We start from the raw sequence: 576,716 nt of genomic DNA, 5'->3' as shown, positions 1-576,716 counted from the left end.
TATTTTATGATAGATCATTGCGAATAAGTAGCAGCAACAAAAGGCACAACTTTTTTGTTGTTTCCCGCAGAAATGCCGCAACAACAACAAGCCGTAGACGTAGCAACAACAGCTGTAGAAGAAGATGCAGCAACAGCAGCAGCAGCAGAGGCAGAAGTAGCAGCAGCAGCCGCAGCAGCAGCAGCAGCAGCAGCAGTTGCCAAGCCAGATTTAAACAAAACTGGAACGAATGAGAATGAGACATTGGTCGAGGCCAATTTGCAGCCGAAAATCGAAATCTTAGACACAGACGAGGTAATAGCCGAGGCTCCAGCTCCAGCTCCAGCTCAAACGCTAGAAGAGCAGCTGGTCAATAGCTATTGGAGGCGTGGCTTTGAAACGAGCACAGCTGCAGCAGCAGCAGCAGCAGCAGCAGCAACGGCAACTGTAGCACCAGCAACAACAGCTGCAGTTGCAGCTGGGAGCAAAACGCCAACAATTTATCAAAATGCCAATGTGGTGCAGCAGCAATTGTTGCCTCCACCGCCACCGCCACTGCCGCAGCCCCAGCAACAACAACAACAACAACAGCAACAGCAACAACACTATCAACAGCAACAACAACAACAACAACAACAACAGCAACAACATGGACCCTCGTCCACTGTGCTGCTCAGTCAATTGGTTAACTCAACTTTCTCACATGCCAATCACTCCTCTTGTTCCAATTCCAAATCCGCACGCCTAGATGCCGCCACACACCACCAACTCCAGCAGCAACAGCAGCAGCAGCAGCAACAGCAACAGCCCCAGCTGCAGCAGCAGCAACTTCTGCACAACAACAGCAATAGCAGCAACAGCAGCCTGACCGGCAGCGATCCGCTGAATCACCACCATCACGCACACCACCACGGCAGCATGGGGCATGGCCAACTGTTGCATACGGCACACCATTTGCATCATGGCGCCGACTCGAACTCATCCAGCGCCAACAGCACACCGAACAGCACCGCCCAGCTGGCGGCGAGCATTGCCAGCACGCTGAACGGCAACAAGTCGCTGTTGCAGGCAGCGGCCGCTGCCAATGTGGCTGCTGCCGCCGTTGCCGTTGCCGAGGACAACAACAACAGTCTGACTCCCAATGCGAACGCGGCGGTGGCCGCAGCAGCGATGGCTGCCCATGCCCAGCATGCGGCTGCTTTGGGTGCGCCCGGCTTCCTGCCCAATTTGCCCAGCCTGCCATTCCAGTTCGCGGCTGCCGCGGCCGCTGGCCAGGAGGCGCGCGCACACTTTCGGTTCGCGGACGCCGAGCTGCAATTGCAGCCGGGCGTTTCGATGGCGGGCCGTTTGGGTGAATCGCTAATACCCAAGGGTGATCCCATGGAGGCCAAGCTGCAGGAGATGCTGCGCTACAACATGGACAAGTATGCCAATCAGGCACTGGACACGCTGCACATCTCGCGACGCGTCCGCGAGCTGCTCTCCGTGCACAACATCGGCCAGCGTCTGTTCGCCAAATACATATTGGGCCTGTCGCAGGGCACCGTCTCCGAGCTGCTCAGCAAGCCAAAGCCCTGGGATAAGCTGACAGAGAAGGGCCGCGACAGCTACCGCAAGATGCATGCCTGGGCCTGCGATGATAATGCCGTCATGCTGCTCAAATCCCTCATACCCAAGAAAGGTGAGTGCCTAACCTTGTTGTTTTTTTTTGTATTACCTTTTATTTTTCCTTCGCTGTCTTGTTTTTCGCGCTCTCTTATGCCGAGCTAATTAGTGGCAGCCACTGCTAGTAGATATAGCACAAAGCACAGCAGCTTAAAAACAGTTGACAGCCGTTGCACGCAGAAAGCGTGACAGCTGACAGTTGCTGTTTGCTATGAACTGACATACATCACTCTTAGTATGCCTGAAGAGTTGAGCCACATTTCATAGCCATATGCCATATGAATGTGCTTTGCATTAAGCGAATAATTGATCATCTCCCATTTCGTGCCATTCAGCTTTTGTCAATCACTTGTCCAAAGGCAAGCCAAGCGAAGGCAAGGCCAGCTAATATAATTAAGCTACTCTTTCACAGCACTCAGCTTTTGTCATGCATTTGCTTTGCAGCGAACAGCTTACAGTTGCTGCTTGCTATATCAATCTTATGCCAGGCGAGCCCATTGAAAGTTCATCTGCAGTTTCATGACACTCAGCTTTTGTCTTCTGCAGCACTGCTCGCCCACTTTCAATAAAATTTGTTGATTCATTCAAACGTTTCCAGCAAGCAATAAGTTCTTCTTCTTGATTTAATTGATTTGCCTAGATTTGAGTAAATATTTTGGAATTCTCGCATTGCATATTGCGCATTTCATGCCCACGTTTAACTCATTTCTCGCTTGTTTCATTTTCATCTTTTCTCTGATTATTATTTTGTTTTTCTGCTTTTTTCTTGAATACTTTTTGGCTGGCGCCCTGCCAAAACATTAAAATGTGAAATTTTAATTATTTTTGATTTTTGCGTATAATCAACGTGCCAACGAGCAACAACGATGGCGACGACTGGATGCATTTCATGCAACCATTTCGCCTGTCGCCATAAATTTTCACAAATTTGCACATTAGGCGTACAACGATTTGCGAATGCAAAACACAATCGTTTCGAATACAACAAATTGTGATCTTTGCTTAACGATAGCAAAGTTGCAAAGTTGCCCTCCGTCCGTCAGTCTGTCTGTCTGTCTGTCGGTTTGTTTGCAGTTGTCTTGGTTAAGCTTTTTATTGATTAGTCATCAATTTAATGGGCTGCCCCAGAACTATGCCCGACCAGCTACAAATATGTCAATGCAAAAGTATTTTTAAAGTATAAACACGCACCTAGCCAATACACAAACACACACACACACACACATACACATGGCTCTACTGGCAGCAACTTGGTAAAGTTAATCAAAGTTTTACTGTGGCTCTCTGTGTGCATAATGCACATGTGCGTGCCTGTGTGTGTGTGTGTCTAAGTGCATGCAAATGTTGACAATTAATTTATGACGATTACTCATGACAGCTAAACTAACTGTTTATATATTTATGGCTGTGGAAGGCAGGCGCTGCAATTTTTTCTCTGATTGAGTGTGTTTAGTGAGCCGCCCCCACACCCTCACCCGTTGCCAGTTAATTATAAGCAAATAGGCATTTAGATGCATGCCATAGAAGCGGTCATAGACACAGTTATATAGAAAAACGGGTTTACAATGACAACAACAACAACTGTTGCCTAGCTCTGGGCGCAAGTTTGTTGCATAAAATTTGTAAATTATTAGAATAGAAATCAGAATTATTACAAAATAACAAGCGGCAATACTTTGAAGTCGCTTTGTGGGCGAGCAAAGTTGTGCGAACTTTTTGGCGCGTCAATGATTTTTGAATTGTAATTGTTTAAAGCGAGGAACGAGCTGGAATGGAACGGGCTTAAATGGGCATGGGGCGACGCGACGACTGCCGTGACAATTGGTCTGTGAAAGGCTTGAAACAAAATACATATACAACAGCAACAGCAACAGCAACAAAAACAACAATTAAAAACACAAAAACAACAACAACAACAACAACAGCAAACATAAAGTAGAATTAAATGTAAACAACGACAACAGCAGCAGCAACAACAACAACGAAACGCAATGCAACTGCTGCCTTCAACGAGGCATGCAAAACGTTGACGTGGCGCGCGTTTGAAGTCGTCTTTGTGCCGGACAAAGTGCGCCAGCTGAGTGCTGGCCGCGGGGCGTGGCAGCGGGGGGCGAAGGCGTAGACTTGGGTGGTGAGTGGGTGAGTGGTGCGGCAGCTGAACGGGATAGCATTTGGGAGCTGGGCGTTGCAATGTGGAGTTATGCCAAGGGCGGCTACCACACGATTGGTTTAGCGGGGGGATAGGCGGGAAGGGGGAGTGGGCCAGCAGCAGGAGGAGCGGCGGCAACTCCAGGGTGGGAGGCAAAAAGTTTTCGCGTTTTTGGTTTGCTCTGCCGTTAATTTAGCTTGGTTTCTTTTTTTTTATTTCTTCTGCTTCTTCTATAAAACATTTGACGACAATTGTTGCATATTAAACGGCGCACGGGCAAAGCGAGTGGAAGAAAGCAACAACAAACTATTGAAAAGTTATAAAATAACGGAAAGTTGACAAGCAATATATACATACATACAAATAATGAAATAGAATGGAACTCGGTTTGTTTGTATAGCCAAAGAATTAATGTTATCGATTAATATGCATACAGATAAATGTCATCAGATTTATCGATTAATCTCATAAATCTATAAATATTTGAGCTATATTTTAGCACTAGTTTTAGAATACTTTTTAATAGCTGATTTGAGTTTTGTTTTATATGCACAGTTCCTATCGATTCTATCTATCGATTCGACATTTTCACATTTCAAAGCACACATACAAACATATGTAAATTTGAAACCACTGTGCAAACACAGTGCCTGCAAGTTGACAATGTTTTTACCATGACAAACCTACACGAGTTGAACACGACCACATAGAGAGGGCAAATAGTAAACGAGAGAGAGAGAGAGAGAGAGAGAGAGGCAGAGAGAGGGAGAGAAGTAGTTTGAGTTTACAGCAGAGTTCAACCAAGTGCCGTTTGAGTACTCAATTCAAACTGCACACAGAAAACTTCAAAATCGGGGCAGGGAATTAAAAAAAAAAAAACAACACACACAAAAAAAAAAAAAAAGAGAAAAGTAAATGGAAAAAAAAAGAGGAAAAACAAACAAAGCTCAACGTCATTTTAGCCGCGTCAGACAAGTCGTATACGTAATGGGCAATATTTGTATTTGTCGACGGCATGCGAATGTGGCCGAGGCAACTCGTTATGGCAGCTAATAATACTAGCATATTAACACATAATTTTAGCAGACGTCGTCTATTTGTTTTAGCAGCAGCAGAGCAGCAGCAGCAGCAGGCGAGAGAGCTATCGAAAAGTCGGGCGAAAAGTGCGTGGCCTAAAATAGAAAAGCACGCGGCAAAGAAGACAAAACAATACAACTAGCGCACATTCAGAGAGTGGAGTGTGAGTGGGGACAGTTGGGGGGGGGAAGGGGGGGAGTACGATACATGGGACAGCTTGCGAACAAGAGATCGAGGAGGTAAAGACAAAAGCATTCCAAATGCCAAACAGACAGAAGACAAAACGCTGCCAGGCACTTTTATTTGCCGCCGTTTCACAAATTATTTGTCACCAGCCATAAAGCGAAATATGTGAGGCACACACACACGCACACACACACACACACAGCCTGACTAAGTGGCCAACGGGGCGTATCAATTCCTGCGCTTTTTGGCCTCAAATTTAAGTTGTTTTCTTTCGTTCTATCTATTTATTTCTTTTTCGCTTTGATTGTAATTTATTTTATTTGATTTTGTTGAAAATTGCTTTATGTGCGCGGGGCTGGCGGGGCGTGGCCGCAGCTCGAAAATACAATAAACATAAATTAGCATCAGGCGCGCTCAACTGAAATTTTGTTTTAATAATATTAAAACAAACAAACCAAAACAAAAAAATTCAAACAAAAAGGAATTTGAATATTTTTATGAATATTCAAAAAATGCGACGGTATCAAGAAATGGGCCATACTAAATCTTCGATAGCTTAGTCAATGAGTCAGCATGTTGAATCATTGTCGCAATCGAAGTGACTGAGCACAAAGCGCATATAAATAAATAAATGTAAATGTATTTGTATATATGTATGTATATAAAACAATTACAAAATACATATACATATATATGTATATATATATATATACTTATATGCAGCCATGTCTGTGTGCTGGCATGCCGCATAGCCTAGACATGGCAAAAAGTTTGTCTTCGACATTTTGCCATTATGCCGCAAAATGTTGCACATGTCTCTCTCGTGTTGCACTTGCCCCCAACTTGCGTTTGCAGCTGTCTGTGTGTTGCTCGGGTTAATTACTTTGTAATGAACTTTGACAACAATCAACAAAAACAAACAACAGCCAGCAAAAATATATAAGAATAAAATCAACAACAAAAAACTACCAAAAAAAATACCAAATAAAAGTTGCAAATTAGCCGCAGCCAGCGCAGGTCTATTTATTTAATAACCCCCAAATCCAATTTCCAATTTACCTGCAATTCCCATCGACTGTTTGATGTTGTGCCCCCGCCCCCTTCTGCACCAGCCCCACCCATGTGGGGCATCCATCCACTTCACTTCATATGCTACGTTTGCCCTCAGCTCAGTTAGAAGCAAGAAGCGCGCCTCAAGCAGGTGTCTGTCCGTCGTTCTGTCTGAGTTTTCTTTTTTCCATTTTGTTTTTTAATTGACACTTCTGCTAATACCACCCCACACAGACAGACACACACACACGCACACACACACGCACACACACACGCACACACACACGCATACCCTGACTGACTGGCATTTTAATTAGAAAATTTTTCTTGCAATTAATGCAAATTGCGTGCGTGTGCCAATTTCAATGCGCCAGTTCAATTGTGGCAACAGCCACCACCTACCTGCCACGCCCCCACTGCGCCTTAGCCACTCAACTATAAACCCTTTTTTTTTTTTGAATGCGACTGAAGTATGATTACATATTTGTGTGCTGGCAAATATTTATTGTATTAGGAAAAACTCCATAAAGGCAAAAAATACAACAACAAAAGGACAAAAATCTACAGTCGACTGAACAGGGTCGGGGAGAAGCGTAGGGGGAGCGACGGTGACAGGGGTACTGGCACTCAACGTGTCTGGCGAGAATATTCGTCTGATTTGTTATAAAAGGCAAATATTCATCAAGCAAATTGTGGCACAGGTGGTGGTAGATAGATATAGATAAATGTATATCTATATATATATATATATATATATATATTCATATTTTACCACATATATATATATATATATGTATATGCTACATGATAGCTCATATCTATATTTTTCGCGTTAAATCCATATCCTTTTGAATGACAATTTGGTCAACATGTTCCTCTCTAATAAATTACAAACAACACACACACACACACACACACAGCAAACACACAAAAGCGCAGACAAAAAATGGCCAATGGTAAAAAAAAAAAAATCGAGAGACAAATATTCAAATATACAAATACAAATATATAAAAATTTCTTCTTTTTTTTTTGTCTATGGAATTGAGCTGTGCCTGTGGTTGGGGCATTGCGTTATTTAAAAGTCGTCTCTGTCTGCAAATCCATCCATGCAAAAAAGCGCGACAGTTAGCTGCTTAAAAAGTTATTTTTTTTACCTTTATACTTTTCACATATTCTATATCAATAGATATTCATGAATTTGTTGGACAATTTAAGAGTTTTTAATGCCAGCAGAAGCGGGTCTAGCAAGAAATGTTATTCTAATGCATTTTGCAACACACTCGACACGCTTTGCAACACTAGCTGAGCTGAAGTTGAAGTATTTTTTATAGAATTTATACATATTTACATATGTGTATATTTATGTATATTTGTAATATTTTTCTAAAATTACATATTTTTATATTTTTGTATATTTGATATACGCTTATATATAATATTTATTATTTTCTATTATTTACTTAATTCATATATTATTAATTAATTAATTTTATATTATTTAATTGTATGTTATATATATTTGTATATATTTCATATATATTCTATTGGTATATTCCACTTATTTTGGTATATTTGAAATATTGTATTACTTTTCTATAATTTCTTCCCATTTAATAACTGATAGATCCACTCAGCTTTTAAAGCCAATAAACATCTCTTTAAGCCCTTATCTCGCCGCTTATTGATTGTTGAAGTCGTCTGAGTGTGTTACAGTTGACACCGAGTGCATTGAACTGTCCATAGCCTTCGGTTCCTCCTCCAGTACGTCCTCCTCCTCCAGTTGCTCCTGCTACTCCTGCTACTTCTCCTGCTGCCACAGCCAGCACACATCCGTTAGCCATTTTAGCAGTTTCATTTTCAGTTCCAGCTACGTCTCCGGCTAAAGAGCGCTTAAGCTGTCTGTGTCTGTAGCCGCTGTAGCGCCCGCCCGGCCACAGTGTCCATCCGTCCAGGACGTGTGGGGGTCAGCCAGGTGTCATCAATGTCATCTTCGACTTTATAACACAAAAACACTTTGTAATCCCCAAATGAAGCGACGGCGCTGACGACGATGACCAAGAGCCAAAAACAGAGTAATAATAGCCGAAATAAAAAAAAATGCTTTTTTGGCCAAAAGCATTCGAAGCAAATCGAAAATAAAAATCTGAGCAAAAAATAGAAAAATGTAAAATCCAATGAATCTGACTGCGGTATGTGGCATGTGGCATGTGTCGTCACTCTGGAAAAAACAAAAATCACAAAAAGTAGAAGAAACAGGCAAACGTTACGATCTATTGTAGTTGGCCCTTTTATCGCCTTTTGTCCATCTATGTGGCATCTATGTGGCTTTATTGTATTTCAATGCGAAATACTTTTCAAATCGTTCGCTCGCTCGTCCGTTCGCTTCAATTGACAGCGGGCGACCAAACATTTGTCATTCATGTGTTGATTTCCGTTTCCTGTGCGCTCCGCTTCCTGCTCCGGCCAGTCCAGGCAGTCGTGCTGCACAAGTGTTTGCTCCTTTGGGGCATCGATTATGCCTGGGCAATTGTAAAGCGATTTTCAGTTATATCATTGCGCTCGCCACGCCCACCACCGACTGGCCCTGATTGATGTTTGTTGGCCAAGCAGCAGCCGCAAAAATACCACAAGGACACACGCGCGCGCGGCATTCAGCTCAACCACTTGTGCGATTATTTTACAATTTACCACTCGATTTTGATTTCTTTTTTCCAATGTTTTTTTGTTTTTTTTTGGTATTTGATGTTGTGCAGCTTCAGCTCGATTTTTCGATTGTTTTGCTGCAGCGACATTTAACGAGTGGAACCAAAAAACAGCAAAAAAAAAAAGAGGGAAAATCCTTCATTTCAATTGAATTTGTGCAGAGCATTTTTGTTGCTGTCGCTTGTTTGTTGTACTCTTTCAATTGCAATTGAATTCACATTCATTTATTCATTTCGACTCGTTTCGTTTCGTTTCGTTTCGTTTATTCAAGCTGGCTCTGCCAGCGCGCGCTTCGATGAGCAGCCCCAACTCCAACTCCAACTCCAGCTCCAGCTCCAGCTCCACTTCCATTGCCCACCTATTTTGGCTCCATGGCGCGTGCCAAATTAGCGCTTCGCTTGCATTGAACTATTTGGAGGGCCCAACCAGGCATTTAAAATTTTTTTTTTTTTTTTTTTTATACTTTTTTGACTGAACTCTGTGCGCTGGGCTTCACATTTGTATGGCCATTGATGTTTTGGTCCGGTTCGCTTTGTCTGTGGTCGCGGTTTTGTTGATTGAAAATCAAATGGTGTTATAATTGAGCTTGCCTGAGCGCGGGGGGGGGTTGGGGAGGCGCAATTCTTTGCAATTTATGTTTGTTGCACACACACACACACACACACACACACACAAAATGTTTATCAAATTTATCGTACACTGCACAACAAAGTCGGAAGCAAAAGCGATATAAATGCAAGCTAAATATGTATGTATATGTATGTATATATGTTTATTGAATTGAATTCCTAGTTCGATCTGCCTTTCGCTCAGTGCATAAACGGGGCGTCATCCAAAGTGCATCGAGCCTGGGCTATTTCAAATGCTGCGCCGCTTTATGGCCACAAATTTGCGTTGGCTTTTTGAACGCTTTATGGCTTAATTGGCCCGCTGGGCTGTTGGGCTGCTGGCCCTGGGCAGCACGATTCGGTTTCGTATCAATTGGGCTTCAATAAATGAGCTAAAATCTGAAATGCGCATAAACTTTATAACGTTTAATGGGCAAGCCAATGCCACTTTACGATCAATATATACAATCAACAACATTAACTGGAATCATGCCCTCTCTCTCTCTCACTCTCTCTTGGATAGACTCTGGACTGCCACAGTATGCTGGTCGCGGCGCTGGCGGCGATGATTCCATGTCCGAGGATCGCCTCGCACACATACTCAGCGAAGCCTCCTCCCTGATGAAGAGCAACGTGGTCGCCGCCCAGCAGCAACAGCAACAGCAGCAGCAGCAGCAACAGCAGGAGCATCAGCGTCGTCATGCCAGCGACGATACGCACAGCAACGATGACAGCAAATCGCCGCCGCAGAGCTGCAGCTCGCCCTTCTACAAGGTGGAGCATCAGATCAAACAGCAGCAGCAGCAACAGCAGCAACAGCAACAGCAGCAGCAGGCGCAGCAGCAGCAACAGCTGCACGTCTCTGATCATGCGCAGCGCGAGCAACGCGAGGCGGCCGCCGCCGCTGCCGCCGTTGCCGTCCACCAGCAGCAGCAGCAACGCGAGCAGCGCGAACAGCGTGAGGCCGTGCAGCGCGAGCAGCAGCAGCGACTGCGTCACGAGGATCTCGCCCAGGACAAGATGGCGCGTCTCTATCAAGAGCTAATGGCGCGCACACCGCGCGAAGCAGCCTTCCCCAGGTGAGTGGGCGACATTAAGACTTTGTCTCCAGAGATCGCCGTGAGACGCCTTCTCCTTCTTGAGCTCTCGTATTCATTTCGGAAAATTTCTCAATTTGTTTTTTGTAGCTTTTTGCTGTCGCCGTTCTTTAGCGGCGCCGCTGGCATGCCCGGAGCAGCCGCCAATCCATTCCCCGCTGCCATGGCCGCCGATGAGAATATGCGTCACGCCTTCGAGCGTGAGATCGTGAAGCTGCAGCAGCAGCAGCAGCAGCAACAGCAGCAACAGCAGCAGGCGCAGGCCGCCAGCTTTCCCAACTTTTCCAGTTTGATGGCCCTGCAGCAGCAGGTGCTGAATGGCGCGCAGGATCTGTCGCTGGCCGGCAAGGATATCAAGCTGAATGGCCAACGATCGTCGCACGATCAGCACAGCGGCAGCGGCAGCAGCTCCAAGGATGGCGAACGCGGCGATGATGTTGGCGATCGCAGTTTTCCCGCCCTGCCACATGCCCGCAAATCGGATGGCGGCAACACGCCCGCACCACCCGCACCGCCCGCCGTCAATGCGGCCGGCAGCGGCAGCAATCCGCTAACCGCCGGCAGCGTCGCCGGCAGCGTCACCAGCGGCCATGGCAGCAACTCGGCTGCGCCCAGCCCCCTGAGCAACTCGATCCTGCCGCCAGCGCTGAGCAGCCAGGGCGAGGAGTTCGCGGCCACGGCGAGTCCGTTGCAGCGCATGGCCTCGATAACCAACTCGCTGATCACACAGCCGCCGGTGACACCGCACCACTCGCAGCCGCAGCGGCCCACCAAGGCGGTGCTGCCGCCCATCACACAGCAGCAGTTCGACATGTTCAACAACCTGAACACGGAGGACATTGTGCGGCGCGTGAAGGAGGCGCTCTCCCAGTACAGCATCTCGCAGCGACTGTTCGGCGAGTCGGTGCTGGGCCTGTCGCAGGGCTCCGTTTCGGATCTGCTGGCCCGGCCCAAGCCCTGGCACATGCTCACCCAGAAGGGCCGTGAGCCGTTCATACGCATGAAGATGTTTCTGGAGGACGAGAATGCGGTGCACAAGCTGGTGGCCAGCCAGTACAAGATCGCGCCCGAGAAGCTGATGCGCACGGGCAGCTACAGCGGCAGCCCGCAGATGCCCCAGGGGCTGGCCAACAAGATGCAGGCAACGCTGCCCATGCAGAAGATGATGAACGAACTGAAGCTGCAGGAGCCGGCCCAGGCCCAGCACATCATGCAACAGATGCAGGCAGCGGCCGCCATGTCCGCGGCCATGCAGCAGCAGCAGGCAGCGGCCGCCCAAGCGGCTGCCGTGCAGCAGGCCCAGGCCCAGGCCCAGGCTCAGGCCCAGGCACAGCAGAGCCACCAGCAGCAGGCCCAACAGCAGGCCCAGCAGCAGGCCCAGCAGCTGCTCCATCATCAGAATATGCTGCTGACGTCGCCCGGTCTGCCGCCGCAGCATGCCATCAGCTTGCCGGCGGCAAGCACGCCCAGCGGCCAGGCGGGCGGCAATCCGGCGTCTGTTGCCACGCCCGGCAGCAACGAGAAGAAGCCGATGATGATGCCGGTGCACGGTGGGGCGCATGCTCCGAATGCCATGCGCAGCCTGCACCAGCACATGTCGCCCACTGTCTATGAGATGGCCGCGTTGACCCAGGATCTGGACACGCACGATATTACCACCAAGATCAAGGAGGCGCTGCTCGCCAACAACATTGGCCAGAAGATCTTTGGCGAGGCGGTGCTGGGCCTGTCGCAGGGCTCCGTGTCGGAGCTGCTGAGCAAGCCGAAGCCCTGGCACATGCTCTCGATCAAGGGGCGCGAGCCCTTCATACGCATGCAGCTCTGGCTGAGCGATGCCAACAATGTGGAGCGGCTGCAGCTGCTGAAGAACGAGCGCCGGGAGGCGAGCAAGCGGCGTCGCAGCACCGGACCCAATCAGCAGGACAACAGCAGCGACACGTCCAGCAACGATACTAACGATTTCTATACGAGCAGTCCGGGTCCCGGCTCGGTGGGTTCGTCGGTGGGCGGTGCCCCGCCCAGCAAGAAGCAGCGCGTGCTCTTCTCCGAGGAGCAGAAGGAGGCGCTGCGCCTGGCCTTTGCCCTCGATCCGTATCCGAATGTGGGCACCATCGAGTTTCTGGCCAACGAGCTGAGCCTGGCCACGCGCACCATCACCAACTGGTTCCACAACCATCGCATGCGGCTCAAGCAGCAGGTGCCGCACGGCCAGCCCGGCCAGGACAATCCCATACCCAGTCGCGAGAACACCAATGCCACGCCCTTCGATCCCGTCCAGTTTCGCATCCTGCTGCAGCAGCGGCTCGTCGAGCTGCACAAGGAGCGCATGGGCCTGAGCGGTGCGCCCATACCCTACCCACCGTACTTTGCCGCCGCCGCCCTGCTCGGCCGCAGTTTGGCGGGCATTCCGGGCGCTGCGGCGGCCGCTGGTGCAGCGGCTGCTGCGGCCGCCGCCGTCGGCGCCGCTGGCGGCGATGAGCTGCAGGCGCTCAATCAGGCCTTCAAGGAGCAGATGAGCGGACTGGATCTGTCCATGCCGACGCTGAAGCGCGAGCGCAGCGATGACTATCAGGACGAGCTGGAGCTGGACGCCAGTGGCCAGAATTTGAGCGACAACGAGTCCATCGAGGGTGGCCACGAGCCCGAGAACACCACGCCCATATCCGAGTACGAGAAGGCGCTGCAGAAGTCGGCGCTCGCCTCCGCCGCCGCTGGCTACTTGAACAATGCGGTGCGCAGTTCGCGCCGCAAGCCCGCCGCCCCCCAGTGGGTGAATCCGGCTGGCGCCACCACGCCCACAGCGGCGGGCGCTGCGGGCGCCGCCATCGCAGCCGGCGATAGCAGCGCCAGCGAGCGCATCATCAACGGCGTCTGCATCATGCAGGCCTCCGACTACGGACGCGACGAGGGCGACAGTGTCAAGGGCGGCGAGTCCAATGCCGATGCCGAGCACGATGATCATGCGCACCTGGAGATCGAGCAGCGCTTCATGGAGCCGGAGGTGCACATCAAGCAGGAGGAGGACGACGACGATGAGACGACCTCGCAGCAGCAGCAGCAACAGCAGCAGCAGCTGGACGATGAGAGCGCCGAGAAGCAGCTGAAGGTGATCAACGAGGAGAAGCTGCGCATGGTGCGTGTGCGGCGGCTGAGCAGCAATGGTGATGGCGATGAGCATTGCGCTGCAGTGCAGCAGGCAACGGCAGCGGCAGCAGCGGCGGCAGCAGCAGCAGCGGCCGTTGCAGCGGCAGCAACTGCGACGCCAGCAGCAGCGGCAGCAGCGTGGAACTACTAAGCTAGTAACTGGAACTGGAACTGGAACCGGAACGGGAACTGGTTAGCAGAGTGCAATGTTGAAGACGTTTACTTGTGATTAAGTTTGGCAGCGGCCCCAGAACATGTTTAGCCACTGGCTAATAAATATAAACACACATACATATACATATATGCATGTGTATGCATACTTATATATATATATATATATAGCGATATATTGCACATAAATACGCATAATATATATATATATACATCCATATATATATATATACACATACATCTTATTTAGAACTAGCTATTTAAGATCTAATTTTTTTTTTTTTTTTTTTTTGAAGAAGTAGTTGTAGCTAAAAAAGTTTAGAGACGCTATGCGAAGCGCAGGTGCGATAGAGCAGCGCAAAAGTATTAAATTGTTGGCTTTAAACTTGCCCTCCTCACGCCCCCCACCCTCCTCCTCCCGACCCCTGCCCCCTCACTAAACACGTAAAATCTCCGCCGCAACAACTCTACCTAAAAACTCAACCAAAAGCCAAATCTGTTGAGGCGCAGATTATGCAAAAAAAACAAAAAAACAAAAACAAAAAGATTTTTTTGATTTCTTTACGACTTGAAGACTGTAAAAGCAAACGGCGGTAGAATTTTATTATTATCATTATGATTATGATTATTATAAATATTAATTACAAGATTTCTAATTTTTTTTCTCGTCTGCATTGTTAAGTGTAAATAGATAAACAATAAATATACAATATTAAACTCTAGCAACTCGAGGGCCGTTCTGTAAATACCGAAACTGTAGATGTTGACGGCGAAAAAGAAAAGAAGTAAGCGTAGAAAACAAAACAAAAGCTAAGCAGAAAGAAAGTTTTTTTTTTTTATTTTCCATAAACATAGCAAAATAAAAACTATATATTATGGTCCATTTTTTTTTTTTTTTTTATCACAAATGTTTTTTAGCTATCTTTTGATCTCACACACACACACTACTGTAAAATATAAAACACAAATAATAATGAAAACAGCTGAAAACTGAAAACGAACAACAACAAAATATGAATCCAAAGTAAAAGATAGTTAACAAGAAAGAAAGCTCTAGTCGAGACTGCTCGACTACGAGATCCCCTGAACCCTACAAGCAACTTATATTTCAATAATAATTAGCAAACACACACGCACACACACACACACGCATACGAACAAACACACGCGCACACACACACTCGCATATACAGGCGATTGCGCTTGGGTTGCACTGCAGTGTTGGCAATATTTTGAGAACTTATTTGTTGAATAATTTAATTTCTAGACGTACGATCGTAATGAAACTTTCAGAACGTAATCATAATGTTTAAATGTATGTGTATACCGAAGCACAAGTCTCTAGTATTTGATATACGACTTTAACAAAGATGAGGGTGAGGGGGTGGATTTAGGGGTGGGGGGTAAATTTTAACAAAAACCGAAATTGTATGGCATGCGTCTTAATAACCATTTTAAATTTGGAGACTCTAGCTTGAAAGATGTAGGAGATATAATTTTTTAAGTGATCTTCGATAAGGTTTTTTATCGATAAAAAAGTATCGGAATGAGTTATCGTTTTTTAGTGATAAACTCGATCTGCGCGTGATATATACGGACATTTTAAAAAAAAGTTGAAGTCTCTAGCTCTTATATCTTCTGAAATCGACGCGTTCATACATACGGACGGACGGACGGACGGACGGACGGACGGACGGACGGACGGACGGACGGACGGACGGACGGACGGACAGACAGACGGACAGGGCCAAATCGACTCAGCTTGTCGCCCCGATCAAGAATATATATACTTTGTGGGGTCTGCCACGCCTCCTTCTGCCTGTTACATACTTTTAACAAAACCATTATACCCTGATTTCCCATTTTCAATGGGTTCAGGGTATAAAAACAACAAAAGAGGAAAAGAAACAACAAAAACTTACAAAACGACATGCGCATTTTTTTCCATATAATTTTCACAATTTTCTTGTTTTCCTTTTCATGAGAAGCAAAAATCAAGCTACCCTTAAAAACAGCAAAGAAGAAGCAGAAGAAGAAACACAATAAATTTTGTAAATTTTAAATTTACGTAAAACAAAAACAAAATATATGATAAAGCAAATAAAATATATATATAAATAAATATATATATATATATTATGTAAAACACAAAATATAGCAAAATAAATGCAAATTGCACTAAATTATTATTTACATTTAATAAAAAATAATATATATATAAATATATATATAGTTTAAGCATTATGCCGATTATTAACATATAAAGGAAAAGAAAATTGAATAACAGTACTTTAAATTTCGCATTACAAATAGCATAATTTTTTTTTGTGAATTAAAATATTAATATTAAAAAAAAAAAACAAAAACAAAAACAAGCAAATAAATTTAATTAAAATAAAACGTAGACAAGCGCATATCGTACTAAAGAAATTTCACAAATTCAAGCGTAAAAATTAATATTAAAATAAATAAATAAATATATATACGTATATACATATATATATAAGTGAGCCAATTTTTTTTGCCTACAACATAAGTTAAAATCGTAAATCGTAAAGAAACACACTGTTTTCCTATACATAAAAAAAAAATTAAATTTTAAATATTAAAATACACACATTTTTTTCACTAGGTTAAAGCTTACAAGAAAATAAAACATTTCTAAATGGCATAAGGCCAAAAAAAAAAAAAAAAAAAAAAAAAAACCAAAAAAAACAAATACAAATAAAACGCAAAGAAGAAGAAAACACCCACACCCACTATCACAAAAATCACAATCACAAACACACACATACAAAAACCTTTTTTGCATAGGCCCAAAATTTGCCGCGTTATTATTATTATTATTATTATTATTATTATAATACAAATATGAAAAGAAATTAAATTAAAAATAAAATTAAAATAAAAACATATACCAAACACATTTCAATAAATATAAAAATACAATTTGCGTCTTCAAATTAAAAACAAACAAAAATTATATTACGAAAAATACAAAAAAAAAAATAACAAAAAAATTTAGAAAAGAAAGCAAAAAAAAAAGAAAGATTTTTTCAAAGAAAACAAAAACTGCAATTTGTTGAGAAATGATTTAAGTTTTAATTTAATACTATATAAATACATATAATATATATATAATTTTTTTTTTTTTTTATTTCGAAATGTATTTAGTTTTTAAAGTTAACCATGTTAAATACTTTGCATTTTCATACGCTTTAGCTAAAATAATAATTACAAAATATAATTAAATAAATATTTATGCAACATATTTACATACAAAACAAAAATTATATATATACATATATATATGTATGTATATATATATATATATATACAATATATACAAAATATGAAGTAAAGAGAATATGCTTAAGTTGAACGAAGGAGAAGAAAGGAAGGAAAGCGAGGAAGAGAGAGAGCCGAACACACGATGAAGATTTAGTTCTAATTATTTTTTAGATCGACTTTTTTTTTGTATTGTAATAATTATGATCAATTTTTTTTATTATTATTATGATGATGATTATTATTATTATTATTATTACTATTATTATTATTATTGTAATAACGATAAAAACAAACAAAACATACCAATAATACATGAACATAAATGAAACTTTATCAAATAAAAATGTTTTCTTAAACGAAAAAAAAAAAAAACAACAACCCCATCGAAATTCCTTTATTTTCATTTTGCCACCATTCCACACAAGCACACACACGACAGGTATACACATACACATGTATGTATGCGAATGTATGTCTGTCTTTTATATACATACATATATATATATATATATATAGGGCCTTATAATTTGCTCTGATGTGCCCAGCTGCCCTCCCGCTACGAGGCGCAAGTACGCAATGTATGCAAATGATATGCTACCGAGGAACTACAGTACTCGCTAACTAAGTTAACTCACCCAACACACATGCCTACCGAACACACACACACACCCACACACACGCGCACACACAGAGGCCCATATACACACATGATGCGCTATACGACGAATGGGCCAGAGAGAATCCCCAGCGTATGAATATGGCATATATATGAATCTATATCTATATACATACATACATACATACATATATGCATGCATGATCTATAATTTTATATACAGACACACACACACACAAACACCACAGCACATCGAATATATAGAGTTAAAGACGAGTATATATTAACAAAAGGAAAAAAAAGCGGTGCTAGCTAAGTTTACGCAAACACAGCTAAAAACAGTTACAACAGATATCAGCTAATAGATATGCAGTTATACAGATATATATATACATATATAGTATATAGTACAGCTATAGCGATCTATAGTGTGAGTAGCCAGTGAAATTTTTTGCATAGATTCAGTAGCGTTGATATATAAATATATATATATATATATGAATATATATATATATATATATAGGAATACTTAGAGCTAAAGCAAGCATACACACATACATATATAACAAGAGAACTCGAAAAACGTAATCGAAACGCAAAAAAAAAAAGATATTGAACAAAGAATCGAAAAACGAATATGCAAAAATATTTCAAAATAATACGTAATTAATTTTAAATTGCAAAACGAGTAATACAAAAAAAAAAAAAGCAAATCAAAATATATTTAAATATGTATGCATATATACATACATGGATATCTATCAATATCGATAACTGTAAATAATGAAATGTATTTAGCGTAGCGAAACAGAAATCAAATACAAATTGCATAAGAAATTATCCTTCCAATTCAATACGAAAATCAGATGGAATACAAAGACATTTGCCAATCTATATATAAATAACAAAATTAAAAACAAAATTTAAAAAAAAAAAAAAAAAACAACATAAATAGACACAATTTTTTTTTTATGTCAAATATCAAATTAGTAGCCGATTGCAATTTATATGTACATACATATATGTGTATTGGTATATGCATATATGTATAGCAAAGAATTTAAGCCCACAGTGATATAAAGTCTTATACCTACACACACACACTCACACACACACACACGCACATAGCAAACCAGTCAAAAAATAAATAGAAAAGATATTCAAGTTTTTTGTTTAGATTTGTTTTTTTTTTTTTCTCTTCCTTTGTGATGAAGATTGAAAGAAAATGTACATAAAATAGTGAAAGAAGAAGATGAACCGACAGTAAAATATATATACATATATATATATAAGAGTTCACATCTTTAAAACAGACCATATCAGCATTATATATATATGTGTATATATATACATACATATATAATGGTATTTGTGTAGTTATATACAGACACACAAGCATTCATATAGTATATACAAATATACATCTATATTGCACACACACAAACACACACACACATACACACACACAGCAGGCAGACAAGCAAGTCTGAGTCTTAAGCAACATATTCAATTGAACCACAAGCTATAGTTCACACATACACACATAGGCACACACACACTTGTACACACATACATACAAGAAAAAACAATTCCTCAGTTTTCAGATCTTTCAGATGCAACAAAAGCTCATAAGCAAACCAAAACCGTTTTCAGTTTCAAATCCGCCCAGCAATAAAAATAAATGACAAAAATTTAACCAGAAGTAAAAAAAAAATAATAATATGAGAAATACAATTATTAAGCAAATGTGCCCAATTAAAAAAAAAAAAAAAAAGGAAAAAAAATAAAGCAAAAATCATTTCAAATTTCAAACATTAATAAAGCAGCAAAAATATCAAAAGAAAAATAAAACAAAACAAAATCTTTTAGAAATATATACATACATATACATACATATATATGTATATATATATACATAACTGAATAACAGATAAAAGAATATTAACTTAGTGGCCTAAAATTTAAGCACTCGACACTTTTGGCAAAGCATTCGAAATTCGATAACAACAATTTTAAATTTAAGCAATTAAATATATTAAACAAAATACAAGAGCGAAAAAAATATTTAAAAATAAATCAAATAAAAACAATTTCATTACGTAATTAATTGAAGCGACAATTTTTTTTAGCATTTCTTGTAAAGATTGTTGCAAGTAAACACAAAAAAAAAAAAAATAAATAAAAATAAAGCAGAAACTTAAATTAAAAACAATTTTTTTTTGTTAACTTAAGAACCTGTTTTTTATATATATATATATATAAATAAATAATAATAAACAAAATAAAGCACACATATACATATATATGTCTACACATTGTGTTAATTTGTAAATTAACATTTTCATTCAAAAAAAAATAAATAAATAAAATATATATACAAAAAAATGCAGAATGCAATTTTTTAAGAGTTTGCGCTAAAATGCATTGGCATTTATTAAAGCAAAGTAATAATAATAATTATGATAATAATAACAAACAACAACATGAGTAATAATAAATGAAAACGAACAAGAAATAATGCAAATACTTCAGTATAATATATTTAAATAAAATATTTAAATAATATACAAATAATAAATAGTTTATATAGCATGTAAAAGTGAACAGAGAAATCAAATTCAATAAAGACGAATATACTGTATTCAAAACAATGCTGCGTATTTCATTTACTCCTCAGAACCCAAAATTAACATAGAAAATTTTCGAACAGAGTGAAATTATTCATTCTTTAACTTTCAGATTTTAGATAAAACTAAAATTTATGAAATATGTGGGGATACAAATACTCAAAAGTGAACTAGAAGCGCAAAAGCGAATCATAGATCTTTATTTGAAGCTTCATTTATTTAACAACAAAATTGGCTCATTCTAGTTATTAGATAATATTAAAAAAAGAATTATCAAAAGTTGTCTTTAAACGCCTCTGAGGCCAATTTGCATGCTCACCTCATAATGAACTGTCGATCACGCCCAGCAGCTTAGACTCCATTACGCCTACTAGCAAAGCTTTATAGACTTAAAGAAAACAAACCATAAGAGAGAAAGCTTTCAACAGCTTTTCATTCGGTGTAATGGGTGGATGACTATTTCCAGCTTAGGGGTTGCTACTGAACTAGCGCCATCTATGGCCTGATAGTGTGCGCTGCGCAAGCGAAACGCCACCTAGCGTTGGTGGTTCCAACTGGGCATTATTGTCAAATAGATTAGCTGAAAAATCAATCACGTGTCCATAAACCAATTTTACAACCAATCTCTCGATATTTATAGACGAGGGCTGTCTGTGGAGTTGTTGCATTAATATATATATTTATATATCTATTAAGTCGTATACAATTATTTAACATTAGATCCATTAAAAATGGAAAATCAAGCTATATGGTCATGGGCAAATGTAGAAAGAGACTTGCTATAATGTTTATTTAATATATATATATTTTATATATTTTGATTTGAATATATGTATATATCTGCTCCAACTGGGGCTTTAAGCAATATTGTTTTTGTTTTCAGTTCTTCAACAATTTTCAAATTTAGAATAGAAAAATCGCAGTGATTAAATTTTTTTGCTTATAAATTTAAAATTCCGTTTTTGGCACTTCAACTATCTATATTATTAATTATAAAAAAATATATTTGGATTTTTAGCACAACTAATTAATAACTTTATGTCCATGCCGTTTCTCCTCAATTCAAGTGAAAACGAGTGGAAATATTCTACATACCTTAAGCAGTGCTTAGACTCTTTTTTTTAGCACAGATCTCTCCCCCCTCCCATCCTTGCCCCTTCATTAAATATAAATAGAAACAATTGCGAATTTGGACAATATCGATAAATAGGACATTCTCAGCATTTATTTTTGCACTCTAGTCGGTGACATTTTTTTTTTTTATTTTGTAATTTGTTCAGTTTTGCTTTTATTTAGTGTAGGTTTTAATGCTATTCATATATGTATATACATATCTATATACATGCATATATGTACGTACCGTATCGCATATATACATGATGCCATTCCAAATACACTTTCCTCGCTTCAATCATCGAAACTGCAAATCAGTCCAAAAACAACAAACTCTTGCTTCAACTTTTGCTTTTATTCATATGTACTCATTATTCATTATTCATTATTCATTCATTATTCGTTATAGTTAGTATGACTATTATTAGTTGTACCCAGCGACAAACAAAAGTCGAAAAGTTATTATTTAATGTGATTTTTTTTTTTTTGTATTTTTGCTTTTTGCATTTTGCATTTTGTTGTTGCTCTTCGAAAAAGTAGAAAAATATTGCTCTAAAAAATACAGGGCAACTCTTTTCGTTCATCGAGAATATATTAATATGCATAAGCATATATATATATATATATATATATATATGTATATACTTTTGATACTTATAATTCATAGTTGTTTTGCGTGTTTGTTTGTTGTTTGTTTTCTTTGTTTTTTTTTTTTTTTTTTTTTTTGGTACAGGCTTAGACATAAAAAACAGGCGCTAGTTGAAACCTTGGAGGGCAACAGATTTACAATTGTTATGGCACACACACACATACATGCATGCACGTGTGTGTGTATGTAATATATATATATATATAGATATCATATTCTTTGCATATATATATATAGTATGTATTATACGGTTTCTCTGATCTACATAGTTAATAGTGGGACAGGCAGGCTTTCAGGCAGGGAAATTTGTGCCTCTGTGTGTGTGTGTGTGCGTGTGTGTGAGTGTGTCTGCATGTGTGTGTGTTTCCCTGTTCAGACTTCAGGCCTTCAATGCCTTTATAATTATTGTAAGATATATATTTGTTTTTGTTTGCTCTCATTTATTTGATACCCTGTAAATGTGTTTGGTTTGAGTGTGTCGCATCGGCTTGTCGAGGCATAACAGCAACTAACGTTAGCTTTAAGCTTAACACTTTAACAAAAATAACGGCTCTTTAAGCACCGAGTAAAGCTTCAGCAAACCATACAAAACTCCATACACTACATGAATATATCTAATACATATAGATTTCGGAAAGCTGATATATCCTATAGAGTTAAACAATCAAATTATAGACAGCATATAGAACATGGCAAACCGGGGAAACATCTGATATTTTAGAGGCACTTTCAAGTATTTCATTTTAACATTGGCCGACTACAAAATCAATCGAGTACAACAATTCTTCAAAATGATATTTATATATATACGTCATATCTATATAAATATTATTGCATTTGGCTTTATATCGAACTTCAAGCGGCGCCGAAGTTCTCTCTAACACAATATTGGATATTCTAGCTATAGATAAAGCTAAACCCAAAGGAAACCAAAAGAAAATATAGATATATATATTTATAAGAAAAGTAAAACATAGAGTTGAAATGAAATCACATATTGTGTGTATTTGGTACGCAAACAAATCATAATCATAATGATAACCATAATCATAATCATTTATATTTAAGTATAGCTTTAATAATAATCATAGTATGATAATTTTCTTAAATTTTGTAATAGCGAAAAAAAAAAGAAACATTAACAAAGTGTTTTCTGATCAAGATAAACAATGATATTTCATATTAGTTCGTACGTCATTATATATAATAGGTAATTTTATACATATGTATGTATGTATATGTAAGAGGTAATAGAGGAGAGGTGTGTGTGTCTGTGTGTAGTGTTAGTGTGTGAGTGTGTATAGGTCTAGGGTATAGGAAGTGGGACACTTTATAAGACAAGTCTCTTGCATTTGCTCAGTTACAAAGTTTCATGTATATTGACTATAACAACAATCAAATATATATATGCATATGCATAAATATACTTGTGTGTATGTGTGTGTGTGTATCTGCAATCTATATATATAGAACTTTTTAATAGCTTTGCAGCGACAACTCGAGTCGAGGCGATTGTCTGCGTGCATTCTCTTTGCAATTCTGCAAATACAAATAATATATACATACATATTCATATGTATATATATATATAAACAAAACTATTCAATTTAATTAGAAATTTAACTGGTAATAAGTGTTTCACATTTCTGTTGCTTGTTCTCAATGATTTAATTTAAATTTATATCTTATATCTTTTTGCTAGAAAGGTACTTGAAGTGTAGACACTCAGGAGTGGGGGCAGGGGCAGGGGCAGGGGCGGGGTCCCGGGGGCGTGACATTAACTATATATAGTGTATTTGTAAATAAATTGCAGCGTAACTCGCAAAGCGTTTCGTATTTACATTTCAATTTAACTAAAGTTTCTCTCTCTTTCTCTCTCTTTCGCTCTCTCTTTCTCTCTCTCTTTAGCCAACCATCAACGTTTAACAATTCTTTTCTCTTTTTTTGTGAGTTGACAAAGGACAAAAAATAAACGTATTTTAAAATTAAGAACAAATTTACAGTAAAATAAAACTAAGAAAAAAAAACCTCAAGTCCAATAAACAAAAAAAAAAAACTGTTAACAAGATTTGCACAAATTTGTAACTACAATATAGTTTAATGCCTAAAAGCTAATTGTTGTTTTCTTTTCATTTGTTGTTGTTTCGTTTTATATTGTTTTTTTCGCTTACGGTACTAAAAGTATCTTTGATTTAACATTTACTTGAGTGTCGCATGTTGTGTTATACTTATATATGTATACATATAGATTGAAACATATGCACATACATATACATATATATATTTAGGGTATGCGGATTGCTATGCTACGCTTTATTGGCCCGTGTTTTGTTAATTGTTTTTTGCTTTTGTTTTTGTTTTTGTTTTTGGTTGATTTTGTTAGCACTTAAGTTAATCAAGTATAACATATGATAATTGTAATAATAGTAATAGAATAATAATAATTGTTGTAATCATAATAGTTATAATAATAGTAATAATAATAATATATGTATATCGTAAGTAGTATATAACATGTAGCGATATTTAAACAATTACATATTTCTTGTTTTCTTTCACTTTTATCTCTCTTCTAAGGACTCAATTATAAGGCGCTAAATGTTCTTGTTGTTGTTGTTGTTGTTGTTTTTGTTTTTTGTTGTATAGTACTAAACATATATAAATATGCATGTGTATATATAGTTGGGTGTGTATATATATATATATATATATAAATATGTGTGTGTTACATATATGTTGTTGTTGTTGTTGTTGCTGCTGCTGTTGTTTTACTCACACAGCAAGCAAACAAATAAAAAGTACTTTGATAACGCAATCGTTTGCTATTTCTTCTTCTTTAACTTTTTCGTTTTTTTTTTTTTTTTTTTTACATATATTCATTTTGCTTTGTTTTTCAATTTTTTCAGTTTTTGTTGTTTTTGTTTATATTTTTGCCTTGCGCTTGTCTTGTTAAGTTTCTTGTACACGTGTAAACAATTACATTTAAAAACAATCGTGCCCAGCTAGCACCTTAGGACATTTCATTTTGTGTTTTAGTTGTTTTGATTGGATTGGTTTTGTTGTTGTTGTTGTTGTTTCTCCATTAAAGCCAGTTAAAAATTGTTATTAAAAATGTTTCATAAAATTTATATAGATATATAATATATATATATATGTCTGTATATATATGCACAAGTCGTAAATTAAAAGCTAACAAAGAAAATTGCAACTATTAAAATATTATATAATGGCCAACAATCAAGTCGAATATAAAAAAAAAAAAAAAATTAACGTCTAAAATTAAGCTACTAAAAAAATGGGATTTTGCTTTTAAAAAAATAATAAAAATTATATTAAATAATATACAAATCGTATATAATAAATCAAGAAAAAGTGGATCATCGATAACAAAAAAATATATATAATAAAAATAATAATAATAATAATAATAATAAACACAGAGAATGGGTAAATAATATATAGTTGAAATTGGATTGGAACCAAAACATTTGACTAAATGCTACGCATTGTACAGAAATCGCTTTAGAAAGAGACAACAAATGGTACGAGCAGCATGGTGAGGGTACTAGTTTGTGTGTGTGTGTGCCAGTTCAGCAGACAGAGAGAGAACACAACTATATATATATATATATGTGCCTCTAGTGCCTGCCGCCAGCTTTGCGCCATATTCACCGCATCCAGTTGGACTTCCGCTTGCTCTTGGTGCGCACACCACGCAACGGCTTGGCTTTGCTCTTGGCTGGCACGGTGTTGACCATGGCGGCGCTTATCGACAGCATGGACGGCCCATTACCGGGCGCAGCACCTCCGCCACTCCAGTACAAATTGGAGGAGGCATTGCTGCCCGTCACCACGTTAGCACTGTACAGCTCATCGTAGAGCGGCCTTTGCTGCTGCTGTAGTTGTTGTTGCTGTAGTTGCTGCTGCTGCTGCTGCTGCTGCTGTTGGGCAAGTGCGCCGGCAGCAGCCACATTGGCCGCAGCGCTGCTTAGCAAAGCCATTTTGCTGCCGCTGCCATTCGTATAGACGGCATTGGTCTGGAGCGAGTGCTGCTGCTGCTGCTGCTGCTGTTGATATTGCAGGTCGAGATGCTGCCATTTCTCCTCCTCGATGCTGCGACTGGAGGCACGCTTGTGCGGCGAGCCGTGGCTGCTGCCGCTGCTGCCGTTGCTGTGATAGTGGCTTGTCGTTGTCGACGAGCCGCACTCCACGATCGAAGAGCGCGACAGCGAGAGCAGAGCGTCGACGCCGTCACGATGACGCTGCTGATCGGCCAGCTCCTCGGCCGTGATATTGTGACTGAGCAAAGTTAATGCAAGAGAGTAGAGAAACGTTAAGCTTATATTCATACACTAAATGCCAATCGACTCTTACTTCTCCTCGCTGCTGTCGTAGGCCGCATCAGAGCTGGCGCAATTGCTGTCGCCGCCATGGCCAACACCCGGCTGCATCTGCTGTGCATTGGGACCGTTGCCCGTGCCATTGATCAGGGGCGTCGAAGCGCCGCTATCCGCATTGCTGTTGCCGCCCGCCGAATAGGTGTGATCCTCGCTGGGAGAACTAGTTATCACTGGAGCGCTACAAAGCAGAGAGAGAGAGAGAGAGAGAGAGAGAGAGAGAGACAGTAGAGAAATCCTCTGATTAGATTCATCTCCTATTATATTTGAATCGAACTCGTCTTACCCGTTCGGAAAGCTTTCGAGAAAGGCCTTCGAGCCGTGCTTAAGGAACAGCATCGCCGCTGCCGCATGGACATCATCGATGCTATCGGCGCCGCAGTCCCGTGCCAGCCGCTCGAAATTTAAGGCACAAACGGTACCAGCTCCAGCTACAGTTACAGCTACAGCTCCAGCTCCAGTTCCAGCTCCTGCTCCTGCTCCTGCTGCCACTGTCACATTAACAGTTCCATTCGCATAGTTGTACTTGTTGTTGTTGTTGTTGTTATTATTATTGTTGTTGTTGTTGTTGCAGCTGCTATTGGCCACATAGTCGCCCGGCAGCTCCTCATCGACAGCATCGGCCGGCATATATTGCGGCTCCTCGATATTCCGAAATGCCTTGGACAGATTAGGAAACAGCTTCGGATCGAAGCGAGGATGATTGCCGCCACCCGCTATAGCTGGCGTACCAGCCACGCCCCCATTGGACGTGACCGCATGGCCGGCAATGCCGTTCTTAACGGGCGTCACAGACGCCGCTGGCCCAGTCCCAGTGCCGTCCAAGCTATCGTAGCTAGCAATGCTGCCAGCACCATTCCCATTCCCATTGCCATTGCCATTGCTATTGCCATTACCGTTGCCAGAATTGGGACTCTTGAGCATGGGACTGATCTTGTCGACGGCCGAGTTGGGGAAGTAGGGCGAACGATTGAGGGCCTGCATGAGATTTGGTCGCTGCTGGGGCTCGACGCGCCACAGCGAGCCCTTGCCCATGTTGGGCGCCTTCTCCACCTTGACGAAACTCTTGTTCAGCGAGAGATTGTGACGGACGCTGTTCTTCCAGCCATTCGGCGCCGACTTGAAGTAGGGAAAATGCTGCACAATCCACGCATAAATCTCTTTAACGGGCAGAGCTTTCTCGTTCGAGTCCTCGATGGCCATGAAGATCAAGGAACTGCAAGAAGTGTGAGAGGGGGAGGGGGGAGGGGGGTTAGCAATCAAATTGAATTCGCTCAATCTTTGTTTTGTTTCCATTATCGATTTCATATCGATGCGGAACAACAATCTAACAATGTCCTTCACTTGATGAACTTGTTCAATTGAACAAGTTCCCGACTTTCAAACTTACCTAAAACTATATGGCGGCTTATTGTTGGTATGCACGTACGGATCATATGGCACATTGTTGGGATGCTTTTGCTTTTGGGGTGTGTTGTTGTTGTTGTTGTTGCTATTGCTATTGCTATTGTTGTTGTTGTTGCCAGGATTGGAGCTGCCATATGCGGATGAGTTGCTGTTGTTGTTGTTGTTGCTGTTGCTATTGTTATTATTATTGTTATTTTTGGACATTGATTGATATTGAGGCGTGCTCGTATGGAGTCGCGCCCCGCTGCCAAGGCCGATGTCGAACTCCTTGAGCGAATCCTCGTTCTCGTAGCTGGCATAGCTGTTGGGGCTGCGCAGATTGGCAATGCCGGAAGCGGAGCCAGCCGAAACGGAACCGGAACCGGAACCGGAACCAGGCCCGGAACCAGAACCATTGTGCACCGCCGTCGGCGTCATCGATGGCGGCGGTGGCGTCACCGACAACTGCAACACACCCGTACGCGGCTGCACCGCACTGTAGTAGGTCCCAGGTGGCAACAGCGCCGCACCTGGCGGCGTCTCCGGTGAGGAAATATTGGCGGGTTGTTGTGAGCTGCAGCAAAAGAGCGAGAAAGTCGAGAGTTCAATAATCATAATGAACCAATTCTAATGTAAATCATAAGAGAAGGACAGAGAAAGAGATAGAGAGGGGGGGGGGGGGGGGGGGGGGGGGAGTAGGGAGAGGGGAAGACAAGAGTTAGTGAACGGGAATGCCACATCATCTATTCAGCCTAATTTCCAACGGTTTGGAATGTAAGCCGGTGAGTAATCGTAATATAAACCGTTCTCTTTCGTTTCTTTCTCTCCTTTCTCTTCTCTTTGAATGAGAGACGATCTGAACTGAAGACAATCGTCGCGATGCGAATCGCGGAGCAAGTAAAAGTGTCTGAAGGAGTGAGGGAGACAGAAAAGCACTCTTATGAAATAACCCTTAAGAAAAATAGAATTTAAAATGAGCTGTAGGTCCGTCTACCTCCGTGTCTCTCTCTACATTTATATCTCCATGTGTTTCTGCTTCGCTATATCTCCTCTGGAAGTTCTATCTCTCTATCTCCCTCATTGTCTCATTCTAATTATCTCCCTATCTATCTCTCCTTCTCTTTTTCTATCTCCCTCTCTACCTATTTACCTATTTACGTCTTTGCCTATCTCTCTTTCTTTCTCTATACCTACCTACCTCTTTTCCTCTCTCTTTCTTTCTCTCTCTCATACTCTCTATCTGCCTCTCTCTCTCTCTCTCTATCGCTGTCTCCCTCTCTCTCTCTCTACCTCTATCTCCCTCAATCTCTCTATCGCTATCTTCATCTCATTCTCCACTCTCTGCCTCACTCTCTTCCTCTCTCTTTCTTTCTAATTCACTATCTCACTCGCTCTATAGCTTTCTCTCTCTGTTTCTCTAGATCTATCTCCTTCTCTTGTTTCACCTGTATACCTCTATCACTATCTCTACTTCTGTCTTCTCAACCACTCTCTCTTCTACTCCTCTATATATACAACACTCTCTCCCTCTCTCTCTCTCTCTCTCTTTCTCTCCCCCAGCCATAATTTACATCTATCACTTACATAACATGTGGAGCGGTAACAAAACTGTAGCCAGGCGGCAACGTTGTGGTGCTAACCACCGTTGGTGGTGTTGTGTGTTGTTGCTGTTGCTGTTGTTGTTGTTCGCTGGTGTTGTTGCTGTTGCTATTGTTGGTGACGGTGGCTGTGGCGGTGGTGATGGTATTACAGTTGTTATTGTTGTTGTTGTTGTTGTTGTTGCTGCTGCTGCTGCTATTGGGCGCTGAGTAGTTGACGGCATCGAATACTGCATTGAAGCTGTTCGACTTCGGCACTGGACTGTTGCCCCCATTGACGGCCGCCGTCGAGGAGCCCGAGGCGGAGCAGGAGCTGAGCGTCGAGTTGTTTGAGGAGGCGGGCGAGCTGACCACGGTAACCGTAGAAGCCACCACATGGCTGATATTGTTGTTGCTAACGACGGTGGTGCTAGTGGTGATGTTGCTGTTGTTGTTGTTGTTGCTATTGTGATCCACATGCACATTCATCTTCTCGCGCAGATATTTCTTGTGCGGATGATGCGTTGTGGTGTTGCCACTGGACTTGTAGCTAGCCGTCGGAGTCGTCCCATTGCTGCTGACAAAGATCTGCGGCTGCTGCTGCTGCTGCTGCTGCTGCTGTTTGACAGCGGCAACTGTTGCTGCCGGCATGAAGCTGTTGCCAGCAACACGCGGCATGAAGCCAGCTGTGACGGTTGCTCCCGCTGCTGTGACATTCGGTTTGCTGCTGGCCGCTTTGTACTCCACCACGGTGGTGGTGCCGCTGGGTCCCTTGTGCACCGTTGTGGTGCTATAGACGGCGGGTGGTGACTGCGATTCGATGGCATCGCTGTGCGACAGCTCCTCGATTATGTCGTTCACTAGGCAAATGTTGTAAGGCTCGGCGGTGGCAGCTGCTGTAGCACCACCACCTCCGCCTCCCCCGCCGCCTCCTCCAACTCCTGCTGTGGTTGTTGTTGTCGCTGTTGCCGTTGTCGTGGGCGACGTTTTCAGCGCCACGGCAGCAACACTGCGTTTCACGGCCGTTGTTGCTGCTGCAGTTGTTGTTGTTGTTGCCGGTGTGGTCCCAATACCTTTGATCAGATTGCTCTCATTCAGCCAGGACAACGGACGCAGCTCATCATCATCGGCCGCCGCACCGGCCGCGCCCATAGCATCCGCCGCACTCAGCTCCATCGGCTCCGTGGCCAGCACCACAATATTGCCGGCAGCGGCTGCTGCTGCTGCCGCTGAGGCGTTGCCCGCCTGCGTGGCATTCTCGTAGGCGGTAAAGCTGCCGCCATTGTGACGCAGCAGCAGGTACTTTGAGTTAGAATTCATGTGGGTGTGGGTGTGGGCGTGGGCGTGGCCGTGCGTGTGACTGTGGGCGTGTCCGTGTCCAAGGCCCAGTCCCAATCCAAGTCCCAGTCCGTGCCCGTGTCCGTTTGTTGGCGGCGCTGCGGCCGCTGTGCCTGCCACGCTGTGGTATCCGTGTGCAGCAGCTGCTGCTGCTGCCACCACGGCGCTTGTTGCTGCCGCCGTCTGTAGTTGGCCTCGCAAGTGGCTCAAATCGTGCGTCGTTAGCAGCTGTGTGGGATTATCTGTTGACATGCTGACGGAGAGAAGAGATCCGAAAAGGACTTGATTAGATTTCATGTTAAGTTAAATCCAAAAACTAAATCCAATAAATAACTGTAGTTCCCTTATCACTATATACATACTATATATAAAATATAATGGGTATATATCATATATATTTATCATACATCACTTATAACATCCTCATCCTTTATATACAGATTTCATTATATAGATCTGAAAAATACCTAATTAAATTCTAAAATTATTTATATAGTTTTCGTCCAACAGTACTACTAATTTTTTTAGCCCTGGTGTCCTTTTAAACTCAAGATCAACATGTATTATCTATTATCATTAATAACAATATATGTTTATCTTAATATTAGTTTTAAGCATATTCAGTTTATCACCAATTTTTTTTTTTTTTTTTTTTCAGTCATTTCTGCTTTGTCGCATTCTATTTCTCTGTCGCACCTATCTACATATTTATATGTATGTGTATATCGATATACACACACATGTACATATATATAGCAATCAACATGTTCGCCCAGATCTGCATTAGCCAAACGTGAATGCATTTAAACAACAATTTAAAGCCCAAAACTTTAACTGCTAATCAAGTGTTATTTTCCAATTAACGCTGGTGTATCAAATCAGTTAATTAAAAAGGTGCATGCTTTAGTTCTCTGCTTCTTCTTCGTCATCTTCATCAATTTTTTTTTTTATTATTTCATCGGCGTCCTTCAGTTTGTTTTTATTGCATACCTCAAAGGGCAATCTTTGCCCACTGTGCTCCGCCAATAATAAGTAATATTACCGCAAGTATCACACACACACATGCTTGCTCCCTCTCTCTCTCACACACACACACACTCACACATACACGCCCGATTTGCGGTGCCTCTCTCCTTTGCTTGCTTTGAACAGTGGCCACATTTTTAAGTTAAATGCTAAACGCTTTACGCAATCATCACCAGCCGCCCGGGCCGCCATTTAGCGTTTGTATTTGTGCGTGCGACTGTGTGTGTGTGTGTGCATGTGTGTAGTTTGTTTCTATTTGTGCGTTGCTTTTTGCATTATTTTTATTTTCCAACAGCACTTTTTTATTGCTTCTAATTTACGCGTGTAGTTTTCGCCGTTTTTATGGCTTGATGAGTGGCTGCGACGTCGGCAGCGCAGCTTGCGTTCACCTGCTACTTGAAATTGTATTTGTTTTATTTCATTTTATTTTCGTGTTTCGGTCTTTTTTTTTTTCAACTATTTTGTTGCGCGCGTCGCTTTGTGCTCGTGTGCGTCTTGTTGTTGTTGTTATTTGTTATTCTCCTCTCTCTCTCTGGATGTCTGCTTGTGTTTACTGTTGAATTATCTTATCAGCATTTCGCATTCAACCTATAGCCATAACAGTAATTTCTGTTGTTCCAACTGCGAGCGAGTGAGCGAGGCAATATCAAAGGATATTGAATTAATGACTAATTCATAATTTTGGTATTTCAATAAAATGCGGTACAGTTAAGCGCACACTCAAGCGTATCTATGTACATATGTATATATGCATTCGCAACGCTTGGAGCAGATTAATTAAATAACTAACAGCACATGTATGTATGTATGTATGTTCATTGCGATGCCCATAAGGGACAGCACTGTAAGTGTATTATTTATTGATTTTTATTGGTCACCAACAACAATTTACTGTGACAACAACAACAAAAGAATTTAAAAACGAGCGCGCCACAACAAAGACGGCGAGTCAAAACAAACGATACGCGAAACGGACAGCAATGCAAAAGCAAAAGCAAAAGCTCAACAGCAACAACAAAACCAACGACGATGATGACGACAACAACAGTTTAAGCGCCATACACAACAGTCGCTCTTTACAGTCGCATGCCAAAATAATGGACGCACATAGCAGAGCAGCTCTTCACAGCTGTTGTTCTTGTTATTGTTGTTGTAATTCGTGCTGCTGGAAGGCTGTGCGCTGCGAAAACACAAACAAACTAGAAAATAAAGCTTGCGACGCAATTTTGAAAGTTTCCGTCCGTTGTCTTGGCAACTTTTTATAAACAAAATACAGCAACAACGCTAATTTGCACAGTAGCGTCGCGCGAGAGAGCAACGCTACGTCGCGACGCCGATGTCAGCGTTTGGGTAAACGACAACGTGGTTTTGGTTACGCTGGCTCTCCCTCTAGCAATGTTTGAGTGTGTGTTTGTGTGTTTACCTAATTAGCTAAAAGAAGAGACACATACATATACACACTAACATTATACGCTTGTTATAATATTGCAATTTGTACACAAACACGCACATACATATATACATATACATATACATACATACATACATACATGCACCCATATTGCAAGCTCAAACTGAGCCGCAGCTGTGACGTGTGCCAAAAACATAAAGAAACGGCAGCTCTTTGTTAGTCACTCTTTCACTCGCTCTCTCAGGCTCTCTGTTTATCTGCTTTTATATTGTGTTTTTGTTTATTTTACAAGCGCTAGCCAAACGGCGCAGTTTTTCAAGCTCAGCTCGTTCAAATACAAGAGAATGCGTATGAAAGAGCGTCGCAATGAAATGAACGAAGAGCGGCGTCATTTTGAGCCGTTGTAGAAGTAGCTTTTGCGCTTTGCTGCCGACGCCGGAGCCGCGCGTCAGTTGTCAGCTTTTCGTTCTAGAAACGTCAACTGCTGCTGCTGCTGCTGCTGCTGCTGCCGCGCTGCCTGCCGGCTGTTCGCTTTCTGTTGTGACCTATGGACCTTTCTATGCTGCTTTTATTGCAGCTGCTGCGTCGTTGTTAGTGTTGCTATTATTATATTGTTCTTCTTATTATTATTATTGTTAATGGGAAGAAGCAGCAGCACCACCACCATAAAAGTGTAAAATACGATTGGTTAAACTGTACCTGCTGCTGCTGCTTATAAAACGCGCTTTATAGTTGTGCAGATGATTCATACACATAAATATGTATGTATGTACATATGTATGTACATACATGTATATGTAGCAATACTTGTATGTATTTATAAACAAGAACTTTAACCGCAAGCTAATCACAGAAAGGCAACAAACACTATTAAGTACCGTTGTTTGCTTTAAGGGATAAGCGTAAATGAACTGCTTCCTCTTTAAATACTTCACACTAAATCCGAAAAGCGAAAAAATAAAAATAAAATGAAAAAACGTGGGACAACCAGCCGAAGGAGTGGGAATGATGGCCGTCGTCGGCTACGGGCTTATAACAATGACAAGCACATATTAATGGATAATAATAATAATAACAAAAGAGGAAGATGCAGAAGAGGGAGACATGAGATGAGAAACAGTAGGACGTGAGAACAGGCGCAACACTTTGCTGCTTTGTTGTGGCGTCCGTTTATCTATTGCCATTTCGATCGCTCTCTATATAAATAATAACAAATAGCAAAACAGTTCACATAATCAATTCAAAGAGAGCGAGATGAAGAGCACGCTAGGCACAGAGCTTTGCATATTTCCGGCAGCGCCGCTAACGACGCCGCCAACAACAAAAATAACATTTTCAACAACAACAGCTGGCCAAGCATTTTTTGAGAGCTTTTAATGGCGTCCAACGACATGCGCTCTCGCTCTCCCGCTCCCAAACTGTTGTACTGTACTTGTTTACGTGTGCGTGAGGTTGATTATGAGTGTGTGCGTACGTCTTGGTGAAATATAAACAAAAATGATCGAAATTAAATTAAATAAAAGAGGACAAATAATAGGATATGATTAACTTCAAGAAAATTAAACAGATTGTTAAAATAAATACATATGTTGTTAATAATAATATTAAAAAGTTATATTTTTTGTTTGTTCTTTTTTTGTATATACACTTTTAATAAGGTATTTATCTAGTCTAATTGTGTTTACTTTTAACTCACACACACATACACACGTTTACATGTAGTTTAGAATTTTCTCGAGCTTTAGCTAAAGTAGACAACAAACAATGAAAAATTGTCGGCGACCACGCGGCGTATACGTAACCCCCCATGCAAACAGCTCGCTTTATATGTGCCTTTGTATATGTGTGTGTGTGTTGTGAGTATATGCACACACATTCATGCATAGACATCCGCCTATGTATGCGTGACTGTGTGATGCCTTCAAGTTGGGTCGCACAATTGTATATTACGTATACGCTACATATGCAGGCACGCAGCCATAAGAAATAAGAATCAAAAATATATAATCACACACACACACACACACATAGAATCGCTTACAACTGATAAACTAATGTCAGATATATAATATAAATAATAAAAAAAAAATCCGCAAAAAATTAAGAAAGCTAAAAAGGTAACAAAATACAAAAATTTACAAAAAATCTAAAAGTGAATAAATAAATAAGTAGTCAAAGAGAGACAGCGACACGACAAGGCCGCTTTGAATGTGTTGTTGTTCTCTTAGATGACTGTGCTGTAAGTATGTGTGTGTGCGAGAGATAGAGAGAGTATTATTGTTTTCATCAGTTCTTGCTAAACAAACATGCAGATTTTAGTAGAATTATTTTACTCGCCCAAAATGATTACTCATATTTGTTCTCTTACATGAATTAATCTTGTATTTTTTACTATAAATTCATATACAAAGTCCAAAAAATAACTGAAACGCTCTGGTGCTCAGCTCACTGCGCTCTTTCATTCAGTGCGAGCTTTCACTCTCCCACATACGCACACAGTGACAGCGAAGGTGGCAGCACTACTCGCTCTATACTTCCCTCCCACTCTCCCTTCCACACACACAGACGCTGACTTTTCAACGTGGTTTTTATTATTTTTCTATGTATTTTTATACTTTGCGTTGCCTTTTGTGAAATTCGTATATTTCGAACATGCGGATTATGAAATGAGACACAGATTAGAAAAAAGAAAAAAAAAAATTACGGGTTAAACCGACAACAGAAAATCGCTTTTTTTTTATTATTGTTTTTCGTATCCATGACTCTCACTTTAAGCGCTCTCTTTTACACTCTCTCTTAAGCGCACGTTCCGTTCCTGTGGCCACTGATACACGAGCACACACGTCACAGACACACATACATATACATCTGCACGTGTATATGTGTGGCAACTTTTGTTGTTGTAAATGATCCACATACCTTTGCACTAGAAGAACTCAAAATGTTTTCTAAGCATTTGGCACACACAACAATATATTGAACTATACGTTGATTTATTTACTTAGAAATTATATTTGAAAATTTGTATATTCGCCTTTTATTTCGAGGCCTCGCACAATTTGAACTGTAAAGCACGCGAGCAGACAAACGAATGAAGCGAAACGGCGGCAGCGCTAGCAAATGAAATGCCGAAACGAGCCCCACACATACACACACCCATAGAGAGAGCGACACAAACATACACTTCACGCTCACGAGCGCCAAACGTAATAAAGACACGTAAGTTTGCAATGAGGGAGAGAGCCGGCATGCAACACACAAAGTCTAAAGCGCGTCGTAAACAACAACAAGAAAGCTAGATTTGATAGCCAGAGAGTGTGTATGAGTATGAGAGAGCGCAATAACAGATAGACGCCGCCGCTGTTTGTGCTCTGTGCATATATGTATGTATGTGTGTGTAGGAGCGTTGGCGCATGACATTGCCATTTATTGAAAGCTGAGCAGCAGCAGCAACAACAACAAGAAAACAAACGTCGCGACGTCAGCGTCAGCGGCAACGTCGACCTTATTGACGAGTTTTACAAACTATTTTCGTTGCGCTTTAGTCAAAGGATCAGACCAACAAAAGCACAACAAACAGCTGTTTGGGTAAGGCCCTAGCATGACTCAATTGAAAGAGACAGAGATACAGAAAGAGAGAGAGAGGTCGAAAGAGACAAAGTAGTTCATGCGTGCGTGAATGACAGAATCTTTAATACTCTCTACTCCATATTATTATTATTATTGTTGATTAAAATTGCTTAAATATACATATAAATATAATTACGTATATACATGTAGATATGCTGCGCCTTAGCAAAATGAACTCAAATTTATTGAATTCATTTTTTAAAATAATGAACTTACTTAATGGTGCTAAGACGCTGGCGTCAACACGTGCGCTGCCAACGCATCAAAGCAGCGGCCGTAGCAGGAAATACAAGAAGCCAAAAGCTAAAGCAACAAAATCAAATCTTAAAAAGCTAACAGTATATAACAACAACGCAAACAGTGATGGTAGTAAAGCAGCGGCAAAAGCTCAGACAAATGCAGCGCAAGCATTTATACTTGCGGTTGTTGTTGTTGTTGTGTTTGTGTTTAGCATATTTAATTTTAGCCAGGCGGAAAGGAAAACTGAAGAACGGCATTGTCTTCTCTGCTGCTTTTTCCTCTTTATACTCTCTTTGTTAAAAATAAATTATATATTTATTTTATTCACGCACAAAACAGAAACAAAAACAAACAGCAAACGAAAGCCACAGATGGAGTGAGTGTCATATGCAAAGAGCGCAAGAGGATGGAAGAGAATGAGTGAGCGCGAGAGCAAGAGAGAGCGCGCTCGTTCGTCTAACTGAGAGCGAAATTAATTTTTGCCGGCTTTTTTGGGCCGCTGCGCATAGGAGGGAGGAAAAAGTGCAATCGCAGCAGCAATAGCAACAGCAGCGGTAGCGGCAGCAGCATCAACAGCAGCAACAGCAGCCGCTACGAAAAACTAAAAAAAGCGCATCAAACAAAATCGTCAACTAAAAATAAGCACATCTTTGTTGTTATCGTTTTTGTTGCTGTTATTGCTTTGGTTTCTGTTTTTGTTTTTGATTTTGCTTTTGCTTTGGCATTTAGTGAGAGCACGCGCTTGGCGTTGCGTTGGTTGAATTCATAGGCGCATTTGTATTCGTTCGTGTCACTGACAGCTCTGTTGCCAAGCACCGAAGTGGGAGGAGAGGAGAAGAGGACGGCAGTGCGCTGCGACACCACTCCCCCTCCCACCGACACAGCGTCCCTTGCCTTATTGTTGCTTTTTACACTATCCTTTGAGTGACAGTTCTTGGGCAATTTTCAATTTCAATTGATTTCGACGTTCAAAAAATAAAACCTTTACGTGTGTGTGTATGTATGTATGCTTGTGTTTGTGTATTTACGCTCGTGTGTTTTTTTTTTTTTTAGCCAAGCAATTTGCTGGCACAACAACAAATTGGGTCAACCACAATTAATATAACTAAATATAGCTAAAACAAAAATTCATCTGCAGCACCTACAACAAGAACAGCAATCGCGACCGCAACAGCAACAAATAATGCTGATAACAGTACATAAGGAAGTAGAAGCGCAAAAGCTTTTACCGTTAAAGTGACGACAAATCATAACCGTGAGAGAACATAATGCTGGTGCAGGTGACAAAAATGTCGAAGGATTTTTAAATTGTTTTAAATAATGCACAAATTTATTCTCTTTTTTTTTCTTGAATATAAATTATTATGCAATAAGTATGTACTGTTAAAAACTAAACTAAAGATAGTTTTTTTATACATAGCATATATAAAAAATAAATAAATTGTTTAATTTTTTCTTTGCTTGGTTGGCAACAAGATTGAAAAACCTTCAACACATTTTTTTTTTTTTTTTTTTTTTTTTCAAAGGTATAAATTTGTTGGCTGCTAGACGGTCTTCAAAAAACCTACTCGGGAATGAGTGAGAGAGGGGAGGGTGGAGGAAGGGAGAGCGAAACAGAGCGCGATAAACGTTTTCAGTCAATTAGCACATTTAAAATAATTCAATGCAGGAAAACAACTGAACTGAGCCGAACTACTTACTGACAATAGTGTGTGTGTGTGTGCATATGTATGTATGTATGCATATAAATGAATCTGCATGAAGATCAGAGTTGTCATATAAAACCAGACCATAACTGGAACTCACTGGGTAGAGAGAATGAATTAGTAAATGGTTTATGTACATACACGGGTCTGCATCCGGAAAATAAGAGTTGAGCCACTAATCTGCATATAAACAAGCAGATATGTATGTATATGTATATACATATATATATATATATATATATGTATATGTATATCATTTATATAAACATATGACATATCTAGATGGGCTAGATGATGTTCATCGCATCTAACTAGATCAAATGTGATAACAGCTCAACTCATTTGTTATGCAGACTTTGTGTAGGTTTTTCTTTTCTTTTCAGTCAATTTGAAAATATTATTAAGTTGCCTTCAATGATTTCTGAACATTAATATTTAATAGAAAAATGTTTTTAATAATTAAAAAGAATTATTAATTTTTTTTTTTTTTTTTTTTTTTTTTTTTTTTTTTTTTTTTTTTTTTTTTTTTTTTTTTTTTTTTTTTTTTTTGTAAAAATTTTTATATTTTATTAACAAGCTTACTGCTACCATAATGGCAACTTAATCTAGTTCTACATTAAAAATAATAACAAAAAGATCTAGACTTAGATTATATATTTATGTGTTAATTTTTAATATTACTTTAACATTACTATTTATATTATATTAATATGGTTTTGTTTAGTGAAATATTTTTCTTTTATATTTAATTATGTTATCACTCTTTTGGGCAAGTCCGTTGGGTGGCACTTCTTGAGTCGTCTCTTCCTCGGCTTGGCAGTTAGCCGTCTGGCTAGTACGTTGCTGTGGCTGTCAAGGCGTTCTATATACCTTGCGGAACGTGATTGTAGGACATCTCCCACCTTTGGAACCTTTAGATCCTTTTCGATGTCTCGAGTCCTCATGTACCATGGGGCATCGCAGATTCGCCTCAGGATCTTTGCTTGGGCGACTCTAATTTTTTCCAAGTTTGATTTGGATGCAATGCCGTATATTTCTAGGGCGTATTTCCAGATCGGGCTTAGGATGCTTTTGTATATCGTAGTTTTACTATATAGCGACAGCTTGTTTTTTGGAGCAAGAAGCCATGCCATTTTTCTGGATTTTGCCATTATTGACTGCCGTACCATGGTTGTATGGGCCTTAAAGTTTAGCTTCCTGTCCAGTAAAACTCCAAGGTACTTGTATGAGCTCTTTTGTGGGATTCTGGAGCCAAGCATGGTGATGCCGCTGCAAGACAAAGTTCGTGTGGTAAACGTGACATTTACGCACTTGCTGGTGTTGATGCCTATGTTCCATTTTCTGGTCCATCCTTCAAAGCTATTTACATACTGCTGCAAGGATTCCGTGGCTATGTTGATGCTAGGACTTCTGGTCAAAACTGCAGTGTCATCTGCGTAGGTTGCTATCAGGACGTGTTCCTCATCTAGTCCAGTAACTACATTTGTGGTTGGCATGTCAGCTGTGTATAGGTTGTATAGCGTGGGTCCAAGCACGCTACCCTGTGGGACACCTGCGCAAACTGAGCGTTTCGAGGACTTTTCTCCACTCACAACGACTCTAAAGTACCTATCCGTGAGGAAGCTTGAGACAAGCTGGAATAGCTGCGGTGGTAATATGTTCTTCAGTTTAAATCGGAGACCATCGTGCCACACTCTGTCAAAAGCTTGTCGGATGTCCATAAAAACAGCAGCCGCATACATTTTTTGTTCCATAGCGTCGAGGGAGAAGTTGACTACGCGATGAAGTTGTTCCGGCGTGCCGTGCCCTTGTCTAAATCCGAACTGCCAATTCGGTATTTTTTGCTTTACAGGCTCGAGCTTTATAATACGATCCAGGATCACTCTCTCTGCCATCTTCCCTAGCGCCGAAAGTAAGCTGATTGGACGGAATCCCTCAACTTCCGTGTGGTTTTTTCCAGGTTTGGGTACCATCGTGATCAACGCCATTTTCCAGCAGGTTGGGAAGTATCTCAGTCTAAGCATGCTGTTGAGTATTAGGACAATAAACAATAACGCTTTTTTGGGCAGTAGTTTTAAAGTTCTATTATCCAGCAAGTCCTCTCCAGGAGATTTTTTGGTTTTCAGTTTTTTGATTTGCTGCACAATCTCTTGGAGAGTGACTGGAGTTGCAGGCAGTGACATCTGAAAGGGCGTCTCCAAACTTAGCTCAACGTCTCTTCTGGTCCTATCGGAAGTGAGATTAAATGGCTTAAATCTTTCTTCTAAGCTGTCTGCAAAGACTTCGGCTTTCTGTTGACTGGAGTAACACCAACCACCCAATGGATTTTTAATTGGCATTTTCGGTATAGCGACCCTTTTAAACCGACTTGTAAGTTTCCAGAGTGTGTAATTGAAAGGTGCATCGGGGCCCGCACTTTCTAGTATTCCATCAATTTTCTTCTGCTTGACTTTTGCAAGGACCTTTTGCAGCCGATTGGATAGCCTTGTGTAGATCTGGTGGACTCGAGTATCCCCAGTTCTTGAGTATTCTCTTCTCACCCTTCTTTTGAGCCTTATAAGCGCGTCAACATGTGGGGGGAGAATATCTCTTCGATGTTGTATTTGCGAGCACTGGGTTACTGGAGTAGCAGAAGATGCAGCTAAGGACACGTTTCTCATGAAGATTGAGATTGCATCTTCAAGATCATCCGGACTATTAATTTCCATATTGAGGTTGGTTTTGCTAGCCAGTTCTGTTTGAAAAACTTTTACACTTGAGCCTCGAGGTAGAATATATTGCCTCTTAGATTTGCTTTGGTGTGCAGAATGCACTGTTGCTATGACAGGCAAATGATCCGAGGAGAGCTCATACCTTATTTCAGCTGCTAGCTTGTTTCTCTCAATCCCATTGGTTATAAAGAAGTCCAGAGCAGAGGGTGTGAGTCGAGTGTTATAAGAGAAGAAAGTTGGCTCACCAGTGGCTAGGATTTCGCACGAACTGTTGGCAATGGCCTCTTGCAAATGCTTCCCTCGAGAACATGACCTGTTGTTACCCCACCAGGGATGCTTCGCATTAAAATCACCACCAACTATGAATCTGTTGCCCAAGCTTTGAATTAGTTGCTCAAAGTCGTCTTTTGTCCACGATTGGTTGGGGGGCAGGTATATTGCAGAGATCTTGATGCAACCACCTTGGGTCAATATGCTCACACTGGCAGCTTGTATGTTCGGTTTTGAGATAGCTTCGTGCTCCACATGAGAAATGTTCGATCGAATGAAAAGAGCAGATCCGCTTTTCGCTGTTCCACTGGGGTGAGCAGCATAATATTGGTCATAACCTGGCAGATATACTAAAAAGCCGGGTCGCATGTGCGTCTCAGTAATGAGCATTATATCTATTGTATTGGCACTTAGGAATAGTTTTAGCTCTTCAATGTTCTTCGCTAAGCCCCTTGCATTCCACAATCCAATTTTTATTTGTGGACTGTTCATTTTGAGATCAGTTTTAGAGCCAGGTCACGAAAGGCTTTATTTGCCTCAATCGAATCCTGCATTAGTTTGAACAGTTGATCCATTCTGCTGTTTAGGTCAAATATAGCTTTTTCGAGCTCTTTGAATTTGCTACCAAATTGCTCATACTCAGGGCAATCTTGCACCTGTGAGTTGACGCGTGCTGCGTTCGTCTTATTATGTTTCGGTCCACGCTGTCTAGTTATGTCAGCATAGGAGAATCCACCTCTAACTGTAGCATTAGGAATGAATTGAGCTTTGACCGATGGTTTATTACTTTTGCTGCCGTTTAGCATCCCTTCTTGAGGCAATCTTGCTGGCGGCTTAAGTTTTTTGCTCAGCTCAATTCTGACTGAACAGTTTTTGTAGCTAGATATGTGATCGCCACCGCAGTTAGCGCATATCGATTCACTGTCTAGCCTGAGGTCGCACGAATCCGACCCTGTGAGATGATTGCCTGAGCACTTTCCACAGACTGGCTTTTTAAGGCAATAATTTCGGGTATGTCCAAAGTCCTGGCATCTGAAGCATTGCACCAAGTCTTTGCTAAACTTTGCCTTGGTAACTGATACTCTATGCCGTCCAATTTGCGTAATGTTAAGTGCCTCACTAACATTTTGGCTCTTCTTTAAGTTAACGTAAAACAAACTCTGTCTAGTTTTTAGGTTTATTACGTCTTCATCATCCCCTGGGTTAACTTCTATATTACGCCAGTCCGGCTTCCTGGGGCAGTAGATGTTCTTGACTGCGTGGCCTCTTTCCGTGAACGTGCGTTCGATTAGTTGTTTAGGCACATTAGGATGAATGCCTCTTACAATTACCCTGTATGGGGTGTCCTCTCTTAGCTGATGGTGCCAAAACTCACAATTTTTCGCCGTCAGCATTCTAACAATTGCGCGAAAGCTTTCTGAATGTTTAGCGTATATGCGCGACACTCCCGATCTGGATGTACGAATGTCATACTCGTCGGCTTGGACTACAGCATTGATTTCTTCTTCCAGCTTATCCATTTTGTTCACTTGAGGCACGCATATAGCTGGAGGTTTGGGTGCTCTGCTTATTTGCTGGTCTTTGGCAGTCTCACAAGCTTGTTCGTCCTGGCTTTCTTCTTCCAGATCCATAATAGAATCTGCTTCCTCAGCAAGCGCTGCGTAGCGATTGCTGCTTAGTGTACTGCTTGCAGACACTGTTTTGGAGGGCACTTTTTGTTGGCCAGTAGCTTGCACCTTTGCCTTACGAATTGTATTGGTTTGCGCTCCACCTTTTCGCTTCTTGCTTACGCCTAGTTGGAATTGGCATTTGACATTATGCGTAGCTATACGTGCCAAGGTGTCGTTCAGTGACTTGTTGCCCGCCAACATTGTTGAGGTCATGTTGGGCCCTTCAGTGGCCGCCACAGTGTAGGTGGAAGTTGGAGCACAGCTTGCTTGCGTCATAGTTACAGTACATGTGTAACTTGTATGGCAACTCGTTGTTAGCGATGAGAACGATATGTTTGTTCTGTTTGCCAAATTATCTAAATTACTGTTTGTTGGCATCCCATTACTTGTAAGCTGTGAGCGTAATTGTGAACGCATGGTAGCAGGGTCAGCGTACGATATCTTCCTCATCATCTCTGTCTTCGAACTTCTCTCACTAAGAAGCGAGCAAGACGACAAGTCTTCATCCATTCTTACAATTGCTACTATTTAAATAGTTAAATAGGCAATTGTAGGTAGCTTCCGCAGTTCAAAAAATATGCAAGCGCAAGGTAAAAGGGTGACGACCTCTCGCTAGCGCGGAGCGCAGGGCGAGGGGCAAGCGAAACACCGCTAAAGTCTCTCTCTTTACTGTAAGTTACCGTAATATGCAGCCGCCACCGCTCAGCAGTGGCTAAAAATAGCTCGCGTTTCGTTTTATTTCCAAATACTGATTTCTTATTTTTGCAAATAAATGTTGATTTTTTGTCAGATGTATCGCTATCGATATTTCGATAGAAACTGTATTAATTTTTTAAAATATATTTCAAAAATCAATTTTTTTGCTGTGCTTTTTACATTGTTTACATTAACTAACATTTTATTTTAATTTTGAACATTCTAATAAATATGAAAAGTTTGTTTGTTGGTAGTTCGTTTGTTTATTTATTTCATTTTATTTTTGTTTCTATTTTTATCACATTGAAAGTGTATCTTCAAGTGTTCAACGTGTTTTGCTTGGTTTGCTTTGTTGTCGAATTTCTTTTTTCTTACAGTTGCTGTTGTCGAATCGTTGTTTTTGTTTCTGTTTCTGTTACTGTTGTTGTATAACAGCGCACACGAGAAGTTGTCGCCGGTTGTTGCTGCTGCGTTATTTCTGTTGTTGTTCTTGTTGTTTTTGTTTTGTTTTGTATTTTAATTTTTAGTCTTGTTTGCATTTTGCGCATCGTTCGCGCTGTTATTGTTGTTGCTTTACACACTCGCACATACATATGCACACACATACGCGCCTTCATCTACATGTACACATACACATACACATACATATGCATGACTATGTGTATATATATATATATGTATATATACATATATCTTATCGCGCTAACAACAATACAAAGTTCTTTTTCGCTACTGCTTTTGTATATATATATATATATATATATATATATATATATATATATATATATATATATATATATGCACATATATGCATATATGTATGTATGTATATATATAAATGTACTGTGCGAGCTAAATGCATACATACATAATTATTTTCATTTTTTATGTAATCAACAAAATAGCGGCCACATGCGGCGGCGGTGACGGCGGCGTCAGCACCGTCAGCGCTGGCTTCTCGGCCGCCACCGACGCTGCCGCCTATTGCTTCCCTCCTTTGCCAAGGTTCTGAAAAAAAGCACCAAAGACACCAACACCACGACACATCACACGCACACGCACACATACAAGATGTGAGAGGTGCAAAGTCATAGCGTCAACAAAAGCCAGAGCGACCGCGTGAGAGAGACAGAAAGAGAGAGAGAGAGAGAGAGACAAACGTTAGTTTGGGGCCGAGTGGGTGGCCAGCAAAAGCATCGCCTGCCTGTCAATGCGTACGATGCTCTTTTTCTCCTCCCCTCACACTCGCCCAACCACCTTCAATCCCTTTCGCAGACGTCATGTCAAAAATATTATGCTTTTGCGTACGTGTGTGTGCGTGTCTCGGTGTATTTGTATTCAATTAGTTTTTAATGGGGGCGTTGTAGAAATTCCAATTGATTTTTAAGCACACGCACACAGAGCTTAAGTTGCCTTTATCATTGCATAATCTCTCTTTGTTGTTGCATGCTAATTGCACACAAAGCTTCTATTTATTTATTTTTATTTGTTCTTGTCCTCCTTTTTCTTTTCTGCCATTTGAAGCTCACGAGCTCACGAGCTCACAGCTCCGTCGATGCTCAAGCAGAAGTCAGACACAATGACGAGGTCGCTTTATCACAAAATTCAAACCTCGCTACGTCAAAACGAAGCAACAAATACAAATATGACACGACTCGCGCTGAGCGACGCTCTCATTCGCGCGCTCTCTCTCTCTCTCCTTCTCCCTCTATCTTTCTTAGTCTCTCTTACTCTCATATGTAAGCAAAAGCTGGGAGCTGAGAGCGAATCGCAATAACAATGCAAATCCATAAAAGGCTGATCGCAAAAACAAAAACAATAACAATAACAACAAATAGCCAAACAATTTATAAAGCACGAGCAGTGGCGTCGCGACGCGTCGTCAAGGGACGCCAACGCTGACGTTGACGTCGCAACGCTACGCTGTCGCTCTGTTTCTATTTTCCTGCTGACGCAGTCATTGGTGGGGGAGAGAAACGAAGCACACTATTTCTCTCGTGAGCGCGTAACGGCAACAGCGACGACGACGACGACAACAATAATAACTAACTGAAACCGAAGACATCGATTCGGATGCCACTGTACATCGCATTAACTCTGAATTCGAATGCAAATCAATTAATAATCAATATATAGATAGTTTCTATTCTAACTCGATTTGCATGTGAATATGATTTCAATGCATGCATTAACTTGCTACAAATGACCCAAATATAATCTCTGATGATTGTGACGTCACGAATGTATACATATGCACATACAAATGTACATACAGTGGCTCACACCTTATTTCGTGCAGCAGCATAGTAGAACTTTGAAACCGTATTCCCGCTAAACCAGTAAAGATATCCAAACAATTTAAATGAGGTTTTATTTATTGGTTATTCATTATGTATTAACACTTTCAATTATTTTTCTATTATAATTAATAAGATTAAAAACTAAAGAAAACTAAAAAAACAGCCCCTTTCCATGTCACAGCTTATTTCGTGCACTTCACTTTCAACGACTTTATTGTCCAAAAATTCTCAAATTAGGATAATTTTTTAACTTATTTTTGTTTAATCACCTCTTTGAATAGTGATTCCATCGAGTTTACTCATTTTCGGGTGATTCCGCTGGAGATTTTTGGCCAATCCTCCAACACGGCCGTTTTGAGGTCATTTTTATTGAATATTGACCATTTCCGAATGGCCACGCCCAATTTTGCCCACAAATTTTCTATAACGTTCAGGTATGACCACTGGGCCAGCGGATTTACCACATTTGGACTGTTCCAGATCAACCAGGACTAGTCAATACCCGGTTTATTGTTTTGGTCATTTGCCTGATGCAATCGGGATCGCCCTTCTAGACCCAGTTCTTCTGCATTTTGGAGCAAATTCTTCTTCAAAAAGGATAGGTACATGTTATTGTTCATATTACCATCAATGAAAACTAAGTATCCAACTCCCAAACCCGACTTGGAGGCCCAACCATGCAACAGCCACTGCCATAGGTCATATTTGGTTTTAGGTGCTGATCTTGGAGCTCAGTATTAGCTTAGCGGCAATCATATTGGAACCCATCCGACGCAAATATATTAAATTTCGACTCATGTGCATATATATGGGTCAGATTGGAAGCAATCTGCCTGGCGCCCACCAAATACTGAGCTCCAAGATCAGCACCTAAAACCAAATATGACCTATGGCAGTGGCTGTTGCATGGTTGGGCCTCCAAGTCGGGTTTGGGAGTTGGATACTTAGTTTTCATTGATGGTAATATGAACAATAACATGTACCTATCCTTTTTGAAGAAGAATTTGCTCCAAAATGCAGAAGAACTGGGTCTAGAAGGGCGATCCCGATTGCATCAGGCAAATGACCAAAACAATAAACCGGGTATTGACTAGTCCTGGTTGATCTGGAACAGTCCAAATGTGGTAAATCCGCTGGCCCAGTGGTCATACCTGAACGTTATAGAAAATTTGTGGGCAAAATTGGGCGTGGCCATTCGGAAATGGTCAATATTCAATAAAAATGACCTCAAAACGGCCGTGTTGGAGGATTGGCCAAAAATCTCCAGCGGAATCACCCGAAAATGAGTAAACTCGATGGAATCACTATTCAAAGAGGTGATTAAACAAAAATAAGTTAAAAAATTATCCTAATTTGAGAATTTTTGGACAATAAAGTCGTTGAAAGTGAAGTGCACGAAATAAGCTGTGACATGGAAAGGGGCTGTTTTTTTAGTTTTCTTTAGTTTTTAATCTTATTAATTATAATAGAAAAATAATTGAAAGTGTTAATACATAATGAATAACCAATAAATAAAACCTCATTTAAATTTTTTGGATATCTTTACTGGTTTAGCGGGAATACGGTTTCAAAGTTCTACTATGCTGCTGCACGAAATAAGGTGTGAGCCACTGTATATGGTATACGTACATATATATTGCAATACGTAAGCACACCTTTTTTGATAGATCTATCTGGCCACTGGCATGCCATGTGCCGTGTATACGTTAGTGTGCGTGTGCGTACATATATTACAAATTTAAAAAAGTATTTACAAAAAATATTAAAAATATTATGCGCAGCAAATAAATTATAACAAAGACGCAAAGAATAACAAAATATAGCATGCCTCTCTCTCGCAGTCCCACGCTCTGTGTGTGCGAAGCAGGCACAACAGTGCGGACGACACTGTAGCAACAGAACGTACAAATGCGGGCGACAATAATTGCTGACCACCTCACACCACCCCCAAACCACAACACGACAAAGCGAGCTGATCGTTTGCAGTTGCATTTCGATTCCAATTGTTGCTGACTGTGCGCTGGCAGCGACGCGTCGCGACGCCGCGTGCGCCTTTGCTGCGGGCCACTGCAGCAGGGGGCGTCAAATTTACAGCAACAACAATAACAAACCACAATGAGACGCGGGGGTCGACGTCTCTGCCGGCAATATGCAGTAGCAGTTTTTTTCTTCTTCTTCTTCTTTCATTTCGGTGTTGCTGTGACCAAATTTTTGTATTGACACACAAACACACTCACATACTCACTCACACTCACATACATATACATAAACCAATAAAAGAAATATATATACACACATCGTTTTGTTATTATTAAATTTATCTATGTACATTTATTTCATTTTGTATTGCTTCGTATTTTGCACTCACGTTTTCTTGTTGATGTTGCTATCAGAGCCAGCTTCGCTGCTCCTCTCTCACACTGCAACGTCAGCGTCACCGCTTGGATTCTTGTTAGCTTATCTCGTGCTCTCTTTTGTCTCTGTTGTGGGCGGCACTTGCCAAGCTTTTTACGCACTTTTTGGTTTTGCTGGTTGATGTTATTGTTGTCCGTCTTCTTCTTGCTCTTAAACGTTGTATCGACCAATTAATTAACACTGCACGCGAACGCGCCACACAACAAATTTGCCAAAGACGGCGAAAGTCAAAAACCAAACAATAAAAAAAATTTGTCAAATAGGCAAAAAGAATATATACATAAATATGAATATATATTTAGCGTTTATGTTTGCACATTATCCAAAATCCAAGTCATCAAAATTATCGCAATGACGGTTCGTTATAATTTCTATATTATTATTTTCAGTTAATTTCTAAGTGTTGTCTCGACACCGCACGTCCGCTGCGCTGAAAGGCACAATGCAAAATGAATGAGATTTTCAGAACTCTGACGGTAGCGACAACGGAACGAAAAATGAAACGATACAAAACAAAACGAAAGGCACAAGGCGGCAACGCGGCGCAGTCACCTTCGACTCACAATGGGCTCAGTTCACTGTCTGCTACTACTCTGCTCAGTTTATTTTATTCATTAAACTTTTATTCTCATTCCCGATTAATTACAATATCCCATTTACCGAAAATTTAGTTTGGAAGTGTTAGCAATCACTGTTGTCTGTATTTATATAAAATAAGAATTTTGTCCACAGTGCGACTGTAAGAATTACCGTAGCGGTCGGTTTGCGTATGTATGCCTCTATACCTGCTTGCGTATTGTGTACGTGTATGTTTGTGACTGAGAGCGAGAGCTAGGGAGAGTGCGTGTTTTGGCGCTCCCGCTGTTAGACTTTCTGTTTGTTGTTGTTACTGTTGCTGTTGATGACGCTGTTGTTGCAACTTGTCAACACATTGACGTAAACTGACACAACCGCAACACCAGCCTGTTTCAATTAAAGTATTGGAATTTGCTTTTGCCGCCTTTTGCAAATTTCATTTGTCTAAAAACGCAAATGACACTCATAATTATTTGCATTTTAATTGCAAAAACAAAATCTTGTTTATATGATTTCGACGCACGCATACTGAACCAAGCACAGCTCGCATACAAAAACATATGACTGCGCTCTTTTGGCATTTCGCTATTGTGTGTGTGTGAGCGAATGAGTGTATGTGTGAGTGATCGTAAGAGAGCGAAAGAGCAAGATCAAAGCGCGTGGCAAACACATGGTTTTTGTTTTTGGCAGAAAAAGAAGAAGTAGCAACAGCATGGATCGCTTACAGTTAGTTTAAGTGTACTTGTTTGCTGTTTTGCACAGTGGGACTAGATGTGATCGAATAACAAAGTTTCTATATGTACATACATATATACATATGTCATTAAATAAAATCATTTCACGCATATGTACAAACATATGTACATGCTAGTTCATGGAAGTTGATTTATACATATTTTTTTAAGGAACGATATGACTAAATATGTATGTCGTTAAAATAATAATACAATATAATTATAATATGCGCACATATGTTACTTATGCATATATGTAAGTGCGTATGTACATATGTATATATTCGATAGAATTAATGTCGATATTTGTATGTACATATGTAAGTCTATATTTTTCAATTCCATTGGAAAAAAGCTGTTTGAAATATGTACTTTAATTTCATAATATTGATATCTACCGATCGTTTATCCTCCCCGAACCGATATATGTATGTATGTAAACCCATGTGTGAAATTATACATACACATAATTGTATGTATATGTATATTTCGTGTATATATGACAAATATATTGGAAGGTAATAGTATTTATAAAAATAATGTGTGTGTACACCATAAAAATTATATGTATACATATACATATATGTATATGTATGTGTGCACATGTGTCACACGTTGAGAGGCAAAAAAGTCAATCACACATACACAACCGCAACATCAGACGACGCCATCGTTCGCGTCCGACGCTGAATTGCCTGCCCATCGACACCCGCCCGCAAATAACAAAACAGCGTCGCCGACAACAATCGCCGTCTGTTATCATTCTCATTCTCGCTCTCTCAGCTTGGCGGTTGGTTGTGTCTCTCTGCCCCCTGTCGCTTTCTCGCTCGCACTTTGTCTGTCTCTCGTTCTTGCTCATCTGCCCGCATATACTGTTTAATACTTTAGCGCAATATGTATATCGGCATTTAGTTGATTTAGGCTAGGTATGCTAACAACAAACAAAAACGCAAAGTGCATATCAAATACGGAGCTTACGAAAATAATAAAAATGCTTGTAGTTATGATTAATATATTTATTGATGGTTGAATTTTTAAATTTTTAAAAAGTGTTTATATATACATACATATGTACATAATTAAAATAATTAATTTTGGTGATTTGATACACAAAAAATGACAAACATTAAATTGAGAACTGATTATGATTTATGCCTATTGCTATCATATTCGTGAGCATTGTCTAAAACAAAGTAGAAACTGAAATGCCGTTACTGTCTCTCCGCTGCGTGTGTGTTGCGCTCTAATTTTGATCACGAACCGCGCACGCATACTAACAAACATAAACACAGAAACACTCAAGCAGCAGAGGCACATGCACGTACATACATATGTATATGCAGTCAGGCAAAGCAAGCCGCCAGTGGGGCAAACGGCGACGCACTTGTTCCACGTCGCACTATTAATGAAAATGAATTGTAATGCGAACGTGTTAATTAGAGAGAGATAGCAATGAAGAGAGCGGCTTTTTTGTCAATGTGTTTGTGTTTGTGTTTGCACTGGTCGTTGCCGATGTAAAAACAAACAAAACAAAAAGCAAAGCATAAGCTGAGTAGTGCACAAAGTGTGGCAGAATAGACACAACTACTACTACCACAACTGCTACTACGACAACAACAGCAAGAATACATATCAACAGTAAAGAGAAAGCCAAGCGATAAGCAACAACAATATAGCACGAGTTCTTATCGTTTTGCCACTCAATTATACAAATTTTCATGATTTGCTATTGCCATTCTCGTGTTGCAGCTGGCGTTGATGGCGATGCCGACGCCGACGTCGACGCAGACAGAAGCGTCGCGCACACAGCAAAACATTTTGCGACGCTCACGTAATTGAAACGTCGGTGGCGGCTTTTACTCTAATTGGAATTGTTGTATGCCCGTTTTCCGGCCGGTTTTGGCCAAAGCGATTTTTTTTAACGTGGCCGGCCAAAAGTAAATACACACATGGGCAGAGATAAAATGTATATAAATACATACATACATACATTCATCTGTTTGTTTGTACATACTATACCTAAATATGTTTAAAATATACATACATATGTACATGCATGTACAAATGAATATGTATGCTTGTATATAAAAAATAGAACAAATGAAGTAAAAAGAGGCAGAGAGTCAGAGTTAGCGGCATTAGCTGAGACTGCGACTGCGACTGCATGTAAGAAGCAGAAAAACTAACAAACAAAAATTATGTGGGCCACGCTGAGCGCACCAGAAGGAGAGAGGGAGACTCATAGAGAGAGTGAAACGGAGAGCGCGCGCATTGGCATGATAAGAGCGCCTTCCAAAATTGTTTACTCACAGTTTTAGACGCTACTGTCCCCATGCGGTCAATCTGGTCGTTGCTTTAAAACCTCCTCTCACTCTCTCTCTATCTCTCTCAATGGTGAAATACCGACAGAGCGGATATGAAGTTATACAATTCGCTTAAATCCAACAAGCAAGTGAAATTGCTTGATTGGAAATTGCAATGCATGAAAATTGGAAGAGCTTCAACGGGAACAGCAAAAACCAGTTAGAACTTGTCCCAACACAAAGAGAGCGAGAGAAAGAAAGAGAGAAAACTATAAACAGCTAAACAGGTGCATAACAACAATGAATCGACAGCGTGAGAGCGTGCAAAAGCTTACACCATACAGATGCAAAATAAATACAAAGAAAAACAAAAACAAAAGAAACCAAACACATACACTTTACACTCACAGTTGTACGCACAGCGCGTGTTGAGCGCGCACAGTGTGACCAGTAGTAGCGATAATGTTCCGAATCTAAGAGCAGTCACGCTGCGCCGTCAACACGTGATGAAAGAGAAATACGTACGTACATACATAGTTATGTCTGTATACATCTGTATGTACATATATAAACGAAAATGCGTGTATTGTCAAGATAACGCAAAGGCAAACGAGCGAAGGCAATCTTTTACGTCACCACATTGTACCGTGCAGGCAGACAGCGACAAATGTGGAGATCAACACAGATCACTTACTCAACCCCAAAACGTGAACGCAAACCGAAATGTTTAAATGGCATTTTCCTAAACTATACACACACACAGCACACCTACAAATACTCATGCACGTATAGACACACACATACATATATAAATATATGTGTTTGTTTGTATAATCATGTGATACCAAAAATAAAGAAAAATGTGAAAATCAAATAACAGCGACTGCGACAAGTCACTAAAAAGTCACAAGCAAAAGTGGAGCAATAAAGCAAACAGTCGAAACAGAAACAGCCAAAAAAAAAAAAAATAACAGTGTGTGCATACACTCACACAAAAACACACAGTTGCATAGGTATATGCCTGTGTGAATGTGTGTGCACGACAACAGCTCGTCCATTTCTAATAGGTTGTATTTGCAATTTACGGTAAGAGTCAATCTATGCAAATAGCTACAAGCAAACGCAAAGGCAAAGGCAAAGGCAAAAGTAAATCAAAAACAAAAACGAAGCAAATACAACAGCAACAGCAAACAATCAAAAGATACGCACAACAAAATGTCTAGAGACGCCGCCTGTATTAAATTTCAATGAAAATGAAAACAGAATGCAAAAGAAAAGCTTTTCTACTCATATGCATGCATACATACACATACATATTTATATATGCAAATACTTGTATGTATGTATGTATGTACGTATGTATGTACATCAAGTAAGAACCCAATCAGCACTGGACCATCGAATGTCAAATACCCTATATACATACATACACATGTATGTATGCATTTATGCAAGAGGTTTTACTCACATACATACATATGTATGTATTTACATATGTACATAATTAATTGAAACGCTTCACAAACAATTTTTGTAGAAATAGGTCATTGATGGATAAATAAATATATACATATGTATGTAAGTGAATTTTGTTTGTAAAATAATATGAATTGTCATAATAAAGAATGTAAAAATTTTCATGTCCCTTGCATAGAAAGTTCAATATGTGTGCGCAAACACGTGCATGCCAGTGCATGTCAGTCACTCACACACACACACACACTCACTGCATATAAAAGGTGAGACATATGTACATACATAGGTAATATACTTCTGCTACTAGCGCGCACATCAAGAAAAGATGAATACAAGGAACACAGAAATTAAGCAAGCACAACCAAATTTGTAAAAACAATCTTAGCGCAGCTAGTGATGTCAAGTAAACAGAACAGAAAGAGCATAGCCAGACAGAGAGAGAGAGAGAGAGAGAAAGCGCTCCAAAATCGTTGACAAGCTTTAGAAGCAGCTCGAGCGATGCACAGTGTCACGAGTTTGTGGTACAATCGACTTGCGAATGGTAATTGCAATTGTAATGGCTATCGACATGGCTATTTGTATTGTCTATTTTTATTTATTTATTTTTTTTTTTGTATTAAGTTCATAGGTATATATATATATTTTTTTTTTCACGTACAGCTTTAGCAGTGTGTTAACCACTGTAAATCGTGCTACATACATATGTTTTTTGAGAGAATCGGCGACTCGGTGAGGTCGTGTTGTCGATGTCGTGTTTTGTTTTTTGTTGTTGCTGTCAGCGTGTCTGGTTTGGTCGAGCGAAGGGCGTTGTTGGGCGGCGGACAGTGGGTGAACACTTTAAATTTGTTTGCATTAAATACATGTGTTAATGCACAGACGCACACACATACACATGCCAACACAATACGAATATTGCATGTATGTAGATGCATTTGTGAGAGCACGAAAAAGTGTGTAAAAATAGGCAAAACAAAAATTGCAGCAATTTAATCTTTTTTTTTCCTATTTTTATTTTCAAACCGATTTCTGTTAGCGACTCCAATTGTCGTTATAAAGTAGTTTTTTTGTTGTTTTTTTTTTTCACATTTTATTCGTTTTGTGTGTGTTCTTTTTGGTTTACTCTGTCATCGCTCTTCGTTGTCATTTGTTTTTGTTTGTGCCATGGAGTTTGATATATTTTGCTCAATGCTGAGACGAGCAAGTGTTCCCAGGTATTGGCCATGATATCGTCGACGTCGTTGTTGCTTTTGTTCTTTTTGTTTTCTTCTCCATCTAACCAGCTAAATAGTTGAATAACAAATGTACAAGTGATTAATAAAAAGCAATAAAATAAAGCAACAGCGTACAACACGACAACAATGCAAACAAACACACACAAATACAATACCCAACCGTAAGGCACCAACGTTTGATCTCTCTCTCTCTCTCTCTCGTCTCTCTCCATTGCTCTTGTTCACTGCCGCTCTTAAGCATTCAATTGCTCTTTCATGGTTTGCGCTCTTGCGGCATCGCAATGTCAACAGACGCAAAAAAACCGATCCCGTTTACATTGGCTATGCTCAGCACGGTATTTTGCTTGGAGTGCTTAGCTTGATTGATTTATTCCAACAACAGTAATTCATTTTGTTTACTTTGTGTAATAGTACATTATCTTTTTAGTAATCTAAATGTGACATTTTCTACATACCCATAGATACATACATACATGTATGTATGTATGTACATTCTTACAACTCTGTCAAACTGTTGCTTACAAACAAAGCTATGAAAATCCGTTTGAAATAATTTGGTGGTTGTTGTTGTTGTCTCTTTTTTGTATTTGGCGACGTGCTGCCTCAATTAGTGCGCATTTCGCATGTGAGAGAGCTGCACGCAACAACAAAACACACGCACACTATTCTTTTAGTCTTCTATGTATGTATGTGTGTGTGTGTGCGCGCGCTCGTATGCCGGTGGATCATGAGAGAGTCAGGCAACGGCTGGGGAAGAGAGGTCATGCCTACATACATATGTATGTACATACATACTGTATGTGTACGTTGTGTAAGAACAAGCAGCAGAAGTGATATACATCCAAACATGTATGTATGGAATATATATGTATATGTATATATTTTTGTGTATATCTGTATTTACGCATTTTTTCAGCATGATCCGAGTGTATTTCTGTTGTTGTTTTTAAATACAAGTTTGTTGTGCGTACAAACATGCAAAATAACAAAAACAATACATGTGTGTATGTATGTATGTATGTGCGTGTGTAATTACGCATATGTATAGATATATGTACATGGTTGGATATGTACATATGTATGTAGGTATGTTAGTATGTATTGAAGTATGTACATACATACATATGTATGTATGTGTGTATGTATGTAAGTAAGTGTAAGGCCAGCCACTTTTCGGCAGCGACTGCAACGAACAGCATCTGCGTCGATTATCTATGGATGTACACGCAAACATACAATTGTATGCATGCATATGTATATGTAGATATATATGTATATACATACATATGTTTATGTACATATACATATGCATGGATGTACATACAGCTCATATCAACTAAAAGAAATTTCCCAACTTCTTTATTTTGCTGTAGAGATTCTTGAAATAATTTGTAAATATTTCGCTTGCAGCACATGTAATACATACATATGAACATACATACATACATACATGCATACATACATTCATACATACATATACGAAATATATGTATGTACATACATACGAAATCGTTTTGCTTATCACAAATTTGTAATGGAAAACGAAACCGTACACAAAGTGAAAAAAAAAAACAGTAACAACAAAAACCAAGAAACGCAATCGAATAAACAAATCGCTAGCACTCACATATTAATGATAATTTGCTGAAGGTTAAATTGTTAATAACAAATCGATGGCGTCGTTTGTTTGGCCTGCCGGCCAACTGGAAACTGGAGTGTGAACGCTTTTAGCTCGATCCGACTCATAATTGTTGCTAAACAGCGTTAATAACAAATTCACACACCTGTTTATATTCAATTAGTCGGGCAAACATTCGAGCCATGCAAAAAATTGTTCCCATTTTTTTTTCGAATTTCGCGCCAAAGCACCTGATGCAATATTGGGCCACACTGTGACAGAGGGCGTTATTCCTGCTTAGCCAGCTAGCATACATAGATGGCGCCAACTGATCGTTGGCGTCAGAGCTGCATAATGTGCTAGTATTTGGCTTATTCTAAATGTCATAGATGAATTCTTATTTATATATTCATGTATCCACATACATATACTGGAGACTGCAAATATGATGAAAACATAATAAACATGTTATTAAAAATAAAAGCTGCTGAAAAATAGCGCTAGCATAACAGCGCATCGTTTGTGCAAGGCCTTCAATGGGATGAACAAGAGCTGTCGCCAGCACAACGGAGCAGTGCCAATATGTGGTCTTTAATGAGATGAACAATAGGTGGCGCTAACACAACAATGAAGTGTGTCTGAATCAATTACCATAGGTGGCGCCATGAAATGTTATCTGTATATTTATATAAATATAAATAAATAGCTTCACAAATATATTCGAAAATAATTGAAGTGAATATTGGTGTGGTAACAGTGTAGTAACAAAATCAGAACACGCCAGCACTTTAACATCTTTACTTATTTAAGTTTTATTTATGCATTGTTTTTTGGTTTTGTTTTTGGTTTTGTTTTGTTTTAAATATACAATCGGGTACATTCAAACATGCATTCAATTTACAAAGTTATCGAGTTTTAAACGTTATTTAAGTTTTATGAATTTAAATTCATTGATAATATGCATATTTTTCTCATTTTTCGTCTTCTTTTTTGGGGTTTTATGTTAGCTTTTACATTTACAATTAAAAAAAAAAAAAAAAAACAACATTTATCTATATTTATATATAATATATATATATCGCATAGTTTTGCTAATTTTTGCTTTTTTTTCGGAATATATTATTAAATTTTTGTTGTATTATTTTTTTTTATTTCATTTTATTTATTTATTTTTTTGGTTTTTCTGTTTATTTTTGGTATTAGTAGTATTAATTATGTAAGCTTGACTTTACGTATAAAATGTTGGATGTTTATGCTTTAAGGGCATTTCTATGCAAGTTGAAAGATCTTACACGATATTTTATTCATTATTCATATGTATGCATATAAATATATTTATAGCGTATATAAATATATCTACAGTAGTTTATGCTCTTATGGATTTTTCTTCAAGTTTGATGTGGCGCTTACAGAGAAAAAGTGTACATACATACGCACAATGCATACATACATACATCATTGCATATATATAAATACATAACGACATACATTGATGTGCATACATACAGAGCTTTTCATAAATACATCAATTTGAATTTAGTCTCTATGGAAAAACACATTTTACCAGGCGCCGGCGCAGCCAACTTAACGCCGACTGTACAGTTACGTTGCGTAGTGTTGCCAGACCGGCCGAAGGAAAAAAGTTCAAGCTCAAGCTTAAGCTAAAGCTGAAGAAGAAGCCGACATCTACAGCTGGCAAAAGGAAAGACATCACGAAATTCATCGCATAAACATCGCGTTCAAAGTGCTCCTATAAATATGGATTCATATATTCTATTTTTTTTTGTTGTTCTTTGATTTTGTTTTGCTTTTGTTTTGTTTTGTTCTTCTTCTTGTTCACTACATTGACTAATTACTGTATGTAGCACACCTAGTGGCTGCTCTCTATTCAGTTTACTGGGCTTACAGGCTACGGAAATGTTTACGTCTCCTCTCGTCGCGTGCCGTCTCGCTCTAGCTAAGGCTAAAACTACTTCTCTCTCGCTCGCTTTCACGTCTACACGTCTCTAAATCGTTCTATCTCTCTCTTTCTTGCTCTCTCTCTCTCTCTCTCTCTCTCTCTCTCTCGCTCTCCATCTTTCGTATATACAATGATAGTCAAACTTAGGGCTAGGCATTTGGTTTTTCTGAATTTTCTTTTTCGTTATTTATCCGGGCATGGCCCACACACACACACACACTCACACGCACACTCACACACATACTAGACAAAAAAAAAATACGTTAGTATTGGTAATTGTACACATTAAACTGACTTGGCTAAGGACTAAGAACTAAACCTAAGCGCTAAGGTCGGCCTGGGCGCGTCCTTTAGACGCGCTCCACTTGCGTGTCCGTGTGGACGGCCTGCAGCTCGAGCTCCGTTTCCTCGGCCAGCGTGTAGACGCCGGGCTTGATCTGTCCGTCGAGCAGCGGGCTGCCGAGCGTGTTGTCCGTTTGATTCGCATAGACGGGCGCCGGCTGGGCCAGGCCCAGGCGTGAGCCGTTCGGATCCATGGTCAGTATGGGCACCAGCTCGTGGTTCACATAATCCTTTAGCACCAGCGAAGTGGGCGTGTCTGCAGACGAACAGTTGAACACAATTCATTCATTATAAGGATTGCTCGAAAGCTAGTGGAAAATTCAATGGAGCTGACCTGTCACCAGTGTCTCCTCGGTGGGATTGCGCTGATAGAGATGGCCGCGCTTCTCATAGTGTCAGGAGGCGGGCATATAGTACTGATTGCCATCCTCGTGCGAGACATCCAGCATGGAGCCGGCGGCGCCGACAGCAGCGGCGCTGCCCGCCTTCTTGAACTCGACCACGATGCGTATGCGATGGACGATCTCCTCGTGGATGACATTGAAGCACATCGCCGTCAACGTCATACCGGACATGATGTACACCGAGCAGAACCAGGTGGTGGCATTCGAGTCGCGACGCAGTCCGGGCAGCATGTCGCCAAAGCCGATGGTCGAGAGGCTCATGAAGCAGAAGTAGATGCCGTCGATGATCGGCCAGTTCTCCAGCCGGTAGAGCACCGCCGCTCCAAACACTATGTAGATGATCATCATGGAGAAGCAGAGCAGAATGGGTGCCAGGATGCTCAGGCCGTGCATTGAGCCGCGCGACTCGCTGGCGCTCAGCGAATCGATGTCCGTGCCGTTTGTGCCGCCAGAGGGCGGTGCTGCGGCCATGCCCAGGCCCGGTATGCCAGTGGGTGTGCCGCCAGTGGAGGTGGCAGCAGCGCCAACGCCAACGCCAGCGCTAGCTCCGCCACCGGCTCCTCCACCGCCGCCACCGCCTCCTGGTGGCGGTTGCTTCTCGGGCGTGGCATGGTAAACGTCGCGCACATAGTACGGCTCCTGCATGACGGCCTGCTGCTTGCGCAGCTCCTCCTGCTGCCGCTTGCGCTTCATCCGGCGCTCCTTCTCGGCCATGCGCTTCTCGTCGTAGCAGCAGTAGCCGCAGTTGGAGCACAGGCAGCAGCACAGCGCCTTCGAGAACACCTCACGCGCCACCTTGGCCAGAATGCTGCCGGTGCTGCTCAGGTAGACGAGCGTCAAGGGGATGCCAAAGAAGGCGTAAGCCATCGTTACGATCCTGCCGAGCGCTGTGCGAGGTGCGATGTTGCCATAGCCTGGAAAATGTGAGAGAGAGCGGAGAGGTGATTAGACAGTGAAAGAGATAGAGCGAGCGAGAGACAGGGAGAGAGAGAGAGAGAGAGAGAGAGAGGGAGAGAGAGCTAGACAGGGTTAGCTAGACAGGGTTAGCATCTGAAAGACAGAATGAAGGAGAGAGAAGAGAGGAGAAAGAGACGGGAATATAGAAGATTTGATTTAAAAGAGAGAAAGAAGGAAATTACAAACGTGGAAGCAAAACAAAAGTGAGAATAGAAGGGAAAGAGAAGGGAGATGTAAGTGAGAAGATGAGAGTATATCTCAGATAGAGAGAGAGAAACCCGGAGAGAAAGAAAGAGAGAGAGAGATAAAGATAGGGAGATATAGAGCGATAGAAAGGGAGAAAGAGAGAGAGAAATAGAGAGAGAGAGAGAGAGAGAGAGAGAGAGAGAGAGAGGGAGAACTAGAGGGAGAGATTGATGGAAGAAATGTATAAATAGAGCGATAGAGAGCGATATAGATGAGTTAATAGAGGCAAAGAGCGGACAACTAATGGAAAGACTGAGAGAAAAAATATACAGTGAAAAAAGAATAGGACAGATAGAGAAGGAAAAGGAGAAAAATATAGTGAGAAACATAAGAAGACAGAGGAAAATCTAGAGAGAGAGAGAGAGAGAGAGAAAGAGAGAGAGAGAGAGAGAGAGAGAGGGTGACGGAGATGAAGCTAGAGAGAGAGAGAGAGAATGAACTAGCTAGAGAGAGGAAGATAAAGAAAAGACGAAAGACAGCAGAATGCACTTGAGAGCGAAACAGAAGTAGTAAACGAGAGCGCGAGAGCTGGAAGAAGAGATGGGGAAGTGAACGAATAAAAATAAAATAAAGAAGGCTATGAAAGCTAAGAGACAGCGGAGAGCATTTAAAGAGATGAATATATAGGGAAAGAGCTTAGCATAAGTAGCACAAGTATAACATATGTACATAGATATATCAATATAATATTTGGCACAGCCTTAACCGTTGCTCATAAGTTTTAAATGTTTCCTTAAAGCCTCTTGAGAACAAACAGATATGTGTATTCCCAGATATGTGTATATGTTTTAAAGACTGTCAAAAGAAATCCTATTTCATGCTCCCATATGAAATATATAATATCTAATTTTTCCCTTACACAACTTCCACAAACTTTTGCTCAACTCGAGCAAACTCAAAGAGATTGACGTTTCGCTTTTGTTTAGTGAGTCAGTCAGTCCCCGCTCTTCTGTGGGATGTTCGCACATCGTCATTATTCTAATTGGAATGCATGCAGTCGACATCTGATTGGATCGTATCATCAGTCATATGCCATACGCCGTGCTCCATATCTGAGGGGAAATCTCCCTCTCTCTCTCTCTGTCTCTCTCTCTCTCTCCTCTCCGATTCTCAACTCCGGCATCTGTTGCAGAAATAATTAAGCGGGCGGGGCAATAAAAGTGCCTAACAAGCTACAGCAGGTAGACCGCAAATGAATGTAGTATGTGGTTGTTGTTGATGGGCGTGGCACACACACACACACACGCACACACATTGTTGTCGTCGTCTTCGTCAGGTGTCTCATGCATAAATTGAAAATTTCTTAATTTTATTGTTGGCGCTTGATGTATTTTTATGCATGTCGCTGCGAGGCAATATACCTGATAGGCGTCTAGGGAGCTGGTGGGCGTGGCTGTGGGGGGAGTTTCAATGTTTTATTGCCGTGGCAGTGAGTGTTTGCTGTTTCATGAAGGCAGCGGCCGCCGGACATTAAGACAGAGCACTAAGCATGGAGCGTAGAGCGTAGAGCGTAGAGCACTCAACGCAAATAAATTGAATCAATATAAAATCAGATGAGGCAAGTCGAGTGCCGACACGATACGGCCAATCGAAATCGAGCCAAAGACTTTGCATTGCTGCAGGGGACACACACACACACACACATACACACACGCACAGCATGTAATTGCGTTGACAGCAAATTTAAATGAAATCCTCCGCCTGCCCCAAAAATCTTTAGCTCTGGCAAAAATGTCAAAGTGTCAGAAAGTAGACGATGCACAGTGGGGCGGATAGCGGCAAATGTGCCATAAATTTAAATTTCTCTGCAAACAATTGGCCAAGTAGACGGAGAATTAAATTTTATTTTAAATAACATAAGAAAAAATAATTTTAATAATAAAAATTAATATAACTTAAATAAAAGTAATTATAAAATATGTATTATTAAATAATGATAAGAATACAAAATTAATAATAATAAATAAAATAATAATAACAATACACATAAAACAAAGAAGTTGTAAAAAATATACAACATAATTATTTAAAAAAATATAAAAACAAAAATTGTACAAAAAAAAATAATAACAAAACTATAACTAAAATTAAAATATTTAAATAACACCAAATTATAAAAATAAATTCAACATAAGTATACATATAAAATAAATAATAAATAATAAAAATAAATAAATATTTAATTATAATGAGCATAAAAATACAAATTGTACAAAATAAAAAAAAAAAAAAATTGAATTAAAATATTTAAATTAAAAAAAAAAAAAAAAACAAAGAGTAAAAAAAATTCAACATAATATGTACATATAAAATGAATAATAAAAATAAATTGAATATAAACATTTGAAAGCCTGAAGAATTCCCTTTCATTAAAAATGTTGATGAAAATAAATATGTATATTTAGCTCGTTCCCATGGTTAACAATTACAATGTGCAAAGGTCCCACTGTATGATGCACACACACACACGCATACGCACATACGCACACCCCCATACACACATTCGTGAGCTGGGTTTGGGGCTAATAATATTGGCATTGACCCGAAACCAAAAGCCGTTGCGCTGTAAAACTCAGCTGGCGCGCTGTCAATTTGTTGGCCGAGACGACGGCAAAAGGGTGTGGGTTGGTAGGCTAAGGGAAAGGGGGGAGGGCGGGGTGGGTGTGTGTGTGGCATGTTAGACTGAAACTGATTGAAGCATCTACATATTTTATTGAAAGATATTGAACGATTTCAATATTTAGAGCGTTTATTGTGGGGCGTTTGGGGCGTGTGTGACAGCGGGTTGCCCAGTTAAATGCATTATTCGAGTCGATGCGAATTCGAGGCGTTTAACATGGTAAGCATACACATGCATATAAGGAATTATATATATATACATATACAGATATATGCACATATACATACATTCAATTGCTAAACAAAGTTTGCCAAAGTTCCCTGACATTCTGTTTATGGAAATGCATGAGTTAAGCGTCTTTTGAGCAAGTTTCTTTTGCAAGTTTCTTAAAGTTTTCAGAGTTTTCACAGTTTTCGTAGTTTATTCGAAAAGTTGATTAGAATTATTAATCCTTAGTATTTCATTCTAATTAGCATTGGCAATTAGTTGGCCTGCGCTAGTCAAGCATGCAAAGCAAATCCACTTGGAGAATCCATTTAATAACAAATAAATAAATCTAACTAGAAATTTAACATTTGCATGTTTCGATTGGAATCGCATATATAGAATGGAATTAGATGGCAAAGCACTTGCAATGGCTTAGGTGGGCGTGGCCTTAAAGGCAACTGCAATCGAAAATGTTTACAAATTTTTGGGAGGGATTAAAAATTATATTCATTTACTTAATAAAAATATAAACTTTTATCTAAAAAAATATTGTAATTAAAATAAAAAATAAAAAAATCATATAAATATATATTTACATTTATTTTATTCATTATTAAAAGATTAAATAAATTAAAAAAAGGTTATAAATATTTAAAAAATGAATTAAAAGAAAAATAGAAAACAAATAAATAAATAAAAATAAATAAAAAATTAAATGGATTCATTCGATAAAATAATGAATATTGCTTTGTAAAATAAAGGAAAGAACATAAATAAAAATATATTTATTTCATTAAAAAAAAATTTTTGGAAAATATGTAAAATAAATAAATAAAAAATATGTAAAATAAATAAATAAAAAATATGTAAAATAAATAAATAAAAAATGAAGTAAAAAATGAATAACAAATATATTGTAGAATGGAAAAAATAAATAAGTAAATAATATGGGTTTACTCGATAAAATTATGAATATTGCCTTGTAAAATGTTAGAAAAGTGATATAAATAATATTTATTATATTTTATTTTAATATTTATATTTTATTTATGCAGCTCTTAAATAATTAAATAAAATTAGACAGCTTGACTCTATAAAGAATGCAAACAAAATGTGTTCACCTACTCAAAGTATAATTAATTTGATGCTTTCACATTAAATCTAAGTATAGCTCTCTATGTTTATTCGTATATAATGTAATAGCTCCGATAATCCACTTCAGAGCCGAGCTCGGCCTGCTTCAGAGCCATTCATAAGGCGCACAATTACACAAAGTGCTGATATCGATGTTTTGCTTATGCATCGAAGGACTCGCATAAAGCAGGATATGCCAAGGCATAAAAGTCAATTCCCAGCAAGGAGCAAAATGGAAACCGAAATGAGCGAGAGAGAGGGAATGAAGAAGAAGTAGCAGAAGGGAAGAAGATGAGAAGCGAAGAGGAGCGCCCGCGCTAGATGCGCAATTGATGATAGTGAGTGCTGTGAAAATGGAAAATGAAATTTAAAATTATTTTGCAACTAAATTACTTGTCTTATTGCCGTCCAGGGATTGCCGGAGTTGGCTATTTATTGTGGCCCAGTCGAAGGCTAAGGGAGTCGGCCGCCCGAGCCAGAGTCGGGGCGAGTGCCAAATCGGGACAGAGTCTGAGCAAACCGCCTATAAATTCCCATTTATGCCCAAGACAATCATAGCGAGATGTACACACACACTCACACACGCACACTCGTTTACATATAAAGTGTGTACTACATATCAAATGTGTGCGTGTGTGTGTGTGTGTGTGTGTGTTTATTATAGGAGCTGTGAAATGTGCCCAGGCTGGAAATAGCAATGGAAGCGTGGACGCTGCAGCACGCACGATCCCTGCACGAAATTGTGTGAGTGAAATGACGATGAAATGAACAGTTACTGAAACTGTGACTTGACGGTGACTTAAGCAGTGATATGTGGGATTGTGTGAAGGCCTATACACATGTATATGTCGTGTATGTATGGCATGTGAAAGACCTACATGAATAAGGTATGTTTAATAAATATTGATATATGACATGTGTAATCCTTCACATGCTATAGATCATATGTGCATGGTATTTATAGCATATATGCAATATACATATGTTTTTAAGTGTTATATATGATTTATGATAAGTATGTTAATATGGTATATGCCATATACGTATAGAATATAGAAGATATAATAGCATAGGCTTATAACGACTTCGACTAACAAGAATTCTGGTTCTCAGACAAACTTCTATCAGTAAACTTATATGGTTGTAGCGTCTTCCCGATATAAAGACGGTTCCTTGAGCGTCGTCATAGCCGGATTCTACTGTGTATATGTGATATGTGCAAGTGATTTATGGGATATACGAAAGATATGTCATATATCTATAAGATATATACGATACATATAAGTGATATATATCGTATATATGTAAGTGATATATGATATACGACATATGTAAGTGACTTATATGAAATATGACATGTATATGTATCATATATGAATGTTTGATGATAGATGTGATATACATATGTGTAAAATATATATGGTATATGTGTGAAAAATATATATGTATAGTCTTTTAGTGATATACTATGCCATATACGTATGTATGGAATGTATGAGATATATGTAAGTGAAACATATGAAATATGCTTAGAATAAATATGTTTTATGTAATATACGTACTACGTAATATAGATGATACGAGAAATTGCCATTTATACATACAGCAACTAAAAGCCCACAAATTTCTTTGTCAGAACTTTTGAGAGAACTAAGCAAACTCAAATGCCAAGGTCGAATCATCTCCCAGCAAAACAATGCGAAACCCTCACATCTCTGCTCACTGAGCACTCGAAAGATCCCTGAATTATTTCTTTGTGCTTTGTGCCAAAAATAAATGCCGGAAGTGGCTGTAGAAGCCTTTGAACGGCTCCTTTTGCAGGTTTTCACAACAGCGTGGCGAAGGTGCTTTAGAAATTGATTCCAGTGAAAGCCGAAGTTTATTGACTTCTGAACCTGAATATTTCCCGAAACAATAATGAAATGTTCATGATTATTTTACTATGTTTTCATTGGGGAAAACAGAAACAGATTCGTGCCGACTGTGGAATACACTTATCTCAGTAGCTTGAAAGACTTAAGAACTAACTACAAGTTGAATTTGAGTGGGAAAGCGATTGGATAACCATGAGAGTAAGTTAAACCTTAAGGAGTTCCCTAATATGTTTTATGTATGTATTTTGGAAGATATAAAACTGAAAAAGAATATTAAGAAAATATATAAGCAATAAATTACAAAAAAGAAAAGACTTTAGTTCTCATTGTTAAGTGAAATAATTATTAGCTAAATATTACGAATATAAAAAAAAGAAAATGGTATGCCAAATTTTTATTAAGTAAAAATTATTCTCATTTATATTAAAGAATTAAAAAAAAGTACTATTATTTCAATATTAGAATATTAAATTTTAAATAATGTATATATAGTTAAAAATTTCAATGTTTGTTTAAGTAAGAATTACTAAGATAATAATTTGGATAAATAAAAAAAGCTGTGCAAACAAATGACCAGAGTTATCAAAGAATTCGCTAAATAAACGTAAAATAATAAATATAAAACTTACTATACATTCAGAAAATATGGTAAAATTTATGTTTTTGTTTAAAATACAAAATTGTTTTTTTTTTTTTTTTAATTTTTATTAAGTACAAAATACAAACTCTTAGATATTAAAACATGTAAAATAGCACATTATTATATATATATTTTTTTTTTTAAATCTTTAAATAATATATTAAAATATAAATTATGGAATAATAGCACATTATTATAATTGTTTTGTTGTAAATCTCTAAATAATATATTAAAATATAAATTATGGAAGAAAAATAAAAACCTTGCAGATTTCAATTTTGTCTGCGTTTATAATTTCTTTTTTGGACACAGAATTAGGCTCACTTAAGATTGGAGCTACAAATTGTATTCTGAGAGGATTATATAAAATACTTACAGTTATTATAAAATAACTGTTAAAGTAACGGCATTAGCCGGACCAAGTGAATGAACTTTTCAAAAGTAAAAACCCAAAATTCTGCTCCTAAAGCAGCTTAAGGCTTGGATAAACAATATTCCATTAAAACCACTCAGGTGAGCCAGTCGCCTCACATCGCTCGTAATTAGACTTTAGAGCGCTTCAATGTCCGTATGCTAAATGTTGTTTATAGTAATCAAAATTTCATTGGCATTTCGTGAGCAAAACAAATGTGAAAGTGAAGCCAAAGGACGAGCCATCTCTAGGCGTTACACACAGTCTGTATGGGTGTGTATGTGTGTGTGTGTGTGTGTGTCTGTGTGATTGTAGCCCAGTAGTGCATTGGAGCAGTGTCTTAGTCGAGGGCTGGCCAATAATAATAATCATATTGTTGGGTGCTCACAGTTGTTGTTGTTGTTTTTTGTTTGTTTGTTGTTTTTTTGTCCTGTGTTTTTTGTTTTGTTTTGTTTTTTTCTGTAGGCGTTCGCCCAAGAACAATGTGCCTGGGCCATGGCGTCCATTGAAAGCCGCAAAACAATAATAATAATAATAATAAGCCGCCTGGCAAGCAGGAAGCCATGTTAATACAAATGTCCCAGTAGCTGAAGCAGCCTCTGCTGACTAACGCAATTGCAAACTGACAATGCGACCCGAAATACCGCCTCCCCCCGCGCCCTTCCCCATTCTCCTCTCCCTATCTCTCTTTCACTCGCTGTGTGTCTGTTGAGTATTTTATGCAATGGGCGGCATTTGGGGATTGGGTCTTGGGATTGGGATTGGGATTGGGATTGAGATTGGTACTGGGATTGGGACTGGGGCCGTGTTGGGGCGTATTTGCTTGTCGGCCCTTTGCATGAACTGCCAAGATCAGCACAAAATTTTTGCAAATTTTATTTTATAGCATTTTCACAAGTGGAAAGTCGTGTCTGTGCCTCTCTCGCTCGCTCGCTCACTCACATTCGCTGTCTCACTCTAGCTGTCCTTCCCAGTAAGTGTGTGTGTGTGTGTGTGTGTGTTTTGGCCATTCGGGCTAAGCAAATAGCTTCGTTTGTTGTTTTGCTCTATCAATATTTGACTTTCGGCTTGTTTTTTGTGGGTGAACCTACGAAATTACCGAGCAACGACAACAACAACAACAACAACAGCAGCAGCAACAAAAGACAAAAATTACAAAAAATAAAAAGCGCAAACGCCAGCACTTGACAGTCCCTGGGAAGTCGAACAACTGCAAAACTCTGTCCCAGCCAAGGCAGCTCACACACACACACACACACACACACACACACACACGGCTTGAATTGAGGTACGTATGTATGTGTGAGCGCCTTGACAATGCCAATTGAAAGATATTCTTCTCACATGAGCACACAAATGACAGATGAGCATCTCCGATAAGCCACACACACACACACGTCGTGGCTCGTCGATGTTGTTCAGTATTCAAACTTTTACAGCTATGGAATTTGCAACATTTTACCTAGATATTCTCACCTACAGATGGAAATCTATGCATTTGTATATACTTTACCACATCGAAATTGTTAAGTCGACAATTGATTTGACCCTAGCGAAAATCCCATCTCGTATGACTGTCATCATTTTCTCAATTATCTAGGTTTTTTAACTGTCAAGTTTTTAGAACTTATCTTGATAGTTTCAAATTTTAGATTCCCAATTCTATTTGAGCAGCTGTTAATAAGGAATTATTAGTCTTTTATTGAAACTTAATTATCTTCCAATTAATGGAAGATTTTTGTCTGCTTTTGGTTTACTTTCTTATCTTCTACATGACTATTGCTTAGCTAACCTGTTAGCCTATGCTTTAATTGTGTTACTCTCTATGTTTCTTCTAAAACTTTCAAAAAATCAGTAGCTATACTTTTATCTATAAGCTATGCTTTGCAAGTCTTCTCACTATTGTTCTCTTCATGCTCTCCATTCAGCTACGTAGTCTTTATATATCTTTTGCAAAGCTTGTTTTGTTTCTACTTATGCTCTGCGTTAGGATTCTCTTTATACTTCTTGCCAAACTTCGCCTGCCAGCCTCTTTAATATAATCTTTATTGTTCTCATTCTGTTACTCGTTAAGTTCCTTTATGCTTAGTTTTCTGCTAATCTTAATATTTCTCTTCTCACCATGTCTTGCTCATTTATGCTTCATATTGTGGTTCTCAGTATTATTAGTGTACTTTAGTGATTCATGTGAAGCATATCTCTAAGGTTCTCACTGAACTATATTCACATTTCTCACTATGCTTTTTCCTTTTGTTTTTCACCTTTCACTTTCACTTGTCGTTAAGCTTCTCGCTGCGCTTCTCGTTTATCGCTATTCTAGTATATCCACTATGCTTCTCACTATGCTTGACTTTTCAGCATGCTTCCTACTGAACTTCTCGCTAGGCTTCTTGCTTCCAGTCTTGCCTTTCCATATCTGCTTCTTTCTACTTTTCTTACAATTATTCAGATATGAATTCAGTTAAGTTATTCCTTTAACCGTCATACTTCTCTTTGTGCTTCTCACTTAATGTGGCTTAGTTCATAATATCGCTCAACTAGCTCTCGCTCTGCTCTCTCTTCCTTTCTCTATTCCTCTCTTTCTCTCTCCCTCTGCTCACAGCATGCTCTACGATATTTGTAGTTTCTCTCCTTACACTTCGCGTGCTTCTCGTCACGCTTCTCACTTCGCAATGTATTTATTGCTTGGACTCTCTTGCATTTGGTTAATGAAACTGGCATATCGAGGTGCATGAGTTCATGAGGTCAGCTCATCGATCCATTGTGGTCTGCCGTCTGGCTGCTGTGGCCGTGTCAAAAGGCGAATGGGCCGTGAGCCCTATTGCGGCGCTATCTAAAATCAAGTGCACGAAGTTCACTTGATGTTCTCGCCACCGAAGTAAAGCAAATTTCCGTTTGGTGGAACATCAAATTTATGGCCCACGGCCCGGGCGTAATGGCAGAATGCAGTCCACCTCAGCGGCCAGCCACACATGGCTTCGTCTCCCTCTCTCTCTCTCTCTCGCTCTCACACTTGCTCTCTTCTTTTCTGGCTTTTACTCTGTCATGGATGGTGCTAAGCACTGGTCTGGTCTGGTCTGGTCTGGTGGGCACTTACCAATTGTGGTCAAAACGGTCAGCGAATACAAAAACGCTTTGGCGAAATTCCATTCATGTGGTGGTCCACCCACGCCGCCGCCGCCGCCGCCAGCGAGGCGATGATGATGAAAGTGTGTGTGAAGGAGCACAGCTTCTGTGGCTGGATTGTTGGCTGAACCAGCTGAGCCACCGACGCCCCCCGCCGGGGCAGCAGCACCACCACCAGCCGAATGTCCGCCAGCCACATCGTCGTGTGATAATTGCAGCATAACATCCTCGTTCAGTCTCTTGATTAATTGGTCTTGAAACTTGGCAATTTCAAGTGCGGCTAATCTGTGAGTGAGAGAGAGACAGGAATGAGAGAGAGTGCACATATGTGTGAGTGTGTGTGTGGGAATAAGTGAGTAGTGTGATAGCCAAGAGTGCTGCTTACTTTGTCCAGTTCTCCTTGTAGAGTATGTTGAGAGACACGGTTATGTCCCAGATATTCTCAATGGTGCGCTGCCGTACATCATAAGTATCCGGCGATAAGGCAAACTGCGTCTGCCCCCCATCCATGTCGTTGTCATCCAATCCATAAACAAAGTCATTCGATGCCTGACCATACGCGCCACGCTCAACGCCATGGCTCAGATCCTGTCCCTGTCCCTGGCCCTGGGCAACTGCAGCGGCCACCGTGTCATTGTCCGAGTGTGGTCCGGGCTGTTGTTGATGTAGCTGGTGTTGTTGTTGCTGTTGTTGTTGCTGCTGTGTCGTCTGCGGCGACGACCTTTGCTGCTGATAGATGCCGTTGTCGTTCCCATTGGTGTTGCTGTTGCGCTTGGTGGATGCCAGCGTATGCTGTTGATGCAGCAGCGCCGAGTCCTCGTTCTCGATGGTTAGGAATATAAAGGAGCCTGCAAACAAGAGCAGCAAACGGCATTAGACTCATGAGACCGCACACACACACACGCACACACACACACACAGAGACAGCAGAGTGTTAGCCTCCGAAATAAGCAACGGCAACTCATTTGTATTGTCTGCATTGCCCGGATTGCTTGGATGCAGTTGGGCGGCTCGTCGACTCTGGCCAAACCAAAGTGGGCAGCCTTGGCGGCCACGAGTCGTGCCCGGGCCCATCATCAGCCCTTAAATAGCCCAATTTTATGGGCCAGCCAGTCTCATTGTGTTGCCTTAAATTTCAGCCCACTCAACTGCCCTCAATCTCTGTCAATTGCAATTGACAACAATTTAACAGGAATTTGTTCCAAAATCAATTCTCAGGCTTAGCCCACACAATAATTTCGTAAAAATTTATTCCATCTCAGCTCAGAGTACAACTTTTAAATAGTTATTATTACAGTTATATATTGTAGTATTACTAGGTTTTCGATATGGACATTTTACTTTGACAGAGCAAAAGCTATAAAATTTGTTTTCTGTATTTTGTTTTTTATTTATTATTATTATTTTTTTTTTTTCAATCAGTATGCATTTTCGTAAAATATTTATTCATGGAAAATAACGATGACTTTTGCCATATTAATATTTACTGTTGTGAAATTGCTTCATCCTTGTTTTAATTTGCATAAATATTGAAAATGAACATTTCCTCAATTTGTACTGCAATTGACTATTGATGGCTTAAACAGTTGTTGCTCATGGCTGCTCGGCATTTTGTTATCAGTCTTGATAAGAGACTAACTGATAATAGATAAGGTTATGTTCAGTTCGGTTCCCTTGGCTTTGCCTTTCTAAGTTTTACTTAGTCGACTTTTTATACTCATTCACGAAGTGAATTAGTATATTGGTTTTGTGCAATGTCCGTCTTGCTGTCCGTCCGTCTGTCCGTCCGTCCGTCCGTCCGTCTGTCCGTCTGTCCGTCTGTCCGTCTGTCCGTCTGTCCGTATGAACGCAGTTCATTTCGCCGCTATTGAAGCTAGAGACTTGAAATTTGGAACACATACTCGTGTATAACTCCGATTTATAAAGTGTTAAAATTTTCCCGATCCGCCCACTAGGGGCGTGGCAAATCGGAAAATGCATTTTCCGATATACCAGAAATCATGTTAGTTGAAGAGCTAGAAAGTTGAAATTTGGTATGTAGATCCGCGTTGACCCCCCAAGTCCAAAAAGCTATGGTGGATATATCTACGCCCATTGGGGGCGTGGCAAATCAGATAAAACTGTATCTCCTAAAGTTCTAAAGCTAGAACGTTGAAATTTCGCACGTGAGCTAATGCTATAATTCTATAATGACTGATTAAAAATTTGTATGTCTACGCCTAATAGGGGCGTGGCAAATCGGCCCTGAAGATATAGTGATTTTTCAAATTTGGCTATATTTTAGGCACTATTGATGCTAGAGACTTGAAATGTGGTATATATACGTGAGTTGACCTCCCAAGTCCAACAAGCTATAGTGGATATATGTCCGCCCAAAGGGGGCGTGGCAAACCGCAAAACTTTATATCTCCTACAGTTTAAGAGCTAGAAGCTTCAAATTTGGATAGTTGTGTTACTGGTAACCTCCTCTATCGATGCCCCAAAAATAATTGTCACGCCTCTTTGGGGGCGTGGCATATCGAAAAATACCCTGTAATTTTCACATTTTTTGAGCGTAAGCATTCAAATTTTGCATATATGTTACCGTTAGCTCTTTCTAAGAACTGGGCAAAAATGAGGTGTCTACGGCCATTAGGGGCGTGGCAATCGGCATTTGTAGTATCAAATTGCGACATTTATATGCTTGAGCTATCTATGTATGTACATGTATATACAAATAGGCTTAATAGGCATTGATAACACGGAGGAAACATTTTTATAAAATTTAAAAATAAAATTTAAATATTTAAAAAATATAAAAGAAACTAAAATAACAAAATATGCAATTTACAAAAAAGAGTTTTCCGCGGGATTTGAACTCGCACCCAAGTCATGTTTGTCAAAATAACAAAACAAATTGAACCGGCGCCTTTGCTGACAGCGCCACCACCTATTGTCGACGGCTGCAATTAAAATGAAATCCAAAAATAAGATTCTTTTTATGAGAGTAGCGGATGGTAAATTCAAGAACAAAGCAAAAACAAATCAGTCTCATTTCAACGCTAGAGTATGCATTTATGTGTACATACATACACACATACAAATGAGCGCGTGCATAAGAAACGCTGGAATGTTACATATGCGTGCAGACTTATGTACATACATATATGTACATGCATAAATGCGTACATATGTACATATATAATAATATTTAAGAAGAACAATTTAACAATTTTAAACTTATAAAATTTTTTAATTAGAAAAAAGAATAAAATAAGTATCTATTTTATAAAAAACAAAATATGTATGAAAAAAAATATACAACATTGAAGGGGCCTTGAACCTCCGCCGCTGTAACATAACTTGCGACGCCTCTATCACCCACGCTATCGTTTTGCTTGACAATCTGGTAGCTAAAATACAATAAACTAATAACAGAGCGTCATCTGACAAAACTACAATAACAGCTAGAAAATCCACAAAATCAATCGCAATTCTTAGAATGCTAAAAAGCGCGCTTTTGTAATGTAAGCAAACGCTTAAGAATCTGCAATAGGTGTGACCGAAAGCTATTAACGAAAATTACCATACATTTGTACTCAAAAAGTGCACGATCAATATAATAATTATCGATTACTCGATAAAAATTACCAAAAGCTACAATATAATCAAAAAGCATAATTGTTTTGTACTAAATTTTTTAAAGCCAAATTAAATTTGAAATAAGAATAAATGCCCCTTTGTAAACATAGCATCATGTATACGGACTGTGAATGAGTATTCCGCAGTCGGTAGCGCCCGACTGCAACGTTCTTACTTGTTAAGTTGTTCGTTTACGTTTCTCACCCTTGCTTAAATCGATTGCTATTCTTTTCTCTCTTCATTTTCACTAATGCTTATTACTATTCACTTAGTTTCTTACTTCTGTATTATCTTCGTGCTGAACTCTTTCATTTTTCCCTCTATTTCATCTGTGTCTGGCCCTCTGTTCGATTCATTCTCGCTCTTTCTCTCTCTCTCTCTCTCTCTCTCTCTCTCTCTCTGTTTCTAACCCATTCTCTCTCCATCTCACTCTCGCCATCCATTGCCCTCTCTCTTTTTGTCCTTCTTTCTCTTTAACTGTATATACGTACATACTATCTTCCTCTATTTATATCTCTCTTTCCCTCTTACTCTAACTCAGTTTCTATATTGCTCTTGCTCCCTATCTCTCCCGCTCTGACTCCTTAAATCTCATATAACTACAACTCTTAAATGGACTTCCAGCTTGACATCAAAATCTTCCAAATTAAGTTGAATTCATCAAAACATTGACATTTTTAAGATATTTACTCCCTCGCCGGGTTAGGCCTCCAGGAATGCGGGTCCATTAAAACAAGGGGAAAAAAAGGCAACGGGTCATAGCTCCTGCAGCTTGTTGACATGACGAATAGTCAGTGGCCAGAGCACAGTGTAAGGCTCAACATTTGCTGCATAAATTCCGAGGCTAAAGCCTTGTCACTCACATAATGTCTATGCTGATCAACCAATGCTCACACACACACACACAGTCTCGCATAGGCAAACATGTGTTGCTGGAGCGGCATTTGTCAAGTTTGTGAAAAAGTTTTTCAGCTACAGTCGCCGCCCGCCGTAACTTGAACAAAATTGTTCTTCTCCTCCTTTTTTTTTCGGCTCTGCAAATGATATTATGAGGGGTATGATGAGTCGATGTTGTCGACAAAAGCCAACACATGTCAAAGTTAAAAATAATACATGAGCCTGTGTGGCAGCAGCAGGACTGTGAATTGGCGGCCGGACAGGGAGAAGCGACAGCAGCAGCAGCAGCAGCAGCAGCAACACAAAAGAAGCAATTGTTGTTGCTGTTGTGCTTGGCCAACTTGAAACTTTTGTTGAAGCGTTAAAATGCACGCAAAATGGAGTACATACTAGCACATATGCATAAACACGTACACACACATACACACACTGGAAGCTGTCAAATGAGCGTGTGCTGACGTCACAAACTCACGCACCGGAGCCTAGAGAAAGTTAAATAATTGTTTGTGTCATTTGATGATTTCCTTTAACAAGGCAACACGGCTAACTTTTTGCGCAGCTGTCACATACAGCCGTACACACATGCTCAAACACACGCACTCACACACACACACACACACAAACTAGCTGGAGATGAGCTACGGCGCGAATTGGAACAACGTCTTTCTCTATGAATATAAAAAGGCATATTAAAAAATATTTCTAATAGGCTTACATTTTCGCAAAAAATTTTATTTATTTAATTTATTTTTAATTAAATAAAAAAAAATTGTCTTAGAATTAAAATTATTTTATATTTTGAGGATACAAAATTATTGAGGTTTTTTCTTTTTTTTTTTAATTAAATAAATTCAAATTAATTTGATATCAAGCATAAACAAATCTTTTTAAAAATATAAATTAATTTAAACAAGTTCCCATTAGACTTAAAATTTGGAAAAATGTAAAAAACAAAATTTAACAGCAATAAAATTAAATTTATATAAATATAGAAAATATAAACAACAGTTTTTATAATTGAATATTTATTGTTGTATTTTTAATAATCCAAAATTAAGTGAAAAATAAAATAAAATAAAGAAATAAAAAAAAAAAAACAAACAAATTTTAAAGAATAAATAAGGCCAGCCATGTGATTAAATATATTTTTATTTAAATTTTCTTCAGATTTTTCTTACGAAAATATTAAGTATAATGCTCAAAATATATAATAAAAATATTAAAAAAAATACAATCTAATAAAAAAGTATTTTAGTTAATAAAATTCGCACTTATCCTTTACTAAACAAAAAATGCTTTCAAACTAAATTTACCTATCACAATTAAAAGTTAAGTTTTATTATTTCCAAGCATTTTAAATTGTTTGTTTTATGCATGTTTGACAAAACATAAGCTAAAATGTAAGACTTTTTCCATTGATTAGTAAAGTATAGGCCATCCATATATACCAGATAAAATGGAGCCTAATTGGATATCTAGTAATTTCTAAAATATATAGTACATTCAAATATTGTGACTTGCTCAACGAACACCGTTAGCTACGTGCCTTCGTACTACGTTCACCAGCTGAGAAGAGTCTGAGTTCACCTGTTACTTTCACAGACTTTGACGTTAAACCGTGACAGGTCGCCTAGCTAAGTTTCTAGCATCTCTGACGGCCCCCCTTCGATTTGTTTAAAGTATTTGATGTAGAGCGCATGTGTCGGCTGCCTTTTGCATGCTGCCTATTTTGTCACTTTGTCTCACAGCCTGTCACTTCCGTGGCCGACATGTTCGCACAGCCGTCTTTGGTTTCTAATGCGAGTACACATGGCTGGCGACACGGCAGCAACATGACAGCGATGCCAATGTATGGGATGATAATGCCAAACGCACACACACACAGAGACACTCACATACACACACTCGCATAATTGTGAGCCGGATAAGTTCTCGGTGTTTTTGGCCTTGTGGCAAAACTCGCGGCCGACGCCATTTTGGCGTTTTCTTTCCATTTCGCATGCGGCTGGCAAAATGATTAATTAAATTTATCACATCGTCGTTGCTGGCGCTGTTGTTGTTAATTTAAATGTCGAAATTGTGACAAGACACATTAGGTATCTCTTGTTACAAGACGAGCTCTTCATCTATTTGTCTATCTCTATCTCTATCTCTAACTGTGTCTCTATCTCCATCTCCATACGTATCTGTATCTGACGCAGAGCAGCCGCAAAAAGTCAACGGCTCGAGAGGAAAATGTTGCGTTAATTAGTCAACATAACGAAAGCTCCCAAGGACCAAACAGCAATGCGACAGCCAAATGTTTATACAACTGATAGTTTTGCTGTCTCACTATATAAGTATGCCATGCATACACACATAAATACATTTGTATGTGTCTATTTGTCGAGCTATAATTAATCTAGCGAAATGCCACAGTTGCTGTCCAAATTTAATGAGCGGCTTGACTCGAGCTCCCAAATGCCAGCGGCACATTGCAAATGAGCTCGGCTCAGCCAAATCTATCTTAATTGGCCTTCGATTAGGGGACTCAACTATAAATTCTATTAGCTCCTATTAAATTGCATATGCATATCGAACTGCTATCATATTGATATCACAGGGCGAAAAAGTGTCGCAAATCTCGTGGATTTAGGTTAAAGACTTTTAATATTTATTCATGCATTTTTATTTATCTCCTCCTAAATAAACTTCATTGGACATTATGCACTGGGACTGGATATTTACAGAAATATATATATATATATAAATATTTTATATTTCCTCTATTTACAGTAGAGTACAGTACAGTAGTACGCTCAAGGGACCGTCGTTATACCCGGTAGACGTTATAGCCGTATAAATTTGCTTACATAACTTTGTCTAAGGATCAGAATTTCGGTCGCCTCAACCCGACGCTATAAGAGGAGTCGTTAAAGCCGATTTCTACTGTATTTTAAAGATTAGAGCAGTTATTTGATCAGCTACTTTCAATCTACTCTGTCGATGAATCGAAGTGACAAATCAGAATAAACAAGTATCTTCTATTGGCGCTGGCGCTACAAAATGGAGCGCGCTTACCTGGCCAAACCAAAAGACGAATCAACTGCCCCTAGAAAGCCATTAAAAACTACGCAGTGATTACTTGGGTAACATTTGACCATCGAGCACTACCCGTATAATATTTAACAATAATAATTTTGTCATTTGACTAAGGGAAGACCATTGCATAAAAGCATGAGAATCGCAAAGAAGGGCGGTGTTGAAATGAATTTTCATTGCAGCCGCAGAGGCTTCACTTGCAGCGAGAGTCCATTCAGCAGCTAACTCAAATACGTGAAAGTGTAAAAATGTTACGATAAACAAAAATTCTAGTCTGTCTTTCGCTCAGCTCAGATGTGATTGGGAAATTCAGGGGCCCATAGACTTACCGAGCAATGTGTAGGCCAACAGCAGCATGCAGATGCCCAAATTGGTGAGCAGAGCGGACCAAACCGTTTGAGCCGTTTGTTTGCGTTTCTTGGATTTGGTGGAATAGCCGGGCGGCGCTTTGGCCTCCGATGCGCTGGGCCCCGAGCCGAAGCAGGCGCACCAGCCCTGGCGTCGGGCGCGCTGCTGCGACTGCCCAGCGGACGCCGTCGATGGCGGCTCTTTGCGTGTCGGCGCCGTATTTGCCACCAGCTGGAGGGGCAGCAGCTTGGCATTGCTTTTGAGTGTGCCGCAATTGCTGTTAATGGAGCTGCTGGCGCTGCTGGCCAGGTTGGGCCCGGTGGCCGGTGGCAGCAGCTCGGTCACATAGCCGATGGTCGAAGGTGTTGGGTATTTAAGTATGCCGGCTGGCTGCGTCTGTTGCGATGCCGGCGGCGGCGGAGGCTGCTGCTGCTGCTGTTGCTGTTGCTGTTGCTGCTGCTGCTGCTGTTGTTGCTGTTGCTGCTGTTGTGTTGCTACTTCAATGTCCTCCAGCGTTGGCATCGGCAACAGCTGCGTCGGCAACTGGGTCTGCAGCTGGGCCGGCGTCGTCAGCGACATGGTCGTCAGGGAGAGGGGCATCATTGTTGTCGTTGGCGTTGGCTGCTGCGTCGGCTGCTGCGTAGGCTGCGAGAGCAGCGTTGACGGCGTCGTAGTCGGGTTCGTCATCGTAATTGGGATTAATTTGGAAGGGGTGGGCGTTTGGATCAAAGGGGAAGTTGAAGATGTCGATGCTGGGATCGGGTTCATTGTCGTCGTCGTCTTGAATGTGCTTGTTGAAGGCGGCGTGGACAGCAGCAGCGGCAATGTCGGCGTGCCGGCCCCGACGCTGGATAAGTTGGAGAGTACGCCAAAAGAACCGTAACTGCTGGTCGACGTAGGCGGGATGCCGCCATAGCCCAGACTCCCCGCTGCCCCATAGCTGTCTCTCTCCCCGCTGTAGTCGCCGCATGTAACTCTCTGCGACGCAGGCGGCGGCCCAGATGGCATCTGCATTGTTTGGTCCGAATTCATCTTGCATTTGTGGTGCTGGTGTTTGCTCCTGGCGTTCGGTTACCTACAATCGATACAAGTTCATAAATATATCATAAATATCATAAATATATCATAAATATATCATAAATATATCATAAATATATCATAAATATATCATATCCTTTACATAGTCAATATATAATTCAATAATATTCAACTAGCAAAAATATTTGTTTTCATCCAAATTTGGATGCAAAATCGATTGAAAGTTTCCCAGGAGTTACTAAACGAGAGTGATACTTTTTGAATTTTGTTTAGTTTAGCATATAATCGCCTAAATTTAGCTATTGAAATATTAAAATTTTGGCTGAATAAATTTGTCTGAAATTTCCCTTTAGTATTAAGTATTATATATATTATATTATTAAGTATTGTTAGAAAAATTTATAATTAATTAACTTTTTTTTTTTTCAATGTTTTAGGAAACTTCAGCTGTAAAGAATGAGGTTTATTCTTAGCCGTAATGCTCCGCCCATTGGGCTCTTCAGCCTATATATAGACAGCTAGCTTAATCGCTTAAAAATATCAAAAATATCTTGGTTGAGCTATGAAAAACTTGGACAAGCTTAGAATAAACGCAATACGACAATTCAACTATTTGCACAATTTACTTGAGCTTTTAACAGTAAAAAAATAAGAGCAAAATAAACTAAATAGAAATAAAAATAACGTTGACAGTTTCACAGAAAGCTTAATTTCTTAGCATCACACAGCATTGTTGACTGTTTGCCAGCTGAGACCATATGCTAGCTGGAGTTTTTATTTAATTTGAGTTTTATTGTCTTAATTTGTTGCTGGCCCTCGCTTGGTTTCTATTTCGTTTGCTCATCTCTCTATTTTCTCTTGTTTGTTTGCAGAAAATAAAAGCACAAAGCACAACGAAGTGGAGCAAAACAACTCAAGTTGAAATGGAAAAGACCTTCGTGCTGCGTGTGTCCGAGCTGTCTGCCTGGCGGCAATATTCGCACCTGACCACGCCTCCGACGTGCGCCCAAACATTTGCCTTGCGCCTGCATGCGAAATGTACAACAAATTTCGTGCACTTGAACTGAATTATTGCCATTGTTGTTGCAACTTGGTTGGGTCTTTGTTGTTGTTGTTGTTGTTGCTGTTGCAAATTGTTACTTGGCACGACGACACTCGACGGCCTTTTGACCGGCTTTGCCACTGCAACAACAGCTGCCTCATTGTTTGTCTGCGAGGGGGGGGAGAGGGGGTCGTTCTTGGCAGCTCAGGTCGACGGCAGCTTAAAATATGCAATATGCACACTTAAGCAACTCAGTGGCAGCTGCCGCTCACAGGCGTTCATAATTGCCCAAGCAGTTCGCTCTACGCCTACATCAGCAGCGCATAGCCTTCCACACACACAAACAAACAAACAAACACATACACATACACACACGAGCATTGGACATTTGGCTACTGTGTTTGTGTGACTGCAGCCTGCATACCCTGTATGAAAAGAAAGGGAATTGCAGCTGCTGTCCGACTCTTAGTTATGTGTGTGATATATTTTGCCGAAGCCAGTTGATAGCATTAAGTTAATTATGAGTGGAACACTATTTTAAATAAATAAATAAATTGATTAATAAATAAATAAAATTAATATATGTATTTGAATATTGTTTATTTTATTTTATTTAATATATATAAATTATTTTATTTAATATATATAAATTAAAAAAATAAATAAATTGATTAATAAATAAATAAAATTAATATATGTATTTGAATATTGTTTCTATCATAAAGGGAAGTATGCTTGAAATAATAAATTTAATTTAAAAAAAAAAAATAATAAAATAAAATAAAGTAAATAAAGAAATGAATGAATAAATCTATATATAAATAAATAAATTAATTAACTTGATATATGTATATATATTTATATTTATATATTAAGTTAGCTTGAATAAATATATTACTTTTTTTTAACAAATTTTTTAATGATTTTAAATATTTCTATTCATGTCTGATTATATATCATAAAATAATATATAAATTTAATCAAGCAGTATATAAATCTATATATAAATAAATAAATTAATTATCTTGATATATGTATATATATTTATATTTATATATTAAGTTAGCTTGAATAAATATATTACTTTTTTTAACATTATTTAATGATTTTAAATATTTCTATTCATGTCCGATTATATATCATAAAATAATATATAAATTTAATCAAGCAGTATATACAGATATGAGTTAAATCGAAGATGATAATGAGTATATAGCGCCTTTAGGGACTATTCCTATGAATATGTATAGTATATATGTATATAAATGTGATTGATTTAATATATATATTTTTTATTATTTAAAAAATTCAAATATAGTACAGATATCTGTACTATTACTTATTTCCATCCTTTCCATTTCTCGTCCTTATTATTTTTAATCAATCTTATTTTTATTATATCTCGCAAACTTTTAAAATTCCACTTTCCTAATTATGCTCTAATTAGTTAATTTCCATGCTAATATAGTCTTACTTTAGTCTTTAGCCTTGCATGCCCATTTTCATTACAGCTGCTGAGGGTATTTGGAGTGGCGGCATCTCGAAGAAAATAAATTGTTGTTTTTCTTGCTTCTATGTACTTTTGCATTTCTTTGCATTCATTTGCGCTTTTCCAGCTAGCTGGGGGCTAATCAGCCGACGCTTTCGTTTCGCAATTCGCATTTAGAAGCGCTTCGCTCTGCACTAATTGCCAGTCAATGGATTTTTCGGAATGCGTTTCCTAATGAAAACTAAACAATTTCCACGCTCACATGCATTTCAATCAGTCTGCAAATACAAACAATGCAATTGAATCGATTTGGCACCACTTTTCCTCAGCGCCACGTCTAAAGGCGAAAGAGCCAGTGAAGCACTGTGTGTGTGTGAGAGAGAGAGAGAGAGAGAGAGAGAGAGAGAGCTAGACTGAGTCGAGTTGAATTGGTTCTAGGCAGAGCTCTAGCTATAAGCCGCTTAGGCAGCACAGCGACCTTTACGCAATCGCCTCAGCAGGCGGCGACGATTTACCTCGATTGGGTTTCCCAATGCCAAGGCGATTAATTTCGGGTAATTACAATTTAATGAAAATCATTCAATTGTGCAAATTAATGAAAATGTCTGCACAGTTTAAGCCAAAACCATAAAGCAGCCAACACGGGCCACGGGTTAGCACAGTTTTGGCCACAGTGGGCGTGCCGGTTGCCTAATGCCCCTTAATTACTCATGCTAAGCTCAATTGAAACTCAAAGGGCGCACGCAAATCCTATCATTGACAAACATACACAACACACACACACGCTCACAGATAAATTTACATATGTATTTACCCAAGGACGAATTCATGATCATAATTCGTTGTTGGTTGGCTTTGTGAACAGCTGCATCAGTGGAAGTCTTATGGCCTTGCATTAGACTAGGTTCTGATAGAGTAGATTCTTTTAGAGTCGACTCTTCTAGAGCAGAGTCTGCTACAGTAGTAGACTCTTCTAGAGCAGAATATGCTAGAATAGTAATAGAGAATTATTGATTCAATGATAATCTCATATATATTTGAATATTTTTTTCTACTTCTAGTTGCTTGCCCTACCGAGAACCTTTTGACTAGCTTTCACGCACTGTTAGCTCTGGCTGCCACCGAAATGGGAGCAGCTGGCTAGCCGCATTCAGGATTTTAAGTTTCATGATTTTCAGGTTTCTTCCTTTTATGTTGGTTAGTCTCTGCTGGAGCAAACCAATTAGGCAGCCCAGCGGATACGAGGCCAACAGCAATGGCTTTCGTTTTTCTTGACCATTTTCGTTTGTTTTTGTTTTTATTTATTTTTTTTTTTTAGTTCTGCCGAGGGTCGCTGTTGCTTTAAACCAAGTGCGCTTATTGGCTCAGTTGGCGACGAGCGCAATTCCACTCTTTCCGTCTAGTTGGCTGTCTAACTGTCTGTCAATCCCTATGTATGCCTGTCTGTCTGTCTGTCTGTCTGCCTGTCTGCCTGCCTGTTGGCTTTCATCCATCTCAATTTACTGCGTAAGGCTTTTGTCAACGGCAAGAAAATTGCTGTCAAAAATTGCAATCCCAAAAGAGGGACAAACAAACAAAGGGACAGCAAAGAGGAAGAACAAGATGTACACACATATATATGTATATATATAAGCCGTCTCGTCTGGCTAGCAATGGGCCAAAACTAACTGGTAAGCGTAATGGGCAACCGGCACGGTAAGCGGGCCTGGAGCTGGCGCTATAACTGTAACTGCTGTTGACCCAATATTGTGAACACAAGAAATCTAAGCTCCAGTTGAGTGAACGAATAACAAATACTCTGTGAGTTATTAAAACATGCATATATTTAATATAACGAAATGGAATATTCAGGTCAATGGTAAATGCATTGTTTCATTATTGAATATGTTCATAACATGGACATGAAGAAGACCTACTTTTCCTAATATAAGACGAGCCTTTTTAAATAAAAAATATAACCATTAGCAAACTGACGACGGATTGAGAGACTGACGAAGGGGCAGGTGCGCAGGTCCAAATCGACTGTCGCCCTGATCAAAGATACATATATTCCTTATGGTCTGTCACGCTTTCTTCAGCCTGCTATATATATTTGAGAATTTAATAATTCTCTGATTTCTCCCATTTTGAATGAATTCAGTCTAAAAGAACTGAGTTATCGATCAAAAAGAATAATTATCGATCTGTGCAGTTACAGTTACAGTTACAGCTATCTGCTCTATCTGCCTATCGATACCGAGCATACGCATCATATTTACTCAAGGCCATCTCATCAATATTATATTCCATGTTGTTCGATAAGACATTAATATTCTGTTTTCCTGTGTGTTACATATTGCCTAATGAAACTAATATGCCCTGTCACTGGACTGCTGGCATACAGAGCGTGTGAGCAATGCTTAAATGCTTTTGGTGCGCAGCTGCGCTTGTGCGTTCTGAGTCTCAGGACGGGTCACACTTTTGTTGATAACCAGCCAACGATGCCCGATGCCATGTTTGGCTGCCAGTCTGTCGTTGTGTGCGTGCGCAAACATAAACAACAGTTATGCTTGAACAACGGCCAAAGTTGCATTTCCGCTGTAACCGTTTTCCGCACGGAAATGCGTTCGACGCGTGTTTGAAATATTGGCCAAAGTCTCTGTGGCCATGCGGCCGTGTAGCTCTGCGGTTGCCGCCTCCATTTGTGTCTGTCTGATTGTCTGTCTGTCTGTCTGAGTGTGCATCTGTGTGTGTGTCTGTCTGTGTATTGTTTTGCCAGCTTCAACTACGAGCGGCTGCTGTGCGCGTAATCATTTCAGCGGCAAACGCCAAACGCCACGCCCCAGCCGCTGCTCCGCCCCGTTGACATCCGTTCATTTCAGCTCATTTGAGCGAACGTTGCCTGGCCACACTTTTATTTAACTTTTTATGCTCGTGCATGCAGCAAAGCGAGTGTATTGGCTTTGATGAATCCTCGTTGGCGACTTGACATGTTGAAATATTTACTTCGGCTTACATTCATCTGATAAAGGGAGTCCTTGGCATGTGTTTACTTTAGATTATAATGAAGGGTTTTATAAAGGTTTAAATAGGAAAGAGTGAACCTTTAGCAAATGAGAGACTAGTCTATATCTTTTATATCAACCAATATCTGTTGATCTTCTTTTTAGATATATAGATAGATAATATTTGCTTCTTTCATTGCGTTATGACATATTCGATATTCATATGGTTGAGCTTTCGGCAGTCAATTCTGCTCTACAAACGCTGATGAGCTTCTATGCCTAATATATGTATATGATTCTTTCATTCGGCCATAACGGTGTATAAGATTACTATATTAACAAAATTTTTTTTTAGAGTTCTGCAAGCATGAACGAGCATTAGACAGTCAGTTCACTTTGCTTTGTTGAAACTGTTGCGTTGAACTTTGGAGCAAACAGCAATTAAAGATCGCAACTTTGTTGTTTTTGTTGTGTTTTTGTTTTGTATTGTAGTTGCTGCTGCGGCTGCCGCTGCTACTGCTGCCGCTGCTGTGGCTGTGGCTGTTGTAGCCACTGTTGCTGCTGCTGCTGCTGCTGCTGTTGTGGCGCATGCACTTTCAAAGTTTTTGATTCATTTCGATTCGCAGTGCATTCGCTTGGACAGTCGTAGTAACCAGCGTACGCTGGCATATGAGCACGTTCAGGCTTGCATACACATCGACATCCATAAATACATATAGAGATATTTTTATTTCCCTGTGGGAAGAATTTGTATACGAAATTTGCCCGAATATGTCGGTATATGAATATAAGGTGGCCATGAGTTATGAAAGGATTTTCAAGGGAGCAGCGCAGCCAGTGTTTGGCTTTGGTTGATGAAGCCTTGGGGACACGAGAACAAGTCAGAGGATATTCTGGGGTATTATTTTGGCTTAAGCAGGCTGACATGTAGTTGTGGATTACAAAAATATATGCATCATATCAATAATACTAATAATTTTCAATTGCTATTGCTTCATTTCTATGTATTTCATATTTATGTGATCTGAATGTGACCCTCTTTGAATTCCACTTAGTTAATTTTAAAGTTGTTGCCAGTGTTCCAATTCCACATGTTTCATATATGTTGAAATTCACGGATTCATTTTTTCTTGAATGCCATTTTAATATAATTCAATGCATTCCATATTGATTGATATATGCTTTTGTTTCAATTCCATATGTTTCACATTTATTTTGCCCTGGAATCGATTCCAGGCTTTGCTCCTACTGCAATGCCATATGCTCTGAATTCAATCAGCTTCAGGCACGCTTGTTTCAATTCCATTTGTCTCAATTATTCAGCCTATTGTCTTGGACAAAGTATTTTTGTTTTGTTTGCATGGCATTCACTTTCAATTTTGTCAGTGCTCCACTCTTTCATTTACTCACTTCATCGTGTGTTTGTTTTTGTCTTTTTTTTTTACCATTTCATTCCATTTAATTTACTGCAGCTGCATATCGATTCGATTTCTCTTCATATCGTACGCATTTCAGCTCATGTCCGTTTCCTTAGCCCCACAACTGTTTCACTTTCGAGCCATTTGCATTTTATTCCCATGCAGCGCCAATGCGTATGTGGGTTCCACTTGCCATTCGTTTCATAATCGATTTGCATGGCAAATTTTCATGAAAACAGAAATGAAATAAAAGATACGATTAAAAGGCCTATTGAAAACGAAACTCGTAGTTTGCATCAATTGAAATGCATTTATTTGTTCATCTTTTATTTTATTTTGCTTCTTTCGTTAGGCTCGTTGTATGTGAGGAATACTTCACTCCATATCCCATTATGTACATACATTTATTATGCACTGTCTGCGCTGTCGCTTACCCCTGTTAACTGTTCCTTTTACTCCGATCTTCGCTGATTATTTGGCCTTAAAAGTTTCTTCAGGCTTTTTTGTTTCTGCTTTTTTTTCGCATACTCGTTTATAAAGTGATGAGAGTATAATGGTTTTTGTGAAATTCAAAATTCATATAATAAAAAAAACTCACTTCAATGAGAGCAAAAATAAAAAATAAAATAGAATAAAATGTGTCATAAGCGAGCGAGTATTATGCAGTCGGTTGTGCTCGACTTTCTGTAATTGTTTTCACTTGTTCTCTTACTCGGGTTACTTTTTGCTTTGTTTTATGCTGATTATTTGAGACTGCAAATTTGCAGCTGTCATTAAATGCCATTTTTATTGGCCATGCAAATGCTTCGCATTGCGTTTTTAATGCATTAATTGTTCCACTGCTTGCTGTGGGCGTAAGGGCTGTGGGACGGCAAGGGCGTGGCGGACAGTGACTATCATTGTCCTGGCGACGTTTTATGAGCGGCTCATTTGAGCGACGCTCGCGGCATTAAAACGGCATAAATGCTGCGCATCGTTAACTGCGAGAGCAAAAAAAAAATGAAGCAAATAGACGAAACAGTAGAAGTGGAACATTGGCAGGGGCAAGTGGGTCGAGCAGGCGCGGCCGGGGGGGGGGGCAGTTACTCTGTGAGGCGACGAAAATATTTGCTTAATGAAATTGTATGTGCGCGAGAAAATTTTTGTGTGAATGAAATTAATTTCAAACATGGCGCATAGCCCACGGCTTCTGGCACATGGAGGTAGAGCTGCAGGGAGGAGGGGGAAGGGGCGTCGGCGTTGGTATTACCCTAGTAGGGGCAGGGGCTGTGCTGTGTAGAAGCGACGCTGGCAACGAGTTTATTTCCCTAAGATTAAGATGCCTGAGCTTATGAAAAGAAATGTTACTCTTCGGTTGCTGCTCCTCCTGCTAAAGTTTCTCCCACTCCACTCCCGCTCTTGCCCTTCCTCTTCCTCTTGTTTTTTCAGCCCATTTGTGCGCGCCGAGTGTTTACGTTCAGTTTTTAGCTTTTATGGCGCATTTTTGCTTATGTGCCTTATATGGCATTTACGTACTTATTCTCAAGTGTTTGTTTTCCTTTTCCTTTGGCTTCTTTTTTTTTGTTTTTGTTTTTCTCATTGTTTTGCTTTTTTTTGCTTTTTTTTTGTATTTTATTTTATTTTATGATTAGCTGCATATTTGAATGTCTTACATTCAGGGCTTTCGACTCACTGGCATAGCCTTTGCCATTGCCCTACTCCAACTCCAGGAGCTCTGTAAGCCAAGGCTTATGAATTAGTAAATGATGCGATAGACGGTGCTCTCTTTGCGAATGCTTTCAGATGATTCCTGTTATTACATTAAGTCTGCCTAACCTCTGGCATTTTGAGTGCCGTCTGATACGGCAGCACGAACAGGTTGCTAATCTTTTGTCTTTACACGCATCATAATTTATACGAAAGTATGCGCATATATCAAGCTGGGATAAGATCTGAGTTTAGTAACTGAACTAATGCATTCGTAAGTAATGGTAGATAAATACGTTAGATATATTCATAGCCACATATACATATACTTATATATTTAATATTCATTCATTTTTCTTGTCTCTTCTTTCATGCATTTGCAAGTGCTTACATTATTTACTATTTGATGTATACTCAAACCATCTCTAGAGGCTGTTTAACATGCTTTCCATTATATCATTATTATTATTATATTTAGTGTCTGCTTTGCTTCCTTCGTTTTTATGAATATTTCACGGCAATTACCTCATCTCTTATCTCGTTTGTAGTCAGCTCAGCTAAGCAACGACTGCTTTCTCTCTATGGTTACCTTTTTGGGCTTCAAATTTGAAATTTCAGTTACACTTGGCACTTGCGCTTGCTGGAGCTGACCAGCTTTAGGTGAGTTATTGCTTACACTAGCTAACAGGATGTAGTAACTGCAAATTGAAATTATCTGTAGCAGTGTGGAGCTAGAATTGTAATTTTCTCCTTGGTTTGTATTATTACTATAATATTTTGAGATTTGTTTGTTATATCTTAAAGTCTTATATACTCTTCATAAAATCATCTATTGTCCTATATAAATTCCATAAGTTAGCTCATTGGTTAGATTTTTGGGCATAGTCTGATTCTCATTTACTGAATTGTTGTTGAATTGTGCTTTATAATATTCAACAAGCCAGAAGGCATTAAATTTAAGCCGACATCAAAGCATCTAAGCAAAATATCTCAGATATTTCGTAAGATATCTAAGATATGTCTTAAAACTTAAATTAGATAATGTCTTATATAGATTAAATAAGGGTAATCAGAGTAAATTTTTATTATATGTTCAATACTTAGTTTGGTTTAATATTAGAGCAGTCATAATAAGGCAATTATTTAACTAACTCAACGAAAATATATATAAGTTAAATAATACTGCAGAGGCCAGCTACATTTACTCTTGAAATGATAATGGGCGCTGCTGAATACACTTCTATTCTTTGCTCTGAGGGAAACGACTTCGCAGGCATTCTCGATGAAGTCAAAAGTCGAGACTAGAGCAGAGTAAAAGTGCAGCAACAAAGATGCTTGGCAAAGAGTCTGTGACTTTGTTGAAAAGGTTTGCGGTGGGAAAAGTGGGTGCTGGGCGCAGGAGGAGCCCGAATTGTAATGCACATAGAAGAGCGTCATCTTGAAAGTTAATAAGAGATAATTCCCCGTTTCAAGAAAGAGCCACGAGAGAAGTTAAAGCAGTAATGCACTCTGACACAGTGAAGAGGAGTGGGGGCAGTGGCTGACTGAGCATAAAGAATTTTGATTATTGAGTGTATGTTCATTGCACATAAAAATTAAACCATACAAGCAAATCAAGATTTTTTCTTTTATTTCTTCTTCTTAATTTTTTCTTAGCAAACAAAAACAAAAATATTTCTATTTTATGATTCCAAAAAGGTAAGAAAAAAAAAAAAATCATTTAAATTGAATTTTGAATATATAGACTACATTTATTTATTATTTTTATATTGTTTAATATTATTCATTTTTTTTTTATTTGTATGACATTTATTATTATCAATACGCAATAGCAATAGTAAAAGTAATTCTTCTAGAGCATCTTGAATATACAGTGAAATCCGTTTATAACTGCGCTCGAGGAACTGTCGTTATACCCGGAAGATGTTATATCCATCCGCGTTTTCTCATATAAGTATGTCTTGGGTACAGAATTGTCGTCGCAGCAACCATACAAACAATATAAGCAGATTCTACTGTATAAAAAAACTAGAGGAATTCAGATAATAATGAAAGTGTAATCATTACTAGCGTTGACATTAAGTAGTATTACAGGGGAAAAAAGAAGGAAAACCAACAAGCCTAGATTAACAACACGAAATGTGATAAAAGTAAGCAACACAATTTGGTATGTACATATATATGGTATATATTTATATCAGTACATTCAAAGTAGACTCTGTGGCAAACGTAGCACAATTGAAATTGATTACAATTTATTGGACGCGAAATGGCAATTAATTGGATTTACCATAATTCAATTGCAAGTTGGCAATAAATTTAATGAAATGCGCTGAATGTTCAGCAAATTAAGCGCGACAGGATGAGAGGCATGAGAGGACGAGCGAATGAACAGGCGAACGAGTGAGTGAGCGAGCGAGATAGCACGAGCGTATTGATGAGGCAGGTGTTTAACACAAAGGCAAAGCATTTGAGTGCGAGACACGCGCCCGAGATAGTCAAACAGCTCTAAATACGCAGGCTTGCAACGTTTTGTGGCTTGTTGTTCGTATTTGTGTTGCAACAGCTGCCGATGCTGCTGCCGCTGCTGCTGCCGCTGCTGCTGCCGCTGCTGCTGCTGTGTGGCTGTGGGCGCTTTTATTATTATTTACTCTGATTTGGCCGGTTGCGCAAACAAGCTTGCGCTATTGTGTTTGCGCAATTTTGAAGCCAGATTCCATGAAACGAGGGGCGTGGCTGGCGTGCTCGAGCTGCAGTCGCTGCAGCTGTGTACATGCCGGAAGTAAAAATTACTTTTTAAATTAGTTGCATACACATGCACAAAGGGAGTGAAAGAAAGACAGAGGGGGAGAGAGAGAGAGAGAGAGAGAGATAGGCACACACACACACATACATATGTGCATCTGCAGGTGGTAAGCTTTGGCCGCTAGCTGTTTAATTTAGCCAGCATTTGTCTAAGTGTTGCAAAGCGGCAAAAGTTGCCACACTCGCTGGCTTCTTCTCACGCTCGCTGCCTTACCCACCCTCTCTCTCTCTCTCTCTATCTCTCTCTCTCTCTCTCTCTCTGCCTCATTAGAAAATAAAAACAATTACGCCTTTCTATTGTTGCAGCTGACATGAAAGCCAAATTGAAAGTGAACATGCTACAAAAAGTTGCAGCTCGCCCAACTTTTTTTCTACCCCATCTGTAAATAGCTGCTGCCAAGGGCTATATAGCGCTAGAGTGCTGAGAGAAATGTGTTTATAATTGTGTTTTAGTAAATTTTGTTAAAGTTACTTTTTGTCTAGCTGCTGCTGCTGCTGCCGCTGTCTCTGCTGCCGCTGTCTCTGCTCCCCCTGCTGCTCCTGTAGCTGTTGTTAATGATAACATTAAGCTAAATGTTGCTTTACTGCACACACTCTCTTAACTAGTTCTTAAATATGCATTATGTAGTAATTTGCCCTAACTATAAAATCCTGCGAGACTCAACTGGATTTGGGTATCCGCTCACAGTGTTTACACGAAATTTGAATTGTTAAAAGATTTAGCGAAGAGTTGAATGCGAAAATGGGTTTTTATTTAGCTCCCTTACTGCTGGAAAAGTATTTATTTATTTATGATTAATGTTAGTCGACAAGGGCTCAAGTATCGGAATACCCTTTATAATAAGACATATATTAAACAGCGTCTATCGTGTATATGAAATATATGGAATGAATCGAATTTAATACAAAATATATCGTAAAGCGTATATACAGTATCGTACACCATAAATTGTAGATCGTATAATGAACATCGTATACCGTGTGTAGCATATTGTGTATCGAATTTCGTATACCATTAACCATATATCGCAAATATAAGTTCAAGATCAAACATCGTATATTGTATATCGCATAAATGATGTACCTTATATCGTATTCCAAATACCATATATCGTAAATAGTAAGTCAAATATTTTATATTATGTAGTATATTATTTCTCGAATATCGTATATTGTGTATTTTTAATTGAGGAAATTTCTCTGAAACGAGATAGCTACTTTATACTGATTACAATTGCAGGTAACACATTGATGTAACACCATTAGGTGTTATACATTGAATTTTTCGTATCCAATACAATTATAATTGACTTTCAAATAGGGCAAGCGTTGTATTACAAAGATTCCGTACTCAAGCTGTAATTAAAGTGGACTTATTGATTTTTGAAATGAATCAACTGCCAAAGAGAGTTGCATTTCGTGCTCTTGCATTTGATTGTGCCTCAATTGATTTCTGTTTAATATTGCCGAGTGCCTGTCCGACCCGTGAGTGCTTCATCTTGGCCAGCTTCGTAAGCTGGCTACGAGTACGGCTAACAGTACGGCTACTTAATTAGACGCGGATGGAAAAGTGTGAACAGCTACCCAGAGCTGTTGTGGTTCGTATTGCTATTGCTCCTGCCATTGCTATTGCTATTGCTATTGTCAGACTGTCAATCTGCTTTCGGGCTGCTTCAACCACAATTATTTCCGTTGTAATATGTGCGGCGACCCTTGGCTAGCTTTTGCGCTGCTGGGCAATGGTTTTTGGCATGTTGCTTTGTCTGCTTTGCATGCTTTTAGTATTTTAATTAAATCTGATGTTGATTGAGCATATGACTGCTGATTCGTAGCCACATTAGCGGTCATTGCGATTGGCTCTTAGCTTAATCAGCTGCAAAAGGTTGTTCAGTAAGGAAATTTTAAATTTCAATTTCCATTGCTAGTAACAGGGAAGAGTTTGCTTTTCTTCATCATCTCCTCCTCCTCCTACTGCTTTATTTTTTTTTTTTACTCTCTCTCTTTTTGTGTGTGCCCCCAAGTGCTGACTGAGATTTATGGCAAGTGCAGAGTGCAAAATGCAGTTCAAGTCCCCATTGAGGAGCAGTCGATGCCATCGTCGAACTGTCGACGTGTTTGTGCATGTGTGCACATGTGTGTGTGTGTACAAAGACAAGCACAACAAAACACGGCACAAAAACAGCATAAAGTAGTCAGCTCGTAAAAACGACAACAGCCAGCAACTGGGCCAATCTGCCATATTGAGCGGCCGTTTTAGCATAGATGGAAGAAAGCCAACTAAACACACTCAGACATCGCACAGTGCATGCCAGACTATAGCATGCCCTATACACTCGAACAATGAGTGCTCTCAAAAGTAAAAAGCAAAATGTAGGCTATCGATAATGGCATCAAAAGCAGATGACTTATCTGTGTGTCATTTAGAATCTGGTCAGGACGAGAAAATTGAATAGACAAGCAATTACAGCCAGTGCCTACATTTGTAGGTTAAGTTGTGGCTTGTGTGATATACTTGAATTTATATATAAAATCAATAGTTGCTATCGATAGGCAACATAAGATTACAGTAATAGAATATTAAATTAAATACAGCAAAAATACTGCAAATAATACACACATAGTATATGCGAGGAGAAAAGTTTCATTAGAAAAGTAAATAGGTGAAAAAGCTATACTTGGATTTATGAGTAAAATCGATAGTCATTATCGATAGGCAACATAGCCATAGTAATATTTCAAAATGGACTGAAATAGTGAACAAAAAAGATCACACTCAGTGCACATACGAATAGTAATGTAAGCGAAACGCTGGAATGAAACATGGCGATCCGAAAACAAATTGAACAGCATGTTAGCTATGAAATTTGCATCGAACTTGATTTACAGCTCTCGCATATTTGGCTTGCTAGCCACGCCCCTAATCGACCATTGATCACAGCCGAGCCACACGCACACGCACAGGCAGTGCCACTCCTACACACACACACGCACACATTCACACACCTGCCGGTATTGACATAGAAGTCACGTCAAATGCAACAAGCGTGTCTATCAATTCTTCAGCTGTGCCAAGCTCTCGTGTCCACTTCCGTATCCGCTTACACTCTGCCAACACTGCTGTGGGCATGCCAATGTCCGGAACAGCGCAACAACAACAACAACAACAGCAGCAACTCGCAACAGCATTCTGCATACAAGAAATGTGCAATCACTTGGCTGTTTGGGGGCGGCGAGGACGCGGCAAAAGTGGAGCACATCAATGGGGATTTATAAAAAATGCAAATTCATTAGAGCCAAGCCGCTCGGCGGAGCTGAGCTGAGCTGAGCTGAGTTTTGGCTCAAATGTTAACTAAGCCACAAATTTTCAGGTAAGGTCAGGTCAGCTGCCGGGCCGAGCTGAGCTGAACTGAGCTGAGCTGACCTGAGCTGAGGCTGCCATCGCCAACGCGTCAGCAGTTAAGCAAAAGTGCAGCGTCATGACATTTCTCATGTTTTCTCATTTTTTTCATTCTTTATCCACTGCTCTGCTCTGCTCTGCAGCTGCGTTTCCCACAGCTACACTTAAATTTTCAGCAACATCATTAGGAAATTAAAAACAAGTAAGAACGTTGCAGTCGGGCGCTACCGACTGCGGAATACTCATTCACAGTCCGTATACATGATGCTATGTTTACAAAGGGGCATTTATTCTTATTTCAAATTTAATTTGGCTTTAAAAAATTTAGTACAAAACAATTATGCTTTTTGATTATATTGTAGCTTTTGGTAATTTTTATCGAGTAATCGATAATTATTATATTGATCGTGCACTTTTTGAGTACAAATGTATGGTAATTTTCGTTAATAGCTTTCGGTCACACCTATTGCAGATTCTTAAGCGTTTGCTTACATTACAAAAGCGCGCTTTTTAGCATTCTAAGAATTGCGATTGATTTTGTGGATTTTCTAGCTGTTATTGTAGTTTTGTCAGATGACGCTCTGTTATTAGTTTATTGTATTTTAGCTACCAGATTGTCAAGCAAAACGATAGCGTGGGTGATAGAGGCGTCGCAAGTTATGTTACAGCGGCGGAGGTTCAAGGCCCCTTCAATGTTGTATATTTTTTTTCATACATATTTTGTTTTTTATAAAATAGATACTTATTTTATTCTTTTTTCTAATTAAAAAATTTTATAAGTTTAAAATTGTTAAATTGTTCTTCTTAAATATTATTATATATGTACATATGTACGCATTTATGCATGTACATATATGTATGTACATAAGTCTGCACGCATATGTAACATTCCAGCGTTTCTTATGCACGCGCTCATTTGTATGTGTGTATGTATGTACACATAAATGCATACTCTAGCGTTGAAATGAGACTGATTTGTTTTTGCTTTGTTCTTGAATTTACCATCCGCTACTCTCATAAAAAGAATCTTATTTTTGGATTTCATTTTAATTGCAGCCGTCGACAATAGGTGGTGGCGCTGTCAGCAAAGGCGCCGGTTCAATTTGTTTTTGTTCTTTTGACAAACATGACTTGGGTGCGAGTTCAAATCCCGCGGAAAACTCTTTTTTGTAAATTGCATATTTTGTTATTTTAGTTTCTTTTATATTTTTTAAATATTTAAATTTTATTTTTAAATTTTATAAAAATGTTTCCTCCGTGTTATCAATGCCTATTAAGCCTATTTGTATATACATGTACATACATAGATAGCTCAAGCATATAAATGTCGCAATTTGATACTACAAATGCCGATTGCCACGCCCCTAATGGCCGTAGACACCTCATTTTTGCCCAGTTCTTAGAAAGAGCTAACGGTAACATATATGCAAAATTTGAATGCTTACGCTCAAAAAATGTGAAAATTACAGGGTATTTTTCGATATGCCACGCCCCCAAAGAGGCGTGACAATTATTTTTGGGGCATCGATAGAGGAGGTTACCAGTAACACAACTATCCAAATTTGAAGCTTCTAGCTCTTAAACTGTAGGAGATATAAAGTTTTGCGGTTTGCCACGCCCCCTTTGGGCGGACATATATCCACTATAGCTTGTTGGACTTGGGAGGTCAACTCACGTATATATACCACATTTCAAGTCTCTAGCATCAATAGTGCCTAAAATATAGCCAAATTTGAAAAATCACTATATCTTCAGGGCCGATTTGCCACGCCCCTATTAGGCGTAGACATACAAATTTTTAATCAGTCATTATAGAATTATAGCATTAGCTCACGTGCGAAATTTCAACGTTCTAGCTTTAGAACTTTAGGAGATACAGTTTTATCTGATTTGCCACGCCCCCAATGGGCGTAGATATATCCACCATAGCTTTTTGGACTTGGGGGGTCAACGCGGATCTACATACCAAATTTCAACTTTCTAGCTCTTCAACTAACATGATTTCTGGTATATCGGAAAATGCATTTTCCGATTTGCCACGCCCCTAGTGGGCGGATCGGGAAAATTTTAACACTTTATAAATCGGAGTTATACACGAGTATGTGTTCCAAATTTCAAGTCTCTAGCTTCAATAGCGGCGAAATGAACTGCGTTCATACGGACAGACGGACAGACGGACAGACGGACAGACGGACAGACGGACGGACGGACGGACGGACAGACGGACGGACAGCAAGACGGACATTGCACAAAACCAATATACTAATTCACTTCGTGAATGAGTATAAAAATTAAGAACAAAACAAAAAAAAACAAAACTTACTTTCCTCAAGGCTGAGCTGAGAATTTTCGTTAACTAATCTACTAAGAGATAGACAGCGCTGAGCAAAGAAATTTTACTTGAAGTCAGCTGCAAGGTTATGCAAATGATTTTGAGCATCAAGTTAAAGGCGAGTCGAAGCAAGAGTTCACTAGCTAACTAGTTAAATTTGTTGAAACGACTCTATTTGTGCAGTATATGGAAAAGAGTAAACTAGGCTAGTTAAATAAAGCAAAAAGTCTGTTGCTTATGCGAATTAAGCGTGAATTGAGTCTGTGTATATGTATGTGCAGGTGAATGTGAAGAGCGTTTGCATTGGATTATTGAAGAGAGTCAGAGAGCAAACGAAATGCTTCGGATTTTCAACGATTGCAATTCGTGAATTGAGTGCGTATTAGTATTAATAAAGTTCAGTTACACTCAATTGCTCTCCTTTCTAATTCAAAAGCACTTATAGCTCGCAGAAATTGCCTCGATATTTGCAAATATATGTTTTTAGTCACTCTCTGAGAAAAGAGTCAGGGAACAAACGAGTTGCTTCGGTTCTTCAACGATCGGTTCATGATTTGAGTGTGTATGTATGTGCATGCAAAGAGCGTTTGCATTGAGAATTTGAGTTTGCATTCATTTGCTCACTTCAGTTTACTGCATGACCACCAAATGTATCTCTCTCTAAGCTATGATCGTTAGGAGTACCTCACACGAATCGCTCAACTAAAGGCGCTCAACAGAAAACGAAAACGAACAGAACTGAAGTCTCGTGCTCAGTAGACAAATTTGAGTAGTTATTTTCTTGTCAACTAAAGAATTTCTTTGGCTCAGTCACCTGCCGCCAATTGGTTGTTGCGAACACTTTTTGACCTGGCTGAGTTGACATTATTTATGGAACTGCTCAGTTCAATCAAATTTGGAACAATCTAGTCGAATTTGTGTGCAAGAGCAAGAGCAAGAGCAGGAGTTGCAGCAACAGCAATGTGAAGGAGCCTGTCGAGCCATTAACAAGTTGCTCTGGCAATTATGGCAACGCCTGTCGACCAAAACACACAACTCATTCACACAGCAACACTTGCGCACAAACACACACACACACACACACATGGGCTGTGCTTCCGTTATAAATTATTGGCATACCGAGCGTTGCTCATGAATTGCCCAATGCAAAATCCATGGCATTCCCATTGAAATTGCGGGCCAGGTTCAAGAGCAGCCGAAGCTCTCGTTCTCTCTCTATCTCTCTCTCTCTCTCTCTCTCTCACTCTCTCTCTCTCTCTCTCTCTCTTTATCTACCTCGACTGTAGTTCATTTGCATGTTTGCCAGCTTTATTAAACAGCGACCTATCCACAGCCAATAGCAACAAAAACAAACACTACAAAAGACAAACAGCGAGCCAACTTAGCAGCCAGCTCGGCTCTGTGTCCGGCCAAAAGTTTTGCCAAAGTTAATTAGTTGCATTGCATCGCATATCCGCTCCCAGCGGCATCATTAGGCCAAAAGCAAAAGGGTTTTTTTGTTGTTGTTGTTGTTGTTCTTTTTTCCCGTCTGGCAATCGCATCGATCATGACCATGCCCATCATTTCGTTTTATACCACGTTCCGTTTCGTTTCGTTCCGTTTTTGGGAACGACCGGCCAGCATTGACGCATAGCGGCATTAACTACAAGTCATTATTATCGTCAGGGGCATTCGGGGCCAGCAACAGAAACAACGAAAAGGGGAAAACGAAAGAGCTGCAGCCAAACTATACTCCAAAGACAGCTATCTCTCGCTCGCCGCTCTCCGCTCTCTCGCTCTCCCATTCTCATTTCCAATTCCAATTCCAATTTGTATTTCGGATATGGGACTGGCGTTAATAATACGTATACGCACGCACACTCACACACACTCACACACACGCGCACGAGGCTGCACGAGTGCACTCATGTGTGATTGTTTCTCAGTAAATGGGAGTGTGCATGACACAGTCACACAGACACACACACACACACACACACACACACACACACACACACACACACACACACACACACATACATTGATGCTCACGCGTAGCCATTCACATGAGTGTTTCTTACAGTGCTTCACATTTGTATAGCTACAGTTTTGGTCTTCTGCTCTATTCTACTTGCTTGCTGCTACGATTAGAATAGCAGTTACAGTTATGAATTGGTGCTATAGCCATGACTACAGGTCTATATGAAGCTTTAGGTATATGTAAAGAGCTATGTCACCAATCTCATGGAAGAGTTTCACATTGTTTAAGTCATAGGCATATATGATTATTAATATTATTGAATATGATGGAATTATAAATAGGAGCTTAAAAATATTTCCATTACCATATAGCGTTATTATGAAAATAAAAATTTTTTTTTTTAGTATATTTAATAATAGAAAACTAAAATTTACAAGAAAATGTAAAAACGTAAGCACATATTAAAAATAACCAAAGCAGAGTAATAAAAAATTAAGAAATGGAAAATGAAATAAATAAAAAGAAATAGAATGTTATGAATGGTTGAAGGAAAATATTGTAGTTCTTTTTTTGGATCAAAAAATCTATTGAGCAATGCTTGTACTTATATACATATACATATGTTTATATGTATGTATATCTCTCCACCATCAATGTATAGATTCTACATATACAATAGCACCATATGATTGCCTTCAATCAATCATTCAAATACCTTCTGAACAACATTTAGGTTTGGCCTGCAGCTTAGCTTGATATTATCTGTTGCTATTAAGCTAATCCGCATTGTAAGTAGAAACTTGTGATATTTTCACATAGAGGTTTGCCACCTCTCTGATTGTGTGCGACATTAACCTCTGGGGAAATTAAAGATACATTAAATGCCGCAGGCAAACGGAGCATGCAGATGCCAACTTCTGTATATATTTATCCAAGATATATGTATAAAAAGTATATATATATATATATATATGTATATATGTATATAGTGGTATGTGTATGTGCGTGTTTGAGCTTTATATTTTTGGCTGACTCACTTGTCATGCACTTGCGCTGAGGCTTTTAATGCTGTTGACTTTGGCGGTGCAGACAGGTCGTATACTTTATTTATTTATCCTCTTCTCATTTTTTACTGCACTCAACGGCAATTTATTTGTTTAAGCTTTGACGTCTTTTGGCTCGTTTCCACTAATTAATCTAATGACAATTGGCATAAACAAACGCAGAGAATGAGAGAGAATATTTTAATTGAAACTTGAGTTGAATGCTAGCGGCCATTGCTGGGTTATATGTAGTAGAAGAGCCTGAAAGCGAAAGTGCCTGCTGGGCATAAATAGAACACAATTTTCTATTATGAATGGGGAACGTGCAGAAACTGTCGCATAACAATAATAACAACAACAACAACAAGAAAAATAAAAATAAATTGCGTACAACTTTTGGGCTTTAATATTTAATTAAAATTTTGCGTAACGTTTTGTTAATGAATTCCTATTTGACGCGCCCATTGCACGTGTCGCGTCCCAGCCGCAGGCTCCCACGTTCATCCGGCCAGAGGAAGCGTTCGCCACCGCTCTCTCCCCACCGTTTTGACCAGTTGTTTGTGTCCTTGGGCACTGTTGGGCAGAGTCTTGCCAGTTGTTTCTCGGCCACTTTTTTGGGCCACTTTGCTGCTGCTGTTGCTGCTGTACCCAAAGGAATGGCAAATTTATGAAATGATTTTAATTAGCTCGCCATTGTTGCTGCTGCTGCTGTTGTTGTTGTTGTTGTTTTGGTTTTCGGTTGCCCGTTTTGTCCAGTTTTATGCCATTTTAATATCTGCATAGAGAGCGTGAGGTGGCGGCGCTCAAAACAACAGCAACAACAACAACAATAGAAAACGAGAACAAAAAAAAAGTGAATGGAACCACTTTGGGTCGTCGTTCGCGAACAGGAAGCAGGAAATCTGCCATTGAAAAGCATCAAGCAAAAACAGCGGACAAAACGGAAACAAAACTTTCATTGCGGCAAGCTGTAAAGCTGTAAATGTCTTTCAAGAGGCGGCCTTTGCTGCTGCTGCTGCTGCTGCTGCTCTGTTGTGGGCGTGCCACATGACAACCAACAAGAGCATTAAAAGTTATGACTGCCATGCTTGTCAAAGGTTTGCATCCTGCGCCCATAAAATGCTCGAAAAACTTTCTGTGATTTTACATTAACTTCAGTTAGTCACAAGCAGGACATAAAGTGAAAATCTGTGTAGATAGGCCACGCACACACGCAAACACACACACACACACACACTTACATATATACATATTTATATAGATATATATCTTTTAATGTATATATGTATATGTATATGTACATATGTTTCATATTTCCAACAGAAGTCTCTGTCCACACTAATACTTTGATAATAGAGCTCATTAAAAAGATACGCAGCTCGGGGCGAGTCCAAAGTAACTTTAGGAAATGGGTAAAATAAAAATATGAAAAAAAAAATAACCTAGAGTTGTTTGAGGTAGTTTAAAAGCTAATAAAACAATATTTCAAAGTTGTTAAAAGTTTAAAAATAAAACTGGGTTTCGAGTTGTAAAAAGCTGCATAATTTCATATAAGTAAGAAAAATTTTGTAAATAAAAAAAATCATTTTTGATTTATTAAAAAATTATAATATGAATTATAATATATTTTTATTAAAAAATTGTGAAAGATTTATATAAATAATACTTCTATTAAATTAAATTATAAATAATAATTAATTTAGTTTGAAATTTTTAAAAATTTTTAGAAAATTTAAAATTAATAAGCTATTGATTGATAAATAATATTACAAATATATATAAAAAAAAATATGTAAATATAATAGGCATAATATTGATAAAAAATAATATTTAAAAATTTTAATTTTAAGTGCATACAAAAAATCGTATAAAAATAAGTTTGCTTAATTACTTACAGCAATAAGAAATTAAGAATTTATTAAGGCTTCTAGAAGATATTGAGCTTATTTATTTACATTATTTTGAATGAAACTTGGTGGATTTTGCTGTTGATTCAAAATCCACCAAGTTTCATTCAAAATAATGTGAATCTAGTAAAGCTTATACGGTTGAGTCTCGATAATTTGTACTCCCTTAAATCATTAATCGCGATTAATCGAAAAAAGTACTTTCCCTTTGAACGAAATTTGTTCTCAATAATACTCGAAAATTTTAGTGCCTATGTAAATCGAAAAAAAAAAAACTTATCAGGACTCTACTTTATGTATATATGTATATAAATTAATTTCTGTAGTACATCCTATGCACCAGCTCACATAGAGCATACGTCTGTCGCCTTAGACCTGATTAACATTTGTAGCCTGGCAACGACTTTCAGCCATTTGCTGGGCATTAAAAAGTTTGCTCACTTTTTTGTCTTTTGCTGAATGAATAATAAAAGTGAAATGGAATGCGCAAAACCGCATGCCGGGCCAGAGCGGGACAGATCGGACAGACCGGACAGCCGGGCGTAGTCGGCTGGCTGGTATTTGCCAAGGCCAATACAGCTGGCTGGCTGACCACGCCCAATTCTCGGACAGCTAATTGCGAGCTAAAAGTTGCTCATTAGGCGGTCGCCGCTCGGCCGCCATTGGTGCCAAATACAATCAACTCAGACATTTCCGCTGCTGAATTATGCCACTTCCGGTGCACATTTAGCTATTGCCGACGACAGGGCATATACCCTGTACAAGAGCGTGCACAGGTGAAAGGTGCGAAATGTGCTAATGAAGACAAGCCTGAAGGTAACATCTATATACACGAGATTCCTCTTAAGCAGCTTTTCCTTTGACTTGAAAAGGGTTTTTGCAACTGCAGTGTTTGGGATCTGTGTTGAATATGACATTGGCTGGGATTTAATGGAATTTTTGGATATTTAGGCTGAAGTAGAGTTGTTCTGACTGGTGGTTATCCTTGTCTAAGGAGGTTTGTTATCTATTGTGAGTAGTTTGTCAGTTGGAAGCTCTATAGAATTGAGTTTTCATCAAAGTTTTCTGAAAAGTTTCACAAATATTAAAACAAAAAAAAACCAGAGCATTACAGTCATTTAATGAACCCAAACATATCCGTATTATGCAAAAACGATGCACAAAACTAATATACTCATTTCACTATTCAAAATGAGTATAAGCATAAAAAATTGAATATCCCATTGGCAATATGTGTTTATGCTCTCCTTCCACACCTCCCCACCTCAGAGAGAGTGTGCTATTCCATATTTATTTCTCTGTTTTCAACTAGCACTTCCGGTTCAGCTTTGTCGTCCAGGGACTGCAAGGCAAATGGTGCAGCATTGAATATGTGACAGACAGCAAATCGTATAAACTGAAGTGAATTCTGTTGGCTTGGAGTCGACATATTTTCCTGTTATACGAGTGCAGCAGCAGCAGCAGCAGCAGCAGCAGCAGCAGCAGCAGCAGGAGTTTTTATTTTATTTTATTTGCATTATTTTTTATATAAAATACAGTCGACAAATGTCAGTAAATAATCATTTATCTCTTTTATATGGGAATGCATATTTTTGAAGGAATATTTTTGCCGAGATTTCAGCGCCATATTCGTGCATTCTTTGTGCTGTTGTTCGTTTATTTGCTGGCTGCCGGGGCGTGGCACCTGTCCAGTTGTGGGCATATTTTGCATATGGCATGTGTGTGTGGGTGTGTGTTGGTGTGTGCGGGTGTGCACAGTTACAGTTATCTTTTAACAAGCAAACGAGCCATGAAGCGAGCGCTGCTGCTAGAGGCAGCGTCGACGTCTGCTGACGTGCCTCAAACTGTGGCAGTTGTTGCTGTTATTTAGTGTTGCATACTTTTTTGGGCTTTGCTTTTGGGATTTATTTGCATTTACACTGGCCTCTTGGTACGCTCCAGCCTCCAGCTCCAGCACCAGCTCCAGCTCCTTCTCCTGTTCCATTCGTGTTGTGCAGTTTATTTTGCAAATAGTTTGCCGCAATCTGTGTCTCGTTCTGGCCAGCGAGTGTCGCATTTAAAATTTATGAACTTTTATACACACACACACATACACGCACACCACTCACACACTGCGTGTGTAGGTATTTATATATATATGTATATATTTTAATTTTTCTACACGTGTGCGCAAATCTAAACGTTTTCACCGCTCACCCATAACGCTCTTTTGCTCACTCTTTCTCTCTCACTCCATTTAGCTGCCACTTTCCCTGCCTCTGTCCCTCTCTCTCTTTCTCTCTGTCTCTGGATATCGCTGCCTTTCGCTGCCTGTGTTCATGATGCATGACTATGTAAATAGACATTTTTACACTCTGACAACAGTTTTCATACATTATGGAGTCATGTTTTTCACTTTGCTCCACAGTTTCGCCTCGTTTTGTAGTCGTTGTGTTGCGAAATTTGTTCTGCACCTTTTTAACGTTTTGCATAATTTTATTTGTTCACTTTTAAATTGTTGCCGCTCGTTCTTTATCATTTCTCGTACTTGGCATATTTACGTAGCTATATACAACAAATATGTGATATGGTACAACACTTTTTCAGTGTTAATAATAATACTGAGCTCAAAGTTAGTTTGCAGCTTAGTAGGGCTAAGAAAAGCAATTATCAAAACATATAAATATTAATGCTTTAAACATTTTAAACGAATATCAAGAGGTAAATATTTCAGCAAATCGTGAAATATTTAAATTTCCATAGAGCTAGAAACTAAAAAAAAGCTAAGTTACTGTTGACAGTTTCCATTAATTTACATAGAACAATAGATGTATAGATATACCATTTGGAGGCGGCAAATAGACCTCGCAGCATTTCGGCTGTGCATGAGTATTCTACAGTCAGTAAGGCCCGACTGCAATTTTGTTGCTTTTTTTTTTTCTAATGTTCATGAACTATTTATGTAATATTTACAAATTTTTTTATCGCCATTGTATTTAATTCATTTAAAATTCATTTGATTTTTCAATCCGACTTCAATTTATTCTAGAGTCTAAAAACTCTATAGATTTTCAGCATATTAAAAATTCATTTTTAGCCTTTCAACTTTTGTTCGATTTCAATTGTTTGCAGCAGCATTTGGATTGCTTCACGGCAAATTTGTTAGCATAATAAAATATTTGAAAATACTTTAACGCGAGCGAGCGAGTAGAGCAACTCTGGCAAATAAAGTTGTTAGTTAGTTAGTTTGTTGTAAGCTTTAAGAGTTTGCAGTAGAAATCATATAAAAATCATAATTATTGCAGTTTAGCATAAGCTAGTTAAGTGAATATGTATAAATACTTTAGAGTGGCTCAGATACGAGTGTTGGGGTAGAAGTTTGTCTGTTGGATGAGCTGAGCAGCTATAATTGATAATCTCAGGGTATTGTAGTATATACAAGTGCAGAGTATGATGATGAGTACGATGTGGATTTTGGTAGTTTTGACAGAAGTGTAGACATATGTAGATATAGATAGAGACTGATTCAATTTCGTGTAAACTATAATAAATACATATCTTATAGGACGAGTCCAATAATAGAATTTCAATTGCAAGAATATTAGATCTATCATTGGGACTCCAAGCTTATACCCTATAGAGCCACCCACATCTTTTTGCTAGTTACATAAATTCATTTTCATTCATTCTCAGAGCATATGCAGTAAAACGACTTTTTAAAATGTTTCTGTAGTTGGCCAAGAGACTGCGATTTGGAGTTCCAGTCTAATTGTTGTTCTTTTGCCTTTGCTTTGTTTTCGCCTTAGGCCAATCATGTCTAAAAGGAAGTGAACTTTGTAGTTTGCTACTCAAGCAGCCTGACTGCACAAAACTTGTAAAGCATTTAGCAACACTGAATGGTGAACTGTAAAATATTTGACTTAAAGATTTTGCAAATATTGTTAAAGAGTTGTAAACCAGCTAGTGCGGGTGTGTGTGAATGAGTGTGAGTGAATGTGTGGGCATGTCTTCAGGCTAATTTAAAAGACTAAGCTGAGCATGAGCCCTTGATGTGGCCAAGTCGGAGAGCAGAGTGCGGAACAGTCGATTCGCTAGATCGCATATAGAAGGACATTGCAAGATGATGTTCACATAACTATGCTATTCTACTTCATCTTCCTCTTCGCTCTTCCTCTTTTGCTTATGCAACTATCCTATTCCTAACTATCGATACTTAGCTATAAGTCGATACTAATCTAATCTAATCGCTCTACTACAACAGTTTTAGATTCCATATTATAATTTATATAAAGAGCACAGACATAACTAAATATTTATCGTCTATCAACTTACGATGTCAACTAACATATCGTTACACATCGATATAGATCTCTTAAAGTCATCGTCTCTACCGCCTACCTCTGAAGGCATGTTCTCTTATAGATTCTCAGTAAAGCCCATATATGAAGAGCATAGACATATGCCATAGATATTTATCGTCTCTCAACTAACGATGTCAACTTACACATCGTTAAACATCGATAGATTTATCTTAGTCACTGCCTCTACCGGCTGCCTCTGAAGACATTTTCTGTGGACAACGCTTTGGGCTGGATTAGATATATATAAATTAAGATGCTGTTCGACATGCTTGAAAGCCATTGGCACGCCATCTGCCTCGCAGGGCTCGGCTCGGCCCGTGGGCACTTGAGTTCGATTTTTGTTATCTACAAGCTGAGATGCTGTTTGCGCCGTCATTCAGCGCAACTCAAGCTTATGATTATCTGTGCTGCTAAGGTGCTTATCCAATTATCTAGCAAGTCACTTTGACCTTGTCTGGGTGTGAGTGCGCGCGTGTGTGTGAGTGCGTGCGTGCGTGTGGTCAACCGCATGATTGCGCTGCGTGCGTCGTTTGTCGTGCATTATTGAAACTAAATTGAAGTCGTTATTCAATTTGGCTGCTTTGATTGACGAGCATTTCATGCAATTTGCATGTCGCCATCGCCAATGCAAAATTGGTTAATTAAAATTCCAAATTGCCACCAAGTGGATCAATTAAACATTTATGGGCGTGACGGAAGTTTTGCCATTTGCTAAAAGCTGTCAGTCTTCGGTTGGGTCCATTGTTAGTCGATAAACACGAGGCGAGCCAATGGCATATTAAACGCTCCGCTTTGTATGGGCCAATATTTTCGATAGATGCATAATTGATGCGCTGTGACCAAATTTGTGGGCTCAACACATCGCTGCAGATGCTGCTGTGGTGCGCTGTGGTGTGGTGTGATGTGATGTGGTGTGATGTGATGTGGTGTGATGATGGCAGCATCATTGTATGCCGCATGCTGCTAGTAAAAATATTTATTTTAATAAATTAAATGCAGTTTGTGCATATAAACGAGCGCATCAGCATGCATTTTTCATATTTTTGAATGCAGTTTCATAAACTACCCCAAGCAGCAAACAAGCAGCTCATGCGCTTACATACCTACTATATGTAAATATGTATGTCTGTATGTATGTATATGTATAGAAATGATATGGAAAAAGCGCACATAAATTACTTTTATATTTTGTCGCTATTTTTATATTGCCAACACTTGTGCGGAAATTGCGCGATGAAACGACTCGACGGCAAAAGCTACAGCAAAGAAATGGCTTACAGCGCCATGGATATGCATTTTTGTAGCCAAACGGTAACACAACAGTACGGCTAAGCCCCCCACGTTTCAGCCACGACAGACGACAGCGAATGAGCGAGGCAGGCAGGAGCCACTCTGGCTGGGTTGGGTGAGCTGTTGCTGCTGCACGGGGCGTATACGCGATATTTACGAGAGATACGCAGCAAATGGCTGCACTGCAAATGCGCCATAATTCAGCTTGAAACAAGCTGAAAACAAAGCAACAACAAAATGCACAACAGCCATGCAAAACAACAAACAAAATAAAAGAGTGGAAGTAGTGAAAAAAACAAAAAAACAAAAACAAAAACAAAACAAAAGGAGCATAAAAAGAATTAACTAAATTATGCATCTTGCACTTAAAGCGGACGTTCGCACGCTTTAAATTTATGTTACGTCGACAAGTGGAGAGTGCAATGATTGGCCCCGCCGCGTATTACAGTTAGGCTGTAAGCAATGAGAGCGATAAACATTAACCACACCAGATAAATATGCAATTACTATGCAAATGGCAAACGGCAAGAGAAAGTCAAAGCAGGCGATATGCAATTGCTTCGTATTGGCTCTGCCAGAGCAGAGTCTAAATAACAGATTATCTGAACTGCAACGGGATCAAGCTCACAATATATATGTACATATGTGCGTACATGCTTGCTTTAAAATCCAATTAAAACAGATATATACATATATGCATACATATGCCATATGCAAGTCTTAAACTTGAAGCTGAGCTCCTTTTGAGTGCATTCGCTTATAAATAGATGTCATACATAATTGTAGAAGTTGAAGCTGCGCACTTTCCTCTTGTATGCAGGCGAATGAAGTGCTTTGAATGGAGCTGTAAAAGCAGACCAACATTTATGCAAAGCGTATCACATAGAAACTGAAACAAAGTAGAAGCCGAGTTAGAGCTGAAAAGTGTAGGACTAGAAGTGGCCAACAGGTAGAAGACTAGAACATACTCTGTATAAATTACCAAGGGAATTTACAATAACAGAAAGAGACAAGTAAAGGAAAAGAAATACGTGTATGAAAAAAAAACACCCCGTTCAATAAATTACCCAAAAATACTAAAAAATACTAAAAATACTAAAAATACTAAAAAAATACTAAAACTATATAAAAGTAAATTAAGTGGAATTTATACGACTTGATAGTACTTTGACTTAAATTTTACTAAGGCTTCTCGATCAATAATAGATATGCCATTCGGCATACATACCAAGTCAGCTACAAGTCAAACCTTCAATTATACGGAGTATACATATTCACTGGCTTCAGGTCATAATACAAAAACTAGTTGTAATTTAATTAAAATAATAAATAAAATATATGAAAAATTTCACAAACATTAAATTTAGTTTTCAAAAGTAATTTCACTTTTTTGCTAGCGACTCAAAGTTGAATATAATGAAATCATGATCTGTGCGTGATTCAAAAAGTCGAGGTAAACACATTTTCAATTAACAATCAAATTTCACATTGAATAAATATAAAAAGCTGTAATCGAAATTCTTTAATTTTTGTTTCACTAGATTAATTAAAAATGAATTGATATACGTATGTGTATATATTATATATACATATATGTATATGTATGTGCATATATATTGCTCGCTGCACAGCAATGGGTTCATTTTTTGGTAAGCACATGCAGCTCTTCTAGTGAAACTTATTTGTTCATTTTTCATTTCATTCGCGTTTTTTGTCGAATATTTTGTTTTTTATTTTTGTTTTGCCAATAATTAACGAACAAGCGCTTATGTAAAAGTTGTTCATTGTAGCAAAAACAAATGAACAAAATGAAGGCAGCAAAAAAATGAAGTACGTCTGTGTGTGTGTGTGTGTGACTGTGAACACAACAAGCGCATTAAAAACGAACAAAAATATATATATAAGTGCAGCACATAAAGAGGCGTAACAATAACAAACATGTGCCATATACAAATAATTCGCGTTGTCGAGTTTCCCATTCGAAACTCCCTCAGCGACACACGAAATTGTCAAACAAGCTTTGCGCGAGGGGCTGAGCAGTGGCAGTGGGCGGGGCAGGTATTTCAGCCAGCAAAAAGAATTGAAAATTAAATTTAAATGTAAAACAATTTGCCGCAGTGTCTGACGTGGCCTTTGAAAAGCAAACTATTTTCTTGCCCAGAGCTGGCCAGGCAACCAACTCGATGGCATTTTGTGGCCAGTGGTAAATATTAAACAAGACCCGAATGCAAGAGCAGAGCAAAAGAAAAAACAGAGAAATTAAAATTGTTAAAAAAAAGAGTGCTGTGACTGATATACTCTGGAATTGTCTGCTGTAAAACATGTAATAAAAAATATTACAAAAAATTGTTGCGAGTTATGTGATAATTTAATTACACATATCGCATATACTGAAATACATTTCTTTATATGTAGCTTGAAATATAGAGCTTAAAATGCAGCAAATTAGCCCAAAAAAAGGTTTTTTTTCAGAACAGGCTTATACCTATTCTATTTGGAGAGTCCAGATAGATAGAGCTAGCTAAGGAATTGAAGAGTGAGCGAGTTAATGCTGATTGAAGCAAATTAAAATTGGCAGCTTTCAGTCAGACAGTATTGTAAAAAGCTCATGATATGTGCAGCTATTATTTATAAAAAGTTGTTTAGCTATGAGTGTGCAACTATTTTACAGTTAATTAGGCTCAAAGTAGCAACAGCTGATAAGAACAGATAAGAGAGAATAAGATAGGTAGGCAATCAACGATATGTATATCGCTTTCCTCAAAGAGAGAGAGAGAGAGAGAGAGAGAGAGAGAGAGAGAGAGAGAGAGAGAGAGAGAGAGAGAGAGAGAGAGACGACGACGACGACGACGAAAGCAACTGACTACTCTTTACACAGATAGAGTATTGTAGAGTCCAATAAGCCGTAATCTCTATTCCTCACAAAAAAGATAAGAAAATTTATATTGCTAGCCTAGGCTCTGCTCTGAAATGTCTCAAAGAAGATGTTTCCCGTGTATTTAATCAATAATAGACAACTGTTCTCGCTTCTACTTGAAAAGCTAATTAGCTATGCCTCGATGTCTGCAAAAATATACATTTTTTACGCACACTGTGAGAAAAAAAATATCAGAGAGCCACCGAATACGATCAATTCGTGCACGATCGGCTTGTGCATTGACTGCGTGCATGTGTATGGGTGTGTGCACATGTATTTGTATGTGAATGTGAAGAGCGATGGCATGGAGTACTTGAGCTCTTATTCCTATGCATAAACGCCAATCACATCTCTCCCTCAACGATCTTCGTTAGCAGCGCCACACACGAATCGTTCAACTCAAGGAAAGAAAAACGAATAGAGCAGAAGTCTTTTGCCCAGAACGCGATTCGATTGAATTACTTTGTAGATGTGACACTTTTATTGTATATAAAACCCTCCTATAAAGTAGTAGACTCATTCTTAAGATTATAAAGTGGTTGGCATAGACCTACTAAGGCATTGAAAACCTCTGCATATACGCATATACTTATATATTCAGCTATGTTCTTATATATGTACGAATCTGTATTTACATATCTATATATATGTATACGGTGTATTCATGTACACATGCATATATACATATATATATATATACATATATACATATATATTTTCTCTACTCTATATGTACATATATATATATATATATATATATATATATATATATATATTCAGCATTCGTCGCAGGCAAATGAACACACTTGAATAATCGTCTCTTTGGGACTTATCTCGCACTTTAAATACGTTGGCGAATTTTAATGAAAACGTCCTTTCAACGCCAGATAAATTATTCAAAAGTTTGCCACTGCCACAGTTTTGTTTGTCCATTGTTGCTGTTGTTGTTGTTGTTGTTGATGTTGTTGCATTGTTTCTTGTTTTCTCTTTTTTCGCCATTCCTGCTGCTGTTGCTCCATTCTTATTTTGCACCTTTTGCGTGAAAAGTTCGCTGAAGGCTGAAGTGTCGTCATCCTGTCCACAACCTGGCCATCGCAGTCGCGTTCCATTGTTAGCTGCTTTAGCCCCATTCGCTCGCTTGCCTCGCTCAATTCACAGTCCATTTCAAGTGGCTGCTGCTGGACGAGATCTTTTGCAGTTTTTTGTTTTGTTAGCCAAACGGAACAATTGCAAGTATTCAAAATGTCTTAAGAACTGGCAAGTGCAAAGACAAGCTCCGATAGCGCAAACTGCACAGCTGTCTTAAAGCAATGAGAAGCCCTAGGCGACAGCTACCTGTACAAACTCAACAATATCTTTAGCTGGCAGCAATTGCAGTTTTATAATACATATACCATTTCGTTGGGCCTAAGGCAAATGCGAAACGAAATAATGAAATTTTATAATGTCAAGTAAATTATAGTAAATGATAGTGTTACATTCTGTGCTCATTAATCCAACTTTAAGCTGTTAATGGACTTTTAATGCCGTGAACTTACTGAAAATAAGGTTCCGGGCATTAGGTTTAATACAAACGGGCAGAAGCCGCTGTGGCAGTATCAGAAATTCAATAATTTTCGATAGGGAAGGCCATCGGTGCAGCTCAAGCTCAAGCAAAATCCAGCGAATCCTTGCCGATGGCCCAAGCTCACTCCACTCTCATCACAAGCTACTCCCAAACGCAGATTAAGCTCAGGTCAAGCTCAGAGCCCGCTCAACCGAAGCTCACTTCAAGCTCACTCCAAGCTCAGTCCAAGCTTAGCTATAGCACAGTGTAAGCTCAGGCCAAACTCAGACAAAGCTCAGCCTTAGCAGCTTAAGCTCACCCCAAGCTCCGCCCAAGCTTAGCCGAAGCAAAATAACATCTCTTCCTTATTTCAGTCATAGCTTAGTCTAAGCTTAAACTTGCCGCAGCCCAGGTTCTCTCCAACCTCAGTTTAAGCTCCGCCTTAGCTCAGTCTAGGTTTACTCCAACCTCACTCTAAGATCAGCTATTTATATGTATATGAGTGTATACACTTTTTTATATTTCTAACTTTAATTGAAGGAGCAGCTCTTCATAGAAGTCGGGGTATTTTCTAGTAAGAACAGTACGGTCTACAACTCTCTTGCTAATTATACAGAGAACTTTTCAAAAGTAAATGGTCGACCTACAGGCAAAGTGAGTGAGAGGACGACAGAGAGACAGACAGAGATCAAGATCGAAATATATAGGGATGGAAAATGAGAGTGAAAGCGTTCCTTTAATCCTTGATTCTGCTAACAATCTAAGGGAATTATTCTTAGTGTATTAGAGAAAAACAGCCCAGCAAGCCTTAGCTACTCGCATCGCCAAGCCATATATTTCAAAGTCTGTTAAAAGTCGATAAATACAGATTTATAAATGTTTCCTTCAATTTTGGGGGCAAACGTTAAACTAACTTTGCCCCATAAATTATAATTAGCAACAAAAGTCACACATGGAGTGTTTTTATGGTTGTGCTTGACATAGTTTTATATATTTAGAGGCTATCACTTTTTATACGATTCTAATGGGTGACCCATTCGCCACACAAGTCGTATAGCACATTTCTAGTGTCCACTGCAAGCAGCATATATGTATATGTAGTATACTGTATGTATGTATATGTTATGTTATATATGTATGTATATATATATATATATATATATATATATATATATATATATATATCTAGTTCCGTTTCAAGTGCCATACACAAAACGAGTGTGAAAATGGTCAGCGGCAGCCGTTATAGCCCATGCACAAGCTATATGTAGCTGAGCTGAGCTGGGCTGGGCTGGGCCATTGGGGTTGGCCGGGTTAGGTTAGGGACAGGAGACCTGGACACAGGACACTGGAGGCTGGACGCTGGACACTGGCCAGACTGGTCAGACAGCAGCGGTTAGGTCGTTGTTCGTCGTTCGTCGTTCGTTGTCGGGGGTTTGGGTGACAAAACGAAAATGCCGCTTGCGGTTTTACTCAGCTCTGCAAAGATTTTACCACATGCAAGTAATTTCAAATTTATAGATTCAGATTTAAAATGTTTTAAAACTGAGAGAAGCAGAGAGAAAGACAGATATAGAGAGAGTGGGAGAGAGAGAGAGAGGGGAAATTGAAGTTTAGTGAAGTGAAGCTGTTGGGCAAAGTGTTAAATGCGCTGTGAATGGCACGATGCAGAGTTTTGCGGCTTTAAGGCCAGTTTTATGACATTCGGGTTAGCACTTGGCCACACTGCAGCGTACGTTTTTAATAGAGTGTCCACGAGTCCACAGAAGCCTCACCAAAAATGGAGCACTTAATATCAATAAATACCAGTTTTGTAGCCAACTTAATTTGACGCAAAAATTTGCTATAATTATTTATAGTTTATAGTTGAAAGTCTGTTAAGTCTATTCAGATACTCATTGACAAAAGTGAATTGAGTTTATAGGTCTTGCTCAATGTAAGTCTTATTGCTCGTTCGTCAGTCCGTAAAATGAAAATCATGCTATTTATTTTGATAATTTGTCGTTTGATGGCTCTAGCAGCACTTAAGCCTTGAATGTGTATTCTGCAGTCGGTAATTGCCGACAGCAAAGCTCTCATTTGTCTCGCATATTATTGAGTTTCAAGTGCCTGCAGCAAGTGACCCTCGAGTCAAGAATTCAATCCGAAAATCATTTAAAAAATTGATTGCAAAATACATAAATGATGTTCCGCTATGATTCATATAAAACGTCAAGCTCTATGGCGTATCATATTTCACAGTACAAAAAGCGAGCGCATATATAAATAACAGTCAAAAGGAAAAAAGCACACAAACTATTGGCCGACTGACTGACGGGCAATTGACAGGCGAGGCAACGCCAACTAGCCATGGGGAAATTATGAGCCAATCAATAAAATTTCTAAAAAAAAAAAAAAAAAAAAAAAATAAAAATAGAAGGAAAATGTAGAAAACTATGCGAAAATATAGAAAAGCGCACACACACACACACAGACACACATGCCGACTACATATATTTGGCGTCTAACAAATTGGCAGCGGGTATATTTTTTGATTAAGCATTCCCCAGATACGAATTAAATCAATAACTTTTTTTTTTTTTTTTTGTTGGGGTCGAGCGACAGGCACAAGGCAAAATGCTAAACGCGCAGTCGAATCGAGCCTGAGCCGGGGTTTCGGTTTGGCAGCCTGCCCGCTGGCAAACAAATTGAATTCAAAACTTCTCCCGGCCCGCAGACACCAAAATAAGGTTAGACGAAGTTTTCAGCGTATAAATGGATGCCAGCAGAGCAAAGCAGCAAAGCAGCAGAGCAGTCAAGGCGCACCACTGGGTTACGACGTACCAATAAACTTAATGAAACGTAATTTGAATGCCACTCAAGTGGCCCGGCCATTGGCTACCGTTGCACTTGCTTCTCAGGTGCGACTGGCCAGCGGACGGAGCTGCTCGCTGCCCACTGCCCGCTGTCCGGTTGCCCAGTGGCCAGTGGTCAGCCGTATAGCAAATCGTGTGCAAATTGAGCTGCCAGGGGTAAAATTAACTGCTCGACCTACTGCATGCCGTGGAAAGCCATGTCCGATTTATAGCCCTGGATAATGCAGGCGACTTACGTGTCCTCAAATTATGCAGCCACTGCATTAAAAAGCGCAGCACACACACATACACACACACACCGCTATATGTATATATAGTCTGCAGTCGAACTCCAACCGTATGCCAGCGCTGACCAACACTGGCCAAAGGCATTAAATGTCGAACAGATGGCATCAATTTTTACCCGAAATGAAACTGAAGCTGTGCCAGACGCGCCTAGCGTTCAGCAGCGAGTGGATAGCAATCGAAATGAGTATCCATAAAGAACACATGAATACTTTTTCTGCTGGCAATAGGAGGATGCAAAAGGGGAGGCGGTAGGAGTTGGGTACGACAGCAAGACCTTTTGTATTCCTAGCGCCCATTTAGAGGACTTTGTGGTTGTGGCTTAGCAGCTGTGATAAGCACTCCAGACATTAATAGATTATTCGGCATATAACCATATTAGAGAACTTTGCAAATAAATACAAGAATTTTACTGCCACAAAGCTATTTTGTCCAACATTCGATAACAATAGTATTGCCACAGATAGTTCTTAATATATTGATACATCGATAAACAAGAGTGGGGACAATAAACTCGAGTAAACATCAAGTGAAAGAGGAATTGGAATATCAGGGCTATTAATATCAATCATTGTTTGGTCTATTTACATGAAAGCTGAGTGAGAATATAATTGGCATAATAACTACATTTGCCATGCGATAAATGGTACTTTGAAAAGTTCTTCATATATCGCATCATTGATAATTCGATACAATATCAAATCGAATCATGCATATTGTATAAGTAAGTTTCAAGCATGCCAATCTTAAGTCTAGTCCAGTCGTATCCTCACTAAATTGTACAAAATGCTATCCCCATGAAAAAAATCGTTTTTGATTATTATCGATAATTTTGGAGAGTCTTAAACACTGATCGCTTTGCCATTTCCAGCCATCGTGATTAGACTGTGTATCAATTTTATCAATTTTATCGACAATCCAATCGATGTTGTTAAAATACCAGATTTCGATAATCTTACAGTTCTATAATTAAAAAATTAACCGTTTACTGTCGAGCTATTCATTTCAATTTGAGTATCGATAAATAAAGGATAAATATCCACAAGATATAGATATAGATATTAATATTGTTGTTTGCTTAAATTTCGATAATTTACCGTATGTCAAAGTATTCATTAGAAATTAACTAACGAAAGCCGCACAATGTCCAATAGAAATGAAAATGATTACCAACAAATTATCGATTTTAGTTGCTTCAATCAATATCAAACTGATTATCGTCCAGCCTCATCCATTATTAACCATTTAAATGCTCGCCGATTCGTAGGTCCGTAAAAACATTGTTGGCAGACAACCAAAGATGTTGTCGATTTACTGCCATCGAAGAGAAAACAAAATGAAACTTAAGTAGAGAGCATTAACACTTGCATTCACTTACACTCAAATAAGTAGCGCCATCAATCACTGCAATGAGTTCAACACTCACATTTGCGCGCGTACATAACATTCATTGGACAGCAAACGGACGGAGAGCGAAACAGGAACAGGAAACACAATGCGAATAAAGTGTTATGAGAAGACGGACGGGTCTGTCAATGGGTGGGGGGCAGAGTGGATAGCGTGCGTTGGTCCTTCAAAGGCAGACATCGGCATTGGACAAGGCTGTAGACCCGAGGCGACCTGCTCTGCTCTCCTTGTAATGTAATGTAATGTAATGCGCGTGCTGCCAGCTAAAAATGAAGAAAACCAAGCGTCAGCCTGCCTGGACCAAAGCAAAGGACCAATCGAACGGAAAGGGGGTACGAAGGGAGGTAGTTCGGGTCTGGTCTGGCAAAAAGCAACATTGGCAACAAAAGCGAAAAGTGCCTCTGCGAGTGGAGTAAGAAAAAAATATTTGTGCAGTGAGAGCAAGCGAGATGCACTCTGAGTAAGGGAGACAAAGAGCGGGCCTATCGAAGGGGTCAAAGTTTCGGCGAGGTCATTGAGTCAGGGAGTGCAGTGAGTATGTGTGTGTGTGTGTGCGTGCTCAACACGTTCAATATTTCATGGTGTCGCTTACAGGCATCGAATGGCCAAACAGACAGCCAAAGAACTGTGCCTCCAAGGCGCACAGCATCGAGAGAGTGGGACCAGGGCCAGGGACGGTGCTGGGTCGTTAGCTGAGGCCAAATTCGTGCGGCCGCTCAAATAACGCAGCTTTCGAAATTAATATAGCAAAAGGGCCGCAACAAAGTGCAGCCATAGAATTCGTTCTGAATTCGTTCAGCTATGGGGTCTACAAAAGAGCAGTGAGGCCCACAGTGCTGTTTGTAATCAAAGGAGAGAGAGAGTGAGAGTGAGAGAGAGAGAGAGGCAGAGAGAGGCATAGAGAGTGAGAGTGTGAGCGAGAGGGGGATAGCAGGTGTGCCGATCAGATGAACTGCGGCACAGCAATAGGCCGTTGGTCAATTGAAACGGTTCAAAGTGTATTTGGCCCGGCAGCAATTTGCCCCTGCCACGTATCATTTGCCAACGTATTTTTTTTTCTCAGTACGGTTGTTGTTGCTGGTTTTGTTGCTGTTGTTGTTTTCTTTATTGACGCGCCCATATAAATTTCAGTCCGGCAAATGGTTTTTATTGGCAGCAGCGAGTGCCAGCACACCACCGGGCACACTGTGGCACAGGGCAGCGCCTGGCCCGGCCAGAGCTCGGCCACAGAGCGCCAAGTTCAATTGCCACCAATTGCTGCACGAACGGCGGCCCAGGCTCAAAAAGGTTAAATTTGGAAATTGGTACGTGATTGGATTCAAAGCGCAAAATAAGTGCGTCAGTCGGTTTGTTGTTGTTGGCCGTCCGCTTCACTTATGAAATGAAAAAGAAAACGAAAAAAATAAGCGAGCAAACAACGAAATGAAATAAAAATAAAAAAAACACATGGCAAAAATAATAAAAAAAAATAAAATTATATATTATATGGCGTATGCCGAATACTCTAACAAAATGGAAAAAAATGGGGAAAGGAAAAAAAATAGTTGTAGATTATTGTTTTACACAAAAAACTAAATGATAAGCTCAATATTTTTTATACACTTTTTTTTTGGCGAATATATATTGTTATTAGTTTAGATGTTGATATTGGATGATCTAGTCATATTATATATATTGAATTGTATATTAATAGTATAGTACTATTGTTATAAATTGTTGTACTTTTTATAGGCTATATTAATTTTAGTTGACTCCAGTTTTGTCAATATCTTTTAAATAAATAAATAAATAGCTAAAATAGATTACTACATTTTTTATTCAATATTTAGAGCTTAGTCGTACTGCCATTTTTATTGCCTCACCTGTATATGTTAAAACTATTTTTATTTATCTATTGAATTAAAAAAAAATATATTTTTATGTGTACATATGTAAATAAAAAACATATTTAAATTAATAGGCATACCCTGTTTTCAACTTATATGCATTTTAAATTTATAAGAAATTCAGCTGAATATTTAGATGTAAATAATATCAAATTCTCTCCACAATAAAATAGATTTGACGAATTTTTTCAACTAATTTAGCTCTCAAATGACTTTAAAACAAAGAGCTTGCTGAATTCAATATACAGCACTGGGAAAGCGTATAGGCCACATGCATAACAAGGCTGGCAAATCGCAAGTAAAAGGGGTAATACTGAGCCATGTGAATGTGAATGTGAGTGGCATTGGGCGGAGTGGGATGGGCGTGTTTGGTTCACTGTTTTCGCTGTGATTCGAAGAGAGAATTGTAGCATATTTTTTTGGCACGCTTCGTCGCTCGATTTGTAATAAGAAATGTGTTTTTTATTTTGTGGTTTGAAAAATTAGAACTCTTGCCAACAGCCAACAGCCAGCAGAAACAGCAAACAGCAAAACGATGGCGAGCACATGGCAAGCACCCAAGTATCACACACACACACACATACACAGAGCGTGTTTTATAGAATATCTGTGTATTCGTGCCATTGGCCAGCAACATAGTTTGTGGCTGCTTGATGGCCTGGCTATAAAACGTCGATTTGTTTGTGTTTTTGTTTTGGTTTTGGTTTTTTTTTTTTTGTGCAAGCCGAAATGAAAATGAAAATGTGTGTGCGGAAGAAGCGCCAAGCGAAATTCAAAGTCAGCTAATAACTGGGCAATGGCCGTGACAGCGGCATGTTGTCAACATGTTTGCCAATCAGCCAGCGACTGTCAACACTGCGTATGAGTAATACGCCAACATCAGCTCGGAATGTGCGCGAGGGCGATTTCGCGAAGTGGCAAACGAGATTTTGCAACATATTTGAAATTTACGCTTGATTTTAATAGAGAATTTCACGTTTGGCATTTGTTTAATTATTGCAGTCAATTTAGAAGTTATGCAGAGATGCATGCTCTATGGCTGAGGCTAAGAGTAAAATGGGAAGGCAGAGTGTGAGGCCATCAGAGTTGTGGTAGGGAGTGGCGGAATTTTTTTAGGATGGACCACTTTAACGGCTTGAAATAATTGTATTTTGAGGCTTATTCTACATGCCAAATTTTTTGCAAGGCTTGATTGGACTTTAAGGTTTATTCTACATGCACAATATGTTAGGGTGGACCACATTCATGGCTTGCAGTAATACAACTTTAAGGCGTATTTTGCTCGCATAATTTGTTAGGGTGGATAGTGGTCCACCTTAAGGCTTATTCTACAAGCTCTTTCTGAGATTGAACAGTCATCCAAATAGTTTGGGTAGGTATTGCACCTCCAAGTTCTTTCAGAAGAAGACTAATATTCCAGCACCCGCTAGACCTACATAGATCCGCCACCAACCTCAAGGCTTGATCGTCTCTTCAGCTTACAAATTTTAAGGTATTCATAATTCCATAATCTTTACCTGTCTATTTACTAAATCCTAAAATGTCTTTCTTTTCCTCTGATATGTATCCTAGATTGAATTTTCTATAGAACATTGGAACATAGGACACAGAGTTGTTAGTAAATATTGTATACATTTCATAAAGTTCTGTTTAGAATACGTACTCTAAAAGGTAGCAGAGCTTTAACATGAGTACATATATATGTATATGTATATAATATTTTTAGTATGCGATAATAATCGTTCTGTGGAGAGCTAGAGCATAGTAATCCGTGGCAATGCTATGGCAGTGCTAAATTTCAAACATTAGCTTACCGCAAAGCCCAATTGAAAGCGTTTTCTAACAGTTTTGGCCACACGGCCAGCCCAGGTGCGATGCTGACACAAGGCTGACCATAATTCGACCGCAATTTTGATAAGATTCACCAATAGCTTTCGACGCATTGACAACATTCGTATTGCAGTAGTTGTTGCATTTAATTAAAAAGTCATCACAATATTTCTGCTGTCATTATTTGAAAATACATCCATATATATTATACATAATATATATATTTCATGCAATGCTTGTTTTTAGGGGTAACATCTGTATAGAGTTTATCTACATATGGCAAACCATTTAACATGTTTATTTTTACTGCATATCTCATTGGGCAATTTACAGATTTTGTTGTTGCTTTTCTTTGGCGGTGATTTTATAATTTGCATACCCTGTACAATGTGCGATCATGGGGCATTATGTTCTGCGTTGCTAAGATTGAGAACTAACAATTGGTAAATATAAAGGCGATTTTGCCTGAAAATTTATAAAATATCTGCCCAGACACAAACTGAACTAATTATTGTATTAAAGGTCTCATCAAATTAATCTTCAATTAAGCCAGGGTACTTCAATGTCTAGCCCTTGGTACATTCGCTTTTTAGCTGTTTATATTTTTTATTGTTTTTGTTGCTGATATCATAATTAATTGTCGTTTATTATGCGGCGCAGAATGCGTCCGGTTCCTGCATAAATTATTATTGTCATGTTTGAAAAAAGAACAACAACAACAACAGCAGCAAAACAACAACAACAACAACAAGAAAAAAAAACGAACTAATAACAATTTGCACTTGTGTAGGCCGATATGAATAGATGCAAATATTTCTTTTTAGGTTATTTTTAATTACATAATTGGCCCTAATTAGATGCGCAAATTAAATGAATGCGCGCCAGTTGAACAAATTTCACGAAACAATATCCAACAACAACAAAAACAAATTGGGAAAAAAAGCGAGAGATATTAAATAAAAATCAGCGAGTGTATGTAGGACGTCAATTGGAATTTGATTACATTTGCATACACAGACAGATGAGACATTGAGAATTATTGCCTGAATGATGGGAGCTGCAAATATTTAGAAATAGGCGTGGGCGTAAGGCCTAGGGAGCTGCACAGTAATTACTGCCAATTACGATAATAGTGAGAGGGAGAGTGAGGGAGAGAGAGAGAGAGAGAGAGAGAGAGAGAGAGAAAGAGAAAGAGATGGGGCGGCAGAGAATGAGAAAGAAAGGCAGAGATACAGAAAAGAGATAGAAAGAGTATGAGAAAGGAAAACATAAACATAACGAAAAGGAGGCATAGAGAGGGAGAGAGGAGAGCGAGAGGGAGGCAGAGAGAGGGAGAGATATAGTGAGACACAGAGAGACCGAGTTCAATAAACAGAGAATGGAGAATGAAGCACACGGAGGGAGTAAAATAAGGAAAGCTATAAACAGGCAGAATATAAATGCATACATATTTGTTTATATGAGGAATCCGAGAATCCTCACTATATAAAAGATAGCAGAAGTGTTAAAGAGATTAACCTTCAGAGAACGATTCATGTAGAGTGAGACCATTAGAGAGAACAAAAGGAGTAGGAGGAAGAGCAAGAGAGAAACACGGAAATATAATACTCAAACAATAAAGATAGAGAGATAGAGAGAGAGAGAGAGAGAGAGAGAGAGAGAGAGAGAGCGAGAGGGGAGAGAGAGAGGCAAAGAGTTCGATTAGGAATGTTGAATAATAGGTTAGATTGACAAGATCCTACATTGCTCACATATGCCTTGCTATTCTACTATAAAAGCCATGAGATCTACTCTCAATTCCAATGATTGTGCATACTCGTATAAGAATATAAACATGGATATGTATGTATGTACATACATATGTATATACACAAACAGTTTCATCGACTTTCTTTAAGCGACTTTGCAGCAAACGATGCTGATCTAAGCAAACTTTCATAATTTATCTTTTATATAAAGAAACTTTCCTTTACTCATGTTAAGGACTATTAAATGATAAATCTAAGAAATATTCTATTTTTATATATGTATAAATACTTTTTCTTGAGAAAAATAAAGCGAATGCTGAATGAGAAACAGCATGCCATATTTTGACCGAAATTTAATTCGGAGTAATGGAATGGGATAGATTTGTTCAGCTATTATGCTGTAAGGCCAACAACTTTTGCAGCTGCAGAGAAATGGGAGACGGGAGACTGAGATGCCATGTATTTGAAGTGTGGCTTCATTCAAGGCGCATTGAGGCGCTTCTATGAAACATCATTAAATCAGCGCAAAAGTTTACAAACGCATTTCATTTCGAAATCATGGCCTGGCCAGCAGTAAATGGTAGCAGCGAGATGGTAACTGTTAACCGGTAGATGCAACAACAGCAACAGCAACAGCAACAGCAATGGCAACAGCAGCAAACAACAAACAGAGCTCGGTACTCGGAGCATTACAAATTACAAGTTGCTGTCTGTCAGAGAATCGCAGCTCCCGGAGCAGCACAAAAAGCAGCCCGCAAAACTTTGACGAGTGCTAGAGGAGCGCATAAAAAATCAGCTAGTAAATGGATGGATGTTGGCTAGAAAGACGCTGCAGAGACGCAGAAAGAGAAAGAAATTCTAACGAGTGAGAGAGAGAGAGAGATTGGGTATGGGCGTGGGTGAAGGCAACAATTGCAATCTGTGGCGCTTGAACAACGCTTAATGTTGCCTACAACCGCAATGCCAGGCCATTTATCATTCAGCCGAGCCGAAGCGGGCGAAAGGCCAAGGCAGAGGCGGTTGACGAGCGAACCGGGACAGAGGAGAGCGAGAGAGAGAGAGAGAGGGAGGGGGGGGATGAGGAAACAGCATGGTAGGCAGAGACAGACAGATGGACGGATAGAGGGACCAAACTGAATGACTGACGCGCGACAGACTGACAGAAGCCGTACAATAAAATGGCATGGAGGCAGTTGCCTGACCGTAAAAAAGAACTAAATTGACCTTACGGAACTGCATCAGAGCCGTGGCGCATGGAATACGATTAAGCCTGATCTATGCTCTGGGCAGGTAAATCAAATTGCTTAGCAGAACGAATAACAATTTTGTTTTACTTTGCCTTTGGCCCAGAGCTTTTGCTCTCGCTCTGGCTCCAGCTCTGGCTCCATTGCTGTCGGCCTTTGATTATTTTGCGCCCGCCCTTATAAATTGCATACTTGTGAGCGCATTTGCATGAGTACTGCGAGCACTTACCTAAAGCGAGAATACAATTTGTACGCTGTCTTCGAAGGTTTGGCTGAAAGGAGATTCAAGATTAAACTAGAATAAACACAATTAGTTGGTTTGCTTAAAGAATATAAATACATTGTGCAAATCAAATTGAGAACATAAAAACATGATCTTAACAAAGACTATCTGTAGATATTTACAAATATTAGATTATTATGGATTAGTATCTTGCTATGATTAAGGAAATAAGAAGGAATAAGAAAATAGCTCAGGGTATCAAGTAGTTGTGATTTTTATTATATATGTAGATATATGATAAACTAAGTCAAGAACTGTTGCGTTTGGACTTGAGAGGGCTAGATAACTTTTATCTTTGTTATATTCAATTCGTAATTTATATCTGTATTTCTGTCATACTAGAAGAGGTTTCTTGGGAAGTTAATTTACGCCTATCAAAGAGCTAAGTGAACTGAATATGCGCACACAAGTGAAACACAGTAGAGTTAGGATAAAACGACCCTGGTTATAGTATGGTTAATGCGATAAAAATTCTGGTTCCGGACAAACTTATATGTGTAATTTTATACAGTGTACGTCGTTATAAGCGGATTATAGTGTATTATAAAGATGCATCAAGGCAGACATTAAAAATTTTCTATCTATTCTCTCAATCAGCACTTGGATCCAATTCTCCAATTTTCATCTTTGGATCTTGATGGCATCAGAGATTTTTGTAAATATATATGGCCAGGCTGCAATTGCGTCACTCCAGGTACGCCAGTACAGCTTGTAATTTGACTGTATTATGAAGCACCTTAAGGTCTCATTTAAATTGATCTGTTCTTGGCTCAGATCTGCCTTTCTATATTCTATACAGCTGTGTATCATTAACCAAGTAGATGCTGATCTCAGTGTCCAGCGATAGATTTCTTCATTCAAGGCATGGCATACCCTCAGCCAAGGTGTTGCCGCTGACTGTCTTAGCATTGCTCGTTTAGTGCTTTGGCTATAGTCATCAAATTAGAGTGAAGGATTCTTAAAGCCTATCAAAACAGCAAAGTAGAGAGAGAGATAGAAAGGTATAAAACGTGCTGAGTGCTGCAGCAAGTATCAATTTAACTTTGACTTGAATCACTATATGAGAAAAAAAAGTACATTTGACTATTGCCAGATCGAATTTGAATGCATTCGATGTATCTGAAGAGAGAGAGCGAGAGAGAGAGAGAGCTATGGAAATGCAAACTTGGCCAACGCTGTGCAGTCTTAAAAATGAAGCGGCAACAACACTTTTTCTGCCTCTTCTGCTGAGCTGCAGGAATATTGAGGCCAGCGCCTCGTGAACCTTGGGGCATTGCAGTTAGTTATCAAGAGAGCTTTGAGCTGCTGATTGCAACAAAGAAATTCTAGATAATCCTCTGCAAAAAAAAGAGAGAGAGAGAGAAAAGCCATTGCTGCTTAAAGCCTCGCAAACTAAACGGAAAGTGTAGCTAGAGTGTCTCTCTCTCGGTCTTCGACAGGCAAACATAAAAAATAATCAAGCATGTGTGGCTTAAAGTGGCCCATAAAATGGCCAACTGAAATGGCCAGGCTCAGTGCAATTGCAAACACTTTTATGTGTAATCACTTTTAATGCATTTTATATCAAGCGATTCAGCTTTAATTCTGGCAGTTCAAATGGAGTCAGATTTAACCAGATTCCGCTGATGACCAATAATGAGCGAACAAAGGCAAAAATGTATTACATAAATAAAGGGACTGTCAAATAGCAAACAGCTTTTGTGGCAATTTAATTTGTTTTAAGTATTCAGTATTGATTGCCATTGTCCCTAAGGATGTCGACGTATATATACATATATATATATATATATATATATATATATATATATGTGAGTGTGTTTGTTTGTATTGCACTGTGTGTGTGCATGCAATTTACTGATTAATTTAAGCGGTCTAGTAATGCATAAATTAATGTTTAATAACAGTTGCGGGCTGCCAATCCGCCTGGCGGCTGCATCGACAATGGCCTGCCAGCTGGCAGGCATTCCACATAATGAATGTGGCATCAATGCACAAGTACACAAACATGCATACATACATACATACACAGCATACAAAGCATACACACACACATACACACACACACACACACATTGGCCCGCACTTAGCTAGATGACCGTATCAATATGCTTGTGGATTTGAAATTATTTGATGGAACGTTGCACGAAAATCTATCTCTGCATGGACATCAATTACGATTTTACACTGTGTCATTGCAAGTGTTTGCCTTTATGATACCCTGTAAATATTTGATTATGGAGTCCATTCGTTTAGAATTTTGGCATATGACAAATTAGTAATAATAGTCTCTCTCTATCTATCTCGCTCTCTGTTCATCTGCTTTCGTTTACTGGCAGTTTACTTATCTCTCTCTCTCTCTCTCTCCCTCTCTCTATCTCTCTGTTTCTTGCATATCTCTTTTTTCAATTCAGCGTGTGCCATTGTCTGTCTTGTTTGTCTTGTCTCGCTTATTCTCATTTTCTCATCCACTCCTTCTCATTCTCATTCTCATTCTCATTCTCATTCTCATTCTCATTCTCATTCTCATTCTCATTCTCATTCTCATTCTCATTCTCATTCTCATTCTCATTCTCATTCTCATTCTCATTCTCATTCTCATTCTCATTCTCATTCTCATTCTCATTCTCATTCTCATTCTCATTCTCATTCTCATTCTCATTCGCATTCTCATTATCATTCTCATTCTCATTCCCATTCCCAGTCCCAGCCTCAAACTCAGCCTCACTCACCTCATTCCTATGCTCATTCTCATGCTGTCCCATTCCCACTTCACTTTCCTGAATAGCTTACAGACCATATGCTCCGCTTTGCTCAGCATGCGCTTCTTACAGCCTGGGCATTAACTCATTCGATTCTCAGCTCTGGCTATCTGATACTGTAGCATTACGAGCCATGGCAGTAGTTTGGCTGCTCAATTGTTGGCTTTGCTGGCTAATTAGCCCGCTGCCAATGCATTTGCTTCTGTTATATTTACGAGCCTGTTTCAAATTACAAATGCTTGTGCAAAGCTAGCAGCAGCAGCATTCTAACTATCAGAGGCATTGCTTTATGAATAACATAACACACACACACATACATATATATATATATATATACACACATACAGATAGACGGATGATAAGTGCAAATTGCGTTGCAATTGCAAATAGATTGATGTTCGGCAACGATATTTGGCCCATTACCAATTTACAAATTGGATGCAAAAAGTAGACAAAGTGAGTGCACAAATTAAATTGGCTTCGATATGAATTAGTCATCATAATTACAGATATGACAAACGATTGTCCAATGTAAATAACTAAATCGTTTGACATGCAAATCGCAATTACAAAATTACCAATTGCAAAATATTCTGGACACGTTTATCCAATACTCAATATCAGCGTCGTTTAGTGGATTATTACAAATATTGGACAGTGCGACGTACGCTGTAGAGGGAGCTGAACTGCCGGGACTCTCAGTTATATAGATAGGACACAAAAAAATTAAATTGTCTAGTATGTGTAAATATATGTATTTTTTGTAATATTATATTTTGTATTTTTTTTCAGTTTTTTTTTTTATTCTATTTATGTTTTTTTTTTCTATTTATATAAAATTAAAATGACTTATTTAATTTTATCGCATATTTAAATTAATTAGTTTTATTGTTATACAACAATTAAATATATATTTATCTCATCTACATATATTTTTTATATTTTTGTTTATTTTGTAGTGTTATCAATTTTTGTTTATATTTATTTATATTTTATTTTATTTATTATATATTTTATTTATTTTAAAGTTTTATTTTAAAGTTTTTATTTGCGTTACGTATTATGTCATATTTATTTAATTATTAAATGCACTTAATAACATATTTGTTATTATAATATTCAATTTATTTTATTTATATTTCACATCTATAAACAAAATGTTAAAGCTTTACAGCTGGGGTCAACAAGCTTCGCTACTTGATCAGCGCTGATCTACTTGATCTGATTATATATATATATACTTTAATATATGCCACATAGACACAGATAAAGCCAAGCTTTAAAATAATATTTCACTCCAAATGAAAAACCATAATAATAATAAAAGTTGACGCCAAGCCGCAGAAATTAAATAAATATGATTTTGTTTTTGTATAGAAGATCTAACGAAAAATGTTTAATTACAAAGCTGATTCGCATATCAAATTCAAATTAAAATCAAATTTTTGTGGCATGGCAACATTTTGCTAACAGCCGTGTGGTTAGTAAAGCTCGCAGCAACAGGGTGAGAGATAAGGAATTAGATAGGCTGAATAAATATTTAGAGAGAACAAATATTTTACCAACTGACACTGACCACGCCCAGCTTTATTACAGCTGAAAAATGTGTGGAAAAAATGTCAATTAAATGGAATCAAATGTCATTGGAATTGAAATTGTTGGCGTTGTTGGTATTTGAATTGCTGTTGCTGCATGCAGCAGTTGCTGTTGCTGCTGCTGCTGCTGCTGCTGTTGCTGCTGTAGCTGCTCTACTTTTGATTGGTGTTTGGTGTCAGATTGCGGGCTTTCTGTTTGTCCACATCGGATTTGAAATGGGCGGCAGTTAATGCCACTTAATTAATAACAACAATTTAGCTCTTTTATGTGCTGTGACACTTTTCATTTGTTTAATGATATCATTTTTGAGAGTAATTCTCTCGGTTGTTTTATTTATTTGCTATGTAATTGTAATTTATTTGCCATTTGTTGGCACTTAAAGTCTTAAGTGGCGAAATTAATAAATAAGTTCACCAATATGCGGAAGTGTGCAAGTGTGTGAGTGTGTGTGTGCGTGTGCGTATGTCACGTAATGCACATTAACGGACCGCAAAGAGCTTTATGTCAAAGATTTAAAAGTGTTGCATACTTTTGTGCGGATTTGCGAAAAGTCCAAATAAAAATGTATTAATTGTTCATAGGACAGTTCTGCCTGATACTTAAATAAAAAATAATAATTAAAAATAAAATCAAAATAAAAGTGGAATATTATAATTGAAGAGTGTTGGACAGTAGGTCCAATGTCATTCGCCTCACTTCTTCTCTATTCCATATACATGCACATACGTGTTTGCTCTCGTACTTTTTCGTATTGATCATACCAAGTCTTACTTAGTCTTAGACTTAGTTTGAGCATAATGAGGAACTTCTCTTTCAAGCAACGTTGCTTGGCTGTGAAAGCAACTTGATTTCTTAAAGTGAGTGAAGAAAGGGTGAGCGAGCATAGAGTGAGCTACATTGCCACGTTTACAACTCCAACATCAATTGCTGCTCTTATGAAACTGATTTTTGCTTATGTATATAAAATAATTATTGGCCGTTTTTCTTTTACTCACTCTCTAAGAAAATACTCAGAGCGCAGCCAATTGCAAAGGTTTTCTAATGAGTTACTTCGTAATGAGCTAAACTTTCTTTTGTTGTTGTTACTTTCTTTCGCTCTGACAGCTCGCCGAACGCTTGGTAGACTGAAATGAAGCAAAGAGACATTTGTGAACGTGAAGACCGTTGGCCATCATTGATTGATAGTGACTGAGTCTTTTAACAGCGACCTAATGCATTGAGCTTTGAGTTTATATTCATTTGCTCACTTCGTTTTACTGAGCGAATGCCAGAACTCAACAGAAACGAGAGCGAAATGAACTGAAATGCCTTGGTGAGAGGGAGAGGGAGTGAGTATGACATTCTTTGGTTGATTTCACGCATAGAGCGCAGAGAATCAAACGTGCAAACTATGTATAATATTCCTCTGCCCTAATACCTATTATTATCTGAAAGTTGTGTAAATGGACTGTGATTACTGCAGTTAACTATCGTTTGCATATTGCAGCTGAGCGAGCGGCGAGAGCTATGAAAAGTACTCAAGTTGATCATGTACAAATATACAGACATATATAGAGGACAAGTCTTTGATTTATTTGAAATATAGAGGACAAGTCTTTGATTTATTTGAATTTACTAGAAGCTACAAGCAAATTTTCTGTAACCAAACCAAATAAATTTTTTATATATTTTATATATATTTTTTTTATCTTATTGCCAGCTCGTTTTTATATCAGTTTCATCTTTTGGATGTATATCTGGTGTCATTCATAATATATGTACATATATAATAACATATCTGGCTAGCATTAAGATTTGGTTTTATGTGAGAAAGCTGAATCGCTTTCATTCAATTTGTGCCGCATCGTTGGGCTTGCGAGCTGTGTTTAATCCACCCTACATGGATTTTGGGCGTGCTGATAATGTCTCTTCATAGAGCAGGCATAACAAATGCAATGCTAATGACAGTCAGGCATTAAAGCCGCACCCATACAGGCACACATGCACACATGCACACATACATACACAACCTTGGCACCCAAATCCCAATACCCAAAATCCACACGGCTTTCAACACTCCACGTGCCAATGCAAAATGTAAATCCCTATCAGAAAAGCCAAAGTAAAAGCAAAAGCAAAAGCAAAAGCAAAAGCAGAAGCAGAAGCAAAATCAAAATGAAAACGCCGCTGCTTGGCTGCGAAGCACACAATAAATTTGCATGCCACGCACACACACATGCGGACATACACACACACACATGCGCTTATGAATAGAAATTGTTAGTACAATAACACACACACAGACACAGGCATTCACACGGTAGAAGTGTATAGAAGAGAGATATAGATATACAGATGCATAATGCCTAATAATCCGCATATTGTAATATCTGTATTATATGGAGAAGCCGCCAGAGCGACGCGACGCACGCTGCGCTGCGCTGCGATGCGGCATTTGCAACTTGTGTGCATGAATGTCATTATGCGGCACGGGACGGCGCTGGTGGCACAACCACCCGCCAGTACAATTCTTAATGCGCCCACACACTGTGTAAATATTGTATAAAAATTGCAGCTTAATCACGCCCAAACATGTGTGCAACTGAATGCGACGCTGCTGCTGCTGCCGTCGCTGCTGCCAAAGTGCCTTCAACTGCAGCTGGAATTTAGCTGCGCTGTGTACGCTTAGCCGTATCTGCGCCCGGATGACGCCTGCCAGGCTGCTGCCACTGTCAGACAAGTGTCGCTGTCGCCAGCTACCTCTCCCGCTCCCGCTCCCGCTCTCTCTCTCTCTTTTGATCTCGCTTTCTCTCTCTCTCTCTCTCGCTGTCTTGCTCTCCCATTTCTTTGCCGGCTTTGGCAGCGCTCCACATGGCCATCACGGCCGCTGCATCACTGCATTATTTGTGCTCATGTGTGGCCTGGCCTCTCTGGCTGCTCCTTTGGCCGCCTTTGCCTTTGCCTTTGCCGGCTTTTATGCCCGCAGATTTGGGTTAAAAGTAGCTTCCCTCGTGTATTTAATAGCCATTCAGCTATAGTCATAGCCACCGCCGCCGTCGCCGCTGCCGCCGCTTGACTCAGCCCACTTCTATTGCCGCATCTGCATTTTGCATTTGTATCTCGGCATTTGCATCTGGTTTTCGGCTGTATTTCTAGTTACGTTGCTCGTCGTGCTCTTGCCATCGCCAATTGAGTGTGGCTTTCAGTGTGCATATGTGCTGAAGTGTGTGTGCGTGTGTGTGTGCGTGCTTTGCTTGGCTCAAAAAATTTGGCCTCCGTTTTATTTTAGTTTCCAATTATAAATATTACGTTCAAATTGTCATCGCACGAGCTTTCAGCTAGCTCTGAACCTATTGATAAAGTCATTTCTGAGGCATTTTGTAGGGGAAGTTTGGTATGGCAAATGTTTCGGAGAGTTGCTTAAAACTTCACTTAACAGACAGCGCTAATACAGTATAATCCAGTATAACGACTATGCTTATATTGCCCGTGCACTTATTGCCATGAGAATTCTGTTCCTCAGACAAACTTTTATGAGCAAACTTACGAGATTATATCGTATTCCAGGTATACCGATGATTTCGTTCTAAACAATCAAAGTCGAAGCGTTCTAAACATCTTCGAGATCAGCTACAAAATGATATTGTCCAAGTCAGTCCGCCTAAAGCTCGAGGTTCCCTGAGCTAAGCTTAGTTTGATTTATTATTTTATTTTTATATTAAATTCCGTTATAATATTTTAATATTAATTTAGCCATTATCCATGATTACAGTAAAGTTATATTTAGTCAAACTAGATGAGTTTAGCCTGTCAGCTGCCTCGGCCTCAGCCAGCAATTGGAATGAGATAATTAAGTTGTCTTCAATTGTTTATGAAAAACTTTTCATTTCTCGCACAATTCTAATGAAAACCTTATACAGCTCCTCTTATAACAGGCATTTGTGAGGTCATTGCGTATACGCAACGTGGACGGCGTGAGGATGAAGAGGCCATGGCATAACAGCACATCATTAGCCCGAGTCGGCTCAGCTCAGCTCGGCTCACCTCAACTCAACAGCGGAAACTGTAAATCAAGTAAGTTGTTGTGCAAGCCCCAAAGCTAAACAGCTAAAAAGCCAAAAAGCTCGAAGCCTTCGCGCAATATTGGCATAGGAGCTGCCATAATTCCAAGAAGAGCAAGAAGAAAGCTAGCTATAAATTGGTATATAATACGCGTGCTGCCAACTGCGGGCTTCGGCTGGCCAGATCAAAAGTATCGCAAACATTTCCGTCAATTTAGCTGGCAGCTAGAGCCAAGTGAAGCCACGGCCAGGCACCATATTAATTATACGCAACACAAACACTTTGTTGCAAAGTTGCAAGGGAGGAGCTGCTCGCGCTGCGTGTCCAGGATCTCTGCCGGGCGCTCTTCGTCTCGGGAGCATTAAATATTTAACGCCTGCCAAAACACTAATGACAAACACTAAAACTCGACACTAAATTTGGAATGCTTTAAAATTTTATTTAAGCATCCATTAAGCGGGGCCTTAACAATGCTGTTGCTGTTGCTTCTCCTGCTGCTGCTGCTGCTCCTGTTGTTGGAAGGACAATCGCGGCGTATGCGCAATCGCAAAATAAACGCAGCATAAAATCCAGAAATGCCAAAAATAAATTCGCTACTTTAAGCTGCGGCTGCTGTTTGGCAACTCGCACTAGTTATGCCAGTAGAGCGGGGTGGGGTGGGGGGCGTGGCCCGTCGCGATACTTTGCTTTTATTGCAGGCTACTGCTGCTGTTGCTGCTGTTGCTGTTGCTGCTGCTTGCTCTTAACATTAACGTGAACTTCATGTTCTTATAAGACGCCAGTGTGCACATGCTGGTCGCGATGGGCGCTGGGCGCTGGGCATGGCATAGGTGAAAGTGCAGAGCGGCAAGGTGGCAATACAAACTTCAGTGAGCAGCGGGCAGCGGGCAGCGGGCAGAGAGAAGAGAGCAGCCGGCAGCCGGCAGCCAGAAGCAGCCATACAATTTTAATCACATTAAGTTCACCAAGTAGATAGCTGTTTGTGTGAGTGAGATGGCATTACGCTAACCTCTCTCGTTTGCGCCGCCAAACTCTGACAAGTGTGTGTGTGTGTGCGTATGTATATGTATATGTATGCATATATATATATGTGTGTGTGTGTGTTTGTTTGTAATGAATATTTGCAAGTTGTGCCTTGAGCCTCTCGCTGCAAACACAGCGCAAACAAACTTAAAAACTGTAGCGCACTCAGGCAAAATAAATACTTGAGCAACAACAACAACAGCAGCAAACAAACAAAAACAACAACAACAGCCACAAGCGGAGCTGCTCACTTTTTTCTTCGCTTTCTCGGTATTTCCTTTTTTTTTTTTTTGAAAATTTATTTGGTTAAGTGACTTTGAGCCCCTAGCCGGCATGTGTGGGCGCGGCGAGGCGTGGCATGCATATTGAAACAAAGTGACTCCCATTGCGTATACGCAACGTGGCCGTAGACGCAAAGGCAAAGCGAAAAATTAAACCGCGCCATGGCAGCGAAATCATTAGCCAAGCAAAGCCGCGAAACGCCACTCAATATAAAGACGGCGTAAAAAACAAAGCCGCTTAAACTCAGATAAGGTAAATATATATATACATATATATAAAAGAAAAAAAAAATAAAATAAATAAATAAAACAAATAAATATATTAATTATCAGGCATAAAGAATATTATGCTTTAAATATAGATATTTTATACATGTACTATATAGTGACAGCTCAAGCCTGACAAGGCGGCATTAAGAAAGCTTTTGTTTTTAAATGATATAGTTGGTTAATTTGTTGAACATTTATATGAATTGTCCAGGCTTAAGCGGAGCATAAATTCCGTGAAGACAAATTAAGCGCGAACGAAAATGTGTGGAGATTTAAAGCTGTGCGAATTCTCAGAGTGAGGCATGAATGACAATGAAATAAAGAAGATGGTGCTTAGAAAATTAACAGCCGAACAGCAAATACCCTATAGCACTATCACACTATCTATGTATATAACATCAAAGATTTCGCTCAGTGAATGTAGTATAAGTTGATATACCAGAGCGTATACCGGATATTATTATTAATGAAGGCAAGAATATATTAAATATTGGAAAAATTAGTGGACATCCTAAATATATTTGAATAGTGGACATATTGAATAATTGAAAAATAGTAGAGTTTCTTGAAATTTCGCTTTATTTAATAAACAAAAAAAAAAAAAAATTAAAAAAAAATAAAAAAATAAATAAAAATAAATAAATAAAGCTTCAGTTTGCTTATATGCTCGAAAAATATAAAAAAAAAAATACTTTGTAAATTAGTAATTGTAAGCTTATTAGGAAAAGTTGATTATTTTTTGATGTAGCTTCAATGGGAGTTTTCATTCATTCACCAGTAGAAGCAGCTTGGAATAATAATAATATGGCCAATAGGGCGAAATATATTTTAAATGGCAATGGACAAGATTCCGATCTCTTAAACAATGCTGCATGTTGAATATAAAATATTACATTGCATTATGAATCAGTCTGATAGTATACAGATTAAGTTAAAGATTCATATTATTATAGCCAAATATATATTATTAGTTTCCATATGTTAAGTCCACATAACTGTCCCTTATTCAAGAAACTAAACTATTGTCAACTAAAAGCTAAAGGGACACATATTTGCTTTGAGTTGATGTCAGTTTTATAATACTTCCTAATTTAAGTGTATACAAGCAGAAGCAGAATTGAAAAAAAGAAGAAACAGAGAAAGAGAGAGAGAGCGGAAAAACCGAAATGCGAACAGCTGCTGCTGCCGCTTTCAATGAGATTTTCCAGGCAACTACATCGCTTAAGATGCGACATTTTTCAAGACACGCTTCCGTTTGGATTCAAAGCTTTGATTAGCTTTTGAAATGTTGCTGTTGCCGCTGCTGCTGCTGCTGCTGCTGCTGTTGCCTCTACTGGGCCACTAATTAGAATAAATCTAAATTGCTCGTTTTGCGGCAGTCAGCGTAATGACTTTTATGCGCATGCTTAAGCCCGCAATTATCCACAGCAGCCAAAGATTAAATCGTGACAACAACAACAACAACAACAACAACAGGAGCAGTAACAACAATAGAGTGCAACAGAAACAACAAAAGACTGACAGCCGGCAACTGGCAAGCCCAAAAAATCCACATTATTGATATAGGGGGCTACGACCAAGGCCAACAAAAAAAAAAAGAAAACGGTGGCACGAGTCAGCCAGTCCAGCCACCCGAGCCGCCCATCCACCCACAAAGGCTTAAAAACCGCAAAAATTACAAAGCATTCAAGACCGAAAAGAGGCCAAAGGGGGCGCTCGAGCAGCAGCAGGCGAGCAGCCAGCCAGGCAGCGGAAGTTATTCAAGTGAGGCATAAGAAAATAATTAAAAACATAAAAGCAAGAGCTCAGACCTATCTACGATATGCCCTATAAGGGGAGCAAAGCGTATTCAATTACAGCAACATCTCAGAAGCAGAAGAAAGAAGAAGAAAATATATAAAAATTGAGCATAATGGTGATAAAGAGTATATATATTTTTAGATTGTATGTTTACAAATACATTTTGACTAAGTAAATACAGAAAAATTTGATATTATTTGTTGAAACATTAAAAATAGTAAGATGATTAGAATATTGAATATTACAAATAAAAAAATAAAAAAATTATTCGAAATTGTTTTTGATCATTTTTCTCTCAAAATAAGTATTTTGGCCAACTTCTAATTGCATATCTGCATACATTTTTATAATACAAATTAATTGCAAAAATTAAAAAATAAAGATTAAATTTAATTTAAAAAAAAACAATTTTTAAATATTTATAGTTTAATACAATTTTATACCTTGAGTAAAATTATTAAAAAAAATAAAAATAATAAAAATACTAATTTACAAATATTCGATTAAAGATTTGAAATTAATTTGTAGTCTAAATTATGAGCAAAGTAGCATATTCAATTAAAAGCCACATAAACATGTATACATCTGGAATACATATACATATCAATTGCAAAATATCTCCTTGCTAAGCCGAAACCTTTAAGGTATTTTGTGTCTTAAAGTCGTGGCGCAGCTCATTAAATATTTAAATGTAAGCATATTATTTTCGTATCCCTCAGCTAGCAGGCTGCACTGTACGACGATTACTGTTGAGGTTCTTGTTGATAACTCAATGTGCCAGCAGCAGGAGCGTCTCGTCTTGTGCATGCATGACAAACAACTCCTTTGCTCAACCAGCAAACCACAGGCCACAAAAGCAAAAAGAAATATATACGAACATACTATATATATATACATATATAAAAAAATAAAAGAAAAGGCAAAAAGAATATGTTTGTTAGCAAAAGGGGCAACAGCAACAGCAAAAAAAAAAGAAAGAAAAGAGAAATGTAAAAAAAAAAAAAACACAAGAAAAATATTGTGAAAATGGTAAAAGTGAAATGTCAAGCGAAACGAAGGCAAACACAAAGATGAATCTGAAAGACGTGGTGGCATAGTAAAACGGCAAAGGCAAACAGCGCGACCCCAAAGACGCAGCCAAAGCCAACGAACTTTTCGCTTTTCAAAGTCATATGGCAAATCATAAATTTAAAGCACACACACAGACACAAACACACACACACACACACACACACACACACACAACAAGAACGTGATCGAGCTGTTGCAGCTAAAACCCCAAATCCAAAGCAACGACTCACACACATGCCAACATAAGTGGGCCCAGAGTTTCTAAAGAAACTCGACCGCAAATTGGGCAGCGGAAGCAGTCCAGTCAAATCAGTTTTCCACTGCATTAAACGATGCCCACCGACCATACAAAACAGATATAGACATGTGTGCGTGTGTGTGTGTGTGTTGGCTTGTGAATGGAGCGACATGGTTAAATATGTAGGCCACCAAATAAGTGGACAGCCAGTGTCGATGTTCCAAATGATGATGGCCTATCGCCATTGTCTTCTCGGCTAGGCACTTTTTGTTTGAGTGTGGAAATCTGGACGTGAGGCCATTTGCTGTGTGGCCCCGCTTTATGACAGCCACTTGTCTGTTTAACAAATAAGAAAAAACTGGTACAAGCGGCGCATAAGAGGCAGTCGACACTTTAATACCCTACCTAGTAGTAGCATAGATAGATGAATTGAGTTGGTACCGAGATTAATTTTCTTTAGGCGAGCTAATGATGATACAGAGTTATATTAAAGCAAGCAAGATCTATGAATGATTCTGGATTAGCCAGGCCAAAGATCGATATTAAAGCGTAGAGTTATGGGTATACCATAATTCATATTCTTGATAATATCGAATCGTGAAGAACACTAAGAAGAAGTAATACTTTATTGAGATTAGTAGTACTAGTTCTGAGATATAGAGGAAGAAACTGGTGTTACATGTTTTTCAAGATACCACATAAATATACAAAATATTAGGTAAGATATACATACAGCATTAGGTAAGATATTTCCCTCTCTAATCACATATGCACATAAAATAACTTACACAAGTACAAGCATGCCCACTGAATTACTCTAAAGCGAGTCAAATCTACTTAAATGTATAATTCAGCTCTGCCCCAAATTTACTTTAATTTACAGGGTACACAAGTGTGTACAATAGCCGAAAGGACTTGGTCGAGTACTCGGTGTTGCTCTCCGTTGGTTGCGGGCAAGTGCTTAAAGTTGCAACTTCAACTGTCAGTCGAGCTATTTGCTTGCGGCAAACTCAATTAAACCAGGGCACAGTGCGCACTCTTTCACGCTCACGCCACCTCCCCTGCTATTTCGCCCCCAAAACATATACATCATCCTAGTTCTAGTCCATGTCCCATGGGCCTGCCACCGGCCAGGCAGTAAGGCAGACAGGCAGCCAGGCTGCCAACGGAGGCCCCACATTAAGAGTTAAGTGAGCGCAAACAAAGTTCCGAGCTGACAATTGCTGTACACTTCAGCTGATTGTCATAGTGTCTAACGTGCCCTGAAATCAGTGTATTGTGCGCAGTGTTGTAAAGCGCCTGCTACAATTTCCACACTGTTTTCATTTACAGCAGGTAAAGATAAAAAGTGTGGTAAAAAGCTGTAATGAGTTCTCTTGTTGACTGCTTGACTACAGCGTGAGCAAAATCAGTGTATCAGTGTTGTTTAACGACAAAAGCTGTCTCTTACATGCTGCAACATTCACGACATTTGCGAACATTTCAATCAGCTCTCAATGAATGATGGGGCACATAAGAATTAAAATAACAAAGTTTGTATGAAATGGCTGGGCAGTGTTGGAAAATGGAAGGCGCAGTGGGTGGGTTGCACAATATTTTGTATAAGTAGAAACTATGAAACATTTTTGATGTGGATTGTTGCTCAAGTTCCATAAATCTATGGGTAGATAACTTGGCTGGCGTTAGTAGTTTGTAGTGTTGTAAAGCGGCAATTAATGCTGAAAATAATGCTCGATTCCATGTTTTAATACATATATGGGTCAGTCGAATGTGGAAAACCTTGTACATAGGTAAATTGAAAGTTTTGGTGATAAAGTGTTGCAAAACGAAAATAAGCCAATACAAACGTGAGAGGTATGTATTAAATCAGAGCACATTACACTCATCTCAATCAACAATGACTGCTTTGAACAATAAAAGTTCATATTTGCAGATTATACACATTTGACGCATGACGTTGTACAACACTGCTTTGCTAGTGTCATCCAGCTGAGGCTAACTCTTATTCGCTGCGTGCATGACTGCGAGACCAATGCAAATATATTAGCCAGCCAACTGGGATATTGGATGAAAAATGTTATTAGTTCCAGCACAGAATTAACCAACACTGGCAGCAGGACGCATTCGCTCGCTCGCCGGCTCGCTGGTTCGTTTGCTGATTCAGACCAACCGCAAATATTGCTGAGCCGCATGACAACAAGCAAATAAGCGATGCATTACAGATGTGAGCCAACTGGCAACTGCCGACGATGGATGGCATCGCCTGACGCCTGAGTTGTCCACGTTAGCTTCGCAGCTGTGTATATGTGTATGGGTGTGCGTGTGTGTGTGTTTTGTGGAAATGCAGGCAAATTATTTGCTATAACGTAATTAACATGATTTATAGACGAGCACACAGCAGACAGCCAACAGCGAGCATCAGTCAGTCAAGCGGGCCACAGAACACGTATGTGGCGTATGTAGTGTATGTGTGTGTGAGTGAGTGTTGCTGTATTTGCGATGTTGTCTGTCATGGCGGCGACAGGGACGGACAACTTATATTGACAGCTGAGCTGCAGCTTTGATGGCCAACTGACTCGTTTCGGGGTCATAGCCGTCCAGATACTCGAACATTCAGCAATTCGTACGAAGTTTATACAAATGTGACAAATATTTGCCATAGGGCGAATGTATTCTCTCTGTGTGTGTGCGTGTGTGTCTGCAATTGATTAATTTATATGATTCAAAGGGCGGCTGGGGGGCGTGACTGGCTGATGTGTTTGGCAATGCGGCTAACAAGATAAATAAACATGAAGTGCCAAATAAAGATATTGTTACAAAGTTCCAGACATTTGTTGACGTGCATAAAAATGTATTTGCCATAAAGAGCATAAATCACAAAGCATTGTATGGAATCGAGAGAGCGGAAATGAAATTGATATGCGTTGCTATGGCCCAGCCACACATAAAATATTCAATTATATTCGAAAATTACAATATTTGCAACTGTTGCCCAAATATTTTCATGTTCGGCTTTAATTTGGCCAGCAATGCATATTAAAATTTACTCACAGAGAGAAAGAGAGAGAGAGAGAGCGATAGAGAGCGAGACATTGTGTCCCTGGCCTGTGTCGTTCTGTATTTACAATTCATTTAACATGCGGCGAAATCAATAAGCGTAATATTTAAAATTGTAAAATATTTGCATACATATATATATTATCCCATAAATTTTTAGTACATAAACAAAGCTGCTAGCCAACTGACTGGAAAAAAGTCGAAGGCATATCATATTTTATAATCAATTTTAGAATGGCCAATCAATTTGTAATCAGGCGTCAAAGTCAGCTGCTGCACATGAACATTGATCTTTGGCTGATGGCATATTTAACATGGACTTTAAAATGAATGAATGCATGCGAAATGGTTTGGCCTGGCAAGAGCTAATTGGAAATTTATATAGCGTTGCTCAAGTGCCTGGCAAATTCGACTTGCAATGAGCTATTCACATAAGCAATTTCAATATAGAGTTGATATTTTGATCTATTTGAGTCAATGCAACTGTTGGTGCATGCACGAGGCAAAGGTTTCAGGAATTTATCGAAAGCTGCTTCCGAGTTAGCCTCAAGTACCTGGTAAACTTGCAATGAGCTTTTAAGATACTCAATTACCACGCCTAGTTAAACATCTATTACGTTATCAACTTGATATCAAATTGACATTGAGGTCATTCAAGTCTAGTTAGCGCAGCTGTTGATACAGTTAGCTACCTGATTTGCCATGAACTTTGCCAAAAGTTTGCATTTCGAGTTAATTAATTTCCATTTTTTTTTTAGCTAGAAGTTTCTTTACTGCCACAGTTACTTTGGGGACAGCAATTTGTGAGCGAGCTCTTGCCCAAGGTGCGCACACATTGCTCGATTTATTGGAATTTGGCTTTGGTTTTTATTATTTAGTTTTTCTCTTATTTTGTTTTGTTTTTTTTTTATTTTTTGTGGAACTAGTGCAATTAATTTTGCAACAAAAATTTGTTTAGTGGCTGGCGGTCATTTTGTTTCAGCTTTTGCACTTTGTTTGCATTTTTTACTGTCAGTTTTTGTAGTTTTTCCCCTCATTTTTTGCAGCTTTGGCCCAATTCGAAAGCAATTTTTTCCCAATATGACACCCACACAGCGTCCTGTGATGTGGAAACTAAAACTAATGCGGCATGAGCATGAATACGTGTGTGCACATACTTTCCGCACTGGCTGTTGTTCCAGTTGTTGCTGCTGCACAAATTGCTCAAGCCACATTGTTGCACTTGGCGAGACTGCGGCTGGTGAAGCGTAAGCGCCGCAAAAGTTGCTCTGCGCCCTGCGGTATGCTAAGATTTATAGCTGCGACTACTGCTGGCCTCTGTTGTTGTTATTTGTAGCTATTGTTGTTGTTGTTGTTGTTGTTGTTTTTTTTGGCTTAAAACAATTTTGAAAAGTTTGGCTCGTGCGTCGGCAGCAGAAAGTATAGTACATCAAATTAAAACTATCCACGTGCTCTGTTAGTTTTGCTCTCTCTCTCTCTCTCTCTCTCTCATACCAAATCTTACACACGCATGAACGAAAATACAAAAATATATATCTTTGTATGTATGACCAAAATCTTTTCCAAGTTTAATGTCCTTTTGCAGCGGCTGCCACTGTTGCTGGCGCCATCTGACGGCAGCTTTATGCACGACTTGCAATTTCTTTGTTTCCATAAGTGAATTAACTTTATTTAATTCTATTTCTCCTGCATGGCGACAGGAGTAAGCTAGTAGCCCAGAAAGAGAGCGAGAGAGACAGAGAGAGAGAATATGCGGGGTGGGCTAGTGAAGTAGAGATAAAGAAATGAAGTGAATTTGGCAGAAGTAAAAGTGGATATGAGAGAGAGAGAGAGAGAGAGAGAGAGAGAGAGAGAGAGGGAGAAAAAGGAATTCTGCTGTAAGCGATAGTGAGAAAAAGGGAGAATGATATACAGACAGAATAAAAGCAGAAGGAGAGAGAGATGGAGACAGGCAAGGATTAATAGTGAGAAAGAGATAGAGAGAGATGAAGAGGAATAGGCAGAGTGAGAGAATGAGTGAAATGATGTGGAAGTGAAGAGAATGAAGTTCTGACAGACAAATAGAGAGAGCGAGAGCGAGAGCAAGTTGAAAGAGAAGTGAGAGAAAGAAGGTGTGATAATGAATGAGGAAGTGTGAGGGAGAGATAGAGAGACAGAAAGAGCGCTTCACAAAGAACGATCTACAGTGAGAGAGAGGGGGCAGACAAAGAGAATCTCTAGCTTAAACATGCGGAACAATCAGTAAATTTCTCTCGCATAAAAAACTTAAAAGTTTCATATTTACTATATACATATATCAACTTCGCATATTTGTATGAAGATTCATGGAGCAACCCTCGCAATTGTTGCAATTGAAGTAACACAAGCAAATGCTGTACATGAACTACATTCGAAAGTTTTTTTACGTGTGTTAAATATTTTTTTTTTTTTTGCAGTTTTTGTTATTTTTTTTTTTTTTATTTAGCACCTGTTTTATGTTGTTCTCTTGTTGTTGTTGTTGTAGTTTTTGTTGCTGTTGGCTTTGCACATTTCGTATTTATACGTGGTTGTTAAATTAATTGCGACTTTGTGCGTGGAGCATTGTGTTGCCGCCGCTCATTGTTGTCGACTGTTGTTGTTTTTGATTATTTGTTTATTGTTGCTGTTGGTGTTGCTGTTGCTGTTGCTGTGAGTGTTGCTTTCAGTGCGGCATCAACCACATCAATGGCTCATTAATTAATTATTAACGCCATTCAATTCAGCTGCCTATCATGCTAATTTACAATGCTAATTGGCAGATATAGCGTTGTTAATTTGATTTTCATGTCATGCTTAGCCCTATTTCAATTCTTTACACTCTTTTTCAATTTTAATAATGCATGATGCAAATACAAACGGGCAACCTTTCAATTTATTCTATAATTGATTACAAATTGTAGGCAATTCAAGGCAAAAGCATTATTGCAAATATCAATGACAATCGGGGACTTGTGATGCTGTCAACCCATTTGATATTTCAGTGAAACTTTCATTCGTTCGATACGAACTCGAGTCTGAGAGATTTTTTCATAGATTCTCCTCCTTTAAATATATATGTAGGAGGCATCCTGTAATTGCAGATATCAGTTCTTGGCCTGGGACGTTTTCTACTCTCCGACAAATTAGTTCGTTCAGCTTTTAGCTAGATATTCGCGTCTCTTAATATTTATCTTTGCTTTCGAATTGAATGACAATTAGCTCGATATAAATGAAAACTTACTGTTGGCACAACAATTGATAGCTTGGCTTGAAGTGACTTTAAGTATTTGCATTACATCTGAAGCATATTGGCCAAGTCGTTGGCACGCCAATAAGCCGTGAAACGTCGCTGCTATGAATGAAGCTGTTTAACTTGCTGCTTATGGCTGAGCGCATAAAAGTGCGCCAACTATTTGGGGCGCCACACTGTACGTGTGTGTGTGTGTGTGTGTGTGTGTGTGTGCGAGGCCATCAATCAACGCACAAGAGCTCATCACTAGTAACTGCTCTTTAAACACTAACAAGTCACTGGCTTAAGAGCTATCGATATGCAAAGAGCTGGCGAATGGACTCGCTCGACTGCCTGATAAAGTGCACGCGAATGGAATTCTCTATACAGTAAGAGTGTGTGTGTGTGTGTGTGTGGTGGGGGGGTGTGGGTGTTTGTGTTTGTGTGTGGCTCAGCACTATGCTGTTCATTTTAAGTGAAACCAAAGTATTAAGACGCCCTCACACCATCCTCCACTCGGCTAAAATGCATTAATCTTACACCCGCACAAACAGAAAGTCTAAGGGGCTAGGGAGAGTGTACAGCTCCAGTCTGGAATATCGATGGCAGGCGCTTGATGTCGATGTCGCTGTCGCTGTCGCTGTCGCGGATATTGCAATTTGATGGAGCTGCAGCAGTTGGGAGCGAACACAGACCGCAGCCAGGCCAGAGGAAGCGGAAGTGCCGTCTGGTGAGTAAACAAAGCCTAAGACACTTGAGCGCTGGCTTACGCCATGCCCGAAAACCTCTCTCTACCAGTCTCTCCCTCCCTCCCTCCCTCTCTCCCTCTCGCTCCCGCTCTCTGTTGGTTTGTTGTCTCTGTCTTTGTTGCGCTTGCTGCCAGCTTTGCGAAAGTTTACTTTTTATCTTTTGTGCCACTTGAGCTCAGTGGTTGGCTGGCTGGGTGGCTCAGGCTCAGGCTCTTGGCCGTAGACGGGGCACCCAAGATAAATGCGCAACAAATGCAGTTTGCTGAAGTCAATTATTGTGTAAGTAGCTTAATTCGGTTGGCGCACGGCTGACGGCGATTCGTAATTGAATTAGTAACGTAAAAAATTTGTAATTGGATCCAAATTGAGGTCATGCGATGTGTGGCAAGTGCCAAACGCTTTAGTTTGCAAGGATGTCAGAAGAGACCTTCAACGAATATCTCTCTCTTACTCTATCTTCCCCTATCTCGCTCTCTCTTTCGGTAGCTCTGTTTGATTCAAGTTCTTGTCGCTTCTATTTACAATTCTCATGGCATTGCGCACTCTGTCCGTCGTTGGCTTCTGCCTTAAGCACATATCATGCACCTTAAAGTTTCCTTTTGGCTTAAAAACTCTTTCGTACTTTCTGCTTGCTCAGTGGCAGGGCGAACAAATTTAAAGTATTGAAAAGTTAGTTCTTGGCGTGCCTCTATTTTTTTCCCGCTGGCCTTTTGTTTGTCCACAAAGTCTCTTGAGCCATCTCACAGGGCCCACTTCAAATGCATGGCGCTCTCGAGAAACAAATGCACTCTAAGTACGAGTACTTTTAACACTCACGAGTGCGCCTCGCAGCGGCTCGTGATCTGGGGGCAGCGCGGCTCAGCTTTTTGTGGGCTAAAAGCAATAGAGAGAACGAACGGAGAACAACGAAAAACTGCAACCACTTAGCCATTAGAGCCTAGCCCACGTGCCCGCCCCGTATTAGCTTATCAGCTACTGTCAGCCTGAGTGCGAACCCTTTGCATGAGAGACCAGCTTGCATCTGCCTTATATATACAAAAGCAAACTTATGCAAAAACCATTCCTAGCCATCTTGAATGGCAGTCATGAAATTATCACTCATGAATATATACATACATATATCACAATATGAATGCAATACAATTTTTTACATATTTCTTTTGGCAGCTGCTTTTGTGTTTTATGCATGCACATGCATATAAATATTTAAAGTATTGCGCAAATATATTTATTATATATATATGTATGTCTCTTTTAAGTAAATATATCAAAAGAATTTTTAATTTTTATACATGCTGCATTTATTCCAAAAAGAGAGACAAAGACTGAATTGAATTGAAAGTGATTGAAAATATTTTCATAAATTAACGATCGGCTTTCATATATTCTTTTTTATACTACTCGATATAAAATACATTAATAAAATATTATTATACATATATATGTATATACATATAAATACTATAAAGTATAAAGAAAAGTATTCACGATGCACTTGTTGCTTTCTTTGTCAATTTGTTGCTTGCATCTTTGAATGCCTTGACAATGCAGGCGTGGCAGATCCCTTGGACTATATATATATGCCTAACTGCCTTTCGATTATGAGATCATGCTCATTTCTGCATAAGGAATGTGAGCGAAGCATCTTATTGTGATCAATAAGTGCTATGAGAACCTCCTTTGAATTTAAGTGAAATCTGAATTTGTATGAGCGGGCAGCTACCCAGCTAGGCATTGGTCATGTTTGGTTCCCAGAGAGAAGCAGAGCTGCAGAGTTGTGAGTGCAAAAGCTTAGCTTGCTTAGTGAAGAGTAGAAGAAGTATATGAATTACTCTGATAAACGGCTCTGGGAAGAGTAGGGTATATGCTAGTCAAATATGCCGAACATCAGCTCTTTGCCAAGTAGAGCTCACCTACACATAAAACGCACATCGGTAATGCCTCTGTTGGGTTATGTACAAATATTTAGTCACGAAGGAAATCCAATCAGCTTGCATTTCAACTGCTCTCTTTGGCTATAGCTGCCATCAGCTGCAGCTTATTAGCCGAGCGCTGCTCTCCCTGCTCTGTGCTGGCCTTAAGTAATCTGCGCTCATATTGATAAAGCCAACTGAATTAATTCAATATTTGGCTGCATAAATTACGCTCAAATGAAACGCGGAACGGAACGAAGCGAAACGAAACGAATGAAATGTAACGATAAATCTTGTTATTTATACACACATACATATATACGGAATATAGTATTGTATATGGTGTGTATATGTATGCAGGATTTACCTGTGTATCTGGCTCTCTCAATTGTCTGTCTGTCTGTCTGTCGGCTTTTGGCTAACTCTGATGAAATATTACCCTTCACATGTTGTGCATTTCATTTGGCCATAATAACTAAAAAAAAAAGAAAAGAGAAATGAAACAGCCGAAACAAAAATTGTGATAAATTTAGTTGGTCCAAACAGACTAAGCCACCTATGCATATGTGTGTGTGTGTGTGTGTGTGTGCATTGACATACTTATATATAATGGAATATATATAAAGTTCACTTATATTTCAATTCAGATTAAGTTCTATAATTCATCAAGTCGACAGCGCCTACTATTTGCTTTGTCCCTCTGCATGCCGATACCCTAGAAGCGAGCTGCAGGCCAACGGGGCATATGCGCGCCTTAACTACCTATTAATAAGGTGCAGCTCGTTCGATTTGCCATTCGGTATCTGTTGGTCGTGCAAGGCACTTGAGTGAGTCCTTTGACTTGATTCGTATATTTTGTTTTGGCTTTTTCGTTGGGACTGTTGAATTATTGATATGTCTGCTCTCGTTCTCCCACCGCCTCACTCTCTCTCTCTCTCCCTCTCTCTCTCGCTCTCTTTGGCTGTGTGCGTGTGTGTGCTTAGTGGACTGCGAGGATTCGAGTTGTGAGTGCCCTGCATAATTCATTATGTATTTCTGCGTCCACGTAACCCACGTCTCCCCACCCCCTCCCCTCTCACCTCCCTCCTCGCCCGCACTGTTGACTGCCGGCCACGCCCAGCCGTTGGCAAGCGGCAAGCGCGCGCATGTTGCCATCTCCAACTGACGCCTGTTTAGGCATATAAAACATAATAAATTCCTGCTCAATTTTCGTTAGTGGATTATGCCATATAACACACTTTAGCCCAGAGTTTTTAGCATAATAAAGTGGCTCACTGTAAAAAGGGCTGCCAGCCGCGAGCTGTGGACCCTCGGCGTGGGCCAGCAGCTCTGTTGCATCGTAGATAAGCAAACAACAGCAAACAATAATAAAAACAACGCCGGCCGTAAAAGAAACGAGCAGCAAAGAAAAAGAACATCAAAAAAGGAAAAAATACCAGAGCAAACTGAATAAAAAATAGAAAAGTAGAAAATTTCGTTGGATTTATGCGAATAAAACGAGTGCAGAGCGTGGGCGAGGCAAGAGCTCCCTCTATTTATGCTGAATATATGATTGCAATTTCGAATAGTGAGTGGGGTTCACATGATTTATAATGATACAGAGCCTAGAAGCAGCCGGGATAATTGATTCGAATGAGATATCAATGTTGTGGCGGCTCTCTCTTTCTCTCTCTCTCTCTCCATCTCTCTTTGCGCAACGAGCGAATGCCATTTGCATTCATTGAATAATTTACACGCACCGAAAGAGTTTCTCTCCTTTTGCTTAACAAGTATTATGCATATTATTCATCGGCATTATCATTGAAGATTATGTTAATTGCAAATTCCACTGTCTATCTGTATGTCTGTCTGTCTGTCTGTCTGAGTTTTCGCAAGATTTATATTTAAAGCTTTTCTTATTCAACGCAAATAATTAATGAGCACAATTTCTATTTCCTATAATTATGTGGAATAAACAAGGTTGCGGCCTGATAAGCTGTTGGAGCCCCTTGGAGCCTGTGGGAGACTTTTGGAGCCGAGCATATTTCAATTAGCTGCTGTCACTCAGTTGTCAGCCAAGCTGTTTGCATGCGCTCATAATTAAAATATCACTTGCCCGAAAAGGTCAACTTTCTCAACTAATTAAATCGGGAAATGCTGCCGTCGCCCAACTGAGCTAAAGGGGAAGAGCACGCTCGACGTCGAGATGCCCGGTAGCCGACTCTTATAATCAAGTTTTTAGCTGGAAGCGGTGGAAGTAAGAGTCGCTCAATGCATACAGAGATGCATATTGTTGGAGAGCTCATTCATTAGCTACAATCTGAAGCAATTGAGCTGGGTGTAGTAGAGACTCTACTGTAGAGTAGTGAAGTCGTCGGTCTCAGTTGATGTGCATAAATATCAATTTGTATCAAATTGTAGTTGAAGTGTGTATGAATAATAATATTAGATTATAGCAATTGCTAATGAGATATGTGACTTATATAGGTGGCTGTTGTTAGCTGTAGTCCTGTAGTCATCCATCAATCAAGTTGAGTAGATTTATGCGATATTATGTTGTAGATGACATACGAATGATATGCAGATAGTAGATATGATTTCAAAGGCCAATACAGATTGTTCAGCCATGAGGAAGTGCGGCTGAGCATTGAGCAAAGGATAAATGAAAAATCCATGTGCTCTATACTCTAAATATACGTTGTGTCAATCCATTTCCATAAACGAACGTTGGGTAAGACTTTCCAATAGAACTTTCATTGCTCTGCGGAGGGATAAGCAATGCAGCAGAACTGAGATAAGTCAAGCAGCAGCTCATGACATCAGCTTATTCGAGCCGCTCTCAGCATTTTCCACTGTTATTCAAAGTGCCCAAGGAGAGTAATCAGAACTTCATAAGTTGGTTTTAACTCAAACATTGAAGTTCAATGTGAAACTCTGTCAGCTCAATCAATGCTGAGTGCAGCATATACTCCTTCAACTTCATAGTAAACATCTCTTATAAAGAGGTTTGATGAGCCAAGGACAAAAAACACTCCGATTTCCCAAATTTTGAATGCGTTCAGGTTATATTTATATAGATAAGCGAGCACATTTAAAAATAATAAAAACTGCTTTCGTCTAAGGAAACCATCTTCAACTAATATAGAACATATAGAAGCTCTAACAGAATTCAAATATTTGTTAAAGCCAAAGTCAGGTACTGAACGCTGTCAGCCAGAAGGCAAGCACAAATGCTGATAGCCTTGCGAGTCTGTCTGGCTGTCGTCTTCGCTGATGTCCAAGAGTCATAATATTTTATTCGTCTGATGGCGTCGCAGACACAAAAGCTCAAGCCCAGCAGCAAACAGCAGCCGCAGCAGTGGCAACAGTCGCAGCAGGCGTCGGCAGCGCTGTGGCATGCCACGCCATGCTGGAGCAGCCCTAATTGGCCCAAGTGGCTGCCCGGGCTGCCTAAAACTACAGCTTGGCCGCCCTGCAGGGCACTCATTGTCGTTGTTGCTGATTTCTTTCTTATATTTTTTCTACCACTTTTTTTTTTTTGGTAATTTTATAGTTGTTGTTCCCTCAGCTCTCGCTTTGCATTGCGCTGCACAAAGAAAGTTGTTTACGCAAAAATGTTGCGCGCTGCGTCCGCTACACGCTTTTCAAGTGGCAAGAAGAGGCAGACGTTGATGGCGATGGTGACGGCGACGGCAACAGAAAATCCAAATCAAAAACAAATCTTGTTACGACAAATTTCAGCTACTATGCGACCAAGTGGAACAAAGGCGGCCGCCCGAGACACAGACGTTGCAGCAGGCGGAGGCGAGGGGCAGCCACAGAATGTCTCGCTGCACAAAAAGAAATGCGCATGGGTAAACACAATGGCAGGTCCTTAGATGCTCGACTCGACTGCCACGACTGCCACGACGGCCTCGACGGCCCCCCCAGTACGTAACACTAATTTGCTTAAAGGCAGCCGCGGACCAAACTCAGCAAATGACATTTAAAGTGCAGCGAAAAGTCGCTAACTAGCACAGGCGAGCAGAGGCGAGCACAGGCGAGCAGAGCAATGCACAGCTCGGCACAACTGGCCGAAAACAGCGACGACAGCTCGAAATGAAATGCAAATACTATTTACAAAGCAGTGTAAGTGCTGAACAATGCAGCGACCAGCAGCCCTTGCGCAGGCCTCCAGCTACACTGAGCGAAAGTTACGAAAATTACCTTAATTAAAGTTAAGTCAATTTCATCAAATTCCATTTATTTATTACTTAAGTGAAAGCATTTTGGGTATTATTTACAGCTAATTATAATGCCAATTGTATTGAAGAATTGCTGCAAAATGAGAGTCGCATAGAAAGGCAGTAACAAGTAGAGCAGAGTTGATTTCTTGGCTGATTGCATAAAATCATTTATATAAAATATTTATATATATTTATAATATTCCCTATGTAAATCAGTTAATTTGAATCGCAAGTATACTCAATATTGCTTTTCTAGGCAATGAGAATCACATTGAAGGGCAGTAAGATTGCATAGTAATATAAGATTCCTTTTGTGAATTATTTCTAATCATTGTAATATTGCATAAAGAATTTGTAGGTAATGAGAATTGCTTAGCAAGGCAGTGAGAGATAAAGCTGAGTCGATTGCTGAGCTGATCACATAATCACATATTTATAATATATGATTCCTTACTGAATTAATTTTTGGCAATTGTAATATCAAATATACTTTATACTGAGTTTCTTGGTAATGAGAATCGCATAGAAAGATAGTTGGCGTAATAAGATTGCATATATACGAATATAAATATATATAATCCATTACGCATGAGTCGTTTATATTGCCAAACATATGAACTATTTTGTATACGATGAGAATCGCATAGAAAGGCAGCGAGAAATCAAAGTGAGCCGACTTTTCAGCTACTCATTATTCATTCTACTAGTTCAGTTACCAGCTATTGAACATATATATATGTATTTCCCCCTTCGGGACTATTCAGGGTTTTCTTCCAGTGTAGTCCTTCAGTCTCGACCTGTTCGCTGGCCGGCAAAAGCCACTAACAAAATTTTGCATTGTTGCCGTCGCTTGTCAAGTGTGTTCGGCTGCTGCTGCTGCTGCTGTTGACGCAAAGTCTTTGCCTTGGCAAACTCGAAATGTCACTCAGTGGCACAGCGCGGGGCGAGTGAGGGGGAGGGTAGCAAGGTTCTGGGCTAGAGCACACACACACATACTAAACTTACTGACAAAGGCCTCTAAGGCACAAAATGCGTGCATTCAACTGCATGCGAAGACGGTATTTCGCTCGACTTGCACTTTGTTCTGCATGCATATGTAATATATGTATGTATGTGTGCGTGTCTGTGTCTGTGCCTGTGTCTGTCTCCAGACATTGTATGCCAAATTGAGTCAATTTCCTGTGTGCACATTGCTGTCAGTTGTGTGCAGGCTTCGTCAACTAATCAATTGCCACTGACGCATTTTAAAACGCCTCTAAGTTCAGCTCTTTAGCACATGCTCAAAGCGTGACACATGTGTGTGAGTGCGTGTGTGTGTATGTGTGTGCCAAGTGCCTGGCATTTAATGTGCTTTAGCAGTTGATGTCGTTTTTATTTCCCCATCTAGACGGCTTCTTCTTCACTTTTTCTATATTCTCGCCTTATTTTCGGTTTATTTTTTGCTTTTTTTTTGGGGTCGCTTTTTTTTAACGCTTCAACTTTTTAATGATCTCTCAAATTGCTTATTTCCTACATAATGCTGGCTGCCAGCAATTACTTCTCTGTCTCTCGCTTTCGGTGTAAGCGCTTCTGTCGTAGGTGTGGGCCCGGCTCTGTGGCGGTGCGACTGTCACTTGACACAAGAACAGTGATGGAAATAACGATGATAATAATGAAGTTTATCTTCTTCTATTCTATTCTGCTTTTCTGTGTGTGTGTGTTTTTTCTCCATTTTTTCATTTTTTTTTTGCTACTCTGCAGCTCATGCTCTAAAGTTTCGACACATGCCGTGCTGCGGGACGTGTGTGCGTGGGCTTGGGGGGTGGGGGACAAGTGAGGCGTGTAGCTTTGTTGCTGATATATATATTGACATGTGCAAGTAGATTTTTTGTGCCCCAAAAGTGTCTTCAGCACACAGAGGCAGAGAGACACAAACAGACACAGAGCATGATGCTTAACTGCCGTGTGAGCGTGAGTCGTTTGTCAAAAGGCAGCAAAACTGTTGACATAACAATGATTATACGCCTCATTAGTTACATATCTCATACATATACATATGCATGTGAGCTTATTCGAGTGTGTGTGTGTCTGTGTGTGAGTGACAAAGCTGTTGCGGCTAATAAGCTGCTTGAGGCGTATCCACTAGCCGGCTCATAAAAGTATGCTACATTTTTTGATCATGCAGCGGAAGTTGTCAGCCTGCAAGCAGTGCCAAGCAGTGCAATGACTTTTGAAGCAGTGCATCATGCCTAATGGCTAATGGCTAGCCCGCATACTCAACAACAACAGTTGAGTTGGGCACGTCAAGTTGGTTGAGTATGAGTGAGTGTGGGAGTGTGTGTGAGTTTGTGTAAGTGTGCTTAGGTATTTATATATTGCAAAAGTGTGTGTATTTTTATGTTAAACTTAGTAAGTAGAAGTTTAGCGGAAGAGCATACCAGAGCGATGAACAGTGAATGCATTACAATATATACACACATATATGACATACATATATTATACAATTACAACTTACAACTAATAATACATTCACTTATTTAACACACTTTTGCAATTTGAATCTATGTCTAATTCGCTTCGATTTAGCTGAAATTTTACAGCTCTAATTTGTTTGTTTGTTTTCTTATTTTACATTTAACAAATTGCTTCGTTTAATTTTCTCAAATGCCAGGTAAATTGTGCAGCTATTAAAGTGTCTGATGACAGTCCTCTTTAATAGCCAATTGAAAATTGTATTTTCGACACTCAAAATATTTGTTTGCCGCCTGCGATTGCTGTTGGCTTCGACGTCGTTCATTCCCTTTACTTGGTTTGCCTTTTATGTATTTTGCTCTCCCCCGTTAGAGATAAATATAAAAGATCTATTGTCTGCTGTGCCATATTTATTAAACTAATGAGGCGTTAAGCAGTCGCCAAGTGTAAGATAAGAAACGAATTGCCATTGCCATTGCCATTGCCATTGCCAGTTCCAATTCCAATGTCAATGCCTTTGCCAGTGGGTGGTGGCATTGCTGTAAAACGGAAGCTGGAATTTCTGAAATTTTCAATTTGTAGCGAAGCAGAAAAATGGCATCTGATGGGCCTTTTATGGGGCTTGGCGGCTATTGACAAAAGGGCCAACAATTTAAAAGCTCAATGGCTGCGGGCAGCTGTGCGTGCGTGTGCGTCAGTGTGTGTCACAAGGTGTTGTGCGCTTGTGTATAGGTGTAGCTTTGATACGCTGGCTGGGGGGCCGACTTGGTTGGTTGGCAATTTTCCGCGCTTGAATTCATTTAATAACGTGCGACACATAAAAAGCAGTTGGCAGTTGCCAAAATCATTGCGGCAAAAAAAGAAGAAAAAAAAGATGAGAAGAGGAAGCAACAGCAAGTGAGATGCCAGCAACAAAAGATAAAGACAAAGACAAAATACAAAGGCAAAGACAATGCCAAAGCCAGAGAACAGAAACCAGCAAAAGGTGCGTCACAGTCACGTGTGTGAGTGTGTGTGCGTGTGTGTGTTTGTGTGTTTGTTTGCTTACATGTGCATGCGTTGGCATGTCTGTGCTTGTCTGTCTGTCTGTCTGCCTGCCTGCCTGTCTTTGTGCTGCTGCTGGTGCTGGTGGGTGTCATCAGTGTTGCCATTGCAACATATTATGCTTGTAAAAATTGAATTTTAGTGGCCGGGGCATAAAGTTCTCGTCTGTATGGGCGTGTGAGTGCAAGTGAGATAGTCGCATGTCTTTTGGGCATATATTCGCACATTTTATTATTGTGCACAGTACGTGTGTGTAGTACACACACACACACACATACTATATGTGTGCGAGTGTGTGTAAAATTTAATAATAACGACCCTCTTAAACCAACAGCTTGCCCGCTTTTCTTTATACTCTCTACTCGCATACATTCCATTTTCACTCGCCGCTCTTCCCTCTCTCTCTCTCTCTCACTCTTGCTCTCACTCCCTTTTCATTTCTCAGTTTCTTTATTTCTTTATATGTGACGTTGTTCTGTTGTGTTTTGCTTGGATGTTGCTTGCAATCTCTTTGCGTTGACATTTAATGTAATAATTTTTACGATGATGCTCGACGGCATTAAAACGAGATTAAACACAAACAAACGAGGCGCGGGGCTTGGCCAAGAAAGGAAGGAAGTGGGGAAGAAAGGCAGTGTGGGTGGGCGGAGGGCAGAGGGGCATGCAGCTTGATACTGGAGTTGGGTATGCGTGTGGATCAACGACAGCGAATGGAACGTATGAACATTTCCTGTTTGATACACTTGAAAATGAACGCCAGAGATATATATGTATGCATATACATATATATTGTATATATGTATACATATATATGCTCATAAAAGATGATGTAGCACATAATTACGAGCACGCACAAGCACCCACATGAGCACACGCACGCACACACACTCACACACGCATGCACAAACAAAAATTCATACAGATAATGGTTCAATAAAATAATCTCTTGAGTTAACACAGCGAAAAAGGAAAAAGAATACAGATATATATATATATACATATATCATTAAATCAGTCACAAATGCTATCGACAGATGCCAACGGGACTTAACTAGCCGTAATGCCTGTAATTGTATATGAGTATTTTAATAATGTACATACACACATATATATATACACATACACACAGTTGTATCTGCGCATACATTTATATATACAATTACACTTTACAGTGCCTTAATTCAGTTTGCCGTCCGATCATCGTTCGGCTGACAGCAACTTTTAAGCATCTGTCAGCTCATGCTTGAGCCATTAATTTCTGAGCGATTGCGCTCGGTCCACGCGCACAATGAATATTTTTTTGATGCCTGCGCGGAATCTTTTTAGTTGTGAAAACTGCATTTCAAAAGTTTTACCATGCCGAAAATATCGATAAGCTTGACTCACGAAATGAATATTAACAGAGCTATCAGGGATAATTCAAATCTAAAGCCTTGTAAAATTAGTAATATAATACTGAATCAGTAGATTATGTCGAATTAGCCCATTTTATGTGCTAAATATAGCTAATTCACTATTATATATGAGAAGGTCTATCTAGAAATCTCAGATTTTCTTTATACTTATTAGTCTATCTGTAAATCAGAATGTGTTTCTCTATCTCTCGATCAATCTATTTCTCTATCCGTCAGTCAATCTATCTGTCAAGCCTATTAGTCTATCTGTCTGTCTAATTATCTACCACTCCATCTATTTGTTAACATGTCTATCCTTCTTTTATCCGTCTGCCTATCTGTTTATCTGTCTACCGATCGGTCTCTATATATATATGTCTCTCTGTCGTTCAGTCAATCTAGTGGTCAATTTATCTGTCAATCTGTTCGTCCATCTGGTTGATTTTTCTGCTGTTCTGTCAGTTTATCCCTTTATTTATCTAATAGACTATCTTTACTCATGTGTCTGTCTATCTGTATACTGATCTATCTCTATATACATCTGTCAAACTGTCTAACAGTATAATAATCTGTCTATCTGCTCTGTATGCCAATCTGTCTTTCCATCTGTTGAGCCGTCTCTCCACCCATTTGTTAATACATACATATGTCTATTCTATCTATCTGTCAATCTATTTATCCATCTCTGTCAATCTGCCTGTCAATCAGTCAGTTAATCTGTAGGTTGAACTAGCAGTCCTTCATTCTTTCTACTACCATCTCCAGAATCGATAATTATCGATTATCAAATATCAGTTATCGACGACTCCTAGCAGCCATATGATCCCTGACATTTCAGTAATCATAGATGCAGATTCAGAAAAGTGTTCAAGCGCACACATATACATACATATATTACACATGTACGTGAGACAAACTCGAATAACAAATGCTAAATATATTAGCCGTGGAGTCTCGAATGTCTGTCAAGTTCTGGTGTGGAGCAATTTGGTTCACGTTACGGCCTTGTGGTTCATTTGATATGTGATTTTATTATATGTGTTTGTGTGTGTGAGTGCGTGTGTGAGTGTGTACTGTTGGCATTGTCAAGGACATTCGTTTCGAGTATCCTATTGTTATATTGTGTTAATTTTGTTTGATTTGCTGCTGGCTGATTGCAGGCCTCAACTAACATGGCTAAAAAACTTTTGCGCAGCTTTGTGGCCAAAAAAAAGAAGCGTAAGCACAAGCAAAACTAAAAAAAAAAAGAAAGGCGAAAACCAATGTGAACAAAGCGAAAGTTGTGGGCATTGTGTGTGTTTAATTTGCTTGCCTGCCTTATTGTTAGTTTATTTATTTTCAAGCCAAACCCTAAGCTCCCCTAAAAGCTGACAATGCGCTGCTCATGTGAGTGTGTGAGTATGTGATTCTGTTCTGTGAGCGTTGTTTTACGCTTGAGCGAACAGGCAAAAGCCAAAAACAAAATGGAAATGAAAACGAAAACGAAAACGAAAACGAGAATGTTACAGTGCCTGCCCTCAAATGAAAATGAAAATGCGATGAAAATGTTTGGCCAAAGGCACTCGCTGAGCCACTCCACCCAAGGGGCGTGGCCAATAATAAAAGGGATAAAATCATAAGCCCAAATTTATGGCACTCGGCAGCACGGCAGCCCGGCAGCGCGGCAGCCCAGCAACCCGGTAAACCCAGCAGCCCAACAGCTCGGAGTCAAATTGTATGTGTGTAATGGATCAAGTTTATTTATAAGGCTGCCGCAATCGCTCGCTTCAACACTTCAATTCTGGCAACATGAGGGCAAACAATATTACGCATACGCAGCGTTGTTCGTTTGTACAGCGACAAAGCCCGACCCCTCCCCCTCTCTCCATCATCAAGTTACTCACTCTGCACCCCACAGAGCAGAGATGAAGCAGAGAAATAAGCGCCATCGACAACTGGATGATGAAGTGTTATTTAAATATAAATATATTATCTATCAATAAGCTGCCTAGACACACGCACAAAAGCCACCAAAATGCTGAGAACGTGAAAAGCATTTTCCCGCATCAAATCTTCAAATTTGATGCCATTATTGTGTTTGCTTTTTTATGAACTCTCTCTCTCTCTCTCGCTCTATCTCTCTCTGCATACATGTGAAGTGTATGTGTGCCAGTGTGTGTCTGTGTGTGTGTCTGGCTTAATAATAAAGTGATTGCCTACTTTGGGTAACAAACGCCGTCGGGCAGCGTTCCCTCGCCTTTTATTGAATTATGCGCGTTTGATGCCGCACAAATTCAGTTTTGCTCGACTCGCATCTTTTCTAATTTAATGGCCAAGTCTGTGGTGCTTCGCTCTAAAATTACCAATCGATAATTGACAGACGATAGTGTTGGTTAAGTGCCAACAAACGGATATTCAATTACGCATGAGGATATGGAAATTATAAAAGGGAAATTCGATATGTGCATGGTGCCTGATCTAGAGCATGTGGATTAATATATGATTAATTTACATGCATATTGTGGGAGGAGGATTGATTTGAAGTGTTGCTAATACGATGACAATGAGGAGAGATATGAAGCGAGTTGAGGAAAATATCAGGCGTTGCTTGAGCTTTGCTAATAAGCAAAGACAACGTTAAGTGACTCTGAAACTTTGCCTCTACTCAAGTTAGAGCAACTTCCGGAGAATAAAATCAGATTAAGCTCTTTGTTAATATACGCAATTTTAAGAAAACTCTTACACAATCTAAATTTAACTTGCATGCTCAATAGCTTCTTCATTTCATCTTAGAGCGATATTGATTCGATATACATTGATTATCTTGTCCGTGAATAGCTCTATGTAATATAATAATAGATGTAGATATACCATATAAATACTCTAATAAATATATGTAACATATATAAATACATATAGCATATATATTCATATGTAATTTATATTTTTTTAAATATTTACATATATATCTACATGTAGTATCCACGGTTAACAGCAAGTTTGGAAACTACCGTACCTCGAACATTTTTGCATAAGTAAAAGTTATGCAGAAACATTTCGCTAGCTTTACACGAGTTTCATAAAAATTCAATTCTTGTTAATTTTATGCTGCTTATTTAAAAAAAAATATTCACTTGTAAATATTTCCCGAACATAGTTCAAATCAAACTTTGACAGGAAATACAAAAACATGTTGATTATATGTCTGAGAGTCAGAAAATCGATTTAATATGAAGAGGAGTGGTAAGAGTTAGAGCATGGCTAGCTTAGCATGAACAAGTAAAAACAATGCAGTCGGGCATTAGCGACTGCCGAATACTCATTCACGGCTCTAACGCTCCCAGATCAATTTTCCTATTTGCCACGCCCATAAATCTCTATTTGCATTGTATGTCATACACACAATTCACTTTGACTTTCACAATATCGAATCAATATCCAAATTATATTCACATATAATAATAATAATAATAATGATCATAATTGAAGCACGTCAAAGGCATTGTTAGTTAATAGAAACATAATTTGAATGGAATTAAGCATTAATGGCTGCGTGCACTGTAATTGAATGCTGTTCGAAATTACTTTTAATTAAAACAACATAAAAGCTAATTGAAATCACAAATTCAGCTTACACAACTGCTGCTGCTGCTGCTACAACTCCTGCTGCTCCTGCTGTGCTGCTGCTACGACTCCTGCTGCTCCTGCTCTGTGCTCAGCTGCATCATTTGCATAAAATATATACATATTTCATTGATTTACTTGTTGCGCTTCGAATCGCAATGGCTCTGGCTACGACTTCAGCTTCGGTTTTGGCTTTGGCTTTGGCTGGTGGCTTTGTCCAAGAAATTTGCTCATTCGCTTGAGTGGAGCAAATTGGGTTTAAAGCCACTCGACAGAATTCGAATTTAAATTCAATTCTTTTGCCAGCTCATTTTCTTGTTATTATTTTCATACATATTTAGCTATTTTTATATTTCTAGCGAGAAAATGGCAAGGGATATATATGTATATGTATATGTATATACATATATATATTTATATAGATAAAAAGAACACAAATATATGTATATAATAGATTATGTTGCGCAGGCCGCAACAAAATTCCCATTTTGTTAGAATGCAAATTAAAATATTTATGCAAATGCGAGCCGAGGAATACAATAAATTATGCCATAGCAGCAAAGGAATAAAGCTAACAACAAAAAATAACCAAACAAAAAGAAGAAGAAGAAGCAGAGAACCAGATGAAGTAGAAGAAGTAAACTGAATTTATAAAGAAAAAATAGGCAAATGGGCACAGCGGAGCGACAGGCACGAAAACAATTACCTGTTACATGACGAAGAAGCCAATCCCCTTCGTCCTATTATTATTATTATTATAATCATTATCATTATGATTATTATATTTATCATAAATGTTGTCGGCGTCTGTCACAATAATTTGCTGGCTGTAAACAAGTTTTTCGAGGGAAAACAAACAAACAAAACGAGACGAACCAAATTTCGATACACACAAAAGTCAGGCTAGGAATTCGTGACAATGTCGCTGCTAAAAAGAGAACGAGCACAACGGAAGCCGGAAATATGCAAAGCCAAACGCAAGTAAGTCGAGAGACGCACTTGGACAATGGAGACGCATTCGCATTCGCATTGGGCCCACTCGACTTGCCGCAGTTGAGAGTCTTTGCCACACTCTGATTGTTTTATAGGGCCGGATCACGCATACGCCCCGTTTGCCAGCTACTTTAAGCAGTTTGCCAATTAGGTGCCGCTCCAGCTGCTGCTGCTGCTGCTACTGCAGCAATAATAATAAGAATGATAAGAAGAAGAACAAGCAGCAGCAGGAGAGCAACGGCAGCTCTGCGAGAAAGGGGTAGAAAACAAGGCAACACCTTTTTATGGCCGTCTAAAGAATTTAATTAATGCAAGTCTCGTGCGCGCTTTGAAATAAAAGCGCCCGGCCACGCCCACTGACAGACAGACAGGGCGCTCACATACACACGGCAAGTGGAAATTAAAAAGGGAAACGCAAAAAGCGACGCAACTAAAAAATTAATAAATAAAACTGTTAAGCACCAGAGAGAGAGAGAGAGAGAGAGAGAGAGTTAGACGAATGCTGAATGCTCTTACTGGAAATTGAGTATGTATACATAAAAATATAAAAATAATTGAATATGGGAATTGACATTAGTTAAAAGTATTAGGTGACATATAAATAATAAATAAACAATATATAATAAATCAATAAAAAATAAACAATTATTCATAAATAACTAAAACTCAAGATTAAATTTTTATGTATGTATACTTTTTGTTAATTTTTTGTTTTAAAATTTATGTTGTATTTGCAATTAATAGCTAAATATATATTATTTGCAAATAATTATTATTATAATTATAAATTATAAAAAACCCCATGGTTTGAGCTACATTCAACTCATTTCATTTCCTTATATTCCCTATTGTCTATCTATTATCTATTGAGAGCCTTCGCTCCATAATTTCTACAAGTCTTAGAGCTAATTCTTTCTCCAAGACATATAGCCTATTTATATATATTTATCGTATCCCCATTAACTTTGAGAGTTTCATGTATATCAAAATCATTATCATGGACTGATAAACCGTTTCACTATATTTTTACTGGAATTTCTGATACGATTTAAAATTCGGTAAATATGGATGCGGGCAACATTTTCTTATCTTTGATATGACTTAAGAGATAATCAAGTCGGCCACAGAACACAGAACAGAACGCATTACATGTGCTCGCTCCCTTTCTGTCTTTGTAGGGCATGCGAATGAAAGTCAAATGCTAAAAGTTTCGTTGACAACGCAGACAGGTAAATACCGTGCAGCAGGGGAGCTGGTGGAGCAAGGTGGACGCGCTCTGTCTCTGTCTGCTCTGCTTGGTTCGGTTGTGAGCCATGGCTCTGAAATCCGCTTAGAGATGCGCTTAACAGCAATTATCTTCATTACGCGCGCTGCGCACAAAAGTATGCAATGGTAAACAAGAAACACGGCAAGAAAAAACAACAGAAATAATGAAAAATAAAGAAAGCGACAAAACAACTGTCGGAGCGTAAAGCTCTCAGCTCTCAGCAGGCCAACGACGATTTGATGTTCTTGCAGGAAGCAGAAGTGCAGAATGCGCAGCAATAGAAAACTTCAGTATGCGACTACTACTGGAGGCTTCGCATGGGTATTTAAATATTATTATATATCATGTTTTTGCATATATATATTGTATATGATGTAAACTTGTGTGTCATTAAATGTTGACATTCATAAGTCTGTTTCACACAACAGCCATAACTCCATTTATAGCCTTGGGACTAAAATTGCATTAAATTTGCATTATTTTTGTTTTCAATTAATCAGTTAAATTATTTTAATTAATTACTTTATCAATTATAAACATTAAATATTGTCGCAGGCCACTATAAGATATGCGGGACCAGCACTATGGTTAACCATCGATAGATACACATCTATCGATAGTTAATCATATCGATGGCTGAGGAGGTGGATACTTGGCGTGCCAAACTGAGTAAAGGCAGAAGAAGAGAAAGATGGGCAGTCTCGCAGAGATGTGTTGAAGCTGAAAGAGTTGGGCTTAGATTTGAATTTGTGAAAGAAATTAAAGCGAAATAAAGTAATGAAATATTTTTTAAGCATTAATAAAAGTATTTTAATAAACTATGTACTTCATTATATATAGACACTGCTTTTTGATTTGATATCTTTTGGTTATGTTATTTATAGCCGCTGCTCATGTCAACGCAGAGATCTCAACCTGATTGAAATAAAAAAATTAAATAAGCTATGCATAATAAAAATAAAAATAATAAATAGGTCATTAATTTAAAGCCATAGAATGTTTATTTATTATTATTATTTTTTCCTCTTCATAAATTTAGTTAGATTACCTTAAGTTAATAGCTCCACATTCCATTAGTCTCAGTTATCAGCCAATTACGCAAAATCAAATTACAATTTGCTTCGACTATAAATTCATTAAATCTGGCTGTGGCACTCGGAGACATCTTGAGCCACACTTCACAATATTTATATAGTTTTATAAATGTCAAAAGAAGAAGAAGAAGAAGCAGGAGAAAAAACTGCGCGAACTGTCATAAAGCTGAAGACGTGTTCAAGTTTTATTGCTCGCGGCAAGTGTATATCAAATGAAAGCGAGAGAGAATCAGAAGCAGAGACAGACGAAGCGGCTGGAGCAGGAGTGTGAGTGAGAGGGGTAGAGGCGAAAAAAGACGTGCAGTCGAACAATTAGGCTGACAAGCAGCAACAGCAAAAGCTCTGGCTCTCACTCACTCCTTTTCCCTCTCTCTCCCCCTCGCGCTCTATCACGGTCGCTCACCTGCCGCCTTCACCTTGAGCGGCTGAGCATTAAGCTCTTCATACAAATGCGTCGCTGATGGATGTGTTTCGAGTGGCGCCCGAGAATAATGCCGACTCTCGGCTGGCTGACGTCACCGAGTTGCCTGTTTTGGTCGTCTTCGACTTGTCGCCGTTATCAGTGTAGCTGGCTTGGGCCGGGGGTGAGGGGCGAGAGGCGCTTGCCAGCGCTACAATTGGGTGCGGGGTCTAAGCGATTTATAAAAGCCAAACGGCAAATGGCGACCGTCAAAGCAAAAGTGTTGCAAGCAATTTACGCAATGGCGGCGAGAGTCCCTTTTCTTTTTTTTTTTGTTTGCCCGAGCAGCAAGACAACAACAGATACAATCCTCGGCTCCTGCTCCAGCCAACGGCTTTGCCGACTCCTGCTAACCTGCGCTGCCATTATTGAGTGCGCGCACGTAACTGACATCAGCGTGCTTATAAATCAAGTTGCAAATACTTTTGCCAGCCTCACACACGCTCTCCCTCTTTCTCTCTCTCTCCCTCTTTCTCTCTCGCCCTCTGTTCGTATGAAAACATGGTCACATTCGCATATAAAACTCCATTTTAGAGTTCATGAATTTGGCAACTGACATATTCTCGCACATATGATTAGATTAATGCATTGTATAATGGCTCGAGCAGGCAGCAGCACCACCTCGCACCACCCAGCACCACTCGCTCACTTGTTCGCTACCCTTATGTCATCAACTACACACAGGGCTGGCAATCCCTCACCCTGATTGCTGTGCCTCACACCCTCCTCCCCCCCTCCATTGCTTTGAGTGTGCGTAAATCATAATTTAAATGCAAACGCTTGGGTTAAACACTCGTGCTACACACACACACACACGCATACACTGACAAACTGTGCGCACATCTATCATGCATTTTGATCGCAATAATTGAATATAAATTATTAAATAATGATGAATTATGGAATGCTTGCCTGCTTGCCAATTCAATTGTAAAATGAGCAAAATCTCTTGGCTAAAAAAAGTTGCATTTATTTTTTATAACGATATAATTGTTGATTTGTCAACAAAAACGAGCTAAATGCCAATGCACATACATAAATACAATATATTTATATACGTATAAAGATTTGATGTCATGAATCGGGAGCAGAAGACTTTTTGCATTTATTGAAATTAGCTTTCCACGTTCGTCCAAGTTCAAATATAAAGCATTAGCCAAAATAAAATAATAATAATAAACAAGTAAGCAAGTAAGAAAGGAAACATTTCCGGGATTGGGGTTCATAAGTCCTGCGCCGCGTCAGCTCAAGGGGAAATCCGACGAGAGAAAAGTTTCGAATGAAGGAAGTCAGCCTTAGCCCGAGCTTGAGCTGTTCTCGGCAGGCGTGTAAAAGTATCCAAGAAGTGGTATTAACTGAGTCCGTGCTGATGGATTAGATGTGTAATATGAGTAAATGTGGCAACGTCAGCAGCAACGGTAACGGGAAAGGCAACGGCAAAGGCGGTGCCAGAATATGAACGAGAAAGAGGGAGGGGGAGATTGGAGAGGTGTAATGCCTGGTTAGGCGATAAAGTTCTGGTCCTTGGATACCCAGTTGAAGACAATGCTTTGGAGCAGCTGCATCATATCCTGGAACTGCACGTTCCACACATTGACGAAGAAGAACACGCCCTGCATGAAGTTGAGGCCGCGATACGGCTCCAGCGCCAGCATCGGCTCGATCGAGGCATTCAGATTGATAATCATGTGATCGAAGAGCCGTCTGTCCTCCACATCGCGCAGCGAGTCCATCGGTATCAGGCCGAGCTCCTTCACCACCAAACCGCCCATCGGGTGCACGCTGGTGCCGAGCAGCATGATGAAGTCGCAGTTGTGCTCCGCGGCGAACTGCTGCACGGCCAGTTGGGCGAACTCGAACGAGATGAAACGGGTGACGGCCATGGGGAAGCAGCACTGGGCGACGCGCACCAGGTGGATGCCGTTGTTGGCGCGCAGCAGCCTGAACTCGCGCCGCAAGATCTGCGGCAGCGTCAGCTCGTTCAGATCGAACATGGCATTGATCAGCGCGTCGTAGAGCTGCGCGCGCTGCGACATCTCCAGCTGGCCCAGATGCTTCTCCAGATACAACAGCAGCTGGTAGTCGCGCACTGTGTGCAGCTGATCGATCGGGTCCATCATAAAGTTGCAGTTCTGCAGCAGCAGCCCGGCATGCAGCAGCTCGAAGACGCGCAGGCAGCGCACATTCACATAGTTATAGATGGGGCTGTCGTAGCGCTCGATTATCAGGGCGGCGCAGGAGCGCATCGGGTGCATGATGCGCTGACAGTAGATGGGCAGGCGGGCTGCCTCGCACTGATACGGCCGGAAGTCGTAGACCTCCTCGGTGCAGTAGTGGAACGGGCTCACATGATGGCTCACCAAAATGAAGCGGCAGCGCAGCAGCAGTTCCTCGGGCACATCGTCGCGAAAGACCAGATGGCGATCCGGTGTGATCGACTGCTTCGCCAGCAGGAAGCGCACCTCTGTTTTGCTGGCATAGTCGCGTCGCATCATATTCAATACGGGCATAAAGTTGTGATGCAGTGTGCCCGGATTGCGATAGCGCAAATAGGCAATGGCCAGCGTGCTCACCACAGAGTCCAAGTCGCAGCTCTCGTTCGACAGAGCAATGTACATGAGCTCTGGTCCGCCGGTGGGGCGCTGTAATTCCAATGCGGCTTAGCCATGCAATAACAACAACAATAACAACAACAACCAATCCCTACTCACCCACTTGGTCAGACTTTGTGAGCTCTCCAAGAAACTCAAAAAGTCCTTCTGGAATTTCTCGTCAATATTTTCCATTATAAGCACACAGAAAATTACAACAAAGCACGGCGGAGCTTAGTCGAATGAAAGTCGAATTTGTTCTTTCAGATATTGCTCTCTTCTCAGCAGCTACTTGATTCAGTTATTATTACTGCCAATGAAGTTTGATGTATTGTGTGCTTTTTGTTTTCGTGTGCTCGATTAATTGTGCTAGGCCTTGGCCGATGTCTCCTGCTGCTTCTGTTGCTGCAGGTGCGATTGACAGCGAGAGATTTGCGAAACTTTTGCCGGTCGAGCGGGGGGTCGTACTAAGCTGACACAGCAAGTCAAATACAATTTTCGATGGTTCTACTTCAGCACTTATTTAGGTTATCGAAAACAATAATCGATAACAGCAATGAACTTGATTAACAATTGTAAACGACGCTGAACTCTTATTGAAATTATTGGCTGTCGTGTTGGGGAAATTTTAACGATAAGCTCAGAAAGGTCAGATTAATTGACCGACATAATCAATTATTTTATTTGTGTTTAAATTTGACAAAAAAATCAAAGCAAACAATATTATTTAAAACAAAATTGGTCGTTCATTAAACACTTTTAGGCAATTCTTATTGACAAAATATACATAGTTCATATTTTAATCGTTTGGCTTAATAAAAGCTTTTGCCAAAAATCTGAATGAACATATTATCATTGCTCTGAAGTATTTACGGAATGAATTTATTTTATATACTTCTTTATTTTTATTATTTTCATTTATTTTTAAATATTTATTATATATTTGTATTTTTATTTACTTTAGTTTATATATTTTTATAACATCAATCAAATAATTAAAGAATAGATTTAGACTGATTTTGGAATTCATATTAGAATTAAGTGAATTTAAATGTTACCAAAATAAGTAGTTAGCGAATACAGAATTCATATAATTCTGAAGTTTTTGGATCTCGTGAATTTCGTTATTTCGTGAACTTATATGTTTATCGAATGTGTTAATATTATTCGGATAAAATATCTTATCGATATATCGGCTCATGCATAGCATTGGGTGAATTTATTCGAGTGTGATCACTAACAGTAAACACATAGACTGACGAGGCTGCCAGTTGGTTGCGATTGATGTCAACGTGTTGGTGAAAAATCAGGCAGTTAGTTGAGGAGCAAGAGGAAGAGGGGCAACAGTGCAGGGGCAGGCTGCAGAAATAACCGACATATTTATTTATGTATAGATTTCAAATAACAATTTCACACTTTCCAATTTGAACGAATTTAACGAATTTAAATAAGAATATTATATTTCTTTTTTAGGTTTTATATACTTCATATTTCGTTAATTTAATATTAATTTTTAATTATTTCATTCTTTTTTTTTTTTTTTAGTTATATACAATATTTTATATATTGTTATTTTATGATATTTTTTCATTACTAAAATGAATTTTTCATTTGATGAATTCTAATATTCTGAATATTTTAAATGCAAATTTAAATACATTACTGTTATAATTAATAGAAACACGACGGAAATAACAGGCTTAGCTTAACTTTCACTAGTTCATCATAGAGTACGGCGGCATACGTGTGTGTGTGTGTGTGTGTGTGTTTATGTGTGTGAGTGTGCTTTCAGTATGCCATTTGGCTTGGCGCAGTTCACGCACAGTAAGTCACGCCGCCGTCTTGTCTGTCAAATGTGGTCCGAATTGGCTGACTTTTCACATTTGACCTGCCCACGTAACGCGTTTGCCACACACACACACACCCACACACACGCACATGAGGGACTCTGTGTGTGTGTGCGCATTTGCAGTTATAGTTGGCACTCTGCTGTGCCGGGAGGGGCGGGGATGGGCGAGTTGGCAGAACGTGTGATTTATAATGCTCGCTACGTTGCTGCTTTGGTAAATTACTTTCGCACACGTTGAACTTAAACAACATCACATATTTTTGACGCACAAAAGTTGAGCGATTTTTATTTTATTTCGCCATTTATGAAGAGCAGAAAAACGGGAAAAAAGAAAAAACAAAAAGCTAAAATCAAATAAAAGCGTTGCAGTCGGGCGTTAACGACTGCATAATACTCATTCCTGACTTAAATTCTGTTGTATCAATTTTACGATTTGCCACGTCCCCAATATATCAACAGTAAGTTGAGAGTTTCATACAGTATTAGATGAATCAGCTATCCTATTGGGTAATTGGTTATCTTATTGGTTAACACTTTATAATTCCAGGGATACAAATTGCCCCACGCCAATATGCTCAATTCAGTTCCGTGAATGAGTATGAACATCGACAACAAGAACTTAAAGCTGGGCTGCTTTAACAATGCTGGTACGACGCGGAATACTGAAGCGCAACAAGGCATGCCATTAGGTGCTGGCCAAGTATTTTGATTTTGTGGCACGCGCTCAGGCGCGGCCAAAAGTCACTTAGACATTAGCCCCCAAGTCGAGCCCAAATGACCTTCAGATGGCTGAGCAAACATATATACATACCGACATGCATATATACATACATACAAACATATACAAGTATATACATATATACTCCGATAGTTGCTGTTCCGTTGCTGCTGCGCATCGTCCCATTTAAAGGCAAACATTATGTTGAATATTCAATTTAATGTAGCTTATAAATCATGTAGATCCTTTTGCTGCTTAACGCCTGTCCGCTGTCTCGCTGCGTCCATTTCCCATTCCTCACTCTCGACTCCCCTCTCTGCCTTGCCCTTTTTCTTGATTTCGTTTATTCTCTGACAGTTTTTGTTTGGTCCTTGCCTTTGGCCACTTTCAAATTCAAGTAGTTTCCTTATCGCTTCACTGATGGCTGGCTCTTTCAGCTCTCACATATTGATAACTCCTTTCAGTTTGATTAACTGGCTAGCAGGCGTGCACAGCCATCGGGGCGTTGACCAACACTGACACAGCACAAGTGCCAAATGGAAAACAAAGCTACTTAACAGCAGAGAGCATGCCGTAGATAAGCTCTGCTATGCATGTATGCCTCCTGCCAGCACTTCAATTACACCCGAAGCAAACTAATTAACATATTGGATTAGTCTGTTTAGCTTAATGTAGATACAAGCATATATCTGTATATATGTATGCATGTATATACATATATGTGTGTGTGGCTTTTTGGCTTTTTCATTTTCTAAATGTGTCAATAAAACCTGTTGGATTATGTTAATATAGCTGGAAATTAGGGAGGCCAACTGCAAACAGCCTTAAGCTGATTCCATTTGCAAGTCGAAACAATAGATGTAGAATCGAATATAAATCATATATTTGTAGTGTAGATTAGTTTATATTTCATTTTATATTTGAACTATTTGAACTAATTAAATTTAAGTTGAACTAATAGAACTACTTTTCAAATTAAGCCGTTTTCTTCGAGTTAATTTAAAAATTGCATTCAGAATTTGCGTAAGGTAAATTTTAAAACACATTTCCCTAAGAGGCAACAAAAATCTAAAATAAAACAGAAATATTTTATGTAGGAAATATAAACACTGAATATTTTTTTGACTATAAAAAAATATATTCAATAATATCTCAAAATATTTAGTAATATTTTAACAAGTATTTTAAAAAATGTTTTTTTTTTTTGTTTGATTTCAAAGTATTTTAAAATTTCTTTTGAATGTAAAGAATGGCCTGAAAGAATTATATGAATATTTGGAATATACTTGAATTTTTTTGAAATACTATATGATTTGTTATATTAGTAATTTCAATTGGTTTTAGTTATAAAAATATGCTAACAAAATATTTTACATATTTTATTTATTTTTAGAGTTGAGTTTTTTAATATTGAAATAAAATGCTCTGATCGTTTCATATAATTACAAATATACTTTTAAAAAGGTTAAAAAATGAATTCGTTTTTTTTTTTTTTTTTTTTTTTAATATTTAAAATTAAAAACGCATGATAAACGCCCGCGGCGTTTTTTAACTGCTTTACAGAAATTAAAAAATATCATAAAATCATAATGTTAATAATAAATAAATAGCTTAGGTTCAATATGTTTTATATATATCTTATAAGCGTATATTTATATAAATTATATTTATTTATATAAATTAACGTTAACTAAAGCAAGCCCATACAATATTTCAGTTTCATTTAAATTTAAATCTAAATGGATTTCTACTAACCGTATCAGCTAGACGGGCTTTCAGCTGTTTTTTTCGTATTTCCCTCTGCGGAAATGTGGAAAGTTTATGCACTTGCTTTACACTCGATTGTCTGGGTGTGTGTATTTGTATAACGGGTTTTTGTCTGGTATTTGGTTTGGTATTTGTTGCATTTTTGAGCACTGCTCGCTAATTAAGCATACGCACTGTGGTGCTGCCGATTATTTCTGTTAGATCAACAAATTTTGGCACAACTCAACTTTCAATTCGCTTCAGATGCTGTTTCGGGAAATTCACGAGAAAAAAAAATGATCACAAAAATTGAATGTATTATACATATGTATATACTCTTCTCTGCTTCAACACAATTAATTAGATATACTAGAAAACCTTAAGTTGCGTGCACAGGCAACAATTTGATTGTTAAGAGAGCGGGCGGCCGTTAGACGCGTCGTCGACGCCGTTGTCGTCGCTGTCGTCGTTGTCGTTGACGTTTTCGTTGTCGTAGTCGAAAGCACGTACCGTTATGCGCTATGCTGTGTGTGTCACTCTGCAGCGAGAAGTGAAGCAACAAATAGCGGCAGAGTTCAACGTTAGACTGAATGGCGACTTGGTGCGAGCAGCACGGCACAGCCAGTGTGGTGAGTTTGCCGTGGGCAGGCCGCTGCCAGCCTGCCTGCCAGTGTGGTGAGTTGAGCGCAAGCCAGCGAGAGAGCAAGAGAGCGCGATTGGCGAATTTGTGCTCTTTCGAGTTTACAAGCAGCCTTCTCTGCGTCCTTACGATGCGCTGCGCTAATCGCAGTTGCTGCTGCCGCTGGCGGTGCTGTTGATGTTGCTGATGCTGCTGCTGCTGCTGTCGATGCCTCTGCTGCTGCGGTTATATTAAATCTGTCTCATAATTGTAACGCGTGGTCGTTGAGACCCCCCCACCCACACACACACACACACACATATGCAGGTGTCAGCCAACCCTCCGCGCGCCCCACTTTCACTTCTTTTGGCAGCTTGTCGCTGGCACAGCTCCAGTCCATTTCGCTTTGAGGCAACTGTTGCAAATGGCACCGGAAATGGGTTTCTCGATGCTGCTGCTGCTGCTGCCACTGCTGCTGCCGCTGCTGTTGCCGCTGCTGCGACAGCAGTCACATTGTAGCCAACAAAGATCAAAGGGCTTAGCCCGTATCAGCCAGGTTACTCTCTCATTTCATACCAATGCAATTCTAATAAGAAACCAAGATTCTGACGATAAAAGCTGAACTACTTTGCTCCGCGACGAATTTAAGACGAAATTTGAAATACGAATTGAAGCCAAAGTTCAAATACTTGAAATAACTTTACTTCAGGAGGCAGATGAGGTAAGCCAAGGTATGCCAGGCGAGCAAATACCTATTAAAATTATATATCTTATATTCAATGTAGTATATATTCAATGTAGACTAAATGTAATGTCTAATTATTTATAAACTAAATTTGAGCTGAGGGCTAGCCCTAGAGTTGAATGTAGAGCATAACAGTTTAGTGCAGAGTATCAGATGCTAGCAATTACTCGCATTTCAGCAAAAACTCTTGAAGCACTTTAATGTTCGTTTTATCCGTATTTAACTCTTGTTGCTCGATGGCTTCGCTAACATGAAGTTTTCCAAGAATTTTGTGGCCAAGACTTGAAAGCGAAATAGATGAAATATATATTTATTTACTTAAAGAATATACATATATATGTATATCTACATACATATATATTTATGTATGTATAGCTTGAAAGATGGTCTGAGAACAAATTAAATTAAAAGAAATTGCAATTGAAACAAAGCAAAAGTCAATTGTCATCTGGAGAAAGTACTTCAAGCCACAATAAATATCTGTATCTGTATCTGTATCTGTATCTGTATCTGTATCTGTATCTGTATCTGTATCTGTATCTGTATCTGTATCTGTATCTGTATCTGTATCTGTATCTGTATCTGTATCTGTATCTGTATCTGTATCTGTATCTGTATCTGTATCTGTATCTGTATCTGTATCTGTATCTGTATCTGTATCTGTATCTGTATCTGTATCTGTATCTGTATCTGTATCTGTATCTGTATCTGTATCTGTATCTGTATCTGTATCTGTATCTGTATCTGTATCTGTATCTGTATCTGTATCTGTATCTGTATCTGTATCTGTATCTGTATCTGTATCTGTATCTGTATCTGTATCTGTATCTGTATCTGTATCTGTATCTGTATCTGTATCTGTATCTGTATCTGTATCTGTATCTGTATCTGTATCTGTATCTGTATCTGTATCTGTATCTGTATCTGTATCTGTATCTGTATCTGTATCTGTATCTGTATCTGTATCTGTATCTGTATCTGAATCTGTATCTGTATCTGTATCTGTATCTGTATCTGTTTGCTGTATCTGTATTCTGTATCTTGTATCTGTATCTGTATCTTATCGTTATCTGACTATCTGTATTGTATCTGTATCTGTATCTGTATCTGTATTGTATTCTGTATCGTATCTGTATCTGTATCTGTATCTGTATCTGTATCTGTATCTGTATCTGTATCTGTATCTGTATCTGTATCTGTATCTGTATCTGTATCTGTATCTGTATCTGTATCTTCATTAATTTAACATAATCTAGCTGGGTGAAGGCCATCCAGCGTGGTGACTCAGGTATTTGGCTGCCAATTGAAGGCTCTGCTGCCCAGTTAAGGAAAGTGGGAAAGCAGTAGGAGCTATCAAAAGCGATTTAGCTATGATTAATGAATGGATCATGGCTGTCGTTATATTCATTGCACTACAATAATTACAGTTTAGTTTTTAATGAGCCAACTCATTCGGGGCACAACGCTCCGCGCGCCCGTCCAAGTACCGAAAATTCGACACTTGCTGTGGCACAAACAGCTGCTTGTGGCAGCTGGCCAAGTGGCAAAGGGGCACGCTCACTCGGTTCAGCTGCTCGACTCTGTTTCTGCTGCTGCTAATTGGTCAACAGAAGAAGCTTTGTGCGCTGCGGGTGTGTGTAGGTGTGCGAGTGTGTGCGCGTGTGTGGGTGTATCGTACAACACTTGATTATGCATTAAACAAATTTCAAAGTGCAGCCCCCGAGGGGCTGTGCTTGGGGTGGACAAACAGGAATACAAACATGTTCGACTGCTCTGAATACCCTGTAGTGGCAGCACAGCAACTGGCAGCAAATATTTGAGTAGCCTTCGCAGCTGGCTTAGCACACACACACACACACTCTCTCACTTGCTCTCCCACACACGCGAGCGCGCTACTCAGCTATTTGAGTGCACATTTTATGATGCGGTTTCTCCCTTTGTTGCTTGAAAACTTTGAAGTTTAAAATTATATTCTGATCATTATTAACGACACATTTTGATATTTTAAGCTGACAGCTTATTATATTAGAGAGGTAACGCATGAGATGAAGTTTTGGGTGCCTTACCTATAATAAGTTCAATGGAACGAGAGTATAAATGCATGAATTTTGGTTATTGCCAGATGATATTCGCTCAGTGCTGCATAATTGTTTATCGTAATCAAGAGCTTCTCCTATTTGTACAGCCCATGTATAATTGTTCAACTGAAAGAGCGAGAGCGAGTGAGTATAATGTTCTTCGGTTCATTTCGCGAACAGAGCTTTGTCAGCGACATAATATAAGTGTCTTCTACTCCTAGTGACATATATACATACATATAAATGTATAAGTACTTAAAGAATAAGTATTTGTCTCTTTGTTACATGGGCTTCAACAAAATCCACATGCCCTCAATTCGAATTTTCAATAAATGAAACCGAGCTCAACATAAATTGGAATGCAATACCAAAGCACTTTCCATTGTCGAGTTAAAGAATCAAAAGATAGCAATAAAATAAGTACAAGTGTAACAAATTAAGCTGAAGCTGACATTTTGTTAACTATTGTTGATAATACCCTTGACATAGGGCACAAAAACTGTGAGTGTGATTGCGAAAAGATTTGCGTGTGCATTTTGTGTTTAATTATAATAATTATTGTCTTGGGACAAATGCCTGCCTGCAGCCTCCTGCGTGCTGCTTCCTGCTGCCCATCTAAATTGTGCTCAAGGCCTGACGGCAGTTGCTGCATTTCCAAGATGGAAATTTCCGGCTAGCGTTATCTCGATGCTCGGTGTGGGTGACTTAATTGAGAATGAGATTTGATTAATTTGCATGCCATAAACAAGTTTCAATTTGTTTATGTGCTCAAAGTCAAGCGAGGCTCGTAATTAAAGCAAAGCTGCTGCAGCGCTAACTCAGCAGCTCAACGGAGTCAACGAGTCCTCCCCTCACCCGTTCCCCAAGCAAGCCTCCGATTCGTCGTTCGCAATCATGCAAATGAATTTCGCAGCAAAGCAACAAAAGGAAGAAGCAAAAGAAGAGCCAGATACGAAGGCGAAGCAGAGATGGAAAGAATGCTGCCAAGGTAAGCAGATTAAAACGCCTTTGACTTGGCAACGAGCTGCAATCCAGAGCAATCCAGACGCTCCCTCATCTAGTCTTTGCATGCAAATGAATGCGCGTTGCATGCGGCAACAGGCGATGTCAATGGCGACGGCAGCGTCGGCAGCGACAGCGACAGCGACAGCGGCTGCACCAGCGACGTTGGCGACGGCAACAGTAGCGTGTGGTAAATACATATTTACCCAATGTATTCATGTGCAAACAATTACGCGTTCATTTTTGCGACTTTTGTCTCGCGCGCACACACACAGACACACATAGAGCCACACATACACACACACAGCGACTGCTTTAAAGCTGATGAACCTTTGAGCGTTATCAATTCTAGTCCAATTTGTGGAACCAGTTCAGCCATGAACTCTTTGATATCCGTTTGCGCACCATGTGCGTGACAGCTAAATAGTTCAATAGAACTACAATTGAACTGGTATGTTTGTTCAATTTTGAACTAGTGTAGTAAAGGCTAAGCCTACTTCCAGTTACGGTATGTATAGGTAGGTACAGTAGGTATAGGAGGAACTAGTTCAATTTGAAGAACAAGCTCCATAATGAGAGCAATTGATTCAGTTGTTCACTTTCTCAAGACTGATGAATGGAGAATTCAATGGGTTCAATTCGATGAGATCCAGTGATTCAGTTGTTCACGTTCTTAACTTTTTCATTTTTTTGGCTGGTTTGATTTGATGAGATCTGTTGATTTAGTTCAGGCAACTAAACGATGCCGTTCACAGTCCATTGAACTGCGAAGCTCAGTGGTTCATCAGTTTATCCGAAAGTCTTGCTCAATCGAATCAGTTCCGTAACGATATCAAAGAGCTGCACGTGCAGCTGCTGTTGGCTTTATGCTGTTCCATTTGGTTGGGCTTAGATCGGCTTGGGTTTCGGTTCTGTTTGGCTTTGTTGTGATTTGCGTTTTGTATATTCATATATAAATATCCTTGACCTGTTTACGTGTCTTGCGCTTTTGTGCGTGCCAGGAAGTCAAGCCGACAGAGGGCCGACCAGCCCGAGCAGCCCGACCGGCTCTACCGGCCCCTCCCACTGCCAGGCAGTGCGTGCCATGCAGGCCTCACTCTTTCCACACACACACACACCCACACACATACATAACATACAAATACATATGCAGAGTATTTTACATAAAGCACACACGGACATGCACGCACACAGGAACAAGAACAGGAACAGGGTCGTATGCCCATTTGATATGCAAGCAATCCATGCAGTTAACGACGTGCACATAAATATTAAGAAATCTTAAAGCTCTCGACTCTCGAAATAAAACAGAGCCAAGCGAGCTCAGGCCAGACACAAGCATGCAGAATCTAAGGATTAAACGGTCTTAAAGCAGCAGCAAAGCAATTTCAGTTCAAACTGGCAAAGGCATCCATAAACTTTTGCTCAAATCCAGAAATAAACTTTTGTCTACTTTAATTAGTACCAAGCACTTGTTTAATTAAATAAACGGACTACTGTCTCCTGCTAACTGTCTCCCGCCTCCTCTCACAAAGGTGCGAAAAACTTTCTCATTCTCCAAGCAATAATTTTAAGTCAACTATTTGTAGAGCTTAGTAAAAACAGAAAACAATACAAGATTGTTTGTGGATTATATTTTGTATATACTGGACAAATTTTATCAATATAATTTAATATGTTGGATATAAAATTTAAACTAATTTAAAGTAAGGCACTGACCACTGGGTGGTTTGATAAATATTCCATACTCCATATTATCGATAAGAATCGATAGTTAAAAAATATTGAAGCCTTTCTTCAGTTGGACAGCAGCACGTATCTCATCCATATATCGTCCTCATATAAGACTATTCGCATATTGGATTAACTCATGCGAGACATGCTAGACATAGACCTAGATATTCGTGCAACCTTAAAGCAACTCGAGGTGTGAATACAATATGAATTACAAAACTTGGCTAATGGCAAATTGTTAAATATTAAACATTTTCGATGCCAACAAATATTTGTAATGAATCCGAGCTCAATGAGAATTTGCATTGCAGCATCTAAATTGAGATGGATAAGAGCTGAAATAGAGGCTTGGAGTCTGGGAGAAGCTGTTGATTGAACGCCGTTTGGCATGGGCTGCATAGCAATTTATGTGAGCATAAACAATTTACAGTCTGTTTGCGTTGCCTCCTGTTGCCAATTTCAAGTTCATTGGCTAACCAAGGTGGGCAGACAGAGCTCGTCTAGAGCGGGAGAGAGAGAGAGCGAGAGAGAGAGAGCTGAGAGTTGCCAACTGTGAACTGTTGTCGACTGCGAACTGCGGGAACAGTTCGTTAAGTTTTCTTGATTTGCCTGGCAATAAAATGGGCCACGCCCACAGCTCTAGCTGGTGTGTGTAAGTGGGAGTTGTGTCATCGACACGCCGAAGGTGAAAGACAAACAACTTGGATGCCAAGTTGTTAACAAAGTGCTGCCACGACCTAAACGACCTAACTGCCAGCCAGCCACGCCCCTTCCGCCTGTCTATGCCGCCTCCTGCTGTCTATGCAAAACGCAAACAGAGAGGACCGACTACACTGAAATATGCTGCTGGCCAAACCTGACAAGACAATTGACTGGAAAATGTTGTTAATGAACTTTGTGCGACATTTTGATTAGCTGTCAGTGTGGCTCACGGGCTGGCTGCCTGGCTGGCTGGGCTGCAGGGCAGCCTCATGTCCGTCCACCTGGCTGGCCAGCCATCCTGCTGGCCCGGCTAGTCAGTCTCTCCAGTTTCGGGTCAACAAGTGTCGGCAATGATGGATGTCAAAGTTGTTCGCTCGTCGGGCAGCCGCTGCTTGACATACATTTTTTATTGTGTGCTTGCTATTTTGTCACACTCTGATAAAACATCGAAACAACAACGGGAATAACAACAACAACAACAACAGCAGCAGCAACAACAGCAGCAGAAGCATTAGCAGCAGCAGCATTAGCAAATGGAACAATGAAAGCTGCAAAAAAAAAGAAAGTTTTCTCTTCTTCTGCTTCTTCCCCTTTTTTTGCGGAAAAGTTGTAAACTTAATTTATAGTTTTTAAGCAGCCGCCGGCTCGAGTTGGGCTCGGCGCAGCTAGAAAAATGTGTTTTGCCGCTATCGTTGGCCTGTTTGCTGTAGGCGTGGCACACACACACACACACTCAGATACTCACAGACACACACACACACACACACGCGCTGGCCTATATGTATTTGTACATTTTCACATTTCATTCTCGTCTTAGTGCCTGGAATTTCGAAATGAAATATTTGACTTTTAGTCTAAAAAGTCAGCAGAAAGCAGCCAAAAAAAACAGACACAAAAAAATTTGCGCAAACAGACTGTAACGCACAACCATCCACACAAACCCTTTTGCAGCAGCGCAAGGGCTCGAAATTTGCATTAAATTTAATCAGAGCTGCTGCTGCTGCTGCTACTGCTCTTTAAGCAACACATTCGCAGCAGCAGCAGCAGCGGCAGCAGTTGCAGTTGCAGTTGCATTCGCATCTATTGCTGTTGCACATGAGAAATGCATGAACTCAGATTTGATTTGCGTCTCTGTCGACTTTCGCTGCTAGCCAGAAACCTTTGGCATTTATTAAAAAATCTTTTTGGCAGCGCGCATAATTTGTACATTTAATGAACGTCTGTTTGCCTGACCTCCCCTCACTTTCCCTCTTGCTCTACCTCTCCCTGCAGCTCCCTCTCTGTTTGCTTTTCAAGGTCCTTTACGCTCAAGTACTGACCATAATGATGTGTGTGTGTATGTGTGTGCGTGTGTGTGTGCCCAGTGTTGCATTGCAATTAGAAAGTTCGCGTGCATTTGGGACACTGGTCAGCAGCGTAAACTCAGTGCCAGACTTTACTCAGTTTTAGATTAAAGTATGCTCCATTTAGAATCACATTTATAAGATAATAAATAGATGAATAAATACATAAAATAAATATACAGATAATAAATATATAGAATAAATATAAAAGATATATGGATAAATATTATATGAAGAGAGCTGAGAGATAAGCCTGCTGTGCCTATAATTTTGTTCATCAAAGGAACTAGATTCAAAATGAAATTCACCAAGAATGAACTACAATTTTTATTTCCTTAAAAAAAAAAACACAATATACACATTTTATAAAAATCTCTAAAGAAAAACACAAAAAAACAATAATGATAACAATTCATGCCAAAAATGTTGGAGGACATGGGAAGGAGTAGGGAAAGTGGAGGTCGACAGCAGCTCGAGCAGGAGCGACATCCTTGTCCACTGGCCGGCTGTGGGGCTCTGCTGGCAGAGAGTGAGCTGCTGGCGCACCTGTTCAACGAGCACATGACGGAGACGCCGCGCAAGCCAATGGAGTTCGCGCTGCGCATGCGCCGGGTGGACACGGGGGAGCGAACGCTGCTGCTGCTGGTGCATTGGCAGCTGCCGGTCGGGCAGGATCAGTGCCTGGGCGTGCTCAACTGGACGGGCAGCGCTCGGCGGTGTCTGTTCGAGCCGCAGCGCCATCTGCAGTTCGGCCAAGCCGCACTCGCCGCCTGCCTGCCGGTGCTGGTGATGGCCCGAAGGACCACGTGGTCGGCCCTGGTGGCCGAGTGCCCGGAGCTGGACAACGGCCATCCCAGCCGGGACAACATGGTCTATCTCTTCTGGCTGCTGGCGCCGGCCACAAGGCAGCCCGTTCATGCCAGCCTCGGCTTCATCAATCGCAAGCTCCAGTGCGGCCTGCGCGTCCTCTGCCAGCTGCGCGGCCTGGGCAGCCGACGTCAGCTCAGTCAGCAATGGCTGATGCTGAGCGAGAGCCAGATGGATCAGATGTGCTGTCCGCATGGCAGTAGCTGCTTCGTCGAGCTGGTCATCATCGGAGGTGGCTGAAAACTTTTGCATTTGAATATTTGTAAATTTATGCAAATTACATTTGATTATAAAACATAAAAAAAACGACAACAACAAATGTAATCAGCAAATTTCATTTGTTTCGTGGCAGGGGCGTGCCGTGAGGGGAGGAGAGGATGGGTCCACTTGTCAGCTGGGCTCACATAATGAGGCAAAAGTTTTCCGTTTAGTGCAGTTTATGGCGCCAGGGTAGCGGGAGAGGGGGGCGGGGAGGGGGATTGCATGGGAGAGCTGCGCTGTTAATAAGCCAAAATCAATTTGAAGTTGATTTGAGTTCAGTTCAGTTCCGGTCGCTTCTTCTTCTTAAGTTTTCCATCTCTCATTTGGCGCACTCTGCAGCTTTGCGATTTTCTTTTTCTTTATCTCCTTTTCGTTGTTTTTCTGTGTGTTTTTCTTTTTTTTTTCAGCACGAATTCTGCAAGTTTATTGCCACATTTTGTGAGGCGCGCGCATTATTGATTTCGGTTGGCACTTTATTGCCATTTGGCCCGCTGGCCCCATTTTTGACCCGTTGCCTCGCTCTGGCCAAAACGGGCTGAGGCCCGTTTTATGAGCGCAACAGACGACGACGACGGAGGCGGCTCGGCGTGAAGCTGGAAATGTGCCATAAATTACGGTGTTTTATGTCTTGCCAGTCAGTCAGTCAGACACACACTTACACACACTCGCACACACTCACACACACAGACATTTGTATACACGGACGGACGGACAGACAGATCAAATCAGATCAGATTTCGAAATGTAGCATAAGTGATTTTTTGAATATTGCGTTTGGAATTGCTTGGGTAGGGTGAGAGTAAGGCTTGGCACGTTTTGGAACTGATGGAACTAGTTTCAGACGACCAAAGTCTAAAATGAGCTGGTCATGTGTTTTACCGTTGCTTGTTGTTGATAATAAAAAGGCGCTGCGATTGTATTTTGTCTGTCGGAACTAGTTCTGAAGAGGTAAAAGAAATCAGGTGAAGTCAGGAACTAGAACTAGTAACTAGAACTAGTAGCTAGAAACTTAAGAGTCCTCTAATAGGTTTACATTTGATATGGCAACTAGTTCAAAAGCCTTCTTAATAAGCCCTGCCAGCATTTAATCAGATGGAACTAGTTAAAAAAAAAAACACAAAAGTCAACTTGCATTATATTTGGAACTAGTTCTCCAGAACTCACAAAGCTCAGATTCGTTTTGGCTGTTGAAACTAGTTCAAAGGACTTCATAGGAACTAAGTCGAACCGGAACTAGTACCAAATGAACTTTGATTGCATTTGAGCTGTTGGAACTAGTTTTCAAAACTTTCCAAGTTATCTGAAACTGATTTATGAAACTTCATAAATGAGCTTGGAACTAACAAGCGGAACTAGTTCTAATAAGTAATCCTTGATGAGCTCACAATCATGCACAAGCAGAAGTGCATATATATTTCTATACACAGCAGTGAACTAGCTCATTTGAATTTCTTTTTCTGCGAACTCGTATCACTTTATTAATCAAAACATTCAATCACGTAAGCTTCGAAATTATTGTGCAAAATGCCAGCCCGTAACGGAGAACTGCTTTGTAAGTTTTTGGTGTCATGGAACTAGTTTGAATAAACAATTGAAATAGTTCACAGAAAGAGAGAGAGAGAGAGAGAGAGAGAGAGAGAGAGACAGCGTATTTTATTGCAGTTGCTCTGAGGGTTATTTATGCCAAGTTTGTTTGCGAAGCAGCTTGTCCTCTGCCTATTGGCAGGCTAACAAAGCCGGCAGCTCAATAAGCCGGAGCACACTTGAGCCCATCAGCCGAATCGAGTGAGCCAGCTGAACCTCTGACTGCTGACTGCTGCCTGCTGCCTGCCGCCCCTCACCTGTTACCTGTATTTTTGTCCACTGTCGAACAACAACGAAAGCAGCTGCGACATTAGCATTGGCAGCGATTTTCATATTCGCTGCTCGAAATCCTAATATAACACGGCGACATGTTTACGATGCACTCGCACAGAGATATATGTACCACACACATACATACATATATACGAGCACACACACACACAGACAGCACTCACACACATTGGCGCTACTTTTACTGCATAGTTTCATGTGAATGCCTGCTGGCATGCTGGAAATCACAAAAAACAAACCCTTGTCCCGCTCACCATTTATATCCCCTAGGCCTTGAGCTCCTGTGTGTTTGTGTGTGTGTGTGTGTGTGTGACTGTTTGTGCGTGCTCGAACATCCCAAAGGTGGGGCAATGGCAATGGCATTGCCGCCATCGACACCGGCTCCGACACCGAAACATAAAGGCTAAATGGAACTTGAATGAGCGCCGAGTGGCACATGCTACCAAGGTGAATGGTTAGGCAAGGGGAGGAGCGAGGGAGCGATGGAAGGGGGGGAGGCTGCTGGTATTCGAACTCCCATCGGTGGCTGCAAATAGTCAACATCAGCGACCACTGGACAGCAGCAGCACTTGAGTCATTTAGCACTCGTTAAAATATAGAGCCAGAACGGCCTAGGGTCTTTTCAATTGGAAAACTCAATGGATTCCAATTGGAGCGACAAGTACAATGGGTTCGACTTAACACATATCGCATGAATATGGGCAGAGAGTAAATATTGCGGTCTTTTGGGTGTGATTAGTTGTTGCACATCGATTTTTATTTGATATGTGTATTAATATTTTATACGGATGTGTGTTTGGGTATATATAGAGAAGAAAAGCCTTGATATATATATATTTCTTCTACATTAGAGTATTTTTAGCATGTATGCATATCAATATTATTTTAAATATCTATATATTTTAATTGCTGTCAATTAAAAAATAAAATAAAATAAAATAAAATAAATAAACGAATTTGATTATTATGATGCATTTCATATAAATTTCTTGATTTATTTTGGATTTAGATGAAAACTGTCAAAGTATTTGCTACAGTTTGTTATCTCAGTCAGCTCTACTTCTTCGTCTTCTTCTTCTTGTCAGTCTTGTCATTATTTATGTCGTATCAGCAAACAATCAAATGCCGACAGAGACGTCTGCACAAACATTCGCCTCATAATCCAGACCAAGAAGTTTGTCTTGGCCACGAATGCAAAAAGCCAACTGCTGCTGCTGCTGCTGCTTGGAACTGGACCAGAGGCATCTCAATGCTATATATAAATATGTATATAAGATATATGTATATGCATATATCTGTTGCATGTCATATCTTCTATCGATATCTCTGTCACATTTATATCTTTACAAAATGTCGTAGAGTCTCTCTGTCTCTCTCTGTGTGTGTTGACAATCTTTGAAGTTGTTTGTATCTGTGTATATTGTGGCACCTGGCTGGAAAAATACAGGTGGGCAGGCAACTCGGCTCGTTCGCTGTCAACGTGCTGTTGCTTGCTGTGCATGTCTTTGTGGTTTTTCGGGCGCTTAACTATAACAACAAAACTTAACACCTTTTGATCGGCAGGCAGCGGCAAAGGCGTTGATAGCCGCGCACACACAAGCATACATATGTGTGTGTGTGTTGGTGTAGCTGTAGTTATGGCTGAGAATAAATTCCTTTAAGCTTGCTGGAGAGCTTGCACACATTCGTGTTGAAGCAGCTCGTTATTCATAAACTTAATGCCAAAAAGAGCATAATTTTCATTTTGCCTGCTTTTCGGTTTGCTTTACACTCCCTTTGGGCATAGCGGCCCTTCCAATTTTATACATATACATATATAGGTGTATGTGTATGTGTATGTATTCAGTTTATATGCTAGCGTGTAAGACTAAAGCACACACGGCAAATAAAAGCCAAACATTGAGGCAGCGGCAACAGCAGCGGCAGCGGCAGCGGCAGCAAAAACACCAATAAACTTGTACTTATGTGAGCCAGCGGTAAGTGGGAATTATATAAACATATACATCAGTGAACAAACACTTTCACACACACACACACACACGCATGCACATACACAGCCGTATGCCATATAACATGCCACATACACGAAGCCAGCAGCTGGCAGCTGGCAGCTGTTGCTGCGTCTTATCAGCGCTTAGATCGACAACGTGCCACATGCAACGCGGCGTATGAGCAATATGTAGAGAGAGAAAGCAAAAGAGACAGGCAAAGAGAGTGCGTGAGAGAGATGGAGAGAGAGAGAGAGAGAGAGAGAGAGAGAGTGAAAGAGGGAAATAAGTAGAACGCCAAGTAAAAGACGACGTTGAGCATATGTATGCTTGTCTGTCCGTCTGCCCCTCTTTAGTGGGGCTTGTGGGCACGGCTGGCAGCCAAAGTATGCCTAGCTGTAGTGGTATAAAGGTCAAATGCTCTGACAACTACATAAATGCAAGCACTACAAATAGTTGGGCCGAAAATCAAGTCCGATGCTGCGATAAGACGTGATTGGACGCACAGCGGAGACAGCGCGCGGCTAATGAAGTGATTTATGACGGGGGAGTCAGTCACAGTTCACAGTTCACAGTTGCCTAATATCTGCTATCGTATATTAGATATAGGGCATCAATTTGGCTGATCAAATGAATCTGAAAAGGGCAACAAAAATTAGTTCTCTTTTTTCTCTTTTCTCTGTTTTTTTTTTTTTCTGCTTCTCTTTTACTTTCTATGAGAGCTGAGAGCAAAACGCTTGCGGGCCAAATGCGTTTAAAGCGAATTAAATAAATTGCATTTGGCAGGCTAAAAGGCTCTCGGCCTTTATGAGTGCTGTAAAAGTGAAATGCACTGCAAGTTTGACTTTCCATTTTGCTTGAACTGCAATCGTTGCCAAAGGGACGGAATCCACATGCCCTGGCCGTACCGTGCCGTGCCGTACCGTGCTGCTTGTCATATTTCAAATGGGAATAGCTGCTGCCCGGATAAGCCGGTGCTGGTTGGTGTTGAAGGGCGCGGCATTCGCATCATTGCTCGCTCGCCCCATTCGTAATTCAATTATGCATTCCGGCAGCGTGTCGGGCATGCCTTCTGCTGCCTCCTGCTGCCTCCTGCTGCCTCCTGCTGCCTCCTGCTGCCTCCTGCTGCCCACTGCTGGCTGCTGCTGCCTCCTGCTAGCTGCTGCCTGGGTGTTATCCTCGCGCTTTGCAATGCAACTAAAAAATTTCTGTTACATTCCGCATTCAGGTCATTAATACGCCATCTTCGGCGGCTGGCAGAGCGTATGCCGGACAGCCGGCACTAGAAGCGCCCGCAGGCGGTGCGGGTAGGGGCGCATCAGCCACGGGGCATGCAGCATGCTCAGGCCCAGTGCTCTGTTTGTTGTCTATCGGATACGCACGGACGGACAATTGGAATGCAGTTTGCGTTAGCTGCTCTCCCCATCATTGTTGTTGTTGTTGTTGCTGTTGCTGAAATGTTGCACGCACGGCTGCGTCCTTGAGTGAAATAAGATGAAATGCTAATGATGGCAAAACATCCGAATACCGTTGCAATACACCAACACCAATACACACACACACACACACGTGGTGGGTCACATATTCATTAGCTAATTCTGATAATTATGTGCAGAGTGCTCAATATACGGAACGCTGCATAGCACCAAGTGCATTTAAGCATCGTTGAGTGCCACATCAATGGCTGACTTCATTAGCCATAATCGATAGGATCTGTCATATTAAGTCTCAGCACATATTTATGTAAGTAGATGGCATTCCATTTCAAATATATTTCAAAATGTCACACACTAATGGGGCTCATCTAAATAGATATGTATGTACTTTGGCTTGAAGTGGGAAGGCAGCAATTGGTAAAGGCTGCTAGGCTATGTCTGAGAGAATTTGACCTTATATATAGGTCTTTTATCTAAGACTACAAAGAGAAAGTCAAGAAGGAATGTGAGATAAAGAGATGAAGAGAGAGAGAGAGAGAGAGAGAGAGAGAAGGAGAGAGAGGGAGAGAGATATCTCATCAATAGAAACCACGATGCAGAGGCAGAAGAGCAGTACGTAAATAATATAGTATACATACTAAAATTATATATTATGGTATTTGTTATACAAATGAACAGTGAAAGAGAGAGAGAGAGAGAGAGAGAGTGATAAATAGAGACATAGAGAGAGGGAGAGAGCGAGAGAGATAAATAGAGACATAGAGAGAGGGAGAGAGAGAGCGAGAGAAGGAAAATGAGAGTATGTGATCGATATACGTAGGTATGCAGATATATGTAGGTATGCTGAAATAGGTATAGGTGTATAGCGAGGGGTTTGCAGAGATGGATGTACAGAGATAGGTATATCTATAGAGAGAGAGAGAGAGAGACAGAGAGAGGAGCTGCACTCATATAAGTCCAGAATTCTTTCAAGTCGCTTAGACAGACGATGAGTATATCACGTTTGACTCGAGAATGCGGACTTTGCATTCGCTTGCGCTGCTTTGTTGACAAATGGACACGATTAATCAAAGTAGCTGGCGATATATTCCTTCACTTTCCCAGTCGGCTGCTAATTCAGCCGCATGCTCCGAGTCGAGTTGCAAATGCAAATTGTTGTTGCTGCTGCGGCTGCTGCTGCTGCTGGACGCTCGCACTTCATTGTTGGGCTGCTGTCAATCGGCTTTCATTCGGGCTTGAATTGAAAATTGAATTTGCTACGCCAATAAATGCACACACAAGAATCCATGTAGCTCCTGAGCACCGAGTAGAAAGTTGTTGTGGATGAGCCAGCCTGGTCGGGCCAGGGCAAAAATCAATCAAACAAAACGGACTGACACTTAGACAGACGATTAGGAAACAGCTACGGCGTTAGGGCAACTTGATATGCAAGTCAGAGACTAGCAGCAGCAGAGCAGCAGCGGAGAAGCAGCGAAGCAGCAGCAGAGCAGATGAATGAACACCCAAGAGACAGGCTAGAAACAATTGCAGCCGCATGCCAGATGCTCAATGCCAGCATGGAATAGGAGATATCTGATGCAAGCCAAGGGGCAAAGGATTCTGTCATTGTTTCGCTTAAACGCACAACAACTGGGCGTTAAATTGTGTGTATGTGTGTGTGTGTGTGAGAACAAAGTTGAACGAACTTACTAGGTCGAATTGTTAAATACCCTGTAAGAAGAAGAAAGAACGCAAATGAATGAGTTTTCATAAATCAAATATATGAGAACTTTACACCTTACATGCTGCCCAAAATGACTTCATTAAAGAGCTCTTTTTAATTGTCATATACCCTGTAAATGAATGAGAGAACGCTTGCATTTTAATCTCCTACAATGAGTGAGTTTCTATAAATAAAATGTGTGGTGTCTGAGAGGTATGCCCGTTATGCACTTACTGATAGATTTAATATAAAAAATATGAAACTATGCCCAGTTGATGGATACCCTGTAAACAGAGACCTCTGCTCAACAATCAGATACCCTGTAAGCAGATCAGATTTAAAGGAATTTTAATTTCAATATAACGAAATTTATTAATTACATTTTAAACACTGATAAGAAAGACTTAATTTTTGATTATATCCAGTTGACAGATACCCCAAAAGGAGCTCAGAGTAAAAAATACTATAATTTACAAGTGAGCTTAATTTATGATATATAAGAAATACTTCTAGTGTTATTGATATATTAAGATCATCTTGGGCGAGTTAATTATAGAAAGAAAAAAATGTATTCATATTAATTATAATAATAGTAGTAATAAAATCCATGAGATAATCCATCGCAGCTCTTCATTTACAGGGTGTCTCATCTTCGTTCTGTATGCGATCTATCTGTGGCTTTTGTTTTGATTTCACGCACTAATTGAAGATCTGCTCTATGGAAGTTGTCTCCGAGCTTAGGGCTAAGCCCTCAATTCAAGCCCCGTTTGCACTGAGTGAGCTATGAATTCTATTTGATTGAGTTCTTGAGCTGAAGCAGTGCCAGCTGTAGCCTGCTAGTTGCTTGACTAAGTGTTTTTCAGCTGCTTGGCAGCTCTATTTAAAAAAAAAAAAAAAAACATAGAGAAGAACGAAAAGAAAAGCCCAACCAGCTGAAAGTGTGTGCGTGTGGGTGTGAGAGTATGCGGCTGTGTGTGTGAGCGCCTGGAGTTACAAATAAAACGCAACCGAAATGAGCTTAAGAGCTTAAGGAGCGCTAAACAAACAACGCAGCACACAAAACCCGCGACGACCCGAAGACGACGCCAGCTGAGTGGGAGCAGAGAAAGCCGAAGAAAGGAGGAAACTAGACGCAGGGCGGAAGGGGGTGTTGGTTGAGGCAACGCGTTGGCAGAGTCGCCGACTACCAACGTCAGCGTCGTCAACTGGCTTACAGCTGACTGAGTTGGGGCACAGGTTCGTGGTCCGTGTGGCCTGGCCTGGGGTCCTGCTCCTGTTGCTGTTGTTGTTGTTGCCTGTCCTGCTGCTGCTGCTGCTGCTGCTGCTGCTGTTGCTGCTGCTGACTTGTCGCTGGCTTTCTCTATGACGCGCGCCCCAGCTGAAGGTTTATTTCTTTTTCGGTTAACATACGGAGCAGCGCTTGATAAAGGCACTGACTGTGCTGAACTGTGCATAAAAGGGGATATGCCCAGCTTTTATGGCTAAGTCAAATATGAAAGCAAGTTACTGTTCGCTCGCTGACTAACGTGGCCCTCGTCCTCGCACACGCACTCAGCCTCACCATCAGCCTCGCCACTGCCACATGGACGCCCCTTTGGCCGTGTCAGGGGCATTCAATTTGATTTATTGCCACTTAAAAGGCAACATTCAGTTTTCGAAATAAATAACACGTTTACACATCCAAATGAAGCTTCAGTTGTTGAGAGCGCTACAATGGAGAAGCCACCCACAGCCAGCATCGCCCCAACGCGCGCACACACACACACACACACATGCACACTCTCTGCGCTCTGCTTCAGCGGGAAACTCATCTGCGCCTCGCGACGGCGACGAAATTGTTAATAAGAACGCATATATTATGCCAGCACAAACACACATGAAGAGCTCTCACACATGTGTGCATGCGTGTGTGTGTGTTGGTGGGGACTCCTGTTGAAAATGCTCACATAATTAATCGCGTAGCCAACGCCGTCGCCATTGCCGTCGTTTGGCCAACCTGAATTGGGCCAATATCGCGGCCGGCAGGTAAGGCCGCCAAAGTAGCTGGCCGCGTAATCGACTGTGGCTGACAATCGATTGGCAGCCAACTGTCTAACAGTCGATTGCAGCAGCAGCAGCAGCAGCAACATCAGCAGCAGCAGCCGACATCGCCGTCGATTGACAGGCAATTAATCGAGCTTCAATTTCGATGACAGCCAGACGATTATAATTGAAATATGCCTAGCCTAGGGATATGCCTAGCTCAAAATTCTCTCTGTGTATGCATGTGTGTGTGTGTGTGTATTAATAAAGAGATCTTGTTGACTGCGATTTGTTAATAACTAGTTGAACTAACTTCTTAAATATCAATTTATCTCAGCAGAAAGGAATTAAAGCAGAAAGCAAAAAAAAAAAATAAATAAATAAATAAATAATAATAATAATAAATAAATTCAAATACAAATACAAATACATTATACTCTGACTTCTTATTTGCATGGGTTCAGGGTATAAGAAAATGAAATAAAATAGATGAAGTTAAATTTCAATACATGAAAATGAAGTGAAATTAAATAAAATAAATAAAATTAAAAAAAAAAAAAACAAAATAAAAAAATTAAATAAAATAAAATGACAAGCAATATAAAAAAAATAAAAATAAAAATAAAATTAAATAAATGACATGCAATAAATATATAAAAAAAAAAATAAATTTAAATAAAAAAAATATTATATATAATAAAATATTAAACCATAATAAAATGGCATGAAACAAAATAAAATAAATGAAAAAAAATATAATAAAATGAAAAACATATTAAAATAAAATTAAAATTAAAATTAAATCAAAAAAAAATTTTTTAAATAAGGTATTTCTGTTTTATTTCTATAATTTTCATGCCATCGCAGTGCAATTATAATCACTCCCCATTATAGACAACCTCTCACGCCCCTGGCCATTTGCTTTCAGTTTCAGTGAGCTCAGTCCATACATTTACATGCATTATATCAGTCCCTACTAACTAACTAGCTTAAGCATCAGCATCAAATATTATGGCAACTATTGAAAATGATCTGAATTTTAGCTACTTTTCAGCTTAACAGCTAAACCCGGGTGTTTCCCCCAGCGCCCTTTGTGCGCTTCGCTTGTTAAAATGAAATTGGATGCGAATAGTTAGATAAATTCGATACATAAATGTTATAGAGTGTGTGCGTGTGTGTGTGTGCATACCAATAATAATTTTCGCGCACTTTAAAAAGGCATTAAATAGCAATTGCATCAGGGCCACGAACATAATGTTCCAAATGACTGCCTTCTAGCACACACACAATAGCACACACATACACACACACACAGACACACTCTATGTGGGTGCTGTTCGCGTTAAATTTATGACCGCTGACCATTTTTAAATAGCCACACGCGCACCTGGGCACACCTGCGCATAATGTGGTCGTTTCATATAAAATTTCATTCATGATAAATGCGCGGCAAGAAATAACAACAAACAGAATAGCAATGCAGACACAAAATCACACACCTACACACACACACACACACACACTTACACACATTCAAATTCTTTGGGCAGCACAAATTTTAATTAAAAAACATAAACTTCATTGCGGCGGCAGTTGGCACAGATTTTGTTGCGTAACCAGGCTCCATTGTTGTTGTTATTGATGTTGTGGCTGTTGCTATGATTTACTTGCGCGCTGTATGAAGACACGCCCACAACACACTCACACGCACACACACACATGCTTGCTTGCCTGCCTGCTGTATCTAAACATTTGGCCGCGTTTCGTGTTCATTAAATTAGTCATTGGCCAACAAGAGCTAATTTCGTTGACGCAGCACGTTAGCAACTTTCTGTCTGAATTGCCCCAACTGCACTCAAATATGCACACATACATGCACACATATATGCGCACACTTATTAGAGATTATTTAAATATATATGTATATATATATGTATGAATTACAATTTAGTGGCGCATTTTGTTTTTATCGCGCATTTGCGGTCACTTCACGTGCCAATTGAATAATAATTGTGCCTGCGGCGTTTTTGGCAATTGAAAACGATGTTGGGCTAAAAATGAAGATAATAAATAAAAATTAAATAATAAAACAGGAATTACGATTTGAAATTAGAAACCAAATGTGTGATTAGCTTGCCAGTTAGTGTGATTACAAAAAAAAAAAAAAAAAAAAAAAAAATCAGGAATTATTAATGATAAAATAATATCATTTCAAGTGAGCTCGACTCAAATATACCGCGACTGCAACAGCAGGAGTCGGGCAGGGCTTGCCGGAGACTGTTTTTGCGTACTCACCTGATAAGTAGGTCAGCATGGAGCTTAGCATATTTCCATATCAAGTCTCACTCTTCCAATGGGCATTCATAATAATATATTGCATCACGAATATCATATGACCTGACTGTGCTGTCAATATATAAAAGAAGCTACTGAGAATCTCATAAAGAGAGTAAGAGAGAAAGAGAGAGAGTAAGAGTGAGAACTAGTGAATTGTAGAAGTACACATATGGCTCGTAGTCATAGATGGTTATTGCCTAATATATATATTATAATATATACATACATATGTATATGTAGATATATTTAGAAACACTTTTGCATATCAATATTAAACAATTTCAGTCCAAAATCATATACATACATATCTCACTGGACAGACACAGATTTGACTTCAGCTGCTTTCAGCTCAAATACATTTCTGATACTCTCTGGCTCTTTCCGTTTTCTTCTCTTTTTCTACTGACTGTTGCATAAATTAGCACAGACACATAATACCCTTTTTAATCATTCGCAGTGGGTTCAGGGTATGCAAAAAAAAAAAAAAAATCATGTACATGAGGCGCATATTTAATTTACCAAGCAGTCGGACCCCTAAGCCCCCAGTCAGCTTCAGCCTCGACACCCGCCCGCGCCGCAGATCCTGTCACAAAAGGATTTCCATGGCCTGCTGCTGGCTTGGGTTGTTTAGCTTCAGTTTTTTCTTTTCTTTTTTTGTTATTTCTTTTGTATTATTTGTTATGCTCGCTCGGGTTATGGCTGGGGAGGTATATTGGCGTTAGGTAATATGAGTTTATGCAGATGATCTCGAGTAATCATAATATTATATTATGTTTGGTAGATAGATCACTGTTGATATCATGTGGGCGTGGTTAGTGGGATTGAGTTATGAAAGAAGAATACCTATAGAGTGCAGTAGGTCAATAAGAAATCGAGGGGAAAGCAATAGACTTAACTATCGATACATAGCTTTAATGTTATCGATGCCTAACTGTATTGCTTTCGATACCCAATTAGAATATAGCCAAGAGAGGAAGAAGGGAATTCTATTAACCGAAATGTCGTGCAGAAAATTCTAATAAAATTCAAATGAAATTCTTTCCCAAGGCCTAGACTCTCAATATCTATTCAAGTAATCTTGAGACTTTTTTTAGACGAGCATCAGTCAGTCGGTTCTGCTCGATTGCGTTCTCATAAGGTATTTTTGTTGTTGTTTTGTTTTTGGTTATTTTCTTCGTTTTTCGTTTGTATTTTGCTGTTGCTGTATTTTATTATTCGCTTTGAGCCTTTCGCATGCGCTATGTTCGTGTTTTTAAATTTCATTTTATGCATACTTTATTTTATTTCTTTCATTATTAATCGCATGTTTACACACCAGAAACGCACCGTGCATTGGCGCATGTGTAGACATGTGAGTGTGTGTGTGTGTGTGTGGGTAGTGCCTGCCTTCGCGTGTGAGTGGGGCGTGGCTGACCCGGCTGATTCTTTAAATTTCCAAACACGCATCGGGCGATGTTTTTCAAGTTTTTCTCACTCTCACTCCCTTTCTCACTCACTCTCTCTCTCTCTCTCTCTCTTTCTCTCTCTTTGTCCGCTTCTTCGCGCCGGGATAATGAAGTGCGTTCATAAATCACATTAATTGCTCGCTAGATGGCGCTGTCAGCGTTCAATATGGCGACGCCTAAGCACACACGCACACTCACACACACAGCGTGGCAAAGGAATTTAAATAGAGCGACAAAATAAGAATGATAGAGCTGCAAAGGAATGGATTTAGACGGGCAGCTTACGAGCTGTGCGCGCATCAAAGTTTAATTAAAATTTTGCACTGCCAAAGTTGTTAAAATGTAATTTAAAATTGACAAATACACAAAAAAAAAAAAAACAACAAAAAAACAGCAAATGCAACCGAATTGAGCACAAACAAGAAGAACAACTAGACAAACACCAACTAAATTGAACGCCAAAACCAAACGAAACGTATAAGAAGCGAGCGAGAGCTAGAGGCGCACGAGCGGGAGGGGCGTGTCGGGGCAGAGGGGCGTGAGCTAGTGACAACTGCCAGGAGCAAGGGCAGCCGCAGAATCTGCTGCCAACAAGCTATCCACACACATTTGCTCAAGCACACACACACACACTCTCAGCTATGCAGTGTATTATCAGTGTATTGTCATGTGGCACGCCCATACGCCCAATTCCTGATAAAGTTCAAAAGTGAATGCTTTTTAGTTACACAAATTGCCAAACAAACAAATTCAGCAAACGCAACTAAAAGAAGAAAAAAATCTGTTCACATACACAGATACACATGGGGGCAACCGCACAACCACATGCTGCAACCACACACACAAAAACACACACGCACTCACACACACACAGTGAGACGGCCCACTTACCGTCAGAGCCAGCGGCAGAGCCGGAGTTTTCAGTTTTTAGTTTTCAGCTTCAGTTCTTATTCACCCACAGTGCAGCTCCCCTTTACCCGCCGCCACCCCTCTGAGCCCACGATTAGCTAAAGAAAAATAAGTAAAAAGACAAATAAACCTTTTAGCCGCCGCCACCGTCCCCTGGCCAACCACCCCCACCACCCTACCGAAAAACCGGGAACAACAAAATCCGTGTAAGTGCGCCAAAAATATAACTGCTTTTAGTTTCCACTTCCGTTTTAATGCACCGCGCGACGCGGTCGCAATGCCCAAAAATTGCATTGGTCCAATTGAGCGACGACGCTACCCTGCCCTCTGCCCTACGCCGAGCATATTGACTAGCTGTTGCAGCATGTGACAGGGCAGCGCAATGGAGTGTCGAACGCAGTTGAATGGAGTCAAATATGAGCATGAACATGATTCAGATTGAACGCTCTTAATTGGAAGCTACAGAAAACGTTTGAAACTATTAAGATGTGAATATTGATAGCGATATTGCGAGAGGTCAGATTGAAGCTATATTGCTGAACGCGGACAGCAATTAAGAGCTCCACTCTGATCCGACTGAATCTTGAATTGAAGCTGAAGTAAATGCTGAGATTGAGGCAATGATAATATGTGAAAGTTGATTGAAACTATTTTGTTGAAAGCTGATAAAGTTTATAAGATGTAGATAATTATTTATGTATAAGTGAATATGTTAAAGAAAATGTTACATGACTTGGAAGAGGGTAGAAAAGTACTACAGTATCAATGTTCATATATTTTAAACATTGATTAAATTGATTGATTGATTAAAAAGTCCTGGAGCCGTATTGCGATAGCATTGAAAAAAGTTGAAGTGCCATCTCGATGTAAGATCAGTCTAAATTATGAGTATATTAATTTTAGCTATATTGAATCAGACTCCTCTATTCTTAGAATTCTGTTGAAAGCAATTGAAAAGTAAAAGTCAATTGAGACTGAATATTGATTGAAAGCTGAGCAATTTGTAGTACTGTATCGAAGCTATGTCCAATCGAAGAAGAATTGAATAGTTATCATTAATAATCTAATTATATGAATATTCGAATGCAATTTTATTGCAATTAGATTGAAACATAATTGAATACTATATGACACATATTTTACATAATTTTGAAATAAATTGTTTCCTAGCTCAGTTGCTTTGCATTTTAATTGAAGCTCTGCGGAAAAGTGACCCGATTCGATAGTTTTAATTAATTGAACTCCGAGCTGTGGAAAGTGTATACAAAGCACGCTGCAAGCAGCTGCTCTGGCCGCTAACAATGCGGATCATGGCTTTCAAGCTGGTCACATCGGTCGAATTGTTTTGTTGCCTGGTTAGTTGGTTGGTTTTGATTCGCCTAGGGTTGGTTGCCCGGGTTGCTCGGGTTGTCCGGGTTGTCCGGGTTGTCCGGTTGCCCGAGTTGGCAGTTCACACATTTGTCGAAGCTGTCGCGCTGCTGTTGGCATTGTTCTCTTGCTGCTGCTGCTGCGGCTGAGCTTAACGCTGAGCTCCAGCTGGAGCCCAGACACAAGCCGAGTGCCCTATGACATCCGACCTTCGGGCACTGCCAGTGTCCGCTGACTCCCTCTCTCTCTCTCTCACTCTTATTTTATGCACGATATATTTAATTTAATTTGTTTGGTTTTTTAAATTTAGTTCGCGCTTTGCGAGAGCTCCAAAAATAAGCAGAGAGATAGAGGAGGAGGAAGACATAGAGATTAGGCCAAGACTGAGCAGGAGGCGGCTGCACACGTTGGCCGAGCGGAAGTGCTGCCCCAAGCGGAAACACAGTTTCAAATCTCTCGTGTGTGACGTAATATGAGCGACTTCCGTTTGCACTTTGAGCATCCGGCGAGTGACACAGCGGTCTGCTCTTGTCCGCCAGCTAACAGTTGTCCAGCTCATCAAACTGTCGGCAGCAAAAACACGAATACATACACTGCAACAGATTCAATAAAAAATTACCTGAATGAGAGAGAGAGATGGAGAGCATCTGTGCACGACTACATACACTGAGAGAAAAGCAAGAGCAGGTTTTCTTATCCTTAGCTCGTCTTCGTATCGTATGCAAGCTCAAGTAACTTTGAGCAGAGCTCCCGTTATACTTTACGTTTTGCTCAGTGTATGCACCTGGACAGCGTAAGCCCATTCGGGCTTTAAGCTAGTTATTTATGTTTTGGTCGAAAATGAAGTTTTTGCCTAATAATTAAAAGAGCGAGAAAAATAGGCCACTCAGGCTGGTTGAGTACCCGAAATCCCCATAAGATGGCCAACATGAAACTGGTCCAAGTTTCTGGCTGAAATGGTAGTCGGAGCAGTTGGAGCTGCCGGAGTCGAGTCGAGGTCAACGTCATCCTTTTCGTCGCCGTGTCTACCCTACGCCGTTTGGGCCACTAAATTATTCATGTGCATTCGGCAGAAGCAGGAGCAGCAGCAGGAGTCGGACCGGACCGGTCCGGGGCCGGTGCCATTTTACATGTGTTTCTCACGTGTTTTAATTAGTTTTGCAGAGTTCATCAACTGGGTGCAGTCAGCCAGCCTGCCAGCCATCCAGAGAACAGGCTCCACAAAAGTTGTGAGTTATGGCGCCCTGCTATGGCAATGTCCTCGCAAATAATGAACATCACAAATCAACGGCTCGTCATTAGCACACAATGTTCTGCCAGGTCAAAGCCAAGCACGACGACCCGCCCACTGCCTCCTCCCTCTCTCTCTCGCTTACTCTCTGCTTCTCGTAGGCGTAGCAGAAAGATCTGCCCTTCCTTCCAGGCTGTCCATAATTTTTCAGCTCAGTGAAGCAAAGGTGGCGGCCTCTGAGCTAGGCATACATGTAATTATAGCAGCTGTTGACCAAATTAATTGTGCAGCATGTGAGACAGCACACACACACACATACAGAGGGAGAGAGAGAGAGAGGGCTTCCATAGGACTTTGACTGACAAGCATAGATAATTAATTTAAAGTCTTAAAATCTTCGCTTGAAATTCAATTAAAAACTTAACAAAAAATCTCGCCCAAGTCTTGCTTGGTTTCTACAATTTCCTGATTGGAAACGTAATAAGGTTAGCAGCTAAAACAGGTATGGAAATTCTTACGAAACATAAATATTCCAGCTTGTTTTCAGCCATCACAGGGATTCCACGAAACAGCATGCCGCCCCTCCACACGAGGTCGCACTTCGACTCCTGAAATGCCCAGTGAAGCGCATCAACATCAGCTGACCACCACCTGCCTCAGCTGTCCCGTTCGCTCAATTCAATAAACCAAAAGGTCAACAACGGACAGCAGCCAAACTCAAGGCAATTGAGCAAATATATATACAAACATATAGCTATATATTCGCTGTAAGTGAAACCTTTTGATGTGCTCAAATGCTCGAGATTTATTTGAAAGCCAGCTAGAAGCATATAATTGCTCGAAATATACATAGACAGAATCAACATACGTGAGCTTATACTTGAGCGAAGGTCGAAGACAGTGAACGAGAGTAAGCAACTGGCTATTTATATGGATAAATTTATGGATGGCCGTAGTGTACAAGGGAGCCGGACCAAGTGAAGCCAAGTAAGAGTGCTCAAGCTGGATCTGCTAGACTAGAATATACCTTGAATTCCACGAAGAGTCGACCCTCCAAGCATTTTACAAAGGAACTTTTCGATATTTATCGATTGTAATTGTATGGAATGTGTTTATCGAAAAAAATATGATAAGATATCTAGTCTCATATACAAAACAACGAGACTTTATCTCTTGTGGTATGCGAGATTTAAGCATTCATATAGACGGGTGGACAGACAGATCTACGCAGCTCATTGTCCTAATCACATAAATATAAATATATATATTTTTTTATTATTACTTTTTTCACTTTCAATAGTTAAAGAGTCAAAGAATTTTTCAAAAAAATTCCCTGTTCATAAAAAGTTAGAAAATAGTATCAATAAAACACATAAAGCGCTCATATTTTCACACATACAAACATAAATTTCTCTTTGTCATATTTTTTGTTTTTTTTTTTTTGCCAGAGATATACCCGGGGGTAATATCCAATCAGACTCAATCAATTTGCCACATAACGCGAAATTCGTAATTAAAACTTGTAAAAAATTATACGTCTATATATATATGTATATGCATATGTATATGTATATATTAACATGCATATCACTGTGCACGCACAGACATGCACATACATACCCACACATATGGACATGCACTCACACATAATTATAATTAATTTGGGGAAACTATGGCAACGCATTCACCTGCAGGCGATTGGCGCAAACCAAAAGCTGAGCGCAACAAAAACTGCGCCGGCAACAAGCGAAACCGGAAGCAGTTTTCCCATTTCCGCTCTTCTTTCGACTCTGGCGAAAATTGCAAAATAAACATTTACCCATTCAGCCAACTGTTGGCCGATCTTTGACGGAGATTTGCAAAAATAGAAAAAAAAGAAAGTGAAATTTTAAAATACAAACTACAAAGGATGCCATTGTAGTTCATAAACATGTTATGGCGTTATCTGAAAATTTGATGTTTCTGGAAATGGGAACACAATTCGTTTGGCACTTTGCTGCATTTTAATGAATGGCAAGACTCGCTTAAGCCTTGCGGCTAACCCGATAATCAGGCGCAGCTTAACGAAGCCAGCTTAATTTGGGTTTGATTAATTATTAATTTAATTGCTGAGAAGCGATGAGTGTGTGCGTGTGAGTGGGTGTGAGAGCGCAGCATAAAGATATTATCTACTTAACTTTCTTTGAGTATTATATAATTATGGTATATTGAAATTACTTTTCAATCGGTGCTTGATGCAGCTCCAATTCCCCTAGAGCGAGTTGCCCTGGAGCAGCGACTACTTACTGCCCGATCTTTGCGGCGACTCACACGGTGAGGATTGGACGTCGTAGGACTAGCTTGATTTGGTTTGGGCTTGGCTCTATAATCAGTTATCCATTACTGAATTCTTTGAAGAAGTACATAATATAGAGCAAACTGATTTCATATCAACCTTGCTCAATTAGGAACATACAGATTTTCCATGAAGGTCTTGTTCGCATTAGAGTATAAATGCTAGAGATGAAGATCACATCATTAAAATTAATTTCAAATTTAATGCTACGATCCCAAATACAGATCATATATGAAAATTAAGATATAATTCCTGAGCAATTCAAAGCTCTATTCCATAAGCTCAACTACTCATAGCCATTGTCAAAAATTGATTGATTGTTGGGATGTGCATACTTACAAACTGCACTGTAATTTAATATGCCAACAATTTGAACTACGGCCATCAAATATTGATTTTATAAATCATATCAAATTGCCGAACACTTTGAGTATTTACTTAAAATTTATTGGATTTATTACTTCAAAGACGAAACGTTTTATAGCCAGCTCAATACATTTGCATGGGAATAGAGGTTAGATTTGCAGCCACAGATATGTGTTCGTGTGTGTGTGTGTGTGTATGCATGTGTATGTGTGGCATTGTCGAGGCAAAGGCAAAGGCAAAGGCCAAAATTAAAGACGATCAAACTCAACAGCAATTGAGGGAATACAAATAAAATAAATGCCGGCTCAAATGAAATACATGAAAAGAAAAGAGCAAAATAAAAAGTAAAAAGTAACAAGAATCAAAAGCGGAGCAAAACTTGCACAAACGTGTGCCACTCACTGTGCTGTGTGTGTGTGTGTGTGTGTGTGTGTGTGTGTGTGTGTGTGTGTGTGTTAGTATGCGCTCAGGTGTGAAATTTTATTGAGTCGAAATACGAAATATATGCAAATTGCGAAATAATTTAATGGCGCGTTTAATTGGGTTTTTAGCGTGCACGCAACGATGGGAAAAATGAAAACATATCAAAAACAGCAAAAAAAAGTAAACGGAGAAAGAAAAACGCTAAGAAAACGGGCGCAAGCCCAAGAAGGATTGCGCTCGGGTATATACATATGTATGTATGAATGTATGTATGTATGTATGTATATGCATTAGCTGCGAGAGCTGAGGCTGGGGCTGAGGTCTGATTGGAAAAGTTTTGGCATCTGGCAAAACGAATCAATTGAAATTGAGCGCCGCCGATGGGCGCTAATAAGAACTTGATGTGCGGTTAATGGAGACCCACAAAGAGAGCAAGGTACACCGGGCGAGCGAGAGAGAGAGAGAGAGAGAGGGAGAGGGGATGTGTGTGTGTGGCACGCGTGGCAAAGCAGCTTTGATTTTTAAGTCGCTGGCAGAAAGTTTTATCATTATCGTTGCGCATGCAAATCGCTGGCAATTGCCAATTGCCAGCATTTGACGAGCAATGAGCCAGCACGAAGCCAACAAAAATCGAAACTCCATAAAGAATAATACATTGTGCTTAAGCGGAGTGCGAACATTTTACAACAAAAAAAGAAGAAGAAGAAGAAGGCAATGGGGAAGATGAAGATTCACCAATAATCCGTTTCAAATGCAAAATTTATAGTCAGGCAGGTACAGTTGTGCCCGAAAGCAATTAGTGGAGAAGGCAGAAAATATGATGTCTATAAGAATCGCAACTCGATATCTCTCTCTCTCTTTCACTCTCGCTATCTCTCTTTGTCTTTCACTCGCTCTCTCCTTCTATCCCACACACACTACTATATGCAGATGCGTAAAAAATTCTTCTTTTTTTATTGAGTACTTTAATTTCAAGAATTTATTTCTAAATGGTATTATATGGGTTATTCAAACAAATCTGGGCACCTCAATTCTTCTTGTTCCCTTATGTATGACAGAAATTAGCTCAATATTGTTGGACTCAACTGTACAGAAACAGGTCACCATTTTTGTCTTTGATAATCAGACAAAATACGCAAAATATTGCTCAAGTTTATTGGAAAAATCTTTTAGATCGACTTGATTGAAAAAAAAAAAACTAAAAAAATAATAAAAAAAATAAAAATAATTGCTGCCAGAGAAATAAATATTGCGAATTGATGAGCGTATATAAGTTAAATGAAATTTTCACAAACTAACTCTGTTTCCAAGGGAACTGCAAATTATAGTGACTCAACTGTCAGCTCGACAGCCTCAAAGCCAAAAGAGCTCAACGAGGGCTTGCCATAGCCCTTCACTATATACGTAAAGCCTTAGAAGCCCCTCGCTTCACACTCAGTTGGAGCTCTTCTACAACTAAAAACAGTTCGCATCTGCTCTATCTGTCTATTAATTAGTTAGTCCATCGATTATTATGCCTCTTATAGCAGGTCCCAGTAGTCAGTGCTAAATTGTTAAGAAGCTCGTAATTATACCCTGTTTTAAATTAGCTCTAATCTCAAATAAATAAATAAGTAAATCCCTCTTATAATTACCTTAGCTATGGCTAATTTAACAGAGGGAGGGAGAAAGACAGAGGCAGAGGGAGACAGAGAGAGCTCACTTGTCATATTACTTATAACTTGGATGGCTATAGCTAAATGTCGCACCTGCTTGACTTATCTGTCAGTTGGTTAAGCTGTCAGACTTTCTCTTCCTTACCAAGCTTCTTCTTGCTTTTTTAAATATTTTTTTTTTTATTTTCCTTATTTTCTTTTTGCCTTGGTTAAGTAATATGCTGGAGACATTCGCCGTGCTCAGCTGTGGCTCAGGATGAGCTCGATTGCCCGGACCCGGAACGAAGCTCGCAGCGCAGCTCTCGGGTTTTTTTTTTTTTTATTCAGCGCCAGCAGCGCACGGCTGCCATTATAAATTATTATTCATGAGCGGATGCGGATATTGAAAAGTTTCATTTTGTTGTTGCTATTGTTGTTGTTGCTGTTGTTGTTGTTGTTGTTGTTGCTATTGTGGCTGCTGCTCGCGCCTATCTTCATTTCAATTTTTACGCCGTTGAGCTGCTGCTGCTGCTGTTGTTGTTGTTGTTGTTGTTGTTAGTCTGGCTGTAAGACTTCTCGATTTCTAACCATATGTATGTAGCATACAGTGTATAATATGTATGTGTGTATGTATTTTTGCTGTAGTTGTTGTGTGCTTGACGTTGCGCGTGTTGTTTGGAAATTAGATTTGTGCACGTTTCTTGTTTTCTATTTCCGTTTATCGGCATTTTCCTTTTCATTTCTATTTATTATTTTTTGGTTCAATTCTTATTGTTTGTTGCGCATCTTGTTCCTTTCATTTTCAGCTTGTAGTAATTTATTTACCGCATTTCTAATACCCTAGCTGTAGGTATACCTTTCTCTTTACCCGTACGCCTCTTTTTGTACCCGAACCCCTCTTTGTATTCATACCCCTCTCTGTAACCTCCTGTGTACCCATACCCTTATACCTGTGCCCCTTTCTGTACCTATACCCCTCCTTCTATCCATACCCCTCTGAGTACCTATACCCCTCTTTGTACACATACCCCTTTCTGTACCAATAACCTCCTCTGTACGCGTACCTTTATACCCATACGCCTCTCTGTACCCGTACGTCTCTTTGTACCCATATTCTTCTCTGTGCCCATGGGCTTCTTTGTACCTATGCCCCTTTCTGTACCCATAATTTTCTTTATACCCATACCCAGACCCCCTCTGTACCACTCTCTGCACCCAGCTTAGTCTCTATGTGCTCTGTCATCTAATTAGAAACAGATGCACTGAGCTGGCAAATCAGACTTAAGCAGCGATCATCAAGTCCCTTAGACAACTCTGAGCGAGAGGCCTTTGACTCTGTGTGGACTCTGGAGTTTGTATTGAGAAAGAATATTGCTGTCAGCTAAGGGAAATCACAGCGACTCTTCTGTGCAAGTGGACAACCCTGCAGGGCGACAACTCTACTGATGCATGGCTCACAGTTTTCACAGGCCTTCAGCCAGCCCAAAAGTAGCTGCTCGATACTGAGCTCCATTTTGCCGTTCAACTTTTGTTCGCTCGCTTCCGGCTTGCATTTCAATTTGTGTCTGGACTTGGACTTGGGCTCGATGTCTAGTTACATATTTTGTTGTTGTTGTTGTTGTTGTTGGGGGTGGTGGTGGTATGCATGTGTATTTACATCTAGTTGTATACGTAGAGAGCGCAATCGTATCTATGTCTATTATCTGTGTCCACATCCGCAGCCACAGCTGCCAGCCTCGGCCTGCCGGAGGCTGCCCCAGCTGTCCGTCCGTTTGCTGCGGCTGCTGCTTTAAAATTGATATTCCATTGACGTTTGGCGACCTACACTACGGACTGTGCCCAGCGCCAACTCAAGTTATTTATGTGCTCGTTTACAACTTTGTTGTTGTTGTTGTTGTAGAAGCCAGCAAGCCGCATTGATTGAAATAAACTTTTGTATTGTGGTATTTTGGGGGCCTCATATCTTTGCCATAGCTCTAGCTCACTCGAAACTCTCTCTCTGTTTTGCTCTCTTGCGCTCCTCAGCTGCCCTCACGTCTCGTCTCACAGCGGCGCCAACTTTTTAATCAATGTTCGAGCCGCGACGCAGGCAAATCAAGCGCTTGACTCGCAGCTAAACAATTCTGGCCAACTTCATGTTAACTGATTCAATCTGGCTTATAACTTTAGCCTTTAGTCACTCGGCTCTGTCTCCGCTTGACCTTGATCAGCAGCCGCAGTCATCAATTTTGGTCACCTGCAAGCGCTAACTAGGCACACACACACACACACACACACACGCACACTCGCACACTCTGGTTAGACTTGCAGCTGCGGTTCTCTGGGCAAATCTGTAGGCAAATCCTTTGCCGCCGATCCAATTTGAATGAGCGACTCGTTCGCCTTTGGCTATGCATAAAGCGCATGAAATCGCATACAGCCAACCGGATATGGCTTTTTATGGCATTAAAGTAGAAACGTTAGATGTACACGCCGCCCACTTCAGTCGCCCCGCCTACAATATCCCACCTCGGCGACTCGTTTTAGCCATGGCCCCAAAAGCTGACCCCGTAAAAAGCATTGAAATGCCAAAACGGCCGCAAAGCGAACTGCAAAATTGAAATATTTTGATGTTGGCAGCAAGTTAATGTAGACCAGCAGCAGACCCAAGCACACTCGCACACACACACACACACGTGTTGAATTATAATAAACCAGCAATGGGCTGCACAAATGCCGGAAATCGCTAGTGAGACGAGCAAACCTACTCCTCCTGCTCCTGCTGCTCCTCCTGCGCCTCCTTCCACACACAGGGAGTGAACCTGGGCCTCAAGCCCGAAGGCCAGAGCACGTATAATATACGGGCACACGTACGAACGAGCTATGTTTCTATGTGTGGCTGTGGGTATGGGTATGGGCGTGGACATGGGCGTGTAGGGCGTGTGGGGCAGAAGGCGGGCCTTTACTTGTATTAATATCCATTAGATTTATGTTTAGCAAATGTAACCACAGAAATTACACTTTAAAGTCAAAGCCCGGACAGGGCAGCGCCAGGCGCCGGAATGAGCTGCAATTTTTCGTCGATATCGAAATGCGACTGCCTCTCCCTCTCTCTCTCTCTCTCTCTCTCTCTCTCTCTCTCTCTCTCTCTCACTCTCTCACGGTTAGTGGCATACACATTAGATATTGCTCCAGTTGTTTTAATGGCTCGGGTCGGCCCTCATAATTAAACGACCCAGCATCCACATCTCCATCCCCATCTCCGTCGGCGGCGGCAAACCAAAGTCCTGACAGGCCGGCCCCCGCACCACTGTTGAAAGGCTCGCTCGGCACGTAAATGGGCCATACATAAAAGGCCCGGCCCATTTGGTTGGCAACTTATGGGGCCTGGACTTTAACACTTTGGTGCCACATTAAGACTGCAAATTGTTAAACGTGGCACCTGAAGCAACCTTGAAGACCCCGACGACCCGGCGGACCGGCGAGCCCGGCGACCCGGCCAGCTGCCGTAATCTGACCTGCCTAGCCGGCGGCGTTGGCTGGGCGTTGCCATCGGGCCATTACTTAAGTTCATTAGCATCTCACAGCAGCGCTTGCTGTCCGAAAATTGACTTTAATGTGGCTGACAGGCGGTGGCTGTGGTGCGGCGTCATGTCAGCGGGAGGGGGGGAGGGCAGCGGTTAACAGACAATTGCCACTTGCCACTTAACATGAAATTGACTTAAGAAAATTGCATCAGACAGGTCTGGCGAGCTGGTCACACGGTCACATTGTCAAACGAGCTCCACTGCTCCCCCCCAAGACGAAAATATTCTTTAATCTCTGCAGGGCAGCGAACCTGATTTCTTGGCTGTCCATTCGGCTGTCAATTGTGAAGTTTAAGGCTTCTAGGAATACGCCATTAATTTGTATTTTGCCCAAAAATATCGATTAACAACACTGGATTCAAGTATTGTAGTACATCACAGAGTCTGGTCACACTGCTGAGCAGTCAAGCTCTTCTACTTTGCGTAATAACATATTAGAGAGAAAGAGATAGGGAAAGAGAGAGAATCTGACGGAAAGAGTGAGAGTAAAAAATTGCAAACTGTTTTGAAGATACATATATAAGAAAGGCAATGAGAGGCTAGAACAGAAACATTATTTCGATTGGGTTGCCCTGCTCTAAGTCTATCCGAGCTCAACAAGAGGCAACAACGATCGGCAGTTAAATGAGTTGTCCCTTTGCAAAGCCTTTTAGCCAAGTGAAGGCTCTGCGAGTCCGTGGGGCAGCTAATTAAAATTGACGAAGCATAAACATTTGCTTTAAGCGGAGTCTTAAATTGCAGCAGCTACTACTGCTCAATTATAAATGGAGTAATCATAGAGCAGGCGAGCAGTGCGAGCAATGCGAGCTGCGGAGCGAAGCAGCGTGGAAATAAATAAAAATATGTCAGCTGCACTCAGCTGGGCCAACTTCCTGGCCAATTGACGCCAGGAAAATGGATGGGACTTGGCCAAGCCAAGCCAAAGCGCGGCCAGGCGGTCGGGTGGCGAAACGGGGCGAGGCAAGACGAGGCTCTGGAAATGGGAATTCGATGCCAGCTGTAGATTTTCCTTATTGATGACTGGCAATGTTGTTGACATTATTTGTGCGGTCGACGGCGACGCCAGCTGGTCGCCATCGATGCAAAGTTGTTGACGCGCAAGTGTTGCACATGCAGCTCAATTCAATTCCATTTCTGTCGCCCTCAACAAAAGGCCGCTCAACACACACACACACAGAGTGAATGAGAGAGAGAGAGAGAGAGTGGGAGGGAGAGGCGTATTAAGCGGCACAGCATCATTTGCCCATGAGAATCAAAGTCTCGATTCTCATAAAAATGATTCATGATATCGCATTATTTCCGTATCATTTGTAATTTCCAGTTTCCTGCTTATTTTCACCACCCACTCACGCACACACACACACACACACACACACACACAGATAGAGCAACTAGAAGAGCAAGAATGAGGCGAGGTGGCGAGGCAAGAGGAAGCTGCTGCAATTACTATCTATCTGGTATTTTATAACTTTTGTGCGCGTCGTCGTTGGCTTTCCGCTCGCTGCGCACCTCTTGCTGATTACAGCGCCAAAGTCAACGTCAGAGGCAGGGGCAGGAGGCAGGGGCAGGAGGCAGAATTGAAGTCGAAGTCAGAGCGACATAGTCTCAGTCTCAGTCACAGTCACAGTCACAGTCATTGCTATAGCTATAGCAACAATGTGCGTTTATCATCATCATCATCATCATCATCATCATCATCATCGACTTGTCGTTGTCATCATCGTTACCATTCTTTGTTCGCCTCGCTTTAGATATCTTTGACTATGTATCTCTGTGTGTGCGCGCCATTTTTGCTGTAGTTTTTGATGAACATTTAATTGAATTCTCTTACTACTGTGCGCTTTGTCTTAAACTACCACTACACACCCACACACACACACAGACAGTGCTACTCTGATTTTCTGTAGTACATTTGCCCGGGTTACAATATCTTTCAGCGTTGGCATTGGCCAAAAGTTATGCGACTTCTCGTTTCCGTCTAATTAAAATTACAATTGAAATATGCTCGGGCTGCCGCTATTTAAAGCTAAAAGTTGGCTTTAAGCTTCGGCCAAAAAGCCGCCACATACACCTGCCCAAGGGCAAATAGTATTTGTGTTAGCTCTAACTTGGGAGATTATGGAATAGGGATCCAGCTTAATTGAATAAAGTTCCTAATGCGTCGCAATTTCATGAGTGCTTTGAACTGGTTCAGCTGGGAAGCTAAGTAAATCTTAGCTGATTGATTGATTGATGGCCATGCAAGCTAACTCTTGGTATAGCCCGTCAAATTCAGCGAGAAGAACCCAACTGAAGTTAGCTCATTTGCTAATGTTTTGATACCGCAAAATTGAACTAGTTTAGCTGGAATGATAGCTGACTGATTGATTGATTGATTGAGCCATTGGCAAGTTATGTGCGGGCTAAATCCTTCAGATTCAAAAAGTTTCATTCAAATTAAGTGAGTTCATTTGTGTTTCGCGCTAAGACAGCACATAATGAACTAGTTCAGTTGGAATGATAGCTGACTGATTGATTGATTGACCCGCTGGCAAACTCAAAAAGTTGAGTTCAATTTAACTAAGTTCATACAACAAATTGAACTAGTTCAGCTTGAACAGAACTATTTAGTATCATCCAGAGATTGCCTTAAAAGTGAGTCATATATAACTAGAGCTCCTCTGATCAAATGCAAAAAACTAGTTGAAATCAATTGTCTTCATTTTGTTCAATATTTTGTTAGTTTGGATTGAACTGGTTCAGTTTGATATCTTTTTTGATTCAGTTTGGAATCAAATGATAGCTAATGAAAGGTGTTATGAGCAAGAGCTTATAAAAGAGTTTTAATGCATTAGTTTCAAAATATTACATACATATTCTGAGTTCTCTATGTAATTTACTGACCTATGAAATGTGGCTGAGGAACATATTCAGAAGTTTTGCCACGCCAGTATTTACTATAGACATACTCAGCAACCTAGTTACTTGCATATATTTGATTCAAATAGCTCACTTGCAAACATTTCGTGTGTACTTGCTGAACTAGTTCCGACTCATTGGTTCACTTGACGCAATAGCTCGCAGCGTTTACACGTAGCTCTCATTTAAAGTTTCTCTCCTCAGTATGCAAATAAACTGTATTTAAAGAAAGCCTGACTCAGTTATTGCTCTCTCTCTCTCTCTCTCGCTCTTGCTCACTATCTCTGTCTGCCGCTCGCTGTCAACAGCACGCAATATCAAATGGTGAATAGATAAAAACAACATGACTTAATGAGTGGTATTTATTTTTATGCTAATTACTTTCGAATAAGCAGCACTTGACGCTGCTGCTCCTGCTCCTGCTGCTGCTGCTGCAACTCCTTTTCCTCCTCCTGCTGCTCCTGCTCCTGCTGCTGCTGCTACTTCTACTCCTTCTCCTCCTGCTGCTACTCCTTCTCCTCCTGCTGCTGCTGCTGATGTTGTTGTTGTTGCAAAATGCAACTGTGGCAGTTGCAAAGTTCGCTCTAATGAGCGACAAACAGACAGCGGCAGAAGGAGCCGTGCCAATGGACGATGGGTGAGCAATAATTGTTGTGAAATACCCCTTGAGCGCAGCCCAGCGGGTTAATAGCGAAAGCGACGTCAGCGTCAGCGTCTGCGTCAGCATTACCATCAGCATGAGCGTCGGCGTCTACGTCGACGTTTGTGTAAAGTAAATGCCATTATACAATAAGCAAGTTGTGCTGTAAATATTCTTGAAATGTACAAAAGCACTCGCGCTGAAAGCCGTAAAGTATGCAATATGACAGCGCATAAAGGATACGACTGCGAGCAGCAGCTGCTGACAGGGCAGGGCAGGGAAGACAGAGCAGGGCGGGGCAGGGGGAGGGGCAGGCCAGAGCTCCTGCAGACCAAGTCCAAGTGAGAAAACCAGTAAATACTTATACATCCATATACATACATCCATATATATGCATGCTAAAGATGAAGCTGAAGAAGAAGAAGTCGAGCTACAGGGAAAAAAAAAGAAGAAGAAACAACAACTTAATTACCATGCTGGCTCACACAGCGGCCGCTATTAAGGGCCAGCAAGAGTTTCAGTCAACATCAAAGATAAACGAGCAGCCCCTAGCTGAGATTATTTCTATAGCGCACACTATTACCATACATACATACATACATATATACACTCAATATATATGTATGCAGTATATACTATATATACAGTTACCCGCTGACAATACTTGGCCCGTAATTGAGTTTTAGGAAAACAAAACAGCGAGCGCTGCCCGTGCAAATTAACAACTGATTGTTGTTGGCCGCGTGCTGCGCAGAAAGTTGCAACCGCTTGACCGCTAGCTCATCCTCAAATTAATAAAAACTCATTAAAAGCATTATTATAATTTGCTCGTTAATGTTTTAATAATATAATATATCTATATTTAGATATTTGTATATGATTTATTATTATTTTCATTTAATTATTAAATGTTGGAGTTTGCATACGCCTACTGCTGGTCGAAGAGGCCTACGGCCTAGGATTGATTGAGATTGTAAAAGCCTTCATAAGCGTACATACCTTTTTACATATGTTACATACATTATACATAGATCGCACATTCATTATGCATAAATCATACATACATCATTTAAGCATCATACATAGATCATACAAAAACCAAACATACATTATATTTCTATCATAAATATGTACATCATACATTCATTATGCACATATATTTACATACATCAAACATTCAATATACATTCATACATACATACAATATACATTCATCATACATACAATATACATTCATCATACATACATAAATACATAAATACTTACATACATACATACATATAAACATACATACATACATACATACATACATACATACATACATACATCCATACATACATACATACATACATACATACATACATACATACATACATACATACATACATAAGACATACATATAACATCATACAACATACATTACCTACATACAGAGATACATACATCAACATACATACTACATAGCATACATAAACATACAAACATACATATATACATCCATGATTCATATATCATGCATACATCATACATACATCCATGATTTATGCATACAAACATACAGAGTACAGAGATATGATGAACATATCAGATCAACTGACCTCTTGAACCTGATCAAACTTTAGCCGCTGAGCCATGCCCCAAACAGAAAAATATTACAGACTCTTCCACACTGCAAAACGGCTCTACCTTAAATGAAGTATGTGCTTCTGCATCGAAGAGAGTTTAAAGAAGATCTCTTGATACTATCACATAATGGAATATGATCTTATCAAGTCACTTGAAATTGTTGGCTGCAGTGATCCATATCATAAAGAAACAAACAAAATTCCATGATTAACATCCATTATTATTATCTTACGATTAATTAAGTTTAATGTCAGTAAAAAATACAAAATATTAGCAAAAGGCATTCTGAAACAAACTCTTTGAATGGGAAGTCTCATATCACTTAGTTTAATATCTCACATGCGGATAAACAAGTCAATCTCAGATCGATTGAATTTAACTAACAGCCTCTATTTTCACACTTCAAGTTGCTTACAGACTGAAAAAAAAAGTGCAATAAAAACATAGAAGATAAAGTAAATGAAGAGTGGGGTCTGCGGGAATTCGCTCTCTGTCACAGCTGATTCTTGCGCTTGCGGCCGGGTCGCACGGCGTAAACGCTCTGGGGCAGCGGGCCGTTGGGCAGCAGCTTGCCGGAGCGCGTGGCGGCCAGGAGTCGGCGCTCGTGGACCTTGCGATGCTTGGTCAGGTGATCGGAGCGGGCGAAGCACTTGGCGCAGTAGTCGCACTTGTAGGGCTTCACGCCCGAGTGGGAGCGACGATGGCGGGCGAGCTCATCGGAGCGGGAGAAGCGCCAGCTGCAGTCCGGCCAATTGCAGGCGTACGGCTTCTCGCCCAGATGCCGGCGCAAATGGGCCTTGAGGTGGGCGGGCTTGGCGTACAGTTTCTCGCAGCTGCCAAAGGTGCACAGGTAACCCTTCTCCCCGGCAGCATTGTGGCTGAGCTGCAGTGGCATTGCTGCTGCTACGGCGGAGGCGGAGGCTGCTGTTGTCGCTGCTGCTGGAGAGATGGGCGCCGCGAGGCGCAGATTGTTGTTGCTCTCCTGCAGGAAGTCATCGCACATGTCCGTGCAGAGCGGCGTGCGCTCGGGCAGTATGTCGATGAGCTCGGGTATTTCCACAAAGTGATCTAGCAGCCGCTGCTCCCATTCGCTCAGCTCCGGCGGCGCTGATGCTGAGCCAACGTGGGGCTCTGCGTCGCCAAAGTCGAAGAGCAGCTCCTGGTCCTCGCTGCTGTTGCAGCTGCTGTTGCAATTGTTGCTGTTGTTGTTGTTGCCGTCGAGTGTAATGATGCCATAGTAATCCATGCCGCCTCCTCCGCCTCCTCCTGGCTCATAACCATTGCCGAAATTCACATCCGCATAGCAGCAGTCCAATTGAGGTTGCTGCTGGCACAGCGCCTGATCGAAGCAATCGACTCCAAGCATGGCCGGCTCATCCAGCTCGCTGTAGAGCTGCTGAAAGGCGCCCGTCGCAAAGAACTCCATGGGAACAAATGAGCCGAGCGCCGGCTCTGTCCAAATATTTATGCACAGATCGTGATTGGGAAATGGTCGAACTTTCGCTCTGGACACGCTCGAGTGCGAGCATTGACTGATAGACGATATGCGTAGCCACACACTGATTTGCCTTGGCATCAAGCGAGCCACAACAGGCACTGGGATCCCTGTGGGAATAATTAGCCAGTCGGAGTCATACATGCAAATGGAACGTAGTGGACAATTCGCAGCCGTTTCGATCGTCGTTTATCTAACCCGTTCGCTCGCTCGCTGGCGTCATTAACAGCAGCAGCAGCAACAGCAACAACAACAACAACAACAACAACAGCAACAGCGGCGTCAGTAAACAGCCATATGTTGCCGCCGATCAGTCGAAGCACACATGTGCCACACACACACACACACACACACACAGCCTCAGTCGGCAGATACGCTCCGAGGAGATGAGCTGCTCTCGCAGCTGTTGCTGCATGTGTGCAACAGTGCCAAGCGGTGTCAGGCGGTTTGACGTCGCCGTTTCTCGACACTGTGTCATTGTTTACGGCACCTGCTCGCGCTCCGGTTCCGGCGACGGCAATTGCCCGGCATGTGCTGTCCGTGCTCGCATCCGTATTTATCGCTGCTCTGTCGCATTTGTTAATCGTGTTTTTGGGTTTTTTTTCTGTTTTCTGTTTTCTTCTAAGTATTTTGTTGCTCACAGCTATCGGCAACAACAATTAGTTAATGATCAACAAACAAATTTTTCAACTAATTTACTGTCCCATGGGGCCGAGAGACGATCGCACAGAAAGTAACATGAATATGTTGTGAGAGTGCGTGGCATTGTCAGATAAGATAAAGAGTTTGAGAGGAGGGGAGAAGAGGTTGGGAGAGTGAGAGAGAGCGCGAGAGAGAGACGTAATATAATTGACACTGATCAAAATTGAGGAAGAGCAAAGCAGTAGAATATTAATACATAAATTCAGATTAAATAATTTTAGCAAAATATTGCTCGAGTGGGAATTAAAAAACTTATCGGAAACTATTTTTAGCATTACGTGTTTTGTATATTGAATAATAACTGTTAATATGTATCACTTTGCTTTGTTTATGCATACAAAGTTGTTTCCCAATAATAATTCTGCTGCTATTCCAAACTGAAGTGCTATTGAAACTCTCACATAACTAGCAATTTCATTATTTAGAGAAGCTTTGATAGTATGTAAATCTAGATCTTCATTGGGTTATATATAAAAAATTATATTTAAATCTAATCAAAGTATATACCACACCACACCAGATCAACTACTTTACACGAATCAACGGTTAGCTTAGTGCTACATATCCAAGATTTAACGCTTCACACAATGTTAACATATTATTTTATCCGAAACATGATGAAAAATAATATGTCATTGCCAGCTGTAAGCTGTAATAACTCTGGTGCAAAAAAAAGACTCAAAAGAATAGACTTTCAAAATCGTCCTACTTCATGCGGAAATAAACCTTACAAGCCTCGTCTATATAAACAACCCATTCTAGTTATAAAATATCCAATCCTTTTGTCCAAGTTATTACAGAGAAAAATCAAAATAGAAAAGCATTTACTATATGTTTTTTATTTACTTCATTTATTTTATTTATTATTTTTTACTTTCTTTTATTTTATATATTTTATTTATTTAATATATTTTATATTTTTTTATTTTATTTATCTATTATATATTATTTTTTTCATTTATTTATTTATTTGATTATGTATGTACTTTAGTATCAAAGCTTAACTAAAATCTAAGTCTAGTATATTTTGTCAGACATGTGAAACAAGCTGTAATATGATAGGAAATACTGAGCATAATATAATAGTTAATGTCTGTAATCATTGCCACATCCATTCGTCCCATCCATTCGCCCATTCTCCTTTATTCTTCCTCCCAGCTTTTGTGCTAAATGTTCGCTTATTCCAAGCCAAATATAATTTAATTTGAATATATTCTAGCAGCGCCATTTGAATTGAAGTTCATAATTGTTATATAGCTGTAGCTAAAGCCGAACTGAATGCTCCACTCCATGCCTGTGAGCTCAATGGCATTAGTTCATTAGTTCGCCTGTCTGACGGCAATTACATCTAGCATGGAGCTTGTTTGTCAATGGGCTTAAATGGGCGCACAAAGGAGCATTAGCTGCGCGCGGTGCCCGAAACGCCAGCCACGCCCACCAATTGACGCTGCCTCTGCCGCTGACATCCATCCGATATGAGCAGCCAGCTCCAGCTCCAAATTAACATAAATTTTGAGAGGCAAACGCTGAAATTTACTTTCGCATGTTGTGTAATAATCAGGCGGCTGTAAATCCTTGCAATAACCACAATCAGTTCACAGTGCCCCGTCCCCCTTCTCTGGTACGCCCGCAGCCCTTCGCAGTGCCACACTTGGGGCCTACGTGAAGTCATTTGGTGGGCGTCGCGCTTAGCGCTAATTGAAATTGTAAAAATCAAAGGAGGCAACAGCATTAAAGAGGACTTAAAGGATAACAACGGCTGACAGCCACTTGGCTGGGGCAGTTTGTAATTACGAGCGTGTACTTTGATATTAATTATATTTAATTTGTCGCTGCTCCGTCTCGAACTCGGTGCGCCCTATAACGAAAAAAGTAAAAGCAAAATAAAACAAAGAGCGAGTGGAATACTAAGTACATATACAGAGACAAATAGTGTTGTATAAGCATGAAGGAATAGATATTGAAACATTTGAAAGGAAAATCAACAGAGATGAAGCTGTCTTAGTTGAAATTCAATTTGAATTTCCCTCTCTGAACTTGTCTTGCTTGCACTACCGCACTCATATTAATCGACGCTACACAGCTCTACTCTAGTTTTAATTATATTCTGGTCTTAGTTCAATTCTAGGGTTAATTCAAGTCTACTCTTGACTTTGCTCTATTTATAACTCTATACCAGTTTTAGATCTATTCTACTCTTAGTTCTGCTTTAGTCTTTACTGAAGTCTTAACTCTTGTACACTACTCTACACAACTCTACACTACTCTACACTACTCTACACAACTCTACACTTTTCTACACTGCTCTACACTATTCTACACTACTCTACACTACTCTACACTATTCTACATTATTCTACACTACTCTACACTATTCTACACTATTCCACACTACTCTACACTATTCTACACTATTCTACACTTTTCTACACTATTCTACACTATACTACACTACTCTACACTACTCTACACCACTAAACACCACTCTCTACAACTTTCCACTAGTCTACAGTACTCTGCTATAGTCTGTTATTCCCTTCTCTACTCTACCCTTCTTTAGTGAACTCTATGTAACTGATATACATACATACATATGTATATAGGAAAGCAAACAACATTGTAGCTGGATGGATATGCAGATACAGATGTTTTATATCAAATATTTTGATGACATAAGCAGCAAATGCAAATACAAATACATTGTATCTGCGTGTGTGTGTGTGTGTGTGTGTGGGTGTGCGTGTGTATAGCTGTGCTGGGTTTCATGTTTATATGCAGTTATAGATACTGTTATTTAGTAAGTGCTTGGCTCGAGTGCCATCTTGCAATGAGATTGAGACAACGCCAGACATGACAACATTGCAAACGGCAACAGGGCATCAATCTAAATTATTTGGCGCCCAGCATCAGCATCAGCAGCAACAACAACAACAACAGCAACAGCAACAGCAGCAAAATTCTGTGGCAAGAACTTTGGCATTTGGTGGTTTATTTGAGAGTTGAGATAACATAAATTAGTATGCCGCTCAACTACTCAAGCAGCCGAGCGTTCGACTCCCCGACTGTTCGACTCCCCGACCGCTTGGCTCTGGGCAAATTCCTAGAATGTTTCGTGTAGCTGCATCTGTATCTTTGGATGTTTTGCTGCAACCGCATGTATCTGCATGCATACGGACATGCAGAACTGTAGCTGCATGCGAATGCGATTGTGTGCACCGCAAGTGTCATAACGGGAATTATGCATAAAATTTAACTGTAAATTGCAGACGGCAAAATGTTGTCAAGCATGCAGGCAAAGACGACCACAAATTTAAATGCATGTCAGACTATTTTCTGGCAGAAACCTTATCCCAAAGTCCAAAGGATTTGGCCATGCCACAAGCCCCAAGTCCCAGCAACAAATGAGCTCCAAGCATTTGACAGGTGCGGCGCACAGATGCCTCCAGGGCTGGACATGCACACGCACACAGAGAGAGAGAGAGAGAGAGAGAGAGAGAGAGAGAGAGAGAGACACTGACACTCACATAGATATGTAAATGGAAAATGAATCAAAAATAAAACAGAATGGAAATCTTTAAGGACTGACAACTTACACAGATGGAAACATTAAAAAAAAATAGAAGAGAAGAGAAAAAAACAAAAACTAACTAACAAGCAGCAGTAGAGAAAACAAATCGGTATTTATTTATTATTTCGAATATCACTTTAGCACGTTTGGAGCGCATTCGGATCGGTTGCCTAGCACTTGCTGCTTGTCAATAGCAGCTGAGCTGCTTGTTTTCATTGGATTAGGCAAGTTTTCCTTTGCATTCAGGCTTCAAGATTTTGTTGGCCAGCAACGGACGACCGCACGGCACGGCAAGGCACGGAGATTGAACCAAAAACGGATGCAAAAGCAGCTTAGGTTGCGTCTAAATTAAAAGGACATGCAGTGCGAGAGAGAGAGAGAGAGTGAGAGTGAGTGAGTGAGTGAGTGAGTGATTAGGATAACTTGGCCAATACAGAAAGTATATATATAGAAATATGTACATATATATGTATGTGTTTGAGCCTGCCCTTATGCACGTTTGGGGGCAGAATGTCCGAGCAGGCCAGCAGCTCAATAGAACAGATTTGATAACAATAGAACAGCTGCTTGACAATTTGTAAGCCAATTCAATGCTGATATTGCTTCCTTGTATTAGTAAATAACAATGCACGATATCAGTGCGTATAATAGTTTTAGTAGAACAGATTACAAAGGGGCTTACAGAAAGGCCCAACGATCGTTAATATTGGATGCGCAGGAACGAACTTCTAAATAAGTAAGTAGATAAGTTGTATAACAGCATAATAATGTGCTCCAATAAGGCAGATAGATGAGTATAACAAAAGTAGAAAATTACTTATGAACAAAACTTTTGTATAATAGTGATACTTAACAATTTCGTATAGCAATATGGCTTCACGACTGTGTATAACAGTTTGGCCAGTATAACAAAATAATTGTATGGTGCTATAATTATTTCTCCAATAAGTATAACAGTTTGTCATGATTTGTCTTACCGTTTTGTATAACAGATTTGTATGACAGTTTTCATTGACAATATTTTTCAGTGATTATTAACAGTTTTGCACGACAAAAAGAATTCTCATAGCGACTGTGTATAACAGCCAGTATAACAGCATTATAGTATTATGCTAAACACTTTCTTCCAATAAGTATAACAGTATCTCAAAGTTTGTCTAACAAGTTTTGTATAACACATTTGTATGACAGTTTTCATTGGCACTATATTTCATAATTGTCATCAAACTGTTAGAAACTTGTATTAACTGTTTGACTTTCGCATAACAGTTCGGCCATTACTAGAGTATAACAGTATAATGCTTTGACTATTTGCTCCCATTCATAATTGGCCTTATCCACTTCGACTTGGCAGGCGGCGCACTCCAATTAATTAATCAATTAAGCTTATTTGCTGGCAAACTTAAGGAATGCCCATCCAAGGACTGCTGAAGTCGAGTCGCGTCGAGTCGAGGCGAGTCGATTCGGGTCGAGCTGGGTCGAGTCCCAGTATCCCCGAGTATGTTTGGCTCCGGCAACAGGTCAAAAGTTTTTAGCCAACTATCAAAGTCTGGCCCGAGACACAGACCGAGACACACAGGGCACTTAGTTAGCTAGTTAGCGCTGATGTTGTTTTTGCTTCTTCTTTTCACATTTTGTTTTTTTTTTTTTTTTTTTTTTTTGCGCTGTGCAAAGTTTTAATAAACTCGCAAGCGACAATATTTTGCGGTCGCCCCGAACTGCAGATAATAATTTGATTTTATGTGGCGCGTACGCGACTCGAGAGCAATTTGTTATATTTACAAAAGAAAGTGAACTTTAGCTTGAACTTAAAGTTAGCGCCAAAGTTGAGGCCGGCCGAGGGCAGCGAACTTGGCTATGAATGGAATGAATGGAGGGTTCGCACTGGACAGCAGATAACGTGGGTCTCACTCACTCTCTGTGTGTGTGTGTGTATACATATATTATGTTCAGATGTAGCTGGAGCTGGAGCTAAGACTGAGATTAGGTGAGATGCAAACATAATCCAAAGACAAGTGAGTTAACTGCCTTGACCCAATTTAATTAAACATATGTATTCGTGTTTGTATGTGCCATGTTCGCACCCCGAAAGCTTAGATGAGATGAGAGCTGCGAAAGCCAACGGCCGCGGCCCAGTGTTTCAGTTGGCCAACTTCTTCGGAACGAGGGCACATGTCAAAGCTAATGACAATAACAGCTACAGGCTGATGAAGAAGATGAAGATGAAGAAGAAGAAGTGTTGCCATTGCTGATGTGAGCCTTCTGATTGCGTCTACTCCACATCTGCGTGCGTGTGTGCGTGTGTGTTTTAGCTGGGCCAACACAAACACAAACACACTCGAGCCACGTACACAGAACATTATTGTAGCCAAAGACAGCAGCGACAGCAGCCAACAATTAGTGTTGACAGACATTGCACTCGGGCAAAGCCCCAAAGGAATTTGAGGGCTCGTCGCACGCACACCAAATGCGCTGTAGTTGGGCGTGTGTGCGAGTGGGCGTGGCATTGGCTATATGCTCGTCGCCACAAATGGCCGGGCATGTAATGTGAGCCTTGCTATATGAGCCACCATGTGTGGGCGCTGCCGGAGCACAGTTAATTGCAATCAAATTTAAATATTGCCGCAGATCCGACTTGCTTCGAAAACTATGGCAACTGAGGAAAAGCCCCAAAGAGTTTTCGCCGGAATTAAGCTAATGAGCGAGTGAGTGATAAGATGTATCTAGTTTATGAAAAGAGAATCTCCAAACTTAATATAAATTAAATATGATTTTTACTTGATTAAATTTCGCTATCGTATAAATATGTATGAATAAAAAAATTTATTAATTCTATATATTAAATGAATTTTGTACATTAAAATTTAAATCTAACATTTTTATTTGAAAATTATGTATATTTATAATTAATATTCATATTTACATCTTTCTGCTTACAAATATTTTTCTGCTATGATTAATTAATAAATTCTTCATAATTCTGGCATCCATCATAATATAGTCGTATTTGAAAATATTCTAAAGCCTTCTAAATTTGATTGGCTTCAATGGTATACATGACAACGCGGTCTTAATATGAATAAATAAAATATAAATTTAAAAATTAAATAAGAAAAAATATATAAAAATGCAAATAAAAATAAATAAATAAATAACTAAGAAATATTTTTACTAAAATTCTTAAGGAAACATAATGAATTCAACATGCACTTTGACAGTCAGTTTGACAGTCAGTTTCACATTGAGTTCCAATTAGTCCGCATTTGGCTCGATATCTGACCGGCGCTTCCATAGGCATTGCACACAGCATTTAGCATTTAGCTGCAGGCCGTCAGCGATTTGATCTGGCCAGCCAACTGAGCGAGCCGTCAATGAGGAGGCGGCGAGCTGGCCAAACTGGATTCCGGCAAGAAATGGAGATGTCCAAGAAACGCCAGAGTCGGTCGGAGCTAAGCTCAGTTGGACAGCAGCAACAGACGAGGCTGTCACAATGTCTGCAGTTGACCAGATGTTGTTGCTGTTGGCTTAGAATGTAATTGTGAGTGTATACGTGTGTGTGTGTGTGTGTGTGTGTGTGTGTGTTTGCATTGCAGCTGCTTAGGAGTTGAGCTTGTGTATTGAGTGTAGGTAGAGCGCAGCGAAAGCCGCAGCAGCAACGACAGACTCTGGCTGGCTAATGAGGCGGTGGGACAACAATAAGCGCAGCCATAAAAGCAACTGCAGCAACAGCAACAACAGCAACAACAGCAGTAACAGCAAACAGTTATGTCTAGCCGAAGGACATTTGGCAGCCAGGCTTTCAGCATGGCCATTGCGCATAAACGTAAACGTTTTGGCTAATTTGTGCGTGTGTGCGGAGAGCATTAATGAAGTGACAATGACAACGTGAGTGCATGTGTGTGTGTGTGTGTGTGAGTGTGCAGTTGAAGTAAAGGCAAAGTGCAATGAAGTGTTGCATACTTTTGGGCGGCGTCAATTTGCAATTGAAAAGAATGGCAATGGCAGCACGCAGCTAGCCGTAACTCATAGCTCATATATGTCACACACACATACACACACAGGCACAGAGGGACAATTTAGGCGGGTGTGCTCATGTGGCATGCCTTTAAAACAAAGTGGCACAAAAATGGCATTACACAAAAAAGGATTTATTTAGTTTATTTGCTGTATATCAGCAGCCATAACTGTCAAGTGTTTGTTGTTCTTTGTCTGGCTGGCTGTCTCACTCTCTCTGTGTAAGTGTGTGTGTGTGTGTGTGTGAAGTTGAGCTACTGTTACTGCTGCTGCTGCTGCTGCTAAAGCCTGAACTAGAGCTTTGCTGCATGATGGCCATCATCATCAATCATTTTGATTTGCGCTAAAAACTATGCTATGCTATGCTTTGCTCAGCTCTGCTCAGCTATGCAGCGTTGCATTGCCAAATACAACAACAAATGCAAACAAACACACACACTCTCATAGCGGAACAATAAAGTTCAGCTACAGCAACAGCAACAACAACGAACATGTGAAATGACAACAACAATTCATGTCGACAAGTTGCGTTTGCATTTTGTTGTTGCTGTTTTGTTTTTGTTTTGTCATACCCTGTGCAAAGAGGGTGGCCAAATTCACTAAGGCCATTTGCAACGCCTTGAAGAATGCTCTCAGAGAAAAATTTGTCATCTGTGATGAGTTGACTTTCGTCAAAAGCCTCTACAAAGTATGTTGCCAAGAGGAAACAGAAAGGGAATTGAATGAGATTACTTTAAATAAACAAAAAACTATATTTATTTACATACTCAATGCCAACGACATTCTTTCATATTATATTACATTTGCTTTAGCTAAAATATGAAATAAATTCCGATTTGTCATACCTCTTCAAAGATTTGTCTTACCACTTCCCAGGGTATCTGCTTGTCTTGCATACTCCGCTGAGCTCTGCATATTTGGTTGCTTTTTTAGATTTGATGCATTTAGTAAGTACTTTCTGGTCCTTTGTTTTGTTTGCGAGCAGCAAATGCATTCGAATGCGAACACACATAATGTCCGTACCACAGTGGGCGCTGCAAGTATGCATACACTATGCATGCATTAGTTTTAGCTGCTCGAGCAGTTAATAGATAAGACTGCCAGCATGGCAGGGGGAGGGACACAGTCGCCCAGTCGCCCAGTCGCCTAGTCGACTAGGGATAAAATATTTTAACGGCTCGCTCGTAAAGCTGCTTGTCAAATATTTTTACAGCATTTTAAACACAGTTGCCAAAAGCAGGCGACAATGCACATAGACACATTTATATACAGAGAGGCATATATGTATATAGACACATATGTATATATATATACATATATGTGGGCACATAATGAAATTTTAATTAAGACCAAGCAACAGCAGAAGGCGCTTGAGTTGCGCGTCTTTTAATTCAATTTATAATTACTTACATGCAGCAGGAGCAGCAGGAGCAGTAGCAGCAGCAGCAGCAGCAACAGCAGTGGCAACTCGAGTTGCTATAAATAAGTAATATTGCCACTGCCAATGCATCACAAACCATTGCACTAGTGTTGGCGGTCGGTGGTGCGGTGGCTGTGGTGCCACACCACCCGGCGTCCCGGCGTATCAATTAAGTTAAGAAACATTTGCGCAATTGCTGCCCAGCCAAGTGTGCTGCATGAAATGCTGAAATGAAGACAGCCGTCAGCCGGCAGCGAGAAGTATGAATGAATTATTAAAGATGCGCAGGAATATTAACTCCAGCTTCAGTTGAGTATTACATACCTGAAGTGCGAGACAAATTGTTGCTATACTTTCATTTATTGCACTCAATTTGTTGCATCTTGTTGTCCAACTGTCGAGTGGACCTGCAAGTAGAGCTGTGAAAGCAATTGATAGCATTGATCGAGACAAGCGAGAGATCGACGAACATTACTGATGCTGAAGAGGACTGAAAGAGAGGAATATGGAAGACATCATATTAAAAGTGATTAAGGTTTTAGCAGTGGTTTCCTAGGGGAGAGAGGGAAAGAGTGGAAGTGAGAGAGAAATTGTGCCCAGGAGAGAGATATATGGAAGAAATTATATCATAAGTGATCAAGACTTAACAGAGGTTTCTTAGATAAGAGGGAGGGAGTGAAAGAGATGGATATGGAAGTTTTTAGGGGGCTTCTTGGGAGAGTGAGAGAGAGAGACAGAGAGAGCGACAGAGAGAGATAGAGAGTGAAGGACAAAGAGAGATGGAAGAAATTATTTTATAAGTTATTTAGGCTATGCTATTAGAATTTTTTTAGGTTAGGCCGCTTAAGATTAAAAGCGTCTCATAACAACTCATCTCTTCTCACTCTTGTGATCACTGAATCTGAATTCCCTAAATTTACACATAGGAGGTAGTCTCTTATAACACAACCCATATATATAATATAATAATATATATATAATTTATATAAATACATATATTAAACAAATATCGAACCTGCCATAATCCTATCAAAACCCCTACACAACATTAACCGTAACTCCAATAATTCATATACAAATTCACGAGTCTCTTCGATTGCTTGCAGCCATCTAACAAATGCCTCAAGTGGGTCACTTTTAGCGCACATTACTTAGCTGCTAATTCCTAATATTTTCACATCTTATTCCTTCCGTCCAGCTGTCTCTCCGTTCGGCTGCTGTGCTGCTGCGCAAAGTTGGCTGTGTGGCAGCTTGCCAACCTTCATAAATCAAAAGGCTGACATAAAACCTTGAAATGTTCAATATGAATTCAGCCATGCTACAATCTATATATCTTTCTATCTATCCATATATCTTTCGGTCGCTCTCTTTCTCTGGCTCTCGCTCACTGTCTCCTGCCACGGGTCGCTTTGTGTCCCGAATTGCACTAATCTCATGGGAAGAGAGCGCGCTGCAGTTCGCCGTTAGCCTCCGGTTTTCGCTTTCGCTCGAAACTTTCTAATAATTTCTATTTGAAAGGCGGTCCAAAAGTTGTGCGTTGTGTGCAAAACTGTCATATTTCATAAGTCTCTCGGGTGAGGGGCCGTTCCCATCCAAATGCTGCCACATAAGACATAAAACGAGGGGGAAGGGGGAGGGGGGTAGGCAGAGGGGGCGACAGCGCAGTGAGGGCAGCGCCTGTCTGTGTATAATTACATGGTTCAACTGTCACGGCGGAAAACAAATAAATGAGTTTCACTTGCAAAACTTTTGGCAGTTACAGCGGCAGCTTGGCTTATGACTCCACAATATCGAATCCACATGCCACATGCCACATGCCGCACGCAGCAAATGCACTTTGTGGCCATCGATCGGCGAGGCAACAGCAGTAACAGTAGCAGTAGCAGTAACAGTGACAGTAACAGTAGCAGTAGCAGTAGCAGTAGCAGTGACAGTAGCAGTAACAGTAGCAGTAACAGTAGCAGTGACAGTAGCAGTAACAGTAGCAGTAACAGTAGCAGTAACAGTAGCAGTAACAGTAGCACTAACAGTAGCAGTAACAGCTCATGCATCATAAATCGATACGCATTCATTTTGATGCCCTTTGCGGCGTAAAGTTTTATGATGCAGAAATGTTGAAAACTTTGTTGCCTCATCTATGCAACATCCATATGTTGCTCACCCCCCACAGCCCAATTGAAGCATAGATAGACATAGGAGATTCGAGCTTGAAAATTCAAGCCAAACAATGCCAACGTGGCTCTGTGGCAACAAGTTACCGAGGCTGATTGTCAGAATCGATGCGAAATACCTGAGCGGTTGGCTGGTCGGAGTATTTGAAATTAATTCAGATTGCAATTCTTTGAATTATACGCATCACCAAACTATGATTTCTCATGAAATATTAATGCCGGCATGCGACATTTGATATTTTCCGCAGTCTGTTTCTATTTTCGTCTCTCTCGCACTCTCTCAATTTCACTTTCTCTCCTTCCCTCTATCGGCATCCGAATGGTAAGCGCAGTCAGGGCCAACTTCGTTATCATTGTCAACATGCCATTGAGTCGAGTCCGTCGAGTCCGTTGAGTCCGTGGAGTCCGTCTATGCCGTCGGCTCCGTCGGCTCCGTCGCTTCGCCCCCCCCCTAGTCCCTGGCATAATCAGAGCAATTCCAAAGTTGTGTCTGTCAAAAAGGCACAAAATGTGGCCATTCCATGGCCGTCGTCCGCCTGATGCTCAGCGTCGTTGCTCCACGCTGTCTGCGCCTCTCCCACACACGCACGCACACTTTTTTATTTATACTTTTTTTTTGTTTTGCCTGGCATATTCCGTATTCTCTTTCGTTTTTTTGGCACTTCCTTTTTGACACCGGCGTTCCGCTACGTTTCACGGCGCTGCCACCTGCCCCGCCACGTCTAATGCGGCCGTCCATCGGCTTCGGTGTCTATCAATGCCAGCGATTGTCCTGCTCCTGCTCCTGCTCCTACTCCTGCTGCTGCTGCTGCCAGCCGGAAAATGTGAATTTATCACACGAGCACGTACGCATATTTCTCGGCGTTGGCCTTTTTGCCGACGCCCCTTTTATTATTTTCGTTTTGCCTCTTTTGCGTTTTTCGTTTTGCGTTTTCGAAGCTGGCGACGGGATTGGAAAAGTGGCACGACTGCTTGCCCCAGCGCCAACGTCGTTATGCCCAAGTGCCACACACAGATTAGTTAATGTTCCACTTTGAATGTGTGTCGGGGTCGCCACTGGCCACTGGCCACGGCTCTACGCTTATCTCTGCTATTGCACGTGCCCGGAGAGCGCTCGATAGCGCGCTGGCACCTGAGCACGAGTTCCTGTGTCTATGTCTGTGTCTGCCACTCGATGTCGCGTGCAGCAGCAGCGCGCACTCGAATCGTGAATTTGAATGTCTTAATTGCATCCTGTTTGTGGCAAATTCACTTCTGCAACAATTAAAAGCCAATTTTGTAGCGCGTCGACAGCTGGCAACGCTCTGGGGTTTCTAATCAGCGCGCCGGGCGGTGCAGACACACACAAAGAGAGAGTACGAGCGAGAGAGAGAGAGAGAGAGAGAGAGAGAGAGGGTATACACTGAGAGTAGGGATAACAAGCAGTGGGCGGTCCTCCAAGGATCCCCAGGGACTGTCAATGGCTCTGCCTTCGCATTTCTTCTTTATTTCCGCTCTGCGACAAAAATTCCCAGACATTTGCTTAATGTGAAACGAAGCAGTTCGCTCGCTGTCCTCGCCGAACTTCAATTACTCTGCAAAGTTTATGGAATTTGAGTATATTGGGCGAATATATAAAGATGAATATAAATGGAATGTATTGCAGTTGTAATAGATGTGCAGCTGTGTCTAAGGAGGCTGTGCTTTGCATTGCTTGGCTGCGTACTGCAGGCACTGATATAGATATACATATATGTAGATGTATACATGTATATGTATATGTGAGGGACACAGTGTAGTTTATCTCAAGCTAATATCTGTGTAGTATAAAGATAAAAATAATTAAATACATATATATTTATAAATTATATACCATATAATTGGTAAATAAAATAAATCCAATGAAAATTATAGCAATAAATAGACTGTATAAAAAATTCAAATGGTTGTTATTTATTTTTTATTTTTATTTATTTATTTATTTTTTTTATATTTTTTTAATTTAATTATTTATTTATTTGCTTATTAATTTATTGATTTTTTATCTATTTATTCATTTATTATTATTATTTATTTATTTATATATTTATTTATTGATTTATTTATTTAATTATTTATTCATTTATGTATTTATTTATTTATATTATAATTTTTTTGCTATTTAATTATTCATTCATTTATTGTATTTATTTGTATTTATTTATTTGTATTGTATTTATTGTATTTATTTATTTATTGATTCATTTATTATATCAGCTCCAGTGTCCAGTGCTCAACTTTAAGTTAGTTTTAATATTATAATTCATAGCTCTAACATCTAATTAATTTATATAAAACCATTTTTGATTATGATTATTACTATTGCATTGCATTTATTACTATTCATATTATTAATTTATCAGTATTATTATTATTATTATTATTATTATTTATATTTATGTATTATGACAATATTAGACTATTATGACAGTATTAGACAATATTAGACTACTGAGCGCAATTTATATCCTCTTATGAGAACGACAAAGAGAGAGAGAGAGAGAGAAAGTATATCTGCATCTATATCTGCACTTCGCAAAGCTGCTCAATATTGAGCCCTGCAGAGCTACAACTCTGAGATCTGCAACTCATATACCCCGATTACTAATCATCATCCAATCTCACTCTCCACACAGGGCACTCATAACGAACCAACTGAGGCACATGTCTGCCTCTATACAAGTAATACTCCAATGACTGTTGCACAGAACACAATCAGATATATTTCTCTAAATTAAACAGCAAATTTGGATGCTCTAAAGAGTTTATGCTCCACTGCTAGAGTATGTGCCATCAGAGGAGCGCTGCTTTGTGCGGTGGCCCGCCGAAACTCACATCGTATTCGTCGAGACGCCGAGCTGAGAGCATAATGTAACGATAATTGAAATTCCGCCCACAATTTCGCTTGGCTGATAAGGCGCCGTGTGCCGTGTGCTCTTGCTAGCTCGTTGACTGGCAGCAGCAGCAGCAGCAGCAGTGACGGGAGCGGCGGCAGCGGCAGAGGCAGAGGCAACCCAGACAGGATGCTGTGCAGCAGGGAGCAGCTGCAGTTGTGGTCGCTAATTAAATTGTGTCGCCTCCCAAGATGCAGTCGCCCGATTGTGCACGCCTCACATGCAGCGCATGGTGATCAGCAGTGGATCGCAGTCGCTGGCAAAGTCATCCGTATTGGGCGCACTCTGGCGATAGTAGTGGGGCGGTATCTTGGAGAGTCTGTTGTAGTTGGGCCGGGTAACTAAGCCCGTGGCCCGTCTGCCGGACTCACTGAGCGCCTGGACCCTGATGTCCCTCGCCGGGTCGTACTGTTTGTCCATTGACGGCACCCAGATGTAGCAGCGCGTCTGCAGGATGTCCGGCCAGTACATGCGATTGGCCCGACAGATTCGACCCGTTGTCGTGCCGTACTTGAGGGCCAGGTGGGCCACAGTGTCGGTGCGGCACACCTGATGGCGTGTCCAGCCGCTCAGCTGCTGGCCGCACAAATTGGGCATCTGATCAGTGGGCATTATCGAAACACGAATTTCTACACAAAAAACATCACACGGAAAATGTAGCTCTATATATATATATATATATATACTTATATATATATATATATATACATATTTTTCCGTGTGATATATATATATATACATATATATATTTATATATATACATATGTGTGTGTGTGTGTAGACTACTTTGTGCTGTGCTGTGCATATGGCAGATATTATTCGGTAAGGCAGAGCCAACTCGATTCATTCGAGGAATTCGGCACGTCATTAAAATCACATACTCCAGTGCACGATTCAAATTCCCTTTTATGCTCCGATTGGCGCCTCATGCAAATCGCTTCACACCCAACTGGGGGCATAGTCGAGTCGTGGGCGGCCCACGCGGCGTATACGCAATCTGCGTTTGTGGCCAATGCCAACAAACCAGCGCACAATGTGACATTCGCTAATTGTGTTTGCATGCGTTTCTTTCCGAACTGTAGCTGGAATAATAATATGATTAATATCTATGACGGTGCTGTGGGTGGATATATTTCAGTATTTTCTCTCTAAGCCTCTTGCTCTTCCTTCTCTGCTAGCGATGGCACTATGGTCAACTATCGATGACTAGCTATAAGCCTATCGATACTTGGGCATATTCCTGTGCCCTCTAAATCACACCCTCTTAGCTACTCCAGTCTCTTATACCCCCTAACCTGCCTCGCAGCCAGAGCTGCATTAACTTGGAGCTAAAGTTCAGCCATTAATGACAACTTATATGCATACTTGCCAGCGCGGAGATAAGGAAATGTGCGCACGTTTACAAATTCAGTTTACACGTATTCTCATCAACCAAATACGCACCTTTATAGACGCGGGCGTCTGTGTGTGTTTGTGTGTGGCTCGAATGTGATGTCTTTATCGTTTCGCACCCACAAGGCGGACCAAACTCGACTCAAACCTAATTTAAGCAAAACCGCAGCGAATAACCCACACTGGCAGCGCTTCAACAAGTTTAAGCCGCTTAAGTAATAATTTGCGTGCACATCAAACAACGCCCAACGCGCGAGCAACCCTTTTGGGCACCCTCTCGCTCCATAATACTCACTCACCTTGAATATTCACACAGTGACACACACACATTAGCAATTGCTGACTGTCGTTAGATACTCTCGTTAGGCTACAGCTCACTCACACACACACACACACACACACACACACACACAGGCGCACACCCGGATAACTGCAACTGTAATAATCGGAAACATTTTAAACAGCTGTAGGCGAAGGTAAATGTTGGCGACGCACGTTGGGCTCGGCTGGGCGGGCCAGCCAGCCGTCCAGCTGGGGTGCACATGTAATTGGGTTTTCACTTGATTCAACATGCGCCAAAATGTCAAAGTATCCCACAACACTGGTCAGCCATTTTATGCAATTCCCACTGAACTGAATGCGGCGAGTCGAAAGCATCCACTCTCAAATATTCCGCTTGTGATTATACAATATATTGTGCCAGTTGGTATATCGATTGGCAGCCAGCAGATCAAATTTGGCCTCTAATACCTAATCAAATATGTTGACTACACTTTTGACGCAATTTTAGAGAATGACTATGGCAGCTATGTTTATTCGAGAGTGTAAACTAGACAGTATGGATTAATGAAATGATATAATCAATAGCTAATTAACCTATACATATTAGTCAAAATTGTTAGCTAGGAAATAAGTACAAATTTGGGATTTACTATTGTAGCTAGCGATAGTTATCGAAGACATTGAATACAGTTGAGTCTCGATAGTTGAAAATAGCAAGGGAATCTTTTTTTTTGAATTTACGCAGAATTTTAAATTATCGAGAACGAGCGATTTTCAATTTATGGGAGTACAATTTATCGAAACTCGACTGTTTTTTATCGTCATCAAGTATTTAATCGAGATTATTAACTCAACTAGAAAAATTCCATTGAAAGCAATTAGCTTTTCAGTTATCGATGGCAATCGATTAACGTATAGATGATCTACCCCTTTCGATAACTATCCAATATGATGGTAAAAATATCTGTGTAATATGTAAAATATAGTAAATCTATAATAACTGTGTAGAGCGGGACACTCTGCAATATACCTAATCGATATGATAGATAAATGCAAATACAAAGTTTATTTCAAAGTGGAGCAACTAATGAGTATTTGTACCCATTTGGGTATGAACATGGCGTGGTATAATTCAATATATATTGCCTGGCCTCTGGTTAAATTTAAATCCAATAAAAATGTTTAATATTTTTGTGCATTTATGCGACATAGAAATTGGAATCGATGCGAAAATGAAAGCCAATCGAATGGATTTCGCAATTCCGGTTGCATTTTAATAGATTTATTTATCTAGCTGTCAGATTCGATGGCTTAGGTAAATGTTGGTTCGTTCAAGGTTCGGGCCACAGATAATCTATGCAAACCCCCCCCCACACACACACACACACCCGATGCGACATTTATTTATGCATTTCGCCATTTATGTGTTATTTTAAATGCTATTCTGTTATTGTTTAAAGTTTTTGCATTCACGATTTATGCACAAACGGCGCGAGTGTCGAAATTGATGCCACAAACGCGATAAGGTCGCTATATGTGCCACTCGGTGAGCATTTGGTGGCTAAAGAGCTTATCTAGCGATTGTGAATATTTAAATGTTGTATTTACTCCAGGCTAATATATAAATAAATTAAAAATAACTATACATATATATATATATTATATTTGTGGAGCTGCTTGATGACTTTTTGAAGATTCAGCTTGGCTAATTTGCGCGCAACAGTTGGAAATGCTGAAGGCCTGCGCCGATGCGAGGCGAATGTAAGCGAAGGCGAATACTTACCCATGCTCATGTCTCCGGCTGTCACGGACAGAGATTGATGACAGGCGATGCCATTGGAGTCTCCCGTGCAGCGGCCATTCTAATGTGCACTTCAAATGCGCCCACAAAGACGCTTTGTGGCCTGAGCTGGCTGTTGAGAATTTCTATTTATGCAGCGCCCGCTCCTCGAACGAGTCTCAATAAATAAAATCAATCTGGCCATCGAGAGCCAAATCAATAACAGACATTAGGCACCGGGGCACACTGAGGCGAACGCCCAGCACTTGACGCACTCGGCCCATACGGAAAGTTATGACAACAGTCGGGACATTGTGGGGGAGCAGGCCCAAAAGACGCTCGAGTGGAAACGTTTTCGGACATATCACAAATATGTCGAGTTGGCTGTGGAAATGCAAATGCAAGTGCATTATGGCCGGGCCAGGATATGTGCGGCTAACAAATATGGTCAAATATATCCATATCGAGACAATGATGAGGCTTCTAGTCGCCCCCCAGAGGCGGCGTGGCTAGCTGGGTCACCCTATTGATTTATTTATTTACAAGTGTATACAATATGCAATATTTTTTGCGCAACAATATTGCGCATAAAAAAAACACACACACACACAGAGAGATTCCAAAACAAAAGGCACAACATCATTGACCCAAATGCAACTTTGTACGGGCCGAAAAAACAATATGAAAAGCATAAGGGGGGGGATAAACGAAGGCAAACTGCAAATGGAATGGGATTGTTGTCTGAAATTCGCAGTATTTGACATTTTGCAGAAAATGATTGGTTTTATTTGGATGCGCACACGCAGCAAGCAGAAGGGGCTAACAGCAGCAGGAGCAGCAGCAGGAGCAGCAGCAGACGGACGACGGCAAGTCGCAGCCAGATATTGATGAACCAAAGCAGTTTTATCGCCAACCACCCGGAAATTAATCACAGTTTGAAGCGTGCAGCAAACCGTGCAATTCGTAGCGTGGCAACCCAACGAGCCCACCTCTGAATACCACTGCATGCATTACCTGCGCGTGTGAAGCTGAACTCATTCGACAAAAAACAAGAAACAAAGGAGAAACAAAAATGTACATGAATATACGAAATAATAAACGAACGGTTGAGCAGATAAAGCATTCATGTTAACCAACGAATCCACTCGTGCAATTCAATTGAAAAGCGATTCACAAATGTCCATGGGATATGTCACATCAAACAGCCGAACGGGCTGAGTCTGCTCCTTGGCTTCCATTGAAGTCGAGTGTGTGATCATATTATGTGCTTGTAGCCATGCCCAGTATTATGCAAAGGCAGCTCAGCTGCAACAGCTCAATTGTATCAATTGAATCAGTTTTTCATAACCTGAAGTCGAGCCATTTCACGGCACGGGGAGCATTACAAATAGATATGTGGGTATGAGAGGGGGGAGGGTGTGTGGGTGCAAATGATTTGTATAGAGGCTCTCAATCAAGTTGAACAACTTGAGTATGGCTCAAATGTAATGCCTCATGTGAGAGCGCTCGACTAGCAAATACCCTGGACGCTGTGCAGCGCTCTACCTAGATATACAGCAGAAGCCGGCAGGCCAAGGGAAATAAAAAGAATCTCCTCAAGAGAAGAGAAAGATGATTCATTTAAAAAGACAAAGCGAAGTAATTAAAACAAAAGGCAAATCGAATAAAGACTTTGACAAGAATTAAATTATTTTGCAGCGCTCTCTTTTACTTCTCTTTAATGCAATTCATGGCAAACAAAACATGCACACACACACACACACATGCACACACACATGCACACACTTACTGCAGCTATTTACAAATCTCTGACTCTGGGCGCTCAAAACTTTGTTTGTGCATAAATAAAGCCCTAATTTAACTTGACCTTCAAGCTGATGCAACTCAATGCTGATCCGAAAGTTTCTCCATAAGCTGCAGCTGTATGAGTGCGAGAATATGGGTAGGCAGAGGAGTTTGCAAGCTTAGCTACTCTGAAAGACTAACAGAATGTTGTTGTGATAACATTTAATGCGGACAGAGCAGCATGTAAGCAGGTTATCGAAGCTTAAGTTTAGTTATATGTTGCATAGGTATTGCCAGATATGTAGAGAGATAAGCAGATAGAGAGATGGACAGAGAGATAGCTAATGTGCTCGACTCGCAAAGAATTGACTCTTTCGGATGAGTCTCTCAAAAACTCAAAGGGTCAGCGATTGCTGAGTTCATTTAGCAAGTTCATTTGCGATCTTCTTTGCTCTTGAATTGAAAGGGTGCATATGTAGTGCATGTGTATAAATGTGAGCACCGTTAGAGCTGAGCTAATCTCATTGTGGGAGCGCCTTAAACGAGACTCACACGTTAAACTCAACTCAAGGCGATCAACAAAGAACGAAAAAAAACAGGAACGAGGACCGAAAGCGAGTGAGTATAATATTCTTCTGTTTGAATAGTGTGTAAAAAAGAATCAAATCTTGCTTGCAGGCTATAATAGAAAGAGAAAGAAAGAGAAAGAGAGAGAGCAAATGAGAGAGAGAGACAAAGAGAGAGAGAGCGAGATATTGATATATATCTTAGCTGTAACAGCTGCCTCCATACATGTATAGAGACTTAAATATCATGCCACTCATATTATCTGACATATCTTAAAACACACTCACTCAGCCACACAAAAATATACACACACAAAGCCAAGCAAATACATACTACATACACACATACATTCATATACATATCTAAACTAACTCACTCTAGACTTTTTCCCCCATGAAAGACCTGTTGCCTTCTGGCCCATAAGAAATGCCGCTCTCATTAGCCATTGGCCAGGTGAAAAAATCTTGGGACTCTATCAAATGGCAATTCATATATTGCCATGCAATGACATACAATAAGCCATGGCCAATTGGAGTTCCAGCCAAGCTCTGCACAATGTGCCAATGGCCGAGTGAAGCTAATCAATGTGCGGGCGGGCAACTGCATTCCACAGCGGTGAGCGGTGAGCGGGGAGTGCTGAGCGGTGTTTGCGTCAGATGTTGGCCAAAACTGGCTGAGCTGAGAAGCGTGGCCCGAAAAATGCGCACGAAGCAGCCAGCTGGGCAGGCATCGACGAGGCATCGACAAGGCAGCGCCACTGGCGCACTGGGGCCATATTTAGGGCTCGATGGGCTTAGTGCATTGGCAGGCATTCGGGCGTGTCCTTGAAGCGACCGCAGGCCAGGAGCCACTGTGGCCGCCAATACCATTACCGGGGCATTGCACAACCGCAGCGAGACTGCACGCCCACGCCCACTCGCATGCCCATGCCTATGCCCAGGCACCCACGAAACCCTTTTAGCCCCATCATCCGCATTGATGCGCTTAGCCCAGCCACAATCTAGTGGTAGCCGGAGCGTGAGTGAAAGGGAGATAGCGAGACAGAGAGAGAGAGAGAGGTGAAGTCAAACAGTTTGCAGTTGAAATAACTTAACCACCCATCAATTCGCTTAATGATCAGGGCTGGGTGGTGGGTGGGCTTGCAACCGCTGTGGGCTTGGATGCCAACCGCAGCTGCAGACTAAAACGGAAACAAGCGTAGCGCGTGGCCATGTGTGCAGTCTCCATGTGTCTATCTATCTACCCCCCACCCCCACCCCCTCCCCCTTTTCCCCAGTCTGTGTGTGTTGCAGGTGCAGGCGATGTTGCAACTGTTGCACACGGGCGCTGCTCAAATATTATTACAAATGGCGATAGATACGCGCGACACAGATACAAAACGTGAAAAATGGCAAATGGTTAGCAGTTTGCAATACGTTTGCGGATTTTAAATTTGGCATACGGGGCGTATGCGCCACACACACACACACACACACAGACACAGCTACAACTAGAGCTGGAGCTAGAGCAACAGCGTGCAAATCTCGTTAACAAAATGATGCACACATAAATACAGATATATATGGATATAGATATATATAGATAGATATATAGTATATGCATTTATATACAAACAGGGTTGTAAAAGTTCCGCAGGATATATGCGCTGCATGCGACGGCAACGACGGCAACCAGCAACAGCAACAGCAACAGCAGCAATAGCAGCCAGCGACAGCAGCAACGCGACCGGAAGTGCACTTATGCCGCACTTCTATTTCCGCTGCAGTTTTCAGTTTGCTGCTGCTGCTGCTGCTGCTGCGACCACAATGCATAGATTTAGATTGATGGCTACAGCCGATAGCTGCTCATGCCACGCTCCCTAATTGTACCGAGATATGCCATCTCTATCGCACAGCTGCAACGACGGAGAGCTATCCCTTAGCATAGCAGAGAGTTGACTAGGCTAAGGCTTGACTAGGACTTCATTTGCTTGTTAACAACTATGAAAATCGATTGAGAAACTGCATTCTTATAAAATAATTGATTCCTTATACAGATATATATATTACTATATTTTTATTCATTTTATTTAATTTGTCTGTCTCAAATGAAAAATCGGAATCTGTTTTGTTAAAATGTATGCAACAGGTCAAAGAGGGCTTGTCAGACTCCATAAAGTATATATGTATTAAAGTATATATTTATTTATTGTTGATAAGCACAATTCAGCCCGTCCGTTATGGACGTGTCCATCTGTAATTTGCCTGTCTGTCTTCCCGTCCATCCGTCTGTGTGAACTTGTTGATCTCAAATTTTACAGAAGCTATTGACTTGCAACTTCTCTTATTTTCTATTGAACTCTTTTTATTCTCTATAAATAAAAATTTGTCAACTCTACATGTTCTCAGAAAGTGGTTTTATTTATTTTTTAAATTTTGTTTTTATTAATTTATTCATTAACTTGTTTATTTATTTATTTATTTACTTTTTCATTATTTATTTATTTTAATTGGTTTTTATTTCTTTGTTTATTTATTAATTTATTTTACTATTTATTTCACTATTTATTATATTATAATAATTCCCTTATTTATAGATTCATTTATTACTTGTTTAATTATTTTTATATGTTTATTTATTTGTTTATTTATTTATTTGCTCATTATTTAATTGGTTTTTTTGTTATTTATTTATTTCTTTATTTTTTTATTATTGATTTATTTATTTTTTATGTATTTATTTATTTTTTAGTTACTCATTTATTTTTTTATTTTATTATTATTTTATTTATTTATTTTTTTTTTTTTTTTTGCTTCTAGGCTTGCCTTTAATAATAATTATTATTAATTAATCATTGGCAGACATTGGAAAACAATTTTGTATTTTCTTGGCGACTACAAGTTCTACAAGAAATATATAATTTATACTTCTACTTCTAGAATAAAATAGCACTAAAACAATTTTTTCAAAGGCTCAGGGATTTAGTTGATACTTATAAATATTTTCAAGGTTTTAGTCTAGCCGGCTAGCTCATGGGGGAATGTCCCAATGCATTCGCATAGCTGCAGATAAAAGTTCACCGATTTGAACGTAGCTAATGTCAATTTAAATTTCAGCGTGATCAAAGTTTTGATTGTGCTTTGATCAGCAATCAATCAGTTGCAATAAATATATAAACAAATCACTTGAACGAAATAAAATAATTATTACTGTGAACATCAACAAAATTGTGTTTATATTTAATTGAAAAAATAAAATAAAATAAAATAAAAATCAATAGAATATGGACAGCCTTGCATATCGTATATACATAATGCCCACTCGATGTTTCGAGCAGCTGCATGAATGGTATGTGCACAAAGATTGTCAGACAATGCACATATTCGATGCATGCTAATACATCAAATATGCAGATATACTTGCATGTCTGGCAAGTTGGTCCTCGTGCGAGTCCATTTAAAAAAACACGTCGAGCATGCTCTGGCGTCGGTAATGAATTGATGAGTTAGCAGCTGGCGTGAGTGTACGACTTTGCCGTGTACGAGCTGCACGAGCTGTTTTGAGATGAGTGTATAGATGAGCTGCTGGAGTGACTTGGCTTAGATTGTCAGCTGCCAATTCGTAGATTATGAAATTGCTATTCGCAGTGAAGTCAAGAGTCGACGATGACAAATAGAGCTAAGGGTCTCTGCCTCGCAGCTCGTAATGAATTTCGCATATTCTGGCTAATTTCGAGTGAGCTGGCAAGTTGGTTGGGGCTGTCAGGTTGTCGGGCTGAGCTCGCAGCATAATTTATTTGGCTGCAAAGCTCTGGCTGCGACATCGACTAAATGTCGCATGTTGCGTGTTGCGTGTTGCATGTCAATCAAGGTGACACACCGACACGCACACCTAGCCAGAAAACAGTGTTAACGGTGAGCGAGTAATCGGTAAGCTGAATGCTGCAAATATAATAATAAACGATTTACTCCTGTCACATGTGGAGCTGCGCGTCGAGCAAGAGTTAAAAGTTGCCAACAGCAGGCAGAGCCAGGGCTGGCGAGGCAGAGCTGCCGCGACAGTGCAGTGCTGCTGCCTCAAGTAATCCGATTTAAAATGCAACAAATAATATAATATAATGCAGCCACAGAATTGTATTCGCATGCGATCACGTCGCTTCAGCTCTATCTCTCTCTCGCTCTTTCTCTCTCTCTCGCTCTTTGTCACGCTTGCTTCCAGTTGCTCAGACAAGGCAACGCCAACGCACATGTTCTAGTGTTGAATAACGTCAAACTACACACTTTGCACTTATGAACATCAGCATGCATGCACACATGCATATATTGTGCAGCAGTAGAGACTCTATCACACACACACACACATGCACATCTATGTTTATGCAGCAGAGGCTTGCCAGCGAGCTGAGCTGGGTTGAGCTGGGGATTGGTTTGCTATCCGGAGCTCACTTGGCTTCGACTAACTGCCACTGCCACGCCCCGCAACGCCCGCTCCCCGACCAGCATGTTGGCGTTTGTATTCGTATTTTGCGCATTATTTGCTTATATATAATTTTTTTTCTCTCTGCACACTACATCTCGATTTTTTGCAGTTTCTTTATGTCCTCTAGCATTCCCCCATTGTCTGTGTATGTGTGTCTGTGTGTGTGTGTGTGTCACTAATCTTGCTGCGTTGTCGTTGGCAACGTCAGCAACGTTGTCGCCTTCAAATTCAATCTGCATTTCATTTTCCTTTATTTCTCGTGAGCATCTTTGGCCTGCACACGCCATGCGGGCGTTGTCCAACACTTAAAACAGTCGCACGGCTGCAGTGCACAAAAAGTGTTGCCCACATCTGGGCGCTGCCATTTTATTGGGCATTTATTTAGCGTATTTGGACTTTGAATGGAATGCAAATGCAATGAAAAATAAAGCCAGGCGCTGACATGGCACACCAAATGGGTGAGCCACAACACACACACACAAACACACACACACAAACACACACCCACACACAACATGTGGGCGTATTTTATCAGCAAATTAATGATTATTGCGACAATGCATATGAATACATAAATAAACAAAAATACGCCATCAACAAATAAATGCACAAATATATAAATAAAACACAGCTCGCACATGAATATAGATATACATATACATATATACACAATATATGTCTCTATAGTCAAGGGAGTCGGTATGCCAGTCATAACAATAACAATGTAAAATCGCTTAGATTTCAACCGCAAAATGTAGCAGATCAGACAGAGCGCAACAAAGTAAGGCAGAGAGAGCGAGGGAGAGAGAGAGAGATACATATATTTGTATATAAAAGGGTGAGGGAGAGAGCGGTGCGGCGTGGTGTGGCGTGGCGTGGTGTGTCGACACGCATACAACGTTAAGGCGGAGCCGTGGCATCGGCTCCTTTATGCGTTGCATGGGGCCAAAGATATGTGAATGCCTTCGGGCACGTACAATCCATTCATTCAGCAAATACCAATAATAGACACGTACGCTGCGCAAAAGAGACAGCCAGCGGACGCTAAAGGGAGACACACACCACAGCAACAACAACAACGAGAAAAAAAATGAGCGTAAGGCAGAGGCATTTGAAAATGCCACAACAGCAACAGCAACAACAACAGCAAAAAGTCAATGAATACCAGCGCAAATAAAGCAAATTTGCTAAAGACAATGAGACTTTCAAGTCACTACACACAGAGAATGAGATGAAGAGAGCGAGAGAGAGAGAGCGAGGGGGCTATGGTGGGCAACTTTGCGACACACATCACATAGGAAAACAATATGGCAAAACAATATAGATAAGTTCAAGTAACTGCCTGCTTCCTTACTCAACTCCTAGGCTACACACACACACACACACACATACACACACACAGGCACACAAAGTCATGCTAGGCATACACACATCGGAATGAAAATGTTTTTCTTCAGTGCCAAAGAATTTACGCCACTTAATGCATGTGTTGCTGCCGTACAGCAACAACAACAGCAGCAGCAGTAGCAGCAGCAACAACAGCAACAGGAACAACAGCAATTCGCAGTTATAATAATAAGTAAGTGTGTGCATAAGTAGTTTGCCCTTTGACTTTCAGCTGGCTGCGTGTGCGTCGCATGCCACAGCGATCGTTAATCAACACTGCTCGCTCCGTTTCGCTTGCAACTTGCCATTGCTTCCGGTATTTTGTCGTGACTCTTCCTTTTTGCTGCAATGAGTCGACACTGTTTGCTAGCCGTCCAAGCGTCGACGTCTTGGCTGTCTGCCTGCCGGAATTTGCCATATACGTTGTCATACGCTGCGTATGCGCAACGCTCTCCGTCAGCAGCTGTCGCTCAAGTGCGCGAAATGAAATACTTGAGTGTAACGCATACGAAATGAGAAAATAGCAGGAATAGCACTTTATTTTATTTTTTGTTTTTCTATTTTTTTTTAATATATATATATTTTTTTTTTTGTTTCACGTTGCCAAGCATTTTCATTTTCCATCAATCAAAACTGAATCGAAATCGAAGCAACAGCCAAATGAAGCCAAGTCGAATGGATGGATGGCCCTTTTCGGTCCGCTTTAAATATTTACGCTGTTTATTGGCAAAGTGTTTGGGCTTCGAAGTGGCAGAGCAAAACGCATTACCTCGCTAATGTGCCTTTGCAGCTTGTCGAGCTTTTATTTATTTATGCACATACACACACACATACATACATACATATATACGAGTATATATATATATGTGTGTGTGTATATGCCTGTTTTCTTATACTTTTTGATCCTCTTCATGTTGTTTGTTTTTCGTCTCTTGTGTTTTGCTTTTGTTGTCAGCTTAAGCTGTTGCCTGGCCCCGTCGCCGCGCCAAACCCCATTAAAACGTCATAATCAACATAATCATAATAATGCATAGCAAAGAGCACGAAGAGAGAGAAACAAGGGAATATAAAATACACAAACAAAATAAAAGAAATTAATGCGAAATTTATATAAAAAAAAAAAGAAGGCGAAAATAAAATATTATACGCTGGTCAGCTATTTTCTTTTCTTTTCTATTTTTCTTTTCTTCTCTAGTTTGCTTCTTTTTTTTGCTTGTGAGCGACGGCGGCTGCGGCTTCGGCTGTGACTCTGGATGCGCTCATTATTATTTTGCTGGCCTGGCCACAAAGGCGACTAAAGCCTGACCTTTGCTTAATTATGGTAATTAGCACGCAAAACCAAAGCCCCCAAAGAAAACCAAACGAGCCGAGACACGTCGTCCAAAGTGCACAGCTACCACTGTCCACTGTCCGCTGTCCGCTGTCCATTGCATTGGTAGCCAAGCGGCAGCAGGAGCAGCAGGAGCATCACGATTATGACGTTGACAACAACAAGGCGAATGGGGCGGGGCGGGGCGGTGCACAGTGGCAGTCTGGGGCGATGATATAAATATTAAAACATAGACCACAGAGCAAAGTGACGCTCCGAAATATGTATATAAAAAAAAAGACACGAATTAAACTAAAACGAAAGCAGCGGGAAAAAAAACCGCTAAAGATGGCGCATAAAAATGAGCAGCAGCCAGAAAAGCTAAAAAGCGAATTGCCAACGTGTTTAGGGCTCTTTAAACGTCACGGCCACGCCCACGCCCCAAAGCGAGCAGAAAGCGCGATAATATTATGCAATATTTGTTTCACATTCCCTCTATATTTTTTTTCTTGTTTTTTTTTTTTTTTTGTATTTTGCTTCGTGTTACGCTATTTACGTTTCGCGTTTCTCTTTACACTTTTGTTTTTTTTTTTTTTTTGATGCATAATATTTAATTTAGCGTACAGTTTGAGGAGTGTTTTGTGTTGAAGCATAAAAGACGGATAAGCTTGAAAATTGTTGCATTAAATTCTGGCATTAAGTCCGGCTAATACGTGTCGCCGCTTTAAAGGCTCAGCGGCCACTTCAGCCTAAGCCGAAGGCAGCTCCAAATGAATTCATTCGAGAAATGGACTAACTGACTGTGATAAGTGTTGGTTGTAAGCCACTTTGTTGCTGTCGTTGCTTTAATGGGGCTGTTTTTAAATGGAAAGAGCTGCAAGCTTTAATGTGCTTTAAAAGCTGCTTGCCGATTGTAGTTGATTGCCAAAGGCGACTCAGGCAGCCTTGAATAGCTGGGAATTGGTTGGAAAATAAGTTACCAGCAATAATGATAGCAATATAATAATAATAATAATAATAATAATAATAATAATAATAATAATAATAATAATAATAATAGCAATATAATAATAATAATAATAATAATAATAATAATAATAATAATAATAATAATAATAATAATAATAATAATAATAATAATAATAATAATAATAATAATAATAATAATAATAATAATAATAATAATAATAATAATAATGGTAAAATTATTTTAACAGTAAATGTATTAAAAATAATGTTTAAAAAAATTATAATTTAAGGCAACTTTTTTGTAATATTAATTTTTGTAATATTAATTTGTATATATTATTAGTATTGTTTTAACACTAAATAATGATATACATAATAATATAATTAATATTTTTTTTAATATATGTAATAAATATAAATATATTTTTTTTACTATAATTTTCTTTATTAATAACATTTTTAGTTGTTTTTTTTTTTAATTATAATATTTTTAATAAGTATTTCCTCATATTAATATATGTTATTTTTATACATTTAAATTTTTTATGATTTTGTTTTGTTATTATGATTTTGCTGTTCGAATCACAGTAAATAAATAAATAAATCATATTAAATAATAGAATTATTACTAATACAGTTAATTCCGAAATCAATCATAGGTTTACTGCCTCTTGAACAGACTGCTAAACACTTTAATTTATAACTGGAGCAATTCGATAATCACTGAGGCCATTTGTCAACTCGCTAGTGAAATTCCTTCCCGAAGGGCAACTTTTATGGAGCCACCACAATAATAATAGTATTAATAGTAAGCTAATATATACTAAAGAAGGCAACTAAAATTTATGTTCAGATGCCAGGCATTCCTCATTTCATTACCATCGTTTCATTGAAGCCAAACTCTGTCAATAGCTCGCCTTTAGACAACTCTTAGCAGTTAACTTGTGATGCCCTGGAACTCCAGAGTCCCAGTTACTCGGAGTCCCAAATGGCAGGCGCACGCGAGGCTCGCGCCGAGTTCGTAATGCGAAATTTATTACGCCGGTCAAATTGAAACTAAGCGCCATTAAAAAACAATAAACAAAACATGTATGTAATAAATTGAGGCCAGAAACTGTGAGCGACTCAGGCACATACATTGTATACACACACATGTGTGTGTGTGTGTCTGTGTGCGTGGATGTATTGGTTTATATGGTATATAGTTTAGCTGACGTGTATTTGTTGAGGGGCAAAAACTGTGCAAAATAAATTGACCAAATCTGCTGGATAAAAGGATTTGAAAGCAATTAATTGCCAGCGCATAGCAACACATCGAGTCCTGAAAAAAAATCAAAATAAAACGAAAAACAACAACAACAATCAACATCAACAGCAGCAGCAGCAGCAGCAGAAATGCTTCACATACTCGAAACATCAACAAAAAACACAACAAATTTTTGCAATCAGGCATAACCAACTGCACAATGCACTGTACGCAACGAATAGCCATAGCAGAATCGATATATATGTATATATATTACTCATATATACATACATGCATATATGTATATAAGGCAACTTCTCCGCTCTGCTAAACCCATATACTCGCATCTCTCAACTTCCCTCAAAGCAAGCATAATAATTCGATTCGGCATTTTTTGTTGCTGCTCCTCTCTCTCTCTCTCCTTCCCTCTCTCCCCCTTTCCCTCTATATGCTATTGATGAAAGCCATAAAGTAAATACCTAAAACACAGCAACTATCCATGCAGCGCAGCTGGGGCGCCTAGAATAGGGGCGCAGCACTGCGGGCTACAATAAATTGCTTTGAAAACAAAATATAAAAAGTATAATATATATAATATAATAAATAAAAATAAAATTGAAACAAGTAAGAAAACTCTAGTCGAGAGCGCTCGACTAGATACTACCCTGAACCAAACTAATAGAAAAGCACATTTAGTATGGTTCAAATTTCAATTTCGATGTATTTAAAAATATAAATGAAATAGAAAACTCATAATTAAATATATAAAAATTTTGAAACAATTAAAAAAAAAGAGAATTACGACACGCGCTCAGGGTTTGAACCCGAGTCCTCGTGATCAAGCGCCGCGCTTTCTACCTTGACGCCACCCTTCTGATATGGTTTTCAATGTCAAAACTGAAATAGATTCACTGCTACAGCGCCATCTACCAAATCTAAGTCAAACTAACTGCTGATGTGACTTTAAGAATGTGCAAGAACAACCAAACTAATAAAAACGTACATATAGTATGGTTAAAATTTCAATTTCGATTTTTGAAAAAATATAAGAGAAATTTAATCAAATATATAAAAATTTTGAAGCAATTAAAAAGAAAACTACAACACGCCCAGCAGGATTTGAACCATAGACCTCGCGATCAATCGCCGCGCCCTCTACCATGACGCCACTCCTCTGATCTTATTCGCAATGTCAAAACTGAAATAGATTCACTGATGCAACGCCATCTAGCAGAACTAAACGAAACTAACTGCTGATGTGATTCTAAGAATGTGCTAGAAGATGTTTGAATGTATGTGTGCACACGTATTGGAAAACTGCTGTTGCTGCAGCACGTGCGTTTGTTAATTGGCCAAACATTTTGTTATTTTAAAGTCGATTGACTAAACCGAATTTAATGAAACGTTCAGCATATGATCTTCATATTCTATTGAATATTTGGCATTTAAAAAAGAACATGTCAAATCATTCACAATTAGCTATACTAGAATCTGACCTTCACTGGGGATTCTGAATTTGGAGCCGGTATCCAAAATATAACAAAAATCGAAATTGTATAAAATGCATTGGAATATATTTTTAAAATTTGGAGACTATAGCTCTAAAAATGTAGGAGATATAAATTTATAACCTATTGCGCTTGGGTTGCGCTGCAGTGTTGGCAATATTATGAGAACTTATTTGTTGAATAATTTAATTTCTAGACGTACGATCCTACTGAAACTTTCAGAAAGTAATCATAATGTTGAAATGTATGTGTATACCAAAGCACAAGTCTCTAGTATTTGATATACGACTTTTACAAAGATGAGGGTGAGGGGGTGGATTTAGGGGTGGCGGGTAAATTTGAACAAAAACCGAAATTGTATAAAATACATCTTTATATACATTTTAAATTTGGAGACTCTAGCTTGAAAGATGTAGGAGATATAATTATTTAAGTGATCTTCGATAAGGTTTTTTATCGATAAAAAAGTATCGGAATGAGTTATCGTTTTTTAGTGATAAACTCGATATCCGCGCTGTATTTACGGACATTTTAAAAAAAAGTTGAGGTCTCTAGCTCTTGTATCTTCTGAAATCGACGCGTTCAAACATACGGACGGACGGACGGACGGACGGACGGACGGACGGACGGACGGACAGACAGACGGACAGAGCTAAATCGACTCAGCTCGTCGCCCTGATCAAGAATATATATACTTTGTGGGGTCTGCCACGCCTCCTTCTGCCTGTTACATACATTTTAACAAAACCATTATACCCTGATTTCCCATTTTCAATGGGTTCAGGGTATAAAAAAAAAAAAATGCAAATTAAAACAAGTAAGAAGACCCTAGTCGTGACTGCTCGACTAGTATATACCCTGAAACCTCCAGTCTGATATTCCAATCACTCTGCACTTATTTTAGGCACACATACATACACACGCACGTATTAGAACGCGCTCTGCTAACTGCGCAGTAAGCAGCGACTGCGCTTGGGCTGCACTGCAGGATGGGTAATATAATACGAATTTATTTGTTGAATAATTTTCTAGCCGTCCAATCTTAATGAAACTTTCAGAGCTTGATCATAATGTTCAGATGTATGTACATTCCAAAGCACAAGTCTCTACTACTTGAAATACGCCTTTTACAAAGGTGGGGTTTAGGAGGTGGATTTAGGGGTGAGGAGTAAATTTTAACAAAAACCGAAATTATATAAAATACACATGACTCTACACTTAAAATTTGAAAGCTCTAGCTCTAAAGGTGTAGTGGATATATAGTTAAATAACTAGCTTAAGATAAGGTTTTTAATCGATAATAAAATATCGGGAGTATTTATCGATTTTTAGTGTTAAAATTTATATGCGCGTGATATACACGGAACTAGGAAAAAAATTGCAAGTCTCTAGCTCTTATATCTTCTGAGATCGACGCGTTCATACATACGGACAGACAGACAGACGGACAGGGGCAAATCGACTCAGCTTGTCGCCCTGATCAAGAATATATATACTTTGTGGGGTCTGCCACACGTCCTTCTGGCTGTTACATACTTTTAACAAAACTATTATACCCTGATTTCCCATTTTCAATGGGTTCAGGGTATAATTAATAAAAGCTACAAATAAATCGAATCAACAGAGAAATGTTGATAAATGCACATTTTATTACGCGCCTTTGGTATAATGCCTTTGAGACTTGGTTACATTCATTCCAATACCCTGTAGCAATTGAGTGCCACTAAAAGAGGATATGAAGAGCTATATATCGAAAAGAGATAAGAGATGTAGCAGTTGAGCAACATCAATAAATGATTATAGATAATCGATTATCTATTATAGTTATGGAAAAAGAGTAAGAATGAAAAGGAACAACAATGATGGAAAAGAAGAATGAAATTGTGTAAGAAACTAGATATCGAATATTAATGAATCGATTAGGTAATGGATGATCACTCATAATCATAGAAAATAATTGAGAATTCGAATGAAAATTTTAATCGAAAATAAATCGAGATTTTCATTCGTCAAGTGAAAGAAAGTTTTAAACGAGATATTTTGTTCTTGAAGCAATTTAAGAAAGTAAAAAAAATAAATAAATAAAATCAAATAAAATGTGAGATATGTTCACGAATATTGCAAATGCTCCACAGACAAAAGTATTCAATTAAAATAGATTTCGTTTCATTTTTATTTTTTGCTCCTAATACAAACTGAATTGATTTATCATGTACTTTTTTTTTTTTTTTTTTTTTGTGGTACGTGAGGCAATTTGCGTAGGCTTCGTCGATATGGATAATAATCGTAGGCGAGTGGCTCACGCAAATGCCAATTCAATTAAGCAAATCATTTTCTTAACTATTTGGCTATTGCACATTGCTGGCCCGAGCGATTGCTACAATGGCAACAATGGCCTTGCCTGCCGGCTCCTGCTCTCAGCTTCCAGCTCCCAGCTCCGAATCCTGCCCTCCCTTTGCCTTTTTGCGGTTACAAGTTTGCCTTCACACGCACCGTTGCACATTGGCATTTGTTTTGTCATGCATGTGTGAGTGACTGTAGTGAGAGAGTGTGTCTGAGTGTGTGTGTGTGTGTGTGTGTGTGTGTGTGCGAGTGTGTGTCTAGTCTGAGTTTGGTTGTGTGCCTGCACTGCTGCAGCTTCTGTTGCTTTAGCAGCTCTTGCGGTTTATTATAACTACATATATCATGCAAATACCCCACACACACACACACACACACACACACAGGGACAAGGAGCACAAAAACACACACACTCATAGATAGGTATTACTATGGATAGGAGAGTGCACCTCCCTCTTTACTCTTTACTGGCATCAGCAACAGCTTCGTGTACAACATTTGGGTTTTTGCATTCTTGTATTTTGGTCAGGCTGTGATTTTGTTTTTCTTAGCTGTGTCTGACGGTACGGACGGACGACTCGTTTTTGTGAATTATTTTATAAATTTTCATAGTTTTCGTTTTAATTAAAAGTGCGGTCGTGGGTTTTGCGGCGTCGATTTGCTGGCCAACTCTATTACCAGAACTGAATGCCGGCCAACGTGCTGCACTCAAAGCAATCCCAGGCTATTAGCTCATTCAGCTCTATAAGCGGACTTAAGCATTATAAACTGAGAGAAATTGGACAAATTGTAAACCGGAACTAGAACAATTGCAGACACAGTTTGGGGGCAAGGTGAGCAAGGTGAGGCAGCAGCTCTTCAGAGATATACATATACAAGAAAGTTTTGATCTAGGTAGAGAGCTAGTCTATTCATTCCATTCAGTCCATTCAGCATAGAAAGTGCGACTGCTTTTCGCTCAGTGTAAAGCAGATTCAAAGTATTTGAATAGTCTGTGAGACGCTCAATGGATTTGATCAATAATTCAAAGCATTTATTGCATTACGGGTGTTGAATGCTCAAGCGAATAATTGAACAATATACTTAGGCCTTTACAGAGACACTCACACACACACACAGAGAGAGAGAGACAAGCACATATGGCTCACACACTCACACCTTATAATTCATTTTGACCATTTGACAAATGCATTTATAATTGCTTGCCGCAGATAAAATCATTTTGTCTTCGATGTCATCAGCACTTGATGATGATGACGATGATGATGATGCTAATGAGGATAATGAATGCAACAACGATTATCATTAGAGACAGAAGCAAATGTGGCCTAGCGCTCGCCCGCAATGTGCAGCATTAACAGTCAATTTGCAATTGGCCAAAACAAGTCGGCTTTGCTACCCTAACCGAAAGTCGCAGAGACTTGGCATCTAGCATAATCTAAAGCATTTCGAGCAATTCTGTAAACGTTCTCTTCCTATCAAGAAATTCACTCAAAAAGAAAATGTAATTATTATAGCCACCAAAATTATTTGAAGAGGCCCCATTGCAATGGGACTGCATTGGATTATTTCCTTTAGGGTAATGTAAAGTCATTCGCCTTGAGTTGAGTTCTCTAAAAAATGTGTATGATTTACCAGATCGATGCCTAATATACTCTCCCACTATGCTCTCGTAAGAAGCACGTGCAAACGATGAATGACGAACTTAACAAAATCCCATCGATGAGAGAGCGCATAAATATAGCAAAACTGATGAGCAAGGGACCAATCTCTTTACAGCCTTTGAAATGTGTTAGATATACTGCTGATCGAGGAGCTCTCCCTGCTCTACCTACTCCAGCGGGTAGAGCTACTCAGCCCGCTCTAGCTGCTTTGACTGCTCCGAGTGCTGGATGCCCTTGCTGGTCTAGGGGCGCTAGCTGCTCTGTCTGGCCTAGCTCTAGCTCCCTTAACTGCTGCAGCTGCTCTGGCTGCTTTGGATGCTCTAGCTGATATAGCTACTGTGGCTGCTCTAGCTCCCTTGACTGCTGTAGCTGCTCCAGCTGCTCTGCCTGATCTGTCTGATGAATAGCTGCTCTAGCTCCCTTAACTGCAGTAGCTGCTCTAGCTGATATAGCTACTCTGGCTGCTCTAGCTCCCTTGACTGCTGTAACTGCTCTACCTGCTGTGGATGCTCTAGTTGCTCTCGCTGCTCTAGCTGCCCTGGCTGCTGTAGCATCTGCCACTTATACTGTCTGCTCTGACGGCTTTAACTGCTGCGTTCGACAAGCTGAGTCTTCAAATTATGCACTCTAAGCGAAGCCCTCAGCCAAAGCCCATATCGATCTGTGCTTCTCTTGCCCCAGCATCATTCGCACCGTCAACAAGCTAAGCCAGAGTTCGTCTAGCTGCCTGGGCTGGCTAGTGCTATACTCGACATTTCTGCAGCACTCCAATCATGTAAGGGTATTCATCGCTTATGTCCTGAGTAGCTCAGCTCTGTCTTCCTCTTGCTGCAATAACCAACTGCCGCTTCAGTTCAGCGCTATTGAGCGCATTCAGAAATCTGCAGCGAACTGAACAAATTGATGGCAATTATTTTAAGCAGCTTTTAATTGGTTGCACTTTGCATCTGCTGCAGGTTTCGGGTTGCTGGCTTCAGTTTTCCATATCTAGCATATAGTAGCTGAGCTGCCGTCATTTGACAGGCTTGGCTTGCGGTTTAAATAGTTGAGGGGCTTTGTTAACGCTAACAGCTACGCGATTATGTGAGTGTGCGTGTGTGTGTGTGCAGGTAGGTGGGAATAGCTGTAGGCAACACTTTTTCCGTTCGCTTGTCATTTGCCAACTGCCATTTAATTTCATTAATTAATTTGTTTGCCAAACAGAGCGACGGCCAGGGGGGGCAGAGAGAGGCGCGCGCCAGCTGCCGCAAAAGCCAAAAACAACAATTAAATATAAATCTTATAAATTTCCGTAGCCAAAAACTTCCACTCGGGGCTTTTGTGCTTCACTCTGTCTCTCTCGCTCTCGCACAGTCTTTGTCTCTGTCTCTGTCCTTGTCTTTGTCTTTGCCTTTGTCTCTCCCTCACTCTCTTCAGCTCTGTGTTTTGGCTGCGATTTTCGCTGTGCCACAGAACATATTTCATTTGGACTGCAACTTTCGCTCACGCCCACAGCGCGCAGTGCCCGCCTCCCACACACACACACAGACACGCACACACACACCGTTCGGTCGGTCGTCTCTGCTGCTGGGGCCAAAAAACTTTGCCAGGCTCTTGAAGGCGGCAGCGGCAGCAACTATAACGCTTTGTTTGTTGTCTATGATTATTTAAGATAACCTCGTGCACATACGCACACAGAGACAGCCACTCACACACTCTCACACACACACACACACACACATTTAATTTAACTATTTTAGTTGGCAGAAAAGTGCAACAGGGGCTAACCAACTCCTCCTGCTCGGCGCCTCCTTCACATATGCACACACAAAACATTTGTTACAATTTCCACACGTAAATACTTCCTGCCAAGGAATACGCACACACACACACACTCATACACACGCACACACGCACGTACACATATGTGAAAGCACAATTATAATTGTCATAACACAAAAGCAGCTGAAAATTTAGTGCCAAGTGCGAAAAGTTTCACGTGGGCGGGCATCTGGCTTGGCTCGCAGCGCCAATACGAGGTGCGTTTCAAGAGTTTGCGGCAACTGAAAGCTGTATTGAAAAGTGTAAAAGCAATAGAAGTAGAAATTTGAAGTAGAATTAACATTTTTATTAAATTAATTTGGGTACTATTATTCGAATGTATTCCAAATAATTGTAGAAATATTTTTTTATTTTTTTGAATTTTTTTAAAAATAAATTGTACTAATATTTCAACACATTCAATAGCAGCTGCTCAATGATTGAACACAAATCTAGCAAAGAAAATTTGAAACAAATTTATTCTTACTATTTTTTTTTTTTTTTTTTTTTTTTTTTTTTTTAATTGTTTGCATTATTATTTTAATGTATTCCATGCAATCTACAGCAAATATTGGCAAAAACATATTTAATATATGTAAATAATTTTGTAATTAATTCAAATAAGTTTTATTGTATTTACTGAATTAGGGGTATAACAATTAAATCATTATTATAATAACAATATTACAATTTAATTGACATGAGTATGTAAATTAGTGACGCCCAGAAAAGTAGGCTATAATATTTTTCACTTTTCGTTAATCACATAATCAAATGACAAACGCCGCAAGCGAGCTCAGCTGACAACAAATGCATAAATTCAAATAATTCAATTATACATATGCATGCATTTCAAATAATTTAATTATACATACGAATAAAATTCAAATCATTCCATTATATACACATCTAGTTAGATTTATCCTAAATAAAAAATAATAACTAAACTCTTTCAATGTAAACTAACATTTATACAAACTATATAGGGAAGCCTCTCTAGCTGGGTTTCCTCTGCTGCTGCTGCTGCCGCCGCTTCCTGCTTCCTGCTCCGTCTCGCTCCTTCTCTAACTCACTTTGGCTTTCTCTTTAATTCCATTTCGCTCTGTCTCCGTATGCATTGGAGTGTGGCAGTGACACGTTGATAAATGACATTTGCAGCGTCAATGTGAATTTTATAAATTCTCGTAACTTTCACGCCCGCTGCGCATTGCTGCACGCGGCGGCAAGCGGCAAGCAGCAAGCGGCACGGCGACGCAATATAGCTACCAAAAAGTTGCTTAGCATGGCCCAAACACAAAGCGCTGACGCCAACGTCTGGCAGCGACAGCGGCAGCGGCAGCGGCGCGGGCTGAGCTTTTTGTTCCTGCCTTCGCTGCTGTTGTTGTTGTTGTTGCTGCGGTTGTTGTTGTCGTTGTTGACGCTGTGGTAGTTGCATATTTTTTATGACACTTTTGCGGCTTATCAACGTCAAGGCAAACACATGCACTTGAATCCAGCACTTGCGGCTGCCACGCCTCCTCCTTCTGCTCCTCCCTCTCTCTCTCTCTTTACACGCTCTCCACGCTCTCTCCCCCACTTGTTTTGCCACCCATCGCCTTTGGCCGCATTATTTACATTGTCAACAAGCTGTCGAGTGGTTTTTCGCACCATTTGATCGGCCAGCCATAGTTTTCCCTTCGCCGCCATCTTGTTTTCCCTCTTATTATACATATTTTCTTTTTTCGCATTTCTCCTTTTCATTTCCATTTAAATTCTTGAACTCTGTGCAAATTCAATTTCCCCAGCTCTTTGGCTATGCCCATCCGCTAGAAACGCACGGGGAGCGAGGCAAACGTGATGTCATCAGACGCTCACCTGAGCACGGCCCACACACACGCACACATAGACACACCTGCTTAAGTTAATGGATAGATAGCTATTTAATGGCAGCTGCACGCAACAAAAGTTGCAGTCAAACTTTGCCTTGCATTTTGCTTGCATGCGGGCTGCCAACTACAACAAAGTTTCATTAAAGTTTTTTTGCTCTGGTCTAGTCTCGGGACCTGGAGCTCGAGGCTGGTGCTGGCGGCTGGAGGGTCTGGGGCCCAAGTGGAGGGACTTAGTAGCATGCTCGCACAGCAGCCAGTCGATTACCAATCCTGTTCGACGCTCAATTTGGACTGATTCAATGACATAAGCGCTAAACGACACGACTTCAAAACTCTGCCAGGTGATCCAGGTCGAGCCACTTGAGCTATGGCCCAGAGAGATGGCGCTGCAGCGGGGCTGCCAGGCGGTAGCTTGCGGCTTGACAGCTGACAAAACTGCACTATAAATAACTGCACGATATAATGCAAATCAGAGAATCAGAGAATAATTTCTGTTATGCTAATTCATTAAAACTTAATGCAAACGACCTTGAGTGTTGTCAAATGAAATATTGCTATGTGCGAGCTACAGATAATCAGTGTTGTAAAGCAAGAGTGCTTAAATAGTTTAAGTTCTCTAGAATATGATCAGTATTCCCCTATCTCCTCTCCTAACTATCGGCTTGCATCTATCTCTACTTTCGAAATTTATTTATTTATATATATGTATATCCATATATTTATATTCCTATATCTCTCACACACTTTATCACTGTTTTTCATCCCATTCTCTCTCGCACTCTATTTATTTCTCCCTATCTCTCTCTTTTTCTCTGTCTCTAGTGTATTTCCATTTTTCCCCATCTCTCTCTCTCTCCTTATTCCTATATCTCTCACTCACCCTATCTCTTTCAGTCATCTCTGTTTCTCTGTCTACGTTCTCTATCACTCTACTGCTTGCTTCATCTCTCTCCATATCCTCTAGCTCTATCCTCTCCTAGTCTCTGTCTCTCACTCGCAATATATAATGCTCTGTAATTCCTTCTCATTTGTCTATCATTCTCAGTCTTTCTTATTCTTTTTCTATAACACTGACTCTCCCTGTCTCTCCATACCTCCCCTTTTCATTATCTATTTCGCACTCTCCCTCTCTCTTTCCATTTTTGGTATCCTTCTTACATCTTTAACAGTTTCTATAGCTCTAACTCCTTCCATCTAAATATCACTCTCTTTCTTCCCCTCTGTCATTTCTTCCCCTCTGTCATTTACGTGTTTTAAGCTTTCTTCAAGTCAAACTCACAGTTGCCAGTTGGCGATCCCCGTTTGTCGAACATTATGGGGTATTTTTCATTACAATTTATAATCCATCTAGCAGCGACCCCAACTATGAGTGATGACTGCAGCAGATGACATGCTGCTGTCGCTGGACACTTCATGCAGCTCAATGTGCATTAGCTGATAGTTTGAACTGTCAGGGCTGGGTCGACATGTAAATGTGGAATAAATAGATATGGTCAGCTGTTCAGTTCAGGGCAAATGCAGTCCATAATGAAAGCGAATGCGAGGCGTAGATTAAATGCAGTTGAGTGGCATTATATGCCGCAGTGTAGAAAATCTGAAAATAGAATGAAGAGCTCTCGACCAGAGAGCAGTGAATACTAACTAGTGCTTGACACTGCTCTAAGCGATGTCACCTGCCCAGCTTCACACCTGCTTCACTTATCTTCCACTCTCTCTCACTCTCTCTCTCTCTCTCTCTCTCTCTCTCTCTGTATCCTTCCCTCTTGAAAGTGTGTGTGCTCAGAGCAAAGAATCGGAGCTTGAAAGTTGACTGAAAACTTAAATGCGCCACTGAACTGAGTGCGCAGAGATAAAGTCAAATACTTGACAAGTCACAGGTAACAAGTATGAACTTATAAAGTCATAAGTGTGTTTGTGTGTGTGTGTGTGTGGGTGTGGGTGTGCATGGCTGCATAGGTATGTGTGTGTGTGTGTGGGTATGTTGGTCTTTTGCAAAAGTGCCGCAAAGTTTTCAAATTATTTTTGGTTATATAATTGGAATTGATAACTTTGAGCACAGCGCTGCACGAGTCGCTGCTCCAGCATGGTCCACACACAGCGTCAACTGTAACGAGTTCCATACAGAGACACACACACACACATACATAGATTGCGTGTGTATTTGTCAATAACAAGCAATTTAACAATTTGCTATACAGACACATAAAAGCGAAATTCTTGCCAAAGTTATCATTCAAACTTGAAAATCAATAAAACTTTTCATACAACAACAGGCTGCAAAATCAAAGAATGAATAAAAAATACAAAAAAAAATAAATAAAAAAGGAATGTGAAGAATATTCCCAACCCGGCGCTTTAACAACTTTCCGTGCCCAACCCAATCGCACCACATTGCCCAACAGACCCCCAGGACCTTTGCACCTCGCTGTTAAATATAGACACACGTGATATTATTTGCTTATGATCAATTCTTCACCTTTATTTTTTCTTCTACGCCCTCTTACCGTGTTTCTCAGTTGCTCAACACCGGCAGCAGGAGCCAGCAGGAGGCAGCAGGAGGCAGCGGGAGGCAGCAGGAGGCAGCAGGAGGCAGCAGCATACAGCGGAGGCATGCAACCAAAATTAAGGCCATCCTTTAATTTTCCATACATATCGACATTTGCTGGCGATACTCTGTCTTCAGACAGACAGAGTTAAGGGGGATTTGCTAGAAGTTATTTACGTACCTATTTATATTTATAAATTATATAAAAATTTCATAGAATAAATTATAGTAAATATATATTTCCACTATATCAATTACTTACAACAAGATTTAACTGCAGATTTCTGGAAACTGCAGCAGCAAAAGCAAACGAATATCAATCCATTAGGCAAATGTCTTGGGTAAGGGTATTTGAATTTCCCTCTTTCTTTTTGGCTTCTTTTTTTTTTGGCGGTCCGTTCCCTTCCCAGCCACTGGCATAACCCAATTTACTTTGTCTATCTGGCTGCTGCTGCTGCTACGACGTCGACGACGCTAAAGAAAGTTAATTAAGAAAGTTTGATTTCTTATGGCTAAATAACGCTCGAAAGTTTTACCGACTGACAAATATCGACCAATACTCGAAAAAATAAAAAAATAAAACAAAAAAATATATAGGAAAACATAAAACAAATAATATAGTAGTTGGCCAGTCTGACGTACTGAGGAATACCCTGTATGACGATCTAACTGGCATAAGCAAAGAGACTTCATTAAAGAAATTTATACTGAGCTACTTTTTCTGCTGGAATTTGGCAATCAATCTCACAGTTTTGTAGGGTATCACGTAGGGTATATATTATTTGGATATACCCACAATGGATCAGCTATTCCTTTATCCAGCATATATATGCAGTCATCGTGAATTCCCTGTGACGCATCTATTTGGCTATAGGGTATAAAAATGATGAAGTTGAGCCTTCCATATCGCAAGCACCCCGCCCCTCCATCACCGCTGCTCCACAGCCCCCATTGATAAGCAATGTTGAGTGGCTATGGATTCGAAGGGGTTGCCACGAATGCCCTAACAACGAATCGGCGAGCCGGGTGAGGTGGGCGGTGGGCGGGGTTTATATGGCCAAGACGGCGGATGAGCAATAAAAAGTTTTGAACGGCTTTTTCACTGCCTCGGTTAAAACAAATCAACAAATATTTGCGATATATTTATATATTTATATGCTTGCTGGCACACACAACTGCGAGTATACGATATTTATGTAGTCGAGCGATCTGCTGAAGGACAACATCAAACTTTGAGTTAAGCATTCAATGTGATTAACGGGAGACAATTGTAAGTGAGTCGAGCGCTTAAGTGGTACGATATATGTATGTATGTATATGTATGGTGTAATATATTTGGGTAGTCGCAAATAGTAGGGTATAACGGTTTATAGGGATGTCAATAACAGAGATAAACAGGCATCTATGTTGTATATATTTGATATTTATACAGATTGGATAATTTTTATCGAGCGCAGCCTTGCTTGTTGCTCTTCTTCTTCTTGTCATTCAACTGTGTACTTCGAAATCATCCAATACTATGCATTCACGAATATATCGATACTATGAACTAATCGAAAAATAATATCATATCCAACATACATGTATATATGTAATTTAAGATGAGCAGATGGGTCGGTCTAGTATCACCGATCCCAACATCGAAAAGAGCTAGCTTTAAGCTAGATAAACACATCTAGTTTATATCAATCTTCGATATCTTTAGCGATTATCATAAAATCGATATCTATCGATATCCCACTTCAGCTGTTTGAAAATTTTAAAACTTATATAAATATCAATGATTTAATTCACTTCAAATAAAGAATGATTGAGCAAACGATTAATCTAATTTCACATTCAAGTATAATCAATATTTCAATATCAAATCAACAATGTTTCAGTGTACTCTCGATTCAATCGCACCACATTCAGCTTTGTTTTTTTAAGCTAGTGTAATAGGAGCTTCGCTGAACTCTCTTGATGGGCTGCCCTAGCTAGTTCTTTCCGTTGGACGCCGGCCTGCTGGGAGCAGATGACACCGAACACCGGACACCGGACACCGGAGCGTCTTTGCGGTAGAATGTCGCAAAGTACGTCAAAGATGTCATCAATGAGCTTGTCAGCGAACAGAACATTTCCATGTTAATAGACCCAATCAAGTTGACGCTCTTTGCGGCAAACTTTTCATTAGGTCTGAGTGCGCAAGGACTCCGCTTTGATGCGGCCCTCCACTTTGGTGTAGCTTGGCAGCCCTACTTCAGTTAATGCTAATTGGCACAGTCAGCTGCATCAAAGCGCTGCCACTGCCACATCGGGTGCCACTCATTTCCATGTTTCGCATTGTTGTTTCTGTTGCTGTTGCTGCTGCTGTTGCCGTACAGACATGGGCCATTGTAAAAGATGTGGGACGCATTTAAGGCGCTAAACAACTTAATGACTTCCTGCTAGTTAGGCACTGGACACAGTCACCCTTAGACTCACTCACAATGTCTGCCCACACACACACACACATACACCCACACAGAGTCGAATGTGTCAACAAGGACAACAGCAACAACAACAACAACAATACTAGAGCAGTACGAATGAGTGTTTCCGTTTGGTCGTCGACCACAGACGCCATTATCCAAGCACCAAGGAAGTTGGCGCCAACAAAATAAAAAATAAATAAATAAAATAAAAATAACAAAGTTTAGGTTGTGCCTGACTGTATCATACTCTACCTCAACTCTTACCTCATCTCATCACCTCTGATCGCATATAACTCATCTTGCACATAATATATACGCTTTCAGATTTCTCTTTTCCCGTATTACTTATCACTAATTGCTTCTCACACACCACTCATCAATTCTCATTATAAATTCATCGCTCATCACTTATCCTTTCATCATTATCAACTTATCACATATCACATTTTTTGTAAATATATTGACAGTAAATATACCCGATCTGTGTATAATTCTCCATGAATTTCGATATACATATATATTATTTTTCTCTTATATCTTTACGACTAGTCCAGTAACACCTCCAAACTCTGCCATATGAAGGCTGTTTGCTCTACATATACTATATATTTATATAGCTGCATTCTGCACTTGCAAACTTCATATACTCTTCACTGCCCAAAGAAACAGTGTAAATAAAAAAAAAAAAAAAAGAGAATGAATTTATGTGCCACTTGCTTCACATTATCTCACTTGGAAGTCGAAGTATGTGTGTGTGTGTGTGTGTGTGTCTGTGTGTGGGAAATGGCATTGCGGTTGTATGGACAACGTCTTCAGTGAGTACATAAAATTTTAATGCAAATTTCCATTCTATAATTGTTCATACTTGGACACATTTGCATTTATTAAGCGCTGTCTCTGCCTGCGCCTGTGTGTATGTATGTGTGTGTGTGTGTGTGTGTGTTGGCGAGTAAGACAGAGAATGGAGCGAGGTATTGGTGGGAATGGAGGCGTTACCAAGCCACTTAGTTTGCGTTTATTGGCCTCGTCTCTTGATGTTTTATGAGCTCCCCATCCTTCTCTTACCCTGCTACATTATTATTGTTGTTGTTGTTCTTGTTATTGTTGTTCTTGCTGTTGTTGCAGCTGATTTTGACGTTGCTTTTGGTTATTGCTATTTGGTTAAATTATGTTCAGCATTCCATTCGAGATTTGTTTTTTATTGTGCCGCCCTTATTGCGTGGGTAAGTACAGCATCAAGCAGAACTTTGGCCTGCAGGCCCAATAGCCGCGATGGCTCGACTCTTCCCTCGATTCCGTCAACTTTAGCAGCTGCATTATTGTCAATATGGTCGGGTCAGAGAGAGGGCGAGAGAGAGAGAGAGAGAGCGGGACTCGTAGAACCAAGCTAAAACATTATTGAGCATCAGTTTGGATATGAGTATGAGTATCAGATCGGATGATACTAATGTCCCTATGATACTATCATCCTTAGCTCCATTTGGGTTGCTCTATACACGTACACTACATTATATAGTAAATGACAAATACATAGAGACCAGAGACTGAGTCAGCTGGATTGAGTTGTCTCGAATGGGCTCGTTAGGTTTTTGGGCACTCGCAGCGAGCAACTGTGGTGGCAACCCTCGGCCATTTACAAAACAGCTCGTTTGGGTCGCGCGGCAGACGCTGCGGCGTATTTGACGGCATTTCATTTAATAAAATGAAACGCAAATGCAAAACGACAAACGGAGCAGGCCCTACGAAGACAGACAGACAGACAGTGACACAGCAGCTGGAACTGTGGGCGGAGGGCAGACCGAGCAGCAGGAGGCGGAACTGAAGCAGGAACCGCTGGGTGCTGAGAGCAACAGACAATGCCATTGCGGATATGACGCTGAAGTGTTGAACCAAATCAGCAGCACTTTTGTGTTATTAGAAGTTGTAAAAAACATAAAATAAGATGAAGCAAAACAGAAAAGAACAATCCAGCATTGTCTTGAGCGGGAGCGGGAACTGGTCCTGGGCCTGGGCCTGGGCCTGACAGGGCGTGGCACAGCCAATTGCCAGAGCGAAGGCAAGGAAAGCAAAACGATGACAGGACAGATTCATGGGCGCAACATGTGATGGCTGAACGGGCCGACGGGACGCGTCTTCAGCTTCAGCGTCAACGACAGCTCTCGCTCCTGCTCCTGCTCCAGCTCCAGCTCCAACTCAACGGAAGGCAGTTAAATGTCGTTACGTGTCCCGCAAATTGACAGGCGTTTTTTAATTTGCTGAAAACTTGGACAAATAGTATGTACTTGTACTATATCAGATACCATTAGTCAACAAAATTGTTACCCATAGCAACAAATGCCAGAGCTCGCTTGAGAAGGGGTGACTAGCAGATACCCTATATCTATCTATATCTATATCTATATATCATATATCTATATATCTATATCTATATCTAATATATCTATATCTATATCTATATCTATATCTATATCTATATCTATATCTATATCTATATCTATATCTATATCTATATCTATATCTATATCTAGAGCTATATCTATATCTATATCTAATCTATAGCTAGAGCTATATATCTATATCGAGAGCTATATCGATAGCTAGAGCTATATCGATATCTATATCTATAGCTATATCTATAGCTATAGCTATAGCTAGATCTATCTAGATCTATATCTATAGCTATAGCGATATCTATATCTATATCTATAGCTATATCTAGATCGATATCTAGATCTATCTAGATCGAGAGCTATATCTAGATCTATATCGATATCGAGATCTATATCTAGATCTATATCTATAGCTATATCTAGATCTATCTCTATCTATAGCTATATCTATATCTATATCTATATCTATATCGAGATCTATCTCTAGATCTATATCTATATCTATATCTATATCTATATCTATATCTATATCTATATCTATATCTATATCTATATCTATATCTATATCTATATCTATATCTATATCTATATCTATATCTATATCTATATCTATATCTATATCTATATCTATATCTATATCTATATCTATATCTATATCTATATCTATATCTATATCTATATCTATATCCATATCTAGTGAGAGTGAAGTGGGATGGTGTGTTGGTAAGAGAGGAAGGGAGGGTAGGACAGATATTTTGGGCCGTAAAGCATGCCTCACGCTGAGCAAGTGGCACAAGTTTGTTGTTCCGTTACCCGGTTAGCTTTTTTACAACTTTTGGCTAAGAAGTTTGCAAGCTCCGAGCTGGCCAAGATAAAAGTAAAACTTTATGCAATAATAGCTCAGACGAGCTCCAGAGCCAAGGAACCGCACAGCCAGATAAGTTCGATGCGGCAGGTTGGCCGGTTCGATGGCATTGGCCAGCCATGCTGTGCACGTTATTGCTAACATATGTTGCTCGATATTATTAAAGTACGATAAAAATGCAACAGCATTAGCAGAAGTAGCTGTTAGTGCAACCAAAATGGAGCACAACAACAACAACAACAACAACAGCAGCGGCAGCAGCATGGCATGCAACTGCAACAAATCATTTTTTGGAGCCAGGCAACAGCAGCAGCCCGCCCTCACTGCCACAGCCACGCCCACTGGCCGTGCCCTGTCTGTTTACCTAGCTCGACATGCCACGTAGTAGATGAAGCAGCGCACTTAATTTATGTTTGTTGTGGCTGTTTTAATTTTCATAGAATTTCATGTTTTGCGATTACTCCAGCACAAACACACACGCAGCCCACACACACACATAGACTATACAAACATTGCAATAGTTCTCATATAGTCAGAGTCTCTGGCGCACTGGCGTGGGCGTGGGCGTGGCATGCAATTGTTTTTGCGCTTGACTGCCAACGCCTCGCAGCGCAGCTGCAAAAATTTGTTGAAACATTCTAAAACACAAGCAAACTTCTAGCAGTCGACTTGATACACTGACAGCTATTTAATATTAAAAGAAAATACTACACGTAAAGAACAATAGAAATTAAATAGATTTAGTTAATATGGAGCATTACGAACTAAACTTACTTCACTTAGCATACAAACATACTCGAGATGAGCCGACAAAGAGCAGCCTTATGAGACATAACAAGGTATATATAATTAGTTAATTACATCTAAATGGTTAACTACTCGCAGTTAGGGTACAGCCACAGTTACGCAGAACAAAAGGATCTAAACGAGAACTTTAATTAATTTGCGAGCACACAAATTGACAGAAAAATGTAAACCATTAAAACAATAATTAATGCAATCAAAGCTTTTATCTAATTTTATTTAATTACGCTCATTTTGTTGGGAACGTTGAATATTTATTCGTTTTAATTTCGCATTACTACATGGATTTTTCAGCTAAATTGTGGTTGAATAGTTAACTAACCAGGTGCATTAAATGTGGTTTATATTAATATATGTATATCAATATAGGCAGTAGCTTAAAAAGCTAGCCAAGCAATCACACTAAGCCTAGCTAGCAAAAAATATATGCATGTATATGCAGAACAAACATCTATAAAACGTCATAATTTGATCGAAATTCCAAAGTTTTATATATTAACTATTAAATTTACAAATCAACCTGCTTACTCAATTCATATTTAAATATTACATACCTATGTATATGCAATGTATACCTCATGCAATGCATAGCGAAATCTATTTACAGTTGCCTGATTGTGCCAAATTTTGTCATGATTGGCTGCTGCTCTTGCACTGGTATTAGTGAGAGACTGAGCGCGTGCATTGAGTTGTTGTAAAATATTATCCGAGTGAGTTTGCGTTTTACACGCTCACTGCTCATTTTTGCCTGCAGCTTCTACTCAGTGGGTGGGAGCGAAATAACAATACTGCCTGCTAAACGCAAGCCGCCAGCTGCAGCTGAGTGGGAGAGAGATGGCTACTTGGCAGCTTAGTTAGAATTTAGTTTGACGAAGAGCAGGCGGCTACAATTGGTCGGTCTGAAAGAGACAGAATGATTTTGACGAAGCTCATAGGGAAAGGCATAAAATGGTCCGATTAGAATGGAAGACGATCAAGTTTAGACAGCTTTCTGATATATGTATGTATCTATGTATTTATTTAGGTATTCATGCTGAAGCAATATAAAACTATAATTATATGTATGTATATATGCAAATGCAGTGAAAACTAAAATTATTCTTCACACATATATAAATAGATTTATTTCATATATATAATATATATTTATATTTCTATTGATATATATTTTAATAAATGTTTTACAGATCCCATCATGAAAATTGAGTTTTTCAAAAGAGGATAATTGAATAGACTTGTAATTATATTTGTATTTTACGTGACATCAATATTTTTCAACATTTACGCTAAAAATGCACTCGCTGACCTCAGCAGATGTGGGGTAGAACTGATTCTAATAGTATGTGCATTCATTCATTTATTTATTCAGTTAGTCAGTCATTTGTTCATTCTCTCATTCGTTCGACTGGCCTGCAGCAATAAAGAATGACAAAAACAGCAGAGCGCTGAAAATCTGCGCCAGCAATTAAAATAGCACAACAAAAGAGCTTTCCGCTGGCTGGGGCTCGGTCACAGCTGCTGGAGCCGGTCAGCCGGGGAGCTGCGCGAGCTAAAACCGAACTGGAACGGAGTGGACAGAGAGCCGCTGGTCAGCAGGAAGCAGCTCGCCAAACAATTGCAAATCAAAATATTGCACTTGCTCTCAATTGAACGCACAAAGCGTCAAGCAGCACAAAACAAATGGTGCGAAAGCCAAGTCCACAGGCAATGCGGGGCATGCAGACAGGCCAGCCAGACCGACGCCCAAATACACTTTCCAAATGCTGAAGGACTCGCGAGTTAGCTCACCAATGATCCACTCTGACAGCTGTGCGATTACAGTTACACGATCTGGCTCAAATCAAACCTTCCTGCTGTCCTGTGCGAATAACTAAAGTGCCATTGGCATGCGTTGATACCCTGCATGTAATGAAGGGTAGCCCCAAAGGCAATGGTCTCTCGAAGGTCATGTGGCCCATGCAAGGTATCCGATTGCTGAAGCTGTTAGCAGCTCGGCAGCCAAGCAGGAGGCGGGCGAAGTAGATTTGTGCGGAGCATTGATATCGTAAGAGAGACTATAATCAGCTGGATTTGTGGATATTTTATTGTGCGCTCTGGGTTCCTCCTCGGACGTAGTTGTGAGATTACAGCTGAAACATCATTCAAGGCTGCTGAGAACGGAAAATCGGCAACAGAAGCTTGGCATGATCTGTCTTCCTCTCCTTCTCTTTCTCTCTCTCCCGCATACACATCTCTATCTCCCATCTCTGTGTGCAATCTCTATGTGCATCTCTTTCACGGGAATTAGAGATCAATGTATCGAATATTTATCAATATATCGCTAATTTTTAGTATGTTGCTTTTCGATAACAGATATAAATCTCGTTCTATCTCTCTCTCTAACTACCTATCGTTCTCTAATTTTCGCTCTCGTCTATCTTTTTCTAGGCTTCGTCTGATAAAAGCCAATCAGCATAACTGCAGAAACCATATCAATATATCGATATCGATTACGATCGATAGCTATCAATACCAGTACAAGACTAAAATTGCACTCTTATACATTTCCGTTTCCCATAGAGCATAGACATTCTATGCGTCTTGCTGATATTCCTAATTCTTGGATATTTCCAGAGCTCCCAGCTCTCCTCTAAATGGTATCTCTTAGTCGGCCAATCCCAGCGAGTGAGCTCCAACTTGTTTTTAGTTGTTGTTAGCCTTAACAATGACATCACTTGGCTGGCCGGCGGCTATAAGTAATGCCAGGCTACCAATGGTGGGGCTGCTGGGGGCCGTGCTGTGCTAACGTCTACGTTAACAAAAGCTCCAATTGCCTTAAGCAGCGACAGTGCCAGCAAATAGTTTATTGCAGCGTCTGGCCCCTTTGCCCGTTGCGCAGCTGCATTTTAGCTGAAAGTGAACGCGTTTCAGCATTTGTTGTTTTTAGCTCAGCGCCGGGGCATGGACAAGGCCCAATACAAGCAGCCAGCAGCCCCAACACATGTTGGATTTATATCATATTCACATACACGCTCACACACACACACACACACACACACACACACACACACACACACACACACGCACACACACATTTAATATAGAGTAGACGTCAGCACAATGGTTTCGCCAGTGGCTCAGCTCCAACTACAGCTGATGGCTGCCCATGCCTTCTGTCTTCTGCCTTCTGCGCTCTTTCGCTTTCGTTCTGCCTCCTGCCTCCTGCCTTCTGCCTTCTTGCCTTGTGCCTTTATCCATGCGCAAGCCAAACAGAAATTCATCTAAATTGCAAGCGAACGACTATTAGACTGCTTCAAGCGTTTCGCCATGTGCAATGTGACCTGCTTGCCAAGGCAACGGTCCATGTGGCTATCGCTTCGACTATCTCTCGTATATCGTCTTGATGCAGCAGCAGCAGCAGCAACAGCTTCAGTTGAAGCTTGGGCTTTGCCTTTAAACTGCTACTGCTCCTGCTCCTGCTACTGCTCCTGCTGTAGGTCCAGTCGCGTGGACTGTGGGCTGTTCCCTGCCATTCTTTATAAATACTTTGACTCACTTTGCCCCTCTGCCTGCGCACTCCTCTTCCCACCCGTCGCGTGCCTTACTCAGCGTAGAATGTCACTGCGAATGTCATACAAATTGCAGTATGCGTTCCTTTCCACTGCCTTGCTATAGTATGCACTTGCATAAAAGAAAAGTAGGAGTTGCCCTCTGACATAAATAACAACTACGACTACTCCAGTCGATGGTGCTAGACTAGCAAATACCCTGAGCTTCGCAACAAAATGAGATGGAGAAGGAGGAATTCGCTTACTCGATTAATTTTATGGATTTGCTGTAAAGAAAATAAAAGTATTGAGGAAACGGAATGTATGATATAAGACCTAGAGTAGATCTAGCTTGAGGGAAGCTTGATTTAATTCAATTCATATCAGAGATACCCTCTTCTATCTCTTTATAATACCCTATTCCCAAGATTACAGGGTATACCAGGTTAAGCAAGTACCAATCCGCTCGAAAATAGCTCTTCTGCTTCAAGTAGGTGGAATCGACATGACTATTTGCGCAATGACTATCAGCTTGAGCTGCATCAAAGCAGATATACTCCACATTCCTACGACGCTCTTGCAGGGTATACACGCACATATTTTTGCACTTATGCATTTAGTGCATATGTACATTTGCCGACTCCTTAGTTATTTAGCTTAACTCCAGCTCAGCTTCCAAATGAAGCCAATATCTCTTTGTTCGAATCTTGCTCTAAGCGTGTTTACAGCTACAAAGTTTTTTCATTGCTGCACTTGCAACCAAAAGTTTTCAGCTTAAGCAAGCGAGTGAGTGAGAGAAGAGAGTGAGTGGGAGAGCGAGACAGACATAGGCACGGGTGACCACCAGCTGCAAGTGCTGATCCCGCCGTTTTCGGCCTCATGCGAATTGAAAGTTTGTTGCAACAACAGCTGAAGTTGCTGCTCCTGCTCCTGCTCCTATTGCTGCTCCTGCTGTTGCTCCTGCTCCTACTGCTGCTCCTGCTGTTGCTCCTACTGCTGGTCTTGCTCCTGCTGCTATTGTAGGCCAGCGCCATTTGCGTGACACGTGACAGATGCAGCGGCTCGAACACGCTTGGCGACATGCGCCGACGTTTGTGGTGGTAAGTGACATGTTTTTGTGGAGAGTTAAGGCCAAAGATTTCGGCTGCTACGTTGACCTGCTTTCTCTCGCTCTCTCTTTCTCCATCTCTCTATTGTTCTCTCTCTATCTCTCTATTCTTCTCTCTCGCTCTCTCCTTTCTCTCTCTCTCTCGCTCTGCCTCTTTCGATCTCCCTTTGTATTGAATAACTAATCAAATCCGTTTCATTAATCATTTTATTCCAAGTTCATTCGTATTTAAATTGCATTTCCCTCTGCTTTCCATTTGAAAGCCTTTTCAATCAACGCACAAAAATCAATAAAATTCAACACCTTTTTAAGGCAATGCAGGTAAACGTAGAGTTCAACTTTACTTCCTTACTTACTTTAGACATTTTTCGGGATGAAACCAGCCGTATTTTAGTGGCTCAACTAACCTTCAGAGTGCCCAGAGAGCTGGTACTAATTTTACTAACTTGTTTAGTTGATGAATTTGTGGCAGGCGCAGCAAATCACTGCGATTGCCTGTGGCATCAATTGGAGGCTGTTGCTGCTGCTGTTGGTAAACGCTTCAATTGATTGCCAGATTGCATTGGAATGCAACAAAGAATTCCGAAAGCAAAACTAATTTTCATTCTAGAAATAATTCGTTGTTTATTTGCTTGCCGGCATGTGAGTGTGCTCATGTGTGTGTGTGTGTGAGTGTGTGTGCTGCAATGACTTTCAAGTTTTGCACAACATAATTTCCGAGCAGTTGTTGTTGCAGCAGCTGTCGCTGCTGTTGCTGCTGCTGCATATTCTTAAAAGTATTCCTGGAGCGCCAAGCTCAATGATTGGCTGACTGCCTACCTGCCCCCCCTTGGGGCTGATGGTGTTGGGGTGCGACCTAACTGCACAGGTTCGGCTTTTTGTTTGTCATGCACAATGCATACAAATTGCATTACAATCAGCCAAGGCAAACATGAAAATATATTCAAGAAGCGCCAGACGGAGAGACAACAACAAACTGTTTGCCAGCGCTGAAGCAACGAAACAAAGCATACCAAATATTTATTGTACAAGCAGTTCACGAAACGAAAAAATGCACAAGAAGAAGAACAAGAAGAAGAAGTGGAAAACAGCAATGAAATAAAATAAAGTCAACATTAACGAAAAACTGTGCGAATTATGAATGCGCTTTAATGTAGCTTGAAACGAAATCAATTCACATCAGAGATCTGCCATGAAATGGCGAAAGGCTTGCGCTAGCTGCAATGCTCTCGGTTAGGGTAGCTCTGGAGTCGCTTGCAGTGTTTGCATGCTGAGGGCAAAGGGCAAACCGATTGCAAAATTCTAAATGTAATTTAGAAAATTACGAATTGCAACGCAGCCAATGGCTGGGGCGTGGCGCTCCAGCTCGAGTCGCTCTGACACTGAGCTGAAAGGACGCTGCGACAAGGATGTGACCAGTGTGCACGTGTGTGTGGCTGAGAGTGCATGTGTGCATGCGTGCATGTGTGTGTGTGTGTGTGTGTGTGTGTGCATCTGTCTGCCTGTGATGTAATTCACGGTCTCTCACACACACTCGAGCAATTATTGGCATTTCTGGCTTGGGTTTACTCAGCAGCAACCGCAAACAAATGCAATTTTACAGTATATTCAAAGTGTATGTGTGTGTGTGTGTGTGTGTGTGTGACTTTCTGATTTGCTTTTTTGCACGCCTGCTAAATAATAAGAGCATATTGGCTCTCTAAATAGCACATGTTCATTTCCTTTCCTTCTTCTTCTCATTACCAGCTCTTACTTGATACTTCCCTTCCCTTAGATACTCTAGCAATATCCTTTCGCTTCAATCCCTGAACCCTCATTGTGCCGTCAGTCAAGCTCGATTGCAGCCTGTTTGCATATTGTTTCCTTTTAGGAGATTGTTGATATTGATGTCTCGATGTCTGGCTGTCTTTTTTGTTGGCTTTCGATTTGAATTATTATCATTTTTAATTTGACATATCGTGACTTTGTGGTTGTCATTTATAAATTGCAAATAGAGCACTGAAAAAAGCCATGCAAATACATACATACAGATGTATTTATGAATATTTGAGTGATCCTTTAGCTGTTGCTGTCTCTCTCTCTCCCACTCTCTCTCTCTCTCGCAGTTTGGCCTCTTCCTTTGGCGCTTGTCATTTCGTTTCATTACATTTCATTGTTGTCCTTTTTGTTCGTTTAATGCTTTTGTCAAATATTTACATGCACCTTTTTTTCCCATGCGCCGCTCCTGCGGCTCCTGCTGTGCCATTGTCCTGGGCGCTTGTCCTTCTGCTGACGCTGACGGCCTCCATTGTTGCTGTTGCTGCTCTTGCTGTTGTTGTAATTGTTATTGTTACTGCTGCCTATTATGGCATTTATTAATTGCTATGTAAATATCTCAAAGTCGCTTTTAAAAACGAATTAGAATTGAAACTGTTAGCTCAGCCGTTCACCAAATGAGCCAACTGGGATTATCGTCTGAATGCGAACGTCTGACTCCCCTCGAGCTTTCTCCGTTATCTGACTCGGGTTTTTCTTGAATTCTGAATGCAGCTGCTGATTTATTCTGAGTTGAAACATAATTCATTTGTGCTGCGACATAAAGTTGGCAAAGGCAAAGAGGGGAGAGTGTGAGAATGAAAGAGAGAGAGAGATAAAGATATGATATCAGTTTAATAACGTAATGTAATTCAATTTGATATAATCAGAAAGGCGGTATATAGAAGAAAATACCAAATATAAAATGAGAGACAGATTATGTATATAGAAGCTAGAAGATTAATCAGAGAAAAGTGATTTGAAATATATATGTGTATACAGATAACTAAAGTGGAAGAAAGCGAGAGAGAAGCAGGAGAAGTAGAGATATTAAAAGCGACAGAGAGAAGGAGAGAAAATGAGAGAGAGAAAGAGACGAATAAAAGATAATAATACCGAAAAATATCAAGACAGATTCCGAGAGCGAATGAGATTTAGAATAAAATCATTGGAAATATAAAAGAAAGAAAAATACTGAAAAAGAAAATAAGCTTAATTACATGAGAACTGCATAGAAAGGCATAGAAATATTAATGGACAGATGATAAAAGCTTATGTACAGAAATGCATAAAGAAACAAAAGGTGAAGTGGAGAGGTACAAATGAGAATTAGAGAACGAGAGATTAAATGAGTAAAGAAAAATGAGACGAATAAGAGGATAGTAAAATTTGAGAGATAGTAGGAATTATTCTGAACGAAATCAAGCCAATTTAGCCTGAAGTAACGTATGCTTTTCCTCTTCTTCTTCTTCTTCTGCATTCTCCTCCACAGACAATCTGACATTAGAGCTGTCCCCATGCGAATGATACACGAGCAGACCTTGTGCCCAACGGCGAGTGCCAATGGCCTGGGCACGGACAAGGGGAAAGTGTGAAGGGGGCGGGCAAATTCCCTTGGTCGCTGTAAATAATTGGCATTCAAATTGAATAAGTAACTTGTGAATGCGACAGAGGCCAGAGTGAATCATATGAATACGCACAGTTTATGGCCATTCATTTCGACTGAATGACAGAGCGAATTTGCAGTATCTGTGGAATGCTCGCATATTTACGCTTTTATTTATATTGTATTTTGTTCAGATGGCATCTCGTGCGCACAGCATGGCCATCTCTCAGTGATTGCTAAGCTTGTAAATCTCTTTTTAATTGCATTTTACCACAAACAAATTCTGAAACTCGACAACGACTAGGACGGGCGACGAGCCATGAGCCATCAGCCATGAACCATGAGCCACGGCAAAAGGCCCAAAGAGCCAGCAACCAAAAACCGCACCAAAACTAAAATGCAACAGCAGCAGCAACAGCAGCAGCACCCAACCCATTTAGCTGGACAAATTGTTTAAACTTATACCAACCCACACGCACACACACACACAGACAGATTCATATATTCAAATTCGAATAGACGCCCTTTGGAGCCGTCGAGCAGAGTTGGGCTAAGCTGAGCCAAGCGGAGGCAACAGTCACAGTCAATTATACAAATTGCATTTGTGTTGCACACACACACACACGCACACACACACACAGACAGACAGAGATAGAGATAGAGGACATTCTGTATTGGCATTTGGCAACATGTTAGCCGCCATTTCCGGTCGGCCCATGAGCAAACTCTAACCCCATGCAAACTATTGCCCGCACGTCACGCAGCGCGCACAAATCTACATTTTACTCGCTCACGTGTGTGTGTGTGTGTGCGTGTGTGCGTGTGTGTGCGGGTGTGACATGTGCTACTGCATGTGCGAAAATTTGTTTTGCTCGCAAATGATGATTGAAACACAACGACGCTGAATCTTAATTGAAAGCCAATGGTGCGCACATGGAAAGGCGCTTTGCCAGCGTCCATTTCTGTTAACCTTTCGCGACCACGCCTCCGCCTCACTCTCTGCCTCGCCGCCTCTCCGTCTACATGCCGCTCTTTCACCTTGCCCGTGCATTCGTGCTTGTGCACAGTTTATGCTTCAGATTCATATTCACTTTTGCACTTAAGCATTCGCCGACGATTTCCCATATGGGCCATGCCCGACTGGCAGATACCTATTCGACTCTCATGTTACTCAGAGAGGTTGATCCACTATAGTCTGCTTCTAAAGCTTCTCTTTTGCTGCAGCTCTCTGGGGCGAAAACTCAATGAGAGCAATGCAAATAAACACTCACAATTCGTTTTGCAACACTTGCTGCAGGCACTCGCAACACTGGGCTGTGCAATTAATTAGGCTTTGGGCTAAAGTTTGCGGCTTTTCACAGATTTCTGAAAGAGTTTCGAATGATCTTTTGACTGAACTTTCGAGCCGTTGGCCAGCCCAAGGCAAAAGTCTTTTCATTCAGAAGTATATCATATTTTTCTCCAGCTGTCCATACAGCTAGAGCTACCTCACTTCGCACACACCTCACAAGAAGCGCCGAGGCTCTTATCATTCAGATTAAAAGTTTGCGTTCAATGAAACTAGCGGAGCTTGTTAACGGGTTGAGCCAAGTCCAGGCCCAGGCTTTAGCTTTGGCTCTGGCTCTGGCTCTGGCTCTGTCTTTGGCTTGGTCTTCGAGCTGGCCTCCGAAGCAGGGCGCTCGCTCGGTTTCCTTTTGCCCAGTTCATCTTTTAATTAATTCACAGGCTGTGCAAAGTTTTGCGCCGCAACTGCAGGCGGCAACCACTTGGGCCTAGTCCCACACAAATGAAAATGCCGGCAAAGAAGCGAAAGGAAAAAAATTATCACAGGAAAAGAATGCTGGCCACAGTGACAGCGTGACAACGAGAAGATACCCTAGAAGACAGTATCTCTGTGATTTGAGTGGTATTATCGGAGCTATATGAGGTTTTTAGTTGTTATCGTCAACATATCGATAATATATCGCAGCAGAATTCATAACTCGAATTGCATGGGGAATTCAGCTGAAGCTCTTAATATAGAATGAGGTAAAGTCAAGATGATATATGCTACTCATATGGAATGGCGTTATTCATCAACTATAACTCCTTCACATACTAGCTATAACTCGATATTGATCTTTGATCTCTAGGAATTGACATATATATAGTAATTGTAAAAAAAAAAAACCAAAGGTATTTCTAACCAAGCGGAAAATTAGACGGATGGTCGGATAGATCTAAGGCCTAGGCCTACATAGACTTGCCTATTCAAATACTGTTTACAAATGCCACACATTAGCTCTACCTAAGCTCATTCTCCGCTCTAGCTTCGGCCTGTTACATACACTTGAGCATAAGCAATACGCCCCAAATGGCCGTTTTCAATGGGATCAGGGTATGATAATAGTCGAAAAGAAGAAAAAAAAAGTCGGCTCAAGAAAAATCAGCAGGAAGCACTTGCAACTATGTGGCACAACGCAAAACTTTTCTTATACAAAATTATGGAAAAGTTTTATTTTCATGCATAACAGCGAGGCTTACACTAACACACACAGACACGCATGCACACGTACACCCACACCAACACACCAACACACACGCGCACACGTACACAGCTTGTATTTATTTGCAGCGCAATTTTTTATGCCGCTTTCAGAAACATATCCATATATATATGTATATATGTATGTATGTATATGTATGTATTTATATATGTATATGTTTGCTTATATTGCTTTACTTATTTCACAGTTCACGTGTGTGTATGTGTAAAGGGCGCATGTGTCGGTGTCTGCTTCTGCGTGTGTGCGTGTGTGTGTGTGTGTGTAAAAGGGAGCATTTATTTATATAGTTTTGTTAGCGAGCTGAAAGTTTTCCAACTTGCTGAAAACTGCGTAAAATTGGCACGTCAAAAGCCGGAAAATTTAAGAAGCCGAACATACAGACACACACATACACATATATATATATATATATATATATACACTCCCACATATACACTCACACACACGTAGACACTTAAAGATGTTTGCCCCTTGCGTTTGCTTAAACAACGCTTCTTGAACATTTTTTAAGCAAATTTTGTTATTTAACATAATGGAATATTTTAGACATTCTTAAAAAACAATGCAGAATAACAACGAAGTAGAGAACAAACATGTGCATGCATATTGCAGCCAGGTGTAAACAACTGTGCGCTGCTCGCTCTCACCTCAATAACGATTACAAATCTCAGATGCAAAAGTGCAAATGACTGAAAAACTTGTCTCGGTTAAGTTACAAAAACTCTAAATAGCCCATATACCCTTCTGTACCCTATGAACGAGTATGAGTTGTGGAGAAATCGGATTTCGCAATTTGTTAGCTGCTTACATTTTAAATGAGAGCAATTGTTATTTATGTATGTATGTATATCATATTTACAAATATATTTACCAAAGCCTCTTATCATACATCTACATATTCATCTTCTCACTCTTGAGAAACTTATTTGAGCTTCCTAATTAAGTATTTTTAAAGCATTATTACAATATTTTATATTGTTTCTAAATATTCTAATCTATAATTGGAATTTCTGAAGTCTAATTTCATAATATAATATAATTATAATTAATATATATATTTTTTTATAATGTATGAATAATTTATATATAATTAATAATATGTATTTAACAATTTATATATGTATATATATTCTTTTTATTCATACTGGATATTTACTGAATATATAAATCAAATATGAATATATAAATCGAATAAGGTTAAAGTCTACCAGTTGCTAATTTGAAAGTAAACCTAACCTATAGAAAGTTGCCATTATATCTGTATATAACAATGTATATAATGCATATATACTCACACACATATACATTCTGCACATATATTGTCGTAAGTGTGGCAACAAAACTTAACCCGTTTCGCCTAATCGAAATGGCGCTGGGAAAGCGGCTAAGCGTTAGCCAGTTTATTTAATTACATGTATTTGGCTGGCATCCCAATTGGTTAACGTCCAGAATGAGATTGAAATTAACGAGCTGCCCTTAATGACTCGCTGTCCGGCGCTGTCCGGCCTCAAGGCGCACTAATGCCGTCGAGCAGGTGGCCCAGGCGAGGCGAAAAAGGCAAAGAGATTCGATGGCAAGAGCAAAGCAATTTCTCTATCTGGGCCGGGCCCAAGTCGAATACAATAATTTTAATAAGATTCACGCCGAATGCGTGGCGTGGCATGGCATGGCTAACGATGAATGTGGTCCGAGGGAGTCTATTAACTGGTCCTATACGATGATACCAGGCCGAGGCTCAGCATGGCGCTGAGCGATTGGCGACGTGTAAACGATAATCAAGTAATTTCCATTATGCAAGAACTTGCCAGCACTCGCACCTAGGGGCCATAAAAGCAACGCTAAATTGCGATTGTCGCGACTGTGAGACACCGATACGGACAGACGCACACACACACACAGAGAGAGCGAGAGCGAGAGAGAGTGTGGGTGTGAGCGAGAGATATGGTAGGCAAACACATTACGCATACGCCGCATGCGACGCACACAAAAGCAAATCGAATTGCGAATTGGTTGCGATAAAGCAGCCCGAGCACAGCCACATACATTGTCAAAGCGAAGTTCTGCAAGCCAAAGTGGTCTCAGAGTTGTTGCTGCCATTGTTGTTGTTGCTGTTGCTGCTGTTGCTGCTGCTGCTGCTGCTGTTGCTATTACTGCTTTTGACTATTTATTGAGCCAGGCATTTCATTGTCCTGAGACAACTTTTTCAGTGTCTATCGCTCTGTGCTTTTAAGGCGCACACGATAATAGCCAATGATGCATGTGTGTGCGAGTGTGTGTGTGTGTGTGTGTGTGTGTCTGTGTCTGTTTGAAACTGTATCACTGTACCACCCACGCTATCTGGCACTCTGTGTCAGCACTTTGCGACAACAATGAACGCATGGAGGCTAACCTAACATTCCCGGCCCACCAATAATGGCAGCGGCGACGGAAGCGGAAGCGACATACTTACTTAGACAACGCTTTAGTTCAAGGCTGCATTCAGCAGCAGCTGGAGCAGAAGCTGGGGCACTTGTTTATACTGCAAAGGAGCAATTTGCGCCAAGTCTAAGCGAGCAGCAAAATTGTTTTGTTCAAACTGTGTGCGGTAGTCAGTGTCCAGGCGAACAGCCGTGCTCACACACACCTGCGGTCTAAAAAGGAGTAGTAGTTGTAGAAGTATTGATAGTAGTAGGAGTAGTAGTGGGAGTTGAAGCAGTAGTAGGAGTAGTAGTGGGAGTAGAAGTAGTAGTAGGAGTAGTAGGAGTAGTAGGAGTAGTAGGAGTAGTGGGAGTAGTGGGAATAGTAGGAGTAGTAAGACTAGTAGGAGTAGTAAGAGTAGTAGGAGTAGTAAGAGTAGTAGGAGTAGTAAGACTAGTAGGAGTAGTAAGACTAGTAGGAGTAGTAAGAGTAGTAGTGGGAGTAGAAGTAGTAGTAGGAGTAGTAGGAGTAGTAAGAGTAGTAGTGGGAGTAGAAGTGGGAGTAGCCTACTGCTACTACTACTAGTAGGAGTAGCAGGAATAGTTGTAAACATAATTTTAATAGTAGTAGTAGCAGTAGGAGTAAAAGTAGGGCTAGCAGGAATTGCAGCAGAAATAGTAGAAGTAGTTGTAAAAATAGTAGTAGTGAAAATAGTAGTACTAGTAGTAGTAGAACAAATTGGAGTGGTAGTTGTAAAAATAGTAGTATTAGTAGTAGTAGAAATAATTAGAGAAGTAGTAGTAGAAATGGTGAAAGCAGTACGTAATACAAATATTAGTATTAGTGTTAGTAGTAGCAAAAATAGTAGTAGTAGTAATAGTAGTACGTAGTATAAATATTAGTATACTTAGTAGTAAATGTAGAAATAGTAGTAGCTGTAAGTATTAAAAATATTGGTACTAATAGTAGTAGTAGCAAGTAGTAAATATATTAGTATTAGTAGAAATAGTAGTAGTGGTAAGTAGTAAAACTTGAAGTACTAAAAGTAGTAGTAAAAATATTAGTAGCTGTAGTAAAAATAATAGTAGTAGTAGTAGTGGGTATTAAAAATGTTAGTGTTAGTAGTAGTAGAAATAGTACTAATAGTAGCCAAACAAGGCAAACCCCTTTATATATACATATTGGACAGTGGACGGACAAGAGTAGCCCTTCGGGTAAGCATGGCCCGATGACTCCACAATCTACCGCAGTATTTGCTGCATGCTCATTGATTTGTTCCTCAAGCGTGCGCAGCTTCAGGTGACTGGCTTAATCTCTGCATTCGTGATCCAACATTTGGTGCTCAGTCGCACTACTGCTTCAATTACAAAGTCTCTCTTTAAGCTCAATTAAATAGTGCGAATTTCGCATTCCATGGAACTGCTTGTTAGTTCGAATACATTCTCTAGCCGCGCCAGTGCTGGTGCATAAAAAGCAAGTGTTTCTCGTCATCAATTGTCATTTGTTGCGGCTGTCTCTCTCGCTGTCGCTGTGTGCGTGCGTGTGTGTTAACAGTTAATTGTTTAGGTCGTATGCCTCATAATGTGCACATAGCACGCTCCCACTGTCACTCTCCAGCTGCCGCCGTCCATCCGCCGGGCGCTGCCCTCACGCTCTGGCGTTTGTCGCCAAATTGAGTCATTAGCAGATATATAAAACGAAATGGGCTCCACACAGCTCATTGGCACGTTCCGAGCGTCAATGATGACGCTGACGTTGCCGCTGTTATAAACACATATGCGCATTACGCATACGCCCCGTCCTCGCTGCCCATTGGCCAAGCAGCAGCCAAAAGCAAAGCAGAGCAGAGCAAAAAAAAAAAAAAAATCAACCAGAAAATGAAAAAGAAAACGGAAAAAAGTAAAAGAAAAGAGCGTGCAGCGATAACAGCCAACAGCAGCCAGGCCAGGCCAACAACGAATGCCAGCTAGTTGCCTTTTATGTTCGGCCATTAGCCGCCTGACTTTCAAATTGTAAGCCAAGCAGCCGAGCTCCCCTTAAATGGCCAACATTATTTTCCATATTATCAGTGCACATTTGTTTGTTTGTTTAAAGTCACAAGAGATATTTATTAACTTGTCGTTTCCATTTGTTAAGCGATTCATAAGAGCTTGGCGCTTAACAACAATTGCCAAATCTTTCTATCTGCGTGCCGAGATGCAGTAAGAAGTTATCGAATTTGCTTTGCTGCTCCGTCTTCTCAGCTTGGTTTGAATTTGTGAGTGATATGCGCTGGAGTCAAATATCAATATAAGTTCTGCGAAATCTTTGGATTCTTCCCTCACATCTCCCTCACATAAGATAGCAAAATAAATAGATGGGCGAATAGATCAAGCAAATACTAAGCTCAATTACCATAGATCAGCATAGTTTATATATGAATAGTTCATAAAAATGTGAGTGGCATCATTCATGAGCAATATATTGAGAGCATTGATTTCCTACTTTTTCTGCTCTATGTTTTCATTTCACTTTTCCTTCTGCCTCAGCCTTGTTGTTTTATCAGAAGACTCACTAACTTTTGTTCAATATTTATTGCAAAGAATCTGTTGATAAGTCAAGGGAAATCGGAATAATGCTGCAACATTATTACTATGCTGTACTCAGCCAAGATCTGAAGAGGAACTCCCTGCTCAGTACTTTGGAATAACCAAAAATTAAATCAAAACAAATCCAAACAAAAGCGAAAGAAGTGAACTTTCCAGCATAAGTGAGAAGCAACATTGGCTCACGGAAATATCTGGGTAATCTAAAAATCATGCGTAATATTTAGTAGAATTCGGCTATATTTATATGAGCAAACTTTTTCCAGGTCCCTTGATTCTACTGTATATGTAAGATATATCAGCATACATTTAACATACATCATATACTTAACTCTGCTCCAGTAGACTTTGCTTAAATTTGATCAAGTTTCAATTTGACATCAACGTCTAACGTCTAATAAATAAATAAATAAATAATGAGAAATAAATATATATTCACACATCACCCACACAGCCTTTTAGGGCCAATGCAACTTGTCTGATTGCTGCCGCTGATGAGCGTCTAAAGGTCGAGTAGCTTTCAATTGTACGAGGCTTATTTCGGAGCACAAAGCCCAGGAGCCCAGGCCCAACGAGCGGAGCCGGAGGTGGTGAAGTGTGGCCGGGGCGGATGCAAGGCGAAGGGAATGCATGTTGTATTAAACTAGGCATCGTACGGAGCACCTGGTCAAGCAAATGTCAGCGTGGCATTTGGCGAAGAGGCCAAATTCACGACCGAGCTGAATGCACGCCAGCGAAGCAGCCACAACTCAACACGTGGTGAGTGTGCGCCCAGAGCGGAGCCTCTGCATTTAAGAGAGCTGCTCAGCCAGCCAGCCGGCAGAAGAGAGCCGTTGAGTTGTTGAGCCGTTGAGCGGCGGCAACTGTTATGCAAATGCGGGAGCCAACGAAATGGACAGCTGCCAGAGCGTCAAGAAATACAAGTTGTCTAAAAGCGTTTACTGCTTCTTATTTGCTTTTTGTTGTTTCCCCCTTTTTATTTTTTTGAATGCTTCGCATAACTCTGAGCGTTCGTTAGTCGAAAGAAGCAGCCGGCGGAGTCGGCGAGTCCAGCGAGCATTAAATGACTGACTGACTGACACACACACACACACACATAGACACATGCAGCTGCACTCACACGCACACACGCACACGCACACTTGGGCGAGCCTTGAAGCATGCTCTGAAAACTTTGAAGTGCACTTGCAACGGCTGCATCGCTGTTGCAGCTACAACTGCCCCGCTTTGGCTTGGCAAACAAAAATAATGCCATTTGTCAGCCGCGAGTTATACACCCACACACACACACACACACACACATACGCGTAGATTTTGTGTGTGGCTGCTATAACAACAAGGGTCATTCGTTATAATGAATACACACTTTGGCATCTTGGCCCCAGACAGCGCGTGGCAGGTGTCCTCTAACCATATGCATAGATAATCAGCTGCTGCTGTCAGCTCGCTCCTGCAGTCGTCTTAGCCACTGAGCAACAGTAATTATAGTGGATTTGCTACATGTGTGCGCCCAGAGTTGAGCTAGCGCCACATCCAGCCCCAAGACTTAATGCGTTTACAATTATGTAAAAAATAGTTTCTAGTTAATTTATGCAGTTTTAGTCAAGCTCTTTTTTGACGAGAAACAGACAGACTTTTCAGTGGGCAGGAAAAAAATGAAAGCAAAGAGCGATTAAGTATGAGCAAAAGAGAGAGGAATGAATGAAATGAAATGCCAAGAGTCGAGCGTCTATGCAAAGGGCAAACTACAATATTGAATTGATGCGTTAAGCTCGGCCAGAGCGACTTGCAAAGCTAACGAGAGTTAGATTGACCTATGTAAATTATATGGCATTGAAAACAGTCGCAATAGATGGTGTTGAAAATATTGTAGAAAATAACAACATTTTACAAAACTTGCAGCCAAACAAAATTATTATAATATTAATCGAAGTTATAAAAAAATAACGTAGATGAATTTATTAATATATAGATAAAATTAAATTAAAAATATAAAAAAATATATAAGCATATAAAAATATTTAATGATAAAAAAAATATTTGTAAATACTCAAACATAGACAGTATATAAAAATATATATATTTTAAAGATGCATAAAAGTATGTCAAAATATAAAAAATATATGAAAGTATAAAAATATAAAAAATACAATAAATAATTAAAATATCTATGAATACGCAAATTTTTTAATATTTAAAAAAAAAATTAATAAGAAATATAATCATAAAAAAATGTATAAATAATATGAGCAAAAATGCAAAATATTTATTTTAGAAAAAAATTAAGAAGATTACACTTATTTCTTGACAAGTCTAAAAAGAAAAAAATAAATAAAATGTAATATATATAAAAAATAAATAAAATAAACAAATAAAACGTGAAATTATATATTATTGATTACTATATATTTTAAAGAAAAATAAGTATAACAAAAAATAATTTCCTATTAAATTATAATAATCATATAAAACAAATAAATATTTAAGGAGTTTTACATGCAGCCAGTTAAATAGTTTTGCTCATACTCGATGTTGATTCGTTAAAAAATAAGAAAAGGTCATACCCGTTTTGTACATCATTTAAATATGATTTATAGATCAGAACAGACCTTCTCATAGTATATTCCCTCGCAGCTGCTTCGCTTCGGGAAAATAGAAAAACACTTTTCAAACTGACCAAAATGCAGGCGTGAACATTATAAATGGCAAATGCTTAAAGCTGTTGACAGCTTATTCAAAATTGCATGAGTGAAGTGACTTGCAGATTTTTAAACTCGACTATGGAGCACAACAAAACTAACAGCAAGTAGAGGCAGCTCGGCCACACAGTGTGCGGCACGTGTAGACGAGTGTTTTCTTTTTTTTTTCTGTCTTTTTTGTGCTGTGTTGTTGTTGTTGGTGTTGCCTTTGGCATTCGTTTGCTTTTAAATGCCACGCGAAATACCAAAAGCGGCAGCAATATGCAAAGTGAGCTGGTGTGCGTGTCTGTGTGTGCGTGTGGGCGTATGCATGCTGATATTGCTTTTAGTTCTGGCAACTACTGCAGAGCAGTAAGTAGCAGCAGGGCTTTAACCGACTCACGAGGCGGCGGCGTTTGCTGTCATTGCCAGCCTTTTGGCAGCCGTGCAACACACGCGTCTGCGGCCTTTGGGCATCAGCAACACCAACAACAAGTTGTTGGAATATGCGAACATTGTGCCGTCGCCGTCATTGTTGTTTCTCACCAGCACACACACGCACACACACACGCCCACAGATGTGTCGTCTGCGTATTGAAGACTTGATAATTATATTGCATACCTAGAGGCGGGCAACTTAATAAGTGCGTAACAAGCTATAACACGCGGCGAGTGTGAATTTCCGGCCAACAGCACAAGTGGAGAGAGAAGGCAACAAAAGCGGAATTCAACAAATATATTGGTAAATCAAGCAACGAAACCTAAATACCCTAGATGGCGTAGAGTATAAGTTAAAGTGAAAAGACTTGGATAAACAACAAAATGAGAAAGAGATAGCATGGGTATTAATAATAAAACCAATTGGAAATCCATCAGTTATAGCTATAAGGTAAGTATGATAAGTATAATAAGCATGGTTAATATATAATATAATATTAACAATTAGAAATCCATCAGGTATAGCTATAAGGTAAGTATGATAAGTATATAAGCATGGCTAATATATGATATAATAATAACAATTAAAAATCCATTAGGTATAGCTATAAGTGAAATATCACTCAATGCGCTTAATAGCGAATAATTATTGGGGAAAAAATCCCCACAAGAGTCTCTGCAATTATCGAGCGCCTCTCACGGCAGGAGCGTCAGCAATGCGAAGAGCTGGTTTCAGTTCATTTTACTTAATTTGAACATGTTTTTTCATGAAAATATTTGTTGATTTTATAGCAAGCTGGCTTCATTGAATGCAGCCAGCGTATAACACAACACACAGACCGCTGAACGGTTGCACGTGTGTGTGTGTGTGTGTGTATTTTGTGCTGTCAAAGGCAAAATAGCAGCGACGCGCCTGGACTTCATTTTGCCAAGCCACAAGAACTTCATTTGCTAGCAGCGGCAGCTGCACAGCATGAATATCAGTCAGCAGACACACACACACACACACACACACACACACAGATTTAGACATACTCACACACACACACACACACAGACAGACACGCGCAGCATATTTGGCAAGGATGCTCTTTATATGCATATGAGTGTGCTTGATGCTGCTGCTGCTGCTGCTGCTGCTCATTTTAATAATATTAATAATATTAAAAGGTAAATATCAACTGTCAGTGCAGTTGGCATTGATCTATAGCAAAGCCACACACACATACACACACACACACACGCACACAGAGTCAGTTGTCATGTCTGCCATGACAATCATATGAACCCTGAGAGGAGCTGAGCAGCAGAAAAAGAAAAAGAAAAAGAGTGAGAGAGAGGGAAAGAGAGAGAGAAACAATACCTGCGCTGCTGCAAATATGCACAGCGAGCATCTCGCATTGCATTCCAAGTAAATTACAAAGCGAATTCCCCTTTCCTGCTCTGCCCACCCAACGGAACTCCTCTGACAGCATACGCATTCTCAATCTGAAGTTTAATGCAATAACTCATGAATGGCAAGTAGCTCAGTGAATGGCACTAAAGGCTAATGGACGGACCTGCGGTTGCCAATCAATCTCATAAGCCTAAGCCCGGCTTAAGCAACAACAATGAGCGAAGCTCTTAAAAGCGATTAGCGGAATGTAATTAATAACTATTAAGTATCAGGCATTATAAAGTCTCAAGCTTAGCCGCAACTCAATTCCCTTCTTGCATGGTGCTTCATAAACTAAAAATAAATTAATTAATATTGATATAACCGCAGTTAAATAAATAAATATTGTATATATTAATTAATATAATAGCATTAAAAAAATAAATAAAATTAATATAAATGCTTTTAAAAAATATAACAAATGCAACATAAATAAATCAAATAATAAGACATTTAAAAAGCAAATTAAATAACTGAAAATAATACATTATTTACATAATATATAAATATTAAATAATTTATAATATAGATAGATATAAGTATTTATTAAATATATTTAAGATAAATATAGGAAAGAATTTCTTAAACTTTGTTTGTTATTAATGATTATATTTATCTTATATATATTTAATAAATATTTATATATATATATATTATAAATAATTCTACAGCTGCCGAAAAGAATTTCTTAAACTTGTCTCTTCATTCAGGTCTTTAAATAATTCGACCAATAAGAATTAGTTCCCAGCTTTGACACCTTTCCCTTGTTTAATTTGGTGCAAATGCAGTGCAATTAGAAATGAACTTCTTGAGCTCCTCCAGCTGAAGTCAATTTGCTGTTGAGCCCGGGAATTTAACGCAGCTTATTATATTCTTGACATTGCCTAATGTGCCCTTAACACAGTTAAATATCATGACATATTGGCCCCAGCGCTGTGAACTATGGCCGCGGCACTGCTTGGGCCATAACTGAAAACAATTTGCTTAATTGAATTTATGAAATATACTCGCAAATATGCGCGAGCCCCGCTCCCACAATTCCCGCCGCCAACATCTACCCCAACCCCCAACCCCATTCAAGCGAATGAAAACGGGCAGCAAAATGGCGTTATGCAAACGTGCTATTAAACACTGAAAGGCACTTAAACTGTGTTAGCGGGCAACGAGGGGGAGAACGGCGGCAGCGGCTGAAGGAAGCGGGGAGCAGGGAGTAGGAGCTGTGTGGCTTGGCGGGCCTCGGCGAGCTTTGGCGGTTCTGCTGGTGGTTTTGCCGGCCTGTTGTTGGCATAAAACCACCAAAGCACAAACTGTCAATCATGAGCATCTAAACATGGAATGCGAACGAAAACAATTAAGCATGATTACAGCAAATGTAATAGCAGCAACAGCAACAGCAACAGCAATAGGAACAGCAGCAGCATCAGTAGCAGCAGCAGGAGTAACAGCAATGGCAGCAACATCAACAGCAACAACAACAACATCTATGGCAGCCAACAATTAGATGTTTATGTAAATTATATACACGAAACTGACAGCAGCGAGGACAATGAAAGGAGTGCGAGACGCTGCCAAAATCAGGCAGGAGACAGATGATGAGCGCTGGGCCATCATTTGCATAAGTTGGGCCGGGGACATCGAGCAGCGAGGCATGCCGCAACAGCAATCGCAGTGCTCGTAATTAGTGGCAATTACAACAACAACAACAGCAGTAGCAGCAGAAATCGTTTGGAGCATTGCTCATCAAATACAAAAGCGCAAATAGCAATAAATTTCACGCCAGAGCTTGGCATTAACTAATTAATTGTGTTAAGCAAGCCGCAAAGGCAACAAACAAACAAACAAACCAAAACAATGCGACAAGCGCAAGGAACGCAGCTGAATGACTGCAGGACGCCATTGACTGAGCACAGGCAAGCGTCCGTTTGGCCGCACGGCAATATAATCAAGGACAAAGGACATGCACAACAGGGACAGAGACTGGGACAATCAAGAAGCGCAACCGCAAATTGTCTGTCAATTGGTTGGCCATTTAAATTTATCAAATTGACACGCCCCTGCCGCCTCTTCAGACTGCCGCCACGGCTGAAATTAATTCAGGGATCTTTACTTTAAGTAAGCAAAAAGCGAGCCAAATAAAACGTGAAGCAGTCATAAATCGAATCGATTTGTCAGCGGAAATTATAGTCTTAACATATTAAGCAAAACAACTTGGAGTCGAGTATGATCGACTAGAAGATACGCTGTAAAACAGCTGTTTGAAATATTACTGAAAGATAATACCAAACGGTAGGCTAAAATTAAATACATACTATTTGGATATTCATACATACAGCTGCGAAAAATAAAATAGCACCACTTGCATATTCAGAGTTTGAGGAGTTCTCCTGGACACATTTATGAATGTATTGATGTAATTTTTTCACTCAGATAAGCAGAAATTAATTAGTTATTACAGCAGAAAAAAATTATTACAAAAATATTGATAGTTTTTACATAATTCAAAAAATTCTCAAAAAAGCCGAAAAATTGCCGAAAAAAATAATAGCACCACTGCTCCTTTTCGAGTGAAAACCTGTATTTTTAGCAGAGTTACATATCTTCAAAAGCACTTATTGATGAGATTTGTTGTTTATATACCTATTTTAATTAAAAAATTTACAAAATTTGTAAAAATTTACAAAAAATGGGTCATGGAAAGTATCGCACCTCCGAACAACGCAATCTAATCAAAAAGTTGATTTCGGCTCGAAATTTTTACAGGAAAGTTGGTCGTTTGATGGGTTATTCACATAAAAAGATCCACCATGCATTAATCCATAAAAAAATGATGAAAAATGCGGACAACGTTGAGTTCTGACCTAGCAACAGATGACTTGACTCATTCGCGTGAGTAAAAAAGATCCTTTTAAGTCGGCTACTCAACTGAAAAAGGACCTAAACATATCAGCAATAGACCAAACAGAACGGAAATACTTAAAACATTACGATTTAAATGCTTTCCGTTCAAGAAAAGTACCATATTTGAATAGAAAACACATTTCTAAACGGATGGCATTGGCAAACGATCACAAATATTGGTCTGCGCAGGAATAGAGCTACATTCTTTGGCTTGATGAAAGTAAGATGATAATGTTTGGTGGAAAGGGATCGCGGTCCAACGTTAGAAGTCCACAGAACTTGCAATTTGACCCTAAACGTACAACAAAAACCATTAAACGTGGAGGATCAAATTTAAGGGTATGGAGTTGCTTTTTGTACTATGGTGTAGGCCCAATTCATTGGATCAAAACCATAACTGACCGACATGTTTATGTTGATATATTGGAATAAGTGTTGCTGGATACAATATACCACTAAAATGGGTCTTCCAGCAAGACAATGACCCTAAAAACACCGGAAGGAAAGCGAAGGAATGGTTCCAGGAGAACTCAATCGACTAACCTGCACAGCCGGCGGACCTAAATCTAATCGAAAATTTGTGGGCAGATGACAGAAAATAGTTTCTGAATGTAATACAAGCAATGCAAATTAGTTTTGGGAAGTCATTCAGGAGTCCTGAGCTAAAATTCCCTCTAAACGATGTCAGGACTTGGTTGAATCCATGTCTGGGCGTTGAGCAGCCCGAATTGCTAACAAAGGCAAAACAAAAAATTCTAAACTTAAGGGAGTATATATATTTCATTTGTCATTAACTATAAATTAAAAGTTTTTACTCATTTTAATTTTTTAAATAATTTTTAGCGCAAAATGAAAAAGTGGTGCTATTATTTTTTTCGGCATTTTTTCGGCTTTTTTGAGAATTTTTTGAATTATGTAAAAACTATCAATATTTTTGTGATAATTCTTCTTTGCCGTAATAACTAATTAATTTCTGCTTATCTGAGTGAAAAAATTACATCAATACATTCATAAATGTGTCCAGGAGAACTCCTCAAACTCTGAATATGCAAGTGGTGCTATTTTATTTTTCGCAGCTGTATAAGCATAAATATAAGCAAACTCAGTCGATGTTATGGTGAAGAAAAACTAATTCAAATTAATGGATTTTTAAGGAGTTGGGTTTTTAGCAGGTTAGACCTGATCTTTGCATGCTATAAGAGAAGCTATCTAACTTTATGTCTTTTTTCAATGCACTTACTCCCATTCATCCATAACGACAATCAACTGTACTCATTAACAGACAGCAATACCCGTCTTCAAAGCTTCCCGATTCCTGATTGGCTAATACTCTTGCATTAGTATTAGTGTAAGACCGAGCGTTTGCATAGAGTTGCATTTGCACGCTCTCATTCCTTGTAGTGGTGACGATTGCCTGCGACAGAGCGAGACAAACATATGAGTGGCTATGATCATAGTGATTGATGAAAGAGTGATGATGAGTGCGAGCGGGATGGCTATATAAGCCGAAGAGCTTGCGTGGCTCATTGTGATTTCGTTTGACGAATAAGAGAGTCGAATTAGACAGTCTACAGACAGAAGTAGAAAATCAGAATAAATGGTAATCTGATTGCCGAGAGAGAGCGGGATGGCTACATAGGCCGAAGTGCTTGTGAAGTAAAGGCGCAGTTGCAGAAGTAGAAAATCAAAGAGAGAGATGATCTGATCAAGCAACGCTAACATAAATATTTATTAGATAAATATATTTATATGTAAATAAAAAGCAATATAGTCAGACATACATACATACATTTAAATATAAAACATATATATTACCATATATAAACGAAAAATGCATATTTTAAAATTTTTATTCCCTTTGAAAAAAACAAAATGAAAAAATTTTTAAATTTTTATATGCATATAAAATTCCGACAGAACCTCAACAGTTATTATTGTTGTTGTATGACTTTCATGAGGCAAACATTTCATGTTGCTCTACGCAGTTTAAATTGAGAAATATAAAATTGATTTATTTGCTATTTGCCAGGCTCACAATCAAGATCCTTAGATAGAGCCATAGAGCGTGGCACGTGCAGACAACCTGATTAAATATGTACTCATATATGGATGTGAGCTAACAATATTCTCGTGTCTCTCTAATCTGTATTTTTGAATCTTTCTCAATGCTCACTGATTTATGCCCAATGCCCAAATATTGTAGATGGCCAAGAGCTGACACAAAGTAAATAGTATAGCATTCGATTGGGACTGGGCCCTAAAGTGGAATTTATGGCCAAGGCATGTGAGTTGACTTAAACGATTGTTTGGCTTTCAATTTGCAGCCACTTGGCCAATTAATACGGGCCGATAATGCCGATGCTGTGCTGGCACAATAATAAAATCAAATATCTAAGGCTTCAAATGCATTCTTGCTGAAATTTAATACTGTCGAGATTTTGATTTTTGTCCGGTCAAGAAAGTGCCAGCAATTAAGATATGAGAGTAAACGGCATGGAGACAACAGTGAAGTGGCTGCTAGTCAGAGCCGGACTCAATTGTTTACGGCTATGAGATACGGGCTTATGCCTGACGTGCCAGTTGCCCGAACTGGGCTGCCTGTCCGGCCGGATCGGACTGCCCTGGCCTGCCAACTAAATTGTATTTCATAAGTGCAGCAAGAGAATTTTGCAATTTTAATTTGTACAAAGTGCACACGCACCCAAAATGTACGCACGACACGGCAAGAGCTACGGAACGGCATGGCATGGCACGGCACGGCACGGCACGGCACGGCGTACCGGGACAGCTGCACACGCTCCATCAGTCAGTTGGACACGCACACATAGAGACTGCCTCTCTCTCTCTCTCACACACTTACAGTCTCATAGTCTCACACTCTCACGCTCTCTCGCTCTAGCTCACGTATACATATAAAGCAGTCATGCATAAAATTCTTTGATTTTTGCCGTTTAGTCGAGCCCGAGTTGAGCTTGGCATGAAAATGGCTGCAGCTGCAGGCGAAACATCAGCAAATGGATGGCCAAAAATGGGCGGTGGCCCATAAAGCTGTTTGGCTCTGCCACTGACAATAGTTAAATATGATATACACTTTGCTGCCACTAATTGTTGTGCATTATGCACGAGCATTATATCATTTAAATGCTGCGCCCACATGTCGTATGCTTAATGCGTGGCCATAAAAATGCGTCAGTGTCGCGTCTGCTTGGCCCATCAAAAACTTAAATAGCCAAATGCCGTCGAGCGCAGCCAGCTGCCTACCTGTAAAACTTTGGCAATTAAAATGAAGGCTGCCTAAAGCAGCAGCAGCAGCAGCAGGAGCAGGAACAGCAGCAGCATCAACAGCGGCATCAACAGCTGCCTTAGTACCTCCAGCCATTGAGCAATCAGGCAGCAGCTTTACTCATCTCTCTCTCTCTCCGCACCACAGCTCAGCTCAGTTGGTTTCAGTTTAGCTAGTCTAGTTTCAGCCAATTGGTCAACTGGTCAATTGGTCAACTCGAGAGTTGCTCAACTGCTTGGCATTTGCCATTTCATGTACTTATTTGAGCAGCTGATGAATTTGCACTAAGCTCGACAAATAAACCAGCAAAATGTACAGGAAAAAAAGCTGAAGTTAAAGCTAAACAAAAAGAGCCAAACAAGAGGTTGGCAGACTTAAACGATACCCTACAGTTATTCAAATTCCTTTGAATGCATTTGGCTTGCAGCTGCAAATATGTTATATTGCATTTCATTCGATACCTATCGATATTTATATGCTTATAATTAGACTTAGACTATTATATTTATAGTTATACGTTTATATTTCTTGTGATATTTATATAAATAAACATATGCATACGTATAAAAAATAGAAATATTAACAAAATAAAAATTCCCTTTCAGTCAAATTTATATTTATATGCATCTTAAATATGCTTATATAAAGCATGTACCTGGAACTTGATGTAATCCTGCTCAATAACACGTAAGAAGCAATAGCAATAGAGATTAGCTATTTTGTAGAAAGAGTAATGGTCATTTATGCGACAATTGTCCCTAGTTTATAAAGGTTTTAAACATAGCTCGCCAAACTAGAATACATCGTTATAGGAAGCTCACTCATATAAATTCAGTATCGCTCGCTCTACCGCAAACCTCTCTGAGTATCCCCCGCTAAAGAACCGAAGCGATTGCTCTCCGAGTGCTTTCTGTGTGTGTGAATAAACGGCGTTTGTTTGCAAAGATCGAGACAGGTTCTTGATAGCCAATCATATATTTATCTTCCCTTTGCTCTCTCCCAAGAGGGACTGATAACAGACTGTCAAACTTTTGCATTCACCTTCGATTTGCCGCTTATGCCAAAGTCAATTGACTTTTGGGAAGAATTCAGTAAATAAACTGATTATTCTACTATATATTAATCCTTATCCCTTATCACATTCCCATACACACCCAATACATCAAACACCACATCACAAACTACCCTGCCTGCCGTCGCCCGCCCACTGGGTATCTGTGAGCAGCGTTCGCTTTGTATCATTAGCAGCTGGCCAGCGGGTACAGTTGTGTGTGGGCTGGCCGAGCTGCGTCGAGTGCAGCGCACGGCACGGCTAAAGTGTCAATTTTCTTGCTGATTTCTCTCTGGTCGTGCACGCAGAATTTATGAAGGAGCAATGCGAAAAAGGACCAAATGCGAGAGCCGCCCACAAACGGGAGCGGGGAGTCTAACAAAACGCCATTATTTTTGCGTTCGATCAAACACAAGTCGAAAGATTTATGCGACCTTTGAATGTGAGTGTGTGTGAGTGTGGGTGTGGGTGTGGGTGTGGATGTGTATATCTATGCGTGTGTGTGTGTGTCTGAGCTCTTAGCCTAAAAGGCTGAAAGAAGTACAAATGTTGGGCATGGCACGCGGCAGCCGCACAAACACACAATACGCACTGCAAATGACATAGAACAAGAGGGACAGCAGACAAAGAGACAGAAGTCAGAAAACTGGACTGGGCAGTGGATAGTGGGTAGTGGGTAGTGTGGATAGGGGTCCTGCCCACATCCATTCATTCATTCATTCACTTCATGTCGACGTCGTCGTCATTGTCGTCCTGACAATGAATTTATGCACATGCGTCTCTCGGAAACAACTATAAGTGTGTCTGACTAGGCGTGTGTGCGTGAGTGTGTGCGTGTGTGTGTGTGAGTTACGTGCCTGTGAGCTTCTTGGAAATTTACTTGTTTTTCACACAAAAGTCACACAAATTGGTAGCTGCGTGCAAAAAAAAAAAAAGAATAAGAAGAAGTAAGCCAACGCAGAGATGACACGCCTAGCACACAGGACTTCCTTTGTGCAATAATTATCGATATATCCGGCCAGCACAAATGAAGCCCAGCCACAAGCAGATCATCACAATGCAGCTCAAAACTCCAGATTCAACTCAAACTGACATTCCCAGCTGTCGATTTTGAGCTGACGCCAATCGCAGGGGATTTCAAAGCTGAGAGTTGAACAAAGAGTTGAGGTCAACTTCATGGTAAAGAGTTGGACAAGTGCAGGCTGGAAGTGAAGGCTTTACGGCAGTCAATATTCACCTGTGCTTGCGTTGATGAGCTTGAGAAAGTCTTCAAACGGAAACTGAAGTTACAGGAATATCAAAGCTTTTGGCTCTGATTAGCGTAAATTCGATTTAAGTCCGTATGTATGAACGAGTCGATCTCTGATCCCATAAGAGCTACAGACTTTCAATATTGTCTTATAACAATATATAATAATATTTATTAAATTTGTTGTTAAATTTTATGTATTATATAATTTATATACATATATGCATAAAAAACAGTTAGTTAGAGGATAGGAGGTAGAAAGTTGAAGATAACCCTACTCTATAGTCACAGTTTCGACTTCCAGTCCTGGCCAGCTTCATGTTTGTCATGCACTAGCAGAGATGTTTACAGTTATTATCTCCTGTTTTACATTTAAGCCAGGTCATGTTACATACCTATCGACTGCAGCGAGCGTATGACAATTGGATGACTTGGCGCTGACTATCGAATCTTCTCGACTATTTTTACCATTGACAAAGAATACCTGAATATTTGCTGCTAACATGTTAACATTGACTAAAGCATAATAAATGTGTGTGTGTGTGGGCCCAAGAATTTCCCTGAATTGGCTCACTTTGTGCTACCTTATATGTTTGGCACTTAATGGTAACAGGATTATGCCAAACAATAAAAGCCACTTATTTGCCTGAATTGGCCAGCAGGAAGGAAGGCGACGCGTCGACGTTGGCAGCCAAACGGATAACAACTCATTTAATCTATGATATGCTGCATACATACATACATACACACACATACAGTGGTATAGAGTGAATGGGCCGAAATACCAAACTGAAATGGAATACAATCATTAATTCCGCTTTGCCGCTGGCTAAATCCAATGGACGCCTCAACCTTGGCTGACGCCCCGCTGGTCGGCAGAGCCGCCGAGCCGAGTTACTTATGTAGTTTGTGAGTGTTGGGGGGGGGGGGAGCGGGCAAGAGGGCGCTTGTTAGGGCATTAAATGAGCAACTCATTTACAAACTCAAACAGCGCTCATAAATTCAACTGAATATCATGAACACAATGTAAATTTAAAGTTCAAATCGCATTAATCATTTTTCGCTGTGAAACTGTGAAAAGGGTGCCGCAGCAAGAGCAGGAGCAAGAACAAGAGCAATAGCTGCAGACAGAGCTCCGGCCCTGGCCGAGTCGAGTCAACTCTCCACTCGTGACGCCCGCTTTCCGCACTGCTGCCTAATGTGTATGTGGGCGGATTGCTAAGCAGGCCGAGCAGACCCGGCAAACCCGGCAGGCCGGGCAGCAGCAGGCACTAAGAACGCCGAGACAAGACACTTGGAGACAATTTGAACATTTCCCACAGAGCACAGAGCAGAGTTGAGAGGGCGTGGCGAGGGCGCCAAACCGGTAGCAGGCAACCGACAACGGATTTGATTATAAAGCTACAGTCCAAAGACAAGAGAGTGCAACTGTTGAAATGCCCTCTGACTCCGGCTCTGGCTGCTGCCGCCTCCTGCTCTGCCTTGCTGCCTCCTGCTCTGGCTGCCCTGCTGCCCTTTGCGGCGTTGAGCGCGTTGCAAAAACTTTTCGTTGCCACCAAGACACGAACTTTACTAGGTTAGCTCTGGGCTCGGCCGGGCCAGTCTCATTTGAGAGCAGCGAGAGGCCGCGCCATGCATTTCAACTTGCATTAATCATCAACTTGTTTGGACCACTGACTTCCACTGACTTTTATTGACTGCGGCCCCGGCGGCCCCCGCCGCCCCACCTTTTGTCTGGCCACGTTTGCTCACCTGTTTGGCTAACGCGCGTCTAATAGACTGCAGTTCACTTGGCCGAGCTTTATAAATTATTAGCAGCTAACTGACTTTGCCTGGTCACTGCATGCGGTTTTCCGCATCATTCGCACAAAATCTCCAGCCGCATTTTGTGTGTTTAAGTGTGTGTGTGTGTGTGTGCAGTTCATAAATGAGACCACAAGAGTCCCGCTAAGTGCATGCCGCACAAGTCCAGCACATGCAAACAGTCGATTCGCTTAATGAGCAAAATATGCTGTGTCCTTTCAAGGATAAAGTGACATTAAGTATACGCAGCGTACGACAACATTTATTTATTTTTTTAAGTAAATCAACACACATAATTGAATATATTTTGTACTATTTCAAATATATTATACAATTTTATTAATTAAAAAAAGTTTCAGTAGCTAAGAGAAAAAAGATAAAAATAAACATTTTGTTATTAATATATTTACTAAAATTAATTTTTAGAATTAGCAGCGATGATTATGAAAAAAAAGAGCATGCATATATGTAAACATATGTACAAGTATAAAAAATTAAAAAAAACGTTATATATGTATATATAAACCTTTATAAACTTCTTTAGTATACCTATTATTTTTTCCTAGTTATTTCTATTTGTTATGTAAATTATTTTTAATAAAATTATTTTGTAAATATTATTTTCATAAATTTGTTTTTAAATATGCATGTATTTATATGTGTGCATGCAGAAAAAAAAATTTACTTTTTTCTAAGCTATAAACATTATTTAAATATATTAAATTTACATTTTGGATGCAAAAACACTCTCTATATTGATTTAAATATATCATAACACACACAATTTCAATCAGCTTTTGCATCAATTATTTATAAACTTAGCTACAAGTAAACAATGTAAAGTCAATGCACAGCAAATGCAAATGGTTAATTAATTGCGTGGCATTAAAAGTGAATAAGAATAGATGTAAATTCAATGAAAGCTTGACATAATGAAAATAATTAACAAGCTAAATAAAAATAATATGATATGATCATATACTTTATATATATATATTGTTCCATTGAACGTTGGCAGCCATTTGTGAGGGGCCTTTCGGCTGCCCTGCAAATGGCGAGCTTTAATTTCATTTGGGCAATTTCAACTGTTACGCTTGCCCGCCCTAATGAAGTGCAAATTACACAAAGCCACAGAAAATGCCACGACAACAAAAAAATATAATAAAAAAATATATATATTTGAAAAAAAAAAAAAATAATAGCAATTAAAAAGTTTGCGGTCGAATGCAAACGGCTGCATAATACCTGCTCAATTTAAAAAAAATAAAATAAAATATATATATAAGGAATATATTGTGGTCAATCCTTTCGAGGATTCACTCTAGCTCTAGCTTTACTTTAAGAGACTTGAAGAGATATCGATATAATTGACAGAGGTATTTATGAACTTATATGCAGATTCGCTTAGGGGAGAAGCCACTGACGACTTTATTAGTGCCACGCCCCCCCGTGGCACAAAGCACAAAGCTGCAACGCCTTAACAGGGAAGTCTTGCTTCAAATTCCAGTTGCTACAAATGAGAGACAAATGCCACAAAACCGAATATACTCCACTCGACTACTCCGAGCAAGTATGACCAAAAAAGACAGCAATAATAATCTGAAAATTGAAAAAAGTAACGGTATTCTATATCTATGTACAAATATGAATTTCTGTGCAGACTCTTCTATATACATATATGAGTGTGTGTTTGTGCATGTGCATGTGTATTTGGCCAAAGCTTCGTTACACCAAACTCAAACAAATTTTCACTTTGAGCAGGCAACATTTGCACTGTGAAAAACTTGGCTCCTTTTTGTTTTTTCATCTACCCATGTTGTTGTTGGCTCTGTGTGTGTCTGTGTGTGTGTGTGTCCGTATGTGTGCTTTCCTTTTGTGTGCCATGCGCCGCATGCAAATTTTCTATGCGAGTTTACACTGACATGCGTAAAAGTTATTGTTTCAAATTTTGTACTTTCTATTGGAATTGGTTCTTGTCTGACTGCCCACCCGTTGTTGGGCAACCGCATGTCTATCTATCTATCTCTATATACATATACATATGTGTAAAAGATATATATTTTTATATACATACACATATACACATAGTATATAGATATGTATAGCAGCGCATGTCGAGCAAAAAAATGGATATCAATCGCAGCCAGCCTCGATTGGGCATGGCGCACTAAGAGAATGCTCTAAGCTTTGCCAACCACAAATAAATTGATATTATATGTATGTATATGTATATGCATATATGCTTATAAGCGCTATTATCAATAAATAAAATACAATTACCAGAGGCAAGAGGGGAAAAAAACGTTGGCAATCAAAGCATAACAAGCATTTTCATTAAGGCCTAAACAAAATAGTTGAACAAAAGGCTTAAAACAAATAACAAAATATTACGCACAAAATGAAAAGCAATGAAAATGTTTGCAGTGCCAAAGGCTGGCGAAAAAATACCCTGTATTCATCAGAAAGAAGGGGAGTCTAAGAGAGAGAGATAGGCAGGGATGAGAAAGTCTATTGAGCCTCATCTCATCTATAATATCTACAAAAATATTAATGAAATATACATAATATCAATATACCCGCTTTGCATGGCTTTGAATGGGTATTAAATAAAAATGTTCAAAAAAATTGGGGAAAAGCAAGTCAAAACTCTAGACATGAGGCCAAAAACTCTTTGAGCAGAGGCGTAAAAAATTACATACGTATGTACATATATCTGTGTGAGCTAGTGTGTGTGTGTGTGTGTGTGTCTGTGGCAAAACAAACGAAAGATGAAACAGCAGCTGGTAAAAATTTGTTATAGCCTTTGTGTTTCAGTTAGCACCAACAAAATGCTGAACCCACAGGCCACGTGGCAAACAGCTAACTGCACCAGGAACCTAACTCCAAAATAAAAAAAAAAAAATACGAAAAAAATAGAAAACACCAACAAATAGAGACAGGGACAGTGGTGGGTGGGGCGGGGTCGGCATGGCTGGTCATGGCACCGAAATGTAAAGGAAATGCTCACAAAGGCAATGAAAATTTGATTTTATTACAGGAATTTTGATTGGTTGCACTCGCACAATGCAATGTTGCCCCCAAAAAGAGCAAAAGGACACTTGGACAGACGGCCAAAGGGACAGACAAACAGACAGACAGAGACAGAGAGAAGGAGAGGGAGCGGCAACTGAGGGCAGCAGCAGCAGCAGCAGTTAAATGCTTAATTTGTGCTGCATAAAACGCTTTTAGATTGCCTGCCAGTTGGCCATTTAATGGGCAATCAGGCAAATTAGGGCGTGACAGCGCCAGTCTAGGGCGGCGAAAGGGTTGAACAGTGGTGAGCAGTGAATGAGGGGTAGGCTTAAATAGCAGCTGTTGTTGCCAATTAAGCAGCACTTTTAATTTTAATTAGTAAACAACGAGCGGCACTTAATTAATGACTAAAACTAAAGGATAAACAAGTCGGTGGCGTCTGTCCAAATGAATTATAATGCGCGCAATAAATTATAATAATAAACATAAATCGAGTGGCCTCACAGCCGCTAATAGACATGCATTATATAATGCGAATGTGTAAGTGTGTGTGTGTGTGTGTGTGTGTGTAATATATATAATTAAGAGCACCCGTCCAGCAGCCGCACACGTATTTGATAGATGCTAAGCCGAGGTCGTGGCCCCCGGGCCTCTGGCACAAATTAAAGACGCACAGAATTTTCACTTTGGCTCTTAATTCAGCCACGCAGTAAATTAATAAGAGCCTCAAATTCAATTATGAGCGAGCTTCAAGGCGAAATGTACTTATGCCCGACTGCCCCGTCAACTGGCTAACAGCGAAACGTCTATATAATTATGTGTGTGTGTGTGTGTGTGTGTATGAAAACTGTCGCCTGCAAAACGGGGCCAAGAGGTGAGCCTATTATCAGCATCAAAAATACTTGGAAATTGGGGCTTAACGTAAATAGACCTGAGTAATTGGACTATTTCAAAGGCTGGCAACATCAAGCTCTTCAGCTGTGACCGCCCGCTCCCCCATCACTCACTCCTGTATGTCTGGAAATTATTAATAAATTTACATCTATTTTAATATTCGTTAAAGCCGAGCAACGAACAAACTTTTCTTTGTCTTCAAAAATAGATGGAGCAATACCCCTATTGTTTATTTGTCTATATGACAGAACCAAAGCTTGGCATTTGAGACTTAGTAGGAAATGATTGATTTGACTGTATGCATATTGCATATGGTAAATATGTATTCGAATATGGTTTTATATAGTGCAAAACTGATTTTTGAACTATGAAATATTTATGTCTATCAAGTTCTATATAGATGCTACACTCAGATGAACTCAGAGTAAGAGGTAGAACGAGCAATGTTGTAAGCAGGTGTATGATCCACAGTGATCTATGCTTAACTGATCTCTACGCAGAGTGATGCCTTTTACTTAAAATTATCTAAAAACATTCTTCTCAAAAATGAATGATTATTGCTCCTTGTAAATAATCTTCCATGCCACGAGCTCATACGACGGATAATAAGAGAATATATGTCAAGCCTATTCACTTATATTCCTATACTACATAGATCGTTTTGACGTTGGGAAAGCTAGTTTTTATCAAGCATGTTGACTGTCTACCTTAATCTTACATAATAGCATATCCGACAATCTCTAACACTTGTATTTAGAGTCCTTTCATTCAGTGTTTATTAAAAGTTATCAAAGCCAGAAAATTACAAACTTTATCAACCATCTTAGTTCAGTGCTAGATTAAACAAATCATTGGAGCATATGCCGAAAACTTGCAAATGCAGCAACTCAAATGCAGCCTTCATGCAAACAACGGACAAAGGCACTGCCATAATCCCATTGAAGTGCTTAATTAATGTACGGATTTTCAATTGCCTTTTGTGCAATTAAAGTCCAAATCAACTGTCAATAAGCCATTACGCAGACACACATGCATTTAGCTGCAAGCTGGGCTGTGATATGGACTTTTGCAAGTTGTCGCCCCCTGTTCTCCTCCTTGACCTTTATCGGCTCAAAGGCTGCTTGTGTCTTAGCTGCTTTTGACAGCACTCTGATGCAGTTTTTGTGGAAAAAGTTGTTGACTGTAACACTGGTGTCCCAATTGTTAATTGCTCAAATTCCTATTCGTCTTATTGGACTGTGCAATTACGTTCGACAACATTGCGTATGCGTTATATTTGCCAAGACACACCAATTTTATTTGCGGTGCTGAGTTTTGAGCAACTGACCAAGATTTAAAAGTACGAAATTGGAAAAGCTGAACTCTCATCTATTGCTGGGACAGCAATTGCCTGACAGCTCACTCTATGCAGTGCTGCCTGGGTCAGGCTAACAGCTGCACTGAGAGAGGCGAGCAGTATTTGCATAATTTGATAGCGTCAGGAAATAGCATGCCGATGTCTGAATGATTTACTTTATCTTTGTGTGTGTGTGTGTGTGTGTGTGTGTGTGTGTGTGTGTGTGTGTGTGTGTGTGTTGGTGTAAATGTGAAGGTATTTGGTTGAATGCTGGTGAATGTTTGTGAGTTTGTTGGTGAGTGTGTTGGTGTATCTGTTGGTTCTTAACTTGTTGGTGTTGGTGCATGTGTTGGTGTATTGTTGTTATATTTATTGGTATATGTGTTGGTGAATATGTTTGAGTATATGTTGGTGTATTAGTTGGTGTATTTGTTGATTTATTTGTTGGTGAATAATATATTCATGTGTGTTGGTATTTAACTTTATGTTTGTATATTTTGGTGTATGTGTTGGTGTATACGTTGTGGTATTTCTTGTTGTATGCGTTGTTGAATTTGTTGTTATATTTATTGGTATATGTGTTGGTGAATATGTTGGAGTATATGTTGGTTTATTTGTTGATTTATTTGTTGGTGAATAATATATTCATGTATGTGCCTTATGTATATGTTGTTGTATGTTGTTGGAGCATATGTTGATGTATATGCCGGTGTATATTCTGGTGTATGTGTTGGTGTATACGTGGGGGTGTTTTTGTATATGTTTGGGTATATGTTGGTGAATTTGTGGTTATATTTGTTGGTGTATGTGTTGGTGAATATGTTGGACAATACGTTGATGTATGTGTTGCTGAAATTGTTGGTATATATGTTGGTGTATTGGTGTATAAGTTAGTGTGTGTGTTGATGTATGTGTTGGTGTATTACCTGGCATATATTTTATTATTTGCAGTGATGTATATATCATATCATAAAGGAAATAATTATATTCATAATATTTATTATTTGCATTCAATTATTGTACATATTATATTTAACATATCACTAGTCCGGTTTCAACTTAGGCGCATAGACCTCAACCCCATCAAACTCAACATCCTGCATATTATTCGGCTGTGGATAATCGCCAAGCCATTCAATTTGTAACATGTGTACAAATTTGTCGAAGTCATCTTCAGTGAACACGTGCTGATAGGGATACTTGAGGCATTGCATATGGTACTCGCACCTGGGATGATACATCCAGTTTCGCGGACGAAACAATTTCTCTTCATCTCCGGGAACCGGTGTTATCGTTTCGCCATCCTTTTCCCTCTGAATATGCAAGCTAATGTAGGTCATTGTATCGAATATCATTTGTCTCAGATCCGGATTCGCTTGGAACTCCTGCAAGACACGCTCAGTGGTGCCAATGGGCTTCTTCTCCGCCTCCAGGCCCATATTGCGCAGCCTAAATAGCATGGGCATTGGCAAAAAAGGGAATCGCACACACTTTATAACCGTCTCCAGGTGCTTGAGCCGCTCTTCCGATTTGCTCAGCCAACGTAGTGCCGAATAGAACACTTCGGCCTCACTGTTAACACCGATTGTGTCGCGAGTTAGCATGCTCAATAGATGACGAAGCTTCAGATCCTTGAATTTATCACTGCCCACCAAAGGCAAGAAGTAGGTACATACGCGATTCAATAAGATATCGCGCACGTCTTTCAGCAGTGGCATAGGCTCGGCGTCCAAAAATATTTTAAACGCGATTTTCTCCCGCACATAGGACTGAGAGATCAGTTTAAAGCAATCTCCTTTAAGTATATCCACCTGCAAATATCTAGTTGCCTGCAGCACTTTAACGGCGTTGAATAATGTGACGGGCGTACGAAAGCGCATCCATTCATAGATGAGCTCAAACGCCGATGGGGAAACGTCAGTCCCATTGAGCTCAAAGACTTCAACGTTCCATTTTTTCGAGGCGAACCAGTTCGAGTGCAATCTCAGCAACGAAGATATGCATTCGAACCAGCGGTCGCCGACTTTAATAAAATTGTTAGGGTCCAAATTTAAGTTAACCCTTTCGGCCACCAGATCCTCAAGGCTTGGTTTGTCCGCCATTGTCAAAATGTAGTTTGGATTCTCTATAAAATCGACAAAAGTGTAAATCGATCGCTCATAGACTCTGGGTACTGGCAAACCGAACGAACAACTGTCATCATAATCCATGAACTCCTTCCAAATTACTGAATCGCTCCCACTATGTACTGATTGGGATTTGTCCGAAGCACTCACAGAGCCTCTAGGTGTTTCATCCTCACTCGTATTTTCGTTTATATCATCAGATTTCTTCAAGTATTCTGCGTATGCTGCCGATAGCTCGTCAAGTATATCTTCCGTTACGTATTCGGAGACGTAAGCGGTTAAATGATCACTAGTGTCCTCAATCAGTTTCTGAATGATATCATTAATGATGAAATCGGCAACACAATCCGTTAGCTTATCATCATAAATCCTTGCCGCAAACCCGGGCGCATCAATCAGCGCTTCAGTGTCAACTTTTTGCTTTTTTTGCTTGTGTAAGAACTCAGTTTTGAAAAACTTATATCTCATCTTATCCAACTCTTCCTCTGTTGCATCCATAGCGCCCACCCCGCGTATTCCACTCATCGTTATAACCTTTTCTAAAAGTGCATTCGCGGTTACCAATTTTCTCACGCATTCCATAGTCGCATCCGTTACTTCGTCAATATTTAGATTTTCAACTGTAGCTGCAACGACCTCATCGATGACAGAGCCAGATATTTTTCTGCTCAATTCGTTAACATTGTCAGCCCGTGAATTGTCTTTAGCATCGCGCACGATTTCTGCAACCACATTCCGCGTGATGTAGTTTATAACCTGTTTAATGCCTGAATACCCCTTATCGTCATCGTTATCGGAACTCGATGGAGGAGTTTCTAGTGCATCAAAACGAATCATTGGCTACAAATTGACAATTAGTTTCACTTGATTCGACTTACTTGTGATTTTCGGCTGACGTCTTGGATAATGTTTTGTTGCCCGTAGAGTATGTTGCAAATATTCTGGAAATTCAAAATGGTTGATTTATTGTAAATTGTCTTTTGCATTCCCATTGCTGTCTTACCTCCTTTGTGAACAGCATCGCCCAGAGAATGATCATATCCACGATAGCTACGTAATGCACATTCTAGAATTTCAAAAGGAAGTCAATCTTTCCATTAAGACTTTTTCTATTCTCACTGATCGTCGACTTACCTGAGCTACTCCCAGAATTACTTAAAGAATTGTTGCCAAAATAAACGTTTGCTAAAATTTCAAAATGTGTTTCTTTTATTATTCTCATTAATTTTGTATTCTCATTGATGTCCGCTTACCATTTCTATAAGAAGCTTTACCACCTATACAGTGGGTGCATCCTTGAACTCTATGTAAGGAACATTCTACAATTTCAAAAAGATGTTATCTGTTTGCTATTGGTTTTATATTCTCATGTCGACTTACTCGAGCTACTATCAGAATCGGCTAAAAAATTAACACCTGCCCCAAGACAATTGTAACCATCTAAAATTTCAAAGTAATTTCATTCAATTTAGAACAATTCCATTTTTTGTATTATCATTGATTTCTTCTTACCATTTCCATAAGTGGAATCGCCTTGGGAGTCATCACATACCGGAGCACTCGGTTTGTATTCTGAAATTTCTATGTTGCCCAACTTATTTTTCCCATCACTAACAGAACTGCTTGTTGCACGAAGCGTATGAGAACTTTCTAAAATTTCAAATCGGGTTTATCCATTACAAATTGACTATTATTATTCTCTTACCTTCGTTATCGTCACTATCGCTTGAGGTATCACTTCTTTGCAAAACCGATTCGTTTTCTAGAACTTCAAAATTTAGTCATCTGTTGTATATTTTTTTTTTTAAATTGTCATTGATATCTTACCATTTCTAATGGTAGCGTCACTTTTATAAGTCTTACATAATATAACACTCTGCTTGCCTTCCAGCGAGCCTAAGCGATTTATTCGATTACAAACTGATTTTTTGTATATTCACTTATATCAACTTACCCGAGTCGCTGTCAGTATCACTTGACTTACCGCTACTACCTTGAGTAGTGAGTTTGCTTTCTAGAATTGCAAAATTTATTCATTTGTTATAGATTGGTGTGTCGTGTTATCATTGTTGTCTTCTTACCTGTTTTCTTGGTAGCATCAGCTTGGCCACCATCAGATGCTAGAACACTCTGCTTGCTTTCTAAGATTTAAAAACGATTTCAGCGATTACAAAGAGACTTTTTTCATTCTCATTTGAGTCGACTTACTTGTCTTACTTTCCACGTTACTAACAGAACTGGTTCCTCCACGAAGCGTAAGACTTTCTAAAATTTCAAATCGGTTACATCCATCAAAAATTGAATATTTATATTCGCTTACCTTTGTTATCATCACTTTCACTTGAAGATTCATTACTTGATCGGATCCCTATAATTTCTAATCAATTTCATTTATTATAAATTTCAGTGTATGTTTTGTGATAATGAATGTAACAGTCATAAAAGAGGTGGGACAGATTTTATATTATAGATACTATAAGGATGTCAACCTGAGTCAATCTAGCCATGTTCGTCCGTCTGTCCGTTCAATCGTCTGCCTGACTTTCAAAATATAATTTGTATACCGTAAGAGCTCGAAGCTTGAGATTTATAGGATAGTTAGAAAATATCATCCCTTAACAAAAATCGGGATATTATCTTCTCAGTCCCCCCTAACCCTTATTTGATATCTTCTCGCTTATGTCGACTTACCAATGTCAGCTTCGGATATAGAATCACTTGTATCACCTGTATCGCTTGCATATTCGTCAATTTCTGAAAAACTATGCGTGCTTTCTAAAGATTCAAAACGATTTTATCCATTACAAAGTGAATTTGTATTCTGATGGATATCGTCTTACCTGTTTGACTTAATTCATCACTCGGCTTATATTCTAACAACTCTAAGAGATTTAATCCATTAAACAATATTACAATATTTTCACTTATGTCGACTTACCGGTGTTATCCTCACCACCGTCTAAAGATCCATGACGTAAAGATGCATGGCTTCGTCGAAGACTATGTTTGCTTTTTATATTTACTAATAGATTTCGTATATTATATGTGGATTCTGTATTCGGATGAACGTTAACTTACCTTTCTTTTCGGAATCATCTTGGGATTCAGGACGTAAAGATGAGTGGCTTCGTCGAAGACTACGTTTGCTCTCTATAATACCTAATGTGTTTCGTATATTATAAGTGGATTCTGTATTCTGATGGATGTTGACTTACCCTTCATTTCGGGATCGCCTTGAGATTCAAGACGTAGAGATGCGTGGCTACGTTGAAGACTATGTTTGCTCTTTATGATTTCTAATTGATTTTGTATATTATAAACGAACTCGTTTCTTATAATATATAAAAATTGTCTTACCTTTCTTTTCAGAATCGTCTTGGGATTCATGACGTAGAGATGCACCGCTTCGGCGAAGACTATGTTTGCTTTTTATGATTTCTAATCGATTTCGTCTATTATTAATTGACCTCATCATAATGAGAGTTCTCTTACCTTTCTTTCCAGAATCGTCTTGGGATTCATAACGTAAAGATGCGTGGCTGCGTTGAAGACTATGTTTGCTTTTTATGATTTCTATTTGAGTTCGTATATTAAAAGTTGATTATTTATTTTTATGGATGTTGTCTTACCTTTCTTTTCGAATTCGTCATCTTGGGATTTATGAAGTAAGGATACGTGGCTACGTTGAAGACTATATTTGCTTTCTATAATACCTAATGTATTTCATTTATTAGAAATTGATTCCTTATTGTTATGGATGTTGTATTACCTTTCTTTTCGGAATCGTCATCTTGGGATTTATGAAGTAAGGATATGTGGCTTCGTTGAAGACTATGTTTGCTTTTTACAATTCCTAATTGATTGCATCTATTAAAACTTGTCTTAGTCTTGTGGTGAGTGTTATCTTACCTTTCTTTTCGGAATCTTCGTCTTGGGATTCGTGACCAAAAGAATCGTAGCTTCGTCGTGAACGATGTTGGGTTTTTATAATATCTAATTGATTTCATGTAATTATTATAAATTGACACCGTATTGTAATGAACATTCTTTTACCTCTCATTTTGGAATCTTCGTCTTGGGAATCCTGACGTACGGACTCGTAATTTCGCCGAAAGCTGTGTTTGCTTTTTAAAATGTCTAATTGAAATTCATCTACTATAAGTTCATTCAAATTATTCAGATGCATGTCGTCTTACCCTTTTTTTTGGAATCATCGCCTAGAGAATCGGTCCTCACTAAACTCTGTTCAACTTGCAAGGCTTCTAGACGAGTTCATCAATTACATATTGATTTTATATATTCGAATGACTTACCTTTTTTTTCATCACGAACGCTTAAAGATTTAACACTTCCTTGAAGACTTTGTTTGCTTTCTAAAGGTTAAAAAAGATTTTACGCATTACGAATTCATTTGTATGTTTCGCTATGGCGACTTACTTGGCTTGGCTTCCACGACTTTTTCATCGTACTCATTTTCAAATGTTGTCCTAAGTATGTGACTCACACAGGACCCTATAAAGCTCCCACTTTGCTCAGCAATTTCTTTGCAATCCTTACCTTTCTTTTTCTTATCGCTCTTAATTGCTTTATCTTTGGCTTTTGGTTTGCGGAGCCTTACATCCTTGAGTGTATCGGTGTCTGATTCAGCTTCATCGTCAGCTTCATTTTCAGAAACAGATTCAGCCTCATCCTTGAGGGACATTTTTTTGTCTCTCAAAGTATAAAATAATTTCTGTTTCCTTTTTTTTCGATTTTTTTTTTTATAAATTTTCACAGCTGTTTTCAGCTTGATATGCTGAATGAAACTGAGCTTATGTAGTTTCCTACTGCCTCAGTTCGATATATGTCTAAGCCTACTCGGTAGAGATTTTATTTCGAATGATTTGCTTTTTAATGATAGATAATATAATACACATATATATTTTTTTATGCTCTTCTATGCAATTCTCATGGGCTTATGTTGTTTTCTTTGACTCTGCTTCTTGATTATTATATTTTAAAATACGTACATTAATGCGCTCTTCTATGCAATTCTCATAAATGTACAATCGGCCTAATGCTCAGCCTCTTTCTGTTACTCTTTGACGCTCTCCTGAAATTCCTTCATCAGTCCTCGACCTATTTCGACTTAGCACAAAGCCATATGGCGAGAGTATTAACATTTCGTCATGCCAAAGAACCTTTTTTGCTCCCTTTTTTTTTTGCTACATATTTTTGCGCTCTTTTTGCGCTCGTCTTCGTTTTTGTGTCAAGTTTGCCTGTTGCACTGCCAGCTTGGCACAATTCTCCCCTTTTTTCGCTAAATTATAAGCGATGTTGTCGCTGTTGCTTTTATTGTTGCTGCTGGCCGTTGCTGTTGCCATTGCTGTTGGCTGTTGCTGTTGCCTTTCTCGTTGGACTGCATTGTGTGACGGCCATTGTCTGGCGCATGTCTGGGCGGCAACGGCGTCCGCAACAATTGCATAGCTTTAATTAAAAAGTTAAATTTTTGCCACTGCCGGCCTATAAAACTTGCACAAAACAACAACTTCAGACACTGAGCGAACGAGTCCTACTTGGCTGGGCGCAGTAAACAAGCCAGACGGAGCCAAAAACTCCAGCTCCGGCCGGCAGCAACTTGAAGCTTGTTTCGAACATTGTTGTGCCGTCAAGCAAAGACATTTACTGTATTCCTGCTGCTGCTGCTTGTGCTGCTGCTGCTGTCATTTAACAGCGTCTTTAACGTTCGCTTATCATCAGGATCCCCATCGACATTAACATCAGCACAATGCAGCATCCTCTTTTGTCGGCCAATAACATTTCTGATGCCTGCGGCAAATTATATTACATTATGAGCAAATACCTACGAGGACATGGCGCCCACGCGGCCTCTTCACGGCCCCTCCCCCTCCGCGCAAAACGTTGTAAATTTTAATTGAATAATGACTAAACGCAAAAACTTATTTAGATTGTCTTTCCATCTAGATATACAGCAACACCCACAGCCCGCGGCCCGTCAATCACATCCGTCTTAAGTGTACCTTATTATTTCTGTTTTTTCTCATTCAGAATTTCAGATTTATTATACTCATTCACTGAGCGAAATGAGTATATATTGGCACTGTGCTAGATCTCGTTGGCTCGTTGAATTTTGATATGGCCTACGATAATAAATAAGTGTTACTCTCCAAAGTTTTTTTTTTCTAGATATATCTAGCGGTAAAAACTCTAATTTAAAGTTACAGATGAGTCCCGATAATTCGCCATGACCGTTTTTTTCGATTTACACAGAAATTCAAATTATCGAGAACAAATTTTGTTTAAGGGGATAACATTTTTTCGATTTATCGATGTACAAATTATCGAGACTCGACTGCATAAGCAAAATTCGTCTATTAATTATCCGAATGCCATTTGGAGGCGTGGTAAATCGAAACAATGGGTTGGTAGTACTTTGGCCTTGATTGAGTATTCTGCAGTCGATAGTACCCGGCTGCGCCGTTCTTACATGTTTTTGTTTTTAATTTAGATGCGTCGAAAATTGAAGGGAATCGCATAATCCGCGTGGCTAATCGCCAAATGTTTTGCGGTCGCATCTCAGCCAAGCTCCCTCCGCCGCGCTCACGCTCTCTGCCCCACTCACTCTCTACGCAGACATGGATGGCTCTATACATTCGCGTCTAATTGGCATTAGCCTGACGTTTGCCGCCGGCGCGCCGGCCAAAGTTTTGCAAGGGCAGCGACGGCTTTTGACGTTTTAAATAAAATTAACACAGAAATTATTTTAGTGTGCGCCAATTTTAAGCCGATTATGCCATTGGCCCAACACGATTTCCATTTGCCAACAAAAACAACAACAACAACAACAAATAGCTACAGTTTCTGCCCTGTCATGTGGATTGGTTAGCAACGCCTGAAACTTCATTGCTCGAAATTGAAATTAGTTTCGATCAATTCAATTGCAAATTTGAGCAACTATAAATACGTGAATTGATAATACAATTTAGGCAGCTCCAACCACACGAGCTCATTGGAGATACTTTTAGCAAGTCTTTTTCTATATCTGGCTTTTAGTACTTGGTCTCGCCTGACAGCTCAAATCGATGCGAAAAAGTCCTAAAGCAACAACAAACAAAATTACATTAAAAGAAAACTTAAGAGGCTGCCAGAAAGCCACAGGGATCAGCTTTTCAGCAAGCCAAAAAGCTACAAACTGTGGGTTGGGCATGCACGAAGACAAAATACCCTCTAATGCAGGGTAAGCCTGGATTGAGCTCGAATGGAGTGCAACTCTTCTGCTCGGTAGAGTACTTGATGGATTTGTAATGCTCTTGATCTACTGCTGCTGCTGGTACTACTACTCTACGGCCCTATACCATCTGGTACACCCTCGTTTGGGGCATAAATTAGAGTCGTATAGTCATACATGAGGCTTATGTTTGCTTTTTAAAAGTCACCGACATTGACTGCACAGACAATGGGCTCAATCAACCTGACCCATCCCCACCACCCTCGCCCTCCATCAATCTCTGCCCCGCCCCTGGCCGCGTTTACCCCTCTGGCAACTGTCACTCTGGATTCCCCTAAACATGAGAAGGGCACCGAGACCCAGTGCAAATTAAACGCTTAACTAACCATTAAACAAAGTTTTGCTTGTAGCTCTGCGGTTTGCGTTCTTCTTGTTATTGTTGTTACTGTTACTGTTACTGTTATTGTTGATGTTGTTGTTGTTGTTGTTGGGTATTTGCTTTTGTTGTATTTGGCTTTGCTGTTCTTGGTGCTTGTTATTTTTAATTAAGCAAATTTTCGCCACAAATATAAGAAAACAAGCATCACACTTAAAAATTGAAACGCACACATAAACACACCAATACATGTGAATATGCATTCATGTGTGTGTGTGTGTGTGTGTGATTGCGGTTAGTTGATTAAATAAGGTCGCTGCTATGTTTGTTGGCCCACACAGCAAATTGTTAATTAAAAATATTTGATGCCTGCCGAACTACATATACGTAAGTATGTGTGTGTGTGTGTGTGTGTCGTATGTATGTATTACATAATCTAATTGGCAGCTTATTCATAGGCTGCAGCCACAATGCACAACTAATGCAACCAAATGTCCCAAGTGAAAGTGCGAAATGCTTTGGCTAAGAAAATTGGTAAACCACATGCACACGCACACGCACATACATGCAAGTGTGCATTCCTTTGTGTGTGCATATGCTGGAAAGAGAACATGATTGGCATGCCAGATATTAAACTATTAAACATAGAAGACAATCATATGAATGCAGATATATGTATGTATAGATAGATAGCTCATAGATAAGCTATGAGCTATATGGCTGCTATAGGTATGCGCATACATACATACAAGCATAATTAGCATGCATTCCTAAATACAAAAATCTTGCATACATACACATATACATACATATATATACATATATACATATATCTTATTCGTATGTAGCATATATATATATATATATATATATATATATATATATATATATATATATATATATATATATATATATATATATATATATATATATATATATTCGACGGATCCATCTAGCAGCCCTGCAGGGTTGCCCCTCTTCGACGGACCTATTTATATATTTCCTTTTTAAAATCAAAGAAAAAACTCAATTAATAATAATCAATTTATTCGATTCCACTAGATTACATCAGGCTTTAAAAATGCCAACCTCGTGCCTATCCGGCGTATTATGCCCGACTCTATCCAAAGATATAGTGCTGTCAGATGGATCCATTGAATATGGACTGCCCTACATGTATACAGAAATATTTATATATACATGTTTGTATACATTTCTCCGTATAATTAGAAAATCGGTAGAGCAAACTAGCTCTGGCATATGGTTGACCATACTTAACACTTTTATGGGTGGCCATATTTTGAGACAAATTTATAATATACTCAGCAAGGCTGTAACAACATACACCCACTCACACACGCACACACACACATACACAACTAAGGTAATACCATAAAATGTAAAGCAAACAGGGGAAGGGCAAGGCCTAAGTGAATGCGGCTCGGCGTTGCGTGCGTTTTTGTTGCCTACTTTTAGGCTGAGCCGCACATTACTTGCCCCAGTAGTTGTGTATGTGTATGTGCATGTGCGTGTGTGTGTGTGTGTGCTCGACTCTAACTAGAAGCCGTTTCAACGGCTTGTTTATCTAGTTGTACATTTATTTGGCTAACTGCCTTCAACCACAAACTGTTTGCCCGCCCATTCTTAACTTGAATGTACCAGCCTGCCGTCTCTCTCTCTCTCTCTCTCTTACTCTCTATACATACACACATTTTTATTTAGCAACAGCACATTTGACGCTTTGGCAATTTACGTAAAATTTTACGAGGCTCCATTGTAAAATTTGCCATGCACATTTTATGGCTTTGCTGGTCAAAACATTTCAACCTGCACCATAAAAATAAAACCGAACCGAACAAATCGCTTTATATAAATAAATAAATAGAATGAGCCTGCGGGCGGCAACATCAATAACAATGCCAGCAATTGCAAAAACAATTGCGATAATAAAAGCAACAAATGTTAACTGCCTTTTCATATGCATAAAACTCTCATGAAATATTTAAATTATTCGCAAATGCACATCGGCAATTGAAATAGATTATTATCATAATAATATTTGCCTATCGCAAGCAGACGAGATCGAGGTGACAAATAAAATACCCATGCCGATAATCAATCAGCAACAATGTGGACAAATCTCTGAAACGACTTGAATACAGCAATTCTGTTATCCTCTCATACTGTTACTCTTTTATACTATCAGACAAGTGTTCTGTCAACATGGTAACCTGCTGTTCTGTTGTCCTAACTGGATAACACTTAGATATTATCTGATACCGCTATTAAGTTGTCCTGTTATCCTTATATACAGCTATCATCTTATCCTGCTATCCAGTTGTCCTATTATCTTATTATCTGTTATCCTGCTGTTCTGTTATCCTTACTGGATAACACTTAGATATTATCTGATACTGCTATTAAGTTGTCCTGTTATCCTTTTATCCAGCTATCGTCTTATCCTGCTATCCAGTTGTCCTATTATCTTATTATCTGTTATCCTGCTGTTCTGTTATCCTAACTGGATAACACTTAGATATTATCTGATACTGCTATTAGGTTGTCCTGTTATCCTTTTATCCAGCTATCATTTTATCCTTCTATCCAGTTGTCCTATTATCTGTAATCCTGTTATTCTATTATCTTGTTTTTCTGCTATCCTGCTTTCGGATTATCGTGCTGTTCTATTATCCAGTTTTATCATGTTATCAAATTTTAATGTTTTCCTATTGTCCAGTTATCATAATGCGCTGCTGTTATCCAATTACATTGCTTATCTGTTATCCATTTATGCGGTTATCCAGTTATCTTATTATTATCAGACCTATCCGAATCAGATTACTGAAAAACAAGTTTATATAAGATATCATATCATATATACATTCATCTCATGTGCCCATTTTATCAACAAGTAAGTTTTTGACAACTTCTGGAATACGTCTGTGGATACTGACTTAGTTCCTAGTCTGAATACCCATTGCATGGGTTAGATGGGCATCATAGAATTGAGGAAATGTATGTTAAATTGAATAATGCTTAAAAGTGAGTTTGCTTTGATGTAAATCATTCGCTGAAGTCTATAGCTATTGAAAACTAAATAGGAACAATAGATAAAGTCAACACATGGTGCATTAAATGTATTTGAATTGACTTAAAAAAGTCTTGGCAGTTCAGTATGGTAGATAGAGTAGATTTACGAGGTATCTACTGTTCGATTCACTTAGGTACTAATAGTATGTACTTATATATGCCTTAAGCCGCTTTGTCATGCGTACTGCTTATCTCTGACTGAGTCTAGAAGTAAATGTGAGTGTGTGAGTATATGTATGTGTGAGAGTGCTTCACATGCTTTTGCGAAGCGAACGCTGAGCCGATTGAGAAGTATAACGAGCAGCTATGTAAACAAAAGAAGCAATTTACTTCTATGAAACGTCAGAGCTTAAAATGTAGTATAGGAATAGTTGGATATATACATACATATGTTAGCTATGCATATACATACACATGTACATATATATTTTGTATTTGTATTTAGAGTATTTGTCATCTACTCTTCTATATTTAGAGCAAATTCTAGCTTCTTCTTCTTAGCTTCACGCATTTCGTGGAGACAATAGAGTTGTTTTTTTTTTTTTTTTGTAATTCCCTGAAAGTCTGCGCTCTATTTGAAGCGCATCAAAAAGTCACATTAGCTGGGCATTTTAATGATTGTGGCATGCGTCCAGAAGTATGCCACATTGCATGCGCCAAGCGGCTGGTCAGTCGAAACCATTTTCAATAAACAGACGACGCGTCGTAGCCGAACCATTTGTTATTGTTGTTGTTGTTGTACTCGTTGTTGTTGCTGTTGTTGCAGGCGCTCAAAAACAATCAAATATGGAAATTTCGGACCAACGAAAGCAGCTTGAAAATGGGTAGGCGATGCCTCACACACACAGATAGAGAGAGAGAGAGATATGTATATAATCCACATATGCCGGCGCTGGCTGTCTGTCCGTCTATCCGTGTGTCTGTCTCTCTGTCGCTGGCATATCCGCATGCGACCGACCAGTCGCCCCGCCAGTTGCATATTTCTGGCAAATTCCAATGGCAAGATAACTATTTTCGATTGCGCATTTCTGTTCGTTGAGGCGGAAATATTTCAATTGTGACGCTGACTTGTAATTTTTCATGAACACGAACAGAGAAAAAGGGTGCATGTGTATGTGTGTGTGTGTGTGTGTGTGTGCGGTGAAAGCTTGCCGGGGAAATTGAGGGAAAAGCCGTTCTAGGCAACTGACACTCTCAATGCACAAACACACACACACACAGTCTCACACGCACACACACACACACACGCAGTTGCTGATAGCAATTGTTGTAGTTGGCTTTATATTTTTTTTTTTTTTGGCTCATCACTGCAAGTGTATTTACAGAGTGCTTTTGTGTGTGTCACACACGCACACACACACACACTTAAACACGCACAGGAACAAATGCAGTAAACCACAAATGTTTGTTACTCCATTACGTTTGTTGCAGTTAGTCTATGAGTGTGTGTGTGTGTGTCGCCTTTTGGCTGGTATATTTACTATATGTATACACACACATATATACATTTCTGCATACATATATATAACATAGTGCACTGCGCGTCATCGGAATAGCGCATCCTCCACATTAACACAGGAATTATTATTTTCTTATTTATATTATTTGATTGAGAGACTTTTTATACACTGAGCCCATTGATATTTGGAGATCGGGCTATTATGGTTTTGGTCAAATGTATATAACAGGCAGAAGGAGGCGTGGCAGAGCCCATAAAGTACTTATATATTCTTACTTACTACATAAAGTACTTATATATTCTTGATCTTGATCGCTGTAGCCCTATCCGTCTGTCTGTCTGTCCGTTTTTTTTTTTTTAGGAGTCCGCATATTGTCAGAGCAAATCTAATTTATTTCTAAAAATTGATAACTACTTCAGTTTTTTCATTATCCATTAAAAGATTGTAAACGATTAAAACTTATCGAAAATGAGTTGAGAAATTAGAACTCTTGTGTTTTTAGAGCTAGTGTCTGCAAATATTTAATATAGATTTATGTGTATTTTATACAATTTCGATTTTAACTATAATAAATAAGTTTGACTTTTCCTTAACAATAACAAAAACAAATAAATAAATAAATAAATATACATTTTTGTTATAATAAATATGGTTGACTTTTCCTCAACAAACTTCTTCTCACAAAACTTTGTAACTTTCGTTGGCCTGATTGGGCGGGATATTCACAATTGAATTTAGCTGCGCTATCCTGACTAATTTTAGCAACCGGCTAAAGTAGATAAAAAAAAAAAAACTACTTGCTTACCCAATAAAAAATTTAATTATGCTTTATTTGAAAAGAAAGCAGAGTCGAAAATAAAATCCTTTCAGTCCTTTAGCTCGAATAATCTAACAAATATATGCAAGCATTAGCTGGCAAAGTGAAACTTGCACTATGCTGACGACTCGTGGTGTATATACACATATATATATATATATTTGTACCTACATACATAGAGACAACGCAGTCTGTCTGGACTACCCGCTGTGCATAAGTTTTGTCTGCACAAGTTGTGCCCCGATTTTCGTATTGCAACGTGTTTTAGCCCAATTCCCATTGTGCACAGGTTTAAGCGCATTCCCAAAAAGGCTTAACTGCATTTAGTTACAGTGTGTGCGAAGCGTATCGGCTTTGTGGCCTCAATGCGTGCCACACTATCAATTGGTATTTACCTTTACAGTTGAACTTGAAATAATGCAATTTCCTGGCTCTACCTTAGGCCACTCGGCTCGGCCTGGCTTTTTCAACTTTCACAGTTTCCCATTGTAGCAGCGCCAGCACAGCATTGACTGCTGTCTATTTTCAATATTCTCAAGCTCTGCTACCTACCTAGCTACCTCCCTTCCCCCCACCTTTTCTGACAGCTGTCAACGGCCTTTTACAGCTCCTATTGCCGTTCAAGCTTTGACGTTTGCTTCTGTCAAGTGCCAGCGAAATATGACAGAGCTGCGTTATTTCTCAACGCTTGCTCTGGCTGCAGATGTTAATCGATAGACAATTTCCTGTCGGTCGGTCGGGCGGTCGGGTGGTCGGTCACATTTCTCGTTCTCCTTCGTTGACAACGCTTAACCAAACTCGAGTCGGCTCTTCGACAACAATTCGTTCTCTGTTATTGCCAAATGGCCAGTTATCCAATTGAAAGCGGTTATAGATAAGAGCCGCAAATGGAAAATTGAAAATTGTCACGAGATGAAGTAGGAATTGGTGATAAACTAATTTTTATGTGCCATAAACCCATTGAGCCCATATGATAGAAATCGATCATTGTAAAACTGTATGGACTGACAGAAGCAGGCGTGGCAAATCATAAAAAGTATTCCAGGTACCCTCGATCAGGCCGAAGAGCTGTAGAGCGAGAGATATATGTATATCGAATGCTTCTCCCTTCGTCTAAGGACGACAACTGAAAGATCATATATCTCTCCCTTTTGATTCTCGATCTCCTGTAGAGAATTGAAGCAAGTCATATTTAACGTTAGCTTTTTTCACTGAATAATTATCGATAATAATCGAACAATTTACTTGATTCTTTCATCGGTCTTTCCAATTTAGTCAACACTACAATCCGAGTGCACTACGCTACATTCGGGCTAGCTCTTGGTCAAGCATCCACCCTAAAATCTCTCTTACCAACAGCGTTACATTTTTTACCACCGCTTAAATCGACTACAGAGTAGTTCACAAAATGATTTATTTAGACTACATTTCTGACACTTAGAACAACAATAATTACGTTTAGGATAGCTACAGATCGTATGACTATAATCATCACATATATGGCACAAATGTTTGGTAGTATATGTATGTGTATATATAAATATATATGTGGTATTTATATACTTATATACATGAAGTTAAAATATTTACGCATATATTGCTCAACTTAGCCTATTACAGAGTAGTTTACGATTATACAGCTTGCGAATTCGAAAAAATAACATATATAATATATGTATGTATGTATATCTAAAGTATGTATATATATAGAGGAAAACAAAGGATAATAGACATAATGTATGTGTATATCTAGAGCATAGAAAAACAAAAAACTATAGCTATATGTATATCTATAGAGATAAAACAAAAACGTTGATCGATAGAAACTATCGGCGCGTGACTCACGCAATCAGGCGCCTGGCCACCGCCGCCTTGCCACGGCAACGGCGACTGCTGGCACCACTGTAGGCGCTGTAGCCACCGCCGCTGGCCACGCTGCTGGCACCGTCCCCGTTGAGCGTGGTGCTGGTGTGGGGCACATAGAGGCTGATGTTGTTGCGTGCATGTCGATGGCGATAGCGATAGCCGGTGACCAGCTCACGCACCGTCTTCCGATACTTGTCCGACAGCACGCAATATAAGAAAAAATTGGCAGCCGCATTGATGGCCACCAGCAGATTGCACACATTGCCCGCCACCCTTTGTATGTTCATCTCGATGTCCACGTACTGCACCAGTATCAGGTAGATGGCCCACGGCAGCTGGCAGACGATGAACAGCAGGACGACGGCAATCAGTGTGATGGTCACCCGATTCTCCTGCGATACGCTGCCCGTTAGGCCCGAGTTCGATTTGCGCTGCAATCAGTCAATTCAACAATTCAACAATTATGGGCGGCCTTAGTTAGCGATTGGGCGTGGCTGTTCAGTTACCTTGGTACGCCTGATGCTGCTGGCATTGGTCAGATCGCCGCGCAGACTCTTCGAGCGATGCACTAGCAGAATGAGGAAACAGTTAAATGTGGCCAGCACGAACAGCGGCAGCAGCACGAACACAATCAGCGTGTAAACGCTCCAGATATTGAAGTAGAGCGGATTCTGGCCCAGACTCGACAGCCCATTGGAGTAGAAAGTCATCTGGCAACGAAAGAGGTTTATCAAAATGTGAATAAATTAGAAATCGAATGTGCTCAGAAATAATACAACACGTAAAAGAATGTTTCCATCGGCATAGCCCCATTGTCAAATGATCTTTCGAAACTAACAACTACATATTACAAATCCATATTTTCTGATCTCAAAAATTCTACATTTATAGCTAGCATTTAATAGTACTGGATTTTCACTCAAAAGAGGAATGAAGAGATTTGTGCAAAACTTTCTACAGTTTATACAAATTAGTAATGTGTAGAGGATATTAAGAGTAACTTCCTGAGAGTATGGCATTTCAAGCCTCGCCTGAAGATTGGTATATATTTACACGAAAATGCATTAAACACTTTAAGTAATGAGTGTCCCTTATATCATATACAGTAATTTCCAGCTTACTACGCCCCTAGTTCTGCAAAATTCAAGACGAATGAACAGAAAAACAACAGAGGGGATAAACAACATCACCAAAATCAATATACTCTTTTCATTTCGTAAGCGATTTGAATCGGAGAGCAACTAGGCAGATCGTGCTCTAGGCAGACAAATAAAGAGGGGAGTACTCAAAAGAGACTGAGCTGACTTGGCTGACAATTGCAGCTCTGCAGATCTTTCACAGCCTTTAATAGCCAAACTCATTTTGTAGACGAACTCCACTTATAATTGAAATTCCAGTCAAGATATGTTAAGAAATTGATATAAATAAAACTGAATTTCCTAAAACAGAGAGATAAGAGATCTTGTTATGTAGAAAAGTTTTGCTCTACTTTAGAAATAACATTTAGTTTTTCTGTTAAGAGCTAAGTACAATCACTAAATTTTTACTTATATATTATATTACTCAAGAAAGTTAGTTTCTTGGAGAGTAATCCATTGTATGAGTGTATTATAATATAGTGATCTATGTATATGTTATATGTATATGGTATAATATACATATCTAGAAAGTTAGTTTCTTGGAGAGTAATCCATTGTATGAGTGTATTATAATATAGTGATCTATGTATATGGTGTAGTATACATATCTAGACTTAAATATCAATGGACTCATCACAAACAGATTATAATCATCCAGGTATAGATATATTATATATGTGTATATCTTTTTATACAAACGTTAATATATATATTAGTAAAATTCACTTTTAAAGAAAAATTAAGCACTGGCTACTGGCTATACTGATATAGTAAATGGGTTAAAATAATGGTATATATGACATTTAAGTTTTTCTTTTTTTGCCCTGAATTTCAGATTATTCCCTGCACAATTCTCGCTTGTCCAATACAGTTGCTCGGTGAGTCCGTCAGGGCATTAAATTTACGTGCGATTCTCATTCACATTCTTTTCTTACATTTTGACAGTATTCCGTAATGTTAAATGCGAATGCGCTATTGTTGTTGATGTTGTTGTTGCTGCTGTCATGGTTGTTGTTGGCATCGTTGTTATAGTTGTAGTTGTCCTCGCTGCGTCTGGCACGTGACAACTGCAACAAGCTCGCAGTGGCCGATGCTGTTGTCGGCTCAGTGGCTGCCGCAGTCACGCCCACAGAGGCGGACGTGAATGCTGGTAACCGGCGCTGCCTGCTTGGAATGTGGTCTGCCAAAGAGACAGCAAAACAAAGAGAAAGAGAGGAGTGAAGAGGGAGAGAGAGGGGGCGGGAGGAGAAGAGTAAAATTGATTATGCGAATAAAAAGTATTTAAAGAGCAGCCAGCATTTAAGTTTACTTTACTTTACTTTACCTGGCTCACCGGCGCCGCTGCCGCTGCCGCTGTCGCTGCTCAAATCGAAGGGCTCCAGATAGCGAGACGTGGCTGGATTGCCAGCTGGCTCCTCTATATGCCATGCCGTGGTCATGCTCTGAGCCGGCGTGGGCATGGCCATGGGTGTGGGCGACACATTTGCCAGCGTCAGATTGCAGGGCCTATAGGCGCCATCAATCAATTTCCAATTGATGTCATATGTGTGCTCGAACGCCGTCGAGAGCGTAGTCAGCAGGCAGAAGAGCGCGACGGCTGTCAAAACAATACAAAGGCTGGCTCAGTGCTGCGACCGTGCCAACAGCACAGCGTGCAACGCCCAGGCCAGGCCAGGCCAGGACAGGCCAGGACAGGCCAGGCCGGGCCAGACCAGGCCATACCTAGCGTAGGCGCTGCCCACTCACACTCACCTGCTATTACCTTCTTGGCCAGCGACTCCGTGCAGAATGTTTGTCTTTTGAGCGGATAGCGTATCGCTATAAATCGCTCGATAGTAAAGCACACGGCTATGTAAATTGAGATGTATGCTGTGTGTATGTGTGTGTATGTGTGTGTGTGTGTGTGTGGGTGTGGAATGGGAACAATTCAAGCAAGCCGATATCAGTATACAGTTGTTGAACACGAACAGCTCTCACAGTCGAGCTATTAATAATGTCCCGCCCACAGCGCCCACGCGCCCAACGCCCACTCATCAAAGTGCCTTTTGTAGGGCGGCTCACCTGCGTGCTCAAATTACCTCAGTTAGTGGTCAACTAGCTGCCACAGTTAACTGTATAACTATCTCTAATACATGCATGTGTGTGTGTGTATGTATGTATGTATATTGCTTAAACAATTTGCTTGATTAATGAGCGCTTAAACTTGTTCAAATATTGAATTCCGCATTCTGAACTCTTTTCTGGGCGCATTTCTGAGCTGCCTCAGTTTCGTTTTCGTTTTCCAATTTACTTCCCAATTTTCGTCTAATTGTTTGTCCTCTGCTTAAGGCTGCTCAAGCATTTTCGCTGGACTTGAAGCTTTTATGGATTTGGCATTTAAGCTCACTTTGTTTCATGCCTCTAGTGAAAGCAACTCAATTACGTCGACTTAAGGGGATTTCGGAAATAGTCTATAAGCATTTCAATAATGTATGTATTGATATAATTGAGTGGCAGCAAATTCAATTTGATCAAATTAAAATGCAATAGCAATAAATTCAACTTGATCAACTTGAATGAAATCTAAGCTCACTGCAATTCATGAGAGAGCTGCGCCTATTGCAGCCGCTTCGAAGTGCTCCAGGAATGGGCTGAGAAGTGGAACATGGAACATCGTCTTTGGAACTCTCTGTGGAAGAGGCTGAACCTCTTATCGTCGGCTATATTAAGTACCGGGTGTTACTCTGGACAGAAATCTGAAGAGCCTGGAGTTTACTTATCTTAGCTTCTGGCCTCTATAATAATATCCAGCCGTAGAACATGACAGTTAAGACGTAGCTAAATATGATATTTGTTCCTTAGGAGCTGTAGAACACTATGATTCCCGGGTACTTAAAAAGTAGAAACATGTAGCAAGACCTCAGGCTGTCAAAAAATGGAAATGATATCCAAAAGATTGCCAAAAAATACCTCAATAGAATAGAGTCGCACCCAAACTCCATCAAGAAATAGGAAAAGACTCAAATGTCACTAACAAGACTGTGTATTGATTGGAATTGAAGATAAAAATCCAATGCCCAAAGACTAGATGTTCTGCTCGAAGCCCTGACAAAGCATCTACCTGCTGCCAGACTAGACTTAAAGGAAAACTTGCACCAATCTCAGAACTATTACAGAAATAACTGAAAATGTCCAAAATATTCCCTAGAAGCGTAGTAGTATTCTGCTGAGATTAGGTTACCCGAAAGTTAGTAGGATCCTTTGTCCCCCTTCGGTAATCTCTTCCATAACTAGTCCCCAACTCTGCTCCATGATCGCCTTTCATAATTCTCACTTACCGCACGCATCGCATAGCCACACCACGAATCCGTAGAGGCGCCAATACAGCTCGCAATGGTATTTGATATATTCGTAGTGTTTGAGTGATAAAATTAATACAAAGGTCAGGTACGCAATATCCGTAATTGCCAGAGCCGTTAGATAAATATTTGTGGTGCACCTCATGCGCTTGCTAAACGAGAGCGAAATAAAATAGAAAATAGAAAATAGAGAATGGCAAAGAGAAAATAGAAAATGGAAAATGGCAAAGGAAAAAATGAAAGCGGAATAGGAAAAAATTAGATCCCGGCTAAATAAATAAAAGTAAGTATTAAAGCAAATTGTTTGTTTGCGTATGCAAATCGGCTGCACAGCCACAGTGCGAAGGATCCGAGCGATGCAACTGCAGCCAAATGCAGCAATAATTGAATAACCAAATTGTCCAGCAACCGGCAGAGGGCAGACGGCAGACGGCAGCCGGGCAACTGGATTGAAATCTGGCAAATGCACGCAAATGTCGGCAAGGTCATAAAACGTAACTGTTCATATTTAGTTTTTGGCAATTGTGTTGCTGTGGGAGCGTCGAGAGAGTTTTGCGGGCAATGTCGTCACGGAAATGCCCTATAGAGCTGAAGAAGGCATGGACACTCTAGTGAGTGTCGTAGCAATGAGCAATGTGCAACGTCTTTGGTATTGAATATGCATATTGACGGCGAACGTCAGACCGAAGATGTAGCCAACAAATAAGCTACAAGAATTTGTTGAAGAAACAAAAATGAGAGTCCTCAAATCACGAGCAAGTTGCCCAGTCTGCGATTGACAGCATCTCAATGGAACTTTCTGTTGACTGGCAGTTATAAACAGAGAGCTGACTAAGGTACATACATACATATATACATGTGTATGTATGAATGTAATAATTGTTGTGCAGGCTTTTTCTTGATTTGCAAAGAATTGCATGCTGCAGAGCTGTACAACACTAGAGTGATTAGTGTGACGATGGATTTAACTAAATATATCTTCAGCTATTATTATTATTAAATATAAACCAAGTAATATATCTTTTTATTTTATTTACATTTACATTTATCTTCAATTCTTATCTACACAACCAAAAGAGATTAGCTAGATTTTGATTGATGAATCACTTTATAAATATAAACTGTATTTGAAATACTCTCTACATTATTGCAGCCAAACTAATCTGAGTTACGTAGCAATCAGCAATTGTCTATATATGTAAACAAAATGACATAAGCGCAACACAAAGCTGCTTGCTATGGCAAACGCTCTGCTCTGACCCATAGTACCGTAACATTTAGCTAGATCAGCTGAATGCTGTGAGCTTTTGCGCTGCGTGTCATAGCATTCAGCTTTTGTGTACACACTCACTTGCAGCCACCAACAATTTCGCCTGTTTTGAGGCAATTCAAGTGTGAATGCAACACAGAGCGGATGCTTATCTGTGAGCCGTTAGCACGTGCAATTGTTGTTGTTGTTGCTATTGTTGTTGCTGGCATTTTGGGAAATGAAATGATTTTAGAGTGCCAGCTAGATGGTAACAACAATTAAATGCCTTTTGTAATGTGCTGCATACCTGTTTTCAGTTGGTTTTGGCCATGCAACACGCAACATAAACATAAAATGCATAAAATACACACACAGACACGCATAGAGTCACACTGGGACAGACACTCGCACACACCCACATGCACATACACATTGCGGCAGCATTTGAATGCTGTTGGCCGCTCGGCCGTAATCCTTGCAACAACAACAACAACAACTACTACTACTACTACTACTACTACTATTGTGGCAACAGTAGCAGCAGCTATAGCAGTAGCTGGCATCAGTGGCTGGCATCAGCATCGCAAACAAGTGCACTTACCGCGTCAAAACATAAATGCTCACTGAATTTCCCAATAGTCCAATAACAAAAACGCACGGCACCAAAATGCGTTGCACAACGTGCCGCACTTCCGCCACATCCGCATCCGAAAACATTTTCGCTGCGGCAATGGCATCCACTGGCATCGCCGTTGACGTCGACGTTGCAGCTGCTAGCATCGTCATTGCTGCGTCGCTGCGCCGCTGCGCTGCTAGCGGTCCCCGCTACGTCTGCCCCTCCAGGGGCGGGGCAGTTCGGGGAGCGAGGGCGATGGGGCCGGTGCCTGGGCACTTGTGTATCTTGATTCCGATAGCGATTGCAGTTCCAGCTCTCAATGCCGCTTCCAATTGCACTTTGCCTAACAGCTGTCACGCCCACACGCGCCGCCCACTGCAAAGAGTTCGAGAAATTAGCAGAGCTCTAGAGTGGCCGATAATTAAAAATCAAATTCAAGCTAATTCATTCAGCTGCAATCCTCTCAGGCCAAATAATGATATTGAGATGAAGGCTGTGTGTGTGTTTTTTATGTAGACTTGGCATTGATAAGGACTATAGCGATTAGATAGGATGCACTGTTAAGCTAAAAATGTTATTTCTACAAGCTATAATGAACATCGAGGGTAGCCTTAGAGTCTCTTTAGTTCGCCATATTCCTGAAGCTGAGCTCTTCACATGCTTCAAGTGTGTTCAGAGAAATAGTAGTACCCAGTGCTCAATGGATGTTTTCTTAAGACAATACCCACTTGAAAGCAAGTCAGAGTGCTTTAGTTGGCGACGCCCGACTAAGAGATGCCAGGGATATTAGTTGCACCAACTGTGATGTACTCTGACTTGCCTTTGCTTTGGAGATGTCAATTCAGTTAAATACTCTATGTTATATGTGTCTATCTCTGAAGAGTCTTTAGTTACAATTCACATATGTATATCAAATATATATAAATAAATGTATCAAATATATTTAAATATGCAATTCAGCATATAACAAAAATATACAAAAAATCTTCGGCTTCAATCAATATCAAAAATTCTGAAATATATCCACATGTTAGTTAACTCTAAAAGAATAAATCTAAAATATATTCAAATGATTTAAATATACTCATATGTTTGTTTACTCTAGAAAAATCCGTAGTTTTAATTCACTTACACTCTAAATACGTATAATAAATATACTCAATGACTCTCATATTCTCTGCTTGTCTACATTATAATAGTCTTTACTTTCACTCAACTAAATATTTAAGTATAACTCGAATATAGTCTATATGTGTTTTACTCTTGACGAACTCTATCATATATATACTCAAATAACTCAAATATACTGTATATGCTGAGTAACTCTAGTAGAATCTTTATTTCCCTTATTCTCTTACACTCTCTCTCTATATGGAAAATATACACACTCAAAAAATTCAAGTCTTTAATTGATTACTTGAATATGGCAAGAACCGCCTCTAAACTAAATAACTATGCCACATCATTCTACATAGAAGTATCATCAATTATATTTATTTCAACACTCAAGCCGTGCAAATCAAATCAATTTTCATTAAATTTTATATCAAAATATTAGAACACCTTAAAAATGATTATTAAAATGTAATTTGATAAATTTGAAACAGTTTGCTGAAGTGTTCGCTTTACACACACACACACATACACTAATATACACACAGACACACACACACACATACAAGCGCTTTAGCTGTTACGATGTCGTTGCACGTTTTCTATCCCGGCGGTGCGATTGACCCTTAAAGCGCCATCGACTGCAGGTAAAAGCGGAAAATTTGACTTTTCCTGTAGTTGCGCTTGCTTAATGCAACGAATATTGCTGTTCGGTTTGCCACGTACAACATTAATGTTGTTGCTATTGTTGTTGCTGTTGTTGTTGCTGCTGTTGTTACTTCTGTTGTTACAGTTCAAATGCACTACACACACACACACACATGCACAAGTTTTTCGCTATATTTGCGAAATTTGCTGTAAGCGCTTTGGCCTGCCTGCTTTGGGTGGCTTGGGTGGCTTGGGCGGCTTAGTGGAGTGGTTGTTGCTTTTGGAGTCGCTCGATTTTTGGCTGTGAATTTGCCACTTTCATTGTTTTTAAAACGTTTTTCTTTTTTTTTTTCTTGCTGTTTACAGCAGCAGCGGCAGCAGCAGTTGCTGTTGTTGCTGTTGCTGTTGCTCGTGTTATTGCTGCAATTGAAGTTTTATTTTACGCGCAATTTGTCTGTCGTGAGCGAAGGGAGTTGGGGGGAAGGCGGAAGAGGTGGGTGGGGCGGGTGGCGGCAGGTGGCGAGGGCAGCGCGTGCGCCTGTCCAATAACATTTGGCCAGCAATACACATAAGCAAAAGCCGAAAACCGAAATTGAAAACCAAATAAATAAGTGCATTTGTATATCTGTGAATCTATCTATCTATCTAAGTGTGGGTGTGAGTGTGAGTGTGAGTGTGGCTGTGTGTGTGTTTGGTGTAAAGTGCAAATCGAAAAGTAATTCAAGACAAATAGCCGAGTGCCAGTTGCAAAATCTGCAACAATTTCAAGAAAATCAAACGAAAACAAAATACAAATAAAATATTAAGAGCTACAGAGAGAGATAGATAGAGAGAGAGATAGATAGAGAGAGAGAGAGAGAGAGGGGCAGCTAGAGCCAACTCTTAACCAGTCACACCCACACCCAGCCTGCCGCCTGCATTGTATCAATGCTGGCCATAAATCATTTGCTAGCCAAGATGGAAGCTTCCGATATAACCGATGATTAGCGAGCAATAAAACGACGCCAATGTTTTTTCGCCTCAGCCAACTGTAAACCGATTCTAAAACAACAAAGCCAGCAGGAGAAGAAGCAGCAGCAGCAGCAGCAGCAGCAAACAGCGATTATGCAATCTAATGGACGCACAAGATATATGACAACGACAGCAACGACACCAACGGCAAGAACTGACTTGAAAATGAAGTTAATGATATAGCAGAAGGATTTCCAGATTCAAATAAATGGCTTGCAAATATGCATCAGCAAATATATCACAAGAGTCCATTATTGGCTTAGATTCGTATTATTGGCGAGGCCATTGTGCTCCCATTGTAAGTGAAATAATAAGAGCTCTGGCATTGGCTGCGATTCAGCAATATGCAAGGCGCAACATAGAATTTCGCATAGGGCAACAGAATCCATTCTATTCAGGATGAGCATAAGATTACTGAATTTATATTTTTATAAAGCCAAATGAGGCAAACATATATTAAATTACTAATTTTATATATACATATATACATATATGTACATATATATGTATCGATTTCATTTTGAAAACTATTTAGCATTATGCCTTAACAGCTTCGCCATTAGCAAACTACTCAAATATCAATATATTACGTATACGCCCGGTTCGCTGTGCCAATTTTTGATTTGCCTTAAGCCGCAATTCATCTGCTGCTCAACCTCACTCACATTTCGTAAGGCAGTCCATTATCTTTCCAATCCAGCCAACCCATGGCTGCCATCCACCTTTAGCCCTGGTTCGCACATTAAGCATACGCACCGTACGCTGCGCACAAGCTCATTACAGAATATTTACTCTTACCAAGCAGAGCCCCAGAAATCAATAAAAGTAAAAGTTAAACTCACTTTCAATTCACAGAATTTGGCAATTCACCTTGATAATTTGAAGTCAACAATTTGCCTTTACTTGTTTTTCTAATTGAAATATGTCAAAGCGTGAAGAGTGTATGGAGTTGGCTCTAGAGTCTTCAGTAAAATTTCCGGCAGTAACAATGTATAGAGCTCAGTTTTACATATATACATATTTCAATTAGAAAAAGTTAAAGTGGCAGCCGTATTCCAAATTAACATTGCTGCCATATAACTGTAAGTGCTTTCAGTATATTACGCATACGCTCCATTTCCAACGCTAATTAATAAAATTTTCGCGAACAAAAACTTTACACGAATTGAAATGAGCAACATTAAAAACTTTAGTCTATTAATGCTAGCAGAGCAACATGTCGACTCTGTCGCTCTGTCTCTGTCTACCTATCTCTCTCGCTCTCTCTCCCGCTCTATCTGTCTGTGCGAGTCTAGCTCATATATTACGCATACGCACCTTACGCTGTGCTCATTTGAGACATGCAGCGAGCGCTGTGCATGTGTGCGTGTGTCTGCATGTCTGTGTGTGTGTGTGTGTGTGTGTGTGTGACTCTCTTATGTCTGCCAGCCCAGAGGCTTGGCCATCAATGAATGTGCAAGTGAATGAATATGAAAGTATGCATGAACGACACCACGAATACCCCGAGGCCCATGGCCAATGCAGCTGAGCTGGGCTCAGTCTCTGGCTCTGGCTCTAGTTTGGGCTCTGGTTTGGGTTTGGGCTCGCGCTGGGTTGGGCTGCTTGCATTGCTTAGCTGCGCTATTTACAATTCTGTTGGTGCAACTGTTGCAGCTGCTGCAACCGCATGGCCCACTCACAGACAAAGTCGCATTGTTGTTTATTATTTTTTGGTTTTTTTTTTTTTAATTTTTTTTTTGGGTTCTGCTTTGCCTGTCTTCTTCCTCTCTCTCCCTCTCTCTTTCTCTCACACACACACACTGAGCTACCATTGCACGACAGCAACAACAAACGACAGGCGGCCATTTTTTGTGCGCTCCCACGCTTCGTGCCCAACTCTGCGTGTCATTCAGCTGGGAGACAACAAAAGGAGCCTAAATTAGCACACACACACACACACACACACATGCACACGTAGTGGCACGCGGCTTCCAGCAGCACGTGCGAAAAAAATGCTAAGCCCCAAACTGAAGGAAGGCGCTGAATTGTCAGCTTTATATACCCTGGCACTGAGCATTATTATTGGCTATTTGGCCCAGACTTTTCAGCTTAAAGTGCAAAACTCAAGCGAGAATCGATTAGCATATTTGTATATTCCCTCTATATATATAACTGGTTTGAAATTTGAATTTAAATTATAAATATAAATATCTATGTATACTAGAAATCTAAATTTATATATCAGCTACCAATATCTATTCTCATAATAAATATCTTATATTTTAATCTATTTAGTTAGGGTATTTCATCTTCTGCATTTGGCCAACAGCTCGAGTTTATTCTTGTTTTTATGTGTCGACGCTGGCAGGCCGCGTTCCAGTTTAGCTTTCTTCTTCAGCTTCTTCTTGCTTTTTTTGTGTCCGAGATGCAACTAATTTTTGCATAATTAGTGAGTGGCTCAGTGGTTGGAGCAACAACAACAACAACAACAACAGTCGCAGCAACAACATACAACAACAACAACAACAAGTCGAAGCAGCAACAGCAAGTCAAGTGGCTGTGCCATTTTCTCAAGCTAAAACCAACGCACGTCGCTCTGCTTTTCCTGTCTAATTGGCTGGCAACTCGAGAACTTTAAAATTTGCCCGTCGTCAAATTGCTTTAAAAGTGGCCTTCGTTTGTCCGATGAGCCAGCATTTAAACATCGTTTAGAACTAATTTTCAATTAACTATGCGTCCGAGTCGAAGCTGACGCTGGCTTCAGCTGACAGGTGTCGAATACCCAGTGGTAGGGGCAAATGAGTAAAGTGAGCTCGTACGGAACTTTGGAACTGGACGTAATATGCTTTAAAAATTTAAATTGAATAGCGATACTTATTGATTTAATTACATACAAAATGCAAAAAGACTTTCAAGCGAAAATGTTATACTTTAGCTCCAGCCAACGAGATCAATTTATTTATACTCAAGTCTAGACGGCAGAGTGGGGCGTAACCAACACTAGAGCGATTTCTCTGTTGATCTTGCATATAATGGGAATACTTATATAAATAGATTATCATTATAACAATTATATTCAGCTATTTGTATACTAAAATTAAATTTGTAGGAATAACTTAAGATTCTTAGAATTTAGTTTATTCAAAATGCCCTGTAATTGAACACTAATACGTTATATATAACTAACAACTTATAGAGCTTGAATACAAAAGGAATACAATAATCCATATCTTAAATAAAGAAATTATTCAATATACATATATCATCGTAATAATTTACATTGATCTAACTAAACTAAATATTATATGTTTAAGCATACCTTAAGTAAAGATTCCTACAATATATGTTATAAATGTATCTGTAACTAACAAACTAAACTTAAACACAATAGGAATACAATATTTACTCATATACATCTGAATCAGTCTTCTTTATACTCGTCCTAAGCCCCATCCAATGTGCAAGAATAACCCAAGTTAACATCCCTTCATTTCATGCAAATTCAAATACCCTCTGCAAAATATTGACTAGTATGCATATATTATATGTCTATAACTAACTACCAAGTCTGAGCATAGGAATATTATATTATGAGTAATATACTCATATATAATCACTTTACTCATGTACTCATATATAGTCACATACTCATATTCCCATATACTCATATACTCATAAATAGTCACATACTCATATTCCCATATTCCCATATACTCATATACTCCCATACTCTAGACTTCAATCAAATCTCAAATATCATGCAATCCAAACAAAATATTTTTTCTACAAAATATTGACTCTTTATATGTCTATAACTACACTACCGTTAGCAGTCGCTCGCTGCAACACCTGCAGTAGTTGGCAGCGTTTAAAGAGCTATTTGTCTGAGCACGTTCAAGTTTCAGTTGAAATATTTAGCACACATTTATTCTTTATGCGAGTTGTTGTCCATCACATGGACAAACATGCCTTGACTTTCGCCTCTGCTCAGTGTCATAAAGCGCAGCGTTTGTGTTGTGGTTGCAGGAGAACGAAAAGAGGAAAACGTAAACGACAAAAAAAAAAAAAAAATAAGCTTAGAGGTAAAGGAATGACGCAAAAGCCAGAAGGAGCTACGGACTGTTTGTTTGAAAAAGGCTGACTGAATGCAATGGATGCTCGACTGCCTCGACTCTGGCTGGCTGGTTGGAGGTGAAGCTGTAGCTGGAGCTGGACGACTGCCTGGGAACCTAGTCAGATTGCTTGAAATGATATGCCTGTAACTATTTGACTTTATCTTGTTGTTGCTGCCGCTGCTGCTGCTGCTGCTGCTGCCGAGAGTAGAGAGTGGAGGGGGAAGCATAGCGATATGGCAAACGATAAACAAACCCCTCGCCACACACACACACAGTGAAGAAGAAGAAGCTAGCTCAAGTCTCAACTGGTTATGCTAGTACAGTAAATACCCTGCTATGAATACGAGCAGCAAACTCTGACAAATTGAAGAAAAAATTGAGCAAACAAAATTTAATCTCTTTATGTTTAATTTTTTTCCTCTGGTTTTTGCAGATGCTCTGTAACGTAAGCAAATTCCAACTCTCTCTCTCTCTCTTCCTCTCTCTTTCTGTCTATCTGTCTCTCTCTCTCTCTCTCTCTTTCATTTATCTCCTCTGCCCAATCGTAATACGAGTCGTATTCAGTTCATTCTGTGTTTGATTTCAAAGCGCAGTCGCACGTCGCTGCAGCAAAGGACACCGCTTGAAGGACAACGGACTGCTGCTGTCCACTGCCGGTGCACTGCTGAATCCAATCCCGTATGCAGACCCTGACAGCCCATCAACTTCACCTTCAACTGGAACGCTCCTTGGCCATGTGGTAAATTGCATTTTACTCAAGGTGTGGCCGGGCGGCGCGCTTATAAGTGCTGCTAGTTGTGCGGATCGTTCGCTTATAAATTGGGTGACAAGTGCTGCTGCTGCTGGTGGTGGAAAGGATGGCGGTCCATGCAGTTAGCTGCAGTCTGCTGCAGTTGGGCTCACTGGACGCTGTCCATATATAGCCATTGCCATAAAACTTAAACAAGTTATTTATGCACATGCGTTGCGTGCTTCAAGCCCGTTTCAGTTGCAGCTGGCGACGTGAATCAGGACAATCAGGACATACTCCACACACACACACACACACACACACACACACACGGACACTCATACACATTGCCAGCCAGGCAGCAACTGCTGAACGTTACGTCAGAGCCGTCGACAGCGCCTGCTTTGGCCTTAAGTTATCAACATGGAATGCAATTTTCCAAACTGTCTATTTTCTATGCAAATTCGCATACATTTCAGGACGCTGCGCTTTCCTCGACTGCTGCTCCTGCTGCTGCTGCTGCTCGGCTGGCACCCACGCCCCTATGCCCCAGCCTTCGCCAAGGTGCAGACAGACGACGCATCAAACGGCTGAACGCAAAAAGAAAAAAAATCCAGGCTATTCTAAGACGACAGTTCACGACTGTTAGATATACTATGTCTAGTAAAACTAGAGATGTTGACTAGCATATTCAAATAGTATTATTTAACAGCTGTTAACAAACTGTAAGCTATACTTCAATAAATACTGTATATAATGTAAGGGGTTTTATTTCTGTATGCGCTCTTCCTCTTCCGCTAGTCCCATTCTCGTTCTGTTATCGATAGCACCTTGCTCGATTATTAATACTTAGCTGTAATTCAATCGATGCTTAGTCATATTTCTAACCCTTCTAGACTAATTTAATGTCTTTTGAATCTACTAGAATATATTAGCATAAATATTTTAGCATATTGTACAAAGAAGTAAAAACAAAAACTTGTTTAACATTCTAAGAATTTTCTGTTGGTTGAATGAAGTCTTCAAGTTTTTCTTGTCCAAAATTTTGTTCTGTTATTATATTATTATCCATTATACCAAAAGGCAATATTTTTTTTAAATAGTTCAACAGCTAATTTAACAGCTGCCCAAGCAAATTTATTTAATTGAATAATTACAAGTGAAATCTTTATGTGCACTAGATAGAACAAAAGAATTAATCTAAAGTCTCGAGCTCCGATGAACACAAAATGAAATGAATTATCGAAAATATCTGATTAAATGATTTCGATTCTCCAGCGAGATCTCTGCATGCAAACGGATAAACGAATAAATGAATGGACGAACAGACGGACAGAGGGACCTACATGACTTTATCAGCTCAGCTCATCATTCTGATCAAGAATATATATAATTTATGAGATCTGTCACGCCCCGCTTTTGCCGTTACATACATTTTCACAAAGGCATTTTCCATTCTCAATGAGTACAAAGCTGCTTCGATATACCCAAGTTAAACAAATATGCAATTAAATAATACAGTAATTCCCTTTACGGAACTACTATCAGCCAGATATACTCTCAATGGCTAGTGCGTGCAGTGCAAAGAATAAGATGCGTTGCACAAACATGCAAACGAAATGTGTTGCATAGTTTAGGGCGCGCAGAGAGCAGCCCCAGCCCAGTGCGGCCCCAGCCAAATACATTTGCCTTAGCAGGTCTGCGTACGTTTGCCTATGTGTGTTTCTCTCTCTCTCTCTATCTCTGCATATTAACTTGATATATACATACGTATATATATATGAGTACTTAGCAAGCAAATATATATTAAAAAATGCTTACGACAGATTTTTTATTCAGCTCTCAGCGTTGAAATGCATTTCAAGTTCTCTTATTTATTTTCATTCCAATTTTTTTCTCTCTCTCTCACTCTCCCTCTCTCACATAGGTTCATTTTTTTTTTTTACTGTCAGACTTTAACTGTCATTAAATTACGCAACGATTCCAGTGTGACCAGAGATTAAAGCGCCTTTTTTATTGGCTAGTAAAATTGTTTTAATGGCCAGCCATATAAACAGAACAAGCGCAAATACACGCACACACATAAGCCCACGCACACACACATACACATACATAGCTCTCTTTCATCTAGTTCCTATGGGATATGCCCTTTATTGCTGTAAACCTTAAGTTGAAACTAGACTTTTAAGGCCAATCAAATGACAAATATATTTTCCCTAGTTTCCGTTTCGTATATATAACCAAAAACATCGTGCAAATCACGCAAATCACAATAATAATAATAATAAAAAAACAAACATTTGAGCACGATTGCGCACTTCATTGTCGAGCCAATCGAAATCCACTTTTGGTAACTATTCAAGTTTCGTTGCTCTTAAATTTAGTGTCTGTGGCAATATATATGGGGGCATCATTCTTGTTTGTAGAAATGGGCTTCTTTGGAATAATTTTTGTAGCCTTTCAATAAATATCTATCGATAAAGAAAAAAAACCTGGAAAGAATTCCAATAATTGGGCCACTTCTTTCTTCACTTTGCTCTGTTGACTGCGATGGCTTTGCAGCTTTGATAAATTATCGTTTATCGAACTATCGATCAGTACAACAATAGATATTTAGTATTGCATAAACTTGAATAAAACATAGGACTGCTAATTCCCCTCATTTCATCTCTTCATTCTAGTAAGATTTGGTAAACTTCACTTTTGAAATTCACCTACTATCGATTACTATATCGATATCGATCAACATAAAAGTATTGAACAGCCACTCAACGTACCCGTATATTCCTCTAATTCCTCCAACCCTGATTCATTTCGAAACGCAAACTGAGCTGATTTATAAAATTTGTTGGCTTTTGGGGCCATGTTAGTTCGGGCTAATCCATGTCAGCCATGTACCCAATTCGCTGGCAATGTTCGCTTCGCATTTTGTTGCACGGACACTGATTGATGCAACATTAATGGCTGCCAGATGCCGGCTTGTTAGCCATTTTGCAGCTTGGGGTCGCATTGACTGATGCCCATCGAACTGCCATGGAAAACCAAATGAGCGAAACTTTGTGCGCTGCTTTTGATTAACACGTTCGGTAAACTGTTGCCCAGCCAATGCGTTCGAGTAATGAACGAGCGTGCGATGTTGATCCCATTCTATGGGTCACTGGGCTGCATTAACATTTAGCGGAAACGCGATGCAGCTGCGGCCACACCAAAGTAGTTGTTGACTACCCAAGCACTTTGTCTGCGTGTGCGTGTGCGTGTGTGTGTGTTCTATGCTGACATTGACAAATAGTGTGCGAAATACAATGCAGGCACTAACATACATACATATACGCTCGCCCGCTCCCAGGCCAGTCAACTGGCTGGCACCAAATGTGTTGCATACTTGCGGGCGCAAATTATTGCTGCAAAGCAGCCTCGCCAGTTGGCTAATTAACAAAGCACTTTACAGGCAACAGCGCGAACAGGCGCAACAGCTATGCGACTCTACGCGAATCCAGTACGCCGATGCAATAAGCAGCCAAAGCCCCAAGGGCCAGGCGATGTGGCTTAAACAAGTCTTCTGCCTGTTGCCGTTCGCTGTTCCAGCAGCATCACCTGTGCATTAATTAAATTTTATAGTATGCGAGTGTGTGTGCGAGTGTGTGTGTGTGTGGGTGTGCGTGAAATATTAACACGTGACACAGCAAGCGGCAAATTGCAAACGCATCGCATAATTTGCAGCGTACCGCCGCCGGCAACGACAACGTTTAGAATTTGTCGTTTGTATGTAAAATTCAACGTCTGCCGGCTGCATGCCACCTGGCCGCATGCACACACGCACACATGCCGCAAATGCGGTTACCTCGATTTCCCCAAGACTGTGTAGGCGTTACAGCATTACCAAGAAATACGCCATCAAGTGGCCCGAGTGGAACCAACGAGCGGGACTATCAATATGGAAGGCAACTGAGTTGAGGCGAACTCTCATTTCAGATTGTGGAGGACTTTATTTTTCACATGCGCTCTGAATGCTCTTCGCTTTCGATTTAAAAGTGCTCTCTCTTCCTCTTCCTCTTCTGCTAATGTCATTCTCGTTTATGGTCGATGATACCTAGCTGTGAATCTATCGATGCATAGCACTGGAGCTATGCCCTCTAACTAAATCTAATCTTTTATTATATCAAACAGAATTCTCATATGATATTCCATAAATATTCTCGGTTGATATTGAATTAGTATATATATATAGGCAAGTCTCGATAATTCTGAATGGCAAAAGAATCCGTTTTTTTCGATTCACACAAAAATTCCAACTATCGATAATTATCGAGTACGAGTTTTTTCAAAGGGATAACATTTGTTCTACTTCTTGCGATTTTCGCTTTGACGGGTACAAATTATTGAGCCTCGATAATAGTGCTATTATTAGTATTTACTAATACAATTATTTAATTATCTTCTAGATATTATGTTATCGATCATACAAAATAAGACTAGAGTTAAAGTCTTTTGAAAACAATCCGAATTTTGGCCTCCCCTTATATATTTTTCCCCCATTTAAACCCACAACAATCGTTTATTTATAGAGAGAACTGAGCTCATTTTCTTAACAGCTTTACAAAAAAAAAAAAAAAAAAAAACAACAAACAATAAAAGAAATTATTCACTTTCTGTAAGCAAAAACTTTTAACGAAGTCTGCTTGGGGACACGCCTTGTTAGGTAAATTCTTGAGAACTAAGTTTTCATTGCGTTTATGCTTAGTTAATTTATGGCTTCCTTTTCAGGTTTCTATTTTTATGAGCAATATCTGAAAATAATCATATTAACCAGTCGAATATTTAACTAACAGTTGTCAATTAGCTCATGGCCAAAGAGGATAAGAAACTCACTGCGGCCAAGGGAACGCAAATTGAACAAAGATGTCAAAGCTGATGCAGCGGCAGAAAACAGCAGCAAAAAAAAAAGCAAAAAGAAATTAAAAGCAAAAAGAAAAGACAACAAAAAAATTATATAGAAACAAAAGAAGCGAAATTTAACAATTTCGCAACTCTAATCTGCAGAGCAATAAAATGAAAATGATACAAGGAAAACTCAGCGCCATCGCAAAAAGCGTCACGAAAATGCGCGGACAGCAAACCGTGGATAAACAGTGCTCTACGTGTGTGTGTGTGTGTAAGTGTGTGTGTGTGTTGCCCTCCATAGTTGCCAACTCTGTGTAGCGTTTATTTAGAAAGTTATTTTCACGCCACGCGCTAAAGCAAGACACAAAAACCAAAAAAGATTGAAGCTAAAAATGGAAAATAAAGTAAAAAAAAAAAGCAGAGGAAAGAAAATATTACAAAATAAAAAAAAGTGGTATAAAGGGAGAGAGCGCAGAAAGTAACTAAAAATAAACGCGCTGGCAAATAAAAACATTGTTGCACATGTTTCGTGCCAGCAGGAAGGACTCTCTTCATTTCTATTCTCATATCGCGTCAACATTGTTGCCGCCCGCCGCATCGTGTGCAGCGTTCGTAAGCTCTGGCAACACTGTCAGCTGCTCAGCTCACAGCTAATGTCGATAAATATGCTCACACACTGCTCGCTTATTAAGCACTTGCCGAGCTAACAATGTTTTATTAATGGCCACTGAGATGCAATCCGAATTCACAAGTCGTTTCGATATCGACAAGTAACTATATACATATATGGAACTATATATGTATATGTATACGTATGTAATACGTATGTAACTGTACGACAAGCTTGATTGACAAATTTAGTGCGAAAATTATACAAGTGGAATACAAATTTCTGGCTATATATAAAAGTATATATGTATATGTATATACAAAAATATAATCGCCTTTGCATTACATACATCATTCGCGGACGCTAACTCGCTATCTCATTGTCTGTCTCTATATGCATGCGATTCTCTAAGCCATTCCTCCCTAACTCTCTCTCTCTCGACATGTCTTTCTACATTTATCCGATCTACCTGCTCCCCTTCGACCTCTTTCTCTCTTTCTCATTCTCACTCACTTCCCCTTTTGTCTTTGTCTCTTGTTCTCTCTTAAGCTCCTCACTATTTCTATGGTTCTTGTCTACTTCTCCCTTTCTGTCTCTCATGTTTCTCTATCTCTGTCTCTCTTTTTCTCGCCCTATTATATTGTCTACCTCTCTCTTTCATTTCTGCTTCTTCTCTCTCTCATACCTCCCTCGACTTATGTTCCTATCTCTCTCGTTTCTCTAATGTCTCCCTTTCCCTCTCCATCTCTCTCTCTTTTCCACTTCCCCTCTTCCTCTCTTTCTCTCTCTCTCTCTATCTCTACTTCTCTATATCTCTCTCTCTCACTCTGTATCTCTCTCCTTCTCTTTGCTTTCTTCGGGTCTCTCCTATTCAATCTCTCTCTCTCTCTCTCTCTCCCACTTCACCTTCTTCTCTATCTTGCCTTGCATATCTCCAGCTTTCTCTCTCTCTCTCTGTATACTTCTATATGTTAGTCTCTGTCTCATTCTCACCATTCCATTTCACCGCACGACCTCAACCCTTTCCAACTGGCATAACGAATGCATCAATCTCATTTACCTTCATCGGAATTCCTATTAGCACGGTCCCATAAACATTTCCACTAGTTCACATCCACACACACACACACACACATACATATATGTATGTATTGCCCCTAAAATATTGACACATTTGCATTCAAGCAGATGCACAATTCGAGCACTGGCTAAACACATGTTTCGCTTTTACCTCAACTGCATTACATTTGCATCAATTATTTTCGGTTTTGTTTGTGTTTATTTCGCGCTCGTTATATAATTTTCTATGTTCCTTTGCCGTACATTAAATTCTAGGTAAATTTTTCAAAATAACATCTTGATATTTTGGGTACACCCATGCTATTATTGTTTTCAACCATTCTTATAGCAATCGCATAGTACATCATTAATTATGTGTGGAAATCCTCAGAGTAAAAGTGCGCTGGCTTTAACTTGGATGTGTGGATGATCTAGTTGAAATACATTTGTAAGTGGGTGTATTTGTGTGTGTGTGTGTATTCAACCTAAAACCTGCAGCATAACACAGAGTATTACCGGCACAAGAAGTAAGAGCAATGAAGTCGAGCATGACTGACAACCTGATACTCAATACAAAAATAAAAATAAAAAAATTTAAAAAAATTAAAAATAAATAGATTCATTGATAGAGAAAGAGACGATAAGGGAGTTGCCAATTATTGCTCTATGATATCACATCTATGTAAAATTTAATAACTCTGGCTCTTAAAGTTTGAACAATGTCAAGACTTATCTGTATAGCTGTAGTTATCCAGAGTTAACTGTGGAGAAACTAGTTTTTCTTGAGCGTAGTATAGTACCCAGTCGAAGATGTAGTTTTCAATGGATGATCTAATGAAAGATCTAAGCAGATCAACATTATATAAAGGTCCCAGTAGAATAGCTAGTTTTCAGTTGAATATATAACCCCTAAGCTAGTCAATAGTCGAAGATATACATCCGACTGGAAAATATTGTTCATAATGGAAGATCTAATTCTTAGTGAATGACCCAAGTAGTTGCTAGTGAAAGTGATATATTTTCCCAATGGAAGATATAGTTTCCAATAGAGGATCTCAGTTCACAGTGAAATAACTGGCTCCAAGTGTAAAATAGAGCTTAAGGTTAAACTTATAGGTCACAATGGAAGATCTAGTTTGCCAATGCAAGACATGTGTGTGTACATAGCTCTCAATGCTAAAGCCAATTTCGAGATATAGTAAATGTAGTACCAAGGTGAAAATTACAGACATAAACCAATATATACCTTTCACATTGTAAACAGGCATGAAAACCTTTCCCTATAAAATTTACAATTCTTTAAATTGGAAATAAATTTAAAAGAGATCTAAAACAAAACTTATTTTAATATCTGCAATAATTGAACACGCCCCCAAAGTACAACTAGCCAGCCCTTCAACAGGTTAACACTCAAGAAAACAGGGTATCTTGCAGTCGTTGCCTTTAGTTTTCGTTCTATTCTCTTGGCGCTTGCTTCAACATTTTCGCTGGCTTTATTTATTTATACAGTTAATTTTTTCTATGCATTTGCATTTTATTATTGTTTGTTGTTGTTGTTGCTGCTGCTGTTGTTGTTTGTTGGCTTTTGTTATTTTTATGAAGGCATCATTTGCTAGCATTGTCCATCAATTGATTATTTCAGCGCTTTTGTTTATAAACAAAAATTCAACAGAAACTCATAAAAATGGTGCAAAAAGCCAAACAGCAAATATTTATAAGCTTTTAGAGTTGTTCCACAAAAGGAGGGGTGGCGGGGAGGGGAGGGGGGGGGGGGGTGGCATGGCACAGCAGATTGAATATACGCCTACATAAATATATATGGATACATATATTTAATTGAATTCAATGAAAATGAATTTCAGTGTCAATTAATTGCTGGCGCCGCATTGGGGATGTATTCATAGATCTGGATGGTCGAGCAGATCCATGAATTGTGAGGCCCAGGGAGAAGCCCAAATGTATTATGATGCCTGCTGTCTGATGTCTTTGCTGTCCTTGTTGTTGTTATTGTGTTTTTATTGTTGCAGCTCAGCGCTGTTTGCTCTGTTGTTTTATTATGCGTAAGAGATTATAATGGAATTAATTACGTATACGCACAGGTGAAAACTCTGGACGCGCTGAATGCTGCTGGCCAAAGCCACTTAATTAGTGTGCCATCTGTATATATGTATGAGGGTTTTCGTAAAAATATATATATGTATATATATATGTGTGTGTGTGTGTGTCGGTTAACGAGCACTGTAGCTGGTATATGAGCATTACTGAGCTCTTGAGCTGCTGTTTGTTTATGTTTAATTGTCCGTCGGATTTGCTGTTGCATTTTCAAAAAGGTTTTTATACACATACATGCACACATACATACATACATATGCATACCCTTTCATTGAGGGACGGCATTAAGCATTTGTCACGCACGCTGTCATGCATTAAGGCACTTAACTGATTTACATCTGAAATATTCTCAACAATTGCAGCTAGAGTTAAGGCTGACATTAAGTCATAAAGCGCTCAGCTAAGTGGCTCAAACACTTAGCGGGGTAGGGCATTAAAAAGAAAATATATACTAGTATACATATACATACATATATACACACATATATACATATATACTACTCAAATGCAACTGTAAAATAAAAATGCTTTTAGGGAGTGGCAGCATTCGTTTATCTAGTTTATGCGACAGAACTCAGTTGAAGATGGACCGTGATGACTTTGCCTAACTACTATAGAATGGACTTGGCTTTATACTTAAATTAATTATATATAAGTTTCAGTTGATGAGCAATACTTAAATGCCTGATGACTGTAATCAACTGTCAACCATAAACAAGAAATATTTGTACTTAGTCTTCGAATGACGGCAGTAAAATTTCTGTCATTGTCGTAAAAATGCTCATTACAAATCTTTACAATGTGGACAATTAGCCTTGCAAAAAGTCAACTGATTAATGGCCAAAGCAAATTGTTTAGACAGCAAATGAAAACGGCAATACATTTCACATGTATTCTTTAATTGGATAATTTATAACAAATAAATAAGTAGCAAATCAAATGAACTTTATTTTTGTATAGTATTAATAATACAGAAAAGGTAATGGAAAAATTGTACTAACTGCTATTAATGATAGTAAGGGTCATAGTAGTAATACAAAATTATAAAACAGTTGAATATTAACTAATTAAATGCCCATTATATTGTATATAACAATATAAATGGGAAAAAAGAGTAGTAGTAAAAATAGTAGTAGAAAAGTAGTAGAAGAGTATTAAAATTGCTGCTAACAGAAAACTTCATACATAAATTTTTCCATAAATGAAAAGTACTAACTACTACTAGTAGCCAAACGAATAATAGTAGCTACTTAAACGCACGTTATATAAATACAAATATTTATACATTGAAGAATAGTAGTAGAAAAAAGTAATCAAAAAAGTAGTAGATAAGTAGTAGTAGTAGTATACAGTAGGTAAATATTTCTAATATTTCTAGTAGTAACGACTACAAGTAGTAGAAAAGATAATAGTATCTAACTAAATACACATTTTGCAAAATAGTAGTAGCAAAAAATAGTAGTAGAAAAAGTAGTAGAGGAGTAATTGAATTACTGATATTAGGTATTTCTAATATTTCTAGTAGTAGTAGCAGTAGTAGTAGACTATTAGTAGTAGAAAATATAAGATCATCTTATTAAATGCACATTATTTAAATAAAAATAAATTGAAAAATATTAAAAAAATATAAAAAAAAAAACGATAGAGGAAAAGTAGTTAATACTATAAATATAATCGTAATGAATAAATGAAAAAAAGGAGCAATATAAAAGCAGTACTAACTGCCACTAACAGAAATAGTAGTAAGTAAATATTTCTTTACATATTCTATAAATAGTAGCAAGAGAAATAATAGTAATAAATTGAAAAATATTTATTTAAAAAAAAAAGTAGTAGCAGAAAAGTAGTAGATGCCACGACTAATAGAAGTACTAACTCATTGCAATTTACCAAGCTTTTCGAATGCCTTGCAAAATATGAAGCCTAAAGAAATGAAGCTCAGCTCAAGACGTAGAAGTTTCTGCCACTCTCAAAAAGCAGCTTGTACAGCTTTTAGCTGGGAGCCCTGTCAGTGTTGCAGCTGGTGTTGCAAGCTGTTGCAAGCGACGGGCGTGTTATGCAGTGTATGCAACAGTTAGGTGTTTTGCCACACACTAATCCACTTAAAATTTGAATACGATTCGATTGGGCGAGTGCGCGTGTGTTTTTGTAATGCCTTCATTCGCGCTTTTGGCCCGTTGTGTTTGTTTTGGCCAGCATGTCATTTAAATTTGCATAATTAATCAATTAATGCAACGTTGCTGGTGCCAGTTTTTTTTGTTGTTGTTTATTATTATTATTAATCGGGTCAACTGAATTCGTCACGTGCATAAATTTTGCGCTTCTGATTTGCCATTTTCATTTCAGTTTTCATTTTCACAATTTTTAAGCCACGCACGTGCCTCGACGTGCCTATGCACGATATGAGTCTCAAATAAATACAAACACACACACGTACACTCAGTCAGTCAGACAGTTCTACATATAGTATATATAGTAGTACACTGAAATGAGATTATAACCCATATTCAGTCGCCAGGGCCTGGCCTGGCCCGGGTATATTTGGTCGCACAATATTGGCAAATTAAATTTTAAATGCATTTTGTTTGCCAAAGGCGGAACATGTCAATTATTTAGCGCTTACCGCTTTATTGCATTTCAATTTTGATTTAATACTTTTTATGTGAACCATTTGGAATACGACCCCATATCGCCTCACATCGCATTCGAATGCGCAACGCGTCGCATCGTGGCTATATAGATTTCATTAAGTATCTGAGCTGAGTGCACCGCGAATGCAATTGATAGATGATATTGTTGATGCACGATTTGATTAGGTTCTGCATTCGATTAAGTCATTAAATACGTAATCTCCACTTGACAATCCCAATCACAGAGGGAAATGTATATTGATCTCTTGATTGGATCTGAATTCGATTCAAATGTTATTTAATGAAATTAATGCAATCAACACCAAGGCGAATTGAAAGAAAACTTGTTCTAACTACATATGACCAATTATATTACAATGAATATAGAGACAGCTACATATACTGTAAATATTTGTTTTCTAATGCGGAGCAAGCAAATGCCAGAGCTCCTCTATACAATTCTCTTCTTTGTCTTTAATAATTTATCTATTTCTTCACAATGTTTCCCTCTATGATTCGCTTTGCATAGTTTCTCTCTCTTTCTCCACAGTTTTTAAAGAGAATCTCTCCCTCTCTCTTGCTCCTCCCTTATTTTCCTTCTCTACCAGCTTTGATTATTGCTCTTTCACTTTCTCTCTCTTTTCCTTCCCTATTTTTCGTTTGTACCCGACTTTCAATTCAACTATTCGTTTTCGCTCACTTCTTCAGTCTCCTCCTCTCGTTCTCTTGTCTTCTATCACTCTATTTATCTTTCTGTTTCTCCCTCTTTTTCTATTCATTGTCTACTTTACTGAGTCTCTCTCTTTTCCTCTTCATTGCCTCCTCGTTTTTTTCTGTATCTCTGACTTTTCTCTATCTCTCACTACTTCCCACTCACCCTCTTCACACTCTCTTCAGTCCATCACACTCTGGCTCACTCTCACTTGATCTCTACCTCTTTTCTTCTCTCTCTCTCTCTCCATTTTTCTATCTCTCTCTCTCTCTCTTTCCCTCCCTCCCTCTCTCCATCTTCCTTTAACTCTATGTCTCACACCTTTTCACCCTGTTCTAACTTTCCTCCCTTCTCATCGTCTGCCTTTATCTGCTTTAGTCATATCTTTATCTATCCTTCTGTCTCTCTCTCTCTCTCTCTCTCATTCCCCTTCTCTTATCTATTCTCTTATTTCCCCTTTACTTAACTCTGTCAGTTGTCAAGTGTTTTTAATTCTGGCTTTAGTTTCTTGCCATCATCAATTTAAGTTTGCAACTAGCCTAAAAGCTCTCTGAATTTTCGCACTGATTCAATTAAAAACAGCAGCAGTAGCATCGAAAAGAGCAACAATAACATGAGCCACCCATCCATCCAACCGTCCGTCCGTCCGTCCATCCATCTATCCATCAAATACCGAACGGCATTGAGCTGTCAATGCCGGATTCTGGACTTATTTTCCATTTGAGTTTTCACACTTGTCCAAGATTCGTCACTGGGCTGATTCAGTCCAGTCCTAATGGATCATCAGAATTAACACATACGACCACACACGCACACACACGCACATTGTCTATTGTCATTTTTGTTCACCTGCCTCTGAAATCATCTACATTTGATTTTAAATTTTGCTTTTGGCTTTTTATTTCCATTTCTCTTGCGCTTTTTCCCCATTTCAATTGTTTTTGTTGGCGCGGAAAGAGAAAGGAAAACACTTCGCACGAATTAGTCTTATCTGCAAGTTGCTTTTTGTTGTTTTCTGTTGATTTTTGCTTTGTTTTCCTACTCATTTATTTATTTTGCGGATTTGCTGTGTCTCAGCTTTACTCATTTATATTTATTTGTTTCTTACTCATATTTTCATTTAGATACCCTGCAATCAGCTATGAGTGAGTATCTAAATTGGAAGCTATCCAATGTGATTTATATGAGGAGTATTATCACTTTCATCATATCCATTCAACTTTCTGATATATTCTTTTAATGTGCTCTACGACGCTTCCTTGACACAGCTACAGGATATCTAACAGGAGTATATCTTAGCACTTGGCTGCCTTATTCTGTCTCTTTTTCTCTGTCTCTTTCTCTCACTCTCTCTCTCTCTCACTCACTCTCTCTCTCTCTCTCTCTTTCTCACTCTCTGTTTGTTTTTGTTTCAATTTTCTTTATTTAGTGATATTTTTTTCATCTCACTGCTCTATGTATTTTATGTTTCCCGCTGGCTTCTATTTATAACCAAAAATAAATAATATGTGGGCTATTACGTCGTCCGCGTATTGCACTGACCACATTTTAGCAGTTTTTGTCGACTCTGACATCTGTTTCGGTGCTTTTGTTGTTTACGTTAGGTTTTGCTCGATATTATGATTGTGATTTTTATGGCTTTTTGAGAAATCACTTGATGTTTGTCACTGCTGACAGCAAGCAATCGACTCGAAATCTAATTGCAGTCGACAAATAACAAATATGCGAATAACTTTAACGCATGAGAATCGCATAGAAAGGTGACAGTGAGGCAGACTAGGATGAGAGATAAATATGAGTCAGCAGAGCAGTTTGAGACGATTCGTAGTAAGAGTTGTTTTTGACAGGAACGAGATTGAAAGAAGAAGACATTTCATATTACGTCACATATATACAGTTTGCAATCCTTATAGGGAGGACAACCATATGTCGAAGAATATGAAACACTTTTTTATAGTCGTGAAGAGATATAACGCACTATAAAACAGATAAGAGCTCTTATTAATCGGCTCCCTTCGCACTCAGTTTCCCACAATCTAAAATCAATTCTGACTTACATGAAATATTCATAGCATGGGCATTACTCAATATTTTCTTTTTCCATATTAGATTAACTTAGATTCTTTATTTTTTTTAACTTTTTTTACCTTTTTGAGTGGATTGTGTGCTTAAATTTTTATATTCTCACTTTAGCTGATGTGAGCTGTCAGAGGTTCTCTAAAATTTCTGTTTAAACGTATGCTCAAGACCATAAAATATATAAATACATACTCCCATATACCGATATATGGTTTACTATAACTCCAAGCTCAGGCTTAAATAAGTAAAGCTTTTATTTTTACTAAGAAATTCTTGTCAACAATAATCTTTGTTGTATGCATTATTTTTAACTGTTTCTCTCGCTCATTGGCTCGCTCTAAAATTAAACTCAGCATCCATTGTTGTGGAATCTATAGCTAAAGAATTTTCTCCCGCATCATATCGAACTACTTCTATAGCATATAGCTTCCAATGCGTGTAGTTGCATATAGAGTATTTAGCTGGCGAGTTGCCAAAAATAGCTGTTCTATTCTTGTTTTTATCAGTTTCTGGTCGGCATCCCCGAGCAATTAATGGACGAGCCGTTAACCGACACGGTTGGCGTTCAATTAAAATCCAATATAAAATATAGATTGCATGCCGTCGATGTGCGTTTCAATTTTGTGAATTTTGTTTTATTTTTTTTTTTTTTCGTTGCCCCCTCTTCGTGTAATATTCAGAAGACAAGACAACTAAAAACGAAAACAATAACAAAAATCGAAGGCACAACAAAGGCAATGCATAGAAAATGTGCTAGACTTGTATACATGGACATATCGGTTTTATATATTATATAATTGAACTCGAAAAATTCGGTGTTTTCAATGAAATTCATATTCTTCAGGAAAACAGAGATTATGGGAAGAAATGGGGCTTTGAAGAAATGCCTAAACATATAAGATAGGCGAGACTACTCGAGCAGCAGATGCTCTGAGCCCTGCAAGAGAAGTACGTACGTTCTCTCAAACTGCAAGTCGAGTTATATTATGAGAACTTGAATAAATCCTTTTGTAGTGGAACTGTCTATATCAAACTGCCAATTAATTGAATTACGTTTCACTTTAGACTAACACTCTTATCAGGAATATAAAGACTTTCTAAGTTCTTGACAGGCTCATTCTACCCTGATTGCTCATTTACAATGGGTTCAGTCTTTGAAAACCTTTCTTCAAGGTAAAGGAGATTTTATTCAATTAATCACAGAACGATTCGATTTTAACGACGCTTAAGGAACCATCGGTAAAACCCGGCAGACGCTATAAGCACGTGCATAAATTTCCTCATTTAAGTACATGTCTGGGGAGCAGAATTTTCGTCGCAATAGACGTAAGGACGCTATAAGTGGAGTCGTTATATCCGGATCCTACTGTAAATTAATGTCACAGCTTTGCTTTTAAACCATTTCGTTTTGTATCTAAAAATTTCTCTCTTGTTCTTCTTCTTCTGCTTAAGATATTATCAATCATCGCATTCAGGTCAACAAGATAAATATGTAGATAGATATATTGTTATATCTATTCATGGTTAACCCTAGTGCTGTTTCCTCTATCCTCTTACTGACCTACTACATAAATGTGTATGAATACAAAATCTATTTAAGTATACATATCTCCCCAAAGCAAGAATTCTTCCATAACTAAAATCTCTATTCCTATTATACAAATTGCTCGAGAAGATAATGGCAAATATTGGCCGTCTTATTCAACCAATGTCAAGTAGTTTGTAATCGAGTCTTGCTGTGGCAAACTTGTAGGTCGGTGTTCCATTTGGACTTACAGAGCAACAAATTCAATTCTGTGGCTCATTTAATTTCCATTTGCGGCGCACATACATATCGAAATAAATAAATCTATTGCTCTTGTGGCGCCCCACTTGAGTTTGGGGTGGTCTCAGTTTATCGGGTACAAAGGCATTTTGTGTTTTATGGCAACTGCATTTTTGGCTAACGAGCATTTAAGATAATATCATTTCAAGAACAGAACCGAAGCGAACCGTGAATTCTTCTACAAATACGGGCCAAAAAAACAAATGTATACATATATTATCTATTCATTTGGCTTGGTTGATGGCATTTTTTGGTGACGTGCGGAGATCGGCAAGCGTCGCGCATTAAAATCTATTTTGATTCAAGGTCGCGTCATCAGTTTTTGTTATAGTTATACAAATTGTTTCAAAATTCTACACAAGAACAGTGAAATCTTAAAGGAAAACGTAAGTCTTAAGCAAGGTTTTTTTTTTTGTGAGTTGAGCAACACTGAAAAGCCAGCAAGAAGAAGCAAGCGTAAGCTGAGACCATTTTTGGAGGCAACAGCAACAACAACAAGTCACATTATTGTTCAATTATTCACAATTGCACAATGAGTTCCGAGTGAATATGATTCTATATACAAGCATATATGTATGTATGTGTGTATATGTATGTGTATCTATTAGTTGCCGGATTAGCTGTCACTTAGCGTTTCCTTGGCTTACCCAATCGTCTACACTTGCCTCTCCAATTATGCTCGTTGAAATTGAGAGCATTAAAGTGTGTGTCTCTGGGCTATGCATAGATGTATGTGAGTGTGTGTGTGTGTGCGTGTGTGTGTATCATTTGTGCTGCACATACATACACATAAACATACATCTTTACATGTAGTTTGTGCCTACTTCATTGTGTGCTGTTTAGCACGTTGCGTATACGCCATGGGAGCCCATTAAAAATTATATTAAAACCACTTTTACTGGTTCATAACTTCTATGATGCTTTTGCTTATGCGAAGTGAGGATTTATAGAGTTTATATGCTTTCCTAGAACTGAAATTGAACTTGGTTAAAGTGAGCCGAGCTGTATCTTTAGTGTGGCACTTGCGCTTTAAAGATATTTTAAGTTTCATTATAATACGTATATTTTATATATAGGAGCTATGAGATTCACTATTTTTCAAAATAAAAAATGTTTTGGCGTTTGTTTGGCAAGATTATTGATAATTACAAAAAGTAATTAAAAAAAAAGTAAACTTTTCAGAAGAAATACTCAGAATGGGTTTCAACTTGATCATTTTTTTAAAATTATTTTTTATGCATTTTTATACTTTAGTATAAATAATAATATTTTAATAAACTTGTAATCTTAACTTTTTATACTAATTCATTAAATAAAATACTAATTCATTAAATAAATAAAAAAATTTTCTTACTATAGCCAAAATAAAATTTTGGAATTGAGTTTATTGAGAAATTGATTATGCTGTACTATATAATTTACATTTATATTAATTATTAAAAACAAATTAATATACCATAGAGGTGATTTAGCTAAAATAATGAAATCTTTAACTTTCAGCCTATTGTAACTTATCTGAGCTGTTTCTAGCCACAGTTCATGGTAGCTAATGCCTTTTATATATGCTTGATACAAAGTTTCTAAATTTGTTGGTACTATGCTTAATTTATTCTAATTGAAATCAGATAACATACGACATTGCTTATAGGTATAAAGTAAGCCTGAGCCTGACTTTGAGCTACCTAGTATCAAGAACCAGAGATCATCAGTAGACAATAATTATTTCTCAACTCTCTAATATCCCAACAAACTTTTAACATAATATTTAGCATTTATCGTATATAATTTTAGCCAAGTATCTTAAGCCTCATGGCAACTGCTCAATGCTTAAAACAAATAAACTTATTAGTTATAGCATTACATTATAACAAAATCAACAAATTTATGCTGCTTAATCAACAGAGTCAACTACTGCTAGTTGTGATATTAATTAAATATAGATTATGTCATTTGATTAACAGAGGCACGACATGCACGCAGAGCGCTGAATTAATTGAAATTGAAATCTAAATTTAGATATAATATCTTATTCAAGATGAGAGTGGCTCAGGGCTACTGCGGCCGCATACGAAATGTGTTGAAGAAATTGTCAAAGTGTGTTTGCTCAACATATGAATTACAATATCAATTGAAATGAAATGGAACTCGGGGCAGCAAATTGTTGCGGCTCCTTAGCATTATTTTAATGGACTCTACACAGACTCAGATGTGTATAAGCACACACATACACTTATATATATGTATATATATATATATATAAGGTATATATATATATCTACATATATCTCACAGATTTGTCACCTCGCACTCGTTTCTCTCTCTCTCTCTCTCTCTAGGTCTTTCAAATTTCGACTATGCAAATGTAGCGGAAATACCGAAAAAATGCCGATCAGCTGCGCTCGTACAAGCGCTGAGAGATATCTGAGTATGCTAAGGCATGTATATTAGACACATATATATGTATATATATTTAAATATATATATATATATATACATATATACTCGATACTCTTCTGTAGAGCATGCCCGTAAGCACATGCTCTGCTGCTCTTAGCTGTCGCTCAAGTGTGTCACTCGACAGACGCACACCTGTATATGTATAGAAATGCCTTTACAGATATTCGCATGCACACATGCACACATATATACATACATACACTCATACCCTTTGGCTAACGTCTAAGCACTTGACTTCAACTTTAATTGCCCAGCATGCGAAAATAGGAAATAAATAGAATAGAAATAATAATTTTTGAATTATGCATGGCAAATGTTATTTTACCTTGAATTATTTGTTGCTCACTAAACAAAAAACCAGAAGAAAAACAAAAACAAAACAAAGATATTTTCATATGGTGAATAATATTAAAACACACAAAGTCCAACATATAGATATATCTGTCATATGCGTATTCATTGCAAACGCGAAAACTTTAACTTTTTGGCTAAAAATATGTGACAAAAAAAAAATTGTAAAAAAATATTTAAATACATTTTTGTGTTTTGTTTTTCGCTTTCGTTTTTTTGTTTCAACATTTTCACAACTATTTTCATATTTTCTTTTTATGTTTTTAAGCAGCGGCTTAACACATTTTGTAATGCAACTATTCACACGCGGCGCAAATTCTCATTTAATAAATCAAATATTCTTTTGAAACAAAAAAAAAAACATCAAAATAAAAGCTGAAATATTCGACATATTTTGGCTAGCACGACAAACGTTTCACACTTTCAACAAATGGAACAAAAAGTTGTTAAATGAAACTATGCTTTGAAGACACAGAAATATTATTTTTAAAAATTTTGGTTTTTTTTAAATAATACTAAAATAAAACTAAATAAAAAATGTTTAAATATGTTGTTTTAATATGATGTTTTTACTTGACAAATTTATAAAACAAAAATAAATAATAATAATAAAATAAATAAATAAATAAAACTTGAAAAATTGAAAGACTACAGCAAATCTACCTTTATAATTTTGTTTTTAATCATTATAAAATATACTTTGCAAAAAAATATATATATATTGAAGAATAATGATTTTAAAAATATTATTATATGTTTTTATTAACAAAATTATTTAAATATGTAAAAGTATTTAAATATTTTGAATAACAACATTAATTAGCTTTAATATTTTTAATAGAAAAAAATTTAAGGAAATATGTACTCTATCTATATTATAAGAATTTTATTATCTTATTTATAATCAAATGAATTTTTACAAATTTAAAAAAAAAAATTTAAAAAAAAAATAAGACATTTGCAATAGAAATAAATTTTCTAACGAAAAATATTGATAAACAAATCATATTGCAGTTTATAAAACCCAATTTTGGCTAATGGAAATATTATTTGATTTATGTTTGTATTTTTCGGCAAATGAACTACTGCCAACAATAATCAAATGTGAAACGTTCGTTTATTATTAAACATATTGAAAACATTCAGAGTTCACACAATCTTCAAAGCCCACGCAGCACGTGGCTTAATGAAAAAAAAAAAGACTAAAACAAAAACCAAAAGCAAAAAAAAAAAAGGAATGAAAATGTAAAACTAAATAAATAAATAAATTATTAAATGAGTTGTTCGAACAGCAAGCAGCACGAATTCCGTCACAGCGCACGTGAAGATCAACGCCAGAGCATCGCGATGAGACTGAATAACAGATCTTAACAGATCGAAGTCCCTGGCCGGCGGCACACAGGTGCGGGCGAGCTGGGGTGCTCTGGCTGGGTGCCGGCTGCTCTGGGCTGAGCGGACAGCGAGCGCGTGGGTACAGCGCTGCCCATTTAACAGCTTGATAAATGAATGAAACGCGTCGCACTCGATTTGCGGCAATTGTGAGCAGCGATTGAAGAGCGACGGAGATGCAGAGAGAGAGAGAGAGGGAGTGAGGTAAATAACAAAGCTAAAAGCTCTGGAGTGTATCTGTGCAAGGGTGACTGAAACGACAAAGCTAAATCAATGCAAAGCTCCCACAACAGGTGTGCGGCAAAAGCTAAAAGCTTCAAATCACTGGCAGTCTAGTGCAATCCAGAGACATTTAGGGGAAGCCGAAGCTAAAGCTCGCTAGCAATTATTTATTCAAAAAGTTCGCTTGCAGACAAAAGCTTAAACCAACTGGAATTCCTTAAAGCTTTACTCATATACGAAAACAGCTCAATGTGAAAAGCTTTTCACAAACAACAAATACTAATAACCAAACGCCTGCACTTTTTGCACAAAAAGCTATAAAGCTCTTAAAGCAACGACAATATCAAAAGCTCAAAGCTCAAGGCTCAGCTCTAGTGATCCCTGTTGAGCTGCAGCAGGGAACAAGCCGACAAGACTTTACTTCGTCGTTCAATTATATTTTTATAAATTATTAAAAGCATAAAGCTCTGGAGCTTCCTAAAGCTCAAATTTATTACGGTTATAGAGCAGAATCAAAAGATCGTTGTCCATAAAAATTTTGATAGATCTTTTCCTCTTTTGGTGTTGTTGTTTTCTGTATTTGTTTTTGTTTTTGGTTTTTTTTTTTTTTTTTTTTGCTTTTAATTTTATTTGTGGCTTCAGTTTAAGATTTCGGTTTGTCTCCGCTTTTTGGTGGGGCAGGTTCTTTTGGTGGGGCGGCTGCTTTGGGTGGTTCAGCGGCTTTTGCCTCCTTTGGTTCAGCATCTTTAGGCTTATCGTTGTCATCGCTAGGTGGCTTCCCATCCTTGCCATCCTTGCCATCCTTACCGTCTTTGCCCTTGGCAGCCGCTGCCGCCGCTTTCCTGGCCTTGCTCTCTTCGCTGGCCTTCTTCTGCGCCGCTGCAAACGCCGCATCGCCAATGGGCACATCCTTGATCTCGCTGGGAGGCGTACGCCTCGCCTTGCCAAAGCAAACGTCCGCTACGTTTTTGTGCTTCAGATTGAAGCCGGAGACGCCACGTATATTGGGCTCCAGATTTTTCGAATAGATATCGGCCGCCAGCTCATCCAAGCCCACCTCGCGGTCTTTCAATATCTTCTTGGAGATCGCCTGGAGATCTTTGCGGACTTTGGCATCGATCTTCTTCAGCTCCTCCTCATCGGCCAAGCAGAGCTGGAGAATTTGCTTGCGGAAGCTTTCGATGGGATCCCGTTTGGTGCGTATCGTTTGCACCTCATCACGCGTCCGGTATGCCGTACCCGGATCGGACATTGAGTGACCCTCATAACGATACGTGCTCATCTCCAGCACAATCGGGCCACAGTTCTTCGCATGATCGATGGCAAACTGTGTGGCACTGCGCACGGCCAGCACCTGGTTGCCGTCCACCCAGAGGCCGGGTATATACTGGCCGCGCATATAGAAGTCGGTAAGGGCCGCATGCCGATGGATGCTGGTGCCCATGCCGTAGTGATTATTCTCGCAGACGAATATACAGGGCAGGCCCCACAGCTTGGCCATGTTGTACGCCTCGAACACCTGGCCCTGGTTGCTCGCACCGTCGCCATATAGTGCGACACAGACACCGCCATCGCCCTTATATTGATGCGCCAGCGCGATTCCAGCGCCCAGGGGCACTTGGGCCCCAACTATGCCATTGCCACCGTAGAAATTGTCGCCGTAGGTGTGCATGGAGCCGCCTTTGCCACGGCTGCAGCCGGTCTTAACGCCGACCAGTTCGGCAATTAAGCCGTATGCCGATACGCCCATCAGGTAGGTCCAGGCATGGGCACGATATGCCGTTATTACGCTATCCTTTTTCTGCAGCACCGCGCACATGCCGACGGCCACCGCCTCCTGGCCGTTGTACAGATGGCAAAAGCCACGAATATGCTTCGCCTTATACAAATTATTGCAAACCACCTCGATTCGACGCACCTCCACCATCTGCGTGTACATTTTCAATGCGTCCTCACGTGATAATTCCACGTCCATGGGCGGTCCCTTCTCCAGCTCATAGCACTTGAAAGTCTAGACAGATATATACAATGAATCGATAGTGATATCTGGATAATCTTCTATAAAATGGAGATGTAGATGTAGCTATCCCCCCTCTCTTTCTCCCTTTCTCTAGCTTCTGTTTGATCTATCTCATTCTTGCTCACTGGGTAATCCTTCTCTGTCTCTCACCCTCTCTCTCGTTTACCTTTCGCTTTCTCTTCATTCCTCTCTCGCACTAACGCTCTCAGTCGATCTCATTCTCATTCTCTTTATATTCATTTCAATCTCTATTGCTGTACTTCGCCCCATCTGATTGTCTTTCCCTAACTCTCGCTCGTGCGCTCTCTCTCTCTCTCTCTCTCTCTCTCTCACTCTCTCTCTATATATCTATCTGTCTCTTACTCTCTCTCTCTCCCTCTCTCTCGCTATATCACACTCTCTCTTCTAACTTGACTATCAGAATTAGGGCTTGTCGGTTTTCTGCTATATCTCAATATCATTCGCGCTTTCTACTTCTCTCTCTCTCTCTCTCTCTCACACACACTCTCTCTTTCACACACCCTCTCACGTTCTCTACTTCCCTTTCTCACTATTTACTTCTCTGAATAACTTCTGGAGTTCCTCACTCTCTCTCTATCGCTCTCAGCCCGTATTTCTCTCAGTCTACATTTTTCTCTCGCTCGCTCTCTCTTTCGCCCGCTCTCCCTACACCCGTTGTTCCTCTCTCAGCTTGTTACTCCCTTGACTTACGTTCTTCAGCGTCAGCGTTGAACAGCCCGAATTAAAGCGTCGAGGCCGCCACCAGATCCCCAAGGGCGAACACCTTTTACCCCCAGTTAAACTATAGAGCAACTGGATCTGCAATAAATATCGACGGCTCTTACAGACCCGCTTAGCTGTTGACATCATTTTAAAGAGTGTTCGTTAAAAAAAACTGTAAGCGCTGAGGTTTTTATTGGTCGGACCCCACAATGCTCTGGATGTAGACTATTCAATTTGAAGATATTAATACGTATTCGTCGAAAGGCCTAGGAAATTACGAATTTTATACTAAATTTAAAAGTAATGCCGCATTGAAAATAAGTCTTACAGAAAGTCAAAAATAAAATGCCAAAAGAATCTAAAGAATACTAAAATAATTTTGTAATTACCGATTAATGCTTCAATGTGTTCTAGGTTTACGAAGCTTACGAAGTTTACGACCCTATTCGACATTCAAATAACATTTCGATCTCTTGCTCTTTTATACGCCTTTAACGCTCAACTAATGCCATGTTATCTATAAGCTCCTACCAGATTCAGTCCCCCCGAGAGCTCACAACACATATTTGATACGTATGTAGTTAGTTTATATTTCAACAATTTACACCGCGCTTTAACCAAATTGAACACGTTCATATAATATTATCCGTTGCCATTGCTGTTGCCTCTGACTGGCCCATGTTGTGGGGTTGAGTGTGTATGCGAGTGGGCGGGGTGTGCACAATTCGTGGTTAACTACGTTGTCTTTGCGTGTCTTTGAACGTGTGTGTATGTGTATGTCTGTGTGTGTATGTATTTAAGACTATACGAAATATTATATTGCATTATATTCACAATCGCACACATCATTCACAATATATGCGCATAGTTGTATAAAATCGTATAGTAGACGCAATGGATTTTAACTACTTGGATAACAAAATTTTTCTAACATCAACTTTTCGGCTTATGATCTAGAGATTTCGCTTGCTTTATATATGCACGAGTGTGTGTGTGTGGTAAGTGTTTATGTGTGTGTGTGTGTGGTGCTAAAGATTCGTTGCTCTTTAACCTCCTAATGATTTACACCCTTTCGCTCCTGGATGTGATCTATGTCGTAGCCGTTGGTGCCACGCAACTTGGGCTCCAAATTGTTGGAGTAGACATCGGTCCATAAATGGCTGACGGGCAGCTCTGTGCCGTTCTTGGCCTGAGCAGTGGCTTCATCCACTTCCTTACGCACCTTCAGATCAATGGCCTGCAATATAGAAATCAGTCAATAATGATATGCCTCCATATAGGGATTGGAGTCGCTTTAACCTTGACTTCATCGGTGGTAATCAGTCCCAATTCAATGCACAGCTCCTTGAAGGAGGTAATGGGATCACGTTTCTGGCGCACCTCCTGGATCTCCTCACGTGTACGATACGATGTGCCGGGATCGGACATGGAATGGCCCGAATACCGATAGGTGTTCGTCTCCATTACCAACGGTCCTTGCTCGTTCACATACTTGATGGCGAACTCTGTGGCACTGCGGACGGCCAGCACATCCATGCCATCCACCCAGATGCCGGGCAGAGCATCGCCGCGCGTATAGTAATCCGTATTGCAGGAGGCGCGCTCCGAGCTGGTGCCCATGCCTGTTGGGAAAGTTGGATTAGCCATAGATATGGATAAGCCGTATTTGTAAACTCTTCACATACCATAGTTGTTGTTCTCACAGACAAAGATAACGGGCAGCTTCCACAGATAGGCCATGTTGTAGGCCTCGAAAACCTGTCCCTGATTGGCAGCACCGTCTCCGTAAAGGGCCAGGCACATGCCGCCGTTGCCCTTGTACTTGCAGGCGAGGGCGACACCAGCGCCGAGAGGCACTTGGGCACCGACAATGCCGTTGCCGCCATAGAAATTCGGGCAGTACATGTGCATGGAGCCGCCCTTGCCGCGCGCACAACCGCTCTGGACGCCCGTCAGCTCGCCGAGCACGCCCAGCGGCGGCACGCCCATCAAATATGTCCAGCCGTGCACACGATAAGCCGATATAATGTTATCTACGTCGCGCATTGCCGCCTTCATGCCCACCGCACAGGCCTCCTGGCCGGAATACAAATGGCAGAAGCCGCGAATGATCTTCTCCTTGTACAGATTGCCGGCAGCCGTCTCGATGCGTCGAATCGTCTGCATCTGTGTGTAGTATTTGAGCGCCTCATCCTTGGTTAGCTTCACTGTCGTCTCCGGACCTTCTTCCAGGCGATGCAGCTTGAAGGGCTATTGCACACGACAGCGATAGAGAGAGGGATATGCAAATAAAACGTGTGAGCGAGCGAGCATATAAAAGAACATGAGTCAAAGGGAGATAGCTGCATATTGTTTGCTAAGCAAACGTTACATTTTTGGTTTACAGGGCACATTTAGCACATTTTTAGACAACAAACTAAAGGCATTGCCATGAATTAAAATTGCACTATTGTTATATATGAAACTAATTTCGCTTAAAATCTAAGCTTAAGCAAGTAATACAATTTACAATTTGCCAATAATTTGAATGAAAAATGCAGCGCACACATTTGACTGCGATGCGTATGTTGATATTTTTACTGAAACGAGGTATTTTTTAGCACATTCTTCATTGAATACTCATGCGTGCAGAGTGTGCTATATTTGTGTTGACAAACTGTCTCTGATTTAAATTTGTTTTCCTTGTGGATTTTTACTATAGTAATTTCATATATAACATTGAACAAAATTGCAGCATCTAATTTTCATAATCAGTCAATCAGTTGTTAGTGCTGGTGAAGCAGCAGCCACAACAACCGAATTCTGATAAGAAAGTGCGTGTTGTGCTCATGCTGCCGCTGTCGCTGTCGCTGCCGACGTCGGTCACGCGCTGCCCGCAAGACTGTGTTAGTCAATGACCTTGGGGCCGGCAATGCAACTAATCGAAAACGCGCAAATGCAACACTGCGCAATCAGGTCATACACAAATGGACAGGCGGTCGAACACACGCACACACAGACACACACCAGCATACATTATGTAATCGGCAATTTCTTACTGCTTGCTAGAACTTGATTCGTGGGCGATGTGGGGGCGGTTGGTATGCTGCTCCTGCCCTAAAATACTCACTCGATTCACTTGCACGGTCGCTTCCGTGGCATAATTATTGGTCTTTGCGACACCGGCCTGTGCTGCATTCTGGAATAAACCGAAAAATGACGATGAATAACTGCGTCTGCTGTCAAATCTTAGGTGGTTTTTATGTTGTTGTCTTCCAATGTTGTTGCTGCTGTTAACATTGCTGTTGCATTTGCTCCTGTTACTGTTGTTGTTGTTGTTGTTATTGTCACTGTAACTTCTGCTGCTTCTGTTGGTTTGCTTTTTATGTTGCTGTTGTTGTTGTTGGTGTTGGTGTTGCTTCGTATTAGTGACAGTTACAATAGTTTTGTTAGTGACAGCAACGGCTGCTTTACAGTTACGTACTTTTTGCAATTGCTTAACAATAATTGGCAATTCACTAACGCGCGACAACGTACGCAACATTTTCACGGCTTTCGTTTTCGACTATTCTCTCTCGTTCGCGTAACAGCTGCTGGTCAATGGCTACAAAAAAATACGCTAATTTGAATACCAAATGATACTAAATATGCCACATTTAGAAAAAAGATACTGTAAATCATATATATATTTGGTATATGTCTGTAAAGCTTTCTAAAGCTCAATAGTTTCTCATCAAAATGTATTGGTTTTTAATGGCCAAAGACTACGACATCTGTGACCCAATTTCCCACATGGAAAAATGTTCAGCAAAATATACTAAATGGACTCACAGCTAACGAACATTTTTTAAAAATATACTGAAAATAATTTCTGTTTGGTATTTTATTTGCTGCAGCTTTTAAAAGCTTCAAGAGAAAGGGTTAATTGTCGGTGGCTAAAAAATATACAACTGAATATCCCATATGAAAAAAAGTATTACAAATTATACCAAATAAACTTGTGGCTATCGTTGAAAGAAACTGTTAAAAATTTAAAAGGTCAATGACAATGTAAATCTGTAACGTATAATACCAAATAAATGTATCAGAAAAAATAAAAAATATGGCCACCTTGGCATTAATACCTCAATGATTTAAAATCGTTAAGTTTATAAAAGCAAAAGTCAACGGAAACTTTAAGCTACACATTTAAAAGTTTGTCTACTTCCACGACGACCTTCGATTCACGCCCTAAATCACCTGAAATCCGCCCAGAATAAATAAAATACATTGTCTTCAAGAAGTACTTTTATTTCACATTAAAGATCTCATTTGGTTTTTGTTTCTGTTTATTTTTTGTTTTTCATTCACTTGTCTTCTTATTCGTATATATATATACTTTTAAATATTCCATTTCTGCACCTTCATCATATAATAATTTTCTAGATCTTATAAAAAAAACTTATGCACACAATTGAACTAAAAGTACACAGATTTTCAAGTAGAACAAATTGAACTTTAAAAATATACTAAAAATAAATACGTAAATTATTGAGAAACTTTACGAAACTAAAGTTAAGTGTGCTAAACTAAACTATTTCTAGTTTTCAACAAAATCTGGTAATTTCAGTTAATCAGAGGAAATTGAGAATATAAAGATTTTGCAGTTGTAATTGAAGCTACAGCAAAAACAAATGCGGATATTCAAATTTTTAAAACAATTGCTCAATTTCTCTACACAAATCAATTTCTTTTTTTCAATTTACTTTAGATATTTTTTTTTTCACTCAATTCACATCAATTTTCTTATTTAGTTTTCTTTCTTTTATTTTGTTCCGTTTTCATTGAAGTTATACATCAAAAATTGTATTCATATATATATGTATTTAAATACATATATATGTATATATATATATGGTTTTTTCTTTTTTGTTTCTTTTAATGCCCAAGTATTTTGCATTATGACAAAAAAAAATGATGCTTGCACTTTTGTTTTGCATTTCATTATATATGTATTGTATATATAAACACTTATAAGAAGTTCTCTTGTGTTTGTAGGAGTGGGTTTTAATATGTATATGTATAGAGTCCATTCAAGAGAAACACACACACACATGCATATACATAAATGTGTATGCACGTGTGTGTATATAGTTTCTCTACTTTAGGTTATTCTTGTGTGTGTGTGTTTGTGTGTATTTCTTACCGTTAGCCATAAATAGTAGTTGTTTGTGTGTGTGAAAACGTGCAGCAAAAAGTCTAAAACGTAAATATATAGCAAATTTGTGGTGCAGTGTACAAAAAAGTAACGGCAATCGCTCGCGTGTGTGTGTGTGTGTCACTGTGTATGTGTGTGAGTGCTGCATAACTTCGACATAGGTATTCGTATTGGTATTTATGTTTATCCTCTTGCTGTGTGAGTAGGAAATTACGTATGTATTTATTTTGTATTTCTTTTTTTTTTTCTTTGCTTTGCTTTAGCTTATACTGATTTATTTTGGAGTTTATTTATTTCTTTTTTCTATTTCCGCGACTTTTTCGTTTTGTATTTATTTTTTTGTTTGCTTTGTTTTTTTTTTTCATATTTGTATTTTGCATAATTTACACCAATTTAAGTTCAATATATATATTTGCTTATTTTTGTTTTGCTTTATAGCTTTGCTTTATGTTTGCTGATTTCAAAAAGAAGAAGAATTATTTATTAGTTTAAAGAACATACAGATTGCACACATTTATTTAACGACAAGATGACAATTATCATGATGTTTCATGTTTATTTAATAATTTGCTTTAATCGCAATATAATATTTTACTTTCCATTTCTCTCTCTCTATCTACCTCTGCCATTAAATCTTTGTATTCCTCTCCTTTTGTCTGCTTTTTGGATGGATATTTATTCATTTTTCTGCATTGTTTGCTACAAATTTCAAGTTTCTCAATTGAATCAACAATCGAGTTGCGCAAAAACAAAAATACACTTGAACTAAACAACTAAGACAAACTCGCATTCAAAGCGAAATCAACTACACCATTGTGCTCTCCAGTGCTGCCCATTTAGATGCAGCGACACAACTTGGCTAAATCTGCTAATGGAAGACCATTTCAATTCAATCCGTCGCCTTCCATTAGTGCAGCACAGTTATCAACATTGTTTGCATTATGTTTTGTGATCCGTAGTTGCTTTCAAAACAAAAACCAATCAAAAAGTAAAACTCAAACGCAGTAAACATATTAAAAAATTTTGTTTCTTGATTGCATTTTGTTGCTTTTTCGTTAATTTTCGTTCGGTTGCAGTGGTGGTTGTTGCCTGTGCTATATTTATATATGTGTGTATGTACGCACGTGTCCCAGTGTGTGTTTGTGTCCGTGATAAGCTGCTAATTGGTTGCTGCACATGCTAAGCCAAGACACCAACAAGAGTGCAAAAACCATTGGGACGAGATTGAGAAGAAGAAAACAAAGAGAAATAGGGCAAATGGCGAACGGAAAACAAGAAAACAACAAAGCAAAATAAAAGAAAACAAATTAAACATGCATACATGTTTTGAATATGTGTGTGTGTTTTTTTTCTCTCTATTTGCTCTTCATTATGATAATCTCCTTCCAACTTTTTTTTTCGTTTTTGTATTGTATGATACAATGTTTCATTTTATAAACAATTACGATTAAGCAATGTTTGTGTAAAATAAGAATACCAATAGAAGGAAAACAATAGCAGTTGTTAATTATATATATATATATCATAAAGTGTTATAAATGTAACTTAAATGGTACGTGGAATAAGGAGGATTCGGTATGTGGACGCTTAAGGAAATTCTGACCAGATATTAGCGTGGAAATTAAAACAGCGTTGTTGGTCCAAACGGTTGCTTAAGTCGCTTCATACAATGGTAATGCTTAGCAGTTGTATAAGTATGTGTGTCGGTGTGTGTGTTTGTGTGTGTGTGTGTGTGCCTATTGTATTATTTAGCTTCTACGACTTTGGGCGGCCTTTTACGAAAAGCTGTACAGGATGCGGTAGTTACTGCAACAGCAAATCCCTCTTCAATTCATGTCTGTCGGTGGAGACGGCGGAGTTGGCGGCGACGTTGACGCTGCTGCTGCTGCTTCGGCTGCTGCTGATGTTGACAATTGTTGTTGTTGTTGTTGTTGTTGTTGCTCCTCATATTCCAAGTCAGCGCGCAAGCAGCTGCTGCAGCTGGTTGCATCGCTGTCCTCCACTATAGTGTCGTCGTCGCCATCGTCATCATCATCAACATCATCCTCATCGTCGTCATCACCATATGCAAGCTGCTGCTGCTGCTGCTGTACGAGCTGCTGCTGCTCATAGACATACGCAGCACATTGCTGTGCAGCGCCATCTATTGGCATAGCCAGCTCGTCCAGATCCAACTCCATGTCTTCATAGGTTTGCTGCTGCTGCTGCTGCTGCTGCTGCTGCTGCTGCTGCTGCTGCTGATGATGATGATGTTGTTGTTGTTGTTGTTGTTGCTGTTGCATTAACTCCACGTCGTGATCAGCTGTTGCTGTTGTTGTTGATGTTGTTCTTGTAGTAGTAGTAGTAGTAGTAGTTGTTGTTGTTGTTGTTGTTGTCGCCTCCTCCTCCAGCTCATTCCCCTGGCCATCCTCCAGTTCCACTTCCATCTGCACATCTAACTGTTGTTGTGCTGCTGCTGCAGCAGCAGCAGCAGTAGCCGCAACAGCAACAGTTGCTGCTACATCTAAATGTTGTTGTTTTTGTTGTCGCTGCTGCTGCTGCTGCTGCTGTTGCTCCTCCAGCCTCCTGACCACCACTTCATCCGACTCGACAATACTTTAACCGCTCTTAAACAATAAAATGGCCACCTGGCCCAAATAGAAATATATGAAATGGCGCGTCTCGTGTGTCACATACGATCCGAAATTGCGGCCGACAATGCAATGCCATGTTGGATTGTATTTCTTGTCGAATTCCTTCTTGATATAAGCCGCAATGTCCTGCAAAAATAAAAAGAGAGCGAGAGTGAGTGTGTGTGAGTAAGAGACTTGTTAACGGTTTTTTTGAATTAACGACAACGAAACGGAAACTCAATAAAACAACCTCAGGTTGCCAGCAACAAGACCAACAAAAACCTCAAACTTCCAGCTCACGCCGCCTAGCCAAACCCTCATTTGTGACCTCAAAAACTGATTGGGTGTGGGCGCGGTGGGGCTTGGGGCTGGCACAAAGTTTTATGTGCTAATGAGTTAGTTATGACGCTTGTTGCTGCTGCTGTTGTTGTTGCTGTTGTTGTTGTTGCTGCTTGGGCTTGTTGTAAAATAATAAAAGAAAGTGTAGCATAATCAGCAGCGCAAGGTTTAGGCAGCACTGTGCGACACACACACACATACACACACACACGCACACTACGACGTCTACCGTTGCTTGTAGTTTCGTATGCCACGCTCGCATTGGCAAATGCCAAAGGTCAATGCCAGATGCTTTTAATGGGCTAAAGCCAGGGTTATGCAAACAGACATCGACGCCGCCGTCGCACACACACACACACACAGACATATTGAATCGACAACAGACGGAGAGACGGACTGATAGACAAAATATTTGACGGCATTTAAGGCCAAGAAACTTTAGACTTTGCCAAATAGTTGAAGCCGCAAACATTCGGCTTAAATGAAATGAGTTTATTTTTTAACTTACTTAATAATAGCAACTGCTAGACTCTATGCAATGCAATGAGAGAGAGAGAGAGAGAGAGAGAGAGAGAGAGAGAGAGAGAGAGAGAGAGAGAGAGAGAGAGAGAGAGAGAGAGAGAGAGAGAGAGCTAGAGGCAACAAAAGCGAAGTGCGCTAAAGGCACGGTAGATAATAAGAGGTGGGGGTAGCTACTCAACCCCCCCGTGCCGCAGATAGGAAATTGCCAAACTTGAGCAGAAATGCGTGCTAAGCCATAAACTTAACCCAGTGACCTCAAAGCCAAACAAACAGTGGGAAAAGCTTTTTGCGACAATGGTGACTGTTACACATTCACACACACTCACACACACACACACACATGAAGCAACCCCTAGCCAGCAAATGCCACGATCGCTCTGTCAAGCTATTGCCAAGTTTTCTTTTGGCTTGGCTTCTTATTGTTTCGTGTCAGACGACAATAATGCGTTGACTGTTTAATATCCCCACGTTTATTCATTCGATTCGGCTCAATAGATGAGATGGGGACAGCGCTTAGGCTCTGTGGAGGGAGCCCGCTCCAACTGCACCGCTTTGGCAATTTGTTTTGGCAACGCCAAACAAAAAAAAAAAACAAGAAATGGAACCTTTATTTAGGGGCCGTTGTCTGTTGCCTGCCACTACACCCACCTGCAGCTCGAACTAACCGTTAGTTAACCAAAACTTTATAGACAAACTCGATAATTTAGCCAACACTAAAGACTCTACCATTAGTCACTTATAGATGACTTTAGTTATTTTTTCCGCTTTTGTTTTGTTTGAGAGACATTTCCATAATTCTCCATTATGTGTCTGAATTGTTATAGTTATTCCTTGAATGAACGAGTGAATAGACGAATGAATAAATGAACAAGTGTGTGAAGTGCTAATTAATGCATTCATAATAATGCTTTAAGTTTTTTTTTTTTTTTTTTTTTTTTTTAGTTTATATAATATTATCAAACATTGCAATAGCTATTAAATATTATTTTATTTGTTATTTATTTATTATTTTATTTTCTATTAACTTTGACTGATAATGAATAATGAAGAATTAATTACAAATAATTGTTAGCTCATGCAATGGATTATGGGCATTATATAAAACTTCAGTTTTATTACTGAGTTTATATATTATTGTCAAACATTAATTATTATTCTATTTTATTAATTTCTTTTTTTTTTTTTATTATATTTTATTTATATTATTTTTGTATATATTTTTTTAAATATTATTTTTGTATATTATTTTTTTATTTTTTTTATATTATAATTTTTTTATTTTATTTTTTTTTATATTATAATTTTTTTATTTTATTTTTTATATTATTTTTTATATTATTTTTTTACATTATTTTCTTACATTATTTTTTTTATATTATTTTTTTTAATATTATTTTTTTTTTATATTATTTTTTTTATATTATTTTTTTTTATATTATTTTTTTATATTATTTTTTTATATTATTTTTTGTTTTATATTATTTTTTTTTTATTTTATTTTTTTATATCATTTTTTAATTTTTTTTATATAATTTTTTATATTATTTTTTTATTTATTTTTTTTTTTTTGTCTTTTTATATTATTTTTTTTTTGTTGTCTTTTTATATTATTTTTTTATATTATTTGTTTATATTTTTTTATATTATTTGTTTATATTTCTTTATATTATTATTTTTTATATTATAATTTTTTTTATTATTTTTTTATTATTATTTTTTATATTATTATTTTTTATATTATTATTTTTTATATTATTATTTTTTATATTATTTTTTTTTTTATAATCGTTTTTACTCTTATTGAATATTGAGCAATTAAAATTAATGGAATGGACCACATAGCTATTTTTACAATTTTAGTTTTATTCGTATATATGTTATTGTAAAACAATCTACTATACATATAAGATTTACGTTATTTTTAATGTATATTATTTATTGTATTTGATTATTTCATTATTATATTATATTTATATACAGCTAATAATATTAGAGTTTGCCATTATATTGCTCATTCATCATGATTATAGCATTAGATAATATTTCATAATGTTATGTAGTACTTAGCTTTTATATCATTATAGTTTAACTTTATATTATTCATTATTCATCACTATATCATTAGCTTGTATTTCGTAATATCATATAATATTCAGCCATTTATATCAGTATAGTTTTCTATTATATTATTCATTATTCATCACTGTCAAGTAATATTGAATAATAGTTAATTTAAAATCGCATACATTGTTTATATACAGTTAATTCAAGAGCTTTTCAGCTACATACATATATAATCATTGCACTCCACATTCATCCACATAAAAAATTCTATAAAAAATAGTCCAAACCACAATTCAATTTGCTTCATATTGAAATAATTTGCGCATTTAATTAGTTGACTTAACGAAGTGGAGGTTTTTTTTTTTTAATTAATACATATATATATGTGTGTATATGTGTGTTTATATGGGGAAAATCAATAAAATACCACTTAAATCCTTAAATACGCTCGACTTATAGCCTCATATTACTATCAATACATTTATCTACCTACACATATATATATGTATAAACATATATGCATGCAGCGTCTAATTTTCCAGCTCTGCCCCACAAAATGCGCCACAATTTTGATTTTCAATTCAATCTGAATTTCGGGGAGTTGGGTGGCCCGATGGGGAATGGGCGGCTGTCAGATACTGTGTAATTGCCTGCCCAAATCATGTACTCTATATGTCAGAAGTGCGGAATGTCGACATGCCCGACATGGGGGGGGGGGGTAATGGCAGAGCGGAGGAGCTGCGCAAATGGAGGGAACGGTAGGCAGCCAGGAACTAAGGAAGACTGACTTGACGGATATATTTGGCCGCATATTGATTAAACATTTGGCCACGCAAAATGCCTTTTTTTTCTGTATTTGCTTTCATATTCTCTCTCCCTCACTCGCTCTCTCTCTCTCTCTCTCTCTCTCTCTCTTCTATACACAAACACGAAATCAAGCAGCTACAATAATAATAAATGAATGCCCACAACAAAAACAAATATAAATTGAAGCTGAACTAATTACATTTATTTTTAAAATTAAAAAATAAAGCAAAAGACAAAAAAAAAAAAAAAAAAAAAATAGAAAACGCAAACGGTGCGGGAAAATTGATTTAATTTGGGCTTAGAGTGCGCGCTTTGGTTTTTGCTGGTTTATTTGGTTTGTTAGCCTCTTGTTTGGCTTATTTTTGGGATTTTGTCTTTAAATCGCTGCCAGAGCCAAGGCAAAGCAAGGCAAACACACACACACACACCCATGCATAGGCATACTGCCTTCTGGTAGATACAACTTAAGCCGCTCGAAAGGTTAAGCGCCCCTAAAAATATATATACAAGTATAGTATATGTATATATATATAGTATATATAAAACACATAATTTGCTTTGCTTCTCTGCTGTGTGTGTGTGTGTGTGTATTCAGTGCGTGTCTCTCTTTCTCTATGTGTGTGTGTGTGCCAATTTAACCCTTGTGTATTGGTGTGCTAGTTGCGTATCTATTGGATACCAGAGCTTATTGCTTTTTTATGTTTCTTTTTTTTTCTACTTTGTTGCCTGCTTTTTTGTTCGTAAAGCAAAGCAAAATGCATTTTGCTTAATGAAAATTCTCCATTATGTATGACTGTGTGTGCTTGTGTGTGTGTGTGTGTGTGTGTGTGTGTGTAGCTTACTTTTCAGCAACTAGAGTTTTTGGCTCACAATTTGCACACAAATTTGCAGCCCAACTCGAAATATTTGCCACATAAACTCGCTTCATAATAATTAATTTGTATTAAATTCACACTGCAAGCCCCTAGCTACAATGGAGAGCAGATTTGAAACTCTGCTAATTGCAAAATGTTTGCTAATTATGTTTTCGGGCCAAATGGCAGCATAGATGGAAATCCAAATTGAATTTGAACAATAGCCATTGGAATTCATTTGTTGAAACTTAATTGAAATATGCATTGCATTTAATGCAATTCAATTGAGTTCAATTTCACTGAAAGTAAATCTCATTGTTTATCCTAGACTTACTGCAGCTCGGAACCCATTGAGTTCTATTTAAATTCTAGTTTTTCACATGTTTATATTTTATATATGAGTCTACATAAATTTAGAATAACATTGCAAATAGACTTGAATCTCTCAGATACAATTTACTATATCTTAGCTCAAAGTTAAGTTACTTCAAATAGATGGATAAATATTTTATATGAGTTAGTTTTTATTTTTGATCAACTCTTGACTGCTAAATAAATAAATATATATAAAAAAAAAAAGTTGTTTTTACTACATTTATCTACTTTTTATTTTTATATAATTTTTAAATTAATATTTTTTAATATTTATATTCATTTGAATGCAAGGTTTAGTGTTTTATATACATTTATTTATTTTTTTTTAATTTACATATTTTTCGCTACAAATGTTAGCACCTCAGAAAAGTTTTAGCGAAAAATAGCAGTGTAGTAGTAGTATATAAAGTAGTATATTAATACTTTTACTACTAATCTACTATTAAGCTACTATATGTATATACTGTCATATACTAATATACTACTATATATAATATATGTACAATTATAATACCATATTAGTAAATTTGAAATATACTACTATATTACTATATGTATTCCCATATTCTAATACACTATTATGATACTATATACTACCATATACTACTTTAATACTGTATATATTCCTAATATACTACTATACTACTATATACTGCTATATGCTACTATATACTACTATATACTGCTATATACTACCATATGCTACTATATACTACTACTGATATATCCTACCATACTCTACTAGTATACTACTAAGCTACTACCATATATACAACTAGCTATACTACATATACTACGATAGACTACTACTACATATACTACTACACCAGAGACTACTATACTACAATACTATTACTACCAATACTGGCCTACCGACCATATACATACTATACTACCATCTCTACTCATACTATACCATATATACTACTATACTAACCATATACTACTATTACTACCTACACTATACACATAACTACTATACTACCATATACTACTATAAACTACCATACTACTATACTACCATATACTACTATACTACCATATCCTTCTATATACTACCATACTACTATACTACCATATACTACTATACTACCATATACTACTATACTACCATATCCTTCTATATACTACTATATACTGCTATATACTACCATATGCTACTATACTAATATTTACCACCATATACTACTATACCACTATATACTACCATATGCTACTATACTACTATATATCCTACCATAAAACTACTACTATTATACTATAAATATACTCCTACACACCTATATATACAACACTACTACCATGTACTATTATATAGAAACTCCTATTACTTTATATACTACTACTAATACAACTACACAGCATACATATGCTACTTCTCTGCATGTTTTCATTGTATTCTGCCCATATTCGCTGTACGGATGTCTAGATTTGAGGGATTGCTGCGAAACCCAATCACAAACGTATTCAGGCATTGCCACAACGGACATCACTTGGACGGACTGCAAACTGTCTCTCGTATGTACGCCATTCCGCACGCCATAAGGATGACAATTTGCATGCAGCTGAAGGGGCACAATGGCTGGCATACAGGCAGATAAAGCGTACGAGATTGCCGGAGCTCTACGCCCTGGCCGAGCTGAACGACAAGGTTTTGCCAAGAGGATTGCATTACCTTGATTTGCAATCGTCATGCTGCATAAAGGGGTCTTAAATTACCCATCAATGCGCTCTTAACGTACTTGATTATGATGTATAGCCACATAATTAAGATAATAATAATATCTATATGTATATGTATATATATATATCTATATATCTATATATAGTTTTGTTTGCCATCCTAAGCTAATGTTGAGCTTAAAGCTTGTTGAATCTAAAACGGCTTTAATGCAAATACAGACACACACACACACACATACACACACGCTGCACGCACATATTCACCCACACACGCACAGTATTCATAATGACACTATTATTAATATTATCAGACAATAAGAACAACAAACAAAATGACAACAGCAACAGCAACAACAACAACAACAACAGCAACAAAGCAAAGCCAATCAATCCCACTTTTTGTGCATACACACACACACACACACACGCACACACTTTGCTTTATGTCTTTTATATGTATTTGAATTACTGTTTGCCACTGTGTGCGTGCGCTGTTGTATGCGTGTGTGCGTGTGTGTGTGTATGTGTGTGTATGTGTTTTTCATGGCATATATTTTATTTATAGCAACGAGGGGCAGGCGGCAATTGGGGCGTGGTAGCTATGCGTGCGCCTCTGCACTAATACAGACAGACAGGCAAACGCACACACACATACACACACACACACACACACACACACACACACACACACACACACACACACACACACACACACACACAGAGAGAGAGAGAGAGAGAGAGAGAGAGAGAGACGCAGCCACACACTCTGTCAACTTTGTAAGCGGCAGTGAAAAATTTGTAGCATACTTTCCGGCAGCGACGCGAGCGTTTCAATGATGTTTTTTTTTCCTTGCTTTTAACTACTCAATTAGCAAACGACGCGTACCCATATTTATGCCCCCCCACTGAATAGAGAGACAGAGAGTGAGAGAGAGAGAGAGATGGCACCCTCGTCTATTTGCCGTGATTTTCTCTCGGTGTCTTGCTCTGCTCTCTCAAGGCCTCACCTTGGCACCTGCCATTGGCATTGACAGAGGCTCTGACACCCATGGCTACGCTACGGACTGACCAACTGGCCAGAGCTGCGTGGCTGGGTGTTTGGGGCAGCATCGATAGATGCCCCAGTGGCTGGCCAAGCGACGACTGCCCCAATGGCTGCCCTTAGCCCTTAGCCCTTAGCGCGCGCGTCTATTGATTATTTCCATTGGTTCGTTGTTTTAGCTGTTATTATTATTCTATTGCTGCTTGCTTGTTGACATTGCGCCGCTGCTGGCAGTCCGTCCGGCTCTGGCTTATATTAAGTCCTGCCCTTGGCCACGGCCAACGGCGGCAGACCCCGTCGAGGGCCAGCTAAAAAACAGTCGACCTCAACGTCGGCCATTTAATGCCGTTCGCGTAATCAGTTTACTGCAAATCACGTCAAAGGACATTGCATCGACTCGATTTACATTCAATTTCAATTTCAAATTCTACTCTTTTTATACCTCCTCTACACTCCACTCTCCCTCACTCTCCCCACGCTCTGCTTTCTCTCGCTCACAATTAAATCAATTTCCTTTTGCATTGTTATTAGCAATCTATCAGGTTGCCAACATGTTCGTTCAATTTCCCCTGCCTTTGGCCCCGTTCGCGCATATCAGAATATTTAATAAGCATGCGGGAAAGCGAAATCCGGTACGGTAGGATATATAGACAGCCCAAAGGAACTGGCATGAGACTAGACCTCTGAAACCTCAGCTAACTGAAAGTACTCTTCTAACTCGATGTGCACATGATATGGCGAGAGTCAACACGGCTCAAGCAAGACCTACCCTAGACTTAGACTTCAGACTTCAGACTTGGTCTAGGCTCCCAACAACTATCTAGGCGCTAGACTAGCCGGCTGGCTCATCTAGGAGGCCCTGCTCAAAGGCTTGACTGATTGTTGTAGACCCACAATAGAAGCCGTAATGTCGACAGTTCCACCAACAATGAAGCATGAGAAATCAGACGGAAACCGATGCTACCGCTGCAGAGTGACTGGAATTGCTGTGCCGATGACATACTCGTCGGGACATGGGATCTACGGTAAATCAAAGGATTCTTTGTGCAGTCAGGAAAAAAAAATGACAGACTGAGAGATTGCGAGAGATTGACAGCGAAAAATATGTTCAACTAGAGCAGTAACTGTACGCACTCACTCGCTTTCCATCACCTGCCTCCCTCTCGCTTTTTCTCTAGTCATGGCTGCATTCAATAGGTATCCAAATAGGGAAAATGGGGAAAAAACGAACGCATCCAGCTGCGTTTACCGGGAAAATACAATTGGCAAAGTAGAACTTGCGTCTACTGTGAATATGGTGGACAGAGAAAGGACCGAGTCCTGGCGGAAACTGTCGCTGACTATGGGAGAGCAAATGTGCAACAGCAAAGATGCCTGGGAAAGCCGAAGTCTGTGACTTGGCAGAAAAGGTTTCACAGCGGGAAAATGGCGAGACGTCCCCTGCAGCACTCGAGGGCAAGGCACAGGCTGGAGCTTAAAGAAGACGGTTGGACGTCCAAGGCGGTTGACAGTGGGTATCCTTGATTGCAAGGTGGAACGCCGTTCAGGCAAGAGAAAGTTCACACAAGAGAAAATTCATACATATAATTATCACTGCTATAAACAAGATGGGGTTTGTTCATCTAGGAACTTCCTGTGGGAATCCTTTTAATACCTAGTCTCCATAATAGATCCCGAGAACTAATAGTCGATTCTCTATACCGAAAATTGCGATAAATCGAAGAAGGAAGTCTTTTGCCTTGAACTAAATTCGTTCCCGAGAATTATCGATATTATCGATATTAAATAGTCTTAAATACTTCCAAGTATTTTTTAATTACACCCAACTAGTTCTACTCACTACTAAAAACTAACGAAATTTTCGCAATAATTTTCCTCTAGCTAGTCTAACGTCCTTTGACCAATTGCATTTGAATTGAATTGAATTGATTTCCAGCTCAAAGGAAAACATTCGCCATTCGCCTTTGACGTTCAGATATACATACATATATATGGACATCGGTGCAACTTGAAAATGAGAATGTCAAACGTAGTCGTAGTAGCCGGGAGCTAACTTCAACAACACAAAGGCAGAGTTAGCTCTCGTATCTCTCTCTCTCTCTCTCTCTCTCTCTCTCTCTCTCTCTCTCTCTCTCTCTCTCTCTTTCCTCCTCTCTATGTGTATCGTCGGGGCCAGAAATCGCGACAAATATTCAATTAGAAAATGTCACGAGCGAAACCCTTATGGCACAAATACGCATGTTTTTAAAGCGAGGCTAGGAGAAAGTGCAGCGCGAGGCCGCCTTAAAGTTGGCCCACATTCGCCGGACGCTTGACTTTTATAGGCCACGTTTGTAGCCGAGATTCAATTTGCAGCAGGCCCGTAATTTGATCAAGCAAATCGAGTTAAGATGCGAGCGCTGCAACGCACACGAATATGAAATGCTCTGTGTTGCTATGCTCTATGCTCTATGATAAATAGACTATACTCTTTGTATATACTGTATATAAAGATGAATCGAATTACAGGAATAGGAGCTCCTCAGCTTAGGGCTCACCCCTTGACTTGAAAGTCTATTAAATACTGATATAAACTTGAGATTTTGGATACTTTGTGTTTATAAACGGGCATTTCCTAGTCGCTCACATCCCTTCTTGTAAACGTGTATATATGTATATATTTCATTTAATTAGTGTTTCACGCATTCAACCCAACAATAGGCGAATTGACTAACAATAACTATTAATTAAACGCATAATTTGAGCTCCTGGTAACTCAATCCATTTACTCACACATTTACATAATTGTATTGTTATCTACGAACTATTTGGTAGGTCCACGAGGTGGACGTCGCACGGTTACAATCATGTAAATGAATATGAATATGAAACTCTAGTAAGTGCGCGCTACGTGGGTTATACTGTCCATATATATGTATGTTTATGATGCTATCAATAATGTCTGTATAGATCTACATATATAGTAAAAGCTTCATTGTAATCATGGATGAGTTTTATTTTAATGGAAATCAAATCAAATCTTAACACCTGTTGTTCACCCTTATGTAGGTCAATTAACAGAGAAATATGAACTGAGAAATGACAAAATACTTCATCTTCTACAGAAATCAAAGTACAAATTCTTCAATTATTTTTTTAGAGCCGTTTCATTTCGTCTATATACATATATTTATATTTATATTTCACATCAATCTCATTAATCTCAACTTACCTTCTCGATGTTGTACTTCTCGAGGGCCTGTGTCGCGCAATCAACAGCATCCTGCTGCATCTCCTCGCTCATATCAGCATTCTTAATGACAGCTTTGCGGTCAGACATTTTTGTTTATGTTCTGTTTCGTTTGGGTTTTGCTTACTTTGAATCTTCTTTGCGTCTGTAATGAAAGAGAAAAAGAACAAATATTCGCATTCTGTGCATGCAAATATTTTTCCATATCCATTAGTTGTGCATACATTTTTTATTTGGGGGGGCTGCTATAGATACAGGTGGAATAGTGCAATACAATAAATTCTAAATTCTATAGTTCAGCGGGCAGGCGTAGACACATATCACGCAACAGTGCCCGTCATTGTAATCAATTGCTTAATAAAGTAATGTACACACACTCACACACACACACACGCATGCATGCATGCATGCATACACATGCATACTGGGTCGACGCAGGCGCAGTAGCTGCACAAATTTGCTGCATACTTTTGTGAGTGAGCGACAATGCGTAACGTTGGCAATTCAATTATGAGCAGCACCAGGCACCAGGCACCAGGCACCAGCAACAATAATAACACAAACAACAACAGCAACAAAACATTGCAAATCAAATATCAAAGAGAAGAGCTAAACTAAAGCCTATGAACAGAGGCAACAGACGCACCTGGGGCTGAACAAAACGCATATTAATAGGCAAAGAAGACAACAATCGGCCTCCTCCATACACCGTTTGGTCTCGCACTCGCTCACTCTCACACTCACTGACTCACCGACTCACTCACTCCCTCGCTCACTTGTGCGTCCGCAGACCCACACCAACATCAATTAGCAATGAGCGAGAGCAGTGCCAAAAGCGCAACGAATGCTGTGTGAAAGAGTCGATGTAAAGCACGTACCGTGGCCTTGGCAACCAAAGCAGCACTAGCAACAGCAGCAGCAGCAATAACAACAACAACTCTTCGCAGCTGCTGCAACCAAGGACAAAGCACGCAAGAGCGAGACGAAGCGAGATGAAACCAGCCGAAGAGCAAAAAGAGCGAAATGACATTCAGAGTACTGAATCAAATGCAACTGTAAATTGCATATACTATGCTGCTGCTGCTGTCGATGCTGCCTGCTGCTGCTGCTGCTGCTACTGGCATTACTCCTACGGCTTTTGTTGTTGTAAATGCCGTTATTGTGGGTTATTAATAATGTTGTTGTTTTTCCCTTTTGCTTGTGCGCAGTTATTGTTCGGCTCGTTCCATTATACATTGAGGAGCTTATAAGCCTGATTTGCAACGGTAAGGCCATGTTAACAGGAACTCAACTGCACTCGGCAAATATACACTAAAAGCATAGCAAACTGTCATCGATTTGAGCTTACGACAGATAGAAGAGATGGGAGCGTGTCGTGAGTCCATTACCAGGAATTAATTCAATTAATATGCAGTTCGTTAGAATAGCAGAAGAGTTTAGAAAATTAATTACTTTAACTTTATAAATTATTGTAAATGATTCTATTTCAATTTTAAATACATTAATTACAAAGCTTTACATTAAATAGGCCTCTACAGAAACTACAAATTTTTGGTTTTATTATTCTTACTTTAAAAGAAATATTTCCTCTGATCAGTATCTCAACTATCCAATTTTCGACAGACAAACGGACAAAAGCAATATACCATTTTCTGCCTATGGTACAAAGTATAAAAGCAAAAATATCCTCTTTTTTTTCTAAGTGTAGAGAAACAAAAACCGTTCCATAAGCTAAAACAGATTACTATAGATTCACGCAATCTGTTTCTCTGCATATATACAGGTGTGTGTGGGCGTATGTGTGAGGGATTTTGTACGTCTTTCATGTTTGCTATTCCAGGTGATATGAATGAAATGAAAATTCACTTGAATATCAGAAATCTGTAATTGTCCTCAATTAGTTTTTTATTATTCCAGAGAAACGCGTATTATTTCATGTCTATCAATCTGTTTATGCATAATAAATAGCTTAGGCATAGCTATGTGTTGGGTGTGAATGTGTGTGCTGATTCGGACTACGAATGGGCCGCTTGAAGGAATATATTCATATATTGATTTTCTTTCAGTTATGGAAATTGTACAACTAGAAGGATGGATCGAGATTTGTGCATATGTAAATTTCAGATGATTACAATCGGAGTTTCAACTTTAACTAGAAAATAACAAAAACAAAGCCTTTACGGATTGATCGATATAGGGATATATAAAAGGATCCCCGATTACTGATTCTACAGATTCTTTGACGAGAAAATAATTACTAAAAATTAATAGAATATAATGATATAATGAAACAAAATAGATATGTATTTACGAATTTCTCATTATTACTTCAACTGAACTCAAAGAAACTCTTTAAATATGAAATGAGATAGCTATAAATATATCTATAAACATTTCTGGTCAAATTCCAAACGAACTTAAGCAATGCAAAACTAAATAAATAAATAGACACCTCATTAAACAGAAAACGAGACAGATGGCCACAATGTTTAGATATTCCTGATAAATAATGCAGTAGATATTCTGACCTAAACTAGAAAATAACTACTTTAAAAAGTGTTTGATATGGAAAGAAATTGAGATAAATATAATTAAAAACTCTAAATTGAACTGGGAAATAACTTTAAGAAACTCTTTGAAAATTCTTTTGAAATTCGAAAGAAAACCCCTAGTGTTAACATGTATATAATAATTCCCGCATAGTGTCTTTAAAAATATCTGAGAGCACTCGATTTTATCTACCAAATATCTTTTTAGTCACACCATCATCTCTTGTCTGGAGTACCAGGCACCGGCTCTACCCACAAACAGATACCAATTCTAAATTCTCTGCTTTTGCACAGGCTGACACATTTTCGCGGTTGTGCCTTGACTAAGAGCTCGCTATTTGGATTAACAAAGCATAAAACCATTCGCTAATCAAACTTTATGTATCCAACGGGGGAAAACAGCTGTAAAAAAAAAGTGTTCCTGGTTAAATACGAAAAGGAAAATGTCAAATAATAACAGCGGAAATGTTTTTAATAGTTTGCTGACTAACGAGAAATAACTGACTCATTGGCAAGGCGAACGAACAGTGGACAGTGGGTAAAGTGGGTGGCTTGGGCGGCTACTGGGTCAGCCGCAAAATGTGAAGAATGGACGCAGTCACACCCACAAAGCTGCCCGCCCACACACCCACATAGAAAAGAGGAAAATTTTGCACTCAATAACAGTCAGTGGACGGTGGACGGTGGGCGGTGGGTGTCGGTGTGAGGTAGGCGGGACACTGCCTGATAACCCCATCTCGCTATAATGCATTCATGGAAATTCATTTAAGTGCAAAGAGGATGCAGCAGCAGCTGACAGAAGGAAGCCAACAAAAGGCAGGAGGCAGAATTATGAGCATGCAACAATGCCACACGTCGAGCGACGCCAAATTAAACAGAATGAAAGAGATAGACAGATCGTGAGAGGGAGAGGGAGAGGGAGAGACGACAACGACGACGAGCAGAAAACTTTTTGCTGATTAACTCAATTAGAAATGCATTGACAGTTGGACAAACGAAGACAGCTTGTTGATTACAGAGAGAGAGAGAGCGGAACGATAGCGAAACCTGATCTATAAATACACGCTCTGTGTGCGTGTGGGCAACTCTGTGTGTGTGTGTGTGTGTAGGTGTGCAATTGCATTCACTTGGCAACTGTGTGCATCTATGTATGTGTGGGCAGCCCACAAAAGTATGCTATTGAGCTGCATTGAACTAACAACGCGATTTCTGCTTTTCAATTAATGCGGACTTCAATAGGAGCTTAAATGATATACCAAAATAATACTCAAAATATATAAAGTATATATAATATAGACAATCAGTTATAGTAGAATATCTATTTGTAGATGATATTTTATATATAAACATATATACATATAGTCATATAATTTCATCCTTTTCTTAAAATCAGTTGATAATAAATAATAAGCTCTAGTCAATGATATCACAACCCACGGACAACCTCGTCAGGACTACACTCGATATTAGTGTTAGTTAACATCACACTCAATAAACATCACCCAATACTATGAATGAACCGATATATCGATAAGATATTCAAATCGAATAAAACTGTCATCTTTGACATTTATACATATATCATTACTCATCAATATTTTTTAATTAATATTATTTTAATTTCTTTTTTCATTTTCAAAACTACTTGACATTCCCATTACAAACCATACTCAATATATCCCTCTCTCTATCAGTCTGCCTCGTTCTTCCACTCTCTGTTTTTCTCTCTCGCTCTCTCTCTCTCGCAATGCTCCTGCACAATTTTGTAATTTTAAGAAAGATCAAATTCCCATTAAATAACCCAGGACTGCATAAGACAGAGACGGCGCGCGTCATGTTTCCGTTACTCGCGAGCAACAGCTTCGAAGCTAACGTGTGTGTGTGTGTGTGTGTGTGTGTGCATGTGTGCGTCTCTTACTCCCACGCCAATCAAGCTTGTGAAATTGGTTTGCATAGAAAGCTTTTAGTCTCATAATTACCTCTCAAGGCAGGCTCATAAATTAAGCGACAGATTAGGCAAGAAAAATAATAAATAATTGAAATATACAAATCTGAAATAACAAATGACGTCAACGGTCTTAAACTACAGACAATAGAGTTTTGTATGCTAATCAAATTCAAGACGACGTTAGATCGAATTCAAACAATGAATCAGATTTCCTATTTTGTTGCGCAGTGTAGAAGCAATAATCTAGCCAAAAAAAAAAAAAAAAAATTCCTGATTGGAGGGCAACATAAGAATCAGTTTATTTTATTTTTTTGTTGTGGTTTTCTGAACTGTCAGTTTTATCCATACAAGATCTAAAATTGCTGGCGCCATCTCGGGGCTCCGGCCGGGCAATTTAGCCACCCTCTCACGCTGTGGTACACACACAATCATGCATAAGTATGTCAATTTATTGCACAACTTCACTTAGAACTTTTCACAATTCACTCACCTTAGTTATTGTTGTAAAGTTGTCGTTGGTTTTGGTTTTTGGTTTGGGGAGTTGCGCGCGTGCCAAGACAAAAAGTTCCCTTGTATTGTTTTTTTCTTCTTCCTCAAGCTTTTTTTTTTTTTTGGCGGCCTTGTGGCTAATTCAACAGCTGTCGACTAATTAAAGCTAAACTTTGAATAATCTTAGCTACGAAAAATAAATTCGCAAAAAAAAACTGCCCTAACCAAACGAAATGTACGTGTATGTGTAGGTATGTGTGCCTTTATTTGCATGTGTGTGCCTGTGTCGGTTGTGTGTATATGTATGTGTATAATTTCCTTTTTGGCAATTTTGCACGCATTATAAATTTGGCACGCCGCGTTTTACACTTTAGAATAGAAAAAAAAAAAAACAAAAAATAACTTGAGCAGCACTAACAAATTGTCAAAAAAATATTCTTGGCACCCGAAAATTTTGAAAGCTGTTAATATGAATAAGTTGTGTTTACCGCTAAGCGCACTCGTCGTGACTAAATTCACAAAAAAAATTACTTCGAGCTGGGAACACACTTAGTTGTGAACTGTTCGCTTGCCTTTGGTAAACTATTTCAGCTAAGTCTGACAGCCGCCAACGGGGTCCAAATGCCTTCAGTGTAGGCGATATGCTCGTAGCTGATTGGCTACGATATGGCGGCGTCTGCCAGGCGGCTTCTGGCAGGCCGCTTCTGGCAACAGTACTCACAGTTTTTTGCAACGAGTAGCGAGTACTTTTCAAGTAAATTGTTGAATTCATTTAGATGTTTGTATTTAAAAGTGCATTTAATGCTTTTTTAATATTATTTGTATCATAAAAAAATGTCGCATATATTTTAATAATATAAATTACATACTAAAAATTGCTGTTTTTATTCGAGTAACCGTTACCCTACAATGAGTAACTAACGAATTAATTTATAAGAGACATCTCTAGTGACTGAGTATCCGACAGAGTTGCATTTGCCGGCAAAAAGTGAAGAGCGCGGTATTCAAAAAATACTACTATTTTGCAAATAATAGCTAATATATTTCCTTATTGTTTGCCAATATCTGATACTAAATTCGTTTTTAGTTATGCTTACAGCTAAAATAGTTTTTTCTGAACACATTGGTGCTCAAATGTAAAAAAAAATTGATAAAAGAGTGAACACTTATTGGAAATTAGGCTGTTGTATAACACTACCATTCAAAGCAGTGCTCAGAAGCGAATTTAAAAAATAATTAAATATCATTTGATAAACAATCAATTAGTTAACTGATAACCATATTATTAATATACACATTTTAAAATAACAATTTTGTCCTATATTAAACTATTTTTCATGTTATGTAACCCCACCATACCATTCCTATTTAGAAAATGAAAAAGGTATTCAGTCATTGGCATTCACACTCGCATTTCCACATACACATGCCCAAGCAATATCAATAATACAATAAAAAAAACACCAGTTTTAGGGTTGCTTACGCTATCGGCTATCGCTTGCAAGTGTTGCCCTCTAGGCCGATTAAGCGGCCTAACTACCTCAGCGCAAAAAAAAACGCATATTCAAATGACCGATTTTCCATTATTTCACCCGCCCGCCCCATTTGGCGATGTCTATATGTCGTTTAAATATTAAATATTTATTTTTAAAATAAGTGCATCCTCAGCTGTTAGTATATTCAATACTATATACATTTGTACATATGTATGTATGTATCTACATAGTGTTATACCTACCATATGTGCATGGCCTGACATTAAAATTGGAAATTTTCATTTGTTCCCTTTACAATGGCTGAAGCGAAAGCAACTTGACGATGACGAGCGGTAGTTGCGAGCTAAAACCATTACAAGATATTTAAAGCATAGGTGCGAGCAGGACCACTACTGTTTGCTGCTCGCTGCTATTAGTGTCAGTCATGAGTACATACATAAGCTGCGACTGTGAGTGTGGGATAAAACCAGCAAAGCAACGACATGTAAGAGCATTGGAGCGCGCGCTGCCGATGACTAACATTTCAGGGCTGCCAGATGGGTGCACAGATTGCGATTATGCAGGGTGTGGCCGTTGGTTAGCAATTTGGTTTGATTTTTTAAATAAATCTACCTTCCATATTTTTCTACAACATGAATTTTTTCCCAGAAAAAATGTTTTCTTTTAATTTTGAAGAGTTTGTTAAACATTAAAAGTATGAAAACGCCTGCCTACGTATGCATATAGAATGCATACATCAGTTTTATTTAATATACATATATTAATTTAATATACTACATACATACATATGTATGTATGTGCATACATATGAATTCATTTTCATCATCTGTATACATAACATTTTCAAATGACTATTTTTTGCGATTATTTAAATTATGTACGAAAATAAAATTAGTTTCTTATGCAGCTGACATTGTTGCACTTCGAACTTAGAGGCAACGCGCCAACCTTAGTTTAGGGGGTTACGCAAACCTGTCATAAGCAGAGGATCTTGCCTCTTCACCGCAACCCTGTGCAATGCTCTGTTGTGTGCGCGGCTACACAGCAATTTCACAATTTTTCTCCCAGCACGTCTGGCAACCCAGGCAGCAGCAGCAGCACATCAACTCAATTGCCCGACTTCTTGCTCTCTCGCTTGCTCGCACGCTCTCATATATGCGCACAAACATACGAACGGATGTATGCATGTATGTATATGTCTATATACCGTATGAGCCGCGTGTATGTATTTGTGTGCCAGAGTGGCCTGCCTGCCCTGCTGCTTGTTTAGCGCCCGCTTATTTTGTGAGTTGGCAGCACAAACAAGTCGCAGCGCGCTGTTCAGTTGTTTTTTCCTCGTCAAACTTACGCTACTGCTACAACTCTGCTGCTCTCTGTTCGTTCGTTCGCTTGCTTTCTATTTGATTTCGTTTTTGTGTTATTAACAATTTGCCGTTGTGTGCGTGTGTACGTGATTATTTCGAAAATATTCTGATGAAAATGTTCGACAACAATAAAAATAGAAGATTTATAAAGAAAGAGCTGTGCAGCAACGGTTTAAACATTAACAACAACGAACACAAATTGCAGCAACGCAAAGACTGTAGGATTTGAAAAGAGGCTGGAAACGAGTTTTGTTTGCGTTCGCAAAGCGCGCGCATAATCTGATTTTCCATCAAGGTGAAACTGCAACTGGCATTGACTGCATACAATTTCCCATAAGTTTATACAAGCTCAGAACAAAAAGAAAAAACTAACGCAAATGAAGTGAAAGAAAGAAACAAGCAGTAGAAGACAGTACAAATTGGCGGCGGTTTCCAACACAAAAATCAAAATACCAACAAAAAATAGAAAGAAGAAGGCAAGCAATCAAACACATGCACACAAACACAGAACCATCAACGTAAATACTATAAAACTCACACACATATATACACACACTTGCATGCCTGTCGTCCAGCATAGACAAACAAAGAACCAGAGAGTAGTGCGCCCGCTCACACACATGGTGCGACCAATTAACGCGAGAGCAAGACAGCAACGATAGCAGTCAATATTGGGAGTGCGAGTGCCAAATGTCACATGAAATTACAACACTGCTGTGAAAGACAAAAGCAACAACAGCAACGTGAACAGTAAAAACAACAACAACACGGCGGCAGCAGCTCTAACTTATCAAGAAGAAGCAGCAACATAAACAAAACCAAAACAAGTACAAAACAGGCGCCGGCTACGACCAGCCCCAATCTTCTTTCCCTCTCCCTCCCCTCTAAATGCTAAAATGCTTCCCAGCATGCAGACAGCAACAACAACAATAAACACACTTCCAATGGAAACAGAACAGGATGTTGCCCATGTGGAATATGATGTTATTAATTACTATACAGATGCCAGTCCAAATGTGAATCCGGATGCAGCAACAGCAGCATCGGCCGCTTCAGGGGCTTCAGTCTCTGAGCAGCGATGTTCCCGAGTCAGCAATAACAACAATAACAATACATTGCTTGACGTTGTTGTTCACCCAAGAGCCGCAGAGACTTTACTGGTCACGCCTACAACAGAAACTTCGAGCAACAGTAGTAGCAGCAGCGGTGGCTGTAGTTCTTCAGCAGCGACACCGATGCGCACCAAAGGCAGCGGTAATGTCAGCAGCCGGCAGCGCAGCAAAGAGAGAACTACTGCCAGCACCACGCCCACATTGGGCGTAAATATGCGTGTGACCGGACAGTGCAGCCAGGGCGGTCGCAAATATATGGAGGATCAATTCTCTGTAGCATATCAAGAATCTCCACTGACACACGAGCTGGAATACGCATTCTTTGGCATTTACGACGGACATGGTGGCACGGAGGCAGCGCTCTTTGCCAAGGAGCATCTCATGCTGGAGATTGTCAAGCAGAAGCTGTTCTGGTCCGATAACGATGAGGATGTGTTGCGTGCGATACGCGAAGGTTACATTAGCACACACTTTGCCATGTGGCGCGAGCAAGGTGAGTGAGCGAGTCAACTATATATGTGTGTCTGTGTATTATAATAATCGCTTATCGATTTGCTGGCCACTCTCTGAGTGGAATATTCCATAGGCTTGCCATCTGCTCACGAAAGTAACGTGCGCTGGCAACCCCGCTGTGTGCGCCCATAATTGAGCGTGCGCTAGAGCGAGTTGGCAATACACACAAAAGCAGATTAGCAGCGCAGCAAGTGTGCACAATTGGAAAGGTTGATATATGAATTGTTGCTGTTGCGACGTCACAAACAAAAAAATATTTAAGCTAGAAATGCATTTATTGAAAGAAAAAAAAAAAAAAAAAATGGTTATTTTAAAAACTTACAAACGTAGTTGAATTTACATTGCGAATTTGAATAAGCTAAAGTACGCTTGCAGAACTTATCGATTTATTGTTATCGAACTTGCATTTGAATTCAATTTTTGGTGTTTCGTCTTTCTATTTGTAGAAAAGTGGCCGCGCACAGCTAACGGGCATTTGAGCACCGCCGGCACCACAGCAACAGTCGCTTTTATGCGCCGCGAGAAGATCTACATTGGACATGTGGGCGATTCGGGCATTGTGCTCGGCTATCAGAATCCTGGCGAACGCCGCTGGCGCGCCAAACAATTGACAACAGACCATAAGCCCGAATCGCAGGCGGAGAAGGCGCGCATTCAGCGTGCCGGTGGCCAGGTGGCCATCAAGTCTGGTGTGCCGCGCGTCGTCTGGAATCGTCCGCGCGATCCAATGCATCGCGGACCCATCAAGCGACGCACCCTCGTCGATGATATACCCTTTCTGGCTGTGGCGCGTTCGCTGGGCGATCTCTGGAGCTACAATTCGCGTTGCAAGGAATTTGTCGTTAGTCCCGATCCGGATGTGAAAGTGGTCAAAATCGATCCAAATACGTTCAGGTGTGTCTCTAATCTCGACCGCTCTATTATTCAAATAAAGCTCTGTGAGCAATGGGAAGCAACACTAAGATTGGTCTTACGTAATTTTCCAATACTTAATTTGAAGATAAATTACCAGAAGCCGAATCAAGCTAGATTTCATTGCTGGTGACATTTTGCGTTAGCCAACACTGCCAACACTTAAGAGTAAATGTTTAAAACAGCCGTGAAGTAAATCCAAATTTCTATTTTTACACTTGACTGCAAAGTACTTTCTCACACTTTACGGTTGACCTCAATTTAATCCTTTACCAAGGTTGTAAATATTATATAATACCTTTAATTGATATTTACATTATTCATTTCACACTCGACTTTAAGCAGTGGCATTTACCAACACTGTACATATTCAAAAATACCTTCGACTAATATTTATGTATATTTTGGCTTTTCCAGATGTCTCATCTTCGGCACAGATGGCCTTTGGAACGTTGTTAACCCGCAGGAAGCAGTCGACTCGGTCCAGGAGAAACATCTCATTGGCGAGTGTCTGCACGAGCAGGACGTTATGAACCCAAGCAAGGCTCTGGTCGACAAGGCCCTCAAGACGTGGGCCAGCAAGAAGATGCGCGCGGACAACACGTCCGTTGTAACTGTGATACTAACGCCCGCATCAGCAGGAGCAGGCGCTGGAGCTGCCGCTGCCGCTGCCCCAGCACCTGCAGCTGAGCTGGAGACTTCCTTGGATACGGAGAACAAATATCCGGGTGGCTTGGCAGCCCAATTGGCGGATCAGGAGGAGCTCGACCTGGAGCTGTGCGGCCACATTGAGGAGCAGGAATATTTCCATGATACGCCGTACAGTGCCTTGGCCAAGCGGCATTTGCCGCCGGAGCCGTATCGCAATTTCGACTATTACTTTGAGGAGGAAATGCTGGAGGAGGTGGTCGAGGAGGAGGAAGAGGAGGAACACGACGAGGAAGACGACGAGGAGCATGAACAAGAACAGGAGCCAGAGATCGATGAGAATGTTGTGCAGCAGAGTAAATATTGGCGCCGATCGCGACAGCAATCGATTTCCGGCTGGCCGCAGACAACGTCTTTGATACGTCATCGTCGTCCCGAAGTGGACGAGGATCTGTTGAGAGAGCTGCTGCAGCCTGAGCACGATCAAGAGATCTATGGGAATACGAACAGCAATAGTAACAGCAACAGCAACAGTAGCAGTGTCTACAGCTGCAACAGTAACAGTAACAGTAACAGCAGGAGCAACAACTGTGAGCTGGAGCTGGAGCACAGCTACGATAGTTATGTTAGCAATACGTCGGTCAGTGCCGGCGGCACGGAATACAGTTTTGCCGAGTCCTACAACACGCTGCTTAACGAGCAGCAGCAGCAACAGCAGCACTTCCAGCAGCAGCAGCAACCGTTGCAACAGCAGCAGCTGCAACAACAACAACAACGCAGTCAACAACAGCAGCAACACAGCAGCATGCAGGAGATATTGCAGGAGCAGCAGCGCTATCAGCAGCAGGAGGGCTATTCGCTCACACAGCTAGAGACGCGACGCGAACAACAGCAGCAACAAGAGCAACAGCAGCAGGCGATGGTGATGGCACACAGCAACAGGTGGCAGCAACAGCAGCAACATCATGCAACGACATATGTGGAGCAGCAGCCGGGTGAGCTGATGGCGTTGAATGCGCTGCTGCAGCAGGAACGCGATGAGGAGCAACAGGTGGCATTGGAGCGACAACAGGAACAGCAGCAGCAGCAGCAACTGTTGCTGGTTGAGGCTAGCTCCAGTTCCAGTTCAAGTTCCAGTTCCAGCTCGAACTGCAGTTCCTCCAGTTGTTCCTCGTTCGTCTATGCCTCGCCTTGGAGCGAACCCAACTTGGCCACGTTGCAGGACAACGAGGTGAGCTCCACGCTGCCAGCCACGCCCACGCCAATGCCCACGATTGTTGGCGAGCTGGAGGAGGCGCAGGTTGAGGACATGGATACAAATCTGCCACAGTTGGCCGTCGTTGACGTGCAGCAGGAGCAGCAGCAGCCGCAGCCGCAGCAACAACAACAACAACAACAGCAGCAGCAACAATTGCTGTCAACAACACAACAGTCGCCGCAGCAGCCGCTACAATTGCTGGCAGCAACACAACATCCGCAGCAACAGCAGCCACAGCCGCAACAGTTGTCGATAGCGCAGGCGCGCGTACGCCGACCGCTGCGTCGCTATCGCAACGTGCCCAATGAGAATCATCAGCATTTGCAGACGCGTCGTCGACAGCTGTTCAAGCACACCAAAAGCAAGTCGTTTATTGCCGCCAGTGCAACAGCAATTGTTGCCTACAACAGCAACAACAACAGCAATAGCAACAGCAGCAGCGAAGCTCTGCCCAGCGGCAGTAACAGCAGCAGCAACATTAACAGCGGCAGCAGCAATGTCGTTAACAGCGTTAACAGCAATATCAGCATTAATGGTAACATTAGCAGCAACAGCAGCAGCAGCAGCGCCGCTAGCATTAGTCACAGCAGTCGACGTCACAGCGTCAACAGCGGCCCCAGCAGCGTCATGGTAACGCGTCGCAGCCACAACTTGAGACTGGCCGGCAGCGGTAGCTGCGTTAGCAAGCGTCAGCTGCGCAGCTCCATCTGTCAGCTGAGCAGCCTGGAACTGACAAAGCGCACGCTGCGCAGCAGCAACAGCAGCAGTAGCAATAGCAACACCAATAACAACAGCAGCGGCAACAGCAAACAAAATAATAACAAATCCAGTCACACCTTCAATAAGCCGGCAACGCCAACAGCAGCAACGCCGACAGCAGCAGCAGCAGCAGCTGCGGTAGGAGTAAGCAGCGCATCTGGCGGCAGCGCGCGACGTATGCGGCGCAGCAATGATGAGCGAGAGCAGCGACGCAGCAGTCAGCGCCGCAGCACACTAGTCGCTGGTCAACTGAGTAACAGCAGCAGCAGCATCAATGCCGGCAACGGCGGCAGCAGTCAGTTCAGCAAGCCGACGCGCCTGCAGTCGTGTAACGGTGGAATTTCAGCGCGTCCGCCGCCGTCGCCAAAAAAACTGAATGCGGTCGTGCCGACGCTTGCTATTGGCACGCGCGCCTACACAGCGGCGCTGGCAGCAGCAGCATCTGATCTGTCGAAACGTTGGTCGCTGCGCAGCAGCAGCACCAGCCGCCTTAACAGCAGCACCAACAGCAACAACAACAGTCTGAGCAATAACAGTACGATGGCAACGCTGGTGACAGCCATCCGCTGTTACAGTGCACGCAATCGACCAACCGTTGCAGCAGCAGCAACGCCGAAACGGCGAAATCAATGTTGAGTAACAGAATGGAATATAGAGGATAAGTAGAGAAGTATAAAAGGTAGGAGAGATTAAAGTGAATGGCAGCCTGAGTGGCGCTGCCAACATGTTTCAAAATTTCAAGTACAAATGCAATTAAATCAATGGGAACCCTTATTAATTAGTTAGACGAAGTGACGAAGTGTATGTAATTGGTAAAAAAAAAAAATCTGTTATTTTGTCACGAAACAAAATTGTAGGTGCACATACGCAATCCGATGTTGTACATAACAAAACAAAAAAGAGAATCAAAGCTAACAAAATCTTAAAAAAGAAACAAAATCAGAAAATCAGATACAAACATATGGAAAATGCGTGTATGCCTAAAAATTAATAATAAAAAAAATTTATTGTAATAAGTTCTTAACATAAATATGTACATCATTATATATATATGTAGATATATATGCTAATTAATTGCATCAAGACAACGGGTTTAATTTCGATCAAAGCTTTAACCGTTTGAACAATTTGTAATGCAAACTATTTTTTTTTTCTTTTTTTTTTTTTACAATTATTTTCTCTTATATCTATAAAATTAAGTTGTCGAAAGTATTTATTTTAATAGGCTAGACAGATGCTTATAATTATACAAAAAAAAAAAAAAGGAAAGAAAAACATTCAAATGATTTATTAAATTAATTTATGTCTAGCTTAAGTTTAAAACTGTAGTAATATGCATATATTTAGATATATTTCGTGTCTACTTTTTTGTATGTAAGATTAAGATTGAAATCATGAATATAGCATACATATATATTTTTTTTCAATAATTTAATGTAATTGTTACAAAGAAATGCAAATGCAACCAAATTAAATATTTGTATTAAAAATAAACAATATTTTTACAAGAACACAATTGAAGAGTCGTTTTCCATATGAATGTTAAATGGGTAGCGCAGCCGTCAGCTGAGCTCAAAGTGATAAACAAAGCGGCCGAACGAACAGGCAGCCAAGCACACGCTGCGACGCACAAATTAGCAGCACAGTGGCAACTCTATGCGAATGATATGCACGTGTAATCGATATCGATAATGAGATGCAACGATTAAAAGTAACATTCGCGGTCCTTTCAAATAAAATCAGCCAGTTAAAGTTATTGTATGCATTAAATGCGTCAAAATCAAGCCAGAAACTTCTCTGTGTCCACTCTTGTGCTCGTGCGTGTGTGTGAGTGTGCTTGTACGCGTATGTATGGGTGCGCTTGGTTAGCAAGGAATCGAAATCGTGTGCAAGCCATGCAAAGCTGAAACGAAATCAACAGCAGCAGCGCAGCAGCAGCAGCAACAACAGCAACAGCAACAGCAGCAGCGTCTGCGACGCAGCAACAAGAATTCTGGCCATTTGCCGACTACAGTTAAACGCGTTCGCTTCATTCTGCTGCGCGCTTGCCGTCCTTTGTGCGCACGTACGTACGAATATATATACATATATATTTCACTGTTTTTTTTTGGTTATTTTGTTTTGCGCATATGTACATATGTATATTTGTTTGGCTAACGGCGAGCAGCGTGTGACGACATACCTTCCTGCTGTTGTTTTTGTTATTTGTTAATAATAAGGAAAAAAAAAAACGAATTACAAGATTGTGGGTGCCTGTTTGTTTGTGTGTGTTAGTATTTTGTTGCAGAGTGTAAACAAAACGCGGCGCTGCGCGTGTTTGCTGCTGGCATTGTGCGTGTGAGGTTAAAAACAAAGTCTAGCTCAAAATCTGTGCAATATGTTTGGCGTGTGTGTAAAAAATATCGACAGCTGTAAATGGACAAGCGCTCACGCACACACTCAAAGGAATTGTTGATGCCTTTTATATTGAATGTTGCATTAAGCGTGAGTTATGCTAGTCTCAAGACTTTGCCAAATCCAATTGGAGTTGTATTAGACATATGAACATACATACATACTTATGTATATGTGTTCACGTTTCTCTGTAAGTTGTCGCGCCGTGCTGTCTGTCTGTTTGTCTTCGCGCGCACGTGTGTGTGTGAGTGTATGTGAGCGAGTGTGAGTGTATTTTCCACCCCAGCAGCGTTTCGAAACGCGGCCACAGCTCGGCTCCCGGCTCGCAGTTTTGTGCGCAGCTTCCCTTGAGCCGCAATCCCAGTTCTTATTGTTCCTTGCTTAGCTCTGCTGCGTCTATAAATTCATCTTGTTCGTGTTGCCTTTTCAACCCCCCTGACAGCGTCTTGAAACGTGTTTCAAAATGGGTGGCTCACAGCTGTATGGTTTTTTTTTTGTGGGCTTTGCTATGGCTTGCTGTTGTTGCTCTTGTTGTTGTTGTGGCGCATTATCCTTGGTTGCGTTGTGTGCGCGTTTTCGCCGTTAGTTATGACATCAACACACGCTTTAGCATTGGGCCACACTCAAACACACACACACACACACACATGCAGAGGCAGCGCTGCCTCGTGCAAAGTTACGTTGCGAGCTTTGTCCTTTGGCCAAAGCTTGCGCTGCCCTCGGCTTCGGCTTTGCTTGATTCGTGCTTACAGCCGCCGAGCCGAATAGCAGTGCCGTTACTTTCTGTTGTGTACTTTTTCACTGTTGCTGCGTTTGCTGCCTGCGAGCGCGCCATTATAATTGTTGCTGTTGTTTTTTTTTTGATTTCGTTTTCGGCTTGTCGCTTTTGTTGTGGCTGCAATCATCTTGCAGTCGAGAATTAATTGTTATCGATTTATTTATTTATTATCGTTGTTATTATTTAGCTCTAAGCTAACGGCTTAATATATATAATACATATATAGTGCATAATTGCATACATATATACATATGCATGAGTGTGTATATGTATGCATATTTCTTGTTCTTATTCTAATTTTATTTCATTTCAACTTTGGCTTTTGTGGCACCATTCAAGCAGCGATCCCCCCCCCTTTGCACTCATATTTACTCACTCACACTCCTTCTGTTCGACCTGTCTCTCTCTCCTACTCGCTCTTCCTATGCTCTTTCTAGCCCTCCATCTCACCTTGTCTTGATCATTTGCCCAATGTGCAGCGCTCATATTTGAAGGGAAAACTTTTATGTTTCAGACGCTTTGGCCTAAAAATATCGTCGAACAATTTTGAGTTGGACTCGCAGCTGCTTTTTTTTTTTTTGTTTTTTTTTTTTTTTTTTTTTTTGTTTTTCGTTTTCAGGTCGAAATATGAAACTTCTTAAATAGTTCAAAAAAAGATTTGTTTTTATGTTTATTGGGTACACATTTTTGTTGCGTTTCTTTCGAAAAGCTTTGCGCCTAATGCTGTGCTTTAAGCTTCCAACAGTTGGTTGGAATTTCACATGATCAATGAAAATGTAATGTAATTTATTACTAGGTTTGAATATATGATTTGTAGTTGCTCTTTTTTTTTCATATGTCTAAGATAGGTATTTTATAGCTAATTATATTCGGGCGTGAGCTTTTATAGCCATGCCTATCTTTCAAGTCTCTTTGAACTGAAAAGTTTTTTTATTATCTGTTTGTCTAATTGATCTCGGGATCTATAAGGCCAATAACATTCAAATTTGGTGTATAGATAGTTGGTAAGTCAGGAGCTGTATAAATTCAATTTGATACTTAGGCCTTTGGTATTTATGTAGCCTTAAGAAGCTAGAGAACTAAAGAACTAGCAGAGCTAGACCGCTAACTCGGGAGCTTTAAGAGCTATGGACCTCCAATTTAGTACTCAGTTATCTAACAATTCAGAAAAAGTAGAAAATCCTCAAAGCCGGCTAATGATTGCTTAGCATCCCTCTCATTGTAGTACCGGAAATCTATTTAATCTCTCAATTAGTGATCAATCTATATTTGTTTCCATTCTTTAGGCATGTCTTTAATGCTGTTTTCCTTTCTCTTTCTTCGATCGATGCTACGCTACAGATTTCCCAATCGCATCTTTTAGTTTTTTTTTATATATATATAGATTTATAACGAATCCAACATGAAATTTTACACTGAAGCTATGTCTAATCCAACCAAACTGCTTGGTGCTATAATTAAAACGCTCGTCATCTTTAAGTTTAGAACAGAAATTTGTGTATTTTCCAAATGATACAACATCATCTGTATTTGTATAGTTCTCTCTTCCTCTCCCGCTCCCTCTCTCTCTCTTTCTCACTCTCTCTCTATCGGTTTCTCTGTTTCGGTCCCCTCTATCTATATACATATCTATCGCTCTTGGCCCTATATCTCATTTTATGGGCAGCCCCATGCCGTGTAGTCAAAGCTTCTTCTTGCTTTATTTTTGGCTTGGCCATATTTATAGCGCTCATTTCAGTGCATTCGTTTGCTGGCTCTCGCACGCTCACACTCTTATTGCACACACACACATTCGCTCTCTCTCCCTTTCTCTGTCTTGTTGGGCTCGGCTCTAATGGCTGTCCTAGGTGCATAGCACGGAGCTAAGTTCAATTACCTTTAAATGGTTTATACAAACAGACGCAAGATGGGCAACTGATATCAAACGGCGCATGCACCCAACACACACACACACGCACACATATACATACATACGCAGGCGCACAGATTAGGCAGACGTGCGCCTGATCCCAGTTCTCAGTAGCCCGTTGTCAGCTCCCAGTTTGCCCGCTTGCCTAAGGCCGAGGTGAGGCAATGCAACAACAACAACAACAACAACAACAACGAGAACAACCAGAAAGAACTCAAGTTGCTGCCAAAAATAAATTTGAACTGAAATCGCGGCGCAGTCGAGGAAAAACCAACGCAATGAATTCCTCTTGTTTTCCCAACTCGAGAGCCAGGCAAAAGCAAAGCACAAACGAACCGAGCCGATATATACAAACATACACATACATACGCAGCTATACTTCTATCTATACATAGATATGTACGCATACCTAGCAAGAGGCCGCCCCGCCCCCCGGATGAGGCGCGCTTCAAGTGCAGACGCTCTTGCCACTTGGTGCATGGGGTTAGAATCGGGATTGTTGTTCTTGGTGTTTTTTTTGTTTAATTTAATTTATTTTTTTTTTATTTTTCGGACAGGGTGAAGCCATCCCCAAGTCTAAGGGGCTGGCTCTTCATGACGCAACGTCTACGGACGTGACGACCTCATTAGTTTCGAGTTTCCCCCCCCCGAAAAAAAGTATATATAAGCAAACACCAAAGACAATAACAAAAACAATGTGAAACGCAAATGAGAGCAGGAAAATTGTTGAAAACAGAAAAAAGAAAATCAACAACGGCAAAAGCATCCAAATGTTGCGGCCGGTGTGCTTAAGGGAGCGGAAAGCTTAAACTCTAGCTATAAAGTATATACAAATATATATAGGAAAATACACAAATATATACATATATATATATATATATATATATTCACTATATATATATATATGTATATATATGTACAAATACACATCAAGCGATCTTTCTCGTTTGGCCCCGATCTCATCTCACATCTTGCGGCGGGTCTCACGCCTCACGTCTGGCCGCCGCCCTGTCTCATCCGTGTCTATTTATAAAGTCGAAATAATTCAGAGAGTATCCAAGTTGGACCGTGCATAAAGTACAGTTGTGTGCGCACGCTCTAAGTGATGCAAGTGAAACAAGTTGAACCACCGATCGAGATATACCATAGATTGTGTCTTGATATATTTATGTGGGTCTATCAATATAGCTTTGCCCCGGCAAATCCTGATCAATGATCAATGGAAGAGTTTCTAGATTGAAATACAAGCAGAGTCTCAAATATATGTATATGCAATGATATATGATATATCTATGATATTATATGTATGTAGATCCTTAAGCTAAACTTTCCCAGCTGTTTCTATGAAATAATCCGCCATTCAGTCAATAGATGGATTATTATATCATATAATGGACTTCATTCTATATGTATGGGTCAGAGTTTCAGCTGTTCTTACATGAATCATTTACAAACAGTTTAGTTAGATTTAAGTTTGGTTGACATAAACCTTCTCGGGATCCATTCAAGGCTAGAATTGGGATGACTGTAAAGTTCTTTTTGGTGTACTCGATGCATATGATCCAATGACAGTCTGATGTCTATTAGCTAGTTAGTTATTCAGCCTCATCAGTGAGTCAGCCCATCTTCTCTTTCAAGTATAAATACCTGGTTGTCAGCCAGTAATTCAATTAGTTAGTCAGTTGATTAGTCAGTTAAGGTTTCATCAATCTGTAAGTCAGCTCGTCTGCTAATAACTACAGTTAGTTGATATGTAACTCGGTTAATTTGCTAGTGAGCCAGCCCTATTTGTCAACTCTGTACAACGTAGTCTTCCACTAAGTCGGGTGGTCGACTAAGAAGTCACTCAGTTCTTCAATCCATTGCTCACTCAGTTAAGCTCTCAATTAGTCTATTAGTCGATCAATCAGTAAGTCTTAATCGTATACTCTGTCAATCCGATCAATCGATAGGCATTCATCTAACTAATCTGTTAACTAACTAATAGTTACTCTATGTCAGTCAGTCAATCAATCAGTCTCTCAATCAAATAGTCCATCAATCTTAAACGTGTCGTCAGCCAATCAAGCACTCAATCAATCGTATACACTGTCCATCCTTCGATTAGCAATCATCCCACTAATCAGTCAGTTAGTCAATTTATGTCAGTCAATCAGTCTGTCAATCAAATAGTCAATCAATCTGTCTTCAAGTGGTCAATCAATCAAACAATCTTTTGCTTTGTCAATCTTTTGATAGGCAGCCCTCAGTCTATCTTGTCAGTCAGTCAATCAATCAGTCTATCAATCAGTCTATCAATCAACAAATCCATCAACCCGTCAGACAGTCAATCATTCAATCAATCGTATCACTGTGTCAATCCTTCGATAGACAGCCATCAGTCATGCAGTCAGTCAGTCAATCAATCTGTCGTCAGGCAGTCAATCAATCAATCAATCGTATACTCTGTCCATCCTTCGATAGGCAGTTATACAAAAAGTCACTCACATAGTCAATCTATGTCAATCAATCAGTCTCTCAATCAAATAGTCGATCAATCTGTCGTCAGACAGTCAATCAATCAATCGTATACTCTGTCCATGCTTCGATAGACAGCGATCAGTCTATGCAGTCAGTCGGTCAATCAATCTGTCGTCAGGCAGTCAATCAATCAGTCTGTAGCCGACTATCTTTGTTAGTCGGTCGCTCAATCACTTCAATCAGCTCGTCAATCATTGCGTATGTGCTATGTATGTCTGTCAGAAGTCCATCAAGCAGTTCTATTGTTTATTATAGAGCTGTCTATCAATCAATTGATCAGTCCGTCAATCATATGCTTAACAATACATCAAAGGCAAAGTGAGCAACTTGATGCTGTAAAGTTTTTCTCATTTTCCTCCAATTTTAGAATGGGATCAGTTAAAGCTAATGCCTCATATATGTATCTATATAATATAGATTTTGTTCTCGATCAGCTTGACTGCAAATTTTCAGTTAATTTTGTGTAATGGCAATGGAATGCGCACACAATGTGAAACTTGGCCAAAATGTTTAGGTTAATTTTTCCTTCTATTGTGCATAAATACGAAACGTTTTTCCGACTCATAGTTGTTTTTTTTTTTCGTGGGCCATGAAGCTGCGCTCTCTCTCTTTGCTCTGCCTCTCTCTCTCGTTCTCACTCTCGGTCTCTCACTGTCGCTGCTATACTTATGTACACCTACACCTACACACACACACACACACACAGTCGCTCGCACACTTTGAACTTTTATTTGGAAAATCGCCAACCCCACACGGCGCTTTTGTTGGACGATCAGCTAAAGACCCCAATAAAACGGCCGGACGGTGGGCGAGGGGGGTGGTGAGTCGCATGGAGGTGGTGGCACCCAAAACAGGGGCCATGGGTTGGGCTGAGGGGGGTTTGGGTTGGGTTGGGTTGGGTTGGGGATGCGGTTTAAGGTGGATCTGTTTCGATGCATCAATGAAACAGAGAGAAAGAGAGAGAGAGAGAGTGAGAGTGTGTGTGTGTGTGTGTGTGTGTGTGTGTGTGTGAAGGGGGCAGGGCGGCTGCAAACTGGCAAAGTGAAGCAGCCGCAATCACAGCCACAGCCATAGCCATAGCCACAGCCATAGCTATAGCCACAGGCACAGGCACAGCCGGCGCTGCGGAGCAGAGCATGCGCTGCCGGCTGCTGCTGTTGCTCAGCTCGCACAACAGCGCCAGCACAACAGGCTGCGATGGCTGCTCGGCCGCTCGTGGCGCTCGGGCCGCGGCCAATTCGAGTTGGTTGCCTGAATTCAGTTTTCAGTATTCGATTGGACTGCGACTGTGACTATTTCATCGCGCCGAGAACCGAAATCCCGACAAACGGATCCAAATTTAAAAACAAAACGCACCAAGCGTGAGCGAGACAGAGCAAAGGCGAGCGAGCGAGCGAGAGAGAGAGAGAGAGAGAGTGGCAGAGTGAGAGCGGGAGCATAAGAACAAGGGAGAGAAACGGTAAAACGCTTTCGTTCGCGCTTTGCGCTTTTCCTGCTTTACATGTATTGGTGTGTGCATGTCTGTGTGTGCCTCTGTGTGTGTGTGTGTTCTTTAACTTTTTGTTGCTGTTGCTGAAAATCACTTGCACTGCATACTATATACATACCACAAAATATAATTTGTTCACTTCTAGCTAAGCGTATGACCGACCGCCTCTCGCTGGGTGGGCGTGTCTGGCGAGAGATCGTCGGTCTTAAATGGCTTGCGATGTCTCTTGGCAGACTCACAATATTCTTTTGACCAACACTCGGCCAGGGCAACGAACACATTCACATCCTCATCAACATCACTTCGACTTCTGCCCCATCTCAGATCTGAAGTCTAGAGCTGGATCTCATATGATCTCATAGTGCTCATGATAGATAGCCTGCACGAAATTTCAAGTCGCAAAGAGCACGTTCAAGCAATAGCTTCCAGTCGTATGCCCGATAAAATAGTCATTCGTAATCCGAAATCATTTTCTCGAAAGTCTCATTTGAGCTTTTTCAAACGGAGCCCCAAAAGTATTTCTACTGAAGAACACTTAAGACTCTTTGAGCATGGGTCTGTAGACTCTATACTAAAGGCCAAATATTTGTTCTACATCTCCGCAGAATTGATGTAAATCAATGGCATTTTACTGTAGGAAATTTTATTTAATGTGCATTATTTCATATTGAATTATATACGTATATTAGGCTTAGTGATGAAATGAAAATTATGCTAATATATTTGGCTTATCCTCAGGTTTATTTTACATTGTAAGTGGAAGACTTAAGCTAAGAGTATTTCGATCATCTGAACATTTCTATTAGGCTTAATATGCGATTCAATTGGGAGGTACATTGTGTAGCTTTCCTTATCGCTTGAAAATTCATTGAGTCGGTTTTGTTACTCTTAAAACGTTCATTGAGTAGCTTTTCTTATTCATAGAATAGCTTTGACTGTTCCTCAAAAGTTAATTGAGTAGCTTTGCCTTTTCCTATAGATATCATCAAGTAGCTAATCCTCTTCCTTGAAAGTTCATCAAGTAGCTTTTCCTTTTCCCTGAAATTTTATCAAGTTGCTTTGCCTGTTCCTCGAAAGTTCATTGAGTAACTTTTCTTCTCCCTTGAAAGCTCATTGAGTAGCTTGCCTGTTCATAGAAATATTATCAAGTAGCTTTGCCTTTTCCTTGAAAGTTCATTGAGTAGCTTTGTCTTCACCTAGAAATATTATCAAGTAGCTATCTATTCCTTTTCCTTAAAAGTTAATTAAGTGACTTTCTCTTTTCCTTGAAATTTTATCAAGTTGCTTTGCCTGTTCCTCGAAAGTTCATTGAGTAACTTTTCTTATCCCCTGAAAGCTCATTGAGTAGCTTATTTTTTCCCATAAATATTTTCAAATAGCTTTGCCTTTTCCTTGAAAGTTCATCAAGTCTCTTTTTCCTTTCCTTAAAACTTCAATGAGTAACTTTCCCTTTTTGCAAGCACAATCAAAGTAATCCATGTAAAACCTAAATTAAAGTTCGAACTTCGTAGTAAACTCTACTTGGAGAGTGTACTTTTCGAGACTCTAATATTCTTCAGCTTTATTTGCAGTCAGTCCATGCTCTTGGCAGAGCTTTTTAGAGCAATAGAGAGGTGCAGGGGCAAAGAACTTGTTGAAACCTCTTTATGACTTGAGCAGCTCATCATACCCGTTTGTGTGGGTATCTAATAGTCAGGCATTGCTTGTATTAAGTTAGAGTTGCTTCAGTTTGATAGCTATATAAGTAGCTCTATATGAATGTACATAAATATTTAGAATATCTCAATATATATTTCATATATCTATACCATATACCTTATATAATATACCATATACCATATGTAATATAGAAATTTGAGGTATATGAGTTCCAGTATTTCCTATAGTTCAGCCTGTATCCTGCTAGGCGAAAGCTCTGTCTAAGCTTGGCTTGAGCTTCAGTGAAAAAAGGAAGGAGAGCGAGAGAGAGAGAGAGAGAGAGATAGAGAGAGAGAGAGCGGCAGGCTTAAGCTTAAGCAAGCCTTTTTGTGGAGCTCATATCAAGTGAAACGAGCAGGTTCAACACCTGCTCCCCTTTCACATGACTCACAGAGCGTTGGTGTGTGTGTGTGTGTGTGTGTGTATTTGGGGTGCTTCAAATTGAATTGCAGCGCATTGTTGTTGCTGTTGGAGCACTACACGGCATATTATAATGCGACAGTAACCATGGAGCCGCAAGCTCACCTTTAAGGCGATAAGATAAAGCTGCCGCTAACAGAGATTAGATATTAGCCGCCTATTGGTTTCCAGCCAAAGAGCCAAAGCATGAGTTGGCTGCCGCGTCGCGTCACCACACGGCGCTGCTCTCTGCTCGGCGCTGCGCGGCGCGGCGCGGCTCGCCGAAGCCCCAGTCAGTCACATTATCTCCAAGACTGGCAAGCAGTGAAATAGAGCTAACCTGGCGGGGTTTGAGACACGTTTGAGTGCGATTCAATATTACCAGACTCTAATTGTGAATATAACTAATTGGTATTTAATATAAATATAAATATATATATATTTTTATTTATATTTTTTTTTTATTTTTTCAATTTATGTTACTTTTAAATTTTTTAATATATTTATAATTTGTCTTGCATTCAAGAAGTTGCGACGTCACGCTTTTCATTTTTCATATTTTCATTTCTCTTGCTCTATGTGTGTGCGTGTGTGTGTGTGTGTGTGTGTGTGTGTGTGTGTGTGTATCTGCTGCGATGTTTACGTATGGACGTGATTTCATGCTAACAAATTCGATTCTATGTATTTTTAATTTTAGTCCAAGGTTTGAAACAACAACTGCCGCCAACTATAAACGTAATCAAAGCAACAAAGAAGCGCACGACGCAAAAACAAAGTCTTCAACGGAGAGCGCGAGACACACAGAGAAAGGCACCGAGAGACACAGAGAGAGAGAGAGAGAGGGAGAGTGAGAGGGAGAGGGAGAGCGTCATTAACAAAGCAAGAGAGTCGGATCGAGCTATATATTGACGTGCATACCATAGGGGAGAGACACAGACAGGAGAGCTGGCAGCTGTAGCTTGGCCAATACAAAAAAAAAAAAAAAAAATTACGCATACGCAGTGTGAAGCGCAATCGGCGCCAAGAAGAGCAAAACAAAAACAAAACACAAACAAGCGTACACAAATAACAGCAACAACAACAACAACAATCATACAAGAGAAAAGATTAATAATAAAATAAACTGATCAGCACTGACTCAGCCCAATTGTGTGCTACGCCACGCCACGCCCCACACCACCCCCATCATTGGCCTCCTCAATGCGGTTCGGCCATCGAAATTGTTAAAGATCACAGATAGTTGCGGCAGTAATTGAAACGTTAGTCAATTGGCTGCCTCAAGAGCAACAGCTACTTCTTAACCCAACAACAACAACAACAACAGCTAACGGGAGCGTAACGCTGCCTCAGAGCCACCGTGCAGGCGACATTGCATTGGTGGTGCAACTATTCAAACTGTAGCCGGCTAAAAACTCAGGTGAGTGGCTCAATACGTAGTACCTATTTGGTCCTTTTTTTCCTATAGCTTAAAACGAAATGCATATAATTTTCAAGAAATTTGTATCAAACGTACAGATTTGTAGAGATTGCAAGGTTTTTTTGTAGACTTTTGTGGAGAGTTTTCAGACTTCAAATACTTTTTGCAGACATCCTTGTAGACATATTTGTAATTGTTGTACTAATAACTTATCTAAGGTTTTTTGTAGACTTTTTGGAGAGTTTTATGTAGACTTGTTTGCACTGTGTTGTTGTAGACTCTTTTACGAAGCTTTTAGGTTTAGTTTCTACTAGTTATTTTATAGACTTTATTTATAGATCTCCTGAGACAGTTGTATTCAAACATTTTGTAAGGTTTGGTTTCCTGGAGGTTTTTGTAGTCTTTTGTAGAGCTCAAAAGCCTAAAAACCAGACCGAGCTGTCAGAGTGAACCTATTTACAGAGACAATGAGTGAACCTACTCCTGAGACAGTTGTATTCAAACATTTTGTAGAGTTTGGTTTCCTGCAGGTTTTTGTAGTCTTTTATAGAGCTCAAATAGCCTAAAAACCAGGTCGAGCTGTCAGAGTGAACCTATTTACTGCTTACTGGAATGTAGACCTGCCTTGGAGACCTAAAAACCAGGCCGAGCTGTCAGAGTGAACCTATTTAATGCTTACTGCAATGTAGACCTGTCTTGGAGACCTATTTGTAGCCTGACAACAACAAGTGTAGACTATTCGTTGTAGAGTTCGTGTAGCTTACAAATTTTGTAGAGTTGTTAGTTGACTTATAAGCAAGCTTACGGTAAACAAAGGTTTACCTTGGGTACTATTTTGTTAGATATAGACTATTTGAACTCAGCCTAACGAGTTACTTAAGTCATGTATGAAGTCAAATTTATAGAGCTTGGAGAGTTAAGAAAGTGTTTTTGTTTTTGCTCTATAGAGTACGCGATAATAGCCAAGGAGGCAGAGTTCCATGAGCGAGAAAGAGAGAGAGAGAGAGGGGGAGAAGATTGGATCAGTTGAAATATTTGGTTGGCAATATTACGTATATTTCATTAAAAAAGTCTTCATTATCGCTGCTCGCTGGCTCGATACTTGAGCAGCTCAACGTACGCACATGCACGCACACACACACACACACACACACACACGTATGTGTGTATATAGGGGAGCAAAACTCGTGACCAAGGCCCTGTCAGTTGCTAGTTTCGGCCAGTCTTATCAAAGAGCCAACAAACGGTTAGAACTTAAAACTTGCTCAACACACAGGCCGAGAACATGAAATGAATATTCTGAGTAGTCTGGCAGTGGGCAGATGTGGGGGGTTAGAGATGGGCTTTCGAGTCGTGACACGACTAGCACGCAAGGCCTAGATATAGAAAAAGCTCCATATGATATATAACAGTTTTTGCCCAGATACAGTTGGAGGCCTAAAGCCAAATAAGTTTTCGTCTGCAAATATTGCGTATACGTAATGTTGGCCAAATAATAACTAAGCCACATTATGCTGGGTTAGTTAACAACTATAATTAATATATAGATCATTTAGATATGTTGAATATATGACATATATGCATACTATATCACTGTACTATAGTATATATCTATATATAGTATATATGTATTTATATATATTTATTATATAGTATCCATATATGTATGTATATATGCATTCGGAAACAGTACCGTGCTCATATATGATATCACGCGGCCATTACCAATACCAGAGCTCTACAAATAGAATCAAGCGAGTGTTTGGGCAACAGTCAGAGCAACAGTAAAAGCAACAGCAGCAGCAAAACTGGAAAAAAAAAACAAAATGCCCCAAAACCCGCCCCAGCACTTGGGCTCGCTTTTATCAGCGGCTTATCAGTAAATAATTCCACCTGTTGTGCAGTTGAGGCGTTCAATGGGCTGGCGAAGGGGTAACGGGCGAGGGGGGCGTGGCGTTTTGGGTGCCGAAAGGGGGAGGACGGATGGACGGTGGACGGAGTTGCGGAGAAGAGGGGGTAGCTGTAGAGCAGTGATTAACTGTATGTGTGTGAGAGAGTGCATGTGTGTGTGTGTGTGTGTGCATGTGTGTGTGTGTGCATGTGTGTGTGTAAAGTGAAGATAAATTCAGTCAGGTGTCGCTTTGAGGCTTGTTTGTGCCTTTAGTATGAGCGAAGCGAAGCAGCGCTTACTCTATATGTATGTCTATAAATCCATGTGCACACATACATACATATATAGATGTGCACACTCACACACACACACAGAGATGCATTTTGTATCTTTTGTGAGCCGCTGCTTGCAGCTTTTTACATAAGTACGTCGACTTGAGTCGACTCGTGTAGTGCTTGAAGTAAGAAGTATTTTTTTTTTTTTTCTGCTGCTGTTTGCATTGCTCAGCAGAAAGCCATTGCCTGGCCCATTGTCAATGGATTTCATAGATAACGAACACCAACACACAGGAAGAGAGAGAGAGAGAGAGAGAAAGATAGAATCGTTGACTGCGATTCAGTTGGGTTTCATTTTAATCTTATCTTAAGACTTGAGTCGACATCGTTGCCATACCAACGCTGACGCTTTGTAATGCACGCGAGCACACACACACACATACACACACACTTGCTTCAATACGTTTCACGATAACTTTCATTAGTTCTCCCTCCAATCGTGATAGGGGTAGGCATTCAAAAATATATATATATATATACATATATCAATGATTTGAGCTGCTTTACGTAAGCTTTCAATGCTGGACTTGGAGAAAGTGCGTTGCTTCAATGTCCTGTTGAATGAAATCGAACTAAAGCTTGGGATTCGAACTCATAAACATAAATGTGATCCGAGGATTGCTCAAATGTCAGCTGAACAGAACCTAAACCTGATCGTAGGCTTGCACAAATGTGAGCTAAGCTAAGCTAATGCCTTTCAGAAAGTTACTCTATGAATGACAAAATATTACAGTCGATATACAGTTCGTATATTTACATATACATATATACATTTACATATGCATATTATATATAAAATAATATATTATGTATGCTACATATATTTATATACATGAATAAAGTTTGAGATCTTTTCTCCATGTATAACCAAGTATATGTATATTAAAGCTTGTATATGCTACATACTAAATATAGTCCATAGCATACAATATATACCTTATGCACATATCTATTTTTCTCTTTCTTCTCTATGCTCCAATAGTGAAGGATCACTTGATATTGGAACTGTTTTCATAAATGCGTCCTTCTATAATATCAAAATTCCCATCTCAAGACTAATCAAAATCGAGATTTGTGCAACATAAGCTTCCCTTATTATTAAAGTGAAGATCATGTAGCATAACGCTTAGAGCTGAACTGCCACTCCATGCACTACCATAATCAGGGGCTATGTAAGGCTTACGTTTACGCCTGGGGCTCCCATGTACTCTGCAAATATTCTCGCGAAATATGTGGCAAATAAGCATATATGTACATACTTACGTACATATGTTTATGCATATGTATGTGCCTATGTGCATACCCTCTATGCATTAAATGTGTAAATCAGGTCATACATACATCTAATATACATTACATATGTATACTATTATACATATTGTGTTCTATCTAAATGATAAACATACTAAGCCATATATATGTACATATATACATATATGTACATATGTACATATGTATGTATGCATTTATGTACATGCATTCAAACATCTTGAGTACAGGGTATTTTGTATTTTAGCTAATGCCCATTTGTTTCATCTCTGTTTACATCCGCGCTTCTGTTGTTGCTATTTGGGCGATTTTTTGCTGCAGCGAGAGCGACCCACGTCAGTCTTCAGTTTCACTCTTCGTTTCGAGCTTCGTTCGGTCTTCGGTTTGTCGGCGTCGCAGTCGCCGTCAACCCTTACTTTGTTGCTGCTGCGCTTAAACAGAAAAAAAAAAAAATCGCTTCGCCACTGCTCTAGGCGTTCGCTCAGTCGTGGGGCGCGTGTGTGGGCGGATGTCATAACACCAACTTGACGTTGGAGTTGCACTCGCTTACAATTCTAGACGTGTGTGTGTATGTGTGTGTGCATGCATTTATTTATAAACTGAGCTCATTGTTTGCCCCACACGCGGCTTTGACTCGCTCTCAGCAACTGTTTATGGCTGTGTGTGTGTGTGCCTGAGTGTCTCAGTCTGAGTCTCCTGTGCGCTGGCAAGCGCGGCCTCTTTAACTGTTATATTACGCCGCGCTCTCTCTTCTCTCTCTCCTGCTGTAGTTCTCTCACTCACACACAGCCTACAGTTGTGTGCTCTCCCACTCACTCATGCGCGCGTCGCCGTCGTCGTCGATGGCGCTGCGGGGTTGTTGTTGTAAACTCGGTTTCAAGCTTTAATTACGTCTCATACACACACATACATACAAAGCTGCGAGGGCAAACAGACGGACTCATTCAGCCTCAGCCGCAGCTGTGTGAGCATGTGTGTGTGTGTGTGTGTGTATTTTCATATGTACGTTTTATGCGGGGCCGTCAGGGGGCGCTGCGACGCAGTTGTTGAATTGTTGTTGTTCGTTTGGCCTGGCGCGGTATTCCTATTTTTGTTTGCCCGTCGGTTGACGTCGCCCTTGTTGCTGTTGCTGTTGTTGTTGTTGCTTCAGTTCTTCTTCTTCTTCTTCTTTAGCTGGTTGTTGTTGTTGTTGTTGCCCAACGGTACTTCTGAGCGCCAGCTATTATTTGCTCGAATTCAGTCAAGCTTTGTGCTTCGTTGGTGCTACTCGCGAAGTTGTCGCGTTGTCGTTGTCGTCGTCGCCATCGTCGTCGCCGCCGTCAGCGTCATCGTCCCGTTGTTGCACCCAAAAACAAAAACAAAAAAAAAGAAACAAAAAAATAACAGAAGCAGAAAGCAGAATTATTGAAACCATCATCCCAGTTGAGCCAATCCACCCAATCGTTTTTTTTCGGTTTTGTTGTGCTCGTTGTGCCTACTCCTCGTTCGGCTCGTTCTTTGACTGTGTGTGTGGGTGTCTCTGTGTCTGTGTGTGTGCCTGTGTTTTTGCCGGCTTTGGCGCGGCCTTAAAACGTGAGTATATTGAATATGCGCTCTCTCTCTCTCTCTCTCATACTCAATGATTGTGTATGTGCATGTGTGTGAGTTGGCGCCCTAATCTCCAATTTGAGATTAGATATAAAGTTGCCTTACATTATTGTTTTAGTCTGGGCCTGCATTCTGCCTTACATACACACGCACACATACACACATATTATAGATACAATTGTAATTCGTGCAGCTAAGCTTTCAAAGCTCAGCTTGCGCAGCTTAAAGCTTTCAAGTTGAGCTTGAAGTCTTCGTGAATTTTAACCCCTGTACGTATAACAACATTACAAATCGATATAAAAAACAACAAAAACAAAAACAAAAGCTTCTGCGCTTATCAATAATAAAAGCGAAATATAGAAACGCAATGAAATAAAGTCAATTATAGGGACAACTTACTCAGTCCCTAAACAAATCATTCAGAAGCGGAAAAAAACACAGTCACTGAGGATTTCGTGGAACTCTTTGCCAAACGGGTTCAGGGTGCATTGTGGGGGTTTATCACAGACGTAGCTCGGATCTAGCTGCCTGGCCTAGTCGTTAGCTGCGTCGCCAGCTTATCACACACACGCAGTCTGGGCCAGGCCATATGTGTACACACATACAAATGTATATATTTATATACATATATCATATCGTGTTATCAATAATCGTATTGTACATATGCTCAGAGTTGGATGTGTGCAAAAGAGTTGAGCGTTTACTTTTCACTTTTTTTCGCTCTCTCTCTCTTTCTCTCACACTCTTCAATTGTTTTTCCCCCTATGTTTCTTTTCGTTTATCAATTAAAGAATGGCGCATCTAATAGTTAGGTGAATTGATTGGATTGCGTGACGCGCAACGGGCTAGAGCTGCTCCCAGTACGGATAGAAGACTCCGGTCTAGTGTGAGGAAGTGTCTTAGTACGGGTATTAGGAAAGCATATCTCATAAATTAATTAATTAAACAAGTAATTGAATTCTTAGCACAGATAGCGAGCATTAAACTAGATAAACCTTAGATTGCTCATTTTAGGATAAAGTGGTAAATATATATTTCTGCATATGGGGAGTTCTGAAGATAGATGATCCTTAATGAGATCGAGTGTCTCTCACTCTATTCCTTTATTTTTTTTTTTGCTGTTCCGTAGTATCTATTAATTCTTTTAGCCTTTCCTACACTCCCTCCCTCCCTCTCTATCTCTCTCTCTCTCTCTCTCTCTCGTCTTTTCATTCTCATCGCATTCTAATAATGTCCTTATCTAAGTTTTTTCTTCATATATCAACTAAGCCTCCTTTCGTAATGTCCATTAGATATATTATTAATTGAATTCAATTTTCTCCACTTTCGCCCTCAGCTTCAAGACGTCTAGCAAACGGTTGAAAATGGAAAAGACTCCCCGGTATACGCAGCGGGAGCGTAACATGGTGCTAGGCTATGCGGCCCAGTACAAGGATGTTATTGAGAATAAACGCACAGACGCCGAGTCCAATCGAAAGAAGGACGAGGTCTGGCTGCAGATAGCCAAGGAGTTCAACTCGAAGGTCTATCATCAGCGCAGCGCCAAGCAGCTGCGACAGCTCTACAAGAACATGAAGCTGCTGCTCAAGAAGGATCTGTGCGGCGAGGACAAGGGCAATCGCTCGTTCATGGATCTGCTCAACACGCTCTCACAGCAGGACTCGGTCGCCCAGTATATATCCGAGCAGACGGACGGTGCTGGCAGCCAAACGACCGGAAATGGACGTCACTTGACCGATGACTATGAGGACTCTAAGGTATATAATAATATATACATATACCTATAATGGGGTATTTTATTAACGAACACTATTTAATGAAATCTGAACTTATTGGCTTTAATTTTACCTACTAAGCCACAAAACGGTTATTTTTGCATGTTCCAATGCAGTTTACCAACACTGTTGAGTACTAAACAGCGATCAATCCACTAGAGTAAATGAAGCTTGTTTGCATTTTCCAACACCGTTTTTTTTTTTTTTTTTAATGGAAATAATGAAAACTCAGCTTATCTGATAATGTGTGTATATATATTTACGTTTTCCAACACTTCAATTTTGTCGTTTTCTTCTTCTTCCCCGCCAATAGATGCCCATGTACGAGGGCATGGATACGGACGTCATTCTGATCAAATCGGAGAGACTAAGCGACAATGAACAGACCGAGAATGGAATGGACTGCATGGATGATGATGACGACGATGATTGCCCCAGCACCAAGGTGCCGGAGGTGTGTCTCGAGGAGGACGACGACGAGCTGTTCGCCCCGGATCTGCGTCAGCTAAATCAGGGCTGCTTTCCCCGCATCAATGGCAATCACCTGGCCAATGGCAGCAGCAGCAACAACAACAACAACAATAACAATAGCAGCGATCCATTGCCACGCGCGTCCAGCTCACCTGTGTGCTCCACGAAGACCTCCGTCTCATCCACCGGCAGCTATATGTCGCCCGGTCTGCCCAAGGCGGAGATCACGCTCTCCACTGTGGGCAATATACGTGTGGGCGCCTTTGCTAGCATCAGCAAGGCGCTGCACAATGGCTCCAGCAACAGTAACAGCAGCAGTAACAACAACAACAACAACAACAGCAGCATTAGCTGCAACAACAACAACAACGATAATAGCACTAGCAACAACAACAACAACAATAGCAGCAGCAATGGCTTGGAATTGACAGCGGAACAGATTCAACAGCATCTGCTGCTGAACGGCTTGGGCCTGTCCGCCGTACAGCATCCGCCGGCGCATTCATTGCAGGCCGCCATCAATGCCAGCACCAGCGGCGTCGGCAGCGGCCCCAGTACACGTCACACAACACAAAACTTGCAGCTGCCACGCCTGGCGCGCGGTCATACGGCGGGCAATGTGGTGCGCGGCGGGCCGGAGGCAACAACAGTTGCTGCCGCCGCCGCCGCCGCGGCTGCTGCTGCAGCGGCTGCCTCGGTGGGTGTTGTTGGCGGCAGCAACGGCAGCAGCAATGTTGCCGGCGGTGTGCAGCTGCTGCTGAATGGCCATCAGGGCAGCAGGGACAAGGTGCATGCGCAGCAGCCGGGCAGCGGTCTGAGCGTTGCTGCTGGCAGCTTCAATGGCTACAATGGACTGGGCGTGACCAGCATCAATGCGATCAATTGTGCTGCCGCGAACAGCGGCAACAGCAGCAGCAACAACAACAATATGAACACCAGTGTCGCCAGCAGCAGCAGCAACAGCAGTCACAATCACAACAACAACAACAGCATCAGCAGCAACAACAACAACAACATGAACAACAACCTGAACAACAGCAGCGGCGGCAGCTCGCGTGGCCAGCACAACGAGTACATGATGTCGCTGGCCGTGGAGGAGCGCAAGCGCAAAATTGAGCTGCTGAATGCACAGATCGAGTACTGGCAGACGCTGACCAAGAAACTGGACTCGCAGTCCGGCCACTATCCGAATCCGGCGTGCCTCTGCCACTTTCCGGGCAGCGGTGCGATTGGGGCCGGTGCGGCCGCGGGCAGCGCAGCCGCCGCAGCGAGTGGACTGCAAACGCAGTCGAGCAGCAGCTAGTCCGAAGCGGACGGCGGCGGCGGCAGTGATGATGATGATGATGATGATGATGATGGCGACGACGACGACAATGACAACTACAATGATGATGTTGGCAATGCCGCTGCCACTGCCTCTGCCTCTGCCGCCGCTGCCGCCGCCGCCGCTGCTGCTGTGGATGTTGGTGACGATTCGCATGACATTGGGCTGATGCACAGCGATCTGGATGATGAATCGGCTGATGTGGCCGCAACACTCAACAATCGCAGCAGAAGCAGATGCAGTCACAGCAACGGCAGCGACGTCATCTCCATTGTGGACATTGAAGATGAGGAGGACGATGACGGTAATGATGATGCTAATGATGCGGATGATGATGATGATGATGATGTGGTGGAATTGCGTGTGGAATTGCAGCAGGAGAAGGTCGACATTACAGACCTAACGCTGCACGATGTGGAGGAGTATGACTCACAGGATGCCTTGGTCAAGGACGTCGGCATTGTGGGCGGCGTGTCGCCTGCATCGTCGCCGCTGCCTCAGCCTCAGCCTCAGCCGTCGTCGTCGTCGTTGTCGTTGTCGTCGTCGCAGCCGCCAGCGAAGCGGTTCAAACGTCACATTGCAGTGCTGCCGCCAGCAGCTGCCTCAGCGTTGCTGCTGCAACTGGCACAACAGCAACAACAACAACAGCAACAGCAGCAACAGTCGCCGCCCGCGTGAGAGCTATTAGCTAGTCTAGTTACTTGTTCTTAATTTGTCTAGTTTAGGTCGTCCCTCGCCCCGATTCGTCTCTAATTCATTTGCCATTTTTATGCTAACAGCCAAAATTACCAACTAATATACAGTTTATCCTTATAATAATTGTCATTATCATTACAGTCATTATCGCTATTATTATGCTTACATTGTACAACTATTTATTTATGCCTAGTTTTGTGTGCCAAAACAAGAGAAAATGGAATCGTGCGAACGACTGAGTGCATGACCGTTAACTACTTTTTTTTTTAAATATTATTATTATTATTATTATTATTCATAGTTTCATCTACTAGTTATCCGTAAACCAAATTTTATTTGCCATTTAACGCAATGCTTGCCAAATTTTAATTTTAAGCATTAATTTATTGCTTAAACCAAGCCGACCCCGCCTACTATTATTTATTATTTATATGATTTGTTAAACAATCAACTTTTTTTTCGTCATCTTGTAACATATATAAAAGCTTAATATATATATATATATATATATATATATATATACATACATTTATATATATATTTATGAAAAGCAAATCTATTTAGCTGAGATCTAATATTTAAGTTATTTTTTGTAGCTGCAAACCAAAAGAAAATGCAACGAAAGGCCCAAAAAAGGAAAAGAGAAAAAGAAAATAACAATTTCAAAAGAAATCAATTTTCATTGTCACTGTAAATTTTACCTTAAAAATTACATAACAATTTTTGTCATGTAAAAAAAGAGAAAAGAAAAACATACAAACAAATTATGAAAACTGTACAAATGTGGTTCCTAATCTAGTCCTTAAAAAAAAGAAAGAAAAAAATCAAAACAAAAAAAAACAAAAAATACAAAAATTAAGAAACCGTTTGAAAAAGAAAAAAAATTTAATTGTTATGCATGTAGCGCAACTTGTGGAAATTTTTTTGTTTTTTTTTATAATGTATTTTTTTTGTAATATTTAAATGCAAAGCCCCCAAACCCAAAAACCATCCAAAGAACTGTAGCTAATTTTAATGTACTTAACAAAGCCGAGGCACCGAAAACAAATCTCTAAAAAGAGAGAGAGAAAAAACTAAATTATATTTAGTTAGTTTTTGGATAGCAACTTGCTAGTCGCCGCTGCATAACTGTATTCTTTAGTCTAGCATACACAAACAAAATATTAAAAATAATAAAAAAAAAAAAACAATTACATATTGTATGAAATATGTGTAAAAATATTGCCTAAATGTAACCACAATTTACAAAAAAAAAACACACACACACACAAAAACATTTATACAATTTTTGTAAAGAAAACAAATGAATAAAAAAAAAACCAGTGAATTTATTTGGTGGCCTAGTTAAATGTTAAAGTTTCTTAAATAAACGGATAAGTTGTAAAACAATGCTTGGGCGGCCTTTTCAAATTTAAATTTGGGCGGGTAAATTCTGGCGAAGGGTGGCAGCTCGATGTATGGCATTGCCAGACCACGGCAAGCGCTCAAAGTGAACATAGAGATGAGCAAATGTATTGAGACAATAAACATGATATGTACATGTAAAAGCTATGGCACTATAATTAATTATTTAGATACTCAATAATTTTATTTAGTTTATAACTAAATAAGAGTATTAATTGCATTTCAAAAATCAGTTGATGGCTCTCTGTTTGAATATTTAAGCACAGCTGTTGCCCTACTGCTATTGCGCTCGTGAGTCGTGACGAGTATCGGTTGAGCAGTTACCTGCGCATCTCTAGGCGTGCAAATGTGCGTAAATTGTTTTGCCTACACTTCATTCAAAGAAAATGCCCGCATTTGCCGTACACAATCTAGATGAAATCAAATTCATAAATTAGAAATAATTGGCCAAGTCAGTGGAGCACAACGCTCATCTCTATGCGGGAGCAGAAGCAACGCTGCGCGCATGTGTAGAGCGAGAGCGAATAACGCTCGCTTTGCATAGATAGCTCTCGGCGGCCAGCTGCGAACGCTCCATTCGGAAGGGAAGTGTGTGGGGCGCAGAATTTGCAAGTTTTTATTTATTACTCATCCAGCGAGTATGCAGTCATCGAAAGACTCGTGAAAACCAGGTCCAGTTGCAGGTCCAAGTTCGAGCTCGTTGCATATGCGCATATTTTGTTGTAGCATATGTGCAATTTGTTTGTTGTGGGCGACCGAGCAGAGCGATAAAGTGAATGCGAATTCGATACACACCAAGCCAAACCAAACCAAGCCAAATCAAGCCAACTGCGTGCGAGTGTGTGTGCGTGCCATTGTGTTTGTGAGTGCGTGAGTGTTTATTTAGAGCTGAAGTGAAGCCCCAGCTCCCCATCGATAGATAGATAGCAAAGCGCCAGCTGCTGTGCGTAGCTGAATTCCCACACAGTTGAACGACGCTCGATGCCCGGCTTCCATCTCAATGAAATGGGGGAAATGGTCTTGGACGCCATCGATGACATCGGCGTGGTCGATGTCTACGATCTGGCATCGGATATTGGCAAGGAGTATGAGCGCATCATGGATCGCTATGGCACCGATGCGGTAAGTGGTCTGATGCCCAAGATAATTAACACGCTGGAGCTGCTCGAGGCATTGGCGACGAAAAACGAGCGCGAGAACACCACCATACAAGAGCTCCGCGAGAAAATAGCCCAGCTGGAGAGCGAGAAACTGGAGAAGGCCGAGTTTCGGCGGCGCTTCGAAAAGGAACTGGAGCTGATTGAGGAGCAGTGGCGCACCGAGACGAATGAGCTGGTCGAGCTGGTCTCCTCGCTGCAGGACGAGAACAAGCGGCTGGTGAAACAGACGCAGGACCTGCAATCGGCATCGGCCCAAAGCTCCGGCCTGGGCGCCAGCCTCACCGAGAGCATCATCAGCATGACCAACAACGAGCTGCACAGCGCCCTCTCCGACACGCAGGTGCTGCAGCGGCTCAAGGAGCAGATATACAAGCAACGGGACGAGCTGAAGCAGCGCGAGCGCGAACTCCAGGACAAGTACAGCGAGCTGGAACATGTGAGTAGCAGCAGCAGTTGACTTAGCCCGATTGGCCTATTGATTGACGTGATTGCTATCCCACACACACACACACACACGCACACACAGGTCAACATTCAGGCGGAGCGCTTGAAGGCGTCGGAGCGGGACACGCGACGCCGGCACAAGCTGATGCAGGCACAGGTGAAGACGCTGTGCGAGGAGCGTGCCGATTTTCTCGCCCAACTGCAGGATCAGTGCCGTGAGATCAATCAGCTGCGCAAGCGCCTGGGTCTGGCCGAAAAGGAGAACGAGGATTTGGTGCAGTCGTACGATGATGACCAAAACGATCCAAACCGGCCGCGCTACACAACACGAGAGCTCAAGGAGCTGATCAGCGAACGGGACGAGCTACTCACAACCATTGACAACCTCAACGAGCAGCTGGCCGAGCTGAAGCCAGCGAACAGCGGCAAGCGGACTCGCCAAATATCCAGCTCCGATGACAGCGACGACGATGACGACAACGAGGCCGACGATGGCGTTGAGGCCGATGTCGAGGATGAGAATGTGGCCGGCGAGACGTGCGTCTAACTAAGCAACAAATTTAAACACATCTATTTATCTATCTAATATGTTTTGTTTGTTCTCGTCACTGGCAGGCCTCCGGGACACGATGCGCCCGTACAGGGACCCTTGCCCTATGAGCCAGACGATGCCCCCTGGAAGAAAAGCTCCGAGTCGGGCATACGCAAATTGTGAGTGTGCATAGAATAGGTTTTCGTTATGAATGTGAATCCATTTTGATTCACTTGCCTTGCAGCTTTCGTAAATTGTTCTCGGATCCATCGGATGGCAGCAATACATTCCCGAAACGTTCCTTGGCCACGCTCTCGAAAATGGCCCTATCCGCTACGCCCGGCGAGCTGAAGTAAATGCCTTTTAGCCTTAGAGCCAAGTGCATTCCGTAAAAAAAAACAAAAAAAACTGGCAAAAAAACAACTAAAAAACAATTAACACATATATTTTACATTCCTGTGGTTTGATTTTGTTTATGTATGATTTTTTTTCGTTTCTTTTTTTGTTTATTTATTTTTAGTCCCTGTCTGTCCTTTGCTATTATGTTTTATATGCTCGCTAAGTATTTACCAATTTCTTTTATGATGTACATAATTTATATAATTGATTGCTGTGCTCTCATAATCATAAGTTGTTATTTCTGTTTTACGTGATTGTTTAATCTGTAATTATCTCACACTTATATATATGTGTGTATATATATATATATTTATATTCGTACAGTATATTATTTATTACTGACTCTAATATGCCACAATTTGGATAATGCTTTATCTACTACTTACATACATAGTTTAGTATGGATTTGTACTAGCGCCCCTTTTGCAGCTCCCCATTTGAAATGTATACTACTAACTAATCTAATATAATCTATGACCAAATGCAAGGAACTATTCTAGGCTTGACTAGCAGGCATAACGGGAAACGGATTCCTTTCGAAGCCGAACCGCATATACATATATACATACACACATACTTATAAAATATGATATATGGCATATATATGTATATATACATACATATATATACACATTTTACATTATACAGTATATTAAACTAACCATTTAGACATACATTATACATACCCTATACATATGCAATGTTCCAAAGAACAAAATGTATGCGCAAGTTTTTGAGGCCAGTGGAGTGAGTTTTGAATGAATTTAACCAATTTAGAAACAAAATTAGAATGCATATACATATACATATAAACCAGAGAATATATCAAGTACTTTGTAGAAGAGTTTTTAAAACAGTTCAAATCCCAAAAATAATATTTCAAAACCTAACAAATTAGTCAACAAACATAAGAGTTGTGTTAACAACAAAACAAACACTAACTATAACTAATACAATATATATATATTTATATATATATATATATATATATATATATATATATATATATTTGTTGCAAATCTTAGCCGCAGCTTTAATATTCCAGTTAACAAAACAAAAATTGAAAATTAAAATCATTCCAATAGCTGAAAATTCGATTTAGCAATAAATATTTGAGCTCTAATCTATGCTCTCTGTCTCTACCTATCTCTTTCACTCTTGTGTCTCACAGAAAATGTAGCTGTAACACGCTCTAAACCGTTAGCCAACTCATGTTTTTTATTAGCAAATTGAGCCTTTTATATAGCAGTTGCCCAAGCGGCCTTATATTAAAAAAAAAAAAAAAATAATAATTAAATAATTAAAATTACAATTGAAAAGTAAAATATTTGAACACACAAAACTTACAAATAATTGATGAATTAGTCAATCAAACTATAATTAAACATATGTAATTAGCCAGTGTTGAATTGTAGCTGATTGTTTGTTAACAAATTAATTATAATAATGATTAGCGACAAAGCAACAAACAAACAAACAAATTAACAACAATTTTTTGGAAACAAAAACAAAACAAATCAAATGCAATTTTAGCCACAAATTTTAACCACAACAAAGTTTCGATAAAAACCAAAAATTTACTAGAAATGTTTGTTATAAAGTAATTAAAATGATGAAGAAGAAGAGACGACTAAGTACCAATTATATGTAGTATATATGTACATATATATGCATGTGTATACATATGTATATATATATATATATATATATGGCTTAACAGTTTTTTGTGCGTTGTTGCATTTGCCACAGTTGAATATAGAAAAAAAAATTCGTTTATATATGTGTACATAAATATATATATGCAAATATGTTCATATATGCATATATAATATATGTATATACATATATATTTACATTTATAGTTTGCATACAGTTTGCATTTGGTTTTCCGCTTTGCTTGGCTGCCCACAAAACTATCTCAAGCTCTTCCCCCCTCTTCCCTGAATTGCTATAACTACATAGTTTAACATCTGATCAATCATGAAGTACATATCAGTTTCTTTGAATCAAACTCGATTTGGTTTTGGTTTTCAATTCGAACGAATTTTGCTAGCAACGAGTGAAATGTGCCAAAGACTTAAACAAACGGAATTCAAACGGTTGCCATTGATCCCAGATTTCATTATCCTAACCACGCCTTAATTCTATCTACTTCAATTACAAAAAAAAAAAAACAACTAATTTTCACTTGGCAACTGAACTTTTACACGAAAAAACAAATCTATATATATTAAAAATAAATAAAAAATTTATAATGATAAACGAAGACGCTCGAGTATTTGTCTGAAGTATTAAAGCTATTGTAATATTTACGCGTTGTGCCATGGAAAAGTTTTTGAGTATATCAAATTGTTTTTCAACTTAAACTTTGACTGATTCGATTTAGAAATTTCCTCATGCGATTTGGAATTTTCTATGGCCCAGCGTAGGACATGAATTATACAAAAAAAAAAAAGGAAAAAAAAAAAATAAAAATAAATTAAACAAAAATTAAATAAAAATTAATGTTAACTAAATTTATATATACATATACATATTATATATACATGAGTAACACAAAGGTATATAGTATATATATATATATATTATCCAAAAAATATTTGAAATATTATATACATATAAATATACATGATATACAAGTACTACATGCCAAGTTCGAGTATGCCTACAAGGGGACGCGTCAACGAGGATCGGCTCCAAGACAACAACAATTATCATTCATACTCTTCACACAGACATCAACAACATTTTATGCATTTTATGGATGCGGTAAATAAAAGTTGTGGCAAGAAACAAATATGATTTCTTTTATTGCAATTTTATTCTAGCCTAACAATTTTAACCCAATCAGACAGCAACGTGTGGAGGGGCATATCGTCAAGCTGATATCTTTGGATCAAGGAATAGTTGAGACTACATATACATATATATACATATATATATATACATATACAATATTATTCGTATAATGAAAAGATATTTTAAATCAAAAATTTATATGCTAAATATAGAAAATGTTATTGATGACAAAATATAATATTGTTTTGGGAATATGAATATGAATGAAATGTGGATTACTAGCTTTCTATATACCAGGTGTTGGAAAATCAGCTGAGACCTAGTGGTTGCCCTATAAACTGCAGAGGGATTGAAGACGATTAGGCTGAGGGTTAAACCTAAACAAAAATACATATTTTATTTTATATATCGTATTTTTCATATGGCTTTAGAGATTTCAAGACAATGAACTCTCAAATGTATTCCAATATATTTAAATGAATAAAAAATGGGAAAATATTAAAATATTAGTTTGATCTTTATTTTGTCTGTTTTGACAAGAGAGTATACTAAAATATATTGTATATACCATATATGTATGTACTAAGCGAACATTAGATTATTATTTTTTTTATAATTAGGCTATTCTAATATTTGACCTCACGTCACGCAAGTCTTGCTCAAAGGGACCATGGTCTGATGTATGATAATTCCTACAACTCATTTGGATCTTGGCATAAATAACTGTAGGTTCACATCTGTGCTATCAAATTCATATTTGAGTGCAACCCTGACTATCTACGTCGGTTCATGCCTTGACTTTTGCTCAGCTGGAACCACTTGTTGATGCCGATGTGCAGGGTCCATGCGGAACTGCCCCTTCAGACAGTCGTTAATCTTCTTCTACTCAATTGCAGCTCCAGATCTTCTTCATATGGGTTGTATGTTCTCTCGCTGCACCGAGATTTCCTTTGCTCACATTCATTCATTTATACACTCAGTTGTTCGTTTCTCATGCAGTAAAGCTCATTGTGCTCTATTCAAAGCTCTCTCCCATATTCATATACTAGCTGAACAGCCACAGTGAATGCATTCAGTTGCAGTAGCAATTTTTTCCATAAATTTCATCATCAAGAGCTCATCAAGTGGGTGGACCAAATATATATGTATATATGTATATATATAAATAAGTATCGAATGTAAATAATGTACATAAAATAAATAATTTATAGAATGTAAATAATGCCTGAAGGCCTTTGTCGCTCTGGCTTAACAAATTGTTATTTAGAATTAATTCTTGATAACAATAAATAAATAAATAAATAAGTGGGTGTACTACCTTTTCCGAAAAGAAACAATATTATTCAGCTATTCATCCGTTGGTGTGAGTCATTTTCATCATCAGCTGATTCATACATACATTTTTCTACGTACATATGTATATTCATAAATTTACATTTATGTATATATTTATCCATTCATTCATATATATTTCCAGCATATCAATTCAAACAGTCATATACTCATACATTCATCATACATTCGCTCATCCATTCATGCATATATTCATTAATACATTCATACATTCATCTCAATTTACATATGTACATATGTATATTCATACATTAGTTCATATATGTATTAAAACATTCATACACTCAAATATTAATTATTGTCCATGTATTCATATACTCAATCTCATATTCATATACTCATGCCTGGATTCATTCATTCATTCATCTACTCATTCATCTTCATTCATTCATACACCTAAACATTTATTGCTACACTCACACTTTCATCTATTCATTCATATACATGCATTCATATACATGTACATACATTCACATATTCATACATTCAGCTTTCTAGGATTCTGTAATATTCGCTGCTCTCTCAGCAGCTTGAAAAGCTTTTGCCAGCTGCGTCTCTTCCTTTTCGTAGTTGGGCTTTTAAGCTACCGTAAACTTGCGTTGGATTGCGAGCCAAGGACACGGGCACGGCAACGTGCTCACAGCTTCCAGCTCAGCATTGCTTAATATCCGGAATATGCTCACACACACACACACACACACACGCACACACGAAGTGTTATCCTGATGCTGGGCAACTGCTGGCTGCTGTTTGCTGGGCGCCTGCTGTGCGCGCTGAGTTTGAGGCGTATCTAGGCGTGGTGTCTGCTCCGCGGATGACCTTGACACCAGACCCGGGATGCCGGCTGTTAGCAGATTGTGAGCGTTGGGCCGTGTTGCTGAATTGAGAGGCGGGTCGCCTAATTGGCCGTGCGAGCGGGACAGCATGCGAGCAACTGTTGAGGGCGTCGCCTGGTCCATGCGCCCACCAATGGCTGGGCGCCCAAGGATACACGTATTTGCCGAACCGTCTCGGGCTCGGCCGAGCCGTGCCGTACCGTGCCGTGCCCTGCTGTGACGTACAGGGCCAACGGACCCGCCGAGCCCATCGTCGGTCGTCTACGCAATTCCAATTAAGCAATTAAAAATGCGCCGCCGCGTCTGGGGGCAAGCATTGTCAGGTTTTTAATTAAGAAGATGCCGGCGTAATAGGTTAGAAGAAGATGCGCTGCAAAAAGCGTAGGTCGAAATGTGTGCAGCTAATGAACAGGGTGGCCAATATTTTTCACTAATTGGCTTGGCCCGGCTAAGACCTGCGGGCCGACTAGTGAATGGGACGGGGAGGGTACGGTGGGGGCTGCTCTATCTGTGCTGCTAGTGAGAGTAATTAAAAGCCGAAACTGAATGGGCATGGCCCAACCTACATACATAAGCATAGATATGTATGTATATGTATGCAATGCATTTCAAGCCGCTCGACGGGACTAACAACGTTCAAGTTCAACTCAAGTCGAGTCACATTTATGATGATGGAGCCCGGCCAATGCAGACCGGCTGGGCAACGAAGTCGTTCGGGCGACCGGATGCCACACATCGCGTATGCTGTACGATTTCAGGGGCCTTCAGTGAGTCGATTTTCGAACAGGCGTTCAGCAAGCCGCTGAAGTGCACAAACTTTTACCAAACTCCACCAGCAAGAAATAAAAGCTACAAGCAGACATATACATACATACATACATATAAATACACACACAGGCATGACTTTGCTGCATGCTGACTGAGTGAGTGAGCACAGTCAGCGGTTTTGCAGCTAAAATAAAAATAAAGCTAAACGCTTACAAGCGCAGTAGTGAGCATGAGCGAGAGAGAGATAGAAGAGCGAGCGAGTCATGATTCAGTCAGCGTTGGCAGCGCAGCGAGCGGCATTCGTGTAAGAAAAACAACAGCAAGAAAATATCGTTTTCAGCTCAGTTTGTGTGGGGGCTGCTGCTGTCGTCTCACACTGTGCGCCTGTGCACAGAAACTGTTTTTTATACAAGGACATTGCCATCGCATGATAATTACATGAGCGTGAGCGAATATACGCATACATAAATATGTATATGTACATGCATAATATATGTATGCGAACTAAAAGCGACACACAAACGATGTTTAGCTAACATATGAGAGCGAGCGCCAGACAAGGCGCGATATAGCACTGCGAGCGAGACAACTGGCCTCTCTCTGCTGACGCTGACTGACTTGACTCAGCTGTGTGGCGCTCTCTCTTTCGCTATCTCTGTCTGCCCGTGAAATGTGTAGAGCTGTCTCGCTGTTGCGCACTGTTGCTTGGCAACGCGCTGCTGTTGGACGCTGGGCGCCTATTTAGCGGCCAGCGTTTGGTTGGAACAAGAAAACGAAAGTGTTAAAAGCGAGCACAATGTGTGTGGAGCTGGTGGAGCCCGCTATTGGTAAACGCATTGGCATTGGCCGTATGTGGAGTCCGTTGCGTTGCGCGGCCATATGTGATTGGGCATCCTGGCCCGTGCCCGGCAATGGGATGGCTTCGCGCTGACAGTCAGCAGCAGCGCGGCAGCCGCAGTAGCAGCGCCAGCGGTAGTGAGGCGATGTTTGTATGGCGGCGTCTGCTGGTTGGTATCTGGCCGCCTGCTGAAATAGCGACGCGCATGACGCGATTTTGACTACGCCACGAACATGTTGAGGGGCCCACCCTCTTCCAACCCGTCAGGTACATCGGCGGTCGCAGCAGTGCTCCATGCGACGCTGGGCGCCTATTGAGTTCGGGTGAATTCTACGAATTTCGCCTGCCAGCAATTTTAACATTTTCGCGATGTTGCAACGGCCATGGTGGCTTATTGGAATGAACATTCTAGGAACTTGCCCTAGATGTGTTAGCAGGCGTTCAGCAAGCGGCAGCGCAGCGTCGACCTAAATAGTGTTTGCTCACGAAACGCTTTTTGGTTTTCTTTTCATTTTTTTTTTCTCGGTTTTTGTTGCTGTTTCTTTTATATACATAACAAGCTATCACAATTCACAATATGCCCGATTGCAATCAAGCACAGCAAGCGAAGAGCGTTAGAGGGGGACGGCTATAGTGACGGCTGCGGTTAAGATATTGTGTCAGCGCATTGGTTGCTGAACTGGCTAAGCTTAAAGCTTTCCGCGTGTGTGTGTATGTGCTAAACAGACGCTTGACGACAGCTTGCGTGCTGCTCTCGTTGCGCTGCACTGTATACGCAGAGGGTATGCTGAACGTGTCTAAAAATAGAATTCTAAGAACTTTGAGTAAAGCAGACGGAAAATAATTGTAGGAGAATGCTTTAAGTTAAACTAAATTATGGAGTCAAGCGACTTGTTGGTTGCATAGTGATCATACATAAATAATGCATAAAGCTGCATTAAATATAATTTACAGGTCAGCCACAAGTCGACTCCGCTCGCTCGCAGGTCTGTATTTATCTCTTATTGTTGTGTGTATTTAACGGCAGTAACAGTAAAGAAAATAAAAAAGAACAACATTGCAGCTGTGGCCCGATTGCTGGCAGTTCGTCTCTCATATTATGCGTTTTTTTTGTTGGTACAATAAATGCTCCAATTTTGCCAGGCGAACATAATGGGACACAAAGCGACCAAGCTGCCAAGCAGACTGAGAACCAATACAAGCACACACACAGGTGCTTGATAGCCGCTTGCACTTGCACTTGCGGCCGATGGGAGAATTCTGGTTTGTTCTTGTTGCTTTCACTGTTGTTGCTGTTGCTGTTGTTTTGTTATTTGTTTTATTTGCATGCAGAATGTGTGCTTTAGCTTTTGTTTCGCCGGTAGCTGTAGTTGTTATTGTTGTTGTTGCTATAACAACAACAACAGCCAATAGGGAACAATAGGAGCATAACCGACAAGCGGCGCTGATAAAACACAAATACAGAAACAGAAAAAAAAAACACTTTGCAAAGTGAAAACTACTCGTAAAACAGTTTCATTGCGCACCGCGCGCGAAACTTGAAAGCGAATGTTATGCGCTTGAATAAGCAAAAGCCGCAAATTAGCATCCAGTCAGAGGGGAATCACCAGCGAGTGTGATGGTAATTCGCTGCGAGGGTATATCGATCACATGGGCTGCCCACGCACGTTCTCCCTATACGCAATCTGTCACATTCCTTCTGGTTTTTGAATTTGATTTCTGTTTTATTTATTTTTTATTTTTTCAAGTTGAGCAAGCTTTCTAAATACAAACATGTCAACGTTTTTTTTTTCTTTTTAAATTTATTTTATTTATTTGTATCTCCTTTGCATAAATTCTTGGAATAATAATTTTCACATATAGTATACATATATACATATACAGTATATATTATAGATGTACATATGTAAATATATTTATCCAGCTTTAAAAATACTACCTTACTCAATATGCTGCACTGGCTAGTAAGACTTAAGAGGCAAATCTTATCAATTTTATGTACGATTATTATAGTACAATATATTACTATATAATCGTGAATGCACTTTACTTGGGCTCCTAGAACACTATGGATATAGTGAGGCTATAAATAAGATTAGGTTAATTAAGTTTAGTAAAAATTTAAACGTAGCTAACAAATAATACAATTTTCCTTATTGTTTTTCAACCAAGTTTTAGTGCATCTACATTCATTTGATCTTATTGTTATGTCTTCCAATCAAATGCTTAAGGAGTTTGGCGACATCTCCAGGCGCTAACAACACTTGGTCGTTTATATTATTTGAGACGGGCTTGGAGAAAAATTAAAAACGAAATATTTAATTAAACCCTAGAGAATGTCTTTAATTAAATTAACAAAATTGAATTACTCAAACTTTCTTAGCTCAGCGAGCTCAGCTATGCGAGCTTTCACATAAGAGAGGTTTTGATGTTTGTATTACCTATTTATCTTCAAGCGTAAAATAATAATGATATTTGCATAGAATTTCCTAGGCTCCATATGAATAACATTAGGACTATCCCTAATATTACTTACATTTTTTAAAATTATTTTTCTAAGACTTTATATTTGATGTAATTAATTTTTTAAGTGTGGGTGATTTAGCTAAGAAATCGATCATTTTATCATATATATAATTATACGAAAAAAGGAAAATTTATTTGATAGAAATATAACATGAACATAAGGAAAATTTTTTTTCCTTTCAATTAAGAATTTTTTTTCTTACAATTTAATACTATCAAAAGAGTTTCATTAATTCCGATCAGATTGTCCAATAGATGAGGCAAACTTATGTATTAGCTTTACCTTGAATAAATCTGTAAAAAAAAAACATTTATTGAACTATTAGAGCTAGTCTGTTATTCATTGTAGCAATCGGACCAGGATGATACAAATTGGGGTGCTCAATTTACGTGTCTAACTTATCCAAAATCTACTCCTTAGGTTATGTTTGCCTCTCTAGGAACTATATGCCCTAAACAAAAGTAAGGCTGATTGACAACTTGACAGCTCAATACATTTATCTAACTTTCCCTCGATTCAAAAGTTTTCACTTTATAGCACCATCGATCCACCACGCCCTTATATACATACATACATAACTGTTTGATTCACACAACTTAGTTTGAGCTATTTTAAGTTTTGGTGTAGCAAACGTATGCGAGTGTCAGCGACAATTGTCTTGATACAAGACAGGTGACACTCGAAAGTCCTTTGGCATTTGCATAAGCGGGCAGGTGTGGCCGTTGACATTGTCCAAAGGACGTGCAGCCATAAAGTGTCCAATGTGTGTGTGTGTGAGTGTGTGTGAAGCAGCGCAATTAACAAAAAACGAAAAAAAAACTAAAAAAAAAAAAAATTGAAGAGAAGTGGGGAGAGAAAAAGGCAACTTCAACGACATGGCACAATAAGGACAACAAGGACACTCGGCGTGTCAAGTGTTGATATTAAAGCTTCAATGCGCCCGCCCACCAAGGCTGCCCCTGCCGTGGCTGGCCAATTGAAATCCGGTCACTAGTGCTGTAAAATGTCCACAGTTTGTTGTTGCTGTTTACAGTTACAGCGGTCAGCTATGAAAATATGGCAACTGCATTGCAGCTGGACGCCCGGGGGCCAGCGTTTAGCTGGCCGAACAAAAGAGATGTCTGTCATAAGTTTAAGCGTCTCTCAAGTACGAAATCTTATGCATATAAAACTTATGTATGTATGAGTGTGTGTGTGTGTGTCTGTGAGAGTCTGTGTGTGCTTGTGTTAAGCTCTGCGACGGTCTGTCAATGCGAAATGTTCTTTATAGCCAGGGGCTCAGCTCAGCTCAGGTCTGCCTCTCTCACGTCCCCATTCCCCCTCCTCTCATGGCTGGCCTTTTGCATTGCCGTTGAATGGCCAGCCAAAGCGCACAGAAGTAGGCAACACTCTTCGCTTGATGCGGCAGCTGCCATTCGACAAGCGGAAGTGGCATTTAAGCGGATTTTGTCGACTGCCTCGCGCCTCATGCGATCACCACACAGAGTTGGGCGAAAAGACTCAAAATGAGAGGCAAAAAAAAAAAAAAAAGAAAAAAGTCCCTCAACTGTTTGGGGCCACTAAAAATGGTTGTTGAACGGCAAAACGCCGCGGGCTGTGCGGCCAGCCAGGTTGCCGGCTGCTGCACGGCTTGAATGCCAAGTGCTCCGGACAGCGGGATGCCGGGTGCCCTCAAAGTCGTCAGCCAAGGCAGCGCACAGTTTATCAGCTTTAATTATTTACTATGCTCATTACGCTCGAAATTAGAGTTAAAGTGCGCTGCACGGAGGGGGATGTTCGACTAGAGGATACCCTGCAGACGGCAAGCAGCTGACATTCAAATACGGCTCTTTTACACATACATATACATACAACACACACTGTTTGACAGCGCTTGGATTTGCCTCTTCGTTACTTTAGTTGCTAAACAACTAGATGGACTTTCTTAATCCATATTTTAGAGTGTAAGAATAATACTTGTACTTAAGCTCTGTTAAACTAAGGCTAAGTCCTTCTTTAGAGCAAGAGGCTTGCTTTGTTAGACATTATCGCACTTAGACTAAGAAGCATGGATAAGACTTTCATGGCAAAGAGGTTTTGATGGCTATATATACATAGTATCGTGCTTGTGTTGCTGGGATATCACAGCTGTATTGTATGTACTTAACGTCTTACGGGAAAGTCTCTACGGTGCAAACGTCTTTTGTAGAAAGTGAGCTACATATGTTTTAAAAAATGAAGACAATTTTTGTTCTTGTCGATAATTAGGAAACAAGTTAAGTTATTTGACATTCATATGGCAAACTGACGAATGGACGGACTGATGAACGGACGGATAGATGAATAGACGGACGGACAGACAGACGAAAGAGTGGACTGACGGACGGACGAACGGAAGGACAGGTGTACCAGACAGTGGACGGATGAAAGGACAGATAGACGGATAGATGAATAGTCGGACGGACAGACAGACGAAAGAGGAGGGGACTGACGGACGGACGGATAAAGCGATAGTAGGATGGACAGGCAGACGAGACAGTGGACTGACGGAAGGACAGATGGACGGATAGATGGTTAGTGGGATATACAGACAGACGAGACAGTGGACTGACGGACGGAATGAAGGACAGACGGACGGATAGATGAGCAGAAGGACGGACAGACAGAGGAAAGAGTGGACTGACGGACGAACGAAAGAAAGATTGACGGATAGATAGACGGATGGACTGATGTACGAATGATGGGCGGATGGATAAACGGATGGATGAGTGAGCGGACGGACGGACACGGCTAGATCGAAACTAAGCTCGTCATCCCGATCATGAATAATATAGATGGAGTCTGAAAAGCCTCCGTCTGCTCACCACAAGCATGCTCACAAAAGTCGTTTCCCAATCCGATTTTAAAATTAGTTAACGGTTTGAAAAGTCTCAGAGACAGTCACAAAAAGTGCTTGAGTAAGCTGGGTAATGGCTATAGCCGATCCACAAATGGAGCTGATGACTGGCTGAATGGCTTAACAAGTTTATTCATTAGTCACAATGATGAGCAACAATGTTGATTCATTGAAATTGCACTTGACTTGACTTGACTAATAACCACATAATGTGCTGTTATCGGCCACGTTGACAGGGCTGTTCAATTGTTTTTGCTGTTGGGTAAACAGCTTAAGCGCTAAGCATGTCAGTGTCAAGGTTTCGATTAAGTTGGTGGGGTTGCTGCCGCTGCTGCTGCTGCTGCTGCTGCTGTTTGACAGATCATCAGCAAGCATCAGACAAAATGTATTCATCATATTTGATGTGATAAGTTAACGGCATTAAATGCTAGGCGCAAAGCACTCGCTGCTGCCGACACTCCAGCGGCAATCAAAATTGTATAAAATGTCAGCTATGACATAATGTAACATTGTTGCATGCTTTGTTGCTGTTGTTGTTGTTGTTGTTGTTGTTGTTGTTGTTGCTATTGAAGAGCGAACAAAGAGCAGCCAAAAGCAGTTTGTGGGTAGCAAAGTTAAGTCAAAGTTTTACTTGGGCGTTCGCTGACAACACATTAAGCTCACTCGCATGCTGCCAGCCCACACTCTGTCTCCCTCCCTCCCTCTCGCTCTCTCTCTCTCTCTCTCTCTCTCTCTGTGGAACTTCTGTTGCTCTCGCTTGCCTATCGCCTGCTCTCAAACATGCAAAGCCGGCATTTTGTTTTTACGACCTGGCTATGGCTTCCTTTTTTTTTTGTTTTTTCGAGTGTGTGTGTTTGTGTTTGTGTTTTGGGGGGGTACCCGCCACCCTTAATGGCGTTAGCTTGCTGCTCGGGCTGGGCCCTGCAGCCAACAAGGAGCTTTTTGCTGCAACATTCGCAGTCGGCTTCCAGAAGCTTTAGCTGACTCGTTGGACACGTGCCAAGCGCTTCCACGCGCTGGATGTGCGGGAAGTGCTTTTGCGCCATAAAGCAATAACAAAACATATGGCTGGAGCTTTTCCCGGCTTCGGGCACCCACCAAACAAAAAGGAACAACAGCTGTGGGGCAGACGGTGGCAAACGCTGGCGATGACGACATTGGCTGATGCCATACGCTTCGAGATCAGGAAAACAGCAAGCCAGGACAGCTGCTGCACGATAAGCGGACGACCTGTAATTGAGAAAGGATGCACATGAATGAAGGATTGTAGAGGCAGGGCAGGGGGAGGGGGGGGGGGGTGGGTAAGGAGTGGTGTGTGTCGTGGTATTAAACTATGAGCTATGCAGAAGAGGGGAGCGAGGTTGCGGGAGTGTATGGTCTCTGCCAGTTGTCTGCGGCAAACTTGAAGCTGATTTGGATGAGCAGCACCCGCAGCCCAACCGCGTCCCCCTACCCAACCCCTCAGCAGTTAGTTTTGTTGTTTGCTTTTTTGTCTGCAATCTTACGCAATGTGCTGCTTGGCTGTTGAATTGCTTGATTGACATGTGATGCATGCGACTCTGGCTGCTGTCAGCGATTGATACGCGTTATGATTGAGACTAAGTGAAACAAAACGAATCGCAAATAACATGATTGATTGCCGATTGATTGGCGTGCAACAGCAATGGCCATAGATGGACTGATGCATATTCATTAGTGTTATGAGGGGATGCCCAGGCAATCCCATGTATAATTGACAAGTATCCAATTAATGATGTGCCTGATTGATTGATTGACATTGAGCTTTTGGCGGATATTCGACGAGAACTAGAGATTGAATTGGAAATAATTATTGAAGTAGATTAAAGGTGGATGGGAAAGACTATAGATGTATATTAATAATACGATAGTTGTAATTACTGTTAGTTTTTGTAAAGTGAAATCGAAATGATGATGGATAGACAGGCAGATAGATAAAGAATTATGTGAATGATGAACAGCTTGATGGAGTATTAATGAATAGATACAGAGAAGCTGTGAAGATAAATACATAAATAGATCAACTTGGAAATAAAGAGATGGATAGATGCAAAGTAGATAACACATTTAATAAGATAAATATATGAGGATACATAGATTGTAATTGGAAAGTGCGTATATAGATGAGTGGGTAGATATTTTAGATAACACAGGCGCGTATACAGGGGGGGGGGGGGGTTTCGGGAGCTCAAACCCCCCCGAAATAGTCGAAAATTTCTAAAATTGAAGTCAATCCAGAGGATATTTTGAACGAAATGGCGAAAACAAGTCGGAAAATAGACATTCCTTTGTAGAAAAAAAAAAATTGAAATAAAGGTCATCCATTATATTATTAAGTACGAATATGTGTATTTAATATTTGCTGAAAGCCCTCCCGAAAAAATTTTCTGGCTACGCGCCTGAGATAACATATATATATATATATAGGTAGATACATTGAAGGACATCGATTTATCTATTTTATATACTTTTGTCTGATGGATGAATTAAATAAATAAAGAAACGGATTTACATATCCTTCAAGATTTATCTACTTGAATTATATTTTTGTTCATCTATAAAGATGAATTAAATAAGTAAACAAACTGATTTACATATACATACATGTTTGATAAATGGAAATTTTTGTTTGTAAACATATACATATAAACAAAATTCTATTTTTAAATTCCACTTTGCGATTCAATTTAATTATCAAATTCTCTGCATCAGTCTATAGCAAATAAATTGTTGAGCAATTGCTCTGCACTCATCTCATATTTTCTAAATTCGATTTCACATTGATTTAAACTTTTTATCTGGAGCTAATTGAAATTTGCTGTAGATTGACTAATTGCATTAATTGATTGATTGATTACGACAAATATTTTCACTTGAAAAATGCAAATTTAATTGAAATATGCCAGCGTGTACCATTCTAATTGTAAGCACACACACACACACACACACACACATACACACACGTCTGTTTTTTACCTGCTGCATTTGAATTGCATTGCATTGGCCAGGAGGTAACTAAATATTGCTCATACGCCCGAGGTGCCTGAAATGCTGCAACGATTTCCCGCATTATGCGTTGTTGTAGTTGTTGTAGTTGTTGTTGTTGTTGTAGTTGTTGTTGTGGTTGGGTTTTATAGTTTTGTAGTGCACTTGGGCAGTTGCTGCAATCACATATTTATATAAACTCTATGCATACATATATATTTTTAATGGCCCGCCTTGCATGGCATTTAAATATATGTATATATATGTATTTATAATAAAAAAAATGGGGAAAAAATGAAACCTGTGAAAAGAGCTATATATTTTACCTTGCAATAATGTGCTTTGATTTTTTCGCTGGCGCGTGTCGTTTTATTTTTATTTCTCATTTTTTAATATGTTTTTCAAGTGCACACACACACACACGCACACGCACACATTGAGATGGCTTTACATGTATTTAAGTTGTTTTTGCTGCATGTTTGATGCCGTCTGCCTCTTGCGTCGTGAGTACAACGGCGTAAAGTGGCCAACAAGCCGTTAAGCGTGCTCTCCTGCCATGCATGCGCTCTTCACACACACACACACACACACACACACACACACACACACACACACACACACACACACACACACACACACACACACACTCTAACTAACAGCTGCCCAGAAGCTTTAATAAATATATATGTATATATAAGCATATACATAAAATAGAAGAAAAGCAAAGAAAACAAATGCAAATAAAACTCAGTTCAGAGTTGACAAAAGGGTTGCAAAACTGCTGCTCATTACCAAAAGTTGACTCTGTGTGTGTGTGTGAGTGTGTGTGTGTGTGCAAAGTTGCAGTTGCATTATGATATAAGGTTGCTAGCACAATAACTGCCACAACTAAAGCGGGCAGCCATGATAAATGGCTCACGAACTTTTCTCTCGAACAATTGCAGAACTTGCGTTGCGGCGCCTATGCGTATGCCACACATTTGCGACGCCACGATGTGACCCCTCCGCGGCCAGCCCTGGCGACTGCCCTCCCTCTCCTTCTCTCTCTCATTCTACCATTACTACTGCCTTTCAGGCCTTCTTGGCAGCAGCTCAATTCCTGCTCCGCCGCATCTTTCCCTGAGCTGCAGACCCAGTTACAGCTGGCCTGGCACAAAACTTACCAGACAATTGCAATTGCAATTGCTCTCTCTCCCTTCTCCCTCTCTCTCTCTCTCTCTCTAATTCGCTTTTTTTTTTTGAAATCTCGTTCAGTCGCGTGTGCATCCTTTTGCCAAGTTGAAAATTAGCTGCGTTTTATGGGCTTGATTCTTAGAAAGTTGGCCATAAAAAATGTAAACGTCTTTACGTGCATACGGCAAATGCATTAACTCTTAATTTTTCCGAAACACAGAGCTAGCTCATTAAGTTAGTCCAGTTTTATTTACTTGCTCAAATGTTTTTTTATTGCATTTACAAATGAACTAACGGGTGTGTATATGAACTACCAAAATGAACTAGTTCGTCGAACTGGTTCACTTACATACATATATTTGAAAATATTCATAAAAAACTTTAAAATTTGTAAAATGAACGAGTTCATTAACCAGACTCATTTATTTACTTGAGTATTAACGATGTTTTATGTGTGTTTCATATGAACTAGTTCATTGAATTTACAAATATTTTTAAGTATCAAATATGAACTAGTTCACTAAGCAAATTTTTTATTTTTTTTTTTTTATTTTTTATGTTACACAAATGAACTAGTTCATTAAGGTAACAAATAAATATTTTGCCTGAAATTTTTTGTAGAGAAATATATTGGTTCGTGAACCTTTAGCAATTCTCTTAGGTCCTTTCATTTAACTTCTTATTTCAAATAAAGTTTCGATTAAGAACTGAATTGCACTCTAAGTGGATTTTTAGACTTTAATTTCCTAGCTATTTACACTGAGGCCAGTAAACAGACCAAGCTCCCATTGCTCAGACATTTTATAAATACACATACATATACCTATGTATATGTACATACACACGCATACCTACATGTATAGTTACATCATTACATGTAGTTACATGGCTGCATGTTGACTGCTTGTCTAGCTGTGTTGTCATTGTCAATTGGCGCTGGCTCAAAAGGCTGTCGGCTTGGTATCTAATTTAATGGGAGCCCCAGCAAGGATAACAGCCTTGTGGCGTCTGCATTGCTTAAGCGGTCAAATGTCTGTGCGGGCATTTGCTGCATTGTCAATTGGCATTCAATTACTGAACTTTGGCCGGCACTCTAATTAAATGATCGATGGATCAATCAATCAATTGACCAATCTCACAATCTGCATGCTGTTCGTATGCCGCATCAATCTTGCGGCAACAGCGCTGATCCAGTTGCCATGTGGCAGCTGACCTTTTTAGCCATTTGCATTCGCTGCGGTTGCAGCTGCAACTGTTGCCTATGCAGAGCGTAATCCCCGCTGGGGATGCAAATGGTGGGGCTAGATGATATACCTGGAAAACACATTAAAGCAAGTGATAAAGCATGTCCAATTGAATGCATATATACATATTCTACAGAATTTTGTATTAAGCAATATAAATACTACTTATATATGGATATGAAGTGCCTTAAGCAAGCTTTCATTTAAGCTGACTGAAATTTGCGTATATACTCTTAAAAAAAATAAAATACTATGTGTGTATTTATATATCTAAGTGTGTAAATATCATATTATTATATTTTCTCTAATTTGTATAAACGCTTTACTCAGCTCTTAGCTCACACTAGATTGAGTTTCTATGTATACATGTGTGCATAGAAGTACATGCATGCACACACATATATATGTATGTGTGTGTGTGCTGATCGCTTTTTATTCGTCCATCGCAATCGTAATGAGCCTGTGTAAAGAGCTTAAGTAGTCATCTCGCTCTCACTCAGCAGCATCATTACTCTCAGCTCGCATTACTTGCGGCTGCAGCTATCTTTGTCTCGCTCTCTCTTTCTTTTCGAGTGAGCAGTAGTAAACGTAGAAAGTGCGTAGAGTACAACTACAACGCAAACTCACTCGGATAATATAGAAGCTCAGCGGCTCAATAGCAGCTCTCAGTCTCTCACCAATACAAATACAATACAGTAGGAGCCAATCACGATCAAATTGAAGAGAGGTAGGAGATTGGAAATAGAAATGCACATGTATGCAAATACATATGCATGTATATACAAATATGCGCTAAATATATACTTTTGTTATAATTGTTTTTTATTTAAATATATTTGTTATAATTGTTTTATATTTAAATAATAAACGTAAATAAATAAACGTAAAAGATTATATTTTTAATAAAATGAAATCTGAGTTTTTTATTTTATTTAATATAAAGCTATGTCACTATTGTACAACAAAATTTAATATTAAATAATGTTTTTTAATAACATTATTTTTCTCAGTTTGAACTATTCTCTTGTAATAAATAAAATTCGGTCTCTTTAATATAATGTTTTGCTCCTTTTTATAAGCTTTAAGCTAATATTATGCTGTCCCATTCAAGCTAAGTAAGCAGCTTATGAATATGAATAGAAGATAATGCTAAAGCTCTTGTTTATTGAGTGCATTTGAATAAAATTTGCTGCACGGCCTATAACTATTTATTTAAAAGTTATTTATGATATGGCTGAAAATATGACTGAGCGTAAGTAAAGTGTTTGTGTTTGTGTGTGTGTGCGTGCGCGTGTGTAGGTGTGTGCGTGTGTGTCGCATAACATAAATCGTTTTGGCCTGGCTTTAATGTGCGTCCTCGTTTTGGCATTGTCAGCCCTTTGGGTGCTGTCTAATTGGCCAACTGGCTGGCTGGCTGGCTGGCATGATGCATTGACAAACTAGCTAACTGACTAACTGACTAACTGTCTAACTGTCTTTTGGCAGCATCTCTCAATGTGGGCTCTCAATATCTGCGGCACTGCGTCTTTTGGAACTTATTGGTTCTTGGCTCTGGGCCTGGTTATTCGGCAATATGCTTGCCATTTTATGACATCGCCCACGCCTCCAACCGCCTCCCAATTTGGCATTTGCATATGAATGACAGTGTATGGCATATGAAAAGGAAAGCAATGCAAATCAATAAACAGACAGACGACATGTGTCTGTGTGTGTGTGTGTGTGCGAGTGCGAGTGCGTGTGTGTGCGGTCCACAAATCCAGATATTATGCAAGCCAAATGGCAGCAGCACCACCGCCGGCTTGCCAAATCTCAAGCTCAGCTCGATTACGTTCAGGTGTAATCAACATTTCGATAAATTTATGGGCATCTGGTGTCGACGCCAGTCGGGGAAATGCATGCGGCAGCAAAGTTGTACATGGGACTGCTGCAGTTGTACATTTGATATCAGCAGGTGACATTTCACAGGGCTGTGTGTTAAGTGCTGCCCTGGAGGGTAGAAAGAGAAAGAGAGCGGGCGAGCGATAGAGAGAGATGGAGAGATACAGGCCTAATAGATATGTACAGTAATGCCGGCGGCATTTCAATTTAAGTTGCCACGTGTCAACGGCGCACACAATCCACACTGACACTTGAAGCACAGCGAGCACCAACAACAACAACGACAACAACGACAGCAAACAACAATAAAAAAAAGCAGAAAAGCAAAGGAAAACCAAAAAAAAGGACTAACTTGCCACGACTCCACTACTGCGCTGCTATGGGGCATGCGGCACGGCTTAAGCTGGCCCTTTTGTTGGCTTTTACTTTATGGCTGCTTAGGCTGGCTGCCGCATCGATTTACGGCAAACTTGCCACACAAAATGAGCTCTGCTTTTAGGCAGAACCCCAGACGCTCATACATACAAATACAATACATACATACTTACTAATATATATATATATATACATGTATATATATAGCAATTCAAATAAAACGCAAGCAACGCCCAGCAGGTGGCGCCACTGCCAGGGCAGCCGGAACAGCACCTTGTCTCACCTTAACTTTTGGCCTTAATACCAGCTGACGTGCAGCTGATATAAAACTTAATTAAAGCAAGACCTTATAGGCGGGGCCATATTCTATTTTAAAGCCAAAACACATTGGCTTTTTAATATGTGTTCTTATTTATATACATAAAATAAGTGCTTTCATAAAATAATTTTACGCTTTTAATTGACAAAGTGATATAGGAGGAATAGCAATAGCAATAGAAGGTATAATATAATAATATAATACAATAAATAAAATATATTAATATAATATAAATTATATATTATATATATTTATATATACAATATCTGAATACTTGCGATCTATGGCATATGAAGTAAATTTAGTTAGTTTTTAATATATATTAAAATAATTAAAGTATTAAAAAAAGTGTATCAATAAATATAAATTTAAATAAATTAATCTCGATATGCAAAAAAAAAAAAAAAAATTAAATAAAAAAATATATAAATAAATTTATCTCGATATGCAAAAAAAAAAAATTAAATAAAAAAATAAATAAATAAATAAATAAATTTGTTTTTTGAATAATAATAATAATAATTCTTAAGTCTGTTCAAATTGTGTAAATTAGACTTAAGAATTATTATTATTATTATTCAAAAAACAAATTTTACACATTTTGAGCTGATTTCATAAGTTTCATAATTAAAGGGCAAATCAATATTCAATATTTTCATATCCAAATGATTCTAATAAAGAAAATTATTAAAATATAGTTAAACGAAATAGCCCTGCTCTAGCTGGTCCAGGTTTACAGAGAGAGAGAGAGAGAGAGAGAGAGAGAGAGAGATACAGAGAGAGAGAGGCAGAGAGAGCGAGAGAGGGGCAGACTCTATATGAAATCCTATTACAACTGCATTCAAATACAAACAAATGTTTCTCTTTTGGCAAATGTAGAACTGAATTGAAGTGCGACAGTCTGCTTGAGCTTATGTGGAAGCCATTGAGCCAGGCTAATCGATTGGCCTCTTCAAATATTTATAATGCAAATGGAAATTCTTTCGAATGTACACATTAAATTACAGATTTACATAAGCCGTTGAGATGCCATTTTCATGATTTTCTCTGATGTTTGTTATGCTGGGAGCAAGTTGGAAAAATCTACTCCCAAACATGCAATTATAGAGCTGTTGTCGCAGCAGCTCACTGAACGGAATGGCTAAGGACGGCAAGTTGGGTCACATCTGCGGTCAGGCAAATGACATTTAACAAGGCAATTAAGTAGTTGGCATTACAGTCGTGACAAGCGGGAATCTCAAAAGGCTGTCCCAAGAGTGAGAGAGAGCGAGAGGGGAGAGAGAGAGAGGGAGATGTGTCCTTTTTGCCTTTGCGTGCTGCCACAAAAACCACAATACTTAGCAGGAACAACAACAACGACAACAGCAACAACAACTCGAACAGGAGAATGGACAACAACGGAGAACCGGCAACTGGCAACTGGCAACTGGCAGCTGGCATGTGATGTCTGACCTTGAAATTTATGGCTTAATATAATAAAATGCCCAAAAGTATGCAATGTTAAAGTGAACGACGCCATTTCTGGCTGCCTTTGGGGCAGCCATTCGCTCCGCTCCGCCCCGTTCCACCGCCCATCGGCATCCAGCGCCATATACAAAAATAAAACGCAATTCTGGCAGACGCAGACCTCACTCACTCACACACACACACGCACACAAAAGGGAAATGAAATATTAATAATAATAAAAGCAACAAGAAGGCACAACAACAAAAAAAAGAAAGAAAGAGAAAGAAAACAAAATCAAAACACAATAGATGAAAATAGCATGAAAAGAACACAAAATTTATGCCGTTTATATATGTGTGGTCGAGCCAGGGCCAAGGGAGGGGCTGGCGCTGGGGTTGCGGTGGAGCGTCCCTTTCGAAAAATTGACTAGCAAATGTTTATCAAGCCACGCCCAGCCGCTCAACTTGTGGCTCGATTTACGGCTTAAAATACATTTTTCAATTTCATCATCGAATTTCATAAAACAAGGAACGAAAGGCAAAAGCGGCAAGCAGACGGCCCGTAGGGAATGCTCGACTAGATGTTACCCTGACGCTGGCATAGAGCAGGTGTACATATGTATGAGCATACATAAGCATAATCATGCGCTTCTTCTTCCACATCTTCTTCATAAGCGCTAGAGTTAGACTCAATAAATTTTTGACCTTTTGAGCGATTTTATTGCAATTTTTAGCACACGAAGCGCGTTCATGTGATAAGCCACAAATGTTTATCGGCAAAAATGTTGAGAGTCAACATTTGAAAGCATCCGAATTTATTTAAGTCACGCTCGAGTGCTGCCTGCTTTGTAGATGAATGAGACGTGCATAATAGAAGTAAAGTTTATCAACGATTCCAGTCGGAGACAAAAATGGAAGGACACACGATAGACTACAGATGGAAGATTCAAGCAATTGAAACATTGATAAATTGAACATGCAATGTAGATGATGGAAGTGTCATGATTGAACACGGACAATTTCAGATTATAATTGTAAGTTGAGATCGAAGATAGAAATGTAAAGATGGAACAGTGAAAGTCGAAGATGGAACATTGAAAATTAATAGTCGTAAATATAGAGAATTAAATTTGTAGATAATTGAAATCTACAGATGGAACACGAGACATTAAAGACTGAAAATTGATGTGAGATTCAATATTGACAGATAATATATATATTGAAAGATGATACATATGTATGTAGACGACCAAATATAATGGAATAAAGACGAGAATTGAATGGGCATACATAGACAGACAAGAAGATAGATAGACAAGAGAAAGCTATGCTGCTTTACAATAACTGAGTGAGATCCATGCTGAACTAAACGTTGAAAATTCTTATTTAATTGTAAATAAGTACGCTTTACTCCATAGAAAAAACTTACTTGATTCCCTCAGGAATGTGTTAGGAGCGAAGAACAAGTATTTCTCTTGAGTCTCTGTGCTCAATTGTTTTGTGTGCTGTGATTGATCCTAAATTAAAAGTTGAACATATTCCCTAGGGGTAAAAACGGCGCTACATGAATCTACCTACGTCAAAAGCTATGCTTTCTTACGTAACGTGACGTAAAGCCCCACAAAGAGACATGCAAGAGAGGAGAGACAAAGAGAAGGACATATATACAAACAGACAGACAAACAAACAGTTAGATATGTTTAGCTAGCGCTAGACAGCGGGACAGAGGCAGGACGCGTATATCCTCAATAGCTATTACTTTTGATCTAGATAATATACATATATGTGTGTGTATAGCATTGACCATGCTGTACGCAGACCTCACTTACATGTACTTGGACAAAATCAATATACCCCATGCAGTGGGTGGAGCACAGCTGATTGGTATTATAATTGAAGTGTATTGGCCATTGAAGTGGCTATAAAAGCTGAAGAGATTTATTTTTAGTTTTGGCATTCATAATGTATATATACCATATAACATTTTAGACTTGATATTTCGAATATATATATATTTATTATAGATATATGTATATGCATATAATTATATGTTCGTGTTAGAATAAATCCAAAATTCATCGAAGTAACAAATGCGCGTAGCAGCGGCGCGTTTTAGTGAGCTTTTGCATTGGCTACACACATATGACGTCACAATGGGGACACACACTTGTAAGCCCACATACACACACACTCACATATATATATATATATATATATATATATATATATATATATATATATGTATATATATATATATATGTATATATATGTATATGTATATTGCTATTTGATGTGTAAATCTAAACGGCGCCAGCAAAAAGCTAGACAAAATGGCTAAGGCGCAGTTAGCACACACACACACACACACACACACACACACACACACACACACACACACACACACACACACACACACACACACACACACCACACACGCACACACACACACACACACCACACACCACACACACACACACACACACACACACACACACACACACACACACACACACACCACACACACACACCACCACACACACACACACACACACACACACACACACACACACACACACACACACACATCACACACACACACACACACACACCACACACACACACACACACACACACACACACACACACACACACACACACACACACACACACACACACACACACACACACACACACACACACACACACACACACACACACACACACACACACACACACACACACACACACACACACACACACACACACACACACACACACACACACACACACACACACACACACACACACACACACACACACACACACACACACACACACACACACATGCACACACATGCAGACAGACATATACAAACGCACACACATTTGTCAATTTTTGGCACACTTCAGAATTAGAAGCGAGTGCAAATGTGGCTTAGACGCGATTTCAGATCTAGTTTGAAGGCCACGCTGCGTATGCGCAATAATTTTTGATAAAACTTTTGCCAGCCCTGCGGGGGAAACAATTCCCTTTTGGCTGTTGCCTTGTTGTTGCTGTTCTGTTGCTGTCGCCTGACAAGCTTGGCGAGCGACTTATCAAACACCAAGTTTATAATTAATGTGCCAAATGAGGACGCAACCGCAAGTAGTTTGCACTTAACACCGTCTGCCATTTCCCATCGTACAGGAATAGCTGCAACAGCAACAGCAACAGCAACAGCAACACGAACAACAACAACAGCGATAATATAGGTAGATAAAGGTGGCAGCAACAGCAACCATCAGCGGTCAGACAGCAGCGACGCATGCCACTTGCAACTTCCGTTTCCGGCCGATGGCGTTGCAAGACACCAAAAATAACAACAACAAAAGAAGCAGAAACTATAAAAAGTTGTCTACGCGACGTTGCACGACTGCACAATACCCTGTTCGGGCAAATTGTGAGCTTTCAGCTGAGCTCTGAGGTGAGAGAGCTAAGGATTAGAGTAAATATTTCCCAACCTTCAGTCTGATTTCACTGAGAGATACTTCGTTCATTCAAGATAAATAAACATATGTATGAATAATAATATTAAGTACTTTGAATATACCCTCTTAGCAGCTTGGTAGTAAAAAATTAATAAAAATTTTATAATCTGCAGAGAACAATAAGGAAAATATCCTATAAAATCACTCAGCTCTGAAGCCAGACTAAATTTGATAAGGTGAGCCAGGGATAGCTATTATTTTCATACTCAGCTATGAAACGAAACGAGCATATTGGTTTTTTGCAATGTTCGCCTTGACAACGAATTAGGAGAAACGAATTAGATTTCTTCTTAACGCGAGAGAAAGATTCCCGAGTCTCCAAATAATGTTGCAATGGCCCAAAATACAATGTTGTCGTTGGTAAACTTCTGGTAAGCCTTTCATAAGAGGCGTGGTATATCAATATTTGTATTTGAGATTTTGACTTTGAAGATTTTCTTTCTCTTGCTTCTATCTCTTCGCTCACTTTGCGCTCACTTCTCGCTAGTCGTTTGATTCCCTCTTATTTTATATCTTTCACTCTTCCATTTCTCGCCTCTCTCCTCTCTCTGCCCTCTCTTCCATCTCTCTCTCCTCTGTCTCTCCTGACTACCCTCTCTTACCGTTCTCTCCTCTTTCCTATCTATCGCGCTCTCTCTTCATATGTCTGCCTATCTCTCTCTCTCTCTCTCTCCTGCCTCTCTCTCTCTCTTGAAATAGATTCCTCAACACTCGTCTATGCCATTTCGTGCACTTTTCTAGGGTATAAAAATCGTTACGAAAATGATTCGAAATTGCCGCAAATGACTGCAGAAGCCTTTGGCTTGTTTAAGGTCCTGACATTTTCGAACAGAGCGTTTGAAATTTATTAGGCTTACGAAACAAGGACACACACACTTACACACACACGCAAACCAGAAAAAAAGACAGAAATGTAGGCAACAAAATGTATCGAATTCCCTTGCGATTCTCTCATTCGTTCTCGCTTTTCTTTCGTTTCGCCTGCTTTGCACATTTCTTTTGTGGATCATTAGCATTTGGCTGACTTTTTAATGAATGTCGCGTAATTAGTTTTGCTGTCCACCGACGCCGCCAGGTGGCGCCAGCGGCCCCTAGTGAAGACGCGGCTAGGGTTAAAAGATGCACGACGTTATAATTAAAATGCGACAGAGGGCGAGAGAGAGAGAGAGAGAGATAGAGGGAGGTAGGTAAAGAGAGAAAAATGTTCACAGATTTAATATAATTATAATGAACGTAATTATGCAAGAAAAAAGGAAATAAGAAAAGGGCAACGCAGGTAAAATACACACATACACAGACACACATAAGCACACAGCCTACAAAAATCAATATAACAAGTCAAGGCACACACACACACACACACAGAGACCTTTTGGTGTCTTGCGGGGCAGCTGTCTTCCTTTTTGGCTGGCGTCGTTAATAAATTTTCCATAGCATTTTAGTTGGCTCTTTTCTACAATTTTTATGGCCACAATAAAATGCAAGTTACCGGCTGCTTTCAGGCCTGGCGACAGCCAACTGGTTTCCCACTCCCCCAGGATGTGTGGGGGGAGGGTTTGGCCGGGGCAGCCTCGGGGTCGGGTGTCGGGTGTCAGGTGTCGGGTTCACGGTGGGTAAGGGTTGAACTGTAAGTGTATTGCGCACGCGATGCAGCCGCTAGAGATGGCAGCCAAGCAGAGCTTGCCTCCGTATATGGGGCAAGTACTTAGGATCCATTAACTAACTGCATGTCGAAGCTATAACTCTACATGCTATATGCTATATCTATGGCTATATACCTTATGGCCCTAATGGATAGTTAGCTGAGTATTGAATATTGCTGAAAGTTGGGCTTAAGACAAACAACAAGTCACTAAATGGTGTTTAAGGGCTGTTAACAGTTCCTTTGTTTGATTTTAGGAAAGTAGATTTATAGTCTTAAGCACAAAAAAAAAAAAAAAAACAAAAAATAAATAAATAAATAAAAATAAATTTATTTTTTAATTAAAAAAAAAATAAAATAAAATAAAAAAATAAATAATGGTCATGTTTATTGAAAATTTATTGTATTAAATTATTAATTAAGAAACGCACGCACAATTTCGATAGATAAATATATTAAAATTTGGATTTATTTCATTACATTTGTAATAGCTGCGAAGAACTATAAAAGATGCTGACATAAAGACCCTAAGGTTTTTCTCGATCAAGACGAGATCAAAATATCCGATAAATATATAAATAAGCTTATATATGTAAATATACATACATATATTGCCCATGTCCACGCAAATTAATTAGCTGGAGAAGTACTACAAAATACAGAGCAAAGGTCTCTAATAAGCTTTCCTCGTCCTGAAACTTGCAAATAGACAACAGAATATACATATTTACATATTGACTGAGGTCAATGGAGCGTAAGCCATTCGATTTTTGTTTTAATGGTTAATGTCTTATTTTAATGCAAATAAAACTTAAATTAAATAAAGAATCTGTTCGATATACAAATGATTTTTTTTTCTATTTATTTATTTTTTTTTTTATTATTTATTGACTTTATTTAAATTTTTTTAAGGCAAATTTGTGAGAGAAATATATTATTGCAATTATTTTTTGCATTTAATTAAGATTAAAAATTAAAAAAAAAAAAAAATAACTGTATATTTTAATACAAATGTAAAAGAGAAATATATATATAAAATTAATTTATTAACTTATATATAATCCCATTTCACTCAAATTGCGAGTCCTAAAGTCAAAAATTTATTCATATTTGAAAATACAAAAACAGATAGATAATTTTGGTGGCGTAGTATTTATTTAACTAAAGTGAGTATATGTTATGGATAGCTTAGCTATGGTGCGACATCGGGACTAAGGACTGCGGATTGCTGTTGCTGTTGCTGTTGCAGCAGTCCGAGTGCCGTTATATTTGTGTGTGTTTTTTGGGGTCGCTTTTGTATTTATTACATTTCAATATTTGGCATGTTGTTCGTGGTTCGTGTCACAAACTTTTGAAATTAGGCAGCCAGCGAGGGAAGAGAGAGGGAGATAGAGAGAGAGAGAGAGAGCGGAATGGGAGAACAGGCGCGACTGAGTGAGAGAGAGAGAGCAGGAAGCAACTAAGTGAAAAGCCGGGCTAAAGGCATTTTCTTGGCTTGCATAGCCGGCGCCGCTAAGTATGCAACGCCGTTTCGTGTTAAGTCATAATTAAATGAAATTCAACTGTGTTCTTTTAGCTCCATGCACGAGAGCGAGATGGATATATGCAGCCGTGTAGCTGCTTCAGTTCTGCGTGCCATCGCTGCATTTGTAAGAATTTTTTTCTTTCTGACTGCCCTTCAGTAAACCCATTGACTCCCAACCCAAAGAGGGGAGTGTCGAAAACAGCAACTGAACTGAAAGAGAGAGAGAGAGAGAGAAGAAGGAGAAGGAGACAGCAACAGCAATGACAGAAACAATATCAATGAATGTAACTATGTAGCTATGCATGACGGGCATCCAATAAATGTTAAAAGTCAAATTATAGAAGCATTGATTGGATTATAAGGGGCGTGGCTCCACATTTGTGCACCGTTTCACATCATGACAGTTCCGTCAGGTCTCCCATGGTTAAACAGGAGCTTAGCTCCAGTTTATTTTCCATTACAAAAAGTTGATTTGAGTTGCTGTTGCTGTGCAGTCAGACAATAAATGCTGAAAATCAATTGAATTGAAGGTCTTTCATATTTATTTATAGTTAAGTCTTATGGAATATGTTGTATAGATCAAGCAGTTTGATATTTTATCCAAAATTGTATTCTATATTCCTTTTTGTATATCTTTGACAATAAAATATTTTTATACATTTTTCTCCCTTCCTCTTCAATCTCTTCTTCTCCTTTATCTCTTTAATTTTTCCTTACTATCCTATGACCACCCCTTTCTTCTCTTCCATGCGTCTACTTTTCATCTTTCATTTTTCATCTTTATCGCTTGTTTGTTATATTCTTTATTTTGCCTTCTGTTAATTTCGTTTCTTACTCTGATGCGCTTTTATTGAATATCCTTCTTGCCTTCTCCCTTATCCTTTTTTCTTTTGTCAAAGCTCTTCTCTGTCATTTCCTCTCTTTCTTTCTCTCTCGCTCAGACTCTCTCTTGATTACTTTCTGGGTGTCTTTCTATTCTTCGACTTTTCTGTGTCTCGGTTTCTCTCTGCTTCTTTCAGAGATATATCTCTGTGAACGAATACACTTGACTAAGATGGTGTTTAGTTTCGTATTGATCTTTATTATTCTGAGCCTGGGTTTATATACCCAGACTCATGTATAATTTCAACCCTTAAATCTAATGTATCTATTGCTGAGTGTGTAAGGCTCAGCATTGGGCTATTACATATTCTTATCTTATCGCTGAGTGTGTAAGACTCCGCGTTGGTCTATTAGCTATTCTTATCCTATCGCTGAGTTTGTAAGGCTCAGCGCTCGTCTCCTTCGTAATCTGACTCTGGGGTTGCAAGGGTTGGTCTTCATTTGTATATTTATGCAGTCCGTACATGTGGCCCTTATCGCTATCACAGCGCACTACCTGCTAGTCGCTGAGTGCGTCGGAGGCATGTATACGATCATCGTATATTCATATGTTCATGCCTGAACACTCTGTCTCTCTCTTTCTCTCTCTCTCTCTCTCTCTCTCTCTCTCTCTCTCTCTCTCTCTCTTTGTCATTCGCAGTCTCTCGATTTCTCTCCATTTCTATCTATTTCTGACTTAGACTATATCTTTCCCATTCTTTCCATTTCCTAAACTCTCTTATTTGTTTCTAATTCACTTTCTCTCACTCTTTTTTTTTCTACCCATCTCTCGCCTCCTTTCTCTCCCTCTCTCTCTCTCCCTCTCTCTCTCTCTCTCTCTCTCTCTCTCTCTCTCTCTCTCTCTCTCTCTCCCTCTCTCTCTCGCTCTCCCTCTCTCTCTCTCCCTCTCTCCCTCTCGCTCTCTCCCTCTCTCTCTCCCTCTCTGTCGTGCAACTTGTTTTCGATGTTCGCTCTGCCACAGCCGGCAACTATCGTGGCTCAACGTGATTATCATCGTAGTCATTGTGTGGCTTCTGTGTGCGTGTGTGTGTGGTGCGTGATAATGAGGTTGTTTATCGTGGGCCGTGGCTGAGGAACAGCTGTTCGTCGTCGCCTGCTGGATGCTGTCGGCTCCGACTGAGCTCTGCAGTCGCTGCGAGCAGCTGTTGTTGTTGCTGCCGCTGCTGGCACTCGATTGGGGCGCCTGCGCCACTGGAAGCGGCTAAAGGTTTGTCACATGTTTTTGGCCACCTAGAAAACATCGCATGTTGCTTCCAATGTGCCACAAAAGGCAAGAGGCAAAAGGCAAAAGGCAAAAGCAGCAGCAACAACTGCCGCGAATTGGAAATGCTAGCGACATTGCAGTCGTGCGGCCGAGCAGCGAGCAGAGCAAAGCAGAGACAGTTAGCCAGCCAGTTCGTCTGTCAGTCAGCCAGCCAGCCAGTGAGTCAGTCAGTCAGTCAGCCAGTCAGTGTGTCAGCGTCGAGTGTATGAAATTTGTGCAACTGCCAGCAAGTTTAAATGTTCAATTGTTTAAAACATTTGCCAAGTGCTCCGCGTGCTCGCCTCACAAACTTGTGGCAATCAATCAATTAGCCCAAGACCCAGCCGCTGCCAAGGGGGCAGCCAAGACGCCCAGAAGCCAAGTCAATCTCTCCCAATCTGCACCAGACGACGCAGCAGCAGCAGCAGCAAGCAAAATAAGAATAACAACAACAACAACAACAACAGCAACACCAACACCAACAGCAATAACAAGAATTAGTATAAAAAAATCAATATCCGTCTAAAGTTTATTTCGGCTTAACTCAAATGGAACTAGAAGTTCAACAACAGCAACTGGAACAACAACAGCAGCAGCAACAACAACAACAACACTGAGAGCTACGATTAGTTAACTCAATTGATCCGCGCCTAAAAGTCCACGAAAAAACGCAAAACAAAACTGAATTCTGATAAAAAGTTACTAACAATTATCAATAAATATATATATATACATCATAGCCCCAGTTAATCATATAACTGTTTTTCAAATTTAAGCAACTTGCATTAAATTAAAAAAAAAAAACTGGCCAAACTATATCCAATTTAAATATTATAATTCATTTATATTCGCGCTTTTTGCTAAACTGCATTCGCTTACGCAATATATTAAAAAAAAAACTAAAAAAAAACAAAAGTAAAAAAAAAAATAAATAAAAAATACGCCTATTAAGTTTGTCAAATTTAAAAATATAAATAAAATATAAAAAAGTCCATTTTGTGCTAAGCTTAAAAGTAAACAAAACACGCCAAAATTAATTTTGAGAGAAGCTTTAACAATAAACAAAAAAATTTATTGCAAATTTAAATAAGTATGAAAATTAATTATTATTAAAATTAATTATAAATGCTGAACTGAACAAATAAATTAAAGTTGCTCCATCCATAGTGCAAAGTGAAGTTAAATACAAAATTATATAATATTAAAAAAACATAATTAAATATATATATATAAAAATCACATTTCAAAGGTTAGTAAGAGCTAGTAATAAATATATTAATTTGTTAAAATAACAAATACATTTTAATAATATTAAAAAAATTTTAATTTATTTTTATTTTTATTTTTTGTTAAACTGTCTCCTTATATATATTTATTTTTTCTATATATATACATTTTAATAATGTTAAAAAAATATATTTTTATTTTTATTTCTATTTTTTGTTAAACTGTCTCCTTATATTTATTTATTTTTTCTATATATATACATTTTAATAATATTAAAAAATATATATATATCTATTTTTATTTTTATTCTTTGTTAAACTGTCTCCTTATATTTATTTATTTTTTTTATAAATTCTTCAAAATATTGATTAATTATTATATATAGAATAGATTTCATAGATCAGAGATCAATATTGAAGTCTGTCAAATTGCAAGTTGCTTGAACTGTGGAAAGAGCGAGGCAGAGAGAGAGAGAGAGACAGGGGATATGATGCACTGTGCATATTTGCAATTTGCGATTTGCATTCCAAGACAAATTGCTCTTGACAGCGGCAAGCTGTTGGACACGTTCGATTCAAAACTCAACGGTTGATTGAGCGCACAGCTGAGCGAGACACACACACACACACGCACGCACACACACACGCACGCACACACAGCTAGACCGATTGAGAGCATGCAGCAGAGAGCGCGGCCCACAGCTGTTTGTGTGCGAAGAGAGAGAGCGAGAACAGCCGGCAAGCGCCAAAGCAACGGTAAAATCAATATTTACTTTGCTGGCAGCTGTTTGCAGCTGTATTGGTACGTTTCGCTGTGTGCGTGTGTGTGTGTGCGTGTGCTGCTGAATCAGATGGCTCGCCTTCCAGTCATTTTGCACAGCTTTAATGCTGCGTCTTATCGCCTTGATTTGAGTTTAGCAATTGCAATTAATAATTAGTTTTGTTTGGATAGCCTGCTGCTGGATAACGTGGGCTGATCCTGGGTCTAGCCCTCTGCCCGGATTGCCATTCAACTTTGGCATTTGCTGCGACTGGAAGTTGCGTAATTTCATTAGCGTTGCCCAATCGAATATCGTGCACATCGACTTCCAGTCGGTCGGCGTTTAGCGGCTTTTTCCTTCCACGTCCTTGTTTTTGTTTTTTTTTGTTTTTTGTTTTTGGCTCTGACACGAGGACGCGGCGTCGTTAACGAGATATCGTCGTCGACTGCTGCTGCTGCTGCTATGTACGTACATACATATATCCGCCGTGCTGTCCGGCAATTCGTGGTCAGCGTCTCAGTTGTTATCCGAGTGTCTTGTGCATTATATGAGTAACAATTCATAGTCCGTCGCACTTCTAAAACAAAGCACGTAAATATATATCTATATATAAACTGCGTGAATCTTGAAATAGAATAATATATGTTAATTGTATACAGTCGTTATAATTTACGAATATATTTGAGCAATAAATGTATGTGTGCTTGGCGCTTATTACAAATATTTTGTGGTATTTTTTTTTCAAGTTTCAAATAAAAATACAAATTTTGTGTTATTATGGAGAATTTGTATATGAATATAATAAATTTTGTATATGTGTATTTGCAAATATTACAATATACAAATAAATATTGTTTTAATTGATTATTAGCCGTCGATAAGATAACGAAATTTCTGTGCTATTAATCAGTAATATGCATATATAGACGAGCTTTTTATGGTCTAATGTTCTAACAATCTATCATAGGCAAATTTTCGCTGTTTCGGCTTTCAAGACCGAATAAAATCAGCTTGCATATCATACGATTTACGAAGTACGGTAAAAGATATACGATATAGGGGCTATACGGCATACGATGTAGAATATACGATATACGAAATGTGATATATGATATATGATATTCTCGTACTTCCATTTGGAAATATCCTATTGCGCCGCTCCTAATCCTCTATATAAAGGCAAAGATCACAAAAGCTATAAAAGATTTAATACGTCGATTTATTTTTTCATAAATTTTAACTTAGTATTCATTCATTGAATTTTACTTTAATATCTGTGCTAGAAAAAATTCCCTAAATTACAAATTTTATTTTTTAAATTTTCCTATGTATTTATTTATTTTTGTATTTGCTAAATTGCCTCATTTTGAGTGTGAACAAAGAAAGCTTCAAAACTCTAGCTAGATTTAAAGTAGGCAAAGAGTTGCGCGTATACGCTATTTGCATGGGTTAAAGTGCGAGAAGGGTGGCGGTAGGTGGGAGCAGGGAGGAGGCAGCTGGTCTGCAGGGGGAGTTATGCCTACTCTATTCGGCGAGGAGTCGAGTACTTAATGCGCCAACTCCAAAATGCCAAGGCGGCATATCGACAAAATCGACGACGACGGCGGCGCCGACGAGAATGACTGGCAAAATGTTAGCCGGCGCGGAACGGTTGGGCGGGCGGGCCATGGCGCCAGTAACGAGACGAGAGCAAACGAAACAGAACGAAATGAAACGACTGGGAAACGAGCCAGAAACGAATCGAAACGAATTGAAAGCGACGAGTGAGGCTCGTTTAGCCGGCAGCACGAATCGCAAGGACGAGGACGAGCCCTCCTCGGCCCAGCTGAGCCGACAACAACAACAAGAACAGCGGCAGTGGCAGCGACAGCAGCAGCAGCGGCAGCAACAGCGACAAACAACAGTTATAAAAGCTTTGGCAGCGCCGCACGCAGACGCAGGCTGGAATAGTTCCAATAACGGCAAATAAGCCACAGTCACAGCAACAGCAACAGCAACAACAAACGCTGAAGTTGCCGTGCAGCCCCAAAATCGGCGACGAACAGACGCCGCTGCTTCGCGTCGCTGCCGCAGTCGCAGTCACAGTCGCAGTCGCCGCTTGTTTCGCTGCCCAAACGCCGACGCCGCTTCGTTGTGCGAGTTGTTCCGGCCAAAGAATCAGTCGTCGTCGAGCTTTCAAAACGTTTGCAGCAAACGAAACAAGAAATAATACAAACGTACACAAATTGTGGCAGCAGCTAAAGAAGAAGTCGCAATAACAGCAACAGCAATAGCAGCAGCCGCCGCAGCAGCAACAGCAGCAGCTACAAAGTAAATTCAATTCGAATTTTGCAGAAGTTTAACAAAAAACTTGAATATTTTTTTTAACAATTTTTTTTTTTCGACTTGCAATTGATTACGGCAATTAAAGTGACAAATTTTTGTTTCGTGTATGCATGTAAGTGTGTGTGTGTGTGTGTGTGTGCGTGCGTGCCTCAAGTTGCTTTTGGTGCAACTTCGCAGTTGCGGCCTGGTTGGAGGTTTTCTTGTGGCTTCCTTGCGGTGATATCATATAACAAATTGCCACAGTTCTCTGTGGCTAGCAACTACAACACGTGCTGGCTGCTTTCCCAGTGTGTGTGTGTGTGTGTGTATGGATGTGTGTGTGTGTGACCTATTGATTCTACAACTTCCTTTGCAGTTGTGTAGCTCAGTGCAGTTCCGTTTTATAGCGGCTTCGGTTGCAACTTCTTTTCAGTGCCCCAGTTGCCTGGCAGTTCTTCAACGTTGCAAGTGTCTAAACTGTTTTTTTTTTCGTGTATTACTTTTTTTTTTTGCTGTTCTCTTTGTAGTGATTGTTGCACTTATTTGGCTAATCATCGTGCCAATCAATTCTTGATTGAAAACTGAGCTGCAGCATTGCGTGACTCGATTGAAATCCAAAAATATACAGATATGAAAATTGATTTAATATGAGAGTAAAATGCATCCAAATCAAGCTTGGCTTTAAGCTGTGCAACTGACACATTATATATATATCATTTTGAAATATCATATTTGGGATCTCTCTTTGGGATCAAGTCAAGTTTCAAGCTAAATAAATAAAAGTTTGCTTGAAAAAAATATTTTGGGATTGATTCAATATGAGTGCAGACTTAGCTTTAAGCTGTGAAGCTTTGAGGCTTCCAGCTGAGATATTATATAGTATCATATATATTACATAATACTTAAAGCTATTTTGAGGATCAACACAGGTTACTAGCTAGAAAAAGTGAAAAATAAATAATTAAAGATTGATTCATTAATTAAGCAGAAAATATTGAGAAACATAATAAAAAAAAAAAAAAAAAAATTGTTTGTAGAGTTTTTATTTTTTAATTCAAAAGGTAGAAGAAGAAGTATGAATTGAAAAAATTTAATCAATGATCGATGCAATGCGAGTGTCTGCCTTAGTAAGGTTATACTGTATAAAAGTAATAGCCAAAGATCTTTCATATAAATAACTTAATGTATAAATATAATTTCCAAGTAATTATTAATTAAATCTTTGTAGTACAAAATATTAACAACACAAATTCAAGCTCAAAACAAATGCAGACAGAGCGAAAGAGATTGAGAGAGAGAGAGAGAGAGAGAGAGAGAGAGAGAGAGAGAGAGAGAGAGAGAGAGAGAGCGAGAGAGAGCGAGAGTGGGAGATAGAGAAACTTATTTACATTCAACATTTCCTCTACCTTTTCCTTCCTCTTCTAAAAGCGACAAAGTTGCCTCAGATTAAAGGTAAAATTGTAAAAAGACCCAAAAGAATTCCAAAGTTTACAAACTAAAAAAAAAAAAAAGAAACAAAATTTCAAACTAAAAGTTGTTGGAGATTCGCACTTTGGGACACTTTTCGTTTTTGTTAGAGAAAAGTTGAAATTAGCACGGCAAAGAGCGTTCATTTATGGCGTTAGATATTTTGTTTCGCTACAAGCCAACAGCTGAAAACTATTCAAATTTCCGTAGAGTTGAAATGGGAAAAATAAAATAATACAAAAATAAAACTAGTTTAATTTAAGCCGCTTTAGCTTAATACATTCAAATTTTGCTTTGAATTCAGAACTTATTGAAATCAAAGTAATTCTACTTAGATAACTTCAAAGTGCTCTCATGTCATTTAACTCACAATCTTGATTCGAATAGGAAAGAACATGAATTGATAGAAATTTTCCATGGAAAGCGGAAAATGCTTCCTTAATTCGAGCACGCCTGCACTTGACTTTAGCAACTGCAGATTTTGGTGGCAGATGCCGCTGAAATGTGACCAAAAATAGCAAAAACTCATTAATCAAATTCAAGGCGTGGCCAAGACCTAGAGCAAGAGCTAGACCCCTCAAAGAGCTATAGCCCTATGCGAAATGCGAAATGTAAAATACAGAATATGGCAATGCGTTTTCCCAGCACTCACAACTGACAACTTGGGCATATACCTCATAAGTGTGAATGTGTAATGCGTGTGTGTGTGTGTGTGTGGAGCTGTTTGTGGGGAGATACAATAAATGTGGCTGCATTTGCCGGCGACTGGCTGGGTGAATCATCGGGTGACGCCGCCACCAACACGGCACGAAGCAATGCCAATGGAGACACTAGCAACACCAGCAGCAGCAGCAGCAGCAGCAACAACAACAGCAGCAACAAATTGAAAGGCAGCGTCAGCGGAGCGCAACGCCTGTGGCAGGGGAGAAGGCGCATTGGGCACGTAGACCAGGCACGCGACCAAGTCCAAGTCGCAAGGAGGCAACAACAACAGCAACAGCAACAACAACAGCAACAACAGCAACAACAGCAACAACAACAACTTTGCAGGATTCCAACAACTGCGCGACAAAAATATCAAAAGGAGTTGTTCAGCTGGCTGTTGTTGTTGTTGTTGCTCTTGTTTTTTTTTTTGTGTTGTGTTGTCTTCTTTTTTTGTATTATGACTTGGTGTTGTTGTTGTTGTTGTCGCTGCTTTTTATAGTTTTCACATTCAGTCAGGCAACGCCAGCGCCTGATGACGTCGTTGTCGTTGCTGTTGCTGTTGTTGTTGTTGTCGTTACCATGGCACGATGACGACATCTTTTTGGGGGTATATGCGAGCATATGTGTGTGTTTGTGTGTGTGCTGTTGTTGTTGTTGTTGCATATGTGCAACAACACGGCCAAAGTTCAATGCATTTATATGCGGAGCCTGTCTATGGCTTTTTATAGCTCCTTGCCTGGTTAGCCGATGTCTGGGCCACAGATCGGCCCAGCAATATACATATACACATACATATATATGTATATATACATATACACATATATGTATATGTATATGTATGCATGGATGTATATATATACATATATGCATGTCCAGCTCTCTCTCTGGGCTGTCATAAGTGCAACGACTGTTGGCGAGTGCTGACAGAACCAACAACAACAAAAAAAAACAACAACAACAACAAGGAAAGCTGGAGCTACACAAATGTTGTGCTGCTCAGCCACTCGAGTTGATTGCAATTAAATGAAAGTAATATTTGAAAATGACAGCAGAAAGGCCAAGTTATAAGTCAGCTGCGACTATTAAAAAAAAAAAAAAAACAGATACCAATTTAGAATGTACATACTTCTTTTTTATTGCACTACTTCGAATAGAACTTTCTATGCAGCAAGTGCTAAGGCAGCCGACGCATTTCTTTGAGTTTGAGTGAATTATGAATGTGCAAGAGCTCGCATGCTGACGCACTCTTCACTCTCCACTCTCCACTCTCCACATAATGCACTCCATTCTATCTCGCAAATTAACAGAATATTATCGCGTCGAAAGCGAAATCAGCGCCGATCGTTCGTGTTTTTCTTCTCTGCTCTCAGAGAGAAGACGAAGTTACGAGCTGCTAATTCAACTAGAAGCAATAGTTTTGCTTAGACATTCAAACTAGTTAAAGTGCTGAGTAAAAACTTCTTTTTCGATCTTCGATCTTGTTAGGCTTTCATTGTCGTCTTTATCTTCTAAAGTGCTCAGCCCTCTTACTATGTTTATAAACAAAATTGATTATATACCATATACATATGTACCATAGACAAAATTATTGATAAATTTAGGTGATTAATGATATATTATATACATTATATTATATTATATAAAAAATTTCCTCAGCAAGTATTATAAGTAATTCCTTTTGAATTTCCCTTCATTATTCTATTATTATTTATATATTTTTTTTTTTAAAGTTACAGACGTATATTTTAAGTTCATTAAAAATTCTATAAAGTATGAAACTTTTTATATATGTAAAAAAAAATATATATATTTTTTTTATATTCCAATAAAATTATGTTAATTTTTTTAAATATCTACAAGCTAACAATAATCTATTTATTGAAAAAAAAAAAAAAATGTTTTCTATACATATAAAAAATAATAATATTTTTGTTATCTATTCATATTTTAAGTAACTTTCAATTTTTCTTACTTCTTGCAGATTGAAAAATATATATTCAACAGCAAACGAAGAAAGCTAAATTAAAATAATAAAAAAAAGATTACCAAAGAGAGAAAAAAGCAAACCAAAGAAAGACATTCAAAAAGCAAAAAAGCATATATATATATAAATATCTAGACGCAACTCAAGCAAAAACAAATAAAAGAAAATAAAAAAACAGAAAACGAAAATTTGCATGTTAAAAACATTCACATACACACACACACACACACACTTACATAAACACTTGAAAAGAAAAACGCAAATGAACAATTATTAAATTAATTATTACTAACAAAAAAAAAAAAATACTAAAAGAGCATTGCTACAAGTAAAAGCTAGTCCAAATCTACAGTAAAGAAAAAAAAAGAAAAAATTATATTTAATTGAAGATTAAAAAAAAAAACAAACAAAAACCAAAAATCAACACGCCAATCGCCGCAAAAATTTACTCCAAGCAAAAAAAATAAAATAAATAAAATAAAAAATAATTTACGAAAATTCCCAAAAAGTCAAAACAAAAACGAAATCTACATAATTTAATTTAAAGAAGAAAAAACAAAATTAAACACAGCTTCAACGTGTGCACAATAAATAAAAAGGAAAAAACACTAAAGCAAATAACGTAAAATACAAATATTTAATTTCAAATATTAAAAAAAAAATACACACACAAACTAAATTCCAATTAAGCAAAAATTTGCAGAGACAAGAGAAAAAAAAGACAAAACAAAAACAAAACCAAGTGAAGAACTCATTGAAAAAAGCGCCCAAGTCACGGCCAGCAAACAAAAAGTACAACAACAAACAACACAACAACAACAACCGACAAGCAGCGTGTGAAGTGAAGCAGCAAACGCTGCCACGCCCTCGTTAGCCGCCCGCCCATTTGGCAAAGCAGTTAAGACTGAGCATCGGCCGTTTTAACGGACAGCAAAATTTCCAAGAAATTTGACGTGCCCGTAACGCCGCGCAAGACAGAGAGAGAGAGAGAGAGAGAGAGAGAGAGAGAGAGACAGACAGAGATAGCTAAATACACGCACGTATTCTGAGTGAGTGAGTGTGTGTGTGTGTCACAGAAAGAAAGAGAGCGAGAGAGAGAGAGAGAGAAGAGAGAGAGACAACAAGTACGGCAGAGTTTTAAAAACTCGTCAAAGCGCTAAGCGATACGATATTTTTTTTCAAGTGTACGTCTAGGAATTTTTTTTGTGTGCCCGTGAGTCTGTGAGAGCAACAGCAACAACTGTGATGGGAGATCGGCCAAAAGCGACTACAACAACAACTACAACCAATACTACAACAACAACAACTAGCGCAGCAGCCGCCGCAATGGCAGCTACCGCTCCGGAAGACCCAGCCCAAGCCAACGGGACTGGCCAGGGCAACGGCAATGGCAACGGGAATGGCAATGGGAATGGCAATGGCAACGGGAATGGCAATGGGAATGGCAACGGCACTGGAGGCAACGATCCGGCCCAGGAGCCCGGCCAGGCCCAGGTGTCGACGGTCAAGCTGCCAACGGCCAGCCATGCGGATGGGGATGCGATTGGGGATGCGGATGGCGGAGCAGCAGCTGGTCCCAGTGCAGCTGCTGGCGAGGCTGTCGACGATGCGGCCACGGATGCGGGCGCCAGCTCATTGCCGCCGTCGGAAATTGGCGGCCGTCCGCCGCTGGACACCGCCTGCTCGGATGGCGGCGGCGCCTCTAGCCTGGCCGGCGGCATCGTTGGGCCGCCCAGCCCGCTAACCGGCTGCTACTTGCTGATTGTGATGGGCGAGCCGCACTCCGAGGAGCACAAGGACAACATCTTGCAGCATCTGCTGAAGGGTAAGTGCCCACACTCCATTCCAATCACCTCACCCATGCCATCGACCCGCTGGCTCATCAGCATAAATTATTCGCATTGCTCGCATAGAAAGTTTGCATATGCAAATGAGTCAGCCGGCCGAGTGGCTGGCGTTACGGCTGAGCAAATGGCGTCGCGTGCCAGTCCAGTCCATTCCATTCCAATCCAAGCCAATCCAAGCCAATTCAATCCGATCCATGTTCAAATACCAATTGCAATCCAATTCGAGTCCAATGCCGGCCACTCCACCCACTGTGAGTTGCCCATTTTCACACTTTGCTGGCTGCCGACACGCCGTCTAATTAGCTGCCCACTGTGTCTGCCCCTCCTTCATGCTACACGCCCCATGCCCCATGCCTCAGCGACGACTGCTCGGCTGGAGAAGCCACTGATCAGTTTTCATAGTCAATGGGCAGGCCGTGGTTTAGCTTTAGTTTTTACTTTGCCGCTTCTGTTTGCTCTTGCTGTTATTTTTTCTTCTTCTTCTTCTCCCTCTTATTCTTATTTAGTTTTATTCATTATTCATTTTTCATTTACCGCTGATTCTAAGCCAGCCGTTTTCTTGCTCATTTTCACTTGCCGTCGACGACTGACACAGTTTTCCGCCTTGCACATAATTATCTTGAGTGCTGTCGATGCGATGTGGGCGTGGCGGGGCGCTGGTGGGCCGCATGGGCGTGCCACTGATTGCCACTAAAATGCGGTGCAAGAAAATATTAAAAACATTTTTTTTTTATACATTTCGCACTCTACAGAAAATCTTGAATGCATTCTAAGTAAAGATAATTTTTGTTGCTGAGAAGCTCTGCTATTTGTAGGATTTACAGATATTATATATCCTATGGTATTTACCTAACATATATATATATTTTTGCATCAGGTAAACAGAGCTTGAGTTACAAAAATAGACCTTTTAAATTGGTTTTTAATTTCCAATAAAGTAACTCTAGTTTGTATACCCATTGAAAATGGGAAATTAAGCTATAATATTTTTATCAAATGCATGTAATAGGCAGAAGGAGGCGTGGCAGAGCCCATAAAGTAAATGTATTAATGATGAGGACGACAAGCTGAATCGCCCAATCTGCCCATATTAAACGCGTCGATCTAAGTAGATACTAAAGCTAGACAGCTGAGTTTATTTTTCATAAGTTCGTATATTACACGCGCAGATCAAGCTGGTTTCCAAAAATCGATAAATACTCCCATGTTTTTTTTGTTATCGATAAGCAAAGAATTATTAAAATATTAGTTGCTCAAAGGGAAACAGTTTCGACTAGACCTCTCTTATTTGATTTTATAATACTTTGGATTACTTTTCAAATTATTTAAATCATAAATCAAGTTTAAATATTTTAAAATAAATAAAATCATTATTTTTTAAATATTTATACTTAATTCAAATATTATATTTTTTATTATTTAGTAGTCATAAGTAAAATCTCAAGTCAATGCATGTCAAAGGTGCCAAAGTTGCTTGAGACAGCAGCAGAAAGTGGAGCTCTTCTAGTTAGGAAGTGCCGAACTAGAATACGCTACCTTAACTCAGCTTGAAAGCTATACATGAAATTAAATGAGAAATTATTGTAGAACAACCCACACTCGATTGGGTTCACAGAATAGAATAAACGAGTCTCTAAATGGACCCATAGCATAGAAAAACTGGATCTCTAAGTGGGCGCCTAGGCAATTTCCTTATGAAGCTGTAGATATAACTTCAATATGAATTATAAAAGCGTATCAAAAGTGGATCTATTTTTTAGGTAAAAATTCAAGCCAAAAAGCTTAAAATAGAATCATCAAAAACCATTTTAATTGCCAGCTTCTGTTTCTGAGATGCTTCACTTTCAGTTACAAAGGAGACTATAAAGTAAGCTGCTATCTCTTCCGCTTCCTTATTATCTGCCCCATCTACTTCTTCTGCTTCTTCCGCCCTCTCCTGGTCTTGACAATTTGTTTGAAATTCGAGCCACTAAATGGAATTAGCTGTTACATCAGCTGAACTGCTTTAAATTTTGGCTAATTATTTTAATAGTAAAATATGATTATCTATATATATGTAAATATAATAGGTTTATCTGGTAGCTCTCTGCAGTGCATTGCTCTCTAATCTCTAATCTAATCCATTGGCTGATGCAATCGCATTAAAATAAAAATTAACACGTGATTAGTTGGCAGCGAAACGCTAAAATTGATGCTCATTTCAAATGCGCTGACAATGACCTACCACGCCCACGTCAGAGGGAAGGGCGGGGGGCGTGACTAGCATGTGGTTAGAGTGTTATACGAGCTGTGAATGAGAATTTCAGCGCTGCTGGGCGCAAGTTAATCGCATTGTCTCGCAGCACAATTGATAAGCAAGCTGGCAAGTGGGCGTGGCTGGCCGCCTCATGTCGTGGAACTCAATTTAAATGTTGCTGGTAATTCGATTTAAGCGAATTGCGCCTCAAAGTATGCAGCAGCAATCGTTGCAATTTAATTAAAAATTAAAAGGCATACAAGGGAAATGAGCAAAAGCACACAGCGAGTGTGTGTGTGTGTGAGAGAGAGAGAGAGAGAGGAGCAGAGAGAGCGAGAGGAGGTGCAAATGCTTTTGTATTAATTATTTTCATGTAATGCAATCAACATTGCAATAACAACAATAAAAGTGCAAAGATCAACAAATGCAGCCGGAAATGACAATGTGTGTGTGTGTGCGTGTGTGTGTGTGTGTATGTGTGCTTGTCGGGTTATTAGCAAATATTTGATTTATGCAGACAACAAGAGACTCTGACAAAGCCCAAAGCCCAACAGATGAGCGCAGACATTGACATTGGCTGTGTGCGGCTGGGTCTGGGCAGCTGGGCGGTTGGGCGTGGCACTGGCTGAGCCACAGGCAGCTATTGCAGCACATGGCAAGTGGCAAGTGGCATAATTGCTCAACAAGCGACGCCGTCTGACGCGCCCAAAAAGTGCCGGAAATTACGAAAGTTGAACGTGCACAACGAGAAATTAGTCGCTGGCTACTCTAAGTGGGTGGCGGTGGGTCAGCCAGCCGCTGGCTAGCTGATGGGGTGGCTCACTGGACACATCATCTCGGGACACCGTTTAGTCCACCTTTGTTTTTTTTTGTGTTAGTTTCGAAAAGAGGTGAACAAAAATATTGTAATGTTTGTCCAGTGCAAATAGCGTCAAGAGATGGGCGTAGATGGGCGTGGGCGGGGCGGTGCAGGGAGGCAGTTTTTTAATTGATTTTGTGACACGGTCGAACAGCGTTGCGTGGGGCACAGGTTGAGCAAACAGAAATGCAAATGTAATGGGGAAAAGGGCTAATGGGAAAAAACGGGTCCAAAGAGCGTCCGCAACAAGAAGCAAAGGCAGGTTGGATATGCACATACACATATACATGCATATATGTATAACCATACATATATAAAACAAATATATATATGTATATGTATGTGAAAATGTGAACGCTTTGCCCAAGCCATTTAGGTTATGTATTTTGCAGAAAAATATTGCTTTTCCGGTGCGTGTTGCGGTTTGGCTTGGCTCGGCTTAGGATTCGCTTAATCATATAAAAAGAGTGAACAAAAATTAAAGCTGCTAATTGGATTAGGTTGATTGTGAGATTGAAATAATTATAGCATACCTAAAAAATATAGTTCTTTACCCAAATACCTCTCTAACTCGTATGAAAGTATTTAAATAAACTTTTATTATTAGTTTTCTTCTATATGGGATTAGATATTCACAGTTAGCTTAGCAGGACGGCTTTTGGGCAATTGAAAATTAAATATTTAATTAATTTGACTTCATAAACAAGGTCCACAGAAACTTTGCTCAAAGTAGGGCGGAGATCTTAAGAGTGCAACTTTCATAGGTGAAGCTCAAGGGAATGTATGTATAATAGATGGGATAGACTCTACGACAAGACTTTGTTGGGTTGGTGTTGAGGGCATCTTGCATCTAATTCTATTACTTCATTAGTATATGTGAAAATATAGACAAGAATAGACAACATTGCCTGAGCTTAATAAAATGATGAATAGACTCATTTATCGAATTTATTTCATTTTGATTTTATTATTATTTTTGTTTGTTGGTTTTTAGTTTGTTTTTGTTATTTTATTTTTATTCTCGGTTTATCTTATGTTATTTTTATTTTATTTTATTTTTTTTAAATTTTGTTTTCTTTTATTTTATTTATATATTTTATATTTATATTTTATATTTTATCTTACATAATTTATTTTCTTTTATTTTATTTATATTTTATCTTACATAATTTTCATTTTATTGTATTTTATTTTTTATTTTATTGCATTTTATTTTTTATAATTTTTTTTATTTATTTTTATTTTAATTTGATCTTATTTTTGTAATTTTAATATAGATGTTTTTTTTTATTAGTTTTTTTTTTTATTCTTAAATTAATTGAATTTTTAATATTTGGTTTATAATTTTATTCGAGTTTACTTATTTTTATTTTATTATATTTAAATTTATTATTTTTATTTAATTCAAATTGAAATTATTTTTATAATTTACATTATATTTATTTAAGTTTAGATAAATTACAAAAATTGAATTTATTTAATTAATGTTATTATTTATTTCTTATCATTTTTTATTTTTTTACTTTACGTATAAGAGAAGAAATAATTCTTTGATTTATTATGATGCTCCACATTCCCATCGAAAATCTTGACAGGATTTGATGCAGCTGCTGCTACTGAAAGTTGATTATTTAATTAACTGTTCTCTTTCAATTAGCTATTCCCGCTAAAATATTTAAATCTAACTTAGATCATAGGTCAGTTATACAAAAAGTATAGCAAGCATACTTTGGTGGATTAATTGAGCCTTAGACTATTATTTCACTTGCCGTATTCGTATTGTAGTATCGTATTGTAGACGAAGGGGAATCAAGTTGTCTTGCAGGTATTATATTTCTAAAAGCTTTTGCTGTGCAGCTCTGCTTTGCACCTGTTTGCCGGATGTGGCTGGGGGTCTGTGGGTCTGTGGGTCTGCGGGTCTGTGGTCTGCCGTATCGCTGACATTTATGAGAGACAACCACTTGAGAGGCAACCACCGAGCGCACCACCAAGCGCACCACCACTCGGCGGGCGCACTTAATTATGACAATTACTGCTGCTCAATTGCAGCGTCCCCAGTTTTATTCTTTTTTTTGCTGTTTTCTTGTTTTCCATAAGCCCAATTTAAGGCGTCGCATTACATCAAATGTGAGCGTGTGCGAGGCGGGGGCGTGGCACAGGTGGTGGCATTTTGCTTGGCTCATTTGGTTTAATGACTGAGCTTCAGTTCGCAACCTGCGCTTTTTAATTAACTTAGAAAAGAAATCAATATAAAGAGCAGCGTTCAAGGTCAGCCAATGGAATCAAATTAGAAAAGGGAATCGAAATGACAGAATCGGTGCGGAAAGAGTGCGAGACGAGACGAGACGAGACGAGACGAGGGATACTTTGGCACGGATATGTCAGAGTCACATAACATTATTATAATGTCAACTGTTCAGCGTTGGGGGCTGTGAGTGGTGTTACGGCTAGGGTGTTACGGTGGTCCGCAATGGATGCAACGGGGTCTATGGGGTGTGACGCCCTGTTTAAGTATTACGAAAATGTGTTAAGGCGAAAATCGATGCGACAAAAGTGCCATAGACACACACAGAGAGAGAGAGCGAGAGAGAGGGAGAGGCGAGCTATAGATAGAAAGAGAGAGAGAGAGAGAGAGAGAGCAGAAAGTGCGTGGCTCGCTTCAATGTTGCGGCTATTTTTAGCATCGGCAACTCTGCCATTGGCTGTTGGGTGTTGCCTTGTTGCCCATCAATTGCGTGACAATGTGTATAAGATATGACAGCTGGCTGCACTTGATGACACACACACACACACACACACACACACATAAATACACTTGAGGCAACCATGGCTGACGCTGGCTTTGTGAGCGGGTCGGCTACGTGACTGGACCTCGAGTCGGAGCTGGACAACTGGGCTTTGGAGTAAACCACAACTGAAAGCCAGCTGCAGCAGCGGCAGCTCGACTGTTTGCTTAGAGCCAGTGCAAACAACTCAACGCTCAACAATGCACAGCAAACAAACTAAAACAAGTAAGAAAACTCTAGTCGAGAGCGCTCGACTAGATACTACCCTGAACCAAACTAATAGAAAAGCACATTTAGTATGGTTCAAATTTCAATTTCGATGTATTTATTTATTTATATAAATGAAATAGAAAACTCATTTAATTAAATATATAAAAATTTTGAAACAATTCACTGCTACAGCGCCATCTACCAAATCTAAGTCAAACTAACTGCTGATGTGACTTTAAGAATGTGCAAGAACAACCAAACTAATAAAAACGTACATATAGTATGGTTAAAATTTCAATTTCGATTTTTGAAAAAATATAAGAGAAATTTAATCAAATATATAACAATTTTGAAGCAATTAAAAGAAAACTACAATACGCCCAGCAGGATTTGAACCATAGACCTCGCGATCAAGCGCCGCGCCCTCTACCATGACGCCACTCCTCTGTTCTTATTCACAATGTCAAAACTGAAATAGATTCACTGATGCAACGCCATCTAGCAGAACTAAACGAAACTAACTGCTGATGTGATTCTAAGAATGTGCTAGAAGATGTTTGAATGTATGTGTGCACACGTATTGGAAAACTGCTGTTGCTGCAGCACGTGCGTTTGTTAATTGGCCAAACATTTTGTTATTTTTTAAAGTCGATTGACTAAACCGAATTTAATGAAACTTTCAGCATATGATCTACATATTCTATTGAATATTTGGCATTTAAAAAAAAAAAAACATGTCAAATCATTCACAATTAGCTATACTAGAATCTGACCTTCACTGGGGATTCTGAATTTGGAGCCGTTATCCAAAATATAACAAAAACCGAAATTGTATAAAATGCATTGGAATATATTTTTAAAATTTGGAGACTATAGCTCTAAAAATGTAGGAGATATAAATTTATAACCTATTGCGCTTGGGTTGCGCTGCAGTGTTGGCGATATTATGAGAACTTATTTGTTGAATAATTTAATTTCTAGACGTACGATCGTAATGAAACTTTCAGAACGTAATCATGATGTTTAAATGTATGTGTATACCGAAGCACAAGTCTCTAGTATTTGATATACGACTTTTACAAAGATGAGGGTGAGGGGGTGGATTTAGGGGTGGGGGGTAAATTTTAACAAAAACCGAAATTGTATAAAATTCATCTTAATATACATTTTAAATTTGGAGACTCTAGCTTGAAAGACGTAGGAGATATAATTATTTAAGTGATCTTCGATAAGGTTTTTTATCGATAAAAAAGTATCGGAATGAGTTATCGTTTTTTAGTGATAAACTCGATATCCGCGCTGTATTTACGGACATTTTAAAAAAAAGTTGAGGTCTCTAGCTCTTGTATCTTCTGAAATCGACGCGTTCAAACATACGGACGGACGGACGGACGGACGGACGGACGGACGGACGGACGGACGGACAGACAGACGGACAGGGCTAAATCGACTCAGCTCGTCGCCCTGATCAAGAATATATATACTTTGTGGGGTCTGCCACGCCTCCTTCTGCCTGTTACATACATTTTAACAAAACCATTATACCCTGATTTCCCATTTTCAATGGGTTCAGGGTATAAAAAGAGAGACAGAGAGAGAGAGAGAGAGAGAGAGAGAGAGAGAGAAGGAAAGGCAAAGAGCTGAATGTTAAAGTAGATATAGATTGAGAATAAAAGCCAAATAATACAACATGGCTAATCGAGTGCGGCTTTTGGACACTTGCAGCGGCAGTCAGTCCTTGAGCCAATGGCAACCAGGATAATTGCAGCTTTGACAGATTCGGACAAGTGATCAGCTCCCAAAACCCAAAAATAGCTTAATAGATTATAGGTAAACACCACAAATTTGCATATATATATTACATATATATATATATATATACAAATATATAAACTTATGTCAAACACAGTTCAGTCTGAGCGCTTTGGGCAGCTTGTATAGATTAGGCTGAGAGCTATTTAATTAGCAATTATATAATACATTCTATTCATAATTTGAGTCGAGTTAAGCTAAAGTTGGAATTAGGTGTTTACCTAGTTTAGTTAGTTAGTTAACGAGTCTAGTTAGGCTCGTGGCTCAAATTAATTCACTTCATTGCATAGATTAAGGGCATGCCCTATGACTACCCTGGCATAAATTCTTTATGTAGAGCTGGAGATTTAAAATTATGTATAGTTATTAATAAAGCTAGAGTCAAATTTTGATTTTTGTTTAAAACATGGCCACGCCTATTTTTTCTTACTAGCCTTAAATTTATTTATTTTGTATTTTATTTTTATTTATTTGTATTTATGTATATATATTTATAAATATTTTCTATTTTTGGATTACCTTCAAAAATTATAGTGATGAAAATAAATATTATTAAGTGTTCGAAATCTGAGCTAAGCTCATATTCGCCATTTTAGAAAGTATTTTATTTTTTTATTTTCTTTTTTTTTAAGAGAAATTATAAAATATATTTATTTACAGCTTAGCGCACCGCTACCTTGTTGATAACTTAATCTAAACAGATGATTACAATAATTTATTTACCTTAAAGCTATATTAATATTAATATTATATATGGAGATATTTTTGGTTATTTATGTACATATATTTCTGACAAATTTGGAAGTGTTAAGTAAAGACCCTATCCAGTAGGTCTTGAGGGTGGTGGCGTTTCAGTCTTCTCCTTATATTTCTACGGTGGTTGACTGCAGAGCCTAGTCTCAAGGCAGTGTCAGAAAGTAGTAAAAGTCGAAAACTTCAAAAAGATCAGGCTAGAAATAATCAAGCCATCCTTTTGTGGAAACCGAGCGTATACGTAATATTTGCACAGTCTTTAGCCATTATTATATTATATCATTTACGTTTATTAATTATATTTCATATTATATATTTATATTATATTTTACATATCACATTTTATAGCTGTACAGAAAGCTATAAATATTTATGAAATTATGCACAAATATGCAGTGCTAAAAGTCTTGAACATGCACTTCTAACGATGTCGAATCTATATATTTATATAATAATTATTATATACTTGCAAGTAATTAACTAACTTTATCTGAGTTCAAGCTGCTCTTCATCTTGATGGAGCTGCGAGCTGAGCCTCAGGGCGTATGAGCAATGCGTCAGTTATAGTGAAGGCGTATGCGTGTGGATGGCGTCATCAATCAGCACACACACACACACACACACTAACACACACTCTAACACACACATACGTGGTGGTCGCACTGAAAGTGCTTTTATTGCAAATTAATTGCTTTGAAGTGCATTTTGAGGCCAGCCTGGCTATAAATATACACAAATATACGCACCTTGGGCATATCAAGTGTACGCCACGCCCACGCTCATACACACGCCCACACACCCATGCAGATCGTATGACGCTGTCGTTTGGTCAGTTTTGCTATGGCCGCGTCTCATGTTACATGCAAAAGTCAGCCCAACTCCAAATGACCCGCTTTCTCTCTGTCTCTCTCGCACCCCTTCCCTCTCTCTCTCTCTCTCTTGTGCACCCACGCCCTCGTTTGAAAGCACTTTAATTAGTTTTCATTCGTTTGCAGCTGCGAGCTTTGGCTACAACTTTGCGTTTCGGCCGCCATTAAGTCAGCAGTTTAATTTGCAATTACTTAAATTATGCTGACGATGGGAACAGGGGGGCAGGGGGGTCAGGGAAGTGGGAAGTGGGAGCAGCATTTCATTTGATTGGCATCAGCTGCGGAATGCAAATGCATGATGCGATTATAATTCAAATTGGCAGCACGTCGCTTGGCCAGGCCTGCAGCCCCTTGACGTCTTTCGAGCCAAGGGCTTGGCGTACCTGACCCAACTTTTGTTCAAACTGGAAACACTGAAACACCTTAGGACATTGTCCTTCACATTCGTTCCATGTGTGTGTGTGTGTGTGTGGGAGTTGCTGTGGTGTTTCATTAATTAGTTGCTAACTTCTTGTTGATGGCCCCTCTAATTGCCAGCACAAAAGTTGCCCCAACAAAAGTCGGCCGCAAATTGATATGTAACCGCCGTGGTTTACTCAGCCCGCCAGAGTCCGGCGCAATCTGCGTCCACTTGTAAGCGAAAGTCAACAAATCAAGCCAATCCAAGGCATATGCCCAACGCATTCGAATCAAGCAACTTGAACTTGAGAGCAAATCGCCTGGAGAGTTGTAGTTAGAGCGAGCACGCACGAAATTTTCCCAAAAATAACGAAATTAAATTTGTGCGTCTTTTGTGTGACAGCCGAACTTAAATGGGCTTAGCATCAGTCAGCCCGAACGCCGGACGACTGAGCATGACTCTGCGCACTTTAAGCCAGAAACATTCCAAATGGAACCACATATATATTTACTATAAATAGAAGTTTCTAATTTGTTGAACGTGGGAGTGCGGCATAAGCCCAAACGTAGCTTTGGCATGAAATCATACAGAATTGAGCAGATACAAAGGGCACGAATTAAACTAACCATGGGAATTTGGGCTACATGCAATCATGCAATGAATACGATATGTGAGCTAAAGGGCACTCTACATAGCATGAACAGAACTCTCACGAGATAGCAAGATTTAGAGCAGTAATGTGGGCTAAACACCAGTTTAGTATGAGCTAAAAGTAGCTAAGCACGACTTCATTAAAGACAGAATACTATTTTACAGTTTCAATGAGAAGTGACTTGAGCTGAAATACATAAGCCAGGCTGTTGATAAACACAAGCCAATAAAAATCAGAAAGCAACCTTATAAATCCGACACGATGTGAAGTCGTCTGTCAAGTTTATATAGGAGGTGGGTAGCAGGAGTTCCCAGGAAACACGACAAGAGTTACCTCAAACTCAATGCGAGCAAAGCACGAGCTAAGCACGAACTAAATGCGACTGAAAACCAACCTGAACGTTCCAATGAAACGTGACACGAGCTGACACGAGCCAAAGTCTAGCTTAAGTAGAGCTTAACTGGAGCAAAACAGGATTTGACTAAGGACAGAAGGCGCTCAGGCAGCTCTAAAAGGAAATGCCACGAGCTGAGCCCGAGGTAAACACGAGCAAAGAAGCTGAACACGAGATTATCACGAATCAAGCACGAACTGAACACGAAGTAACAAGAAACAGCAAACGACTTACGATACGAAGGGAGATTGGGTGACACGAGCTAAGCACGAGATGAACACGACTTTCTCAGTTAGAATTCCAATAAGAAGAATGAGTTGTCTGAGTTGACACGAGCTAAACACGAGCTAAGCACGAACTAAATGCGACTGAAAACAAACCTAAACGTTCCAATGAAACGTGACACGAGTTGAAACCAGCCAAAGTCTAGCTTAAGTAGAGCTTAACTGGAGCAAAACAGGATTTGACTAAGGACAAAAGGCGCTCAGGCAGCTCTAAAAGGAAATACCACGAGCTGAGCCCGAGGTAAACACGAGCAAAGAAGCTGAACACGAGACTATCACGAATCAAGCACGAACTGAACACGAACTAACAAGAAACAGTAAACGACTTACGACACAAAGAGAGACTGGGTGACACGAACTAAGCACGAGATGAACACGACTTTCTCAGCTAGAATTCCAATAAGAAGAATGAACTGCCTGAGTTGACACGAGCTAAACACGAGCTAAGCACGACCTAAGCACGACGAAGAAAACCTAGAAAACTACACAGCGAATCCAATTGAAAGTAACAGCAGATCGAGAGGAGCTGGAAGCAAATTAAATAGAAATATTTGGCAATTGCAATAACTTAATTCTTATTGGAATTTCGAACGAATCTTCCAACTATAGTCAAGTCCTATTGGACGGCAATTTGTGTTACCTCCCAGTTAGTTCATGCCATTTAACCAACACGAAAAAAACAGAAGCTCAACACGATTCCAATAAGACTAAAACTGCATTCAAAGTCCAATAAGAATTGGCACGGGCTGACACGAGTTGTTCATGCAATAATTGATTGATTTTTATTCGCGAAACTACTACTACTTTGTAAGTCCATTTCGAATGAGCACTTTATGGCAAACACCTGCGAGAGAGAGAGAGAGGGAGAGAGGGGGAGAAAGAGAGAGAGAGAGAGAGAGAGTGATGGCTATAAGAGCTGAATAGTCTGCTTAGCACTTTGGCAATTTCATGAAAACTCTTTCAGCTCAAGTTTTGAAGAGCCATAAAAATAGTTAAAGCCCAATTCGAATCTATAGGAAATTCTTGGCTCGTACTCATGAAGTTTATCGCGTTTACATATTTAAGCGGGCAAGGATATGGGATATGGGAGAGGCAGCGTGGGCGAGCGAGTGTGCTAGAGGTAGAGTTGGCTTATAGCACGCTTGGCAGCCATTTTGTGTGCAAATACTACGTGTAAAACGATACAAGTTGTGGCTGTCAGCCACACCCACATGCTCAGCAGAAGTTTCGAATGAAAAAAAAAAGAAAAATGCTCATCCGGTGGCCCTTCAAGTGAGATACGCTTCCGACTAATGCTATTGCCACACGTGCCGTACGAGCCCCAGCTCAAGCTCTAGTTATAGCCCAGGCCAACACTCAAGCCAGAGGCAGACATACACACATACACATGCATACAAGTCTCTTTTTTGATTAACATTAAGAAAAAAAAAAGTCGTGTTCTTTTTTTTTTCTCTGCAAGCTAAAACCTTTTTTTATGAGCCCGCATTCAATTTGGCTAAGCCACTTTATGCTGTTACAGCATTTCTTATATGGAGTACATACTAATATATATATGTATGTATGTATATATGTATGTATGTATATGTATTTATGTCTGTATATATGTATGTATTAGTTTGTTGAGCCCTAATGAAAATTAATAGCTAATCTCAGAGTTCGTTTGCGCCCCTTGCCCCACTTTAATATGCAAATTTTGAGTTTTTCTTTTCATTTCTTTTTTTAATTTTGTACTTTCTCTTTTGTGTATTCGGGCGCAAGTTGGCCGTAAGTCGGTCGAGCGGAAGTGCAAAACTTGCAGCTCCTTAAGCTGACAAATTTCCTCGAAATGAATTTGCCACAGCAGCAAATCGCAGTCGAGTTTTGTTTGACTTTTTGATTGATTCTCATTTGGTTTGCCGTCGTTCCGTCGGCTATTTGCATAAGAGTCGTGAAGAACTCTCTCTCTCTCTCTCTCCCTCTTTCTGTATGTATCTCTCTCACTCTCCCTCTCTCTGTATCTCTCTTAATTGTTTGATTTCTGAGAGCTCTTGAAACTAATGAAGTCTTTAGTCTTCGGTATGCCCAGATATATCTAGGTATTCCTCAATTCTAGGAGCTTTTTCTCTTATAAAACAAATAAAACTTTGTTAATTCGATATATTCATTGAAACAATGTCTCAGTCCTTTTGAAGGCCCTGTCCAAATCCATTGCATACATTCAGGCGCTCGCTCGCTCGCTCGCTCATAATTCCAATAAAAATTAGACAGCTGCGGCTTTCCGACTTTGAGCTGGCATACGTCGAAAAAGAAATGAAAATCAATTGGAAATTAATTTTGAACAATTTGCAATCAGTGCCAACCCAATTTGTACGCCTCGACGAACGCACAGCGCCCCCGCACTCACCCAAGTATTCGGTGTGTGTGCAAAGTCTTGTTCACACATGCTCTCTCATGTGCGCCGTGCTACGAAATTCGGCTGAAGTTTTAAATATGAAAGTCAAGCAAAGATAACTTGGAGTAAACTTAAAAGAGAAAAAATAATCAAAATTTTATGAGAATATAAGAGTATGATGTGGTGTAGCTGATGAGGTATAGTGAGTGTAGTATATCAATATTTTGGAACTCTCCGTTTTACTATAGCTACTATGGCTTGAAATTTGAACTATATTCGTGAGAGGGTTCTACTTATAAAACATTAAGAGTTTGCCAATATGTGCACCAAGGGCGTGGCTCATCGAGGAATACTATATATAAACTCAGAAGTTACGGCTGAAATATTTTAAAAATTTGTCTAAAATATATAAATGATATAACTAAAATAAAAATATAAAATTATGTGTATATACTGATATATGTATTCCTCTTGGGAGCGTGTCAAGTCGGAAAATGCTATTTTTTTCAATGCTTTACCAGTTGAGTTCCTGGCGAATTCCTTTTGAGATTAGCCAATGGTTTATCTAATTGTACGAAAAGAGTTTTTTCGTATAATATATATTATTTTATGAATTTAGTATGCCAACAACATAATGGATGCTTCAAACTAAAGCTAGAAAACTCTTAAAAAAATATAAATTTGGCTATTTTTTTATTGAAAATCCTCAAATTCTCAGAAAGAGATATACCTACATATAATAATATATACTTTATTAATAAATTATTAATGTTATATATTATATATATCGTATAAAAATCCTCACCATCCATGCTGCACTTCCATTCGCTGAATATTGATTTTTAATTTATTTAATTAGACAGCGAACGCACATTATGCAATTTAGTCTTTTTCACTCCCTTCTCCTCTACTACCGCTCGCCGTATTTATTTGCCAGCTGGAAGCGGAGTTGTCTCGTAGCTGTAGCACAGCTGCTGCTGCTGGGACCAATAATTCATGTCACACTTCGATTATTTGAGTCAACAAAGCTCACTCGATTGGCATTTCTCATTCTTTTTCTTTGCTTATCATTTTGTTTGCAGCTGTTGTTGTTGTTGTTGTTGTTGCTGTTGCTGTGTTGTTTTCTATTAACAATTTTGTTGCTGCACATAATTAATTGGCAGCTGACGCAGCGTTCATAAATTTCAGTGGCTGTCACTTTTACCGTCGGTTTGTCGCCTGTCACTCGCCTGTCAAAGCTTCACAGCGGAAATATAAAAAAACAAAAGAGAAAGAGCGAGAGAGAGACGGAGAGCGTAACCAACTGTCAACTGTTGGTTTAGGTGGGCGGCGGGAGGCTGCCAGGTAGGACTGGCAGGAAGCTGGCCACGTAGGCAGCAAATCAATTTGAATATCCTTCAATGGCCATAAATATGCTTTTGCATAATATCTGCTCGTCGTGCTATAAATTTGTTTTTTGCCACATTTGGTGGCACGGCACGAATTGCAATATTTTTATTACACATTTTTGCGTAATTTTATGTGCAGCTTTATGGCACCTGCCGCCTGTGCATCAATGGCAACAGCAACAGCAGGAGGAGCAGGAGCAGGAGCGGGAACAGCAGCAGCAGCAGCAGCTGCTGGAAGCATTTGATTTGATTAGAGCCAACGGATGGCCGCCTTGATTCGCTGCGAGGCGCATTTGCAAAATTAAAAGCCGCTAGCATAATCAGCAAGTGATTTTCCATTTGCTGGCTTTTATGTATCTGGCCTCTATTTTTGGCCCACTGCCAAAATGCGACACATGGCCAAACAGCGGCACCGGCGCCCACAGAGCTGCCAGCAATCAATGTACAGAGCTCGCTGCTGACCATAGCCATGAAAACGAACGACAGAAAGCCAGACAGACATACAGACAACGACAACAACAACAGCCAAACAGCCAGCCAGCTACCAAACAAACTCTGCTCAAATTACCAAAAAACGAACAACATAAGTACAGAGTTATGCAATCACGCTGCTTGTTTATAATGTCTCTGATGTCCATAGATATCGTCTAGAGATACGAGGCCAATGGAGCTTGACGTTGTTTCTGCCTTCAGAGTTTTCAGCATTCAGAATTGAGCGCAGATTCAGCCTAAAATATGATATATATATATAACAAATAATCAGAGATATTTTAAGAAAAGCCCTGAGCTTTGGATCTATCTAAAAATATCTGTTTAGATAAATGCAAAAGAATATTAAAGGAGAAACTTCATTTCATTTCAGTTTTATGTAAAAAGATTAACAAAATTTTATAAAATTTATATGCAGTTCTTGTATAACTCAGAACTCGAGCATGTAATTCCCAACTCTAATAATAGACTCTAGAGCAATTTGGGTTACAGCTAGATAAACAACATGCTCTTCATTGTTGATTAGTAATAATGAAGTCATGAAGCCGAGTCGCTTAATGAAAGTTAAGGAAAATGAGGTAAAGCCAATATTTATATAATTTAGTTATTTATATTTATTCATCATGTTGATTGGGTAAATTTACTTGCGGTAAATGATTTTCTTTCTTGTTATGCCTTTTGGAAATTTCCTTATTATTTGACAATTCGATATATAAGAGCCTAAAGCTGAAGAGTTTTAGTAAGTTTGCAACGTGAGCCGCTTCCAGTTGGGGAGTATTTTATTAATTTTTTATGATTATTACTAATATTTTCTTCGATTTTTGTATCAATTAAGATTATAGTATTCATTTATATTATTATATGCTATTAATTTTCTTTAAATTATTATTATTTTTTTTTTTTAAATATATAATTTAAAATATTTTATTATTGTTAAATATATATTTTTATTAAATTATGTTTTTAAATTAAATTAACTAATTAAACAAATGAAATTATGTATTTTATAAAAAAAATATTTTTTCTATTATTGTAATATTTATTATTATCATTTTTTTATTACTATTTTTTTTTTTTTTTTTTTTTTTTTTTTTTTTTTTTTTGAAAAATGATATGTATACTCAATTTAATATTCATTTTGTTTTATTATGCTTTAAAGTTATTGTTATTTTATTTTTTCTATAAATGTAATATTTATTATTGTTAATATAATATTAATATTAATATATTTTTTTTTTATATTACTTATTTTATACATATTTTTATAATACTCCTTTAATTGCTATTTTCATGATCATTATTATTAATATAATTATTATTATTGATAGCTTACATAATATTACATAATTAGTCCCAACACAAATGTCATCATTACTTTCATTTATTTTCACTCCCAATGCAAGCGCTTTCAGTAAATGGCTCGTGAAAGCCCTTTCGATAATTCAGTTCAATAAACGTAATATGAAAAACTCTTGGCAACTGCTTCAACTGCTTTTATGTTACACATTGCCGATTCGATCAGTCAATGAAAATGTTTGTATGTATTCACCTGTTTATGGCCGAGACGAGACGACCGCAAAGGCGTTCGTAAATGGCGCCTGCTTTGATTAAATCTTGCACACGAGCTGCATTAATGGGGCCTGCCCAAAAAGTGTCAAATTGCCTATTACAAAACATTTATATATTAATTAAAGTGTGTGTGTGTGGGTGTGTGTGTGTGGGTGTATAAAGTACACTTACCTGCTTTTGGTTGTCGTATAAGCTGGGCAAAGTGTCGCAAATTGAAATTAGAGCCAGCGAGGCGTCGCTTCGTCGTGAGTGCGAGAAATTTTGCAATTTCCTGTCAGCCAATGAATGATGAAATGCAGGGCACAATTCACACAGTTATCTGCTCTCTCTCTCTCTCTCTCTCTCTGTGTGTGTGTGTGTGGGTGTGAGCATGTGGGTAGATTGAATTTTGTCGCCCAGAATGAAAATTGCAAAAATCGTTGACAAATTGCATTTGAGGCGCCTGCCTCAGTGCCTCCCTTCCTCCGACCAAGTTGTTGGATGACTCTTTGGCTTAATCGCAAGCGAGCTGCATGGGCCAGCACCTGAGCGTGTGTGTGTGGCAATCAGTTGGCAGTCATTCAATACAAATTTATTTCACAGCAACATGAATTGAGCACAGAAAAGGCGACCGAGCAAACTGTAACTGGTTTTTATTGCCATCGGCGATGCCTCAACGCCCCATTCAAAGTATTAGTATGTGTTGTCTCTCTCACTCTCTCACTCTTTCTGTGTGTGCTATAGATAAGCAGAATAGAATACATTTAGCTAGCCCAGCTGCTGCTTAAGGCATTTTGTATTGTGGCCTCCCCAACCGTGAACCCTTGACATTTAGCAGCCGTTTACCGCTGCCTGCCTGCCATACGCTAGTCAGGCATGAAATTGAAATACATATAATGCTGGCGCATGAGCTGCACTCACACACACACACACACACACACACACACACACTCAGACACTTCGACTACAGGTAATGGACGCTATCTCTCGAGAAATCAACTGAGGATCAAATGGCTCTGCAGCTCAACTGGCAACCGGATATTCGCTTTGTTGTGCGTCCGCCGACAAAGGTCGCCATGCCGGCCAGGCTAACGGTTTCTGATTCAGCCTGTCGATTAGATTACCACACACATCCACTGGGCGCTCTTCAAGCTTCAACTGGAGCAGTTACTGTTAACGGCCAGCCGAGACTCTAGCGAGCTAAAGCTGCTTAAATATCACATAGGGATAGATTCACCTACTTTGACTTTTGCCATATTCATGGGAACTCTTTAGAGAACTGAGTTACTTTCTCTATGTAGAAATATAGTCTGATACTCTATTAAATTCTGCAAATCTATATTATCTGGCTGCCCTTCCGACAATCTTTAAGAGTTTGATACTTGAAGCTTCATTCGATCGACTTGCCTATGGAAAAATACACTTAGTGGGAGCAGAGAGAAATACATATGCATATGCTAATATAATATTTATAAAAGGAAATCAACATATAGAGAGAACTTGCTGGAATACCTAAAATTTGTGACTCAAAGTGAGCTGTTGATGTAAATTTATTTCAATAGAAGTAAAAGTACGAGGAGCTGCAAATGGAAGACTAAATTACATTTGTGTTTGCTCAGGTGTGTTGTGTGCGTATGTGTGTGTGTGTGTTTGAGTGCCATTCGTCAATTAGCTACAAAACAATTAAATATCAACAGGAGACCAAAAACATACCGAGTTGATGTGCGAAAATTGTCATGGAAATTGCACCTATGTGAAATTCACAATGTCTCATTTTAAACAACACAAGCGTGTGCACGAGTGTGCGTGTGTGCGTGTGTGTGTGTTTGTATATATGTTTGTGTTTTGGGCGTGTCCTGTGCTAATTAGCAGGTAGCAATTCAACACAGCAAAAACTGGAGAATTAAATTAAGTTTTATGCACGTCCGTCGAGGACTAAAGCAAAGAGACCCGGACGGCGAGCACACTGGGAGCTATAAGTGTATAACTGTGTATACAAACATTTGCTTACACGCGTGTCTGTGTGCCACTTGTATTTGCCCACAATTGATGCGCACATTAAATGCAAACATTTCGTCCATTTTGTATATGAATTAAATTGACGGCACTTAATAAAAAGCAATACAAGTTTTAGCCATTGACCCGAATGTTGAAGCTGAACTGAAATTGTGGCCAAATGCAGCACTCAATAAATATATGCACAGTATTTACTCAGTAATGAGCAGATGGCATTTAGATGAGTCTGGAAAATTAATGCACTGCAAATGTGTGGAATGCAACTTTGATGGTTCGATAAAATGAAACAAGTTTCCATTTAAAATAGCTAGAAAATTGGTACAGAATAACATATACTCATACATACATAGGTGAACAAAGGCGAGAAACACTTTAGTTATTTTACAAGCTAGTCGTGTCTAAATGATCTATTTAATGAATAAGTGATATATTGATAATGAATAATACAATCGAGTCTCGATAATTTGTACTACGCTGAATCGAAAATCGAAAAAATGGTTTGAGTTTTTGTGTCTATCGATAAAAACGGATCCCCTTGCCATTTCGAATTATTGGAACTTGACTGTAGTTAAATAACTAATATATTGATTGAATGAGATAGAGTGATACTAGAATGAGTGAACCAGACCGATCTCTGCTGATCTCCAGTGTTCAATATGAGGTACTGCGCTGTACGATATGCTGAGCAAATCATTTTCTCTGAGTCAAACAATCAGATGAGCGAACAGCGATCTATGCTATGATCTAATAATGAGCACACTACATCGATCTATGCTCAGCCCTAATGAACAAGCTACGCTGATCTATACTCAGCTGACGAATTGAAGAGATTTTCATCTGTTAGAAATATTCTTCTTACCAATAAATATACCCATATCCATATACGTATATCCCTATTTATCTAAATATATCTTCATACCATCGCCATAATCTACCACGACGTGGAGCATGGAACAAAAGTGTTTTTATACATTTCTCACACTTATTCCTTTGGCATGTTGATTGATTGATGTGAAGTTGCTTGATTTTGCTTAAGTATTTAGGGGAGCTACGAAACGATGGCATCTCAAGCAATTCTTGATTTCATGATGCAGAAATTTCTCTAGATTTTCATGCTTGAACAATATAGAAATGCAAATACATATAAGGCTTGGCGAAATATATCTGAGATAATTGAATTGAAGAGTATTGTGGGGCGCACTCTAATTTGTTCATTTAATTAAAATTATTTGTTTATAAAGTGCAGGATTTGCGACTACTTCTGGCCAACTGCCGTCGCATGCATCTATTATTCAATGTATCTACGGGCCGGCATGCAAAGCCAGGCATTGCATGAACTACTTTGTCCTACATACCAAATGTATGTGTGTTATAAGTGTGTGTGTGTATATAATTAGTTTTTCATTCGTCCAGCTTTGTCAGTGAACGACTTTGGCAGCAATTTAACTGCCTGTGTGTGTGTGTGTGTGTGTGTGTGTGGCAACCGAAGTAAAGCGCTAGGCGCAGCACACAATTGCGTTTTCATGTCACGAGACAAACTTGAAGTTTTCCTATAGCATATATATCATATTTATATTGTGATTTGTATTGCCGCATGTGTGTGTGTGTGTGTGTGTGTATCTTGACTGAAATTCATAAGAAACTGCCAGCGTCGCTGTCGCTGTGCGCTGCAGGTGCAGTTAGTTTACACTGCCTCCTGGCCGCCTCCTGCTGCTGCCTCTCCAGCTGCAACCGAAAGTTACTTTTGCGCGCAGTGCAAATTTATTTTTAGTCTCGTGCTTTTTTTTTTTTTTTTTGTGGCAGTGCAGCTCACTGCAGTGGCAGGGCTTTGCTTTATTTGATGAGTCGTATACACACACACTCGCACACACACTCGCACACACACTCACTCACTCCCTCCTGCACTCGTTCAGTCAGTTGTCAGGCGCAAAGTCTGTGTCAGAAATGTCTGAAAAATGTTTTTTTGCTCGCTTTTGCCGTTTCGTTGGCAGCAAAATCGAACGAATATAAACAATGTGTCCACAGTGCGGAAATAGTATATGGTGGGGAGTACGGCCAGCCGAGAGCACTAGGCAGGCGTTCTGCTGGCAACACGTGACAAAACAAGAAACAAGAAAAATATATATACATATAAAAAAAAAAAAAAAAACAGACGGAGAGCGAAATGAAAATGGAATTATGTGCCTGCCCGAGGGGTGCTGGCTCCGTCACACATCTTCCATATTTGGCCAGGCTTCTCCATCAGCCGTCCGCTAGATCCTGCAGCGCGGCCAGCTCAAGCTCCGTCCGTTTGCTCAGTAAAGTGTTGTGATTTATGTGCTCCGTTGCAATCGAATTGCGAACTACGAGCACTGAGCCACAATGTGCCCCGAAACCAAATGTGAACACGAGTAGTCCAACAATGCGCCCTACAGCTACCCCCTCCCTGCCTCCGCCCGCTCAGCTCTACGGCGCTGCGACCCTGGGGCCAAGTGCAAAATGCGACGAATGCAGTATTTGGTTTCCAATTGGATTCTAAGTGGAAAGCGGCAAGTGGAAAGCCACGCTGCTGTGCGGCAAGGCATAAACATTTCGATGACAAAATATTTTAGACCTATAACTATGCAGTTGAATGGACAATATTTTACCGCGCGACTCGAACCCCATTGAAACAGAGAGCAAATACAGTTGCATTCGGGCGCAGCCAACTGTAAATACTTACATACTATATGAGGCAGAGCCGAGTGCTCGAGACGTGGTACATACATAGATTGTCTGATGAGAGCCCAAATGGAAGGGAACAAGTTTCCCATAGGAAATAATCATAAATACACATATCGTGGACTGCATGCAACACAGACTCTATATACCATATCTCTCACTATCCCTACCATATTCATATACCCTTCAAGAGTATCAGCAGTTCGAGTAATAGCTGGTATTTTATACATGCCTGATAGTCATCTCTACGTGGCGTACATGGCGTATGCGTAATGTGCACAAAATATATATTTGGCCAGGCAAGCATTTATGCACAATTTATGCGGGCTCATAAATGTAAGTATTTTATTTCGAATGTGCGAGTATTTTGCTCGCATTTTGCGCAAATCAATAAACTGGCATAAGTGATGCGAATGCGATGCCTCGAAGCTGTTGCCTCTACCAGACCGTCCTCGGCTGGCTTGGCTGCCTGCCTGTCTGCCTGCTTGATTGGGCGTGTGTGTGTGTGGGTGTGTCTGTTTATTTATCTGGACCGCACAGCCCTTCACTATAGCCAGCCTCTGCATATTTTTACGGCCATGGCAAGTATGTGAAAAGGGTTTAATGTAGCCGGTAGAGGCCAGAGGTCGAGCAGCAAGCTGTCAGGTAGAGTTGATGTGGCTATCTCCACTCAAGAGTAAGCAGCAGGAATACATATCTACAGGATATCTGGCTGCCTGTCAGCCAGCTCCAATTGGGGCACTCCCACTTTATATGCCCGCCCACACAGCTGTCTGGCTAACGTGCAAACTGCTCTCTTTATTATACAGAGAACATGCACATCATATACATATATATATCTTCTATATATCTCGACTGTCTGTCGTTTTTCATTTTTGGGAGGGCAGAGGACAGACGCTCTGTATAATCCTAATAAATTTGCGCATTTAGCATTTGTTTTTCATATCTCATATTACGGCGTGCAATGGAAAAGTTTTACGGCGAATTCGCTGGAAATGTTTGCGCTCGCCTCCTGCCAGGGATCCATTCGCTTTGTTTTCTTGGTGTCTGTTGTGGATTTTACAACGTTTGGTTTTGGCCCAATTTGAACAAAGCCATTAACATTGATTAGCAATTGGGTTGGAGGAGGAGCACTTCATGGGATTGCGCATACGTCATGTTGTCCAAAAGGGACAACGCAAAGCCACGCCGACAGACATTAAAATATCGAAATGAGTCAACAATGAAAGCAAATGAGAGCATGACGCATGACCCAAGCGGCTGACGCAATTTGCGAATAATAAAGAAACTGAGAAACGAGAATAGATTTTGGCCAGAGCCAAGGCCTAGTCAAGTGCAGTTGCCCAGCTGAGTTCGGCCAGCGCTGTTGATTCTATTCGATAAGTTAATCTGCAGCCTAAGGCCCTGCGGCTTTGCTAAAGTCCTTGAGCATTTTGGAAATGCATTTTTCATATTGTTAGCCTATTGTTTGCCCGTTCCTTAGAGCTGCCCTTTAAAATAGTTAGCTGGCATTGCTAGTAAGTGGGAGGTGCTGGGAAGATGCTCAGCTGGGCATGAAAAAGGGTTGCCCACAAATTGATTGCTCTATGCATAGCACTTTAATAAGTCGGGCTCCAGGAATGGGCGTGAATATCCTACCACTCTATCCCTGTATTGGTTATTCTTAGACACAAACTAGATATCCCGGAGATGCGGGCGGATGGGTAAAAAAAACAGCAGACGAAGGAATGGACGGATGAACGAAACGGCGGACGAACGAGAATGGGAGAACAGCCTGAACACACAGGCAAAAGGACGAATTAACTGAACAAACGGAAGGAAGAACGGACATACGAACCGAAGGAGTAATGCACGGACGAGCTGACGAAGGGCAGGACAGGGCTGATGAACGAAAAGACGATCTGACGAACATACAGACGAACGTACAGACCTATGAATGAAGGGACAAACGGAAGGAGGAACAGACTGAATGTACGAACTGATGGAAAAACGGACGGACGAGCTGACGAATACACGGATGAACAAATGGACCAACGGAAGCTAGGACGGACGTACAAAGTGACGGTAGGACGTACGGTCGAGCGAATGGACGAACACACTGACGGGAAATCAGACGACCGCACGAACTCGACGCACAAGGCTGAAGAACGACGAACGAACCGACGGAAAGTTTTAATGACTCGACTATTAAAGAACAAGACTGTATGCTCTTGGGCACACCCACTTCTGCTTGTTACGCCCCCTTTGAATAGGGATCAATTGAAAGGAATGAAGGTAATATAAACCCTCAATTGTGCTGATCCAGTATTCCCTCGATCGCATCCTCCGCTGTCTGCTATGTCTTCCAATTTGAAGATCAATGACAAAGATCCTTTCGAATCTCATTCGATAGGCGACTCAGACTTTTCGAAGCTATTTATCTCTTCCGCCACAGTGCGATTAGGCCTAACTCTGATTGACAATTGTTCTTAATCTGGGCCCGTTTACTGTTAATTGGAGGCAGAGCAGCTGCTGCAGCACCTGCCGTGGCATAAGCCCGCGGGCAGCGTGCTGCGTGCAGCTGACATCCGTTCGCTGTTCGCCGTGCGCAGCCGACTGTCAGCGGGTGATATCAGATTGCCACGCCCCCCTATCAGCCCGCAGGCAGCACTGATGATTGAGTTGCTGTCATCGCTGTCGCTCGCGTTGTTTGTCGTTGTCGTTGTCGCTCGCAGGGGCGGGGCCAGGGCCGGGCCGGAGCCGGGGTGCGGTGCAGAGGCTGTGCTACTTGTTTGCACAAATAGTTGCATAATTTTGTGCACTCGCGCTAAAAGCCACTCAACGCTATGCGGCGCACCGCCCTGCCACCGCCGCCCCTTTCGAACAGGGGGCGTGTCTGGCTGGCAGTCAGATGCCAGATGCGAGCGTTCGGCGTGTTGATTTTGATGTAGCTAAAAAGCCACTTGTCGTTTGTTGGCTGCTCTTCAAGTTGTGCGCGTTGAACAAGTTTGCATAGCCAAATGAATGCGGCGCGCATCGCAGAGCAGCGCATCGCAGCGCATCGTATCGTATCTCCATCCTCCATTCTCCATGCCCCACGCCGAGGATATCTCAAGCCTCTACAGCCGCCAAAGGGCCAAATGCTTTGCAATGCATAAATAAATACATTAAAAGAAAATTAAACACTCGGCCCGGCCCTAATTGCATTTTATGTGCACTGCAAGTTTGCTTTACACTTTTCGCGTTGAGCATCTGTAAGACACGGCGCTGAGGGCTAAATGCCCAAAAATAGTGCCATAAATCGGAAGCAAACTGCATATAGAAGAAGAAGTGAGCGTCTTTAAGGAAGCAAAGTTTCTATTGGGGATAAGGAGTGAACATAAGGCAAGCTCTGATCAGTAAAAGAACTGAGAGGTCTTTAAGCAGGCAATCCTCCAGATATATTTCATAGCAACTATAAATATATTCCAATTTAAACTTTAGTGTCTGACTAGGCAATACCCGGTAATTGCAAACTCTTGCATATATTCTACAGATCTTCAGTATAAAATTTGCAAAAAAAAATATATACAAATAAAAAAATAAATTTGATAATAATAAATCCTAATATCTACAGTGAGTAACATAAATATTCAGCTTTTTTTATTTTTCAAATTCAAACTCCTATAAATCATATAATATTAATTGAAATTGAAAAAGTTTAAAAGATTGAAAAACTATAAAAAATGTATATAGTATATAGTATATTTATATATATATATAGTATACTTAAATAACTAGCCATGATTAAACAAAAACCAGAAAAAAGTTGAAAGATATAAATAAAGGATATTAATGTTACTCATATATATAATATTCCTAACAATTAAAGATAAAGCTTAATAATATTTAATATAAATGAGGGTATAAAAATATATTTTAAATAAAATTATATATAAATATAAGTACTAAACAATTTGAAAGCTCTAGCTACATAAATGCAAAGGAAAAATTGATCGATAATTTGAAAATGTATTTTAAGTCGTTAGCTTCAATAGGTACTGAGATCGCTGACTTAGTTCATGGAAAAATCAACGGAAGAACAACGATAAAGATCGAAACTTAGCCTAATTCAAGAATACATATACATATGTATGTATATGCGTTATATGGTCTACCACGCCCACATTTCCAATGGCTGGTAACCAAAAAAAATAAGGAAAAAAAGAAAGAAAATCTCCATAAATATTTGAAAGAGTTTATTAAAGCTGAATATTTTGCACGTGGGTCCCAGTGGATGCTGTGCACAAGATTTGGACAGTTCTGACAGATAAAACAGCTGACAAGCCAAAACAGCCAGCAAAAAAGAACGTGTGTGTGTGTATGTGTGTGTGTGTGTGTGTGTGTGTGTGTGTGTGCGATTCCATTATGGGCACTGATTTGTGCAGTCATTGCAAGTTTCTGAATAACTCGCTGCTGGTCGTAAACATTTCAGTGGCTCAGCTAAAAGTCGAGATAAAAGCGAAGGCACAAATTTAAAGAGTGAGAAAACGTGCAGGAAAATGAAAACGAAAATGAAAATGAGTATGGAAAACAATACGGTGCCTGATTGGACACAGCTGATAAGCAAGCAGCGATGATGATAAGCGGACGACGGATAGACGACGAGAGCTGATTGCCCAACAGACCGGGTGACTGGGGCGATTGGGTCGTGGCTGATTTGTTGTTGCTGTTGTTGGGCTGCCGAGGCAATTAAAATCAAAGGACCAAGGACACAACGGGTGAGATAGAGAGAGAGAGAGAGAGAGAGAGAGAGAGAGAAAGAGAGAGAGAGAGAGAGAGAAAGAGTGAGGAGTGGCAAAACAACTTGAGCGAAAATAGCGATTCATAATTGGTGATAAGAAATTTAATTAATTGGCACAGGCCTGATTTATGGGCAAAGGATAACAGAAAGCTGAATATTCAGACTTGCATGAAGATGCCTTATTTATAGATATATATGTATATAATAACATACATATACACATAGATTTAATATACCTATTTTGGTCTGGCAGCTGAGCCCATCTATTATGAGTGTTAGCCAAGCCCAAACTCAAATCGATTATAGCCGCATTGAATTGCCCAACCAAGTGCAGAAACCGCAGCTCAAGTCCGTAAACACTGTACGTACTTTCCACTGAATACGGTCGCCCATCCTGGCAGCATCGTAAATCTCAATTACACAAATATCTAGCTGTTGCAACTTGAGGACCTTGAGGACGGCACGCAGACATCGGGCCCCCAGAGACTGACTAGATCTTAATTATAATTAACAATATTAGCCGGGCTGGAGTATTTGATTGTTCATTTCACTGAGCTCGTTGCGTAATTCAGTGATAAAACAAAGGCGCGCGCACACGAAATGCAAAGGTTACAAATTAAACACTTGACATTGAAGCGAAGCTGAGCAAGAAATCATATAAATAAATGAGTGCCAGCATCACACACACACACACACACACGCACACACACACACACACATACAGGGACGTGCACATGAAAAATTGAAGACTCACTCGCAGATATCAACGCATAAATACTAAATGAGTGTGCGAGCACTCACACACACACACACAGCCGTATACACAAAGCACGGCACAGTGGCGCCACCTAGCCTCAGACTCAGCTCCAGACGGCGAGGTACGTTGCTGTGCGCTGTTACCAGCGTCTGAGTGGCTTCATTCGCCCGATGATTGCTCAAGAGAGCGTCCAACACAGCTCTATATATACCCACAAACACACACACACATACACCCATATATATACATGCGTGTGTGTGTGTGCACATCCTGCGCGTTTCCTCATTATTTTTGTGCAATCGCTGTAGGCGCTTTGGGCGCTGCCTTTCCCACGACCCTTCCGTCTTTATCCCTATTGTTGTGCAGCTTTTTTTGTTTGCCCGCACAATATACTGATCCGACTCATGGTGTGTGTGCGTGTGTGTGTGTGTGTGAAAAGTGTTAAGATTTTACATTTTTATGCCGCATGCTCAACTTGTTGTTGTTTTTTGCGCATTTCATTATTTTTTTGCTCTTCTTCGCTTTGAATTTGTTCGTTTTGTGCCATTGCCTTTTGTTGCTGCTGCCAGCCATTTGTGCAAATTGCTCAACAGTGTGCAGCTAAGAGAAAGAAGCAGCAGCAGCAGCAGCAGCAGCAGCAGCAGCAGCAGCAGTGGCTGGCTACTAGCCATGCCACCATGGCAGCTGACAAACGGGACTTACAGCACCCAAAAGGACATGGCAAATCGAATGCGATGATTGGAAACACTTGGAAAACAATTTGTTTTTAGTTAACAATTGGATAAAGCAAGAGAATGAAAGAGAGAGGGAGGGCGAGAGAGGAGAAATTGTTGACAATTTGTTACCATTTAGTACCTCGTTGTATAATACTAATTAGATGGAATCAGTCAAATAGAAGCATTTGCTGGCTTTAACATGGACTTTGGTATTAAGAGCTAGGTAGAGAAGGAGAGAGAGAGAGAGAAGGAGAGAGGGAAATAGAGACAAAGAGAGGACAGTTAAAGATAGTAACAATTTATGACATTTTAGTAGCCAGTCGATACAATATGTCGAATCTGAGCATCATTTCTGGCAGTCAGTGGCAAATTGAAAGCAGCTGTCATCGTTTAACAGCAGCTTTAGCATTGAGTTTTGCATTGCTTGGGATCTGGCATGATAAATGACATGATTGAAAGCAGTGGGAACGTAAAAAACCCTTATTTATAGTTGGCAATAGGATAGAGAAAAGGATAAAGAGAGAGACAAGAAGTGAGAAACACAACGAGAAACCTGAGGCCTACATAAAAGCTTAAGCATAGAGGAAGATCGAGAGAGAGATAGATGGTGAGAGAGAGAGAGTAAAAGATAGGAACAGGAAGAGCAATTTTCTGCTAGCTAGGATCAATCAAACATATGTACATGTATGTATTTCCCGGCACTTCTAGCAGTCAGTGTCAAATTTAACAGCAGCCTCAACATGAACTTTCGTAGATCGACTGGACGGACTATCAGTTTTGTGGCCCCGGACTCAGTCGATTGCTGTGGTCCTTGCCGGCCGACACTTGACTCGAGTTGACAGCTTCATTTGCGTCGGCTTTATGCACATTAACGTCTGCGGGCCGGCCGGCATCAAAAATGAAAGTTAAGCGCTCATTAAGGCATCATTATAATAAGTTATTCATTGCAGTGCGCACGAAAAGAACTTGTGTCTGCCGCTCATTAAATTCCAGCTGCCTGGCAGTCCCCAAGCTACAACATGGGACTCCGCAGACTCTATCGCTCGCTCTGGCTCTCTCTCTCTCTCCCGTATTTGAATGGGTTGCCAGGGGAGAGAAGAAAAGGCGAGCATTTAGCAATTAGAGTGGAGTGCAGAGCTCGTCAAGCAGCGACTGCAGCCACATCCCAATGTGCAGGCGAACATTTAATAGTTATTTGAGATTCATTTCATTTCGCTGTTAGCCATTCGCAAAAAAAAAAAAAAACAAGCTAAAATGCCAGGCAAATAGTTTTTGTGGTACATCGGAAAGGAAATGCTAATGATGCACTTTTCATTTTTTGTTTCTGTTGGAAGGGCCAACTATTTTGGTATTTGTATTTGCAAATACTTACACTGAAGTACAATGTACACACACACACACATGCATACACACACACCCAGTGAGTGAAGGCTGACTTAATTTGTTTACTAAATGACATAATACCCAAAGAGGCCAACTGGCATTGGCACTGGCACATACATAGCTCGGCTATATATAGATATAAAGCAATTCTATGCGGGCCAACTAAATATCAAGAGCAAGGGAGGCACAAAACAGCAAAAACAAAGACACAGCTGACTCTGTGGGCGTCTGTGTGTGTGTGTGATGTGTGCCATATGACGTATACGTAACGCGAAGGAAGAGTCGCAACTTCTGCGTTTCTGTTGTCTCATGTTGGCCATTTATCAAAATGGCAAAAACAAAAAGTTACTGAATAACAACGTCTCTTGACACATTCTGTAATTATAAAATTAATGAAAAATTTATCAACAACTCACACACACACACACAAATGCATATATACACATATGTATGTATCTTGATAAATGAGCCAAGCATCGTTATGGCAGTTGGTCAACATTTACTGCGTACGCACTTTAGACAAGTAATACGTAATTGCCGAATGCGATACGACATGCCCAGCATTATGAACTCTCATTAAGAACGAGCAAGAGGCAGAAGATGTCGAGCAATTAGCATTGATATTCAGGCAGCGCACCAAATGGGATAAGCCAATGAAATGTGCCCTGTTTATGTCTAATGAGCTCTGAGCTATTTATTTGCAGCCCAATAGCCGAAATAGGGCTATAAATTCAGAGCTAGTCAAGCTCGAATTGTGCCAGGTAATAATTGGCTGAGAACATAACGAGAACGAGTCGCAATTTAATAAGGGAAAAGTGCTTTGGCAAGGACGTTCGCGGAGAAATTCTTTATTCACACATAATCTGGACTTTACTATAGGAACAACTCATGCTCTTGCTTAGACTGTCTTAATAGAAGCTTTGAAGACTGAGATGACATTAGCTATACAAGCTATGCATATGAATTTAGTCAAGTTATCGATATTTATCGAAAAGAAACTGATAAATTCGAATCTCAGATGCACATATTTTTAATAGAGTAGGAACAGACAAACATATGAACAAAGGGATGGTCGTAGGGGAAAAACTCATGGAGGGACAGTCAGACGGATATACGAACAGATAGACGGATGAGCAGACAGATGAACAGCGCTCGATCGACTGAGCTCGTCGCTTAAGAGTTCAAGAATATATGCATATACTTTAAGGTATAGACCACGCCTCTTTTTTTTATATTTAATAAAACCAAAATCGGCTTCTTCACTCTCAATGAATCGAGTGAATAATAATTTTATATAAAATAGAGCTTATATATAGAATCTTGGCTTAACAGTCCGCAGACTTATGATAAATTAAGCTGTTAAAGATATCTTTTAACAATTGTGTTTATTATAAATCTAAAACCATAAAAGCATTGCAAAGTGAGCTAAGAAATAAAACATATATACATATACATACATAGACTAACTGCTTTTAATACATCTCTTAGCTCAATGGCAATATTGCCATCACACGTAGCTGAACATAAATGGATTCAATTCAATTGAGTTCGCCTCATTTCTATGCCTTTTGTGCTGCTTTGGTACGCGACTTATCACCAGATTTCTTTTCCATTTCTTTTGTCACATGCAGGTTTCCTGTCCTGGGACGTATCCGATTGTCATGTCGACCTGGAGGAGGAGCTCAATACAATCACACAGCATGCACCCGAGGGCGAGGAGGCGCGTCACGGTAAGTTCGATGTGAGAAGAGAATGAAGAGCAGTCAACGCAGCTCTCTCAGTTCTCAGTTCTCGGCTCTCAGCTATTAGCTTTCTCAGCTAATTGGACCAGCGATAAAATAGAAATCGAACTTCAATCCAATCGAAAGCTGTCGCCCTGTCAGCTCATTAAAAACTGAGTTGAATGGGAAACTCATAATGGCAATAAGTGGAATTCATTTGTTAATTAACCCTGATGGGGACAAAGTTCGGCTGGCACTTTTACTTTTCCTTTGACATTTGGCCCGTCGTGCCGCACGGCGGGCGAAGAGCGCGCGGGCAACTGTAAATTGCTTTTCGAATTTCGAGCGCTGACTTTGCAATTATTCAACTATTCAAATAGCTGGCGAAAAACTACAAAACTACAAAACTGAAAGCCAACAAACTACAAAATCATGCTAACCAATTATGGCGATTGTCTTTCAACAGCTTTTCACAATTGGCATTCATCAAAAAGCCCAACGCTCTGAGCACTCGGAGCTCAGAGCTCGGCGCTCGGCGCTCCTCAAATGCGCTTTGTTCCCTGCATGGCTTTTGTGTAATATTAAATCCGAATCCGAATCGGAGTGGCGCATTTTCATTTTCATTTTCATTTTCATTTATAACGCAAACAACTACAACAATAGCAACAACAATGCAACAAAGCCAGCCAAGTGTCGGGATATTGTGCGGGCCTCTCGGATTTGGTTGTCTTTGCGGATTAGCCGGGAACAACGTTGTTGAAATGCATTCAAGTGGCTGCACTGCATCGGCTGCACAGCCAGCCAGCCAGTGAGCCAGTCAGCCAGCCCCCTCTCCCCTCTCTCTTGCGCGCTCTGTTTTATTATTGTTTGTTTTTCTTTCTGCTTATTCGTTTGTTTGCTCGTTGCCGTGCCCCGCCCGCCGCCGGCCAAATATGACTTTTGTCTGACTATTGCAGCTACACACAAATTAGAAGCTGCCTGCTCCACGGGCTTATCAGAATTATGCTCGACAGTCGCAATAGCAAACAGTTTAGAGCCCAAGCTCGTCGCACACGTCACAGGCGAACATTCGTTCACATTCGAACTCTCGACTCGATAACAAAGCCCAATTATGGGAGCAAACTTTCACTGCAAATCCTTGTCGGAGATCCAGCTCAGGATAACAAAAGTCGAGCAGCTTGAGCTGAGTTAGGCTCAGCTTGAGTTGAGCTCGCCTTCTTCACTTATAGCTGGAGCCATTGATGTTTATTAAAGTGCAATATTTTCTTCAAGCTGTGACTGCTTGTGCTGTGTAATTTATTACAAATTGTTTTCCATTTGGTTTATGGCAAACTTCGGCCAGTGCAGCAGCTTGAGTGTATATAAATATATGTAGCATACTTTGCAGCGCTCGGATGTCAATCTGATGTGCACAGCGTCTGTCCTTGGGCGTTGCCGTTGCCATTGCCTCCTGCTGCTGCTGCTGCTGCTGCTGCTGCTGCTGCTACTCCTGGGCCGGTAAGTGCAAGAACAGCACCTGCGCTCAATGCCTTGCTGCCATTGTCCAGGCCGAGCACTTGGCAAAGTGAATTCCGCATTCGCATTTTTGTTTACACAGCCCGCAAGAAACTACTCAAACAAAATTCTCAAGTGCCAGCTCTCAATAATGATGCCAGCCAAGCGGCATAAGAATGGGCCACGCCCAAGGACGCCCCACTTGCAATCGCAGTTGAAAATCCGAAAGTTTTGAATATCTAAAATATATTGCTGTAATGTTCAAGTCGGCGAGATGCAGAGATGCACACGCCTCGATGCTTGATGCTGTTTGCTGCTTTTGCTGGCGCTTTGTGTGCCCGGCATAGACTTCACGGGGCACTCTAATTTGACAAAGGTTAGGACGCGGCCGGCCGTTGGCAAGTCGATAAAAGTCGTCACCTTCGCTGACAAAGCGTTGTCCTTCATTCAGGATGCCGCCTCTGCTATGCCGCCGCCGTCCACTAGGCAGTCGACAGATATCGTTTACCTAACGCCACTTTGTTGGCCCAACAACAACTGTCAACTGCCTGGCTGCCTGGCTGACTGCCTGGCTGCCTGGCTAACAAGCGAAAGCCGGAGCCTCTGCTTGTCTTTCATGTTCTGCATAGGGTCCTGTCAAGTTGAGAGCGTTCACTCCGCCTTCCCTTTGCTCGCCGGCAGCTCTGTGACGCTGTTGGGGCAACTTTTTGAGCAATTACAAACATTTGTTAACAAGCGCATAATATACGTATAGAGATATATATTTTATGGCTTATACTCTTCAACGGCGTCGTCCTTCATTATCAACGACAAAGTTGTGCTTAAAAATTGAATTTGATGCAGTTTGCTTAAGTTTCCTTGCGGGACTTGGACAAAGTTCGCTGCACAAACTTTGCCACCGACCGCGCTGCCCTGGGCCCCTCCGAGCATACCCCACTGTGCGCTGCGATTCCACTCGAGCTGGGGCATAAAAAACTCTGCTCTACAGCGAGCTACTCATTAGTTGCCCCACACCAGTCCCAGTCCCAGTCCCAGTCCCATCCATTGGCCGGCTGTGCTTCATTCCTCTATCTATTTGATTAATCGCGGCATTAATAATACTAAGTTATTAGTCACTTACAGTTCGTTTAGACAACTTATTTACCCGGTTCAATTATAGCTGACGCTACTGTCCACCGACTCAACTGCTCGCAAAGTGTGTCAGCGTTGTTGACAACGCGAATCGAATCGAACGCGGCAATCGATGCAATGACTTCATTCATAATTGAGTTTCTACCTTTGCCTCTGGTCGCCCATGCACGTTACATGCTAATCGAAAAATCAAGCAAAGCGAGACTCGATTCTTCACCCTTTACTTTATACTCTCTGCTCCTTCAACTCTCTATTCGTTCATACTTTCTAGTCTCTCTTTTTGATTGCTTTACTTTGCTTACTTTTTGTACTTAGCGCACAAAACAAATGGAGTTTCGAATCCTTAAAATATAATGCCAATGACAATCTTATAATCTTTCTATCATTATACTCTCGACTACTCTATAGTTCCTTCCCAGTATTCCATACTATACTCTCTCTCTCTCTCTCTCTATTCTCTCTAGTCTCTTATTACTATTTCACACTCTATAGCCCTTTCTCAGCATTCCATACTCAATAGGCACTTCCCAGTATTCCACATTCTATTCTCTTTATTCCATAGTCTATTCTCACTATTTCCTATTATTTAGTCCAGTCTCAGCAGTCCTTTCTCTGTACTCCACACTCTTCCATACTCAGTGGGCCCTTCTCAGTATTCCACACTTTATACATACTCTATAGTCCCTTCTCACTAATTCATACTCTACGTTTTCTTCCTACTATTCCATACTTTGTACTCTCCTTTCTCAGTATTCCACATCTTCTACTATCTATCTTCTATCTATTATATATCTATCTTCTATCTATCATCTTCTCTCTTTTGTCTTTTACTTCCACTCTGAGAATAGACACTGAGAGCTACCGATTCCTTCGCTATGAAAAACGTCAATCGGGTTTCTCCCTAATCGATGTTCGTTTAAAGACTTAATTGAATAGGGAACAAACTATTTTGCAAGAGTCTCAGAGCGAAGGCGAGTGAATATGATTTGTTTCCGTTGATCTTCCAAACAGAGGGTAAACAGTAAATCGTTTTTGCTCATCAAAAAGACAAGATTTTCGACATCTACGTGTGGAGTATATTCCGACTCGCACAGATGTGCTCTCTACTCTAATCTCTTATCTACTATGAACGCTCTGCACTTGAATGCATGCATTTCCATACCTTGGCTTTATACTCTCTCTTCCCTGCTCTCTGCTCTTGCACCTTTGGTCTCTAATAGCAATTTATGGTACAACTAAATTTCCATTTCGATGCTGCTCGTTGCATTCCACTCAAGTACTGCAAGACTCATAAATGAGCCCCATTTTTCAAAAACTATCACTCACAATCGACTCCCTCTCGCCGCACTCCCTCGCCCAGCCCCGCTCGTTGTTAAGTAGTAACAAGAACTGTTATTGCTCGCTACTCGTCATATTTTCGCTTGTTCAGATTTGATTTGCCAACTTGGGTTTTATGGTGCGCTTAGCACACGTCGCCTGTGCTAAGCCCCTGTAAGCGGGCAGCATTAGCATGCACATGGCCTTTAAAGCCATACGAATTCTTGAGATGAAGCGTATGCAAAATTGATTGATAGAGCCTGGCAAACACACAGACAGACACACACACACGCCCATATATGTAGTCGTATAGCGGACAAGGCCATATTGACAACGACTGTGCAGCTCATGCATAATTCAAGCAGAGCCAACGAACAGAGAGAAATGAGAGAAAGAAATACAATAAGATGGTCGCGCCCATGCTCCAGCGGGCAAAAGTTAGGCAAATAACTGAATACCGGACAGTCAGCCACGTACAAACACCAACACACACACACACACACACACATTAAATATAAAGACAGTTACACTTTGCATATGAATACGCGCGCACACTCCAAGAGGAACAACGCGGCCCAACTGAGCCGGCAGCGAAGCGAGATGCTTGCCAGAGACAGAGGCATGTATGTATGTAAGTGTGTGTGTGTGTGGCTGACAGCAGAGATAAGCGAATGGGCTGCAGCATGAAATTAAGACTTATGCCACACACAACAAGCGAGGCGAGTGTTGCACGTAATCAACTGAAGCCAAATCAAAATAGTTGCAGAAATTCAATTCAGCCAGAGAGAGAGAGAGAGTGAGAGGGGGAGAGGAGGAGCGAGCGAGAGCTGAGCTTATTAAAGGTAGCCAATGTCTGGCATTTCATCATTATCGTTAGCTAGAAATATTTTCAACAAGAATTTCGCATTGGAATTTTTTGAGGCTCGAACTGAAATTTCATTCGATAGTTTCGAGGAATTCAATAATAACATGAAAATATGACAAAAATTAAGGATTATAATAATGTGCGCAAAATGTAAATTTAATGGAGAGCAGTTAAAAGTTATGCTGTTAGCCGTGGTACGAGCTTGAGTGGCACGCGTCGACAGGCGTCAATCCAGATCAGGCGACGCCTCTCAATGGCGGCCCCCAGCAGAGAATAGCTGACATGGGACATTCTGTGGGCAGCTGGTTTAATTTTAATTATGGACAGAGCTGGATAGACAGACATATGTACATATATGTGTGTATATGTATATGTATATGTATGTGTGTGTGCCTGGCTGGGTGGACAACTGGGCCAGTTGCCAAGACTTTGACGCTTACAGCATGTTATTGGGTTTGTCGAACAGCAGCACGGAGATGACAGCAGCTAGATGCTCTTGTTGTTGTTGTTGTTGCTGCTGTTGTAACCAAAGCCTGATGTATGATGTCGTTGGGTCACTTTTGATTAATGATGCACGTGCCATGTGTCGCATTCAAATTTAATGCAGCTGGACAAACTAATTAAAATACCTTTTCAGCCAGAGTTTTTTTGTTTCTATGTGTGTGTGTGTGTGTTAAGCGCATTTCAACTACATAAATCAACGCGCTTTTGCCGCCCCGAAGCATAAATGGCCATTTGAATGGGCCCATTTGTCGAGCTCTCCGGCTGTATAATTGTGCAGCCAGGCAGGTAAATTCGCAGGTAACTACGCCGGCTCAGTGAGTTTTAAATATACCAAAAATTTACGGATAATAGCAGGCGTGTTGTCAAGATACCAATTCGAAACGGCAGCGACTCTATCACTTATCAATTATATTAAAAAAACGAAATGAATGAAAGTTAATTCCGAGAAAACAAATCAATTTGCAAATGTCACTCAGGGTCGAAATCATTTAGCTCGCTTCTCGCTTTCTCTTGCCAAGTAGCTCACGGCAGAGTAGAGATCCGGATTCGAACGGTTTCTTCTCACCTCAGCTTGTGCAGGTGTTGAGGAAAATACTTTAAGCCATGGCTAGAACTGGCTAGAACTGAAAATTGCGATTGGGGAAAACTTTGCTTTTACACGTGCGCCCAGGCGACGTGTCGAGGGGGCGGGGCCAAGGAGGACTTTAGTGCCGGCTGGTGACCGGCGCCAACTGTAATTACTTTGCAGTCCGGCACATAAATGAAACGAAATAAAAAACAAAAGGAATGTGCAGAGAAAGAGAGAGAGAGGCTAAAGACAGGGAGAGAGGAGTGTGGCAAGGGCGTGAAAGGCATGGAGAGAAATCATAAAACACAAAAAGTTTCCGCCTGTTGTTATGCAAATTTGTTTTGTTTCACAAACTTGGCAGCATTCCGAGCGTAGCCATTAAAGTACAGTTATTAACGGTTAATATGCGGTCGTTCGCCATTTTGGTTAGGTGCGGCCAGCGCGAAAAACTTTTCAATGGACCTCGCAATGCGAAAAACTGCACTTGACATCAAACCCAGCCCGAGCACCGCGTCTGCCCCATTGTCGAGCTTTTCACTCGGTTCCCATTTCTTTTTTTTTTTTTGCCTCTACATTCATGTCGCCGTTTGGCATTATATTGGTGAGAGGGGCGGTGGGGGGTCGGGGCTGCAAATTGTGGGCGTTGTTTGCCACCAAGTTGGATGCAACTTTCGCATTGTATGTGGCTTTGCAAACTTTGAGCTGCGATTGGGTCCCTGATCTGCCACTCGCCAAACGCCACTCAGCCTATTGGTTCGCATCTGTGCCCCGCAGACAGCAGACAGCAGATAGTGGTGGGCAGACGGTAGGCGGGGCAGTCTTTGTGGTCCTTTGGCTTGGAGGCGAATCAAGTTCCCTTAAGTGCCATTTGTCGTTGGACATACGAAATGGTAAATAGTTTCAAGGCAGCGCCGGCACAAGTGCGCAATTTCCAATTGGCTTTTTATTATATTTACCGCCAACTCGGCTCGGGCCGCCGACACATTGCCGCCAACTTGTTAGGCAACAAGCGAATAAATTGTGTTATCCGCATTCCGGGCCACAACTTAATGAAATGTTTGACTGCGGAAATCCCAATTAAACTTGGGCAATTAGTTCGCCAGATCTGGAGCAATTATTTTAAAGTTTACCGAGGCGTATGCTTGATTCTAATGAGAATATGGCAGGACGTAATAAATATTAAAGACTGACACAAGCTAGTGATCTTTATTGAGTTGAGCTTAAACTAACATGTTCCTTCTTGGAAAGTTTAAAAAGAAAAATAGATTTAGTTTCCTAACCATTTGATATGCTTTTCAAAAATTTAATAAAATTAATATGAAATGAAAGTTAAATTCAGAATTTTTATAGTATTTTTTTTTTAAATTTAAAATAGTTTTTTTTTTTGTTTGTAATTTAACAAAAAAAAAAATAAAAATAAAATAATAATAATAATAATAATAATAATAATAATAATAATAATAATAATAATAATAATAATAATAATAATAATGATAATAATAATAATAATAATAATAATAATAATAATAAAACAATAATAATAATAATAATAATAATAATAATAATAATAATAATAATAATAATAATAATAATAATAATGATAATCACAACAATTTTTTAAATGGAAGTATTTCATGCAGAGGTATAATTGGTAAAGCTTCAAATATGTCAAAGTCATTCAATTTATTTTATTTTTTTTTTATTAAGATAGAGAAAAATCTAATATGGGAGGCAAGAGATAGAGGGTGTAGTTCGCAAAGTTAAAGCTTATGCTTTACATAATTTTAGCTTAAGATATCAAGGCTTAAGGCAGTGGCGTCTAGCTCTGCTCCTCGCACTGGTCTAGTAGAGATTCGGATTTTATCCTTTACAATTAATATAGAGACTCGCATTGCATTAGCAAATCACCTTCCCATGCTGTCGCATGATTAAGAGAATTCTTTGTGTGCCTCACTTCAGTCGGTAGCACTTTCATTCAAAGCGCGTGCCACGACAGGCTCGGGATAAGAGCATCAATTGGGCGAGAGCGTGGCGTCGTCATTCGATTTGATTTATGCCGAATGACACTTTGGAGCTGCCGTCATGTCGTTAATGAGATGCAAATGCTCTAACCGCATTTTATTTATGAAACGCAAATTGTCACGCGCCGTGCTGAGGCCTGTTGCGGCCGTAAGAAAATACGCGCAAGTTGCAAGCCTTAATTCATAAATTGCGTATACGCACGGGTGCCGCATGTGTTTAAGCGCCGCCCAAGCCTAAATATGCGGGCATGTATGTCACTGAGCTTTGCAAACACACACACACACGCACACACACAGACACGCACAATAAAGTGCTTTCTTGTGTGTGTGTGTGTGTGTGTGTGTGCGTGGGGCCTCTGTGTGTCGGGCTGATAAATAAATGTCGCACGCAAGTCGCTGTAAAGATTATCATTTATAAAGAGCATAAGGGCTACGAAAACTGCGTGGTACTCGGACCGCCAGAGAGCCGTATAGTCCGAGAGCGAGAGAGGTGAAAGGCGACAAGCTTGAAGCAAGTGAAGCCATACGTAGGTGCACGCTTGGGCACACTTCAGGCTCGATGGTTCGCCGCTTTTTTTACGCGTACGTGGGCACATTTGACCGTTGGGTCGACGTGCCGTATACGTAATGTGCCCACACACATGGACATGGACACGGACATGGATATGGACGACATAGAAAACATGCGTGTGCGCCTGTTTGTATGGGTAGTGACATGTCATGTGCGCTCATTTCTCTCCTCTTCTTCATTCTATTTTCCTTCTTTTTTTTTTTTTTGGCTTTGTCAACGACTATTTAGTGCAGAAAATGCGTAAATTATTTACATAGGGCAATGCTGTAAAAGCATTTAGTGCTGGGAGCCAGCAGCGGCCATGCCCAGTCATTCGACGATGATGATGATGGTGGTCGACAGCAAATGACATGGCAAGGTCGTCAGCAAGGTCGCATCTTTTATGCTTGTGGCACGCGCTGTACAATTGGTCAGCCGGGCAGCTGGGCAGCTGGGCAGCCAGCCCTAGGGCGGACTGAAAAATCTTAATTAAACCATAAAAATTAAAGATTTATGAAATGATTTTTCAGTCCACTGCAATCGCCGTGCAGCAGCAGCGCAAGGGACAGATGCGAATAAAATGCTTGACAATAAAGCCAACTTAGCTCGGAAGCCACCAACCGCCAGCCGCCAGCCGCCAGCCGCCAGCCGCCAGCCGCCCCACTGTCTGACAATTTAAAGCCACTTGATTTGGTGTGCGTGCCTAATGCTTGGATTCTCTGGCCGGGACTCAAGCGTTTGGTAATCCAAGCCTCTTGTGCGCTTGCCACTCGACGTTTTAGCTATTCATTAGTGCGCTCGGTGGGTTAACGTTGAATAGTAGTTCAACTAGAGACACCGGCCCCTCCGACACTACCGAACCGCCTCACCATCCCACCGACCGACCAGTCGTTCAGTTAGCTGAGTCAGGCTTACCGCAAATAATAAAATTTCTGCGTGGTAGGCAGTCGTAAGGAACGTGAAGCAGGCGGGAGCGGGCGGCTGGAAGCTCTAAAGACCAAACGAGCCACTTGAATGTATTGCCGCCTTGCCCCGCACACACTGGGCCACAGAAGTGTATTCCGTTTGCACATATATAACAAAATATTAATGACTGCTAGGGCTTTTGCTTTTACTTCAAGTGAATTTCAAGCAGATGACCATTTAAAAGATTTGCGTATTGTACTTAGGTCAGATTGGAAGAAGAGTCTATCGAGATTTCTTAGCAATTTAAATGGTTTAAATGTGATACCCCAATTGCTGTACTGCACTTTCTGAAATTCTCTGTCTGCTCAACCGTTATCTTGCAGGTGAGCGGCTCATACAGTATGCCAGCGAGAATCTTGTGACGGAGGTGCTCATACATCCGCAATACAATACGCTTATACAATGCATGCGTAATCTACTCAGTAGTTTTACGAGGCATCGCCATATTATACACGCTGGCTACACCTTTAGCGGCAACGGTTCTTGGATCCTACAGGTTGGCCACGAGCCCGGAAGGATGATGCGTATGCTAATATGGTTTTACCTTGTGCTTTTCAGGACGGCACCTTCTCGGTGGCTGACTTTGCGGAGGCATTTCAAGAGCACGACGTACAAAGGGTGATACGTGCCTATGCGGACACCATAACGATGAATATACACTGTGCAGACGCTGGTCTATGGCACACATTGCCGGATAAGGTATTTTCGCGACAGTGTAAAATACGCATCAATCCGGTGGATGTCCTGGACACCAGCAGCGAGTCCATCAATGGCTTTATAGGTACCACTTGACGCCAACAAGAATTCATGTTCGAATTGAGCGCACTGACTTTTCGCTTTTTTACAGATTATCTGGCGCCCATGGTGGTGCCAACGTCACTGCGCGAGCTGCTGGAGACGTCGGATGTGGTGGGCAATATACGCTTTACACACCCAACGCTCTACGTGTTTCCCGGGGGCCAGGGCGATGCCGCGCTCTTTGGCATCAACGGCTTTAATATGCTAGGTAAGTAAAAAGCTATGGGAGCTAAAAAGAAAAGATTCCGGAGTAATTTCTGTGATTCCGCAGTTGATGGCGGCTTCAATCGCAAGGCCTGCTTCTGGGACTTTGCACGGCATTTGGACCGGCTGGATGCGGTGCTGATGACGCGCCTGAACAACAGCAATGTGCAGGGACTTGGGGCTGTGGTGTCACGCAAGCGGGACTCTCATGTCTATCCACAGATTGGTCATTTCTTTGGCAATGTTCCCGATCGGAAGGGTGGACTGCCCAGTCCTGACGGCGATAAGGATCGTAATCCACTGCTGATCGATCTGTTTGAGCGCGGTCACGCCTTGGTCAACGATCTAAAGTCGCTGGATCTCAAGCCGCAGTGCTGCTATCGCAATCAAGAGCCTATAAATCTCTACCACAAGGTTGGTCACGGTACCCTGGATATGTATGTGATAAGTCCTTCGCGGGACTCCAAAGAGGTCAAAGAGTTTCTACAGAAATGGAATTCCGGAGATCAGCGTCTGTTCACCGCGCGCGACACCAAGGAGTTTAACTTCCCCCTGCAGAATTTGGTATCCATTTGTGCGCTGCTCGTCTGGCAACCGGCTAACCCGGATGATACCATTACGCGTATCCTTTTCCCGGGCAGCACACCCGACTTTAAGATCCAGGAGGGTCTGGAGAAGCTCAAGCATCTCGAGTTCATGAAGCACTCCACTTGCACGGCCAAGTCAATAGCTCCAGCTATACAGACAGTGACAAGCACCAGAAAGACACTCAAATCAGCTATTGAAGGCACTCCGCCCAGCGCTAGCTATAAGCCCAGCAAATTTGGCCCAACTGCCATAGCAGCCGTGGCCGTGCAGCAGGATAACAAGGCAAAGGAGGCTAAGGAAGCAGCAGCAGCAGCAGCGGCAGCAGCAGCAGCTGCCGCAGCAACCGCTGCAACTACAACTGCTTTGGAGATACCTGGCGATCAAGTGGAGCGACCCACACCTCTTTTGAGTGCTAAGGCGGACTCCATAGACACGGATGAGCCAGACGCTGAGCCTGAACCGGAGCTCGCTATCGACACCGGTGACGAGGGAGCGCCAGAGCCTTCCGTCCCCTCCACGGAGCCAGTTGAGCACGAAGACAACAAGGACACTGATGAGGAGAAAAAGGTGGAAGTGCTGATTGTCAAGCCACAGCCGGCAGCTGCTGTCAAGGACGCAGTTGATGCAGCCGCCACCGAAGCCAGCAGCAAGACAGCAAAGGCCGCCAAGGGCAAGCCGGACAAACCTCGAGCGGAAGTCAAGCCAGTTGTACGCTCGAGAATTGACAGCAAGCCGCCAAAGTCTATGGACCGCAAGTTGGTGAAGCGTGAGGACAAAAAGAGCTCACCTACGGCCACGCCAGCTGTAAGCCGAACGCCAGCGACGCGCGATGTCAAGCCTAAGGTAATGACACGCACCACTAAGTCCAGTCCCAGCAGCACACCTGCCAAGAGCGCCAAGGAGGCCAACAACCGCAAGGTGCTTGAATCCAAGCAACAGGCGACCGCGGCTCGGCAGAGCACAACCAGCACACGTCGCACTGTTGCCACCATGGAGAAGAGGTCTGTGGCGGAGTCAAAGACAACGCCGCAAGCAACGATGCAAGCAGCGCAGCGCAAGCCTATCTCCCGAAGGCCACGAGGAGTCTCTCCATCCAAGCGAGCTCCGGCCCCTGGCAGTCCCATTAAGTCAGCTAAGCCAAAACCTGATTTGAAGAAGTCACGACTGGATAAGGGTGGTACCACAGACTCCAGCTTGGTGTCCACACCGTCCGCAGATGAGGCGACAGCAGCCAAAAAGATGTTAGAGCTAAGTGCTTCACAAGAGTTAGATGCTGAAAAGCAACGGGAATTGGATGACCTCAAGGAAGAACAGGAAGTTGTGCGAGAAATTGAGGCAGTTTTTAGTCGGGACGAGATGAAACGGCAGCACTTGATCAAAGCGGAGCTGCGTGAGATGGCCAAGCAGGATAGCACAACGGAGGCCGAGGAAGAGGAGGAATACTTAATTATTGAAAAGGAAGAGGTAGAACAGTATACAGAGGACTCAATTATTGAGCAAGAGCAAGAGAGCAGCATGACTAAGGAGGAAGAAATTCAAAAGCATCAGCGCGACTCGCAGGAGTCAGAAAAGAAGCGTAAGAAAAGTGCAGAGGAGGAAATCGAAGCCGCCATCGCAAAGGCTGAAGCTGAGGAGCGTAAGGCTCGTTTAGAAAGTAGTGAAGCAGCTAGGCATGAGCTGCACGAACATTTACACAGCCCTGAGAAAACTGAGATCAAGGCTGAGGTTCAAGAGATCATATCCACTGCCAAGGACATTGTCAAGTCTCGCACTGATGAACTGCCGCAGGCTAAGCATGCTGAAGAAGAATTTTCTTCCCCTACTCCTGATGATAAGCTCAGTAGCGCCAAGAAAACTTCTGATACTAAGGACGAGCTGATTGAAGCTCCTGAGTTGCCGCCCATTAATTTGCAGGAAAGTCTTCCAGAGGAAAAATTCTCCGCCACAATTGAATCCGGAGCTACCACAGCTCCTACCCTACCCGAAGATGAACGCATTCCATTGGACAAGATTAAGGAAGACTTGGTCATTGAGGAAAAATATGTCAAAGAGGAAACCAAGGAGATCGAATCGATTGTTGTAGCTACCGTTGCAGTGCCTGTCGCAGCAACGACAGCGGCCTCCATCATCACACCAACCGAAACAAAAATTGTGGTCGCTACTGAGCCGCTTGCCGCTGGTATGGATTCTGCAGAGAGAGTCTTACCCAAGAAAATGACATTTGAGGCACAGCAGAATCTAATGCGGGATGTTATAAAAACACCTGATGAGGTGGCAGACTTGCCAGTACATGAGGAAGCTGACCTTGGGCTATATGAGAAAGACACACAAGACGCAGGAGCCAAGAGTATTTCACATAAGGAAGAAACGGCCAAAGAAGAAAAAGAAACCGAAGATGAAAAAGTTGTCAAGGATATTGATGTGGAAGAGGCAACCGAACATATTCCTAAGCCCGAGATTATTGCAAAGACAGAGACAACTCCCAAGAAGGAATCCGACGAAGAGACTGCGGTTCCCATTGTTCAGAAAACTGATGTTATAAGTGAAGCGATTCCGGACAAAGATAATGTAGCGATAACCCAGGAGCAACAAGGCGAAAAAATCGATAAGAAGCTAGCCAGTACACCAGATGAAAAAGAAACTAGCGATATAACTTCCGAAGATGAATTGCCAGCACACCCTGTCCAACCTACCGCTGCGCCGACAAAAGTGAAAGATCGTGAAGACACAGTATCTCTAGAAAGCCCAGCAACAATTGAAGAAGCCATTGAGGTTGAAGTGCAAATAGCAAAGAAGGAAGCAACTGGAGTATCAACAATTAAACCAGGTGAAGTGGAACTACCTAAAGCAGCAATAGAACTAAGCAAACAAAAAATCTTACAAGACTTAGAAAAACCAGAAAGCTCAAAAGATGAAACAGTTTCTACAGAGCAGTCCCGTCGCGAATCTGTTCAAGAAGGTACGAAGGCAGAAGGTTTAAAAGGCGAAAAGTCTTTGCCAGGCTCTATGGAAGCATCCAGACCTGAATCAGTAGCCGAAAGTGTGAAAGACGAGCACGTGAAACCTGAAAACATCGAGGAAAAGTCGACAGAACCATCTAGACGAGAATCCGTTGCGGAGAGTCTTAAGCCAGACAGCCTAAAGGATGATAAGTCCCAACCAGTCTCTCTGGAGCCATCGCGACCACATTCCGTGGCCGAAAGTGTGAAAGATGATTACGAAAAGCCTGAGAGTCCTAAGGATCAAAAGTCTGCAGAGCCTTCGAGAAGGGAATCAGTTGTGGAGAGCTCAAAACCTGAAAGCTTAAAAGATGACAAGTCTTTACCTATTTCCAAAGAAACATCACGACCAGGCTCTGTAGTCGAAAGTGTGAAAGATGAACATGAGACACCGGAAAGTCTTAAGGACGAGAAGTCTAAAGAGCCGTCCAGAAAAGAATCTCTAGCAGATGGTACAAGGGCCGGTATAGACAACAAGTCTCTACCTGTTTCAAAAGAACCATCACGACGGGGCTCTGTGGTAGAAAGTGTGAAAGATGACCACGAGAAGCCAGAAAGTGTTAAGGACGAAAAGTCTGGAGAGCCTTCCAGGAGAGAATCAGTTGCAGAAAGCATTAAGCCTGACAGTTTGGAAGATGACAAGTCCCTTTCTGCCTCCAAAGAGCCATCAAGACCTGACTCTGTCGCCGAAAGTGTGAAAGACGAGCATGAGAAACCAGAAAGTGTTAAGGACGAAAAGTCTGGAGAGCCTTCGAGGCGAGAGTCCGTTGCAGAGAGTACTAAGCCCGAAAGTTTGAAAGACGACAAATCGCTGCCTGTCTCCAAAGAACCGTCCCGCCCAGATTCTGCTGTTGAAAGTGTGAAAGACGAGCATGAGAAACCAGAAAGTGTTAAAGACGATAAGTCTGCAGAGGCTTCCAGGAGAGAATCCGTTGCAGAAAGCATTAAGCCTGACAGCTTGAAGGATGACAAGTCCCTTCCTGCCTCCAAAGAGCCATCAAGACCTGACTCTGTCGCCGAAAGTGTGAAAGACGAGCATGAGAAGCCAGAAAGTGTTAAGGACGAAAAGTCTGGAGAGCCTTCGAGGCGAGAGTCCGTTGCAGATAGTACTAAGCCCGAGAGTTTGAAGGACGACAAATCGCTGCCTGTCTCCAAAGAACCATCCCGCCCAGATTCTGCTGTTGAAAGTGTGAAAGACGAGCATGAGAGAACAGAAAGTGTTAAGGATGAAAGGTCTGGAGAGCCTTCGAGGCGAGAGTCCGTTGCAGAGAGTATTAAGCCGGAGAGTTTGAAGGACGACAAATCGCTGCCTGTCTCCAAAGAACCATCCCGCCCAGGTTCTGCTGTTGAAAGTGCAAAAGACGAGCATGAGAAGCCAGAAAGTGTTAAGGATGAAAAGTCTGGGGAGCCTTCGAGGCGAGAGTCCGTTGCAGAGAGTATTAAGCCGGAGAGTTTGAAGGACGACAAATCGCTGCCTGTCTCCAAAGAACCATCCCGCCCAGGTTCTGCTGTTGAAAGTGCAAAAGACGAGCATGAGAAGCCAGAAAGTGTTAAGGATGAAAAGTCTGGAGAGCCTTCGAGGCGAGAGTCCGTTGCGGAGAGTACCAAGCCCGAGAGTTTGAAGGATGACAAATCGCTGCCTGTTTCCAAAGAGCCATCAAGACCTGATTCTGTGGCCGAAAGTGCGAAAGACGAGCATGAGAAACCAGAAAGTGTTAAGGATGAAAAGTCTGGAGAGCCTTCGAGGCGAGAGTCCGTTGCAGAGAGTATTAAGCCGGAGAGTTTGAAGGACGACAAATCGCTGCCAGTCTCCAAAGAACCATCCCGCCCAGGTTCTGCTGTTGAAAGTGCAAAAGACGAGCATGAGAAGCCAGAAAGTGTTAAGGATGAAAAGTCTGGAGAGCCTTCGAGGCGAGAGTCCGTTGCGGAGAGTATAAAGCCCGAGAGTTTGAAGGATGACAAATCGCTGCCTGTTTCCAAAGAGCCATCAAGACCTGATTCTGTTGCCGAAAGTGCAAAAGACGAGCATGAGAAACCAGAAAGTGTTAAGGATGAAAAGTCTGGAGAGCCTTCGAGGCGAGAGTCCGTTGCGGAGAGTACCAAGCCCGAGAGTTTGAAGGATGACAAATCGCTGCCTGTTTCCAAAGAGCCATCAAGACCTGATTCTGTGGCCGAAAGTGCGAAAGACGAGCATGAGAAACCTGAAAGTGTTAAGGATGAAAAGTCTGGAGAGCCTTCGAGGCGAGAGTCCGTTGCGGAGAGTACCAAGCCCGAGAGTTTGAAGGATGACAAACCGGTGCCTGTTTCCAAAGAAACTTCCCGCCCAGGCTCAGCTGTTGAAAGCGCGAAAGACGAACATGAGAAACCAGAAAGTGTTAAGGACGAAAAGTCTGCAGAGCCTTCGAGGCGAGAGTCCGTTGCGGAGAGTACCAAGCCCGAGAGTTTGAAGGATGACAAATCGCTGCCTGTTTCCAAAGAGCCATCAAGACCTGATTCTGTGACCGAAAGTGCGAAAGACGAGCATGAGAAACCAGAAAGTGTTAAGGATGAAAAGTCTGGAGACCCTTCGAGGCGAGAGTCCGTTGCAGAGAGTATTAAGCCGGAGAGTTTGAAGGACGACAAATCGCTGCCTGTCTCCAAAGAACCATCCCGCCCAGGTTCTGCTGCTGAAAGTGCAAAAGACGAGCATGAGAAGCCAGAAAGTGTTAAGGATGAAAAGTCTGGGGAGCCTTCGAGGCGAGAGTCCGTTGCAGAGAGTATTAAGCCGGAGAGTTTGAAGGACGACAAATCGCTGCCTGTCTCCAAAGAACCATCCCGCCCAGGTTCTGCTGTTGAAAGTGCAAAAGACGAACATGAGAAGCCAGAAAGTGTTAAGGATGAAAAGTCTGGGGAGCCTTCGAGGCGAGAGTCCGTTGCAGAGAGTATTAAGCCGGAGAGTTTGAAGGACGACAAATCGCTGCCTGTCTCCAAAGAACCATCCCGCCCAGGTTCTGCTGTTGAAAGTGCAAAAGACGAACATGAGAAGCCAGAAAGTGTTAAGGATGAAAAGTCTGGAGAGCCTTCGAGGCGAGAGTCCGTTGCGGAGAGTACCAAGCCCGAGAGTTTGAAGGATGACAAATCGCTGCCTGTTTCCAAAGAGCCATCAAGACCTGATTCTGTGGCCGAAAGTGCGAAAGACGAGCATGAGAAACCTGAAAGTGTTAAGGATGAAAAGTCTGGAGAGCCTTCGAGGCGAGAGTCCGTTGCAGAGAGTATTAAGCCGGAGAGTTTGAAGGACGACAAATCGCTGCCTGTCTCCAAAGAACCATCCCGCCCAGGTTCTGCTGTTGAAAGTGTGAAAGAAGATCACGAGAAACCAGTGTGTGCTAAGGACGAAAAGCCTGGAGAGCCTTCGAGGCGAGAATCCGTTGCGGAAAGTTTTAAGCCAGACAGCTCGAAGGATGACAAGTCTTTGCCAATCTCCAAAGAAGTATCACGACCAGAATCAGTAGTTGAAAGCTTAAAAGACGAGCATGAGAAACCAGAAAGTCTTAAGGACGAAAAGTCTGGGGAGCCGTCCAGGAGAGAATCCGCTGCGGAGAGTATTAAACCTGACAGCTTCAAAGATGACAAGTCCCTTCCTGCCTCCAAAGAGCCATCCAGACCTGACTCTGTCGCCGAAAGTGCGAAAGACGATCTCGAAAAACCAGAAAGTGTTAAGGACGAAAAGTCTGGACAGCCTTCGAGGCGAGAGTCCATTGCTGAGAGTACTAAGCCCGAGAGTTTGAAGGACGACAAATCGCTGCCTGTTTCCAAAGAACCTTCCCGCCCAGGTTCTGCTGTTGAAAGTGTGAAAGACGATCACGAGAAACCAGAAAGTGTTAAGGATGAAAAGTCTGGAGAGCCTTCGAGGCGAGAGTCCGTTGCAGAGAGTATTAAGCCGGAGAGTTTGAAGGACGACAAATCGCTGCCTGTCTCCAAAGAACCATCCCGCCCAGGTTCTGCTGTTGAAAGTGCAAAAGACGAGCATGAGAAGCCAGAAAGTGTTAAGGACGAAAAGTCTGGAGAGACTTCCAGGAGAGAATCCGTTACGGAAAGTATTAAGCCATACAGCTCGAAGGATGACAAATCTTTGCCAATCTCCAAAGAAACATCACGACCAGAATCAGTTGTTGAAAGCTTAAAGGACGAGCATGAGAAACCAGAAAGTCTTAAAGACGAAAAGTCTGGAGAGCCTTCCAGGAGAGAATCCGTTGCGGAGAGTACTAAGCCGGAGAGTTTAAAGGACGACAAATCGCTGCCTGTTTCCAAAGAACCGTCCCGCCCAGGTTCTGTCCTTGAAAGTGTAAAAGACGATCACGAGAAACCAGAAAGTGTTAAAGACGATAAGTCTGGAGAGCCTTCCAGGAGAGAATCCGTTGCGGAGAGTACTAAGCCGGAGAGTTTGAAGGACGACAAATCGCTGCCTGTTTCCAAAGAACCGTCCCGCCCAGGTTCTGCTGTTGAAAGTGTGAAAGACGATCACGAGAAACCAGAAAGCCTAAAGGACGACAAATCTGCAGAGCCTTCCAGGAGAGAATCCGTTGCAGAGAGTACTAAGCCCGAGAGTTTGAAGGACGACAAATCGCTGCCTCTCTCCAAAGAGCCGTCCCGCCCAGGTTCTGCTGTTGAAAGTGCGAAAGACGAGCATGAGAAACCAGAAAGTGTTAAGGACGAAAAGTCTGGAGAGCCTTCGAGGCGAGAGTCCGTTGCAGAGAGTACTAAGCTCGAGAGTTTGAAGGACGACAAATCGCTGCCTGTTTCCAAAGAATCTTCCCGCCCAGGCTCTGCTATTGAAAGTGTGAAAGACGATCACGAGAAACCAGAAAGCCTAAAGGACGACAAGTCTGGAGAGCCTTCCAGGAAAGAATCCGTGGCGGAAAGTATTAAGCCCGACAGCTCGAAGGATGACAAATCGCTGCCTGTTTCCAAAGAATCTTCCCGCCCAGGCTCTGCTATTGAAAGTGTGAAAGACGATCACGAGAAACCAGAAAGCCTAAAGGACGACAAGTCTGGAGAGCCTTCCAGGAGAGAGTCCGTTGCGGAAAGTATTAAGCCCGACGGCCCGAAGGATGACAAATCGCTGCCTGTCTCCAAAGAACCATCCCGCCCAGGTTCTGCTATTGAAAGTGTGAAAGACGATCACGAGAAACCAGAAAGCCTAAAGGACGACAAGTCTGGAGAGCCTTCCAGGAGAGAATCCGTAGCGGAAAGTATTAAGCCCGACAGCTCGAAGGATGACAAATCGCTGCCTGTTTCCAAAGAGCCTTCCCGCCCAGGCTCTGCTATTGAAAGTGTGAAAGACGATCACGAGAAACCAGAAAGCCTAAAGGACGACAAGTCTGGAGAGCCTTCCAGGAGAGAATCCGTAGCGGAAAGTATTAAACCCGACAGCTCGAAGGATGACAAGCCTTTGCCAGTCTCCAAAGAAGCATCACGACCAGAATCAGTAGTTGAAAGCTTGAAAGAGGAGCACGTGAAACCAGAAAGTGTTCAGGACGATAAGTCTGGAGAGCCTTCCAGGAGAGAATCCGTTGCGGAAAGTATTAAGCCCGACAGCTCGAAGGATGACAAATCGCTGCCTGTTTCCAAAGAATCTTCCCGCCCAGGCTCTGCTATTGAAAGTGTGAAAGACGATCACGAGAAACCAGAAAGCCTAAAGGACGACAAGTCTGGAGAGCCTTCCAGGAGAGAATCCGTTGCGGAAAGTATTAAGCCCGACAGCTTGAAGGATGACAAATCGCTGCCTGTTTCCAAAGAACCTTCACGCCCAGGCTCTGTTGTTGAAAGTGTGAAAGACGATCACGAGAAACCAGAAAGTGTTAAGGATGCTAAGTCCGGAGAGCCTTCGAGACGAGAATCCGTTGCGGAGAGTATTAAGCCCGACAGCTCGAAGGATGACAAATCGCTGCCTGTTTCCAAAGAACCTTCCCGCCCAGGCTCTGCTATTGAAAGTGTGAAAGACGATCACGAGAAACCAGAAACCCTAACGGACGACAAGTCTGGAGAGCCTTCCAGGAGAGAATCAGTTGCAGAAAGCAATAAGCCCGAGAGTTTGTCTGTCTCCAAAGAACCTTCACGACCAGGCTCTGCTGTTGACATTGTGAAGGATGAGCTTGAGAAGCCAGATAGTGCTAAAGACGAAATATCTTCAGAGCCTTCGAGGCGAGAATCCGCTGCGGAAAGTATTAAGCCCGACAGCTTGAAAGATGATAAGTCTCTGCCAGTCTCCAAAGAACCTTCACGCCCAGGCTCTGTTGTTGAAAGTGTGAAAGACGACCACGAGAAACCAGAAAGTGTTAAGGACGAAAAGTCTGGAGAGCCTTCCAGGAGAGAATCCGTTGCGGAGAGTATTAAGTCTCTACCAGTTTCAAAAGAAGCATCACGACCAGGTTCAGTTGCCGATGGCGTCAAGGATGAGCAAGATAAGGCAGACGATAAGTCTGCTGAGCCTTCGAGGCGAGAGTCCGTTGCTGAGAGCATAAAGCCTGAGAGCTCGAAGGATGAAAAGTCGCAGCCTGTCTCCAAAGAAGCATCACGTCCAGGCTCAGCTGTTGAAAGCTTAAAAGACGAGCATGAGAAACCAGAAAGTGTTAAGGATGAAAAGTCTGGAGAGCCTTCCAGGAGAGAATCAGTTGCAGAAAGTATTAAGCCCGAGAGTTTGCCTGTCTCCAAAGAACCATCACCACCAGGCTCTGCTCTTGAAAGTGTGAAGGATGAGCTTAAAAAACCAGAAAGTATTAAGGACGAAAAGTCTGCAGAGCCTTCTAGGAGAGAATCAGTTGCAGAAAGCATTAAACCTGAGAGTTTGAAGGACGACAAATCCTTGCCTGCCTCTAAAGAGCCATCAAGACCTGACTCTGTCGCAGAAAGTGTGAAAGACGAGCATGAAACGGCAGAGCTTTCCAGGAGGGAATCCGTTGTTGAGAGCATAAAGCCCTACAGTTTTAAAGATGACAAGTCCCTTCCTGCTTCCAAGGAACCCACACGTCCGGGTTCGGTAGTAGATATTATTAAAGATGATCATGAAGAGACCAAGGAAGTATCACGTCCCGAAAGTGTACAGCATGAAATAAGTTTATCTAAGGAATTCTCTGCGCAAGACTCGGTAGCTGAAACTGCTTCTTCGCCGATAGATGAAGCTAAAGACTTCGTACTCTCGGATAATGAAAAGAAAAATACTTTAATCTTAAATTTGGACTCAAAGGGTGATTATCCAACACTTTCGAGCCCTATTGATGTTGCTGAAGGTGACTTCCCAGTGACAACTTCCATGGCACCAAAGTTAGCAGAGTCTGGAGATCAAAAGACGTCAAAGCCTGTCTCAATTGGCGAAACTGTATCTTCACCAATTGATGAAGCAAAAGATTTTATACTATCCGAGGGTATAATAAAAAAAGAGACATTTGTTCTAGCTATGGAATCAAAGAGCGACTTTCCAACCCTCTCAAGTCCCATTGATGTTGCTGAGGGTGACTTCTCAGTGTCAACATCTAAGCCAGTTGATGAACAAATCCCAGATGAGTCACCCAAGGAATCTGTACACGAATCTTTAGCTGAAAGTCCAAAGGCAGATGATATTACTAAATCGACTGTCGAAAAACCAGAAAGTGACAAAGACAAGAAGTCAGATACCTCTTCCCGAAGTGGATCTATTGTCGAGAGCACAAAAGTTGAGTCTCTACCGCTTACCTCAAAGGAACCATCGCGTCCAGCATCAGTAACTGAAAGTGTGAAGTCAAAGGAATCTTCCCGTCCAACTTCAGTCGCGGAAACCGCATCGTCACCAATTGATGAAGCATCAAAAGAACCTCTTTCATTAATATTGACATCTACTGAAATGAATGCAAACTATCCAACTGTGTCCAGTCCAGTTGATATTGCTGAAGGCGAGTTTTCGCACACAACATCGGGAGCAATGGAAATAGAAAAGCCTGCCGAGCACGCTACTGTCGGGGCGATACTAACGGCGTCCAGCCCAGTCGATGTGGCCGATAATATTTTAGAATCGTTTACGACTTTTGAAGAACATATCATTCAACAAACAAGCCAACCTGAATCTGATGCCATCAGTTCGAGCAAAGGTACACTGGAATCGCTAACTGATACGCTGAGTAAAAAAGCCGAAACTGTAATTGATGCAGTGAGCCAGAAACTAGAAAGTACTAAGGAGCTAATAGCAGAGTCACTGGAGGGATCTAAAACAGAAACTAAAACCGAAGAACAAGTGACAGAAGATTCAACCGCCAAGGGTAACCTAGACTTGAGTGTTTTTTCAGAGCTTCGCGAAACGCATATTACCACAGTTGATTCACCCGAATTTACTGTAACCATATGCGAACGCGACGAGAGTATTTTGCACGATATCAAGGAAGAGGATGAAGAGCACAGATTCTCGCCACCTACTGAAAAGGGAGCCATTATACCAGAGCAACCGATGCGTCCCCTCTCGCCGCGAGAAGAAGAAGTTGCCAAAATTGTCGCCGATGTAGCCAAGGTATTAAAGTCCGACAAGGATATTACTGACATTATACCAGGATTCAATGAGAAGCAATTGGAAGAAAAACTAAAAACAACTGCTGAGCCTGAAACTGATCCCACAGATGATCTGAAAACAATCACACCTGAATCTCTTTCGAGAAAATTGAGTGCAGCAAAGGACCTATCGTTGGATGAAAAGATATTGGATATTAAAATGATGAAGGTAGATATTGAGTCTGAAAAGTCATCACCAGATCAAAAGTCTGGGCCAATTTCAATTGAAGAGAAGGACAAAATTGAACAGTCTGAGAAGGCTCAGCTCCGAGAAGGAGCTGCCAAAATGGCTGATATTGAATCGGCCAAGGATATTTCCAGGCCGGAGTCCGTAACAAGCCAGCTGGGAGCAATAGAGTCCTTAACATCCCGAACAGAGTCGATAACAAGCCAAAAAGAAGAAAAGCTGGAAGAATCCATAATTCTCTCAAGAGAAGCATCACGACCCGAATCAGTGGCCAGTTTGAAAGAGGAAGTCGATCAAAAGCATGAAAAATCCCCGCCACTATCTAAGGATGTTTCCAGACACGAGTCAATTGTAAGCCACGTTAGTGAGAAGGAAAGTGTCAGTGTAGAGTCGCATTCCAGGCGTGAGTCAGAAATGTCTGTTTTTGAAAGCGTGAAAGGAGATGAATCGGTCACAGCTAGCAAGGATGCAACTCGTCCAGGATCGGCAGCCAGCCACGTCAGCGAACAGTCATCAGAGACAAAGAAAAGCCCCCAGCCGGAATCGAAAGACAAAGAGCCTGAATCTTCCCGGCCAGCATCAAGTGCCAGCCATATCAGTGCCAAGGATGAACAGACTTCAGAGTCCCAACGCGATTCAGTGTTGATATCGACACTCGAAACCAAAAAGGAGGAAAAATCTAGCGAATCAACAACAACATCAAAGACAGTTATAAGTCAATCTCACTTAAAAGAAGAATCTATTAGCGAATCCTTATGTAGCAGCATGAAGGCTGAGGACAGTTCACGGCGCGAGTCATTGTCCAGTCTACTGACTGACAAGGAAATCACAAAATTGGTTACCTCTAGCGTTAAGGAAGATACTGAACATGTTACAAAAATAACGGAAAAAACGACAACATCCCAAATGGAGGAGCTACTCATTCAGTCCGAAGAGTGTTCATCCGAGTCCATAGTCAGCGAAATTCAAACTACGAGCAGCCAGAAGCCAACTAGTGTAACCTCAACTAAGGAAATCACAAGTACAACTGTTCAGGAATCAGTAAAGGACAGTCTCAAGGAAACGGTAGCTGAATTTTTGGCAACTGAGAAAATTGTTTCTGCCAAGGAAACCTTCAGCGCTGAAGCTACCAAAACCGCTGATGACTGTCTGAAGATGATCTCCAGTGAGATCACCTCACAGAAGCCGTTGTTTGTTGGCACAGATGAGTCACGGCGTGAGTCGATGCTTAGCCAGACAAGCGAGGGTCGACAAACCCACAGCGACGTTGAGGAGGACAGCGACGATGACAGACATGCCGGTCTAAAGGAAAGTCGCTCCAAGTCCATTGCCACCATCATGATGACCAGCATCTATAAGCCCTCCGAGGAGCTTGACACGATTGGAGCGATCAAAGAAGAGGAGACTAAGGAAGAGGACGAACATGAGGCATCCAAAGAGACAAAAACCACTTCCTCCACAGACACAACCACTAAGACAACCACATTGCTGCAATCCTCTGAACAGAGCAGCAGCAGCACCACTACCACAACTAAATCAACCGACTCGAAAACCAAAGTAGAGTCCATAACACTATTACAGACACAAACACAAGCTGAGCAAACAATGGACGGCACAGATCGCAAAACGCCGCCAACGGCACCGGTCAGTCCCAGTGTTAAGCCAGTAAGCACCTCAAGCACCGCGGCCACCAGCTCTAGCTGTGCCAAGAGTGAGTCTAGCGCTGCCAGCGTTGCATCAACATCGGGCCCATTGTCGCCCAAAGATATTAGTGGTAAGTCTAGTCCTGGTGCTTTAACATCTGAAAGTCAATCCATACCAACACCGCTAGGGCGTGAATCACACACCGAGACGCCAGAGTCATCACCTAAACCAACATCTCCATTCCCGCGTGTCAGCAAAGACGAGCTTAGGTCCCTAGGTGTAGTGGAGGAGCCCGATTCAGCCGACCTTGGTGTCGATTCCAGCGAGCTGCTGCCCGAACTGCACGAGCTGCGTGGCATTGAGAGCACCACAGCGCTGAGCGGCAGCACCGAAAAGATTATCACGACAACCATAACCACAGTCACCAAGGTCATCTCCGCGGATGGCAAGGAGATTGTGACCGAGCAAAAGACAGTTACCACAACCGATAGCTCTGAGCCAGATAGCGAGAAGGTCGTGGTAACCACAACGCGCACCACCAGCGAGAGCGAGAAGAGCGAGCGTGAGCGCGATCAAATGCTACCCAAGGAGGTGGCTATGCTGCGCGGCATTTATCGCTCCAGCACGCCCGGCAGCGATGATGAGCGTCTGGCCGGCGCTTTGAGCGACGATGACCTGCCAGGCACACCACGCAGCACTAGCTATGATCTGCAGCGCTCCAGCTCTGGGGTGAGCAAGCGCTCGGATCTAGATGGCGAGGACAGCCAAGATGATATACCGCCTCAATACGGCAGCGAAGAGCATTCCACTGCGCGCGCCATTCTGCCACCCCGCACAGCGGATCCCATGGCAACCTCGTTCTACGGCGCACTTCCCGATAGTTTTGATGGCAAGCCCAGCACAGAGCCCATACCGATACGGGGTGCCGTGCTGATGACCTACACAGACTCACCGCCAGCCAGTCAATCGTCGGAGAGTGTGGAGAGCACCAGCCAAACCTGGGCCGGACATAAGTTCCTGGATGAGGCTGACAAGGATTTCCAGAAGGCACTCGAGGAGCATGTGCAGGCGCGTGGCGCCGAGGTGATGTCTTCCGTGACCGCCAAGTACTCCTACTCGCCTTCCAAGGCCGAAGAGGTCGAGCAAATTGTCAGCAGCACTGCCGAGCGACAACGTTTCCCTCTCAGTGATGTCCACAAGGTGCGCAGCGGCGACAATCTCTTGGCTAGTTTTGGCACCCTAAGTCCAGCTGGTGGAAGCCAGCAAGCAGCAAGCACTGCAACCACCACTGGCGCTGAAAGCAGCCAAACAGCTGCCACACCGTCAACAGCAACAACTGCAGCAACAACAGCAGCAACAACTGCAGCAACAACAACAGCAACAACAACAGCTAGCACAAGCAGCACTACCGGCACTCTGCCAAAGGATCGACTTGAGGAATGGGGCAAACCACTCGGCCTACCCTCGCCAGCACCATTGCCGGTCGAAGGCGCCGATATTCGCACCACACCCAAGAAGGAGCGTCGTTTGGTCGCAACCAAGACGCGACTGAACAATGAGAAGAACCTGCGCAAGCGTAGCGAGTCACCCAACAAAGCTAAGAAGCCCGCACCAGTGTATGTGGATCTTACCTATGTGCCGCACAACGGCAACTCCTACTATGCGCACGTGGACTTCTTCAAGCGCGTCCGTGCTCGCTACTACGTCTTCTCCGGCACTGAGCCTAGCCGTCAGGTCTACGATGCCCTGCTGGAGGCCAAGCAAACCTGGGAAGACAAAGAGCTAGGTAAGTACCGCCAGAGAGCCAGCGACGAGGCACACCATTAACACTTACTATGCTTTGCAGAAGTTACCATTATACCGACGTATGACACTGACGTGCTGGGCTACTGGGTGGCCGAGAATGAGGAGCTGCTTGCCAAGCACCGCATCGATCTGTCGCCATCCGCTTCGCGCTGCACAATTAACTTGCAGGATCATGAGACCTCGTGCTCCGCATATCGCTTAGAGTTCTAGGCCACGGGCTTGTTTATTGCATTTGACGATGACGACTAAACGAGTTAAATAGAAGCAAAACCACAAACTTTCACTTCCACACATAGATAGAGATTTGAGTGCGGCCCCTCTCTCTCACTCTCTTTCTCTCTCTCTCTCTCTCGTAAACCTAACAACAGCAAAATAATAAACAGAACACACACACACACATCAAAATGACGACTTCCAATTTTGAGCTTAACGATGACGACTAAAAAAAAATCAAACTAAAAACAACGAACATGACAACAAAGAAGCATAAGCTTGACAACAACAACAACAACAACAACAACAACAAAATGCAATATACAAAATGCCGTGCGCCAAAGAGGAACAACAACTTTGGAACCTATGATCGAACAAAAGCTGAATATGGCGGAGTAACGGGTCACTTGGATGACGCCATTTTGTTTAGCCAATGCCGTCTATTCGCGCTTTTTGTTGCTTTCGTTTTCCAAGTGCAGCAAAAGAAGGTAATTAATAGATATTAATTTTCAAACAAATTAATTACCAAAATAAATGCAAAACAAGCAAAAAAAAAAAATATATATATAAAAAAAAAATCAAGCGCTACGTGCCAGAAACAAATTATAATGATGAATATCGTAAAGTCCTATACCGATATATAGAGTGTTTATTGTATTTGTTGCTTTCATTAAACGTCAAGCTACCTTGCATAGTAATCCAATGATCAAAAATGTTTTCAAAACCGCTTAGCAAAAATATACAAAAACCAAAAATAATTATACAAAAATTAAAAAAACATTAAAAATCCAAAAAAAAAAAGGTTACAAAATGCTAAGTATATTACAAATATTATTCATGTTTCTTGTATTAGTAAAACTTTTATGAAAGAAGAAAAAAAAAAACAACTATTGAGATATCTCATATATTTGAATTTTAAATAAAAATATATATACAAGAAAACATATATATGTATGTATATGTGTATGTGCCGCAAGAAGGCGAAAGCGAAATCATATTCTACTACTACTAGTATTTATATAGCTCTAAAGATACAACACACAGACACAAACACAAACACAAACACACACACGCATAACACAGAATGTACCATGCAATGAAAATGTGTTTTTTTTTCCACAAAATAATATGAAATAATGCACAGCAAAATGTTAAAATAAAAAGGTTCTAATTAACTAAATCAAATGAATTTAATACGAATATGAATACAAAGAAGATGAAAACGTATACAAAATATATATAAATTAAAGAAAAACTCTAATCGAACAGCTACGAACCAAGCATAATGAATAATACGAAACCTTAGATAAATGTGCCTCCCCGAAATGAACAAACAAATGAACAATACAAAGGTCTTAAAATATGATATATCATATAACATATATATGTATAAATATTTATATAAATGGAATACTGGAAATGTCAACCAACACTTGACACTGGATTATATTATTTGATTATAATATTTCCATTTTTCACATTTTACATTTTGAGTTGATGTTTTGTTCTGGCAGCCGGGCAGCAGAAAGACTTACCTAATAGAAATACAAAATACAAATGGTCGAAAATGAGATATACATGGACATGTTCATATATAATCCAAACTATAGATCATACGTACACTTATATAGAACAGGATATAATCATACCAAAAGTCTGGCAGAAATATCGATTGAGGTGGAAGCGTCGCATTGTTGGGCTAGATCCGGGTCTGTGTCTGTGGTACAAATTGGAAGTCATATGGGTTCGATATACATATATGTATAATATATAGGCTCTATTCTGATGTCAATGTGTGTGGGGAGATTGACAAATGCTGATTGCTGTTGTTGGTGATAAGGTTGATGATGATGATGATGATGATGATGCGATGGTGTTAATGCTGATATATATTACTATGTAAGGTTTACGAGGGAGGGTCTGATTGGGTCTGATTAGCATGGGAGCTTGGGGGTAGGGTGACATTAAACCAGATATTGTGAAACAAAACTAAATGATGAACGCTAAATGAATGAAGGTTATTTTTCTATATTTTTTTTACTTTTTCATAGTCATAGAATAAAAAATTTCAAAAAATATAAAAAACAAAAAAAAAACCAAAAAAATACAAACAAAACAATTAAAAACCTAAACAAAAACCCTTTAAAACATAAACACAAATTAATAGCAACAAATAAAAAGGAAAAACCAACAAGGCACACGCAATATTACAGAAAATATAAAAAATTCAATGCAAATTTTTGAGGCCACTGCAAGAAATTTACAAAGTCAAATAAAAAAGAAAATAGTCCAAAAGAATAAAGATAAAAAATTGAATAAACATTTTTGATTGAATTACAAATTGATATTTGACATACAGACTTTTTAAGATATACATACATATATAAAGCCGATTTTTAAAGAACGCAAGCGTAACGTAAATAATTCAATAATATATATATATATATACATATGTATAAATTGAATTGCTTTTTATATACAACAACAAAAAGAACAACAACAACAACAACAACCAGGCGCAACAGTCGACAAACAACTGGCTACCGTCCAGTCTACAAAACTTTGATAAGCAGGAAGAAGAAGAAGCAAAAATGAAAAACAAAACAAATTTAAAATTAACAAAACAATTTATAATCTAAACTACACTTACATATATACAAACCACTTAAGCAATTAGTAAATAATATTTTTCAAAAGATCCAAAAACGCGCATGTGATAGTTTCTTTAATTTTATTTATTAATTTTGGAAACTTTTTCTTTTTTTTTTTTTTTGGTGCCTAATTAAAATTTAATTTGCGACATAAAAATAGTCAACATGTTTATGTATGTATGTATATGATATAAAGTGATAAAAATAATAAAAGCGAAATAAATAAATGGAAATTATTTTATGACTACTAGCAAACAGCTTTAGACAGGGATTTACAAATTATAAACAAAATTTTAAAAAATAAAATGAATATATGACATATAATTGAAGAGGCATTGAAAAGTTATAAACAAAGTCAATGGTACAAGCACCATAAAAACTTATTTTATAAATAATTACAAACTATAATACAAAATAAAAAAGACATTTAAGTTAAAACCAAAAAAGAAGAAAAAAAAAAACAAAGAAGAAGAAGAAGAAACTTATACTATTCGATTGAAGAACTAATCAATTTTTTTTTTATATATATATAAATTTTATGAGTAAGGAAATTTAACACTTTATATATTAACAATTGATTTTCTCAAAAGAGAACCAAATCCGACACCGAGTACCCGAAGCATAAGTCGGTAGATCCGGTATGTTTATGGAACTCTGATATTATTTCATATTTGGTTTTCATGTGCGAATATACGAGTACAGACATATAAGTGTGTAACCCCAAAAGGCTATTACAATACTCTATGTCTGAAGCAAAAATTTTTGTATTATTTTCCAATAAAATTTTTGCGCTTAAACCAAATTTAAGCATATTGAAAACGAATATATAAAAAACACTTATAGACATATACTATATATGTACACACACACTCACACACACATAATATATATATATATAAATAAATATATATATATATATTTGAAAAATGCATAAACAACCTATATACACTATATACTTGAATGTATGGATGTTTGCTTATAAGCTCAAAGTAAATAATTTTCTAAAGCCCCCACACAAGTTGAGTTGAGGAAGGACGAGCGAAAGCTCTGAGGCAGCTTCCCAGCCAACTCAAAAACAGAAACAAAAGTTAAATTTATCTGTGTTGAATTATATTGCAAATGTTTTTTAAATGTTTGTTGTTAATTTTGTTTGTCAGCTGAGAAATCAGTTCAGTATATATCTATTATGTATCCATTGCCTTATCCAAAGAACAAAGCGTATTAACGTATTAACTTTATATATACATACATATATACAAGATTATGAGTGTATACCCCATAAACAAGGAAAGATAATGACGAATTTGTTTGTTAAATTTGCTATATGAATTTGCTTTAACCTATTAGCAGCTTCTATTTAAATCAAATATACTTCAATTTACATGCGTGCATACATACACATATATGCATATGCATATGTGTGGGTGTATCTATTATATTTGACTACTATATAATCATTAGTAAAAAAAAAAACCTGCAGAAAATTGTTGAAAAAAAAAAATATATATATATATACTATGAAAAAAGCGAAAATCCGAAAAAAAAAAACAAAGAAAAACGCAAAGTAAATTATTCTATATATCGCTACAGTGGGTTCTATTCGATATAGAAATTATAAAAACACACACACAGACACACATACACATAGACAGGTAAATAGGGCATCGGATCAGATCAGATGAAGTGCGTGCACAAAACAGAAGAAGAAGAAGACGGTTCTTAAATGTAGAATGGAAGAGAGATAGCGCAGTGAAAGCAAGCACAAAGAAAGTGTTTAAAAAAGAAAGACAGACACAAGCACACACAGTAAACACCCACACAAAAGAACAGCCGTAATTGAAATCGAAAATGGAAATTACAAAGAGAATCCCAAAAAGAAAACCACAAGAAACAAAAAATGAATAAATAAATAATTAAATGCATATATGTATTACATTTTATGAAAAAGTCAAATCAAGCTTATCTCAAGAACTATTTCCAAAGAAAAACAAATCTAAAAATTATAATAAAGGTATTTATGTGAAACTTCAATGTGTTTTATTTCAAACTGCAGTTGGACTGAGCGGGAACATTGAGAACTATAAATATTAGTGATGTACTCGCATTCAATACATTTATACAGTTGTATATACATTTATACCCATGGGTGAATGTAGTTATATCATGATTATAACTAGATCTAGCTTGACTCAACAAAATCATTAGGGACTATCTACATGAAGAATGGATCCTAATTTCGGCTGATGCCAGAGATCGATGTGTAAGCCGAATCCAGTATAATTAAATCCACTATATTAAACATACTATGTTATATTTAGTGAACATAAGGCCTTCAAAATCGTCTAGGGATAGAGTTTAGATATAGATTTTGGAGTTTAGGGAGTAAAGCTCAGGATAGAGAGCACAAAAAAAGTCGAATAAAAAACAATTTACTTATTTACTAAATATATATTTATTATTTAAGTATATAATTAATAATAATATAATTTACTTATATATTAAATATATATTTATTATATAAGTATATATACGTAGTTCAATTATATATTTTACATTATATTTCTTCATCATAAATGCCAATCTTAATATCTACCCTATTGTTTTCCTAAGTTCCAATCGAGTTCAAGGATAGAGCCCAAAGAAAGCTCAAGGACAGCTCTCTTATATCCGCATGCTTTTTAGGCGTAAACCCAAATGAGTCCTTATAGCGCCCTTTCCCTTTAGCAAAGGTACCTGGCCACAGACGTCCCGACTTCGCTCGGCATAAATATTTAATCAACCCTGAGCGTCAGCAAGACGCATGTGGCTCACCTTTTTATCTGCCAAATGTGATATACATATGTTGCGGGGTCAGTTGGCCATTTAGCTCGTTGACATTGAAATGCGTTAATTTATATTGATAATGATTGATGAGGGCGCGGACAGCTGGCCAAGCAGCCGGCCTGCTGGTCACTCGAGCACTTTTCCGTCCACTGCTCAAGTGGGCCTCAGTCTACGCAGGGAGTTAGGTTGCAGGATGGCAATGGAACTAGTCTCGCGGCCAGCATAGTAGAGAGTGTTGAGCAGATTTCGGCATTGGCTATAAAGAAATAAAGAGTTAATAAGCATAAAATTGCAATTAGTTGTGATTAGATAAGCGCATTCCTTATCTCACGTATATATATAGACCCACATATATGTGAGCCGCTGTCGGCCCAAAGCGAGTCAATAGTTCGCCATGGACATTGCCGATGCACTGGCGCCTCTGCAACGAGTTTGCCAACTGTGCTGCCTGTGCTATTGGCGCCGGGATAGTGCCGCACGGCAGCAGAAACGTTCGCGCTGGCTGCTGCTCTACGGCTGGGTCGTGCTGCTCCTGTCCATCGGGTACTTGCTGTACGGGCTGCTCGATGCCAGTCGCAATGTCGAGGCCAATGGCGTGGGCACGGAGGCCACGCACATTGGGCATACGGTGGACTCGATACAGCTGGTTGGCATCCGGGTGGCGCATGCCACCGCCCTGCTGGAGGAGCTCTGGCAGTGGCAAGCGCAGAGTCAATTTGTGGCGCAGCTGCGCCAGATCGATCTGGATTTTGTCAATTTGCTGCAGCTGGACGTGAACAATGGCCAACTGCGCCGTCAGATGGGCCGGCGGGCGCTCTATATGCTGTCCGGCTATGTGGTTAGCCAGGGCTTCATATTGTTCGCTAAAATGCTATCGGTGGACATCTCGTTCATGGTCTATTGGCTGAGCTACTTGCTGCCGCTGCTGGTCTGCGGCCTGCGCTACTTTCAGATCTACACGTTCATCCTGATTGTGCAGCAGCGCCTGGAGCTCCTGCTGAGCATGCTCGACTCGCTGCAGCTGCACGAGGCGTTGCCGGAGAAGCCATATATCTGTAACACCATCAACGAGAAGCTGGACATGGAGACGGAGGCGGCGGCGGCGGCGGCCTGCATGCAGCGTCTGCTGGCTGCCCGGAAACTGTATCAGAGCCTGTGGATGTTGGTCGCCCTGCTGAATCGCTGCTACGGTCTGTCCATGCTGGTCAACTTGGGCAACGACTTTCTGTCCATCACCTCGAACTGCTATTGGATATTCCTCAACTTTCGCCAGTTCGCCGCCTCGCCCTACGACTTCATGCAGATCGTGGGCAGCGCCCTCTGGACCGCACCGCACATGAGCAACGTTCTCATCCTGGCACTGCTATGCGAACGTGTCTCCTATTGCGTGAGTAGATGAACGGGCTCAAGAGAACGTGCTTGACGTACCCCTCTCTCTCTCTCTCTCTCTCTCTCTCTCTCTCTCTCTCTCTCCTTGCAGACAACGCGCTTGGCCTTGAGTCTGCACCATATTCGCACGGATCTTCAGAAGGATGCACACAACGCTCTAGTGAGTCGATTCGGTTTCGAACTTGTCTTGCAGTCTGTCTATGTCTGTCTTCACCTATGTCTGCTTCACAGATCACTCAGTTCTCGCTGCAGCTGCTGCACCAGCGTCTGCACTTCAGCGCTGCGGGCTTCTTCGATGTCAACTGCACGTTGCTCTACACGGTGAGTGGGCGTGGCTCCAGCAGATGTCCAGCTACTCATGGTATCCGTTTCAGATTGTCGGGGCCACTACTACGTATCTCATTATCCTCATCCAGTTTCACATGAGCGAGAGCAGCCTGAACAGCGGCTCGGCCGGCGGATAGAAATTGATATCATAGTAGTCTGTGTGCTAGTCATCTCCGTACATTTGATCTGAAATAATAAATAAACTCATGTAATATTCCAGTAGCCCATTAGAACGGCTGTACACAAATGTCAGTTGAATCTATTTTCAAAACTATTCATGTACAAAACGAATAAGTAAGTAGAACTCATTTATACACCTTTCACACCTGTCCAAGATTGTTGATCGCCATCGCGATCTAGACTGGACCTATTTCGAGTTACAATTTAAAAGCACAACATGGAATGTCAGGGCAAAGTCCCTGGTAAGGTACCCACAACTGACGACGAAAAGACCCGAATAAACTCACCCACGACAACGGCAACACCATCGATCGATGAACTCAGCAGTGACGAGGAACTCTTTGAATTTATACGCGAAGCCCCCATTGGGGACAGACACGAGCCGACATCCAGTGTCAGTGAGCAAACCCTCACTATGACAGACAGCGAGGAGCCAACGGCAAGCTCCTCTCTCACCCATCCCTCGGTCGATGCCCCAAGCAACGAAATCAACAACAGCTTGGTGGCTGTGGTCCAGCGCAGCGAATTCACTAAGCTCTTGATGCGCCTGGGCGAAGAGGGTGACGGCGATGCGAACCAGATTGTAATAGAGCTCCTCAACTCTAAGAAGCAAGCCACATCGGTTATCGAGCGTGTATCCGAGAACCTAATGCTCTTGCTACGCACCCAGACTCTAGCTGAAGCGGGCATCATCACAGGCAACGAGCGCTATCGCTCCTTCAAGTCGGTTCTGCAGAATTACGCAAAGCTCTATGCGGCCAAGCGATTTATCGAGAAACTCCCTATGCTGGGACTCTCGTCACATTCGACCCAGGGCCACGATCAGGACCAGAACGAGAACGAACAGGCTCTGGCTCGCATGGTGGCCGACGAGGTACTGCAGATTCCCGAACTACTGCGCCAGCTCTGGGCCTCCCTGGAGAAAATGGAGTTCTTCAACGAGGACACTGCTTACAAAGTTTACTTGGAAGCTCGCCGCCATCCCCAGGCAAAAATTCTCCGTGAACTGATGTTAACTCGCATCTCGCGTGTCTACCTTTGCATTGTCAGCTCTGCATCCTTTCTCGACTTTAGCGAGCACGAGCTAATCCACGTGCTCAACAACTGCTACCTGAGTGTCAACTCCGAGATTGAGGTATGAGTAATGCATATCTTCTCCCGATTTATGTTAGCTTTATTCATTCTCTCTGATCTCTTCGCAGATATTCCTCTCGGTCATCCTCTGGTTGGAGCACAACTGGTATGAGCGTAAGAACTGCGCTGAGCGGGTCTTGAGTGGGGTTCGATTCGGCCTGATGCCCACCTGGTACCTCTATACTCTGGATAGGACCAATCGCTGCAATCACTTTGCCAAGGTCATCTATAGCCAGGGAGTGCAAGCCCTTTTGGAGAAGGGTCTCGAGTATGTGAATCTTTAACTGGGGATAGTCATACCTATTAAGTCGAATTTTTCCATTACAGGGAAGCCTTGGCTTTGCGTTATAAAAAGGCTCGAGCTCCCAACTCCAACAGCAACATGGAGACTCCATTGCCGCGTGACTGGGTTGCTGACCCCGAGTGTCGTCATCATCACAAGTGCCATTGTGAGCGATTTGTTTACCCGACATACGACGTGTTCAAGGACTACCTGGCTAGAATCATAAGATGTGCTCCGAATTACTGGCGCACTCTTCGCCCAGCCCAGGAGGTTTACCGGATGGTACTCAAATGTTGTGCACCCCCCTGCCAGACTCAACGAAATTAATCACACTACTGAGATTAGTTGTCTCATCTCTCTCGCTAATTGTAATCGGTCCAAAATTTATTGTTTCATCTGTCCTGGCACGCTTAACCGCAAATCATTTAAGTGTTTAATAAATGTTTCAAAATTCCAATTCAATACTTACGTCTCTGCTTTAAGAAATGGATGCTAAATGGGAAAGAAAATGTAGAATGAGTTGCTTCAACTATATAAACTTGAGAGAATTATCAGCATGACATGATATAGGTTTATCTATAGACAGATTTAGGCATAGGCATATTCCATAATTGATAAATTGGCTAACTAGCAGTTACAACGCATTCGATTTATGAACTCAATACAAACGACAGCTGTCAACAGCTGATTCCACTTAAATTTTATTGAAACATCCATGGTGTGTGTTTGCGGTCCTAACAGCTTTTGCAGTTGAGCTGCAACGATTCCCAACTTAATCCAACATTTATTAGACACTTTAAAATGATTTGCAGTTAAGCACGCCGGAATAGGTAAAACAATAAATTTGGGAGCTTTTTTGTTCGATGTAGAGAAATAGACAACTGATGTCAACGATTTGCTTAGGATCGCCGCTGTGTCTGGTAGGGGGGTGCGCAGCACTTGAGGACCTTCCGGTAGACCTCCTGGGCAGGCCGAAGAGTGCGCCAGTAATTTGGTGCAGACCGTATGATCCTGGCTAGGTAGTCCTTAAATACATCATATGTCGGATACACAAATCGCTCGCAATGGCACTTGTGGTGATGGCGACACTCGGGGTCAGCAACCCAGTCACGCGGCAAAGGAGCCTCCACATTCCTGGAGCTGGCAGCTCGAGCACTTTTGTAACGCAAAGCCAAGGCTTCCCTGTAACGGAAAAATTCGACTTAATAGGCATGACAAATCCTGGGTAAAGATCCACATACTCTAGACCCTTTTCCAAAAGATCTTGCACTCCCTGGCTATAGATGACCTTGGCAAAGTGATTGCAGCGATTGGTTCTATCCAGAGTATAGAGGTACCAGGTGGGCATCAGGCCGAATCGAACCCCACTCAAGACCCGCTCAGCGCAGTTCTTACGCTCATACCAGTTGTGCTCCAACCAGAGGATGACCGAGAGGAATATCTGGAAAGCGATCATAGAGAATGAATAAAGCTAACATAAATCGGGAGAAGATATGCATTACTCTTACCTCAATCTCGGAGTTGACACTCAGGTAGCAGTTGTTGAGCACGTGGATTAGCTCGTGCTCGCTAAAGTCGAGAAAGGATGCAGAGCTGACAATGCAAAGGTAGACACGCGAGATGCGAGTTAACATCAGTTCACGGAGAATTTTTGCCTGGGGATGGCGGCGAGCTTCCAAGTAAACTTTGTAAGCAGTGTCCTCGTTGAAGAACTCCATTTTCTCCAGGGAGGCCCAGAGCTGGCGCAGTAGTTCGGGAATCTGCAGTACCTCGTCGGCCACCATGCGAGCCAGAGCCTGTTCGTTCTCGTTCTGGTCCTGATCGTGGCCCTGGGTCGAATGTGACGAGAGTCCCAGCATAGGGAGTTTCTCGATAAATCGCTTGGCCGCATAGAGCTTTGCGTAATTCTGCAGAACCGACTTGAAGGAGCGATAGCGCTCGTTGCCTGTGATGATGCCCGCTTCAGCTAGAGTCTGGGTGCGTAGCAAGAGCATTAGGTTCTCGGATACGCGCTCGATAACAGATGTGGCCTTCTCTGCTTGCTTCTTAGAGTTGAGGAGCTCTATTACAATCTGGTTTGCATCGCCGTCACCTTCTTCGCCCAGGCGCATCAAGAGCTTAGCGAATTCGCTGCGCTGGACCACAGCCACCAAGCTGTTGTTGATTTCGTTGCTTGGGGCATCGACCGAGGGATGGGTGAGAGAGGAGCTTGCCGTTGGCTCCTCGCTTTCACGCATGGTAATGGTTTGCTCACTGACACTAGCTGTCGGCTCGTGTCTGTCCCCAATGGGGGCTTCGCGTATGATTTCAAAGAGTTCTTCGATCGATGCCGATTCAGTCGTCATAGATGTGGTAATGCCTGTGGTCTTCTCCCCAGCTCTGGGAGGCTCCTCTGCAGGGCCTTTGTCCTGACAGTCCATAATGTTGTTGTTACTTGTACGATGACACGGCGGATATCCAATTCCACTAAAACTTAATCTCTACAAAGTGCTTCCCTAAATGGTTTCTAAATTAGTACGTTTGATATAAATAGTGTGTCTACGTACTTATACATCTACGTATTTTAAATTGCTGTGTGTTGTGACATACGAACTGAGATATTAAATGGATGCAAGGCCTGGTCGATGATTACTTATATGCTAACAGAAACTAGAAGCGCAGCACACTTTGAGACTACGAAAAATATGATGTACATTTGTGTTAGCTAGAAATAACCGCAGTAGGCGCCAAGTTATGTAGCACTGTTCAGATAGCTAATTAGACTAGCTTAGACTAGACCCGTATTAAATCCGAGCTCAACACAGCCATGTCGATCGTGGCCTTCTTCTAGCAGCAGGCGAAGTTAGTCAAAAGTTAATTGCATAGGTTGAGCTCCGACACATGTGCATCGATCGTTGTTAATAAAAATTCTAATATCATGGATATCCCGGCACATCATGAGGCAGTTAGTGGCTACAATGAACAGGAATACAGTTGTTAGCAGAGCAACTCAAATAGTATCTTCACGATTCTCATCTAAGCATATATAGCATATATGATTACTTATGAATTCCAGACTTCAGCTCCTCGACGGCATGAAGGCGCTTTAAAGTGTTGTGACGGCAGCATTTCGTGGACCTCGCTCTATTGGCCAGCTCCTGCTCCGATTGCCTTCACAGATTATCCTGCTCTTCTAATGGTTTCCATTTCAGCTTACGGTCCATTGGAGCTGGAACGGTAGCTCTAGCTCTAGCCCATTGCAACGAAAACAATGAGTGTACATTGTAGAAAAAGAGAAAAGCAATGTTCTCTAACACTCAATCTATGAAAAGAACAAATCATATTGCGATAGAATATGCGCGCCGGTTAAGCACTGAATTAGTGCTGCACTAGTGAACGATAGGCAAATCGATAATAAAACCACTACTGCTCTATCGATAAAATCGCCGCAAAACTACCGCGCACATTTAATTTACAATTAAAAAATCTGTTTCGGTCGCATTTATCAGACTTTTAGCAGCCCAAAGACTTAATAATTTTTCTGATCTGCAATAGAACACATGTGTTATTCTATAAACTAAACTAAGAAGCCCTTAAGAGCATATACATATATATATTTTTAAAAATGTGCATATGTATATACATATGTATGTACATATGTATGTAGGCATACGTAAGTAGATATCTCAATAAATAATGCATATATCATTTGTTTATTAATATTTAGTCGAGTCACAACTTTTCAAAGTTACTATTGTCTGCACTAAACTATATCAGGTTGGTACTTAAATGTTATACAGTTACAATAAACATACATACATACATACGGAGACATACACATAATAAAAGGTTGCTGCGACGCCAGCGTCGTAAGGTGTCCCATTCATTTGCAGAGCTCGAATAACGTGTGCTTCAGTTTCTCCTCGTCGGCGCCGATGACGCGGTATATATTCCGCTTGTTCTTGATGAACACAAAGGTTGGCTTGCTGCGCACCCTGTATGTGTCCACCAAGTACTCAAATTTGTCAACATTTATTTGTATGACTTCCGCCTTGTCTACATTTTGGCGGGCGAGTGCTTTAACCGCCTCATCGATGTCTTTGCATGGGGCGGACCAGGTAGCATAAAACTCCAGGACAATTAGCTTATGCTCTGCAGCTTCCAGACGTCTGTTGAATCCACTTAAACTCCGAATGGTTGTCATTGTTTGATACAAAGTAAGACATATCAAATTGACTTGATCGAGTGAACATAGATGATGTGTTTTATAATCTGGAAGGCACTCACACGCACACACATTAAAATTCCATAAATCAACAAACGGTACTTATCCAGCATTTACATACGTGATGGCATATTCCAATATCGATTAACGATTAACAATATTCGTGCGCGGGCAGTTCAATTATTTGAATATGCACACACGAATATACATATTTTGTTAATATGTACTTAAAATATACATTTTATTTATTTACTTATGTTATTAGAAAAAAATATATTAACAATAACAGCATGAAGATTTTAAGTGTATCTATATAAAAATGTGATCCTATCTAATCTGAGCACGCATGGCAATGCTACTGGGAATCTCTATATTATTCAGCTGCAGCAGCTTGACCAGATTACGAATGAACTCCTGGGAGACCTTCAGCTCGTCGTCGGCCTCCAGGCGCTCGTAGAGATCGAGGGCGCCTTCGTAGTTGTTGGTCTTGGTGAACTGGGAGAGTAGCATGTCGTAGATGCGCTGCTCGTCAATGGTGCGTTGCAGGCCTCGGACACCTCGAGCCAGACGGAGGAGAGTGCTTACGGCGCCCTCTTGCCCCAGGTGCTCGCAGTTCTTCAGCAGCAGCTCGTGGTTGAGCCGAAACTCGGGATTGATGATCAGCCGACGCAGCTGCGTCTCAGTGCCCGACTCAGCCAGTGCCAGTAGCAGGGCGCTGTTCATATTGGCTGCGCCGTGCACTCGGCTGACCGTCGACGTGACCGTGACCAGATGCTGCTGTGCTGACTCCTTGGTCGTGCCCGGAAAACGCGCCAGCTCCGTCTCGTCGCCGTTGCTCAGCTTCACCAGCAGCGACAGCAGCTCGAACTGCAGCGGCGTGTGGTTGTGCCGCTTCGCCAGGCGCTGAAACTCTGCCACGGCGCCATCCAAATCGCCGCGATAGAGCCACTCCCGCAGCACAGGACCCAGCAGAGCATTGTGCGTCTGGCAGTAGCCCAGCTTGCGTAGAAAGTTGAACATCTCCAGTGTGGAGGTCGGGGATGACGACGCGGATGCAGAGTTGTTTGCAGCCATTTTGGCAACATTCGTGAGCAGTTGCCAGACATTCTTGATGACATAATCGCCGCCAGTGATCTTGTGCTGGGCGGCGCGCTGCTGCAGCAGTTCCTTGGCCTCTTCCAGCTGACCCTTCTCCACGAGCAGAGCTGCGTAATCAATCAGCTTGTGCTCATCCACAAGGAACCCTATAAATATATATATATATATATATATATATATGATTAACATTTGGGAATACGCGCTGATATCTAGTCAAGATTAACCTGGATATGTGGTCTGTAGGCGCTGCAGGCTCTGCTGGGCACGTGGCAGGTTCTTCAGCTTGATGTGCAGGTCAAAGATGGCGGCCAGCATCCCAGCGCTGGTCTGCACCCGTAAAGCATCGCACTTGGCCTGCAGTTCGAGCGCCCGTTCCAAGTGGCCGTCGCGCACGCACAGCTGCAGCAGGCGCCGCAGCACGCCGCGCGTATTCAGCTTCTTGGCCTCCAGTTCGATGAGATGGCACTCGAGCTCTTCTCGCGACATGTCGCGCGGATGTTTGATGAAGCCGCCAACGGCCAAGACGGTATCCGCTGGTAGCTGCAGCTCCGCGTTGCGCATCTTCTGCAGCGTATTGGCCAGTGACTGACGTGTGTCCGTGTCGCTGTTGCTGCCCAGGCTCAACAGCGACTCGGCAGCCGCCGGGGAGATGTGCAGCTGCAGACGCTGCATCTCGTGCAGGAAGCGCAACAGCGTTGCCGGCTCCTGGCGTAGACGCATCTGTGGCCCGCACATCTGCAGCAGCAGTGCACCAACGAAGTCATCCTGGCGCTGCAGTGATCGCTGCTGCAGCGACTGGATCAGCTGCGCGAAGGCCTGGTAGCGCTTGGTCGCACGCATATGCACAGCCAGCGTAGTCAAGGGCTGAAGCAGCGTTGTCAGTTGGAGGCGTGTCGGGTAGCGCTGCAGCAGATCGAGCGCTGCCTGCAGGTCAAGCTGCTGCAGCAGTTGGCTGAGCACGTGCACCAGCACCTGGGAGGGGCGCACGCCCACAGCGTCTAGCTGCTGCAGCGCTTGCGCGGGCTGCTGCAGTGTCTGGTTGAGATTGGCTAGGACATATTGTCGCAGTGTCGGCTCATCGCACTCCACGCCCAGGCGCTGCATATCGCCCAGCACCTGGAGCACGCCCCTCTCGCCTTCGCGCTTGTGATGCTGCAGCAGCAGGGGCCAGAAGTAGTGCGGACGCAGTGGCTCGCCCGCGGCATTCAGTGCTTCTAGGCAGCTCAAGGCAATGGAGGGTTGACGACGCAGCGCCAACTCCGTGAGCACCTCCAGAGCGCGCGGGTTCTGGCCGTGTTGTCGCAGCTGGAGGGCGAACTGCAGCATCTGCTCGAGGGGTGTGCGGGCACGGAAGAGCTCCTGTAGCAGGTACGCCGCATATCCATCGATGTTTTGCTTATCGTTGAACTTGGGCGCCGGCAGCATTCCGACTAGTTGGATCATCAGCGCTGCCTGATCTCTGTACAGCATCTGGATGCACAGACTGTTAATGGCCGGCGGCACGTCAATGTCGTTCACATAATCTGCGGGCAGCTGTGCCACCAGCTGCTGCATCAGCTGCACATCCACCTGCTGTGCGGCGAGCACAGCACGCAGCATTTGTATAAGCTGCGGGGCATTGAAGTTACTCGCGTGCTGCCGGAGTAGGTCGCGCGCCCTGGGCAGCTCGCCGTTCTCCACGTAGGCGACGAAGCACAGGGCCTGGGTGCTGGCACTGGGCGCTATTCCCGCCGCACGCATGCTGATAAGGACCGTCTCGACGCCGGGTAGATCTCCGCTGCGAGCATGGCCCAGAAGGAGGGCTTGAAAGTTACGCTCAGAGAGAGGAAAGCTGCGCTCACGCATGTCACTCAGCAGCTCGGTAGCCTGTCGCATATTCCCGCTGGCGCCGGCCACATCCAGCAGGGCGCTGTAGAGGCTTGCATCCGCGGCGCCATTGTAAGCGGCAATCTCGGCCAGCAGAGCACGATGGTCCGTCAACGGCAGCTGGTTCTCGTGCAGAATCTGTAGCTGGGTGTAGTAGTGCGCCATGGATGGTTGCTCCACTTTCAGCAGCTGCGCCCACAAGCGCCGAAACAGATCCCCACGCTCTTTGCTGCTCAGCGTTGGCAACAGCTCCGGCACACAGGCGCCCAGCAGAAAGTGCAGCTGCTCGGCAGTAAGTGTGTTTTGCTGTTCCTTGGGTGCGACCTCCAGCAGTGTCAGCAGACGCTCGCAATGCTCTTGGCGGAGCACATTGTGCTGCTGATAATGTTGCTCAAGCTGCGTCCACAGATCGTCGAGACTGACGGTGGTGTTCACGCGGTCACTGGCCTTCGCTACGCGCTTCTTGTGCGAGGGTGCGGGTCGTGCAACTGGTGTGGTTGCTGCCGTCGTGTAGCTATTTGCAAGTGGCTGCAGTGCCGGCATTATTGTCCTGCTGATCATTGGCATTGCATAATGCAGACATCCACGTGCCGTTGGCGGTGCAATGGCAACTCCAACTGCAACGCGTCTTAATTGAAACTGCAGGCGCACATTTTGGAAGAGGTGTGTACGCAACATGGCAATGGCCAAGGCGCTGGAAACACAGAATTGCTTAACGAAAACAAAACGTTGTAAAACTAGAGAACATGCGCGCCGGCAAAACACTGAATTACTGCTGTACTCTTATCGATATTACCTATCGGTAACACTGTAATATCGATGAAAACATTTCATTAAACAAATATTAAATTTTTGGCGAATGAGCAGTTGGTACTTTTGTGATAACTGCAAAAAGCTGTACATTTTTCCTATAATAACTATTCCATATTCAAGGATTCTTCAATGTCGTACCATCTTATCAAAGTGATAATAGCTTATATCAATAATTTGTGATATACGCATTATATAAAAAAAAAAACATTGTTTTTACAATATATGACACATTTTTTATTATCTCTATTATTTGCTTGTTTATTTAAATATCTCATTTAATTTGCTACGAGCACAGTAATCGAACAACAAACATATCGATAGCACTTGATAATAACAACAATCAGCTGTGTGCGAGGTTTTCTAATTTGAATATGGCGGCATTTACTGCGCACCTGTAATGAGAATCGTCCTAACGAAACCAATGCGATAGTGATGATGCCATCGATAACTGGCACTTCTCTCAAGTCGTGAAAAATATAAATATTTTAAATTATTAAATGTAAATACTTCGAAATGCAAAATTGACGTTATCATAAATTTTAATCGCGGGGTGTTGAGACAACGAGTTCATATCAATTGCAACGCCTGCGTCAACAATTCAATAACCATTTTGGCCATCAAAATAAACCAGGGCTGTGGTTCTGGCCCTAGCAGTATGCAGAAACGATTATTGTTGACAGCAGAAGTTGCATCGAGTCAACAAATTGATGTGAATTCGAATATCAGTCGGGAGTTGGAGTCGGCAGAAGAGGGCACAATGTCGCACAGTACGTACTCAAACTCTTATGTATATATCTATGTGTGTATGCACTTGCACACATGCATATACATATATTAAAGTGTGTTTTCGTTTGTTTGCTTTATTTATATATATATGTACATACATATTTTTCCTACGACAAACAGTTGCTCCTTCGGCCATTGATAAACTGCGCCGTTTTTGCTACCTGGGCAGTATCAAGCAGCCAGTTTATGCACCCACAAGTTTTGATCTGACTGTGGAAGCCCACTTTGAGGCATTGCGTGAGCTGTGCGACAAAGTGAACGAATCGAAGCTGATCGAGTTCCTGAGAGACGTTCTCGATGCATCCAATGATCAGTACTTGCCCCGACACGATGAGGCGATACTCATCTTGGCCGTTTACCTTTCTACGTGTTCGGATGAAACGCAGCGCACACAGGTGCGCAAATATTTCCCTGCGTTTGTGCGCACTTCCCAGGAGCTGTTCTTGTTTATGAAGTTCGTGAAGCAAGTGCAAAAGCTGCTGGACCGCAAAACGCCCTTCAGTCGCACCGTGCGCAAAGCTGTACTGGAGTGGTATCAGCATCAGGCACTGGACAAGTTGCTGCATATGTGGTCGCTGAGCGATTGCAACCCGGCCCAGCATCGTGAGCTCCTACAGCGATGCCACTACATGACCTTTAAATTCGATGAGGAGAAGTTGGCCGCGTTGCGCGTGCTGTCTGCGCCCATTAAGGAACTGATTGAGTGGCCCGAATATCTGGAGCCTCTCGCACATTGCAAGGAGACGATTCAAGGCATTGCTAATCTGCGCCAAACCGCAAACGCAGAGGCTGCCCTGCCCCTTATCCAGAAAATGTCGCTTTGCTACGAGCACTTGCCGCGTCGCATTGTGTCCAATCATAAAGTTGTTAGTCTACTCATGGCCAAAATGACCTACGACCAGATGCTGCAGAGTTGGCCAACATTCCTCAAGATCAACAGGTCGAATCGCCACGCCCAGACGTGCTACACTGAGCGTTTCTTCGATCCCGCACAGCTGCGTGCAGCCAATGTCGAGCCACTGCGCCTGCTGTTGCAGGAGGCACGCGGATTCAGTCGCCAAAAAGTCGTGAGTGTCTATAATGTATGCTAATTTGAACTCATTTAAATCGAATATTGTGCCCGTAGACTACGAAAGGAGTTTTTACACCAAAGCCGCCCAGCATTATTCAAAAGTTGTACAAACAGTCGTTCGGCCTCAACAAACCTTTTGGCTTACGACTCCATATAACAATTAATCTGGAGATGGTTTACTTGGGCAGTACGTAAACTTTTTAATGATATGAAATCACCAAATTTTGTTGGCTAACATTTGATTTGCTCCTCTAGAATGTCTTCTTGGACGTTTTCGCTCGATCAAGTATATCGATGCCGTACTTGCTTTAGCCTTTGGTTACTTCAAATGCGACCCAAAAGTGAACGTGCGCATTTGGTATGACAAGAGTGGAAAGCTAAAAGCGCTGCCATGGACTTCATCCATGTCGGTGGATGATGCCAAGGCCACTTGCGAGAGCCAGAAGGTGGTGAAAATCAAACAGACTCTAATAGACGTTGTCGACGACGCGCTGCTGGATACAAAGCAGACGTATGATGTTTTCCTGGTGCTGGTGCCTTGTGGAACGCGTGGAAATCAAAGGAATAAGTCCGAACAACTTTGCAAGCGGCTGGACGAGTATCGTGAAAAGCGAAATAAAGATGCCAAGTAAGTCGCTTTGCCTTCAGCTAGATTCCACACATTCCTCAGTGCGCAGACACTATTAAATCTCCCCCCATTTACAGATTCATTATATTAAGTTTGCGGCAACAGCAGGGATCCATGGGCTATTCGAGTGCGCGTAACGAGAACATATTGGAGTTGTGCAGCATTTCAGAGCAGACGCCGCGTTTGATCAATGCCTTTGCTCACGGCAAATTCTTCTAGACTACGAAAACTAATACAACTTCTGTGCTACTCAACGCAATGGATGTCATCCGGTAACCAAAGAATCATAATCAGCTATTTAATTGAAATCCCTATGGTAGCAAACGCACAGGCTGCATCAGCTGATGCCTGTCACTGGAAAAGAGTCCACCGCATAACGAGCATAAACGTGCATGTGACAGCAAGCTCTCTAGTGCTCCCTATACATCCATCTCTTTCAATTTGCATCTCTCTAACACACAAGTGCGCATCGCACACACTCACACATGACACGTAAATATAGCGAGAGATAACTAGACACAGCATCCATTGTTTCATGTGCGACTTTTTCACGTACATCTCTGATGCTTATTAATTATATAAAATATTTACATGCATACCTTAAATAGCTCTTAAGCTACACACACAGACACACATAAACAGGCACATACACACACATGAGTATATTAAGAGTATACATATATACTTTCACTCTATACAACGCTAATTTTTGGAACGACTTGTACCACATAGTTATACATACTTGAATTAAATTGGTAATTAGGCGTAGTTAAAGAATTTAATTGATAATTTAATTTCGAAAACGAATGAACTGAATCTAAATCTAAATTTAATTTGGATTAAAAACACAATACAAGTGAATCTGAGCAAAGCGAGAGAGAAAAAAAAAAAAAACAAACAAATTGCCTTACAAACAAAATGTTAGTCAATCTTTAATTTTAACTAAACATACATATTAAATACAAGGAATTTCTTCGTAAAAGTACTGAAACAATATTAGAAAAATAACAACAAAAAAGCAAAGACGAAACCGAAAAGCAAAATAAAGCATTTAGATAAAATTTTCAAACGAAACAAAACTAAATGAAAATAGTCCAAACTAACAAATAAGTTAAAAGCCCACGAACAAGCTAAACAAACAAATGCAACATGAAATATTGTTAAAAATTGATCTTGTTTTGAACATATTAAAAAACAAAAACAAAAACAACAAAAAAGCAACTGCCCAAAATACTGTGAAATTTTATGCAACTAAAAAGCAAAATCGAATATGAACTAACAACAAATATGAGGAAACGAAGGCTTAGACACAAATTTATACAGCTAAGAACTCCTAATGTGCCATACACACATATACACACACACACACACACAGTCAGAGAATCACACATACACACACATATATAAAGCCTAAACATAACTGAACAATAATTACAGCAAAGACACAAGAGATTCGAGTAATTTTTATTGAATACATTTAAATTTATATAAGAAATACTGAACAAAAAGCCAATCAAACAAATACAATTTGGAAGCTTAGCAAAAAGTATTGAAACAAACAAACAAATATAAGAGAAACAAATAGCAATAGAAAAAGGATTTATAAGGAAAAGAAGAGAAAAATTATTGAAACTTTAAAAGAAAATAAGAAATATGTATTTCTATGGACACCTTTGACATGTGTCCACACGCATCTGTGAAGTAAACCGTTGTGATCGCTTTGAAATTTTTATTTAAAACAAAAAAAGAAAAAACAAACAAATTAGATGAAACTCAAGAGAAACTTAAACTAATATAGATTCAATTAAATATAAGTTAATTCCTTGTGGACTGGAATGCAAATCATTTCGTAATGACAGGAGCAACACAAAAATACAAAAAAAAAAACAAAAAGCAACATAAATAAGTGAAACAAAACATGAACCAGAGTGTTACCAAAAAGTAAATAAAAACGTACCTAGACTCCGAATTCAAAAGCAACAAATGAAATTTGAATACTAAAACAAAGACAAACTCACTCACTGGCACAATACTACAGCAAGAAACAGTTCACAGACGCAGACAAACACTAATACACACACACACACACATACACATATATAATATGTATTCAAGTAGTATTAAATAACTAATGTAATGTTGTATTCCGTATTGTATATATATATATATATCTATAGTTGAAATCATAGACCATATGATTTGATTTGTTAAGAACTACGCCAACTCAAACAAGAACAGTATCAAAAGGAAGCTAAAGATCAGCTGTATGATCTAAAACAAAAACAAAAAACAAAATGTTTTGAAACCTACAGACGAACCTATAAATCCGCATTAGCAGCAACAAGAAGCAAAACTTTATGTGATATCTATTTGAAAAATAAGCGAAACCGCAAACCCAATTCAAAAAACAAAAAAACAAAAAATATGAAAATATTTAAAATATAAACAAAACGAAGAAAACAAAAAACAAAAATGAACGAAAAGAAAAACCAAAACATATAGGCAAATTTTTGTAAACTTTCAGCAAATGGATCCAAAACAAAACAAAAAAAAAGAGTAAAACAATAACAAAAGCGAAACGAAATATAAACAAATTGCACCTTAACTGAATCTATTCTAAGTTTAGCCCCCAATGAATGTATTGTACAACATGTATTTGCCACTCTGTCATTTGATTCTGTTAATCGAGTACTTAGCATACGTAAAATGTCGAATGTTATAATGTTTTAGTTAGCACTAAATACAGTTAAGTACATGTACATGTATGTATGCACATATATGCGCATATACAGTTAACGCCAATTTATTGATTGAAGCAATATCCGATACGATACGATACGATACTATATACTCACTAATTTAAATACTAAAATACAATAGGCTTAAAGACGATTCATTCAAAATGTATCTATCTATCTATCCAACTACATATACATACATATGTATCTATCTAGAAGAACTTGACGGCAATATGAGGACGCCTTAGTATTATATATTTCGATGTATGTATTCTTTTCTTTTGAATTTATCAATATAATTTCGACTATCTTTTTTTATACGTTTTCTTTGATATACTTGCATATCTGCCCAGACAGATATCTATATTTATGTATATATATATATATATATATATGTGTGTATACATATACATCTATATGTATATATAAACATCTCTATATATATATATATATAAATATACATGTATATATACTTACATATATATATACTTGTACACGACATAAAGTTGAATAAACAAAATTGAACTCAATTCTCCATATTTTGTTGTTTTTTTTTCTGTTTGGCAACTTTTAGATGCCTTCAAGCGGTATCCAATCATCGATCTGTATGGGCTGGTGGGCGTGTCTCGGCATTTACTTGTTCTCGGTGACAATGCCGGCGGGTCCGCAGATGTAGAGCTGCTTGGTGGCCCGTTCGCGTACTGGCTCGAAGCCGAGCTCGTCGGTTGGGATGCCGTATTGCTTGAGCTTGCACTCGTAGGTCTCGAGCAGATCGTCGTGGGCCTTCCAGGCCTTGGCCACCTCGTAGCGCAGATCGATGATGGTCTGATTCTTGGCGTCGATCACATCGCTGACGGTCTTCTCCACGTTCTCCAGCTTACCGGGGGAGTCGTCGGCGCAGGCGGCGATCGTCCTGCGCAGAATGATCCTGCGCTTCTCGTCCTCGCGCAGCAGAGCCGCAATCTTGCGCTCGAGCAGCACGTTCTTCAGGCCCGTCTTCTGCTGTAGCTCGACGATGACCTCGTTGAAGCGCGCCTTCAGATTGGCCCGCTCGTTGACCAGAGCATCGTTGCGCAGCAGCAGCGTCTCCGACTCCCACATCAGGTTCTTCACCTTCTTCTCCAGTATGACGTTGCTCTTTTTGAGGCGGGCCAGCTGCAGCTTGTCGCGCTCGTAGAACTCCAGCTTGCGCTGCAGCTCCTTCAGATGGGTCTTGGCGTGCTCCAGCGGCTCCTTGAGCCGGCGACTCTCACTGCTTGCCTCGGCGGCGATGCGATCGCTGCGATCGGTCTGGCGGCGCAGCTGCTCGATTTGCTCCTTCATGCTGCCAATCAGGGCCAGGTTGTTCAATGTGATGTCGTTATAATAGTTCTTCATGTCGTTGAATGCCAGATCGTGATGGTCCTGCAGGTCCTTGATCTGCTGATTCTTGCGCTCCTCCACCTCGAACATCTGCGCGTTGAAGAACAGCTCGAGCTTGTTGCGCTGCTCCCGCATCTTCTCGTCGTGCAGGCGATCGTTGTCCTTGCGCTCGCTCTCAAACTGCAGACGCTGCTCTCTGGATGGGGATGGGAATGTTTGAATTTCGAATGTGTGGATCATTGAATCATCAATGCATTGGATACTCACAGCAGCTGCTGGTTGAAGTGCAACTCCAGCTGGCGATGCTGCATGTCGCTCATCTCGGTGCGTTCGCGCACGACGCGGCGCAGCTGACGCTTGTCCATCTGCAGCTCCAGCTCCTGTTGCACATGGTGCTCCTGGGCGACCTTCAGCTGGGTCATCGCCTCGGCGCGCACCTCGCCCAGCTTGCTGTGGTTCTCGAACTGCAGATGCTTCATCTGCTGCATGATGTGCTTGGTATCGATGTCCGCCAGATCCTGGGTGGCCTCGATCTCCTTGTCCTTCTGCTGCAGCTCGAACTTGGCCTCCTCTGCGCAAGTAGATCACAGATTATATAGAGAGGGTGATATCGATTCGATATTCGCTGCTTACCCAGCTGCTGGCGCGTGATCTCCCAGAAGGTGCGTATCTTGTCGCGCTCCAACTGGAAGTAGTTGCGCTCCTCGCGCTCCCGGTCCATCTCGGCCTTGAGGCGCAGCGAGAACGCCTCCAGCTGATCGCGCGTCATGGCGGACGTGTCCACGCCATCGATGAGCACTGCAAAGAGCCAAACGGGAGCTTTAAACTTGCCAACGAACATTATGAACAAATTTAATAAGAATGCAGCCCATTAATGTGCGTGTGTGTGCCATCTGTGTGTGTGTGTGTGTGCGTGTGTGTGTTTTAGGATTGCGCCTCATGCCCGCATGTGCCGAGCTGCTGCTGTAATTGGTTTGTGTAATTGGCATCGTTCACCGGCTGGTGCCGAGCCTCGCCTGCCGCATGTCCTCTGCCAGCTCCTGGCAGGACCAACAGCATCCTCCATAGAAACAATTATGTGCGTTAGAGGCCGTTGGTTTGCTCACTCGTGGAAATTAAGTGCGTCTTTTTTTCCGCTCACTCACTCTCCCTCCCGCCTCTCTCTCTCTCTCTTGTGTGCGTGTGTGTGTGGAGTCTGGGCTGTTGCAGTGGAGCATGTGGTGCTGCGTTTGGGTTGCGCTTGCACAATTAAATTGTATTGAGCATGTGGCCAACATGGACGCCACTTGTCACACTCTGTTTTCCTGCTGACCAAGCCTCAGATTATCATTATTTGACAAATTGTTGTGCTGCCCAACTGACAGAGACCCACCAAACCAGCAGCCCATCGACCCACCGACCGACCGACCCACCAACCCATCGACCCATCGACCCACTGGCTCGCTGGCCGAGCCCAACTTTACCAGTCACATTAATTACTTACGCCGCTCCGACTTTGGTACTTAACTATCTTTATGCCATCTGCGAGGGCAATTGCACTGCGAGCATTTAACAATTTTTTGGTCTACAGCCAGAGTAAAAACAACTATCGGAATGGATCTGCTTTGGATTTTAATGATCAGGTCTATGGCTAACGAAATTCTTCAATCCTCAATAACTGTAGCATATCAGTGTAGCAGTATAACAGTATGACAGTGTAACCGTATAACAGTGTAACAGTATAACAGTACATTAGTAAATCAATATGGCAGTATTCCTGTATGACAGTATATCAGTACAACAGTATAACAGTTATTTAGTATATCAGTATATCAGTATATCAGTAAATCAGTAAATCAGTATATCAGTATATCAGTATATCAGTATATCAGTATATCAGTAAATCAGTATATCAGTATATCAGTATATCAGTATATCAGTATATCAGTATATCAGTATATCAGTATATCAGTATATCAGTATATCAGTATATCAGTATATCAGTATAACAGTATATCAGTATATCAGTAAATCAGTATATCAGTACAACAGTATAACAGTATATCAGTATATCAGTATAGCAGTATATAAGTATATCAGCATAAACTTTAACAAATTCTCAATTCAGTTAATAGGAAAGGGCAATAAGCTTGATTTACAATGGAATTTTGTCGAACTTGCCTACATATAAAAAAAAAAGTCTGTTTGGTACAGCAGTCAAAAATCACTCATACTAATGCATTACACTCAGTTAATAATATTGACTCTTTGGATCCTCACTCTCTATCTCCGGAGTCTCTATATCATCTCCAGTCCTGTCCATTTCCTCTTAGTGCACTTTAGCATGACCGACTGCCACCAGTTTCACTTAACAACTGATATTATTCTGCTAATTTGTGCTTACAGATGGGAGAGCATTATGTAGAGAGTGTGCTAACATCCACACTCTTCTATAGTCATAATTCACTCAAATGCAAATTCCGCTTTCTCTGATCTCACTCAACAGCTATGCTAACTATTTAACACACCTGTCGCTGAGTGAAAAGCAACTGTTATATTATCTGACTGTTAAATGGTAATGAGTAATCACTAGTGAACTAGGAGTAGTACGAGTGGTAATATTATTCTCTATGTGCTGGCTCTGACTGTGCTCGTTCGCTACAACGGAGCTAAGACTATTAAATTCAAAGTCTAGGCAAAGGTTGCTATGATATTTTTGACTCCTTATGTCAAAGAAAGAAGCCCGCAAAATAGTTCCCTCTCCGAGTAAAGTTGCTTGAAGATCAGCTAATACTTCAGCTCTATAATGAATTGAATTTTAATGTTTGCTCAAATTGAATAGTATGTATAGCTATATATATAGTATGCATAAATAGTATTGTATGTACTATGTAATATATAGATAGTATATGGGAAGATCGACAGAGGTCAGCTCAGCTAAAAATTAGGATCATTATATGTAGTTAGCTATCAACTCACCTGGCAACTTCTTGCCCTTTTTGCCTTTCTTACTCTTTGGTGGCTGTGGAACGAAAATAGAAATGCATATTAATTCTGGGCGATTCGGAAATTCGATATCAAAACTAAAAACATACCCGATTTGAAATGAAATGAAAATATCAAATGAAAATAAGTCCAAATCAAGGTTCAGGTGCGAGAATCGGGTCAAGGCAAGTGCAGTTGTTTTGGGTACATGTGAAGGCGGCAATTAGTCAGAGTAATTCACAAGGATTTTGAATGGGAGTAAATAAATCGGGTGTGGAATACGCATATATGTATATATAAATAAAGCTTTGCTTAATGTGTAATTCGATTTCTTCAGCTGGCTGCTGCGTTGGGATAACGAGCTGTGCTTCTTTTTTTTCCAGCTTCTTCTTCTTCCGCTGCCGCTGTGCGCAATGCATTCTCGAAAAAGGCAGAGGACAGGACAGGACAGCAGCAGGAGTAGCAGGAGCAGCAACAGCATTGGATGTGCTGAGGTGGCACGAGTCTGAGGCGGTGGCAACGTCGCCGTTTTAAATAATGTGATGGCGCGGCTTTCAAAACAATTTCACAACAGCTGTTGGCTTATTGCATATTTTATGACTGCAAATTATTCAAAAATTTTCGAAGCCGCGCCCGGCCCAGCCGCCAGTCGCGTCGTCTCGCTCCATGTTGTTGCTGTTGCTGTTGTTGTTGTTGGCGTTGGCAAAAGGCGTAAAATTTTCATAAATAATAATAGTATACATATACATGAATGTATATAGTATGTATGTATGTATGTATGTGTATATATGCAGGAGAGTGTGTGCTTGAATATACAAATTGTCGAAAATGGACAACAGCAGCGACGCGGGTTTGTTGCATGCTGCACAATTCTTTTGCCATTTAACAGCAGCAACTGAGACATAAGCATATATTTACTATATATATATGGCATGAAAAATTGAATGTGCCAAAGCCTGAGGCTGAGGCTGAGGCTGAGGCAGTCGTCTCTCTCTCTCTCTCTCTCTCCTGCCACGCCCATAGAGCGGGGCCAAAGCCTGGGCTGCTATCAGCGCTGCATCAAGCAGCGGACAACAGGACAATGCTTAAAGATGCTGCAGTAAGTACTGCTACAGCTGCCACTCCTGCTGCTGCTACTCCTGCTGCTGCTACTCCTGCTGCTGCATTCCAGTTGCTCAACATCGTTTATTATGCGCCAAAGAGATCTTTGCTCTGCTCTCAGCTTACCATTTTGTAGAGTTCCCAGAGATTTGCTCTTATCCAGCGAGAATGTGCTGCAAGCTCTTTGAATTTTGATTATAATTTGTGCCGGGCCGAGCAGTTAATTTTGTTATTGTTTTTTGTTGTTGTTATTGTTGCTGTTGTCGTTGGTTGCCCAGAGTTACCAGCTGGGATTGTCGGCGCGTAAACAAATGCCAAGCAACCGCTTGGCCAGCGAATAAATTTCACCAATATATATCTATATTTATGCATATAAATATATATATTTATATATTTTCAATCTGTGTCTAAGTGTGAACTTGTGATAATCGGAAAAACGACTGAGCAACTAAAGCATGCTATATAGCCTTAAGTATAGACATACATACATACATACATACATTTCAATGTTAAGTTTTCATTCAACATTTTCTCTTCCTTCTCTATTTTTCTATATTTCATTCAGTTCAAAGTTCGAGCTGGTAGACAACAAAGTTGTTCGAATAGTTGATAGCGGTCACAGCCTTAAAGTAATATACCAATTAGCACACAGCACTAGGGGAGAGAAAGTTTGGCAAGTGTGGACATGACTGCGAGATACCCTGCATGAGCAGCTGAATATATAACCAAGATCTATCTGATTTGAGTTTATAATGAAGAGAGAGAGAGAGAGAGAGAGAGAGAGAGAGAGAGAGAGAGAGAGAAAGAGAGAGAGAGAGAGAGAGAGAGAGAGAGAGAAAGAGAGAGAGAGAGAGAAAGATGGAGATGGAAAGCGAGAGAAAGAGAGCTAGATAGGCAGAGTGATGGATAGATACATAGCTAAATAGATATATGTATATGTAGATAGATAGACAGATAGATAGAAAGATATTTAGATATATAGAGAGTGAGTGTGAGAGTGAGAGAGAGAAAGAGAAAAATATAAGGAGGGAAGAGATAGGGAGAAAGAAATACATCGAGATAGCTAGACAGACAGGAAGATTGAGAGCGAGAGGGAAATACAGTGAGAGAGAGAGAGAGAGAGAAGGAGGTAGAATGAGAGGGAAGGAGAGGGATAAAGAAAGAGAAAGAAGAAGAAACAAAGAAGAAAGAAATAATAGATTTTAAGGGAGAGGTAAACACAGGGAGAAATGTAAACAGATAAAGAAAGAAAGAGAGAGAGATAGAAAGAGGAAGACAATGGGACAAATAAAGAGCCATAGATAAAAAGTGTGAGTGATAAAGAAAATACCATGCAAATAATACTTCTTTATGCTAAAATAATAAAGTAAACAAATATCATTATTTGTTCCCTTATTTGCATTCGATTGATTACTTAGATGTAGTACCTAGTAGAATCGTAAACGTTCCGTGGAAAAGAAGCTTTACTTCTCTTACCAAGACTTCTAACGCATGCATATACCCCAAGGCACAAATTGCGTTTAGTGGGTATGGCAAATAAGAAGAGAACGACAATGAAATTGAAATACAAGCTGATGAAGTTAACGGCTGGCCGATAAAATTGCCAGCAACCGGGTCGAGTCGCATAAATATCTCGCCATAAGTAACCCCGGCGATGCAGTCGAGCCTTGTGCTGCACACTCACTTGCCTCCGCCGTGCTGTCCGCCTGTCCGGCTGTCCAGATGTCCGGCTAGCCCCTGAACCCTAACCCTATGAACCCAATGGCCTCTGCTCTGTGGCACTTAAGTAAATAGCTTGGCAGTTTGGAGTACTTTAAATGCATTCACTTTAAAACTGAGACAGAGCGAGAGCGAGAGCGAGAGCGAGAGAGAGGCGAAGAGTGAGGGCGCTGCAGCTCCAACTCCTGCTGCAGTCAGTGTGGCTCTTGCTTGTTGTTGCTTGGCAGATTTTAGACTTTGGCAATTAGGCTATAATCAGGCTAAGGCGCATAATTATTTTGCGTGTCTTTTTCAGTTTCAGCTTCAGCTTTAGCTCTTTATTTACTCGTTGTTTCAATGCTAGTCAGAGCGCAGACTGTTTTAATTAATTGAATCTGCTCAGTGGTGGGCAAGTTTCCGGCTAATCAAAGCTCGCTTTGATTAGATCACCTTGGGCACAGCTCCAGATTTCTCACCTACATTTTTGCCTCTATGCCGAAAGGAAGTCTTTAAGTGCAGACGAAACTTTTGGCGCGAATATTTCACGCCTTAATTTGTGGCAGCAGCAGGAGTAGTGGCAGTGGCAGGAGCAGGAGCAGGAGCAGCAGTCGAGTCGACGAGTTGTTGTTGTTGTTGTTTGAAAATTATGCGCCGCTTGCTTGGCGGTTGTGTAAACAGAAGCCCCAAATAAAAAGGATATTGCCGGCTGTTGGGGCTTGCCGGTTAAATGCTTTAATTGAAATTAATAACCGCAGCCCAGCATTGAGCAGTTGAGCAGTTGAGCGGCAGTCGTTTCCAGCCTTTTCCAGCTAACTTGGCTAGCAGACCAGCCCCGTGGCCAACTCGACTGCCTCAGAATTTTCAATTGTTTTCATTAAAAGTCAATTTTAGGCGATGGGCGATGGGGTGAAGGGCGAAGGGGTCGCTTCAACCCTTCGCTGAGCGCGGCTAAAATGCCTTGCGGGTGCTGGGGGGGGGGGGGGGGGCGGTTGTTGAAGCTGGTGCCGCATAATTTTGTATTGGCAGATGCTGTTGGCCATGGCCCATTGCACGGCTAACGGTAACGTTAACGGTAACGGTAACGGCTGCCAAGGGTCAGGCGGCTGCTGCTGCCTGGGCGCTGATTGAAAGTGAAAGTAAACGCTGCTCTCACATAGACACTGACACACACACACACACACACACATACACACAGACACTCATTGGCATCGCAAGACATATTTCAAATGCTTTTGGCTCTAGCTTTAAAGCTGCCAAATGCGAGTCGAGTTAAATTCTAAATATTTGCTTAGCTCCGACTTAAGATCTATATCTCAATTAGCAGCAATCACAGCAGTGTTTAAATTATAAAAAATGTAGCACTACTTACAAATATAATTATCATAAACGGGAAACGTTTTTATTTCTTTGAAAGTTCAAATAGATCCACTGGGAAATTTTTTACTTTTTTTAAACCGAACTCCAACTTATACTTCTAGCTCAGCTCTATTTTTAATAATTACATATTTATAAATACAAAATATAAATATACAAATAAAATATATGTATAAAACAGATTCTATCTTTTGCAGCTTTGCCCTGTTTTAAAAATTATTTGTAAATTTGTTAGAATTGCTTAAATTTGTTGTTTATGAAGCAATGAATTTTGTATAATTGTTTATGCATAATTCCTAAGAAAGTGTAAGTAATTGTTATGCATTTATAGAAATATTGATATAAGTTACGTTGTTTTTCCAAATTCCTTAATTAATTAAATTTATAAAAATTTATAAAAATGTTTCATACTAAATTAAATTTACTAATTTTGAAAAGTTTTTTCAATAATTTAAATAAATTTGTATAAATTGTGTATATGTTTTTAATAATTGCGAATCCGCTGGTTTTTTTTTTCATTTTTATTTTTTTTAATTTATTGATTGTTTTTTTTTTTTTTTTTTTTTTTTTTTTTTTTTTGCAATTATCTTGGAAACATAGCCATATATACAAAAGTAAACTTTTCTGGAGGAATGTCTATATGTTAAATAAATAGTTACAGTAAAGTGCATAAGTTATTAAACAGAAAGAGTTTATATACATTTTATAAACTTGTAAGACTTTGTCTAACATATTTTTTTTGTTTATAAAAAATTGTAGAAATTTAGAAAAATTTTCAAACATTTTTATGAATTTATAAATATTGTTTTTTAATTGTTCTAAAATTGTATACACTTTACATTTAAAAGCCGAGTAGAAATCATCGAAGCTGAGGCCTATTTTAAGTCTATAGAGATATCGATAGTATATATGTTTTTAGTTTTATTATTAAATACAAAAAAAAATAATAAAAAAAAAATAAAAATATATATATATACATTATATATATATATATATATATATATATATATATATATATATATATATATATATATATATATATATATATATATATATATAATCTATACAAGTTAATTTAGAGCTTGCTGCTTTAGGTAGACTTCAGTTTAGCTTTATATTATTAGCTTTAGTTTAGCTCTAGGTTAGCTTTGGGTTAAGTCTAAGCTTGATCTCATTACAGGGACAGTGATTATCTCTCTCTCTCTCTCTCTCTCTCTCTCTCTCTCTCGCTCTCTCCTTCTCTCCCTCTGTGTGAATACTAAGCTTGTAGCTGCTGCATTCTATGTGTGTGTATGTGTGCAAGACAGAGAGAGAGAGAGAGAGAGAGAGGGTGACAGAGATAAGGAGACAGAGGCCAAATGCGGTTGCAGAAGTTATTTGCTGTGTTATTTTCAGAACAGCTTCCGCCTTGCTCAGCAGCGGACATCCTGTTGTGTTTGAGAGTTAAATTTGCGCAGCTGCTTAGACTCAGGGACCAACAGCTCTTGTATTTTGCATTCCAGCTACAGCCACAGCCACAGCCACGACTACGACCACCATTCAGACCCTGCCAACCAAGCAGCCACCGCAAACCCAAAAAAAAAATAAGAATAATAATAATAAATAATAATAAATAAATAAAAATACTCAAAGTTAGTTTTTAGCTTTCATTAAATTTATAGTCTGACTTTCCTATATATTTAATAATGATAAAAAATAATAATAATTAATAAATAAATATAAGGACTGAACTAGAATTTCAATAACCTCTTTCGTCTTTTATACACATACATACATATGTGTACATACACTTAACGGAAAAATCCCATTTTATAATCATCATCTAATTCACTCAGTATATTCTACTTACTTATTATATACAACTACATATATCATTTCAAATTATCAGTCACCTTTTATCAGAAGAAGAAAATCAAACAAGGATATTGTAATAAATATATTCGTCCTTTATTTGTGGAGTTTTATATGGGGTTTGTTTCAATGTCATATTCGTTTTCTTGTGGTAGTATTATTCATATATATATATATATGTCTGTCTGACTGTATATATGCTCGTATATAACTATGTAATTATGTATATATATATAAATATGTATGTAAGTTTTATATTTGATTTAATACAATTATTTTTTACGCTAACGGTAATTAATTATAATCGTATGTATGTATATGTAACATATATGTATTTTGCATGTATTTAACAATATATATGTATGTATGTATGTATATAGTATGTATGTGTATATTGAAGAAATTCTTTAAATACATATCGATAAGTAAATAGAATGCAAATGTAAATATATACATATGTATGTGTGTACTCAGCCAATTCTCATTGGAGGTGTTGTGGAGTGCAGGAGAATGTTATCGATAACCAACTATAATGCTATCGATAATTCAACAGAGTTGAGGGATAGAGGTGAAATCAAATTGAAATAAAGTCGTTCACATACCTACATATGTATATATAATTGTCTATGAAACATACACACATATATACATATACACATACATACATACATGCGCGTAAGTGTATGTACATTCGTATTAATGCATTTTCTTAATTATTATTTTGCTTTGTTTTCCATTGTTATTATTATTATTATTATTTTTGTGTTGAATGCTTAAGCTGATTGCCTATATTTATATACAAATTAAATTTTGATTAAGCTGAACGATCAGAAACCACGCCCCCCCACCCCCATCGGTTCAACAGTGCCACTAGAAATTCAGTTGAGCCTCGAGCTTTTCTTTGCGCCTTTCTTTATAGTTTTATAGTACTTGCAGCACTTGGATTTCATATTATAGCACACTATATATAGATATACATATATATGCTTGTAACATTTATCTATTTGCATGTGATGTTGACAATACATACATATATACAGGCATATATGTATGTGTATACTCTTCTTGCTAATTTTTAGTAGTATGGGAATGAGCTCATTGTCTTATAAATTATATTATATATAAATATATATTTATATATATATATAATAGCGGGCCAATACGCTTGCTTCATTGGTAACAATTCCAAAACATTTTAAACACTTTTAAAAACAATTTTAACAAAATTTTTGTTTATTTTTTAATAATTGCATTTTACATTTGCATAATAAAAAAAAATTTAATATTAATAATGTATTATAAAATAAATTGATAAATTTATTATTTCGTATATACTTTATTAGAGCTGTTTTATAGTTTTTATTTTTATTGATAAATAAGTTATTTTGTACTTGAATTTAATTTTTTATATTAAATTTAACAAAAATTTTATTTATTCATAAAAAAAATTGTAATTGGTTTTTAAAGAATTTGTTTTTCTGCTTTAGTTGCCTATTTTCCAAACCAAATTGGATTCAATACAGAATTTATTTTAAGTTAATACTAAGCTCAGCTCGTGTCATAATTTACAGTCGAATTGTGAAATCAATTGATTCAAATTATCTATTTTTCCATTTATTTTTTTATTTTTATTTTTTGCATTTACAATGAAATTTTAATTTAAGCTCGAATTATTGAACGCAATAAAAAAAAAGCAAAATGAAAAATTAATTAATTAATAAAATAATAGTACCATATATTAATTTTCATATATTATTTAGATTTCATTTTGCTTTCATTATTAATATTATTATTCTTTTTCCATTATTATTAAAGTTTTTTCCGCTCTCAGGCATTGAATTTAGTAAAATATTTGTAAAGCTGCTCAAACATATTTAAATTAGTCATAAAAACAAGCTCTGCTTTTGCAAGTGTATTTGCTATTCGACTAGCCGAATATTGAAGTCATTTTCTGTGGTATTTTTTGTATGATTTTATTTATTTATTTTTTTTTTTTCTGCTAATAATGGCACATAATATTATTGTTTGGTAACTCCTTAAAGTCATACACAGTTATAGTTAGGTACTATAATTATGGGCATGTATATATATATTTATATTTATGTGTATAGTAGATATATATATATTTATTTTCGACTATGACTAAATAAAAAAAAAAAAAAAAAATGAAGCATTTGAACGATTTAGCGCGCAAACCGTTTAACATTTGAACAACCTTCTTAAATATTCTGTTAAATGTGTATTAGGTTTTATACAAATTTCAACATTGACTCAATATATTTATATATATATATCTATGTGTGTGTGTGTGTATTTAGTATATCTTGATTTTTGGCCTGTGTTCATGTTTGTCGAGTGTTTATTGTTGCAGCCCCCAAAAACAATGAAGTTCTTAATTAAAATTCACTAAGATGTAAAGAGCTAAATAAATATACATATGTATATGTATGTGATTTTAGGTGTGCATGCGTGTGTGCGTATGTGTGTGCGTGGCAAGTGGCAAATGGTAAAGAAATATGTGTGGACGCTTTTCAATTCAATCAGAGCGAGAAAATGCAAAATATTTCATCTAAATTCGAATACAAATGAAATTAAAATTCAATTAAAATCAATTGAGGCATTGAGGCAGCAGCCGACTGTCCAGCATTGGTGGCATGTGGCACGTTGCACATACAGTATTCCAGTCGTTTTATGTCTGCCTTATGTGTCAAGTGTCAATACGCAATTAAATGTGTCTGCCTGGCTCTCCATACAGGTGCAACAACAACAACAGCAGCAGCAGCAACAGCAGCAGCAACAGGAGCAACAGCAGCAACAACAACAAACAGCAAGCAGAAGAAGAGCTTGCCACAAGCCTATGCTGCTTGCAACCAGAAGGCGGCCATAATTGAATTTCAGTTTTCGGCTTTGTTTGAGCATTTTGTAATCTCATATGTCTTTATTTAATTTTTATATTCCATCCTGTTACAGCAGCAACAGAAGCTGACGTTAAGATTACAGCTGCAAGTGGCACAAAACTTTTAAGTGCGAGTGTTTGAGTGTGTGTGTGTGCGTGTGTGGGAGTGTAAGTATGTGCATGTACGTGTGTGGATATTTTTTATTATTAAATCAAAAAACTTGAGTAAAATTTCGCATGAAATTGTGTGTCTCTCTCTAACACATACACTCTCTCATTCAGAACCCCTCTCTCTCTCTCTCTCTCTCTCTTACAGTTTCACTTGATTGCCATTTGTTTTTTAGCGAACTGTGCGGCAAATGTTATGCGGCTAACTGGCTTCACATAACAAGCGGACAAACACAGCCACAACACACTCACACGCACGCTCTCTCACTCTCTCTTTCTCTCTCTCTCTCTCCCTCCCACACACACAACTTAAACACAACTCGTTGCTGTGTGTCAGCAAGCGACGCATTCAATTAAACTTCCGCCAAACATGAAGCTTGCCGCTTGTTGCCAACACAAAGTACCCCAGCCCCGCCCCCCCAAGCGCCTCTCCCATGGCCTATGCGGCTGTCATTCACTCGGCTGCTGCGCTGCTGCTGCTGCTGCTGCTGCTGCTGTTGCCTTAAGGTTATAAAATAAACATGTTACCATACACAAAATTTAAATAGATACAAGTTTGTGAGCGCATAAAACAATAAACCGCAGTAATTTAAAAAAAAAGAAAGAAAGAATACAGTAAAGAAAACATACATACATACAAATGTATAAAGTACCAAAAAAAAAAACGACAGAATATTGAAGACAAAGCGACTCGCCCTCTGGCGGGGGAAATTTGAAATTAAAATACAATTTAAAAGTACCAAATAGAGCAATTAAGCGGCCTTTTCTTACAACACACACACACACACACACACACACAGACACAGAAAGAGAGCCAAAGCGGGTGGTGAGCGAGTGAGAGAGGGAAAAGAGGTAGCATATAACAGCATGTGCTCAGCACATGCAAACTTCATTACAAACCGGAACAACTTAAGCAACAGCCTAGGCACAATCATCAAGTACAAGTACAAGTGCAAAGCACACACACACACACACACACACGCACATGTGTGGCATACATTTGTGCCCGAACACAGAAGAAAGATAACAAAAGACGCGCGCGTTTTACAAGCAGCAAAGTGGCAGCAGACAGCAAGACAACGGACAGACAACAGCAGCAGAAGCAGCAGCAGCAACAGCAGCAGCAGCCACAACAAAAAGTGTTGCATACTTTGGGCAGGCGTGGCAGTTGTCGCACGTTCTATGTAGTAGTTGTTGATGGACGACGCATTGCTATTGCCTCGGCGGCTTGTAATTTGAAACACTTGTGTCAATGTAGTACGCCCCACCCTGACCATGTACTCAATGCCCCCGCACTCCTTCTCGCGCCCATCGAGCCTGCAACAGATTCCACAAAATTGTCGCATGTTTTGCTGTTGTTGCTGCGGTTGTCAGCGTCTTATTATCATCATCAGCGGCAGCTTTCGGCGGTTTTGTATATGAGCAGCACACGAACACACGCTCGCTCGCACACAATTGAGTGTGCGAGTGTGTGAGTAGATGAGTGTTTTTTGTTGCTGTTGTTGTTGCTTACTGACATAACACACACAGCTGTGGCACAGTGAGCGGGGCTTGGGTTAGTTGCAAGTTGTGTGTTGTCATCGAGCGTCTTCTCGACGAAACAGTAAAATTCACTTTGCCAAAAAGTTTTTATTTCATTAAAAAGTGTCTGCATGTGTGTGTGTGTGTGTGTGTGTGTATGCTTGGGCGTGCGTGCGAGTGTGTGCGTCTCGTTTACTTGGCAGGCAAGCAATTCATCAAACCAAATTTAGTCACCACACACACACAAACACAGGCACACACTCTTGCACACAAAACTAACGGACTGACAGCTCAATGAAAGCAAGCAGCAGTCGCCAATGCTTATGTTGCCTTTGGCTTTATCATGCTGCAAGTTGTAGCCGCAACAAAAACTGCCAAAAAGATGTTGCCCCAGACAGAGCCGGCAGTTCGCTAACAACTGCATTTTGGTAAAGTTTTTAACCTTTTGCATATGCAAAAGCAGCGCCAGCAGCGGCGCAGCGGCGCAGCAAACGGGTAAGCGCAGTGGGCGTGCGAGTCAGCTGGTGAGCGAAACGGGCCAAACGGGCGAATAGTAAATGGCTCAAGTTGTTCAAGCGTGCGTTTGGCTTGTGCTTGTGCTTCTGCTTATTCTTGTTCTTGTTTTTGTTCTTGTGCTCGACGTCTGCTGCAATGCTTGCAGGCATAATGAAAGATTCGGCTTCTTCTTGTTCTTTTTCTTTCCCACACGCTCACACACACACACATACGCACTAGTTGCTTGGGCTGTCCGCTTCGCTGAAAAATGAGCTGCAGCCGGCAGATTCGAAACGGGTGCGTAACAGCTTAGTGCTCGCATAAGTGTGAGCAGGATGGGCTGCAGTAAAACTGTACTCAACTAAATGTAAGCGTGTGTATGTGTGTACGTGTTCTGCGCTGCAGAAATATGACATTTAATTTGCATAAATTATGCTCGACTACCCGAAGCCCAGCCCCGCCTTCACATAGAATTCGTTTGGGGATTTGTATATGAAACAGAGAGACAAAGATTAAGAACATTCATCATTAACCTTTAAGTTCTCGATGCGCTGTCAATCAAAGAGGAAGAGAAATGAAAGCGAAAAAAATAAGACGAAACAAATCAAAAGTTTGACATTTTTGTATTAATTGACATTTTTTTGTTGGTCTTTTTTTCGTCAACTATGTCCTTGAGCTTAAATATAAATCGAAGTAGGAAATTAACTTTGTGCCTCTTTTTTTCTCATTTTTGTTTTTATTGTATTTCTTTTTTTCGAATGCAATGAAAAAGGTTAAACTTAATGGATTTTTTAATGACTTGAGCTTATCTCGAGTTCGGATCAAAGGAAAAGGTCAGGCCGCATAAATCAGAGCTGCGAATCGAGAAATTTATAGAGAAATCATTAAATTACTTCTTCTCAACAACACTTTATATGATTTGCAGATGTATCCCCACATATGTATATTATAACTTTAAACAAAATCATATATAAATTTGCTTAAACTTTTCATATCGTTCGATTTTCAATGCAATTGTCTATTTATTTCGGCTTAGTCGCTCTTGGTATCTTAAGTCTTAAATGATTATACATTATAAACACTCTAAACTAATATTAACAAGACCTTGAGTACAGTTTGTAACTATTTAACTGCCGTTAGTTTTATATATGAGGCCTTTTACCGTTCACACAAAACATGAATATATTTATATTAGGTTTAAATATAATTCTTTCGCGAATCACTTACCCTTAGATTATAATATTATTATAATATATATATATATTTATTTATTTATATATATATATATATGCAAGTATACAGATAGCGCACTTTATTGAGTTTATATGTCTTTATAAACATTTTTTCCTTCTGTTTTTCATTTTATGTATATGTAAATAAATTTGTAATGTTGTAACAGAACTTTAGTGTCTATTCATTATTCAAACATTTTTTTATGTTTATTTCATTTTTTGTTAGCTTTAACCAATTCAATTGTAAACTATGTTTTTGTTTATGTAAATTACAAACGGCCTACCTTAGCGCTGCTCTGTGAGATCAATGTAGATAGTCCCAAGGACACCAGCTGAAAATCGCGTTTACGCCGAAGGTCAAAGTGAATGCTAACTATAGAAGAGACTTCAGTGTTGGAAAACAGCGATAAAAGTTGAACATTTTACTCATTTGACAGAAAAGAAGAAAGAAGAAAGCTAAAAACAAAACAAAAATAATTTCCAAATAATTTAATTAATTGATTGTCAATTAAAATGTATTCAAAATTATTTGTATGAACTCAAAACAATAAACATATTTTTATCGTAATATTTATAAATAATATTACATTTGAAAAAAATGAAATTAAAAATTCAACAAGTTTATGTTAAGCACTTTAATCATTTAAGAATGTTGAAAAGCTCAAAAAATGGAAAAACTTGTAGCCTTAAAGTTTTTTGCATTGTGCAACACTTGATGCCTTTTGGGTAGAGTTTTGATTATAATTATTGAATCTTTGATTGGGCTGCCGTAATCAGCTAGTGCCATTGGGCCGTAGCGATGCAAACTGAAAAAGGCCCATCAACATATACATATATCTGTGTGTGTGTGTGTGTGTGTGGATATGCACTTACTCTAAGCAAGCATCTTGTTCTTATACAAGAAACGCAGTTTAATGCTTTGTATGTTTAATTCCCTCGAAAAAAAAAACCTACTCTGTCTGAGTGTGTGTGTGTGTGTGTGCGTCTCTCTCTGTGTGTGTGTGTGTCCTCCTCTAGTGCACGGCTGCCACCATGTATTATAACAGTCTGAGCGCCGCAACTAAGCCGGACAAACCCATTAAGAGCGGCTGTCGACAGTGGAAGAGCCACAGCCATTGACGATAGGAGTGCGAGTGGAGCCGATGGCTGGTTGGGCTGAAGGCGCGATGTGGTGCGCCAGCGGTGCTGCGCTCGTTGTTGTCCATGGGGCCGCGCACTTCCGTGTTGCCCGTGGCGCCGCCAACGCCCCCAGCGACACCGCTGCCGCCGTAATAGGTCGGCTTACGTGTGTTGCCAGCGCCGTTCAGTTGGCCACTGCCGAATGCCAGCTCAATGGAGCTGGCGCCACCGCCACCAGCACCGCCACCACCACCACCACCACCACCGGTCGCTGTCTGCTGCGGGTGATGGTGGTGCTGATGCTGATGCTGATGGCCGCCACCGCTGCCGCCGGGCTTATGTGTCGGTGGCTTATTGCCGCTGGTGTAGTAATGGTGCGGCGATAACGGCGGCGACCCGGCGAATTCGCCATCCTCGAAATCCTCGGCCGAGCCGTAGAGCTCGTCGTCCTCCGGCTGGTAGGTGACTTTGACTTGTTGTTTCAGTTTTAAAATGTCATTGGCATCCGTGTCGGCGGCGTTGCCGGCAGCGCTGCCAGCGCCTCCGTTTCCTTTGCTATTTGAAGGATTTTTACGATTCGGTCCCGGGATTTCTGTCGTGGGCGAGAAGGCGGAAATGTAACGGTAACGCTAACAGTAACAGTAACGGCTACAGCAACGGTAACTCTACTATGAGTAGTAATTGAAACAAAGGTGCAAATACCTTTAGCTACACCCCATACCCCTCCCGTTAGCACACCCCCGCTCGTATGTGTATGAGTGTTTGTCGCGTTTATTATCCATAAAATATGACCCTCCCCCCTCACCCCCCTTCAATATGGGTGGCCCACTTACCGTATAGCCGGATGCTGCTGTCAACTTCGCCCAGTGAGTTTTTCGCAATGCAGCGGTACGAGCCGACATCGTCCTTCTGAAATTTTCGCACAATCATTGACATTTTCGTTTCGTACATCGACTGCGAGTGCTCCTGCACATGGTATTTGCCCGACGAGACAATCATTTCACCTGTTGATTAACAAATGCATTCGAAAAAGTTATCAACTCTGAACTCGCACACTCAAAAGCCCCATTAAAGCTGTTCCCGACAATGCGCATAAGGCGAGAAGAGGACTATTAAGTGGGGGGCATCTGTGTAGGTCTAACAGGATTTGATTCTTTCCCCGCTCTATCTCCCTTTATCTCTCTCTCTTTCTGCCATTTCCCTGCCGCTCTCCAGATCCCTATATCACTATCCTCTCTCTCTCTCTTTCTGAGTGTAATTTTCCCAATCTCTCTCTTCTTCCATTTACTTTGCGGTTTTTCTTTATTTCTCTCTGTTTCCCTCTGACATAAGTCCTCTCTTTGCATCCTCCTCTCCCTATCCTCTGTCCAACTTTCTCTGTCTAGCTCTCCCCTCTATCTATCTATCTTTAGTTTTTTCTCTCTTCTCTCATTTTCGCACTCAAGTTCCCTTCATATTTATCCTGCCTTTTACTGGTTTCTCCTGCAGTGTCTCCTATCTCTCTCTTTTCTTTCCTTTGCTTTCTCTCTGACACGTTTCCACTTTTCCCTCCCTCTCACTCTCCCTCTCTCTCTCTCTCGCACACACAGTCTAACACTTTCAATTTATTATAATTAATATGATTCCTTTCATCTGCCATTTTCAATCAACACATGTTCTTCCCTTTCTGCCATTCCAATTCTCTGCTCGCTGCATTCCAGCCACTGTAACCACCGCCCTTCTAGGTGATTCTCATTGTTCGAACAGAGGTAAGCAACTATTTCTTAATACATCTGGCATTTGATGCTGAGCACAAAGCGACGCCGCAAAGGAACTGTAATTAAATTGAATTAATTACACGAAAATCGATATTGCAATGGCCCGAAATTGTTGTTAATTTAGGTGCACATGTAAAATATTCACACAGATGCATATATGAATGTATTCATATAGGTATTTCAATTGAAAAGGCAAATTTTGTTGAGTTTGCGGTCGCGAATGCAGTTAGTTGTGCGACGCTTCACCGACTGCCAGAGTCAATTATAAATGAATTCATTGCTGATATTAAAGCGCATCCTAACAAAAATCAATGGATCGCATATGATTTATGCCTCTCCGGGCAGGCAGCAGGAGTCGGGCGTGCTGCCAATGTGCATAATGCGGACGATAAGCCTCTGGCATACGCTGACGTTGGGCCAAGACGACCGCAGCATTAACACCAAGACACACACACACACGCACACACACACATACATGCAGAGAGACACAAACGTAGTTAGATAGACGCATCATTGACTACAATGAGAAACCACACACACGCATCAGCCATCACATATGACTAGGTGTATGTGTGTGTGTGTATGTGTGTGTGTGTGTAGAGCGGATATACGATGTTGCCTTAGCATTGATGGCGCCTGTCGCTATTTATGTGCTTGCATTACATTTGATGCTTAATGATTGAGAAAACAACTGTTAAAGTCACTTGTAGTAGTTGCAAATACACACACACACACACACACACACATATACATCTGTATCCTGTGCCTAATGTGATTGTTAAATCAGTCAGGCTTTGACTTGACAGCGCACAGGCCAAGCTAAAACTAAAATATAGACGAGAATTGCAACTATAATAACAGTTATATGAAAAGACATACATATACATATATATATATTATATTCAAGCTGCATTGGAGTCCTATGGACTGCTTAATACTCTGCTCGCACTTGAAATGTGCAAAGTTCGACTTGAAGTTCAATAGCTGCTGCGGTCTGGCCTTAGAAGTCATTATAGCAAGCTGTTGTGGCTGCTCCTGCTCCTGCTGCTGCTGCTACTCCTGCTGCTGCTGCTACTCCTGCAGCTGCTGACCATGTCAAGATAACGCCCAACTCTAATTACGTTGAGTGAGTTGCGCCTTCGAGTAAGTGATTTTAAATTTGATTTTTTGGCTTGATTAGTTTATGGCTTAAAGTTCAACTGGGCTCACTGGACGTGACGATCTGACAGTCAACTAATGACAATGCACACAAGCAAGAGCACACACACACACACACACACACACACAGGGGCATAGTATAAAAGGATGTGTGCATATGCCACCGAATGTCTATAAAATGTAAAAGTTGACCAAAAAGTGCCCAACGGCTGGTGGGAGAAAGAGAGAGAGAGATGGAGACTGAGAGAGAGAGGTATTGACTACACACACGCACACATATGTCTATCTACATACATATATACTCACCGGTATCCTTAATCCAGTAGTTAATTGATTTGGGCGAGGCCTCAACGTGACACTCGATTTGAACATCAGTGCCAAGCGGTGCTCCGACTAATTGATTCGGCACTTGTATGACTGGATGAACTGCAATAGGTGAAAACAGAGAAAGAGTGAGAGAGAGAGAGAGAGAGAGAGTAGATGAGTGAGAGAGGCAGGCATAAAGTCGTTATGTACTCGTTTGTTATAGCTGCACTGTGCAGCACATTATAAAACCATTTTTTAAACGCATCCATTTCCCCCCAGTCTTTGTGTCTCACACACACACACACACACACATACACATGCCCACTCATGCACCTGATATGTTGCCCATCTATAGACGTGTGCAGCCACATAAAGGCGCATTATGTAACTGGCTATAGAATACCGACTTCCATTGAATCACTCTGTATTATCCATTGTAATCTATTCAAATTCCATTCGAACGAGCGACTCGCTCTAGCGTTTCTAGAGTAATATAATATGTTTGGCTATCGCTTGAGTATGGATATAAATCACTATTGTGGGTCAGAATGAATGACTTCTAATGTCTTAGACTCTTATAGGCATAATTCTTCGAGTTGCTCTACTCGTTAGTCGCTTATGCTACGTGTAATTCGCTGTATCAATTTGTCTATTTACTGCATAGGGAGTGGAGTTACTCTTTGGTTTCTGCTGCCTGACGAGTTAATGCCTTGAGCTTGGTAGACAACTCCTTATGCATCCTGTTATATAATAAAGGAAGCTAGTATACTACCAAGCCGAATGCAACGTACATTAATTATGCAATTTACTCGCTATTAATGACCTATCACACTCGTTACTTTTCGCTTACACTTCTGTCAAGTGGCTAAACATTAAATCTAGACAAACTTTATATATCTTTAACCCCATTCAAAGAGCTAATGACCTCTATATTCGCTATTTATGTGAAAGTACCTATATATACTCGCTACTTTTCGTTTACTCGCTAGTCAATTGACAGCATATTGTAGATTACTTGTACTTTATATAGATTACTTAGATAATCTCACTTGATTCGGCTCCAACTTTTAAGCGTTCCCATATAACTTGCTCAGTTACTCGCTATTGCTGACATATTATACTCGCTGCTTCTCGCTTACTCGTCTTTAGTCAACTGACTACCTATTATAGACTACATATATAAGGAGACTTGTTCCACATTGCTTTACCCTAACTCCTAAGCAGCTACATAAAACGCGCTGAACGAGTTTGTTACTCGTTGCTTTTGTCACTTTATACTCGCCGCTTCTCGTTTACTCGATGGTTTCTTCGAGACTACACAGACTTGTTCTACACTTCTTTACCGTAGCATAGCTCTTTAATAACTGCACACCATTCGCTCTTTTTCTCCTTCTATCTACTCGCTGTTGCTGGCATTGCGTGTCGCTCTTCTCGTTGCTTTTCATATACTCGTTAGACGAGAGATGCTCCCTCGACTTCTCGTTATTCTACTACTACTACTTCTAACTACTCGCTCAACTAACGAATTGCTTACTCGCCCCGTTTTACCTATCCAGATGCCATAAAAGAACTCGGCTCGCCACTCACATTTGCCACATTCTTAGCTTGTTCTATGCACTGATAAGAAACGACAACAATGTGAGCTCGACTTTAAATAATAGTCGTTGCATAATGAATTACGCACACACATGCAGATGGGTGTGTGTGTGTGGGAGGGGGGCGAATAGAAAGCCAATTGGATGTGGACTAACTCGGTGCGGTCATCAAAATGCAATGCAGATGCTGTGCACGTCTCCCCTTTGCGGAGTAAAATGGCAACTCTTTTGCAATTCGTGTGCGTGTTTATTGTCACTTAGTGAGAGAGAGAGAGGGAGAGAAAGAGAGGGAGGGGGAGAGACTGACTGAATGTGTCTAGCAGACGCTCTCACCGAGCTATAACCAAAATTGGTGGTTTTGTAAAACTGCCAAAGCCGCCACAGGCCGTTGCTTGCAACGTGGCGAGCCCCACAACCAGCTAACAGGCATGTGTACACACACACACACGCACACACACACATGCAGAGAGTGAAATGTGTGCGTGTGTGTGAGGTAACATTTCTATAGTCATGTGCATTGATAGTCGATTGCAGTGCAACAGCAGCTTGCAACAATGACCTGTGCATGTCTCTGCCTCACTCTCTCTCTCTCTCTCTCTCTCTCTCTGTATGTGTGTGTGTGTGTGTGCACAGCTTAGGACAGTTTTGTAAGTCCAAGAGATTTTAATTGATTTCCGTGCCCGAGTGCATATGTCTTATCTATCAACTGTCTATTTGCTCACACACTGTAACCACACCACAGGCGACTATGTGTGTGTGTGTGCGTATGTGTGTGTGTGTGTTACATACTAACTATGCTTTAATACAACATTATCATAAACGATTAATAGCAATAAATGTTAGATCTCAAAGTCAATGAATGAGCTTATGTGAGCTTTGCCGACGCTTTAAAGCTGCCGATGCTGCTGCCCCATGTTGCATGCAACCTGGTGTGGCACACGCACACACACACAGAGACACAGAAAATTGACATTTAAGTCACGCACATTGCAGTGGCGTCTGATGACTGCCGGCATAGACTGTGCCCCGCCCACTTTCGCTCAAGTAGAAAAATTCAACTCCCTGTCAGTGGCACTCGGAGGCAGCCAACGAGCCTCTGCCGCATGTCCAGCTTGACCAGTGCCCGAGTGCTGGTTGACTGCGTCTATTTTCAATCTGCATACACACAGTCAACACACGCACACACATACACACACGCATACACGTACTGCAACTTTGGCAGATTGCACTGGGGGGAGGGGTGGGCAGAGGCGCAGGAGGCGCGGGAGGCAGAGGCAAACACTTTCGCTTGCGATTTACAATTTGGCCATGATTATTCCGAGCATGTGCATGCGCCTGCAGCTGTCCCAGCTCAATCCTCAATCCACTATCCACAATCCTTGGCGTTCAGCTCCCCTCGGCACCCCCCGGTGCCTAAGCCTCAGCTGCCTGCTGCTGGCTCAGTTGCGGCAAACAAAGCCACAAATATGCACTAATGACGTCGCAGCAGCAGCAGCAGCTGTAGCTACAATTACAGCACACACACACACACACAGCTGTGCTGCACCTCATCACATTTTGGGGCCATTGTGCGAAACTTTGAGTTAAAGGTAACAGAGTCGAGCACAAAAGCCATTGACGTGTATTTTTCAGCTCATTGGCAGCGCAAATGGAGTCCAGAGCGTTTTGGGCCTACAACAATGATTGTCCAATCCACCCACTCCTGCTGCTCCTGCTACTGCTGTCCCTGTCTAGCTATGCGCATGTAGCAACTGCGAATTTATGCCGCTGCCCGGGCGCTTCATCTATCCACTCGCCTGGCAAATATCTGCTGCGCTCTCTTTAGCCGTACGTGATTTTCAGCGATTTGCTGCAATTATTTGCCTTGGATCAAACAAAAAGAAAACACACACACACACACAAAATAACAAATAACAGCAACAAATCAAAAACAAAATCTTGTTGAAAGTGCAAAATATACAGGTGCACATAGATGAATGATATAGCAAAATTGTCTAAACAATGAAAACTTTAAATAATCCTTAAAACAAACTTGCATATCGAATCAATAGTTGTATATGCGTGTATATCAATATACGTCTGTATATATGTATACATGAGAAATTTCACTCCAAAATATTTGGCAAATATTTTTTCAAGAGAAAAAAAAAACACAAATAAATTCAACCTGAACCCGAACCTGAGCCTCGAAACTTGTTTGATTCAACAAAGTTTTGCCACACTGCAAATTTAAAGCTAAAGACGAGGCATTTTCATGGATTTGGAAAAGTTTTGGTCTAGAGACTGCTTGGACCGAAATAGAAACCTAGTTTATTTTTATAGTTTTTAGGCAATTAAGTTATTACTAGTTGGAATTTTTACTCAGATTAGAGTTATTAGAAATACAGTCGAATCAGATTATACGAATTCCGCTTATAGCGTCCGTGCGGTTATTGCAATGAAAATTCTGATCCCTAGAAAAACTTATATGAGTAAATTTATATGGTTAAGGCGTCTATCGGGTGAGACTACGGTCCCTTAAGTGGCGTTATAACAGGACTTTATTGTAATGTGTTTAGTGGTATAGTAAAAGCACAATTAAGTATATCTACAGTGCATCAATTATGTCTTCGTACAGCAGCCACATTGGAAATGAATAAATAATTAAAATTAACAATCAAATTTTGAGCATTTTCTGTGGGCAATGTATATAAAATTATGAAAACATATGTATGATCTGATTATCTGGATTATTAATTTTTTAAAATTACAAAATTATGTGAACATGTCAATGCCCGATCATCGCGAGTTTCAGTTTGCCAAAGCTTTTCATTATTTTATTTATTTATTGGAGATTAGAATTAATCTAAGAAAAAAACACACCATTGCACCTAGATTTTTAATTTTTAATTAAAAAAAAAAAAAACTATTTTAGCCTGATTTCCCATTTACAATGGATTCAGGATACAATAACTTAATAATCAAATGAAGTCAACTGAGGCCTGTGAAAAATCTTTTATTTTTCAGCTTCAGCAAACGAATAAAGGAGAACGATATTTTCTCTCTTAGAAGTCCAAGTTAAAATACCCCACTTATCATTTATAAATGCTCTTTACAATATAACAGTCAAATAACACAACAGTTGCTGTTAACTCACAGACATAGTTAACATAGCTGTTAAGGCGTTTGAGTGAGCTATGAATAAGATCAATGGGGGCGGCATTCGAGTTTGAGTGAATAATGACTGTATAAGACATTGTTAGCACACTCTCCCTTCTCTATATCATGCTTTCCTAAGTCGTATATCACTTGTGCTCTCAATCCTCAACGCACTCGCTTAAAACCCGAATCAGTCAATTGCTTGCTGAGTTTTTTCTCAGAGTGTGAGTGAAAGACACTTTATAAATTTAGAATTAGGAGCTGGCACTGGCTACTGAGGCCTTCGCCTATAAAAGACACTCATTTGCATACAATGAGAAACGATCAATGCAGCATAAATATCGACTATATATATATATATAATATATTGTGTATAATATTGTGCAAATAAAGTTTCTTCAGCAATATTCAAGAAAAGAATTATTAGTTCTCCAAAGTCTGCGAGCCCAGGGGGAAGGATCATGAGAGGCTGAGTATTCCTGCTCTTGAAACTTCAACTTCTTATGACTGTATAATATTTAAATGATCTAACATTTAGGCGCGTTTAACTAAATAAAATTAATTCTTATACATTTTACAAAAATGTTAAATATAGAACTTTTACCAGTGAATAGAGTAATTTTGCTTATAGACTTTCGTTCAATAAATTAGATAATTTGGCATTGCGTGAAATGTATTGGGAATTCAGATTGTAATATAATTCCAATTCATATAGGAATGCATGCTAAATGGATGCGAGTCGCTGGTCTAGTTTGTGGGAGAGCTGGGTGGCACATGGAAGCTGTCTGCTAATTGTGGCCAAATTGTTTGTTGCGCGTCCTGCTGCTCTTTTCCTGCGTGTGGCAGCGGCGCATTGCCAAGTCCCTAATTAGTCGTGCAGGAAGGTGCCTAACAAGGCAGGAAACTTCAGCAAATGGCGCGGAAACACGCAAAGGGATATGCGACCGTCGTTGTCGTAGTCGTAGTCGTTGCCGTTGTCGTTGTTGGTGTTGGTGTTGGTGTCGGTGTCGATGTTGCTGCTGTCAGTACTTGGGACTTGTGCCACATGCTGTGGCAGGCAGCTAGTGCCGAATCGAGCTTTATCAGGCGGCTGCAGTGCGCGCAGTTTGCTGAAGATGCCAAGGAAAAAAGCCCATGCAGATGAGGGAAAACTTTGTTTTCACTTATTCAGACAGGGAGAGGGCGAGCGGGAGCGGGAGCGGGAGCGAAAGAGTTGGACAGACAGAGGCAACATTTGCCAAACAAATTGTGAGTAAGTTCCTGCAAAAATAGCAACAGGAAATGCACTCACACACACACACACACACATTCAGAGCTGACGAACTGAGGAGAGTCGAGCGAGAGTTTTTGAGCCGGGTACGGCCCAAGTTGATCAGGAACTTTGAGAAGGTGTCGCTGCATGCCGCGCCGATAGCAGCTGCAGCTCCCGTTAAGGCTAGCTGCTGTGCCTAAGAAGGACTCGCACGCTGCTGCCCCGGCTCCTGCTGCTGCTAGCCAGAGGCACTTGAAGGCCACATTAACAAAATGTCAAAATGTTAAAAAGCGTGATTTTGCCACCTAAAACGCAATGGCAGCCAGCGAGCTATATATACATATATATGGCTGACAAGTGTAGTCTCTCTGCTGTCTGTCTCTCTCGCTCCCTCTTTCGCTAGGCGAGACAAAGGGACAAGCCAAAACAAACAGGCAGCAAGGACATGGCCAGGAATTGCTCGGCGCACGCTGTTGGCAAACAAGCGCAGTGGAGCTGCTGCTGATGTCGTGATGATTGAGTGAACCTGCCACATGGAGCGGCTGGGCGACAGGACGACAGGACGACAAGGCAAAGGAGAGGCAAGCAGTTGCTGCTGCAAACCATCGTCGTCCTCGTCGTCGTCGTCATCAACTAGGACAGCATGCCGCACGTGCTGCAGACAGGTTGACAAAAAACTGTGGCCCCAACAGCAGCAGCAGGAGCAGGAGCAGGAGCAGGAACAGCAACACAATGCACAAGGCATCAGGTAATGCCCGGTATCAGTGACTGGATTTAAACGGATTACAACAACGACAATCGAGTTAGCGCCGCACCGTGCCACAAGCTGTGCCCCCAAAAGGCACTCGCTGTCCCTCTCACTCCCTCTGCCTCTACCCACCCGTCTCTCCCTCTCACGCTCTCTCGCTTATTGCTTACAATTTTCAGCTTTGAGCTTGCCCTTTTTTTCCGCAGCATTGCTGAGGGCGCTGTATGTGTGTGTGTGTGTGTGTGTGTGTGTGTGTAGTTGATAACTGTGGCTACAGCTGGGCGCGCACTGCGGTGCGGCGGCGGGGTGGTGTCAGTACACTAAACTAGATAAACACCACGACGACGGCTAGCGCCAAAAACTGAGAGTTCAGCTCAAAGGATGAGACCCGGACGAAGCCAGCCAGCCTGAGCTGTGGCGACAGCTGACTAATGATGTGTGTGTGTGTAAGTGTGAGTGTGTAAAGAAACATGTGCAAAAAAAAAAAAAAAAATACAAAAGAGACTACAGAAAGTTGACCAACCACAACTCTCTCTAATTAATGCCACCCACCGCCCGCATGGCGACCGACAGCAGCAGCAAGTGGATTGCGGATTTGATTTACTTACAGTGTATGCTAAGCGAGATGCGCTTGGAAACCGATGGGGGCACTCCATTGGAGGCGATGCACAGATAGGAGCCCATCTCGTTGCGTGAGATCTTCGTCAGCTTCAGCACCTCGCCGCGGAACGAGGAGACTGTCAACGGGGAATAGATGGATAAATTAATGTATAATAGATATACATATGTATATAGTATATATTCTATATGACGAACTCTTCGAATAGCTCAATTACAATATTTACGTACCCAGAGTCTTGGTGCCTGCATTGTCCTTCAGCACGATTTCGCTGCCATCCTCGCGGCGCCAGTTCACAATGGGCTCCGGATAGCCGCGTGCACTGCAGCAAAGAGAATGAAAATGAATGAAATTGATAGAAAATTGGTAAATAAACATGATTGGGAATAGTCAATAGATAGATGTATGTATGTACATACGTATACATACATAGATACATACATATGTACATATGTACTTGAGCGGCTCACAGTTTATTTGATATTTTATATATGAAATTAAGCTAGCTGATGTCCAAGTCCTGCATCATCAATTTGTTTGATGAATATTTATATACTGATGAGCCTAATGTAGCAGGCATTATTTCATTATTTATTTTTATATATTATGTCCGCAGCTAATGCTTTCGTGTTCTTCGCTTTTTACTCAAAATGGCGCTTTCGCTCTTCCTCTTCTGCTTAAGCTACTCACGATCATCGCACGAGCGCTATGGACTATCGACAGCCTCATTGCTATCGATTGGGCAAAGTATCGATAGTCAACTGTAGTGCTGTCCCCTATCATCTCTTATTGGGCTATTAAAGTGTATATGTATGCACAATGTTTATGTATGTATGTATGTATACATGCATGTATTTATTTCTGTTTGTATGTATGTATGAATGTATGTATGTACGCATTCATGTATGGATGTATGCACATATGTAACCATGAATGTATGTATGTATGTATGTATGTATGTATGTATGTATGTATGTATGTATGTATGTATGTATGTATGTATTTATGTATGTATGTATGTATGTATTTATATATGTATGTATGTATGTATGTATGTATGTATGTATGTATGTATGTATGTATGTATGTATGTATGCATGTATGTATGTATGTATGTTTGTATGTATGTATGTATGTTTGTTTGTATGTATGTATGTTTGTTTGTATGTATGTATGTATGTAAGTATGTATGTAAGTATTATACAAAATGAAAGAAATTTAGATTCCAATTAAAATATAAACCTGTCTCTTAGCTACTGCATTAAATAGTTCAACAACAGCTAAACTAAACTAACTATAGAAAATATCAAACATTAAAGCACTAAGGCAACAGCCCCAAAGAGTAACTCCCACTTGACTAGCTGAAAAAGTGTCTTTAAATGTAAAGCCCTGTTAAGAAGAAGAAGAAGACATATACTTGCCGCCTTAACAAATGCATTTGGCTAGCCAATGCGGATTTCAATAATTCACGTAGCTAAAATAATTGAAATTGAAGCCTTGCAACAGAAAATATAAATACATACATACATACATACATATGCAGCACTAAGTGAATCTGGCATTGATATCAAAATTTAATCTTATAGTTTTAATAGTATTTCACACTAATTTGCCTAAAAAGAAAACACTTGTAACTGTTTCGGCGCAAGACTGGCTAGAATAAATCTAACAACGGCACGCACTTTAAGTCGGCCGCCCTGAAAAGTAGGCAATGGAAATTTAGTCTATTCAATTTAATATGCAGCACTGGCCATTGTGTGTTGGCCCAAAGCGCAAACTTCTTGTAATGTAGACAAGGCAACGCAACGCAACGCAACGCTTTTGGCCAGCAGTCGCCGTCTGTGGCTGAGATTGTGAATGGTGCCAAAGGAGGAGCTGGAGCTGGAGCTGGAGCTGGCGCTGGCAAGGACAAGGTGTGGGCGGCAGGCCTCCACTTGGTGCATGCATTGAGGCAGCCGCAGTTTAACAGCGCCGCAGACAGCAGACGGGTGTGGTAAATTTTTATGGTGCCGCAAACAGATGCAAAATAGCCAAGCAAAAGAAAGTCTTACGCACACAGAGACAGAGAGCAAGAGAGAGCGAGAGAGAGAGAGTGTGTGATGGGGTGTGGGGTAGAGGCTAACAGACAGGCTAAGACATTTGAGAGTTTGTCCCGAGTGCAAGACCAAAGCAAACACAATGGAGACCGCCTGGCTACCAGTCAGCAGCAGCCGCAGCAGCTAACTTGGCTAAGACTGAACGCCTGCCAAGCTGATTGTTTGTGCTGCACATGTATATGTGTGTGTATGTGTGTGTGTGTGATGTTTCTTATAATATGTTTATTCATGAAAACAACATACATATACATATACCTATATAACAATAGGCTAAGACAGACGCTCTAAATACACATGTAGGTGATCATTGTCCTTGTCATCGTCTTGAATTACAGTAATATATGCATATATGTATGTATGTATGTGTATGTATTTATGTGATTGTCATAATAGTTTTAACGGTTATTGCCTTCACACTTTGTTGCTATTGTTATATTAAGTCATATTAAAAACATTTCAAGTGCTATTGAATTAAGCTCAATTTTGCTAATACAAAGACAACTATTCAGGCTATTGTTTCATATATCAAATGTTCATATATCTATGAAATACATATGTATACATATGTAATATATTAAAGTTAAGTTTCAGCTAAACTTTTTTTTATATTTATTTAAGTAGATCATATCAATCTCAAAACTATGTGCACCTAGGTATATTAGACTCATAGATGTTGATATATGTATATATCATTGAAATCGCTAACCGTTAATTTATTTATGTGCAAATATAACATATACATATATTTAAATACTCTGTAAAGACAGTCGAGTCTCGATAATTCGTACCCCGATAAATCGACACAAATTCAAACCCATTGAAAGAAATTCGTTCTCAGTAATTCTCGATAGTTGGAATTTCTATGTAAATTGCTATTTCGAATTATCAGGACTATACTGCATATAGTACATATGTTCAGTATCCCCAATACATTGAAATCAAGTCCTATATGATTTATTAATTTCAATCAGATTTGCACAATCTTCAATAGATGATATCATTTTACGAGCCATAACTCTGTTTCCCTTTCACATGCCCAGCTAACTATATATACATATATATCTGTACTATATAGACATATACATATCTACATATATGTATTTATATATGCATATAGCTGAGAGACTTGAGTGTGTTTTAAGCTTCGACTTTCATCTTTTCAGCGAACTCACTCGGAAAACTGTTTTCATTTCAGCTGAGCAGCAACAAAAGCTATATATGTAAATATATATGTGTCGCATCGGTGAATATATATGTATATATAATAGCTTTAACAATCTGCTGTTCTTTTTTTTATTTTTTTGTATTTTCAGCCGGCAGGCATTTAAGCTGTTGTTGTTTTTCCTTTGTCGCCTGCTTAAAGTTAAATTCATTTTATGGGTCTTGCCCTAAGTGGTATTAAAATGAAAAAAATTACAGACGATGTCTCTAATAGCTTTCCACATACACAGCCAGTCGGCCAGACAGACGCACACACTCACACGCACACACACACACGCACACAGATACATTAATAGAGGAGTACGTTTATCGCTCTGGTTCTATCATCCTGCGGTTAAATCGTTAAAATTACTTCGTGGCCGTGGTCAAGTTCATAAATCAACGGCGACCAAATGCGTCGCGTCGCATCGAGTCGAGTCGTTGTCGCAGTTGGCTAAAAGGAAAAACCGCTGAAACTAACATGAGTCAAGCGAACCGATAAGCCAGCGGTGAGCTCAACATGCCAGATACCCTGTAAATGGCAGGTGAACGGAGACGGCAGACCTACAAATAAGTTGGACAGTTTTTCTGAAAAGTTGGGCTAAAAGAAATTCACATATTGTCTATGAGGAAGAGGAGAAATAACTGAAATATATTACTCTACATACATATAAATGTGTGTGCATGTGGAACTAATATACTCTCGCTCCAAAGTCCAGGGCATATGCTGAGCGCCGACCCAAATCAAGAGAAATGAAGTGTCGCTTAATTTGCTGACATTATTAAATGATGATGATGATGATGGTGGTGATGGTGATGATGATGACAATGACGATGACAATGCGGGCGAAGTATTTGGCACTGATAGCCATTTGGCTGGGCTTGGCTCTTGCTTGGCCAACAGCCGCAACCAGCCAAAAGGACTGTGCGCTATTAGCCACACACACACACACACACACACACACACACACACACACACACACACACACACACACACTCATACTCACACACACTCAAATTAATCTACATATGTCCTGGGATTTAGTATATATCAAATATATATTTTATTTGCAGCTAATGCTTGCAAATGGCAAAATAAATGCTCTTATGCAGCCCCAATCTGACTTAACTACCTGTCAAAATTAACTTGCAGTCAATTAAAAAGCTGTAAATTTGTTAAATACATACTTGAGTCTCTATTAATTGCTAATATAATAGCTTGATACATATGTATACGTGCATATTATCAAAACAGAAAGGATCAAGCTTTATTTCCTGTCAAATTTAACCTGCTGTCAAATACTCTTGGCATTTTTGAAGTGCTTGTCAAACCTATTCACTATTTGGTATATGCTAATACCTTTAACTAAAATAACTACATAGTCCTAGGCTGTGCTTGCGCTTAAGTTGCAGTTAAATTTAACCGCTTGTCAAATACTATTGCCTGACAAGCTAATGCATGAATTCGTATATTCCTTTTATTGTATTAGTATAATTCTATTTTTCATTGATACAAAACAGAACCAAAATACACCGGCTTAATTTCCAGTTAAATTTAAGCTGCTGTCAAATGTAAGTTAAATATTTTTAAATGCATTTCAAAGTATTTTAACTGTAAAAGAATACATTCGGAAAGACTTGAGCCAACTTTATTTTAAGTAAGCTTTAACCTTAAGTCAATTTGAATCTGCCTTCAATTAATTTCATCCCTTCATTTTCAGGCTCCTTCAAGAATGTCTTTTCTCATTAGTGCTATATGTATACCTCTGTGAATAATCCAGTATTTTATATATATGCTAGCACCAACTCAAACTTCAAGTTAAATTTAACCTGTTGTCAATTAGTCAGCGGAATATTTATTTATATTTTCGCCTCTTGGGCCAGCGGCTTCAAGTTGAGCCAACTTAAGCAAATGGAGTTCCTATAGGGTTTTTAGCCCACAGTTAAATCTATGCAAAGCTCTATTATTTGGCAGCCTGTTTGATGGACTTTTGACAATTGTCAACTGTATAATTTCCACATTTATTTCCACTCACCGACATGTTAAGCGCACGGAGCTGCCTTCGGGCACAATTACATCCGACGACGTGTCCTCGCTGATGAAGTCCGGCGGTATGACAACGTCCAGGAAACCAATCTAGAAAAAATGAACAAGCGAATGGAACAGTTATAACATTGCCTCTAATTGAACAGCAATTGCAAACATATCCACAAAACATGGAACCTTTTCGAAAACCAAAAATTCATGAATATGAAATATTACACGATGTAAAAATAGGTAAAACAAAGATGGGAACAGCAACAGTAAAACAATCAACAGTAAATGGTTGCAGGCTCGTGGCAGGAGGCACAGGGCTTCCTCTTTGGCTAAATTTACTATACACTCAGCGAAAATTTGCTGATTATGCAGGCGGTCATAAAGCAGCAAATGTTTTTATGTGCCGAATGGGGGCCCTGAGATCGGAGCACACACACACACGCATACACATACACATAGACATACATAACGTAGCAAATGAAATGACGCTAAATAGTTTAGGACTGCGACAGGGGGCAAGGACTCTTAACGGAATGGCAATAGAAAACAAAGCAAAGCGAAGGAGAAACGAAACGAAACGAAACGAAACGAAAATATAGTATAAGACAATTGGGCTACGGTTGCGTGTGCAGCTCCCTGTTGCAGTAAGTACAGCAGTCCAGCCCTACAGACAGGGCCCCCCTCCCCGCCCTCCGGCCGCTGGCCCCACAATGTCCTGGCTCTATCAACGGCTCCTGCTGCTGTTGTCCTTGCGAGAAGCGTTAAAGTAAAAATAAAAATTAAGGAAGCATGAAATACATTTTATTGGCGCCATAAACTTCACTTGGCTGGACACATGAGTGTACGTGCGTCCACTCCAACACCAACACACACACACAAACATCAACGCACTTGTGTATGTGTGAGTGTGAGTGTCTTTCGCCTTGTTTGCCATAGTTTTCGCTTTCGATTTGCTGCGCTTTCTTTCACTTGCTCGACGTTTCAAGCAAAGGGAAAGAGCTCATAAGCAGCCGAAGGGTGAGAGAGAGTGTGTGTGTGTGAGAGGGAGAGAGAGGGGGACAGCAGTGAGTGCGTTGCATTCTGTTTTACGTTTGTCTCCACCCTAACCCTCAGCCGTCTTACGAATGCTGCATGAAATTTTCTTGGACACTTTGGAAAATTGCTTTCAACGGCAGCAGCATGCATGGAAAATATTTAGAAACATTTTCATTGTCTTCTTGGCCGTAGCATTATTCATTGGCTGTAACCTTTGTTCAGCTACTTATGCTAAGAACAGCTCAAATACTATTGATAATATTCCTTCATAGCAGACATATTTACATGCATGTATGTATGTATGTATGTATGTGTGTATATATTAAAGCTGGCTACTTGCCCCAAGGGCATATCCTGAGTGCAACTTTAATTTGGCCTGCTGCAAGCGAAATTTTGCAATTTATTTGTCAACTGTGACGAAAGCTGAAGCTAAAGTCTGCAGAGAAAGAGAGAGCGAGATAGATACACTGATCGATCAAGTTAGAGCTGCAAAAGCATCGATAGTCGATCCACTCGATAGTTTGTCCTATCGATGGTTTCAAATATCGATGCTTTCGCACTCCATTCGATGGCTCCACTATCGATAATTTCTGTTAATAAATCATCATCATACCATCTCTACTGTTTATGGAAAAAGCGCGACTTTTTTCTTTGGCTTATTTTATATATAATTAATAAAAATAACAATTATAATTTTTAAAATTTTACTGGTGCAATTAAGTAAATTAATTAAAATACTGCACTAATTATTCAAGCCCAAATAATTTTATTTAAAAAAATTAATGACAAAACTTATTTGCACAATGAACAAGAGAACTAAAATTGCCTATATATACGATATATCAACTTCGCCTAACATTCATAAATCTATCGCAAGAATGAGTAACCATCGAGTGTTCTTCCAGCTCCAGCTAAAGCTGCCTCCGTTAATTACGCCTCAGCCTCCAGCTCAGTATATCACATATGCTCTACTTAATTATAATTATGGACTATTCACTTACTTGACTCTTCATTGGATCCGTGTTTAGTTGACACATATAGCCGCCTCGATCATCCTCGGAAACGGATTTAATGTGCAGATTCCAGGTGTTTTGGTCCAAATGGCTGACCGTGACGCGCGGATTGTGCGTAATGACGTTCTCGTGTATGGCCTGAATGGCTTTTGTATCGGCCTTCAGCCAGCCCACCTGTGGAAAGTCAGAGAACCACACAAATAACATTTACCAAATACATAGCACTATGGACTGCGTAATATGGACGTGTGCGATTGCGGTTGATTATTGTTATACCTGAGATTTCAGGTGGTATTGTGGTATTGTTGTTGCTGTGCTATCATTAATTAGGGAGTGTGCCAGTGTACCTGTGTGTATGTGTGTGTGTGTGTGTGTTGTACTTACCCGATAGCCGCCCAAGTGGCGCACGTGACAGGTGAAGGTTGCGTCGCGACCCACAGCAACCGAAACATTCGAAATGCTTTCCACAAACTCCGGTTGAAAGGCGCCAATCGCTGTTAGAGAGAAAGAGAGAGACAGAGAGAGAGAGAGAGAGAGTGAGTGTGAGTGAGATGTAGACTCTCGGCACCAATAAGAGATGAGATTAGAATGCGTCTGCGGTCTGTGGCAGCGGTTAGTTGTGCGAGTTAATGATATCGCTCGCTGGCAGCGCCGTGCAACGGCTGCCAAAAACTCCGTGATTTATCGCTTTTAAATGTGCCCGACGCGCCGCTTGCCAAGTTGCACGAAGCAGTTGCAGCAGCCACAAGCCAACGCGGCCAACGCAGCCAGCCAAGTGGCAATGGCGTTGCGAGTCCCTGAACCTGAGACTCTTTAATGCAGCGCGTGGCTAATTGAAGATCAGCGCGAATCGCGAAGCGCGACTCCAGCTGGGTTAACGCCGGGGGCGACATACGCAAATATATAAATAATTTATTGAATCATTGAAAATCAAACATTTCACTTGCAAGTTTGCCAAAAAAAAAAAAAAAAGTGGAGAAAAAATGAAAAAAGAAAACTTTTACAGCCGGGCGCTGAGGGCTGAGGGCTGAGGGCTGGCTGCCAGACAGTCGTGCAGGACGAGCGACTAGCGCACAGCCGTTGCCGCAACAAAGTGCCGGGCAAACAGCCACGCCACGCCACGCCTCCCCGTTCCAGCCCCCCCCCCCCCCCCCCCCCACATCTTTGGCCTGGTAATGCATGCAAAAAACTTTTGCCAAACTTGAAATTTAAATATTTATAGACAGTGCCGCTGGCAGCAGCGGCAAGTGCGTCGCAGCCACTGCGAGAGAGGGAACTAGAAAGACCAAGAGAGAGAGAGAGGAAGAGAGGGGGAGTACGCCGCACCACTCAAATGCCGCCGTTTGTATTGTACCCACCCACACCCGCAGCAGTTGTGGGGCTAAAATGTGCTGAATTGACGCAATTGGCCAAAGGCATGATTTATTTCATACTTTTTGCCAGATTTCTTTGGCATATTATTGCAAATGGATATCATTTGTGAGCTGTCCTTTGACACGGCACAGATCTGTGCTCAGGCCACACTCAAAGTTTTATTCTCGTCTCGGACAACTTGCATCGCATAAATGGCTATCAGAGTTCATTTAAGCCCTGCACTCATTAAAGCCAAGTCAAATTATTTTGCATATTTGCCTTACAAATGGCAACCAAAGCAAAGCCAAAATCCATCCAAAATCTCATTTGGCAATCAGCCACAGGTGGAGCTTACTTTTGTTTGCTAAAACATCAATTAGATGGCTAAGGCATAATTAATGTAAAATATTAGCATCTATGAAATAATTAGTGTGATATAATTTTGCGAGTATGTCAAACAGATTAATAAATTATACAACACTGTCAGCAAATTTAGTGTTGGAGAAAGTTTAATGCATTACAGTATTCGGGTTTACAAGCTGAGTCTTTTAGAGTTTAAATCAAAGCAAGTCATATATCAATAGCGTTGACAACACTGTTTAACAGTGTTGCAAAACCCAGACTTAAGTAGCCCAGACTCATGAACAGCAAATTTAGTGTTGAAAAGAATGGAGTGCATTAAGCTTTTGCTTGCTTGAAAACTGTCTTACTTTAAAATTGCTAACCAGTGTTGGATAACGAGTTTTTCAACTCTTCAAGTAATAATCAAGACCCATGAATCACATTACAATGTATGCTGACCTACAAGCTAAACTTTAAGACTAGTCAGTAAACCAAGTTTTCTTGATATTGTAAACACTGTGCAACAGTATTGCAAAGCAAGTTCTGAAACACCCGCAGCAACTAATTTACCACAAGGAAACTCTAATATAAACTTACAGTTAACATTATCTCATAACTTGTACTGATTCACTGTAAAATTGATTTCAGTGTTGTAGAGTTAAATGTGAGTGAAGTAACTTGGCCGAATCGGAGCTAGCCCAAGGCCAATTTGTAAAAGGCAGTGGCTGACCAGACATCACTTAATTTGTAAAATATATATACATACACACTCTCATATATATATCTAATATTTATATGTGCATTTATTTAACAGTTAGTCAAACAGCGGCAAGCGCACATAACAAGCCAGCCAGTGTTGGTAAACTGCTGCTGCTGGGCGTCTGTGGTTGCAGCTGTTGGATTTATTTGCATGGATTTTGTTGCTGCAATTGTTGAAGCGAGCAACCAAGACGGACGGACAGACGGACAGACGGACGGACCAACTAACTGACTGACTGACTGCCTGACTATGTTTTTCATTAACATTGTAAGAGAGCCGGAGCTCTCCACTGAGATCTCGTATCAAAATCAACAACAGCCAAAAGTTGAGGCAACAACAAATCCTTGCTCCTGCAAATTGCAGCAGCACACGCAAAGTCAGTGATAGAGCCGGACGAAGCGACTTGCAGACGTAACGCCAAAGACACACACTAACGCACACACACACACACACTCGCACACACACAGCTGCCAAACAAGCTGCACTCAGATGTAGTTCCTGCCTGGCTGGCTGCGGCTTGTTTGTCAATCTGTTCAACTGGATGCCAAAGCGAGTAGGTGGAGCCTTCAGCATTGTGCCAATTTCAATGAACTTGTCGCCCCCGAGGTTGAGGCCCTGTTTTGCTGTCGCAATGCTCCACAGATCCAGCCAGCCATCCACCCCACACTCGAGCGTGGCCAGGCGGCTAGCTCCCAGCTGGCCGTAGCACTTTGCATTTTCCGGTCACAAGAATTGAAGCAGCGCCAAGTCGCGTGTGCAGCCAAAGTCAATTAACCCATGCCCGTCGGTCAGTAGTCCATAAAGCAAACCTCGCACGGCCCTCCCCGCCGCACAGCCCGGCAGTTGCAGTTGCCCGCGCCGTCGATGTTTTTCACATTTTCGCACGTTATCATAAATTTGGCGTCTCCAGTGGGACTTTGGCCACTGGCATCTGCAGGCAGCTTCATTTCAATTTTCTTAGCCGCTCCACGGCTGTCGTGGATCCATTTGGAGCCCAACTCCCCCTGCCCCATTGTCACTCTGGCTGGGCTTTCAATGGCGGCCGGATGGCCTGCCAATGCGGCTCCAAAAGTTTAAATCACACAACGACAATGAGGATTTACCAAAGCAAATTTATGGTTAAGGACATTGGCAAAAGTTAAGCTTGTATTTGTCAATGTGTGTGTGTGTGTATGTGTGTGTGTGCGTGTGTGTTAATAAAGTGTCTTGGCCTGCGCGTGTGTATATATGGGCCAACAAAATATATGGCCCTGCCCCCCGTTTCAAGGTGCGCCCAGACCAAACCGAGCAAACAGCCAGCTACAAAGATGCCAATCTGCATGGCACCTTTTTTTATGGCGCGCACACACAAATCCCTGCGCCAAGCGCCAATGATAGGTGATAATGGCAAATTTTTGAGCAGCCAGCTCCGAATTGGACGCCCCAAAAGCAACGACAGCCAAAAGACAAAACTTGAATAAACACAGCCTGACGAGGCAAGTGGAAGTGGCTTTGGCTGTCGGGGAAATGCTCCACGCATACCCTCTAGATAGACCCTGTGGATGGCTCGGAAATAGTCGGGCTATAATAAGTGTTGAAGTGGCTCGATTAATTGCCTGAATGGCAGACTCACAAATCGATAGTTATCGATGCGAAGGCTGATGTGCTTTAAAGAATTTCCCTTGATAAACTTAGTTATTTCTATAGAATTATTTTTGTAGAGTCACATTCAGTTTATAATGTACACTATGTGTATATATTAGAAAATGGTAAGAATATTAAAAAGTATTTAAAAATAAATAATTAAAAAAGGTATATGTTTTTATTTAGTTCATAGGTCACATAAAAAAAATGTATAAATATAAATATATATGTTTTTAGTGGAGCTCTACGTAAGTTTATTGTAATATGTACAAGTTCACTTTAAATTTTGGTTTTACTTCCGATAATATTATGAGTCTTCCATATAGACAAAAATCTAAGAGAAATTACATAGGTTTGTATGCATACATATGTATCTAAAATCTAAGAGAAATTACATAGGTTTGTATGCATACATATGTATATCTATATATAGACGTATCTTCGCAGGCTTCTTATATTTACAGCTTTACCAAAGATCATAATATGCAACAACGAAATGAATCTCTAATTAAAAAATGTTCTTGAAAATTCCCTACGAAATCCCTTAGGAAAGTCTCTTACAAAATACCCTATATAACTCTATAGAAAATTCCTTAAAAAATCTATAGAAAATTTCCTAAACAATTTTATAGAAATTCTCTAAAAAACGTTATAGAAAATTCCCTGGAAAATTCCCCAAAAAGTTTCTTAGAAAATTCCGTAGAAAATTTCCCAGAAGGTTTTATCACAAAATTCCTAGAAAATTCCCTGAAAGTTTTATAGAAAATTCCCTCGAAGATTTCTTAGAAACTCCCTTAAAAAATTTCCAAGAAAATGTCCTAGAAAATTTCCTAAAAAATATCTTAGAAATTTCGTAGAAAATATCTTAAAAAATTTCCCAAAAGATTTCCTAGAAAATTCCCCACAAGGCTTTCTAGAAAATTTATTCGAAAATTCCTTACAAACTCCCTCAATAATTTCCTAGATAATATCCTAAATAATTTCCTAGAAAACTCCCTCGAAAATTTCCTATTAAATTCCCTAGAAAATTGCTTTTATAGCTTTATGCATACAGAGAAAAATATTGAGGGGCATTTATGCAGCTCATCAAAACGGACTAAAACTGAAAATACCCTCTCTATTTGAAGCAGGGTATGTCGAGCATTACATAAGCCACAGAGAGACTCGTCTGGGTGTGTGTGTGTGTGTGGGTGTGTGTATAAAATCAAATGGCCAAGTTAGTCTCTGTTGCCAGTTTTGTTTGGCCGTTGAACTGGCGAGCTACCACCAAATAGCAAATAACAAATGATGGCTGCAGCAAGTGGCAGCAACTGGCGGCAGCTGGAGGCAAGTGGCGGCAAGTGGAGGCAAGTGGTGGTCGCGGTTGGTGGCAACTGCGCCTAATGGCCAAACGGCCAGCCAGCCGCACGACTTTGGGCGCACATTTGCATTTTTTACAAATCGTCGTCTACAACTTGTAGCACTCGCAATTCAATTTGCAACAAGACAAAAAAATAAAAAGCAGTAGAAGCTGAGGCAAAACAACAAATTTTTGAGAAAAATTCAATTTGATTTTTTTTTTGCTTTTCGTTTTTTCTTTTTTTTTTTATTTGTAGTCTTAACAAACGTCTTGCAATTAATTGTGTCTTGATTTTTGTTTCACACTTTGAAATGGGTTCGCAGCCCTTTCCCAGTGGCCGAGCGTTGCAAATGAGCGACGAGTTGCTTTTAATTGCCAAAGTTTTCATAGGCCAGCCCCACCCCCTCCACCACCTCTTTCCGACAGTGGATGGCCCATCCACAGTCGGGGATTCGTTTTGAATCAGCATGACATATCGGAATTCACCTTGCATAAACACATTCAATGCCCAATATTTAATTATTGAAATCGTTTTCAATCGAATCCATTTTGATTTCAATTTTAATATTATTTCTGTACCTTCAGTTAAATGTGCTGAATGCTTGCTCGGATACGGCATTATCTTAGAATTGTTTTTGAACTCTAGCCAAATATTAATCGGCTATTATGAGCAATCAAAAATTGGCTTCTCAATTGAGTCTTAACTAGATCAACACTAGATCATATCCGTATGCTGATTTTATACGTTGATTTCATTTCAACTTGGGGAAATGCAAGGAGTAGCCCTAAAGAGCCTAATTCGTTCTGTTTTAGATGAATGCATTTAGTTTTCGCCCATCTACCTTTATTTCCGTCCTTCAATCCATATTTCCATTTTTCCATTTGTTGTCCATTCATTCGTGTATGCGTCCGTCCATTTGTCTTTTTGTCCATTCATTCTTCTGTCAACTCGTCCATCCATCCGTCCGCCCGTTCATCAATCCGTCCGTCCGTTCATCTATTCGTCCGTCCGTTCATTCGTCCGTTCGTTCGTCTGTTCGACTCTCGGTACGTTCGTCCGTCCGACTATCTGTCCATCCATCAGTCCGTCCATCCATCGGTCCGTCCGTCGGTCCGTCCATCCGTCCTTCCCTGCATCGGTCCGTCCGTCGGTCCGTCCATCCGTCCGTTCATCCGTCTTACCACCTGTTCGTCCACCTCTCTGAGTGAACGACGTAAGCTCTTAACCAATTGCCATGTCGATTATAAGCAATATCCAGCTTTACTTTTAAGAGCTTATTTCATACATTTAAACAGTTCTGAACCGAAGCAAATTGATTCTCGTAGGGCTAACAGTAATATTAAATACTGCACAGTTTGAATGCCAACTGAATATGAACAGAATATCTGAGTGTACGATCTTTAATTTAAGACTAGTGAGAGTTATTTAAGGAGTTCTTAGTTCCTGATTCAAACTATACTCAAACCAGTTCTAGAAATCAAAAACTGAATGTAGAATGGGAGCTATGAGAGATCAGCTCTTCTGAATCATTTAATAGTCAAATTTGTTGAAGACAAGCAGCTAGATTTACTAGATAAATAGAGCTGAAGAACCATTATTTGAGGCATTTAAAACATGGCAGTTTAAACACTTTATACAATATATTTGTATACTATATACGTATATGTATATATATATATTTTTTTAAATTTAATACGACTAAAGTAAAGCGCGCAGTTAAAAGCGAAACTTTAAGGTTTTTAATTTCTTTTTTTTTCCTCATTTTTTATGTGCAACATGCAGTGAGCGTGTGTGTGTGTGTGTTGGTGTTGGTGTTGGTTGTAAAGTACTTAGGGACAAAACTTGCACGACCTTTTATTTTACTCTTTTTTTTTAAGCTAAGCCTTTAATACATATTATATACATATACATACATATAGGTATATGTATGTATATATGTGCAGCAATGTGTTGCATAAGTGGCGGTCAGCGCAAGCCAACTCGTTGAAACAGCTCGCGAGGGCAGAGCGAGGGCTGAGCGAGGGCTGAGCGAGGGCTGCGTGAGAGGCGGCGGTTCAGTGGCGCGTGGGTGTCCGCTTGCGGCTGACTGCGGTCACATACTCTAAAAGCTAAAGAACCGCCACAGCCACACGACCTGACCTGACCTGAACTGGCCATGGAGTCGTATCAATTAAGATACCCGAGGGACAATCCGGCCGTAGTGCATAGAATTAACAAAGTGCCAAAAGCTTTGCCAGTCCAGTTCGTTCGACTGTTTGTCCCTCCGTCCAACTGTCCCGTCCCTGTGCAATATATATTGCGGTTTGGCTTACAGTTTATTAATGCATATTGCGTATTTGTTTAAAGTGCGTCCGATCTCTGGCCGCCCAGCGTGTGCGGGGCGGGGCACGTGGGGCAAGTAGTAGCTTATCATTTATGGCTGCCTCAGTTCACGTTTTCAATTGCAGCCACATGCTGGGCAATTAATTTGCATTTCATTGATATGCACACTCACACACTGGCACGCACACACTGTCTCTACCTCCTCTCCCCCCTCACTCGCTCTCTCTCTCTTTGCTGTGCTGTGCACCTCGTGCAATATTTGTTTAGGATTATTATCGGTTATTAATGTTGCTGTAATTGAAAATTATTTTCACTTTTATGCTTATCATTATCAGTGGCCATTACAACGGGCAACGGGCAGCCGGCGCTGTGGCATGTGGCATGTGGCATGGTGGCTGCCTGCCTGCCTGCCTGGATGCCTCGCTTAATATATTCGCAAACGCATTCGCATTGCATCATTATCACTGGGGAATTATTGTTTACCGAGATTTAAGCGCCCTTTTCAATTTTATGTTCATGCATCACAAAAATGCACACATACACACACATATGTATATATAAATATATACGCATATATATGTATGTATGTGTATCTATATAATAATTATGCACTGCCCCATTGCTCATTATGCCGTTTATTCATCTGCCAATTATTCACATATATTTACTTTCCTGCTTTCTGTTTCTGTTTTTCTTCTCATATTTTTTTGTTTTTTTTTTGTTTTTGTTTTCTTTTTTCCTGATTTAATTTTTATTTTTTATCTAAAAGAGCAGTTAATTGAACATGATTTAAGGGCCGATTACAATGCACAGCATTTAATTGCAGTTTATTAAGATAAAATTGATTTTTGAAATAAATTCTTTGCTTCAATATTGTTCAAAAGTCGCTGCAAAATATATCTCTGGCCGGACAGCAAAAGATCTGCTAGCAGGTGTCATATATATACATATATTAATGTATATGTATATATTTTTTTTTTTTATCTTTTTTTTAAGAACTTGTATAATTTGATTGTGAATTTAATGTTTGAGGAAACATAACTCTATATTCTATATCTATTAACAGAGACGGACACAATATGCCGTACAACGCTATGAGAACTCTGATAAATAGATGAATTGAACTATTTAAAATATATTTAAATGAATTTTAAAATTCGATTCGAATTAAGAGAAAATTTCGATTTATTTTTCTCTTTCTTAAATATGTAATTATACTTAATTTATAAATAAAGAAAATCAAATATAATTGGCAAATGTGTATGCAATAATTGTAAATTATTTGTAGTTAATTAAATAAAAAAAAAAAAAAACAAAATCCAGCTGCCAAATTTGAGTTAAGAACATATGTATGTATATACAGTGGTGCACAAAAGTATTTGGTCCACGCATTGCAAACCCCTAAACCGCTTTTATCTGCATAAATAAATAAAGAAACAATATGTTGTAGTGTTATATTATTTAATAAGTATTAAGTATTTATTTTTTTGTTAATTTTATTATTATTGTTATTAATTTATTTATTTTTATTTGTTTACTTATTTTTATCTTATTCTTTTTTTCTAAGAGAGAGATAGTGTACATTAGTAGCTTTAAGAGGGCAAAAAAAAAAATAAATAAAAATAATAATAATAATAATAATGACATGAATTTTGTTTTCTATAATTATCGGTTTGGCCTTTCATCTTTCTTTGGCTGGGAAAAATTGAAAAAGGCATTCCTTTTATAAAGTAATGCATATATCTAACTATTTAGCTTTTGATTTAAATTCGAGGTATGAAAAGCTAAAGCTAAACAAATAGGCAAACAAGATTTCGTTTCTTGCATCATTTATTTCTTTTAACTAAAACGAGTGTATGAGGTTTATAGTTGTGTAAATTTTATGAATCGAAAAAATAACAAAATTTTCAATTTTAAATGTATAAGACCTTTGATATTATTTTTGCTTTTTATACCCTGAACCCATTGAAAATGGGAAATCAGGGTATAATGTTTTTGTGTAAAAGTATGTAACAGGCAGAAGGAATCATCGCAGACCCCACAAAGTATATATATTCTTGATCAGCACGATGAGCTGAGTCGATATAGCCCTGTCCGTCTGTCCGTCCGTCCGTCCGTCCGTCCGTCCGTCCGTCCGTCCGTCCGTCCGTATGAACGCCGAGATCTCAGAAGATATAAAAGCTAGAGAGCTGAAATTTTGTGTGCATACTCGTGTATACCATACGCAGTACGAGTTTGCTTTATTTTTTCGATAACTCATCCGATAACTTTTTTATCGAGAATAATCGAAAAATTGATTTTGTTTTTTAAGCCTCATCGGAGTACTATTAGATGTAGAGACTTCAGATTTACTGTGTATATATAGATGATGAATACAAACATTTTGTAATCAACAGATTTTGGATACCACGCCCCCTTCGCCCCCAATTTGTAAAAAACGTATTTCAAGTACTAGAGACTTGCGCTTTGGAATGTACACACATTTTGACCATATAATTACGCCCTGAAAGTTTCATTAAGATCGTATGTTTACAAGAGAAGTTATTCACCAAGTAAATTCTCATACTATTGCCCACATTGCAGCGCAGCCCAAGCGCAGTCGCTGCTTATTGCGCAGTTAGCAGAGCGCGGGCGCGTGAGGGTGGATGCATGTAAATGTATGTGTGCGTGCATAAAAGAAGTGCAGAATGATAAGAATATCAGCTTGGAGGGTTCAGGGTATCTCCTAGTCGAGCAGTCTCGACTAGAGTCTTCTTACTTGTTTATTATATATTTATTATTATCATTATTTATTTTATATTATTTATTATAACTAATATGCATTGTTTAGCTTGAGTCATCAGATGACAAACGGTGCTTATACCCGTACACATATTGAAGGGAGAGTATATTGTTTTAGTTGAATTGAAGCAAATATTTAAAAAATGAAAGCGTAAGTAACCCCTACGACAATGTTTACCGCCATGTATAAGTCTATTAGCTGAGCTTTATGTTAAGGAGTCTTGTATGTAGACATATATATATATATATATATATATATATATATATATATATATATATATATATATATATATATATATATATATATATATATATATATAAATACATAATGGTGCTTTCACAATCTCGCATGGTAAGTGTTCGGTAGTGATATAAAATCAATTGGTGAGCTTCATTTGTAATAATTACTTTTGCACACAGCCGCAGGCATCGATAAAAAAAAGAACAATAAAAAAACTGAGGTAATTTTTGTGCAATTAAATCAAACGGTAAATCGGCATGTACAGATGCTGGCAATGAGGTTTGCTTCGGTTTGGTGTCACCACCAGGCGGGCGGGCGGACTTTCGAGGCTGTTTTTAATAATAATAAAAAATACAAAACTGTCGTTGATTTTGTCCGTTGTCTTTGGCTGTCGATTTCTGTTTTTGCCATTCACTTCATTTTTATTATTTGTTTGTTATTTATTTATTTGTTTGTTAATTTATTTGTTTATTTATGTGCTATTTACACTGCTAAGTGCCAATGGCAATCGCAATCCCGCCAACATCGACAGGACAATGATAACGCATTTTGCATACAATTATTGATTTTATATTACAATTTGGTTTATTAGAGTAATGCACTTGATGCACTGCATATTCATATACATATATATGTATATATATATGTAAATATGTGAGCTACTGAAGTGAGTTTTCTGAATGAAATTTTCGCATTGTAAAAGCTGAAGCTAAATGCAATCAAAGCTAACTTAAGCCACACTTAAAGAAAGACCTTACAAAATTTTAAATATTATTATATAGAATTAATTAAGCATTCGCATAACTATATGGAATTTTTTAAAGTGTATAGTATAAAGCATTTTTAATACTTTCTTTATCACAAATGTTAAACACAAATGTTTGGGTCCTCCTCGAGCTGTAATATTAATAAAAGCTACCCCAAAAACTAATAAAATTTGCGAAAGTAATCATCAAAAGTAATTCCTTTATTTAACACCCACATTAATTTACTTTTGCCTTGTGCATAATTCAAAACTTGTTGACCAAAATAGAGAAAGGCCCAAATCCAAAGCATTTTACATTTAACATAATACTATTGTTTTCATAATATTTTTTATTTTAATTTATAAATAAATTTTTGAAAAAAAAAAACGGGTATATATTTATAAAAATTATTATCAATAAACAACATTTATTTATTTTTATTTATTTCACAATTTTTTATTATATTTTAATTTCTTATTTTATATTCTATAATATTATATTTTGATTATTTTAGATATATTTTTCACTTTCTCCCAAAACAGCTAATTAGTGTTGATAATATTTTAATGCAAAGTTTCAATAAATGATCTCTGAGTTCATTGTTGATATCATAAACTTGTGCTTTCGTCCTGCCTTTTTCTTAAAAAAATATAAAATTTTAATTTAGAAATATATCTTAAATAAATAATATCTTTATACAAGTATGGCTTTCATAAACTGATATTCCCTAAAATATTTTTATATTCACATTCAAAATCATAATAATAAACTCTTTTAAAACTGTAAAACTACATTGTTCCCCTAAGCAAATAGAGCAAAAAAAAAAAAACGTTATTATATTTTTAATAGTTCAATATTTATGAAATATATCAATATTTTATTCATTTTTTTTTTTTTTTTTAATAGATAACCTATTTTTGTATTTTAAAATGTATACCTTGAAATCATATGCATATATTTTTACATCTGATTAATACAATATGTGAATATATCACATCTCCACACACAAGAACGTATCAATAAATTAAATATATAATAATTTTTTTATTCATGAAACATATTTTGTTATATAAACTGGAACTTCAGTTTTTAAAACTCCAAAAAAATTAATAAAATATATATAAAAAAAAAAAAACTTCGAAATGTCAGCTTTAAAAATTATTAATGAATCCCAAAAAAATACAACTGATTGAACTCTATATTTCTATACAAATTCATATAATTATATTTCTAATTTAACCGGGTATTACAAAAAAATAATGACCCAAGAATCCCCTCAAGAACGTAAAAATAATCCTAATCACAATTAATCAAGATAGAGTGTAAAATAGATTCTATTTATTGAAATGAATGGAGTTCTTACCTTCGACGAGCGCGACTATCAACAGAACTGCGATCAGCATTTTGTCATTGCGATCGATGAGCACGAGATAGAAGCGATACAGCTGCAGCTTGGAGACAATGCGCATTTGCCCTTGATTGATACAGATGGTTCGCTCTTAAGCTATGCTATTTAACGGGAGAGTTTTGACAATATCTGCTCTGAGCTCTGGCTCTGGCCAGGCATTTGGACGATTCAAGCGTTGCACATTAACATTATTTCCACACTAGCACAAAATGCAGTTGAGTACAATAAAAAAAAAAGTAGATATATACATATATATATATAGTATATATAGTGTATATATATATATGGGTATTTAGCACACACGGACACGCATTAGTGTATTTATTATTGCTGATAATGGAGATGCGATTCACGAGGAAACACGCGCGTATCGGCGAATGAACCGTTAAGCACTCTGTGTGCGTGCGTGTGTGTGTGTGAGTGTGTGCCAGTGTCTGGTGTGCTGCGTGAAGCCAACTGGCTGTTGGGAACGTTGTCGATCGACTGAAAGCGCATCAGCATCGCTGGCGGCCGTACAGCATCCCGAACGGCGAGCCGAACAGCCGTTCGGGTGGTTGGCCACGCGTCGGCTCTGGCTGTCGTTTGCACGGCCGTTGGATGCTGGCGACTGGCGACGGCCGAGCCCGATTGCCGAACGGACGAGCTGCAAAACGTCGTTGCCAATTGTCGAAGTGGATTTTCGAAACGAATGGCATCCACCATGTGCCACTCGCCGTCCACACGGCCGGCACGTGGTGGACTCCATTGCTTGGTGATGGCAGCGGCGAGGCGTCGGGCCACTGCCGCCGTCGGCACATGCGCAGCGTGCCGCGAGGGAGGAGTGTCGACGCGTGCTTCTGACAAATGGTACGACAATTGCTACAAGCTGTGGTGGCATTTGGTGGCTTGGGTTTGCGGCAAGCGGCAAGCGGCAACGCGGTTGGGCGCCTGACTCAGACACGGCCGGCTGCCTTAGGAGTGCCAAGCGCTTCGGCATTTGCTTCGACTTTTCATTTTATTTTTTTTTTTTCTTTGTTGCTTTCGGCTTCTCGGTTATCATGCAACTCAGGACTGGCATCAGGCAAAGGCCTAATCATCATCAGCCCCAAAAAGGTAGATGAAAGCCTGCCGTTTACTGTTTGATTAACTGCCGCAAGTGAATGCCTGATGGAACCCGATGCTGCAAGTCCTCTCTGTCTCTGTCTCTGTCTCTGTCTCTGTTGCCTTTGCCAAATGTGGCAGGTCCCATAGATTAAGCTGCAGCTGCAACTGCAATTGTCCTGGCCAAGCGAACGCGTCAATCATGCAGCCCAATGCCAAAAACTTTTTGCCCACAACTTGGCCAACTGAAAGTTTTTAATGCGAATTGCATTTTGCAATCAGCGCTGCAGAAACAATCCACAGTGCGCGAGAGTGGGACGAGGAGCGAGAGGGAAGCAGCCACAGCGGCGATAGCATCAGCATCAGCATCAGCATCATAATTTTCAATTTCTCAATGTCCCCATAGATAATGGCCGCAAACAGGAACCGATCAAACTGCAAATGACAAACATAACAAAAGCTGCAAGACTGAAATTTAATTGAACTTCAACTTTTGGCCAGGCTGTCAGGCGCGAGTCGCCGCCAGGGACAAGGCCAGCAGCCAAGAGCCAAAGACATGTCCACGGCCCAAATCGACAATCTCAAGTTGTCTAACAAAATGAAATTGAGCGCACAGCGCCACAACGTGAGCCGCAAATACCGCAGCAGGAGCAGCAGGAGCAGCAGGAAGAGGAGGAGGAGCAGCGTCAGCATCAACGTCTGCATCTCAACCAGGGAGCTGACAATTCAAAGTAAGGCTGTCAAACCTGTCGCCAAGTGGCTTAATTATCCAATAGACGATAGTCGTGACATGAGAGGGGGATGGTGCATGGGGGGCGCCGAGCAGAATACTGACTCTAAGGTGGGGTGAGCTGAGGTATTAAACTTGTCAGCGAACAGCGAATGTCACTCATATTAAATTACGAATCCTACTTAGGGCGCATCTAGCGGCGTGGGCGTGGCCAGCTAGCTTTCGGCAATAAATGTAACTCAATTAGAAATGGAGCAAGTTTTTGGCAAGGCTGTCAGCTGAGCCTCTGCCAGCAATCTGCCGCAAATATGCAATTAAAATGTGTGTGCGTGTATTTGTGTGTGTGTGTTTTTTTTTGCACTCTCGCTACCCCCAACCCCCGCCCACCACTCTCTCATTCCCTTCCCTGTTTTATTTGTCGTTAGCTACACAAGTTTTTGGGTTTAATGCAATTGTTGTTGTTGCTGCCATTGTTGTTGTTGTTGTTGCTGCCATTGTTGTTGTTGTTGTTGTTGTTTCTATCTAAAGAAATCAAAGTGCGTATGCAAAAGTTTGACAGCTCCAAAAGCTGCAATTATGCCAACTACAAAAGGTACAAATGGAGGCGACATAGCCGCTGGGGGGGCGTGCCGGTTGGTGGGCACTGCAGCTGCAAAGCATCGCATATGCTGCTCCAATAAAAAGTTGCTGTGACAAAAGAAACCAAAAAAAAAAACAGCATTAAAAAGAAAACAACAAAAACAACAGCGAGCTGAACAAAGAAATCAAAAACTTTTGTTTCTAAAACTCATGTTGAAATCCGCACACGTTCACACACACACACACACACACACACACACGCACTAGAAGCTTGTGGGTGAATTTTGGATTTCGGAAAAGTGTTGCCAGCCAACAACAAAGAGACACATGCTGCAGCTATAATAAGTATGCAGCAGCAGCGGCAGCAGCAGCAGCAGCGGCAGCGGCAGCGCAAGTTGTTGGTTTCTTGGTTGTTAGGTGTTAAAACAGGCGGAAGTTAGAGGCCAGGCACTCGAAGACGAACACACACACGAACCACCCACACACACACAGGCTACACAGCCGCAGTGGCAGCAACTGCAGCTGCTGCTCCTGCTGCTCCAGGTGAGCGTGGCTACGTTTTGTGCCCTGTGTTTACGTGCACGTGTGCGCCAGACTCATGTACTCTGTACGTGTGCCAAACTGCTGGCAACAATGTGCCGCCAG

The 576,716-nt window shown here is 40.2% G+C and overlaps 26 protein-coding genes and 3 long non-coding RNA genes across 46 annotated transcripts in view; 12 read left to right on the top strand and 17 right to left on the bottom strand.

The window, feature by feature from the left end:
- ct (homeobox protein, cut) overlaps positions 1-16,680 on the top strand; it is an 89,766-nt gene extending 73,086 nt beyond the window's left edge. The window contains exons 5-7 of one of the 3 annotated variants that reach the window (XM_089263857.1): positions 71-1,660; positions 9,942-10,497; positions 10,606-16,680. In XM_089263857.1, coding sequence (XP_089119983.1) covers positions 71-1,660; positions 9,942-10,497; positions 10,606-13,810 — 5,351 coding nt within the window. In that variant the 3' untranslated portion in view covers positions 13,811-16,680. The remainder of the gene's footprint in view (positions 1-70; positions 1,661-9,941; positions 10,498-10,605) is intronic. The other 2 variants (XM_089263858.1, XM_089263859.1) reach the window with 2 other exon arrangements.
- LOC149090656 (uncharacterized) overlaps positions 1-39,393 on the top strand; it is a 173,135-nt gene extending 133,742 nt beyond the window's left edge. Inside the window, exons 1-2 of one of the 2 annotated variants that reach the window (XR_016197340.1) lie at positions 21,918-22,204; positions 39,305-39,393. This is a non-coding gene — a long non-coding RNA (uncharacterized LOC149090656). Of the gene's footprint in view, positions 1-21,917; positions 22,205-39,304 lie in introns of those variants that run through there. The other variant, XR_016197341.1, reaches the window with a different exon arrangement.
- CHES-1-like (Checkpoint suppressor 1-like) lies at positions 25,033-49,402 on the bottom strand. Of its 2 annotated transcripts, none has more exons than XM_089263860.1 (6): positions 48,853-49,402; positions 29,494-31,077; positions 27,914-28,483; positions 26,810-27,739; positions 26,501-26,704; positions 25,033-26,425 (listed from the first exon to the last, which is right to left on the bottom strand). In XM_089263860.1, exons 2-6 carry the CDS (start codon positions 31,074-31,076, stop codon positions 25,795-25,797), a joined length of 3,918 nt encoding a protein of 1,305 aa, XP_089119986.1. In that variant the 5' UTR covers position 31,077; positions 48,853-49,402; the 3' UTR covers positions 25,033-25,794. The 2 variants fall into 2 exon arrangements, with proteins under 2 accessions (XP_089119986.1, XP_030245653.1); XM_030389793.2 differs by lacking the exon at positions 48,853-49,402 and adding an exon at positions 36,181-36,618.
- On the top strand, positions 45,447-47,767 carry LOC149090655 (uncharacterized). The gene is made up of 2 exons (XR_016197342.1): positions 45,447-46,265; positions 46,325-47,767. It is a non-coding gene; the product is annotated as an uncharacterized LOC149090655 (long non-coding RNA).
- An 8,232-nt stretch (positions 49,403-57,634) lies between the features above and the next one.
- Positions 57,635-169,477, bottom strand: LOC108657712 (uncharacterized). Its single transcript, XM_089263737.1, has 7 exons — positions 168,888-169,477; positions 123,386-123,428; positions 78,689-79,782; positions 71,146-71,608; positions 70,732-71,045; positions 59,475-60,458; positions 57,635-59,396 (listed from the first exon to the last, which is right to left on the bottom strand). Exons 3-6 carry the CDS (start codon positions 79,737-79,739, stop codon positions 59,536-59,538), a joined length of 2,751 nt encoding a protein of 916 aa, XP_089119863.1. The 5' UTR covers positions 79,740-79,782; positions 123,386-123,428; positions 168,888-169,477; the 3' UTR covers positions 57,635-59,396; positions 59,475-59,535.
- LOC108657617 (exopolyphosphatase PRUNE1) lies at positions 163,042-165,077 on the bottom strand. Its single transcript, XM_018110271.3, has 2 exons — positions 164,686-165,077; positions 163,042-164,616 (listed from the first exon to the last, which is right to left on the bottom strand). Exons 1-2 carry the CDS (start codon positions 164,758-164,760, stop codon positions 163,477-163,479), a joined length of 1,215 nt encoding a protein of 404 aa, XP_017965760.1. The 5' UTR covers positions 164,761-165,077; the 3' UTR covers positions 163,042-163,476.
- Positions 169,478-177,420: 7,943 nt separating the features above from the next.
- LOC108655858 (uncharacterized) lies at positions 177,421-178,269 on the top strand. Its single transcript, XM_018107683.2, has one exon. The coding sequence runs from the start codon at positions 177,516-177,518 to the stop codon at positions 178,206-178,208; it is 693 nt and encodes a 230-aa protein (XP_017963172.2). The 5' UTR covers positions 177,421-177,515; the 3' UTR covers positions 178,209-178,269.
- Positions 178,270-208,333: 30,064 nt separating this feature from the next.
- Klf15 (Kruppel-like factor 15) lies at positions 208,334-209,536 on the bottom strand. Its single transcript, XM_018107684.3, has one exon. The coding sequence runs from the start codon at positions 209,454-209,456 to the stop codon at positions 208,524-208,526; it is 933 nt and encodes a 310-aa protein (XP_017963173.1). The 5' UTR covers positions 209,457-209,536; the 3' UTR covers positions 208,334-208,523.
- A 14,582-nt stretch (positions 209,537-224,118) lies between these two features.
- LOC108655860 (lysM and putative peptidoglycan-binding domain-containing protein 1) lies at positions 224,119-224,968 on the bottom strand. Its single transcript, XM_018107685.3, has one exon. The coding sequence runs from the start codon at positions 224,922-224,924 to the stop codon at positions 224,529-224,531; it is 396 nt and encodes a 131-aa protein (XP_017963174.1). The 5' UTR covers positions 224,925-224,968; the 3' UTR covers positions 224,119-224,528.
- Positions 224,969-294,378: 69,410 nt separating this feature from the next.
- On the bottom strand, positions 294,379-300,324 carry LOC108657140 (uncharacterized). Of its 2 annotated transcripts, none has more exons than XM_089264184.1 (27): positions 299,927-300,324; positions 299,803-299,862; positions 299,686-299,751; positions 299,543-299,626; positions 299,399-299,482; positions 299,259-299,342; positions 299,119-299,202; positions 298,982-299,062; positions 298,847-298,927; positions 298,705-298,785; positions 298,568-298,648; positions 298,428-298,511; positions 298,330-298,371; positions 298,181-298,264; positions 297,810-297,866; positions 297,698-297,754; positions 297,571-297,630; positions 297,444-297,503; positions 297,317-297,385; positions 297,195-297,251; positions 297,002-297,139; positions 296,870-296,929; positions 296,743-296,808; positions 296,624-296,674; positions 296,493-296,555; positions 296,368-296,430; positions 294,379-296,304 (listed from the first exon to the last, which is right to left on the bottom strand). In XM_089264184.1, exons 1-27 carry the CDS (start codon positions 300,189-300,191, stop codon positions 294,407-294,409), a joined length of 3,960 nt encoding a protein of 1,319 aa, XP_089120310.1. In that variant the 5' UTR covers positions 300,192-300,324; the 3' UTR covers positions 294,379-294,406. The 2 variants fall into 2 exon arrangements, with proteins under 2 accessions (XP_089120310.1, XP_089120311.1); XM_089264185.1 differs by having other exon boundaries at positions 299,686-299,748.
- A 9,533-nt stretch (positions 300,325-309,857) lies between these two features.
- On the bottom strand, positions 309,858-343,102 carry Proc-R (Proctolin receptor). 3 transcript variants are annotated; one of them, XM_030388643.2, is made up of 8 exons: positions 342,955-343,102; positions 316,654-317,043; positions 314,783-314,955; positions 313,218-313,334; positions 312,790-313,062; positions 312,401-312,645; positions 310,833-311,036; positions 309,858-310,757 (listed from the first exon to the last, which is right to left on the bottom strand). In XM_030388643.2, exons 2-8 carry the CDS (start codon positions 316,836-316,838, stop codon positions 310,302-310,304), a joined length of 1,653 nt encoding a protein of 550 aa, XP_030244503.1. In that variant the 5' UTR covers positions 316,839-317,043; positions 342,955-343,102; the 3' UTR covers positions 309,858-310,301. The 3 variants fall into 3 exon arrangements, with proteins under 3 accessions (XP_030244503.1, XP_089119366.1, XP_089119367.1); XM_089263240.1 differs by lacking the exon at positions 342,955-343,102 and adding an exon at positions 326,583-326,602; XM_089263241.1 differs by lacking the exon at positions 316,654-317,043 and having other exon boundaries at positions 342,955-343,093.
- Positions 343,103-345,051: 1,949 nt separating this feature from the next.
- Positions 345,052-347,781, bottom strand: LOC115564390 (pyruvate dehydrogenase E1 component subunit alpha, mitochondrial). The gene is made up of 2 exons (XM_030388644.2): positions 347,323-347,781; positions 345,052-346,602 (listed from the first exon to the last, which is right to left on the bottom strand). The coding sequence occupies exons 1-2, from the start codon at positions 347,479-347,481 to the stop codon at positions 345,235-345,237; spliced, it is 1,527 nt and encodes a 508-aa protein (XP_030244504.1). The 5' UTR covers positions 347,482-347,781; the 3' UTR covers positions 345,052-345,234.
- Positions 347,782-347,899: 118 nt separating this feature from the next.
- Positions 347,900-350,957, bottom strand: Pdha (Pyruvate dehydrogenase E1 alpha subunit). Its single transcript, XM_030388645.2, has 5 exons — positions 350,798-350,957; positions 350,444-350,512; positions 349,020-349,584; positions 348,634-348,956; positions 347,900-348,571 (listed from the first exon to the last, which is right to left on the bottom strand). The coding sequence occupies exons 1-5, from the start codon at positions 350,855-350,857 to the stop codon at positions 348,389-348,391; spliced, it is 1,200 nt and encodes a 399-aa protein (XP_030244505.1). The 5' UTR covers positions 350,858-350,957; the 3' UTR covers positions 347,900-348,388.
- Positions 350,958-351,582: 625 nt separating this feature from the next.
- On the bottom strand, positions 351,583-354,936 carry LOC149090654 (uncharacterized). Its single transcript, XM_089263242.1, has one exon. The coding sequence runs from the start codon at positions 354,934-354,936 to the stop codon at positions 354,337-354,339; it is 600 nt and encodes a 199-aa protein (XP_089119368.1). The 3' UTR covers positions 351,583-354,336.
- LOC149090652 (uncharacterized) lies at positions 351,583-462,131 on the bottom strand. Its single transcript, XR_016197289.1, has 2 exons — positions 462,091-462,131; positions 351,583-352,745 (listed from the first exon to the last, which is right to left on the bottom strand). It is a non-coding gene; the product is annotated as an uncharacterized LOC149090652 (long non-coding RNA).
- On the bottom strand, positions 354,761-371,664 carry LOC115564392 (dynein light chain 1, cytoplasmic). Its single transcript, XM_089263245.1, has 3 exons — positions 371,512-371,664; positions 366,020-366,182; positions 354,761-355,269 (listed from the first exon to the last, which is right to left on the bottom strand). The coding sequence occupies exons 2-3, from the start codon at positions 366,125-366,127 to the stop codon at positions 355,108-355,110; spliced, it is 270 nt and encodes an 89-aa protein (XP_089119371.1). The 5' UTR covers positions 366,128-366,182; positions 371,512-371,664; the 3' UTR covers positions 354,761-355,107.
- On the top strand, positions 373,782-380,115 carry Pp2C1 (protein phosphatase 2C). Its single transcript, XM_030389104.2, has 3 exons — positions 373,782-375,488; positions 375,955-376,402; positions 376,838-380,115. The coding sequence occupies exons 1-3, from the start codon at positions 374,780-374,782 to the stop codon at positions 379,719-379,721; spliced, it is 4,041 nt and encodes a 1,346-aa protein (XP_030244964.2). The 5' UTR covers positions 373,782-374,779; the 3' UTR covers positions 379,722-380,115.
- Positions 381,035-400,334, top strand: LOC108657138 (uncharacterized). 3 transcript variants are annotated; one of them, XM_089263238.1, is made up of 4 exons: positions 381,035-381,150; positions 390,970-391,689; positions 398,108-398,528; positions 398,860-400,334. In XM_089263238.1, exons 3-4 carry the CDS (start codon positions 398,136-398,138, stop codon positions 400,318-400,320), a joined length of 1,854 nt encoding a protein of 617 aa, XP_089119364.1. In that variant the 5' UTR covers positions 381,035-381,150; positions 390,970-391,689; positions 398,108-398,135; the 3' UTR covers positions 400,321-400,334. The 3 variants fall into 3 exon arrangements, with proteins under 3 accessions (XP_089119364.1, XP_089119362.1, XP_089119365.1); XM_089263236.1 differs by lacking the exon at positions 381,035-381,150 and adding an exon at positions 387,999-388,145; XM_089263239.1 differs by lacking the exons at positions 381,035-381,150; positions 390,970-391,689 and adding an exon at positions 396,484-396,756.
- Positions 387,888-503,087, top strand: futsch (microtubule-associated protein futsch). 6 transcript variants are annotated; one of them, XM_089263235.1, is made up of 10 exons: positions 436,232-436,479; positions 443,675-445,502; positions 476,541-476,639; positions 486,370-486,542; positions 486,605-486,827; positions 486,894-487,052; positions 487,116-497,045; positions 497,199-501,149; positions 501,207-502,805; positions 502,866-503,087. In XM_089263235.1, the coding sequence occupies exons 2-10, from the start codon at positions 444,923-444,925 to the stop codon at positions 503,033-503,035; spliced, it is 16,884 nt and encodes a 5,627-aa protein (XP_089119361.1). In that variant the 5' UTR covers positions 436,232-436,479; positions 443,675-444,922; the 3' UTR covers positions 503,036-503,087. The 6 variants fall into 6 exon arrangements, with proteins under 6 accessions (XP_089119360.1, XP_089119361.1, XP_089119356.1 ...); XM_089263234.1 differs by lacking the exon at positions 436,232-436,479 and adding an exon at positions 387,888-388,104 and having other exon boundaries at positions 444,791-445,502; positions 497,199-502,805; XM_089263230.1 differs by having other exon boundaries at positions 497,199-502,805.
- Positions 400,334-402,227, top strand: LOC149090653 (uncharacterized). Its single transcript, XM_089263244.1, has 2 exons — positions 400,334-400,397; positions 400,431-402,227. Exon 2 carries the CDS (start codon positions 400,510-400,512, stop codon positions 401,017-401,019), a length of 510 nt encoding a protein of 169 aa, XP_089119370.1. The 5' UTR covers positions 400,334-400,397; positions 400,431-400,509; the 3' UTR covers positions 401,020-402,227.
- On the top strand, positions 402,748-407,153 carry Rilpl (Rab interacting lysosomal protein like). Of its 2 annotated transcripts, XM_018109603.3 has the most exons (5): positions 402,748-404,037; positions 404,128-404,582; positions 404,661-404,756; positions 404,822-404,929; positions 405,098-407,153. In XM_018109603.3, exons 1-5 carry the CDS (start codon positions 403,423-403,425, stop codon positions 405,228-405,230), a joined length of 1,407 nt encoding a protein of 468 aa, XP_017965092.1. In that variant the 5' UTR covers positions 402,748-403,422; the 3' UTR covers positions 405,231-407,153. The 2 variants fall into 2 exon arrangements, with proteins under 2 accessions (XP_017965092.1, XP_017965091.1); XM_018109602.3 differs by lacking the exon at positions 405,098-407,153 and having other exon boundaries at positions 402,749-404,037; positions 404,822-405,011.
- A 5,819-nt stretch (positions 503,088-508,906) lies between the features above and the next one.
- Positions 508,907-510,407, top strand: Gr2a (Gustatory receptor 2a). Of its 2 annotated transcripts, XM_030390177.2 has the most exons (4): positions 508,907-509,899; positions 509,993-510,061; positions 510,133-510,222; positions 510,276-510,407. In XM_030390177.2, exons 1-4 carry the CDS (start codon positions 508,907-508,909, stop codon positions 510,363-510,365), a joined length of 1,242 nt encoding a protein of 413 aa, XP_030246037.1. In that variant the 3' UTR covers positions 510,366-510,407. The 2 variants fall into 2 exon arrangements, with proteins under 2 accessions (XP_030246037.1, XP_089120153.1); XM_089264027.1 differs by having other exon boundaries at positions 510,133-510,376.
- A 23-nt stretch (positions 510,408-510,430) lies between these two features.
- On the top strand, positions 510,431-512,287 carry LOC115565466 (uncharacterized). The gene is made up of 3 exons (XM_089264026.1): positions 510,431-511,543; positions 511,611-511,810; positions 511,870-512,287. Exons 1-3 carry the CDS (start codon positions 510,626-510,628, stop codon positions 512,150-512,152), a joined length of 1,401 nt encoding a protein of 466 aa, XP_089120152.1. The 5' UTR covers positions 510,431-510,625; the 3' UTR covers positions 512,153-512,287.
- Positions 512,288-512,474: 187 nt separating this feature from the next.
- Positions 512,475-514,495, bottom strand: LOC115565465 (uncharacterized). 2 transcript variants are annotated; one of them, XM_089263154.1, is made up of 4 exons: positions 514,372-514,495; positions 513,334-514,320; positions 513,067-513,266; positions 512,475-513,007 (listed from the first exon to the last, which is right to left on the bottom strand). In XM_089263154.1, the coding sequence occupies exons 2-4, from the start codon at positions 514,243-514,245 to the stop codon at positions 512,725-512,727; spliced, it is 1,395 nt and encodes a 464-aa protein (XP_089119280.1). In that variant the 5' UTR covers positions 514,246-514,320; positions 514,372-514,495; the 3' UTR covers positions 512,475-512,724. The 2 variants fall into 2 exon arrangements, with proteins under 2 accessions (XP_089119280.1, XP_089119279.1); XM_089263153.1 differs by having other exon boundaries at positions 513,334-514,495.
- Positions 514,496-515,505: 1,010 nt separating this feature from the next.
- On the bottom strand, positions 515,506-516,097 carry LOC115565168 (thioredoxin-1). Its single transcript, XM_030390176.2, has one exon. It carries the CDS (start codon positions 516,006-516,008, stop codon positions 515,688-515,690), a length of 321 nt encoding a protein of 106 aa, XP_030246036.1. The 5' UTR covers positions 516,009-516,097; the 3' UTR covers positions 515,506-515,687.
- Positions 516,098-516,260: 163 nt separating this feature from the next.
- Positions 516,261-519,792, bottom strand: Lrpprc2 (Leucine-rich pentatricopeptide repeat containing 2). The gene is made up of 2 exons (XM_030390172.2): positions 517,352-519,792; positions 516,261-517,273 (listed from the first exon to the last, which is right to left on the bottom strand). Exons 1-2 carry the CDS (start codon positions 519,669-519,671, stop codon positions 516,357-516,359), a joined length of 3,237 nt encoding a protein of 1,078 aa, XP_030246032.1. The 5' UTR covers positions 519,672-519,792; the 3' UTR covers positions 516,261-516,356.
- Positions 519,793-520,214: 422 nt separating this feature from the next.
- On the top strand, positions 520,215-524,723 carry LOC115565166 (uncharacterized). The gene is made up of 5 exons (XM_030390174.2): positions 520,215-520,573; positions 520,713-521,659; positions 521,719-521,851; positions 521,920-522,292; positions 522,370-524,723. The coding sequence occupies exons 1-5, from the start codon at positions 520,462-520,464 to the stop codon at positions 522,509-522,511; spliced, it is 1,707 nt and encodes a 568-aa protein (XP_030246034.1). The 5' UTR covers positions 520,215-520,461; the 3' UTR covers positions 522,512-524,723.
- Positions 524,724-524,940: 217 nt separating this feature from the next.
- On the bottom strand, positions 524,941-530,925 carry Gas8 (Growth arrest specific protein 8). Its single transcript, XM_089263152.1, has 5 exons — positions 530,584-530,925; positions 529,351-529,384; positions 527,026-527,190; positions 526,660-526,963; positions 524,941-526,588 (listed from the first exon to the last, which is right to left on the bottom strand). The coding sequence occupies exons 1-5, from the start codon at positions 530,584-530,586 to the stop codon at positions 525,664-525,666; spliced, it is 1,431 nt and encodes a 476-aa protein (XP_089119278.1). The 5' UTR covers positions 530,587-530,925; the 3' UTR covers positions 524,941-525,663.
- A 6,426-nt stretch (positions 530,926-537,351) lies between these two features.
- Positions 537,352-573,961, bottom strand: DIP-alpha (Dpr-interacting protein alpha). The gene is made up of 9 exons (XM_089263881.1): positions 573,638-573,961; positions 561,151-561,260; positions 560,755-560,940; positions 558,717-558,817; positions 553,615-553,706; positions 553,374-553,502; positions 546,033-546,152; positions 543,645-543,815; positions 537,352-543,403 (listed from the first exon to the last, which is right to left on the bottom strand). Exons 1-9 carry the CDS (start codon positions 573,741-573,743, stop codon positions 542,730-542,732), a joined length of 1,689 nt encoding a protein of 562 aa, XP_089120007.1. The 5' UTR covers positions 573,744-573,961; the 3' UTR covers positions 537,352-542,729.
- Between the last annotated feature and the right edge of the window lie 2,755 nt (positions 573,962-576,716).

This window comes from Drosophila navojoa, chromosome X (assembly GCF_054131105.1).
Source record: "Drosophila navojoa isolate 15081-1374.11 chromosome X, UAZ_NAV_1.0, whole genome shotgun sequence".
NCBI lineage: Eukaryota > Metazoa > Arthropoda > Insecta > Diptera > Drosophilidae > Drosophila > Drosophila navojoa.
Note: the sequence above shows the minus strand (reverse complement) of the source record. Positions and strands in the feature narration are given on the sequence as shown.

Bases quoted from the DNA above. Each gene is read 5' to 3' on its own strand.
- CHES-1-like (XM_089263860.1), bottom strand. From the start codon at position 31,076: ATGTCAACAGATAATCCCACACAGCTGCTAACGACGCACGATTTGAGC. The intron at 27,740-27,913 runs GTAAGTTTGAAA...CACTTCTTGCAG, and splicing joins AAGCCGCCATATAGTTTTAG to TTCCTTGATCTTCATGGCCA. The intron at 26,705-26,809 runs GTAAGACGAGTT...TCTGCTTTGTAG, and splicing joins CTCGAAAGCTTTCCGAACGG to CGCTCCAGTGATAACTAGTT.
- LOC108657712 (XM_089263737.1), bottom strand. From the start codon at position 79,739: ATGAATTCGGACCAAACAATGCAGATGCCATCTGGGCCGCCGCCTGCG. The intron at 71,609-78,688 runs GTAAGTCTATGG...TCTTGTTTGCAG, and splicing joins GTTGGCCTACACATTGCTCG to GCTCCTTTATATTCCTAACC. The intron at 71,046-71,145 runs GTAAGCAGCACT...TCTCACTCACAG, and splicing joins TACAAGGAGAACTGGACAAA to ATTAGCCGCACTTGAAATTG.
- LOC108657617 (XM_018110271.3), bottom strand. From the start codon at position 164,760: ATGGAAAATATTGACGAGAAATTCCAGAAGGACTTTTTGAGTTTCTTG. The intron at 164,617-164,685 runs GTGAGTAGGGAT...TTGGAATTACAG, and splicing joins CACAAAGTCTGACCAAGTGG to CGCCCCACCGGCGGACCAGA.
- LOC108655858 (XM_018107683.2), top strand. From the start codon at position 177,516: ATGCCAAAAATGTTGGAGGACATGGGAAGGAGTAGGGAAAGTGGAGGT.
- Klf15 (XM_018107684.3), bottom strand. From the start codon at position 209,456: ATGGAGTTCTTTGCGACGGGCGCCTTTCAGCAGCTCTACAGCGAGCTG.
- LOC108655860 (XM_018107685.3), bottom strand. From the start codon at position 224,924: ATGCCCACTGATCAGATGCCCAATTTGTGCGGCCAGCAGCTGAGCGGC.
- LOC108657140 (XM_089264184.1), bottom strand. From the start codon at position 300,191: ATGTCCCTCAAGGATGAGGCTGAATCTGTTTCTGAAAATGAAGCTGAC. The intron at 298,786-298,846 runs GTAAGACAATTT...AAAATCAATTAG, and splicing joins AGACGATTCTGAAAAGAAAG to AAATCATAAAGAGCAAACAT. The intron at 296,431-296,492 runs GTAAGACAGCAA...TTGAATTTCCAG, and splicing joins CGATGCTGTTCACAAAGGAG to AATATTTGCAACATACTCTA.
- Proc-R (XM_030388643.2), bottom strand. From the start codon at position 316,838: ATGACGATGCTAGCAGCTGCAACGTCGACGTCAACGGCGATGCCAGTG. The intron at 313,063-313,217 runs GTGAGTGTGAGT...TTGTTTTGACAG, and splicing joins GGCCAAGAAGGTAATAGCAG to CCGTCGCGCTCTTCTGCCTG. The intron at 311,037-312,400 runs GTAAGAAAAGAA...TTTCGTTGCCAG, and splicing joins TTACGGAATACTGTCAAAAT to ATGACTTTCTACTCCAATGG.
- LOC115564390 (XM_030388644.2), bottom strand. From the start codon at position 347,481: ATGATGTCAACAGCTAAGCGGGTCTGTAAGAGCCGTCGATATTTATTG. The intron at 346,603-347,322 runs GTAAGTCAAGGG...ATATCTGTCTAG, and splicing joins CAACGCTGACGCTGAAGAAC to ACTTTCAAGTGCTATGAGCT.
- Pdha (XM_030388645.2), bottom strand. From the start codon at position 350,857: ATGTTGCGTACGTTGTCGCGCGTTAGTGAATTGCCAATTATTGTTAAG. The intron at 349,585-350,443 runs GTGAGTATTTTA...CGTGTGCAATAG, and splicing joins CGACCGTGCAAGTGAATCGA to CCCTTCAAGCTGCATCGCCT. The intron at 348,957-349,019 runs GTATGTGAAGAG...CTTTCCCAACAG, and splicing joins CTGTGAGAACAACAACTATG to GCATGGGCACCAGCTCGGAG.
- LOC149090654 (XM_089263242.1), bottom strand. From the start codon at position 354,936: ATGGAAGTGGAACTGGAGGATGGCCAGGGGAATGAGCTGGAGGAGGAG.
- LOC115564392 (XM_089263245.1), bottom strand. From the start codon at position 366,127: ATGTCTGACCGCAAAGCTGTCATTAAGAATGCTGATATGAGCGAGGAG. The intron at 355,270-366,019 runs GTAAGTTGAGAT...TTATTTTTGCAG, and splicing joins AGAAGTACAACATCGAGAAG to GACATTGCGGCTTATATCAA.
- Pp2C1 (XM_030389104.2), top strand. From the start codon at position 374,780: ATGCTTCCCAGCATGCAGACAGCAACAACAACAATAAACACACTTCCA. The intron at 375,489-375,954 runs GTGAGTGAGCGA...TTCTATTTGTAG, and splicing joins TGCCATGTGGCGCGAGCAAG to AAAAGTGGCCGCGCACAGCT. The intron at 376,403-376,837 runs GTGTGTCTCTAA...TGGCTTTTCCAG, and splicing joins ATCGATCCAAATACGTTCAG to ATGTCTCATCTTCGGCACAG.
- LOC108657138 (XM_089263238.1), top strand. From the start codon at position 398,136: ATGGAAAAGACTCCCCGGTATACGCAGCGGGAGCGTAACATGGTGCTA. The intron at 398,529-398,859 runs GTATATAATAAT...CCCCGCCAATAG, and splicing joins ATGACTATGAGGACTCTAAG to ATGCCCATGTACGAGGGCAT.
- LOC149090653 (XM_089263244.1), top strand. From the start codon at position 400,510: ATGCACAGCGATCTGGATGATGAATCGGCTGATGTGGCCGCAACACTC.
- Rilpl (XM_018109603.3), top strand. From the start codon at position 403,423: ATGCCCGGCTTCCATCTCAATGAAATGGGGGAAATGGTCTTGGACGCC. The intron at 404,583-404,660 runs GTGCGTCTAACT...CGTCACTGGCAG, and splicing joins GAGAATGTGGCCGGCGAGAC to GCCTCCGGGACACGATGCGC. The intron at 404,757-404,821 runs GTGAGTGTGCAT...CTTGCCTTGCAG, and splicing joins GAGTCGGGCATACGCAAATT to CTTTCGTAAATTGTTCTCGG.
- futsch (XM_089263234.1), top strand. From the start codon at position 444,923: ATGGGAGATCGGCCAAAAGCGACTACAACAACAACTACAACCAATACT. The intron at 486,543-486,604 runs GTTGGCCACGAG...TGTGCTTTTCAG, and splicing joins ACGGTTCTTGGATCCTACAG to GACGGCACCTTCTCGGTGGC. The intron at 497,046-497,198 runs GTTCAGTTGCCG...CATCACGTCCAG, and splicing joins AAAAGAAGCATCACGACCAG to GCTCAGCTGTTGAAAGCTTA.
- Gr2a (XM_089264027.1), top strand. From the start codon at position 508,907: ATGGACATTGCCGATGCACTGGCGCCTCTGCAACGAGTTTGCCAACTG. The intron at 509,900-509,992 runs GTGAGTAGATGA...CTCTCCTTGCAG, and splicing joins GCGAACGTGTCTCCTATTGC to ACAACGCGCTTGGCCTTGAG. The intron at 510,062-510,132 runs GTGAGTCGATTC...TCTGCTTCACAG, and splicing joins AGGATGCACACAACGCTCTA to ATCACTCAGTTCTCGCTGCA.
- LOC115565466 (XM_089264026.1), top strand. From the start codon at position 510,626: ATGGAATGTCAGGGCAAAGTCCCTGGTAAGGTACCCACAACTGACGAC. The intron at 511,544-511,610 runs GTATGAGTAATG...ATCTCTTCGCAG, and splicing joins GTGTCAACTCCGAGATTGAG to ATATTCCTCTCGGTCATCCT. The intron at 511,811-511,869 runs GTATGTGAATCT...TTTCCATTACAG, and splicing joins CTTTTGGAGAAGGGTCTCGA to GGAAGCCTTGGCTTTGCGTT.
- LOC115565465 (XM_089263153.1), bottom strand. From the start codon at position 514,245: ATGGACTGTCAGGACAAAGGCCCTGCAGAGGAGCCTCCCAGAGCTGGG. The intron at 513,267-513,333 runs GTAAGAGTAATG...ATCGCTTTCCAG, and splicing joins GTGTCAACTCCGAGATTGAG to ATATTCCTCTCGGTCATCCT. The intron at 513,008-513,066 runs GTATGTGGATCT...TTTCCGTTACAG, and splicing joins CTTTTGGAAAAGGGTCTAGA to GGAAGCCTTGGCTTTGCGTT.
- LOC115565168 (XM_030390176.2), bottom strand. From the start codon at position 516,008: ATGACAACCATTCGGAGTTTAAGTGGATTCAACAGACGTCTGGAAGCT.
- Lrpprc2 (XM_030390172.2), bottom strand. From the start codon at position 519,671: ATGTTGCGTACACACCTCTTCCAAAATGTGCGCCTGCAGTTTCAATTA. The intron at 517,274-517,351 runs GTTAATCTTGAC...ATATATTTATAG, and splicing joins CCTACAGACCACATATCCAG to GGTTCCTTGTGGATGAGCAC.
- LOC115565166 (XM_030390174.2), top strand. From the start codon at position 520,462: ATGCAGAAACGATTATTGTTGACAGCAGAAGTTGCATCGAGTCAACAA. The intron at 521,852-521,919 runs GTACGTAAACTT...TTGCTCCTCTAG, and splicing joins GGAGATGGTTTACTTGGGCA to AATGTCTTCTTGGACGTTTT. The intron at 522,293-522,369 runs GTAAGTCGCTTT...CCCCATTTACAG, and splicing joins AAGCGAAATAAAGATGCCAA to ATTCATTATATTAAGTTTGC.
- Gas8 (XM_089263152.1), bottom strand. The intron at 526,964-527,025 runs GTAAGCAGCGAA...CTACTTGCGCAG, and splicing joins GATCACGCGCCAGCAGCTGG to AGGAGGCCAAGTTCGAGCTG. The intron at 526,589-526,659 runs GTGAGTATCCAA...ATCCCCATCCAG, and splicing joins CACTTCAACCAGCAGCTGCT to AGAGCAGCGTCTGCAGTTTG.
- DIP-alpha (XM_089263881.1), bottom strand. From the start codon at position 573,743: ATGCGCATTGTCTCCAAGCTGCAGCTGTATCGCTTCTATCTCGTGCTC. The intron at 561,261-573,637 runs GTAAGAACTCCA...TCTCTCTAACAG, and splicing joins GATAGTCGCGCTCGTCGAAG to CGATTGGCGCCTTTCAACCG. The intron at 553,503-553,614 runs GTACGTAAATAT...CCCCGTTGACAG, and splicing joins TGCAGGCACCAAGACTCTGG to TCTCCTCGTTCCGCGGCGAG.